The sequence below is a fragment of the Meriones unguiculatus genome, chromosome X (genome assembly GCF_030254825.1).
Source record: "Meriones unguiculatus strain TT.TT164.6M chromosome X, Bangor_MerUng_6.1, whole genome shotgun sequence".
Lineage (NCBI taxonomy): Eukaryota > Metazoa > Chordata > Mammalia > Rodentia > Muridae > Meriones > Meriones unguiculatus.
This window is the reverse complement of record NC_083369.1, coordinates 133,750,575-134,327,290: the sequence shown is the minus strand read 5'-3', so window position 1 is coordinate 134,327,290 and position 576,716 is coordinate 133,750,575. Positions and strand designations below refer to the sequence as shown.

The following is a 576,716-nucleotide window of genomic DNA, read 5'->3' as shown; positions in this document are numbered from 1 at the left end:
ATGCATGGAGATAACCTAGAACCCCTGCACAGATGTAACCCATGGCAGCTCAGTCTCCAAGTGGGTTCCCTAGTAAGGGCAACAGGGGTTATCTGTGACATAAACTCAATGGCTAGCTCTTTGATCACCTCCCCCTGAGGGGGTGGGGCAGCCTTACCAGGCCACAGAGGAAGACAATGCAGCCAGTCCTGATGAGACTTGATTTCCAGGGGTAAATCGAAGGGGAGGATGATCTTTCCTATCGGTGGACTTGGGGAACAGCATGGGAGGAGAAGAGGGATAAAGGGCAGAATTGAGAGGGGATGAGGGAGGGGGCTACAGCTGGGATAGAAAAGTGAATAAATTGTAATAAAGAAAAAAATTTAATTAAAAATGTGAAAAAAATGAAAAATTAAAAAACTTTATTGGTCTTAAAAAAGAAACTACTAAATATTTTAATATGTCCAATTGAAATTTAGATGTATTTTAAAATATTAAATACACACAAAAATGCAAATATCTCATAAATAATAATTTACATTGAATACATGTTGAAATTAAATGCTTTGATGAATAATGCAAAAATCTGTCTTTTATGCATTTTAAGTATCTGGTAAAGAATTCCAACTCATAACTGCTACAATGCAATACAGAAACAACATTAAAATTAAACACATAAGAAAATTTGAAGGTGTATTTCTCATGTGATATGATATTTGAGCTAGGACTGAAAGTTGAGTGGTTTCCTTAGTGAAATAATATGATCATTTGAAACACCCACAAGAGAAAGGCAGGTGCAAAATCATAGCACTGTACAGGCAAGATCAAGCAGCTACTTCTTTTGCCCAGGGGGAAGAATTTAACACCATTTGCAAGTCTCTTTCATAGATTAATTGTTTAAGCAAATTTTCTGTATCTAATAATTTTATAGTAACTAATATACTGAATGTTTCTGGTGTGTCAGACACTACAGTTTTCATAGATTATTAAGTATCTAAGTAATCCAAGAAGGTGGAAAAACAAATTATCTTATTTTACAAATGGGGAATCTGAAACTCACAAAGATTAAGTTATTTGTCCTAGATACAATTAGAAATCGGCAGGACCCACCTGGTATAATAGATCTGCTTGATATAGTAAATGCAGGAGGATGCTCTCCTGTGGTCTACTACTGCAAAATCTCAGAAGTTGCATCGAACCAGAAAGAAGAGCTGAATAGCTGCAACTGTGACCACCTGGGATGTTATGTCTAGCTCTCCTTCCTGAAAGGAACTCTGCAGAAAGCACATTTTGATAGAGAAGCAATCTCAGCCAAGAATATTCTCTGTAGATGTTTAGTTTCCAAACATGGTCCTGGAGGACTGAACTCATGAAAACAGCTGACAGAGCAGGTCTAGGCTGCCACCATCAGAAGGAAGAGATGTTCTTGGATGTTGCTGGGACCAGAGATTCAGGAAGCCACCGTATTTTGATATGGCTTCTGCTGAAGATGCTGATTATCAAAGATTAGGCTGAGAAGACACTCACTGTCATCTCAAAAGGGAAGTATCCTAACACCTAGGCAAAGAGCTAACTGAACTAATCATTCAGGAGCCCACTTTCTAAAGACACAGAAAAAATATTCCAGTCAGGCATTGTGTCACATGTCTGTAATCCCAGTACTGGGGAGCTGGAAGCAGGAAGATCAAATGGTCAAGGTCGACAATATAATGAATTCAAGACCTGCACAGACTACATAGAAATCCTGCCTCAAAAATAAACTAAGAAAAACAAAATAATAATTTTAAGCTATCCATTTAATAAGATTCTTCAGGGTTTCTGAGTAGAGGTTGCTGAGAATAATAATGTGAAAAAGAAGAAAGTTGTGTCAAAGAGAAAGAAAAGGCTGAATGAACTATAGACTCAATTAGGAAGTTTGCAATGTGTTATGCCTTTAAGAGACAATATAGGATTACATATATCTGCCATTTATTAAAATAAACTATTGACCCAAAGAAATGAAAGCTTATTCTGTAAGCTTTCACTCTTAAATATAAATCACTGCTGACATTTCATATTTCTATACAAATTTTGAGGAATGTTGAGCAGTAGATTGGCTACACACTAGATTACAATCATGCTTGAGTCATGTAGAGTAGAAACTGAGACTTAGGGCTTCAAAACAAAAAGGCTGTCCAAAATCTTAGCAATTTCTATCCACTAACCTTGTAAACATTAATAATAACATCTTATTTCTCTAAGAGCAAGGATTTTTGTATTATTAGATCTCGAACACCCAGAATATGCATAGCATAGAGTTGGTACTAAATAAAAATTCACTGAAGTGAAATGAATTGAATAGCATCATCAGAACATTCTTGTCAAACATTAAGTATACTATATAATTTAATTGACTTGTTATTGGTAAATTCATAGTTCATGTCAAAGTAATCCAGCAGAATATGCCAAAGGTTCTTATACTGCCATAAAAAAAAAAACTCAATTGAAATATGTGCAAAATATTTCAGTAGACATTCACCAAATACATAAAAATAGATATTAAATACCATGAGATACTCAACATTTTTAATCATTGAAGAAAACAAATTCAAATCACAATGGCATACAATTTCAGCCACAGTATGAATGACTATTATCAAAATACAGCTGTACACCTGCACGCCAGAAGAGGGTATCAGACCCCAGTGTAGATGGCTGAGTCACCATGTGAATGCTGGGAATTGAACTCAGGTCCTCTGGAAGACGTCTTAATAGCTGAGCCATCTCTCTTCCACCACAGACAGCCTCTAAAACATTCTACTGATCAAGGTATCAAAGCAGAGTCTGAAACTCATTGCCAAACTTTGGGCACAATGCATGAAATTTTATGAAAGAAGGGGTGATAGAAAGACCTAGAGGGGACAAGAGCTCAAAAAGAAGACCAACAGAGAAAAAAGAAAAAAGAAACTGGGCCCAGGAGGCCCTGCAGAGAATGCTACACCAACCAAGGACCATACATGGAGAGGACCTAAAACCCTGCTCAGAGGTAGCCAATAGACTCAGTCCCCAAGTGGGTTCCCTAGTAAGGGCAGCAGGGGTTATCTCTGTATGAACTCAGTGACAGGCTCTCTGATCACCAACCCCAGGGGGAGGTGCAGCCCTGTCAGGCCACAGAGGAAGACAATGCACCCAGTGCTGATGAGACCTGATAGGCTAGGGTCAGATAGACAGGGAGGAGGAAATCCCCTAACAGTAGACTAGGGGAGGAGCATAGAGGGAGAAGAGGGAAGGAAGGTGGGATTGGGAGGAGATGAAGTAGGAGACCACAGCCTGGATACAAAGTGAATATATTATAATAAATAATAATAATAAAATTTATAAAACAAAAAGACAACTTGTACATGTGAAGGAACAGAACTTTTATAGATTGTGATGTAGATGTAAAATGATGACAATGCTATTTTAAAAAAACAGTTTAGTAGTAACTTCAAAAGTTAAATGTAAGAGAAGAGAAAAGTTATCTTCATGCTTGCTTACATGGAAAGGTGTTATATCTCATTTATGGAAGAATCAACTGCACTTGTATAAGGTCAGTAAATTTTTGAAGGATGTCAAGTCAGTAAGGAGCAGAGCAATATTTTATTTTTGGTAATTTTTATTATCAGTGTATATATGAGAAATAACTAGCCTAGGTGTCCTCCAATGGATAAATGGTTAAGAAAATATGACATATGAATATATTAGACTTTATTCTGCCATAAAGGAAACTATATTATATCATTTGCAGGATAGTGGGTAGAAATGGAGAAAAAGGAACATTTGCAAAGATGAAGAGTATCAGGGGAGGGAAAGGGAAACAAGAAAATGAACGAGTGGAGTAAATATGATCAAAGTGTACTATATACATATACTAAATGCAGTGTCATAATAAACCCATTATTTTATACAATTAATAAACACCAATTTATGGGGGAAAGCATATCCTCAAGAAATGGACATATGCCCCCATCCTTAGGCCAGAAGTTATCTCAAATGGAAAGTCAATAGCAAATGAAAAATTTTATTTTCTCCAAGGGAGTCTCTTTGGGGAAACAAATCACTTTTAGGAGTATGCCCCATATCCAGTAGATATCCAACAAAAAAACAAACTCAACATCTTTGGAAGTTCTTTGCCTCATAATGTTCAGTCAGGGATTTTTTTTTTCTTTTTATTTTAGACCTTACAAGTTCTTGGAGTATATATACTCTTTTTAAATTTAATTTTATTTATATATTATTTATTACAATATTATTCACTTTGTATCCCTGCTGCAGCCCCCTCCCTCATCTCCTCCCAAGTCCCAACTACCCTTACTCTTCTCCTATGCCCTTTCCCCAGCCACCTTATAGGAGGATCTCTTCCCCTTCTATCTGACCCTAGCCTATCAGGTCTCATCAGGACTGGTTGCATTGTCTTCCTCTGTGGCCTGGCAAAGCTGCACCCCCAGGGAAAGGTGATCAAAGAGCCAGCCACTGAGTTCATGTCAGAGACAGCCCCTGTATCCCTTACTAGTGTACCCACTTGGAAACTGAGCAGCCAATGGGCTTCCTTTGGGAAGGAATCCCTTTGGGAAGGGATTCTAGGTTCTCTCCATGCATGGTCTTTGGTTGGAGTGTCAGTCTCTGCAGCCCTCTCCCCTCCCCCGGGCTGAGGTATTTTGGCTCTGTTGTTCTCCTTGTGGAGTTTCTGTCTCTTCCAGGTCTTGGAGTACATATTATGGCTTCTGGTTTTGTGTTTTTAAGGGATTTCTTTATGTGCAAATATATGTGTCTCTGTATTTGTTTCTTGTGCTTTTTCTTGATCTTTTTCTTCTGATTGTTTTGTCCTATTTAAATTTGTTTGACTTTATTCTATCTTAATGTATTGTATGTATTTTTTTTAATTATTTGTCCTCAGATGACTGCTTTCTAACAAAAGACTGAAAGGGTAGGGATCCAGATGGGAGGAGGAAAGGAATTGAAAAGACTGAAGGAGAGGAAGCTGCAATCAGAATATATTATATGAAGAAAAGCCTACTTTAAATACAAATTAATTAATAACAAAGCATTCCCCACCTGACCAAAGTGTTCTAACTGGGCACCTACTAATTGTTCGATCAGCTATGAACTCATGAAGAGGTTAATCTGCAAATGAAGTTAGCTTTTTCATGACCCAATCACCCCTCCGTAGCACTACCAGATGGGGAGCAAACCTTGATTCAGTGTATGAGCCTTTTAGAGAGTATTTCACAGATAATCCAAAACTTTCATTGTGCCATACTATTCCCCAGTTCTGAACAGATACTGAAAAAGCATCTTTTCCAAATTATACAAGACGAGATGAAGTGCTATATAAGGTTGTTCTTTAAATCCATGGAATACTATGAGACAATTTTGATAACTTCTCCCTGTATTTTCACTTTCTCACCTAAAAAGTGGGGTTATTAATAGCAACTAGTTCATGAAATTATATTTTAGATATAATTATAAAATTTTATTTTAGATTAATTAATGAAATGATACAAAAATAAGTGCTTCTCACAATGCCCCCCACCCATGGAAGTATTCAATACTTGCTGTATATCCTAAATGTTATTTAAATATTTTTTCAATTACTTCTTCATGGTGTTGGTGAAAACAACACAGATGTCAAGTAATACATAGGGAATCTTCTCAAGAATATGCTCCATATCTAGTTCTAGGAACTATAGAAAATGGTAATTGATATTTGGATTATCTCATATCAGATGTAGGCTTTATTAATGTCTTCATTTCTTTTCTGTCACTGTGACAAAAAAAATCCTCACCAAAATCAATGTAAGGGAGAAAGAGTTTCTTTAGGTTTTCCATAGTTTATCATTGAAGGGGCTGGAGAGATGTCTCAGAGGTTAACAGCACTGACTACTCTTCCAAAGGTCCTAAGTTCAATTCCCAGCAACCACATGCTAGCTCACAACCATCTATAGTGAGATCTGGTGCCTCCTTCCTGCATGCAGGTGTTACCTGCAATGGATGGGTCTTCTAGCCACAATTAATGTTGTCAAGATAATTCACCACAGGCATTCTCAGAGACCCATCTCTCAAATGAGTCTAGATTTCATGAAGTTGACAATTTACACTAACCATTACAGTTAGAGGATAAAGTCTGTTTCAACTCTTGCCCACTTCCACCTGAACACACAAATGTTTGGGGAATGTTCCTCTGCCAGAAAGTAAGCAGTTTTCCAGCAACAAGTATCAGCTATATGCCCTCTAATTAAATTTTATTTTGATGACATCTACTTTGAGATAAAATCAGATCTCACAGTTGAGGCCCCAGTTCTAATACTGAACCCCCATGTTGATGCTAGCCATGAGGCCTAGGCTGTTCTTCCTATGCTTTTAACCAACTGGATACAAATTAGGGTTCCAACAATATCCTCCTTGAGTTTGATAAATTTTCTCAAATGATTCACAGATGGCAAAGAAACACTTTTCTTATAATGCATATTACAATAGTTGATGATGAAACGATGCATAGGTCAAGGTATGGGAGAATATGAATAAAACTCCCATGCCCTCTTTGGGAATATGCTCCAGAAAACCATCCATGTTCCATATTACAGAAACTGCAGAACCTGATCCACTGAAGTCTTGATGGACATTTCATTGCATACTATATTCATTATGATTACTTTGGTAAAATGCCTGATAAAAAGCAACTTCACAAAAGAGGGGCTTATTTCAGCTATAATTTAAGAGGAGATAGAGTTCATCATGGTGGAGAAATCATAGCAGCAGCAGCAGCAGCAGCAGCATGAGATGTCTGGTCACATTGTATCTACAGTCAAAACATAGAGTGAGATGTATGCTGATGCTCAGCCTCAATTTCTGTTTGATTCAGTCTATAAGCCCAACCAATGAGATAGTTCTGCCCACATTTAAGCTAGATCTTCCTACACTCAGTTAAACTTTTTTGGAAAGCGTCTTTCTAGATGTACCTAGAGGTTTGTTTCCATCGTAATTCTAAACCCCACCAAGTTGACAATCGAAATTGACCATCACACATAGACATGTTTGCTAGCAGCCTGGGTGGAGAAACCCAAAAAAACCCTAGTCCATTCATATTTTTGAGCATTCTTTTTACCTAATTGTAAGTTGAAACACTTCCGGGACAAGGAGTGCCTTTTGATCTTATATTAGGCAAGGGAAAGTCAAAGGATTTCTTTTGCTTTTATTTTGTTTGGTTGGTTGAGTGAATTTCACACTGTATCACAAGATGGCCTGAAACTCATTATATAGCCCACTCTTATTTTCTGTCTCGGTCTATAAGCAATAATTACAAGAATAAGCTACCCTGGCAAATTTCTTTATGGATAGCAACAAATTGGGGAGAGTTAAAGTTTCTATAACCCACTTTTGGGAAAGAAGACTTTTTGTTTTTATGAACTATCTCAAAGACTTAAAACCAAAGCATATGTATCATATTACCACGGGGAAACTGCCAACGTGCTCATTATTAGTAGGCTGGGAATATAGCCTTTTGCATAAATTAATTTCTGATTGTGTTGTATTGGTCAGAATACATAACCACAAAAATTACTTGATTTCAAGCATTGTTTGAATTTGTCCTTTTAGGCAAAATAAAGCAATTGAACAGCACTAATTATAGTCCTAGATCTCTCCAAGTGGATTTTACGTAAAGTGAACTAATGAGATAACAGATCCCAACTGGGGTTTAATAGCATGGCAGAGCTCCTCTCTGCTCCAAAGGATGGGGTAAAGGTTCTGCAGAAGGACTACAGTATATAACAACTCTGTTCCTATAGATTGAGAATTACTGGGTCTAAATTGTGGGGTTGTGTCCTGTCTTTATGAAGCATGCTTTCTATGCCCGAAGCTGGGCCACCTGGGTACTAATAAAAGAGTTATTATAATCATAACCATGGCTAACCACATCCATGCCAAAGGAGAAAAAGAAGACCAGAACTAGCAGGAAAATTAGCTAGTTCTCTATAGCTACCAAAACAAAATGCCACAGACTAGATGTTTTAAATTATGGCAATTTATTTTCTTACAGTTCTGGAGGTGAGATAGCCTAAGTAAAGTTTTCTCTGCAGCCTCATTCCTTGATTTCAGGTAGCAGTTATCCTGCTTCCTCTTCACCTAGTCATTCATCCCTCCGTGCATATAGACTCTGTGTCTCTCCTGGGATTCCATGCTTCTCTTTCTGAAAAACATCAGGCCCATCAGATCAGGACATATCCTAATGGCTCACTTTAAAATAGATTACCTCTTTAGAGGGTGGTGCACAATAAATACAATCACATTCAGATGCACTGAGAGCTGAAGCTGATGTGGAATATACACACAAAGGGATTTTTTTCAGCTATGAACAATTAAATTATAGTGTGTGCTGGAGAGATGGATCAGCAGTTAAGAGTTCTTACTGCTGTTGTACAGGGACTGAGTCTGATTCCCAGTAGCCACTCGGTGACTCACATCTGCATGTAACTTCAGTTGCAGGGCATCTATTGCCCTTATATGTATGTGGTGTGCATAACTGGAGGTACATAAAGTAATATAAATAAATCTTACTTTAAAAAAGAATTCAATTATGTCATTTTCAGGGTGCTTCTTATAGCTGGAAATTAAGCAGTTTGTATCAAAACAACTAATAACAAGTTTCCTCTCATTTCTGGATCCTAGATATTATACAGATATGTAAAATAATGTATATAGAGATGGTATGAAAGTAAAAGTGAAATTGTGTGGGAAACTGAAGAAGATAGCGAACATAGGGTAAGTATGGGCAAAGTATGTTATACACTTGTACAAAAATGTCCTTATGAAAACCATTATTATGTACAATGAGTATTTAGTGTATGCCAATAAAAATTTTTAAGGTGAACAAGATAGCTCAATAGATAAAGGTCTTATTTCACAAGCCTGACAACCTGACTTCAATCCCTGGAACCCACGTAAAGGTGGAAGGAGAGAACCAACTACACCAACTTGTCCTCTGATATCCACACATGTACCAAAGCAAGTGTGCACACATACATGTGCACAAACACATACATACACACCATGCATGCACAGAATATAAAAATAAAATAAATTTTAAATATTTTTAATAATTGGAGAAGGAAAGATATAACTCAGCCAATAATACGGGAAGAAAAGTGGGTGATGTCATTTCTTAACTTTTGTAGAACCAATAAGCAAGTTGCTTTATTGTTTCTCCATTTCTTAGTCCTGGCTGTTGATGCCATTTAGTCTGATTGAGCTTCAAACATAACATAAAGGAGTCATTCCTGGCTAGCTGTGGGTTCATAAATCTGTAACAAAAGCCGAAACTAAGGACCAAACTTAAAGAGCTTCTATAGAGCTGGGATTGAAGTTGGTGGAATCATAACCAAATAATTACTTAGGAAGTTCTAGCAAACAATATGTCTAGGCCTGCTTCTCTCATTGTTGTCAAGATAATCTGTTGCATGACTGTGGTAGTCGTATATCCACCCTGATTGTCAGGACCTTTTCATTGACTTTTCCTCCTTTTAAGGAAATAGTAGGTTAAATCTATTTTCCCCATTATGGCGGGAAAGTAGATAGTAGAATAAAGGTTGGTGAAATGTCGCTAACCTGTCTTGAGTGACATAACTCACAGGCTCTTCCTATTCTTCTCTAAAAGAATGCAGCATATGGTGGTATATTTGAGAATCCACTGAGAACCTCTACAACTTTCATATAAACTTGACTGTAAAAACAATTTCTACAGAAGCCATGGAACACTCTCCTAGGTCTCAGAGGACATAAAGATTTTTGTCATCACCCTCCAAAAGGAGAAAATGAAAGCCACTATTTGATATTCCATACCAGGCAAATCTGTTATTCACTCAAGCACACATATTCATAGTCATGTTAAACTAGCCTTCAAATAATACTAATTTCATTTCTTTTTCATTTTTTACAGCCTGATCCCAGCCCCACCTTTCTCTACTCCCAATCCGCCTCACATCCCCCTTCCTCCCTCCCCCTCTCCTTCTTCTCAGAGATGGGCTGGCCTCTAGTGGGTACTAACCCTAGTACCCTAGCCTGAAATCTCAATTAACAGCAAAACTAAATGCATCTTCTCCCACTGAGGCCAGACAAAGCGTTATGAAGCATCCACAGGTGGGGAAAAAAATGGGGCTCAATCTGAAGGAATTTCTAATTCTTTGCTGAGACCTAGCCATAGGTGAAGATATACTGGGAGGCTGCAGGCTAGACCCACGTGTGAGTAACACAAACAGTACTGCAGAAGGTGGATATGAGATGAGAACCACTGGGAAGCTTTTCAGGAAACCATCAGAGGCATCTCAAGAAATGCTAGAGAGAATCTAGAACCCTCCATCAGCACGGAAAACAAAGAAGAGCCAGAAGACACGGTTGATGTGGCTCTCCCCTAATGTGTCAGTTGAAAGAACATGTCAGCCCATAAATCTTAGGGTTCGTCCACCTAAAACCCCAGTCAGTGGCCCAGAATTTTATTTGCATTTAAATTTTTCCTTTCTAAAGCAAGTGTGAATGGATGTATACTGACCATTAACTATACCCCTTCAACAAAGCAACTCTACCCATAAAAACATGACTCAATTTGTATGAGGTTTTAGCTAATCTTTTTTCCCTTAAAGACAGAAACTGAAGGTATAGTCAGAAGTGAGCATGCTCCTAAACTTGTCCCTTTACAGAAGAATCTACTAGAATCTCCTCCTTTATTGACAGAGTCCCTTGCAGGAAGGGAGAGATTGCACTTCCCTTTGTATGGTGTCATAAGTGGCAATTAAAGTTCTACCTAGACGTTCAAAATAAAATAAAGTAAAATAAAATTTTCCCTTCAAAGGGAAAAAAAAACTATAAATAGGTTGGGACTGAAAAAACCCAAAGAGTTAAAAAATAACCTGGAGTTTGTCGACTCCTAGGCCAAAATATTAAATTCATAAAATACTGTTGTTTTTCTGGTGCATAAAAGCAGGTGTGACACTTGGAAATTTTCTGTTTCTGTTGAAACAGAAGAACCCAGAAGGACCATGATTTCTCCCCGGAATGTAGTTGATGATTAGTATTGTCTTTGGCAAAAACAATAGATGACAGCAAAAGGTTAATTTCCCTACAAAACTATGCAAAAAAAAAAAAAAAAAATCCAGAGAAGCTGCCATGAACGTAATTTTGAGAGTTGATAACAAATATTATTTGTGAAGAAAACAACTCTATCAAAGCTACCTGTTTTGCTCTCAGATTTCCTAAGAAAATATATGACAGGACATATGTGTATGTAGCTAGATATTCATATAGAACTACATAAGTGTGTTTATATCTTTTAAACCTCAAATTGCCCCAAAAGGAGGCAACAGTACACGGAGCCAAAGGCCCCAAGCAAACTGTGCTTAATGATGCATTTGAGGCTTCCCTTTGAAAAGCTGAATGCCATGATGGGTTATTCTCTAGTTGAGTGGACAAGGTGCCCCAAGGCATCTCCCAGACACTTTTTTCACCTATACTTCAAAAATTAAAGGCAACATCTCCTTCTAATACATTAGATCAAGGACCCTGGACAAACAGGTAATGCCAGAAGACAATAGTGCTGTGTATATCTAGTTCTGTGCAGGATGCTGCACAGCCAGTATTGATGGTTGAAGATTACTAGGTGACTGGGTTTAACTCCACCAGTGACCTGCTTCTGCAAAGCTTCGGCATTTATAAATAAATAAATGAATGAATGAATGAATGAATGAATGAATGATACATAAATAAATAAATAAATAAGCCTACACTTCTCCAAATAATATCAATGATAAAATGAGCTTATAGGTATACGAAGTTTATAAATGCACTATGCATTACTCTGGATACATTACATAAATTAACTTATTGAACTGATTGTGATAATCCTAGGAAACCCATTATTAGTATTGACATTATCATTCTAGTTCTGCAGGTGGGAAAGAAATGGAGACGTAACAGCATGGATAGGGCCTGCACAGGTCTAAGCCAGATGGAGTCCTTGTGCAACAGGGGAGAAGTGGGCACAAGCTCTGTAACCAAGAAACTAGCTCCAATTGACAACTGCTTGCAAAAGAAACATTCGTTTTCTCCAATGGAGTCTTTCACTGGGTATAGAAACCACACTTAAGGGCAGGCCCCATGCCCAGCAATAGATGGCCAGATAAAACAAGACTTCTTTTTTTTTTTCTTATAGTGCTTCATTTGAGCTTTCTTTGTTTTTACTTCACTAGTCTTATGTTTGCATATTATGGTTTCTGATTTTGTGTTTTCATGGTGTGTGTGTGTGTGTGTGTGTGTGTGTGTTTCTCCTAATGCTTTTTCATTGTTCATTTTGTTTTATTCTGTTTTTTTTTTCCTGTTTGTCTTTCATAAACAAAGAGAAAAGGGGCATGGAGTTGGAAGAATGGAGAGATAGGAAATATTTGGAAGAAGAGGGAGGGGAACAATGATCAGAATGTGTTATATGAAAAATATTGTAAATAAAAAAAAAAAGGTAGATAATATAGAAACTCACAGAAACCAAAGAAAACTAATTCTGATAAATAACTTATTTCAATGAACAATTTTAAAATTCAGCAAAAATAAAATAAAGATCACAGTCTACAACCAGGCCACCCTGAACATACCCAATCTCATCTAAAATAAGATGACCAAGCCAGAAAGTAGCAGAGACAGACCCAGACAGTGTGGCTCTAGGGACATTTATAGTGCTTTGAACTGACACTTTCCAAAGCCTCTTGTCACCCATCAGGACATCACCCCAACTAAAATACTAAACAGCTGAGTAGGAATCCATGAAAGAGAGCTAGGTGTTGAAAAGAGAGGCGAGGACAAAAGTTCAAATGTGACATGAAAATGGAAAGAAGATTGCTGGTCCTGGGAGGACACAGGGGTGCTGGGGGAGAAACAACAAAAGCAGCCTCTGTTAGAAAATGCCATTATGAAACTGAATTCTTTCTGTGCTAATGAAAAGTCCTAAATGCCACTTCCTCCCACTTTGGGCTTTCTTTGTACCAAACAAATTGTTCTCTGGGCAGTTTCCTTGTATGATTGTTTTTTATTTATAATTGTGTTTGGATATCAATCAATGTGATTTAAAAAAGCACGAACTTGCCAGTGTTTTTTGCCTTATGATGTTATGTGCTTACTTTTCCCCCACTGGACACAAACCATATCTGAAAAAAAAAGGGATCATTCAGCAAAGTGCACAATGCACATACTGAGAGCCCATTTTGGCTCACTTCACTTCCTCAATTTACACAAGTCCTGTTGCAAGGCACTGAATTGGTTGAGCACTTAGAAAAGAAAGCAAAAAAGAATGAAACAGTCTTTGCAAAAAAAAAAAAAACCAAAAACAAACAAAAAAAAACACCCTGGTATTTTGATGATGGTATTTCTCAGTGCTATCTGTGCACTAAAAGTACTTAAGTGTACTTCAGCCTCCATAGTAATGCCGTACATCATCCAACCCTAGACTATTTGAATCAGGATCTTAAAGGTGATGCCAGGACAGAGACGCCACAGATGATTCTACTGAACTGTCACTGTAGAGAAACATGTGAATGAATCATTTTAAGATTCTGCTGTTATTGTAAGCAGGGAGGGCTATAAATAGTGCAAAGTCAGAACCACTGCTTCTCCAGGGAGCCCACAGAGGCCTTTGCAGAAGAGCCATTGGCCTGGTCTAATTGGATGAGCAAATGTTCCCTACTTGGAAGGGAGGGGGATCTTGGGTACCCCAGGCAGATTGAAACTAGTGTAAAAACAGAGTTAGGAAAAGGAAGATGTATTCTGAAAAGAAGTGTGTCTCCGCATGGCTAAACAGTAGGTGGGTACTGGAAGGACAGGAGCCAGATAATTAATTGCCTTGGGTGCCTTGATGGGTACTCTGTTTTAATCCTGTGTGAGAAGGCTCTGGCTGTCAGAGCCTATATATGAATCAATGCTCTTCTTCCCGTAGGTTATCTAAAAGAAGGCTCAATAGTTTTCTACATTAATTTTACTACACAACAGAGAAAGAAAAAATAGAACTAAAACTAGAGAAGACTGATGGTATAGAAACAATTTCTGCAAAATAATTAATGTACAAAACTCATGATTGTCATCCTTAAGAAACTCCCAAATAAGAACCCTTATCATCCCATTTTTCCCACGAGCACATTTTGTTTAGCTCTGATTACACTCCAGAAGGAAGCAAAAGAAAAATTTCCCCATCTGGCTTAAATACTCCTGCATCTGATGGTAATGTAAAAATTGTTATATTTGTCAAAAATGTCTCTAAGTTTTATTTCATCAAGGATAGATGGTCAAAGCCCTTTGTGGGGACATTTTTTTTCCAATTCCTGAAATGCTTTAATAAACATCTCCGTAGGAGACAGACCTTGAAAAATCCTAATTTTTAGACTTTAACAATATGATAATTTTTGCATAATCAGTAGTAACAAATACTATATTAAAGATAGTCAGTGACTGGTTGTAAGGCATAGTGCACATTTTCCCCTTCTTGAATCAAATATTTCTCCACTGCCCTCTAAGAAAATTTGCTCAACTCCTACCACTTCTGAGACTCCATGACTTTCATGAATCCTCAATGTTTTCCAGCCCTAAAGTTTGGCGATCAAAATTGCTTCTGATGTTAACTTCCCACAATTCTTCAGACAGCACACTAAAGCTATTTTACACCTTGACACCCCCTAGAGAAATTAGAAACTTCAAAGATTTGTCTTTGACAAAAATGTGGGCTTAGTGCTTTAAAATGCTGTCAAGTTGCATGCGGTTTGATGGATCTGCTTTTAAAATCTGCCAACAGCATCCGGGGTTAAATTTTTGAGCAAGTGAATTGATCCTGTACTAATGTAGTTGAATATTTTTCTGAGCACCTACAATAGCTTTTCAGCTCTTTATATCCTGTCAAACTGGAGATAACTTCATAAAGAGGGGTGAGTCTGTGCATTAAAAACTTCAACTCACCCTGGGAAATCAAAGACGGAAGCGAACAGTGCACACTGTTTCTGAAGGGCAGAGGATCCAAAACTACAAAATTGGTGAGTGGATCAGTGGCTGAAGCCAGAGCATCAAATTTGAGGCATCGCAGGCTAGAAGGGACAACCCCTGAGCTGGGGGGAGATTGGGTCCAAGCGCCTGTGGACATCTCCAGGGTCTGAGAGTAGCAAACTATCTACCCACTACACTTTCTGCTACAACTTTGCTGGCTTCGGTGGCTTACCAGTGGCTGCCACAACTGCAGGGAGTGCATAACCACAGGTACAGGGCCTCCTTACTCTAAAGGCCAAATAGGGGACCTAAATCTGAGAGTAGACACCTATGGGCCCCCTGAGCTTACCCCATCCACCTACCAGTGAGTTCCTAAGCCCTCTGTATTTTCCACACAAGCCTGAAAGTGAATGTTTCTGAGAGAGAGACTGCTCACAGAGCCCCAGATGTGCGGTCCCTCTCTAACAGCAGCCAGACTTTGGATCCGTCCCACCAAGACCCCCACTGTGGGCAACATTGGGATTCCTGAGACAACGTTCTCAACATTGAAGCCCCTGTTGTGTGGGTCTCCCAGTGAAGTCCACCTAAACAGTTCCTGGGGCCAAGATGGTGCAGCCTAGACACATCTGAGCACTTGATTTACAGTACTGAGGCAGGCCTGTGGGCCACTGAGCAATTCATGACACCTGCACCATAAACTGTGTTTGCCCTCCTACATTACACTTCACCTTTCCAGGCAAGCACACTTCCAAGCACACTCCAGTGCTTATGCACTTGCGCATGCGACCTTCCTGCCTTAGCTACAACTGAAACATCAACACCCATCCTCAAGCCCAAGGACCTCTCCCATGTTCCTGAACAATACCTCAACCTGCGGAGACAGGCAGACCCAGTCTGCAGTACAAGCTCCAGGAAAAAAAGTGAAGGGTATGGACCATCAGATGGCTTGAGGCAGGAGTAAGAACACATCTAACAAAAATCAGGACATCTTTTCTTCACTAGCAAACTCCAAAATCAATGGCGATTTTAATTCATCAGAAACACAGAAAAGAAATTTAAAGCTATGCTTATGGAGTTAGAAGAGGCATATAAAAAAGAAAGGAAAAAATTCTCAAGGAAAAACAGGCAAATAGAGCCACACAAATAGTAGCGCATAAAGAGGAAACAAATTTAAAAAAAAATGGATGCTATCAAGAAAATACAGGAAATACACATTCAAACAGATGAAGGAAATGATGCAAGACATGAAAACAGAATTAGAATCAATAAAGAAAACACAAACAGAGTAAACCCTTGAGCTGGAGAACTTGGAGAAAAGATCAGGGAACACAAAGGTAAACATCACCAACAGAATAGAAGAAATGGAAAAGAGAATATCAGGCACTGAAGATACAATTGCAGAAAATGATACAAAAAAAATAAAAGAAAGAATATTTTTTCAAAGAAAAAAATAAAAGCTGAAAAGTCCCGAACACAAAACATCCAAGAAATAAAGGACACCATGAAAAAACTAAATCTAAGAATAGCAGAAAGAGATGAAAAAGAGGATCCCAGGCTCCAAGGTCCAGAAAATATTTTCAAGAAAATTATAGAAGAAAATTTTCCCAACATAAAGGAAGAGATGACCATGCAGACAGTCCTTATGAGACCTGATAGGCTAGGATCATATGGAAGGGGAGGAATACATAACCTATCAGTGGACTGGAGGAGGAACATAGGAGAAGAAGAGGAAGGGAGGGCAGGATTAGGAGGAGATGAGGGAGGAGCTACAGCTGGGATACAAAGTGAATAAATTGTAATAAATAAAAAATAAATTAAAAAAGAAAGAGATGTCCTTAAACACACAAGAGGCTTGCAGAACACCAAATAGACTAGACCAGAAAAGAAAACCCTCATGTCATATAATAGTAAAACATTAAATCTACAGAATAAAGAAAAATATTAAAAGCAGCAGGGGAAAAGGTCAAGTAACATACAAAGGTAGACCTATCAGAATCACCAGACTTCTCAACAGAAAAGATGAAAGCCAGAAGGGCATGGGCAGATGTCAGGCAGACTCTAAGAAAACACAGATGTCAAAACAGACTACTGTATCCAGCAAAACTTTCAAAAAACATAGATGAAGAAAACAAAATAGTACATGAAAAACTAAACTTAAACAATATCTCCACAGCAACCCAGCCCTACAGAAGATACTAGAAGGAAAACTCAATCTAACAAAATCAAATACATCTAAGAAAACACAGAACATATATAACTTAGCAACAAAAAAAATCAAAAGAAAACAAGTACACAAACACACTATCACCACCAACTCCACAATAAAAGGAATTAACACTCATTGGTCACTATACTGTATCAACATCAATGGACTCAACTCTCCAATAAACAGACACAGACTAACAGAATGGTGGCAGAAACAGGATCCAACATTCTGCTGCATCCAAGAAACACACCTCTGCAACAAAGATAAAAAAAAAATCTCAGCATAAAGGGCTGGAAAAAGGTATTGCAAGCAAATGGATCCAGAAAACAAGCTGGAGTTCTATTTAATAAAATAGACTTTCAACCAAAATTAATCAAAAAAGATGAAGAGGGTGACTTTATTCTCATCAAAGGAAAAATCCACCAGGAGGACATCACAATCCTGAACATCTGTGCATTAAAGCTCAAATCACACTCTGATCCCAATACCTTAATAGTGGAAGACTAAAACACTTCACTCCTACCAAGGGACAGATCATCAAGACAGAAGATAAATAGAAAAATAATGACACACACAGAGGTGCTAAATCAAATGGGCCTAGTAGATGTCTACAGAACCTTTTATCCAAACACAAAAGAGTATACATTCCTCTCAGCACTCCATGGAACCTTCTCCAAAATTGACCATATAGTCAGGAACAAAGCAAGCCTCAACAAGTACAAGAAGATTGAAATAATCCCTTGTATCTTATCAGACTACCATGGCTACCACTAGACTTCAACAACAACAGAAATAGCAAAAAGCTTACACACATATAGTAACTAAACAACTCTCTACTCAAGGACAACTGAATCAGGGAAGAAATAAAAACAAAGAAATTAGAGACTTCCTAGATTCAATGAAAATGAACGCAAAATTTACTCAAACTTATGGAACACAAAGAAAGCAGTGCTAAGAGGAAGGTTCATGGCACTAAGTGTCTTCATAAAGAAGTTTGAGACATCTCATGCAAGCAACTGAATGGCATACCTGAAAGCAGTAAAAAAAAAAAAAAAAAAAAGGAAGAAGAAGAAGCAGACACACCCAAGAGGAGTTGACAGTTGGAAAAGTTGGAAATAATAAAACTCAAGGCTGAAATCAATGAATTAGAAAAAAAGAAAACAATTCAAATTCAAAAAATCAATGAGAACAAGAGCTGGTTCTTTGAGACAATCAACAAGATAGACAAATCCTTAACCAAACTAACCAAAAAGGCAGAGAGAAACTATCCAAAGCAGCAAAATCAGAAACAAAAACGGGGACATAGAACAGTCACAGAGGAAATTCAAAGAATAATTACATCTTACTTCAAAAGCCTATAAGCCACAAAATTTGAAAATCTAAATGAAATGGACAATTTTCTTTATATTTCACTTACCAAACCTAAATCAATATCAGGTAAATAGATTAAGCGGTCCTATATTCCCTAATGAAATAGAAGCAGTCATCAAAAGTCTTCCTGCCAAAACAAGCCCAGGACCTGATGGTTTCCGTGCGGAATTCTCACAGACCTACAATGAGGAGCTATACAATGAGGAGCTAACACTGATATTCTTCAAATTATTCCACAAAATAGAAACAGAAGGAACATTACCAAACTCATTATATTAGGCCACAGCTACCTTGATAACTAAACCATACAAAGACCCAACACAAAAGGAGAACTTCAGCCCTATCTTCCTTATGAACATTGATGCAATAATAATAATAATAATACTCAATAAAATACTCACAAACCGAATCAAAGAACACATAAAAGATGTCATACACCATGACCAAGTAGGGTTCATGCAGGGCATGCAGGAGTGGCTCAATATATGGAAATCCATCAATGTAATCCACCACATTAAAAGAAGGAAAACACCACATGATCATCCTGCTTGGAATGGTGGAGTGTCAGGGAGGAGAGCAAGCACAGGTTGTGGCGCAAGTGAGGTGTCCTGGGCAGTGTGAGTGCACAGGTGCCCTGAACAGCTCAGTGGCCCACAGGCCTGTCTCAATAGTGTGCTACAAACACTTGGATCTGTCTGGGCTGCACCATCTTAGCTCCAGGAATTGTTTCCAGTAATTGTTTGGCTTGACTCCACTGGGAGACCTACAGAACAGGGGTTTCGATGTTGAGAATGGTGTCACAGGGATCTCTATTTTGCTCACAGTGGGGGAGTGGGTGAGAGGGATCTGATATATGGCTGCTAGTGTAGAGGGACCCCAATGTGGGTCTCTGTAAGCACTCTCTCACAGACCCATTCACTCTCAGTCTTGTGATGAAAGCTCAAATGGCCCACGAACTCACTTGCAAGGGTTAGTGTTAAACTCAGAGGGCCCACAGGTTTCTACTGTCAGGGCCCCCTATTTGGCCTTTGGAGTAAGGAGGCCCCATACATGGGGTTATGCACTCCCCAGCCACTATAGCAGCCACTGGTAAGCCACCGGAGCCAGCAAAGAACACAGGTTCAACTTTGGAGCAGCTTCTGGGGGCTGTTCCCATGGGTACTAGTTGTCTGTAGATCTAAGGTTGAAGCTCTGTCCTCCAGTACCCATGATTTAATCAGTGGGGGTGAGTGCAGCACACAGACATGTGGCTAGATGTATGTGGCTGGAGGCTAGAGCCAAGAGCCTGCATGGACCCAGGAACTTTCCTGTGGATTACCTGGGTACCCTGAGGTTGGACCTGATGTTTCCTTTACTGTGGGGTTTCCTCCTGACAGAAAGACCCAATCTATGGTGTTTTGGGGTCCACAGTTTAGTCTGAGAGGTGAGTAGAGCACACAGGCATGGGTCCATGCTGTCAAGTGAGTGCCTGCAGGAACCTGGGAACTTTTTCAGGTGGTTGGCTGGATGACCTGAGGCTAGTCGGACCAGCTTGCTTGCTTCCTTCACCATGGGGTTTTCTCTTGAATGGAAAACCCAGTCTCAGGTGTTGTGGGGCCTACAGTTCAGTTTGGGATGGTGAACAGAGCATGCAAACGTGTGACTCTGGGCTGGCAACCAAGTACCTGCAGGGACCAGGGAACTCTTCCGGAGTTTATCTGGGTGACCTGAGATTGGTCCTGATTGCTTCCCACACCACGGGGTTTCCTCTCACCTGGGGAACACAATCGCTGCTATTTTAAGGACCACAGTTGGGTCTCTTGGTCATTGTGCAGTCACTGCTGTCCTGCTCATCAGGCACAGTGTGTTCTTAATGCTGCCATCTTGGATCTCTTGAAAATTATTTATGCAACTGACTTAGATGTTCGATATAACATGATAGCACTGAGACCAAAATGTCACCCTTCTCAGGCTCACGTTTTTCACTATTTAAGTTGCCTTTTTGGTATAATTTTTTGTCTAGTAAAAATGGTCCTAAAGAAAAAAAAAATGTACTGGTAATTCCCCTGTCTAACTTTGAGTCTTACTCCTTTGTTCACATGGTTTTTATTCACCTGTCCCCATAAGGTCAAACCCCAACTGAAAACAATTCTGAATATGTGAAAATCTGATCAGCATAATAAGCTGCTGTCTATTGGCCAAAGGAAGTCACGGGTACTGTGATATGGATGGAGTTTGATGATAGTCTCCAAAGGTTCATGTGCTATAACCTAGCTTCTAAACGCAATAGTATTAAGGTAATGAAGCCTTTTAAGAAATGGCTAGACGTTTCTTGATGTTGTTCTAAACATTTCTTGATCCATGTCAGGATGCAACCAGAAGGCCTTCATCCAGGGCCAACAGATGGGGCCACCTAATCTCAAATATCAAACCTCCAAAAATGGAAGCTAAACATATATCTATAGAAACATTACTTTATCCATTATCAATCATCAAGAATTTTGTTCTAGCAACACAAACTAGGCTACAACAGCAGGCTAAGCCCAGAGTCAATGTGAAAAAGTGTTGTTAAAAGATGTGAACACTAGGAACCATCAGTAATCAGTAGTCCTTGCAATCAATACAAAAAATAAAATAACCACCACTCTGCAAAGCAGGTAGCTTAAGGCATTCTTGTAGCATCTTCTGCCTCTGCTACACCCAATAATATAATATTCACACAGTTTCCTTGAAGTGAGATCACCCACGTAAGTGTAATGTGACTTCCTGTAAAAAAAAAAAAAAATCAGCCCTAAAGCCACAGGAGACACTGTCACACCTCTCTGCCTTATGTTCTTGTGTTAGTTACTGTGAACAAGAAACACTAATATCATGTCTCATGTCCAAGCTCTCACTTCAGGAATAAGAGCAGGAGCCAGTTCTACCCTTTGGCATATGAAGAGTTACAAGTTTCAGCATCCCAAGGAGATGTCAAAGTTTTCTGATTCTTTCATTAATTTTTATCCATGGTGTTGTACCATCAAACCAAGAAATATATATATCATATTTATTATATATATTATATATATTAATATATATATTAAAGAAAAGAAAAAGAAAGAAATCATGAATGTGTTTCCAAAACACAGTTGGTAAGAATTCTCTATAATAACAGAACTAAATTAAAGCTACCTAAAGCAGTTAAATCAACATGCTATGGCAGACTTCAAAAACACTTGTTTAATAAAAAGCTGGGGATGGTAATCTTCTGGAAGATCCTATGAACACTGTGAGCATGCGAAGACAATTTAGGAAGATTCTCCACAGAACACCAAGTAGATGATAGGACATGAACATTTTCTTTTGGACCTCACCCTTTAAACTCTGTGAAACTTTTTTTCTTGTGCATCTTCAGCCACTGTTATGAAAAGTAAGTAAGTACACTGGTGATTAATATCTTAAACATTTTTCTCTTTCCTCATCTTTCCTCATCATTTCAATCTCCCATAAGCCAAAAATGTTCTGTCCCAGTAAAGTGCAAGAATTTCTTTCCTATTTCTGCCTTCTGTGTGTATAAATTTTAGTTCTTCCCATTCTTTGCCTGGCCAAAACCTTATTACTCACATGAAGGCAAGAAAGAGAACAATGTTTATAGGGAGATTTTTTTTTTCTTTAAACTATAGTGAGTTTCTATTTTCAGAATATTATCCTCAAATACATTTTCAAGCTATCGCTTTGTTTTAACAGTGATGTAAAGTTTTTTCCAAATATAACGATAAAAAGTGGTGCTTGTATAATAGCAAGAATATCCCCAAACTTGGCACGAAGGAAGCTTATGCTTTCAGTCTTAGATCCCCTCTCCCTTCATCTTGTTCCTTCACTTCAACTCCACTCCTAGGCAAGAGATGTAAAGATGCTCCTTGGAATTGATGGAAGACTGAATTATTTAAATTTTTAGCTGGTTTAGTTGATTTGTTTTGCTTAGACTAGGTCTCATGTATATTTCATAATTATATGACAAGAAGAAAACATACTGCATTTTTTTCCCTGAGACTCAGTTTACACATTCTATAGTATGGGGAGTTCGAAACAACAGCCTTTCTCTATGGTGATTAAAAAAAAAAAAAAAAAACAGTGGAATTCTCTGTGAGTTAAGAAACAGTATATAAGCCATGCCTGCTTCAACACTTGGCCTAGAGCAAGTGTTCCCTAAGTGGTAATAGGACACTTCCATAGACTAGATTTGTCTATTCAAAGAATAATAAAATCTAACCCCAGGAATTTCCCTCTAGCCTGAAGGTGGTACCTGTTTAAACTTATGCTCTTTTGACAGCTCAGCTTTTCTCTGAACACCTCAGCAGATGTGCACTCATTTTTTTCCCAGACTTGGGGCAGGTCGGAGGGACAGAGAAGACAATACAGATGCTTTCAATGTGACTACTATTCTTTTTACATAATCAGTTTATGCAACACCTCAGGTCCAAATAGCTTAGAAAGCACTTTGTAAACTTCATTACTCTCTAGAGAAAAAAGAGAAATTACTGGGCCCACCACTGGTGTAGTGACCCCAATAATTAGGAAAGCAGGTAAGAAGTATTCCGATTTAGCCTGAAGACACCAGAGAAGTGGAATCTTGCATGGAAATTACCCTGGTTGGAAGATTAATAAGAAAAGAGAGGTGCCTGGCTTTCATAACCATGGGTAGCTGACAAATTAAATTTGTGATGACCTAGAGATTTAATTTGTTTTCTTCAAGCCAGCATAATGCTTGGGAAAAAAACAGATCAGAGTTTATCACAATAGGGTAAGGGAAAGCTACATCAGTCATTTGAGGGCATGTCTGTGGAGAAGATTTTTCTCCCTCCCTTAGTAGCCATTAATTGCTGGTAGTTCTTCATCCTAGGGGTGGGGTCTTGCAAAATTTAATTCAGCCATGTTGGCATGTCAATTGGTGTGGTCATTTTTCAGGTCTTATTAAAGTAATCATATTGTTGATATTTCATGGTGAAACTTTCCTGTCATGCATGAGAGACACTATCTCATAGCAGATGACCTGGTCCTCTACCTCTCACAATCTCTTGGCTTACTCTTCCCTAGCTGTTCCCTAAACGTCAGGTGTAGCAGTTCTGTAAATGTATCAACTGGGGATAAGTACCCCCACCATTAGTTGTTTTCTGCATTTTGACCGGCTGGGCTTTTTGAAAGGCCTCTCTCTGCTACAAAAAGAAGCTTCTTTGATGAGGGATGGGAGCTACACTTCTCTGTGAGTGTAAGGTTAAGTATTTAGAATGTAGTTAGAAATTATACTGGTTTAGAAAAGTGGCAGCAGTAGGTTAACCTACAGGGTCAACAGGCTCAGCAATCACAAGAAGCAGGCTCAGTTTACAATACCAGACATGGATTCACTTCTGTTTGTGTGACTTGGGTAGATTATACAATTATGAGTGAACACATATACATACAAGCAACACTAAAGGCAGTCAGCATATCTCTCTTCTCTCTCTCCCTCTCCCTCTCTTTCTCTCTCTCTCTCTCTCTCTCTCTCTCTCTCTCTCTCTCTCTCTCTTTCTCTGTGTGTGTAAACAATAATTAAAGAAAAAGAGCCCATGAATTTAAAAGGGAGTAGTGATAGGTGGAAATGATATAAGTATTTATATTTTATATTTTAATTTAGTTTTTTTATTATTAGTTACATTTTATTAACTTTGTATCCCAGCTGTATCCCGCTCCCTTATTCGCTCCCAATCTCACCCTCCCTCCCTTATCTCCTCTCTGCCCCTTTACAAGTCCATTGATTGGGGAGGACCTCCTCCCCTTTCATCTGACCCTGTTTTACCAGGTATCTTGAGGACTGGCTGCAAAGTCCTCCTCTGTGGCCTAGCTGGACTGCTCCTCCCTTGGGGGTGGGGAGGTCAAAGAGCCTGCCATTGAGTTCCTGGCAGAAATAGTCCCTGTTCCCCATACTATGGGAAACCAATTGGTTACTGAGCTACCACAGGATACATCCGAGCAAAGGTTCTAGGTATATCAATACATGGTCCTTGGTGGAGTGTCAGTCTCAGTAAAGGGCCCTGTGTCCATATATATTTGATTCTTGTGGACTTTCTATACTTTCCATGCCATACTAACTCCCCTTCTTTTATATGATTCCCTGCCCTCTGCTGAGGGTATGGTTATGAGTCTCACTATCTGCTTTGAAACACTACTAGGTAGAGTCTTTCAGATGCCTTCTGTGGTAGACTCCTGTCATACATCCAATGTCCATCCCATTTGAATTTCTAAATGAGGATTGATCATTTTACCCCATGTCCACTTTCTTGTTTATCTTCTTTAGGTGTATAGATTTCATTATGTTTATCATATCTTGTAGGTCTATATAAGCTAGTATATACCATATTTGTCTTTCTCCTTCTGGGATACTTCGCTCAGAATGATCTTTTCTAGATCCCACCATTTCCTTAAAAATTTCATGATTTCCTCCTTTTTGATTGCTGAGTAGTATTCCATTGTGTAAAAATACCACAATTTCTGTATCCATTCCTTCGTTGATGGACATCTGGGTTGTTTCCAGGTTCTGGCTATTACAAATAAAGCTGCTACAAACATGGTTGAACAAATGTTCTTGTTGTGTACTTGAGCATATTTTGGGCATATCCCCTGGGTAGAGCTTGGTCTTGAGGAAGCGCTATTCCTAATTGTCTGAGAAAGCACCAGATTTACTTCCAAAGTGGTTGTACCAGTTTACATTCCCACCAGCAATGGAGGAGGGTTCCCATTTCTCCACAACATCTCCAGCATATGTTGTCACTTGAGTTTTTGATCTTAGCCATTCTGATGGGTGTAAGGTGAAATCTCAAGGTCGTTTTGATTTGCATTTCCCTAATAGCTAATGAGGTTGAGCATTTCTTTAAGTGTTTCTCTGCCATTCAATATTACTCTGTCGAGAATTCTGTTTAGCTCTGTTCCCCGTTTTTTAATTGGATTACTTGGTTTGTTGATTTTCAGCTTCTTTAGTTCTTTATATATACTAGATATTAGCCCTCTGAAAGATAAAGGGTTGGTGAAGATTCTTTCCCATTCTGTAGGTCTTCGTTTTGTTTTGATGACAGTGTCCTTTGCTTTACAGAAGCTTTTCAGTTTCATGAGGTCCCATTTATTGATTGTTGCTCTTAGAGCCTGTGCTGTTGGTGTTCTTTTCAGGAAGATGTCTCCTGTGCCAATGAGTTCTAGGCTGTTCCACACTTTTTCTTCTAGCCGATTTAGAGTATCTGGTTTTATGTTGAGGTCTTAGATTTGGACTTTAGTTTTGTGCAGGGTGATAAATATGTATCTATTTTCATTTTTCTGCATGTAAACATCCAGTTGGACCAGCACCATTTGTTGAAGATGCTGTCTTTTTTCCATTGAATGGATTTGGCTTCTTTGTCAAATATTGAGTATTCATAGGTGTGTGGGTTTATTTCTGGGTCTTCTATTTGGTTCCATTGATCTTTCTTTCTGTTTCTATGCCAATACCATGTAGTTTTTATTACTGTTGACCTGTAGTACAGCTTGAGTTTGCATGACATCTCTCTAGGCCTTTCTGGCTTTCATAGTTTCTGATGAGAAATTCAGTGTGATTCTGATAGGTCTACCTTTGTATGTTACTTGGTCTTTTTCCCTTGCTGCTTTTAATATCTTTTCTTTGTTCTCTAGATTTAGTGTTTTGACTACGATGTGACGTGATGTGTTTCTTTTCTGGTCTAGTCTATTTGGTGTTCTGTAGGCCTCTTGTATATTTATGGACATCTCTTTCTTTAAGTTGGGAAATTTTTCTTCTATGATTTTCTTGAAAATATTTTCTGGACCTTGATGCCTGGAGTCTTCTTTTTCATCAATTCCAATTATTCTTAGATTTCATCTTTTCATGGCGTCCTTGATTTCTTGGATATTTTGTAATTGGGATTTTTCCGATTTTACTTTTTCTTTGAGAGAAGTGTCAATTTCTGCGAGTGTATCTTCAGCTCCAGAGATTCTCTCTTCCATCTCTTATATTCTGTTGGTGATGCTTACCTTTGTGGTTCCTGATCTTTTCTCCAAGTTCTCCACCTCAAGGGTTTTCTCATTTTGTGTTTTCTTTATTGAGTCTGATTCTGTTACCATTCCTTGCACCATTTCCTTCATCTGTTTGAATGTGGATTCCTGTCTCTCTACGATGGTCTCTATGTTTTTTGTTCATTTCCTCTCTATATGTCACTAATTGTATCTCTACTTGTGCCTCTTTTTGTTTGGCTATATTTGCCTGTGTTTCTCTAAGAATTTTGTCCATTTCCTCTTTCTTTATCTCCAATTGACTGGCCAAATCTTTGATAAGATTTCTTCATTTCCTCTTTAACTGTCTGAATTTGCATGGTTATTGCTCTGAGAGAATTGTTTCCTCTTTATGAGCCTCAAATAATTGGGTAAACATAGCTTTAAAGTCATTTTCCTGTGCTTCTGATGAATTGGAGTATCCATCAATTTGGGGGGTTGCTTGTGAAGTCATGATATCCTGATTTATGTTGGATGTGTTCTTTCGCCTACTCCTGGCCATTGGCTTATCTGAAATGTTCCCTGATTGTTTATGGATTCTGCACTTCAGACTCTTTCTGTCTCTCTCTGGCATCTGGCGAGTTCTTCAGGAAGCTGAGAGAGGTCAGTGTGTGCATTGGTGGACTAGCTGCACCTGTGGGGGAAAAAAGTATGCGGGCACAAAAGGGGCAAATGCAGGCAGGCGTGTGTGTGTGTGTGTGTGTGTGTGTGTGTGTGTTTAAGTGTGCGTGGAAGTATGTCTTGAGGGACAGAGTGACAGATAATGTTGAACCCTTGAGTGTGTGGGAGGGGCTCTGCATTGTATATGTAGCAGGTGCTAGTGATGGTCGGGGCATAATTTCTGGCATTGACTGCCTTAACTCCTCAATTGGACCCACAGAGCAGGGGCTTCAATGTTCCAAGTGACCCTCTGTTTCCCACAGTGGGTATGTGGGTGGGAGGGGTCTGATGCCTGGCTTCTATTTTAGAAGGAGCCTGGATCTGGGGCTCTGCAGACACTCAAGGGCTTACTCTCTCTCAAGCAGGTCACATCGGCAGGGATCGGGGTATCTGGGCTCTTTGTTCTCTGGTTTGGCTCTGGTTGGTCTTTTGTTGGAGGACTGATGTGCCCTGCCAGCTCAGTGCTGCTCCGCTACCAGGTTAGGAAGTCCTGCTGTAGCTGGAGACTGGGTTGCTAGTCCAGATTCTTGCTGGGAAGTCCTGGGGGCTCTCCACTGTGCTCTCCAAGCCTGGGAGGTCCAGCGACTGGTATACCTAGCTTGTATGGCGTTTCTGCTTGGCTTTGGTGGGTATATAGCATATTATCTGTCACTGAGGGATTGGGCGGGCCTTGCAGTCAGTGGCTGAGCGACCCTGCAGAGCCAGTATGGAGGCTAGCAGATCTGGGACCCTGGGAGGATGGTGCCTTGGGTCTGGGACTCCAAGCCAGGTACCACTGGCAGTTGCCACTAAGGGGCTAGGAGCTCTGCCTCAGCCGCTGTAGACCTCAGGCAGTTAGGTCTGAGCTGAGTATCTCGGTGAGTCCACTGTGCCGAGGAGGAGGGAGGTCTGAGAAAGGGGAGTGCTGGGAGATCAAAGGATCATTTCTCTTCTTCCCCAAACAAGTCCCCGGGTGACTAGAGACCAAAGTTCTCACCTCATGTGATGTTCCCTGTTGTTTAGAAAGCCTCATCGTTGTTTTCCTAGCTTCACAGGTCCTTCCAGTCACCAACTCAGGCATTTAGCTCTTTCACAGCTCATAAACTGAGCATGCTAGTCGCCATCTTGGCTCTGCCCCCCCATATTTATATGTTAAATTCTCAAAAAATGAAATTTATTTAAGTTATCTGAGGGTTTTTAAATATGCATTTTCCTGGGTTTGCACCACCAAGGAGAATCTACTGCAGGGTCTGGAGATATGTGCTGTAGGTCACCTCAGGTAGTCATTAACACCTGTTTTGTTGGTTGCAATACTGTGTATCAAACTCAGGGATTTTAATGTTCCAGACCAGCATTCTAACATTGAGCTATAACCCCCATACACCTCAGACTTGTCATTTGTTTAATTTCTATCTCTTTACACCTTCCCTGCTCTATTTCTAGCTCTTCAATACAGGACCAAGATAAACTCAATGAGCTCATTATGGTTGAGGGGATAAAACTTTGTTACTAAGCTCTATATCAGTGTTTCTCTACCTGTGGGTCACAATCCTTTTGTAAGTTCAATGACCACTTTTACAGGGATCACATATCAGATATTTACATTACAATTTATAATTAAAGTAGAAAATTACAGTTATGAAGAAGCTACAAAAATAATTTCATGGTTTTGGGGTAACCATAACATAAGAACATATATTAAAGGTCACAACCCTGATTTCAGCCCTAAGTTTGATTTCTTTAACTTGAAATCTTTAATTTCATTCTTTATTTCCTCCCTGACCCAGCTGTCATTGAGCCCAGGGATTTTCAGTTTCAAAACGTGTGTGAGCTTTTTGCTATTTCTGTTGTTGTTTGTAGAGTTAACATAGCAAAATGGCCATCCTACGAAAAGCAATTTGAAGATTCAATACAATTCCAATCAAAATACCAACACAATTCTTAACAGACCTTGAAAAAATTCTCAACTTCATATGGAAAACAAACAAACAAACAGAATAGCTGAAACATTCCTGTACAATGAAAGATCTACTGGAGATGTTTCCATCCCTGATCTCAAGCTGTACTATAGAGCAACAATAATAAAAACTGCATGGTACTAGCATAGAAACAAACTGGTGAATAATGGAATTGAATCGAAAACCCAGAAATATACCCACACAACTACAGACACCTGATTTTTCACAAGGGAGCCAAAAGCATACATTGGAAAAAAAAAGATAACATCTTCAACAAATTGTATTGGTAAAAATGGATGTCCAAATGTAGAAAATGCAAATAGACTCATATCTATCACCCTGAACAAAATTAAAGTCCAAGTGAATCGAAGACCTCAACATAAACTGAGACACACTAAATCTGTTATAAGAAAAAGGGAGAAAGAGCCTTGAACTCATTATCACAGGACACAGCTTCCTGAACAGAACACCAACAGCACAGGCTCTAAGATCAACAATTAATAAATGGGACCTCAAAAAAATGAAAAGCTTCTGTAAAGCAAAAGACACTGTTATCAGAAGAAAACAACAACCTACAGACTGGGAAAGGATCTTCACTAACCCCATATCTGACAGAGGGCTAATATCCAGAATATATAAAGAACTGAAGTTATAAACACCAACTAACAAAGTAATCCAATTAAAAAATGTGATACAGAACTAAATAGAAAATTCTCAACAGAAGAATACTGAATGACAGAGAAACAGTTAACGATATCCTAAACATCCTTAGTTATCAGGGAAATGCAAATCAAAATGACCCTGGGATTCCATCTTATACCCTCAGAATGGCTAGGATCAAAAAATGACAACACATGTTGGAGAAGTTGTGGAGAAAGGTGAACTCTCCTCCATTGCTGGTGGGAATATAAACGTGGACATCAATCTGGTGCTTTCTCAGGAAATTACCTCAAGATCCAGCTTTACCACTCCTCGGTATATACCCTAAAGATGCTCCAACATTCAACAAGTACATTTGCTCAGCTATGTTTATAGCAGCTTTGTTCACAATAGCCAGAATCTAGGAACAACCTAGATGTCCCTCAGCAGAGGAATGTATACAGAAATTGTGGTAAATTTACCCAATAGAATAACGCTCAGGGGGCAGAGCCAAGATGGCGACTAGCACACACAATTTCTGAGCTGTGGAAGAGCTAAACCTCTTGAGTTGGTGAGTGGAAGGACCTCTAACCCAGGAAAACAACGGTGAGGCTTTCTAAACAACAGGGAACATAGCAGGAGGTGAAAACTTTGGTATCAGGTCACCCAGGGACTTGTTTGGGGAAGGTGAGAAACAATCCTTTGATCTCGCGGCACTCCCCTCCCCCAGACCTCCTTCCTCCTCGGCAGAGCGGACTCAACTTTCTCAGCACAGACCTAACTCCCTGGGGTCTGCAGCCACTGAGGCAGAGCTCCAAACCCTTTAGTGGCAAATGCCAGCAATGCCTGTCTCGGAGTCTGAGATTCGCGCAGCAGCTGCACCATCCTCCCAGGGCCCGAGTCTGCTAGACGCCATACTAGCTCCGCAGGATCGCGATCACTGATGGTACAGTCCACCCAATCCCACAGTGACAGAGAATCTGCTATATACTCACCAAAACCAGGCAGAAACGCCATACAAGCTAGACACACCAGACGCTGGGCTTACCAAGCTTGGGGAGCACAGTGGAGAGAACCCAGGACTTCCCAGAAAGCATCTCAACTAGCAACCCAGTCTCCAGTTACAGCGGAATTTGTAACCTGGTGGCAGAGCAGCACTGAAATGGCAGGGCACATCAGCCCTCCACTCTAAGACTAACCAGGGCCAAACCAGAGAAGAGAGAGCCTGCTTACCCCGATCCCTACTGATGTGACCACCTTGAAATCTCCAGCTGCAGCACGACCTCATAAACTGCACTGACAGCAGCATGGAGCTGGCAGAGCACATCAAAGAAGCAGGGCCAAACCAGAGAGCAGAGAGCCCGGATACCCCGATCTCTGCCAAGTGACCTGCCTGTACAGGGACCTCTCTCAGCTTCCTGAAGAACTCTCTAGACGCCAGAGAGAAACAGTACCAGTCTGATCTGCAGAATCCAAAAACAAACAGGGAAGGTTTCAGATAAGCCAATGGCCAGGTAGGCGAAAGAACACTTCCAACATAAATCAGGACATCATGACTTCACCAGCAAACCCCCAAATCGATGGATACTCCATTTCATCAGAAGCAAAGGAAAATGTCTTTAAAGCCATGCTTACCCAATTATTTGAGGCTCATAAAGAGGAAATCAATAAATCTTTCAAAGAGTTGGCCAGTCAAATGGAGGTAAAGAAAGAAGAAATAGACAAAATCCTTAAAGAAACACAGGCAGACATAGCCAAACAAATAGAGGCACAAGTAGAGATGAAATTAGTGGCATATAAAAAGGAAATGAACAAAGAAATAGAGACCATCGTAGAGAGACAGGAATCCAAATTCAAAAAGATGAAAGAGATGGTGCAAAGCATGAAAACAAAATTAGAATCAATAAAGAAAACACAAAATGAGAAAAACCTTGAGCAGCAGAACTTGGAGAAAAGATCAGGAACCACAAAAGTAACCATCACCAAGAGAATACAAGAGATGGAAAAGAGAATCTCTGGAGCTGAAGACACACTTGCAGAAACTGATACTTCTCTCAAAGAAAAAGTAAAATCAGAAAAGTTCCAATCACAAAATATCCAAGAAATCAAGGACACTATGAAAAGACAAAATCTAAGAATAATTGGAATTGATGAAAAAGAAGACTCCAGGCTCCAAGGTCCAGAAAATATTTTCAAGAAAATCATTGAAGAAAATTTTCCCAACTTAAAGAAAGAGATGTCCATAAATATACAAGAAGCCTACAGAACACCAAATAGACTAGACCAGAATAGAAACACATCACGTCACATCGTAGTCAAAACACTAAATCTACAGAACAAAGAAAAGATATTAAAAGCAGCAAGGGAAAAAGGCCAAGTAACATATGAAGGTAGACCTATCAGAATCACACCGGATTTCTCATCAGAAACTATGAAAGCCAGGAGGGCCTGGGCAAGTATCATGGAGACTCTAAGAGATCACAAATGTCAACCCAGACTACTATACCCTACAAAGCTCTAAATCAACATAGATGGAGAAAACAAAATATTCCATGACAAAACTGAATTTATGCAATATCTACACAGCAAACCAACCCTACAGAAGATACTAGAATGAAAACTCCAATCCAACGAAAACAACTTCACCCAAGAAAACAGGGCATACAGATAATATCCCAACAAAAATGAAAAGAAAACCAGCAATGAAACAGGGTAAGATCACCGACTCCATTACAAAAGGAGCTAACATGCATTGGTCACTATTATCTATCAATATCAATGGACTCAACTCACCAATAAAAAGACACACGCTAACAGAATGGTTGCAGAAACAGGATTCAACATTCTGTTGCATCCAAGAAACACACCTATGCAACAAAGATAAACACTACCTCAGAGTAAAGGGCTGGAAAAATGTTTTTCAAGCAAATGGTTCCAGAAAACAAGCTGGAGTAGCCATCCTAATATCTAATAAAATAGACTTTCAACTCAAGTTAATCAAAAAAGATAAGGAGGGCCACTATATTCTCATCAAAGGAAAAATCCACCAAGAGGACATCACAATCTTGAATATCTATGCCCCAAATACAAGAGCACCGACATTCATAAATGAAACATTATTAAAGCTTAAATCATACATTGATCCGAATACCTTAATAGTGGGAGACTTCAACACTCCACTCTTACCAAGGGACAGACCAACTAGACAGACACCAAATAAGGAAATAAAAGCACTCATAGAATCCCTAAATCAAAGGGACCTAATAGACATCTACAGATCTTTTAACACAAACTCAAAAGAGTACACCTTCTTTTCAGCACCGCATGGAACCTTTTCCAAAATAGACCATATAGTGGGTCACAAAGCAAGCCTCAACAGATACAAAAGGATTGAAATAATCCCTTGTATACTATCTGACCACCATGGACTAAAGCTGGACATCAACAACAACAGAAACAACAAAAAGCCGACACACACACATGGAAACTGAACAACTTACTACTCAATGACAGCTGGGTTAAGGAAGAAATAAAGAAAGAAATTAAAGACTTCCTAGAATTCAATGAAAATGAAGGCACAACATACCCACATTTATGGGAAACATTGAAAGCAGTGCTCAGAGGAAAATTTATAGCACTAAGTGTCTGCAAGAAGAAATTCATAACATCACATACAAACAATTTAATGGCCCAACTGAAAACTCTAGAAAAAATAAAGAAGCAGATACACCCAAGAGGAGCAGACAGCTGGAAATAATCAAACTCAGGGCTGAAATCAATCAATTAGAAACAAATAAAACTATTCAAAGAATCAATGAAACAAAAAACTGGTTCTTTGAGAAAATCAACAAGATAGACAAACCAAATTAATTAAGAAGCAAAAAAATTAATTAAAAAAATTAATTAAAAAGCCAAACTAATTAAAAAGCAGAGAGAAGCTATCCAAATCAGCAAAATCATAAATGAAAATGGGGACATAACTACAGATACTGAGGAAATCCAAACAATTATTAGGTCATACTACAAAAGCCTATATGCCACAAAATTTGAAAATCTAAATGAAATGGATAATTTTCTTGACAAATTCCATCTACCAAAATTAAGTCAAGATCATGTAGAAAGACTGAATAGACCTATATCTCCCAAAGAAATTGAAGCAGTCATTAACAGTCTCCCCTCTAAAAGAAGCCCTGGGCCAGATGGCTTCAGCACAGAATTCTACAAGACCTTCAAAGAAGTGCTAACACCAATTCTCTTCAAACTATTCCACAAAATAGAAACAGAAGGAACACTACCAAACTCATTCTATGAAACCACAGTCACCTTGATACCTAAACCACACAAAGATCCAACAAAAAAAGAGAACTTCAGACCTATCTCTCTTATGAACATTGATGCAAAAATACTCAATAAAATGCTTGCAAACCGAATCCAAGGACACATCAAAGATATCATCCATCATGACCAAGTAGGCTTCATCCCAGGCATGCAAGGGTGGTTCAACATATGGAAATCCATCAATGTAATCCACCACATAAACAAACTGAAGGAGAAAAACCATATGATCATCTCCTTAGATCCTGAAAAAGCATTTGACAAAGTCCAACACCCATTCATGTTTAAAGGCTTGGAGAGATCAGGGATACAAGGCACATACCTAAAGATAGTAAAGGCAATATACAGCAAGCCTATAGCCAACATCAAACTCAATGGAGAGGAACTTAAATCAATCCCACTGAAATCAGGGACAAGACAAGGCTGCCCATTTTCTCCATATCTCTTCAACATAGTACTTGAAATCCTAGCCAGAGCAATAAGACAACTAAAGGAGATCAAGGGGATAAAAATAGGAAAGGAAGAGGTCAAAGTGTCACTATTTGCAGATGATATGGTAGTATACATGAGTGACCCCAAAAATTCAACCAAAGAACTCCTTCATCTGATAAACACCTTCAACAAAGTGGCAGGATACAAAATCAACTCAAAAAAATCAGAAGCCCTCCTGTATACCAAAGACAAAAAGGCTGAGAAAGAAATTATAGAAACAACACCCTTCACAATAGCCACTAATAACATAAAGTACCTTGTGTGACTCTAACCAAGCAAGTGAAAGACCTGTTTGAAAAAAACTTCAAGTCTCTGAAGAAAGAAATCGAAGAAGATCTCAGAAGATGGAAAGATCTCCCGTGCTCATGGATTGGTAGGATTAACATTGTGAAAATGGCCATCCTGCCAAAAGCAATCTACATATTCAATGCCATTCCCATCAAAATACCAACACAATTCTTTAAAGACCTTGAAAAAGAGATTCTCAGCTTCATATGGAGAAACAAAAAACCCAGAATCTTCAAAATGATCCTGTACAACAACAGATCATCTGGAGGTATCTCCATCCCCGATCTCAAGCTGTACTACAGGGCAACAGTAATAAAAACTGCATGGTATTGGCATAGAAACAGAAAGGAGGATCAATGGAACTGCATAGAAGACCCAGAAATAAACCCACACACCTATGAATATTCAATATTTGACAAAGAATCCAAATACATTCAATGGAAAAAAGACAGCATCTTCAACAAATGGTGCTGGACCAACTGGAGATCTACATGCATAAAAATGCAAATAGATCCATATTTATCACCCTGCACAAAACTAAAGTCTAAGTGGATCAAGGACCTCAACATAAAACCAGATACTCTAAATCAGTTGGAAAAAAAAAGTGGAACAGCCTAGAACTCATTGGCACAAGAGACAACTTCCTGAACAGAACACCAACAGCACAGGCTCTAAGAGCAACAATCAATAAATGGGACCTCATGAAAATGAAAAGCTTCTGTAAAGCAAAAGACACCGTCATCAAAACAAAACGACTGCCTACAGATTGGGAAAGAATTTTCACCAACCCTTCATCTGACAGAGGGCTAATATCCAGTATATATAAAGAACTAAAGAAGCAGAAAAGCAACAAACCAAGTAATCCAATTAAAAAATGGGGAACAAAGCTAAACAGAGAATTCTCGAAAGAGGAACATCAAATGGCAGAGAAACACTTAAAGAAATGCTCAACCTCATTAGCCATTAGGGAAATGCAAATCAAAACAACCCTGAGATTTCACCTTACACCCATCAGAATGGCCAAGATCAAAAACTCAAGTGGCAACACATGCTGGAGAGGTTGTGCTGAAAGGGGAACCTTCCTCCACTGCTGGTGGGAATGTAAACTGGTACAACCACTTTGGAAGTCAATATGGCACTTTCTCAGACAATTAGGAGTAGTGCTACCTCAAGACCCCGCTATACCACTCCTAGGTATATACCCAAAATTTGCTCAAGTACGCAACAAGGACATTTGTTCAACCATGTTTGTAGCAGCTTTATTTGTAATAGCCAGAATTTGGAAGCAACCCAGATGTCCATCAACGAAGGAATGGATACAGAAATTGTGGTATTTTTACACAATGGAATACTACTCAGCAATCAAAAAGGAGGAAATCATGAAATTTGCAGGCAAATGGTGGGATCTAGAAAAGATCATTCTGAGTGAAGTATCCCAGAAGGAGAAAGACAAGCATGGTATATATTCGCTTATATAGACCTACAAGATATGATACACATAATGAAATCTATACACCTAAAGAAGATAATCAAGAAAGTGGACAAGGGCGAAGATGATCAATCCTCATTTAGAAAGACAAATGGGATGTGCATTGAACATATGACAGGAGTCTACCGCAAAAGGCATCTGAAAGACTCTAACTAGCAGTGTTTCAAAGCAGACACTAAGACTTATAAGCAAACCCTCAGCAGAGTGCAGGGAATCATATGAAAGAAGGGGAGTTAGTATGATATGGAAAGGATAGAAGCTCCACAAGGACTAAATATATCTGGGCACAGGGTCTTTTCTGAGACTGACACTCAACCAAGGACCATCTATGGATATAACCTAGAACTTCTGCTCGGATGTGGCCCGTGGTAGCTCAGTAACCAAGAAGTTCTCCAAAGTAAGGGGAACAAGGACTATTTCTAACAGGATCTCAAGGGCAGGCTGTTTGACCTCCCCCCTCCCAGGGGAGGAGCAGTCCTTTTAGGACACAGAGGAGGACTTTGCAGCCAGCCCTGAATATACCTGATAAAACAGGGTCAAATGAAAGGGGAGGAGGTCCTCCCCTATCAGTGGACGTGGAAAGGGGCAGGGAAGATACCAGGGAGGGCATGTGGGGTTGGGGAGGGAATGAGGGAGTGGGATACAGCTGGGACACAGAGTTAACAAAATGTAACTAAAAATAAAAATTAAATTAAAAAAAGAATAACACTCAGATATTAAAAACAAGGAAACCTTTAAATTTTCAGGCAAATGGTGGGTACTAGGAAAGATAATCTTGAGTGAGGTAACCCAGAAGCAGAAAGACACATATGATATATACTCACTTAGAAGTGGATATTAGACATGTAATATAGGATAGATAGTAATATTCTATATTTCTAAAAAAAAAAAAAAAAAAAAAAAGCTAAACAGCAAGCAGTACCGTAGGGAAAATGGTTAATCCTCGTTCAGAAGTGCAATAGGATAGACATCGGAAGTGGGAGAAGACAGGGAAAAGGACAGGAGCCTTCCACAGAGGTCCTCCGAAAGACTACCCAGCAGGGTATCGCAGCAGATGCTGAGACTCATAACCAAACACTGAGCAGAGTGCAAGGAATTTTATGGAAGATGTGGGAGTTAGGAAGACCTGGAGGGGACAGGAGCTCCACAAAATGACCACAAATCTGGGCCCAGGGAGGATTGCAGAGACTGACAAATAAAACAAGGACCATACATGGAGAGGACCTAGAACCCCTGCTCAGATATAGCCCATGAGCTACTCAATATCCATGGGAGTTCCCTAGTAAGGGGAACAGGTGATATCTCTAAAACGGGCTTGGTTGTCTGCTCCCCCTGGAGAGATGGACTTATTGGACTTATTAGGCCACAGAGAAAGAGTATGAAGCTACTCCTGATGAGACATAATAGACTAGGGTCAGATAGTAGGGGAGGAGGACCTTCCTTAAAGTGGACTGGATGTGGGGAGACTGGTGGAAAGAGGGAGAGAGTGTGGGATGGTGAAGAGATGACGGAGGGGGCTACAGCTAGGATACAAAGTGAATAAACTGTAATAAATAATATTTAAAAAAAGAAAAAAGAAAGGAAATGAGCCTTGTGAATCATGTAGATTTCATTTACATTCTGAGACTTTTTTACTTTTATTTCTTATATGAATTACAGTATATTCACTTTGTATCCCAACAGTGGCCCGCTCCCTCATTCCCTCCCAATCCCACCCTCCCTCCGTCACCTCCTCCCATGGCCTTCTCCAAGTCCACTGATGTCAGAGGTCCTCCTCCCATGCATCTGACCCTAGCCTATCAGGTCTCATTAGGACTGGCTGCATTGTCCTCCTCTGTGGCCTGGTAAGGCTGCCCAACCTCAAGGGGAGTTGAACAAAGAGCCAGCCACAGAGTTCATGTCAGAGACAGCCCCTGTACCACTTACTAGGGAACCTAATTGGAGAATGAGCTGCCCTTTGGCTACATGTGTGCAGGGGTTCTAGGCTATCTTCATGCATGGTCCTTGGTTGGAATATCACTCTCAGAAAAGACCCCTGGGTAGAGATTTTTTTCGGTTCTGTTGATCTCCTTGTGTAGCTAATGTCCCTTCCAGGTCTTTCTATCTCGCCCTTCTTTCATAAGATTCCCTACACTCATCCCAAGGTTGGCTATGAGCCTAAGCATCTGCTTTGATGCTTTGATACCCTTCGGGGTAGATTCTTTCAGAGCCCTCTATGGTAGTCTCCAGTAGTGTTCCCTGTTTCCTTCCTCTTCAGATGTCCATACCATTTGCCTTTCTGAGTGAGTATTGATCATCTTATCCAGGGTGCTTCTTCTTGCTTAGCTTCTTTAGGTGTACAGATTTTAGTATGTTTATCCTATATTATATGTTTAATATCCACTTATAAGTGAGTATATACTGTGTCTTTCTGCTTATGGGATACCTCACTCAGGATGATCCTTTCTAGTTCCCACCATTTGCCTGCAAACTTCATGATTTCCTTGTTTTTAATTGCTGAGTAGTATTCCACTGTGTAAAGGTACCACAATTTCTGTATCCATTCCTTATTTGAGGGACATCTGGGTTGTTTCCAGATTTTGGCTATTATGAATAAAGCTTCTATGAACAAGGTTGAGCAAATGTCCTTGTATACTAGAGTGTATTTGGATATATGCCTAGGAGTTGTATAGCTGGATCTTGAGGTAGCAGTATTCCTAATTGTCTGAGAAAGTGCCAGATTGATTTCCAAAGTGGTTGTACAAGTTTACATTCCCACCAGCAATGGAGGAGGTTTCCTTTTCTCCACATCCTCTCCAGCATGTACTGTCACGTCAATTTTTGATCTTAGCCATTTTGATGGGTGTAAGGTGAAATCTCAGGGTCATTTTGATTTGCATTTCCCTGATGATTAAGGACAATGAGCATTTCTTTAAGTGTATCTCTGTCATTCCGTATTCCTCTTATAGGGATTTTTTTTTTTTAGCTCAGTACCCCATTTTTAATTGGATTCCTTAATTTGTTGCTGTTTAATTTCCTGAGTTCTTTAATATTCTGGATGGTAGAAATAGGGTTGGTGATGATCCTTATCCAATCTGTAGGCTGTCTTTTTGTTTTGATGACAGTGTCCTTTGCTTTACAAAAGCTATTCAGTTTCATGAGGTCCCATTTATTGATTGTTGCTCTTAGAGTCTGTGCTGTTGGTGTTCTGTTCAGGAATTTGTCTCCTGTGGCAATGAGTTCAAGGCTCTTCCTCAGTTTTTCTTCTAACAGATTTAGTGTGTTTGTTTTTATGTTGAGGTCTTTAATCCACTTGGACGTTAATTTTGTGCAGGTTGATAAATATTAATCTATTTGCATTTTTCTACATGTAGACATCCAGTTAGACAACCATCACGAAGATGTCTTTTTTCCATTGTACGTTCCTGGCTTCTTTGTCAAAAACCAATTATCTGTAGGTATGTTGGTTTATTTCTGTGTCTTCTATTCAATTCCATTGATCCATCATTCTGTTTCTATGCCAGTACCATGCAGCTTATATTACTATTGCTGTCTAGTACGGATTGATATCAGAGATGGAGATACCTTCAGATGATCTGTTGTTGTACAGGATTGTGTTAGCAATTCTGAGATTTGTTTTCCATAGGAATTTGAGAATTGTTCTTCTAAGGTTTGTAAAGAATTGTGTTGGTATTTTGACAGGAACTGCATTTAATCTGTAGATTGCTTTTGGTAGGATGGCCATTTTCACTATGTTAATCCTACCTATCCATAAACTTGGACAATCTTTTCACCTTCTGATATCTTGTTCAATATCTTTCTTCAGAGACTTGAAGCTTTTTTCAAACAGGTCTTTCATTTGCCTGGTTACAGTCACACCAAAGTACTTTACGTTATTAGTGTCTATCGTGAAGGGTGTAGTTTCCCTAATTTCTTTCTCAGCCCTTTTGTCTGTCGTACACAGGATGGCTACTAATATTTTTTTGAGTTAATTTTGTATCCAGCCACTATGCTGAAGGTGTTTATCAGCTGAAGAAGCTCTCTGGTAAAATTTTTGGGGTCACTCATATATACTGTGATATCATCTGCAAATAGTGATACTTTGAATTCTTCCTTTCTGATTTGTATCCCCTTGATCTCCTTTAATTGTCTTAATGCTCTAACAAGCCCTTCAAGAACTATGTTGAAGTGATATGGAGAGAGTGGGACCCCCGATTTCAGTGGGATTGATTTAAGTTTCGCTCCATTTAGTTTGATGTTGGCTATAGGTTTACTGTATATTGTCTTTACTATGTTTAGGTATGTGTCTTGTATCCCTGATCTCTCAAGGACTTTAAACATGAATGGGTGTTAGATTTTGTCAAATGCTTTTTTGGCTTCTAAGGAGATGATCACGTGGTTCTTTTTCTTTTTCTTTTTCTTTGTTTATGTGGTAGATTGCAATGATGGATGTCCATACATTGTAACACCCCTGCATGATGGGGATGAACCCTACTTGGTCATAGTGGATGATATCTTTTATGTTTTCTTGGATTCTGTTTGCTAGTATTTTATTGAGTATTTTTCCATCAATTGTATTAAGAAAAATAGGTCTAAAGTTCTCTTTTTGTTGGGTCTCTGTGTGGTTTAGGTATCAAGATGACTGTGACTTCATAGAATGAGTTTGGTAATGCTCCTTCTGTTTCTATTTTCTGGAATAGTTTAAAAAGAATTGGAATTAGCTCTTCTTTGAAGGTCTGGTAGAACTGTGCGCTGAAACCATCTTACCTTTTTTTGGAAGGGAGACAGTTGATGACTACTTCTATGTCCTTGGAGGATATAGGACTACTCAATCTATTTACCTGATATTGATTTAATTTTGATAAGTGGAATCTATCAAGAAAATTGTCCACTTCATTTAGATTTTCAAACTTTGTGGCATATAGGCTTTTTTAGGAAGATGTAATGATTGTTTGGATTTCCTCAGTGTCTATTGTTATGCCCCTTTTTTATTTCTGATTTTGCTGATTTGAATAGTGTCTCTCTGCCTTTTAGTTAGTTTGGCTGAGGGTTTGTCTACCTTATTGATTTTCTCAAAGAGCCAGCTCTTTATTTCATTGATTCTTTAAATTCATTTCTTTGGTTGTAATTTATTGATTTCAGCCCTGAGTTTGATTATTTCCAACTGTCTACTCCTCTTGGGTATGTCTGCTTGTTTATTTTCTAGGACTTTAAGGTATACCATTAGGTTGCTTGTATGAGATGTTTCCAGCTTCTTTCTGGAGGTACTTTGTGCTATGAACTTACCTCTGAGCAATGCTTTCATTCTGTCCCATTAGTTTGGGTAAGTTGTGCCTTCATTTTCATTGAATTATAGGAAGACTCTAATTCCTTGATTCATTTCTTCACTTACCAAGCTGTCATTGAGTAGTTTATTTAGTTTCCATTTGTATATAGGCTTTTTGCTATTTTTGTTGTTTTGTAAGGTCTAGTTTTAGACCATGGTAGTCTGATAGGATGCAAGTGATTATTTCGATCTCTTGTATCTGTTGAGGCTTGCTTTGTGCCCAACTATATAGTCAGTTTTTGATAAGGTTCCATGATGTGGCGAAAAGAATGTATACTCTTTTGATTCGGGGTGAAAAGTTCTATTGATATCTATTAGGTCCATTTGGTTTACGACCTCTGTGTGTGTCATTATTTCCCTATTTAACTTCTGTCTAGAGGATCTGTATCTTGGTGAGATTAGAGTGTTGAGATCTCCCAATATTAAGGTGTTGGGATCAATGTGTAATTTAAACTTTAATAATGTTTCATTTACAAATGTAGTTGCTCTTGTATTTGTGGCATAGACGTTCAGGATTGTGATGTCCTACTGGTGGATTTTTCCTTTCATGAGAATTAAATATCCCTCATCTTTTAATCCTACCTATCCATAAACTTGGACAATCTTTTCACCTTCTGATATCTTGTTCAATATCTTTACAAATGTAGTTGCTCTTACTACATTTAGCTGAACATCTAATTTATGAGATATTAGGATAGCTACCCCAGCTTGTTTTCTGGATCCATTTATTGAAAACATTTTTCCAGCCCTTTACTCTGAGGTAATGTTTATCTTTTTTGCAGAGGTGTGTTTCATAGATACAGCAGCATGTTGGATCCTGTTTCTGCAATCATTCTGTTAGTCTGTGTCTTTTTATTGGAGAGTTGAGTCCATTGATGTTGATAGATTATAGTGAACAATGAATGTTAGTTCCTTTCATTGTGGAGTTGGTAGTATTAGTGTTTCAATGCTTGTTTTCTTTTACTTTTTTGTTGTGAAGTTATCTGCGTCCTGTGCTTTTAGGTGTAGTTGATTTCATTAGATTGCAATTTTCCTTCTAGTGTCTTCTGTAGGGCTGAGTTGCTGTGTAGATATTATTTAAGTTTAGTTTTGTCATAGAATATTTTTGTTTTCTTCCTCTATGTTGATTGAAATCTTTGCTTGGTATACAGTAGTCTGGATTGACATCATCTATGTTCTCTTAGAGTCTGAGTGACATCTCTCCAGGCCTTTCTGGCTTTCATAGTTTCTGTTGAGAAGTGTGGTGTGATTCTGAGAGGTCTACCTTTGTATGTTACTAGTCCTTTTTCCCTTGCTGCTTTTAATATTTTCTCTTTGTTCTATAGATTTAGTGTTTTCACTATGATGTGATATGAGGAGATTCTTTTCTGGTCTAGTCTAATTGGTGTTCTGTAGGCCTCTTTTATGTTTATGGACATCTCTTTCTTTAGGTTGGGAAATTTTTCCTGAAAATATTTTCTGGACCTTGGAGCCTGGAATCTTCTTTTTTGTCTATTCCTGTTATTCTTAGATTTTTGTCTTTTCATGGCATCCTTGATTTCTTGGATGTTTTGTGTTTGGAACTTTTCTGATTTCACTTTTTTTTTTTAGAGATGTATCAATTTCTGCAAGTGTATCTTCAGCATCCAAGATACTCTCTTCCATCTCTTGTATTTTGTTGACTATGCTTACCTTTGTGCTTCCTGATCTTTATTCTAAGTTCTCCAGCTCCAGGGTTTTCTCTGTTTGCGCTTTCTTTATTGGTTTTAATTCTGTTTTCATGTCTTGCAGCATTTCCTTCATCTATTTGAATGTGGATTCCTGTTTCTCCATCATGTCCTCTATTTTTTTCTTTTGTTCATTTCCTCTCTATATGCCACTAATTGTTCCTCTACTTGGGCCTCTATTTGTTTGTTTGTATTTGCCTGTGTTTCTTCAAGAGCTTTTGCATTTCCTCTTTATGTGCATCTAATATCTGGATAAGCCTAGAATTGAGATCATTTTCCTGTTTCTGATGAATTAGCATGTTCATTGATTGTTGGGGTTGCTGGTGAAGTCATGACATCCTGATTTTTGTTGGATGTGTTCTTAAACCGACCTCTAACCATCTGCTTATCTGTAACCCTTGCTGTTTGTTCCTGGAGTCCATATTTCAGACTGGGTCTGTTTTTCTCTGGTGTCTGGAGTATTCTTCAGGAAGATGAGAGTGGTCCACTGGTTTGAGAGTGGATGTTGGTATTTCTGCTGTAGCTAAGGGATAAAGGTCGCACGTGCAGAGGCACAAGTGTGCGCAAGCAATCACAGACATGCGTGGAAGTGTGCCTTGAAGGACAGGGTGCTAAAGCGTGTAGATGCCTGGAATGTGGAACTTAAATATTGAAGCAGGTGTGGGTGCTGGCACTGTTCTCAGGTGCAATGTGCATGGGAGGTCCCCTGAATACCTCACTGACCTAAAGGCCTGTTGTACTGTCTTTCTGCTGCAGAACTAGGAGGTGGATACAGCCACCCACTGGGATCCCCTGGGAGACCAGTACAGCTGTCTGCCACTGTTACAGACCTAGGAGGCCGGTACAGTTGCCCACTGGGAGGCCCGTACAACCACCCTGTCAATACTGAAGACTGGGAGGCCTGTCTCTGATGTCTCAGTTACTGAGCATAGGGGCTCGTGCTTTGGGCAATTAGCCCAGCCATGAGGCCCATGCTTGGAGCAGCTGGCACTGTGGGATGTCTCAACCAAGGAGGGAGGTCCGGGCTTCGGGCAATGCGTAATGCAGGAGGGTTGAATATTTGCTACTCTGTTGGTCCCCAGTGACATCTGTGGGTGACCTGGATCCAAACAGTCTTAGCTCATGGGTTTTCCCCTCTCACCGAGGAAGCCTCAATGTTGATGTTTTGGCTTCAACTGCCCCTCCACTCACCAATTTCGGAGTTTCAGATCCTGTGCCCCTGAGATACAGTGAGTGCTGCTTTCTACCATCTTGGGCTGCCCTACTTTCTGAGTCTTAAGAAGACTCTCTCCAGGAAATAAATATTACAATTCACAGGAATTGCAACACAATACAGGTACATTATATATATGTATGGATGTCAAAACCTATAGGATCTGCTTATTATGATACATAATAATATCTTTTACAAAGTTGTATTAAGAGGCTATGTGCCAAATAACTCTGTCCTTTATAAATATACTAGTTACTGCAACAGTTTCCACACATTTGTTGACACACTTAAAAGGATTGGTAATTTCCATTCATAGCATATAACCTCATATTACTTAATTCTATACCATAACAGGCCAAATTTCTAAAAACATGACATCATTCAATTTTAACACATTATGTTATAACTATTACTCATTAAATTCATTTTCTTTCAAGAGAGCCCTTTCATGTAAGTTTGAAGAGAGATGGCTAGATGGTTAAGAGCACTTGCCGCTCTTCCAAAGGATCCAGATTCAGTTTGCAGCACCTGCTTAGAAGCTCATGGCCATGTGAAACTCTAGTTCCACTGCATCTGATGCCCTTAACCTCCATGAGGACTTGCACACATGTGGTACACAAGTGTACATGCATGCAAAACATCCATATGTAGAAAATAAAATAAAATATTAGTATAATTTTGGAAAAATTTTCAAGAGGAGACAAGCTAGCAAAAGTATATGTGATAAAAATTCATTTTATACATGTATGAAAATGTCAAAATGAAACCATTATTTTGCACAATTAATATATGCTAATAATTATTTTGTTTATGTTTCATTTTAGTTGTATGAATATTTTGCATGAATGTATGTCTGTGTACTACATGCATGCCTGGTGCCTACAGAGGTCAGAATAGGACATAATATTCCCTTTGAAGTGGAGTTATGGATGGTTGTGAGCCTCCATGTGGATGCCAGGAATCAAAACCAAGTCTTTTGCAAGAGCAACAAGTGCTCTTAACAGTCTGATCCACCTATCTAGCCCAATATATACTGATTTTTAAAAGACAGTATGTATATAATATAGAGAGTACAGCACCACCCCCTTGGAGCCTCTGTCCATAATCCAAGTAAAAACACAAAGCCATCGGCTCAAGAAGTTCCCTACATGGCCATTTTCTGATTGGATGGGTTTTTAAAATATCTCTTTTAGCCAGAAAAATTATTATGTTCCTGAGCCTGGTTTTTACCATCATCATGCCTTTCTTCTGTCTTTACCACATTTGTGTTACTTCTATGGAGCCTTCAAAATGTTACATAAATAACATGGAAGCTCATATGTATGTTTTACCTCATGCAATACCAACTGGGACAATATTGCTCTCTAACCCATGAAAATTGGTTTATTGGTGGATATTCTTACTCTCCTAATATAGCTGAAAAATTAAAATTTCAAGAAAACAGTAAGGAAAAGTATCTTGAAAGGTTCTTTGGGGAGGCAATAATGAAAAAATATTTGATAAATAATGTTATTTACAAATCATTTCCTTAGCTTTCTGTCTGTGACATGTATCCTTGCTAATATTTATAATACCTTACTATAAGAGCATTCCAACACATGAAAAGGCTATAATTTATGTATTCATTCTGTTGTGGATAGCACTTCTGGTAAGTTTCTTAATTATGAACATCCTTGAGCATGTCTCCATGTAATCATATAAGTGGCTTTCTCCAAGATGGTATTGCTTCATTTGAGCATCTACATAATTAGTCCTATTGAGCAGAATTTAGAAAAACTTTCAGTCCCAGAGTCAGAGATTATGGGGATTGTTTTCTCCCTGCACTCCCAACTGGCAGAGGTCAGAACAAAAGAAAAATCACTCTCTCTCTCTGTCCACAATACCGAAGCTGGGCTTGTGGTTTAGCTGGTAAAATACTGGCCTAACATTTACAAAGGCCTAGGTTCAATCCTCAGTGCTGAATAAACAAATCACGGTAATGCATACCCCATAATTCCAATAGTCAGGAGGTAGAAACAGAAGGATCCAAAGTTCAAGGTCATCCTTACCTAATAGTAGACTTTGAAGCCAGTCAGGGATACATAAGTAAATAAGGTCCTGTTTGTATATGAAGAACATTCCCAGTTAGTCACCTCCTTTTGTGAGCTCTGTGTGTGTGTTCCTAAAGTGAGTTTTGTGCAAATAAGCAAATATTTTAATTTTTGTATATATGTGTTCTGAATATCAATGCTCAGTTTTTAAATTTGTAAAACTGCAAATTCAAAGGTCTAATTTCTTAAGTTTTTAAAAGCTAAAGTTTTGTTCTGTGCATAAAGCTAGCAATATTTGGAAATAGCCTTTTAAAAGCCCTTGAATAATACTGTTTCTAATTAATAGTTAACTAAGTGAATTAAAAAATTTAACTACATTTGTAAACTCAATAGATGTAACTCCTCTTTTTAAAAAGCAATAGTCTGATTTTGCAACTAAATATTTAAAATACTTAAGTTTACAAATCTACAAAATTAAACATATAAACAGAACAGTCCTTAAGTACCTTAAGTATATAATTCAGTTTACAAACTTAGTAAGATTTCAATTTAACACCGTGAGTCTAAATTAATTACTCAATTACATAGTTTAACTTTGGAATTAAAGTGCTGAGACAACACTCTAAAGAGAGTATATTCTTCTAAACACTTTAAAAACTTAATATTCTACGTACACATCAGTGCTTTAAAACTGAAACTATATCTCTGCTCTGTTCATATCAAATAGTACTATCCTTAATCCTAAACTTTCCTGCTACTCCACACGATTTAGAGATTGACCTTCCCTGAAATTTGGGGAACTAGATAAAACATGGCTGAATTGAAAAACATGGAGAGGAAAAGAGCTCCACAAGGAGAGCAGGAGAACCAAAATTTCTGGGCCCAGAGGTACTTTCTGAGACTGATACTCCAACCAAGGACCATTCTTGGAGATAACTTAGAACCCCTGCACAGTTGTAGCCCATGGTAGATCACTGTCAAAGTGGGTTTCCCTATTAAGAGAACAGAGGCTATCTCTGATCTGAACTCAGTAGCTGACTCTTTGATCACTTCCCCCTAATGGGGGAGCAGCTTTACCAGGCCACAGAGGAAGACAATGCAGCCAGGCCTGATGATACCTGATAGACAGGGGTCAGATGGAAGAGGAGGAGGACATCCCTTAATAGTGGACTGAGTTAGGGTCATGGGAGGACATGAAGGAGAGAAGGTGGCTGTGGGAGGGGATGAAGGAGGGGGCTACAGCTGGGATACAAACTGAATAAATTGTAAGAAATTAAAAAATAATAAAATACTGGGAAAAAAGAAAAATAACAATAAAAAGGGAATTAACCAGGCCCTACTTATTATTTTTACAGCAACTTTCAAACTTTCAAATGCACTAGAAGATAGTATTGTTTTGATAGAAGTCATATTTTTAAGCCAGATTATACTGCATCACCCACACCAAAGTGACAATCTCATTTGATACAATTTTGAATTTCTTTGGCTTGTCAGATGTGTGTTTCTCCCTCTAAATCAAGAAACCTTTGAACTTGATTCACAACTTTGAAAAAGTAAAAAGAAAGCTGGATACATTCTAGATCTCTTTTAATTTTTTTGACCATTTGACCACAGCCCTCAAGATTGATCTGCAGTACAGCAGCCTCTCTATACACAGTGGCTGGAGATATATATAGCTTAGTTGGTAGAGTGCTTGTCTAGCTAAGTGCAGACTACCATACAAAGTCTCACTCTGTTTTTTCAAACAAAGGCATTGGGAAGAAGCATGGGGCTAATTCTTCAAAGTATTCCACAAGCTTGCAATTTTCCCTGAAATCACCACAGTTACTTTATTTGAAAGTCAATTTTGCAAAATGATTTTGCTTACTCTCTCTGGCTAAGCAATAAACAGAACATAGGCATTTGAGGATGGGATGAGCAATTTGCTAAAAATGTGCTAAATACTCTGCATTGTACTATATGTATTTTACGTGCATCATTTCAATTTCATGGGTTTTGTTCAATTTCATGTTTTTTATTATTGTTATTATCATTTATTACAGTTTATTCAATTTCTATTCAGGCTGTGGTCCCCTCCTTTGTCTCCCCCTAATCCCACTCTCCCTCCCTATTCTTCCCCTATGCGCCTTCCCCAGTCCACTGAGTCCTCCTCCCCTTCTATCTGATCCTAGCCTATCAGGTCTCATCAAGACTGGTTGCATTGTCCTGGTTTTAGGTCCTCTCCATGCATGGTCCTTGACTGGTGTATCATTCTCTTCAGGACCCCCAGGGATCAGTTTTTTGTTTTTGTTTTTGTTTTTGTTTTGTTTTGTTTTGTTTTTGTTTTGTTTTGTTTTTGTTTTTGTTTTTTTGTTTTGTTTTGTTTTTTTTTTACTCTGTTGATCCACTTTTCGAGCTCCTCACCCCTCCAGGTCTTTCTATCTCCCTCCTCTTTCATAAAATTCCATGTATTCTGCCTAAAGTTTGGCTAAGTCTCAGCATCTGCTTTGATACCTTTATCAGTACAGTCTTTCAGAGGCCCTCTGTGGTAGGCTCCTGTCCTGTTCAATGTCTTCTGCTTCAAATGTCTATCACATTTGCCCTTCTGAATGAGGATTGAGCATCTTCCCTAGCATCTTCCTTGTTGTTTAGCTTCTTTGGGAGTATAGATTTTAGTTTGTTTATCCTATATTATATGTCTAATAACCACTTATCAGTGAGAATATACCATGTGTGCCTTTCTGCTTTTGGGTTATCTCACTCAAGACAATCTTTTCTAGTAACCACCATTTGCCTGCAAATTTCGTGATTTTCTTGCTTTTAATTGCTGAGTAGTATTCCATTGTGTATTCCATTGTGTAAAGACACCATAATTTCTGTATCCATTCTTCAGTTGAGGGACATGTGGGTCATTTCCAGACTCTGGTTATTATGAATAAAGCTGCTACTAATATGGCCGAGCAAATATCTTGTACAGTTGAGCATATTTCGGATATATACTTAGGAGTGGTATAGCTGGATCTTGAGAAAGCAGTATTCCTGATTGTCTCAGAAAGTGCCAGATTGATTTCCAAAGGGTTTGTACAAGTTTACATTCCCTCCAGCAATGGAGGAGTATTCCCCTTTCTCCACATCCTCTCCAGCATGTGTTGTCACTTGAGGTTTTTATCTTAGCCATTCTGATGGGTGTAAGGTCAAATCTCAGGGTCGTTTTGATATACATTACCCTGATGACTAAGGATGTTGAATATTTCTATAAGTCTTTCTCTACCATTCAATATTCCTCAATTTCATTTTTATAATAGCGCTATGTAGTAAATATATAAAGTGTCTCTCTACAGGAAAAAAAAATTGGAAGCTAGTGATTGTATATGAAAATAGGCCTCCATGTCATTGATGCCTACAACAAAGCAAATCAATACAAAACATCCAACCAGTTGGGTGATTGATCAATATTTTAAGGTTTTTTTTTTATTTTGTCAAGAAAATAAAATAAAAACGAGATTAGTGGGCTTTTGTTGTAAAAGACAATGGAGTGAATATATTAGACTCCAAGTCAAATGTCTCTGCTATATCTATTCGATTCTACTCTAGGAAAATATATATATATATATACATTCCACAAGAGGAAATTCAGGCCTGGTATTGTAAACCTACTCAATAGCCCGTGGTTAAGGAGGTATTAGAACCTAGGAACAAATTTACTACTGCTGCTTAGCTAAAATGTTGTGCTACCAAGCTACCTTGTAAATATTTATTTTTATGCCCAAAGATAAGTGATAACTTATATCCTTCATTAGATTACCATCCCTTTTCATTGAACAGTAATGAATGCAGAGTCTGATGGTTGCTCAAGATGCTGAGAATAAGTGACGTTTGAGTTTTCAACTCTAGGATATTTATACCAATTCTCTTAGACTCCAGAACATAGCAGAAGAGGTTGTTTTAAATGGAAAAGACAGAACATAGGAAAGGGGGCTGTGAAATGTTATCTTCTTGGCTAGAGAGATGGGTCACAGGTTAGTGATGAGAACTGGCTGCTCATCAGATAGTCTGAATTTGATTCCAAGCACCCATATGGTGGTTCATAATGGTCTGCAATTCCAGTTCCAGGGAATCTGACACCCTGTTCTGGCCTCTGTATACACTACGTGCATATAGTACACAGACATATATGCAGACAAAAAACGCATACTGCAGAATATGGGAGCAGAGTCTCAGGGGGAGATGCAGTATGTTTTCTTATTGTCATACAATTAACAAATAGGCCTTCTGAGATTTATAACTAAACTCTAGTCTACATTTGGTAGCACATGCCTCTAATCCCAGCACTTGCAATCTGGAGAAGTAGGCTTAGGGTCCTTCCACTACAGCCTGGTGTATATGAGACCTTGTCTAAAAAAAAAAAAAAAAGGAGAAGAAAGAAAGAAAGGAAGAAAGAAAGAAAAAAAGAAAGAAAGAAAGGAAAGAAGAAAGGAAGGGAGGGAGGGAGGAAGGAAAGAAGGAAGAAAGAAAGGAAGAAAGAAAGAAAGGAAGAAAAGAAAAATATGCAAATTTTAAATAATCCAGGCTCTAATCATTTTGCCATGGAACATCTGCATCGCTTGTTTAGGAGTGGAGATGAAGGGAAGCAGCAAGATGTAGGAAGAGGAGATCTAAGACAGAAAGTGTAATCATACACACATCTCATTCTGGCTTGCTGTGTGCCAAGTTTTCAGATAGTCTTGCATGAAATAAAAAAAAATCTCAAGAAAAGTTATTTTTAAATTTTTTAACAGGACAGGATCTTAGCACAGAGGACCTCTGAAAGACTCTACCCAGCAGAGTGTTGAAGCAGTTGCGGAAACCGATAGCCAAACTTTGGGCAGAATGCAGGGAATCTTATGAAAGAAGGGAAAGATAGATAGAGCTGGAGGGGACCAGCATTCCACATGGAGAGCAATAGAACCAAAAAATCTGAGCCCTAGGGTTTTTCCTGTGACTGATACTCCATCCAAGGACCATGCATGGAGACAACCTAGAACCCCTGCACTGACTAGCCCATGGCAGCTCAGTGTCCAAATCGGTTTCATTAGTAAGGGGAACAGGGACTGTCTCTGACATGAACTCAGTGGCTGGATTTTTGATCACCTATCATTGAGGTGGGGGAGGCAGCATTACCCAGCCACAGTGGAAGACAATGCAGACAGTCCTGGTAAGACTGATAGGTTAAGAGTCAGATGGAAGAGGATGAAGACCTCCCCTACCAGTGAACTGGGGGAGGGGCACAGTAGGAGAAGAAGGGAAGGCAAGTTTGAGAAGAGATGGGGGAGGGGCTACAGCTTGGATACAAAGTGCATAAATTTTAATAAATAAGAAAATTAAAATCTTTTTTGTATTCATCTATAAGTGGGACATATATGTCACACCCATTCCCCAAGACTCAGGAAATATCAAGAAAGAAGTGACAAATCGATTGTAGAAACCAAATATACATGAATACCAGAATAAAACAGTGTCTTCTGCACATTACAGGATCATTGCGCTCATATACCCACAGCAGTTATAGCTACTTACACAAGACTTGAACAAGATCAAGCCAATGAATATTCCTGGAAATATTCATGCGTAGCTGAGTAGCTATTGAAGTTTGATGACGGCTGGTGGAGGTCTCAATTTTTCTTAAAGGAATGGCTCCTGGTAGGTCAGTCATGTTCCAGTGGATGGTCCCATACACAGGACAACATTACCAGCATAAATTGAACTCTGTGGTTTAAAAAAATACAGGAAGTTGGGAGATCATCAGGTGGGTAGTATATCTGCAAGAAATTAGAGAGATAGTGGGGGTAAATATGATAAAAAGTATTGTATGTATATATTAAACTGTTGGGCAAAGTTCAGGGAACCTTATGTAAGAAGTGGGAAATAGTAAGATCTGGAGAGGACAGGAACCCTACAAAGAAAGCAACAGAACAAGAAAATTTGAACACAGGGGTCTTCCCAGAGACTCATACTCCAACCAAGTACCATGCATGGAGATAACCTAGAACCCCTGCACAGATGTAGTCCATGGCAGTGTAGTGTCCAATGGGTTACATAGTGATGGGAAGAGGGACTGCCTCTGACATAATCTGATAGGCCTGCTCTTTGATCACCTCCCCCTGAGGGGAGAGCAGCCTTACCAGGCCACAGAAGATGACAATGCAGCCATCTCTGAAGTGATCTGATAGACTAAGATCAGAAGGAAGGAGAGGAGGACCTCCCCTATCAGTGGACTTGGGGAGGGGCATGTGTGAAGAAGGGGGAGGGAGGGTGGGATCATGGGGTTGGGAGGGGAGGAGGGAGGGGCTTATGGGGGGATACAAAGTGAGTAAACTGTAATTAATAAAAAAATTATTCCACTTGGATACAGGATACAAAGTTAATAAACTGTAATTAATACAAAAATAAAATTTAATTAAAAACTTAAAAAAATTCTCAAATAATTTTTATAAAATATTTATTTTTTTCTTTTATTTTTTGTTTCCTTTTTTAATTTTAATTTTATTTTTATATTAATCACAGGTTGTTTACTTTATATCCCAGCTGTAGCCCCCTCTCTCATTCGCTCCAATCCTACCTTCCCTCCCTCATCTCCTCCCCACCCCTTTCCAAGTCCAATGATAAGGGAGGGCCTCCTCCCCTTCCATCTGACCCTAGCTTATCAGGTATCTCTAGGACTGGCTGCCATGTCCTCCGCTGTGGCCTAGCAAGACTGTTCCTCTCTCAGGGTGGGGGAGGTAAAGGAGCTAGTCATTGAGTTCATGTCAGAAATAGTTCCTGTTTCCCTTACTAAGGAAAACCCACTTGGTTACTGAGCTACCATGGGCTACATCCGAGTAGGCATTCTAGGTTATATCCATACATAGTCCTTGGTTGGAGAAACAGTCTCATAGAAGGCCCCCGTGCCCTGATATGTTTTATCCTTGTGGAGCTCCTGTCCTCTCTAGGTCATATTCACTCCCCCTTCTTTCATATGATTCTCTACACTTTGCCCAAGGTTTGGTTATGTGTTTCCACATCTGCTTTGATGCACTCCTAGGTAGAGTCTTTCAGAGGCCCTCTGTGGTAGGCTTCTGTCCTGTTACTTGTTTTCTCCTACTTTCCCTGTCCATCCCATTTGTCTTTCTAAGTGAGGATTGATCATCTTACTCCAGGTCCTCTTTCTTGTTTATCTTCTTTAGGTACACATATTTTAGTATGTTTATCCTATCTTATAAGTGAGTATGTACTGGGTGTGTCTTTCTGCTCCTGACATACCTCACTCGGGATGACCTTTTCTAGATCACACCATTTGCCAGCAAATTTCATGATTTCCTTGTTTTTAATTTCTGAGTAGTATTCCATTGTGTAAAAGTACCTCAATTTCTGTATCCATTCCTCATCTGAGGGACATCTGGGTTGTTTCCAGATTCTGGCTATTATGAATAGAGCTGCTACAAACATGGTTGAGCAAATGTCCTTGTTGTGAACTTAAGCTTCTTTTGGATATATGCCTAGGAGTGGTATAGCCAGATCTTGAGAAAGCACTATTCTTAATTGTCTGAGAAAGCACCAGATTGATTTCCAAAGTGGTTGTATAAGTTTGCATTCCCACCAGCAATGCAGGAGGGTTCCCCTTTCTCCACAACCTCTCCAGCACGTGTCGTCACTTGAGTTTTTAACCTTTGCCATTCTGATGGGTGTCAGGTGAAATCTCAGTGTCGTTTTGATTTGCATCTCACTGATGGCTAAGGACATTGAGCATCTCTTTAAGTTTTTCTCTGCCATTCTATATTCCTCTGCAGAGAATTCTCTGTTTAGCTCCATACTCCATTTTTAATTGGATTGTTTGATTTATTGCTTTTTAATTTCTTTAGTTCTTTATATATTCTGGATATTAGCCCTCTGTCAGATATAGGGCTGGTGAAGATCCTTTCCCAGTCTGTAGGCTGTCGTTTTGTTCTGATGATTATGTCTTTTGCTTTACAGAAGCTTTTCAGTTTCATGAGGTCCCACTTATCAATTGTTGCTCTTAGAGCCTGTGCTGTTGGTGTTCTGTTCAGGAAGTTTTCTCCTATGCCAATGACTTCCAGGCTCTTTCCCACTTTTCTCTTCTAACCGATTTAGAGTATCTGCTTTTATATTGAGATCTTTGATCCACTTGTACTTTAGTTTCGTGCAGGGTGTTAAATATGGATCTATTTTCATTTTTCTGCGTGTGTAGACATCCAGTTGGACCAGCACCATTTGTTGAAGATGCTATCTTTTTTTCATTGAATGGTTTTGGCTTCTTTGTCGAAAATCAAGTATTCATAGTTGTGTGAGTTTATTTCTGGGTCTTCTATTCAGTTCCATTGATCCACCTTTCTGCTTCTATGCCAATACAATACCGTTTTTATTACTAATGATCTGTAGTACAGCTTGAGATCAGGGATGGAGATACCTCCAGACGATCTGTTGTTGTACAGGATCGTTTTGGAAATTCTGGGTTTCTTGTTATTCCATATAAAGTTGAGAATTTTTCTTTCAAGGTCTGTAAAGAATTGTATTGGTATTTTGATGGGAATTGCATTGACTCTGTAGATTGCTTTTGGCAGGATGGCCATTTTCACTATGTTAATCTTACCAATCCATGAGCATGGGAGATCTTTCCATCTTCTGCTATCTTCCTCAATTTCTTTCTTCAGAGACTGAAAGTTTTTTTCAAACAAGTCTTTAACTTACATGGGGAGGGGCATGGGAGGAGATAAGTGAGGGAGAGTGTTATTGGGAGGATATGAGGGAGGGGGCTACAACTGGGATATAAGGTGAAAAACTGTAATTAATAAAAAAACCTAATAAATTTTTAAAAAATATATTAAGAAAGGTGCCTGAGGGTAATAATACTACCTCTATCAAAGTCTCCAATTTTTGAAGATGCAAATTCACTTAAAAGCATTGATCCTGAGTTGAGAATGCCACATAAGGGGTTCCCTGTTAGGAAAGTGCGTTTGCAGATTCATCTACCAAAGTATAGACAGAGTGGTTGTGTAGCTGTGGTCTAAAAGGGACAAACTACACCTTATGCTAGCAGCAGACCTTGATAGCACTGCTCATGTGATACTGGTTTTGCAAGTACAAAAGACCCAAGAAGAGATAGGCTATGGAGCTTGGGAGGTTTGGGGGGGGGGTGTTTTGTTTTGTTTTGTTTTCTGGAAGCCACCAAGACCAAACAAAGTGAGCTCAGGTCAGAGTCCCTCCATAAAAGCTCTGAGGGCACACTGTGTGAAACTGTGAAAGAGAAGCCTAAGTCTTAATGGAGACTTCAGAATGTTGGAGATTCTAGGACCATGGGAGGAATGCTGTAGATGTTAGTGGACCTAGCCCAACAGAAGAGTTTTTTTAATTAAATTTTTATGTTTTATATTAATTACAGTTTATTCACTTAGTATCACAGCTGTAGCCCCCTCCCTCACCCCCTCCCACTATCCCTTCCTCATCTCCTTCTATGCCTTTCTCCAAGTCCACTGATAAAGGGAGCTCCTCCTCCCTTCCATCTGACCCAAGCTTATCAGGTCTCATCAGAACTGGCTGCATTGTCCCCCTCTGTGGCCTGGCAAGGCTGCTCCCCCATCAGATGTAGGCAGTCAAAGAGTCAGCCACTGAGTTCATGTCAGAAACCGTCCCTGTTCCCATTACAAGTAAACACACTTGGATACTGAACTGCCATGAGCTATAACTGAGCAGGGATTCTAGGTTATATCCATAAATGGTCCTTGGTTGGAGTATCAGTCTCAGAAAAGACCCCTGTGCCCATATATTTTGTTTCTGTTGCTCTCCTTGTGGAGCTCCTGTCCTCTCCAGGTCTTACTATTTCCCCCTTCTTTCCTAAGATTCTCTGCACTCTGCCCAGAGTTTGGCTATATGTCTCAGAATCTGGTTGTTTTTTTTTTTTTCAATACAGTTTATTCAGGAACCTTGAACAATCCTCAGACCCTGGGGAAAGCCAGCCCACAGCTTAAATAGCCTCTGGGTAGCCAACCCAGGCATGCCATGTGGGCAATGCAGATAGGTCCACATACATGGAAGCAAGCCAGATCCTCAGCCTTATCCAAATGTGGAATTGTTCGTGACAGAGAGCACTCACCATCAGGAAGGGGGAAGGCGGAAACCAGCTCCATCTTTAAGGCATAGCATTCCGCAGCTCTCTACAGTTCCCCCTTTTTGTTTTAGACGCATCAGGCAAGAGTAGAGGTCTGATCTCTGATATTAGAAATAAATTGGGACTTTGTACCGATGTTCATTTAGGTGTCATCCACCCAAAGAGCATCAGACCCGTCCGATACCTTTTTCTCAGAGGCGGGACCTGGGGCATCAACCCGCATGCAATCAGACATGCTCTTCTCTGGGTCCAAAGCGGCTGACCCTGAGTGCAGTGCTTAGCCTCGCATCCTGAGCATATCATTTTAGCTTTTTATGGTATCCAACCATGCTTGGGGAGAATGTCCTGCTTCAATGGCTGTAAAGGCCTGAATGATCATGGCTGCATCACACTGTTGTGAGACTCTAATCTTGCATATATACCACAGGCAAACCAAGGAGACCAACACCAGAAGGCCTGCTAACGCTCCCATGCCCGCCCATTCCTTCAGATGATTCATGGCTGCAGCAATCCATGTTGATAATCCTGTGGCTAGTCCTGCGTCCACTCTGGTAGAATTTACTGTGACAATGGCCACTCTCAGCTGCTCCATCGTAGTATCGAATTCTCCAGTCCAATTACCTAAAATATAGCTAGACAATTGTTTAGACAGATTTGCAGCACAGGAAAAATTCTCATGTTATATACTAGTGACTCAAAGTCCAGCATATTTTCATTGACAGCCAAGTTGAGCAATTTGCCATAGGGTATCAATTTGCTCCTGCACGAGGTCAATCCTCTGATTGAACACCATCAAGCTTCGTTTTAGTTGAGCATTAATTCCTTTATGTACAACTAAGGCATGAGCTACATTGGCTAAATGATTATTCAGGGTCTGAGCAGTCTGCCCAGTATGACTCATGGCTAATGCCCTGGTGGTAGCTCCAACAGCCGCCAATGAGATGGTAGTAACAATGGTGGCTGTAGTTCCAAGATCCCTTTTCTGTCTGAAGAGAGTCATAGCGTGAGGGGCATCAACGGGCACAGGTACCCAGTGAGGCATGCGAGTAACCAGGGCATACCTAAATTTACTAGCATTCCAGCATTGGGCAAAAAAGCAAGTATCATTACCACAATTACTTGGCTCTATCTGGCTAATAATGAATAGAAATGGGGGATATAAACAAACAGGTGTGGGCTTATAGGAAATATTATGAGAAGCCTTAACCCCCTCGTTGGAACATCCTGCATCAGTTCTAGAACTAGCAGTGTTCTAGTTCTAGTGGTGTCCGAGGTCTGAGTAGGTTCAGGAGACCATTGCCCCCAGGGTCGAGACGTGCTCCATGCCAATTGACTAACTCCATGTTTTCCTCCACTTTTGAAAGTCATTTAAAATTCTTAAATTATTTTTTCCCTTTTTTTTTAATTTTTCATCAATTACACTTTATTCATTCTGCATCCCCCCATAAGCCCCTCCCTCCTCCCCTCCCAATCCCACCCTCCCTCCTCCCTCTGCTTGCATGCCACTCCCAAGTCCACTAAATGTGAAGAGGGACTGCCTCTGACATAATCTGATTGGCCTGCTCTTTGATCACCTCCCTCTGGGGGGGGGAGCAGCCTTACCAGGCCATAGTAGAGGACAATGCAGCCACTTTTGATGTGAACTGACAGACTAAGATCAGAAAGGAGAGGAGAACCTCCCCTATCAGAATCTGTTTTGATATGCTGCTGGGTAGAGTCTTTTAGAGGCCTTCTCTGATAGGTACTTGTCCTCCAACAGAAGAGTTTTATGTGCTACTAGTGGCAGAGCTGGAAGGGTAAGGATACCAAGCTTTTTATATCTCAGATGGTTGCATCAAAAGCTCTAGATGTGACAGACAGAGTTACAGGATTTGGCATTTTCCTCTGCTGGGTTTTGGTCTTGCTGTGAATCAATTTTTCCTTGCTGTGCTGTATTTCTCTCCTTTTGGAATGAAATATGTACTCCATGTCTTTGTGTTTCAGAAATATAGAACTTATTTTTTATGAGTTTACAGTAAGTTAAGAGATTGTCTTGAATCTCAGAAAAAACTAAACTCTGAACAGTGACATGACGGTTAAAAGAATATGGAGAATTTGAATGTATTTTGTATTATGAAGAGCCATGAACCTATGAGGACAAGAGGAGAAAGGGTACATCTTAATGAAGATGTGTTTGAGTGTAACATAAACAAGAGGTAAAATTGTGGTGGTTGGAATTAATTGTGAATATGATAAGATGTATAATCACCACAACAACACTTTTGCCATTTTTGGTCATAGCAATGAAAAATGTAGCTCATTCATAGAGCTACTCTTTATTTTTATATCTCCTTTTTAAAAATAAACTATTTCTGCACAGAAAAGAATTCCTTTTGTCCTTGTTGAACTCTTAAAGATATATGGAAATGTTTGATCTTCTCAGGGTGGAGCCCAATTGGTAACTTTAGATGGGTCAAAAAAGTTGTAGTTTCTCCTGACTTCTTCAAGGGTGAGCTGTATAAGATTCTTGCAGAATAAGTGTAACTAGTCAATGAAAATTACAAGAACAGAATCATCAGGTAATGTATGAAACAGTACACAAGCTCTCTGGAAGTAAAGCTATAACAAAGAGCCTCAAAAAGTGTTATCCATGGGAAAGAAGAAATGTTTTCCATTATAATACAACGTGATCAATTCCCAGCGAGTCTTTACCAAGCTATCAAAATTATATTCAAAAACCCATCTATGTAACTGCTTTGCTTGTTTTTTTTTTTCCTTAATGTGAATTTCCAAGCAGTCAGTGCTTGATCAGTGTGGTTTTATCTTCTTCCACAATAAAGATTTTCCTCTGAGTGAAATGGTACAGCATATCACCTGCTAACCAGAAGAGAAAGCTTCAAGGTTTGTGAGTGGTAGGGGGATAAAAAATAATGGCAAGCTGGACAAAAAATGAGGAAGAGAAATGAAAGGGAAAGGAAGAAATGATGAAGTTGTGAAAGTAAACAAAGAGGAGGCAGAAGGCAAGTTGGACTTAGGAAAGATAAAAACTTCCACTTTCTCCTGGATCAGCCATGTGCTAGAAGCTAACCAAGAAATTATTTCTTTTTTTAATTTTTATTTTGTATATTAATTACAGTTTATTCACTTTGCATCCCAACTGTAACCCCCTCCTTCATTCCCTCCCAATCCCACCCACCTCCCTCATCTCCTCCCTGCCCCTCTCTAAGTCCACTGATAGGGGAGGTCCTCCTCCCCTTCCATCTGACCCTAGTTTATCAGGTCTCATCAGGATGCCTTAAACTTATGAGTAAGAAATGATTTCTAAAGAAACCCTGTGCTGTGGGTAATCACTAGATAGGTCTTCCTACCACCATACAATTTGAATATATTTCTTCCCAAGGGAATACTCAAATTCCAGGGCTTACACTCAACCTTACCTATCTTTGCTTATTTCAAAATACCTGAATATAAATATGTTAACAGCATAGAAAATCCTCATGCTACTACTTGCCAAAGAGTATGACCCACTGTTACAGCTTGTATAGGTTCTCTCCAGACTTCACATGTTATCAGAGAGATGGTATTTTAAGATGGGACTGGTAAGGAGTGATTATTTTGAAGGACTTTTTCTTCATGAAAGAGATTTAGAGCTTATAAAACAGGTTTTGTCACTGTGTGCTTATTTGCCTTAAGCATGAGGGATACAGTAGCTCTCCTATTTGGAGAATTCAACAACAACACAGCATATTGGAAGCAAATAATGATCCTCAACAGACCACCAACAATCTGGCAGTTTAGATCTGGGACTTTCCAGCCTCTAAAGATATGAGAAAGTATTTATATTGCCCACATTCAGCTATTTTGTTATAGCAGCACAAAGGGACTAAGACAATCTTGCATGTAGCAAAAGCTTTTTCTTTTTTTATCATTACCCCATACTATAAAGGTTAATGGAATCTGCTGTGAAATTGTAAGGAACAGTATTTGTAGATAATTGCCAGCATCTTCTCCCATCGACTCTGGTCTGCAGCAGATGCACTAAATTTTGTCCTTGGAGAAACTGAATCATCAGACAATTGTGCTCTTTATCCATTTTATTTTGGCTCTTCCTTGTCTTGCTTTTACCAAACTGAGCTTTGAAATTAGGTCATCAAGCAATGTCAAGAGAGCTGATAAAATGTGGCCTAAATTGCTTTCTGGATGTTTTTTTTTTAATTATTTTTTTCTTGCTTTTTAAAAACTTTTTCTAGCACACAGTATATTGTCCTCTTTAACCTAAGCCAAAGGGGGAAAATTCTTTCATAAATAAGAAGTAGAATTTGTCACATTAACTCTTTTCAAATTCAAGTCTCATTACTTTGGTTCAAGTAAAGATATAGACCTCTATCTATTTCTTTTTTTTTTTAACTACATTGTGTCCGTGTCCACGCTAGCGTGTGCGAGTGCATGAGTGCATGCTGAGCTCCTACATACCAGCCCATGTGAGGTAGTCAGACGACAATGTGTGGAAGTCAGCTCTGTCCTTCCAACACATGGATCCACCAGCTCAGGTAGCCAGGCTTGGGAACAAGTGCCTTTATTTGCTGAGCCACCTCACTATGCTAAGCACCTTTCTTTTAGTGTTGTTGGTGCTATACCATGCATGTGTATGAAACTATCTATAATTTTTCCTATTTCAATTTACCTGTAGGCTGCTTCTACAATTCTTAGTGATGAAATGTACAGCATTGTAGAAAACATAAAAAATATTTAAAAATGAACAAAAAGTATTACCTATCAATGCCTTCTGTTTCCTTCAATGTCTCCACCTCTCAAGTTCACAGTCAGTTTATTTTTTGAATTAAATTGTTTCCTTCTTTCTCCAATGTATATGCATAAATAAAATTCTTTTGGAAACTATACTAAGGTCATAACATGACTATAAAAGCAGTCAGTATTAGCCAAAGAAATAACAAGGCAAAACAGTGAACAATTGAGTCCAATGAAAGTTCTCTTTTGCCATATTAATTGATAGACAAGTGCAGCCATGGGAGAGGAAAAGAGAGTACCACAATAAAGATAACATTCTCTAATCTTGCTGTCCATGCTGCATATTTAGCATCACTCTAAAAAACATCTGTGATTTGGGAAATGTGATTTTATTGATGGGCTGACTCATAGTAAAGGATTGTTTTCGGTTGATTGATACATAATGGCATACTTTCTTTAAGATGGCAGAACCCTTAGTAAATGGACACAAGCCAGGTGTGTTTTGATGATGAAGAAAAACCTCACCGAGTCTGACAGTTTTCCAGGAAAGGAAGGCAGGGGAGAGCCCTAAGACAAATATGTGTTGTCTCCCAGCTCTGACTATTGCCAGCCTTGATTAAAAATCGTTCTCCACGGGATGCAAAAGTCAGAGTTGACTTTATGGGTTGTTTATGTTGGGCACCTGGTGGGTTTTGATTGAACAGTTTACTCAGAGAATTCACTTAAAGGTAACCCACAGAGAATCTGCAGTTGCCTGGGGTCTTTGTGTTGTGCCAGCTGACAATGCATAACCCATGATAGGAAACAAAAGAGACTGCTCTTCAAATAAAACAGAATCTTAAAAAACATCAGCAAAAAAGAAGACAACCTAAATACTGACTTCCGTCACCTTCCTTCTCTAAATTCCATTTTCCCCAAAGTATACTGTAATGTGGACCTTCAAGATCCAAGTGCACAACCGTTTTATTCTTCGATTGTCTGCAACATCACTAAGGGGACTTTCCCTCTCACTTACTCCATGTGTACAATAATGCCATTCTCTGAACCCTAGAAATCATCACAGTCCGTTGTTCATAAGCTTGGAGTTAGGGGTAAATGGAATGAGGCATTTTACATGCTTGGTGTTATACCTGGCATCTGATACATGCTCAACAAATATTACTATAGTGTCATAAGTCTGCTTCCATTCCTTTCAGAATGACTGCTCAGTAGTACAAACTAATCACTGCTTCAAAAGTACTCTCAAGCCTTATCAAAGGGGATCAGTCAGCTCTTTGTGAACAAATTCCACCCAGGTATTGCCATTTCTCACCTTAGAGTTCCATCCAGGTCGAACAATTAACTTCTTGAGTGAGCAATGTTTCTGAAAATCAGAAGGCGTTTGTATATTCTACTTCGTCTGCATACCCCATCCTATACACCACTTCCCTTTGCAAGTTTCCAACCATTTGCAATTGTCTGACCAATCTGACTGCTTCTAGTGACTTTGGCAAAAAAGGGACACATGGTGCTCCTGATCCCACAAGCACTGAGTTCATCTCTGTTCTGACACTTTTTTATCTCATTCCTCAACTATTCCGTTTGTGATCACCTAGCCAGGAGTTTCCTAAACCTTAGTAGACATACAGATCCCCATGGTAACTGATTGGACATCCTGATTTAGTATATCTGGGTGGGACCCACATTTCCAATAAGATCATGTTTTCATTTCATGGACCACACTTTGAGTACTAGACAGTGATCTCTAGTGTCAGGAATCATAGCTAAGCCTTATATCTCCCATTACAACTTGAGTTAAATCTTCTCCCTGGTTGCTACTTAAATTAATACGTGATTGAATGAACATACCATGCCATTCCGTTCTAACTTGTTCATTTCTGTAACAAGTTAGGAGCAAATTTTCTGGTCTGGAAGGCATTAGCCTTGGCTTCCAATACCTAGCCCATGAGTGTGTTATTAAACTTTTACTCCTGCTGCACAGATCACTTCATTTCTCATTTTCTCGTTCCAGTGTGTGCTTCCCCTTTCGACTTACTACCAATGAGAAGATGAGAGAGTCATGGGGAAGTGAAACAGACAAGCCAAAAAAGGGAGACAGAGAGAAAAGGAAAAACAAGACAGTGACAGTGAAAGAGAATGCTAGACAAAATAAAATGATTAATTATTATCTTAATATCCTTTTAGCTCACATCTTTATTATCTTTAAGTACTTGAACTCAGTCTCTCATACTTTTCCAATATACTGATTTCAAATTTCTTCACTCTTCACTTACTCATCTGCTACAATCGAAAAGTACTCCTATGCAAAAACTCACATAAACCTCTAGTGTAAAACAAAAAAGGAAGAAAGAAGATATTAATTAAAGAATTGACTAATACAAGGGACCAAGAAAGAATATAAATTTGGATAGGTAGGAAGGTAGAGGGGCTCTGAGAGAATGTGAAGGAGGAAAAACTATGATCAAAACATAATGTATTAAAACAATTAAATAAAAAATTGAAGAAAAAGAAAACAAAACAATACAAAATTACAAGAATTTTAAGTGCAAAGAAGTAGTGTGGAGGAGCTTAAAGATGACAGCAACGAGTGTGCACCATTTCTGAAGGGCAGAAGATCCAATACTCCAAAACTAGGGAGTGGACAGTCAGCTGAAGCCAGAGCATCTACTTTGAGGCTCCCTAGGCTAGAGGGGACAACCCGTGAGCTGGGCCAGTTTGGATCCAGGCCCTCCAGTGGATGTCTCCTGGGTCTGAGAGTGGTGAACTAGCGAATCCTAGCACTTTCAGCTTCGCCTTCACTTGCTCCCTTTGCACAGCATACACCCAGAGGGCATAACCCCAAGTACGGGGTGCCTCCTTACTCTAATGGGCAAACTGGAGACACAAATCTGGGAGTAAAAAACTACGGCCTCTCTGAGATTACCACATATGCCTGCGAGTGAGTTCAAAGGCCTTCTGTGCTTCAGTCCTGCAAAAGAGTGTTTCTGAGAGAGAGTGCATATAGAGCCCCAGATTGGGGCCCCTCTAGGCTAGCAGCCAGACATCTGATCCGTCCCACAGACACCCTCGCTGTGGGCAACATAGGGATCTCTGGGACAGCTTTCTCAACACTGAAACTCCTGTTCTGTGGGTCTCCAAGTGTAGTCCAGGCAAACAATTCCTGGAACCAAAATGGTACAGCTCAGGCAGATCTGAGGGCTTGGAGCACAATACCAAAACAGTCCTGTGAGCCACTGAGCCATTCACAGCACCTACACATGTGCACTGCACCTGCAAACAGCAAATGGAACCTGTACTACAACCTGTGCTTGCATCCTCCCTTACACTTCACCCTTCCAGGCAGACACACCTCCCCACACACTCCTGCCCTTGCATGCTCGTGCACTTGAACCAACAACCTTCCTCCCTTAACTGCATCTGAAACACCAACACCCACTCTCAAACTGGAGGACCTCTCCCATGTTCCTGAAGAATACCTCAGACTCTAGAGACAGACAGACCCAGTCTGAAGTACAGGATCCAGGATAAAACATCAAAGGCTACAGACCACCAGATGACTAGAGGCAGGCATAAGAACACATTCAACAAAGATCAGGACTTCATGTCTTCACCAGAAACTCACAAAGTCAATGGATATTTTAATTCATCAGAAAGACAGGCAAATGATTTTAAAGTTATCAAGTTATTACAGGCACATAAAGAGGAAACAAACAAAACTCTCAAAGAAATATAGGCAAATATAGACAAACAAATAGAGGCACAAAAACAGGAAACGATTTGTTGCTGTTTAACTTCTCAAGTTCTTTATATATTCTGAATATTAGCCCTCTGTCAGATCTAGTGTTGATGAAGATCCTTTCGTTTTGTTCTGATGACAGTGTCCTTTGCTTTACAGAAGCTTTTCACTTTCATGAGGTCCCATTTATTGATTGTTGATCTTAGAACATGTGTTGTTGATGTTCTGTTCAGGAAGTTGTCTCCAGTGCCAATCAGTTCAAGGCTTTTCCCCATTTTTTCTCTAACAGATTTAGTGTGTCTGGTTTTATGTTGAGGTCTTTGGCCCACATGGATTTTAGTTTTGTGCAGGGTGATATATGGATGCATTTGCATTTTTCCACACGTAGATATCCAGTTAGACCAGCATCATTTGTTGAAGATACTATCTTTTTTCCATTGTATGGTTTTGGCATCTTTATAAAAATTCAGGTGTCCATAAATGTGTGGGTTTATTTCTGGATCTTCTATTCAATTTGATTGATCCACCATTCTGTTTCTATGCAAGTACCATGCAGTTTTTATTACTATTGCTCTATAATACAGCTTGAGATCAGGAATGGAGATACCTCCAGAAGATCTTTTATTGTAGAGGATTGTTTTAGCGATTCTGTGTTTCTTGTTATTCCATATGAAATTGAGAATTTTTCATTCAAGGTCTATAAAGAATTGTGTTGGTATTTTGATGGGAATTACATTGAATCTGTAGGTTGCTTTTGGTAAGATGACCATTTTTACTACTTTAATCCAGCCAAGCCATGAGCATGGGAGATCTTTCCATCTTCTGATATCTTTTTCTATTACTTTCTTCAGAGACTGAAAGGTTGTTTTCAAACAAGTCTTTGACTTGCTTGATTAGAGTTATACCAAGGTATTTTATGTCCTTTGTGGCTATTGAGTAGGGTGTCAAATCAAGTAACCGAACTAAATAAATGGGGTCAGAGTTAAACAGAGAATTCTCAATAGAGGAATACAGAATGGCAGAGAAACACTTAAAAAATGCTCAATGTCCTTAGTCATCAGGGAAATAAAGATAAAAATGACCCTGAGATTTCACCTTACACCCATCAGAATGGCTAAGATCAAAAACTCAAGTGACAGTACATGCTGGAGAGGATGTGGAGAAAGGGGAACCTTCCTCCATTGCTGGTGAAAATGTAAACTTGTACAACTACTTTGGAAATCAATATGGCACTTTCTCAGACAATTAGGAATAGTACTACCTCAAGATCCAGCTATACTACTCCTAGGCATATATCTGATATATGCTCAAGTATACAACAAGGACATTTGCTCAACCATGTTCATAGCAGCTTTATTCATAATAGCCAGAATCTGGAAACAACCCAGATTTCCCTCACATAAGGAATGGATACAGATATTGTGGTACCTTTACACAATGAAATATTACTCAGCAATTAAAAACAAGGAAATCATGAAATTTGCAGACAAATGGTGGGATCTAGGAAAGATCATCCTGAGTGAGGTATACAAGAAGAAGAAAGACACACATGGCATGTGCTCACTTATAAATGGGATATTAAACATATAATATAGGATAAACACACTAAAATCTATACAACTAAAGAAGCTAAGCAAGAAGGAGAACCCTGGGTAAGATGATCAATCCTCACTCAGAAAAGCAAGTGGGAGGAACATCATCAGAAGATGGAGAAAACAGGGAACAGGACAGGAACCTATCACAGAGGGCCTCTGAAAGACTCTACCCAGAAGGGTATCAAACATATGCTGAGACTCATAGCCAAAATTTGAAGAGATGGCAGGAAATCTTATAAAAAAGAGGAGCAGATTGAAAGACCTGAAAGGGACAGGAGCTCCACAAGGAAAGCAACAGAGCCAAAAAAATGTGGGCACAGGGGTCTTTTGTGAGACTGATACCCCAAACAAGGATCATTCATGGAAATATCCTAGAACCCCTGCACAGTTGTAGTCCATGGCAGCTCAGTCTCCAAGAGGTTTCTCCAGTAATAGGGACAATCTCTGACATGAACTCATGGGCTGGCTCTTTGATCACTTCTACCTGAGGTTGAGCAGCCTTACCAGTCCACAGAGGAAGACTATGAAGCCCATCTTGTTGAGACCTGATAGACTAGGGTCAGGTGGAGAGGAGTTTTGACAAAAGATTCTGTAGTCATCTGTTAGGCCTATTTGATTTAGGACCTCTTTTATTGTCATTATTTCTCTATTTAGCATCTGTCTTGATTATTTGTACATTGGTGATAGTAGAGTGTTGAAGTCTCCCACTATTAAGGTGTTAGGATTCATATGTCATTTGAGCTTTAATAATGTTTCATTTACAAATGCATGTGCTCTTGTATTTGGGGCATAGCTGTTCACTTTTTTCTTTGATGAGAATGAAATGCCCCCCCTCATCTTTTCTTGATTAATTTTTGTTGAAAGTCTATTTTATTAGATATTAGGATAGCTACTTCAGTTTGTTTTTTGTGTCCGTTTGCTTGAAAATCTTTTTCTAGCCCTTTTTCCACTCTGAGGTAGTGACTGTGATTATTGCAAAATTGTGTTTCTTGGATACAGCAGAATGCTGGGTCCTATTTCAGCAACCATTCTGTTAGTCTGTGTCTTTTTATTGAAGTGCTGATTCCATTGATGTTGATAGATAATAGTGACCAAAGAATGAGCAGCCTGACCAGGCCACAGAGGAAGACTGTGAAAGAAAGTCCTAATGAGACCCGGTACACTAGGGTCAGATGGAAGGGGAGGAGGTCCTTCATTATCAGTGGACTGGGGAAGGGGCATGGGAGAAGATGGAGGGAGGGAGGGATTAGGAGAGAATGAGGGTGGAGCTACAGCTGGGATATAAAGTGAATAAATTGTAATAAATAAAATAATTACATTAACAATGTAAAAAGAAGAATGTTAGTTCCTTTTATTGTGGAGTTTGTGGTGTTGCTGTGTTTCTATGCTTGTTTTCTTTTAATTTTTTTTGTTGTGAAGTTATCTATATCCTTTGTTTTCGTGGGTGTAGTTAAGTTCGTGAGATTGGAGTTTTCTTTCTAGCATCTTCTGTAGGGCTAGGTTGCTGGGTAGCTATTGTTTAAGCTTAGTTTTTTCCATAGAAGATTGAAGTTATCCCTTCTATCCTATCAGACCACAATGGCCTAAAACTAGACCTCAACAACAACAGAAATATCAAAAACCCTACACATGCACGGAAACTAAACAACTCTCTACTCAATGACAGCTGGATAAGTGAAGAAACAAACAAACAAAAAATTAAAGAATTCCTAGAATTCAATGAAAATGAAGGGGCAACTTACCCAAATTTCTAGGACAAGATGAAAGCAGTGTTAAGAGGAAAGTTCATAGCACAGAGTGCCTTCAGGAAAAAGTTGGAGACATCTCATACAAGCAACTTAATAGCACATCTGAAAGCCCTGTGAAAAAAAAAACACACCCAAGAGAAGATTGTTGGAAATAATCCAACTCAGGGCTAAAATCAATAAATTAGAAACAAATAAACAATTCAAAGAATCAATGAAACCAGACCTGGTTCTTTGAGAAAATTAATAATATAGACAAACCGTTAGCCAAACTAACTAAAAGGCAGAGAGAAACTATCCAAATCAGCAAAATCAGAAACACAACAGGGGACATAACAACAGACACTGAGAAAATTCAATGAATCATTATGCCTTACTTGAAAAGCCTATATGGCACAAAATTTGAAAATCTAAATGAAATGGACAATTTTCTTGACAGATTCCAGTTAACAAAGCTAACCCAAGATCAGGTAAATAGATTAAACAGTCCTATATCCCCAAAGGAAATAGAAGCAATCATCAAAATTCTCCCTTCTAAAAAAGCCTAGGGCCTGATGGTTTCAGCTCAGAATTCTACCAGATCTTCACAGAAGAACAGACACCAATACTCTTCAAACTATTCCACAAAATAGGGACAGAAGGAACATTGCCAAACTCATTCTATGAGACCACAGTAACCTTGATACCTATACCACACAAAGACCCAAAAAAAGAAGAATTTCAGACCTATCTCTCTGATGAATATTGACACAGAAAAACCTCAATAAAATACTCACAAACTGAATCCTAGAAAGCATAAAAGATATCAACCACCATGACCAATTAGGTTTTATCCCAGGCATGCAGGGGTGGTTCAATGTACAGAAATCCATCAATGTAATCCACCACATTAAAAAAAAAGAAGAAGGAAAACACCACATGATCATTTCCTTAAATGCCAAAAAAGCATTTGACAAAAGCCATTCATCTTTAAGGTTTTGGAGAGATCAGGGATACAAGGCACGTACCTAAACATAGTAAAGGCAACACCAAGCCAATAGCCAGCATCAAACTAAATGGAGAAAAACTTAAATCAATCCCACTGAAATTAGGGACAAGGCATGCCCACTCTCTCCATATTTCTTCAACATAGTACTTGAAGACCCAACTAGAGTAATAAGATATGTAAAGGAGATCAAGGGAATATAAATCAGAAAGGAAGAAGTCAAAGTATCACTAGTCACAGTGTATATGATAGTATATATGAGTGACTCAAAAAAATTTAGCAAAGGACTCCTGCAGTTGATAAACACCTTTAGTCAAGTGGCTAGATACAAAATTAACTCAAAATAATCACTAGCACTACTGTATACAAAAGACAAAAGAGCTGAGTAAGAAATTAGGGAAACAACACCCTTTACAATAGCCACATAACATAAAGTAACTTGGTGTGACTCTAACCAAGCATGTAAAAGACCTGTTTGAAAAAACATTTCAATTCTCTGAGAAAAGAAATTGAAGAAGTTGTCAGAAGATAGAAAGATCTCCCATGCTCAAGGATTGGTAGGATTAACATAGTGAAATTGGCCATCCTGCCAAAAGGAATCTACTGATTCAATGAAGTTCCCATCAAAATACCAACACAATTCTTTACAGAACTTGAAAGAATAATTCTCAGTTTCATATAGAAAAACAAAACACCCAAAACTGCTGTACCCAAAACAATCCTGTACAATAACAGATCTTCTGGATGTATCTCCATCCCTGATCTCAAGCTATACTATATAAACACAGCAATAAAAACTGCAAGGTACTGACATAGAAACAGTCCAGAGAATCAATGGATTTTAATAGAAAACTCAGAAATAAACACACACACTTTCAGATACTTGATCTTTCACAAAGAAACCAAAATCATACAATGGAAAAAATACAGCATCTTCAACAAATGGTGCTGGTCTAACGGGATGTCTCCATGTAGACAAGGCAAATAGATCCATATTTATCACCTTGCACAAAACTGAAGTCCAAGTGGATCAAAGACCTCAACATAACACTAGACACACTAAATGTGTTAGAAGAAAAGGTGGAGAAAGGCCTTGAACTTATTGACACAGGAGACAACTTCCTGAACAGAACACCAACAGCACAGTTTCTAAGATTAACAATCAATAAATGGGACCTCATGAAACTGAAAAGCTTATGTAAAGCAAAGGACACTGTTGCCAGAACAAAACGACAGCCTACAGATTGGGAAAGGATCTTTACCAACCCTATATCTGACAGAGGGCTAATATCCAGAATATATCAAGAATTTATGAAGTTAAACATCAACAAACCAAGTAATCCAATTAAAAATGGGGTACAGAGCTAAACAGAGAATTCTGAATAGAAGAATATCGAATGGCAGAAAATAACTTAAAGAAATGTTCCAAGTCCTTAGCCATCACGGAGTTGCTAATCAAAAAATCTCTGGGGTTTCACCTTACACTCATCAAAATGGCTAAGATCAAAAACTCAAGTGACAGCACATGCTGGAGAGGATATGGAGAAACGGGAACAATCCTCCATTTCTGGTGGAAATGTAAAGTTGTACAACCACTTTGGAAAACAATCTGGCTGTTTCTCAGAAAATTTGGAATAGTGCTAACTCAAGATCCAGCTATACAACTCCTAGACATATATCCAAAGTATACTCAACTATACAAAGATATTTCCTCAACCATGTTCTTAGCATCTCTATTTGTAATAGCCACAAGCCTGAAACAACCTAGATGTCCCTCAACCAAGAAATGAATACAGAAATTGTGGTATATTTACATAATGGAATACTACTTAAAACAAGGAAATCATGAAATTTGCAGGCAAAAGGTGGGAACTAGAAAAGATCATCTTGAGTGAGATAACTCAGAAGCAGAAAGACACCCATGGTATATACTCACCCATAAGTGGATATTAACCATATAATAATATAGGATAAACATACTAAAATCTATATTCCTAAAGTAGCTAAACAACAAAAAACAACCCTAGGGAAGATGCTCAACCCTCATTCTGAAAGGCAAATGCAATAGACTTCAGAAGAAGGAGAAGACAGGGAACAGGACAGAAGCCTACCACAGAGGGCCTGTGAAAGACTACTGATCGAGGTATTGAAGCAGATGCTGAGACTCATAGCCAACTTTTGGCAGATCTGGTGCAGGGAATCTTATGAAAGAAGGAGGAGATAAAAAGACCTGGAGGGAACAGGATTTTCAAAAGTGAACCAACAGTGCAAAAGTAGATAGATAGATAGATAGATAGATAGATAGATAGATAGATAGATAGATAGATAGATAGATAGATAGATAGATAGATAGATAAAATAAAAAACCTGAGCTCTAGGACCCTTGCAGAGACTGATAACCCAACCAAGGACCCTGCATGGAAAGTACCTAAAACACCAGCTCAGATGTAGCCCATAGACTCAGTTTCCAAGTGAGGTCCCTAGAAAGGGAGCAGGAGATTTCTCTGGCATGAACTAAGTGACAGGCTCTCTGATCACCTCCTCCTTGGGTGTGCAGCATTTTCAGACCACAGAGGAAAACAATGCAACCAGTCCTTATGAGACCTCATAGACTAGGGTCAAATAGAACAGAGGAGGTCTTCCCCTAACAGTGTACTGGGGGGGGGGGCGTAGGGAGAGAAGAGGGAGGCAGGGTGGGATTGGGAGGAGATGAAGGAAGGGGCCGTATCCTGGATACAAATTGATAAATTGTAATAAATGATAATAAATAAAGTTTTTTTAAAAATTTTTTATTTAACTTTTATTAATTACACTTTATTCCTTTTGTATCCCCCCATAAGCCCCTCCCTCCTCCCCTCCTGGTCCCACCCTCCCCCCCTTTCTGCATGCATGCCTCTCCCCAAGTCCACTGATAGGGGAGGTCCTCCTATTCTTCTTTCTGATTTTTTTTTTTTTTGTTCTTCTCAATGCAGTTTATTCAGGAACCTTGAACAATCTTCTGACCCTGGGGAAAGCCAGCCCACAGCTTAAATAGCCTCTAGGTAGCCAACCCCAGCATGCCTCTTGGGCAATTTTAAAAAAAAAAGTAGTGTGGAGGGAAGGTCAAAAAAAGCTTCCATGGAAAACAGATACCTGGACTTAAAACTGATGAGAGGAAGCAATTGAGTCAGAGAAATAGAACAAATTTCATAGGTAGAGACACTGTGGTGAGGGTTAGCATGCCATATAAGCTGAATGAAAAGGTCAGTGAGTCAACTATATACAGAGTAAAATATAGAGACAAGAGAGGGAATGCACAAGAAAATATGCCTGGTTTGCCTGTCCTTCTGTCAGATTCAGAAAATTTTAGGCATTGCTGATAAAGTCTAAGTTGCCCGCAGAGGTAATATGCCTTTTCCAAAAGGCATCAATGATAGTAAGCAAATTGTGCTTACTTAGGGCCAAAATGATGTATATATAACCTTGAGAGTTTTAGCACTTGTCTCTTGTTCCTAAACTTGCACAGTACTTCCACATAAATCCATTTTTTAGTTTGGTTAACAGAAGAAAATCCTTTAACTTGTAACCCTGTTGTAAATTGTACATTTTAAGCAATGTTTAAGAAGGAAAGCAACCTGTACAGTTATAACCTAAGAATGTGGAAATCCTTTATATAATTTTTATCAGGAACTCTAATTGTGACTCTCCCTTGAGAAGCCTACACTTGTCATATTGTATCTCTCTCTCTCTCTCTCTCTCTCTCTCTCTCTCTCTCTCTCTCTCTCTCTCTCCTCAGAAGAACTCTTACGACCTCTTCACGGGTAAAAGCTGTACCCCTACTACCAGAGAAAAGAAGTCTGGGGATCCTTGAAAGAACTTACTAAAAAGGGAAACCTGTGTGGTAACAAGTTTCAATATGATCCCAATGATCCCTGTGTGTTGTTACTCATGCTCTGTGTATTACCTCCCACAGTGAAGCAGGACCACTCTGTGCAAACAATAGTTTAGATGAGGTAGAATACTCAAGGTTATGTTACAAACTATTGCAGCATCTGTTTTGGTTGCATAGCCTCTTTTTCTGTTCTCTTAGATGACTTCCTGTGAGACAAGCAAGCTGCCATGGTTTGAGCAGCCGTGTGCACAGGCCTGCATGTTAGATAGGACAGACCTGAGACATGCCTATGATGATACGATGAAACATAGAAGCAGATTCTATTGTCCCAGCAAAGTTTGAAATATAAGCAACAGTTTGACTGAAGTCTATTAAAAGACTGTAAGCTAGATCTCCCCTGCTAAGCCACAGCTGTATTCCTGACCTTCAGACAGCATGTAAAATAACAAATGTTTATTGTTTAAGCTGCTAGATTTCAATGTCATTTGTTACACAGCAATAAATAATGAGTGTGACAAATAAAGTCAGACCTCATTAGTACACTGAAGATGCGAAGCCTTGTAATCTCTCCCCAGTGCTCTAAAAAAACATGATATGGCAGTTACTATCTACTCAGGAGATACAGGAAACAGAAAGTGTGGATGAAATGGTAAATCTATTCTGAACACAGAGATGAACTCCTTCCTCTGTTATCTGCTGTTCATTGTAAACCCAGTATTCTAGATAATGACCAAAAGAAGTTACAACAGAGGAAGTCTTCTAAACTTTGAATCATTTCTATTGGATCTTTAGACTGGATTGAGTAGTTATGCTTAAGACCCTAAGTTAAATTATTATCATTTAAGCAAACAAAAGTATAAACTGTGTTTCACAATAAGAATGTGTGGCACTGTGTTGGAGGAACAGTGCTTGAAGAGTCTTGAAAGCAGAACCTACATCTATAATGCTACTGAGGATGGACTCCAAGGATCACACTAGAGTTTCTTCCTCTTGGTTTCCTTGGAAAGGCTGGAGCTGAATGTCTGGATTATAAGGCAACATTGTAAAGGCTAAATATGATAGTGACTATAAATCTTTGAGGAATCTCCCATTTATAAGAGAAGGGGGGAGGGAGAGAAAGAAACATCTTAAGGAGGTAAATCACTTCCAGACTGAAAGACAAGTCCTTCAAGGCCTGTGGGCTGCTGAAGATCCTTCTAGCAGCTGAACTGATAAGACAGAGAGAAAAAGTACAACAGAGACGGTGAAAACAAGTTAAAAACAACACTTACTGCCCGCTGGGTATGCTGGCGCAGGCCTATGAGGTCTTGAGAGGTCCCACCATGAGGATTGCTCAAATCCAATGCCAGCCTGAGATGGTGGATTCCAAGGTAGCCCGGGCTTCAGTGAGAAACAATGTCTTAAAGAATCAAACAATGACAAACAAACAAAAAAACTGTGTCTATCACTACATAACGCAATACCAATTGGTATTGTGTGGAAAGCAAATTTACTTACTTTTGAGCAGCAGCAATACTTAATTACCACTGAACTTTGATGATATTCCCTGGAAACGGTTTTCCAGGTTTTCCGTTATATATTTCTTCATGAGTATTTTTCTGATAAAGTTTCATTTAGTGGTAACCACTGAACTTGAGTTTCCTTTCTTTTGGCTTAGAACTTGGAATCAAAAGACATCAAAAATAAAACTACTTGAGAAAATTTTATTTGAAGCTCTTTTCATCTTGGTAACATTAGTATTCTGGGCAATTTTAGTCCAGGTAGAGAAAAGAATGGCCATGCTTTTGGAAAGACACTGAGATCTTTCCAAAGCATGACAAGAAGCCGGTCTTGATCCCTCCTTCAACATTAGGCATGATCAGAATGCTTTTATCTGGGAGCAAGGTAAGTCTTTTTAAACTTTAATAGGTATATTATATGACTAGCACATATACTTCAAATGTATCGTATCTGGGTACGCTAGCATGTCCATATGATAATTTCTGGACAGTGTCAGAATCCAATGACATACTTTTCAGATCTTAATACTTTGCTTTCCAGAATGCTCAGTCTATGGGACTTCATTCAGTAGTTCTTACAAATATATCAAAAATAAAAGATAATAATCAAAATGTCAAAAGCTGCAGTTGGCTTCTTAATAAGACACTTCTTTTCCATGCACACATGGTTACAGTCTGCTGTGTTAGTCAAAATATGATCAGCTATACTGCATAAATATCCAAGTGGGGTCCCTAGTAAGGGAAGCAGGGGCTTTTTCTGGTGTGAACTAAGTGACAGGCTCTCTGATCACCTCTCCCTGGATGATGCAGCCTTGCCAGGCCACAGAGAAAGACAATGCAACCAGTCCTAATGAGACCTGATAGACTAGATTCAGATAGAAGGGGAGGAGGACCGCCCCTATTAATGGGCTAGGGGAGGGGCATAGAAAGAGAAGAGGAAGGGAGGGTGGGATTGGGAGGAGATGAGGGCCATATCTGGGATAAAAATTGAACAAATTGTAATTTTAAAAAAACTAAAAAAAAAAAAAAGAAAAAAACATCGAAATTTTCTTTGAAATTGGCTCTCACTATGTACTCAGACTTGCTTCAAATTTTCAATCCTTCTGCCTCAGCTTCCCAAGTGATGTTATCACATATGTATATCTGCCAAGTCCAGCATTTCTTGGTCCTGAGAGCATGGTTGGGTTGAGAAGGAAATGGAGAAAGCACAGACAGAGACACACACGCACAGTAAAGCTGGGATCTTGCTTTGGTGGAGGGCACCTATTACAAAACCAGCAGTCAGCTTATTATAGCTTATCTCAATAAGCCATATCTATCGGGAAGCAGTCTGTAAATATCCCAAAGAAGGAAGTAAATGTTTTCTGCATACACAGTCAACACTTGTACTCAGACTAAGGGAAGATCTTCCATTTCCCTAAGCCTAACATGGGGAAGGCTTTGCATTCCCTTGGGCCTGAAGCATTGGGATCCTTGACATGGCATGGCCCTGCTCATGTCAAACAATATACATTCACTCAGGACTCCCTCCAGTTCCCCATGCTTGAATCATAACACATTATTTTACACAATCATCTGTTGGTGGGTATAACTTGACTCCTTAGCTTGACTACAATTGAGTGTAATGACACAATAAAAATGCACACACATGTCTGTCTCTCTACAGAGAGCTGAATTTGCTTACGTGGAACATATATCCAGAAGTGGTATACTGTAGAGTGGCCAGACTACTGCATATTCCTAACAGGCAGTAGCATGAGGGTTCCTTTTCTCTTGCATCCTCACCAGCATTTGTTATTTTAATTTTCTTGATGACAGCTATTCTGACTGAGATAAGAAAGAATCTCCATGCAGTTTAGATCTGCATTTCCTAATGACTAGAGACATTCAACAATTTTCTTTTATTTCTGTTTCTTTGTTGAAAAGGTATCTGCAAAAATGCCAAAAACGGATATTAGAAAAAAAGATAACCTCATTAATAAATGTTGCTAGGAAAACCAGCTAGCCGTGCATAAAAGAACAAAACTTGAATCCTCTTCCTCACCCTAAAGTGAATCTAATACCTGCAACTTTTAACCCTCTATGGAAAAAAAGAAAAAAAGAAAAAAAACACACTTCAAGATATAGGCATGGACAAGAACTCAAATAGCTCAGAATTAATGCCCAGAATTGAAGAGTGGACAGGCAATGGTAGCATACACATTTAATCCCAGCACTGGGGAGGCCAAAATAGGTGGCTTTCTGTGAGTTTGAAGCCAGCTGGGACTATATAGTGAGACTGTCTCAAAAATAAATACCAAAAACAAAAAGAATTGACAAATTTTGTGTTCATTCAGCAGACTGAAGACACAATCTATATCTGACAAGGACTGATCCCTGTGATGTATGAAAAGATAGAAAAAATAAATACACACGGTTCTCAAAAGAAAATATACAAATGGCCAATGGGGGAAAAATGTTCAGCTTCCTTAGCTATCAAGGAAATGTCAATTAAAACTATACTGAAACTCTACCTCACCCAAGTCAGAATGGCTATCATGAAGAAAACAATGGAAAAAAAAAAAAAACAAAACCTTTGGCAAGGTTATAAGATAAAATAAACATTTACAAGGTTTCTCACTGTTGGAGGAAATGTAAATTGGTCTAGCCACTTAGGAAATCAATAGGGAGATTCTTCCAAAAATTAAAAATAGAACAATGCTAGCAGCTTGACTTTGGGTTCCACAGTCTCTGAACTGTCAGGCCTTCATATGAAGAACACTGGGGGGAAAAGTTAAGATCAGCAGCAGGGTGAGGTTCAGCCCCTCCTAGTCTGACTAGTTTGCACTTTGTTTTGTTGGGGAGGATCTTAGGGGAGACCTGATCATCGCATTATTTGACCAGTGGAATTAGAAGCTCCTGCATTTTATACCTCCAAGTCTCAAAGACCTCCCTTTCCACTGGCTAAGTGAGCAACCACCGTGAGGATCAGTGTGGATTCAGGAAGCTCTTTCTTTGATGCAGACCCAGGGATTAACATCTGTGTGGTGAGTGGGCTGCACTGCAGTGGAAAGTGAAGGATCTGTCCATTTGGCAATTTGGCCAGATCTAAGAAGAAAAACAAGAGCAGCTGCTATGCATTAGTATGAAGGGAGGGGCCTGGGAGAGAGGTTGGTGTGTTATGGCTGAGTACTCATGCCCCCTGCCATGTTCAATTACTTGTACCTATATATACACATATTCTGCTAGTGTGTACTTGAACATGGGAAAAGCTCATCAATTGTCCAGGGTGAGGTGGGATTCTGAGAATTTAGAGAGCCGTCAAGCCAATGCAAGTCTGCACTGGGAAAGAGGGACATGAGAAATCAAGTTAAGATGTACAGGGATCCCCTTCCTGTGTGCATCACAGAGCATCCATCTTTAACTGTATTCTTACAATGCTGGATCAAGCTCAAGGAGAGCTCCATGAGGCTTTCCTCTACTCTTCTGCTTAGAGCTAAGCTGGAGAAGATTCTCCCACTTTCTAGACACTGCCTGATGATCCCTTATTTTCTATTACACCTCTAAAGACAGTATTTCTACCACCAGAAGAACATTCTTGCACACATGGACTGGAGCATCATTTTGTGCACTTGGGTGAGAATGTCCTGAGATATTAGTATGGCTGGATCTAGAGACTACCAAAGAAAGTAGATAGCAGGAGAGCAACTCTGAACTGATGCAAAGCTGTTCCTGCAATAAGACAGCATCCTAACGGTGCTGGTCTGCCTTTAAAGATGCCTTTGCACTTCTGGTGAACAAAGTGGCAACATCTAAGGCCATACAAGAGAGAAAATCATTAGTTTTCAAAGTCTAAAAGACTGTTCTTAACAAAAGTAAGTTTCTCTGAGTGTTTGAAATGGCAACAAAACTTGTGGAGATTTTTTTTTCTTACCCTGTTAAACACTGCTTTATGGTTGTGTTTTCTCTAATTACCTTCTCCATTTTAAGAATTCGTCAAAATCCGAAATTTATAAGCATTAGACACATACAGCTTGTTAGAAAGAACCCTGGTAGCAGTATTAATTGAACCTAAAATTTCCAGGTTAATGGAGATGGAATCAAAATTGTAAAGCTTCAATGTTAATGGTGAACCCTAAAAGATGCCATCAGCAGACACTGACTATGTAAACAAAGCAATGATTGCACCTCTTTGGTGAATGTGAAAATTCTTTATAGGACTCTATTAAAAAAGAGGCAGACTTCCCAGTAGTACATTTCATATGGTTCATCACAAAATTGAAATGTCTCACAGGCTCCTGGAGGGACATCTACGTGCCTCACAAGTTCTACTACTTTTGTAATGGTTTGAATGAGAAATGTGCACCTTCCTCTCATGGGCTGATATATTTGAACACTTGAACCACAGGTGTTAATGCTGTTTAGGAAGGTTATGGAATCTTTGGGAGGTACAGCCTTGCTATAGGAACTACATCACTGGGGATGGACTTTGAGAGTTTATAGCCTCATTGCACTTCCTGTTCCCTCTCCCTGCTTCCAGTTTGTGGATACAAACATGATCAGGCATTCTGCTCTTTCCTCCATTCTTCCTTTTACCATGCCTTCACTGATATGATAGTGGACTCCATCCCTCCAGAACCATAAGGCAATATAATTCCTTAAGTTGCTTTGTGTCTGGGTATTTTATCACAGCAACAGAAAAGTAACTTACAGTACTCATGTAGACATTTTTTAGCTGCTGTGATGAACATTGCATCCCATACCAGTGATACTTCTGTGACCATTCACATGAGGTTTAGGCATCCTGGAGTCTGGTTCAGGTTGTGTGCAACTGCATGAAAGACCTTTACGAAATGAGTGAACATTGGCAGTCCTTGTGGGATGGATTTTCCAATTAAAACCAATCTAGAAATTGTCCTAATCTCTAGTTATTCGTACATGAAATAAGCTGAAAACAGAAAATATATGTCATCCAATAAGAAGAAAAGCCACTATTAACAGAAAGCTGATGAACACTGAACTGTTGAAATATACCCTCCATTTAAAACAACTTTTCTTCCAGAAATAGTCACTTTGTGGTCAGTAGATACTATGAAGGATAATTACATATATAGTGCTAGAGAATGAAACTATCCAAATGTTTATGAACTCAACACATGACACACATATAACCTGGATAAATGCCCTAGGAGGAAGAGGAAAAGAGGGTAAGACCTGGAGGAGGAAATGAGGGAGGTGGCAACAGCCAAGATACAAAGTAAATAAACTGTAAATAATAATGATAATAATAATAATAATAATAATAATAATAATAATAATAATAATGATGATGATGAAAAAGGTTTAAAAAGAAAGAATTCCAAGCAGGGCACACCTGTAATCCCAGCACTCTGGAAGGCAGAGGCAAGCAGATCTCTGAGAGTTCAAGGCCAGCCTGGTCTACAAAGCAAGTCCAGGACAGCCAAGGCTACACAGAAAAAGAATTCCTGAAGTTTCCGGACCATTGTACCTAGCTATAAGAACCACTTGTCTGATAAAAATGCCCCATCTGCCAACTCTGCTTTGTCAGTACAAATTAGACAGAAAAAAATATATATGTAGTTCCCTTTTGGAAGAGAATTCTTTAGTCTTTGTATCAAAGACACTACATGGTTTCTGTAGGAAACAGTGATTCACAACAGTGAAACCATTAGGTAATCATCTAGAATCAGTATGAGAAGGCAGTGAAGAGGATTGGGGAGCCCGAGAAAGTAGCAAGGCATTATGGAAAGAGGGGTCTGTGTGGTTAGGAAAGCAGCTAAGGCAGAAATTAGTCTCAGAGACTGAACAAAAATGAGAAGGTTTGATTTGTACCAGAAGTATGTTGAGCATATTAATATGACAATTTTCCTGATAGGAGCATATTTATTAAAAATTTATAATGATACACTTATCTCATATGTTATAATTTTTGAACAGAAATATGGATTTTTACACTAAATGATTACTGTCAAATCATTTTAGCAAGACTTTCTGCTGTAACACTGAAAACAATTAATAACTTCTAAATTACCTGATGTCTATGACTCAAATAGGTTATTAGAAAATACAAAAATCACTTCAGTTCAGCCATTAATGGCAACATAATGAGACCCCATCTTTCCAAGAAAAAAAAAAAGAAAAAGAAAAAGAAATCCAAGGTAAATGCTTTCTATAAAAATTAATACCATTGTGTAAAGTTTTGCTTTTTTAGGACTTTATATCTCTGCATTTGTTCTCAGATGTGATGTAGTTGATAGCAACTAATTCGGAGAACTAGACAGAAAGGGTAAAACAGCTCTGTCTGTGATTAAGGGGGGGGAATTTTTATTTGGATGGTTTCTAAGGCTCATTTTTTTTCTAAAACCAGCAAGTTTTACTGTCCAAGTAATTTAAGACTTTTGCTTATTGGATCATCTAATGTCCAACTACACAGATGTCATTGTTCTTTTTGTTCAGTGGTTCGCAACCTTCCTAATACTGTGACCCCTTAACACAGTTCCTCTTGCTGTAGTGACTCCAATAATAAAATTATTTTCATTGCTACTTCATAACTGCAATTTTGCTACTGCTATAAATTGTAATGTAAATATCTGATACTGATGGTTGTCTTAGGTCACCCCTGTAAAAGGGTTCTTCTACCCACAAAGGGGTCATGATCTTCAATTGAAATGGCAAGCTCCTGCCCTTGGGTCTTTGTGCTTATTCAGCGGTGTTTTTCCCTTAGTCTGTCAAATGTTTTATCTTTTCTCACAGCAAAAATGGGGATTGAAAATTAAATTAATGGCATATTCTGGAGGTGCAAAGCTTAAGTTCTTCAGAAATGTAGAAATTATTTAAATTACTTCATACTTGTTAGTAAACAGTGATTTGTGTGCATCCCAGTATACTCCTTTTCTTAGAAGCCAAAGACCATGGCATCAGGAACCTTCTATTGCTGTCTATCTTGTTTTTTATTTTTTGAAACAGGGTCTCACATTGGACCTACAGCTTAGCAGTTTTACCTACACCAGTCAGTGAACCCCTAGGATTGACCTGTCTCCACCCTAAGCCCCAGTGCTGGGGTGAGTGCTGGTAATCCAAATTCAGGTCTGTGTACTCAGATAACAAGAACTTTCCATGCTGCATAATCTCTCCAGCCCCAACACTGCTTTTGTACTATCATTTAAGGGTTTTCATTGTCATTTTTTAGTAATCACATTGGAAGTGTTTAAACGCTCATGGTTAATCTTGACTGTTAACTATACTAGAATTAAAATCACCATGGAAACACACCTTAAAGTATGTCAATAAAGGAGATTCCATAAATTGTTAACAGAGCATGGATGTCTCAGCCTAAATGTGGACATCGCCACCCTATGGGCTGAGGTTTAGGATAGAAGAAGAAGAAGAAGAAGAAGAAGAAGAAGAAGAAGAAGAAGAAGAAGGAGAAGGAGAAGGAGAAGGAGAAGGAGAAGGAGAAGGAGAAGGAGAAGGAGAAGGAGAAGGAGAAGGAGAAGGAGAAGGAGAAGGAGAAGGAGAAGGAGAAGGAGAAGGAGAAGGAGAAGGAGAAGGAGAAGGAGAAGGAGAAGGAGAAGAAGGAGAAGAAAATGAGCTGAGTACCATCCCCCTATTTCTCTTTCCCCTCTTCCCTTCCCTACATCCTTCCCTCATTCTGTCTCTACTTTCTGACTGGAGACAATGTGAACAACTGCCTCATATTCCAGCTACTGTGCTCTCCCTGAAATGATGGACTATACAGCCTCAATCCAAGATTAAAAATAAACTTCTCCTTCTTTAGTTGATCTTGCCAATGATCAAGGTAACCAATACACAGGCATAAACTTAAATTTTATGATACAATAATTCTAATGAATAAATCAGCGATGATGTGCTATTTCTTGTTAAAGATGAGAGTTAACCAAAGCCAAAATTATTGTATAGTCAATTATTTATTCTCTTCCTAAACTATGGTAAACGACTCTCAGCCTTGAAAATTTGGAACAGTCCTCATTTCTAAGCATGTGCCATTTATCAAATGCAGCATATTCAATGAAATAGCATTAATAGAAGTTCTCTTGTATTGATTTGGGTAGGAAGAGGTCATATTTTATATGTCAGATCAACTAAACTGACCTTTTCCAGCTGCCTAGGAAAATAATCATTCTCAGTATATTATATGTAAAACAAATGCAATATTATTTCATGGTAAATAAACAAATAAAATAACTATTTTTGGAATTTTACCTAATCGCTGTTTACCGTTTACAGTCGTATTCCTCTACCTTTTGTGATACTCATCTCAATCCAAAATTACATGCTTAATGTTTTGTTTCAGACTTTAGGGATACAGCAAAGTGTTGGGTGTCTCTAGTCAAACATCCTCAGAACTCTCTGTGCATAGATCCCCTGAAGACATATATTACTTACAGCACAAGTTCTCTGACCATAACCAATCAGATATTAAAACTTAACTTCTAGAGAATCTGAGAAAGTACAGTTGTTCATGGCCATTTAGGGATCATAATAGTCTTTTTCACATCTATAAAATAATACCATAGGAAAAAGAGTAGAATTGATGTTCACTAAGGTAGATAAGTGACCTACTCAATATTCATTCTCACCAACTAACTCAGATCCCTGAGTTTAAGGCTAAACTCATGTGGCTGCTACAATTACTAGTGTGGTGGAAGACTGCTATTCCTACAATAGTCTATAAGAAGAATCATTGAGTTCTTAGAAAAACAGGGCATTTCTTCAACAGTAGTGGCTTTGAGATGAAAATCATCACATAACAGAAGACATGGGAAGAGAAATAGGCCAAATTCCTGCTGAAACACTTTCATTCTAGCTTACATTTTCTCTAAATACTCAGGATTTTTAGTTTTCAACAATAAAACATAATGTTGCTCTTTGAACACATAAAATACCTGTAAGAACTGTACACAGATGCTGAAAGAGGGGCATTAAAGAAGACTCTAGAAGGTGGACAGATCTATTGTGTATTGGGGGATGGTATTGTGTGGTCTGTATTCAGATGTTGATTTCTGTGCCCCCAAGATCTAGTTACAGTCCAGACGTGGGCACCATCATTTCTATGAAGAATCTCTTGTCTCAATGTTGTGTAAAATTTACTCCCCAATTACCTTTGCTTGGTTAATAAAGAAGCTGATTGGCCAATATCTGGGCAGAGGAAACAGAAGGCAGGACTTCCGTACTCAGTCTGGAGGAGTCTCAGGTAGAGAGGGAGAAGGAAGAGAGGAAGAAGAAGGAAGAGAAGGAGAGATGAGAAGTCACCATGAGGAGAACGAAAAGGAGTTCACCATGAAGACAAAGAGTTAAAGCAGAAGGCCAAGGCAAGACTGAGATGGCAGGTATGAGGGTATATTCTGGGAGGCAACCAGACTAACATAATTGGGTTAAAATAGATGAGTATCTGCCTGTTATAAAGCTTAAAGCATGTTGGATAAATCTAATAGGTCTCTGTGTTAATTATTTGGGATCTAGGGCAGATACTAGAAAAGGCCCCTACTAAAATATTAATTTGACACTTATGCTCATAGATTGGCAGATTAATGGATTAATATTCTGGAAAGTGCTACATTAATAACAATCTACACATTCAATGCAATCTCTATCAAAGTCTGGCATTCTCCACAAACTTCTAAAAATAGAATGCTATAATTTGCACAAAAGACTCCAAACAGCCAAATTAATTCTTAGAAGAAAGAGTAAAGCTAGAGAAATTATAATAACTTGATTATAAATTACATTTCATTGCCATAGTAACAAAACTGGTATAGTACCAGTACACAGACACAAACTAGAGAATAGAGAACCCAGAGACAGTTCAACACAGTTACAACAACCTACTTTTTGGCAAAGCTGTACAAATCATAAACTGAAAAAAAAAAAAAACACAACATCTTTAGCAAATATGGAAACTGGATACCCATATGTAGAAGAATGAAACTATATCTTGTTTCTCACTTTGCACGAAAGTCAATTCCAAACAAAAGATCTTAATACATGGCCTGAAACTTCAAAGATGCTAGACATAAAATACTTCAAGACAGAGGCATGGACAAGGACTTTCTGAAAAGTACTTCAAATAGCATAGGAAATAATCCCAAGAATTAGTAAATATGATTACATGATATCAAAAGCCTCTACAGAGCAAAGGAAACAATTGCCAGAATACAGAGTGTCTATATAAAAGTGTGGGAAATATTTAGTTACTACGCATCAGACAGAGGATTTACATTTAGAATACATAAAAAACTTTAAAAATTAAACAGCAAAAAATAAATCATGCAATCAAGAAATATAGTAATGAACTGAAGAGATACTTCTCAAAAGAAGAAATATAAGCAACCAATAAGTACTTCAAAAAAAATTCTCAGCATCCTACATCGTCAAAGAAATGTGAATTACAATGACTCTGAATACCTCTTATCCCAATCACAAAGAATATCACCAAGAAAAAAAAGTGGTAATAAGTGCTGCCATGTGGGAAGAAGAACCCTTATTCACTGCTTGTGTGAGTATAAACTGGTGCAGTCAATTTGGAAATCAGTGCAGGGTTTCTTTCAACTAAAACTTAACACTACAGTCTGACTCAACTAGTTCACTCCTTGGCATATATCTGAAGAACTCCAAGTCAACATACCACAGAGATACTTTCACAGCCCTGTTCATTTCTGTATCATTCACAATAGCCAGGAAATGGAGCCAGTCTAGATGTCCATCAACAGATAACCAATAAAAAAAATGCAGTACATATTGGTTTTCAGCTGTTTCCCACAAATTTAAACATCCTCTCTTGGAGAAAGGAGAGACTCATAAAACTAAAGAAGTAAATACAACATGGAAGGCCCAGGAAGAGCAGCTCTTAGAAATATAAGCAGTAGCAACTGCAGAAGAAATGAGAATCTAATCATCTCAGCTGCCTGAGAATTGTGCAGGTAGCTCAAGAATGCAGCTTTTGTGAGTTCTCACCCGCATGGTGGACTGTTCAGTGACACAGCTTTGAATCACCTGTGCTCCTGTGAGTAACCCATCATCTGTACTCCTGTACATAACTTCATTGAGCTCACTGGCTCATTAAACTACACATGAGTAGAATCGTTTTCTTTAGTGTTTCATCAATGCTCTATGCTTAGACATTTTTTTTTGGATCTTCCCAGTAAATGTCACATAACATCCACATACAATAGATTTTTATGTAGCCATAAAGAAAAATAAAATCATAACATTTGAAGGAAAACAAACAGAATTGGCAGTTACTGCTAAGCAAAGTGAGACAGACTCAGAAAGACAAATACCCTTGTCTTTTCTCTCATATGTTGTGATTATTAAGCTTGATTGCCAACTTGATAGGATTTAGAATAAGCATGAAAACACATTTCTGGGTATATTTGAGAGGATTTCTCTAAATTAAGTTAATCAAGGTAATGGCTACATGCCATACAACTTCGATTATGGATAATTAGGGGGCAAGACATAGTGTTGCCTACACATTTCAAAGAATGCAAAGATACCACACATAAACTGCCGGAGACATGCAGTGGTGACTGTTTACAGTTTTCTGAGTTGCAAGCTTTATATGTTGTGGTCCAGTTGCTAAACAATCTCCCAGGACATTTGCTGGCATTGCTAACCAAGACACACAGAGCAGAATCAGTCATGGTTTTCAGTGATCTCTGGCAGGCATCATTTGTGATTGCCTCTAAACTGTTTCTACATGCACTGGGATTTGCTAAGGGAAGATGCAACCTCTAAAGCTACAAACCATCTAAACCAGCCCATTTTCCAAGAGAAAGTGAAGCAGAAGAATACTATAGTTGCCTTTAGAGATAAAATAGTTTAATAGCATAAAGCTCCCAAACAGCTTTAAATACCAAGTGGGAACATTTAATTAGCTTAGAGATAGAATTATCTCCTACCTAAAGCAATGTGTCTTTTATCTCTCCACCATTCCAACTCATTCTTCCTAAAGTAAAATAGTTCCCCACTGCTTAAATAGAAGGCTACACATAGACAGGAGACAAAGTTCAGCAGAAACCACATGAGGTTCTTTGTAATTCCAACTCCAAGCTACTCCGTTTTATCTCTTTTTATTTCTAGATACAAGGCAAACATTTTTTCAAACATTTTTAATGTTCTCATTTTAATTGAATTATTTCATGACTAGTAAGCACCCTATAAGAGTGAGTCTTATACCTTGAAACCCTAAAATAGATGGAGCTCAAGTTTGTAGAAGAAAACTCTAAACACAGCTTAGTCTACAAAGTAAGGAAGGCTGGATCAAGGCAGCTCAGCAGCCCCAGTTTATCCGCTATCTCTACTTCATTGTATAATGGAAGAAGTAATAAATGACATGATCATCCCAAGGTCTTAGGAAGAGTCAGCCTCTTAAAAATGATAAATCATTTGGAAACTGAGCAGCCTAAGGACTTCCTTTGAACAGAGTTCAAAGTCCTCTCCACGCATGATCCTTAGTTGGAGTATCTGTCTCTGTAGGTCCCCCTGGGCCCAGGTATTTTGGCTGTTGGTGTTCTTAGGACCTAGGCCCCCTGTTCAAAGCAAGCCCATTGGCTGCTCAGTTTCCAAATGGGTTACCTAGTAAGAGGTACGGGGCTGTCTCTGACATGAACTCAGTAGCTGGCTCTTTGATCACATCCCCCTGGGGGGTGCAGCCTTGCCAGGCCACAGAGGAAGATGATGCAGCCAGCTTTGATGAGATCTGGTAAGTTAGGGTCACATAGAAGGGGAAGAGGTCCTCCCCTAATCAGGGGACTAGGGAAAGGGAGCAGAGGGAGGATAGGTGGGACTTGGAAGAGACAAGGCAGGGGCTGCAGAGGGGATACAAAGTGAATAAATTGCAATAAATAAACATATATCATCCAAAGAAAAAGTGATAAAGGAGGCACCAACAACCTAAACTAAGGATGGAGCTAATTTTGCTATGCTTTCCAGAGACGATCTGCCTTTACTTCATTAAAAGCATTTACACCCTAGCAAGTCATTACTGCTTGATTCGCCCAGTCATATCAAATCTAATCAGAATTAGCCAAATCACACCAGATCTAAGTCACTAAACTTCTGTGGTTCTGTGCAATAGAGGTTTGCTTTTTCTTGATTCTGCATATTGTAGAGCTAGACATCATGCTGTGTGTGGTTGTCAAATAGCAATGGAATGCCAGAGCCTCAGCTGTAAGCAATACATCTACTCACTAGAAGGAAAGTAACAAGCATCCGAATGACTCATAAACACCTAGACCAGAAATGACAGTAATCACACTCACGGATGCTTCTTGACCTAAGGAAGTCACATGAAAATGCTTAATGTCATTTGAATGGGGGAAAAATAGCCTCTAATTAAAAGATGCTATTTGTAAAAATCAATAATGATTTCCAAAGGTACTGGTGTCACAGGCTGACATGTAGAAAAACTGAAGTGTGAAGGAAACAAAATAAAAAATGTAGGAATAACAAAGCATGATGCTAAGACTTAAGTAGAAATGTTTATGCACAGTGCTTCTTCCTCCTTTCGTGTAAAGCACCGATAAAACTCTAAGTCTTTTTTTAAAATTTTTATTTAACTTTTATTAATTACACTTTATTCCTTTTGTATCCCCCCATAAGCCCCTCCCTCCTCCCCTCCCGGTCCCACCCTCCCCCCCTTTCTGCATGCATGCCTCTCCCCAAGTCCACTGATAGGGGAGGTCCTCCTATCCTTCTTTCTGATTTTTTTTTTCTCAATGCAGTTTATTCAGGAACCTTGAACAATCATCTGACCCTGGGGAAAGCCAGCCCACAGCTTAAATAGCCTCTGGGTAGCCAACCCCAGCGTGCCACATGGGCAATGCAGATAGGTCCACATACAGGGAAGCAAGCCAGATCCTCAGCCTTAGCCAAATATGGAGTTGTTTGTAACAGAGAGCACTCACCATCAGGAAGGTGGAAGGCGGAAACCAGCTCCATCTTTAAGGCATAGCATTCCGCAGCTCTCTACAGTTCCCCCTTATTGTTTTAGACACATCAGGCAAGAGTAGAGGTCTGATCTCTGATATTAGAAATAAATTGGGACTTTGTACCGATGTTCATTTAGGTGTCATCCACCCAAAGAGCATCAGACCCTTCTGATACCTTTTTCTCAGAGGCGGGACCTGGGGCATCAACCCGCATGCAATCAGACATGCTCTTCTCTGGGTCGAAAGCAGCTGACCCTGAGTGCAGTGCTTAGCCTCGCATCCTGAGCGTAACATTTTAGCTTTTAATGGTAGCCAACCATGCTTGAGGAGACTGTCCTGCTTCAATGGCTGTAAAGGCCTGAATGATCATGGCTGCATTACGCTGTTGTGAGACTCTAATCTTGCATATACACCACACTTTATAGGAGAAAAACAAAGAATTATTCCAGGACCCTGGGTAAGATGCTCAATCCGAACTCAGAAAGATGAACGGGATAGACACTGGAAGAAGGAGAAAAAAGGAAAGAACAGGACTAAAGGTAGGACAGGAGCCTACCCTATAGGGCCTCTGAAAGACGCTACCCAGCAGTGCATCAAAGCAGATGCTGAGACTCATAATGAAACTTTGGGCAGAGTGCAGGGAATCTTATGAAAGAATGGGGAGATAGTAAGACCTGGAGGGGACAGGATCTCCACAAGGAGAGCAACAGAACCAAAAAATCTGGGCCCAGGGGTCTTTTCTGAGACCAATATTCCAACCAAGGACCATTCATGGAGATAACCTAGAACTCCTGCTCAGATATAGCCCATTGCAGCTCAGTCTCCAAGTGGGTACCCTAGTTAGGGGAACAAGGCTGTCTCTGACATGAACTCAGAGGCTGCCTCTTTGATCACCTCCCCCCTGAGGAGGGAGCAGCCTTACCAGGCCACAGAGAAAGACAATGAAGCCAGTCCTGATGAGACCTAATAGGCTAGGGCCAGATGGAAGGAGAGGAGGACCGCCCATATCAGTGGACTTGGAGGGGGGCATGGGAGGAGGTGAGGAGGGAGGGTGGTGGGAGGAAATGAGGGAGGGGAGTACAACTGAGATACAAAGTGAATAAAGTGTAATTAATATAAAAAATAAAAATTAAAAAAATATTATTCCTTTCCTGTAATATCTCTGTGCTTGTTTTTATTAGTAATAGTTCAGAAAATTTTCTTTATGGGTGCTATGCTATACATTTTTATAACATTTATTTAATTTGGAGTGTGTGTGTCTGCACGCGTGTGTTCTATCAAACTTTCTTAACATTTCTGTTGTCAAAACTTTCTGTTTTTAGTTCCTTGTATTACCCACTAAAAGAGAAAAAAGTACCATGAGCATGGGATGGTACACAGATTCTCATCAAAGGCACATTTTTGACAGGAGAACAGTTCTGTTGGATTGAGCTTTATTTGAACTGACTTCTGAGTGACTCTCCACCAAGGACCATGTATGGATATAACCTAGAACTTCTGCTCAGATGTAGCCCATGGTAGCTCAGTAACCAATTGGTTTCCCATAGTAAGGGGAACAGGGACTATTTCTGACAGGAACTCAATGGCAGGCTTTTTGACCTCCTCACCCGCCAAGGGAGGAGCAGTCCTGTTAGGCCACAGAGGAGGACTTTGCAGCCAGTCCTGAAGATACCTGATAAAACAGGATCAGATGAATGGGGAGGAGGTCCTCCCCAATCAGTGGACTTGGAAAGGGGCACGGTGGAGATGAGGGAGGGAGGGTGGGATTGGGAGGGAATGAGGGAGCAGGATACAGCTGGGATACAGAGTTAATAAAATGTAACTAATAATAAAAAAATTAAAATTAAATAAAAAGAACTGACCTGCTTACAGTTTCAAATAAATAAATAAATAAACATATAAATAAAATTTAAAAATTATTTCCTTAAAAAAAAGATGATAAATCATTGAATGAAGATGGCTATGTTTGAACCCTTGCTTCAGGGTCAATGAGAAAATCACAGCCTCTGTGGAGACTCCATTGACAGACTTCTATAAAAAATAGCCAAAAATACAGGCTATTGCTTACATTTCCAGTTCTTCCTATCATTTTGGAAAACAGAGTCTAGCACTTCCCTCAAATGGATAAGAAATACATGGAACTGAAGAAAGAGCTATTCTAGGTAGCTTGTTCAACATCCTGGCAACCATGCCCAATTTCAAGACCACAATACCTTTTTCAGTTTCTGTCTACATTCCAAGTAACAATGATTGGGTTTTAAAACATGGCTTCACAAAGTTTAATTAGAGCCACCTTCTAGTTTTCAAAGGGACAAGTGAGTGTCTTTAGCCATGTGCCTAACCCTATTACAACCCTGAAGTCTTAGTAGCTTTTGGTTAATTCTATGGTCTTTTGAAGGGTCCTAATTTTCCCCAAATGATGTGGTGAAGTTGAAATACATTCTGTTACATTTGATCATGGTTAGATAGTTTCATCTACATTGTTACTAACTCCAGTCATTCTCATGACTTTTAGGTCATCTTGAGTGTAATTAGATATGCTATTAATTTATAGTCCATAGAAAAACAGAGTTGCAGTTTAAGTATATTAGCTGAGCTGAAGAGACAGCTATATAGTTAAGATTGCTTCCTGCTCTTGCAAATAACCTGGATTCAATTCCTAGCACCCACATAAAAGCTCACAACCATTTGAAACTCCAGTTTTAGAAGATCCACCACTTTCTTCTAGTCTCCTTGGTCAAGGGCATACATTAGTAGCACATAAATGAGTGTGGCAAACATTCAAACACATGAAGTAATTTTTTATAAAGAGTATTAGATACCCTGAGAGTCAATGAGATAGCTCAGCCAGGAAAAGGTGTTTGCCATACAAGGGTAGACACCTGAATTTGAACCCCAAAACCCACATAAAGGGGGAAAAAGAAAACCAGCCTCATAAAAGAATCTGCTAAATCCCATGTGAGCACTATGACTACCCTTATGCAGACACATTATGAGCTCATACACAGTAATAATAAATGAAAAAAAATAGCATTAGCTATATGAGAAGGGGAGCTATAAATCATTATTTTGAGATGAGCCTTACTATGTAGCCCTAGATGGACTAGAGCTCACAGAGATCCACCTGACTCTGCCTCCCAAGTACTGGAATTAAAAGCTTGTATAACACCACATCCAAGAGAGTGAGGAATACTTTAAGCACATCGAAGAGGTAAAATCTTATATTTTCCTCTGCACAGATGTAGACAATGGCAGCTCAGTGTCCAAGTAGGTTCCCTAGTATGGGGAACAGGGACTGTCGCTGACATGAACTCAGTGGCTGGTTCTTTGATCACCTCACCCTGAGGGGGTAGCAGCCTTACCAGGCCACAGAGGAAGACAATGCAGCCACTCCTGATGAGACCTGATAGACTAAGATCAGACCTCTCCTATCAGTGGATTGTGGGAGGAGCATGGGTGTAGAAGAGGGAGGGTGGGGTTGGGAAAGGAAAAAGGAGGGAGCTACAGTTGGTATACAATCAGTGAATAAACTCCAATTAATTTGAAAATAAACAAATTTTTAAAAAGGGAAAAATCTTGTTTTTTAAATATTCATTTATTTTATTTCATATCGGTGAGTCTTTTGCTCATAGGTATGCCTGTATTTTATGCGCATCTAGGAACTGAAGATGGGAACTGGAAACATGTAGACAAGAAGGAATCAAATCCAGGTCATGTACAAAAGCAAGAAGTGCTCTTAATCACTACACCATCACGCCAGCCCCAGAAAAATCCTTTTGAATCAAAATTTTTACTCCTTTCCCCCTAATGTCTGAGAGAAGCAGAACTTGAGATGTTTTGATACACGTTCCTCACTTAATAGCAGCTAAATTGGAGAGCATAAGAACTTAAAAGATGAAATGATGCAAATGATATATGGAACTCCAGAAAATCCTGCATACTGAGTTTATTGAGTCATTACATTTGTCCCTAAAATAACCAGCTTATAAAAATTGATTTTTATGAGAGTCATGAGCTGTCGCACTAGTTCAGTTATATTTGGTTTAATGACTAGATTAATAATGAATAATGCTTATGGTTTGAGAAAGATTATAAATGCTAGATGTGATATTTTCAAGAAGTTACTACCTTTTAATTGTTATGTGTAACTATTCTCATTTTCACAGATGAATCTTAGGGCCTACAAAATGGTAGGCCCAAATGAGAATCATATACATTAAAAATTTTTTCCCTTTGAAATGTGACCACCAGTGTAATAGATTCAGAAGATGACATTCAATGGGCCATAGCCTCTACCTCAAGGTGTTTCTTTCCGCACTGACATTAAAATATGATCTTGTAAAAGAATGTTTCAGAATAGGGCACACATCTTAGTGATAAAGATCTTGCTTAACATGTGCAAGTCCTTGAGCTCCATCCCCAGCATCAAAGGAAAATAATGTTTCATGTTAAAATATGTCCTGTATAACATGCAATATCAGTATACTATAGCATAATTTGAGTTGAAGTTAGTAGCATCGCTAGTAAAGAAAATTTCAGCGATGAGGATTTAAAAGTTTTTAAAGACCTATCATTAATCTTTTCCATTAGTTCAGCAATGTTCTCATCCATCTAAAGCAGTGGTTCTCAACCTTGCTTTAATACAGTTCCTTAAGCTGTGGTGACCCCCAACATAAAATTATATCCTTTGCTACTTCATAACTGTAATTTTGCAACTGTTGTGAATTGTAATGTAAATATCTGATGTGGAGGGTATCTGATATGTGACCCCTGTAAAAGTGTTATTCAACTCACAGAGGGTCAAGACCTGTAAGTTGAGAACCACTAAGCTAAAAGGAATCTCTTACGAACCAGGCATTATCTGATATTTTGTCATAAGCTTTTGCCTTGAAAATGATCTTCTTATTCTGCCCATTCTCTATATTTATATGCTAATTACATCTCTCTGCCTTAAGCTGCCACTCCCTAATTTTGTTGACTTACACACACACACTTTCTCTCCCACTCTGTTCCATAAAATCACCTCTAAGACTGAAATGTCAATTTCAGAAATTAGCCTCCTCCCAAAAGCTTTCCACCGTAATCCTACTTAGTGTAGTCACTCTCCCACTTTAAAAACCCCTAAGCACTTTACTCCTTCCTTTGATTTGCAAGGTTTGAGTTCACAGTGAGTAGAATAGTCCCCCTTCCATAACATCAATTTAAGTAAGGTTTTCTATCTCTGCACTCTGGCCATTTCCTTCACTACATATAGCACAAATAATATTGGTTGGGTTTTTTTCTTTTATTTACTTAGTTTAATTAAGTTCAACACTTTGTGCAGTACCTAGTATACAGTAAGCACATTAGTATGTATAAATGAATCCATTATCTGAAATGCAGTCCCTGTGTATATCATTGGTCCCAAAATACTTAATGGCCAATATATTGTCTCCTAAATATATGTATCTCCCTCCCATTGCCATACATAAACAAGTGTTCAGTGATTAAGAGAGCCTTTATTGGGGGAGATAGAGTCACTATCTACAGTTGTGCACCAAACAGGGAGCTCACAAGGTTCGAATGGATAGTTTCAAGCCAGTGCCCACATAGCTGGTCCTGATTAAAATCAGTGGGTCACACAACCAGATTAAAAAGGCATGAAGGTATTAAGAGGACCTGTAGGGAGATGGAAGGTGATGGAATTGGATGAGAGATAAAAGGAGATGCAGTAAGAGTAAACACAGTCCACTATATACATGTATAAAATTATTAGAGAACCCCTGCACAGATGTAGCCCATGGCAGTTCAGTGTCCAAGTGGGTTACATAGTAATGGGAAGAGGGACTTCTTCTGACATAATCTGATTGGCCTGCTCTTAGATCACCTCCCCCTAAGGGGGGAACAACCTTACCAGACCACAGAAGAAGACAATGCAGCCACTCCTGATGAGATCTGATAGACTAAGATCAGAAGGAAGGAGAAGGGGACCTCACCTATCAGTGCACTTGGGGAGGAGCATGCATGCAGAAAGGGGAGGAAGGGTGGGATCGGAAGGGGAGGAGGGAGGGGCTTATGGGGGGATACAAAATGAATAAAGTGTAATTAATAATAATAATAATAATAATAAATCTTCAAAATCCATTTCAAAAATAAAAAAATAATATTTTTAAAAGACACATTAGGAGAAAATAAAGAAAACACTTATATTCAAATTGTGGCAGTGTTGATCAATCTTACTGCGTACTAAGAAGAAAATAAGAATCTTTAAAACATTGTGTAGGAAGTCCCTAAACTAGCATCATAGGATCTCCCTTTAACATATTATTAAATGTCCAAAAAGTCTGAGATACTTTTGTTTGTTTGTTTTGTTATGCTTTATTCTGTTTTTAATTTTAATTTTTATTTTTATATTAATTACAGTTTATTCATTTTTTAACCCAGCTATAGCTCCCTCCTTCATTCCCTCCCAATCCGACTCTCTCTCCCTTATCTCCTCTCATGCTCCCCTTCCAAGTCCACTGATAGGGGAGGTACTCCTCACCTCCCATCTGACCCTATCCTATCAGGTCTCATCAAGACTGGCTGTGTTGTCTTCCTCTGTGGCCTGGTATGGCTGCTCCCCCATAATGGGGAGGTGATCAAAGAGCCAGCCACTGACTTCATGTCAGAGACAGTCCCTGTTCCCCTTACTTGGGAACCCACTTGGATACTGAGCTGACATGGGCAACATCTGTGCAGGGGTTCTAGGTTATCTCCATGTATGATCCTTGGTTGGACTGAGAGATTTTTTAAATTATTATTCGGTCAATACAAAAAGTTTTGTGTGCCGCATTGTGGCTTATCAGAGTGTTGTCTTTAAACCATAAGTTGTCTCTAGCTTTTGTATCTGTTTTTGCTACTTTTTTTTCCAAATTATTTTGTTTTCCAAGCAATTTCCCAGAGTGACAGTGTTTAATTCGGTGGTAGGGATATGTGTGTCTGACTTCTTCCCAGTTGACATGTCCTAACATTCAAATGACAGAAATTAACCCACATCTGCCTTCAAAGTCATCCTGCATTCTTGTACTATGTATGAAAACAAAACTTCATATCATATTAATTTCTGTTGAAATGATGCATTCATGGAACAATTGCTGCTTTTCTAATGTATCACATTTTAGAACCTGAGACTTTATTGGCCATAATCTTCATAGGCACTTCATAAACTTCATAAGAATGAAGTGCTAAATTCATTGTCGATGGTTAATGGGATAACAGAAGATGATGCCTCAGACCTTCATGAACAAAAGCTAGCCACCCTCATAGGACACTGTAGGAGCAAATTTTAAAGCAATTTAAAACAAAAAAAAAGTGGTAAAAGAGTAGATAAAGGGAAAAGAATAACAGTGTGGAAGCACTAACAGGTTTGCACTAGGAAGTGATATTTTTTTTCTTTTATATATATTTTTTAATTTTTTATTAATTACACTTTATTGACTTTGTATCACCCCTGTGGTTCCCTCCCTCCTCCTGTCCCAATCCCTCCCTTCCTCCACCCTCTGCATGCATGCCCCTCCCTAAATTCATTGATAGGGGAGGTCTTCTTTTCCTTCCTTCTGATCCTAGTCAATTAGGTCTCATCAGGAGTGGCTGCAGTGTCTTCGTTTTTGGCCTGGTAATGCTGCTTCCCCCTCAGGGAGAGGTAATTAAAGAGCAGGCCAATCAGTTCATGTCAGAGACAGTCCCTGTTCCTATTACAATGGAACCCACTTGGATACTGAACTGCCATGGGCTACATCTGTGCAGGGGTCTTAGGTTATCTCCATGCATAGTCCTTGGTTGGAGTATCAGTCTCAGGAAAGACCCCTGTGCTCAGATTTTTTGGTTCTACTGCTCTCTTTGTGGAGTTCCTGTCCTCTTCAGATCTTACTGTTTCCCACTTCTTTCATAAGATTCCCTGATCATCCTGAGTGAGCTATCCCAGAAGCAGAAAGATGCACACGGTATATACTCACTCATATAGACATATAATATAGGATAAACCTACTAAAATCTGTACACCTAAAGAAACTAATCAAGAGGGAGGACTCTTGCTAAAATGCTCAATTCCTATCCAGAAAGGCAAAGAGGATGGACATCAGAAGAAGGAGAAAAGATGGAACAAGTCAGGAGCCTGACACAGAGGACCTCTGAAAGGCTCTGCCCTGCAGACTACCAATGCAGATGCTGACACTTATGGGAGTGATAAATTTATCCTATAAGTCAAGTATCCACTTATAAGTGAATATATGCCATGTGTATCTTTCTGCTTCCAGGATATCTAACTTGGGTTGATCTCCTCTAGTTCCTACCATTTGCCTGCAAATTTTATGATTTCCTTGGTTTTAATTGCTGAGTAGTATTCCATTGTGTAGGTGTACCATACTTTCTGTATCCATTCCTCCATTGTGGGACATCTTGGCTGTTTCCAGGTTCTGGCTATTACAACTAAATCTGCTACAAATATGGTTGAGCAAATGTCCTTGTTATGTACTTGAGCATATTTTGCATATATATTCCTAGGAGTGACACACATGGTACATACTCACTTATATAAGTGGTATATTAGACATATAATATAGGATAAACATACTAAAATCCGTACACCTAAAGAAGCTAAGCAAGAAGGAGGACCCTGGGTAAGATGATCAATTCACACTCAGAGAGGCAAATGAGAAGGACATCAGAAGAGGGAGAAAACAAGGAACAGGACAGGAACCTACCACAGAGGGCCACTGAAAGACCTATACCCAGCAGGGTATCAAAGCAGATGTTGAGACTCATGAAGAAATTTTGGGTATAGAGCAGGAAATTTTAAGAAAGAAGAAGGAAATAGAAAGATCTGGAGGGGACAGGAGCTCCACAAGAAGACCAACAGAACCAAAAAAGAAATCTGGGCAAAGCGACTTTTCTGAGATTGATACTTCAGCCAAGGACCATGCATGGAAATAACTTAGAACCCCTACACAGGTGTAGCCCATGGAATCCCAGTCTCCAAGTGGGTACCCTAGTAAGGGAAACAGGTGCTGTCTCTGACATGAACTCAGTGGCTGGTTTTGATCACCTTCCCTTGAGGAGGGAGCAGCCTTACCTGGCCACAAAGGAAGATAATGCAGCCAGTCCTGATGAGACCTGATAGGCTAGGAGTAGATGGAAGGGGAGGAGGACCACCCTATAAGTGGACTTGGGGAGGGGCATGAGAGGAGATGAGGGAGGATAGGATTGGGAAGGAGGGGACTCTAGCTGGAATACAAAATTAATAAACTCTAATTAATAAAAAATAAATAATTTTAAAAGTATATTATTTGGGCAAAACTACATATATCTAGCAAAGTAACTGCAATTAATATTTAAAATTTTTCATAAAAAAAGATAAATCAAGGAATCCATGAAAACACGAAATCTAAGAATAATAGGAAGAGGTGAAAAATAAGATTTCAGGCTCCAAGGTCCAGAAAATATTTTCAAGAAAGTCATAGAAGAATTTTTTTTCAATTTAAAGAAAGAGATGTCCATAAACATACAAGAAGCCTACCAAATACAAGAACACCAAATACACTGCATCAGAAAAGAAACCATTCATGGAACATAATAGTCAAAACAATAAATATAAAGAACAAAGGAAAAATATTAAGAAGCAAGAAAAAAGGGCTAAGTAACATATAAAGGTAGACTTATCAAAATCACACCACACTTCTCAACAGAACCTATGAAATCCAGAAGGACCTAGACGGATGCCATGCAGACTCTAAAAGATCACAGATGCCCACCCAGACTAATATACCCAACAAAGATTTCAATCAGCATAGATGGAGAAAACAAAATATTCCATGGCAAAACTAAACTTAAACAATATCTACACAACAACCCAGCCCTACAGAAGAAACAAGAAAGAAAACTCCAATCTGGCAAAATCAACTACAGCCAAGAAAGCACAAGATGTAGATAACTTCACAGTGAAAAATTAAAAGAAAACAAGCATAGAAACACAGAACACCACCAACTCCACAATAAAAGGAAATAACATTCATTGGTAACTGTTATCTCTCAACATAAGCAGACTCAACTCTCCAATAAAAAGACACAGATTAACAGAATGGTTGTGGAAACAGTATCCAACATTCTGTGGCATTCAAGAAACATGCCTCTGAAACAAAGACAGACACTACCTCAAAGTAAAGGACTAGAAAAGGTTTATCAAGCAAATGGACACAGAAAACAAGTTGGAGTAGCTATCTTAATATCTAATAAAATAGACTTTCACCCAAAATTAATCAAAAAAGATAAGGAGGGACACTTGATTCTCACCAAAGGAAAAATCCACCAGGAGGACATCACAGTCCTGAACATCCATGTCCCAAATAAAAGAGCATCTGCATTTATAAATGAAACTACTAAAGATGAAATCATGCATCATTCCCAATACTTAATAGTGTGAGATTTCAACACTCCACTCTCACCAAGGGACAGAAAATCTAGTCAGAAGCTAAATAGGGAAATATTGGCACTTAGAAAGGTCCTAAGTCAAATGGCCCTAATAAATATCTTTAGAACATTTCACCCTAACTCAAGAGTATACCATCTTTTCAGCACACCATAGAACATTCTTTAAAAATTGACCAGATAGTCAGGCACAAAGCAAGCCTCAACAGATACAAGAAGATCTATATAATTTCTTGTATCCTAACAGATCACCATGGCGTAAAATTAGACCTCAACATCATCAGAAATAACAAAAAGCCTACATACACATAGAAACTAAACAACTCTCTACTCAATGATAGCTTGGTCATGGAAGAAATTAAAAAAAAATAAGAGACTTCCTAAAATTCAATGAAAATGAAGGCATTAATTGGCCAAACTTGTGGGACAAAATGAAAGCAGTGATAAGAGGAATGTTCATAGGACTAATTACCTCCAGATAGAAGTTTGAGATATCTCATACAAGCAACTTAACAGCACACCTAAAAGCCCTAGGAAAGAAAATGAGGAGACACACCCAATATGAGCAGACGATTGGAAATAATCGAACTCATAGCTGAAATCAATTAATTTGAAACAAAGAAAACAATTCAAAGAATCAGTGTGACGAAAATCAACAAGGTAGACAAATCCTTAGCAAAATTAACTAAAAGACAGAAAAAACTATCCAAATCTGCAAAATCAGAAATTAAAATAACAACAGTCAGTGAGGAAATCCAAACAATCATTAGGTCTTACTACAAAAGCCTATATTCCACAAAATTTGAAAATCTAAATGAAATAGACAATTTTCTTGATAGATTCCATTTACCAATATTAAATCAAGATCAGGTAAATAGATTAAATATCCTATCTCCTCCAAGGAAATAGCAACACTCATCAAAAGTCTCCCTTCCAAAAATATCTCAGGACCAGAGGGTTTCAGCACAGATTTCTACCAGACATTCAAATAAGAGCTAACTCCAATTCTCTTCAAACTATTCCACAAAATAGAGATGGAAGCAACACAACCAAACTCATTCTTTGAGGTCACAGTCACCTTGACACCTAAATCACACAAAGACCCAACATATAAATGCACTGAAGGAGAAAAAATACATGATCATCTCCTTAGATGCTGAAAAAGCATTTGACAAAATTCAACACCCATTCATGTTTAAAGTTTTGAAGAGACCAGGGATATAAGGCACATACCTAAACATAGTAAAGACAATTTACAGCAAGCCTATAGCCAACATCAAAGTAAACAGAGCAAAACTTAAATCAATCCCACTGAAATCTGGGACAAGGAAAGAATGGCCACTCTTTTTGTATCTCTTCAACATAGTACTTGAACTCCTACCTAGAGCAATAAAACAACCAAAGGAGATCAAGGGATAGAAGTCAGAAAGAAACAGGTCAAAGTATCATTATTTGCAGATAGTATGATAGCATACATAAGTAACCCCAAAAATTCTAACGGAGAACTCTTCTTGCTGAAAAACACCTTCAGCAAAGTGGCTGGATACAAAATTAACTCAAAAAAATGAGTAGCCCTCCTGTATGCAAAAGACAAAAGGGCTGAGAAAGAAATTAGGGAAACAACACCTTTCACAACAGGCACTGATAACATAAAGTACCTTGGTGTGACTCTAACCAAGAAAGTGAAAGACCTGTTTGAAAAAAACTTCAAGTCTCTGAGGAAAGAAATTAAAGAAGATATCAGAACATAGGAAGATCTCCCTTGCTCGTGGATTGGTAGGATTAACATAGTGAAAATGGCCATCCTGCCAAAAGCAATCTACAGATTCAATGCCATTCCCATCAAAATACCAACACAATTCTTTACAGAACTTGAAAGAATAATACTCAATTTCATATGGAAAAAAACACAATTGCTAAAACAATCCTGTACAACAGATCATCTGGAGGTATCTCCATTCCTTATCTCAAGCTATACTACAGAGCAATAGTAACAGTAAAACTGCATGATACTGGCATAGAAACAAAACGGTGGATCAATGGAATCACATAGAAAACCCAGAAAAAAACCCACACACCTACAGATACTTGATTTTTGACAAAGAAGCCAAAACAATACAATGGAAAAACGATAACATCTTCAACAAATAGTGCTGGTCCAACTGGATGTCTACATGGAGAAAAATGCAAATAGATCCATACTTATCACCCTGCACAAAACTAAGGCACAAGTGGAACAAAGACCTTAACATAAAACCAGACACATTAAATCAGTTAGAAGAAAAAGTGAGGAAGACCCTAGAACTCGTTGGTACAGGAGACAACTTCCTGAACAGAACACCAACAGCACAGTTTCTAAGATTAACAATCAATAAATGGGACCTCATGAAACTGAAAAGCTTCTGTAAAGCAAAGGACACTGTCATTACAACATAAAGACAGCCTACAGATTGGGAAAGGATCTTCACCAACCCTATATCTGACAGAAGGCTAATATCCAGAACATATGAAGAATTTATGAAGTTAAACATCAACAAACCAAGTAATCCAATTAAAAATGGGGTACAGAGCTAAACAGAGAATTCTCAATAGAGGAATATCAAATGGCAGAGAAACAAAGAAATGCTCAACATCCTTAGTCATCAGTGAAATGCAAATCAAAACGACCCTGAGATTTCACCTTACACCCATCAGAATGGCTAAGATCAAAAACTCAAGTGACAGTACATGCTGGAGAGGATGTGGTGAAAGGGAAACCCTCCTCCATTGCTGATGATAATGTAAACTTGTACAACCACTTTGGAAATCAATCTGTCACTTTCTCAGACAATTAGGAATAGTGCTTCCTCAAGATCCAGCTACGCCACTCCTAGGCATATGTCCAAAACATGCTCAAGTACACAACAAGGACATTTGTTCAACCATGTTTGTATCAGCTTTATTTGTAATAGCCAGAAGCTGGAAACAACCCAGATGTCCCTCAGTTGAGAAATGGATACAGAAATTGTGGTACTTTTACACAATGGAATACTACTCAGCAATTAAAAACAAGGAAATCATGAAATTTGCAGGCAAATGGTGGGATCTAGAAAAGATCATACTGAGGTATCTCAGAAGCAGAAAGACACACATGGTATATACTCACTTATAAGTGGATACTAGACATATAATATAGGATAAACCAACACAAATCTGTACACCTAAAGAAACCAAGCAAGGAGGATCCTGGGTAAGACGATAAATTCTCACTTAGAAAGATAAACAGGATGGACCCTTGAAGAAGGAAAAAACAGGAAACAGGACAGGAGCCTACCACAGAGGACCTCTGAAAGACTCTACCCAGCAGTGTATAAAAGCAGATGCTGAGACTCATAACCAAACTTTGGGCAGAATGCAGGGAATCTTAGAAAGAAGGGGCAGATAGTAAGTCCTGGAGAGGACAGGATCTCCACAAGGAGAGCAACGGTACCAAAATATCTGGGCACAGGAGTCTTTTCTGAGGCTGATATTCCAACCAAGGACCATTCATGGATATAACCTAGAACCCCTGCTCAGATGTAACCCATGGCAGTTCAGTATCCAAGTGAGTACCCTAGTAATGGGAACAGGGACTGTCTCTGATATGAACTCAGTGGTTGGCTATTTAACCACCTCCCCTTGAGGGAGGAGCAGCCTTGCCAGGCCACAGAGGAGGACAATGCCAGCCAGTCTTGATGAAACCTGATATGCTAGGGTCAGAAGGAAGAGGAGGTGGACCCCCCCCTATCAGTGGACTTACAGAGGGGCATGGAGGAGATCAGGGATGGAGGGTGGGATTGGGAGGGTAGGAGGGAGGTGGTTACAGGTGGGATACAAATTGAATAAACTGTAATTAATATAAAAATAAATTTAAAAAGGGGGGAAATGTGTTCATGGTATTGTTCCATGTGCTGTTATTTTCCTTCAACTTTGGTAGTACTGGGGAGTGTTATTTTTCAAATGTAAGTCATGGAATTAGTTTAACTTGTGGCACACCATTCCATTTCCACTGCCAATTATTAATGAGGTTGGAGAAGGATGATAGCTGATGGTTAAAGAACAAAAACTTGAATTTCAGCGTAGGAAAAAAAAAACAGAAGCTGAGATGATAGTAAGTATCTTAGAGAATTTTAGTTTTAAGGCCTATCATTTGTGAAGCAGTTTGTACCACTGGAGTTTGCAGAACATCCATTAAGCAACCACCAACTTCTTGAGTAGGTTTAGGTTCCAGTTCCTCTCTACTGTGGAGTTCAAATTGTGCCATCTGTCATATGCATTTAAAACAGATGTTTCACCCCTGCTGGTGTTTTATGTTGTCTGTCAAAACAAGGGAAGTTGGGGCAATAGGTGATATATAGATGATATTTCAGTGCTGTCTGAAAAATAATAAAACATGAAGGCCTGTGACCCTGTCATTTTTAAAAACTGGCATAATTAAATGAAAATGATCATTTTCATGACCAATGAAACCTAGAAATAGAAAGTAGTTTCACTGGGTCAGCCAAGAATGATCAGAAAAAGAGAAGGCAACATTTTTGTAGTATTGTTACTTGATGTCATGAGAAGACAAAGTCAGAGCTTACTCAGTAAGCTCAAAAGGTGACAGAAAAGAGCCAAGCAATGAAGGTCTGGAACTCATAGAACTAGTTGACCACGTGTAACAGATAAAGATACCTTTGGGCCAATGACCTGGCTCAGGGGTAAATGTGCTTGCTGGCAAGCCTGATGACCTGAGATCAATCACTGGGACCCACATGGTGGAAGGAGAGCACAGACTACACACACACACACACACACCACGTGTGTGCATGCTTGTGCACACACAAATAAATAAGACAAATAAAAAGATTACAATAAAACTTAAGTTTTCAACTTCCAAAAAGTCATTGGTGAAAAAAAAAGTGAGAAATCTTACATGTGTTCAGAAATATTACCTGTAACTACCAAGGGAAATCTTCCATAGAGAAATATATCAGAAACATGGGACATTGGATTTGTAGGAACATCAGTGAGAATGGTCTTAGATGCTCTAGTTTTTCTCAGATTTCCACTATCTGGACATGCACAGACAGGTCTTTTAGTGATCTTCCCAGAGATACTAAAGAAACACAGTAAAAAGTTACTCATCAGTCCATTAGACTGAAAAAGACTGTTGAGTTATTCTGTGCAGTACCAGATAAATGGAAATTACTATTATTATTTTCAGTAATGCTGTCAAACCCATCTTAAAAGATCTTTTCAGCCATTACAATCATTTTGGTACAATTACATTTTCAAATTGTAATAAATAAATGATAACATGTGTCCTTAAGATAGAGTATCACTAAAATGTAGGGGGGGGGAACAACACTTTACACATTATATTCAAATTATATTCAAGCCTTCACAAAGGTTGGCCACAGATAAGGATTACAGTACATCTGAATTTAAATATCTGCTATAAAATTTTATATCTAAAGCCATGTGTATCACAATCAACAGATAACCCTATATGTTTTAATGATAATCATATATTGAATAGTATATGCAGTAGTTTGATAGGAATGGCCTCCATAGACACATGTGTTTGAATGCTTGACCCATAGGGAGTGGCACTATTAGCATTATTGGCATTATTGGAGTAAGTGTGGCCTTGTTAGAAGAAGTGTGTCACTATGGAGACAGGCTTTGAGGTCTCCTATGTTTGAGCTTATGTCCAGTGTAGCTCACAGTCACCTTTTTCTGTCTGTGGATCAAGATGTAGAACTCTTACCTCCTTCTCAAGCACCATGTCTTTCTGGATGCTGCCATGCTTCCTGCCATGAAGAAAATGGACTAAACCTCTGAAGCTGTAAGCCAGCCTCAATTAGATGTTTGTTTGTTTGTTTGTTTGTTTGTTTGTTTGTTTAAATAAGAGTTGCCTTGGCCATGGTATCTCTTCACAGCAATAAAACCCAAACTAAGATAATATATTTTAAACTAATCAGCATAAAAATTATAATAACAATAAGAAAAATAGCAAAAAACTAAAACTGACATATGGCTAACATTTTATTATTGAAGAGAATTATTACACTTCAGTTTAAATACCAGTAAGCATAATAAGACCTGCACAAGTATTTGGCCAATTAACATTCATATAGTAGTGCCTTCACAAACTATGAAAGAAATAGTTCTACATTTATACGAGTATTGTTTCATACCCTTCAATAAAATGTTGTCTCTTGTCCTTGCTATCTAACATAATCCTAACTCTTTTATACCATGAAATACTGTGACTGAAACTTCTTACAAATTAGAATTTTGTGTTTTATGCTTCTCTTGTACCCTGAATCAATTTGTTTGTTCCTTCATGCATAGACATGATAATTCCAGCAGATGGGCCAGTCTAGATATGTGCCAGGGAGTCCCTCATCTCTGCCAGGATTCTCTCATTTATCTTGGAGTCATATCATTTCCATTTTCATTACTGGGGGAAATTTTAGGCATGAACATAGATCCCATTCATCATGGCTAAAGTTCCCAGCCTTACAGATCAGCCTGCTCTAAGTATTGCCCTGCACATAGCTGTATGCAACTACAGTATGTAAAATTTTTCCAGAATCCCTGAGTGACTTACTAACAACTCTTAGACTAGTTGTGCCAAATTTTCAAATTACCACTTATTGAAAAGTCTTCTTGTTCATTTGAGAGGTGGTGATATTATTTCTAATATCAAGCCACTTTTTGGAATTGAACATAAGAAGAAAAATATCAGGAACCTGGTTGAAACTTGATTTTAAGAAAGACTAAAGAGGGATTGTAGAGATGGCTCAGTGATTAAGAGCACTTGCTACTCTGCTAGAGGACCCAGGTTTGATTCCCACCTCTCAAGTGGGGACTCACAGCTGGCTGTAACTCCAGTTCCAAGGGATCTGATGCCCTCTTCTGGTCTCTTCAGGCATTGCACAGATGTGCTGCACAGACAGACAATGCAGCAAAACAGCAAGACATATATAAAAAAATATGTACAATTAAATTTAAAATAATAAAGATTTTTTAAAGAGGAAAAACTAAATGTATTTAACCTAAATGTCTAGCATCATAGAAGTAGTCAAATTAAGCTATATCCATCCAGAGAAATTAGAAACAAATACAAATGATAGATTCAGTTTAAAAAGGACATTTCAAAGGAAATTTCATGATATTAAAAATGCTTATTACAGGGACATCCCTGGTCTGACCAGCCACCAGAGACTGCATGGATGGGTGCTGTGAAGAACTTGCCCAGCCCCTCATTGGCACTGGTGCTCTAAAGAGCTGGCACCACCTTTCACTAGTGGCCTCACTGTGGAGAACAGGGCCTGTGCCTCTCCAAGGCACCAAAGTGGAGCCGGCTCTGGTGGGGGGGGGCATGCACAGGTGAGCCTGCCCCAAGGATGTGAGTGTGGGAGAGCTGAATCCACCTCATCTGCCATGGGGTAGAGCAGATACAAAGATGCCATCATACTGCCCTCCTTGCCCCTTGCCACCTCTAGCAAACAGGAAAACTAGCCCTGGACTCATGAGAGCTGAAGAGCTGTCTCTGCTCACCAGCTATAGCACTTAGGAGAGTGAGCTCTGAACCTAACCTGGACAGCACAGTAGAGGTGGCACTAGTGGCAGAGGCAGCCAGAGAACCAGCCCTGAGGGAGTGGACACATGAGTGGTGGCTCTGACACCACTGTCTGCTGTGAGGTAGAGAGAGCATGAGGGGGTGATGCCCTCCCCTCCTTTACCCCTCACCACTTGTGGTAATTGGGAGAGCTGGTCCCCAAGTCATGAGGGCTGGAGAGCTGGTCAAACCCCTTGCCAGTTGCAGAACTTGGTAGAGTAGTACACACACCCAACTGGGTAGCACAGTGGAGCTGGCTCTAGAGAGGAGGTGAGACAGCCCTGAGGGCAGAAGAGGTAACCCTATCTCCTGCTGAAGGCAGCCTTGGATATCCTAGCCAGAGCAGTGCTAGAGAGTTCACCCTGTTGATGTGGATAAGAGAGAGCAGGAGGTTTGACCAACTCAGCTTCCACCCAAGCTTAGATCCAGGGCTTTGAGTTAACCCTCCCCAAAATGTACACCCACTGTGAACTGATGGAACTGACGGGGCACCTGAAAGGGCTGATCCTGCCTATCCAAAACTGCAGGACCTCCATGACACAAGGCAATGACCTGGGAGGAGTCCCAGTGGGGATCAGATATTAATGATGTCACAGAAGCCAGAAACATCAAACCAAACTAATTACACATTGCAATGATCATTTGCAAGTAAAGGTGTGTGGACAGAAATATTGTGGAACACACTGTGAAACACTACAGCTTCCATGAGAAAAATGTTTTCTATGTTTTGTTTTGTTTTTGATTGTGTCTTTTTTTATTTTTGGGGGGTTAGGTTGCAATGGTGGAGGGTGAATACTAGGAGACAGGGAGATGACTACTGGAGTGCATGATGGGAAACTCACAGAGAATCAATAAAGATTCTTTAAATGCCCATGGCACCATTATAAGTTCAACATAATTCTTTCAAAGCTGCATATATAATTTGGTATTCTCTCTTGAAGACAATATGAGAAAGATAATAGATTAAAATATATATGCATGCACACTTCCATATATGCACACAAATAGCAATACACTAAGTATAGATGGATCAAAATATGTATGTATGCATAGATATAAACTAATCATACTATTTTTTACATTTTAATTCTTTTATTTATTTAGTATAGATGAGTACATACATGCCACAGGGCCTGAATGGAGGTCAAAGGACAATTTATAGGATTTAGGTCTCATTCCACCATGTAGGTCTTGGAGACTGAATTCAGGTCATCAGACCTGAAGGTGGTAGGTGAAGGTGGTAGGCACCTTCACCTGCTGAGACCATCCTACATTTTTTTAAATTATTTCCGTGTTTGGGGTGGGGGAAAGACAGGGAGATAGGGAGGGAGAGATTTGATGTGATGTGGAGGGATATACATGCCATGCCATGCATGTGGAGGTCAGAGGACAACTTTGAAGAGTTGGTTCTCTCCTTCTACCTTTATGTGGATTCTAAGGATTGAACTTATATGTGCCTTTACCAACAGCCTGGATTATTCTTTTTTTTTCCCAATGTGGCTCTTTATTTAAATGAAATCACAGTTTAAAAGCAACAAAGTTCTTTTTTAGTTAATTTTAATTAACAGTTTATTCACTTTGTATCTTAGCTGTAGCCCTCTCCCTCATGCCCTCCCAATCCCACCCTCCATCCCTCTTCTCCTCCCATGCCCCTCCCCAAGCCCACTGATAGGAGAGGTCCTCCTCCCCTTCCCTCTGACCCTAGCCTATCAGGTCTCATCAGGACAGGCTGCATTGTCTTCCTCTGTGGCCTGGTAAGGCTGCTCCCCTGCAGGTGGAGGTGATCAAAGAGCCAGCCCCTTTTATTCTTATTTTCAATTTTATTCTACAGTAAATATAGTCTGAGAACAAAAAAATAAAACAAGCCTTGTTGAAAACGTGCTCTATGTTTTCTTTTTTTTTTTCAATGCAGTTTATTCAGGAACCTTGAACAATCATCTGACCCTGGGGAAAGCCAGCCCACAGCTTAAATAGCCTCTGGGTAGCCAACCCCAGCGTGCCTCGTGGGCAATGCAGATAGGTCCACATACAGGGAAGCAAGCCAGATCCTCAGCCTTAGCCAAATATGGAGTTGTTTGTGACAGAGAGCACTCACCATCAGGAAGGTGGAAGGCAGAAACCAGCTCCATCTTTAAGGTGCGGCATTCCGCAGCTCTCTACAGTTCCCCCTTATTGTTTTAGACGCATCAGGCAAGAGTAGAGGTCTGATCTCTGATATTAGAAATAAATTGGGACTTTGTACCGATGTTCATTTAGGTGTCCTCCACCCAAAGAGCATCAGATCCGTCTGATACCTTTTTCTCAGAGGCGGGACCTGGGGCATCAACCCGCATGCAATCAGACATGCTCTTCTCTGGGTCCAAAGCGGCTGACCCTGAGTGCAGTGCTTAGCCTCGCATCCTGAGCGTAACATTTTAGCTTTTTATGGTAGCCAACCATGCTTGGGGAGACTGTCCTGCTTCAATGGCTGTAAAGGCCTGAATGATCATGGCTGCATTACGCTGTTGTGAGACTCTAATCTTGCATATACACCACAGGCAAACCAAGGAGACCAACACCAGAAGGCCTGCTAGCACTCCCATGCCCACCCGTGCTCTATGTTTTCTAATGAAGCATATTTTGTCTATCATTTATCTTTGTCCTCAATATTTGGGCCTCCAGTATAAAGTTTCCTCAGACTGCTCTAACAAAATATCACAAACATCAAAACTTAAATGTCACAGTTCTAGAGACTAGAAGTCTAAACATAAAACAGCCCAGGTCCCTTGAAAGTTTCTTAGAAAGTATCTAGCCTTTGATGGTTGCCAGTAAACCTTAACATTCCTTGACTTGTTTGTGCCTCCAGTCTCTCTGCATAATTATATGGCTCTCTCCTGTGTCTGTGTGTAAATTTTCTTCATCCCATAAGTATATTGGTCTTTGGAGTAGAGGCCATGTTAATCAAATATGACTACATCTTAACTTGACTATATCTGTAAAGGCTTTATTTCCATATAAGGTCACATGTCGGTGACCATATAAGGGTATGTCAGTAAGGAAAACAACATATTAGTAAAGGGGATAAAATTCAATTAACTTGTTAGACTCCCCAAACCCATGTCCTTTCCAGATTCAAAATATATTCATCCCACTCCAACATCCAAGAAAAATTTACCTTTGCCTCACTGCCCTACCCTCTCCTGTCTCCTGCCTTTCCCACTCCATTCTGCATTCTTGTCACTGAAACTGTGAACTAATTTCAAGTGTGAATTTGGCCAAGACTACTGGACAACCAGTGGACATATTGCCAGATCTTCATAGATTAAAAATTGTTATATATACTATATAATATTTAATCTTTTATAAATAAATATTATTAGGGATATTAAAGCTCAGTCCAAACCTTTGCTTTTAGATAAAACCAGTTTTTACTGATGAAATGAAGCCAAGGAAGAAATCTTTGCTTGATTGATCCCTTCTCTCTCTCTCTCTCTCTCTCTCTCTCTCTCTCTCTCTCTGACACAAATAATTTTATCAAGTGCTTTCTGGGCCAACATAAATAATATGGCTCTGCCACCATTCAGGCTAGTGAATACAGCTCTGGTTCTTTGGCCAAGCAGTGCTCTCTGGTTTTAAAATCATACTGTTAATCCAAATGTTTCTATGTCTGCAGAAAAATTAATATAGTAGCATCAGGAAGGGAGTTATAATTCACAGTTCAGCCCTGATAACAGCATGAGCCAATTAACAAACCTTGGGAGCATAACAGAGCAGTTTTTCTTATACTTTAAATTTGATTAATAAATAGGATATGCATAGCTGCTTAGGCAACAGCCACCACTAGGAAATTATTCTGACATAAATTAGCAGAGCAGTTTGTCTAACCCACAGGTAAGCAAGTTTTCTGATTTATTTGGTTTTTAAACAGAAATCAAAGTCGTCTGGGGGAAAAATCCATACAGAAACGCTAGGGCATTGACAGAGAGCCAGAAATGACATGGTTTTTGCAAATGAAGGGAGCAGACTACAGGGCTGGATTCAAGTCAAAGTTATCAAGAAGAAAGGACAGAAAACTCCAACTCAAGAAGCACCAGAACCGAATTGACTGCACAAATTCTCTATGCCCTGTGAGCAATTCAGGCCCTCTAAACAAACCCAACTTAATCTGGGGCCCCACTGCAAAATCAACATGTTGAGCCTTGGGTTCGTAAACAATGGAGGATTTCATAGATCACAAAAAAGCTGAGGGTGTTGTAGTTAGTAAAGGGCTATCATGGACGAAGCCTTAGGTTTGATCCCCAAAACTGTATAAACTAGGCATAGTGGTATTCACCTGCAGTCCTAGTCCTTGGGAGGTAGAAGCAAGAGGAATGGGAATTCAACATCATCCTTCAATACACAGGGAATTTGAGGTCAGCTTGGACTACATGAAACCCTGTCTCAGAAAAATAAATAAATGTAGAAATCTGTCCTATGCTATAAGCTCTGTTAAATTTCACATACCTAAATATATGTATATGAGTATATGAATATACAGAAAGAAAAAGAGTAAGGTAAAAAACAAATCAGAAAAATAAAAGTAGCTTAACATTTGCTGTATATAAGTCTTTTACATATTTCCAATTTACTCAACTATTATAGTATAATTTCACATGTTTCTTCTTTTAAAAGACATCACGATATATTCATTCCTAATGAACATTTTTTAGAACTGAAGAGTTAATTCATGCTTGTTCTAGAAAACATTAAAACATACAACCCCAAAGTTTTATCTATTATTGATTGCTGAGAAGTCAGGTTTATAATGACTCATTTCTTATCACATTTTTTGGTTTGTATGTGTACATAAGACATGTTTAAAATAACAACTAGTTCTCTATCAGTGTATGCTTCCAAAATCATGCTTCATGGACCATTGGAGTCAGAGACAGCCCCCACTTTCACTGTTGGGAGTTCCACAAAAACCTCAAGCTAAATAACCACAACATGTATGAAAAGCACCTAGCTCAGACCTATGCAGGCTCCCTGATTTTAGCCTCTACAAGCTCCTATGAATGGAGGATGGATAACCCAGAGACCTAGCATGGAAGCAAACATGTCTGGAAAAAAAGAAAGAAAGAAAGAAAGAAAGAAAGAAAGAAAGAAAGAAAGGAAGGAAGGAAGGAAGGAAGGAAGGAAGGAAGGAAGGAAGGAAGGAAGGAAGGAAGGAAGGAAGGAAGGAAGGAAGAAAGAGAGAGAGAGAAAGAAAAAGGAAAAACAGAGGTCAATGAAGTGATCCCTAATGATACTCTGCTATTCTCATAGACTGGAGCCTAGCCCAACCGTCATCAAAGAGGCTTCATCCACCAACTGAGGTGAGCAGATGCAGAGACCAACAGCCAAACATTAGGTAGAGTTCGGGGAACCCTGAGGAAGATGGGGAGAAAGGATTGTAGGAGCGAGAGAGGACAAAGACACTAAAAAAAAAAAAAAAAAAACCCATAGAATCTGTCTTATTTTTCAAGACAAGGTCTCTCACTGAATTTGGAGCTAATCATTTTGACTCGTTGACCAAGATATGGGAACCCTAGTGCTGACTCTCCAGCACTAGGATTACAGGTGTGTACTGCAACACCTGATTTTCCATGTCTGTCCTGGTGATCCAAACTCAGATATGCACTTCCACAACAGGCACGTCACCTATTGAGCCATCTCCCCAGTCCCCTGCATGACTTTTAACTCAGATTTTCATTACTATGTGAATTATATTATGACCTAATAGACTAATTTTTGGGGAATCCAGTATAAATGGTTGTGTTCCAGAATTTTTTTTTCATTTAACACATTGTTAAGTACTTTCCTATATTATTTTGAAATGTTATTTTAGTAGAATACAAATATTGTATCACAATATTATTTATATTATAGAATAATATTTATTATACCAGCAGTAAGATGAAAATTTGTATGAAAATAAAAGAATAAAATAGCAAATATTGGAGGCTTTGTGGGTCCCGTAATCTCTTTCACAGGACTCAGATCTGCTGCTAAACATGTGACAGAAATTCCAGGTACTATGTGAACATTTCATTTTCACATATCATTAAATAGGCTTTGTTTTTTAATTGTTTAGAAGCAAATGGTGGGTCGCATTTGTCTGATTAGCTTTCTGATTAGTTCCTTTGCACACATTACTTATGAATTTCCAGAACGGAACAACTCGACCTGCCAATAATGTGATAGATGAAACTAGATGTCATATTTTATTATGCATTTCTGATTGACTATTTGTTTTTTTCCTTGTGAATTTTCTCTTGAGTACCTTTTCCCATTTGTTGCTAAAATTATGGCTGTTTCTTTGTTAAAGTTCATGTCAGTTCTTTAGATATATGTATATTGTCCATTCTTATTCTTGACAAATTACTTTCCTATATTACTGAAATTTTAATTGTGCTATACTGTTTTCAGTTGCAAAAACAATTTTTGACTTTTTTTAATTTTTTTTTATTTTGATCATTATTTCTTCCCCAAACTCCTCCCAGATCTGCCTCATCTCCCTACCCACCCAACTTTATGCTCATTCTCTCTCTCAAAAAAAGAAAATCAAAACAAAAGAACAGAAAAACATAGAAACAAAAATCAAAATAAATAAGTAAAATTTAAAAAAAAAGCCAAACAAACGAAAATAAGACAGAAAGTATACAAAAATACCATTGAGTTTGTTTTGTGTTCATTAACTATTCCTGGTCATGGGGCCTGCCTTGAGGTGTGGTTAATATAACCAGTGAAACTACAATGGAGAAAATTAATTTTCCTTTTCGAGTGTGTATCGTTAAAGATAGCTTCTTGGTTAGTATGGGAGCCAGTGTCCACTTCCTTTTTCAGTGGTGTGACATTGTCTAGCTTGATTTTCTGCAGGCCCTGTACATGTTGACACAGTCTCTGTGAGTTCATATGTATCAGCCCTGTTGTGTCTGGAAGACACCGATTTCTTATACCCTTTTCTCCTCTTCTTCTTCATTGATCCCTGAGGCTCCACAGGGCTTTGATGAAGACATCCCATCTTACTCTGCACTCAGTAGGACTGTGTGCTCCAAAGTGTTTCAATCTCACAGAAACAATTTTAATTTTATAAGTCAGTTGTACATATATTTATAAATACCAGCTCTATATTGAGGTAGATTTATGAACCTATAAATTATTTACATTTGACATTTTTTCTTTTGTTTTCATATGTTGAAAATCATTTATTATCCAGGCCTTTTAAATAATCAGTCATATTTTCTTCTATATTTTATTCTAGTATAATGTCTAATTGTAACTTCATCTTTTGGTGTTTATTGAATGCATAGTGTGCAGTGAAGTAATAAACTTTTTTTTCGAAACTTTTCAAAATTCAGTTTTCCAATCCCAATTTATTACATAATCGATCCCTTCTTTATTCCTTCTTATGTAAATGCTAATATTTAAATGTGGATATAAATAACATGTAAGTCTGAGGTGCCTATCTAAGCCATCCCATTTATCCAACTATGCTTCCTTGCTGTGTTTCAGAATTGTCATTTCAGCATGTGTTTGAACATCTGTTGGTGTTAAAATGAATGTTAAAAGACCGCTCCACTTAATTTACTCCAACTTCCTCTCAGACAAAAAAAAATTAAATGTAATCATGGGTATATTTACATTAGAAAAAAAACATGCCCGGGACATTAATAAATAATCCATGACAAAAACCACTCACAGATGTTTGACATCAAGTTTTCTCAGAGAAAAGAACCAGATGTGAACTGAAGTTCTTTGCTAAGAATAAGAATAAAAAGCTGGGCACACTGGCTCCCTGGGAGCAGAGGTAGGAGGATATTTGTGAGTTCAAGACTAGCTTGGTCTACAAAGCAATCCAGGACAGCCAAGGCTACAAAAAGAAACATGGTCTTGAAAAAAAAAAAAAAAAAGGAAAAAAGAAGAGAATAAACACACTATCTCAGGGAAAACTGTTGCCTCCTTTATTTTAAGACTATGCTTAAGAGTCAATTTTGAATTTTTTTCCAACTAACTCTTGCAAAAATCTATCAGCATGGCTCGTCAGTCCCATATGAACTATAACTTTAACTTTGTTCCAAATGAAAGGCCTTAACAGAGTCTTAACAGAAACTTTCTTTTTCTTTCCTGGACACCTTCTTCAGATGGGTTGTAGACACAGAAATCTTCATGAGTGCATCAGCATGAGCAAATATACCCTGGGCAAATCTCAGATTGAACTGTGCAGACCTAGTGCTGTGGTTTGTTTCAGTGTATCCCAAATGCCCATATGTATTTTCTTCCCCATAATGGTAATTTTGGAAGATACTGTGGAACTTGACAAGACAAAGCATAGAAGATATCTTCAAGGGGACAGCCTCAAAAATATCCTCAGTGTTTTCCCCACTTGTCTAGATTGTGATTATGGTGTATCTGCAAATATTCTTGCTACCATATGTTAACCTTACCAGAGATCGAAAGCAACAGGATCACTCAGTCTTGAATTTTAAACTCCATAACACTGAAACAAAACAAACTTCTCTTTGTTTCATAAGTCATGAGCACCAGGTATTTCATCATATTAATGTGAAGCAGACTCACACGCCCATTTGTGGACCAAAGGCTATAGCTTATTTTTGGAAATGAAGTTCACTGGAGCACAGCCGTGCTCTTTCATTTACTCTTGTCTATGACTCCTCACAGAATGTATTGGGGGAGTTGAATAATTGCAACCGAAGTGTGGTCTTCACAGCTAGGAATATGTCCCATTGGATCCTTTATAGAAAACAGCCAACTGTGTCTTGGCACATCTGTTTCCTTGCTCCCTACTAAGCACAGTCCTTCACAAATACGCTCCACTGGTGATAAAGACAGATTCTGATTTCTCTTTTACTCTCACCTCAGCAATTCCTGTCTGCTTTTAATTAGAATCCAATCCAGACCTCAGCCATTCACACAGAAAACCAAAGGGCAATATCGTTACCACTTTTAATTTTCCTCCACTATGCTGCAATCAGCTCACAAATTAAATCTGATTGTCAGAGCCTGAGAAATGCTCAAGCTAGGGCTAAAAATAATAAAGGTAATTCTGTTAAGAAAAGGGCAAGGTGCCCCTTTCCTTGTGCTGTTTCTGATGTGTAAATAAAGTCTAAACTCAGGAGAGAGTAGTAAAGGGGAGATGTTCATGTCTCTGGATCTCTAAAATAGATGCATTATTTTTAAGCACATTTCTTCTGTCAGGCCGAACCCTTTCCAGGGTAAGAGCTGCAACTTGTATAGGTTTTTGCTAGCAGCAAAGTAATTGCTGACTCTAGCCCAAAAGGTTTGGTCCCTGAGCCCTAAATTGAGTGACACTTTGTACCAGTAATCTTGTGTTTCCACAGCAGCAAATGAGAACAGCAGCAGACCAAAGGATAACCATGTTCTCCAGCTTACTCTTTGCTTCAGGCTATGGTTTCCTACCATGGGAACTGGTTTCCATATCCTTTCCTAAAAGCTCATCAACAACATTTAGTGGATATGGTTATAGGAGTGCTTCATGCATTCTACTCATTCATTAAACGAAGCATCTCACATAAAGTTGCAAAAAAAAGTTAACTTTAAAATGCCTATACTAATATTAATCACCTTACACAATTTTCTCAAGTATATATTTTTACACTACAGATAAAACACTAGGTTTTTCTGTTGATGATTAGAGGCCATCACCCTAAGCATTTAAAAACTATCTCTGTCCTCCAGGAATAGATTCCAGCCAACACTTTATGTAAAGCCAGATGGCATACAGCTTTGGCCTTGTGGGCCACATAGAGTCTTTGTTGCATGTTCTTTGATTTGGAAATAAATTAAATTCTACTAGAGCATATTAAGCTCTTGGAGTATTGAAAGGAAAGGTAAGAGTCTGTTTTGAACATACATCTATAACATATATATATATATATTAAAGAATTCTTAAACTGTACATGGTAGCATATGTATATAATTCAAGCATTTGGGACATGAAGAGAGGAGTCTCCTTATTTCAGGGTCATCCTCAGCCATATAGCAATTTTGAGTCTATCTTGGGATATGTGAGATTCTATCTCAAAAACAAACAAAAATTACAATAATAATGACCTCTTTCAACTCAACAACAAAAGTCAACACAACCAAAAATATAAGCAAAGGTATAAATAGATATTTCTCTAAAGAAAATACACAAGTAGCCAAAAACCACATCAAACATGTTCAATATCATTAGCCATTATAAAAATGCAAATCAAAGCACAAGATCTGGGCTGTAGGGATGGTTCAGTGGATAAGTGCATTGGTTGTTCTTACAGAGATCCCAGGTTCAATTCCCAGCGCCCATATGCCTCATAACCCTCTGTAGCTCCAGTCACTGAGCATCCAGTGCTGTTTTCTGGCTTCTGTGGGCACAACACTCATTTGGTATGCAGACACACATTCAGGCAAACACTCATGCACATAAAATTTTAAAATAAAGTGAAATTTCAAAATAGTTAATGCAAAATAAACAAACATGAGGTACCTCTTTCATTCCCCCTAAGACAATAACAATGAGAAAAATATGGAAATATATGAGTGTTGGACAGGAATGTGGGAAACTAGAACAGTAGTAGTGGAAATATAAAATGGTTTATCTGCTGTGAAAAATAGTCTGACAATTCCCAAAAAGTTAATTACAGAGTGGTTGTATGGCTCAGAAATCCCACTCCTAGATAACTACCCAAAGGCACATGTAGATGTGTGTTTATGAAAGCACTAGTTGCAGTAACCAAAAGGTGGAAATGGCCCTGAAGGCCATGAGATGTGTTACTAAGCAAATCAGGGATGCGTATTGGAGTGGAATAGTATTCAACCATAAAAAGGAATGAAATGCTAGTGTATACTACAACACAGATGAGCCTTGGAATTTCAGTGTGTGTGAAGGACGTGGGACACAAAGGGATAAATAGCTATCATTTAAGTGAAATAACCTGAATAAACCTATTAAGACAGAAGGTTGGAGGCTACAAAGGGCAATGGGAAGAGGGAAAGGGTGAACAACTGCTAGTACAGACTCTACTTCTGGGGGTGATGAAACATTCTGGAATGAGGTACAGGTAGCGGTTATACAATATTGTGAATGCATTGAGTGCCACTAAATGAACCATTTTAAACTCAAATTTATGTTACATGAAGTTGACCTCGTTTTTTACGACCATAGGAAAAAAACGAAATAGGTGAGACAGTCAGAAACTCACTAAAACCATAATTGCTGTTGTGGTGTCATATTAATGAGCTATTGAGTATGTCTATTTCCCTGTCTTTCCAGTCTTAGAGAAAACACTCTGTGAACCTATTACTATTTTTTTTTTTTTTTTTGGTGAGAAATCAAAATGTTTGTGGTAAAAATTTAAAGCATGCAGAAGAATGTTACAATTGCTAAAATACATTAAGCCTCTGACATTTGTTAGCTGACTGCTGAAATAGAATAATACAGAGAGAGAGAAAACCACACAGTGGGTACATGCACTCTATATGCCTAATTTGAAAGGTGAGAAAAAAGAAGCTACGATTAAGAAACAAGCTAAAGGCTCTCCAAGATGGTGGGAACCAGTGCACACCATCTGAAGATCTGAAACTCCAAAACTGGTGATTGGATGGGGAGCTGAAGCCAGAGCAATGACTTTGAGGCTGGCTTCCCGGGCTAGATGGGAAAACCCGTGAGCTGGGACAGATTGGATCCAGGCACCCACCCTTGTGGAAGGCTCCAGGGTCTGAGAGTGGCAAACTGTGCTGCAGCGCGCTCCTGCACTTGGGCGCTTGCACCTGCAACCTTCCTCCCTCAGCTGCATCTGAAACACCAATACCCGCTCTCAAACTGATGGACCTCTCGTCTTTCTGAAGACTATTCCAGACTCCAGAGACAGACAGACCCAGTCCGCAGTACAGGCTACAGGAACAAACAGCAAAGACTATTGACCATCAGATGGCTAGAGGCAGGCTTAAGAACACATGCAACAAAAATCAGGATAATCATGGCTTTACCAGCAACCTCCAATATCAACGGATATTTTAATTCATCGGAAACACAGGCAAATGATTTTTAAAGCTATGCTTATCAGTTTATTAGAGGTACATAAAGAAGAAATGAACAAAACTCTCAAAGAAGTAGCCACACAAATACAGGCAAATAAAGAGGAAAAGAACAAAGCTCTCAAAGAAATACAGGCAAATAGAGACACACAAATAGAAGCACATAAAGAAGAAACAAATAAAAAAAAATAGATGCCATCATGGAAAGACAGGAATCTACATTCAAACAGATGCAGAAAATGGTGCAAGACATGAAAACAGAATTAGACTCAATAAAGAAAACACAAACATAGAAAACCCTGGAGCTAGAGAACTTGGAGAAAAGATCAGGAACCACTAAGTATCACCAACAGAATACAAGAGATAGAAGAGACAATCTCAGCCACTAAAGATACAATTGCAAAAATTGAAGCATCTTTCAAAGAAAAAATAAGATTGGAAAAGTTCCAGACATAAAACAACCAAGAAATCAAAGATGCAGTGAAAAGACAAAATCTAAGAATAATAGGAATAGAAGAAAAAGATGATTCTAGGCTACAAGATCCAGAAAATATTTTCAAGAAAACCATAGAAGAAAATTTTCCAAACTTAAGAAAGATGTCCTTCAACATAAAAAAAGCTTACAGAACACCAAATAGACTAGAACAAAAAAGAAACTCCTCACATCACATAATAGTCAAAACACTAAATCTGCAGAACAAAGAAAATATATTAAAAGCAGCAAGGGAAAGGGGCCAAGTAACATATAAAAGTAGACCTATCAGAATCACATAACACTTCTCAACAGAAACTATGAAAGCCAGAAGGACTTGGGCAGATGTAGTGCAGACACTAAGAGACCACAGATACCAACCCAGAGTAATATACCAAGCAAAGATTTCAATCAGCATAGATGGAGAAAACAAAATATTCCATGACAAAAATAACTTAAACAATATCTACACAGCAACCCAGCCCTACAGAAGAAACAAGAAGGAAAACTCCAATCTGGCAAAATCAACCACAACCAAGAAAGCACAGGCTGCAGATAACTTCGCAACAAAAAATTAAAAGAAAACAAGCATAGAAACACAGTAACACCACCAACTCCACAATAAAAGGAACTAATATTCATTGGTAACTGTTATCTCTCAACATCAACAGACTCAACTCTCCAAAAAAAAAAAAAGACACAGACTAACAGAATGGTTGTGGAAACAGTATCCAACATTCTGCTGCATCCAATAAAACACACCTCTGAAACAAAGACAGACACTATCTCAGAGTAAAAGGCTGGAAAAAGGATTTTCAAGAAAACGGACACAGAAAACAAGTTGGGTAGTTGTTCTAATATCGAATAAAATAGAATTCCAACCAAAATTAATCAAAAAAGATGAGGAGGGACATTTCATTCTCATCAAAGGAAAAATCTACCAGGAGCACATCACAGTCTTGAACATTTGTGCCCCAAATAAAAAAGCACTTGCATTCATAAATGAAACATTATGAAAGCTCAAATCATACATCGATCCCAACACCTTAATAGTGGGAGACTTCAACACCCCACTCTCACCAAGGGACAGATAATCTAGACAGAAGCTAAATGGGGAAATAATGGCACTTACAGAGATCTTAAATCAAATGGACCTAATAGATGTCTGCAGAACATTTCACCTAAACTCAAAAGAGTATGCCTTCTTCTCAGCACCCCATGGAACCTTCTCCAAAATTAACCACAGAGTCAGACACAAAGCAAACCTCAACAGATACAAGAAGATTGATTTAATCCTTTGTATCTTATCAGAACACCATGGCCTAAAACTAGATCTCAACAACAACAGAAATATCAAAAATCTTACACATGAATGGAAATTTAACAATTCTCTACTCAGTGACAGCTGGATCAGTGAAGAAACAAACAAACAAAAAAGAGTTAGAGAATTCTTAGAATTCAATGAAAATGAAGGCACAACTTACTCAAATTTATGGGACACAATGAAAGCAGTGCTAAAAGGAAAGTTGATAGCACTAAGTGCCTTCAGAAAGGAGTTGGAGACATCTCATACAAACAACATAATGGCACAACTGAAAGTCCTATGAAAAAAAGACACACCCAAAAGAAGATGGTTGGAAATAAACAAACTCAGGGGTGAAAACAATAAATTAATAACAAATAAAACAATTGAAAGAATCAATGAAACCAAGAGCTGGTTCTTTGAGAAAGTCAACAAAGACAAATCCTTAGCCAAACTAACTAAAAGGCAGAGAGAGACTATCGAAATCAGCAAAATCAGAAACAAAAAGAGGGACATAACAACACACACTGAAGAATTCAAGGGATCATTAGATCTTACTTCAAAAGGCTATATGCCACAAAATTTTAAAATCTAAATCAAATGGACAATTTTCTTGACAGATTCCATTTACCAAAGCTAAACCAAGATCAGGTAAATAGAATAAAAAGTCCTCTATCCCCAAAGTAAATAGAAGCGAAAATCAAAATTCTCCCTTCCAAAATAAAAGCACAAGTCTATCAACATCAACGAACTCAACTCTGCAATAAAAAGACAAAGACAAACAAAATGGTTGTGGAAATACAATCCAACATTCTGCTGCTAGATGATGGTTTCAGCTCAGAATTCTACCAGACCTTCAAAGAAGAACTGGCACCAATACTCTTCAAACTATTCCACAAAATAGGAACAGAAGGAACATTGCCAAACTCATTCTATGAGGCCACAGTAACCTTGATACCTATACCACACAAAGACCCAACAAAAAAGGAGAATTTCAGACCAATCTCTCTGACGAATATTGACACAAAAATGTTCAATAAAATACTTGCAAACAGAATCCTAGAACAAATAAAAGATATCATCCACCATGACCAATTAGGTTTTATCCCAGGCATGCAGGGGTAGTTCAATATACAGAAATACATCAATGTAATCCACCACATGAACAAAGAGAAGGAAAAACACCACATGATCATCTCCTTAGATGCCAAAAAAGCATTAGACAAAATCCAACACCCATTCATGTTTAAAGTTTTGGAGAGATCAGGGATACAAGGCACTTACCTAAACATAGTAAAGGCAATATACAGAAAGCCTATAGCCAACATCAAACTAACTGGAGAAAACCTTAAATCAATCACACTGAAATCAGGGAAAAGGCAAGGATGTCCGCTCTCTTCTTATCTCTTCAGCATACTACTTAAAGTCCTAGCTAGAGTAGTAAGACAAGTAAAGGAGATCAGGGGAATACACATGGGAAAGGAAGAAGTCAAAGTATTACCATTTGCGGTTTATATGATAGTATATATGAGTGACCCCAAAATTTATACCAGAGAACTCCTGCAGCTGATAAAACACCTTCAGAAAAGTGGCTGGATAGAAAATTAACTCAAAAAATTAGTAGCCCTCCTATATACAAAAGACAAAAGGAATGAGAAAGAAATTTGGGAAATAACATCCTTTACAATAGCCACAAATAATATAAAGTACCTTGGTGTAACTCTAACCAAGCAAGTGAAAGACCTGTTTGAAAAAAAAAAAAAAAAAAAAAAAACTTCAAGTCTCTGAAGAAAGAAATTAATTGGAAAAGATATCAGAAGATGGAAAGATCTCCCATGATCATGTATCGGTAGGATTAACATAGTGAAAATGGCCATCCTGTCAAAAGCAATCTATAGATTCAGTGCAATTCCCATCAATATAACAACACATTCCTTTACAGAACTTGAAAGAACAATTCTCAAATACCTATGGAAAAACAAACAAACAAACAAAAAACCCTCAGAATTGCTAAAACAATCCTGTAAAATAACAGATCTTCTGGAGGTATCTCCATCCCTGATCTCAAACTGTATAGTAATAGAGCAACATAATAAAAACTGCATGTTACTGGCAGAAACAGTCTGGAGGATGATGGAAATGAATAGAATAGAATACCCAGAAATAAACCCACACACCTATGGATTCTTAATTTTTGACAGAGATGCCAAAAACATACAATGGAAAAAGACAGTCATCTTCAACAAATGGAGCTGGTCTAAATGGATGTCTACATGCAGAAGAATGCAAATAGATCCATATTTATCACCCAGCACAAAACTCAAGCCCAAGTGGATAAAAGACCTCAACATAAAACCAGACACACTAAACCTGTTAGAAGAGAAAGTGGGGAGGGCCTTGAACTCACTGGCACAGGAGACAATTTCCTGAACAGAACACCAACAGCATAGATTCTAAAATCAACAATCATAGGACATCATGAAACTGAAAAGCTTCTGTAAAGCAAAGGACACTGCAGTCAGAAAAATATGACAGCCTACAGATTGGGAAAGGATCTTCACCAACCCTATATCTGACAGAGGGCTAATATCCAAAATATATATAAAAAAAAAAAACTGAAGAAGTTAAACACCATCAAACCACGTAACAAAATGGAGTACAGAGTTAAATGGAGAATTCTTAATAGCGGAATATTGAATGGCAGAGAAACACTTAAAAGAAATGTTCAACGTCCTTAGTCATCAAGGAGATGAAAATAAAAACAACCCAGAGATTTCACCGTACACCCATCAGAATGGCTAAGATCAAAAACTCAATTGACAACACATACTGGAGAGGATGTGGAGAAAAGGGAACCCTCCATTGCTGGTGGGAATGTAAACTTGTACAACCACTTTGGAAAACAATCTGATGTTTTTTTCAGAAATTTTCGAATAGTGCTACCTCAAGATCCAGCTATACCACTTCTAGGCACATTTCTAAAATATGCTCAACTATACAAGAACATTTGCTCAGCCATGTTTGTAGCAGCTCTATTCGTAATAGCCAGAATCTGGAAACAACCTAGATGTCCATCAACTAAGGAATGGATCTCTATCCACTATTTCTCTAAATAGTGGTGCATTTATGGAATACTACTCATCTATTGAAAACAAAGAAATTATGAAATTTACAGAAAAATGATGAGAACTAGAAAAGGTCATCCTGAGTGAGGTAACCCAGAAGCAAAAAGAAATACATGGTATATATTCACTCATAAGTGGATATTAGCCACATAATATAGGATAAACATACTAAAATCTATTCTCCTAAAGAAGCTAAACAACAAGGAAGACCCTAGGGAAGATGCTCAATCCTCATTCAGAAGGACAAAAGGAACAGACATCAGCAGAAGGAGAAGACAGGGAACAGGACAGGAGCCTATCACATACAGCCTCTGAAAGACTCTAATGATCGAGGTATCAAAGCAGAGGCAGAGACTCACAGCCAAATTTTGGGAAGAGTGCAGGGAATCTTAGGAAAGAAGGGGGAGATAGAAGGTCCTGGAGCTCCAAAAAGAGACCAACGGAGCCATAAATACTGAGCCCTAGGGGCCCAGGTGAGAATGATACCCCAACCAAGGACAATGCATGGAGAGGACCTAAAACCCCAGCTCAGATGTTGCCCATAGACTCAGTCTCCAAGTGCGGCCCTAGTAAGGGGAGCAGGGACTTTCTCTGGTATGCAGCCACTCTGATCACTGCCCCCTAGTGGGTGCAGCCTTGCCATGCCACAGAGGAAGACAATGCAACCAGTCCTAATGAGACCTGATAGGATAGGGTCAAATAAAACAGGAGGCAGACCTCCTCTATCAGTGGACTATGGGAGGGGCATAGGAGCATGAGGGTGGGATTGAGAGGAGACAGGGGTAGAGCCTTAGCAGGCATATAAATTGAATAAATTGTAATAAATGATAATAATAAAAAATTTTAAGAAAAAATAAAAAAGTTAAAGAGCAGTCAACCGAGTTCATGATAGCCCCTTCTCTCCATACACAGTCTGAGCTGCCAAATTGGCGACATCTGAGCAGGTAGTCTAGGTCTTCTCTATGCATTTTCTTGGTTGTTGCATCAGTCCCTACAGAAGCCCCTGGGCTCAAATCCTTTGGCTTTGTTGGTCTCTTTGTGGGGCTCTTTTGATCACTTGCCCCTGATGATGAGGCCTTGCCAGGCCACAGAGGAAGAGGATCTAGGCAGTCCTGTAGAGACTTAACAGGCTATAGGCATATGGCAATCATGAACTTCCCCTTTCAGTGGACTAGGGAAAGGGGAAGAGAGGAGGAGGGGAGGGGAGTGGGACTGGGAGTAGTTGATGGAGGAGGCTTCAATCAGGATAGATAATGAATAAATTGTGAAAAAAAAGTAAAATATAAAAAAGAAAACAAACAAGTTAAAGTTAGAAGCCAGTACATCACAGAGCCAGAATTTGAAACTTACAATCACCTACCTTATTTTTAAATACTGCCTGCTATTTCCTTGGGGAAAAGAAATAATATTTCTAAAATGTTAATTCTACTCCCCAGTGGAGGTCAATGTTAAATAACATTTTCTGTCCCTCTTCTTTTTAACAAGATAAGGATCACACTACACACTTAATATATGATTAGCATATTTTCATGTGTATACATTCCCTTCTTTTTTATAGGCCATTGCACAAACCATCATCAACCCCTAGTACTGTTACCATTTTAGTCTACCAAATTATCAATCGTATTTTATGCTTTATTATGTAAGTATGCATTTACTTAATTGTCAACGTGTAATCAGTTACTGAACTGCTTTTAGGAATTGACTCTGTATCCATTCTTTGTCCAATTTTTTTGCTGTGCGTACGTATGCATACATGTTTGTGTGTGTATCCGTGTATGCATCCATATATGTAAAGTTCATAAGAGTTGGATGTTTGCCTCTAAGGTTATCCATATTATTATTCTAGATAGTCTCTCACTGAATCTGGAGCTTACTAGATTGTCTAGCCAGCAAGCTTCAGGGATCTTCCCATTTCTGCCCCAATGCTAGGCTTACATGCACATGCTACCATGCTCAACTTTGTATGTGGGCACACCAGGATCTGAACTCAGGCATTCATGTTCACATGGAAAGGGCTTTGGCAACTGAGCCAACCCTAGCCCTTGTCCATTTTGCTGTTTAGAAATCTGTTTTGTTAATTTTTAAGACTTGTTACCTATTATAGCAAGTAACTGATCCATGATTTTTTTTCTCCCAGCATTGCACATGCTGCAGCTATTCCATGTGCTTACAACTTCTTTTCATTTACGTTATTTTGGGACCATGTCATACTTTTTTTTTTTTTTGTATTTTTATAATGAAGTAAAATGTTTCAGTATTTTGGTCTGATGTTTCTAACTTAGGTGTCATGCATTGGACAGAAGCAGAGTTCATGTCAAGATTATGAAAATTGTTTTCTGATTTTCTGGGAAGGTTTTGATTTTTTTCTGCTACATATGACTCCACCTGCAATTGATGCTGTTATACCATAAACACTGGGCTTTAGTTTTAAAGACACCTGTACTGGCTAGTCTTATTTCAATTTGACACAAGTTATCTGAAAGGAAGGAACCTCAATTGAGACAATGCCTCCACAAGATAGGCTATATAGGCAAGCCTATAGGGCATTTTCGTTTCTTTTTAATTCTTTTTTATCTTTAATTACACTTTATTTACTTTGTATCCCCCCCCTCTAGTTCCCTCCCTCCTTCCCTCCCTTCCTCCCCCTTCTCCACGAATGCCCCTCCCCAAGTCCACTGGTAGGGGAGGGTTTCTTTTTCTTCCTTCTGATCCTAGTCTGTCAGGTCTCATCAGGAATGGCTGCATTGTCTTCCTCTGTGGCCTGGTAAGGCTGCTCCCCCCTCAGGGGGAGGTGATCAAAGAGCAGGCCACTGAGTTCATGTCAGAAGCAGTCCCTGTTCCCATTACTATGGATTGATAGAGAAGAACTCAACCCATTGTGTATGGTGCCATCCCTGGGCTCTCTAAGAGTATTCTTGGGTTCTATAAGAAAACAGGTTGAACAAGCCATGAGGAGCAAGCCAGTAAGCAGCACTCCTCCATGGCCTCTCATCAGCTCCTGCCTCCAGATTCCTGCCCTATTTGAGTTCTTGTCAACTTTCTTTGATGAACAGTGATATGGACGTATAAGCCAAATAAACTCTTTCCTCCCCAACTTGATTTTTAGACACAGTGCTTTGTTGCAGCAATAGGAACTCTAAGACAATGCTCATTAGGGAGGCAGCAGAACAAAGGGGTTCATAATCTTGCTTTGGTTTGGTTGGTTGGTTTGGGTTTCAAACTTCAGTTTGGCTTTTGAAGAAAGGAGCAGTGTTTTTGTTTGGGATAGGCTTGATTTTTGTTCTTATTCTAATATTTTCGTTTGGTGTGCATTTCTTTGCTTTGAAGAGTAACAACAGAGTTACCACAGAGTGATATTCACAGCCTGATCCCATGCTCTGTTTCCTTCCCATGGATGCCTTTAATTATTTCAGTTTTGTCCCAGTGATATTTGACCCATAATAAATGTATAGTTATAGACGTAAATAAAATCAAATCAAAGAGGAAGGAGAAATTCCTGGAGAGTGACACTATGGTGTAGGTATTGGCATCAACAATCAATCCCACATGACCAAGTCTCAGCGAGTTGAGTGTGTGGTCAAATTGTCTTGCCCTCCGTTAGAACTGTTCTTAGATTCTTGTGCATCCAGTTTAAAGGTTGTCAAGGTCATGTCTGTCTGTAATGATGCTTGGTTTTCATCTTTCATCAAAGAACTGTAGCAGGGTCAATGGAATGAGAATGGATTTGGGGGGACCTCAGGGAGCATCTAACTGCTCAGAGCTATGAACTGCTCTGGCTGGAACTGTGTGGGACTAGGGAGAATTGTGGAGAAAAAGTGAACCTTTGCAACTGCTAGGTATCTCTGACCCAAATGGCAGTTGAGGTGTGTATGCCTCTCTCTTGCTTCTTCAGGTTATCAGTCCTTCTGGGAGATTTTAGTACTAGCCCACTTCATGCCCATCACGGGTAATCCCATTGCCTTGCATTACTCTGATGAAAACAATCTGAAATTGAGTCAGTGAGATGGTGCAGCAGATAAAAACCACTTGCTTCACAAACTTGAAGTCAATCCCTAGAACCCATGTTTTTGTTAAAAAAAAAAAAGCAGATGTAGTGGAGCACAGCTGCAGTCTCAGCACCTCAGGGGGCATGAGAGGGCAGCTTAGAGTTGTGCTGTCTGGTTTGGTGATGTGCGCCCATATGGTTGCTATACACTTAAAATGTTTTATGCATCTATAAGGTTTGATTTTACTCCAGTTTAATTAATTTGAATTTAAAGATAAAAAGCAAATGCTTGGTTCAGCTAAGTATAAGTCAAAGGCCTTGAGTATGTTGAATATATTTTGTCAAACATCACATTTATGAAATCTAATGTTAATTATGTATTTCAAGTTTAAAAACTCATATCTAAATTGGGCTCTAATTCTAAAACACACACTAGGTTTGAGACTTATGATAGAAACAATGTAAGACATCTCCTTGATATTTACTTATAGATAGGGTTTCTTGATTAGCCTCAAACTCGCTTGGAACTAGCCTGGTCTGAAACTCATAGAGATCTGCCTGCCTTTGCCTCTCAAATGCTGAGATTAAAGGCATGTACCACCATACCTGATCATCTCTCCTTGATCATTTTTATACTGATTATAGTTTACAATGTTCTGAAAGTTGGCTTCCTCACCAAGAGGCCTAGCTCTCTCCTTGTAAGGCCTCTGGATCCTGATGTGCCCTTCATCTTCCAGAACTCCCCAGGGATCAAACTGAGGCTGAGACTTCCTCTCTCCCCATATCTCCTCCCATCTCTCTCTTCAGAAACCATTTGTTCTCCAATTCAACTATCAGGGCTGTCTCTGCGGAACCTAAATTCAGACAAGCTTTCTTACCTATAATTTTGGTTCATCATTTCATTTACTAAGCACTGGCATGTCCCACATACAGCACTGGGCATTACATGTCATGTAGCAATTTCTACAGCTTCTTTGGTGTTCAGCCAAAGAGCCAATTGTTGGCTTGGAATGAAAAATACAAACGTGAAAAAGTGATCATAATTTGTAGAGTCAGTTATTTGTGTTAGGGAATGGTGTGACATATCTCTGATGAGCAAGGCTCCTGAGCTATGGAATTGCCCAGCCATCATCACACTGCTTTCAGCATCATCCCAGCTGTCAAAAGCTCCCAAGGACTTAAAAGAGCTGAAGACTTCATCTGCTGCATTTAAGCCTAAGATCAACATAAGCCTAAGATGACATAAGTCAGCCCTCATACATGACCCTATGTAATACCAAGGAGCGCGCGCACGCATTCAAATCTAAAGGAGTGAACTAAAAGAATGTCTTGAGAGCTACGTGCAAAAGCATAGCACAGCCCTTCAATCTCTTTAAAAGACACACTTTATTCACATTAATAATGCCAGCTTCCTAGAGAGAACAGAAGAGAGCAGAATTCCTGTCTTTTAGGTAGGCAATTGGATCATCAAAGAATTTCTTTGATTCAGACAAGTCTGCTTGAATTATTGAATTAGGTCTTAACACTCTTCCTGCCTGTCACCATGAAGAATGTCATTTCCCTAATTAAAGTGAAAGCCCAACTTTTCCCTTTTCAACACCAAAAGTTAGCAGCTATGCCAGGATGAAGGTGAAAATGCTGAACAAATGCTTTTTTAAAAATGAGTTCCAGGCACATTTAATCTAAATGATGATTATTTATAAAAGCTGTAGTTGTGTTTATCTCATAAGCTGTATTTCAGGAAACTTGGAATGTGCCCCACAGACACAGCAGGCCATGAAGACTAAGAGGCCTAGTTAATTCATCAAGTAGAAAAATACAACTTCAACTAATTTACATGGATTTCTATAGCAAATTTGTCTACAATGTTAACATGATAGGCTCCAAATCTGGGTACTGGGCAGCTCAAACCCAAAGGGCTATAGGGCACAACGCGCAAAAAAATGTTAGTATTATGCATCTGTGTTATGAAGATACGTTTGAAATTTAATTTTTGAATACAAATTCAATTTTCAGTGTTCAAAATTCATAGTTATAGAACAGCAACAGCAGTGTATATTTATGAATTCAAGTGTGTACATGTCACTGCATGGGCACAAAGGCCAAAGGATGGACTCAGTTCTTGTCCTGTTAGCACCCCAAGCAAAGCATTTTTTAAAGCTCTCCTCTGTGGTAAGGAGAGATGGTTCAATGGAAAAGAATGCTTTCTCAGAGCTCTAGCACCCACATAAAATAAAAATAAAAATAAAAAAATGCAACAGGTCAGGGATAGGAGTGAGAAATGGAAGTATTCCACTGATCTCACTGGCCACGCTGTCTACCCATAACAGTGAGCTCCAGGCTCGGTGAGAGACCCTATCTCAAGATAATTAGATGGAGAATAATTGAGGAAGATGCATGACATCAGCCTCTGGCCTCCACATGTATGCATACACAGTTGTTTGCATCCTACACAAACACACACACACACACACACACACACACATCTTAAATACAAGAACTAGTATTTTTTTAATTATTAAAAATTCTTCTTTCACTGTTCCTATCTCTACTTCTCACTTTCCATGTTATTAATTTTTTATGCTTTATCCTAACATTTCCTCCTCATAGTCAAGCAAACATGAATTCTCTTTGTTTTTTTTTTTTGTATGCAGATTGTACACACTGTAATTTCTCTTACATTTTTGCCTTGCATTTTGCACAAATGGTCAATTTAAATAAGAGGTCATCAGTAATCTCTTTGAACTTCAAATTCAAAACATAACATCCAAAAGATGAGAACAGCCAAAAGCAGATGCTTGGACTAGACTAGGCCTAAAGAACCAGAAAAGTATCCTCGTGAAACTCATGAACTGAGGCTACCAGGACACTTTGGCATCAGATATATCTGATGATATTCAAATCCTATCTGTATGTGGATAGCCTATGTCAATCTCAGGTGATCAGTGGTGATAATGGCATCTCCCTTCCCACATCCTTAGGTGGAATGGAGAGAAACTGAATGTGTAGATTCAGCACCTTCTCAGAAACTGCTTTATGAGCTCCAGGCACCCAAATGAGCAGGCTGGCTACCTTTCAATTCCTGACTCGTTTGTGTACTCTTTGACAACTTCCTTCACCTCCCAAGCAAATGACTTGCATTCAAATTCTTGTGTCTCAAGCATCATATTCTGTGAGTGGTACTGTAATTCAGTTGATAGAGTGAGTGCTTTCCCTAGCATGCAGGAAGACTTGTGTTCAGTCTCCAGCTCCCCATAAAATTGGGCATGCTGATACACACATGTAATCTCAATTCTGGGGAGATAAATGGAGACAGGTATATTGAAAGTTCAAGGTCATTTTATATACAGCAAGTGTGAGGCCTGCCTTGGCTACACAAGGCCTTATCTCAAAAGCAAAATAAAATAAAAAAAAATAGATTCCTCCTTACTCTGAAGGAATCTAAGGTAAGAATGTACACATCTTAAAACATAAAGAATGAAGGGCATGGATAAGTTTAGAGACTTCATTGTCTTTCAGCAATTGCTAGGCACATGATAAGTACTGTATATGTTTGCTGTCATTAGTGATGCTATTATTACAGCTCGTAGTATCACTACATGTAAATTTTAGGAGTGGCAAACTCACTATTAATCACTGTCTCAAAATGAAACCTTCTTTGTTTCACTGAGAAATAGCTTTATCACCAAGCAATTGGACATGCACCATTATTTTCATCTTCTTTAGGCTACATCAGGAACTAACCCTTGGCAATGGTTCTTAGAGTTTCCCTCACATGTATCTCAATTACAATATTTTGTTGTAATCGGTCTCCAAAGCCTTCACATTCTTCTCTCTCACTCAGATATGAGCATGCATTATTAATTAGATGACATGACGTTATTGCTGGTAATTAAATTACTCCTTAGCTACTGCCTGTAGTAATTAGTAGCTATCAAAATAAAAGAAGAGGAGCTGTGTGTTCCATATTACAAACAGTTTGGACTCATGGATTTTTTTTTAATCTGGTTAAATACAAGCTAACAAGAAGTTGGATTGTGTTGTATTACACTGCCATGCCTTATATTGCCTTATTTGTTCCCAGGCATGACAGAACACTGAGAATCCACTTGAAAGTGTACATATTTATCCTTAAAACATGTTCCTCCTTTCAGTCCAGGTTTGGGAATGTTGCTGCACTTTTAAACTGATAAATAGTGTTTTCGCCAGACTATGTATAGTAGCTGTTTTGTACACAAGAAACTATTTAAAAGTAAGTCAGGAACAACCAATTAAATCTAAAAATTACTTTGCAGCCACTGTACCAATTATGGGCACAACCAAGCAGCAGTTTGTGTGCAAAATACTCATAAAATCAGAATCATGTCATACCCAGTCGATTGCTATCAATTGTTATTAATGTAAAGCAAAACGTGAATGCAGGGAAATGCTGAGAGGGCCAAGAAAATGAATCAGAAGGTAAGTTTCCTCATGAATAAGCAAACAGATTGTATCAGATCAACAGACACACGGCCATATTCAGTAAAAAACAACCTCAGAATGAAAGAGCTTCCACCAAAGTAATATCCCCACTGATATGCAGGCATCATGAACCACAAAAATAAAATTCAATGTGTATTCACAGCAATATGCATGACAGCTGTGGACCTCAACAGAAATATAGACCCAATTTCCTCTTTACCTAAACCCACACACAGGCAAAGCCTGCCTTAACAATGTACTTAGACACTTTCTCTCTCCCTGCACCTTTACACACAAGCCTCCTACTGCACTTTGATGAACAAATATACATGCATCTGTACATGTCACTCCTGTTCAGCTAAATGCACCTTAAAAAACCTTGCTCTATTTCAGATTTCCCATGACAGCGTTACCTAAGTTTTTGTGCTGGCAATATTAGTAATGAAATTCATATCATTATCAAAGCTATCCCTTGTTTCAGAAACTAGTGCAGTTGGGGAAATATTGGTCAAAGGATGCAAAGCCTATGTCTGACATTAGGGATGAGTTATGGCAATCTATTGGACAGTATGGTGATTATGATAAGTAGTGCACTGAGTTATTGAAAACTTCCCAGTGAGTGTATTTTAAATGTTCTCTTTGCAATAAAGGATACACAGTATTGTGTCAGCTTGATTTGATAATTCCACAAAGTATCAAACCATTTATGTTGTACTTCTATATATCAGTATATGCAGTTTTCAACAATCCAAACTTGGAGACCTTTTTTATTAGAACACTCGATTTTATGGAAATTTGTTTGTTTACTTATTCTCTGTATTTGGTGCTGGGAATTAAATGTAGTACTATTTACTCTATGCGTGCTTTTCCACTAAGCCATATTCCACTCCTACAATTTTTGTAGTCCTGAATTATAAGAAGGATTTCTTGGTCTTTTTGTAATCCCATTGAAAGAAGTCAAAATACAGTTTTATTCCCTGCAGATGTGGCATAATAAGGAGTTATGAATCCCAGCCATCATTCCTGAACATCTCCAAATGTCCTTTGGAAGTATCTCTCAAATGCTAGGCTATATAAATGCTTGATTAACACGTTAGGAGAGGAAGAGGAATGATTGGTAAATGAAAGTAAAGGCAGGAGGCCTAGAGAGAAGGCTCAGTGGTTAAGAACACTGACTGCCCTGCCAAGGGACCCAGGTTCAAATCCCAGGATCCACATGGCAGTTCACAACTGTCTGTAATTCCAGTTCCAGGGGTTCTGAAACCCTCACACAGACATACATAGAGGAAGAACAATGATGCAAATAAAATGATAATTTAAATTTAAAAGAAAGTAAAGGAAAGTGAAAAAAGAGATGAAAGAAGGGTGAGAGGAAGACCCTGACTCATTGATGCATGATGCTAAGCTTTTACCCCTCTATGTCAAATACCTAGTTCTAATAAACACATGATACAATTTACACAACTTGATAAGAAATTTTCTCTCTGCACTTAAGCACAGGTGACCATCAATTAGCTCAATGCCACGTGTCTATTTCAACAAAGCATCGTGGTGAATCTGTGCTTCTTTGTGCTTAGAGCTCCTTAAGAGTAGAAGCCACTTTTTCAGACAACAGTTTACAAACAAGAAATAAATAATTCTAGACCAGCAAAGTCAAAAGAAGGGGAACATACACACACATACAAAAAAAAAAAACCCAGGAATTAACAATCATTGTTTATTGATATCTCCCAATATCAATGCTGTCAATTCTCCAATAAAAGATACAAACTAACAGAAGAAAGGATGCAAAAACATGATCCATCCTTCTGCTGTATCCAAGAAATACACCTTAAAAAACCTTAAATGTCAACTCAGGGTAAAGGGTTGGAAAAAACATATTCCAAGGAAATTTACTTAAGATAAGGAAGGAAACCACATACTCACCAAAGGAAAAATCCACCAAGATGATATTTCAATTCTTAACATCTATGCCTCAAATACAAGGGCACCTAAGTTTGTAAAAGAAACACTCCAACAGTTTAAATCACACATTGACCCTCACACACTGATAGTGGGAGACTTCAGTAACAAGTCAGGCAGACAAAACTAAACATAAATGCTAGAGCTAACTGGCATCATAAACCAAATGGACATAACAGAATATTTCACCCAAACACAGAAGAGAATATTTTATTCTCTGCCCCTCACGGAACTTACTCCAAAATTGATGATATAGTGGGACATAGGTAAAATGCAACAGATTCAAGAAAACTGAAATAACATCCTACATCTAATCTGACCATCAGAGATTAAAGCTGGATATCAACAGAAACGAAAGAAAGTTTACACGTTCATGGAAAATTAACATCTTCTCCAATATGATCAAGAAATAAATCAAAGACTTTCTAGAATTGAAAAAAAATGAATATGAATACACAGTGTACCCAAAATTATGGGACATAATGAAAACAGTGCTAAGAGGCAAATTCATAGCATTAGTGACTACCTGAAAAGAAAGTTGGAGAGATTTCATACAAGCAACTTAACAGCATGCATGAAAGCTCTAGAACAAAAAGAAGTAAGTACACCAAAGAAGAGTAGATGGCAAGACAAAAAATCAAACAGAGGGCTGCAATCAATAAAGTAGAAACAAAGAGAGCTATACAAAGAATCACTGAAAGAGTTGGTTCTTCAAGAAAATAAATAAGGTTGACCAACCCTTATCCAAATTAGTGAAAAAGTGGGGGGGAAATCCAAATTAACAAAACTAAAAATGAAAAGGGAACATAGCAACAGACACCAATGAAATCCACAGAATTATAAAGAAATACTTAAAAAACTATACTCCACCAAACCGAAAAATCTAAAAGAAATAGATAATATTATCAATATGTACCACCTGCCAAAGTTAAGATCATATAAACAATTTAAACAGACTTAAAAACCCTAGTGAAATAGAAGTAGTCATTAAAAGTCTCCCAACCAAAAGACAAAAACCACAATAACAAAAATCCACCCAGGGCCAGATAGTACAGAATTCTATCAGACTTTCAAAGAAGATTTAATTCCAATACTCTTCAAATTATTTCACAACATAGAAACAGACAGAACATTGTCTAATTTATTTCATGAGGCCACAGTTACCACGATATCCAAACCATATAAAGATCTATCAAAGTGCTGGGTGGTGGTAGCACATACCTTTAATTACCACACTCCAGAGGGAGAGACACGTAAGTCTTTGGTTGGGCCAGACATTGACTGAGTATTCCCTCAGTCTCTATGCTCTATCTGCTCTATCTTTATCCCTGTACATCTTGTTGGCAGGGTAAATTTGGGTTTGAAGTTTTTGTGGGTGGGTTGGTGGTCCCCACCCTTTACTAGAAGACTAGTACAGTTAGAAGATGTTCTCCTCAGTCTCTGTGGCCTCTGCTACTAGGAGTCTTTGCTTGAATCCCCCTCATATCCTCCCAGAAGCCTACCCTGACTTAGGTCTTCAGTTTGTCACAGAGATGTCCCCACCTTCAGTTTCTTTTTTCTCTACAATCTTGTCCTCTCGCCCTTGCTCTCCTCAGATCTGATCTCCACCCTCTTAACTCTCTGTGATCCTTCTACCTTGTTCCCTCTCTTCGGCCATTACCTCTGTCTATTCTATCTGCCCTTCTGAGTGAGATTGATGCATCCTCACTTGAGTCTTCCTTATTACTTATTTTATTTGGATCTGTGCCTTGTAGTATGCTTATCTTGTAATATATGGACAAAATCAACTTATTAGTGAGTATCTACCATATGTGACTTCTGGATCTGGGCAACCTCACTCAGGATGATCTTTTCTAGTTCCATCCATTTGCCTGCAAATACCATTATTTCCTTGTTTTTAACAGCTGAGTAGTATTCCATTGTGTAAATATACCACATTTTCTTTATATATCCTTCAGTTGAGGGACATCTAAGTTGTTTCCAGATTCTGGCTATTATGAATAAAGCTTCTATGAACATAGTTGAGCAAGTGTCCTTGTTCTATAGTGGAGCATCTTTTGAGTATATATCCATGAGAGGTGTAACTCAGTCTTGAAGTAAAGTTATTCCCAATTTTCCGAGAAAGCTCCAGATTGATTTCCAAAGTGGTTGTACAAGTTTACACTCCCACCAGCAATGGAGGAGGGTTCCCACTTCTCCACACCCTTGCCAGCATGTGCTGTTGGTTGAGATTTTGATCTGAGCTGTTCTGACTGGTGTGAGATGGAATCTTTAAAAAACAAGGCAGAAGTACACACTGGAAGAAAAACAGCATCTTCGACAAATGGTCCTAGTTAAACTGGATGGATGCATGAAGAAGAATCCAAATAGATTCATACTTATCACCATACACAAAGCCCTACTAGAAATGGCCAAAGACCTCAGCATAAAGCCAGATATACTGAACTTGATAGAAGAGAAAGTGGGGAATAGCCTTGAACCCATTGGCACAGTGAGATAACTTTCTGAAAAGGACACCATTAGCATAGCCTCTAAGAACAACAATTCATAAATGGGACCTCGTGAAGCTGAGATGCTTCTTCACAGCAAAGGACACTGACAATAGGACAAAATGGCAAACTACAGAATGGTTTTACCAACTCTGCATGTGATAGAAGGCTAATATCCAAAACATGCAGAGAACTCAAAAAATTAGACATCAAGAAAACAAATAACCCTGTTAAAATGAACAGGGGCTGTCTCTGACATGAACTCAGTGGCTGGCTTTTTGATCACCTCTCCCTGATGGTGGTACAGCCTTGCCAGGCCACAAAGAAAGAGGATACAGCCAGTCCTGATAAGACCTGATAGGCTAGGGTCAGATGAAAGGGGAGGAGGCAGTCATTGAGTTCATGTAAGACATAGTTCCTATTCTCCTTACTAGGGAAACCCACTTGGTTACTGAGCTACCATGGGCTACATCTGAGCAGGGGTTCTAGGTTATATCCATACCTGGTCCTTGGTTAGAGAAACAGTCTCATAGAGAGCCCCCGTGCCCATGCCTGTGCCCTGATATATTTTGTCCTTGTGGAACTCCTGTCCCTTTACCTCCACTCCCATCCCCATGAGGGAGGAACAGTCTTGCTAGGCCACAGAGGAGGACATGGCAGCCAGTCCTAAAGATACCTGATAAGTGAGGGTCAGATGGAAGGGGAGGAGGACCTCCCCTAGCAGTGGTCTTGGAAAGGGGCAGGGAAAAGATGAGGGAGGAGGGTGGGATTGGGAAGGAATGAGGGAGGGGGCTACAGCTGGGATACAAAGTAAATAACCTGTGATTAATATTAAAAAATAAAAATTAATTAAAAAAAAGAAAGGTGAGGAGGATCTCCCCTATCAGTAGACTGGAGGAGGGGCATGGGTGGAGAAAAGGGAGAGAGTGTGGGATGGGAGGGGATGAGGGAAGGGGCTACAGCTGGGATACAAGGTGAATAAATTGTAATAAATATAAAAATAATAAAATATTTTTAAAATGGAGTACAGATCTAAACAGAGAATTATCAACAGAGAAAACTCAAATAGATGAGAAGCACTTAAAGAAATGTTCCACATCCTTAACCATCAGGGAAATGCAAATCAAAACTACTTTGAGATTCCATCTTATACCTTTCAGAATGGCTAAGATCAATAACACAAATGACAGCTCAAACAACAAAACAATTTATTACTTAAAAGTGAATTTTACTTGTTCAAGACATACATATATTCATTGGAGGAAAGTTGGAAGACACGGGCATTTTCAAGAAGAATCTTCCAGCTTCAATATAGCTAGCATTTTGTCTTATGTTTTACTGTATAAATGGATGGATTATGACACGTGGATATGGCATTTGTACATTAATAAACTCTACCTAAATCCAAGAACAAGATTCCCTTTACCACCACCCCCCAACAAAGATCCTTTATCTTCAATTCCAGCCCCACCCGCAGTAGGTTATTCTAGTCCATTTAATTCTTAGAATGACTATTTGTACATTCCTCCATGTATTTCCTTTACTGGTTACTTTTCTAAGCATGATAATATGAATCCTGACTCAAAAACTATATAGACTTAACATTCTGTGAATTCATAGAAAATGAAAGAGCCTGTAAGAATTTAATTCTATTAACCCACTCTCTTGTTATCACTAATGTATTCTTAGTCTTACACATGTCAGAGATCCTAAAACAAAATACCATTTTTACTTTAAAGAATCTTTGTAGTTTAAATACACTAAGATTAGGAACAAAAAGAAAGTATTATATTTATCAGAATAGTTATTTCCAGTGCTTTTAATTCCTTTCATATTTGAAATTTCATCCAATGACTTTTCACTTCCTTTGAAGCTCTTCTTGAAACAAAATCCCTAAACTTTTTTTGTTCATCTTAAAACAGCTCTAATTTTTGCTTTAAATGTAAAGAAACATTCTGTAGATATAGTTATTGATGTCTACTTGGAATTATTCAGTTCGTTGTTTTTTACTGCATACGGAATTTTGATTTTTGTTTCTTTCAGAAGCACTTTAAAACGGTTGTTCCAAGCTACACGTGGTGGCACTCATCTGTGATCCCCACAGTCAGGAAACTGAGTTAGGATGATTTTTTAGTTCAAGGACAGCCTGAATTACAGAGAGATACCGTTTCCTTCACCACCCAAAAATGACATTGTAGGGCTGAGGAGATGGTCTTGTGGTTAGAGGGCTTCCTATGAAAGTGTGAGGGCTGCGGTTCCTATTTCTAGACCACATGGGCATAGTGGCCAGCCTGTAATTCTGGCCCTCAAAAGTAGAAACAGGGGATCCCCAGAGCAAACTGGCTAGGGAAATGAGCTCTGGATTTGCTTGAGAGACCATTCCTCACTGAATAAAGTAGAGGTGTAATTGAATGTGATTCTTAACATCAACCTCAGGGCTCCATATGTATGCACACGCACATGTACCCACAAATCCACATGTGTCTACACTCATGCATATATGAATATGCACACATATGAAAACAGGGATAAAGTCATTCCATTGTCTCCGGGTCTTTATTTCTGTTGAGAAGTCGTCCTTGTGGCTACATTGTCTTCCTCTGTAGCCTGACAAGGCTCCACCCCACAACTGGGAATCTTGTAGTCATTATTTCTTCAAATTCTTTTATCACCTGTTCCTTTCTCTCTGGTCCTTGTTAGACTCCAATTACACATATGCAAAGTCAATTGATATTGTCCCACCCATCAGTGAGAGCTATTCATTTTATTTCAACTTCCTTTCTTCCTTAGTCTTTATTTTTGGATAATTTCCACTGAGTTGTCTTGAAAACCACTTGATCCTTTTGTCTCGAAATTCCAAGCTGCTGTTAAACCAATTCAGCGAAATTTTTACTTCTCTCTTTCTATTTTACAGTTTTAGATTTTCATATTGTTCTTTTTGAATTTTTTATTTCTATATTTTGTTTCTTATTTTTTATTTATTATAATTCTTTTCATTTAGTTTCTTGGATTTGATTAATACTAGTTCCTGTAGAGTTACAGTTTGTAAACTCACCTATTTCTGTTCACTATTTTCTTTCCTGCCTTAGATCATATATTTCTACTTTAAAAAAAATCTACTAATTAATTTATTTGTGTGTGTGTGTGTGCGTGCACAAACATGCAAGTATGCGCCACAGCACATGTATGGAGGTCAGAGGATCATTTGTTGGGAGTTGGTTTTCTCTTTCCACCTTGTTTTGAGACACAGTCTCTCTCATTGTTGCTGCCCCTTAGGCTGTGAACCCAAAACTTGCTAGTGTTAAGTTTGTAAGTTTGTAAGTTCTCCCATATCTACCTCTCACCTTGCCTTATTGTATCTGACTTTTACATATACATTCAGGAATGGAACTCAGGTCATCAAGCCTATGAAGAAAGCAGGGTTTTGTTGTTTTTTGTTTTTGTTTTTGTTTTTAATTTTCCAAATTAGCCATCTTCCAGGCTATTTCTGTTTTCATTTTCAGATAGATGAATTTTTTTATTATACATTGGACATTGTGGATGGTATGTTTTTACAGATTTTATATTCTTTTATTGTCTTTGAAATATTATTGGTTTTTGTTTTAGCAGATACATAAATGACTAGCTTATAACCTTGAACTGGTAAAAGCTTCATTTTACATTTTGTCAGGGTGTATCTGTTTTATCCATAATCTCAAGGCTAATCCTACTCCTAAAACAATGTTTTAATGGCTCAGGCATAGTAGCTTTTCTGTTATTTCAAGAAACATCCCCAAGTGTTTATCAATTTCACATAATGATTCAAATTTCAAACCCTGTTTCCTTTGTGGTCAGTGTCCTTGCTCATATTTTCCAGCCTTCTTCTGTTGACTTTTACTAGTATTCTTGGATTTTCTTTGGTGAAGGTTCATTCCAGGGATCTACATTAGATTTAAGTACAGATTGCATGAAGATTTGCATGAATCCAGAAGATGCATATATTGGATTTAATGGGAGATTACATGCACCTCCCTTTGTGACTTCTTTCTAGAGATGTACCAAATTCCAGTAACTCTTGAATCTCCTAACTTGATCCTCTGATACCTCTAGCCAATATGACATCAGCTTTCAGTTTGAGTTTTAGCCTTGACTGAAGAATGCCTTTAGGAGAAAGCTATGTGTATTCGGCTTTTCCCTGATGCAGTTAGTATCTCAAGAGTCAAAGTCAATTTCTGCCTTCTGTCACTCTTTTGCTTTGTCATGGTTTGAATGTATACTGTCCCCCATAGATCAGCTGTCAACTCATGTGTTTGAATACTTGGTACCCAACTGTTTGTACTCATTTGGAAGACTGAGGAAACTTTAGGAGGTGGAGCCTTCCTGATGAAAGTGAGGCTGGGGAAAGGGGACAACCTTGAGGTTTTATATCTCAGGCCCACTTCCTGTCTTCTCTCTGCTTCTTAAATGCAGACATAATATGACCTGCCATTTTCTGCTCCTGTGCCAATGCCTTCCCTATCCTGTTGGCCTCTACCCTCAAAGACAGAAGATAAAATAAACTTCTCTTCTCATAAGTTGCTTTTGTCAGTGTGGTAGTTTGAATAGAAATGGCCCCTGTAGACCCATGTGTTTGAATGCTTGGCCCATAGGGAGAGGCACTATTAGGAGACACTTATTGGAGGAAGTGTGTTACTATGGGTGCAGGATTGAGATCACATAGACTCAAGCTACACCCACTGTGACACACTGTCTCCTTCTGCTGCTTGTGGATCAAGATGTAGAACTCTCAGCCCCTCCTCCAACACCATGTCTGCCTGCATGCTACCATGCTTTTCACCATGATGATAATGGACTAAACCTCTGAAACTATAAGAGCCTCAATTAAATGTTTTCCTTTATAAGAGTTGCCCTGGTCATGGTGTCTCTTCACAGCAATAGAACAGTGACTAAGACAATCAGGTATTTTGCCACTACAGAGAGAAAAGTAATTAATACTTATCTCTTCAACACTGTCAATATTATGTCAAGCATATATAATTTATGTTTATAGGAAGTAAGACCAATCTCAACTATTTCACAGTAACTAAAACTGGATTTCATCTATACAAGTGGCTTCACAACTTGCTTTGTCCATGTAACAATTTAGCTTCTTCAGCATGTTCCTGTGTAATTATGATTTTCTTCTTTTACAGTATAAGTGTTCAGGTCAAACATAACTTTTCAAGTAAATGTCTCATTATATTTGTGTCTGAAGCATGGAAACTGCTAACATACTTACCTTTTAGTTTTCTTACACAATTATGATGACAGTCTGATTGGAAGCACCATTAAGGTGGTGAAGAAATACTAAGGGGCTTTTGTGGCAATGTGGAATGTCAAAAGCTATTCCACTGAGAGATAATGTGTGTGATTTCTGTCTCCTGGCTGCACATTAAGCAATCTATGAACCTTCAAAAACTGTGCCCCAGGCTCTAAAGAGCCCCTCCTCAGATAAGAAAAAGTAGCTTTCAGGCATGTCCTCATTCCTCAGAGGACACTCCCTTTACCCACTAGTATTTTCTTTGCAGGAACTCTAGGGAGAGCCAAAAATTGACACTAATGGAAACTCTTTACCACATATCACAGCTCGCCATTACTTGATATCTCCAGCACACTCTGTGATTTACAAACACAGTGAAATAACAGTGCTTGACAGAATGTAGTAAGTCTGTGGAGGAATTCTTCATATATATCACTGACTGATAAACACTCTCTCTATTCAGATACTAGCCAGAATGTTTCTCTTAATATACTCTTTGGCAGCTCTAACCACTTGGAGTAGATAAAGATTGAAAGCATTCGTTATCAGATCTGACAAGATTTATACTCAGGGTTGTGTGAGGTATTTTTAGTTCTAGGATTTTCTAGGTAGTTCCATCTCCTAGAAAAAGAAATATCTATTCATGCTTTATGGCTTTGTTTATTATTCACCTTGGAGAGTTAACAGCTGAAATTATGTGACTACAAAAGGAGACTTCCCTTTAGTCATTGTATGTGGGACACAGTTTTGCCTGGCTTCTCATTCCACTATTGAGTTCCAGAAGTGAAGCTGCAATTGTCTTTCCTCAGGACACCTGAGCTCCCACATTAAAAAGCTAAGCATACTGCAAAACATGAGATTCTCTGAACCTCAAATCACTAAGTACTCAATGCTAGAATCTACAAAAGCATTCCACTGCATTTCTCCCTAACTTGAACTGAAGTGCTGGCTGAAAACATAAGTAATGAAGTTGATGGATTATGTCGTGTCACACTAACCTCTTGTAATCAAAAGCATATATTGTAAGAGCTATAAGGCATGTTTATTTCAATCAGCATGTTTTTAGATAATTACCCACATATCGCTGGACCAAAGTACACTAACACTACCAACTAGGGGTAAAGTAGCTAGATGGCAAATGAGAAGGTACTTGTAATTTGCTTTGCTTAAGAATGAATGGAATTCTTTTAAATTGAACCTTAAAAATTTTAGTTATCACATAATCCATGATGAAAATCAGCCATCTGCCAAGTGGTCACAAGATAATCTCTGCTATTTGAGTTTTCTGGAAGTATAGTGAAAGCCCTAAAATTCTAGACATTTCTTCCATGCTGTCAGAAATAATTGATTCTTATACAAAAGCATGAGCCACAAGTACTCAGTAACAAGGCTATGCTAAATAAGAGATGCAAAACAGAAAAAGCCCTGAAAGTGACATATTTCAGCCAAAGGCAGGGGGTACTTGGTACACAACTCATTGCATTTAGAAAGTAAGACTAATAAAAATAATTAGAAAGGAATAGCCCTGTGGAAGAGCCAGGGGCAACTGATTTGGTAAGTATGACCTCTAAATTGGTGAAAATGGATAAAAATTGGGCTCAGCCATGTGTGACAATATTTCTGTGTAAATTGTAAGAGAGTTAAAAAAAAAGAACTACTAAGCGATGACTGTGGATTAAAATGAAAGACAAACCTGGACTTGAAATAACAGCCTAAAATAAGTACTAGACTGTCACAACATAGTTTTTTAAAAGTGACACTCACGTAATTGAGAGAAAGGACAGAAAGATCTCATATTTCTAGTAAATGTCCAGGGCCTGTCTGGGTCTGCAGTGTAAAACAAAATTGCTACCAAAGATGTGGAAGAAAAGTCTCTTCCCTCAGAAGAAACAAGTGTGACATTTGAGAATGATGTTCACAGGTGACCCAAGAACTCTGCATGATGATTCCTTTAGTCTTGCAAAGAAGACTTGAAGAATCTTATATTCTCTTTCAAAAGAGTAAAACTCAACTATCATTCATTGTCTCAGTGCTCTGAACAAGTACTTCGTGGGCATCATTTCATTTTACCGTCATAATCCTTCAGATAGGCAATAGCTGCAGTTTCCATAAAATACAAGTATCAGTAGTGATAACTTTTCCTTTTAGATCTAGATAAGCTAGATGTGACACCCCATTTTATGAAAACTCCTCTAGAGCCTGACTTTCTCATAGCTGTCTTTGCCCATGAGTGGATGCTTTCACAGAATCAATGTACCTTACCATCTGATTACTCCATGTTTTTTTTGTTGTTGTTGTTTTTCCATTCAGTTATACTCTGCACATTTTTAATAAACATGAACACATTTTCCCACTTCTTTAGTCTCAAGCACCACATTTCCAGGGCTCAAGAGCCTCCCTGGCTATAGGCATTGTACTGGACATCACAGATGGAAAGTGTCGTTAGGCAGTAATGCTTTCTCGTAGCTCAGGGGATCCCCAGATGCTGCTGACTCTTGCTTGTGAGTCACCATGAAAGGTGGTGGCATGCTCCTCTCCTTCTTTTTATGTTGGACTGCCATCTGCTGTGCCATTTATAAAGGGGAAAAAAAGACCTGGCATTGAAGTGAAAAAGACTGTGAAGAAAACGGTGAGTGTGTGTGTGTGTGTGTGTGTGTGTGTGTGTACGTTGTCCATAAGAAGGCAACCTTTTGCTAACATAGGTATCCTATGCAGGTTAAGGGTGACCAGACCATGCTCAGCCTTGCTTCTACTCACTCTGCAGACCTTTTGAGTCAGCTCATTGCTGGAAGCCAAAAGCTTCATTTTATAATCAAGGCATCAGCTGCTTGATGAATCTTCTATAAGCAGCAAGTGTTTGTTTCCCTGTTCTCCTGCCCTCTTTTTTGAATGCTAAAGCACAGCCGCCTTTAAGCTGCAGCACTCTTTTCTTGCTGAGATAGTCTTATATATCTCAGGCTAACTTCAAATTTGCTTTTTAACCACGGATGTCCTTGAACTTCTATTTCTCCTGAGTTTTCTTCCAGAGTGTTGCGAATGAAGGTGTGGGTCAACTAGACCCTGTTTCTATGGTGCTGGGTTGAACCCAGGGCTTCCTGCATGCTCGGCAAACACTCTGCTAACTGAGCTGTAACCTGCCCAGAGAAACTGCCCATATTGTCTTTGTATGAATAATGACCCCTATATAACTGTCATTTTGAAGCCTGAACTCTGTTGAATGATCAGCTTCTGGTATTCAAACCACCAGCATTTCTTCCTTTGCAGCTTTTGATAGTAGGATGGAAGGACTGTAAGCCAGAGGATCTCTATATTCCTGCCCTGAACTCTCCTGGGAAGCTCGGGAAATGGATGGCAAGGCCCAGCGAGGAACAATAAGATCTCAGTCGGACTTCTGCAGTGGAACTTGAACATTGCTGGCATTCCTCCTGATGATTTTCATGTTCAGAAGAGCCAGGCCCAAACCTTCAACACAAGACAGTGTGATAGAAATGGCAAATCCTGGCTGTGCATAGGTACTGCCAGGGGAAGCTTTGCAGAAAGAAAGAAAGAAAGAAAGAAAGAAAGAAAGAAAGAAAGAAAGAAAGAAAGAAAGAAAGAAAGAAAGAAAGAAAGGTGGATAAGGAAAGGGAGAAAAGAAAAGAGAAATAAACGAGAAAATAAAAGAAATAAATTCACCAACCATGCCCAATCTCTGGGCTTGGTGCTAGGCTACTTGTATTTTTCCTATAAAACATGAGATTTCCAAGGGAAGACAGCTTTGTAAATGTGTGCCTGTGGGTACTTGTCATCATTCAGGAACCACACAGCAAAATGGCCAAGTGAGATAAATCTGTCTTTCTCCTGGGGCTTCAGTGAGAGGATCAAGCCTCCAGTTCCAGGAACAAAAGATAGTAAAATCTCCCACCCAAAAGACAGCCTAGAGATAACCACAAAAATGGGAAGGGACATCTGTTCTGGGCAGCCTTATCTTATCCTGTAGTAGAACATTCTTAACACAAGACTGTAGCCCACTGACCAACTGGATGCAAGCCAGACAGGAATTAACTTTTGTGACTTCCCTGCCACCCACCATATTGGGCCTGTTTGGACCAGTTTATAGAGCCCCCAACCCCTGATTAGGCCCTAGCTAGCCCTAGTCAATCATAGATGCACTCGTACCCTTGCTTTTGACCTGCACAGATCACAATAAGGATAACCTACTTGTCCCTGAAATTCCCCACCTACCTGTCCCTGAAAATTCCCAAGTTCCCTATAAGAAGACCTATGCATCTTTGTCTAGGGTCCCCATTTTGCCTGGATGGCGGCTCTGGCATGCTGGTCTTCTGCAGAATAAACACCTTTTGTTGTCTGCAAACTACATGAGTTTGGAGTGGTTCTTTCAGGGTCTTCTGGACAATAACATCAACACAGCACATAGTGTCCCTTAAGCTTCAGTTCCACACACACACACAACTATGGAGTGCCCCCAGAACTGTCCCAGCCAACCTCCATTGGGTTTAGGGTTTAGCTCTACTTTCTAAAAGGGAAAGTAAAATAAAGTTAATGTCTACAAAGGTGTACAATTTGACAGTCCTTGGGCAAAGCACTGTTTTCTGTTCTGCCTTCTTTCTCCCTTGCCTCCAATTGCTTGAAATTGAGTCCACAGACTCAGTGCCTTGCTGAGTCCACAGACTCCATACAATGGATGCCCAAAAAATGAATGAGAAGGGATGATGAGAGTAGAGAAGTATACCTAAATTCAGTTTTATATTCAAAATTTTTTAAAGACCTTTTTAATTTATACTTGGGGTGGGGGAAGAAAAGAGCCCATTTTGTGACAATCAACTTACATTGGAGGCACATCTTTGCATACAAAGAGGTAGAGTAAAACTTGAGGAAATTGCTGAAATTAGCAGAAGATGCACCCTGCAAACTGTCTAATTAATGCATAGTGAATTACTGTCACTCCAATCTATTTTCTGAAGTCAATAGAAGAACCCACTGAAATTTTCTTACTTGTATTTGTATGAATTTTGCTCTTGCATGTGTTTAAGCTAACAAGGAGACCAAAGGCAATAGAAAGCATTGCTTTTCTCTGAGGGAATTTCCTGCCAAGTCTGCAGGGCATTTACTAAAACTGCCTGGAGGTGGTTTTCCTCCAGCTCAACCATCAGAGGCAGTTAGTACCTGGATGTGATCCAAAGAGTCTCAAGTATGGATCCCTCCAAAAGCAGGAATGAGAATTTTGGATTCAGGGAGAGGAAGTTCTTTCTTTTTGTTTATTTGCCTTGTTTTAGCTGCACATACACACAGAGACCCACACAGAGATGCACACACATGTGCAAAATTAAAACTAATAATAATGAAAAGAAAAAAAGCACACAGGAGTTTCTAACTTAAAAATCTACATTTGCCAGCCTTGGTTAGCAAATCTTTTTTGTAGGGAACAGTCTTATAACTGGTCAAAGTATTGAAAATAAGTGACATTTGAGTTTCAGCCCTAAATCAGACCTATATATAGACATATGAACCCTCATAAGGCTCAGGGAATATCTTGGAAGAGGGGTCAGAAAGAATGTAAGAGTGGGAGGTTGAGAAAAGTCACTGTGAAATGCTGTCTTCTGAGCATGACATGGCCATTGCACTTGTGAACTCACCAGAGCTGTGGTTATCTGTGAAAGATCAAGCCAGTCAATAAATCTGGCATAGATGGGATGTATATGTCAGAAGGGTGGTGGGGAGGGGAATGGCAGGTCTCAGGAGGTTGAGGAGCTATCAGCAACTGATAGCTGCCTAGTGAGAAGGCGTCATTTTCCTTTGAGGGCATGGCCACTGGTAGGTTGCCTGCACTCATGCAGACAGTATTTTGTGCACTTTATGGGAGAATAAAAGGAGGAAGACAAAGAAACAGAGAAGAGAAGGAAGAGGAGGAGAAAATGATGAAGATGGAAGGGACACCCATTAAGATACATTATATTTGTGAAATTGCCAAATAAGAAATAAATATTAACTTAGGATAATACTTAAAAAAATAACAATAATTTAGTAGGATGGGTAGATACGTCAGTTGGTAAAGTGACATACCTTGAGAACATGGCTACAAAGGCTAGAACCCACATTACAAAAGCTGGGAGTGGAGACAACACACTTGTAATCTCAGCACTGGAGAGGGGAAAACAAGCAGATCCCTGGAGACTCACTGCCTGGCCAGCCAGCCTATCCAAATTGGCAGGCCCCAGGCCAGTGAAAGACAAAACAATAAAAACATAATGAACAATGCAAGGGATAACACCCAAGATTGGCTACTGATCTCTATTGTGTATATGCACATGCATGCATACCACATAGCATACACGTACTCACACTCCACACAAATTGTACACAAATGTGTATATTTTGCATCAGGTGTACATGCCTATAATCTCAGGAGGTACAGGCAGAAGGATAAGAAGTTCAAGGTCATGGCCTTGAGCTCAAAAAAACCAACCCCCCCCACACACACAGAGACCTTCCTCTAAATTTAAGTGTGCCAGAGCATTTGTTCAGATACCTTAAGATAAAGATTAGAAAGCTTTCATCTTTGTGCAAAGATGGGATCAAGTTCATTGTTGACTACTGGGTAGCTTTTGTCCATTTAAATCCTTAGTGATAAATGTTACTCCATTATAGCTTCTCTACCACACAAAATTTCCCAGTTAGGTATTTTTTTTATATTACCTTCATGGATTTAAAAAAAATAACTTCATAGACTAGAGAGATGCTGCTCCTGCAGAAAACTTGAATGAATTGGCAGCACTTACAATTGGGAGCTCATGATAACCTGTATCTCCAGCTCCAGGGGATCCCTGGCCTCCACACACACACATGTGTGCATACCCATGCAGACACAGACAAATAAACATACTTAAAAATAAAGACAAAATATTTAAAAGACACCAAATTTATTTAAAAGGCATTAAACACTTTAAATGGCCCTAGATACCAGAACGGTCTAGGAAATCATGGTATAGATGTTTGAAAGAATATTTTGCAACCCGTTTAAATGTAGACTTTGAAAGACAGATAGCAACGTGGAAATGCATATCAAATAACATCAATTTAAAAATAATGTACAATTAAGAATAAAAAAATATGCCACTTCATGCCCACTAGAATGGCTACAACCAAAAAGACAGATAATAACAAGTGTCTGTGAGGATATAGAGAAATCTGAATACTCAAACCAGGATGATGAAAATTCAAAATGGCAGACTGACATTCTGAAAAGATGAAACATAAAGTTACTATATAACCCGTAAATCTGTTTCAAAGTATATGACCAAAAGACTGAAGAACAGGTAATATAAAAGTTTTTTTTTTAAAAAACCACTGGTTCAAAAATATTAATTGCAGCACTCCTAACAGCCAAATGTAGAAGAGCCAACAAACAGTGAATGGATAAGCAAAGAATGCTATAGATTTACAATGGAAGATTATTCTGCAAGGCCAAGGAATAAAATGCTATGAGTACTAAAACATGGGCAAATATCAAAAACATGTTGTGTGAAAGAAGTCAGACAGGAAAAAAAAAAAAAACACATTTTGTAGAAATGTCCAAAACAGGCAGATTTATAGCTCTACTTCTGAAAGGGCCAAAAGGAAAGAAAAGAGTTGTACAGGAGGCCTAATGGGTGAGAATATATGTGCTACTTTTGCAAAGGACAAGACCTCAGTTTCCAGCACCCACTTTGGGCAGCTTAGAACCACCTGTAAATTCACCTTTGGGGAGTCCAATACTCTCTTCCAAATTCCCTGGGTATCTACACTCACAACTGCACACACTACATTCACACACACACACACACACACACACACACACACACATATGCATATAATTAAACAACTAAATCTTTTAGAAAAATAAGAAATGGAGGATGAATGAAAACAGGTATAGGGTTTCTTCAGAGGGTAATAAATACATTGTAACCTCTATTTTGCTGATGGTTGTATAATTCTGTGACAACACTATAAATCACTGATACTTTATTCGGGTGAATTGTATGGTATGTGAAGTATCTCTCAATAAAGCACTTATTAAAATATTCATAATTACATAACACTATCACTAGAGAAAGGCATACACACAGAAAAGGTTCAAATTTTCTGTTTTATAGTATAATAAAATAAACACAACAAAACCTCTGTTTTATCTTTTTTCTTTTATTTTTGAGATTATAATTACATCATTTCTCTTTCCCCATTCCTTCCTCCAAATCCTCCCTTATGCCCTTCCTTGCTCTCTTTCAAATCTGTGGCCTCCTTTTTCATTAACTGTTATGTGTGTGTGTGTGTGTGTGTGTGTGTGTACATATATGTTCCTAAATATAACCTGCTAACCATTTGGTATTGGATAACTCATTGGTGTGCTCTTCCTTAAGGAAGACTATTTCTTCCACTCTCAGCATTTCTTAGTTGCCTGTGGTCCTTTGTCGAAGGTTGAGGCCTTGTGCCAGTTCTCCCATCCACATCGGCATGCTTATTATACAACAAAAACTTTCAATGAACCTTATTAATGGGACACAATCAATGAAGATATTTACTATCTAGTTTGGGGACCCCTCCATTGTTTTCTTCAAATGAGAAGAATTTATTTTTGAACGAGACTTATATCACTGGCAGACAAGGGCAGTGAGTGACAATGATCCTCCATGGCATCTAGTTTGGTGTAATGGGTGAGAGGGTGCTGGAAGCCACAGTAGGTTTGCAAGGAAAAGAAGCTGGGCATTATTTCTCCACTTACATACTAAGTTCCACCTTTTCCTTCTTCTTTTCTTATTTTTTTCTAATATTAGTTACAGTTTGTTAAATTTGTATCCCTGCTGTATCCCATTCCCTCTTTCCCTCCCAATCCCCCCTCCCTCCCTCATCTCCTCACTGCCCCTTTCCAAGTCCACTGATAGGGGAGGACCTCCTTCCCTTTCATCTGATACTGGTTTATTATCACCAGGGCTGGCTGCAAAGTCCTCCTCTGTGGCCTATCAGGGCTGCTCCTCCCTCTGGAATGGGCAGGGGGAGGAGGAGGTTAAAGAGCAGGCCATTGAGTTCATATCAGAAACAATCCTTGTTCCCATTATTAGCATACCCACTTGGAGACTGAGCTACCAAGGGCTAGATCTGAGCAGCGGTTCTAGGTTACATCCATACATGGTCCTTGTTTGGAAAAACAGTCTCATAAAAGTCCCCTGTGCCCAGATATATTTGGTCCTCCAGGTCATATTAACTCCCCTCCCCCTTTTTATGATTCCCTGCACTCTGCCAAAGGTTTGGTTATGAGTCTTAATATCTGCTTTGATACACTGCTAGGTAGAGTCTTTCAGAGGCCCTCTGTGGTAGGCTCCTGTCCTGTTACTTGTTTGCTCCTACATCCAATGTCCATCCCATTTGTCTTTCTAAGTGATCATCGTACCCTGGGTCCTTTTTCTTATTTATCTTCATTTTTGCCCTGCACCATCCCTTGCAATTTCATTTTCTCCCGGAACTTGAACTTCTTCTGTAGTTATGACTCCCAAGTCTCTGTTTGCAGCACTGAGCTCTTCTCTACACTTCAAACTACTGTAACTACTGGCCTCTTGTTAATAATAAACTTTATTAACAAAGCATGTTAGTTACCATTAAAGCCTCTGCCTTGAAAATCAGCACTTAGAGCTTATCTTCTACTGTTTATCAGGCCCCAATACAAGCTTATGTACTGGAAGGCTCCTTTCTAGCACAAGCATCCAGCTGGAGGGAAAGTAGAGAGAAATGTAAATGGTGTCAGGGGGATTTGTTGATGTTCAATGACACTATCTCAATTGGATTTCTACTTGGAATCAAAAGCATGGCTAAAGACAATACGGTGGTCCAACCTCTTTCCCGCTTCTATTCCTCAGTCATAAACAGTAGTTCTGACTTTAATCAGGGGTGCAGACAAAAGGTCCCACATTCTCCAGAATAAATGGAAACAAATTGTAACATTAACCCAATTAATCACTGTGTTAATGTTATACACTTATTATCCCATTTAAAGCCCACATCAAGAGCAGTGTTCAGGCAAAGTACACTTCTAACTGGACTCACACCCACATACTAAGTTATTCAAGGTCACCCATCTGGGAAGTAGAGGAATGACACCCAAACTCTGTCCTTCCTATATAAACCAAGGTTCCTTCACCTCAGCATTCATGATATTTAGGGCCTTTCCATGACATCTATCCAGGGAATGTCAAAATCAGTGGTGACAATCAAAAACATATTTGATATTCCCAAATGTTTTATGTTGAGCAAAATCACCTCCATCTGAGAAAAAACTACCATGGGGGTTGGAGAAATTAACTTAGATGCTAGCTAAATCACCAATCCATGACAATTAGTAAACAGTCCACCCCATATTCAAACCAAGAATGACCTGACTCCATATGCCATTTTGATCACTATGGCCAAGGAAAAAAAAAAGCTACAGCACAAAAATACAGTGACAGAATAAAAGAAAATAGGAAGATTATTCATTTGGAATGAGTTGCTTTTTATTTAAAGCTAAAGAAACAGAAATGTTCCCTAAAGACTTAAGGAAAGGGCTGTTAAATGTTGTCAGAGTCTCTAAAGGACTTAAGCTTAAATAAGACCAAGCAGGGATGTTCTCTAAGGCAGTGTATCCAAAACTCGGATACAAATTAAAAATTAAAGTGAGTTTTTAAAACACTGGGATCTAGGTCTCATTCCCAAGAGTATGTAGTTTAATTGGCCTGCAATGTGGTCTAGGTTGAGGGTTATTTTAAGCTTGCCAAATGTTTCTGATATGAATCCTGTGCTAAGAAGTAAGATAGTAATGGAACAAATTGGTGCTTTATCTCCATGGGTCTTATCGACTGGGTATATTAAACTGATTGCACTTTTATTTCCATACTAAATTAAATAAATATCAATAATAAACAAAGCATATCCATTATCCTCAGCACCTGCTGAACTTAGTCTTCAGATGTGTAGACATTTACAGCATCTTTCTGCGAGAAACCAAAGTACTCTAATTCCTAATTTTTGGGCCATCTTGTCACCCATTAATATTCTCAACAGAAAATGAGCAAAAATAATAGAAAAATGGTTATTTTGGAATTTTTTACAACACTACAAAATATGATGAGAGAATTTTTCCCACTTATTTATTTATTCAATCCCTTTATAGCCTGATCCCAGCCCCCTCCCTCCTTCATTCTGAGTCCCACCCTTATACTCCCCTCTCCCTGTTCCCCTTTCTTCTTCTCAGAGAAGGGGAGGCCCCCAGGGATTAACAACCCACCCTGGCACCTCAAGTTGAAGCAAGAATAAACACATCCTCACCCACTAAGGCCAAAGTAGGCAGCCTGGGTAGGGGGAAAGGATCCAAAGGCAAGGAACAGAGTCAGAGACAGAGCCTACTCACTTTATTAGGGGACCCACATGATGACCAACTTGCACATCTGCTACATATGTTCAGGAGGTCTATGCCCAGCCCATGCATGCACTTTGATCAGTGAGCCCCCATAGGCCCAGGTTAGTTTACTCTGTAAGGTTTTTTTATGGTGTCCTTGACATCTCCAGCTCCCGCAATCATTCCCCCTCTCTTCCACAAGACACCTCAAACTCAGCCTAATGTTTGTCTTTAGGTCCTGCATCTGTTTTCATCAGCTTCTGGGTGAAGCCTCTCATCTTCACCCAGAAAGCTTGCAGGCTCTCGTCTGCAAACACAGCATTAATAGTGACAGGGGTTGGCCCTCTCCAAGGGGGAAGGTCTCAATTTAGGCCAGTTATTGGTTGGTCATTCCCTCAGTCTGTGCTCCATCTTTATCCATACACTTCTTGTAGGTGAAACAAATTCTGGATCAAAGGCTAATTATTAGATGAAATGTGATTTGGAATGGTTATGGAGCTTCCAATGCTGTGCTTGAATTTTTTCCAAAATGTCATATGATTTTTGTTTTTTTTTGTTGTTGTTGTTGTTGTTTTCTAATTTTATCTTTAATTACACTTTATTAACTTTGTATCCCCCCCTCTAGTTCCCTCCCTCCTCCCCTCCCAATCCCTCCCTTCCTCCCTCTTCTCCACGAATGCCCCTCCCCAAGTCCACTGGTAGGGGAGGGCTTCTTTTTCTTCCTTCTGATCCTAGTCTGTTAGGTCTCATCAGGAGTGGCTGCATTGTGTTCCTCTGGTCTGGTAAGGCTGCTCCGTCCTCGGGGGGGGGGTAATTAAAGAGCAGGCCAATCAGTTCATGTCAGAAGCAGTCCCTGTTCCCATTACTATGGAATCCACTTGGACACTGAATTGCCATGGGCTGCATCTGTGCAGGGGTTCTAAGTTATCTCCATGCATGGTACTTGGTTGGAGTATGAGTCTCAGAAAAGAACCCTGTGTTCAAATTTTTTTTGTTCTGTTGCTCTCCTTGTGGAGTTCTTGTCCTCTCCAGATCTTACTATTTCCCACTTCTTTCATAAGATTCCATGCATTCTTTCTGCCCAAAGTTTGGCCATAAGTCTCAACATCTGCTTTGATAGTCTGCAGGGCAAAACCTTTCAGAGGCCCTTTGTGGTTTCTTAAAAGTTAACCTTGACTCTGCCACAATGAATAAACTAGCATTCACTGGGTGTATCAGTTTCCAATACATTCTTTTTTAAAAAAGATTTATTTATTATGTACACAATGTTCTACCTGCATGTATGCCTGCACACTAGAAGAAGGTACCAGATCTCATTCTAGATGGTTGTGAGCCACCACGTGGTAGCTGGGAATTGAACTCGGGACCTCTGGAAGAGCAGCCAGTACCTTAATCTCTGAGCCATCTTCATTTAGGTTACAATATAACATTTTAGGTATTCATGACATAGCCTTCAATTAATTCTTCAGTGCCGATGATTGTTTCTATCACAATGAACAAAAATTCCACCATGCCACTCCCAACATCTGTGTAATATGTCTGAGTGTGTATGTGTTTTTGTATGTGTGTTCATGAATATGAGTATATGTGGGGTTGGAAGTCAACATTGGTTGTCTCTATTGCTCTCCACTTTTTTATTGAGACAAGCTCTCTCATTAAGCCTGGAGCTCTCTGATTCAGATAAAGTGGATGGCCAGCAGTCAGCCAGGGTCCAACCGTCTCTGACTGATTAAGGGAGTGTATTACTGAATGCAGCTTATTTACATGAATGTTGGGACTCTGAACTTAGGTCTTTAAACTTGTGGGACAAACACTTTACACTGAGCTACCAGACCTCAAAAATTATTCTTACAAGACCAGTAACATCTCAAATAACACTCTAAATCAAAGGGGCTCTGAACAGGCCCATCATATGGCAGGTTAGGAAATGATAAAACAGTACAAGCTAGACAGCCCTCTGATCTTTCTCCTTTTGCTATCCAGAAGCAAGCCACAAAACCTGAGGAGGTCCCTCACCACCACTTTACCCCTAATTAAGCTCATGTGATTTGTAACTTATCATGTCCATGGAAAGAAGACATTTTCCACACAAAAGCCAAGAATTCAAGCAAGTAGGCCTTGCTAAGCTCTCCCCCGCCTGATTTATAACCATAAACTCACATGCTTTGTCCTCCAATCATATTCTCACTCCACTGCCCATTAAAATGTGTAGTTTCCCCAAAATCTCTGAGTATTCATTTCTAAAAGCTCCTCAATAGCATTAAAAGTTTATAATAAGATTGATTAAATAGCTCAGAAAGTACCAAACAATTTATACCAAATTAAATGACTTGAATCTGAATCCCAGGGCCCATAAGGTAGAAGAACAAGCTGACTCCCACTGTCTTCTCATCTCCGCACCCATATTGTGGCACATACATACACACATATCAACTAATTAAAAATCATTAGTTAATAAATTAATAATGTTTTAAATTTACATTAAATAAAATGTTGGGTGTGGTGGCACATGCCTACAATCCCAGCACTTTGGAGGTAGAAATAGGAAGATCAGAAGTTCAGGCCATCCTCATCTACATAATAAAGTTCAAAGCCAGCCTGAGTTACATGAGACCTTGTCTCAAAAATACCATAGAATATATAGTAAAACAATTTGTTAATCTTCTTTTTCATGTGAAATATTGGTCATAAGCCTCTTAATTGGTAAAAGAAGAAAATTTTCTCCTTTACAAAGAATAGGTCACTTTTCACACAGTGGTTCATGGAACAGGGACGCTTCTTGAGAATCAAGGAATAAACATTCAACATTGTATTTTGTTACAGGTTATATTTTTTCAGTCTCTGCTCTTAAAAATTAGGGAGTGAGTTTGCATATTTTGTTTTGCGAACATAGGAAAATCTTTAGGAAGAAAGCAAAGACCTGGACTCTGACTGTACTTCCCAACGTTCTATAAGTACATGAACACCCTCAAGTAAGACATTGATGTCAACAGATTATTAGATGCAAACTCCCCAAAAGAGCAACAGTATGTTACTAAACCAGGGTTAATCTGGAACTTTTCTTTACACATGAGAACTGGAAAAATCCAGGGTCTCAAATTCACTATGTAGCTGAAGAGAACCTTGAACATGATTTTATCCTATATCCACCCTTCAAATGTTGGGATTACAGATGAGTACTTCTGTACTTGGTTTATGCAATGCTGGGTTGAATCTAGGGCTCCCTGATGCTAGACAAACACTCCACAAAATGAGTTATATCCACAGCCAATAACGAAAAAGATTCTTAGATGGCATAAAATATTTTCTGCTTTATTTTGTATAATTTCTGATTTTTCTTGTTGCACTGCCCCTTTCTCAGCTGTAGGTAAACCAGATCAGGATGAAGTCTGTGAAGGGAAAGGATGAAGGGATGTGGAAAGAGAAGGGAGCAGAGTCACTGGGAACTTTTTTTATAGCTATTGATTTCTGGACTCTGCTTTCAGTTTCCATTGATTCGTTGCTGTTGACTGGATTTACTATGGCTATGCTCAGATTCAGAGAGCCAGCATTCTATTTTTCCTGCAGCAGCATGTCCCTCATGCACAGAGGTGTTTCAGAAACTACAACCTATACCAGAAACAGCTAAGAGCTAAGAAGTATGCAAAATGCACCTCTAAGCAACCAAAACAGATGACTCTCCAGCAGTAAGAACTCTCCCAAAACACAAAACAACCATGGGAGGACTCTGGCTAAAATTCTAGTAAAGAGGTTTGTGATTCTTCTCACAAAGGACGTGAGAAGTAGTGAATCGGTTGAAAAGTTAGGAAAGTAAGTGGCCAAAGGCTGACATACCAGCAGCTATGAAAACAGCACTTGATAAAATTGATAGCAAGAGAAAAAAGACCAACAACAACCAAACATGAACTCTGCCAACAAATAAAAATCAAACCTTCAAAAATCAAAGAGGTTTGATCACTCCATACAAAAGCAAACATGGCTACACTTAAACTTCACATAAGAACATCACTGCAATCTCGTTTCAAAGAGAGGTTGACATTTATCTTGGTAAGCCTGAGACAGAAGGAAAAATAAAATAAAAGTGATCTAGAAACCATTGGCAATGACAAGAAAGCAAAACTTACATTTTAGAAAGATTTCTAGTCAAAACGGTTCTGTGTGTGTGTGTGTGTGTGTGTGTGTGTGTGTGTGTGTGTGTGTGTTGAGAGAAGCAAACATCAGTAAATAGGAAAAAGTAGTCATTAGTTACTAAATGTACTACTTCTTCCTTCAGATACTGGATAAACTGGACACTACTACATTTGAAAGTAAACATGAAAAGCTCTTTGTAAGCCTTTTTTTTTTTTTTACCAGAAACACAACTATAAAAACAATGATGAGCCTTCAAAAGGGAAGGATACGAAAAGAGAGACAGCAGAGACATGTTAGGAATCACTGCCATTCCATTTTTCCTGCTATATTTTTCCCCTACCACATTGCTTTTGATCTCAACATAACCATTAGCACAATGTATAATTTATTCTATTTTGATTTCACTTACTTGACTCCCTTTACACATACCTATATAACATAATATTTATTTTGAAGGCTGCCTATAATCTATGTTCCTAAACATGCTCAAATTTAACTAATTGTCCATAAATAATACCTTAATAAACATCTTCACACATATAGTCATTTGGTCCTTTTATAATTTTGAATAAATTATCCAATGTGTCATTAAAAACATACCCAAAATAAATACAGTGAGCAACACCCTGCTTTAAAGGTAAAAGTATTTGGAATATTATCTAAGCCCTTCTTCTCTGGCTAACAGAGTTCTAAATTCTCATTTGGAAATCTCTCTGAATTGCCCAAGAACTCTGAAAAATCACTCATATAAAGTCTTTGCAGGGAAAGGATGTGGAGAAAGGGGAACCCTCCTCCATTGCTGGTGGGAGTGCAAACTTGTACAACACTTTGGAAATCAATCTGTCTCTTTCTCAGAAAATTGAGAACAGCACTACCTCAAGATCCAGCTATACCACTCCTGGGCATATACCCAAAAGATGCCCCACCATTCAATAAGGATATTTGTGCAACTATGTTCATAGCAGCTTTATTTGTAATAACCAGAATCTGGAAACAACCTAAATGTTCCTCAATGGAGGAATGGATGCAGAAATTGTGGCACATTTACATAATGGAATACTATTCAGGTATTAAAAACAAGGAAATCATGAAATTTGCCGGCAAATGGATGGAACTAGAAAAGATCATCTTGAGTGAGGTAAGAAACAGACAGACAGGCATGGTATACACTCAAGTACTTATAAGCAGATGTTAGCTGTATAATATAGGATAGTCATCTACAGACCCAAAGAAGCTAACCAACAAGGAGGACCCTAAGGAGAATGTTCAAATCTCATTCATAATGGCAAACAGGATAGACACGAGAAGAGGAGGAAGAGAGGAAACAGGATGAGAATCTACTATAGCTGGTCTTCTGAACCGATTCACCCAACAGGGGATTGAAGCAGATGCTGACACTCATGGCCAAACTTTGGGCAGAGCTCAGGGAGTCTTATGGAAGAAGAGAGTGGTGGGAATAGAGGGACATGGAGGGGACAGGAGCCCCACAAGGAGACCAACAAAGCTAAAATATCTGAACTCAGGGGTTCCTGCAGAGTCCGATGCACCAACAGAGGACCATGCATGGAGAGGACCTAGACTCCCCGTTCAGATATGGCCAATGGGCAGCTCAGTCTCCATGTGGATCTCTGAGTGAGGGGAGCAGAGGCGGCCTCCATCATGAACTCCACTGACTGCTTTTTGATCACTTGCCCCTGATGATGTGGCCTTGCTGGGCTATGGAGGAAGAGGACCCAGACAGTCCTGATGAGACTTAACAAGCTATGGGCAGGTGGCAGAGAAGGAGAACTCCTCCTTTCAGTGGACTAGGGGAAAGAGGAGAGGAGGGTAGCCAGAGGAAGGGTGGGACTGGGGGAGCTGAGGGAGGGAGTTTCAAAAGGAAAATACAATGAATACATTGTGGAGAAAAAATGAAAATTTAAATTAAAAAGTCTTTGCATGGAGAAGTCAGAAATTCATTCTGCTCAAGTCTTTGCAGGAGGAAAACTAGAGGATCTGATCTCCTATGCTTACATCACAATGGCTGATGTTACTTCAGTTTCTCTGGCCTGTGCCACACACGACAGGCCACATATCTGAGGAGTGGGCACCCATGTCTTGTAAACAAGCAGCTCTCACCTGAAAAGAGGGCCTAGAAGCCATCACTGATTTCCTACTAACAGTATAATAGTCATACCAAGAAAAGTGTAACATTGAGGAAGGGGAGCTATGCTATTGATCTTTTCTTAATCTCTAAGGCATCTTAGACATTGTGTAGTACATGGAGATGGGCTTTACCTGTGTTGTAATAAAGTGTCTTGTGTGAACAGAAAGCAATAGTATGAAGGAAAACTGTTTTTACAAGAGCCTTGAGTGTTGTGAGGCTCAACATAGCCAGAGGAAATTAACTGCAAGAAAATAATTGAACTCAAATCTGATGTTGTTGAAGATGAAATAACATGAAAAAAAAATAGAGTTGAAAATGCATTAATGTAGTATCACCTTGAAACAATCCACTACTGAATTTTAGATGTATAGTTAGGCTCATTTACCTGTGACATATGTCACCACAGGAAAAGACAAATTAAGACACTTGTTTCAACTTTACAACAAGAACAGTTTCTCTATGAATAACTGTGTACAACTATGCCCTCTGCTGTATAAAAATGGGAAATATTTTGCTCAGTTAGGTTTCTATTGCTGTTGATGAAACACCATGACTGTAATCAAATAGGGGAAGAAAAGATTTATTTCAGCCTACAACTCTCAGGTCACACTCCATTGTTAAGGGAAGTCAGGGCAGGAATTCCATCAGGCCAAGAACCTGGAGGTAGGAGCTGATGCAGAGGCCATGGAAGAGTGCTGCTTACTGGCTTCACAACATGGCTTGCTCAGCCTGCTTTCGTATAGTACCCACGACCACCAGCCCAAAGTACCATCACCCACAGAAAGCTGGGCTCTCCCCTATCAATAATCAATCAAGACACTGCACTACAGGGTTACTCATAAGGCAATCAGGTGGGAACATTTTTTAATTGAGTTTATGTCATCCTAAATGACTCTAGCTTATGCCAAGTAGACATGTGCATACAATTTTCATGTGCATAAGGAAAGAAAATGACATTGCACTTTATAAGCAATGTATCTTAAGAAAAAATGCAATTTCTTAAATAAAACTGTTTCAAATTGGCAAAGAACATGCACATTTTCTTGGAGAGATTAGGGATACAAGGCTATAACTAAACATTGTAAAGACAATATACAACACCTTAGAGCCAACATCACACTAAATGGAGAGAAACTTAAATCAATACCACTGAAATTAGGGACAAGGCAAAGCTGCTCACTCTCTCCATATCTCTTCAACATAGTACTTGAAGTGCTAGCTAGAGCAATAAGACAATTAAAAGAGATCAAGGGGATACAAATATGAAAAGAAGAAGTCAAGGTATCACTATTTTCAGATGATATGATAGTATACATGAGCAACCCCAAAAATTCAACCAGAGAACTCCTTCAGCTGATAAACACCTTCAGCAAAGTGGCAGGATACAAAATCAACTCAAAAAATCAGAAGCCTTCCTGTATACCAAAGACAAAAAGGCTGAGAAAGAAATTTAGGGAAACAACACCCTTCACAATAGCCATTAATATCATAAAGTACCTTTTGTGACTCTAACCAAGCAAGTGAAAGACCTGTTCAAAAAAGATTCAAGTCTCTGAAGAAAGAAATTGAAGAAGATATCAGAAGATGGAAAAATCTCCCTTGCTAATGGATCAGTAGGATTAACATAGTGAAAATGACGATCCTGCCAAAAGCAATCTACAGATTCAATGCAGTTCCCATTAAAATATCAACACAATTTGCTCCTGCAAGAGGTCAATCCTCTGATTGACCACCATCAAGCTTCCTTTTAGTTGAGCATTAATTCCTTTATGTACAACTAAGGCATGAGCTACATTGGCTAAATGATTATTCAGGGTCTGAGCAGTCTGCCTAGTATGACTCATGGCTAATGCCCTGGTGGTAGCTCCAACAGCCGCCAATGAGATGGTAGTAACAATGGTGGCTGTAGTTCCAAGATCCCTTTTCTGTCTGAAGAGAGTCATACTAAAACAAAAAGGGGGAACTGTAGAGAGCTGCGGAATGCTGTGCCTTAAAGATGGAGCTGGTTTCTGCCTTCCACCTTCCCGATGGTGAATGCTCTCTGTCACGAACAATTCCACATTTGGCTAAGGCTGAGGATCTGGCTTGCTTCCATGTATGTGGACCTATCTGCATTGCCCACATGGCACGCCTGGGTTGGCTACCCAGAGGCTATTTAAGCTGTGGGCTGGCTTTCCCCAGGGTCCGAGGATTGTTCAAGGTTTCTGAATAAACTGCATTGAAAAAAAAAATATCAACACAATTCTTTACAGACCTTGAAAGAAAAATTCTCAACTTCATATGGAAAAAAAAAAAAAAACAGCATTGTCAAAACGATCCTGTACAACATCTGGAGGTATCGCCATCCCTGACCTCAAGCTGTATTACAGAGCAATAGTAATAAAAACTGATGATACTAGCATAGAAACAGCATGATGGATCAAGAGAATAGAATAGAATGCCCAGAAATAAACCCACACACCTACGGAAACCTGAGTATTTACAAAGAAGACAAAAACATACAATGGTTAAAAAAAAAAGACATCTTCAACAAATGGTACTGGTCTAACTGGATGTCTACATGTAGAAAATGCAAATAGATCCATATTTATCACCCTGCACAAAACTAAAATCCAAGTGGATCAAAGACCTCAACATAAAACCAGAAACACTGAATCAATTAAAAGAAAAAGTGGGGAAGAGCCTAGAACTCATTGGCACAGGAGACAACTTCCTGAACAGAACACCAAGAGCACAGGCTCTAAGATCATCAATCAATAGATGGGACCTCATGAAACTGAAAACTTCTGTAAAGCAAAGGACACTGTCATCAAAATGACAGCCTACAGACTGGAAAAGGATCTTCACCAACCCTATATCTGACAGAGAGCTAATATCCAAAAGATATAAAGAACTAAAGAAGTTGAAAAGCAATAAATCAAGTAATTCAATTAAAAATGGGGTACAGAGCTAAACAGAGAATTCTCTGTAGAGGAATATATAATAGCAGAGAAACACTTAAAGAAATGCCCAAAGTCCTTAGTCATCAGGGAAATACAAATCAAAATGACTCTGAGACTTCAACTTACACCCATCAGAATGGCTAAGATCAAAAACTCAAGTGACAACACATGCTGGAGAGGATGTGGAGAAAAGGGAACCCTACTCCGTTGCTGGTAGGAATGTAAACTTGTACAACCACTTTGTAAATCAACCTGGCACTTGCTCAGACTTCCTCAAGATCCAACTATACCACTCCTGGGCATATATCCAAAAGATGCTCAAGTACACAAGGACATTTATTCAACCATGTTCGTAGCAGCTTTATTTGTAATATCCAGAACCTGGAAACAACCCAGATGTCCCTCAACGGAGAAATGGATACAGAAATTGTGGTACATTTACACAATGGAATACTGTTCAGCAATTAAAAACAAGGAAATCATGTAATTTGCAGGAAAATGGTGGGATCTAGAAAAGATCAACTTGAGTGAGGTATCCCAGAAGCAGAAAGACACACATGGTATATACTCACCTCTAAGTGGATATTAGACATATAATAAAGGACAAACGTACTAAAATCTGTACACCTAAAGAAGCTAAGCAAGAAGGAGGACTCTTGGTAAGATGATCAATCCTCACTCAGAAAGACAAACGAGATGGACAGTGGAAGAAAGAGAAAATAGGAAACAGAATAGAAGCCTACCACAGAGAACCTCTGTGTATCAAAGCAGCTGCTGAGACTCATAACCAAACTTTGGGCAGAGTGCAGTGAATCTTATGAAAGAAGGGGGAGATAGTAAGACCTGGAGGAGATAGGAACTCCACAAGGAGAACAACAGAACGAAAAAATCTGGGCACAGAGGTGTTTTCTGTACTGATATTCCAACCAAGGATCATTCATGGCTATAACCTAGAACCCCTACTCAGATGTGCCCATGTTACCTCAGCATCCAAGTGGGTTCCCTAGTAAGTAGAACAGGGACTGTCTGTGACATGAACTCAGTGGCTGGCTCTTTGATCACCTCCCCTTTAAAAGGAATCAGCGTTGCTAGGCCACAGAGGAAGACAATGCAGCCAGTCCTGTTGAGACCTGATAAGCTCCGGTCAGATGGAAGATGAGGAGGACCTCCCCTATCAGTGGACTTGGAGAGGGGCATGGGACAAGATGAGGGAGGGAGGGTGAGATTGGGAGGGAATGATGGAGAGGGTTACAGCTGGGATACAAAGTGAATAAACTGCAATTAATAAAAGAAATAAAAATTTAATTAAAACTTCACTATATGAAATTCTCAAAGAACTGATAAAATATTAGCTGAAAAACAAATCAATAAAAATAAAATACAGAGCCGGGTATAGTGGCAAATGCCTTTAGAATCAGCACTTAAAAGGCAGAGGGAGGCAGATCTTTGTGAGTTTGAGACCACCATGGTCTACAGAGTGAGTTCCAGGACAGATTGAACTACTTAGTGAAACTTAAAAAAAACTAATCAAATAATGAATGAAAATATAATTCTGAGATTCATATCAGAAATTAGTTGGTTCTCTCCCACTCCAAATCTTCCAACACTCTTTTCAGATTACTAATCCTCTCATGTATAGAAGATTCAGGACATTTCTGAGGGTCATTTGATAGTAAATTATATTCATTATTTCTTTAAAAATAACTCACATTAAAATAAAATATGAACATGAGTTAGTCTCTTAAGGGTTCCCCTCATCTCAGTAAAATGAAACACTGAACTTTTGATCATAGAACTTAAATTTGTAAATCCCAATAACCATCACAAGTACTGTCCCATTTTATTCTACTATTTCATTTTAGCACAACTTATTCCCAGATAGCATACTAGATTTGAATAATGTGCAACCAAATAAGATGGGTCCAGTGTTGAGGGATCGTATCATTGAGTGGCAGACAGTAAGAGCTAAGTTAACAATTGTAAAGTATCCATGTTGGTTGCAAACACTAAATTGCCCTTTTCAAAAGGCTTCAGTAGCAAAGAGTCACTGCTTTCATCAAACCTGTGATGGCTATTTTTGGTTATCAACTTGACTATATCCGGACAGAAACGGAGGGTGAAACTGTGATCTCTTGACCTTGAGACCAGAAAACTCAGGCTTTTGATCTGGTGGGATAACACACACCTTTAATCCAGATCTTGAGGCACACCTTTAATCTGTGTCACACCTTGTGCTGGAAGGTTATTTAAGGAGGATGGAAGAAGGAAGGGTTTGTTCTTCCCATGCTCTCGAAGAACATCCATTCCTTCACTGGCATTCGAATCTACTTCTTCAGGATCTCAGCTTATGCAGAAGAGCAGCTGAGACATCCAGCCTCATAGGACTGAGGAACTATTAGATTCTTGGACTTTCTATTCATTTCCATTGTTGGATTAGTCGGACTGCAGCCTATAAGTCATTCCCATAAATTCTCTTTATATATAGATTGAATAGATATGAAATATATATATAGAGAGAGAGAGCGAGAGAGATTCATCCCATAGAGAACCCCAACTAATACAACACCCCTTTCCAGAGGCTTGGATCCAAAGACTGATCTGAGAATAAGACCCTACCACCTCTGCCCTACTTCCTACAGCTCAGAAGAACTTTTCGGGCTCCTGAGACTGACATAAAGTCCACCAAGCCTATTGTTAGGCTCCCATTGAATCTCAAGCCTTTTTGCTACTTTAGCGGTTTTTAACTGGGGGATGTCTGATACCCAGACACTAGGGTATGTGTCAGTGTTGAAGTGGGGTGTTGCTACTAAAATCAAAGGGATAGACACCAGGGATGCTGCTAAGCAGCTTATAGTGTGCTGTACAGCCTTGACCACAAATTACTACAGTATCCAATATGTCAGTATGCCACCATTGAGGAAAATCCACACTTGTACAACCCATTTGTGGGGAGTGGGGAGCACAGCGTAGGGTTTTTTCAGTTCTGTTTCCTCTGTATTGTAACAGCCTTAGCATGTAGGACTCAATACTACATCTTCTCACATTGTCTCTCAGTTCCACATATCTTTCCTCCCACTGCTGGAATGAGCAGGGGTGGGATTCACACACTGTGAAAAGGAGAGCACATCCAGCTATAGCAGGACATTTATAAATGGAACCTCATTTTTTTTTTTTTTTTTTGGTGCACTGTCTTTCTACCCTTACCGTACCAGCCACTTCCAGTGGCTACATCCCTAATGCTGCAACCCTTTAATACAGTTTCTCATGTTGTGGTGACCCTCAACCATAAAACTATTTTCCTTGCCACTTCATAACTGTAATTTTGCTAATTTTGTAAATCACGATGTAAATATTTGGGGAGATAAAGGGTTGTCAAGGTGGTCACGACCATCAGGTTGAGAACCACTGCTTTAAGATTACTCAACTATACAGACTGTAAAAACAGAAAATTGGTATATGGCTTGCTTAAAGGAGTGGTTCATACCAGGAGCAAACCTGAGCCACAGAGAACATTTGGCAAGATTTCTGTTTTCTACAAATGAGGGGCGCCAGGGACACCAGTGATGTTTCTTAATACCCCACAATGCATATGGCAGCCCCCACAAATGAAACTTACAGAACCCCAAATGCCAATAGTCTTAAGTGTGAGAACCAGTGCTTTAAAGTTCCTCATTATAGATGACCCTTAGAGTTTTGCATAATCTGAAGTTTAAACCAGAACACAAAAAGAAAGAGAGAGAGAGAGAGAAGGAGGGAGGGAGGGAGGGAGGGAGGGAGGGAGGGAGGGAGGGAGGGAGGGAGGGAGGGAGGGAGGGAGGGAAAGCAAAAAGAATTAAAGAAAAAAGGAGGGAGGGAGAGGGACAGAGAAAGAAAGAAAGAAAGAAAGAAAGAAAGAAAGAAAGAAAGAAAGAAAGAAAGAAAGAAAGAAAGAAAGAGGAAGGAAGAAAGGAAGAGAGAGAGAAAGAGAGAAAGAGAGGGAGGGAGGGAGGAAGGAAGGAAGGAAGGAAGGAAGGAAGGAAGGAAGGAAGGAAGGAAGGAAGGAAAGAAGGAAAGAAGGAAAGAAGGAAGGAAAGAAGGAAACAAGAAAATCCTAGATGAGGAATGATCAAACTATAAATTGCCATCAGGTGGCGGTATAACACAAGTAATAATCCAACCTCCCCTAGTATCTGCAAGTTCTCGCTTTTAATTTATGCTATATATATACTTTCATGTTCTACTGGACAGATGAATAAAGTAAAAATATGAAGATGAAATTGATTTTACTCTTATTTAAAATAAATTCTCTTTCGTTAGGGCAAGGATTTTTTTTTCCTGAAACAGTTTCATGTATCCCACAATGGCCTGCAATTCACTATGAAGACAAAGACAACCTTGCCTCCATCCCCAGAATTCTGTGATTACAGGTACTCCATCATGCCCAGTTTTGAGATGTGTTAGAGGTATAATCCAGGCAATCGTTCATGCTAGGCAAGCATTCTATCAATTGAGCTATATCACTGCCGGGTAGAAGACAGCTTAAATTTGAGATAGTTAAGGCAGGCTTCGTGATACATGCCTGTAACACAAGAGTCAGAGGGATCTCTGTGAATTCGAATTAGCCAAAAATGAGGCAGTCTCAAACAGCAACGACTAGATCATCCTCTTACATATTTTTTCCAATATTAACCCTTTAAAATAGACTATGGAATTTACTTAAGCACATGAAAAACTCACGTTTCAATATCTCAAAGTCATATGTGCCTAGAGGATACAAAGCACACAGTAAGCATATGTTTGTCAAATATTCTTTTATACTACTTTGATTTGTCCTTATGACAGGAGTAACAAGGTAATAATGTTCCACTACTGACATTGCCTAATTGTCTTAGCCTTTTACTTGGCATTTAAATTGTTTCCAATTTTTATTCTTTGGAATAAGCATGCAGTAAGCATCTGGTCCAAATATGATTTTGCATGGAATAAATAAACAATATGCCACATTTTGCCAAATAAGCCCATTTAGATTTCTAGCAGTTCATATTTAGTTATTAAGGACTCTGCTGCGACTCTAAAAAGGCATATACTGCTGACGATTATGATGACAAAATTACTAACACGCATTTTTTTTTTTTTTGTCTGAAGTAGCATCTATAATAGTAAAGTGTATCATGCTAGGTACAAGTTAAGGTTGATAAATGCCAGACTGAGGCAGTTAAATACACAGCTCTGAGTGAATCTGTTTTGTTTCATTTTTATTAGTTACAGTTTCTTTACTTCGTATCTCAGCTGTAGCCCCCTCCCCCATCCCCACCCAATCCCACCCTCCCTCACTCTTCTTCTCCTATGCCTCTCCCCCAGTCAAATGAAAGGGGAGGTCCTCCTCCCCTTCCATCTGACCCTAGCCTATCAGGTCTCATCAGGACTGGCTGCATTGTCTTCCTCTGGGGCCTGGTAAGGCTGTTTACCCACTCAGATGGTGAATCTATATTTTTAAAACAATTTCCCAGCCTCCATTTTAGTCAAGAAACTAGGAAGAAATTAAAAACTGAAGAAAAGAACTAAAATGGAAACTAACTGTCCCGCTTCGGCTCTGGCCCCGCCCCGGTACCCAATAGGCTCTCAGCTTTCCGCTGGGACCGCCCCCACAAGCGAATTCCCTCTCCGCACCGCCCTCTACTTATGCAACCATGATGACAGCGTCAGAGGCAGGACTTCCGTCTTTCTAAACCCATACCGGAAGCGCCATTCTCGTTGCCCAGGCGACATTCCCTTTGTGTCCCTGCCCTCCTCCGTTCCCCCGCCCCACAACGAGAAGTAGGCCCATTGTTGCCCACCGCCCGAGATCTGAAAGCTGCGTGCCCACAAGGTGACTTCGGGGACTGATAGGTTGCTTTTGGGGGAATAAGGGTACAATAGCTTGGCAGCCCTAGGCCTAATTACCACAGAATCATAGAGTACTCTCTTGGCTGTCACGTTGTGGCTTTAATTACCGTCACTCGGCAGCACGAGGTGGCTGCAGAGACCCGTGAGAGTTCCAAACCCTAACAAATTGTTAGAGAAGACTAGTTCCAATTTATGCTGTCAACCGCTCAGTGCTTCCTAGTCCCAGTACGTCTGCTAGCGATTCTAATGCCCGGGCCCCCACCTCAGACTATCAGAGTCCAAATCTTTAGAAATGAGGTTCAAAGACAGGAACTTTTTTTTAAATCCATGGTGTAATTCAAACGTGCTGTGGTTCACCGTGTTGCAACTGTGATTTTACCTAAACACCCCTAGCTCAGGACACATCCTTGGAGCGATGTCTTAAGATACGAACAATAAAATAAATTAGTTTTGTTTCAGCACCCTTGCAACTTTGTGTCAGGAGTCTTAGTGGAAACTATCTGGAGAACATTTGATAGCTGCTGTGGGTAGCCAGAGAGCCTTCTGTTCTGAACCACTTTCCCTGAAATGATTGTTAGAAACTTGTTGCACAGGCTAGGCTCTGGACTCAACTGTTGTTATTGTTTTTGTTTGGTTGGGGTGGGTTTTTTTGTTTTGTTTTGTTTCGACCAAAAGCCCAAACATTCTTGAAATCTTTAGACTAACAGTTAATAACATAAAGCTTCTAGAGTTATTTACTTTCACTACTCCTATGAATTTAAAAGCCCAATTTATGCTAGCATAATTTGTCAGAATAACAATCTCTTTAGGATGATACTGTGAAGAGAAACCATGTACATACGCTTTGGGTAAAGCTAACAAAGCTGAGTTCACCTTAAAGTATATAATTCCCTCTATTGATTGCTGAGCTGGAAAAGTATATAAACTTGCAGAGAGACATTTTCATTCTAAAACCCATTTACATCTGACAAAAGATTATTTTGTATTTTTTAAAATCCAGCGTTTAAGGAGAAGTTGAGATAAGAAGGATGGCAGGAAATTAAACATGGCTGGAGTATAGATAAGAGAGTTCACAAACACACTATAGAACTCTCAGAATTACTTCTTTATGTTAAGAAATCCACCCATAAAACACTAGGACAAGTGAATACAAACTGGAACTTTGATTTAGGACAAATGAATTGAAAATATATTAATATATTTAGACATTTGGAGCTTTTTTGGTTTTTTGTTTTTAGTTACTACCCCTTAATAATTTTAGGTAGGAGAGAATATTATCAGAATACAACAATCTCAACAATGTAGTAGCCTCCAAAGGCCGATGATACCTGTTACTTTCTCCGGTGGAAGAAAAATAGGAACTCTAAAAGGAATAAATTGTAGGATCTATCCTTCCAATTCGTTGCCCAGAGCAAGTATAGTATTAAAAACAAAAGAAATTATTAAGAATATGTTTATAGAAAGAAATTTGAAATAAGTCTCTGGAAATATAAAAGTGGCCTTAACTGCTTAAACTACTCAAGATTTTTGCTACTATGCCAACAATTTTGAGTGTGTGCTATGTTCTGACCTTACTCTTTTATGGTCACACTAGGACGTGTTGTACAAAAGAATACCTGAGAGGAAATGAACACTATCTGTTTCTTCTTTTGAACTGGGTTATCATTATCATTCTCTGTTGATAATTCTGTGATGTTTCTGAGTCCTTTTCCCTGGCCTCATAGTTCATTGCTGATGGATGCTAGCCACATAAGGGATTCAGTGGGCTTGCAAATAAAACCATTCACAAATCTTTATCACCCTTGCTGATAAAGTAAACAGTGCCTTTCTGTGGGTGGAATATGATTTGAATGGGGGAAGGGCAAGAATTGTTAACTATACCTGGTTAGTCTTCTTCCCTACCCCATGCCTTCCTTGTGACAGGATTTACTACAACACCCAAATAAAGCATAAACTTGAGCCTGAGCTTGAGAGAGTGAAAAGGAATTAAGTAGTATTTACTTGTCTCCCTCCATCTTCAGCTTTAAAGGTGGCTGTTAGAGAAGGAAGCACAGTGAAATGTGTGCTTGTAAGCAGGCCCTATGTCCAGCTAAAGATGGAATTTGGGGAATTGGCAAGGTGGCTCAATGGGTAAAGGCACTTGTCATCAAACCTGACACATACATGTAATAAACAAATGTTCTTGTTTTTAAAATAGAGCTTTGGACTCCTCCAATGGCTGTAATTAGGCCATTTGGACTTGCGCCATGTTTAATGTCTAAATGACTAAGTAGCGACCATACAAAGCCATAGGAAAAACAAATCCATGAGGATGTCAAGCCTGATATGCTCAACCAGCTAGGGTGTCATGGAGACAGACAAAGTAGGAGGGTAAGAAAGACTGTCAGAAATTCCCATTTCATCATTTTTTTCCCTCATTGAGCTAACGATTGGTATTTGTATGATTGAAATGCATCTCTGCTGGGGTTGGCATTGCATGTTCAGGAAGATTTCTTGCAATCACATAGCATTAATTTCTGTTACTCATGGTGCCTTCGTTTACTTATTTTGGTCTTTCTTCTTTGTAACAAGCAGTGTGTTGTGAGGGTCTTAATTACAACCCCAAACTGTCAGTCTGTTTCAGAGCCAAATCAGTGGGGACCTCAACAGAAAAAAAGTTGACCTTCCAGGCTGTAGATACAAAGACTAATGTAATAATTTATTTTTAACATCTTCCTTTGCAAATGAGCTTTCATGTATTTAATTTTCAAAATTGTACAAAAGGAAGATAAAGAAGAAAGGAAATTCATATAATAGAGTACACATTATAGTCTTAGAGGAGTTTGTGGTTTAATTTTACTTTCTGGTTGCCATGACATATCCTACATCCTTTATTTATAAGAATACAAAACAGGGTCAGAAAAAAGGGGAGGAGGTCCTCCCCAATCAGTGGACTTGGAAAAGGGCAGGGAGGAGATGAGGGAGGAGGGGTGGGATTGGAAGGGAATAAGGGAAGGGTATACAGTGGGATACAGAGTTAATAAAATGTAACTAATAATAAAAAAATAAATTAAATTTTAAAAAAGAATATAAATATTCAAGAAAAAAATAGTATGTAAATAAACAGTGTGAAGATTACATATAATGTCATTGCCTTTAAATGGAGCATTATCATAGGTAGTTTTTTAAGTAATTTAATGGAAATAGTCATTTTATTTGTGGAAAAATGATAAAACTCCTAACTGCTGTTCTTCATGTATAGTTGTGCATTTAAAAAACATGTCTTTCAGAGCAAGGACAAATGTGCTTTTTTTTTCTTCCATTTTCTTTTTTGCCTTAGAAAGGCTGTATGGGAAAATATATCATTCAAGACTGGGAGGCTCTGTCTTGTCTGTAAGCCTCAGCAGTGTTTAGTGAATGACCTCAATGCTGTTGTGGGGGTTTTTTCCTCCCTTTGGTGGGTGAGGACAGACAATGAATGGTCTCTGTATTCCCCAGAGCTCAGCTGGGTGGTGACCCTGTTGCCGTTGTGTTCCCTGTGGAGGGCTGCCCAGTTTGCAGAGCTTTGGATCCGGCCTTCCCTGACATTGCCAATCACCTTTCTCTCAGTTCTGTCAACCCTTCAGAAGAAAGCTTGTTCAGTCCCTGAAGGCTTTTTTTTTTTTTTTTTTTTTTTTTTTCAGAAAGGAATAAGAGACTTTTGGGTAGAAGGAAGTGAAAGATAAAATGGAAGACCTTAACACTGCTGCCCCCATATGCTTTCTCTCCTTGAGATGAGAGTGCTGTTGAAATGCCTAGGAGTATTGTTGTGTTGGCTTTGCCAGGGATGCCAAATGTTCTTACTAAATCCTTAACAAGCTTCAGAATGTTACCAGACCCATTCTGACAGGAGCTGTTTTTAGGAGCAGATTCCCTTTGCAAAGGAGCTTGTGTACTCCTTGTGCATGTAGCTACTGAAAACCGCCATGCCTGCTTCTTCATGTCCTTGTCTACTAATAGGAAGTTAGTAATCTACAGCAGAAATCATGGACCTACCCATGCTTTTGATTGAAACTATATTGCAAGTCTTTTTTGGTAATGCTTTTCTAAAAAGTTTTTGTATATTTGAATGTTTTGCTTTCATGTGTGTCAACATACAGTGCCCAAGAAAGCCAAAAGATTCATCAGATTCCCTGGAAGTGGATTTAAAGATGGTTGTGAGCCACTGTGTGGGTTCTGGGAGTTGAGCCCGACCTCTACAAGAACAACCAGTGCTCTTAACCCCTGAGCCATCTCTCCAGCTTTTGTTGGTGCTTTTAATTAAGTCTTTAAATGTCTATGAAGAGCTTTAATAAATGTTCCAATTTCCTTACTTACTAATGGAAACTTAGCAATCACTTACCAAGATTAGAGCTGATCATAATTTCTTTTTTGTTTCTGCTAGTCTTAGATAGAGCCTGATAATTTGTAAAATATGTAAGAATTATATGATTCCTCCACTGGCTTCCAAGTAGATATTTGAGATGCTCAGTATATTATGGATAGAACACACAAGGTATTATCATATTAACATAGAACTGTGATCTCAGGAAGCTAGGAATTGAGTTTATATGTTTTAAAGGGAGGTGTTATGTGTTTCTATTTAAAGCAAAGATGAACATTATTAACATTATGTAGAAATAATTGTGTGTGGCCAACAACCCTGAAATATTTCCTATCTGGGCCTTTACTGAAAAATGCTGGCATGAAATATGAAAGGTAATACCAGAAGTACTGAACTGATAATTATAAAATTCTATGAAAATTGCTATTCCTTTGGACATGTTTCTCTATACTTTGTCTTATTTGAGTTTGAGAGATTAATTTATAAATGCAAATCTTAACTCTTCAAAATTATAATTTTGAATATCTATAGGATTTTAGGGATCCTAAAGTGTAAAAGAATAAATATGATCTCAGAGTTCAAGAAGAAAAAAATAAAGCCAAGGGTAAAATGTGCATTTCTTATATCCAGCCCCAATGACACTGTACTTGCTGAAGAATGGCAGCAATTTGAGTATAAGTATTCCAGTGGCCAAAACTAACCGAATTTCTCTTCTGCTTGGTATTCAGAACCAAACAAAACTGCTTCTTTTCTTTATGACCTAGGTCTTCAAAGTGCCTGGTATCTAGGTGGGGTCTAGAACTCTGTAGAGTGCTTGCTTAGTTTGCACAAGAACCTAGGCCTGGCTCACAAGGAATTTGATCAGTTTACCCATGTTATCTTCTTGGTGGTGGGACACACCAAGCTGGAGGTGAACCTCTTCCCGTTGGGAAGCTGAAATCTGCTTTCTTTAATGACTGGTTTTCACTGGCTTCTGGTTTGCAGAAATGCTTAGAGTGATCACTGGGTCATCCCTGTTACATAGTATCACTGCAACCTGCTACCTAATTGTTGAACCCAAATCATAAGCAACCTAAGTATAAAGTAGAACTCCTTTGAAGCCCCTTTTAATCACAGCCATTGACATTTGAGCTGCCAGGAAAATGTTACTAATTACCTTGAACCTCTTTAAGGGTTACTACCTTCTTTCTTACAGTGCCTAAATGTCTAGCTGAGCAGAACAACGTCTGCTCTCTTATAGATTTTTGGGATATGCTAGTACCTTTAAGGTCAGATTGAATAATTTTTCTAGTTATTAGCCAAAACAAGATTTGGCTTCTAATAAACATTCATTCACAGCAGGGTTTATTAAATTTGAGACTTGACCTACTTCTGTGATTTGTAAGGCATAGAATGAAGTCTAGATTCCAAGCTCTTTGGTTTTTGGTGTGCTTTGATTTGCTTGTTTTATGTTTTGTTTTGTTTTGTTTTGAAACAGGATCTCACTATATAGCTCAGGCTGGTCTGGAACTGGCTGCTATCTCCCATATTGGCCTCAAACTTACCATTCTCCTGCTTCAGACTCCTGGAGTACTGGGATCACAGGCATGCACTGCCACACACAACTAGGATGCAAACCTCTTCATTTCCCAGAGACACATAATGACTCTTGGAATGTTTTCCTTTAATGCTTATGTATTTGTTAACCTAAAAAACAAATTTGAGTAACGTGAGCACATGGAATTCAGGTTAATGTCACCTTGTGCTGCAGGCACTGAAAAGTCTTCAGGTTTCAGTGATAGAAATATGAAACTAAGCTTTAGTGAATTAGCCACTAACAGGCTCCCCCTTACAGCTTAACACTTAAAAGTATACATTGATTTCTAACATAATTGCATTTGCCTTTTATTTTGTTGGGTACTAACACACCCATTACTATTTTCTATTTCCTCAGTAGCCTATAAAGAGCATTAGCTATTAGCTGTGTTTCCAAAAAAATGGACCCTGCTTTAAACCTTTAAATTAGAGTTGAAAAGTGAAATCAGTTCAGCTTACACACTCACTGCATTTGATAAATTTCTCCTGATTTCCTTCCACTGTGCATGTGTATTCCTGTATTTAGGAGATGTTTGCTGAATGTCATGTAAACTCTCTTAGCAATGCCCTATTTGAAAGCTTGTTACATTTAAATATGATTGCTTTTCTTTAAGATAAATCTAAAAGAAATGGAATTAGTCACTTGGACACACAAAATATGTCAGCTTTATTTTTAAGAGTTTGAGGTTATTTTGGATTCTATCCTCTGGTTAAGTAAGATAAATAGGGCTTCTTCAGTATCTGCTTTCTAAAATTTTGAAAACCTTAAGAATCACATTTTTTGTGTGTTTTTGAGTCATACAATCTTATATTTGCATGCATTTTAAGGTACTATTTTTTTTTTTATTTTTCTTATTAGTTACATTTTGTTAACTCTGTGTCCCAGCTGTATCCTGCTCTCTCATTCCCTCTCCAACTCCACACTTCCTCCCTGGTCTCCTCCCTGCCCCTTTCCAAGTCCACTGATAGGGGAGGACCTCCTCCTCTTTCATTTGACCCTGTTTTATCAGGTATCCTCAGGGCTGGCTGCTCCTCCCTCGGGGGGTGGGGAGACCAAAGAGCCAGTCATTGAGTTCCTGTTAGAAATAGTCCTTGTTCTCCTCACTTTGGGAAACCAATTGGTTACTGAGCTACCACGGGCTACATCTGAGTGGAGGTTCTAGGTTAAATCCATTCATGGTCCTTGGTTGAGTGTCAGTCTCAGAAAAGACCCTGTGGGTACTATTTTTGTTAACTTTTTTGTTTGTGGTTAAGATCTCTAGCCCAGACTGACCTTGACCTTGACCTTGAGGCATGGTGTTCCTCTTGCTTCAGCTTCCCAATTGCTGGAATTACAGTTATGTACCACCACACCTGATATAACTTTTTTTTTAAGTACATTGTGTTGTTGCCAAGCATTTTAGAAACTAAACAAGGAGAAGAAATTCACTTTTAATTTATTATTAGTGTGGATGTGTATGTGCAAAGGCCAAGGTCAGAGGACAACTTTTGGGAATCTTTCTTTGCACTGTGGGGTCCAGTGTAGCAAGCACTTCTGCCTGATGAGCCATCTCACCAGCCCTAACATTTATTTTAACTGGTTTGTAAAAGATGTGCAAGTAAAGCTTAGCAGACTAATTAGGAAAAGATTATCATATGAAACTAAAGCCAAGACTGGAGTAATGTCTTGTTTGAAGAGGTTTCTTTAAGTCCCAAACTTAAAAGCCATTTGAAAGATATAGTCTTTTCAGTCAGTTGAAAAGACACAATCTCCTCAAGCCTCAAGAGAACCCAAGATTGGGCTGGAAAGTTGGCTTCATGGGTAAAAATGCCTCCCACTACGCCTGACAACCTGAGTCAATCCCAGAGCCCACAGGAAAAAGGAGAAGTGACTCATTCACATGTGACTTCCATACACACATGCCATGACACACACAGCACACCCACATACATAATAACTAATAAACAAATGGTCAAAAAGAAAAAAAAGAAACCAAGGTTATTTTAAATAGATATTAGCCTAAGCTTAAAACTAGTAAAGTAGGCCAACGGTGATGGTGCACACCTTTAATCCCAGCACAGAGTCAGGTGGATCATTGTGAGTTCTAGGTCAGCCTGGTCTACCTAGTGAGTTCCAGAACAGCCAAAGCTACACAGAGAATCCCTGTCTTGGAAAACAAAACAGAAAGAAGGAAAGTACTAATAAAGTAATATTGTAAGCTTGGAGGCCATGCCTTGTACGATGTTTTGTATATACCTACTGCTAGATTATGTGGTTATTCTCATAGACTTCTTTTACTAAACAAGTAGGTGAATACAAAATCAGGCAGAGTCCTTTGACTCAATCATACCTAAGGAGGTTGTTCTTCCCCACACCACAAAGTCACAACCCAGGTACGGGTTCTTGTTACCTGAAGATGAGGCATGATGTTGGGGAGGGGTAGCCACTTGAGAATTATTTTGAAGACCATGAAATAGCTGTGACTGTGCTGTGGCCCTGCTGATCAAATGTTCATATCGTGTTTGTCTTTCAGTACTCATTTGGACTTTGTCAGTCAGAAATCAGCCTCAATGGTAAGAGTACTTATTTTTCTTATAAACTTTTTAAAGTTTGTCTGTATTGACATTTAGGATGAGGATGTAGGTCAAAGTAGAGCACTTGCCTAGCATGTGCTGCACTCCATGTTTAATCCCTAATACTGTTCCCCCCACCCTCCAAAAATATCATATTTCATGATGCTGAGCAAAGAAAAAAAAATGTTTGAATATCACAAATCCAAAACACTCAGTCCAAAAGTGTTACATGATACACTCTATATTTCATATTTCAAAATAGTACAGATTACGGATTTTCAGTGAAAAAATATATGCAGACATTCCAAAAGCCACTAAAATCTGAAACACTTCTGGCCCCAGCATTTCTAATAAGGGACACTCATCCTGTCTGTCAGACAACTAAAAGTAAAGCACCATATCTTACAATAGTAAACATATGTCTCAGACATTGAGGAGTGCACTAAGCCAGTAGATTAGGAGAAAACAAGAAAAAGAAACAAATGCTAGCATAGTCAAACGCATTTCTAACTTGGAGCTATTACAGATGAACAAGATGACAAGATGTCAGAACTTCTTAACAAAAAACAGTAGCAGTAAAGTACATGAGGGTCTAGTTGGGAAGAATAGCATTAAGAGTGGGAGAGGATGAAACAGAATACTCAGGGTTAAATATAATCAAAATACATCGTGTACAAGTATGAAGACTTCACCATAAAACTGTTATTACATATACTAATAAAAAAATCTAAAATGAATTCTTACTAGAAATAAATACTGTGAATAAAATGAATGCATTTAAAAAGAAAAGTCTTCATTTGCCTCTGTCCCCAATGTCTTGGTTTCTCTTTCTGTCATGATAAAATACTCAAACAAAAGCAATTTAAAGCAGAAAAAAATCAGTCATGGTTCAAAAATACAGTTCAGCATAGCAGTAACCACATATGCAATCAGGAACATGGGGTGATAAATGCATTCTTTGGCTCTATTTATATAGTCTAGGACCCTCACCAGGGAATGGTGCCACTGACTGGAAAGGTCTTTCTGATTCAGTTAACATAATCAAGATAATTCTCCCACAAGTGGTCCCAGAGATTTCCCTCCCAGATGATTCTAGATCCTGTGGAATTGTCAACACTAATAATCACATTATATAAGCCTCTGTAAACTTCAGCTAGTGTACTTTGGGGACCTGAAATACAGATACTCCGGAAATATGTTTTGCTTGCTCTCTGTTGTGTGGACACACCTATTTTACACTTTCTTTCTTTCTTTTCTTTTTTTTTTTAACTTAGTAGCATCCTTGTCAAAAGGAATGCAGTAGTCTGAATGAGAAATGCTGCCTATAGGCTCATGTACTTAACCACTTGATCCCCATTGGTGGTAGTGTTGGGGAGGTTATGGAAAACTGTAACCTTGCTTTTAGAAGTACATCACCTGGATTGGGCTTTGAGAATGTGTAGCCTTGCCCCACTTCCAGTTCACTCTCTCTCTTTCATGTTTATGGTTAAAGGTGTGATCTCTCAGCTTTCTGCTCAGGCTACTGTGCCTGCTGCTTGCTGCCATGCCTCCTGGCCAATCATGGACTTTTTAACATTCTGGAAGTGTAAGCCTTCTTTAACTCTTTCTTCTGTAACCTGTTTTTTTGTTTTTGTTTTTTGTTTGTTTGTTTTGCTCCTGGTATTTTATCACAGCAACAAAAAAGTAACTGAGAGCACTCAGTAAAAGTTGTTGGTCAGTTGGTTAAACATTTGAAGATCCTCTAGAGGGTGAACCATTTGATGTCTATCTAACATGTCTATTCCATAGGCGTCAAAAAGGAAAGCCACTACATCTTGGTACTCTCACCCAGTGTATGCAAGATACTGGCAGCATTATCATCATGCCGTGATTTGGATGCGAAGCTATCAGAAGGCCTACAAAAAGGCCATAGATTTTTATTTTAATTCTCCATGGTTTTCTCCTTATGGATTTTTTCCCTGGAGCTCTCTTACTTATGTGGCTGGGTACCCTTGGTTCTATCCAGGCCGGTACACAGCCTGGCAGTGGTCTCCCTGTAATGTTTCATATCGCAAAAGCCGTGGGCATCGTCGGCATAACAGGAACAGGACCAAGTCCCGAAGAGGGAATAAAGCGCTGTGTAAAGTGCGAGAGCTGGAGTCGGATTCAGATAATGAAGTAGAATACGACCTGAGCAATATGGTAATCACTGAGGAGCTCCGCCAATACTTTGCAGTGACCGAGAGACACAGAGAAGAGCGGCGTAAGTTCAGACCCTTTACCTTTCACTCCTTTCACTGCCCTGATACTTGCATCTCTTTTCTCCTCTGACATACCAAGTTATTTTATAACTTTTGGTTTAGGTACAGGTACTAATCTAAATCTGGTTCTAAGCACAGAAAAACTGTAGTGATGTTGTACCTTAATCACATTGGACCTGAGTTGTTTTATAGTTGTTTTATTAAAGCAAACTGTTCCTTTGAGTTCTTAATAATACAGCTACCATTTTTGAGCATCAGACATTCAACCAGATGGAATGTGTATGTGTGCCTGCCTGTATGCCTTCTCCAGGCAGCAGTCCTTTGAGGCATGAAACTCATTTTACAAATGAGAAAAGTGAAGCTTATGGAGGTTAATTACATAACTATTCATTTGCTATTGGGATTCAACTCCTCCACACTGCACTCTACTGTACATCTTTCTCTGTGCCATGCTGCTCCCTGACATCATGATTTTTCCCAAATGCTTTACTCTGAGCACTTCTCTGAGACACAGCTCAGAGCTGGTTTGGTATAGCTCTCTGCATTACAGAGTCAGTGTGAACCTAAACAGAATAAGAAAATGCCTCACATGTACAGCTTTTCTGTTCGGTCCACACTACAGGTCAGAGCATTGCAATCAATGTCTTAGAGCACAGTAAGTCCAAAAGCAGGAATGTTTCTATTTAAAATTGCCGGTGTACACCAGACTGTTTTTAAGTGTCCTTGAAATTTTACAAATAGTTATTTTCCAATTATAACCAATATTCAGCCTCGATATGCCTTTTGGCGGGGTCTCATGTGTTTTATATAGAATTTTTATTTGGTTGGTTAATTAGATGGATTTCTGAGATAGCCTTCTGTGTGGCCCAGGCTCACCTGGAACTTATGATCCTCCTGCCTCAGCCTCTTGAGTACTAGGAATAAAGATATACACCACTATAGCAAGCTCCTTACCTGCAGTTTTCAAATAAACAGAAACATAGAAGCTACAAAATAAGATCGTTTCATTTCCATTTTAAAAATCTGTGCCCTCTTAACAACAGATTAGCATTTATTGATCCCAAGTAGATGCCAGGAATTAAGCACAGGCTTTGGATGAAGTATTATTTCCTTTATTATCTGCCTGTGACTCTTCGCTAAACCATTTGTTCTGTTAGGTTTTTTTTTAAGATTTATTTATTATTATTCATACAACATTCTGCCTACGCAGCAGATCTTATTATAGATGGTTTTGAGCCGCCATGTAGTTTCTGGGAATTGAACTCAGGACCTTTGGAAAAACAGCCTGTGCTCTTAACCTCTGAGCCATCTCTCCAGTCCCTTGTTCTGATAGTTTTACCAACTTTTTTCTGATTAAACTATTGATTTCTTTGGTGCATATTATAGAGTATATCCAGGGACTAGAGAAATGGCTCAGTGGTTAAGAGCACTTGTTGCACTTGTAGAGGACCCAGGTTCCATTCCTAGCATTCACATGGCAGTTCACAAGCACTGTAATTCCAGTTCCAGGAGATCCAATGCATCTTCTGACTTTTAGCGCCAGGAGGCATGCACATGATGCACACGCAGGCAAAATACCCATTCACATAAAAAATAATAATAATAATAATTAAAAAGAAAGGATATCCCTCCAGGTCTTTGTATCTCCCCCTTGTTTCATAAGATTCCTTGTACTCTGCCCAAAGTTTGGTTATGAGTCTCAGTATCTGCTTTGATACCCTGCTGGGTGGAGTCTTTCAGAGACCCTCTGTGGTAGGTTCCTGTCCTGTTCCCTGTATTCTCCCTCTTCAGATGTCCATCTCGTTTGCCTTTCTGACTGAAGATTGAGCATCTTACCCAGGGTCCTCCTCCTTGATTAGCTTCCTTAGGTGTACAGATTTTAGTATGATTACCCTATATTATATGTATAATATCCACTTATAAGTGAGTGTATACCCTGTGTGTCTTTCTGCTTCTGGGATACCTCACTCAGGATGATCTTTTCTAGATCCCACCGTTTGCCTTCAGATTTCATGATTTCCTTGTTTTTAATTGCTGAGTAGTATTCTATTGTATAAATGTACCACAATTTCTGTATCCATTCCTCCATTGAGGGACATCTGGGTTGTTTCACAAGGAGAGCAACAGAACCAAGAAATCTGGGCCCAGGAGTCTTTTCTGAGACTGATACTCCAAACAAGGACCATGCATGGAGATGACCTAAAACCCCTGCACAGAAGTAGCCCATGGCATCTCAGTGTCCAAGAGAGTTCCCCAATAATAGGAACAGGGACTGTCTCTGACATGAACCCAATGGCAGCCTCTTTGATCACTTCCCTCTGAGGGGGGAGCCGCCTTACCACTCCACAGAGGAAGACAATGAAGCCAGTCTTGATGAGACCTGATAGACTAGGGTCAGATGGAAGGGGAGGAGGACCTCCTGTTCCATTGGACTGGGAGAGGGACTTAGGAGAAGAGGGTGGGAGGAGATGAAGGAGGGGCCTACAGCTAGGATACAAAGTAAATAAACTGTAATTAATATAAAAAATAAAAATTAAGAAAAATTTGAAAAAAAAAAGAAAGTAAATCTAAGCAACTGTATGAAAATAATACTTAGTGTTTTACATAAGGTAAATTTATGTTTATTTATTATTGGAGGTGCTGGTCAGACCATATACTTGCTGGAGTTGGTTTTCTCCTTTCCACCACAGAAATTGAACTCTGGTCCTGAGGCTTGATGACAAGTGCTCTTACTTAACAAGCCATCCCATGAGCCCCATGGAGTACATTTTTTTTCTTGATCCTCAGAAACAAACTATAGCTTTTCTCAAAATTCATTCAAAGCAGTAATCAGTCTAATTTAGACATACACCACAAATGAAGAGGTAAGGCGTTAGAGCATGTTTACATATAATTGTAATGCTATGGGTTACAGCATAGATTAGAGAACCCAGTATTTTGTAAAATATTAGTGGCAAGGAAAGGCAAATCTGAATTTTTAAACTTAATATTTCAGAAGCAATTGGTCCATAGGAATATGGCACTTAAACAGTCCATCATCATCATCGGTGAGTTATTTAATAAAATTCTTCAGCCTGGACATCAAGCATGTCCTTGTCTGTGATCTCCTGCTCTTCCCATTGATTAACATTTTTATATGCTGAAAGCACAGAACTTAACATGGGATAACGAATCCTGGAGGGAGTTAGGGAGCTGGTCTACTGGATAAAGTGCTTATCTCACAAACATAAAGACCAGGGTTCAGATACCTGGCACCAACACAAAAGCTGGCTAGGCATGGCATCCACTTGTAATTTCAGTACTTGAGAGGGGAAGTGTTGATCCCCAGGGCAAGCTGAATTTCTAGACCGAACTTTTGGGTAGCTCCAGGTGCCTTAGTAAAAATAAATAATAAAGAAACAAATAAATAAGGTACGGAACACTCAAAGGAGACAACTTAGTAATAAACAAACATACAGGCAAACAAGTAAGTGTGGTAGGGAGTAATCAAGGGAAACACCTGGCACCAACTTCAGGCCTCTGAAAGTACTTGAGCACAGACATAAGTACTGAAGATATGGCTGTTGCTCAGTGGTAAGGTCATTACTAGCATGTACCTGGTCCTGGGTTTTAGCCTCAGTATAGCAAAAATAAAAAAAAAAATGCTTTTGTGCCTTGAAAGCACTGATGCTTTCCATTATGTGATATATTATCATTTCTACCAACATAACTTCCTCAGATGTTAGTGATAACAGTGCTTTTGAGAAAATAGTTGTAACATTTTAAAGGTTAGCTGTGGTTTCAATTATTAGGAAAAATGTTTAGCATTCCGAAGAGTAAATTTTCATTATAAGTGGCCATCAGTTGAAATTGCATGATGCTTAGAAGGAGCATGAATGAAGTTACCATTCCCCACAGGAAAAAGGCCCTCCAAAACAAACCCTCCCGCCCTCATTTTGGTGTTGTGCCAGTCAGCTCTTTATTAGATGTGATTCCAGGATAGATGTTGGCCCAAAACAAGGGACATGTTCTCAGAGAATGTGATATTCTTAAATGAAGTCCAAATAAAATCCTGCTTAAAATGATGTATAGAAGAGTGTCCGTGGTATACAGCCCACAGCTACTGATCCAAACAAGGGGTAGAGCCAGTGTCCAAGGCAGTGGAAGGAGAGTTGTTACCAGGTAGCTGTGGAGAAATGGAGCATGCTCTGGACTTTGAGCAGGACCATCCATTTTGAGTGAGGAAAAAAAAAGTAAGTCCTCTTGTTTCTTAGACTGCTGTGTTTTTACTGACACAGATGTGTTTGTTCATCTCATGGAAAACATGAGCTCCATTATGTCTTGTGTACCCCATTCAGAGGATTTCTACTGTGTGTCCATAGTGACTGACCCCTCAGTTAGTATACTGAAAACCCCCTCTTTCTCCTTCATTTTGTCCTCTAGAAAACCTAGAGCGTATAACAACGCTTGCAGTCCAGTATTTGCTGAGCTGTTTTGGTTTAGATAATGTGATTAAAGTAGAAAATCACACTGACTCCGAACCATTCCACTATGGATTCATCTCATCTAGCACAGATGTTCAAAAAAAAAAAAAAAAGAAAAAAACAACCATTGAGATGATGGATGTTGAAGGTCATACAAAAGTGGAAGGGGTGGGTAAATGCACTTTCCCTGTAAAAGCTAATAATGGTGATTGTCAAAGCTAAAATGTAACTTCAGGGTTACATCTGAAGTGGAATGAAGAAACAGAATAAGGAGACCAATCAAATGACTGCTCGGCAAGCACTTGTATTTTGAGTCTGTTGCTGATGAGCCAGAAAGGCCTTCTTGATTTATTCAACTTTGTGCTGTCCCATAGTTATGCTATCATCATTAACTTTGGCAACATAGCAGAAAATCCCATCAGAAAGACATGCTAATCCTAGAAAAATGAGGGGAAATAACATTCTTTAATACTCATTATTGTAGTGCTTTGTCTCTCAAACTGTACTGCCTTTGAGCTAATTATCTGTGAAATATTTAATGAGTGTTTTCCTGCTGTGTAAAATCTCCCTAAAGTCCAAGTAGCTTCCTGTGATTATTTTCTTTCCCATTATGGACTATAATTCTACATTAGTAACACCTCTTTTTTAAAACCATGTTTAATTATGGCGGAGGTTATATAAGTGGAGGCCAGAAACTATGAATCCCTGGGAACATGGAATTACAAGCAGCTGTTAAGTCCCCTGCCATGGGTGCTGGGAACCTAACCTGGATCTTCTGCTAGAGCGGCCCAAACTCTTAACCACTGAGCCATCTCTCCAATCTCTTGGTAACATGTTGCAGATGCATAGAGCAAAACCATGTGCTCTAAACTTAGATGAGTCCAGTGAAGGTTTTCCTTTAAAACATATTACTATTGGAGGTGGGGTGTGTTTGTTTTAATCCCACATGCATATTAATCCTTGTAATTGTTTTGTAGGGTTGCTGTAGCAAATTGCAGGAAATGCATGGTCAAACAGCAGAGGCTCATCTTTTCACATCCAAAATTAATGTAACCACAGGGCTGCCTTTCTACAAAGGTTCTAAAGCAATGCTTCTCAACCTTCCTAATGCTACAAGCCTTTAACAGAGTTCCTTGTGTTGTGGTGACCCCCAACCATGAAATTACTTCATTGCCACTTCATAACTGTAATTTTGCTACTGTTATGAATCCTAATGTAAATATCTGTGTTTTCTGATGGTCTTACGTGACCCCTATGAAAGGGTCAGTCAACCCCCAAATGGTTGTGACCTACAGGTTTTGAACTGCTGCTTTAAAGCCTTGCTTCCTGAAGCTTCTGGCATCTCCCAGCATCTCTTCACTTGTAGCATTGTTACAGCCTCTGTCTGTACGTGGCTTTCTCTGTGTGTCTCTGTGTCCTTTTCTGTTCAAATAAGATCATTCACATTAGATTTTGGGTCTGCTCTAATCTGTTATAATCTCAGCATTATATTTTAACTTTGTGGGAAAAAAAAAAACTCTTCTTCCAAGTAAGCTCTCATTTGGATGTTCCAATGGTAAGGATATCCTGTTCAGCCTCTTCAGCTCTGTTTTGAAGCTGGAATGGAACCTAAGTATTGTTTTGATTGGTATAGGTAGCAAGTAAGTTCTCTTGGCCAAATACTTTTCTGTTAGTCACATCAACCTATGTGTATATGACTGTGTCTGTGTGAGTGGATGCCAGATGTGGTATTGGGAAGTATTCTCAGAGGCCAGAGGGCATCATACCCTTTGTAGCTCCGGTTACAGGTAGTTGTGAGCTGCCCAACAGGGGTGCTGAGAATGAAATTTGGGTCCTCTGCAATAACAGCATGCATTCCCCTGGGTCTCCCTATATAGTTCTGGCTGTCTTGAACTCATGATGTACACCAGCCTGGTTTTGAACTCACAGCTATCTACTTACTTCTGCCTTCTGGATACTACCATTAAAGACATGTGCCATTAGGCACATATATAATGTATATTTAATAATAGTTTCAAGTTTGTAAAACTCCTTCTCGCCAACTCCAAGGTGTTAGTCATAAAAAACAGGATTTACTTTGGTCTCCCCACCCCCGAAGGGAGGAGCAGTCCTGTTAGGCCACAGAGGAGGGCTTTGCAGCCAGTCCTGAAGATACCTGATAAAACAGGATCAGATAAATGGGGAGGAGGTCCCCCCCATCAGTGGACTTGGAAAGGGGCACGGTGGAGATGAGGGAGGCAGGGAGGGACTGGGAGGGAATGAGGGATCGGGACATGGCTGGGATACAGAGTTAATAAAATATAACTGATAAAAAAAATAAAAAATAATAATAATAATAAAAAAAGAAATAAAAAAACAGCATTTACAAGGGTGAGTGTGAATAGCTGTATAAATGTCTCCCTTTACACTTGATTAGCTCACTGCTATCTTCCCTTCCAGAGACTAACAGAGCAGCCCAACAAGGAAAGAATGATTTATACCATTGTTTTATTCTCCTACAGCCATCTTGACTCCTTATCTCGAAGCATTCCTCTTGGAAACAATAGTGGCTACAGATAGCGTACTTTCTGCTATCAATTTCTCTCTTGACAGAGTCACTTACAAGATCTGTGTGATCTCGCTTCACTTTACCTTCTACAGCATTGCTTTGTTGACATTTTTATGTGGCTATTTACATAGGAATAAGAATTACAGTACTGGGACTTGCTATGATTTAAACAAAAGTAGAGAAGGGAGAAACTAAATAAATGCTTGTTTTACAGGAATTTACTGAATGACTAGACTTTCAGGGTTCACCTGAACTAAACTGTGAACTGGTGAGTGAAGCCCCACACCCAAAAAAAGCAGATTTCTTATGTAGCAGGAAGGCTATGAGTCAGATGAAGAGGGGCCACCTCATATACATACCTCATTTGTGCTAGTAAGAACTGCTATTTGGGGCTTTAGTAGATGGCCCTGTATAAAGCACTTGTCATAAAAGGACCAGCATTTGGAAACCCCTCCCCCACAGTGCTGACAGAAATGTCAGCTATGCATGGCAGTCCACCTGTAATCCCAGCATTTGAGAAACAGAAACAAGGTCCAAGGAGGAAGCTGGCTAACCAGACTAGCTGCATCAGTGAGCTTAATCCCTGTCAGGTGATTTCTTGTTCCACCTCTTGTCCTAGGGTTAACTTTATTAAATCCTGTATACAGAAAACTCTAGAATTAAAGGTGTGTTCTAGGGCAGAACCACACCATAATCACCTGTTTACAATAAAAGGAAGTTCTTGCATTAAAGGTATGTGCTAGGGCTTACCTTTAACAAAAGACAGGTTTTTACACAATCTTGGGGATCACAATGGGATGAAATATCCTGTAACACTGACTACTAAAAGATAATGAGAATCTGCAAGTCATGCCTCAGGATCTGAAGATCACCTTAGCTGCCCCAACAGGGTCCTAATTTACCATTGGAAAGGGCAACAGAAGGACCTTAGGGACCACAGGCAGCATGTGAGGTGTGGCAACAGTAGTAGTACCATTCACCAGTTCTTCTCCCTCATGTGCATACATTTTTTTTAAATTTTATTTATTTTTTATTAATTAGTTTATTCACTTTCTATTGCAACTGTAGTTCCCGCCCACCTCCACCCTCCTTCCTTCTTCTCCTCCCATACCCCTCCCCCAGTCCACTGATAGGGGAGTTCCTCCTTCCCTTCCATTTGACCCTAGTCTATCAGGTCTCATCAGGACTGGCTGCATTGTCTTCCTCTGTGGCCTGGTAAAGCTGTTCCCCCCTCAGGGGGAAGTGATCAAAGAGCCAGCCAATGAGATCTTGTCAGAGACAGTCTCTGTTCCTATTACTAGAGAACCCACTTGGACACTGAGCTGCCATGGGCTCCTCTGTACATCTGTGCACGGGTTCTAGGTTATCTCCATGAATGGTCCTTGGTTGGAGTATCACTCTCAGAAAAGACCCCTGTGTCCAAATTTTTTGGTTCTGTTTTTCTCCTTTGGAGCTCCTGTCCGCTCTAGGTCTTTCTATATCCCCTTCTTTCATAAGATTCCCTGCACTCTGACCAGAGTTTGGCTATGTGTCACAGATTCTGCTTTGATATCCTGCAGGGTAGAGTTCTTCAGGGGCCCTCCACGGTAGACTCCTGTCCTGTTCCCTATTTTCTCCCTCTTCCAATGTCCATCCCCTTTGCTTTTCTGAATGAGGATTGTACATCTTACCCAGGGCCCTCCTTCTTGATTAGCTTCCTTAGGTGTACAGATTTTAGTATAATTATCCTATATTATATGTCTAATATCCACTTATAAGTGAGTATATACCATGTGTGTCTTTCTGCTTCTGGGATACCTCACTCTGGATCATCTTTTCTACTTCCCACCATTTTCCTGCAAATTTTATGATTTCCTTATTTGTAGTTGCTAAGAGGTATTCCATTGTGTAAATGTACCACAATTTCTGTATCCATTCCTCAGTTGAGGGGCATCTGGGTTGTTTCCAGCTTCTGGCTATTACAAATAAAGCTACTACAAACATGGTTGAACAAATGTCCTTGTTGTATACTTGAGCATCTTTTGGATTTATGCCTAGGAGTGGTATAGCTGGATCTTGAGATAATGTGCATACATTTCATGGTCATGTTCATGTCTATTCCAGGGAAACAGCAGCAGCGGGAAGCTGAGCGCCTGGATGACTATGTATATGCCGACCATGGCCTTTACTACAACCACCACCGATCCGTGGAGCCCCCATCTGAAAGGCCTGGGGAGCGGCGCCTTGCTGAGATGAAGCAGTTGTATGGGAAAAGTACTTCCAAGATCATGGCCATGGAGGCTGCTGTGCAGCTGAGCTTTAACAAGTTCTGTGACAGGAAGCAGCCTAGGTACTGGCCTGTCATCCCTCTGAAGTTCTGAGTCCTAGCCACAAAGACCCTAGGGAATGTCTCCTGAACACAGTTCCTAGCCTCTTCCTCTTCATATCTTGTGGACATTTTTTTTTTTTTTTTGGCAGAGGAAGAGGCCTATATGTCAACATGGTTGTTACAATCTTTCAGCCACTCAAAATTCTGTCAGCACAAGGTATACTCTTACCAACACAAGAAATGTTGGAATGTTCAGTTGACATAAAGTAATAAAAATGTTTATTGCACTGGCTCTTGGTTTTCTTTGTAACAGAGTCCAGTTCACCAAAATTAATGTCTAGAGATACTGCCAAGTGTTTTGAATTTTTAATTTCTTTCTTTAAACCTTCCTGAATGTCATAAAAGCTTTAAGCCACATGTCATCCTTTTTTTTTTCCTTTGAGAACAGTTCTCATATAGCCCAAGATAGCCACAAACTCTTAAATTCTCCTGCTTCCACCTTCCAAATGCTAGCTTACAGGTTTACACCCCACACTGGGCTCCTTTTGAAAGTGATACAAGTGTACAGTAAGACAAGTATCACTTGTCACTCAGCTAGTTGTCAGCCTGCATGCTCAATAAGGAGCTGAAAATAAATAATTTGGGCTTGGCAGGCCATGTTGTCTGTGTCATACTGTTTAACCCTGTGTTTATAGTGTTTATAGCATAAAAACAGCCATAGATGCTGAGTAAACAAATAGATGTGACTGTGTTATGATACAACTTTATTTGTAAAAAAAAAAAAAAAAAAAAAAAAAAAAAAAAAAAAAACAGGCCATGGACTAGATTCGGTCTTCAACTTCTACAATGAAAATCACCCATCTAACATTATTGTTATCTCATTTTCTGTCCAGAACTTGGATTTTCAAACAGAATTGATAGGAAAGAACAGTAATTCCCAAACCTGGTCACTTTTATAGTCTCTTTTGTTGTCAAAATGTACGGTTGAGCTCTTACTGCATATAGTAAATGCCGATTTGATAAGCAAATACATTTGTGAGAAGGAAAATGTGAACATTGATGTAGCAGTCCTTTTATAGAAGCCAGCTCCTTTTTAAATAAGTTATTATAGTGCATTGCCAGGGTGAGCCTGTGTTGACCTGAGAATATTAGCACATCCATCAAAGGTTGGTGAAAAGATTTTGTATTGATGGGTTCTCCCTAGGAACATATTTAGCTTCCATCCAGCCCCTGCCATGAGACACATTCCTTTCAGCATCCCTGGGTGTTTGTTTGTTCCAAGCTCTCATTTTATTGCTGGCATTGCATTTTGTGCTTAGGTACTGAAGACAAAAAACAGAATTCACTTGTTGATGCATGCCTGATATTTTCCATGTTTGGTCTTTCTCTTTTTTTCTTAGATACTCAATGCCTAAATAAGAAAAATTAATGTGACTCAGACACAGGCAAGCCAAAGCCTGTCTTAGCAGCAGGTGCTTAGCTGAGAGTAGTTTTCAGTACCTGCTTCAGAGATGCTACCATGTCATCCCACTGCTGCTAGCTTTGTTACTGTAGACAGTTGACCTTCCTCTCTCCTGCTTCTCTTTCCTCTTTGAAAGGAGTGGTAACAATTTCCCTGCCATGCTGTTGTGAAGACCATTGAGCAGTACCTATGAAGTACATGGTACTGACCACACAGTAAATACTCAATGTGTATATTACACATAACCCTCTTTTTTTATTTTTTATTAGTTACATTTTATTAACTCTATCCCAGCTATATCTCATTCCCTCCCTCCCTCATCTCCTCCCTAACCCTTTCCAAGTCCACTGATTGGGGAGGACCTCCTCCCCTTTCATCTGACCCTGGTTTATCAGGTATCTTCAGGACTGGCTGCAAAGTCCTCCTCTGTGGCCTAGCAGGTCTGTTTCTTCCTGGTGGGGTGGGGAGGTCAAAGAGCCTACCATTGAGTTCCTGTCAGAAATAGTCCCTGTTCCCCTTACTATGGGAAACCAATTGGTTACTGAGCTACCACATACTCTCTTTTTAAAAAGCTGTAAAATGTCAAGACGAGGTCCAGGATATAAAACATCCACATATGTCCACTCTAGTTTCTAGATACCTAATGTCCACATGTAATTTATACCTAGGATAATTGGTGATGGAGTGCAGCCATTGTTTGTCCAGTTTTCAGAAAATAAATATTATTGAATATATTGAGTAGCCCTTCCAATTAGCTTAACTATAGTCCCAAGGGGAACTTGCATTCTAGGCAGGGACACAACACATGTGTACTGTGTTTATTAACAGTGTGTCTGTGCACTGCTAGAGGCATCTGTAAAAGCAGAAGAAGGAGCTTAGTGCAGGGCAGTGGGAATATTTGTCCATAGTAAACTATGCCCATTTTCAAAAAGGTTGGGAAAAGGGTAAGATTTAAAATAAAAAGAGAAGGATCAAGTCAGATATTTTGAAACAATATCCTCTACCACAGTAACTAATAATCAGAGTAATGTCAAAGTTGAAAAAGCAGTTGCTGGGTAGAGGTTGACATAAGGACTCCATTTTGATGCTGACAGGTTCAGGTGCATGCTTGTTTTTGTTAGCAACAAGCTTCCAAACTGAGAGCCTAGCAAGAGTTGCTTCAGAAGATCAAGGGATGATCTTATACAGGAAACACCATGGGATTTAACAGCTCCATATCATGAAGACAAAAAAAACAAGCATTAGAAATAACATTCTCTTGGAGATGTTTTCTACCATTTGGTGCAGAGACCAGTACACACTGCTTATACCACAGGGCTAATGCAGCTCAGTTGTGAGACTGCTTGACTGGCATGCATTAAGCCCTGGGTTCTGTATGTTCCAACATCCCATAAACAGGGTGTGTAGTGTGCACCTGTAATCCCAAGAGGTAAGGGTAGGAGGATCAAAGAGTTCAAGGTCATCCTCAGCTACACAGTAAGTGTGAAACCTTTGTCTCAAAGAACAAAAACAAAAGCAATAAATCTTACCACGTTGTGGACGCAGGTAGAGTATTTACAAGGCTATTATGGATTATTCCAGTGCTAATCAGAACCATGATAATTAGAATAACATTCCAAACCTTTCATATAGGCAAATTATGGACAGGCAGTAGAGAGGCAGGAATTCACATCAAGGAGTATAGGACCATCTACCCCTACTATTGCTGTGATGAAACACCATGACCAAAAGCAAGTTGAGAAGGAAAGGATTCATTTGGCTTATACAGTCCATCACTGAAGGAAGTTAGGTGAGGAAATCACATAGGTGGGTAACTGTGGGTAGGAGCTGATGCAGAGGCCATGAAGAATGCTGCTTACTGGTTTGCTCCCCATGACTTTCTCAGCCTGCTTTCTTGGGTTTTACTCGTAGGACAGCCCTGCTTGTTCTACAAACTCACAGAGATCCAGCTGCCTCTGCCTCCGGAGTTCTGTGATTAAAGACATGTGCCACCATGTCCAGCATCAACTTTCTTTTCTTTCTTTCTTTCTTTCTTTCTTTCTTTCTTTCTTTCTTTCTTTCTTTCTTTCTTTCTTTCCTTCCTTCCTTCCTTCCTTCCTTCCTTCCTTCATCTTTCTTTCCTTCTTTCTTTTTTTGAGTCCTTTTTTTTATTATCATTTATTACATTGTATCCCGGCTTGTGGCCCCCTCATCTCCTCCTAATCCCACCCTCCCACCTTCCCTCCCTGTTTCTGCTATGCCCCTCCCCTAGTACACTGATAGAAGAGGTCCTTCTCCCCTTCCATCTGACCCTAGCCTATCAGGTCTCATCAGGACTGGCTGCATTGTCTTCCTCTGTGGTCTGGCAAGGCTGCACCACCCAGGGTGAGGTAATAAGAGAGCCTGCCACTGAGTTCATGCCAGATAAAGTCCCTGCACCAACCTGCTTTCTTAAAGAACCCAGAACCACCATCCCATGGGCTGGGCCCTCCCACGTCAATCACTAATTAAGAAAATGTCCTGCAGACTTGAATATAGCACAATCTTACAGAGGCATTTTCCCAACCGAGGCCCCCTCTTCTAAAGCTTTTGTTAACATAAACTTAGTCAGCACAGCCTGGTTAAAAAACAATTATATTTAATTTTTTGGAGATTTGTGGGTGGGTGCCATGTAACTCAGTGAGACCTAATACTTGCTATGAATCAGAAGATGACCTTGAACTCCAGATGCTCTTGCCTTCATCTCCCTTACATCCAGATTAGTTTTCAACCCTGAGATTAGATAGATTTTTATGGCCTGGAACAGAGAGCCAAAAGTCTCTGTGTAAAGATGGGCTTTAGGACTTTAGTTCCAAGTGGAGAAGGTCCAAGGTGCTAAAAGCCACTTAGAGTTGCTCTGGCAAAACATTAAATTCTGTTGTCCTGAGGAGCAGGAAAGCTGGGGCTGATGCACAATCATTTAATCAGGAGGCAAAGACTAGGGGTCTCTGAGTTCCAGGCCAACCTACTCTATATTAGTGAGCTATTCTGGAGAATAGCTAGGACTATTTAGAGAGATCCTGTCTTAAAAAAAAAAAGGAAGATTATAAAAGGAAGTAGATAGAGCTGGAGAGAACTAGCCCTAGGCACTCAAGGGAAAAGCCCAGGTATAGGCCATTAACACAGATCTCAGCAATGGTGTGGTAGTACTTCCTAGTCTTAAGTACTTGTCCAGTTCCAATGGGGGACTTAATATAATGAAGGGAGAGATGATTCTGTACCCTCAACATATGCTGCATCATCACAAGAATATTTTTAAGTATGAAGGTTACTGGGTTGAAGTGGGAAAAGGAAACAGCAGAAGTCAAAGGCATGACTGGAAAGAGTGAAGAACAGCTACCTGCAGACCCCAGAAATGGATGATTAATTTCTAACTGAATTCAAAGGAGACAAGTAGTATTTGAACTAGAGCAGGTTTTCCATATTATACTATGTGAGCAACTGTGAAGTCTTTACGGAGACCTGAAGTGAGCAAACCCATTTTTCCCAAAGATCTGTTTGATGGCAGTTACAACAAAAAACACGATTCTACCCAAGAGCCTCTAGAAGAAATTTTCTTATGCCTTGATTTTAGCCCTGTGAGACTCAAGAAGTGTTAGATGGTCTATCTGTGGCTTGAGCCATTTCATTTGTGGTAATCTATCAGAGCTGCAACAGGAAACTGAGATGGGAAATATGTGATTGATTGGTGATTCTGTGCTGAGCACTTCAGGTACGCTACATGATTTAGTCCCACCACACCTCTGAAGGTCAATTCCTCATTGCCCAGAGAGAGAAATGGACTCAAAAGAAGTTTCCCAGTGCCAGCAAAGGAGGCCACATCAGGAGTGAAAATTGATCTGAGTTTTGGGTCTCCGAGCTCTTGCCTCTCTGCTAAGCTTTCTATCTGTAGATGGAGAGAAATATTTGAGTGAGCTCCAGCTCTTGGCTTGAGAGACTTGAGTCTCTTGTCTCCACTGCCTAGAGCTGTAGAGTGGTTAGATGCACTTACTGAAAACCTGAAAGAGAAGTCTGAGCTATCAACTGTGAGTCTATTTAAGATGGCTACAAAGGCTAAAAGGAAAGAGAGCCAGTGGTGTAACTTAAGACCCATTATTGGAAGGATATGGAACAGAAACTTCAAAACATTGTGTAAATTAAAACACGCACACACATGTGTATTGATATGAAATGTTCAAACTAGACAAATCCACTGAGAGTTGATGTTTGCCAGGAACTAGGAATTGTAGTAATACTTTTGCTAACAGAGTCCTGAGGCAGTGATGGAACCATGTGGTGGAATGAAGTGAATGTACTTGAGAGCTAAATAAACTAGGGTTTAGGGTGTACTTACATGAACTAATCCGTTCATAAGGACAAGGCCCTAAATATCATTAAGTTTCCAGTATCTCTTAATTCCTCATATCAATGATTAATTTCTAACTGAATTCAAAGGAGACAAGTAGTATTTGAACTAGAGCAGGTTTTCCATATTATACTATGTGAGCAACTGTGAAGTCTTTACAGAGACCTGAACTGAGCAAACCCATTTTTCCCAAAGATCTGTTTGATGGCAGTTACAACAATGAGAATCAATGGGACCTGAGCTGTGAAAGGGGCAGTGAAAGAGGAGACAGAAGATGTGAAAGATGGAGCAGAAGTGACAACTCCATCTTTCTACTTGTTCAGCCACTCAACCTTTTCAATCTGTCAACCAATCCATCAAAAATCCTGCTGGCTCTGCCAACGTCTCACCTCACATCCCTGCCTCCTTATCTGCCTTAGCTACTGTTTATTGTTGTCAAGACACCATGACCAAATACTTTTATAAAAAGAAGCATTTAACTGGGGGCTTGCTTACAGTTTCAGAGTGCTAGTCCACAATCATCATGGTGGGGAGCAAGGTAACAGGTAGATTAGCATGGTTCTGGAGATGTGACTGAGTTCACATCTGATCCACAAGCTGGAGAGAGAGAGAGAGAGAGAGAGAGAGAGAGCAACACTGGGCCTTATGTGAGCTTTTCAAACCTCAAAGCCTAAACTGAGTGGCATACCTCCTCCAACAAGGCTCCACCTCCTAATCATTCCCTAACTGGGTACCAAGCATTCAAACATTTGAGCCTAAGGGCCTTTGTGATTCAGACCTCCATATTACCCAAATACCACCATCTGTTTCAAATTAGGACTCATTCAATAGCTTCCTACCCACCCTTGCTTTCTTATAATCTCTTCTGCACACAACTCTCTGGTTTGGTTTCAATGTAAACTGTCACCTATTGGCTCGTATGTTTGAACCTCTGGTCCCTAGGTAGTGATGCTCTTTTAACATGTTGTGGTACATGTGGGAACTGAGACCAACCTACCGGAGGGTTTGGGTGCTCAGTTTGGGGTGCACTTGAAAGCTATACATATTTTCTGGCTCCAGCCCAAGCTCTCAGCTTCCTAGGCTAACTACCTTGTGGGGAGCTCTGGTATACCTTCCTGCCACCATGTTGCTTCTCTGCCATGCCTTTCCTATGTGATGGACTGTGACCCTTTAAAGCCATGAGCCAAGATAACCCTTTCCTTCCTTAAGTTGCTTACCTCAGGTGCAGATATTTTGGTCCCAGTTGTGAGAAAAGTTAACTAATAGACCCTCTAGGAATCCATATAAATCATTGCCTACACACCTCTACCATACCCAAATGTCACTTAGAGAGGCTAGGTAATGGGTAGTAAAGAGAAATTAGTTCTAGTGTTTTATAACACAATAGGTTGACTATGGCTCATAAAGGTTTATGATGCAGTTCAAAATAACTAGAGAAGTATGAAGACTTCCAGCCCCTACAAATTGATATGTATTTGGGAACATAGAAAGACTAATTAACCCAAATTAATCAGTACATATTTACACATGTGCTGAACTATCACACTATATCCCATAAACACTTACAAGCATTATGTGTCAAAAATAAAACATACTTTAAAAACCAAATTAAGATAGCTCAACAGGTGAAGGCATTAGCTTCATAGAAACAAGGACCCAAGCTCTATCTATGCCTGGAACCCATGTGAAAAGCTGGATATGTGGTGTGTAATCCCACTTCTATACCAACATCGGAGGGAGAAACAGGAGAATCACATGGAACTTAGTGGGCCAGCTAGCCTGGAATACGCAGTACAGCAGAAACAAGAGAGACCATGCCTTAACCAGGTGGAACAGCAAAAGCAATTCCTGAAAGTTTTCCTCTGACTACCACATATGTACCAAGGCATACACACAATTTTGTTTGTTTGGTTTGGTTTTTCGAGACATGGTGTGTGTGTGTGTGTGTGTGTGTGTGTGTGTGTGTGTGTCCCTGAATATTTTTTTAATAATTAAAACACATTTAAAATCACAAGTCTTTACCAACTTCTTAACCTCTGTGGAGAAATGGAAAGAGCAAGAGTCCAAGTACCCCACATTGGTCTTGAATTCACTATATAGCTAAGAATGACTTTCAACTTCTGATCCTCCTACCTCTGCCTCTCAAGTACTGGGATTACAGATGCTGAGGATGGAACTGGACTCCAGACCTTCATGTGTGCTAGTCATACCCTCTGCCAACTGAACTACATCCTATGCCTGACCATTTGACTCTTAAATTGCACACACGAATATCTTTCCACTTGTTTGACATTAACTTCTAGAGAATACAAAACCACAGACCCAGCTTTATTCCTACCTACCCCACCCCCATTGAAAAGACACCCATTTTGAAAGAAAGAATGGAAACCAAGAGCTCCTACTGAACTCATTATTAAGAGTGCCCTGAAACCGAGTAGGAGGCTCAGTGGACAGCAGCTACTAAGCATGGGGAGGGAAGAAACAGCTGGCACCTCCTTAGTGCTGTGAGCTGACTTCCAGTCCTTTTCCAAGCTGCCATACTGTGCTTTGGAGTAGATGAGTCACATGATTTTCTTTGGCCAACAAGATACAAATAGAAGTCATTATAAGCCTGAATACAATCTTCCTGTCTGTTCCCTTCCTTGGGTCCCAGAAACACCAGAACTAGATGATGTGAAGTCCAGGTTGGTGACCTCCATCAGGCTGTGAGTGAGGGCACAAAGAACTAAAACTGTGGGGTTTTCATGTGATTCCCACAAAGCAACATAGGTGCTCATGACTGCTGCATGGAAGGATCATGGAGTGGTTTTTGAAGAGGCCTCGTGTTAAATAAAAAGTCACAGCAGAGCGAGCCATTCTACTCACAGGACATAACTTATAGGATATCAACTAATGCAGACAGACTGCAGGTAATTCATAGACACCCTCTCTATTTGTGGCTAAGTGCTGAAAAGGAGGAAAGGTAGAAGTATATGTAACTTATTCTCTTACTTGTAGTGTCCTCTACTCCCTGTTATCTAGAACAGACATGTGTGGTGACTCATATACTTGCCTGGATTACATAGACCTGAATATAATTATTCTTGCAAACTCATTGAGAAGGAATGCAAATGCAGTCATGAGCATGCTATATGAAAAACATAAGTTAACCAGATTGTAATTTCCACAATGTCAGAATTATTAAATAACAATAAATCAACAAATTTCCAAGGTATGCTGATAGTGTTGACAGCAATAACCAAGTCGTCCTACTTTCCTTAACACTGGCCATTTTATTTCAATCTTAATTACACACGCATACACACACCAGGTGGTAATATGTCATGTCTGTGGGGTCACTGCCATCAGTGTTTGGTGTCTTCCTCTTTATAGTGTCCAGGTGACAATATTGCAACGTTTCTTCAGTCTGGTGTGTCAAATAAGTTCTTGGATCCTGATGTGATGTTAATATGCCCATGACTTCTTATAGTTCCAGTATACTTTGATAAATTATAGGATGGCACATTTTCTACTTTTAGGAGAAAATTATTTGTCAACCTGTGCCTTGTGGACGGTGTGGGGCAGGTGGTGTTTTATAGGTGTCCCCTGCAGTGCAGAGTCATTTTCAATCCTCACATGGAGTCCAAAGCTGCTTGTACAATGGTGTCTTTCAAGGTAAGGCACAGCCTGAAAACCCAGTCTTATACAATATTGAGTAACTTAGAGCAGGGCACACTGTGGTCTCAACAGCTATTACCATCCTCTCCAGTCAAGGAAAATGTGAAAGGTAAGAGGAGTGTGTGTAATGTATTCTTACTTAGCTGAGCATGTTGGTAAATACTTATGATGCCAGCAACTGGAAGGTGAAGGTATAGACTCAGAAGTTCAAGGGGATACATAGGGATTTATAGACTAACCTAACATGTATGACTGGAGGTAGGGAGAAGAAAAATGAACTAGGAACCTAGATGATGTTCAGGAGGCATCAAAAGTAACATAATTGGCTGGCAGGGTTGTGACCTGAAAACACAGCTTGGATACCCATGCTGAAAGCTACCTTGCCAAGGAGTCTGCTTTCTTCTGCTGCAGCAGTCATCCTGGGAGGTTAATGCATTGATTGCCTACTCCATTATCTAATCAGCTCACACATTGCCTGAGTTTATCACCAAGCAACCTCCTGGATTGTTTGGTTGTTGTTTTTTTTTTTAAAACAGGAAAATCACCATCCTGAAATGACTTAAAGAAAACTGCAGTCTCAACAACAGCTTGCTTTTGAAACCTATAAGCTAAACATGGGGCTCTTTGCATTCTTTCAGCCAAGCCCCTGAAGGTTTTTTCTTTCTTTTTCAGCCTGAATTTGTTTGAAATAAAGACATCCAAGAAGAGAAAATTAAAGCAATGACTCCAATGGAATATTTCTGAGACATACAATTAAGTAGAAAAAGCAATGTAGTAGAATATGTATAGAATAATGTCATTTGTCTAAGTGAAATCTAAAAATGCATATGAGACATATATACTTTCTCTGAAGGTATATATGAAATAAGGTTGAGCCAAGAGGTTAGGAGCAGGGGAGAGCAGGCCCCATGGGTACTGAACTGTATTTTTTTTTATATTACCTCTTATTGATTTATCTATTGTTATATGTGGTGTGTGTGTGCATTTGTGTGTGCATGTGTGCATATTTGTATTGTGTGGAGACTAGAGGACAACCTTCAGAATTCCATTCTCTCACTCCACCATGTGGGACTCAGGGATCGAACTCAAGTTGTTGGTCCTGGCAGCAAGCACTTTTGACCACTGAGCCATCTTGCTGAGGCTTCTGAACTTTAAAAGACAGGATGTACATCCCTGTTACTCTATTCTGTGTATATTTGAACCCTTCCCTCTATTATGAGCTCAGAGAAAATGGAAGGGCTTAAATTTGGGACTTGTCAGAAAGGCCAAAGCATGAAAGAAACACCACGAACCATATCTCTTTAGAAATTAATACTATGAGTCAAGAATATGGTTTTAGCACATAAGCATGAATTTTCAAATACTATTATTATTATTATACTAAGGGAATAAGTAGTCAAAACCTGTTTGCTTCTGTGTGACAGGATATTGGCCTGGTTTTGTGGTTGTGCCATTTAATACCAAATATGACACTCTCGTCTGTTTACTAGATGTGAATCTGTTCATGAAGATGGTGAAATATATGGCCACACATATAGTATCTGAATATTCTTCAATTCCACCTAGCATACAAAAATTTCCAGAATAACAAATCCACAGAGACAGAATGTAAAATGGTCATCATTACAAAGGCTGGAAGAATCAAAGGAAAGGGTGAAACAAGCGTTAAATTGTGTGATATTGTTAGTGAATGAGTGAGTAGGTGGGTTTGTCTATGACAGGGTCTCAGTTTATAACCAATTTTGGCTTCTAGGTAATCTTCCTGCCTCTTCCTGCCAAGTGGTGGGACTTCAGTTTTAAGCCATCACCCTGAGTTCAAAAGTTCCCTTTTGAAGTGATGGAAATGTTCTAGAATCAGTTGTGGTGATGAGAGTTGCAGGCCAGTAGTAGATATCATAATTAGTACCTATGAGGCCCTGGGTTGGATCCCCCAACAGCTCCATGGAAAAAAGCTGTACTGGTAGTTGTACAATCCTACCTATCACTGTGCTGAAACCATCAAATGTTACACCTTACTTAGGTGAGTTATGTAATATGCAGATTATATGTAAATAAATCTACTATTAAAATTATTAAAAATTAAACATGTTGGTGACATGTGCCTCTAATTCCAGCATAGGGAGATAGAGGCAGGAGGGTTAGAAGTTAAAGACTAACTTCTGACATCACAAGTTTAAGGCTGCAAGAGACCATGTCTCAGAAAACTTAAAAAAAAAAAAAAAAAAAAAAAAAAAAGGAAGATGACTCAGCCATGGAAGCAGGAAGACCTGAATTTGATCCTCCAGAACTCATGTAGAAAAGCTTAGCAAAGGAGCATGTGCTGTACTGAATAATAATGGCCCTCCTAGGCTCACATTTTAATCCTTGGTCAATTAGGGAGTGGCACTACTTGACAGAAATTGGGAGGTATGGATTTGCTAAAGTCAGTATGGCCTTGTTGGAGAAAGTATGTCACTGGGGGTGAGCATTGGGGTTTCAAATGTTCAAGCCAGGCCCAGTGTCTATCTTCCTGCTACCTGCAGGAAGATATAGAACTCTCAGCTACTTCTCCAACACCATGTCAGCCCATATGCTGCTATGCTCCCTGCCATGGCAACAATAAACTAAACCTCTGAAACTATAAGCCAGCCCCAATGAAATGTTATCCTTTATAAGGGTTACCATGGTAATAGTGTCTCTTCAGAGCCATAGAACATTGGATAAGGCACAATACAAATGTATAATACCAGCACTGGGGAAGTAGGGACAAGAAGTTCACTGAGGCTTGCTTGTATTTGAACTCCAGGTTCAGTGTGAGAGCTTGTCTCGAAAACTAAGGTGTAGAGTGACTGAAGAAGACACCCAACATCAAACTCAGGCCTACACACAGACACACAACTAAAAAATAAATCAAAAAGGGTAAGAACAACAAAAAAGCAAGAAGAAATTTTTATATTACTTCCTTAGATATGTAGGCTCTTCTGGAGAGGATGTGGAGAAAGGGGAAGCCTCCTCCATTGCTGGTGAGAATGTAAACTTGTACAAACACTTTGTAAATCAATCTGGCGCTTTCTCAGACAATCAGGATCCAGCTATATCACTCCTAAGCATATATCCAAAACATCCTCAAGTATACACCAAGGACATTTGCTTAACTATATCATAGCAGCTTTATTCAGAATAGCCAGAATCTGGAAACAACCCATATGTCCCTCGGTTGAGGAATGTATTCAGAAATTGTGCTACATTTACACAGTGGAATACTCAGCTATTAAAAACAAGGAAATCATGAAATTTGCAGGCAAATGGTGGGGACTAGAAAAGATCATCCTGAGTGAAGTAACCTAGAAGCAGAAAGACAAGCATGGTATATATTCACTCATAAGTGATATTAGCCTTATAATATAGGATAAACATACTAAAATTTGTACACCTAAAGAAGCAAAAAAAAAAAAAAAAAAAAAAAAAACCCTAGGGAGGATGCTCAATCCTCATTCAGACATTCAGAAGGACAAATGCAATAGAAATTGGAAGCAGAAGAAGACAGGGAACAGGACAGGAGCCTACCACAGATAGCCTCTGAAAGACTCTACTGATCAAGGTATCGAAGCAGAGGCTGAGACTCATAGCCAAACTTTGGATAGAGTGCAGGGAATCTTATTAAAGAAGGGGGAGATAGAAAGACCTGGAGGGCACAGGAGCTCCAAAAGGAGACCATCAGAACAAAACCAAACCAAAACAAAACAAAAACTGAGCCCTGGGGGCACTGCAGAGAATGATACCTCAACCAAGGACAATGTATGGAGACGACCTAAAACCTGGTCTATAGAGTATAATAGCCTATAAACTCAGTCTCCAAGTAGGGTCCCTAGGAAGGAGAGCAGGGGCTTTTTCTGGCATGAACTCAGTGACAGGCTCTCTGATCACCTCCCCCTGTGGGGTCCAGTTTTGCCAGGCCACAGAGAAAGATAATGCAACCAGTCCTTATGAAACCTGATAGGCTAGGGTCAAATCAAAGGGGAGGAGGACCTCCCCTCTCAGTGAATTAGGGAAGGGTCATAGTGGGAGAAGAGGGAAGAAGAGTGGGATTGGGAGGAGACGAGGGAGGGACCACAGGATACAAATCAAATAAATTGTAATAAATGATAATAATAAAAAAGGAAAAAATAGACTCTTTGAATATTTAAAATCTTTCTCAATGGTCCTGCTGAACAGGCTATTAATAGCCTCTCTGCCCTGTGTTAGAGTACCTTTCCTTTGGTACTTGAACTTGAACTCTCAACCTGCTCTTACCCAGAATATAGTAACTACATTCATCCAAGAGTTTCTTTTTTAAAAAGGTGTGTGTGGGGTGTGTGTGTGTGTGTGTGTGTGTGTGTGTGTGTGTGTGTGCATCATGTGTGACTGGTGCCCACAGAGGACAGAAGAAGGCCCTGGAAACTGGAGTTCCAGACAGTTATAAGCTATCATGAGGGTTCCGGGAATGAACCCCAGTTCTCTGAAAGAGCAACCAGTGCTCTTAACTACTAAGCCATCTCTCCAGAACCAACCAAGAGTTTATATAACCGAGTTTGTATCTGTTAGCTTTCCATCACTAGACCAAATACCTAAAATAATCCATTTAAAGGAGGAAGGTCTGTGTAGCTTTCAGATATTTCAGTCTACATAGTCACTTTGCCCCATGACCAACATGTAGAAGGCACAGTGACTACCTTCTGACTTGATGGTCCCTATTATATAAAATTCTTCTTCCATTGGAGTAGATGTCACATTTGATCTTAACTAGAAGGCTAAGAATCAATCAGAGTGAAAAACAGTTTTGTTTTGTTTTGTTCTGTTTTAAACTGGCTACAGGGACAGACTGCATTTCTCATTTTACCTTGTTGTGGCCATGTCCTAGCCAATGAGACAAAAAGCTACCATAGCTGTTGCCAGGCATCTTTGAAAGAAAACAGCACATACACACTGAAGTTTTGTTCTTCATCTCTTCCTTCTGTTGCCCCAAATCCTTATATAGTGGTTCGACTCCAGACCATGATTTTCAACCAAAGGTGAGACATATTGCCCTGAGAACCCTCGAGCAATGAAATGAAAGGAGTCTGTGTCCTCAGGACTGAAAGTAGCATAAGAGTTTTATTGATTCTGAGTCACTCTGTCCTGACTTTTTTCATGAGAGGAAATTTCATTTCCTTGAGCTACTATGATTTGGAGTCTGGAGTCTGTTACCTGCAGCTGTCCCTAATCAATTTTGATCATCTGTCAACAACTGTGAAAAAAAAATCTACGAAGATTGTGAAGATCTATTAAAAATGAAGGGAAGTGAGTTGGGTATCAGTCTGGAAGGATCATGAACTCAACACTAAGAGGGCCTTTGTAAGGAGATCCTGTCTCAAAATGTAAAAGATGGCTCAGTAGACAAAGCACTTCCTGCATAAAGACCTGAGTTCAGAGTCACATAAAGCCAGACATGTTAGCACACATCTTTAATCCCACTGCTCCTATGATAAGATTTGAGGGCAGGGACAAGACAATCCCTAGAAGCTCATAGGCCAGTGAGCCTGGTATACACCACGGTAGACAAGAGACCCTGTCTCCAACAAAGATGGAAGGCAAGGACCAACATCCAAGATTGTCCTCTGACCTTCACACATGTACTGTGGCACATGTACTGGGTTTATCCACATGAACCCAGAGAGAGAGATTGAAAGAAAAAAGATGAAGGGAAGCTGAAACCACAGCAGACTGTGCCCATCATTGACTCCCAACTCACATCTCCTGCCCACCTGTGCCACAATTATAGTAACTTGCTCTTTCCAACTTTTCATTTCTCTACAAGTAGTTAATTTCCTTTCTATATTTGCTTAGGACCATTTCCTATGCTATTTCAAGGGTCTTTTTTTTTTCCTTTGAAGTACAGTAGAAATAGAACTGGTTGCCAAATAGAAACAACACAAGTAGCAGAGAATCTCATTATGCATGAACCTCATTATACAGGAGTGAAATGCAAAGGGCATAAGAAGCAAGTTTCTGAAAGGAAGCCATAAAAGGCATTGCTGCTCTCTCTTCTGTCTCTCCCTTCCACTTTCCCTGGGGTATGTGGCACTCGCTGCACATGATTCTTTTTATGGTAGACATGCACATATGTCATTTCTGTCTTAGAAGATACTGTGTCTCTCTAGATCACAAAAGACCCTTGTTGCCCAAATTATGAAAAGAATATTAATCCATCATGCACATTTGTCAGCACATAGTTCTTTTATGTCATATTTCCATGGTGGAAAACGTGCTTTTTTTGTCCTAGCTGGAAAAGTAGAACTATGGCATGATATTTTATATTTGGTCTTGTTTCTTGTAAGGAAACAAAATATACTGAGTAAATATAGCCATAAAATAGTATTCTAAGCAAGAGGGATAAGGAAATTGAGAGGGGACAAAATAGGACAATGGGATAAATAAATGAAATTAAAATATATTATGTATATGTATGAATATGTCATGATGAAACTCACTATTGTGTATCATTAATATATGCCATTTTCACAGAAACACTGAAAATGTATCATTCCACAAACTAAGCATTAATGGACCCTCTTTCTCTCTCTATCTCTCTCTCTGTCTCTCTGTCTCTCTCTCTCTCTCTCTCTCTCTCTCACACACACACACACACACACACACACAGAGAGAGAGAGAGAGAGAGAGAGAGAGAGAGAGAGAGAGAGAGAGATTATGTTAAAAACCTAAGAAAGAAATGAAGGTATTCTAAAGACACTCTTGGCTTTTTGTTCCACATTGCCGGTGTGGTAGTTGCCATGTCTTCCACAGAATCATGGCTGTCCTCTGACATTTGATGAAGCTCAAGATCACCAAACAGAATGGCAAGAAGTTTGTCTGACTCTAATTAAACAGATACAGCAAAATTAATTGAAACAGGCAGAAACCCAGAAGTATTGAGGATGTGACTCATTCACTAAGCCCTGGGTTGCACTTCCCAGCACCACATAAACCAGTTGTAGTGATGCATGCCTTTAAATCCAGCACTCTGGAAGTAGAGGCAAGAGGGTCAAAAGATCAAGGACATTCTCAGCTACACATTAATTTTGAAGCCAATCTTGGCTACATGAAATCTTGTGTCAAAAAAACACATGCACACACACACACACACACACACAAGTTCAAATGGACATTCTGTTTCTGGGGGATGTGTTTGTGTGTGTTCTGGGGGTTGTGTCCACCCTGTAAGCTCTTCTCTCTTTCTCAGTATCAGAACATTGGGGTTATTCATACTAACAATGTGATCAGCTGTAAAGCTACTTTTCCTTGCCTCCCTTGCAGCTAATTATGGTCATGGCATCAGTATTTTGCTAGCAAAATCCAAGCAAAACTATTGTGCAAAACTTCTTGGGCCACTTAAAGCAAGTTTAATCAATAAAAACTTTCTTTTTCATACTTTCTTCCTTATACCTGATTACTATTTTGGTATTCTGGTATAATCTCTGGTGCTCCAGATGCCATCTTGAATCATGAGGCATCTTGAAAATGGAAGCATTTTCCAAGAAGATAAAGAAGAAAAGTACAAGGGTTTGTGTCACTGGTGAACATGGAGCTGAAGCCACCATAGCAGTTCTGGAGCCCCATCTCTAGAATTATCTTTTGTGATGGAGGAAAAACAGGAGAAACAACAATAACAGCAACAACAACAAAACCTTCTGTCACTTTTAAACCACCTTTATTTAGTATTTTTCTTATGGAGAGTCACATGCCTTAGGTCATGTGATAACCAAGGAGTACATTCTTAATGCTAACCCAGCCCCCTCAGACTATAGTGTCTTTAGGGCAAATCACCTTCGTGTGTTTTAATTGGGGAGCAGGGATGTCATTTCATTAGGAGATGATGATAACCTCATGTGACCAACCTGTACTTCAGTCAGTTCTTCATTTTTTAAATTTTGAGTCTAGCTTCAAATCTCTACAAAGCTTTGTTTTTTTTGTTGTTTTTTTTGTTTTGTTTTGTTTTTTGTTTTGTTTTTTGTTTTTTTTTTTCCTTCAGGAAGGTAAAATGACTAGTAAATATAGTAAATAAGATACCTTCATAATTGAAACATAGTCCCAACATCATTTTGGGGTGCTGTTTAATCTGGATTTGGACTGCCAAAATAAGGATAACACATGTGACTCATAGAAATAACTGAGAACTATAAAATGACTTTTAAATGAGAGGTAAAATTTTCCCTGTTCAAATGTGGGCCCAAGGCCTATCACCCAGTGGTAGCATTATGAGTCTTTCCAAAAAGTCCATTTGGGTTCACAATAATATCTTCATCAATGTACAGTAATATGTATTGACATCCATTTAATCACAAATGAAAGTGTATTGCTGGGCTGCTTTGTACTCACTGTATCTTATCAGCTACTACATGAGTACAGATAAGTTATTATAGGTCACATCAAATAGCTGTAGGGTATTGCATTGTATGGATGCACAACAGTTTTATTAAACAGCATTTTCTTATTACTGGACAATTCTGTTTTTGCTTGATTTGTCAAGCTGAAGCTTAAAATGCGGGCCTCATGCATGCTAGATCAGAATTCTACCACTGGGCAATGGCTAGAAATCTGGTTTTTCTTGTCTTTCATTCTCTTTTTTCATTTTTGGTTCTTTTTTCTTTGTGTCTTTCTTTCTTTCTTGTTATTCAACAGCCCTTTATTTTATGTTAGGGGCACATAGGTCACAGCATGTATGTGGACATCAGAGTCTCCTCTCAGCATCTGGGTCCTAGAGTTTGAACTCAGGTCCTGCATGAGTCTTGACAATAAGTACCTGTACCCACTGAGCCATCCCTCCATCCCACAGCTGGGATTTTCTATTGCAAACAATTCTATCAATGTACATCCTTAGACAGAAAGCTTAGCGTGTAGTTATGGTTGTGCCTTTACCCACTAAGCAAAAATGACCTCTCTATATATAGATTTATCCATCCAGTTTTAATAAATACAAAAGTGAATAAGCAAGCACACACACCCACACACACACACTCACACACACCCCTCATTTTGCTGCTAAAAAACAAAAGTGCCTTAGGGGGATGATGAGTTGATTCAATGGATAAATGTGCATGTGCCTAGCAACGAGCATTCAATACCCGTTTGGTTTTTTGTTTTGTTTTTATTTTTGTTTGGTTTTGATTTTGCAAGACAGGGTTTCCCTGTGTAGCCTTGACTGTCCTGGACTCACTTTGTAGACCAGGCTGGCATCGAACTCACAGTGATAAAGTAGAAGAGCTTTACCCTTTCACCTCTTTCACATGCACTTTGGCACACCCAATAAAAATTATAATAATCATAATAATTATAATAATAAATGCTGAGTGCTGGGATGGCAAGTGTGTGCCAGCTCAACCAGGTGAGACTCTGTCTCAAAAAGATCCCAGCACTTGGAGAGGCAGAGGCAGGTAGATCTCTCAGAGTTCAAGATCAGCCTGGTCTACAAAATGAATCCAGGACAGCCAAGGCTATACAGAAAAACCTTGTCTCAAAAACAAACAAAAGATCCAGGGGTTTGGGTGTATGCTTTTAATCTTAGCAAGTGAGAGACAGAAGCAGGCATAGTTCTGTGAGTTCAAGGTCAACCTCGTCTACATAGAGAGTTTAAGGCCAGCCAAAATGACGTAGTAAGAAACCCTACCCTGGCAATGGGCAAAGAGATACCTTGTTGGTGGTATTGTTCTTATATCAGTCAAGGGAAGAGCAGATGGCAGTCCTTTGTTCATCCTAGTTTGATGCCTGGCATAATGGACAAAGCTGCCTTATAACTAGGACTCATAAAAATCAAATGAAATCAAGTCTAGACAGCTCATCGCAGGAGGTAGAAGCCAGAGAGAGAGACCTGCAGACCGCCATGCCACTCACAGACCTGCCCTCCAGTGCCTAGCACAGGGCATCCATAGATACTGCCTTGCTGGCGCACCAGGTAGCACAGAGAGGAGACAACTTGTGAGCATTTGATGATCAGATGGGATAGAAAGAGAAGAGAAGCAGCTTGAGCATTATGAAGAGAGATGGAACTAGAGAGTCTAGGGTGGAGAAGAGTAGCCTGTTATGAGTACCAAGCCCCACCACGTGGGGCTATGGTGAGATCACAGCCCAAACTGCCTAGAGGGCCATGTTTGAGTCTGTGGCTACTCAGCAACAGGTTCAGTTTTGATGCCCATGGCTCATATTACAACTAGAAAACATGGGGATATCCTTGGGGCAGCTGCCAGAATAATGGGGATGTCCAGGGTCTATGCATGACTGGCCCTGCCCCTCAGTGGATGTGGGGCTCTGGACAGCTGGCCACATCTCTTACCAGTGGCAGCACTAGGCGAGAGTGGACCCTGCATCTTGCCCAGGAAACACAGTGGGGCTGCCCTTGGTGGCAGGGATATGGGTGAGCTAGCCCTGAGGGCATGAGTGTGAGAGATCTGACCCTGCCACTCAACTGCCATGGGGTAGCACAGGCACAGAGGTGATGCCCTCCACACACCTCCCACAGTAAGGAAAGCTGCCCACAGTCATGAGCTCAGGAGACTTAGCCCTGTCCCTCACCAGCTGCAGCATTCAAGAGACCAGGCCCTGCACTTCACCTGAACAGCACAGAAGAGCTGAACCTGGTGGCACAAGCACAGGTGAGCCAGCTTCAAGGGTGAGAGTGTAGGAGAGCTGGCTCCACCACTCATCTGGCCATGAGGTAGCATGGGTATGGGGGTGATACCCTCTTCCTTCCCTCTTTACCACCTGCAGTAGTCAGGAAAGCTGGCCCTGGGGGGCAGGAGAACAGGAGAGATAACCTTACCCCCTCCAATGGCTGTAGTACTCAGGAGAGTGGTCTCTGCATCTCCCCTGGTCAACACAGTGGAGCTGACACTGGTCGTGCAGGCACAGGAAAGCCAGTCCCCCACAGGCTGCAGTACTTGGGAGAGTGGGCCCCATACCTTGACTGAGCAGCACAGTGGAGCTGGCTTTGGAAGCATGGGTGCACTGTGGATGACCAGCCCCAAGGGCTTGAGAGCAAGAGAGCAACCCTCCTACTGATAGCAGTATTGGGTAGCCTAGCTGGAGCAATACTGATGAGCTCACTGATGGTGGTGTGGAAAAGGGAAAGCCAGCATGCTAATCAGCTCAGCTACCGCCCAGGCCCAGATCCAGGCTCTGAATTGTCCCACCCCAAAATCTTTATCATCTGCAAGTGGCTGGGACATGTGAAAGGGGTGATACTGCTGTCCCAAAGCTGCAGGATCACCGTGACAAAGGGCAACAACAAGATAACTGGGAAGAGTTCCGAAGAGGATCCAATACTGATAGTGTCACAAAATCCAGAGATCTAGAACCAGACCAGTGACTCATTGCAATGAACATTTGCAAGTGAAAATGTGTGGAGAGTAGGATATTCTGTAAAGCACACTGTGACATACTATAGCTTCCAAAATAAGATGTTTTCTATGCTTTTTGTGGTGTGTGTGTGTGTGTGTGTGTGTGTGTGTGTGTGTGTGTGTGTTGGGGGGGTTGCAAGTGCAAACGGTGGATATGAGGGGACAGGGAGATGAGCAAGACTAGGGTGCATAATGTGAAACTCGCAAGAGTCAAAAAGTTTCTTTTTTTAAATGACAAAGTAAGACCCTGTGTTTAAAGAAATAAAAAGCCATTGGATGTTGGTCCTTGCCTTTCTCCTTGCTTGAGATGGAGTCTCTTGTTTGTCCCTGTGAATGCCAGGCTAGCTGGCCTGTTGGCTGCTGGGGATTCTCCTGCCTCTGGTTCCCATCTCACAGTGAGTTCAAATGCTGGGATTTACAGACATTCACAACCAGATCCAGCCTTTTACTTCAGTTATAGAGGTTAGAACTCAGGTCCTCATGCTTGCCCAACAAGCACTTTACGTACTAAGTCATCTCCCCTACCCTATATATTGAATCTACCTTGTGACTATATAAATTCCAACTCAACCATCCCACTAAATTCTTTTTTTTTTTTTTTTTTTTTTTTTGCTTGAAAATGTTTTATTTTATTTTTTTCAATGCAGTTTATTCAGGAACATTGAACAATCCTCGGACCCCGGGGAAAGCCAGCCCACAGCTTAAATAGCCTCTGGGTAGCCAACCCAGGCGTGCCACGGGGGCAATGCAGATAGGTCCACATACATGGAAGCAAGCCAGATCCTCGGCCTTAGCCAAATAAATTCTTATTCTTGAAAATTCTTTGCACTTTTTTGCTGTTGTAAATAATGCTTTGATGTTTATAAATAATGCTTTGGTGAAGGTTTTATGCATAAATTTTAGTCTGCTTTTCAGATTCATTTGCCTGAGGACAGAATGCAGAGATGGAATTAGCAAGTCAAATAGAGAACTTGTTTTAGGCTTTTGATAGTCACTACCAAATTGCTCTCCAAAAGGTTATACCTACATAAATTCCCCAGGTTTATGAAAGTCATATACAACCTTAAAGGGGAAAAAAGCTCTTGATTAGCATCATCATCTTTTTTTTTAAAAGGGGGTATCTTTTTATACTAAGACAGTGTTAGAATTTCTCACATCATATGCACAGCAGAGAGTGAAAACTAAGATTTTGCGTATGAAAGAGTCATTAGAGCCTTTAGAGAAAAGCTTCAGTTAAATTGTGATGCAGCTTGCAGATCATATGAAAGCAAGTGTGCTTTGTAGGCATGGAAGGAGTCATGACTAAATATATGTGGTTGCTAAGATACTAAGCTGGAGACTAGGAATTAACTTTTCATACCTTCTCCTCCAATGAGTCATTTCAGGACTAGCCGTCTCTTCTTGTTAAATGGTATGCCATGGAAACATTTGGGACAAATTGGTATTTGGCCAGAATGGAAAGAATTGTACAAAATGAGGACAAGATAAGAAATCAAAAGATGTGAGTTTTGAAACAATGTGTTGCTTTGTAACTCCATGTCCGTCAGTCACTTGATCCTTTGTGTCAAGTAAAGTAAGAATATTACTCCTGGCCTGATATGATCTATCTGATCTACCTCACAGAGCTTTGATGAAGATCACATACATGCTAATAAGTGACAAAGTGGTCTTGGATGTTATGACTGCTTTGAAGTCTCAGGCTTTTAGCTTTGGATACTTATACATAAAGGGGGCCTTGAATGCGTCTGCAAAGGGTTGGTCTTATATTCAGTTGTAGCAGAATCAACAATCTACTTCTGGGAGAATCTACTCAGAAGGGGAAAAGTATTCTATAGTGTCTGAGCCTTTAGTTAGACTGGCATTTCCTCAAGCACAGTGGTTGTAGCTCATATGCCTACTTGAGAAACTGTCTACAGCCCCTGGCAAGACAAACCAGGCTCCTTCCCTCCTTCTTTGTGTCATATCTCAGTTATGATAGATAGGATGAGAAGGGCTCTAACAAGAATTTCTTTAGCACCTCTGAGCCCCCTGTCCTCCATATTGTGTTTCTATCCCTCCTGGCTTGCGAGTATAACCAATCCTCCTGTCTCTGATCTTAGCAAGTCAACTCTTTTAAACTTTCTCTAACTCCAGAGATCCTAACACCATCCATCACACCTCATTCCAACTCTGTCCTGTGAGTGCTACAATATTCTTTTTCCTGGCAGACTAGCCAGACTCTACCAGCCTATCATGATGTCTCCTCCTTTGGACCAATGTTGGTTTCTAGCACAGGCTTTCAAATGTGCTCTCTGAATAAAGAAATGCACAATGGTATTGGGAGTGTATCTTGGTTCATAGAGTGACAGAGTGCTTGCCCAGTGTATACAAAGACCTAGGTTCTATCCCTAACACTGCAGAAAACAGTGGTAGTGGTGGTAACATGCCTGTAGACCCAGAACTTGGGAGGTGGAAGCAGGATAATCAGAAGTTCAGCTCATCCTCAGCTACTTATCAATTTCAAGGTCAGCCTGAGACTCAAGACTGTGGTGTGTGTGTGTGTTGCATTTTCCAAGTCTTGCATCACAGCAGGTAACAAATACCAAGTAGAAATAAAGCCATTCTGTATATCACTTCCAGAACAATTTTAAGCCAGTCTATCTACATAGATACATTTTTATCTACTAACTGCTTTTATGCAACCTGATATCTAGTATTCCCTTGGTAACTACAAATATGAAGAGTAGAATAACAACTTGAGGTTACTGAGGCCCAACACTAGCTGCTGATTGTGGTGAGGTCTTGTGTTTAAATAGAAAAGCAGAAGATGTTTTTTTTTTAAATTGTGGCCTTCCAAAATTCGTTACTGGAAACCTAATTTGATGGTTCTGGGGCATCTGGTGATTTTAGATAGCAGCATACTCTCTAATAAATATGGTTGCCTGTGAACTACCCCCAGAGATTCCAGTGTAATTGATCAGGCTAGGATGTGTGTACATTTTAAATGTTCCCCTGGGGACTTTATATGCAGCCAGGACTGAGAAACAATGCTCTGAAGTGTCTAGGCTGGTGATGACTGATCTTCTAATTAAACCACAATGGTCTTCTGGGACATGTACGTAAAATATCTTACTTGCTCATGCACTCTCCTTCTCGAATGCCCTCACTTTCTTGCTTTCTTCATATTTACCCAATAAATTGCTCTGAGACTTTGCACTCTGCTCTTCTTCCATGCAGCACAAACCCAAAGTCTGCTGGTCTAAATTGCAGTAAGCTGGTATCTTTAAAGCCAAGACCATTGCAGTAGAGAAACTGTGGCCTACAAAAAGGATGAGGTAATGGAGTTGGCCTTCTACTTTGGCTTGTGTTACGTGGGTGGCTTTATGGAAGAGAGGCCATGGGAGAAGCCTGGAGAAAACATTGACATATGGGACTTTGACAAACCTTCGTGAAATTTCACACTTGGAATAAGGCATAGCCAGGGCGGGATTCCATCTGACTCCCCCATGGTGAATGCCATGTGGCCAGGAAGTAGGCGAAGATTCTTTAAACCAGGCGCTTCCCCCCTCCTTTTTTTTTCTGCTTTCTGCTTTTCTTTTCTTTTCTTTTCTTTTTTTAAGTCGCAGACTCTTTAGGGACTGTGATGCTTGAGTAGAGAATATGCTACATTGTATCACCATATCTGTGACCCCGAAGGACCTTTATAGAAGCTAGCCTTGCATAAATGGAGTAAATGGTACTGAGGCTTTGATGGAGAGTTTTCTGCAGGCTGGGTTCATCTTTCCCATGGACCTCTTCCTTGTTGCCCCTTTCAGAAAGATGATCACCAAGCAGATATTCAGTGTACATAGGAAAAATGCTCTCAAGAGCCTTAATATTTCAGTAAACCACAGAAGCCTGTGATTGCCTTTTGCCAGCTTCAGAAATGGTTAACCTCAATACTCACAGACCTTGAGGTTTTGGCCGTTGGCACTCTTTCCAGTGTACATTGTGAACCACAAAGGCATACGAGACAGAATTGTAATGACACTGGTACGTTCCCGGTAACATGTCATTTCAAAGAGGGAGAGTGTATTCCTGGTGTATATTTATGAACCAAAAGGTCATAAAAGAATACAGGAGCTACAGGCTCTCTGGCAACTACCTAGCTGGGTTCCATCCCAGGATCCCTAAACTAATCGTCTCCTTAGCAACCAGCCTGCATGCAGGATTCTGATGGACATAAGTGCTAGAGGGGCTGAGCTGGACCATTTTCTCAAAGAATTGTGTTCTCCCAGGAGCAGATTCAACTGGTACTCGACTTGAATTTGATTGTTCCAGTCAGGGTTTCAACTATCATGAAGATGAAAGAAGTGAAAATCCAGGCAGACAGGGACACTTTTCACAAAATAGCAAAATTGTAACATGTCTTTTATCTCAGTGCCTTAGTTCTATTTCCTCCCATTACTATGGTTTGTTGTTGTTGCTGCTGCTGTTTCATGTAACCAATTTTATGGTTTAAAAAAAAAGGAGTGCTGGCCTACCCCATGGCTCAGTGGGTAAGGGCACATGTTGCTCAACTTGACCACCTGAGTTGGAACCCAGACTCCCACAAGTTGTTTTCTGACCTTCATACTCTCACAGTGGCTGCCAGACACTACCTTCCCCCAACACAAAAGGAACGTATGTGATTTTTTTTTTCTTAAAGTTGAGTGCTATTTCCGATGCTCATAAAAATGGAAGAAGTTAGTCTTAGGACATCTGCTAGAAGATCCTCGAAGTAAGTTAATGGAAACTGCTCAGGGCCATATGTTTGCCTTCCTGCCCTACTCAACACCAGCTTATTCTCACAGACACATTTAATGGCAATCTAATGAACTAGCTACATTTCTTACTAATGCTGGAACATGCTATTCTGCCTACAGATAACAAGTCTTTTAATTCTAATTCCAGGACAACCTAATTCAAAGTAGCTGGTCAGGGGAGGGGGCACCAGAGCCCCAAGAGAGGTCCCTTGACATGCAACACTCTTTTCTCGGTTTGACGTGTCATCAGCTAGCTAGCTCCTGATATCATCAGATTTTAGATTTAATCATCGACCAGAAATAAAGCAAGCCATTCTCCAGGGTAGGAAGCTGTGGGGATTTAGAAGCTCTGCCATGAACTTTTAGAATCCCATGAGACAGAGTAGTGCTGAGTTTTCTTTCTGTCTGAGTCTGAACTGAATTCTAGCTGTACAGCCTATTGAATCCTACAGTACACAGATTTATAGACATCGCTAGCTGTGGTAACAATTCTTCCTCAGGGCACAAGCTTTCATCTGCATCAAAATCCTACCCACATCTCTGGACAGGAAGTCCAGGCCTTCAAGCTCAAGCCTTGACCATTCTCAGTTATACTACCTTCAACGCTTCTCTCAACCAGCCTGCTTGTTTGCATACACACACACACACACACACACACACACACACACACACACACACACATACAAACCCCGAGACAGGGTCTCATGTAGGCTGACTTCAGACTTGCTATGAGGCTGAGGATGATCTCGAGCTGCTGATATTCTGCCTACCCCTCCTAAGTGTTGAAATCACACGTGTAATCACCACACTTTATTTATGTAGCAGTGGAGCTGGATTGAGGCTTCATAGGCATGCTAGGCAAGCCTCTGGCAACTAAGCTACACCCCTAGCTCCTCTACAAGCTATTTCAAAGCCATCCCAGCATCTAAACTTCTGTCTGAATCCAAATGTCCAAAAGTCATTCCACCAAATATTTTTAAATGAAATAAATGAGGAACTTGAGGATAGCTCAATGGGAATTGTGAGCTTAGCAATCACAAAGCCTGGTTTGATCTGCCCTGCCCTAACTCCCTCTACCCCCACCCAAGAATATAAAGAATGAGAAAGTTGTATGTATGTATGTATGTATGTATGTATGTACATAAAATTCAGGACTGCTTTGTTTTAGCTCTGCGACCACCATCTTTTCCTCTTATTTTAGTGGAAAGCATAGAAATCTTTAAAAGGAAAAAGGGGCAGAAATAGAAAGCAGTGGCACAGGAAGGAAAAAAGAGATGAGAAAGAGCCAAATAGTGTAGTGACAGAAGCTGCAGCCCCCAGCCTGCTGCTCCCCACTTCTGCCAATAGTCCTAAGAACTGTCACAAAATACAATGCAATGTAATCAGGAGAGCCCACAGGACAGCAGTTCCTCCTCTCAGAGATCCTAGCCAGACTCAGTCCTGAAGATCTTTCTCATAGAAAATGAGTGGCCAACCTCTGACCTTGCAGGGAGAGAGAGGGGACAAGAGGTTTCTAAAGAAACTATTTCAGGAGGTGGAGAATGTAGTCCATGTGTGAATGGTAGAGGCAAGATGCTGTAGAGAACAAAAGACCCCATATGGGATGAGGGAGCTGTGGGAGATGTTGTGGAAGATGTGCAGAAGAGAGGGTGGAACCTGCTGGAGCTTGAGGACTTGACGGTAGGGATGTGTGCAAGTGAGGTAGTTTCTGATTCCACCCATTCTTCATGTAGTAGTTGTATTACATGTGTGTGCACAGGCACACAATGAGGAGCTCAGAGGACAACTTTTGGGAAAGTATCCACTATAGGTTCCCGGGATCCAAGTCATCAGGCTCGCAAGGCAAGCACCTTTACTTGCTGTACCATCTTGTCATCCCTAAATGCATCCATTCTTTATCCCCAAATGGCTCCAATAAATAGGACACAGGCCTTTGGAGGAGAGTTTCCCATTTCTCTTCAGAAGCTCAACTATCATTTTTGTTTCTTTGAGACAGGGTCTCACACTGTAGCCCAGATTAGCCTGGAGCTTATGAGATAATGTAGGCTGGCCTACACTCACAGGAATTCTCCTGCTGCTAGTGCTGGGGTTATAGGCATAGGCATACATCACCGTGGCTGCTTCAGCTGTCATGTTAAATAAACATACATAAACATATTGTTAGCGAAAGAATCAGCAGGGTTTTTCCAAAAGACTGTTTGCTCAACATTTGAAGAATATTTTTATTTTCTGTTAATATAGGGTTCATTTCCTGAAAATTGTGTATTTCTTCTCTTTTTCCACTAAGACCTCAATCAGATGGCAGACTCTCTCACTGGGGATTTTACATTGTTAGTTTCAAGATGATCCACTCATGAGAATGATTCATTGCTTCTTTTTTTTTTTTTTTTCATTCATCTCTGGCTTTCTGTGTTTAGGTTGGGAGGCCAGAGGGGTTCAGAAAAGAGAAGATGAACTCTCAAATGTGATGGAATTCAGTTTCATTCAGTGGAATGATGTAATTATGTAATAATGAGTTTCACAGTATTTTCATACATATATAATGTAGTCTGATCATACACTGCCCTGGTTCCCCTCATCTGTTCCCCTCCAGTTACCACGGATGCCCTATCCCTTTCTACTTTTGTGTATATTTCTGTGTGTGCATATGTATGTGTGAATGAGTTTCATTAGTATCGCTTATAGGAACATGGGTATGGGTTATTTATAGGAGTGTGGGCAGAGGTCCAAATTTGTAATGAATCTATTTAAATAAAATATTCAGTATAGGCAAATCTGTAAAAGCAGACAGTATAGTGAGGTTTCTTTTAAATATATATACATATATATATTACTGTGTGTGTGTGTGTGTGTGTGTGTGTGTGTGTGTGTGTGTGTGTATCTGGGTGAATGTATGGCTGAGGTATTCCAGGAGAGCAGAAGAGAGCATTGGATGCCCTGGAGCTGGAGTTACTGGAAATTGTGAGCCACCAGCTGTGGGTGCTAGGACCCAAACTTGACTCCTCTGGAAGAGCAGCAGTCATGTTCTCTCTATTTTAAAATTTTTATTTTATTTTTTTATTTTATTTTATGTGGATATGTAATTTGCCTGCATGTATGTCTGTGTACCACATTCAGGACTTCTGCTCACTGAGGCCAGAAGAGGGCATAAGATTCACTGGAACTAGAGTTACAGATGGTTGTGAGCCACCATGTGGGTGCTAAGAACTAAATTCAGGTCCTCTGGAAGAACAGTCATTACCCTTAACTGGTGAGCTATCTTTTCACTTCCAGCATATACTCTTGAGCACTGAACCATCTCTCCAGTCTAATGGGTTATCTTTAAAACAAAACTCACAACATTTCTTTTCTTTCTTTCTTTTTTTTTTTCCTTCCAAACAAAACACTGATATTCAGCGATTTTGCCTGAGTGGAGAACTATGATGCTGAGATTTTGTTAAAAAGAGAAAGTGATTAAACCCTACACAATTAACTGTAGGCAACTAAGGAATGCTGAGAATGGGACAATAGTCTTCCCCAGGAAATAGCACACTAATTGGTTATCTAATATTAAATGGTCAGCCCTGAAAACGTACATACAAGTGTACATATACAGACCAAACAGGTTATATTTAGGAATATAAATATACATATAAGTATATATTACAGCATGTAATGACAACCTAAAAACAGGTTATGAAGTTGAAAGTGAGCCAAGAAGGGTATATGGAGGGCTTAGAGGGAGGAAAGGGAAGGGGGAAATGATGTAATTATGTTATAATCTCAAAAAAATAATGAAAATTTTTAAAAGGACATCTCTCCTCATTCTTCCCTTACAGGGAAGAAAAACAGAGGTATTCTCCACCTTGGAATATCGTGCCATACAGTGACCATAAGGAAAAACCCTAAAAATATTGTAGGTTTTTTTTCCTAAATCTTTGCATAGACCAACTCTTTTTTTTGTCAAAATCAGCCCTAAAGATGTCTCTCTGTGTTTGTCTCTCTATATCTCTGTCTTTGTCTTTCTTGTGCTTGTACATGAGTGAGTGTGTGCACACATGTGCATGCGTGTGTACTCGCATGTGTGTATAATTTGAAGTCTAGGTATTGTGGGTACCTGGTAGGAATCACTGGCTTTGAGGACACCCACAAACTGGAGAAACAGTTTCAATGAAGCCACAATCCCCAGCCTCTGGCTCTCACAGGAGCTTTTTTGGTAGGGCCAAATTCTCACTCCAATTACACTGGCCCTGAGTCTAGCATGATGGGTGACCATCAATCTTAGAACTCAGCTTAGATGAAACTGAGGCTCCTGTTTGGGGGTTCTGCCTCCCTGACAATGTTAAAAAGCAAGCTGCTTTTTACCTGGAACTTCAGAACTTTGAAGGAGTCCCAAAGAACATTCTAACCTCAATGTCTCACTTGGGTGAAGTCCCAGACAACAAGGGAAAGGTGGTTGTAACCATATCTTCTAAAGGATCACCTCATTCTGTGACAGTGTGGCCAGATTCCTTTTAAAGTACCAGGGAAGTACTTGGCAGGAAGGGCTCTAAAGTGACCAGAAAGTTGTCCAGCCAGATCCCATGTCCTGCTCTCCCTGGCAGAACCTCTCTACATTCATTTGTGCTAGAGAACAACTGGAAGTAACCACTAATTGCTCTAGACCAGTTCTTTCAGAGCTAATTTTGAAAGCACTTGAAAATGTATTGCAGAGCTACTTGGTACCAGAAACCACTTAAACAAAAGCAAAAAACAAAGATCTTAAATATTTGTATCATTTTGGATGTGTATGAAAAACAAAGGTTCAGAAATCACCTTTGTTTCTTCCTTATGCAATGCATCAAAATAATGATAATTAGTATAACTGATTTAGAAATCACTCTTTTCTCTTTCCACTTTCAGTCTTATGTAGCCCAGGTCTGCCTCAAACTCTCTATGTAGCTAAGGATGATCTTGAATTGCTGAACCTTACCTCCAGTCCCTAAGTGCTAGGATTACAGATGGAAGGAACCATGCCTGGCTCTGTGAAGCATTCTTGCTGGTACAAATGGTTATGGGGAACATTCCATAATCTGCTTTTTCAGGAGGCCATGCTGATATCAGAGCACACAGTGCTAGAAGACAGACATCACTTCCAGCAATATCACAAAGCCTACCTTGGAGCTAGTGTTTTTTTTTTTTTTTTTTTTTTTTGTATGGAACTGGGTTGAGTAGTCCAGGAAGGAGGCAGGGGAAACACATTATTATTGTGTCATGAACTTGAGATGAAAAACGTCAGGATTTTATGCTTGGAGAAAAACAAGTTCCTGATTTATACCTATACTTTCATAAACAATGTGTCAATGATGCCTTGTCTTGAATTCTTAATGTATCTGAGAATGACCTTGAAGTACTGATTCTTCTGACTCTACTTCCACAGTGTTGTGATAACTGGCATGTGCCAACATGCTCACTTTATACAATTCTGGGATCAAATGTAGGTCTTCAAGCATAGTAACCAGCCACTCTACCAAATGAGCTACACCTCTCCCTCATCTTAATAAACTAATTAAATATGCTTCTTTCTGTTCATGATATAAGTCTTTGTCTGGAGCCTAGTCAAAGATCTGGCTTTAGTTGAGTCAGTCCCTAAGGAGGAAAGGACACTCTGTGTTTCTCTAGTACCCTTGACACCCCCAGCTGGATGAGAAATACTGCCAGTGGAGTCTAGGGTATGCAAGTTCTTCCTAGGATGTGGTGCAAGACACTATTTGGCCAAGAGACTGGTGGAGTTTTACTTCTCTCAATGCCAGAAGCACTGGTGTTGACAAAGTGCCCGCCTAGCATGCACAAGGCCCTGGGTTGTATCCCAAGCACCAAGTGAATTCGGTGTAGTGGTGCATGCCTAGAATTCAGGATTTGGGAGGCAGAAGAAAGAGGATCAGAAGTTCAAGGTCATTTATGTATATAGCAAGTTAGAGGTCAGCCTGGGCTACATGAGATCCTGTCTCTAAATATATCAGTAAACAGACACACAAACACACACAAACAGAGAGAGACTGAGATTGTGTGTGTGTGTTCTACCAGTTGACTGGTGGGAATTAGACAAGGAAGCTAAAAACTAAGGAGAAGAGGAGTAAGAAAAAGGAAATCAGAAAAAGACAGATTGAGAACAGTCAGTGATGATGAGTAAGGCATGAGAACAGCAAGGGGAACAACTGCTGGGAGTCCCAGCCAAGGACACTGTGGGAGTGGGAGAATGGCTTCACAGCAGCTGGTGGCTCCTGCCAAAATGAGCTGGCTATGCCATGACCCTCATTCCCCACCCGGCATCCCCTGTATCCACATGTGGCACCTGGCGAGTGGTGAAGTGCTAGAGAGGGTCTGAAAACATACAGAGACAAAGCTCTGGAGATGAGATATGAATACTAGGCTTAGAACACATTCTAGAGGTCAAATTCTTTGTCTTGTGATAAAAAGCTTCATAAATGAGAAACCCAAGAAAAGCACAGTTCAATGCTACCAAAAGGAACAGGTATTGATATTTGTATCTATACATGTACTTGAAATTTATCCTACTCTTCTACCCATTAACATGGAAACAAAAGAGGGCAGAGAAAAGGCTCAGTAGGTAGGGGAGGTTGCCACCAAGCCTGACACCTAAGTTGGTTCCCTGGAATCTCCATGGTGGAAGAAGACAACTGACTTCCAGAAGGTGTCCTCTAGCCTAAACACATACACACACACGCATACACACACACCACTGCCTTTGGAAGAAGCCATGGTTAAGGAGGAAGATGAGGTATGTAGTACTCTATCTCATAGGGCCCTCTCAGGATGACCCTAACTGCTCAAAATGGAGACATACGGTGTTAAGAGATGTGACCTGCAGCACAAATATATATCTAAGTATATTATATACTCATGTTCTTACCATCCTTTTAGGAGAAGTATGGTTCCTCTTCCATTCTATAAAAGACAACACTTGCTGAGGTAGGTTCAGGTCATGCAAAGTACTGCAAAGAGGGTAGCGCCAGAATGGGTTCTGAACTGCTAGCTGGTGACTTCTGTTTCAAAGCAAAATGGTGGAATCACCTAGCCCCACCTCAGTATCCTCCATGTCCATACCTGGACAGGCCTACTTCAGCATCTTGTAAGCCATGGGCCAGGTCAGGCTTTGAATTTCAGTGTACCTACCCACAAAACATGCCTCTTTGCTGAATGCATGAGCACCTTCCTTGCTGAGTGGATTGTGCAGGGGCCAATAGAGTACCATCAGCTCATCACCCTTTCTTCTTGATGTGATTTGATACATAAACAGTTGCCCCCGCAGCAAGGTAATGGACACACATTTCAGAAAGGCAGCCCCCAGTTCCCCACCTGCAAAGAGGCTCAGAAAGCCTGCCCTCAGAAGCCCCTATCAGGGGGCCGCTTTTCCAGAGAAGAGCAGGGTTTGATAAGAACTCAATCTGCTCACGCCACCCACGCAGAGCCCCCTAGCACAGTGCAAACAAAATGCCTCATAGCTGCTATGCCTACATATTTTTTTTCATGGCCCTTCGCAATGGCACAGAGATGTACACGCTCAAAGGTCGATGAGCATTGGCATTTTGTATGATAAGCTTAAATCACAAAACCACTGTTTTCAAATGCAAGTGAGGCTGCAGGGAAACACAGGACACAGGCAGGATAATAGACGTGCCATTCAGTGGCAAAAAAAGAACGCTGTGCTTCATAATTGCTTCAGAATCAGACATTCAACAGTACAAAGGGGAAAAAATTAACTGAGATAAAATTCCCTTTTGGGGGTGTAATTATGATTATTCTAAAGCAATTATTACTCATTTTACATATTGGGAAATTGCTCCCCAAATGTGACCTGTTTGGTGACAGAAAGCTACTTCAATACAATTTGAATAAAGGATTTTGATTCTTTATCTCAAATTCAATTCCATTTTAAGGAATCAAAACAAGTACGAGGGTTGTTAGGATTATGAATTGCAATTACCTTTTTTTTTATAGGACACTATGTTGGCTGACTGGCACACTAATGTTTTATCTTTGTGTGTGCTATACTTTTATTTGTGACCCACAAAACACAAAGGGTATTTTGAAACCCATGATGAGGCAGAGAGACAAAACATGAATAGAAATATGGTTGGGAGCAGATTTGATGACAGAAAGATTACTTTCCTTTCCCTTTGACAAGGAGCAAATAATAAAAATAAATAACTATATGGAAAGAAAGAACAAAATGAAGGTAGCTACCATTCTGAAAAGGGGGACTGAGTTAAACTGAATGTTAGAAAGAAAAAATACACAGTAGTAATTCTTTATATGGCCAGCCCAACCCTTCAAGATACCAAGGTGGAGAGACTCAGGATCTGATAATTGGGCCTGATGCTGGGTCTGTCTTCTTATCCATTCATTCTTTCTTTCACTAAATAACCATTCAATTAGAGCCTCACAACCACAAAGAGGAGAACATGAAGAACTCAGCCATTTTTAGGGTCAGTTAAAAATGAGCAGATCTGCTATAACTTGAACATTTGTGTCCCCAAATCCATATGCTGAGATCCCCAGGCCAATAGTCCTGGAAGCTAAAAAGTACGCTTATAACAAGAGTTCCATAGTGACCATTTAGTCTCTTCCACCACACAAAGACAGGAATTCGGAGATGGTTGTCTGAGAACCAGAAAGCAGCTCCCACCAAGCAACTCCTGCTGCCTTTATCGTGAACTTCCTGGACCCCAGGACTGTAAGAACTAAATTTCAGTTGTCTGTAAGCCTTCCCCACCCCCAAACTATGGTGTGCTCAAACTGATCAGGACAACTTCTTATTCCTTTCATCTGAGTTCGGATTACAAGCTTGTCAGTCATTACCACATCTCTGGTAGACTTTGCAGTCACCATCACTATCAACCCTTTGAGCAACAGTTTAACAGGAGAGCAGACTGGAAACTGGGATCTGGAAGGCTGGAAAAGTGGCATAGGACAAAAATCTATTGGCAAAAAAAAAAAAAAGAAAAGATGGAACACACCCACCCCAGTAGAAAAAGGTGGTTAAAGTCACTGGCACAGAAACCAAGGCACCCCGAAGGGTCTGTCTGAAGCTGACCTATGGCTTATTACCTTAAAATAAGCCCCTTGGATGGAGGTTTCAGTTTGCTAATGAGATGTAATGACACGTGACGTTATATGTAGAAGAACACTTATAGGAGCACATGGTGCTATGCAAGTGACCCCGAAAAGCCCACACTATGTGACAGGAAAGTTTTCATACAGCATTTTCCATTGATCTTCAAAACTTCCTCCCTTGGCATAATGTACGTTCATTTCTTTAAAAAGAACTATTTAATTTTTATTACATACACAGTAATCTCAAAAATAAAAAATTAAATAAAAATACATATTTTATGTGTATGATTTTTTTTTGCCTTTACATATGTATATGCAGTGTGTGCATGCCTTGTTCCCACTGGATCCCCTAGAATAGGAGTTACAGAGCCACCATGTACACCTAACTGCTAAACTATCTCTTCAGCTTCCAGAATGTTATTTTAATTGTGGATATATGTGCCTGTGGCTTCCTATGGGGTCAGATTCCCTGGAACTGGAGTTTCAAGCAGTTGTGAGATGCCTAACATGGGTTCTGAACACCAAACTTGGGGCCTCTAGAAGAGCAATACACACTCTGAACCTTTGAGCCATCTCTCCAGCTCTCAGACTGTATTTACTTTTACTTGTGTGTGTATATGTCTGTGCACTCACATTATAATAATATATGTTAAAATACCATGCACTCAACAGATATGGTATGAAGAGATTTACTCTACAGAGGTGGAGAGACAGACAGACTGAGAGAGAGACAGAGAGACAGAGAGTGTAGGAGAAGAGAGAAAGAGGAGGATTGTGGGGACTAATAGAGAGACAGTCAAAGAGAGCAGGAAAGGGAAGAGAAACCAAGTCAGAGGGAAGAGGAGGAGAGAGATGGGGACTTTTTATCCCCAGGCAGCACATGATGACACCTCAGGTTGCTAAGCAATCTAGAGTCAGGCTACTTACATTCTAATATACAAGCACTCACTTCTTCATCTGTGTGTACTTTACTTGTCTGCAGATACCAAAAAGAGGGCATTGGATCCCCTGGAACTGGAGTTACAGGTAGTTGGAAGATGACCAGAGTGAATGCTGAGAACTGAACCCCGGTCCTCTGTAAGAACAGCAACTGCTCTTAACCAAAAACCTGACTCCAGCCCCCAGAATGGTATACTCTTTCTTGATAGTTCTTCCACCTTGATTGCTACTCTCCATGCATTTCTGTCTGATTCTTCTAGCAAAAAATCTGGAATGCCCCCCAAAATACCATGAGATTCCACTATAAAGTATCATCAACAGGGAACAAAATAGTCACCAAGAGATGGATTGAAGCAAAAGTCTACATTTCCAATAAAGGAAACATGTTAACTGAAAATACCATACTGGCAAGAGCAAAAATAAGTTTTGATGCAAGGCTTCATCTGACTCTGCATCTTCAAACACTTAGTGAGCAAGAAAGCATGTGCCAATGGTATTATTCTTTGCCAATCAAGAAGGAGGATACAGGGCAAGTGAGATGACTCAGCTGGTAATGGTGCTTGCTGCATAAGACTGGCAATTTGAATTCCATCATGGAATCTACGTAAAGAACAGAAGAGAGAACTGACTCCATCAAGTTGTCTTCTGACCTCTCTGAGCACACTGTCACACACATACACACATGTATGCATGCACTAACTAAAATTTATTTTTGGCACAGTGTCTGACTACATAGCCCCAACTGACCTGGACTTCTATGTTGTAGATTAGGCTAGCCTGAAAATGACAGAACTCCACCTGCCTCTTCCTCCTGGGTGCTGGGGTTAAAAGCATATGCCGCTTACCCCCAGCAATATATAAGTTAAAAAGAAAAGAATGAAATAGGTTCAAAAGGATTACAGGTAAGAATTTTGGAAAGAAAACTGAAAGTGGCCTACTTAGTGCTGCCTGCTTTCAGTGGGGGAAGGGGCTAGGCATTGAACCCAAGGCCTTATGTATGCTAGGCAAGCGCCCTACCACTGATATGCTGATACTGGTATGTGGGAAAGTAAAGTGTGGAGAAGTTCTTGTGACTCCAGTCAAGCAGTAATCTATGAGAGTTCATTCCATGGCTAAAGCACTGCTCCATCCTGAAACTAAACATACTCTTCTACTAAGCTCTCCTAATATGCTTCACATTTGCTGAGCCCATGGGACACTCTTGGTCAATGAGTAGAATGCATATACATACAAATGTTTTGGTAGAGATAAGCATATTTTAAGAGAATGACATGGTCCCACCCAATGCAGGGTAATGAAGTATTCATAGCAGCTTTTTGCCCACCCTCAATATTGCTTCCCTGGATCAAGCTTACAGAATGAGTAAGGATGCCACTTGACTTTCTGTCTGGCCTTCAGGAGGTGGAGAAGCAGAGCGATGAGCAATGTCAGAGAGGAGAAACCATATCAGATAGCCTTGCTAGATCAGCTCTTTGACCTTGGTCACAGCGTGGTGTGAGAACCAGCTCCTTCACCAGGGGACTACTGCCAGACATGGGATTATGCCATAAACTGCGGCATTGTTATATCTGTTCCTCTTTCTGAGGTTTTAAATGGACCTTGCTCACTTGCATTTTGAAAATCACCCTGCCAACAGGTGCCTTTCCCAGCTGAACAGCTGCAGAAGCCTAGAACTCTGTGTGGGCTAAACAGAGACTAGATTGGCCTTTTTCCACAACAAAAAGTTGTTCTATCTCTGTGGACAACATAGAGAGATGTGTGCCACACAATTAAGGACTATCCAGGTGCCTGAAAACAACAGTGCCCAAAGGGAGCTAGTCAATGACTTGAGGTCAACCCAAAAGAAAGATATCCATGAACAATAGAAGGAGCAGTGGATATGTGCTATCAGAGAATCAAGACAACAAAGAACTATGTAAACAAGACATTAGGATATTTTTTACACAAACAAGAATTTTTAACAACTTTTTTTTTTTAGGCTGGCAGTGTAGCTCATTGGTAGAGCATGTGACTGGCATTCGTGAGACCCCAAGTACAATCCCTTGCAACAAAACAAAACAAAGCAAAACATGTTCAAAATTGCATCAATTCAAATGGAGATTACTTGTTCAGTGAACAAAGACTCAGTGGCATGCTCAAAACTAGCAAGGAAGTATATTGTCTACTGAGTAAAACTGACAGGAAAGTAAGAAAATGAGGGGCTGGGACGATGATTCAAGTTTGATCCCTTTCATCCAAAAATCTGCTCTACAGGCTGGCACATGCACACACACAAGTGTGCACATGCACACACACACACACCACCTTCCACAAAACAACACAAGACCAACAACAACAACACGTAAGGATCAGTGAAACACTCAGTTGGATAAAGCTACTTATTCATAGGGTAGGAGAGAACCAATTCTCAAAATCTGACATCTAAACCAGGGGAGGTGGTACATTCCTTTAATCCCAGCACTCAGGAGGCAGATCTCTGAGTTCAAGGCCAGCCTGGTCTACATAATGAATTCCAATATAGCTAAAGCTACACAGTGAGGCCTTGCCTCAAAAAAACAAAATGTTGTCCTCTGACCTCCACACATGTGTGCAAACACACACAGACACACATACACACACACACACACTACAGGAACTAAATGACTAGTTATTAAAGGGGGTATGATTCAGTGCTTGAGCTTCTGATTTAATTCTAGAGACACCAGGGTTCTGTCCACAGCACAGAAAGATGAAAGAAAGTGGGGGAAGGAAGACAGAGAAACAAAATTTAGGCAGCAGCTAAAAAAAAAAAAGAAAAAAAAAGAAGAAGAAAAGAAAAAGAAGAAGAAAAGCAGAAATTGTATCCAGTGAAACAGAAGTAAACAGAGATGCCCCGTTCTCAGAGACTCCGATAAGAAGCTGCTTCCAGAAAGGGATGCAGCACAAATATCCTCTTTCTCCTGGCAGTTATTTGTGTCCTTGACACATTTCAGCGTCAGGGTGTGGGCACTAGGCTTACTGGCCAGGGTTCCTGAGATAGGAAGGTCAGAAAAGTGTATCCAAGTGTGGGTGACTTTTCTGAGGTTTTGCTAAGACAATGATATAGTGACTACAATCTAAGGGGATCAGCTCAAATGACTTGTTAAACAAAAACAAGCAAACAAACAAAGTGCTTGTTATCACAGGAACAGAGTCCTAGAAAAGAAGGAAATCAGGGTTGAATTTAGAGAACTTATTTTTCTTTTGTGAGAGGTCTCATACAGCCCAGGCTGGCCTCCACCTTACTATATACCCAAGACTGATTTGAAATTCTGTTTCTCCTGTTCCCCAACTCCCTAGTGCTTGAATTACCAGGATGTGCCACTGTGCCTTGTCGATGCCTTAAGAGATCAAACCCAGAGCTTCACAGGTGCTAATCAAGTACTCTATCAACTGAGCCCCACCTGTGCCTCAATTGAGAGAGAGAGGTCCAGTGTGTTCCCACCACAGTTACAGTCTGATGGAGAACAACATACATTAGTCACCTAATCCCAAGTAAAATTGGAACCCTGGCAGGGTTTGGAAGGAGAGGTATTTGGGACAATGAAATGCAACTGTGCCAGTTGACAGGTCAGACAGGACTTAGGAGGCAGGTGTGATGTGCCCAAGCTCAGAGCCAGACGCTGAGGGAGATCTAGCCAGACACAGAGGAGGCAGCAGTAACATGCACAGAGGTCCTGCACTGAAAGGTAACTGTAGAGCTATAAGGCTGGAGCAGGAAAAATTGGGACAGGCAGTAGGAGATTAGGGTTGGTCTGGGCATGGCAAGGAGAACTAAAAAATGCAGAGTACTAGGAATATGACTGCATCCCCACCATGATGGCTGTGATGAAAATGACAGAAAATAACAAGTATTGGCAAGGAGATGAGGACATTAGAACCTCTGTACTGACCATGAGAATGTCAAATGGTGCTGCTGTTTTCTAAGGCATTGTGAACTTGCCAAATGACCCAGCTATTCCAACAGGCTGAAAAGAATTGAAATCGGAGACTTTAACAGAACTTTGCAGACTGATGTTTGCAAGGAGTGTTATTCACAGTAGCCAAAAGACAGATGTCTGAAAGATGAATGGGTCAAGAAAATGTGTGACATTTATACAATGGAAAATATCGTATAAATAGAAGTAGAATAGAGTACTGGCACATGCTACAGTGTGATATTAAACAAAAGAAGCCAAACACACAGAGGCCATTGACATAAAACATCTATAACAGGACAAACTATAGAAATAGAAAGTAGGTTAGTAGTGGTTATGGCATGAGGGAGGGAAGAAAATGGGGGGACAACAGCTTAACTAGTCTGTGGTTGGCCGTTAGAATGGTGAAAATTCACCAGAGCTAGTGTTGATGTTTCTACCATGGTGTGAATATGCTATGCATCACTGGGGTCTACTTTAAAACATTTAATTCTGGCCAGGTGTAGCACATGACTTTAATCCCAACACTCCTGTGACAGAGACAGGCAGATCTCTGTAATTTCGAGGCCAGTCTGATCTACATAATGAGTTGCAGGACAGCCAGGGCTATGTAGAAAGACCCTTGGGAAGGCAGTCTAATACTTTGTTATATATGTTATATACGAGTTTTTACCTTGAGAAACGACAAAAAGGAACCAGAAAAGTATACTTCTAGAATGTTTCCAGCCTGAGACAAGAAAGAATTCTATCTTAACCAAGAAGGTATGGATATAATCAGAGCCCTTTACCTGAAGACCAAATTTGGACAATCAGAAAATTCTTGCCATAGGACAACCCAAGACACAGAGATATTTTTAAAACATTCCTGAAATTTTGCAAAAGATAACTTTGACTTTATAATAGTCAAGGGAGCTTCTACTTCCTTGAAATATTTTTTTCCAAGAATGTTAATCTACATTGTGAAGTAAAGCTTCCTCAAACAAGATGAACCCTACTCTGAATCTTCAACAAAGGCTGATTGACTGAGTAGAACTTAAAAGATTGTGAAGCACTTGCAATACTGCAAATGCAGAGCTAAGTTCTCTTGGGATCTCTTTAGGCTCCTTAATAGCCTATCTATGTGCTTGATCTAACATCCTCGTGACTCTTAAGGTAAAATCCTTTTGGAATGTATGAACTGATCCCTAGCTCCCATTGACCCTACAGTCAAGAATGTCACCAGATGACATCTGAGGCCTGTAGCAGAGCTTTCTCCCACTTTACTGTAGTAAACTGACTACTTAAAGTTCACATTAATATATCTTATAAGTATCTTGATGCCAGTGAGGTGACGGAAAGGCACTTGCTGCCAACCCAGATCACCTGGGTTTAATCTCCAGGGTCCACATGGCAGAAGGAGAGAACAATTTCTGTGAATTGTTCTCTGACTGGCATAAGCCACATCATAGTACGAATGCACACACATACACACACAAACTAAATTTAATAAAAATTAAGTGTCTTTTTGAAAAGTGTCCTAAGACATTTTTTACTCTAAAAACTTCATGCAACTATGGTATTTGAGGTAACCTGAATCTGTTCACTGACCAAGATCACACATACTTTGTTCTAGAGTAAACTGTTTTGTCCTTTGAGGTGACAGCTGTGTTTTGTTTTTGTTTTGCATCAATATACCAAATTCTAGGCCATAGGAAGATATAGAAAGAGTAAGAGAGATTACTTTTCTGTGTTCTGGTTAACTTTAACTGTTTACTTGACACAGCTTAGAATACTAGGAAAAGAACGGGAAATTATCTAGATCAGATTGTCCTGTGGGAATGTCTGTGGAGAATTGTCTTGATTGGTAAATAATGTGTGAAGATTTAGCCCACTCTGAGTGGCCCCATTCCTTAAGGGAATCCTGAGCCGTATAAAAGAGGAGCAAGCCAGCTAAGAGTGAGCAAGTAAAAACTCATACATTTATTCCTTCTCGGCTCTTGCCTGTAGATGAGATGCTTTAAGTTCCTACTTTGACTTCCCTGCAGTGATGGCCTGTAACTGTAAACCAAATACCTTGTTTTCTTTCCTAAGTTGCTTTTTGTCATTGTATTTTATCATAGCGACAGAAATGAAACTAGAACAGGTTAGTTAAATACCTTTCTAACTGTATGAATGGTTCCTTTTAAAATTGTGTCTGCAAATGCAAGGAGACACTGTCAGATTAGCTACAGTCTCTGTCGGGTTAGCCAGGGTCTTGGACATTTGCTGTCAGTTCCTGATGTATTGCTCTGAACTGTGATGTAAATTCACTTGGCTGTGGTGCAAAAATATGGACTATGCCATGAAAGACCCTAGCCATGAAGACAGCGATGGCCCAAACTGCCGGACTGAGATGTTCAATACAAACCGCATTAAAAAGTGCTTGCCAATTGCTATGACTCATGGGAGCATCATGAAATGGCCTATGTTTTAAAGGCAGGATCTGTTTTTAGTCCACTATGAAATCCAGAGCCCCCAGGGCTGCTGTTCATTTCTATGGGCCTTAGTCCTTCTCACTTCTAACCTTGGACAGACTCTGTAAGAGCTGGCCACAGGATGTAACCCTTTACCCCATTCTCTAAGTCACAACCCAGCCAGATACCTGTCCCAGGATTGACCCCTGGAGAAGGCCTTGCATTTATCCCCTGTAGCTCAGACTAGTAGTCCCAGAGTCTGGAAACCTCTCTAACAGTACCAGGGTGGAGAGGACAGAGATGGGCCCTACTACCTATTTGTAATGCTCAGAACTCTCCAGAGATGGCTAAATGTCTCTGGGGCCCCTGGAGGGAGGGAGGAGAGGGAGAGAGACTGCTGGGGGCCAGGATCACAAAACCTCTTTTGGTTAAGAACCACAGAGGTAACTCAAGAAAAAAATATTCTCCAGCTACGTCCTGACAATTGATCCATTGTTGCTTTTCTCTTTTTGTTTGGTTGTTTTATTTGCTATTTGATCTCACCATCTGATAAACATTCTTTTGCATTTATTTTGATTTTAACCATCATTATTTACTGAGGAAAGAGTCTCAGGAGAGGACTTATTAGGTCAGGGGCAATAAAGTCTCTTGATGCACACTGCCAAATGGCTTTCCAAAAACCCTTGCCCAGTTTATTCACCCACCTACAGTGTATCTTGCTTTAATTTGTAAAGACTGTGGTTACTTAATATGACAACATTAGTTTTGCTTTAAGGAAGTATTTAATAGGAAATTCTAACATGCTGGTCAATCCATCTTCTGCAGTCTGGTTTCCCAAGATTTTCCCAGGACTTCTGACGCCAACGGCTTGGTGACCACAGCACTGACAAAGTGAGGGAAAGCTTCTATGAAAATGTGACTTTCCTCTTTAATCATAGCATCCCATTGTGACTACCTCCAATATTTAGACTGATGTTCTTTCTTTTCTGTGGTTAAAAAAAAAAATCAATATGTCTAGGCAATGGTAGTAGCAGACCAAGGGACTACCATTTTGGTGCACAAAACTTTCCAGGTCTTGGTCTTCGAGTAGCTCACAGAAGCCATAAACGTACTACTTCAGATTGTGAATGCCCAAATCCCATTCTAGTGTTCTTGCTGTTTCCTAGGAATCTGCTGAGATGTAGGAACCAACCAAAGGGCTCTTCCACCAGCCAGGACTTGAAATGGATTCCTCTTGTCTTCACCCATACAATCCTGGACTTTCTGTTCTTCACAGGCAGCCTCAGGTAGTCTCCTGTGCTTGGACTCCTACATAAGGGTGCACTCAGGACTAATTCAAAGGGATTACTCTCTCGTAATAGGAAATCTAAAACTGTGAGATCCCTGCTGCTTTATTACCTCATGAAGATTGGGTAGGAATGATTGTTCCCGTGGGATTGTGAAAATGAGCCAGTGATCCGCCTAGCACAAATCTCTGTCCTTTTATGTAAAATATTATTAGGCTTTCTAAAGATCTGCCTTGGTAAAAATCTTTCCTAATCCAATAAATTTCAATAGATGAAATGTTTGCTTCCTCCTCCCTTTCTCAATCCTAAAGCCTCTCTCTTCTGCCTTAAATATCTCTTAAATGCTCTATCTACTGTTACTGTTTATGTAATCCTCTGTTCAAGTATCACACTGTATTTCCAAAACCATAAAGGAACACAACATAAGATATTCCCGCTGAACGTCGGCCTCAGGAACTGCCAGGGTCTTATGGCTTTTCTAATACTTCTGTTGACAGGAAGATTCTTCTCTTTCTAAAGAAGCAGAAAGAATTTAAATGCCCTACACTGTTAAACTATTAATTCGCTTAAAGGCTCAAGGGCAAGGCCTGAACAGCTGCAGCCTCCTTTGGCTGGCACAAACTTGTGGTCTCCAACAGGCAACCGGGGTGGGCTTCCAGGGATCTAGAGAGCTGACCAACTATGGAAACCTCCAGACCTGATTCCACCCACCTGAGCTCTCCTAAGTCCCTTGTTATCAACAGCTAACTCAAGTCGGTGGTCTGCAGGAGGGCTTATTCCAAGAGGTTGAATTACCTGGAGTGGTGAGGGAGCCCTATGCTGGAACCCACCCACAGAGGCCCTGATGAACTAGATGATTCTAAAATTCGACTAAGACTGAGACCGAATTGATTAAGTCACCACCTGCAGCGTGTGGGTTGAGGCAGCTCTGCCCAACACTGGGCGTCCTTGGAGCAGTGACCCATCCTCAGTTTCTTTATCTGTACAACGGGTAGTGGCTAAGACCTCAAGCATTCCACTCCCCGCCTTAACTGTACTAGTTTTCATCCGATGTAGATTCACGCCCCCAAAATACTAGGATCCCCCCTCCCCTCTTTCTGCATACCTTCTACCCACCCCGTCTTGCTTCTCTGGTTTCCATGCCCGTCACTCCAGGGATACACTGAAAGCTACAGGCTTGGCAATAGCCACAGCCCCCAGCCTGGCCCTCGCTCCGGGCGCACAAAGCCCCCGGCGCTGACGTCAGGGCCCCTCTCGGCACGGCCGGCCCCCAGTGCAGGCGGAGCTGCTTGGCGCTCCCACCCCGGCCAGGAGCGAAGAGCCAAGCGGCCAGCCCAGCTCAGCCCTGTGCAGCCAGCCCGGAGCCCAGCCCCGCGCACGTGCCCGCCAGACCTGCAAACTTGTGCCACCGGCTCTCGTGCGTCCCCGGGGAGCCCAATCGCCAGAAGCCCGCACCCCTCCCGCCAGTCTCCAACCATGGGTAAGCGATCGTGCTGGCCCCACGCCACCGCCACGGCCACCACAACGGCCACGGCCTCTTGTCCCCACCTCGCAGAGGGGCGCGCCCCGCCCTACCCCCCAGCTCAGGTGACGCTACTTGAACCACCTGGGTGACCCAGTCCAGGCGGGTGCGGGAGGGGAAGCAGGCTGGAGGTGGGAGGGGCACCGTGCAGGTGCCCGCAACGCCCAGGTGTGCCTCTCTGCTCCATCCGCCGGGAAGTCCCCACTCCCGCTGCACCTACACGGCACCCTGGCGCGTGCTAAGCGCGGGAGCTGGGCTCAGCGAGGGGTAGCAAGGGTGGGGGGATCGGGCAGCGTGTCCGGACTGCAGACTCCTGCTTTATTTCAAGGGCTTGGTAAAGAGTGGCTTCCTGCACATTTCCTGGGACGATCTGTCTGTCACTCGAGCTCCCAACCCTGAGTCCAGTACTGTTTGGCCCTACAGTTCTCTAGCTCTCCCGAAGCTCAAGGAAATATATCCATACACCCTAAAGCAGGATCGTCTAATAAGGTTCCTTTCTCGGAGCCCAGATCTTTGAAACAAATGAAGCGGGAAGGAATGGGAGGGGACAGGATGGGGCATACCGCGAGTCTTCCTTTGTCCCCTGTTCCAACTGCTTAAGTGGGACCCCTGAGCAAGTGGAGCCAGTGAAAAGTGGGTTCCAGTGCAATTGGGGAAACGACTATCAACAGTGAAAGAGTCTACTCAGGGAAGTGAAAAATCTTTCACCTGGCCTGAGGTGGGTATTAGGCAGCGGGAGAATCCCTTCTGTCTCTTCCTAACACCCTGAAATGCTGCCATCAGCAACACGTCCTTAAACCCACACCATGGGAAGGAAAACTTGAAGAGTGCCTTGGAAATAAGCCTTGTGCGGCTGCTCTCAGAGCTATGTCTGAGACAGGGTTTTCTCCCTGCTTCATTATCCTTCTCTAGTGACAGCTCCAGCCACAGCGCCACGACGGCTGAGAAGGGACCCTCGGAAACATATCTAATGTGAAAAAGCAGTGGGCTTAACCACTGACAGTTAACAGTCACTTGCTTGGGAGTGACAAGCAAGCCCCCAGCACTTGCCACTACATTCCCTCCTCTAAGTGTGTGTGGGTGGAGAAATGATCTTTTTTTTTTTTTTAACTGACTAAATTTTGGGAAAGAGATCATGAGGACACATTATTTTCCGTTTTTTTTTTTTTTTTTCAAAAGCCTGGAATAACTTTAAGCAATTTTAAAATTTACTATGATCAAACTATGAAAGAAGAAAAAATTCATCCCAAAAATTTAGATGAAAGCTAGGATAAGATTCTTCTAGAAAGAGCAGAGCTGAGTGGCATGTATCTCTCGTTCTTACTGCTTTCAATGCCCTCATGTGAGCAGTAACCATCAACTCAGTCAGTCTCCTTTTCAAAGTGGTTCATACCCAGATGAGGATGGTGGAGCAGTTTGTAGATGCCTTAGCAACTATTGCTGTCCAAGACCACTTTACTCTCACAGAACTACAGGATTGAGGAAAGCACACATTTCACAGAAATGTAGTTCTGCTGTCTGAACTCGAGATTCGGATGTGGTTGAGCGGAGGACCAGCACACTAGCAGCACCTTCTGCACAGTGGCGTTTGAAGTACTCTGATCTTTACGGGGGTGGGGGTTGGGGGGTGGGCTTCGCTTTGAAGTTGGCATGGAAAGGAGCTGCGGTTCTCATGAAACACGTATCCAAGCCAAAAGCCTGCTCTCAAGGAAGTACTTTGTGTCTCGGACAATTATTGGTTCTACACTGCAGTTGCCAATTTATGTTAATTTGTGCATACTTCATTGGTTCTGGCAGTAGCCTTGGTTTTAGTTTTGTAGTTTACGTGAAAACGCAAGTTCCCTTCATGCCAGAAAGGAAACATACTGACTTCCTTTACATTCCCAGTAAATACACAACAGGGCCGTGGACTGGCTTTATTTTTCCAGATGTTGTTAATTACTGCATGTACCCTTGTGAATGAGCTAATGTAAATGAGTTAATGCTGGGAAATTTCTAACCATTTGCCCATTCTGTTGATTCTTATGCATAAGTCACTTCTTAACCTGACATCAGTTACTTCACTGATAAACTAGATGAAATTTGTAGAAACAAAAGCCCCTTTGGGCTTTCACTTTAAGCTATTTTTAAAAGTTTTAAAGAAAAAAAAAAACAGTGGTTGCATATACAAGTCCATCTGTCCATGGATCTTCAAAGAAAATGAATTTTTATTGCCCATTCAATTAATTTTCTTTTATGCTCTGGTTCACATACAATTCACACATTTTAACTGTACAAACCAGTAAGTGGTGATACACAGTTTTGTAACCATCACCCCTATCTTTACCCCCAAAAGAAACCTGTGTCTATTAGTAGTCCTTTCTCATTCTCTACTCCCTCCAGCCCTAGCAACCACTAACCTACTTTCTGTCTCTACGGACTTACCTCTTCCCTATGTTTCGTGTAAATGAAATGAGCCAATTAATGTTTGAACTGTATTGAACTATTCAGTAACTTGGGTTATTTGGCACAAGGAGAGATGTTGGTGGATTGTTTGTACAGAGTACACCACCTAAATTAGTGTGCTGAGACTATTTCTCCAGCTGAAGAGTTCCACATGGCACAAAGTACCCTCTTCCTGACAGTCTTACTCTATTTTATCTGATGGGAATCCATCATGGCCAACACAATTTTGATTCTGTTTTTCTGCTCATAGGCTTGAAGACATAGTAATTAAACAGATTCGATGCAATAAATTCTCAGAAGACCTTTGTAGAATATGGTTCATGTATCCAGAGAGAGATGCTGACATTTCATTAGCTGTCTATGACTTGAAATGTATGTGAAGAAATCCAGTATCACAAAATGTGGATATAAATAATTATTTGACTTGTTTTTACAGTAAGGGAATGTGTTTTGGTTTAAGACAAGCTCTCACTATGATGCCTAAGGCTGTTTTCAAACTAGTGAGCTCAACTAAGCCTTCTGCCTCAGCTTCCCAAATGGTTGGGGCCAAAGACCACCACATTCAGTTGACAGGACTTTTTTCTGATTATGAAATAAAATAATTTCACTATTGCTTAAAATTATTCAGCCAGGCAGGCAGATCTCTGCGAGTTTGAGGCCAGCCTGGTCTACAAAGTGAGTCCAGGACAGACAAGGCTACATACACAGAGAAACCCTGTCTCAAAAAAAAACTTAATTCATTTAAGTTTATATGTGGTGGCTCTCAGCTGTACTCTTACCACTTAGGAGATGGAGGCTAGAGGATTTGGGGTTCACAGAAATCTTTGGCTATACGGCTACTTTGAAGCCAGCTTGGGCTACATCAGACCATATATCAAGAAAGGAAGAAAGGAAGAGAAAGAAAAAAAGAAAGAAAGAAAGAAAGAAAGAAAGAAAGAAAGAAAGAAAGAAAGAGGCCAGTGAGATGACTGTTTGAAAAAGTTTTTGCTGTGGAAGCTAGCCAACATAACTATAAGTAGGAGAGAACTGACTCCCAAAACTGTCCCTTGACCTGTACATCCACACTGTACATGGCAAGCACATGAGTGCACATGCACGTGTGTATATACATGCACTTGAGTGCACACACACACACACACACACACACACGATAAAATTTACAAGAAAATTCAAGGCCACTGATATGGCCCAGTGGGGCTGGTAAGAGTTTACCATATAAATCTGATGACCTAAATGTAATCCCTGAGCCCACATAAAAAGCTGGATTTGGTGGTGTCCATCTGTAATCCCAGAACTTCTACTTTGAGATGGGAGGTGGAGAGAGAATTTTGCCAGAGTTTATGAGCTAGCTAAACTAGAATGCACAGCAAGGCAGAAACAACAGGAAAGACCTTGCCTCAACAAGATGGAAGGAGACAACTCACTTTGGAAAGTCCTCTGGCTTTTACATACACATCATGACACAGAGAGAGAGAGAGAGAGAGAGAGAGAGAGAGAGAGAGAGAGAGAGAGAGAAGGAGAGAGACGGAGACAGACAGAGAGACAGTTGTTGTTTTGTTTTTTTTTTTTTAATTTAATAATGATGTGTCACAAATCATCTGGAGATCTTGGTGAAAGGCCCTGACTCAACTAGCCTGTCCAAAGCCAGAAAACAGAGAAAAGCCTAGGAAAGTCAGGGACCTGGTCCATGCCCCAGCTTACCCTCAGTATTGACTGTGTGATTCTCGCCTCTTCAACCTCAGTCTACTAGGGAAAATAAATCTATAAAATTACTCCCTTAAATCCATACAGATCAACAAGTATGTAATTTAAAGGACAAAAATGCGAGAGTAAATGCTATGCTTGAAAAACCAGGAGCAAACAGCTTCCTAATTGCTTAAACACTGTTTGGTTCTATTCAGACAGCAGCCGAACTTCACTTGTAGATGAGTGAAATGCTGGCACCTTCCATGTGCCCGCCTACAGGATGGTGGCTGTTCTCCAGGGCAACTGGTGGAAAGAGCCCTAAGGATGCCTTTTAAAAAACACTTCCAGCATTGGTGTCTGCCCTCTTGTCTTTACAGAGCACTTCCTGACCCCCTCACATAGTCTGTGCCCCAAAAGGAAGAAGCACTCTGAAGATCCCTCCATACAACATTTAGTTCTGGAAATTTGCTTAGAAATTCAGATGCAACTGGAAACAAAACAGTGGTGTCCGGATGGGCAGGAAATGGTCCCAGCATGTGCTAGGCAGCCTCCTTCTGAGACTAAATGTCTAGTGAGAAGCCCACCCAGGCCTCAGAGAGACTCTTTTCAAAACAGGCTAAAATTCTGAGTAAACCTCAAACCAAGTCCACTGTGGATTGTATGTGAAAAACAAGAAGTAATTGATTCTTTACTATATTTTTGCTCCAGCAGTAGCTGTTGGCCAAACCACTTGGCCTCTCCAGGGCATTTTAGAGGACAGTGACATCCAGGATCAAGCAGTTGTGTGCTGTATTGAAAATGCCAAATTGGTAAATCCTATAAAGTGTCTTCCCTGTTTCCTAAATGTATTAGTTGTCTTTAAATGTTAATTTGCTGAGTTTTTGTTAGTCAAGGCCTTTCCTTGACCATGAAAACCCAGTTGGAATTGGGGTTCCTTGAAGTCTTTAATACATGAATCTAGCCAGTCATTGCTTTCTAATGACCAGTTTGAGATACTTTTAAAGAAAACTGAGACATAAAGACACTCAAATCTAGTCCGTGTGTAGACTCCTTTCCCATCACCCACCTCACTCCCCATAAAGCTTCAACAGTTTATTGCCATTGATTATTTTGGCAATCATTTTCCAAGTGACTCATTTTGGAAAAGACTTTGCAAAACAATGGATCTGGTTTGAAAAGAAAGGAAACATCTTTTAGAGACTCATGTTTCGTTAGTTTATGCGATGTTGAATTAATTTGCATAATTATGATAACAAATACAACTGTTATGAATACCTTTTGGGACAAAGACAAAAAACTCTTCTGAAGTACACAAACTGATAGGAGAAGTAATAATTGTACTCCGGAAAAGACCCCCAGTTTTGCTAGTATGGTTTAGCAAAAGAATAGAGGATGCAAGGTGGTTTAGGTATTTTGTCTCATTGCTATGATAAAATGCCCTGACAAAAGCATTTGAGACAGAGAAAAGGTTGGAAGAGAAAGTGTTAATTTGGCTCAGTTTGAAGCTACAGTCCATATGGCAAGGTAACCATGCAAAAGGAGTTGAAGGCTGGTGATCACATTCCAGCTACAGGAGACAGAATGATGAATTCAAGTACTCAGCTCATTTTCCTTTGTAAGGTAAGGTGGGGCTTCCCACCTCAATTAACTTAATCGAGATATTCTTTCACAGACATGAACAAAGGCTAACCTAATCCAGTTAATCCCTCACAGGAGTGGCTGAGAGGCAGGGGCTTGCCTCCTAGGTGAGTCACGATCTTGTCAAGTTGACAATATTGACCAGCATACAAGGCAATGAAGTAAATGGAGTATGTTGGATGAAGTGTGTTGGTAAGAACACTTCTTTATATTGTGGGGCTATAGTCATCATTTGGATAATTGTAACATAATTGTACTGGTGATCCTGGTCTGAAACATTGGTATACTTAATAATATGACTCCCTTGCTGTTCAAGTAGCCAACTGTTTCAAAAGCAAAGATTATTTTATGCATTGTTGCTACTCAGTGTTCATTTGAATGATCACCATGTTGTAGAAGCTCCAGATATATCTGTTAGAAAAAATATGAAATTTATCATACAAGATGCATCTTAATATGGTATGCCTATAATAGACATATATGGATTTTAAGGTATGCAAAAGCATTACAAACTATAATAAGCCATACTTGATTATAGTTATACATATATACTATACATCATAGTCTAATAAAAAATAATATTTCTAACACATCATTTCATGGAATAACAGAATTTTAGCAATATAAATCAACTTCAAAGTAATTTGATCACTTTAGGCATGCATAAACACAAAAACAATTTATACAGCAGTTTGTTCCTCCATTATTGTTGTTGTTGTTATTATTATTATTATTGTTTTGTTTTTAGCTTTTCCTCTCATGATGTTAGATTTTCCCCTCTCTGATAAAAATAAATAATTCTTCTTGTCAAAATTTTGAAGTACAGGAAAGCTAGAGAAATACTTTATTTCAGTGAAATCTCTCATTGTGTTGAGAATGGAAAAGCACCAAAAATTTTGCTTTTCCATTCTCAACAACATTAGGGTTAAATGAGCATGTACCACAGTGCCCTGCAGTGAGCACGTGCAGAATGAACCCTAAGCCTCTGCCTTCCCTTTAGTACCATACCCCTACTATCAAAGGATTGGAGGAGACCTGCTTAGATGCACTGAGGACTTGTGCTGTGTCTTGAAGCAAAAATCGGGTAAGCATGGACTCTACCAGCATATACCTAGCCATTTTACAAAACCCAATGGACAAGGTCTTGTAGGAAAAAGAAAATGAATATTTAAAGAGGTGTTTAAGACAGAACATTCAGGGCCTGTGTATAGATGAGGAAAGGCAAGAGCCATGGCAGAGGCTGTTTTGTGGATACCTTAAGGAAATGAGAATGATCAGATGTGGAGGAGTGGGGTGAGCTGAGGCAAGACTGTGTGGTGTCATGTCTGTAATCAGCCATTACTCTGTTAGCCATAGAGAATCATGAAGGGGTTTTAGCAAATAAGTGACAGTTGAAGGAAAATGGCAGTCTCCCCCAGGGACTAAAAAGATGACCATTAAAGCTGAACATGGTGATGGAAGCCTGTAATCCTATCTACTTGGCAAGACACAGGCAGAAGGATTACAAGTTGAAGGACGATTTGGGCTACAAAGGCAGTTTAAGGCCAGCTCTGCTGCTGCTGCTGCTGCTTTAGTGAGGAAAGGGGATGTAGAGATACTTCCATCAGTAAAGTGTTTGTCCTACAAGCATGAAGACCGAATTCAATCCTCAGAACTTGTGTAAAACAGCTGGGCATGAGCCCAAGGCTGGAAGGGTGAAAACAGGTAGTTTCCTGAGACTTGCTGGCCAATCAGTCTAGCCAAAATCACTGATTCAAAAAAACAAAATGGAGGCTGGAGAGATGGCTTAGAGGTTAAGAGCACTGGTTACTCTTCTAGAGGTCCTGAGTTCAATTCCCAGCAACCACTTGGTGACTCATTACCATCTATAATGAGATCTGGTGTGTAGTCATATATGCAAGCAAAACACTGTATACATAATAAATAAATAAATCATTAAAAAAACCCAAAAAGACAAAAATTTTACAAAATGGACAATAGACAGTTCCTGAGGAATGACATCAATGTGTCCTCTGGCATCAACATGCATACACACACACCTGCACACACATGTGCTCCTACACACCCCCCCCCCACACACACACATCACTGAGGGGATACTTGGGAAATAGCTCAACGGTAAAGAGCCTGCCTACCATGCATAAGGCACTGGATTCCACTCCCAGTATTCCCTAAAATAAAACAAAACTAGAAAAACTCCACTAACATAGAGTTCTGGTTGTAAAATTCCAAATAAAAGAATAGGCAGAGTTCTGAAAAGGCTGAGACCCTGTCCGTTCTGTGAGGGTTCTAATGCAAACTTGCACTGAAGGTATCCCAAGAAGAAGGATAGAAAGGATTGGGTCACCCATGCAGGAGTGGTAGGAGTTAGCAAGATTTATCAGTGGGAGCCTAAAGGAACTAACCAGGACATAGCAAGAAGCAGGTGTGACAGAATAGAAAATAAAGTTTGGTGTCTAGTGAGATGGGTCAGCAGATGAAGTGCTTGCCACCAAGCCTGGCAGTCTGAGTTTGATTTCCAGAACCAACCTGATGGAGGTTTCAGATAGACTACCTCAGTGTCATATGACCTCTGCACATGCAGCATAGCCTGCACATGTGCATACAAACAAAATAAATAAAATTTAAATAAGGGAGGAAGATTTGGTAGGCTGACAGAGATCTAAATGGGAGTAATACATTTTATTATAAATGAGCACAAAGAACCTTGCAAATCTATTCTCTCCTCCCTTTCAAGTACACAGAACAAAAAGTGTAAGTTTCCTGGGATGGAAAAAGATAAGGAGTAAATTTGATGTAACTTCTTCATGATTTAGAATTGAAGTAGAATAGCACTTTTGTCTATTTATTTGGTTATTGTGATTTCTTAAGCATGTCTGCTGATTTACCATAAAGTATGTTATAGAGCATACAGCTGATAAGGTGTGGGAGAAGACATGAGGAGATTCCATGCCTTCTCTTGCTGCACTAGCCTCACAGAAACTCTATGGGCTTAACTAGCTAAAAGCTCCCAGCTTCCTCTTCCTTGCTTTTTGTCTTTTAAAGTTTTAAAAATTGGCATATGTTAATTATATATAATAATGGGCTTCACTGTGGCATTTTCAAATGTGTATATGTAATTTGATCATATTCACTCATTGTTGCCCTCTTGTGCCCCTCTCATTCTCACTGGTGCATTGCAAAATGCTTAGCAGCATCCCTGACCTTTACTCACTATATGCTGTGACATTCTTCTAGTTATAACAGCCAAATGTGCCCAGGTGTTGCCTGATAACCTTGATGGACTAGGGCCTGGGTATTGGACTACATGGAGAGCTGTACAAGAGTAAGTAGCTCAGTTGGTAAAGTGTATTTGTCATGTGTTCAATCCTCAGTACCTAATGATGATGGTGCATGCATAAAATCCCAGCACTTGGAAGGCAGAGGTAGGAAGATCAGAAGTTCAAAGTCATCCTTGCCTACCTAGAAAATCTGAGGCCAATTCGGGCTACATAAAATCTTGTCTCAGCAAATGGAGTGGCTACTGAAAATCTTTGAATGTCACAATATCATAAAGTCAGAGTCATGGCCTCCTTGAGGACTTGGCTGAGCACATCTACAAATCAGGGAATCTCTGGTTAAAAAGGTTCCTTCTTTCTAGAAGGAATACTTGCTTTAACCCCCATCCCCAGCTTAAGAAAGTTGTATTTGGTTTTTATCTTTTTCTAACATCACCAGAAAGGATTATTCTTCAGTGAGGAGCTTGGCAGACCACATGATTCCTGCTTTCCTAGAAGTAAAATGGCACAATAAACCATCTCAATATGAGTAAGATGCCCTGTCCTCCCCTCCTTTGAAATGAGATGCCTGTTTTACTTTGGTTACTTTGTCTAATGTGTGGTGTACTTTCTCACTCAAAGGGCTCTATCTCTGAAGTTTGTTTTGCTAACTAAAATTGATAGCATTATCCTTTCCTTGTTTTTGTTAAGTAGAAAGACATGAAGGAACTAATCACATCCTTAATTACCATGATGGCCTTTCCAAATATAGACTTCATCTCCTTAACTAGAATCAAATCTAGGCAGATTAAGACTTTAAGGCTGCCTTCCTACAGGTTGTCCTTAGGGTGCCTGGCTGTGTCTTGATTGTTTCCCGAATTCAAGAATTAGGTATAAAACTGACCTCGCCCTTCTTGCTCAGAGATCCCTCTCCTGGACCACTGGAGACCACTGGATCTTCCTTTCTACTCGCCAGTCTTAACCCACCCCAGTGAAGACTATAAGCCCAGGATATCTGACTCCCCCAGAAATACGATCATAGTTGTAAACAATGTTTAAAAAAGTACAAAAGACACGTCAGAAGTGAAGAATGGGAGGAGCTGAGAAATCCTGTTTTTTAGTTATGAGCAGCAGGTTACTGTTTTAGGCGGAGAAGTGTGGTTTTTACAAACTCACCCTAAAAATGCTGTTTCAATGGTAGGTTTTCAAATGGGAGCCTGAATTCAGACATCTATTCCTTTATACAGTGAGCAAAGAATATAGCCGTAATTAGCAAGTAATGCAAGTTCCTCAGATAACTTTATTTGATGCAGCCCCTTATTTCATATTGCCCTCTTCATTTTTTCACTTGTCATGTTCTGACAGTTTCCATGGTAAGAATAACAGAATCCAGAACATTAAAGGGCTAAATCTCCAGTGTTTGTGAATTATGGCCGTTTTGCAAAGCTACTATACCAGATACTAAAAACTCTTTAGAGGCCTATTACATAATGAGGGCTTGTCACAAATACTGTTAGATGTTTTGTAAGAGGCATGGATATTACAAACTCAGTGAAAATTTGTTAGCATAAGACAGCCATAAAAAGTGAACAGATCATAAGCATACAGGTTTGATACATTTTTATAAATGCAGAACATGAGCCCCAGTCACTGAGACATATGCCTAGCACGTGTGAAGCCATGGGTACTGTCCCCATCACTGGGAGAAACAAAGGCCAAGCCTGGTGGTATACTTTTTAATCTCAGCTCTTTAGCGGCAGAGGCAAAAGGATCTCTGTGAATTCAAGGCCAGCCTGGCCTAAGTTCCAGGCCAGCCAGAGCTACAGAGTGAATGTCTGAAGAAAAGGGAAGGGAAAGGAGAGGGGAGGGAAGGGTAGAGGAGAGGAAAAGAAGAAGAGAAGGAGGAGGAGGAGAAAAAGAAGAAGAAGAAGAAGAAGAAGAAGAAGAAGAAGAAGAAGAAGAAGAAGAAGAAGAAGAAGAAGAAGAAGAAGAAGAAGAAGAAAAATTAGGAGCCCCACAGAAGGGTCCTTTCTGTCATTCTTACCAAGGGTGATTACTAATTTATAGAAGTATGGTTTTACATGGTTTTACATTTTATGTCAATTTAACCATACAGTATAAATGCTGACAGCTTTTTTGCTCAACATTAACAACACTATTTTAAAAGCCAGCAATGTTTTCTGTCCAGAAGAAAGGCATGCTTCTGAAACATGGTTAGAACAGAAATTTAGTAGAAAGTGTATAAAGTGTGGGTTTTTACCTCCTGTTTTAGGTGGAAAAAAAATCGTCATAGCAGTTCTTTCCCTGTGAAAGAACTTGGAAAATATTTGGAATAGAAATAGGCTGTTGCATGTAAAAACGTGATGGAGTTGAAGAGATTGGGAACGTAATATATCCCCATGTGTACTTCTGAGAGGAAAAGTGCATGCTGAGAACCTGGGCATGGAGAGGAAGCTGTCACTTTTAGGTTAGATTACTCAGGAAATGATCAATGTGGATGCTTTCTGGCTTCAGGATATAAGGCTGCAATAGATGCCAGGGCCTTTCTCCAATGAGTTTCCTGAATAAGATGGAGTTTCAGGATGTACCTGAATTAACCACAACTCTTCAGAAACTGATGATAAATAGAGTACAAGGTTGGGAAAAGGTTCAAAGGACTGTAATTTCAGATTTTCATCCTGAAAATACACAAATAGATACAGAATTGACAGATGACTTCTTCATATATTATTTGGACATACATTGCTATAACCTGTCTGCCTTCCCTCAGTAAGAAGTTTTATATTCTTGACCACAATGAAGATGTGGTCAGTAGAATGGATACTTTATTTTCCCACAATACTGCCTTTAAATTTTATCAGGCCATCATACCTTTCTAAATGATGGCTCCCATGTATTTTTCCACAAAGAGCATGTGAGAATTTTAGCTTCTCAGTGTCTTCAGATTTGGTAAAAGTATATTGTTTAATTAAAAAATCTGGTGAATATGAAGTGGTATTTTATGGTTTTTATGTTGAATTTCCCTAGAGAGGTTGAAAGTGTGGTTTAAGTATGGTTTTGGCCTCTTGGGTTTTGTCTTCCATTTGTGTCCTTGTTTGACTTCATATACCTTTTGGATTCTAATCTTTAGAAATGATATGGTCAGTTTCAGTGTTTCCTGTGTGTGACCTAGCTTTAACTTTGCTGAACAAGTCAGTTATTGTACTGAATTTTCAAATTGTAAGAAAGTCCCAAATATCAGTGTTTCCTTTTACTATTTTATAATTTGTGCTTTTTATGCTTGCCTTATTTAAAAATCATCTTTGACTGCAAGGTCAGGAAGATGTTTTTCTTTTCCTCTGCTATTTCTTTTAAAGATTTTTACTTTTTTGTTTTGTTTCATTTTATTTTGTTTTTTGAGATAGGGTTTCCCTTTGAAGCCTTGGCTGTCCTGCACTTGCTTTGTATACCAGGCTGGCCTCGAACTCACAGTGATCTACCTGCCTTTGTCTTCCCAGAGCTGGGATTGCAGGCATACGCCAGCATGCCTGGCTTGATTTTTACTAAGTTACATTTTTAATTTTTCAGTCTTTCTTATTTGTCTGTGTTGTGTATGTGTGCAGATATGTGCTTGAGCACACGGAGGTCAGAGGAGACTGCCATCATTCTCCACTTATTCCCTGAGACAAGATGTTTCATGAACTTGCAGTTCACTGGAGTTTGGCTTGGGTTTTGTTGTTGTTTTGTTTTGCCTATTGATGGAGTGGGCTGATGGCCAGCAAATCCAGTCAATCCTCTTATCTCTGCCCTACCCCTTCTTGCTCAGCATCAGAGTTCCAGATGTCCAAACCATGCCTATTTTTTTTTTCAATGCAGTTTATTCAGGAACCTTGAACAATCCTCGGACCCTGGGGAAAGCCAGCCCACAGCTTAAATAGCCTCTGGGTAGCCAACCCAGGCATGCCACGTGGGCAATGCAGATAGGTCCACATACATGGAAGCAAGCCAGATCCTCAGCCTTAGCCAAATGTGGAATTGTTCGTGACAGAGAGCACTCACCATCGGGAAGGTGGAAGGCAGAAACCAGCTCCATCTTTAAGGCATAGCATTCCGCAGCTCTCTACAGTTCCCCCTTTTTGTTTTAGACGCATCAGGCAAGAGTAGAGGTCTGATCTCTGATATTAGAAATAAATTGGGACTTTGTACCAATGTTCGTTTAGGTGTCATCCACCCAAAGAGCATCAGACCCGTCCAATACCTTTTTCTCAGAGGCGGGACCTGGGGCATCAACCCGCATGTAATCAGACATGCTCTTCTATGGGTCCAAAGCGGCTGACCCTGAGTGCAGTGCTTAGCCTCGCATCCTGAGCGTAACATTTTAGCTTTTTATGGTATCCAACCATGCTTGGGGAGAATGTCCTGCTTCAATGGCTGTAAAGGCCTGAATGATCATGGCTGCATCACACTGTTGTGAGACTCTAATCTTGCATATATACCACAGGCAAACCAAGGAGACCAACACCAGAAGGCCTGCTAACACTCCCATGCCCGCCCATTCCTTCAGATGATTCATGGCTGCAGCAATCCATGATGATAATCCTGTGGCTAGTCCTGCGTCCACTCTGGTAGAATTTACTGTGACAATGGCCACTCTCAGCTGCTCCATCGTAGTATCGAATTCTCCAGTCCAATTACCTAAAATATAGCTCGACAATTGTTTAGACAGATTTGCAGCACGGGAAAAATTCTCATGTTATATGGTAGTGACTCAAAGTCCAGCATATTTTCATTGACAGCCAAGTTGAGCGATTTGCCATAGGGTATCAATTTGCTCCTGCACGAGGTCAATCCTCTGATTGAACACCATCAAGCTTCCTTTTAGTTGAGCATTAATTCCTTTATGTACAACTAAGGCATGAGCTACTTTTTAAAGATTTATTTACTTGTATGATGTGTCTTTATGAGTACCTAGATGTGTATGTATGTATGTATGCATATGTATATGTATGTACACTACATATGATCCTTGTGTATTCAAGTCAGAAGTGGGGATTGTACCCCCTGGAACTGAAGTTATAGAAAGGGTCACCATCTAGATGCAGGGAACCAATCCCTGAATTCCTCTGTAAGAATAGCAAGTACTCTTAAAAATGAGCCATTTCTCCAGCCCCCTACCTCGTGCCCAGCTTGTTATGTGTCTGCTGGAGATTTGAACTCAGGTCCTCATGCCCTTTTTGCATTGGTTTTATATTTTTGCATATATATGACATATATGTATAAGTGTATCCCTGTGATAATATGAACAGCCTTGATTACTATCCATTTAAAATAAGCCTGGCAGTCTCACAGAAGTTTCTTCTTTTACCTTTTCTTTCCTGGGCTCTTCTTGGTCTCTCCTTTTAGAATGATCTTTACATGCTCCTCCCAGCATCCCTGATAGGCCTTTAAGTGGGACTGAAATGAACCCACCGATCGACATGCTGATTCTATGTGACTCGAGTCTTCCCACTTGTACATATTTGACTTTTGCTACACAATGTTTTCAAGCCTCTTAACATTTTTTTTAAAGTCACTCATAATCTTTGTAGCTTCTTTAAAAGTTAGTCAAATACGGTCAAATCAAATTCCATGGAATGTCATTGTTCTCTTCCATATAGGTGTGACTTTAGGAAATCCAGCTAATGGACAAACTGGGTCAACAAGATGGATAAATTATCAGTATAAAAAAGTTACTTCTGAGTTAGCACATAGTAGCTAGTTGGTAAGAGCTACGTATGACAGCTGAGTGACGCTGTTGCTGCTTCAGGGTTTTGGTTAGTTGGTTTTGTTTTTTGCTTTTTTTTTTGTTTTGAGACAGTCTCATGTAGCCCAGGTTGGTCTGGAGCTTGCTCTATAGCTACATCTGATCTTCAATTCTTGTTCTTCAGCTTTCACCCCTCAAATGCTAGGATGGAACCTGTGTACTGCCATCCCTAACTTTAAAAGTTATTTTTTGTTGTTTCTGTTTTTTGTTTTTTGTTTTTTGTTTTTTTTTTTTTTTTGTTTGTTTCTGCTTCTGCTTTGAGACAGAGGACTCACTTTGTAGTCCAGGCTGACCTCAAACTTGTAAACATACACTTGCCTTGGCCTCTGGAGTGCTGAGTCTAAAGGCATGTGCCATTATTCCCAGCCTTTCAAATAATTTTTATTGGAGTATATGTTAAAAATTCATAGGCTTCCTTGATGTACAACCATCTTCACTAGAAGGAAATTTCCTATATCCAACCTAAACCGTTTCTTTCTTGTATTATATATAAAGACTGAAATATGAAGCCCTGTGTTTAGGTCTTTGAGGTCTTGCAGAAGATCCCTTTCTTACAAGATGGTGAATTCTGTCATTATGTGGAAATGAAAATTTAACATTTAATGTGTAGCTCCAAAATTCATAGGCTTCTGAAGAAATTATAAAACAATCAGCCACAGTTTCAGGATATTTTCTACTGTCCACCAGAGTTCTTTCTTAATAGAAAAACTGATTTGCATCATCTCTCTCTTTTATCAGTATAACCAGGAGTTCTGCCTTCTTTGTGGAAATAACACTACTTAGATAAGGGAGCACCAGTAATCAGCTAAATAATAATAACTCATGGGGCCAGTAAGATGGTTCAGTAGATAAAAGTGCCTGCCATGAAGCCTGGCAACCTGAGTTTAGTACCCCCAGAACCTAATAAAAGGTAGAAGGAAAGAATCAACTTCACAAAGTTGTCTTCTGACCATACATGGTCTTCCATAATAATAGATTTTTTTAATTTGGGAAATAGAGGCAGGAGGGTCACTGTGAGTATAAGGCCAGCCTGGGCTATATAGCATGATTCTCTCTCCCTCTCTCTCTCTCTCTTTCTCTCTCTCTCTCTCTCTCTCTCTCTCTCTCTCTCTCTCTCTCTCTCACACACACACACACACACACACGCACACACAAGCTAGGAAGGAAACACATGCCTCCAATCTGATAGATGGATGCAAGAGAAACAGTAGTTCCCAGTTGGAAAAGAAAGGAAAAAAAGTAGTTCTCAGCAATGTCCAACTATTACTTCCAAGTTCAGTAATGTTACTTGTGAAAAAAAAAAAATGAAAATTTCATGGTCGATTCAAGATTACCTAGTTTCTCTAAGTAATTTAATGGAACATTTCTCCTGGAATATTTTACATAACTGTGCACCCTGCAAAGAGAAGGCCCCCTTAGCACCAGTTTGATTTATTTCTGAAAGTGGCTATTCAGCCATCAAATGAGATTATGTATGTGGCTGCTACCCATCACTTCACAGAATTATTTGCATTCTTCAACAAGGCCTCACACTTTTATATTTATTTATTTCAAGGGCAACAGAAAGCACAAATGTAATTTTTCTAAAAGATAGGTTTGGGGATGTGATTTTTTGTTTGTTTGGCTGGTTGGTTGGATTTTTTTTTTTTTTTAGACAGGGTTTCTCTGTGTAGCCCTGGCTGTCTTAGAGCTTACTCTGTAGACCAGGCTAGCTTCTAACTCAGAGATCCACCCGCCTCTGCCTCCCAAGCACTGGGATTAAAGGCATGCACCACCACCACTTGGCAAGAATATGACTTTTAAAAATAGGATGCTGTTACTCTTTCATGGGCGATGAAGACTCAAGCCAAACTGCTAATAGATATTTTCTGTGTCTATCTGTGGTTTCTCATATACACACCTAGCCATTTTTAGATTTCAGCCACCTTAAAAAGGCTGGAGCCTTAAGAATCCATTCTCAGGGTTCACTTCTTTTATAAATGCCCCCCCTCATTGGGTAGCTTCATAATGTAAACTACTATGAACAATTTATGATTTAAAATTGAAATTGAGAGTTGTGGGTATACCTCACTGGTAGAACATTTACCAGGGGGTACTGGTGGCCTTGGGCTCCACCTCCAACACTGCAAAACAAAAAAATAAGTAACAAAATAAATCAAATGGAAATATAAGCTAAGGGTATTCCTTAATGGTAGAACACTTCTCTAGTATGCTTAAGATCCTGGGTTCAATCCTCAGCATTGTAAAAGCAAATGGAGAGATAAATAAAATGGTAGTATAGGCTCAGGGTATAGCTCAGTGGGAAAGCATGTGTTTAGCATGCTTGGGGACCTAGCTTCCATCCATAGCTCCAGTAATAAGGACATAAGTAAATAAGTTAAGGTGAAGCCTAAATTTGCATATGAAAATCTACTTCTTTTTCTTTTTTACCATCTTATTTTAACCATTAGGGAGTTGTGCAGACAGAGAACTAATAGTTCTATTAGTTCTGTGTTGAGATGGGGAAACGGAGATATTTAAAAAAAGAAAACAGTTGGGTGTGGTGGCACATGCCTGTAATCCCAGCACTCTGGAGGCAAAGACAGGCAGATCTCTGAGTTAGAGGCCAGCCTAGTCTACAGAGTGAGCTCTAGGACACTCAGGGCTACACAGAGAAACCCTGTCTCAGAAGAAAGAAACAGAAATAAAGAAAGAAGGAAAAGAAAGAAAGAAAGAAAGAAAGAAAGAAAGAAAGAAAGAAAGAAAGAAAGAAAGAAAGAAAGAAAGAAAGAAAGAAAGGAGCAAACTGGGGATGCACCTTAGTCTTATAGAGTTCTCGTCTAGCATGCATGAAACTTTGGGTTTGAACCCTAGAACCTCATAAACATGGGCTTGGTGGAACACACCTGTAATCCTGGAAGTGAAAGGGTGGAAATTCTATATCATTCTGTTACTTAGGGAGTTGAAGGCCAGTATGGACTACTATAAAACTCTTTATTAGAAAGAAAGAAAGAAAGAAAGAAAGAAAGAAAGAAAGAAAGAAAGAAAGAAAGAAAGAAAGAAAGAAAGAAAGAGCTAATGTCAAAGTACCCATGCTTTTCAGAGTGAATCTTTTAGGAAAAGTCCCACCCAGGAGCAGATATAGTACCAAGTATCATTCTTTACTAGTGACAACACCAATCTACTCAGATAATTCTCTTGATACCCATAGGACTCTATGAAAGTGACACTGTGGCTTGTTTGTTTTTAATGCAGTCTGTTTATGTATCCCTGAGTGGCCTAGCTGTGGCTATTGTAGAGTAGGCTGGGCTTGAACTCCTGGGTGATCTTCCTGCTTCTGCCTTCCTAGTGCTGGGTTTACAGGCATGTGCCACCATGCCTGGCAACATAGCATTCTTTATGATTAAAAAAAGGGGGACTACAAATCATGATAGCATACACAAAACTTCATCATAACAAGCTTCAGAAAAATCCCTTGTACATAAATGTTTTGTTTGTGTATTATTTAACATCCCTAGCCAATACTCACATAATTAATATAACAAAAACAAGAAAAAGGATAGGTTAGAATGCTGAAGCAAGCCAATTATTTTTTCATTCATAATTTAATTTGAAGTAATAGATTTAACTTCTTATATTTTGAGAGCCACTAATGAATAACATAATGGCTGATTTTAAGTATCAGGTTGCCCTGACTTCCCCAATCGCTTGTGCCGCTGCCAGGTTGAGGCATATGTATTGCACAATATTGGGTCTTTTTTTTTTTCAATATACAAGCATAGCTTTTTCATTATGGTTCATTCAAATGTGGCCTAATTGACTAACATGCTAATAAAAAAGGCAGGAGAGCCGTGGTCTCAACCTTGGATCCCAGGGTTCCTTCCAGCCACCCATACATGTTCTAAAACTTTGTTCATGATGTCATAGTCTCATCGTGATCAGTCTTCAAAAGACACTGGTTTTAGGTTCCTCTGTCTGTAGAACTGGAGTTGCTCTCACAAATACCATCCTGCAGAAAAGCCCAGGAGACCACACCCCTTGCTGCAAAATCCTTTGCAGATGCAAACAAATAATGTATCTATCTTCTACAGTTGCTGCTTTCTGGATGGTGGCTGCTCAGGTGTGAGCAGTGACTGTTTGGATGAACAAGCCGAAAAAAGTTCAGCTTCTTCTTTCACTTATTGTTGTGTGATTTGATGCTGGTGTACACTAGATGATGGGCAATGTTGACAGGAAAGTGTTCTTTCCATATATTTAGTGAGTGAGTGAGTGAGTGTGTGTGTGTGTGTATGTGTGTGTGTAATTTCTAGAGAATTATTAAGTGGAAATTGCTGAGTTTCACCCAGTTGAATGATTCCTAAAGATGTTTATACCTCTTGTCAAGTCAATGCCTCACAAAGAACTGTCCTTTCACAAATATGTCTGTACAGATTGTTTAAAAACTCTTATTTTTAATTATTCATACACATTATTAAGTGGTCATGAACATTATTAAAAATAAAAATAATGTTTCTCTTTGAGGGTGAGGAACAAGAAAGCTTGTATGTTGGTTTCCTAGAATTACAAGTTGATCCATGGCTGTTGAGATGGCTCACTGGATAAAGATGCTTGCCATCAAGCCTGCTGACCTAAGTTCAGACCCCAGGACTCACAAGATGGAAGGAGAAAAACCAATTCCTGCATGTTGTCCTCCAACTTCTACATGGGTGCTTTGGTGTTTGTACACATACACACACACATACATACACACACACACACACACACACACACACAAAGAGAGAGAGAGAGAGAGAGAGAGAGAGAGCTGTGCTTTTAAGACTTAAAGACTTAATTAAATACAATGTAAAAGTTCATCTTTATATGAAACAGAAAGTGATCAGAATCTTGTTCATTAGATAATTTACCTACATTTGTAGACATTTTTTTTCTATTGTACTGCTAGGCAAGCACTTTCCACAGAATTACATTCCCAACTCTAACTTACTTATATTTGATAGTTGATACTTGTTCTCAAAACTATCAAGAAAAAGTCATAACACTCCATATCAGCCAGTGAAGAAACTCTCCAGGCATGGTGATGCATCATTGTAATTCAAGGGACTGACTGAGGCAGGAGCATCATGAATTCCATACCAGTTGGGTCTATAAGACTGCCTTAGGCTACAGAAGGAGAGCCTGTCTCAAATGAACAGAAGATCAAACCTACTCTCTTCTTACTTCCCACACCCATCTCCAGTCCGTCTTTTCTACTTCTGTTCTTCCATGTACAAATGCTGTAGAAAAGGCCTACTGTTTAGTCTTTACCCTGCCAACTACAGCAGTACCTGAAGAGAAGGGCCACAGCCAAAGCCCAAGCTCCAAATATCCAGTAGCCATTTGGAGTAATGTTTTGATCTGTGTTGATGCCATCAAAGGCATTCTTTGAAGCACTGTTTTCTTTCCTCACTAGCTTTCTGGCTCTCTTAGCACACATTCATTGCTCAAGGGCAATTTTAAGTATAGGCTACACACATAAACCTTATATGCTGCCAACCCTTGGCTTTGAAGTTGTCTCTAATAGTCTGGTGTCACAGGCACTTTCAAGCAGAGAAGTCATTCATTCATTCATTCAATTATTTATGGGGGGAGGGCATGCCACATACACATGTTAGAAATCAGAGGACAACTTATGGAAGTCAGTTCTCTCTGTCCACCATGCAACTTCCCAGGATCTAACTCAGGTTATCAGCCTTGGAGGCAAGTGCCTTCCTTTGACCTTTGAGTTGTCTTGCTGGCCTCAGAGGGGAAGTTATGATAAAGATAAATGCAAAACAATAAAAATGTATTCAAGAAAGCATTCTCCTCTAATGATGGCATACTAATTAACACTGGCCTGTAGTTCTACCACATACGTGTATGTATATATAGTTCTGTCTTCTTTTACATTGTAGTTGACTTTTTCATGGCTCTATTAACAAGTTTCACATTTTGCTTGTATCCACGTGCTACTCTTTGTTGCAAGTGAACAATCTGCTGAAATGAAATATGCAACTGGGAAGAACCTGACCTTTCCAAAAAGGCATTTTCTGAATGTAGCAAATTATCACTGATAGTCTTGTGCAATTAGGAAAATAGAGACGGCTGGGGATAAAAATGATCAGAACCACGAGTTGTATGAGAGAATCAGCCATAAACGTCAGTAGCTCTAAACGACCTGATGAAATATCAGCATTACTTGGTGCTTCCTCCTTCACAAACCTCATGACACCGCCATGCTGTTTGAAAATGAATTAGGGTACTGGCAAGATGGCTTAGCTGATGAAAGTGCTGGCTACCCAAGCTTAACCACTTAAGTTTGATTCCCCAGAACCGTGGAAGAAGGAGAAACTGACTCCCCAATTAAGGCATTATTTGAATGCTGAACAAATTTTAGTCTCAAATGTTACTGTCTAATTCAGTAATTCATTTCATTATTTTTATACATTTCTCACCTGTGATAAAAATCTTCGGAGGGTCGTGGAGAAGGCTATATGCTTTTGTTCCTATGGAAACTTTGTAATTAAAATAGCAAACTGTACTCAGTTGATTTTAAAACATTTACAGTTTGATTGCTGGGAGAAAAAAAGAAACCTCCATATGTAATTTGTTCTTGTCCAATGACCAAGTCTTCATTTAATAGAATGTCCCTTGATCATATACAGTTTGGAGAAATAACAAGTCATTTAATAAAGCACTAGAGAGATTTAAATAGCCATCATTGAAAATAAATGTACTATTTATAAAAAATTACTGTACATGTGTCTTTGCCGTGTTAACAGAGTTATTTATTTTATGTAGATGAATGCTCTATCTGCATGTCCACCTGCATGCCAGAAATGGGTATCAGGTCCCTGGCTGTGAGCCACCATGTGGTTGCTGAGAATTGAACTTAGGACCTCTGGAAAAAAATCCTCAGACACAGTCATTCATTGTACTTGCATGTGACAGGAATGTTCAGCTTGCAAACCATTACTGAAGCCTCTGACTTTCCTTGAGTTGGTGCAATGCCTCATTTGAGCCTGCCCCTCTGCTCTGTTGTCACAAAGGTGCCTTAAAATCTTAAATGCTTCTTTAAGCCGGAGCTTCCTTCCAACACGCAGACATTTATGAACAATCACACATTGTTTTTAAACAAATATAAGCAAAATAGAATGCTGCATTCTTTTCCATTCATTAGCTTGGAATAGATGCCCAGCAGTGGTCCTACCTCAGGATAGTACATGGGCTAACGTGACAGGCGACTGCCTTGCCTTTTGAAAAGGACTGCTTTGCAAATGGCTGAGGCTTGACGTTCACATCTTAGAATAGGAGGGAATGAATATCAGTTTGTGTAGCTATGGCTTCATAATGGTGAGATAAATATGTCCTGCTTTGGACATAAGCAATGACAACTGCTTTTTGTTTGTTTCCCTGTTCAGATTTCCATTCCAAAAACTTGGGGGCAGCATAAGAGAGATTCACTTCAGCTGCGAGTTTCTCTTTGCTCCACTCTGGCTGTTATGGAAACCTTTCATTGGCGGTGTCTGTATTTCTGTGTTTACATCTTTTGAGTGGCTCAAACAATCTCCCTTGGTCACTGGGAAAATGAAATTATAGTTTTGCCCTCCCAAGGCAGGCTCAGAGCCTACTGCCTGCAGTGTCCTTCCTGCTCTGTACCCACATGTCTCCTTCCCCTGCTGAGGGTGGGTCCCCAGCAGCTAAGGCTCCTGCTGGGCCTTTCACAGTTCCTTGGGGGGCAGGGGCATGGGTAAGGGAAAACACACTTAATTAGTAGACATATTACCAATGTAGGAGAATGAGTTTGACAAGAGTATTGAAGTCTGGACAAAAGGACACTGCTGCTATGAGTGAACTAGATTTTCACAGAGAGCAGAATATATGTGTATATCAATTAAGAAATGAACATGTGTATACATACACATAAGACATTCCCTCAGTCCCCATCATCTAGGAAAAAAAGCATATGTTAGCCGTTATACATAGATAATACATGTGCTAATGTATGTTGTGTTTATGACAAACACACCCGTCATTCATATATACATGTTATATGCACATGTATCATATATGCATGACACACATATCTAATATATACATACATTATATACACATATATATGAGAAGAAGACATGTGCATACACGTGTATGTGTGTGGCACTATTGTAAATGCTTTCCTTAATCAAACTTTATAGCCCTTTCTACATCACACAGGTGACAACTGTGACCACGTAGCTAAGAAACATTAATACCAGTATTTGAAGTCAAGTACTCTGGCCCCCTATCTAAGACCCTCAACTCCTCTTAGTGGAAACAGTGTAGTTGATACCATTTACTGGTACCACTGGTTTGGTTTGGTTTAGTGGAGGTTGCTACTCAAAACCACAGGGGACCTGCTGAGAAAAAGAGGAAAAGAGAGAGTGAAAGAGAACAGAGAGTGCCCCGTCTCCTTCCTGAGTGCTGGGATTACACATATGCACCATCATGCTTGGGTTATTTGATGCTGGGAACAGAACTTAGGGCTTCATGCATGGTAGGCAAGCGTTCTATCCTAGACCAGAAAAATATTTCTTTATATGTATAATTTTGTAAATACTTTTTAAATTTTTGACATTATTTATTGTAGGGAGAGGATTCCTCTGTACTACTGCATACAAATGCATATAACAACTTGCAAGAATCAGCCCTCTCCTACCTTGTGGTTCCTAGAGATGGGGCTCAGGTCATCAGGCTTGGCAGCCATCTTACCAGCTCTGTAATTATTTTTAATAGAACAAAATCCCCCCCCCCCCTTTTTGAAACACAGTCTTGCTATGTCAGTCAGACTGGCCTTGAACTCCTGCCTCTACCTCACCAGTGCTAGAATCACAGGAATATCATTTTGTTGGTTCAGTTGTAGAGATATTTTTCAGTGGCAGACCAATGGGGAAATCTAAAAAAAAAAAAAAAAAGTCACATCTTGTTTAAGCAATACTTTGCTGAATGTAAATTTAGAAGCAGGAAGAAAATATTTGGGGGTGGAGGGTGTTACTCCTATATTTACTATGGACTAAACCTGTAACCGCATTGTTCAACCTTACCTATCTTGTTTTTTTGTTTTTTTTTTTTTATTAAAAGAAAAGAATAAAGGGAATTAAGAAATTGAAAGAAAAGGACAAAGGGAATGCTGAACACCCTGTGTGGTTTGGAGCTTCAGAGAGTCTTGGGCTGGTAACTTCAACATCAAAACTTAAGGCAGTATTTCAGGTCAGCCAAGCATTTGTTATTGTTGAGTGATGTTCACATTTGCTTGATCTCACATTTTGCAGCTTCTTGAAAGCTGACTCCATCTTCAATGAGCATGGGACAAAAGATTTTCGTTGACTTCGCTCCATTTTTTTTTTCCACAAAAAGCATGGAATTCAAGCATGTTCAAGCCTCTTGGTAGGATTTTCTTTCAGTAGAGTTTGAGATAGACCAATGAGCAGTCACAGAAACAGAACCTGCTTTTGGGAGTGAATTTGTGACCAGAGTATTTAGGGCAAAAGTCTAGGCTCTGCCACGTACTCCTGACATTCCAATGAAATAAGAAATAATGGTACGAAGTAGAGAGAAGGGTAGTTATTCACTGCGACTATATCAGAAAGTGGACTAGATAAAGAGGTACAATGCCCATAAGTGTCTTTCAGGGCATTGACATAAGTTTTTGACTTAAATAGAGAAAGCAGTTTAATAGGTGTGAATATCTACAAAATTAAGCAGTTCCAGCTATTCTAGGGACAGCACCTTCTGTCAGGTTTCATTCTGAAGTCCACAGCTACATCAGGTTTAGGACAATGAGACTTTCCTTGAGTAGCATGCCTATGCAGAATCAAGTAAGAGTTATAGGAGATGGGTGCAAAATGAAGGCAGAGGCACCAGGTTTTCATCCTGCATTTAGTTACCATGTGAGTACTGTGAGTCAGTGCTTTTCAGCAAAAGCAGCTTCACAGAGCTGGTTTCCAATTTTGTTGAAACGGTGATTTTAAAGGGTGCAAATGACAGATATCACCTCACTTCTGTTGCTGTCTACACAATATGGCTATCATTCTCCATTCCAATTTGAGGACTTAAAATGTAAAGAAATGCAGTTCGCTGGACACTTTTAAACTCTCCAGTGGCCATACATGGCTAATGGCTACTAGACTGGACAGCCAAATATAATACATCTCTACCATCACACACATATACAAAAAGACACCAAACAGCATTCCTCTCAAGCAGCAGGCTTGAGATGGGAGTTGAGAAGATTCTGTTTTAGCTTGGGATCTTAAAGTCTCTGGCTCATATCTTGGAACTACTCTAAGCCTCAAAAAACATATCCACACCCTGTGTGGAGCAATATTGTGAGGCCAATGAATGGGTCAGGTAAAATTGGGGCTTGCAGATATGTCTAGCCAGCAGCTTCATCATGCCTTCCTGGTGCCCTGCACTTTTGTTACCCTCGAGTGATTTGACTTGACAATGAGGGTAAATGTTAGGCCAATGTACTCAGTGCCCACTCTGTGTTAGACATTGTAGTGATGATATTCTTTTGCATAAGAACAAAGGTATGTCTCAGCTATACACTCATTTTACCTGAGAGCTTTGAGAATGTTGGTGCCTAATTCCGGGTCCTGACCACAGAGATTTAGGTATAATTCTCTAGGATCCCTCTAGCATGTGGCCCTGGGAATGGGGAGTTTTTGCGCTTTACCTGTGATTCTAATATACAGCTAGGTACATTGGGCTCCACAAAGGAGTGTCTGCTTTTGAAGGGCGGCCCAACCATTGTTTATTAAAAGGTTACACCAGCCTGGATGGAGGTAGCTAATGGTTTTCACAGAATTCTTTCCATGGACCTTTGTTTGTGTGTTGGTTGGTTTGTTTTGTGACAGTATCTCACAAAACTGGCTGGCTTTGACCTCTCTGTGTAGCTTAGGATGACCTTGCACTCCTGATCATCCTGTTGCTATACCTTCTGACTGCTGGGATTACAGGTATGTGCTGCCATATTACATCACACTCCATTTATCCAGTGCTTGCTGGAAAGTGAACCCAGGAAGTCATAATTCATGCATGCAAACACTCTACTAATCAAACTAGAGCAGTACCAACACCCAACTTTTTATTTTTTTAATTTTTGAGACATGGTATCTCTACATAGCCCTAGCTGTCCTGGAACTTCATCTGTAGACCAGGCTGTCCTGGAACTCAGAGATCTGCTTGCCTCTCTGCCTCATGAGTGAGGGTATTAAAGACATGTGATATCATGTCTTGGTGTTGTTATTCATGTTACAAGGTTTCTCTCTTTGTAGCCCAGACTGACTTCAGACTCATAATCCTGCCTCCACTTCCCAAGGGCTGGGATTATAAGCATGCATCAGCACTCTTGGCAGGTCTACAGTTTGGTCAGGAATAGGAATGCATGCCTAGCACATGAGTCACACCCAGGAATGATACCTTTAGGCTGAAAAGAGTTGACATTGTTTACTGGGTACTAGAAGCAACACTAACAAGTTAGAAGAAATTATGCATGGGTCTAAAGGAAATCCAAGAGGAAGAGAAAAAAAAGCTGTTTGATTACTTGAAATAAAACCAACTGAACATGCTTATGATGTGTACAGTTTATTCAAACAGCTGCTTCGAGGGTTAGGTTCACTGACAGTTGAAGTAGTGAGGAGGGAGCCATTAGAAACTGTCCTAGTGTTGAGTCTGGCTTCCCTATTTCCTCCAGGATGATCTAGGATATACTTGGTAACCTCTCTGAGCTTCATTCTCCTCTGCCATTTAGTGGGGATAAGAAAAGGCACCCATCTCATTTCATTATGGTAATAATTAGATGATTTGTGTAAACTGAAACTCCTGGCCCACTCTCAGCACTGTGATTATAAATTACAAAAAACATGGGCCATGGATGCAGCTCCATTGTACAGTGCTTGCCTAGCATGCACAAAGCAGTGGATTTAATCCCCAACCCTGCACAAAGTGGTGGACTCCTGTAATCGCAGCACTCAAGAGGTGGAGGCAAGAGGATTAGAAGCCCAGGGTCATTCTCAGCTACTTAGTAAGTCTGAGGACAGGCCGGAATACATGAGACCATGGATTAAAAAACAAAACAAAGATATGATTAGCATCAAGTTGATCTTCATCCTTATCCCAATAAAGAGCCTACTAAGATAGCTAGCAGAGTAAGTTATTCTAGAAGGAATTAGTAGAGTGCATGTTGATAGGGGAAGCTGAATGTGAAACATGTGACAACTCCCTCTGTGTAGCATCTTGACAAGAATTCTGTAAAGTAAGAGTTCTAAAATAAAAATTTTTAATAACTTATCACCAAGGGAATCCTGTCTTAGTAAATGAGAATGAGCCATTTACCCATTACTCAACAAATGTTAATGTGCCAGGTATACGCTCAGTAAACCCGATGCTGACCCTTCTCATAAAGAACCAACATTTTTTATTTTACATGTTTATTAGGCAGTCATTTCTAAGATTACATATTTTCATATATATACTTAACCAGACTTGACTCATGTAAAATTACTGTTTACTTCAGAAAGTAATTTTAGGTAGGAAAAGTCAGGAGTGATGGTATACGCCTGTAATCCCAACACTAAGGAAAGGGAAGTAGTAGGATCAGGAATTTGAGACAAGTATGGACTACATAGGACTCTGGTCTTGAAAGAAAAAGAACAACAACAACAATAATGCAATAACAATACTTTTAGATAGAGAAATGCTACCAAAACAGCATAAACTCTTGTCTACTCTTCACCAAGCTTCTGCTAACATTCGTTCATATAACCATAGGCACAGTGATTAAAACCAGCAAATTGGCACCAGCACAATGCTGTCAGCTAAGCTAACATGTTTGTTTGGCCTTCACTAGCTTTTCTTCCAATGGCCTTTTCTATAGCAGCATGTCGTGCAGTAGCCCATATGGCATTTACTTGTCATATTCCCTTAGTCTTCATTCCATAATAGTTCCTCACTCTTTCTATGGCTTTCAAATCTAACTCAAAAAATAAAATAAACCAGGGTCTCATGTAGCCAGGCTGGCCTCAGACTCAACATGTAGCTAAAATTGACCTTGAACTGCTGATCCTCCTGCCCCTACCTTCCTCAGTGCTGGGATTACAGGCGTGCAAATACCCTGCTCAGTTTTATGCCATGCTGGGGACAGAACTCCAGAGCCCCACCCACGGTAGGCAAGTAAGGTGCAATATCCCCAGCCCGTGACTTCAACTCTTTTTGAAGGCTACAGATTACATATTTTTGTCTGATTTTTTTTTAATGATTTGGGGTCTACATTTGGGGCACAAATGCCACAAATATGTTATCAGGGTATATGTTAAGTCAGTATATCACATTACTGGTACTGCTGATCCAAATAGTTTATTTAAGGGCACATCTGTAGTTTTGAACTAGTGGGTTTTCTTTTCAAGAGTTTATTTTTTTAGAATATTGGAGATTCACAGCAAAATGAAGAAGGTACAGAGTTCAAGTTGAGGTCTCTTTTCATAAATATCTTTAATAACAGACATTATTTGCATGCCATGTTAGCATATAAAAATAGCACAAGAACTACTGTGTCCACATATAAAATGGCTTCAAATAATACATGCTTCTGACTTTTTTGTGTGTCATTTTCTTAATTTGCTTCCTTTTGTCTCATGTGTACTCTTAATATATTGCTTGAAGGTTTCAGAGTTCTACTGCTGACCATGGTTGACAAAGAAGCTCACCAAGCTCTTAGAATTTTGTGTGGATGGGGTAGGCTTTGAAGCCAGACTTGAGGCAGGGCCCAGAAGAAGTATGCTAACTTTTGAGCATATTCCTTGAAGCATTTTGGTTTTGCTGGGTTTTAAAATGAGTACACTACTTATAGCCCATTTATCTATTATTATTATTATAATTATTATTAATTATTATTTTGAGACAGGGTCTCACTATGTAGTCTTTCCAGGAATTTATGATGTGGACTAAGCTGACCGTGAAGTCACAGAGATCCATCTGCCTCTTTCTCCCAAATTCTGGGATAAAAGGCGAGATTAAGTCACACTCAGGTTAACTGCCCATTTTAGAGTTTCACAAACTTGAGTTGGAATATGACTTTAAGGGTATGTGGCAAAGAGTAACTTATACCTAGGCATGGAGGCACATGCTTGTAATGCCATCACTTAGGAGATGGAGACAAGAGGATCAGGAGGTCCGAGATTCAAAGCTATCTTGGGCTACATGAGAGTCTGCCTCAAAAGCAAGCAAACAAACAAAATGAATTGAGTTAGACCAACCTAGATTTAACATTGCTGTTTTTACTGGGAAGTGGTGGTGCATGCCTTTAATCCCAGCAGAGGATTAAAGAGGTGGCAGAGGAAAGTAGATCTTTGTGAGTTTGAGGCCTGCCTGGTCTACAGAGCATGTTTCAGGACAGCTAGGATTACATAGAGAGATCTTGTCTCTGAAAAACAAAACAACAACAAAAATTTGTGAATTTACCTCTTACTAGCAAGTTCCTTAGGTTCTCCAAGTAAAGCTCCCTGGGAAAATACAAGAGTTAAAAAGAAAATGTGAGTGACAAACTGAGTGCTTTGATGTGATGTTTCTGTCAGTGAAAGAGTGCATATGTTGCCATGGTTTCACAGGATTTAGAATGGAGCTGATGTGGGGTTGTTTGGAATCCCAACACTTGGGAGACTGAGGCAGCAAGATTAGGTTTTCAAGATCATCCTGGGCTACAGAGGGAGTTTGAGGCCATCTTGGACTACTTGAGACCCCCTTAAAAACAAACAACAAAAAGTGATGGATATGAAAAATTCCTATCACCTGGTGACAGATATTTTACATCTATGCATCAACCCAGTTTGTGGTGAAGCTGGTATAAGGAAGCCTACCACAGGGCATTGGATCATTGGTTAAGGGCACTTGTTAGGCAATCTCATAGCCCAGAGTTCAGATTCCAGCATCTATGTAACAAACTGGACTGGGTCATCTGTGCATGCTTATAAGCCCAGCTACAGGGGCAGAGGAATGAGGGCAGGGAGACAAGAGAATTACTGGGGCTTGCTGGCTGCTAGCTTTATTGATTAACTGTCATTTCTGTCATCGTTCTACAGACTCTCCCTTCTACATACACAGCAGGAAGTTCACTGTACAGCGGTGTGCCAGGCTACACTGGCAGCACCCTCGGACACATTCCTCCTTCTTCTATTGGGCTTGATTTCATCTCACATGATTCTGATCATCCTGGCCCAGGAGCTTGAGGCTTGACCATGTTCAGGCCATTCAGCCTAGCTTTTGAGTTAGTATACCTTATGATGTTTACACAGTGACAGGTTCTCAGAATATTGTCAAGCGACACAGGAGCGCATAGGGTAAGGGACTGATCAGCATCAGTTTTGGTCTTTGACATTGTCCCACATGGCTCTTGTGGCCACTTAAGAGTTGACAGATCACAAAAATCTAAATAATTAGCTTAGTGTCCTTCTAAATCTGTGGATGACTTATAGAACAAATAGGAATCAGAGAAGCAGGAACAGCAGAAGACACTTGGACATTGATTCCTTTACCTTCAAGTGTCGTTAGGTCATTCTCAACTTAGTAGTCTTGCCTTTGTGGCCATCATCTCTGAGTTCTGGAGATAACTTCAGAATACAAAAGAGGAATCCCTGTCCAACACCATATAACTATCACGTAACCTGACTATGGGGACTTATGTCTGTAATCCTAGCTCTCAGGAGGCTGGAGAGGATCACTTGAGTTCAAGACCAGCCTGGCCTTTACAGGGAGTTCCAAGTTAGCTTAGGCTACATAGTAAGAATGTCTTAATCCCTTCCCCTCTCTTCAACCCCAAATTCCCTTATGATACACCCTAATATAAGAGCCATATCTGAAGTCTCCAAGATTTTTTTAAATTGATATTTATGTATATGTGTGCATCTATGTGAACTCATTCTCCTTCTCTGCCTGTCTCGTGTATGTCTCTCCCTCTTCCCCCCCCCCTCTCTCTCTCTCTCTCTCTCGTGTGTGTGTGTGTGTGTGTGTGTGTGTGTGTGTGTGTGTGTGCCAGAGGCCAAAAGACAATGTCAGATCCCCCTGAAGCTGTGGAGTTGCATCAACTTTTGATCCACCCAGTGTGGGCACTGGGAAGTGAATTGGGGTCCTCTGAAAGAGTAGCAAGTGATCTTAAATTCTGAGCCATCTCTCTGGCTTATTCAATTTGGCCTTTGGAGTTGATGTGGTAATAATATCATCACTGGAAAAAGCACATGAATTTGGGCAATCTTTTTGTCAAGAAATACTGTTTTTGTTTGTTTGTTTGCTTGTATTTGTTTTGAGTACTGGATATTGCTGATGAATTGCATCTCAAAATATGAAGTTAAATAAAAGACCCCTCAGTAGTAGAGCTCTTGACTACCAGTCATGAGGTTCTAGGTTCAAGTCCTGTTAGTGGCAAAAACAAACAATGCCATTAAAAAAAGAAAGGCTAGATTGTCTCTTTGTCTACTTTGGTTATAGTCTGAAAGATAGGATTATGTGACTGACATGTAGTATATCCATTAGGTGCAAAATTTTTTATAGTCATAAATTGATAGTAGGAGTCTCTTTATAACCTAGCACTGAGAAACGGTTGATCTTCAAAACACAGTGGCCAATCAAAGCAAATTTGGCTCCCTTCCCCCTCAGCAATAGGGACATGGTGTCCTTGAAACAGCCAGACCTATAACTAGATTCCAGTTGAAGCTGAGCCTCTAGAAAGGGTCTTTAGAATTAAATTTGGCTATTAGCCCAGATTTACTCAAATTTGTAACAAGCTCAGCTTTGTATCCAGCATGCCCTGGCCACCAACTTTGTAAGTGGTTAGGGGAGGGGAAGTGGGAGGAGGCAATCAAACAAAAGACAAAAGCAGCTGCTGGGGAGAGAACCCAGCCAAAGGGAAGAAGAAAAACAATTCTCTCACAGCAGCTGTGCAGATTCTCAAAGAAGCAAGCAGCCATGGATCTATGCTGGATCACTCAGATGATTCTGACACTTTCAGGATGTTCTTTATCAGGGGAAGAATGAAGTTCAGGAAGAGGGTGGATTAACACAACGTTGAAATTGGTTTAAGAGACCAGTGACTTAGATCAACACAGCTTTTACCCCGTTTCAAAATCCTGAGCTGGTATTCACTATGTAACATGAAGACGGATTCTGAAGACAATTATGATTATGGTTTTGTTTGATTATTTATTTTTTAAATGTGATCCCATTATTGTATGAATAACGGGTATAGATAGCTCAATGCAAATCTTCTCAAGTCTAAGACCAAATGGGTTTTATTTTATGTGTATGAGTGAGTGTTTTACCCACATCCGCAGAAGACAGAGGGCAGTTTCAGGTTTCCCAGATCTGGAGTTACAGAGGATTATGACCCAAGCCTCTTAATAGGTGCTGGAAATCAAATCCAAGTCTTCTACAAGAGTAGTAAGTGCTATATTAAAAAAAAAAAAAAAAAGTGTAAGTTGGGAAAACTAGGAGGACAGGACTTCCCAGTGACACCTTTATTTTATGGGACAATATTATAAGGAATAACCAGAGTTACTGGCTTTAGTAGAGTGCCTGTCTAGCATTCAGGAAGCCCCAGGCGTAAACCTGGCATGGTGGTCCCAGGACTCAGGAGGTAGAGGCAAGAGGGCCAGAAGTCCAATGTCATCCTCAACTATAAAATCTGAGGCCTGTCTCGAATAAAATAAACTGCGTATAAAATTTGTGACCCTGTCTCAGATAAAATAGAGCCAGAATTACCCGAGGACCATGGATGAGGCTAGACTAGCTGGCTCTTCTTGGAAGTCCTCACTTCCAATGTTACAGATGGCTCTCGTGTATGTTACCATACTTCCTAGCACCACAGAATCCTTCATTTTATAAGGGAATGGAAATTGTCTCCTGGCACGTTGCCACTGGGGCTAAATAAACTATAGAGAATGAAAATGGATTCTTAATAGAAGCACATTTGCACACAGGCAGACCTAGTGAAGGGCATGACACAGCTTTGTATAGCAAATAATTTGATTTTTGTTTTACCTGCAGAGTTGGGGGGTTGATCCTAGGGTCTCATGCATACTACGCTGGTGCTATGCCACTGAGCTACACTCCCATGCCACACAAGTAATCTGAGTTTTCTCAAAGGTGTAAGTAGGTTTAGAGTTGAATTGCTTTCTGCCTCCAGTTCAAAAATGTTCAGGAGACCTGGAGGGTGGTTGAAACCCTAAGTGCTTGGTAGGTAAAGCCTTACCAGTCAGCTTGGATTCTACAGGCTCCCCCCCTCCTCACACACAAGAGTGTCAGACCTGAGTCCCACTTAGTCCCTGGGTTTCAGAGATTTCCAGCTCACTGAATGTCCTCTATGCTCCACCCCAATGTATGACCTACTCAGCCTTTAAAAAGCACTGTGTGGGTCCCACTGAGCTTCCTCTGGTTCTATTAGCCCTGGTGCCAGTCACAGACACCCCAGCCCTGCCTTGTTAAAATGTCATTACTTGCTTAAACATAATATTGAGGCCTGGGTGAGAACATAAGCTCTGAAATCTAATGGATCTGTGATTTGTTAATGAAAAGAGCCCCTTCTCCTGCACAGTGATATACTATAGCCTTGACCATGAAGATGACCTTGAGCCACCCTGACCATGCTGGTGTCTCTTTCTGAAGTCTGGCCTCATACTGGAGAAGGTCCAAAAGCCTGCACAGCAAAACCATAATGAGCAGGAGCTTAGGGGCAGAATGCTGATGTGTCTATTCCACTAACTATGTGCTTGGGAAGGGCCTCTCTTTATTCTCTCTGAACTTCAATTTCCTCGTCTGCAAATTGGGGATTATACTTACTTGATAGGATACAGACAAGACTAAATCATAGACTGACTCGAGGAAAAAGGGTTGGCCTGGTACATGGAACATGTTCAGTATTTGAGAGGTAGTATTTGGCTGGGCTGGTCAGTAGTTAGATGCTAGGGGTTTGCCTAGTGTAAATCCAAGTTCTGAACCATGTGTACCCAGAGATGCCCTGAGATTGGAATGTAAGAAAAACAGGTGGAGCTTTCTGTATCAAGGAACTCACCTGGCAGCATCACAGTGGACAGTGGTAGGCCAGCAGACTCGTGTGGCACAACAAAGCATGGAGTAACAGTATCTAAAATTCTTATGATCTTGTTATCTATGATGGTCATTTATAGGTCTAGTATCCAGCTGTAGAGTCCTTAGCTGGCTCCAAAATCACATGGTAGAATAAGCCTCAAAAGGTCCCTCTTGGGGGAAGGATAGCTCTGTGGGTAAAGAGTGTTTGCCTTGAAATCATGAGGGCCCAGGTTTAGTTCCTAAAACTCCTTTAGAAAACAAAACAAAACAAAACAAAACAACAAACAAACAAACAAAAACAACCCAGGCACAAATATGCATGCCCATGATCCCAGATCTGGGAATTCTGAGACGATCAGATCCCAGGGGCTTGCTAGCCATCTAGCCTAGCCTGCTTGGAAAACTCTGGACCCATGACAGACCCTGTCTCAGAGAACAAGGTGGATGATCCTTGAGAAATGACACCTCACACATTGACCCCTGGCATTTGTATGTACCTGTACATAAATGCACATGGACACAGATACAGACCCCTCTAAATATATGTCACATGAATCTCCTTTTGCCTTAATGGATCTGTATCTTCAGCGCGTTCTTTGCACTGAGCCCTGTGGGGCTTCCTAAGGATCCAGGCACCAGTGGCTCATAGGAATTGTCAAGGCCATTGGACTCAGGAGGGGTTAGGCTTCTCTCTAACGTCTCAGCAGGAGCTCCTGTATGTGAGTCATAGGCTCTAACAGGCTCGGACAGAAGCCTGAGGTTCTCAGTGATTTGCTGCTGGCCTTCAGGCAGCCCCTGCAACCCCAGCTACTGTGTCAGAATATAAGGAACAGAGACTAAAACATCAGAGACCTGAGACCTCTACTAGCTCTCTGATCTTGGGCAATCCACTGAAATTCTCTGTGGACTTAAGTGACTGTAAAAAATAGAGTAATACCCTCCCTAAGCAAGAAGTGAAACGATAATGAGAAGTCATTTTCTGGGCAAGCCATTTGCATGAATGGTATGGGAAATAAGCTGAGTCCTGCTCAGAGGGTTAAAGTGGGGAAATCATCTATACCAAACCTATTTCTTTTAAAAGTCAATCTACATTCATGGAGTTACCTTTGGTAAGAAATTAAGCAAAGCTAGCAGTGGTATCCTAGAACTTGGGAGGTAGAGGCAGGCGGATCACTGTGAGTTCAAGGCCAGCCTGGTCTAGGAAAGAGAGAGAGAGAGAGAGAGAGAGAAAGAAAGAAAGAAAGAAAGAAAGAAAGAAAGAAAGAAAGAAAGAAAGAAAAGAGAAGAAACGAAAGAAGTTAAGTGAGTATGAAAATTCTTTTGGGGCTACAGTATCTCCCACTTGGTTTTGAAGGCACCTATTAACTTGTTCAACAGGATCCTGTTTGCATTTCTGCATTGAAGGGTTGTTCTGCTCAGTTCACGAACCCCAAAGACCAGGAATAAACAGACTCCACTGTAAATACATGAGGTTCTTTTTATTGTAAATTACAAGCCACAGCTTGGGCCCACACCCCCCCACCGCCAAGCATGCTGTGCCCAGGTTAGTTGGGTGATTTAAAGATTCTGGTCCATCCCAGCATTCCCAAGGCAGGGGGGATTCCTGCCTGGCAAGTATCTATTGTTCAAAATGCTACATTTTGAATTGATTGGCTATAGGATAGTCCCCAGACCATAATGACCTGGTGTCCCTCCCTAGGGGGATGGGCCAGTTTCCCAGCAACTGTATCTCTAGTGGGTGGGGAAAGAATACAGTAAGGTGGTCCTTCCCCTCAGGGCATTACTGGACTTCTCTACCCACCTAGTTCAGGCCTTAATAATAGCTGCTATTTTTAATCTTTTCGTATCTCAGGGTTTGGTTAAAGATCCTACTTGTTTGTTGTTGATTGCTTCAACAAGACCAAAGCAACTTCTCTAAGCAACTCAAGGAAAGAAGGGTTAATTTTAGTTCACAGGTCAAGGGGAAGTCCAGACGCTAGGGAAGGCATGGTGGAAGTATGTGAGGGAGACAGCTGGTCACAAGCACCCCCAGTGGGAAGGAGAGGGCAAAGCATGCTGGTGTGCATGCTCACTCCTTTTTATCAGCCCAGAACTCCAGCCCATGGAATGGTACCTCCCACAGCTAGGGTAGGTCCTCCCACCTCAATTAGCCTAACCTAAATAAGCTCTCAAGGGCATGCCCAGAGGCTTATCACCTAGGTGACTCTAGATCCAATCAAATTGACAATCAATATCAATCATTACATTACCTCAGTAATGATGGCCCTAAGCCTAACCACACATACCCACGTGACATGGTCAGATACCTTTCTGCTCTTAAGTCTAGTGATCCTGTCACAATTCTGTACTCAAACCAACCAATGAGTGTCTCTCTGAGAAGTACATACATGCAGTGCAAGCCTACATTGTTACTCTTGACTTCTATGTGACGACTCTTTAAAAATTTTCATGTAACAAAAAGCACTTAAAGTCAGAGGTCATTAATGAATTTACAATAAATAACAATAAACAGGCAGGTAGTTTTAGACTTGCTCATAGCTTTCCTGGCTGGGTAAGTTTCCTGGCTTTAAGTAAAATGCTTGGCCTGGTATGTGGCATATCTTCAGTACTTGAAGGGTAGCATTCGGGGATGGCGTTTTCTGAATCATTATCTAGTTGAGCAGGAAGAAATAATAAATAGAAGCCACCAAAGAGCTTCAGTTGGGATCCCAAGACCTACTTCAGAAGTGGACTTCCCAGGATCCCTGGGACGAGCAAGCACAAATCTCTGGAGGTTGCCTCATGACCTTGTCTGTCTGTCTAGACTTCAGAACAAATGGCCCTCATTCCTGACAGATTTAATGAAAGAGTGCAGAGCAAGTCAGATGGCTCTGAAGTTCTCTCTAGCACCATGACAGGAAGAAAAGATTGAGCAAGAATTCAATTTCAGACTCCAGAGAATAAATCTTCTTTTTAAACGAGGAAATGGGACATTCCAGACAGTTACACAGACACACACACACACACACACACACACACACACACACACACACACAAAACCACAAGGCATCAGAAGTTAATGAAAATTAAGGAGGAAATAAAATTCTCCCTGGATCTGTAGAAGCAGCCAGTTTGCCCCTTGCTTGCCTGTCTCTCTTTGCTCCCTCAGTGCCTGGCATGTTTGTTTGCCATTCTGTCTGTGTTTTTACAGCTGCCTCCATGGGCATTTGATGCTGAGGCAGTCCAGGACATTTCCTGCAAAGAAACAGGTTTTAATTATGAATGGCATCAACATTTACATTCAGTTCCTGTGTTTCTAAGCCTGCTCAGGTAATTTCAAATTATGTTATCTCACCCAGTCCTCAAAACAGCCTCTTTGCAGAGTGAGAGAATGAAGCTCCAAGCAGGTCATGCAGGGGTCTGTCTAGAACTTTCTCCTCAACTGCCTCCCATGTTCAGCACATTGTATGACTTGGTGAATTTTTCACCCTATGGAAACTGAGGAGTGGAATGTAATGTTATATATTAAAATTGTCATGGGTAGGGGAGGCTTCTAGAAAGCTCTGTTTGGGGCTTCAGATTGTAGTTGGATCTGATTCTCAGCTAAAATATCCTTCAAAAAAAGAGGATTTTTTTTTATAGTGTACCTGAGATTGACAAATTAAACCAGATGTGGTGGCACACCCCTTTAATCCCAGCACTTGGGAGGCAGAGGTAGGAGGAATGTCTGTGAGTTCAAGGCCAGCCTGGTGTACAGAGTTCCAGGACAGCCAGGGCTACACAGAGTAACCACCCTGTCTAAGGGCAGGGTAGAAAAAAGAAAAAAAGAAAGCAAAGAGAAAAGAAATTAAACAGCTAGAATATTTTAAGTGTTTTTACCACAAAAAAAAAAATACAAATTTGGGGAGATAAATACGTTTCGCTTGATTTGAACATTATATAATGAGCATTACAAGGCATTCTCACCCTCATTAATATATATACATTTTGTGATTTATTGCTGTTTTCTATGTAGTCAGACAGAGTACTGAGAGCATTTACTTCACTACCCCATCGCAGTCTTATTTTTTTAATTAATTAATTTTGAGAAGTCTTGGTAAGGTCTCATGTAGCCCAAGTTGTCCTGAAACTTGATATATAGTTGAGGATGACCTTGAAATTCCCAATCTTCCACCCTCTACTTTCTAAGTGCTGATATTATAAGTGAGCTATACCACATTCAGTTTGTTTCACCACATTTAGTTTAGGAAGTGCTAGGAATGAAACCCAGGATTCTATGTATGTTAGGTAAGCACTCTACCAACTGAGCTTCATCCCTAGCTCAAGAGTGATTTAAAATTGTATGTGTGCATGTAGGTTTATGAGTGTGTACTGCAGCAAAGGTAGAGGTCAGAGGACAACGTTTTGAAGCCAGTTCTCACCTTCCACTGTTGGGTGAGTTCTAGGTATCACACTCAGGTCACCAGGCTTATACAGCAGTCATCTTTACTTTCTGAGCCTTCTATTGGGTCCAGGAATTTTTTTTTAAACCAACATGTGTTGGTCACACTAAAGCATCAATGTCTGTACAGGCTGTTTGCTTCACACTTTCCACTTAACTTCATGGGATTTAGTGTTATCTTTCTAGATGAGATAAGGGAGACTCATCTCTTTATAGATGCTTTATAATATAATAAACTTCTGTTTCTGATTTATATGAAATCTGCACAAGAAATGCTAGCTTTATCCTCCCCCTCAAAAAAAAAAAAAAAACAAAAAAAAAAACAGAAAATGAATGACATTTAAAACCTGTTGCTGCAGATGGTGACTAACGAAGAAAGAAGAGCACTCACTGGGTGACAGGTCTCCTTGGATGTAGTTGCTATTGTGTGTCTTTATGGCAACCCTCTCAGGTGATGAGAAGCTAAGGTTCAGAAGCGATCCACTCCAAGTCATGGTTCCTAGAGCACTATGATCCCAAGCCTGCCCTCCATCCCACTGTTCACTGGCTTTCCCCATTCTATAATTACATTTGTCCTCTGTGTATTGTTGACCATAGTCTATACATTCAGCAAGGCTAAACGGGCATGATAACACATTTTAAACTGTCTTTATGGTTTTACTGGGGGAACCTCATGTACCTTCATACACATGTGGAGGCCAGAGGACAACTTTTATGGTTTCTCTTTCTACCTTGTGGGTTCTACGAATCAAACTTGGGTCTTCAGGCTTGTAGCAACTTTAACCTCTAAGCCAGTGTCTCTCAAGCTGTGGGTCACAACCCTTTGGGAGTTGAACAACCCTTTCCCAGGGTCAACTAAGACCATCAGAAAACACAGCTATTTGTATTACAATTCATAACAGTAGCAAAATTACAGTTATGAAGTAATAACAAAAATAATTTTATGGTGGGAGTTTCACCACAACATGAGAAACTGTATTAAAAGGACACAGCATTAGGAAGTTCGAGAACCACTGCACTAAGCCATCTTGCTGACCCTAAATTAGCATCTTAGGAGGTTTTGCCATTTATCAGATTTTTAAGCCATTTTTTATGGTCAACCTGTGTGTGTGTGTGTGTGTGTGTGTGTGTGTGTGTGTGTGTGTGTGTTGCTTTGAATGGCACCCAGGGCATCTTTTTCTAGCACCAAGCCACAATCCTAGCCTAGTAACTACACTTTAAACAGTATCCTAAGAAAACATGAAGGCAAATATTATTTTATTATCATTGGTTATTCTATTTAAAAAAAAATTACAGAGGGTCTCATGTATCCCAGGCTTCCCTTGAACTCACTGAGTAACCACAGATGACTCCTGCCTTCCCCTCTCAAGCACTGGGATTAAAAGCATTCACTACCATGCCTGGTTTAATGTGGTGCTAGCAATTGAACTGCAAACCTCCTACATTGCCAGGCAAGCACTCTACCAACTGAGGAATCTTCAGCACTCAAACTCTTTTTAGACTCCTACAAAATCTATAGCAGTGGTTCTCAACTGAGCACAGTTTGCTGCCCAAGACCATTTGGTACCATCTGTTGATATTGGCAGTTAGTGCTGGAAATCTGGGAATACACTGTAGTGCCAAGATAGCCTCCACCATGAAATGATGTGGCCCCAAGTGTCAGAAATACTGAGGTTGGAAACTTTCCTTTGAAGAAATCACTTATTGTCAGTCATGCTACACAGACTAACACTAATGTACCATCTTCTGTCAGAGTGATCTTGACCCCACCTGTTGGTCCCACATAGTTTATAGTGGTGAAACTTGGTAGTTGCCATGAATAGATAGTTTCAATTGATTTAAAGTGAAAGAATACATTAACTACAATCTAAACACTGCTAATCAAGTTAAAACAAAACTAGTTTGGGCAGCATAAGATCTACAGAGTAACTTCTGTATACTGCAGAGGCCCTTTGGATGTCACCCGACTCTGTATATCCATCAGTGCTGTTACTGAAGTGGCATGTGAGTGAGTCCAGCCGGACATTTTTGGAACAAATTTAGGACATTCCTTGGACTCTTGACTGTGACTTGCAGCTGGGCAACAAAGTGGTGCAGTATTATGATCTGCAGACCTCAGATTCTCTGCAAAGATAGAAATGCTCCAGAATTCTCCACAGAAGAGTTTTCCCTTTTGGGAAACAACAAATACAGATGTATACACAGAGGTTCATATGTTCGGTAACAAACCGCTCTTGTTCCTTAGGACATACATATGGTAGCATCTGGATTTTTCCGTGCAGTGATAGAATCACTTTGTAGTTGAATCATTTAAAACAATAGCAACAACGAAATATTGTAGTAGCTTATCTGAAAAGTTGCTTGAAAGATTTCTCTTATTAAATGTCATTTTTATTATGTGCTAGGAGAACTGTAAGGGTCTAGTGGGTACAGTTTTCATAGCATGCATGAAAGCCTGGGTTTAAAACCCAGCATTGTATAAAACTAGGCATTGTGACACAAACTGTAATCCTGGTACTTTGAAGGTAGCTACACAGAGGACCAGAAGTTCAAAACCACCCTCAGTTATACAGCAAAGCCAAGGACAGCCTGAACTACATGAGACCATGTCTCAAAGCAAACAAAAAAAATCTACAAAACAAAATAAATTTAATATGCTATAGCTTGCTAAATCAGGGGAAGCGCTAGATGACAATGTAATATTAGAACAATGCTAGCTAGAAAGTACCAGTCCATTTGTGGAAGGGAGAAAAGAAGTGTCGGATCATTCAAGATGTCTTTAAAACTTGTTGACTGTGATTACACATAGCTAGTGAGACTATGAACCCTATTACTGCCATTTCCCTAAACCAGTATTCCTAGATGCCTTCAAAAGTACTTACCCTTATACTCACAGATAAGTGTAGCTCTCATCCTTCATCAAGGAAGCCTCCTTTTGCAGTAGACAAAGACCATTACATAAATCCACAGCTGGCCAAAATGTAGAGAACAACTGACCTTGAGATACCCAGCCACAATGGATACATCCACAACACAACCCTTACACTCAAGGCCCAGGGAACATCATGGAAGATGAGGCAGAAAGATTATAAGAGCCAGAGGGCAAGGACCTCTGCTGTGAGATAGTATCTTCTACACAAGGCAGGAAAGTTGCACCTATGAAATCTCAAAATTATAGTCACCAAAATAAGACCCATATGATGCCAATGCCAGTTGACATACCTCCCAGGGCTCCACCCCTAAATAAAGAGCTATGGCAGAACTACAAGCTCAACTTTTAGACAAAAATAGAGGAAGATTCATTGTTCTCCATTAATAGGCCACTCCAGTTGCTAATCTCAACTGGTTAGTATTAAATGCATATACTACATATGAACAACACTAAGTGCACACAGTAGGTGTGTGTATTAAAACAATAATTAAATAATTTATATATAATAATTATATATATATAGCAATAATTAAAAAGAGTGGGGAGAAGTTGTAGGAAGGAGAAGGCATGGAAATAATGTAATTACAATACTCATGTATAAGGTCCTCAAAAAATTAATTTTAAAAAGACTAATTCTTGTCATATAAAAGTTGAGCTAAGCAGTGCATACCTGTACCCTTGGCTCTTGAAGGGCACAGACAAGCAGACCTGGAGGCTCACTGGCCAGCCAGGCTAGCCAAAATGGTGAACTCCAGTTCCGTGAAAAACTCTGCTCCAAAGCTAAGGTGAAGAGGACACCATCTGTCCTCCACAGAAAATACATGTGTGAATGCATGCAGACACATACACACATGCTCATACCACACACCACACACACACTCATATATTTTAAATACACTCAAAAGTAGAATAACTGGTACAAAAAAATCTTTTAAAAATAAAATAAAATGCGCAATTGCAACATCTCTTAAGGCCAGTAGAATTTTAGAAACAAGGCAAGAATGTGTGGAGTTTTAAGAAAATCTAACCTTTTTCTACCAATAAAGAATATATCTGTGGGAGTGGCAAGATGTCTTTTATGCTCATATCAACCTGAGCTCAGTCCTTGGCACCCCAGATAGAGGAAGAAGGAAATAACTGACTCCACTACACAGAGAAACCCTGCCTAAAAAAAAAAAACTAAATAAATGAATAAGTAAACTAAAAATAAAAACAAACATGAAACAATAAAAAACAATATTTGAAGTTTTTTTTTAAAAAAGGGTCCTAACCATTGATTTCATCATGTGGAATAAATGTTGTTATTTTTTGTTCCCAAATTAATTAGCAAAACCATCACACTTGCCCTTATATAACATTTAAAACTCTTACCACCCTACGTTGTACTTACCTCTTTATAATTTCTGCTAGAGAAAACCATATCAAACTGACCATATACAACCATTTCTACGTAGAAAACTGCAGAGGATTTTCTATAGCCCCCTGCACTATTTCATCCTTCCGCTAAAAGCAGCTTTTGTAAGAATGAGGTAAAATGGCTATTTTCTAAACAGCTGGCTTGATCTGTTGAAGTCTTCATCCCCATAGGACACAGTTGCCATGTCCCTTTCCCTTATAGAAAGGGCATCTTTGGGATGGTTCTTGACTTCCAAGTACGCATTTCTCATCAATTTTTAAGATAAATTAATTTAACTTCTATTTTTGGATATTTAAGTTTTTTCATAAGCACCATTTAAGAAACTTTCTGTTTCATTTTGTTTTGTTTGAGTTGCGGTCTCTTTCTATAAACCAGGCTTGCTCGAATTCACATTGTAGCCTAGGCTACAGGCACTCTCAGCTGCCTCAGCCTCCCAAGTGTTGGTTATAGGTGTAAGCCTCCATGTCCAGTTCAAGGTTACTTTTAAATTCTGGTTTTAATATGTTTTAAAAACCTATTTTTATCTATCTCAGCCTTTCTGTCCCATTAGACACATATGGTAAGATATTGGCAAATATTTCATCTGGAGAAACGGGTTTTTGAGGTCTGGAAAATCCTTTTTGTTACTAGTCACTTTCCAGAAGGAGCTGTTGGTAATTAGCTATGATTTTTTTTTTTTTTAATCCCAGAATGATAATCTGTTTGGTTGTGTTTTTCTCCCTCAGTTTTTGGTCCTTTCCAAAATACACATGGATTTGACCCAGGAATTTTGTTAAAAGAATATTATCCCTCTCTGGGGAAATGAAAGCTGCCTGTTTCAACACAACTTTAGAACTTTTAAAATCAACTATAAATGATGAAAAAAGAAGTACCAGCACATTGTGCTCTGGGGAAACACTGGACTCTTTCGTTTTACAGTGTTTTTTGTCAGTGTAGTACCTAGAGGCAGGCTCATAGCAAGGGGTTGTGATTATGTGGGTAAATTCAGAAGCTTAAAAGGAGGCAAAGTGCCAGCCAAGAGGTCCCAATAGGCACTCGCAAAATAAGATCTCATCCACGATGAAAAGAAAACCCTAAATGAAAATATTTGCATGGCAAGAAATGACAAGCTCATTCTCAGCAAAAGGATGTTACAGTTCTAGAAAAATCGTGAGTGTGACTTATTTATTATTGTGATTTCTATTTCCTAGGGCTGAGCAGCTGTCAGAGAGGAGAAGGGAGAAGGCACATGTAGGATGCCCACTTTGGTTTTCTGCCCATATAACCCCCAACCCCGTATTTGAGCAAATTTCTGTCTTATTCTTCCAATAGATTCAAAGCAGCAGTTCCTTTTGTTCCAAGTGCCAAATACAAACGTGGGTTGTTTCTGTAGCTAAGTGCCCTGCCTTGTTTGGAGCCAACTCTTGGATCTGCTAAATTATTTTTTTAATTAAGTACATTTATTTATTCATGAGTGTGAGTTCACATGTATGTTCATGTGTGTGCATGTCATAGCAGATGTGTAGATGTCAGAGGACAATTTAGGTCCATGTAAGTTTTAGTAAACATCCCACCAATTCAGGTGTGTAGTTTAGGAACAAAGACTTATTATAAAATGACCATCTCGGGCTGGAGTGATGGCTCAGAGGTTAAGAACACTCACTGTTCTTCCAAAGGTCCTGAGTTCAATTCCCAGCAACCACATGGTAGCTCATAACCATCTATAGTAAGATCTGGTGTGCAGGCAGAATGTTGTATAAATAATAAATAAATCTTTAAAAAAAATGACCATCTCATATCAGAGTTTGGCAAACTGGAACCCATGGACTTATAAGCTGGTCCATCTATTTCTGAATGGTCCATAAACTAAAAATGATTTTTACCTTTTTAGATGGTTGAAAAAAAAATAAAAGGGCTGGTGAGATAGGTAAAGGATCTTGCTATCAAGCCTAATTACATGAATTTGAGCCCCAGCACCCACATCATAAAAGGAGAAAAATAACTGCCAAAAGTTATACTCTGGCTTCCACAAGCATGTCATGGCTTGCCTGCACCCACCCACCCCACACAGTCAGTAGATAGATAGATAGATAGAGTTTAATTTCAACATAGGTCTTCTTCTCCTTTATTTTTATTTATATATTTATATATATGCTTTTTATTTTTTATGGAATCTTTAAGGCTCCCTATGTTACCTGGCCTGGTTTTGAACTAATGAGCTGATGTGATCATCCTGCTTCTGCCTTCTCAATAGTTGGAGCTACACTTGACACCATGCCTGGTCAGGTTCATTTATTTGTGTATGATTTATCTTTGGCTGTGTTTTTGTCAAAATGAGAAAGGTGACTCTTTGTACTATTGAATACATGTGGCCCACAAAATCCTAGCAACATTACTATCTGGCCCTTTATTGAAACAGTGTATTGGTCCTTGAATTAATTGATCCAGTTTGTGATGCCTTTATGTTTTGTTAAAGAACTCTCCAACGGCAATCACAAGTTAACATTTCTTGTGAAAACTGCGTCTGGGATGAAATGTTAAAGCTTTCTCTGAACAAGGCCACATGAAAACATGACCACACCTTCAGCCTTGACTTCTTCAGTTGTGTGTGTGCATATGCGTGTGTATGTGTGTGTGTGTGTGTGTGTGTGTGTGTGTTTGCAAGTATGAATGCATAAATGCATATGTACATGTGCACAAAGAAAGACTAGAGATCCACCCCCAGTGTTGCTCCTTAGAAGCTGCTCATCTTGGTTTTTAAAACATATTTTCTTTGCCTGGTATGTATGAATGTGTGGTGTGTATGCAGGTATGTGGGGGCTCATGTACCTGCATGAGTATGGCGTCTGTAGAAGGACATTAGGCGTCCTGCTTTATTGCCTATTCCTTTGAGACTGTATCTGTCACTGAACTAGAGTTAGGCTGAGGGCCAGCAAGTCTCAGTGATCACCTTGTCTCTGTCCCAAATAACACTGGTTTCAGGCATAGGCAATCATTCCCGGCTTCTTTCCTCTGAGTTCTAGGAATTGAACTCAGTAAGATTGACCTCAGTGATAGTGGTGGTCCTCCAACCCTTCCATCTGACCCTAGCCTATCAGATCTCATCAGGACTGGCTACATTGTCTTCCTCTGTGGCCCAATAAGGCTGTACCCCAGAGGGGAAGGTGATCAGAGAGCCTGACACTAAATTCATGGGGGAGGGGCATAGGGCGAGAAGACCAGAGGGATGGTGGTATTGGGAGGAGACGAGGGAGGGGTCCACAGCTGTGATACATATTGAATAAATTGTAATAAATGATAATAAGAAAAAAAGACTGACCTCAGTTTCTCATGCTTGCAAAGCAAACACTTTATTGACTGAGCCCTCTCCCCAGCCTCAAATTATTCAGTCTTAATACTAACTTTTCCAGCCCTCCTCATTTACCATAACTTTGTTTAAACTTTGTCTCCTTTTGACCTACTATGATGGCCTTGAAAGCTACAAAAAGAAAAAAGTGCCAAGTTGGGATATTACCTCTTTCTTCCACTACTGTGGCCAAAGAGAAGGTAGGAACTAGTATTTGACAGGAAGGGTTTTGTTTTGTTTTTGTTTTTGTTTTTGTTTTTGTTTTCTCTCTCTGGGGGTTTAATATGTTCAGCCTTAAACTCAAGGGAATTGAGTGATTATTTCATTCTTCTAGGCATCCTGAGAACTTCTGGAAGGTGAATGTTGTACCTTACAGATCCTGGTGTCTCTGTCATGAATTAAAAGCATTAATTATGATTTTTTTTGAGTACCTGTTTTCTAAGGAAATAATAATAATTGTTACTATTAAGATAAGGTCTCCTTATGTAGCCCAGGCTGGGCCAGAATTCTCAATCCTTCTGCTTTAGCCTCCCAAGTGCTATAATTATAGGCATGTGCTACCATGGACCTGGTTCAGGGAACATTCCTTATTCACCTCTGTCTTCAGGGATGGATAATACACATATCTTGGCCAAACCTAGGGTAAGATCCCCTGACCAGAGCAGTAAGAACTATGTTTTCTGAGATACCACTTTATATATATATATATATGTATGTATGTATAATTTTTCACTTCTCTGGATCATAGTGGGGAAGGTGCACTCAGTGTGTCACATGCCTTTGTTATTGGAGGAAAGTATGCATCTTTGTGTGAAAAAAAATCATTTTGTTTAAATCGCCGTATTTGCATTGAGTTTGTCCTCACATGCTGAGTGAACTATGGGCACAAGGACCAAGTAACACAAGCCTATGTGAGTCTGTGACTGAAGGTTTTGCTGTACAGGAGTTTCAGAGAACAAGACTAAAAGGAAACTTTTATTCTATACATACTAGGTAAACATTGTTCTCTCAGGCCCCAGATTTTGTTAGAAGCAGTGATTATTCTCAACTGTTTCAAAGAAAAAAAAAAAGAAAGAAACAGATTGGGGACAATCTTGGTAGGCCAGCTGGCATACTGGGAGGGTGTGTTGAATGTGGTCGCTGATTCTTGTGAGGGCTTAGTTACAAAGAATTCTGCCATGATTTGTCACATTAGTCACCATAACCTCACAGAAATTCGAAGGCGCTATGACAATGCTGAAGCTAGAGGATGGTTGCGTCGACAAGGACATTCTTGAAACCCTTTTGGTATGCCATCTTTGTGTAACCAGGCTGTTGCAGCCATTTTGAACATTTGCCTTTGCTTTTGGAAATGGCTTCAAGAAAAAGAAATTGTGTCTGTCATACCTGAGAGCTCTGCCAGACAGCACGTTCAAACGTTCCTTTTTCTGCCCTGACAGGAGATGTTTCTTTGGACCACAATTTGCTGCCCAGGTTTAGAGCACAGCCCCAGAAAGAAAAATGCCCAGTGCTTGGTAGGCAGAAATTTTTGCCCGTGGACATTCACAAGGCTGCATTGTGGAAACAGAAGCCGTTCAAATTGCTCATTGTTCGGAGGCCCCCTACTTTGGCAGCCAGAAGCGAATTCATTATGCGGTGATTGGCATAGTTTTCTTCTGTTTATTTCATGCCGTGGGTACAGAGATGCTGAAACTTCTTGCTTGGCCTCTTACCTCTCCCCTCCAGCACCCCCTGCCCTGCTTCTTTCCCAAACCTGGCCACAAGCTAACTTGTGCCTGCCTTCATGAGGTCATGCAGTAGTTAGGTGGCTGTATTTTCTCCAACTCCAAGGAAAACACACTTTGTTCTCACATCTGTGTGAGCTAGGAAGCCAGCAAATATTTATTAAGCACCTACGGAGCTCATAGCAGTGTTTTGAGCCCCCTATGGGGGACTGCAAGCTCAGACAAATGGTAAACACAGCACATTTCAGCATTGGTGTTTCTGCCAGCCAAAGCGTGGCCTCCTGAGCTTAAAAGGAAACTAAGAAGCTGCTCTTTCACAGTTACCAATTGCTGTTATTTTTTTATTCAGAGTTTTTTTTTTTTTTTTCTGAAGCCGGAAAGCAAGATTCGCATGCCCATCATATTCTTCTTATGAATTCCAGAACAGTCATTTCTGTAGTGGTTACGTGAATATGAGTCAGCTGGGTTCTAGCCGCCGATTAGCACTCTGCAGTTTAAAAACTACTTTTCAGGTCTGATGGGAGACTGCTGGGGAGTGATCAGTAAACTTGTGTAGCTTGTGGTCCATCAGTGGGTCTTGACCTTATAATAGGTGGGGTCACCTGGGGAACTTTAAGAACTACTCCCGGGTCAGCAAACTGGCTCAGCCAATAAAGGTGCTTGTTGCCCCGCCTGTCAGCCCGAGTTCGATTTCAGGAACCCACATGGTAGAACGTGAGCGCCAACTTCTTTCTGAAAGTTCTCTTCTTACCTCGACACAAGTGCCTACAAGTACACACATGTACACACACTAAATAAATATAATTTTTTAAATATAAAGGACAACTCTTGTTCAGCCTCACCCTCAGAGATTCTACATTAATTAATTCTCTAGAACAGTGGTTTTCAATCTTCCTAATACAGTTCCTCATGTTGTGGTGATCCCCGACCATAAAATTGTTTTCGTTGCTACTTCATAACTGTGATTTTGCTAATATGACTCATAATGTGAATATCTGATATGTTGGATATCTGATATGCAACCCCAAAGGGGACAAAACCCACAGGTTGAGAACCACTTCTGAGCATGACCAGGAAGAAAGTGCTTTTGAAATGCCTCAGATTGGCTCTAGGGATGGCGCTGGATAGCTAGCCCCAGGTCCAGTCCCCAGCACAATATAAACAGGATGTGATGGTGTACACCTGTAAACCAAAGAAGTGGGAAACCAGAAGTTCAAGGTTATCCTTGGCTATAAATCAAGTTGAAGGGCAGTTTCGCTAAACGATACCCTAAGAAGAGGAGGGCAGGTGATCTTATGATTTCTTGATCGTTGGTTGGACCATAAACCATATGCTTCCCTGGTTCTAATCTAGAAGCATAAGGATGTCTGTCCTATCTTCTCACTATGCTCAGTGTCTTTGCTTCTCAGCATTTATGGCTTGATTTCACATGACTTTATGTTACAGAGTGGTACACTTTCTCGTCAAGTTGTCACTTTCTGACAGTAAGGACCAACTCTGCTTTGTCAAAAGATCCCTAGTACCCACTAGCATTCCTGGGATTTAGCAACTGTCCCACAAATATTTGCTGGATGGATGAATCTAGTAGTACATCTGTTAACCTCCCTGGGGAAAGTAACTCACTTACCCATGCATTCATATTTAATATCTTCTGTGTTCTAGCCCTCTGGCTGTGGGAGGAGTTGTGAGATGGACAACTTGTGGTTCAATACTGTTTTCGTGCTGTTATTCTCTTGAGACTGGCATAGAGTCAAATCACCTGGAGTAGTTTATGCCTGTTAATGCCCAGGCCACAGACCACAGACTCTCATTCCATTGATCTGAAGGCCTGCCAACCTCCAGCCTTTATAAAGGAACCCAACACATGCCAGGGTTGCAAACTGGCATCTGCTTCCCAGAGTGAGGTCTCAGGACCAGCAGTAGTAGGAACACCTCCAGGCATCTTTTGCAACACCTCAGTCACAAGCCCAACAGGCTGAAGCTGCTTAACAAACAGCTCAAGTGAATTGTTTGCATGTTAAATGAGAGAACCCTCCAGTTTCCTTCGTTGTTAACTTGTGTGGCACTGTTTTAGTTAGCCCTGAAGGCTGGAGAGGGGCTAGCTGCATCACGAAGGAAAATGTGTATTTCTGGAACCCACAGACATCAGCAATGCAAAATTAAAAATAGTTCACAGAGAAAGAGGTATTGTTGCCATCCAAAACAGCCATGATCCTATTTTAAATAATTGGCTTTGGAGACAAAAAGGCAGAAGGCTTTTTTTTTTTTTTTTTGCCCTATTTTATTTCTAGTCTCATCTGGTACCACCACCACCAAACAGAAGAAGAGAAGGGAAAGGAGAGGAGAACCCAAATGGATGAAGCAAAATAACTTTAGCCTATGTAAAGGAAAAATAAGAGGCAAAAGTTACATCTTTTTCCTCCAGAGAATAGAATGCATTTCCTGTTTGCCTTTACCAGAGGCCTGAACATAATGAGTCAGTGTGTGCAGAGCCCCTAAACAAAGAAATGGCTGAGAGGCCTGAGCTGGAAGTCCCACCGAGTGGCTCAGATAGAGGCCATGTGACAAAGGAAAATCTTGATTTCATTTACCAGGGTGAAAGGGAAATGTGCACATATTTCTGTCCTTTGTGGATTCCCATGAAAGAAAATGGAAGGTAATTAATCTTACCCACCAAGAGTTTCTGCAGGTACATTAGAAGATCTATAAGGATTTGAGAATGTTTTTCTAGTCCATCCTCATAACCAATGGATTTCTTACAGAAAGCGAGCTTTGCAGTAATCCCTGGCTGCTTAAAGAAATATTTGAAGACTCTAGGGGCTGCAGAGGTGGCTCAGATGATGAAAGTACTTGCTGCACAAGCATGAGGTTTTAGATTCTATTCAGAGGAACCAGGCAAAAAGCTGATCGATGTGAGCTTGTAATCTCAACGCTGATTAAGGTGGAGACACATGGATCACTAAGGTTCCCTTGGCTAGCCCGCTGAGAGAGCTAATTGTCAAACCCAAAGACCCAGTAGAACACCCTATCTCAATAAACAAGGTGTATTGCTCCTAGGGAATGACACTGAGGTAGACACCAGGCCTCCACACAGACCATGCGTGTACACCCACAGATATAGCCACAAAAAAAAAAAAAAAAAAGGAAAATATGAGCACACTTTGCCACTTTTCTTTAATGGTGATTCCCATCAGGAGATGATGGGACACATTACTACAGTGTCAGAAAGTGGCCCCTGAGTGCTGAAAGAGCTCATCTAATTCAGTGCTGTTCCATCTGGTTTTTTTTGTTTGTTTGTTTGTTTGTTTGTTTTTTACACCAGCACACGTGTTAAATATGAAGACTGCACGTAGTATCAGCTACCTGACTTGGATCTTTAAGCCTGGTGGGACATGGCAGAATCTCAGGAGTGCTTGAGAAGAGATTACTTAGGAGCAAAAACTAACCCTGCAGTCCAACTGCTGGCTCTTGAGCTATGTTGTCAATGAGTTGAGCCAACTGTCCTCTGGTTGCACCCCTAGGGACTCTGATTGATAAGACCTATGGATACAGCAACAGCAGCAGCAGCAGCAGACTCAAATGATTCTAATGTAGCCAGTATTGAGAGTCTTTTACACAACACTGCCCTTCTTTCCCTCCATTTCCAGGCTAAGAAGGGGTAGAACACTAGTGATGGAGAATGCCTAGTGGCATTTTGATACTCTCTTTAACCCCTGTTGTCTTCACAGCCAGCCTGAGAAGGGTGTAACAGAGATTGTGGTATAACAGAAACTGAGAAGATGCTGTGTTGTCCCCAATAGCAGCTTCACTTCTGTCTTTCCTCAGGATAGCCTCAAAGTCCCCCAAAAGGAGAAACCCCAAAGACTGAACTCTTTCCCCTGTGCACATGCCATTAGATTTTGACTTATTACACAAAGTGAAAATTTTTAAAAAGCATTCATCAGTGACAGGCATGAATAGAACCCCACTTAATGTAGCTGAAAGATGAAGAATGCCATTCCCAGGGACACTAGTAACCTAGCATCCAATTCCACACCTGAAACAAGAAGAGTGAAAACGTCTATGTTTTGACATCATTTTCTTTAATGATAATGGCTTGGGAAGACAGAGGGGGAGCCAAGATTCATGTTGAGAGCTTGGTGAAGTGGTGATATTACGAGGAGAGTGAATTCTGAGAGTGGCCTTGTGCTTTTTCATGTAGACAAAAAGAGGAAATGTAGAAGTCCAGGGCAGAGGCATGGAAGGACAGTATTATATGGGGATAGTATCCATTCCTAGCCCTGTAAGGTCAATAGTGCTGGGAACTTATAAATAGTGCCTATGTTTGCAAGCATTTTTCACATGCCCCGGCAATGCAGCTACATCCTGATACATATTCTACTGTAAACATAAAGATGAAGGAATGTACTAGTCACGGCCAATGTTTGCACATTTCTCTGGAGAAAAATGCTCTGGACTACAAAGAGATCAATTGAGCTACTAAAGACGTCAGGTTAAATTGATCACTGATTAAGTGTGGAACTTCAGGGTGAGCTTTTGCTTTCTAATTCATTAGCTGAAATTTGAATAAATTTGTCTCCTTGCGGATGTTGAACACTAATTCAGAGGAGTCTTTGCAGCTCAAAAAGCATTTTATGCTCATGAGTCAGAAAAATCAGGAGACCAGGGTAGAAAGCAAGATTTCACTTTTATTGATATACAGTATATATATATATACGATATATATATATCATATATATGATATATATATAGTACAGATGCATGCAGATAATTCTTTTGTTCTGTACTCATTTTCTGATCACTTTTAGTTTTCCAGTTATTTTTACTTTTTGAGCATGGTCTCCTGTAGCCCACGCTGGTCTGGTCTGGAACTCCTGATCCTCTATCCTCTTGCCTCTTTTTTCTGAGTACTGTGTTCACAAGTGTGTGTCATCACTCTTAGCTCACAAACTTAAGTTGTCACATTTGAAAGCAGTGGGGGTAAACATTTCTAACCATCCCAAACTCAAAAACTCAAAAAAAAAAATCATGTTTGACTTTCCAGTGTAAGGCTAATCATCTCTTCTCTGGTTCATTGTACTCAGGTGAACACCCTCACTCGCTGAAGGGAGTGAAGGTTTTGGACCCATAGTTGTACATATTTATGGGTCCAGAGCTGTCTTTTTTTTTTTTTAAGACAAGGTTTCTCTGTTTAGCCTTGGATGTCCTGGACTTGCTTTGTAGACCAGGCTGGCCCCGAACTCAAAGGGAAATGACTGCCTCTGCCTCCCTGAATGATGGGATTATACGCATGCACCACCACGCCAGGTTTTCCAGAACTATCTTCATAGAGGTTTATAGTATATAGTATTCTAATCAAGGTAGTTAGCTTGTCTACCATCTGACAGGCAGTTTTAATGTCTTTTATTGTGAACATTAACAAGTCTTCCTTCCATCTATTTTAAAACTTCTGAGAAATCATTAAGTATTTCCTCTACTGGGGTGTCAACATGTTTTTTTCATCTTGACACAAAGTAGAGTCACTCAGGAAGAGGGACTCTAATGGAGGAATTATCTTCATCAGATTGGCCCATGTAAATGGCTATGGGAGAAGTTTTTTTGATTAAAAATTGATGTAGGATTGTCCAGCCTACTGTGAGTGGTGCCTACTCACTACTGTGAGTAGTCCTGGGCTATATAAGAAAACTGGTTGAGCATGCCATGAAGTGCAAGCCAGTAAGCAATATTTCTCCATGGTTCTGCTTCAGTTCCTGCCTCCAAGTTCACACCTTAAGTTTCTGTTCTGGCTTCCCTTTGATGATGATGGTCCAACACTAAAATGTAAGATGATTTAATCCCCTTTTCTTAACAAGTTACTTTTGGTGATTGATTTTATCACAGTAATAGAAAGTAAACAAACTAGAGCATGCATTTAGCCTAAACTTCTAGATATCTATGTGTTTTCTTATGTTTTATTGGGTTTTGTTCTGTTTCTTCTCAGTGATTTCAGCTGAATTCAAGGCTTCCCTACATGCAGTGCATACCTGAACATCTATTTGAACAGTAAAGAGTTCCTTTTTCTAAGCAAGTGCTCTGCCATGGAGCTACAACTCTTTCTCAAGCATTCCTTCTTCTAAGGTAGCAAACAGGATAAGTAATAGGCTCTTTGGTACTTGTGTTAACTAATGTTAGTCTGGGGTGAAAGTCAGTGAAACTTCATATTTCAATGATGACATATATTTTAATAAGGCAATCTTATACTTGACAGTGACAGTTTACTTATGCATGCCTGCTTTATAGATTTGTAAGAAAATTGTGCAGGAGCTGGAGAGATGGCTCAATGGCAAAGAGCACTTGCTGCTCTTGCAGAGGACCTATGATTGGTTCCCTGGAACATATTTTGGTGGTTCCCAACCACATGTAATTCTAGTCAAAGAAGGAGGTATTCAGTACCCTCTTCTGGACTCTTTGGGTACCAGTGCACATATGGCGTACATACGTACATTCACCTACACATACACATAAAATAAAATAAAAAATAAAGCTTTAAAAAATCAAAAGAGACCTGTTAGATTCTCAGCACCCACACCATGTGGGTCACAACTGCCTGTAACTCCAGTTGCAGGGGATCTGATACCCTCTTCTGGCCTCCCCAGGCACTGCACTCGTATGCGCTGACTGCACTCATATGCACAAAGCTCCCACTCCCACAGGTACTTATACACATAATTTTTAAATATTTTTAGGTAGTTCAAATAGATTTTTAAATACCCTGTTCGGGGAACTCAAAGCTGGAGAACTAGACTCTTGCAAACAAAGCACTCAATGTCTCCTTAAGCGAGATGCCAATATATATATATATATATATATATATATATATATATATATATATATATACGTATGTATATATGCTCCACGGATGTTGCTTTTCTCCCTACTTTTCTCCATTTCCTTCTCTCATAAAGATTTCAGGGCAGACCAAACATCTTTCTGGATCATGTCATCTAAGCCTTTCTCCAAATCCTTTCAGGGTTTGAATGCTATACAGGCTAGACATTATGTATTTCCTTCTGCCACTGATTTACATCTTCTTGATTTAGAGTCTTTGGTCAAGAATGCAACCTCTGTTACGTTTATGGAGAAAACTCATCATACTTCATAATGTAATGTATGCTAGTTATAGCTCTTAGGAAAAAAATGTGGTAATATACTGTGTTCCCCCAATCTCATGTGTGTGTGTCTGCATGTGCACACACATGCACACATATGCATGCAAGCATGTATACACATGTACCTCCATATACCTAGAGAGTGACAACTGATATCTTCCTCAGTCAATCTTCATTTTATTTTCTGAAATAGGGTCTCTCACTGAACCTGGAGCTCACCTTTGGCTATCCTGTCTAGCTAGCAAGCCTCCACTTCCCCAGTACTTGGATTACAGGAAACCAGCTTCTTATATTGGTTCTAGGGATCAAACACAGGTCCTTGTGCCTGCATGACAGACATTTTACTAACTGAGCCATCTCGTTAGCCCCAGTTCCCAAATATTTTAATATTTAATATTTGGCAGTAAATAGAGACAAGGTAAAATCTACAGACTCTTTCGCTTTGGGGGTTTTCAGTGCCTCTTGGTAGACCCTTAAAATATTTCCCTGTATTTCAAAACAGTGCTGAATTCTATTTATGCAGCTGAGTGTTCTGTGGTTGAAGCAGATGAAAAAATAGAACATTAGATTGTTAAGTTCTGTACATTTCACAAGTTAAAGAAGGCACGGTGAATTTACTTGACACTCTATCAACAGAAACCTGGGGCTAGAGAAATGGCATGTGGAGGAAAGTGCTTGTGACACAAGCATGAAGGACCTGAGTTCAGAGTCCCAGAACTTGCATAATAAGCTGGGCATGATCACATGTGCCTGTAATGGGAGGTGGAAGCAAGCTGATCAGGAGTACAAGATCATCCTTGGCTACATAGTGAGTGCATGGCCAGCCTGGAATAAAAAAAAAAACAAAAACAACTATCTCAAAACTTAAAAAAAAAAAAAAAAAAAAAAAGCTTCCTAGCACAAGGACCTGGTTTCCAGCAGATTTTGTTCCAGCCACTCTAGAGCTCTGCTTTGTTCACTCTCTCCCGTTCTACTAAGTGCTCTAATGAATCTAATTCAGGGTTTCTGTCAAGTTTCGATGACCCTTGAAACAACCCTGGGATCCTGTTACATTTACTTTCTTGACTATCTCAAGGGATTATTAAAAATCGAAAAGGGGCTTGCTTCTAGGAGAACAATGCGCCAAAGAGAACAAAAAAGCAGTCAAAAGCAGCTCTAGATGGTGGGTGTTTTCTTTAGCTTCCTGAAGACTGGGGGAGGGGCTTCTTTAGGGGAGGGTATGCTGGAGGAAGTGTCCTCTCCTGTCCTGTGACCCAGACCTTGTGATGACACTGAAATGCACAACTGGAACTTGGAGACCCAAAGAATGGGTTTGCCTGTTCACACACATGAGCTCCAACGAGCTTTCCAATTTGGGAGTAGAGATAATGTTCTGAAATTAGCCCAGAGGTTTGTCCATTATTCCAAAGGGGTGAGACAACAAAATGGCATGGGCATGATGTCACCTCCAATGCTTCCAGACAACGGTCACATTCAGTGTTAGATACATACGGTACTCTATCATGACCACTTGGGGACAACTTTTCTCTTGTTCACTGTCACCAGTGGTTTTAGGTAGATATTTTGTGACTTGAGTTTGCACAAACTGGCAAAAGATTCCTGCTCCTTTAGAGTCAGTTGATAGGCCACCTTGACAACCAGTACATTGTTCCAGATTACCCCAGAACATCTCTCTGGATCGATCTCTATCCAACCACATTTCATTTTCATGTCTGCCCACAAGCATGCATGCCCGCATGCATACTCATGTGTGCATGTGGAGGCTAAAGGACAACTGTGGGTGTTGTTCCTCAGATGCTGTCCACCTGATTTGGGGGGATAAGGATTCTCACTGGCATAGAACTTACAAAGTAGGCTAATTTGGTTTGCTAGCAAGAACCATAGATTCTCCTGTCTCCCCCTCCCCAGGGCTGAGATTATAAGCATGCCCTTGGTTTAAAACAAAACAAACAAACAAACAAAAAAAGATATGAGATTTGAGGATCAAAATCAGGTCCTCATGGTTGCCTTACAAGTACTTTACTGACTGAACCATCTCAAGATGTGAGGAGGTAAGGAGTCCTAGCTGCACATTTCTATTACCACAGAGCTGCCTACTGATGTTTCTTCTCTGCCATGATGGACTGTATATCCTCAAACCATGAGCCAAAATAAATATTACCTCCTTTAAGTTGCTTTTGTCAGATTTTTTTTTTTTTTTGTCACAGCAAAGGAAGAAATAACTAATGTAGTCACAACTGATGTTGATGTTGTTCTTGTGGAATTTTCCCTTTTGTGCTTATTTGATTTTATTTTTAAAAAATTTCATGTGCATGTATGTGTACCATGTGTGCATACAGTGTTCATAGATGCCAAAAGAGGGCATCAGATCTCCTGAAACTAGAATTATAGATGGTTACAAGCTACCATGAGGTTTACTGAGAACCAAACCCAGACCCTCTGCAATAACAGGGTTCTTAAACACAGAGCCATCTCTTTAGCTCCATAGGTCTAAGACTTCTTATCACCAAAGAAAACCTGATATTCATTTATTCCTGTCTTTCCCTCTTCTGTCCCAATCTTAGCAACTACAAACTTTCTTTCTGTTTCTATGAATTTGCTGCTTCTAGATATTTCACATGAATACACTCATAGAGCCATATGCCTCTTTCATTCAGCATTGTGTTTCAGGGCCCATCTATGATCTGATCTTTATATCATTTGATTTTCTGGCTCCCTGCTAATCCATTGCATGGATAGACCTCAGTCTATTTATCCACTCATCAAATGGTAGCTTTGGGGGCACTTTCTGTCTCTTAGGCATTGTAAAGAGTGCTACCATGAGCATGTACATCTTTGTTATTCTTGGGACACTTGTTTTCAGTTCTTTGAGGTGTCTAGCTAGAAGTAGAATCAATACACCATACAGTAAACATACTGAAGAATTGTTCAAGGCCGTTTGCCCATGGCAGTTTCCCTCTGTAATGCCAGGTCTGTCCCATTTGAAAAAATGCCAGGTTTGTCCTCGTTTTATTGTAGCTTGCTGTACCTCTAATCTTTTGGTGCTTTCCAGTAGTTCTGTGATGCCATTTGTTCGGCTAGCTCTTCCTGGATAGACTCCATACATGCCTTCTCATATCTCCATTTGAGTCAGCCCTGGTCCTTTGGTCTCTGGTGATGTTTGGTTTTCTACCTGCACACTGACATTAGCTTCTCAAGGACAAAGGTGGGTACCAGTTCTCTGTGCTCAAAGGCACTTGTTACTATTTTCGTCTTTCTATTGTTGGGCTATTCTAGTAACAATTGGAAATTGCAAAAATAGTTTGTGGGGGCTGGAACTGTAGTAGTTCCACAGTAGAGCAGGCTCCCAAATTCAAAGGTTGTACCCGCCCCCCATCAAGAGACTTCAGAATGTGTTCCATATACTTAGTGTTCCGTAAGTGTTTGTCAGATCTAATTAACCAAGAATATAGCATGTGTAGCCTTTATTTTCCCAAATATAGATTCTTAAGTTGTTCTCATCAAGCCCCAGAAAAGTGTAGGCTTTTTTTTTACTTACGAAAAAGTTTTATTTTATTCTTAGACAGGAGCCTTATTCTTCAGATCCGTTTACATGTCATTAAAACAAAGATTTTGATTATCTCACAATATCTGTTAATCTCATACTTTTTGAATAACAATACCACTAATATAAATGTTGTAAGTTACTGGCAGTTTCAGTTGAGATGTGTCTTTTTACACAATATGCACTATTAAGTAGTCTCATGTGTTGTTTCTCAGAGTAAGAAAAGATGACATGGTGGGCTTTGTTATTTAAAGCAGCCTAGTCTTTTAAATGCCCTGTATAATTTTGAAGAGACAAAGTACATCTTAATGAAATGAGAACTTGCTATTTTAATAGAGAAAAATTTGAAAGGTAGGCTATTGCAGAGATATTATTTTTTTAATGCCTTTGATATTATTATTTTGTTTCATGTTTCTGAAACAGGATCTCACATAGCCCAGGCTGGCCTCAAACTCCCTCATCCTCCTTTTTGCCTCTATTTCCCAAGTGATAAGATTATAAGCACTAATCACCATGCTCAGCTTAGGAACTACCTTTTAAATATGTTTGATTATTAAGCATTTGTTAGGCAACAATTGCAATCATGAAGCCATCTAGATCTCTGGAGCATATTTTCAAGGCCCTTATGTGAAGTGATGCATCCCTTTTTCATCTATGTCATTTGAGGCTTTATCATGTGTCAGGAATTGTTCTAATTGGTCCATTTAATCCTGAGATTGCCTTATGTAGGGGATACCGTCACACCTTTTTGAAAAAAAAAAAATAAGGGGGCTGGAGAGATGGCTCATTGGTTAATAGCACGGGGTAATCTTGAGGACCAGGGTTATATTTTTAGCACCCACAGGGTGGCTCACAACTTCCTATAACCTGTTCTAGGGGATTTGGTGCCCTCTTCTGATCTCCACAGGGACCAGGCACCCAAATGGTAGGTAAATGGACATACACGAAGGCAAACGTTCACAAAATAAAAATAAATAAAGATATAAAAAAGAAAAAAAATGAAATTACATGACATAATGTAGACCATTTTGAAGTATAAAGTTAAGCCGTGCTTAGTAGAACTTTGTCAGTCTTGTCCCACCTAAGTTCTAAGACATTTGCATCACCCACAAATTAAAAAAATAAATAAATAAATAAACCATTATCAGCAATCTTAAGGCTGAGGAAACTCATGAAGTGGATCTGTCAGTGGACTTCTATGTCTGAGTGACAGAGTCCATGTGGGAACTTAGGCCACCCTGTACCACTTTAAAAACACCAGGCTTGCGGTAGAGAGATGGCTCATTGGCTAAGAGCACTCACTACCAGGGTTCAATTCCTAGCACCCACGTGTTGGCTCACAACTGTGTGTAACTCTAGTTCCAGGGCATCAGATGCCCACTTCCTACCTACAGGGACACCAGGCATACTTGTGGTCCACAGACCTACCTGTAGACAAAACATCTACACATATAACATTTTAAAAAACTAATGACCATCACACTCAAGTCTGAGTTCTCCCTTATGTCTCTGATAGGAGCAGAAAAGCACTTCAATTCATACTTGTCAATGAAAATTAAGTGACACATCTGTGGTTGCTAATACCTTAAGGTGATACAAAATTTCTTATGCTATTTCCCTGGGGAAATAAGACAAACCCTTTCTCCCTTTGTTTCCCTTCAGACTCTCATTCTGCAAACATTGTATGGAGTGGTAATTCTCTAGTTCCTATGTTTTATTTCCATGTCTGTCTCTATCAGGACTTTACTATATGTGTTTCTGAAGGTTTCATTACCTTTACCATGGCTGGGGTCAAAACAGCATGGAAAGGAGCCCTAAAGGGGTATGTGTATGTTGAGTTGTACAAGCTGGACACTAGCTTGCCTTACCTGGTCTTGGTTTTGTCCTTGGTTTTATCAAGGTCATACTCAATTGGTACCACTTCTCATCCCATTCCTCTCTTCCCTCTGCTGAATTCTAGGATCCATTTTACTTCTGGTTCTTTGTTCTGTTTCTCACTTACTTCAGTCCTTTTTGACATCCCTTCTGTTCTACTAACACCCTAAATGTGGACAATCTCTGTTTACCTTCCTGTTTTCCTTTATCCACAGATCCTCCCTTCCTCCCTTGAATCTTCCCATCTATTGTGCTTTCCTCCAGTTTTGTGTGAATGTGGATAGCTTCCAAACATACAATTCTAGCTCTGTTTTCTTTTTCACCCTCAGTCTAGGTGCATCCTTATTAGCCTGGAAAGTCCAAATTTATTCCTATTCCTTTGAAATCACTATGGAAAATATCCCTCTCACTCTCAAAAATGACATGAAGTGAGCTAGAGAGGTGAGTAACCACTCATTGTTCTTGCAGAGGACCTAGGGTCAGTTTCCAGTGCCCACATGGCAGTACACAACTGTCTGTAATTCCAGTTTTTAGGGAATGTGATACCCTCTTCTGACCTAGTCAGGCACTGAATGCAGACAACGCACCAATACACACACACACACACACACACACGTATATGTATATATATCTTTGTCTTATTTTTTTAACAACATATAAAACTGGGAAGATGGCTTAGTTTGTTAAAGCACTTGCTGCACAAACATGGGGACCTGAGTTCAAAACCCTAGAGCCCATGTAAAAAGTTGAGCACACTCATGTGCATGTTTGTAGCCCCAGTGCTGAGGGGTGGTCGAAGCCAGAGGATCAATGGGGCTTGCCAGCCATCAGCCTAGCTTCAGGTTCAGCAAGAGACCCTGTCTTGAGGGAATAAGATAGGAAGTAGCAGTGTGATCCCTCTGTCTCCTACAGAAGTGATGGAGCAGGATATCCAATGCTGTCACCTGGAATCCCTGCAGGTGCATCATCGTACATCTTCCTTAACCCCCAACCCCGACATGAACATATAAAGTGACTTATAATAATCATGCTTTTAGTTTCTTTGGTTATTTTCTGTCAAGTTTTAGTCTTTAAATATTAGCTAGAAAGTCCAGAAGTTTTAAATCAGATTCCATATTTACCAGTAATATGGAATCTTAGTCTATCTTGGGCCTGAGATGGTACTCATTGTTGGCCTATATCCACATAGTATAGGCTACCCATCCATTAGGTACATAGTAGCTATTTTTAGATATCAAAATGGCTCTCACGGTATCGTAGTACTTGTTTTCAAATTATTCTTACTTTTCTTAGTAATAAGGATGATGGTGATTGGGATGTGCCAAAGAGAAATGCTTCCTTTAAAACAAAAGGTGAAAACTCTCATCTTAATACTATAAGATAAAACAAAACAAACAAACAAAAACAACCTATATGCTGATGTTGCTCCATGTGCTGAGGTTGCTAAGATCTACTTTGGCTATAAAATTACAAAGAAGGAAAATTAAATTTGTATCAGTTTTGTTAACACTGTGCAAAATATAGAAGTTATAGCCAATAGTGAAAAAGAAGTCCTTAGTTAAAATGAGAAAGGTGTTGAATTGTATACAGGTTCTGTCCTGTGCACATTCAGGGAGAATTCATTTAAAGTGCTGAGCATGTTCTTCATGGGTTAAGGACAAGTCAATGGTTGGCATGCTGTAACTTCTTCTGAGCCCCCAGTTTACTGGCAAAGTCCACAGGCATATGAAATGCACCAGATGGAAAAGGTCAAACTTCTCGTTGTCTACCCCAAAGATACTTGGTTTTGCTCTGTCTGACTTAAAGGCTCCACTGGTCATCTTAATTTACAGATAGAAATAAGCAGTGGTATTCTTAAGCCTGACATTGTCTCTGGCTGTTGAGCCCATGAAAATTAGTTCTAAATCCAACTTGTCAGTAGAGAACTTTAGCAGAACCCACCTTAGCCAGGTGATCGAGGTTCATGTCAAAAGTAATATGGTCAATAATACGTATCAGTATCACTCCTGACATCATAAGCAATGATGTAAAGAGCATCCCCATTCTGATTTCCTTCAAATGTACAACCTCAACTGAATAAAAATAAATGGCAACTAAAGCCAGGGTGAAGGGTTTTCTCCAAAATGTTTAACTAATCATCTTTAAGAGAGTCAAGGTCATAGAAAAGACTAAGAGACTATCAAATTGAAGTAGACCAAAGACATGTGACAAGTAAACACAGTGTAAGATCTTAGGATAGAAATGGACCTCTACTTGGAGAACTGGTAGCTTCCAAGTAACTGTTATAGTCTAGTTAATAGCATTGTACCAAGCTTGGCTGTCCAACACTGAGGACTGTTAAATAACAAAGTAAGATGTTAACATAAGAAGTTCAGTTGATAAACTTATCAGAACTGTAATGAGACCAGGTCTCACTTTGTAGCCTACTTTGGCCTTGAATTTGTAATCCCTCTTCCTCCCAGATGCTGGAATTACAATGCTTGGCTTGGCTCTATGACATCTTGACATCCCTTCTGAAAGGCCAAAGTAATCTCAAAACAAAACAAAACAGTCTTTTTTTTTTTCAATTGTAAGGTTCCTGTATCGAGAGAGAGAGAGAGAGAGAGAGAGAGAGAGAGAGAGAGAGAGAGAGAGAGAGAAGCCAAAGGGGAGACAATTGTCTCAACATAAAAATTAAATCAGATAACCAGACATTACAAATTGAGGGTTCCACATTTTGTCTCAACTCCATTTTTTAACAATTAAAATAGAAGTTAAATGGTTGAATTATGTGGTATAGAAAGCGTACAATTCACCGTGTTTTATGATATTCACAAGATTATATCACTATCACCATAGTCTAATTTTATTTTCTTAAGATTTATTTTTATCATTTTAATTATGTGTATGTGGGGGTATATGCCTGTGAATATGGGGTTATATGCCTGTGAATGCAAGTGCTCATGTAGCTGAGAATCTAGAGATTCTCCTAGAGCTGGGGTTACAGGCAGTTGTAAGCCACCTAATGTGGGTGCTGGGAATCAAACTCAGCTTCTCAGGAAGAGTGAGTGGTATGTGCTCTTAACCACTGAGCTATCTATCCAGCTCTACCACAGGATAATTTTAGATATTTTCTTCCCCCTTAAAGAAAGAGCTGGGAATGTGGCTCAGTGATAGAGCACTTGTCTGGTATTCTTGAAGCCCTGGATTCTATCCCTGGTACCTCAAAAAGGAAAAAAAAAAAAAACCTCATTTATTGGCATACAACATGTCTTCTCCCCACTTCTAAGCAGCTCTAAGCAATCACTCATTTTATTTCTGTACTCTAACGGGTTTCTTATTCTGGATGTTTTAAAATAAAATGAAATCCTATGTGATATTTTGTATCTGGCTTCCTTCACTTGGCACAATGTTTTTTTAAGGTTTATCTACATTGTAGCTTCTATTTCTATGGTCCAATATTACATTGTGTGGGTATATATCTACCATGTTTAGCTTATCTCTTGATCATATGATGTAATACCTAATGTCTTGGGGCCATTACCATGATGACTTTTGGTGAAATTCTTATGAAGAATCATCTCCTAGTCCCTTATACTCTGTGTATCTGTTGTTTCAGAAGATAGATTGTTGGGAATCAAGTATCTTTCTTTTCATTTTTCCACATTTCTGAGCATCCCACCCAGTACTGTTTACTTGTATACATGACTAACCACTTTATAATGTCTTTAGAATTAAAGTGAGAAATGTTTCCCCAGGGTCACAGAAATGGGGATGGGGTGTCTTATTTTCTATGGAAATCAATAATCACTTTGGGGAATTATGCAGTGAATTGCCTTATTGAATAAGTGTGAGAAAGGAAAGATATTAGTTGTCCAAGAATGCTTATTGCCAAACTTCATGGAAACGGAATGTTTTCTGTGGAAACAGCATACATTGCTTTCTAGGTCATGGAATTTCCCCTCGTTTGACCCAAGGGGTAAGGAAAACTCTTATGCAACCATCATATTTTAAAAGTTAATCTTTTACTTGTGGGCTGGTTAATAACCACCAGACAATTTTATCTAAGGAGAGATGACTAAGAACCTGTATTTTACTTTTAGCAAGAGTTCTATTAACAGAAATAAATGAAATGGGAGTGGGGGAGGGGAGCTCAGGCTTGCTTTGGAGCTGAGTTAAAAGTTTCATGGTTCCATTCAGTTGTGAAAGCAAACTTCTAAAGTAAAAAACAAAATAAGTCCTGTAATCTTAATTCCATTTAAATGTTGGCCTTTTATTTTAAAAATCTGGAATCTCCAGCTGTTGTCTGAAAGTGATTTTTAACAAAAAGCATTTCTGTCATTTTAATGACTCTTTCCGTTAGCACTTTAAAACATACTTGCAAGCAATTTAAATTTCCATGAAAACCTTCCCTTCTCACTTCCTAGAAAATTCCTTGCCCTACTTGAATTTTCCTCAGCACTGATGTTTCACTTGTGAACAAAAGGGAGACATTTTTGCAGAGTGTGGAGTTCAGGAGAGGAAGTGTACTAGGTACTTCTAAGCCACCCACCAGCTCTTCTGTAAGCATACTAGGCTCCCTTGCTACAGATAATGCACATCAAGAACGGAACACAGATATCAGAGCTCCTACTTGGGTTTCAATGTAAGCTTTGATCAGCCTTTTTAAGTGACCATACCATTTGAACTGTGGTGGATGTTTATATAAAATAAGCCCACTCAATTGTTTTCTGTTGCTGTTGTGTCTGCCCCCAATTTTTTGTATTAGTTACTTTTATATCATAGTAATAAAACACAGTGATCAAGGCAACTTATAGAATGAAGGGTTTATTTGGCTATGGTTTCAAAGAGGTAAGAGTTTGTTTTGTGGGGGAAGTGTGGTAGCACACAAGTGTGGTGACTGATGCAGCGAGCTGTGCATGCTCACATCTTCAAGCACAAGCACGAAGCAGAAATAGAAAAGTTAAAATACTTCTTCCAGCAAAGCTGTACCCCCTAAGCTTCCCCAGACAATGTAACCAACTAAGGATGAAGTATTCAAGTGTCTGAGGCTATAAGAGACCTCCACACCTTTTTTTCCCCATCTTGAAATCATGCTATTCAATCTTTCCAGTCTCTCCATTTTTCTGGCTTTCCAGATTCCTTTAGGTACTTGATTAATTTTGTTATGGCATGGGTTGGTCTTCCTTCTTGGCTTCGAATCCCCTGCACAGTTAATAATAATAATAAAAAAAATCAATGATGTAATTTTAGACATCGGTTAGTCATGTGGTTTGGATGTGAGATGTCATTATTATTTGAACACTTGGTCCCCAACTGGTGGCACTGTATGAGAAGATTCTGGAACCTTTAGCTGGGTGGACCTTTGCTGAAGGAAGTATGTTACTGGGGTAAGCCTTGATGTTTTATAGTCTAGCCCCACTTCCTGTTCACTTTTTATTTCCTGATTACAGATTTATAATGTGACCTGCCAAACTCTTGTTCCTGCCATCAAGCCTTTGCTATCCACTGCTATGTCTCCCCTGCCATGATGATACGCAATCTTCTATGAACTAAAACAAACCGTTTGTTTTCGTCAGGGTATTATATCATAGCAACAAGACAATAACTGAGATAATAAGCATGCAGAAATATCTACATCCCACTCAGCCACTTCATACTTTGATCACCACTTCCAGATATAGCCTTGAGATCTTTTGAGAACCAATCTTACTAAAGAACTTTCATCTTTCACATTACAGTTTGAATAGGAGAGCTTGAAGTTATGACAAATCCCTTATAGTGCTTGATCTTGGTTGGATGAATCAGTTTTAGGAAAGCATGTGGACCCAAGTCCAGTTTCTCAGAATCTAAATAACATAGTGCTTGTTGAGGTATCACATGCTCGTAATCTCAGTGCTGAAAAAATGGGGCAGATGAGTCTTGCTTCTATCCAGCTTAGCCTACTCAGTAAATTTCATATCAACGAGAGACTCTGCCTTAAAGAAAAAAGGTGGGTGGTACCTAGGGAATGATCCCAGAGGTTGTTCTCTGGCTTCCAAACACATAAGTACACATATACATTGAAAAATATACTTTTAGATAGCATTGGTGAAACTACCTTCAAATTTTTGGAATACAAAGTATTTGAATTACCCCCTCTCCCCCCCCAAAAAGAAAAGAAAGAAAGAAAATTCTTACAAGATTAGTTAAAGCATGCATCTGGCTGTTTTTGTGAGAGAAGGAAGGAAGGAAGACCTGTCCTAAGTTAGAGCAGAAACCATTTTATACACTGGGAACCCAAATGGAGTAATAAGGGAAGAAGAAGTAAATGGAGACAGTTTGGTTGCTATTGTTGTTCTCTCTCTCTCTCTCTCTCTCTCTCTCTCTCTCTCTCTCTCCCTCTCCTTTCTCCTTCCTGGTTCCTGGCCACCATGATAAACCTTTCTTTCGGTTGTTTACTTCAAATGTTTTGTTACAGTAACAAAACTTGACTAATATATTTGCCCAAATCCTGATAGTGTGTGCCTATATCATTCCCTGAGTCTGTCAATCTAACCTTATCAAAAGAAAGTAGGAGAGTCTGGTCTTGCATCTAATAATCACTATATCTACTCCTAAGTACCCAAAAGACATTTCTCAAAAAAACAAAAAATACTGTACACTGTTGTCTAGGATGTATATCAAATTCCCCACTCAATGGTTGTTAAAGCATGTAGCTTCCTTCCCTTTTTGAAAATTGCAGATACTTTACCTTACCCTAGTAATATTATAGGGGAAGATTTAGTTACTTTCTTCAATGCTGGTAATACAACTTGTCTTCCTTGGAATGTTTAAATTTGATCAGAATATCGTCGAATCATTTTGAGGCTCGGGTCTCTCTTTCCCTGTTCTTTTCTGGCCGAAAGACATTATATTTTTCTTTTCATTTTTCTTACCCAAGAAGACAATGTTTTTGTTGTTTGTTTTGTCTTATCTTTTGTGAGTTAGGGCCTCATATAACCCAGGTTGGCCTTAAACTTGATCTTGAACATATGAATCTCCTGCCTCTTCCTCATAATCACTGCAGCTACCACCCCCATATCCAGTTTACACACTGTTGCCAGTCAAGCACAGGGTTTCATCATGCTGGGCAAGTATAGCACCAACTGAGCTACATCCTCAGCCCTTCTTTGAATGTTTATATTTATATTTATTTATTTGTTTGTCTATTGTGGAGGTGCCACAGCGGCATATAAAGGCCAAAGGATAATTTGCAGGCATTGGTTTTCTCTTTCCATTATCTGGGTCTCCAGGATTGAACCCAGGTCACCAAGCTTGACAGACATCTTTAGCCTGGGAAGCCTTCTCACTGGCCCTGTTTGTTCTTTTAATCACAAAGTCATGGGCTGCTTTACAGTTTACAAGAAGCTCTCACACACACATGCATATGATCTTTACAATCACCCTATGAATAAATGGTTTTGTGGCCTGCAATTTAATAATGAGGAAGCAAAATTGATCTTCTATTTAATGACATAAGGGGTTGAGGGGAGGTCAGGAGATCTTTTTGTGACAAAGCCCAATGCCCGCTGACATTTTACTATACAGCTTTTGCCGCATGTAGCATATACTTTACCAGGGAAGGTTCCAGAAGCTCACCTTTCTGACTATTCCTTGAACTGTTGTTTGACCTTTCATTCCTGGCATTCACAGAAACATAATGTGAGAAGGGTGATTCCCACAAGCCACTCCTCCACACTGGCCTTCCCATTTGCTTTTCTGTGGGCCACTCTGATGATAACATCTCCAGAGAATCCCATCTGAGATAATCCCAGTTCTCTAAGGCAGCTGACCTTTAAGAAATTGATCCTGGGCCAGACAGATGGCCTAGCAAGTAGAGCCACCTGATGTCAAGCTTGACTGGCCCAATTCCATTCCATCCCTGAGACCCACATGATGGAAAGAGGGAACTAATTACCCTGGGTTGTTCTCTGAGCTCCCTAAGTGCACCAAAACACATGGGTACCAATATACAAACACACACTCTTCTCTAAATACATGAATGCATTTCAGGTACAAAGTCCAGCTGGAGCACTCATTAGTAGGCTTCTCTTCCACCTCACTATGAAATAATTTTGTCATATGTGTTAGCCCCGAGTGACTTGGTGATATTAGTTGTCGAAGTGAGGAGATAGATTTCATTTTTTAACCTGAGACCTGAGTGAAGAACAGGGGAAAAAGTAAAAGCAAAAATTGATCCCAGGGGAGTGGGAAGATGTTTAAATAGGTAAAATGCTTGTTTGCAATCATGAGGCCTGAGTTTGGCTCCCTAGCACCCATGTAAAAAGTTATACATGATAGCATATGCCTGTAATCTAAGCACAGAGAAGTGTATCTGTATACTCCCAAAGAGTGCCCAAGGTCATATTTGTTCTAATAAGGTAGCACTTTTTGTCTGCCTTCTACAAGAAGGAACTGGCACTATATCTGCTACTCTGCCTTTTTGCTAAATGAGACCCTCCACAGACCTATTTCACTGATTTACTGACATTACTATGCATGCCCTTGGGGAGATGGACTGAAGGTTAAGGGTCAGCATCAATTCTTCTAGCTTTTGTCAAGTCTCTTGATGATTTCTTATAGTCCCTTGTGCCTTAAAGTGGAAAGCCAAGAGATAGACAACCTTTTTAATATCAACTCATTGGTTTCATTTAAAGTTTTCCTCTTTTATTAACCTTGCATTGCCTTCCAGAAAGAAATTGACCCTAGCCCACTAGTTTTCTGGAAAATAGTAAGTTACCATAAATAATTGCCTTAGGTACTGGGGAGATAGCTTGGGGACTAAAGCAGTTGCTGTATCACTGTGAGGACTTGAGTTCAGATCCCTAGAACCTACATAAAGCTGAATGTGCAGTAATGAGTGTCTGCAGTCCCAGCACTCTGTGGTAAGATAGGAGATGAAGTCAGAAAAATCCCCAGAGGCTCACAGGCCAGCTAGCCTGGTGTGTAGCTGTGAACAATGAACCCTGGTTCAAACAAGATAAAAGGCAAGGGATGACACCGGATATCATCTTTTAGTTTCCACATACACATGCACTCCATGGCACTTGTACACCCATACATACAAACACACACACACACACACACACACACACACACACACACACACACACACACACGGAGGGGGGGAAAACCTATTTTAGTAAAAATATGACTACCACCTACAAAACTGCAACCCAAGCATGTTCCCTGTTTCTTTTACCAATTCACTGCGAGCTTAAAAACAGACAAGGATAGACCAAAGGGAAATTATCTCTTTGTTGTTTTGCCAAGGACTCCATCCCTTTCCTTTCAAAAACACCACATATCCTGGAGTTTTGAAAACTGCTATAATTGTCACAAGGCAGCTTATTCTCTAGGAAGAAAGTGAGTGAATTTCCCATTAGGAGATCATGGTTAAAATAACCTATCAGAGCTGGGACCAAATAGAACTAGAAAGTGTATTCAAAAGCTGCATTCATTGAGGAGGGAGAAAGAACAACCTTTGTCATAATGAGCACTGGGAAGCAGCCAGCATGGGAAAAGGGCACACAATAGCCAGCTTGGTTGGCATCAGAATACACACAACCAGCTTGCTTTTTGCATGTGGCATTAGGACTCCTGTCTTGCAGTCTTCAAGCAAAATGTCTGCATTGTGATACTGGGATCTGCCATTTTTATAGGAGATGGAAATGGCTACTATGGACTGAACAACTGAAATGGAGCTTGCTACATTTTTATTTCAAATGATTGTAACACACGGAGAAAGCATTTGTTTTTAATCTGGAAACGAGATTAACTATTTTGGTGTGAAACTACCTAATTTTTGTGGCTCACTTTTCAAGGATTACCCGCTGGAGGATGTTTTCCTGAAATTAATTGTATAGTGTGTGAAAACGTGCAAGTTCCTCGATCATTAAAGCAGAGCAGAGACCATTGCTGCAGTCTGCCAAAACAAGATCTACAAAAGTGGCAGGGATAAGGGTGGGAAAGGGTGATTACATTATGGCTCAATGGCTTTGTGTGACTATGCTAATTCTTAACCTGTGTTTCTGCTAATAAATCAGAAGTAAAACAGATAGCACTTGGAAGGGATAGTCATAATTTTATCACTGAATATTTCCCAGTAGTTCTATAGTGCTCAGTCAGCCCTTGCTTTCTGCAGGGTGTTGGTCTCAGTATCCTCTTGGATACCAAAGTCCATGGATTCTCATGTCCCTTTATATAGCAACATATTAATATCTGCATATAAGAAGTTTGAGATTCAGTTCAGGTGACATAGATGAAATTCAAAGTAATAAAATTTGTATTAAGTAGAATTTAGCTAAGGGAATGCTGCCTCCAAAATACTCCAAAGATAAATAGTGTACTAACCAGGCTTGTTAGAGATAAGGGAAATTTACAGTGATAAGATATAAATGATTGTTCACCAGGATTGAAAAGTCATTAGGCCCATCTCCAAAGAACATCCTTCTGACAGTTAGCTCAAGGGGGCAGCGCAGAGTCACAAATGCCATTAAGTCCTACCTGCTCTATCATTAAGTCCCCTCTTATCAGGAAAAGCATAATTTTGCTAGGTGTGCAAAATTATGAACCCAAGTAACAAGTATCTTCAAAGAACACCATTGGTGTACTAAAGGAACAATTCTGGCAATCTCTTTGCTGTGTAAATCCCCCATCTATCCAAGCGGCCAGACTTGCAGTCTCTTGTCTCCGTTTAAATTGTTCAAAGTATAACTTGGGGTCTGGACCTAAAAGAGATTTAAAGATAACAGTTTATGTGGAGTGCATAAGCCTAAGGTGTATCTAAGTTAGTAAAATCATCTATTCAAGGCTAGCTCTTCCTTGTACAGTAGCCACAGCTGACTACACCCCTTTTTTCAGTAAAGTATTTTTACTTCATTAATCTCTAAGTGTGAGGAGTGATTTCTCACTAGGAAGATGTATTATTTCTACAATACAGTGCTATTCCAATGCATGGCATGGGTTTAGTCTCCCAGAATGAGGGAGGGGATGTCCACATATAATATATGTTCATCTTCCCATATTCTTTAATTCATCTCTAGATCACTTATGATATACACTACAGTGAAAAAGCCATGAATTTCATTCTGTGGTTTAGAGATTAATGGTAAGAAAAAAAATCTGTTTTATTATTTATTTACCAATGTGCTCATTTGGGAACAGTTTTATGTATCCTAAGCTGGCCTCGAACTCTCTAAGTAACCGAGAATGACTTCAAACTTCTGATCATCCTGCCTCCAACCTAAGTTCTAGGATTACACTTGTTTTATATGGGGGGGAGAAGCAAACCTAGCCTCTTTTGCATGGTAGGTAACCACTCTACCAACAGAGCTATATCCCTAGCTTTAGAAAAAAAAATCTGTGTATGTTCAGTACAGACACAATTTTTTCAAATATTCTCAACTGCTGCTTGCAAGATCTATACATGAACTGGTATTTATTGCTAGTGCTTCACAAAATTTATATTCCCCATCAGATTACTCTTATGATTTCATGCTATGAAAATGGTTTTACACTTTGAAGACTCTACATCCTAAGCACTAAAATTACAGAACCCAGGGTTTCATGCATGCTAGGTGAGTACTATACCAATTGAGCTACAAACCTAGCCTGCTCTGTGGCTTTTTAACTTCTGTAGGCACTGAGTTTTTGACCATGCATCATTTTACTTCATCTACTGACTTGAGAGCCTGACCTGAGATCTCTATCATTATTTACCACTCAATGAATGATTGCCATCATTTCTGAGTCATGGACTGCTAAAGAATCTATTGATTCCTCTTCTTTTGAAGAGTGTTAGTACAAAGGTAAGCAGAGTTTGGTATAGTTTTTGAGGGATTTGTATCCATGAAACCTATACTGAGGGACTTTTTTTTTCATATATGCCATTTATTTCTGTTTTTACTTTGGTATTACTATTTGCATATATTACTTTAGTTAATCAAATCTGTTCAGGTTATTTTTAATTAACAAGTTAATTAGAATACCATGAGGCTAAAAATAGACTTTTCTTACTCGATGAAACATGATATTGAATCCTGAGAGTGAATTTGGAAGCATAGTATTTATTATTGACTTTAAAGTGCTATAATATTTATCAGCATGATTGCCAAAACCAGTGTTGAGAGCCAAAATAATAGATATCCATCAGTTAATTTTTTAAAATTTTATGTTATTTTATGTGTATGAGTGTTTGCCTGCATGTATATATGCATATATGTGTACCATGCGTGCAAATTCTTGCAGAAGCTGGTAGGGATGCCAAATGCCTTGGAGCTAGAGGTAAAGATAGTTGTGAGTCACCATATGGGAGCTAGTGTCTGAACCCAGGTCCTCTGCAAGAGCAGCATGTGCTCTTAGCCACTGAGCCATCTTTCCAGCTTCTTCCTCACCAGTTAAATTTTTACCTGAGTGATTTTGAAGACAAAATATTTATTTATTTAAGACCAGGAGTCACTGTGTTGCTTAGGCTAGTTTTAAAATTGCTATCTATGTGCATTGGTGTGAGCGCGTCAGACCGCCTGGAACTGGAGGTACAGATAGGAAGCCAGCCCTGAAGATACCTGATAAAACAGGGTCAGATGAAAGGGGAGGAGGTCCTCCCCACTCAGTGGACTTGGAAAGGGGCACGGTGGAGATGAGGGAGGTAGGGTGGGATTGGGAGGGAATAAGGGAACAGGATACAGCTGGGATACAGAGTTAATAAAATCTAACTAATAATAAAAAAATTAAATTAAATTAAAAAAATTGCTATCTATACTCCTCCCCCAGTCACCCCAATAGCTGAGACTAAGGCAAGCACCAACTATGGCCAGCTAAAACAAACAAAAGTCTCATTTCACTTCAAAACATATAAATATGTTGAGGTATGCATCATTTTACTGGTCTCATATCCAGTCAGGAAAAAAATTTAACAGTTGCCAAAAATGTCTTGCTTGTTAAGATCAAGAGGGCAAGAGTGAAAAAAAAAAAAACATATTTATATCCCTTCCTCCAAGGTTTTCATATATGTTTCTTTTAAGTGTCTTTCTCTGAAAATGAAAAACTAAGTCTGGCATAGTGCATGCCTTTAATCCTAGCAGAAGGTAGAAGCAGGTGAATCCCTTTGAGTTCAAAACTGACCTGGTTCAGGATAGCCAGGACTATATATTTGAGACCCTGTCTCAAAAACAAAACAAACAAACAAAAACCTAAGAATACCTCCAACTAAACAAACTCTTCTTGGGGTATTTATAGGAGTGCCATGCTCTTACTAGGCTCCACATGGGAACCAATTTTTAAACTAAATCTTTTGCCATCCCAGAAATTACTGTAAGAGTCCTCTGTGTGTGCATATTTGCATATGTGTATATTTTCACCCAAACATGGGCATGAACCCTGGACACCCAGATTCTTCTCTATTTCAAGTGAAAGTCACCTTTTATTCTTCCCAGCAAGGTAACTGTAATATTTCTGAGAAGTAGTCTTCAAATTCACAAAACGCAAATGATTCAAGGAAAGAAAAGGGGTTGATGATGGAGATGAGGAAACTCTAATAAAATATTATCTTGTTTTTCTCATCATATTCCAAGTACAAAAACCATCAGGAACAACTAGTAGGCTCTTCGCCCACCTCACTGTGAAATACTTTTGTTTTGCATGTTAGCACTGAGTGCTGTCTGTTGTCACTACTGTTGTGCTATCAGTTGTCAAGGTGAGGAGACACAAATTTCTTTTTTAACCTGGGACCCTAGTAAAGTACAGGGGTAAAACGGAGAAAAAAAGGAACGATGCGGCATTATTCATTTATTTCAGTAGCTTGCAACCTTATTTCAAGCACTGTTGAGTACTCTGTGGGTGGTAGGATCGTGTGTGGAAAAGAGCTTAGTTATAATAGCTGACATTTAGTGAACGCCTGCTATTCTAAGTACATTATATGTATTAACTCATTTGATCCCCATGACAACCATATGGATTAGCAGAGTTCAAATCCTGACTCCTCCACTTCCTCACTGAATAAAGTTGTGCAACTTCACTGTTTTAGGAGAGCTGAAACTATTCCTGAGGGTTGATGTTAGCATGAAGTAACAAGCATTTATAGTTGAGCTTGGTATACAAAAGAACTCACTGCCTGATACAAAAGAACATAAAACACTGTTTACACTGAGACTTAAAAATTAATGTTTACAGCAGCATCATTTATAACTCTCCCAAACTTAAAACAACTGAAATGTGACTCAAAAGGTGTGACTGTCACCATAGCATATATATTCTCTGGAATGCTACTAATTGATAAAAAAAGAAAAACCAGGGACCTAGGAAAGGAGATAAGTTGCAGAAAGGTACTAGGGTACAATGTCTGGAGGGAGCTGTTTGGTATTTTGATTATTGTAATCATACAACTGCATATAATTACTAAATTTCATACAATTGTACACTTAAAAATAGATGAAATTTAATGTATGTAAATTATACCCCAAACCTAGAAGTTGCTGCAAATTATAAAACTCCTTAGCATTTAACACTCTTATGTTTTGGAAAAGGTGAATGAAAAATCTTTTAACAGATTTTTTAAGATACTGTTTGCATTTTTAAAAAAAAAAGAACTTACTTTATTTTTAATTATGTGTCTAAGCGTGTGTGTGTCTGTACATGTGAATATAGGTGCCTATGGAGACAAGAGGAAGGTGTTGGATCTCCTGGATCTGGGATTACAGGTGTGCGCCACTGCACCTCATCTGGCCTACTGGGATTATTTCAAAGGAGAATTAATACAGATGTTACTGAGACTTCTCCATACACCTGAATAGGTACAAAGGAGGATGCCAGAGAGACTTAAAATAATTGATATCCTTTCAGAAACAGTAGGGAATGTACATAAAAGCGATTATGAAATCTCATGAGAATTTAAGATGTGCTGTTATTGACTGGTGGTAGGGATGGAGGTAGGAGTAGATCCATTAAGTCCAAAAAGGAAAGGTAGAAAAAGGATTATAATCCTAAATAGCTATGAACTTCAGAGAAGAAAGCAAATAGAATGATCATGGATACTCCACAAAGATAATCATATGGGAAAATGAAAAGGTTCAACAATCTTATGCTAAAGTCAAAGTAGTAGGATAGTTTTGTGCCCTGAGAATTGAAGCATCAGAGCAGCATATCTGTAGCATAGATGTGATGAATAGCTCATGCAAAGAGGTTTTTAGACCTTTAGTAAATGGTACTTCCTCTCTTCTCAACTTCTTGAGATATACAAAGCTTTTGAATTGTCAGTGTCCCACAAGTCAAACTGAATCTTCCTGCCTTTAAGTATAGACACTGTATGAATAAAATCATTAGCAACAGACTGGAGAGATGGCTGCTCTTCCATAGGTCCTGAGTTCAATTCTCAGCAACCAACAACATGGTGGCTTAAACCATCTATAATGAGATCTGGTGCCCTCTTCTGTCCTGCAGGTGTACATGCAGGCAGAATACTGTATACGTAATAAAATAAGTAGATTTTTTTTTAAGCAGGCAACAAATTATGACGGTTTTTTAATGGCGTTTTTATATTGTTGACACAAAAAAACACAACTCTCATCTTAAAAGAAGTAAGAGTTTATTCTGGAGCCATATTAAGTGACCATAACCTGAGAATAGAAATTTCTGTTTCCCCAAATTTTCTGTTCCAACATGGAAGCAATTTCATGAAGTTTTTGTACTTTTAAAGAAGAAAGAAAGTAGCCAGTATGGTGGTGATTGCCTGTAACTCCAGTACTCAGGGAGGCAGAGGCAGGTAGATCTCTTTGAGTTTGAGGCCAGTCTGCTCTATAAACTGAGTCCAGGACAGCCAAAGCTACATAGAAAAACCCTGTCTCAAAAAAAACAAAAACAGAAAAGAAAGAAAGAAAGAAAGAAAGAAAGAAAGAAAGAAAGAAAGAAAGAAAGAAAGAAAGAAAGAAAGAAAGAAAGAGAAAGAGAGAGAGAGAGAAAGAAAGAAAGAAAGAAAGAAAGAAAGAAAGAAAGAAAGAAAGAAAGAAAAAGAAGAAAAAGAAAAAGAAAGAAAGTTATCTGGGAAGCTTTTCTATAGGCCCAAGATGCTATCTAGTGGCATTCTTTTTTTTGTTTTATTTTGTTGTTGTTTTTGTTTTTTCAAGACAGGGTTTCTCTGTGTAGCCTTGGCTGTCCTGAACTTTGTAGACAAGGTAGGCCTCTAACTCACAGAGATGCACCTGCCTCTGCCTCCCTGAGTGCTGGAATTACAAGTGCCACCATGCCCAGCCTCTCTGATGGCATTCTTATTAGTGGAAACTAGTATTCTGCTAAGTTAATGGATTCCAAAAGGTTTTCATCTATTAGACACAAGATGTTAATATCAGCACAGAAGTGGGCAAAGAATGGCTTTACTGGAGGACAAGAACTAGTCCAAAATAAGGTACTTAGCCTCAGGACCTGTAACATCCCAGTCACTCCACAGTACTGTAGTTCTACTCCATTTCTGCAGACGCAGCTTCTTTCCAAGAGTTTTCGTTCACAATACCTGCTTAGTTTTGGTTGTCTATTTGTATATTTGTCTTCTTTGGGACAAGATCTTCTATAGCCCAGGCTGGTCTTAAAGTGGCTATATAGGTGAAGATGACCTAGAACTTCTGATCCTCCTGCCTCTGCTCCCCCAGTGCTAAGATTATAGACATGTGCCACAATGGTTGGTTTCTGTGGTCCTGGGAATTGAACCTAGGGTCCCCTGCATGTTTGGCAAACATTGTACTAACTAAGCTATGTCCCAGCCCCAATTCATGAACTGTTCCTTATGATGCTGCTTATACTGTACACTTCCACAAACCTTTCTTGCTTGTGTGCTGTGTGTCTCATTAAGGCACAGATTCCAGAAGACCAACGTTGCGAATATAGTGTACATTCGCAACGTTGTCCAGTAGGTACTCAAGAAATGCTTACTGAGATAATGAGTACACCCCACTGTTGTCCAGTAGGTACTCAAGAAATGCTTACTGAGATAATGAGTACACCCCACTGTTGTCCAATAGGTACTCAAGAAATGCTTACTGAGATAATGAGTACACCCCACTGTTGTCCAGTAGGTACTCAAGAAATGCTTACCGAGATAATGAGTACACCCCACTGTTGTTCAGTAGGTACTCAAGAAATGCTTACTGAGATAATGAGTTTAGACAGTTTCCATTGTAGATGACATGCAATTATCAAATCCATCTTAGAAAACAAACCCAAGCATTTCCTTAAAAGCTAGGAAAAGTCATTATATTGAGTGGTGGTGTCATCAGTAAAATACAGTTCTCACATCAAATGAGATAAAAGCTAGTTTCTTCAAAAGCCAGATATGAATTACCATGGCCCAGGGACATAGATGTAAATTCTATGTTCCAATGTGGTAATGTTTCATGAAATTTTCATGGTAGCAGATAAGAAAAATCATAAATTAAGATTAAGACTTTTGATTGGGTATGGTGGTTCATGCCTTTTGTCTCAGCACTTGGAGGTAGAAGTAGGCAGATCTCTGTGAGTTTGAGAACAGCCTGGTCTACATAGAGAGTTCTGGGACAGCCAGGGCTATGTAGTGAGATTCTTTCTTAAAAACAAATAAACAAAAGAGATGTTGGCTAGTAATTATTGCCTCTCTCTGGCCTGTTTCACCTCATTTTTGCAAGTCAGAATAATTCACTACTCCTGTAGATGCCATGGTCATAATTCTCAGAAGCTGTGAATCTCCCACCTGACAGGGTAAAAGAGCCATTGCTGGAACGTGATAGGTGAACCATCATCAAATGCGTCATTAGGAAGAAAGAGAGTCTGAAGGAAACTGGCAAAGTGTTTCTTCCCAAGATTTGAATATCCTCACATTCTTACACTGGGCTGACCTAGGGACAACTAGTTGGATCCGAGGGAAGGGGACCAGTGGAAAAGCAGGAGGCTTTGTAATTTAATGGCCCCCCCTGAGATGCAAAGTGGTATCATACTGATGCCCAGGCTGCTTGCCACTGCCCCCCATCCAGACTTTGAATATGAAGCCTCTGAGTGACCTCTTTGTTGTCTGGCTTCTCTCTCCTTAATCACCATTGGTCAACTTGAATAAAATAGTAGATCCTATTGGGGCTCCTTTCTAGGAGCATGTAGAGAATTAGAAGTTGTTTCCAGAGAAGTAACAAAGACTTAGAGGAGAGCCATTTGGGGGCAAAAACAAAAGCTGCAATTATTCAACTCTAAGTAGGGATGCCTGATGGGTGAACAAAAATAGTGATATGTAAGAAACCGGCCAGGTAACAAGTAGGAAAATGGTGATCAACTGCTTTTCCTTTTTATGGAGCCAGCTAGAGATCAACACAAGAAGGGTTCCAGTCTATGAAGTAAACGCTGCCTATGGGTTTCTTTGACTGACAGGAATTGCAAAGGGTCCTGGTGTCCATCTTCTTGCCTCCTCTCACTTGCTAGATTTGGAAACCAAAGATAAGACTGACCCCCCCCCCAAGAGGTCACCAAACACTGACAGGATGGCCTAGAATTGGTGTACTGCACCACCTCAGTTGGAAGCTGTGCTATATGTGTAAATACTTGAGGCTTGCTTCTGGCTTTGGAGTAATTTAAAATAGAGACTGTCCCCCTGGGAGGCTGCCTACTCTTAGCTTTGGTCACATGGGTTATACTGATAGGTTGCACGCCAAACTCATCAAATTGAATACTTTAGAATTTGTATACTTGATCGTGAGGCTGCTATTTAGCTATCTTGAAAATGCTTACTAGCATTTGGAAAATGGATATGTTGAGCTTTTCCTCCTAACACCAAACACAAAACAATCCAAATGCCTTTTGAAGTAGACTAGCTAAATAAACCACAGTTTATTCCTGTCATGGATTTCTGTGCAGCCTTGAGCGTGAGTACGCTACTGGAACATGCATCAAGGCAAGAAAAGATATATCAAAAGAACATGCTATAGAATTCCATTTCTAGAAAACTCAAAACTGAGTAGGCTTCTTAGCAGCATTACAAGTCAATGCAGAAATGGCCCAGTGGGTGAGAGAACCTGGGAAAACATAAAAATTTGAGTTCAAATTCGTAGCACAAATGCAATCCACCAGGCATTGCTGTGCTTGTCTGTAACCCTAGCATTTTCCTTCGTTTTAATTCATTAAGCCTTTGTGATTTTGGAGAATTGTGCATTAAAAATGGCTGTAACAATATAGAATTCCTAGAAAAATACTTGCTCCAAATAGAAAAAGGCCTGTAAAGGAATTTGTGTATTTAAACCCCTATTTCCAAACCACCTATTCTGTAGCCTGCTTTCTCACTGCACTGGTGCAGTCTTTTCATGAAAATCCCTGAAACCAGTATCAGCCCTGTTCCTTTTTGGCCCTTTGTAGTGTGGAAGAATGAAAGAATGGGGTCATTTTTTTCCCCTCAAGCAGCAGCTCGTGATAAATAGTAATTTTGTTAGGAGACAGTTTTGTCATGCCAGGCACATTTCCCTGAGGCAGCTCGGAGAGAGCTGCAATTCAGTTCAAATGGTGTGAAGTGGTTCCAGGCAAGCAGCCGGCCAATCAGAGCCAATCCCATGGAGCCACGGTTTGCCCAAAGCCACATACACTTCCTGCCTTTGGCGGTGCACATTCAAACTAGCTGGCTGGCTAATCTGAAAACACTTCATCTTGATAGACAGTGTAAGGAAGAATTGGCATGACAGAGCCGTGTGTGTGTCTGTGTATGTGTGTGTGTGTCTGTCTGTCTGTCTGTCTCTTTTCCATAAGAGAATTTAGGTGATGAGCTATTTTCTAGGGGACTATGAGGCTCTCCCCAGTCCCCTCATCAAACTGCCTTCTGGGTGCCTGATTGTGTAGACATAGTTGATGCTGAGTGCCACCTTTTCTTTTTGGAGTCTGGAACCCTGCTATGGGTAGGCAGTGGATGCCTGTGGGCCCAGCCTGCCTCCTAAATGGGCTTCCCTGGGTACAATTTTTACACAAGAGACAAGCATGCCAGGTGTCAGCCTTTCCTGGGAGGGCAAGAACAGAAGAAAGCCTGTCAGGCTCTGTGCCATCTTTTCCCCTTAGGATCTGTTGCTGTACCTTTATGCTTTTGCTGTAATGAACACTGCATGGAAGGCATTGAGTCTTGTGAGGCCTTCTATGGAATCTTTGAGCATAGTGTGGTCTTGAAGACAAGTATAGAAAACAGTTTTGTTTTGTTTTATTTTTAGCTTTTCTTTCTCTTAGTACAAACATGGTTAGAAGGTACTCAGGTGTGCTACTGGAGGGACTAGACAAGGTGTGGAAAGATAGGACCCTTCATATCAACATCATAAATACATTGACTCTCCGATTCAGGAATCCTGTTTCTTAATCTATTCTGTAACCATGTGGTACACACAAAAGTTGCTGTTGTAATCCCCATCCCCAAACTATAATAACAAAACACCAGAATTGTGGGTCCCATGGAAGGTTGGTAGAATATTTAAAGGGGACAGGGATTAAAAAAAAAAAAAAAAAAAAGCAAATACACCAAAAGGCATGGTACTACACACCCAAAATCCCTGGACTAAGGAGACTGAGGCAGGGATCCTCCATTTGTCAGTTTGAAGGTACCTAGTGAGACTTTTATCTCAAAAACAAAAACCCAGTCAAGCAATAAAAATCAAACCAAAATCAAATTAAGATATTGAGTAATAAATCTAGTATCTTGATTTTGTGCATGGAAATATTTTTCTTTTTGAAACAGAGTCTCACTATATAGCTCTGCTATCCTTCTGCCTCAACCTCATAAGTGCTGGGGTTGCAGGTGTACCCCACCACATGAAGCTTTCAGTGTTTTCTTTATTACTATTGTCTTGCCTTTTCAGTTGCGTCAATTAGAACCATTTTAAAGAGTAGATAAAATGCATAAATGTAGATGTCATATATCAACATCTACCTATCATTCCTGGAGATAAGAAGTGTACATTCTCCAGGCCTGGTAGTGCCAGCACTTGGGAGGCAGAGGCAGGTGAATTTTTATGAGGTCAATGTCAGTCTGATCTACATAATGAGTTGTAGGACAGCCAGAGCTATAGAACAGTCTGTCTAAAAGCAACAACAAAAAAGAGGTGTACATTCTCTCAATTGTTACCTTTGCTTGCACCAATTACAACCCATGATACAGCCACCTTTTTCATAAAGTTACACTGAAATAATAGCCATGACCATTCTTTACATATTGTTCGTGTCTGTCTTTGTACTGTAGTTAATGGTAGAAATGAGAAGTTGTAACAAAGGTCATAGGGATAGCAATGTCTAGAATATTTACTATCTGGTTTTTGGGTTCATTTTTGTCTTTTTTAGACTAAAGTATCATTATTAGATCTGTGATTGTATTTTAAAGGTTTTCCATTTTAATTTTAAGAACATTTTATTATACTTTTTATCATTTCTATATATGTGTAGAGATATGTGAGCCACTGAATGCACATGAAGTTCAGAGGACAGTTAGTGAAAGTTGGTTCTTTTTTGCCAACATTGGGGCCTAGGGATTGAACTCAGGTCATCAGGTTTGATAGCAAGTTGCCTTTACTCACTGAGCCATTTCACTGGCCTATTGTTTTTCAGTTATGTGTGCATGTTCATGGACTTTGAAGTGGGAAGTGGAGCTGAGCTACAAAAAACCCACCCTTCTGTGACTACTTCCTTCACCTAGGCTCTGCCTCCTGCAGGTTCTACAACCCCCCCCCCAAAACAGCACTATCATCAGGGAACCAAGTGTTCAAACCCATGGACCTGCAGGGGAAAGGGCATTTTCCATTCAACCCAGAACAATCATGATGTTGATGACATTGCAACTTTTATACAAGGGGAATTGCTGACTTTATTGTTTTATCATTAGGATGCATGCTAGAAAAATCCAAATAATCCTTTGGCTGATTATACTCAATTGTTTTATCATATATTTGTTTATATTTACAGTGTCCCCATGTAGACATCGGCCTCCAGGCAATGACTGGGTGCCCCAAATAACTGATAGTGTATAGCAATACATGATTGTGTCCAAATGAGTAGGACAGGAGATTGTTGGTGCTACCAGAGTTCACAGAATGCTGGAGTTTTAAGGAAAGGACTGAACAATCAGACAGCTCTGTCTCTTACCATCTTTCTGATCAGTCTCTTTTCTCTTCTTCTATTCCAACATTTCCCAAGAAACTATGATCTCACTGATACATCAGCTCATTATTCGTTTCTTCCACATCTAACTACTTTGTGTTTGAGACAGGGTGTTGCTATATAGCCCTGTAATGCTGGAATTACAGATTTGTGCCACTACATCTGGCTTTTTAAAAAGGTTCGAGGGTTGAAATCAGGTAGTCAAACTGTACAGCAAGCTCTTTTACCCACTGTGCTATCTTGCCAGACCCCCACCTTTTTTTTTTTTTTTTTTTGAGACAGGGTTTCTTATTGAACCTGGAGCTCATCAGTTTGATGAGATTGGTTGGCTAACAAGCCCCCAGGGATCCTCCAGATGCTACCTCTACAGCAAGAGGATTGCAGGCTTATACCTCTCAGACCAGGCCTTTTACATGGGTTGTGGGGTCTGACCTTGGGTCTACATGCTTGCATTGCATGCTCTACCAAGTGAGCCAGCTCCCCTGCACCTTTGAACCTTTCTGGTAGGATTCTGTAGTTTTGACCTGCTCTTCCAAGCCATTTCCTTAGCAAATAAGAAGCCTTTGTGAGGCCCATTTAAATGGTGATCATAAGTCTATGTTTTGCAAGCCCCTCTCCATTCAGGTTAGCCTCCACAAAGTCCAGGTCTCAACATGAAATTATGTGAGGGTGTTTGGGGTGTAGAGGAGCTGGCTAAGGGACATTTGTAATGTGTAACAGAAGTTGGAGTCACAGGAAATGTGTTTGAAATTCTAGAATTTTTTGGTAGCTTCCTTAATATCTTTGTAATTGCCATTGAATATTCATGTAGTCCTAGGCTTAAATTAGATATAGATAGAAAATGTAGGTGCTTCTTCTCTATTTTGCCTTTGATGTCTTGAAACAAAGGTGATTACAAAGTGACAGCAGAGGCTGGGGATAAGCTCAGTGGTGGTGTGCTTGCTTAGCATGTATAAGGCCCTGGGTTCCATCCCCAGCACCATTTAAAAACACAGTGATAGAAAATTTGTAATCAATGATTAATATTTAAAACACTGTTTTAGGGGGCTGGAGATATGGCTCAAAGTTTAAGAGCACGGACTGCTCTTCCAGAGGTTCTGAGTTCAATTCCCAGCAACCACATGGTGGCTCACAACCATCTGCAATGAAATCTGATTTCTTCTTCTGGTGTGCATGAAAACAGAGTGTTCATATACATAAAATAAATAAATAAATCTTTAAAACAGTTTTAGTAAAGTTACTTGTAAAAGAACCTTGATAGACAGTGAATGTTAAAGCCATCATTTGGAAGGCCCTTTTGGCTTTATTACAAAGTCCAATATCGGGAATTACTCATTTGGCGTGATCTATAGGGACCATTTTCTAATGAAGTAGCATTAATCTCCTTGCAGCTGAGTGGCTAGTGAATTAGCAAACACATTTCCTGTAAATTGATAACTATGGGGGAAGGCCCGAGTAATGCCAAGGCGTAATTCATGTACTCAATCTATATGAAATGCAATGTAAATGGAATTAGTACTGACTTAGAATTTAAATAGGGGTATTTGTACATTTCTTTGAGAAATAACACATTGGAATCCATAAGGACCAGAGATCTTTATTTTTTGAAAGAAGATTTTGAGAGACAAAGTCATTGATAAATATTACAATGTGATTTCTTTTTTTATATATTTTATTTTTTTAATTAATTACACTTTATTCACTTTGTATCCCCCCCCATAAGCTCCTCCCTCCTCCCCTCCCGATCTCACACTCTCTCCCCCTTCTTCACACATGCTCCTCCCCAAGTACACTGATAGGGGAGGTCTTCTCCTTCCTTCTGATCTTAGTCTATCAGACCACATCAGGAGTGGCTGCATTGTCATCTTCTGTGGCCTGGTAAGGCTGCTCCCCCCTCAGGGGGAGGTGATCAAAGAGCAGGCCAATCAGTTCATGTCAGAGGCAGTCCCTCTTCCCATTACTATGTAACCTACTTGGGCACTGAACTGCCATGTGCTACTTCTGTGCAGGGGTTCGAAGTTATCTCCAGGGATGGTCCTTGGTTGGAGTATGAGTCTCTGGGAAGTTCCCTGTTTTCAAGTTTTCTGGTTCTGTTGTTCTTCTTGTGGGGATCCTGTCCTCTCCAGCAATTACTATTTCCCACATCTTACATAAGATTCCATGCACTCTGCTCAACAGTTGGCCATAAAGTCTCAGTGTCTGCTTTGATAGTCTGCAGGGCAGAGGCTTTCAGAGGTCCTCTGTGGCAGGTTTCTAGGTTATTCCTGTTTTCTTCTTCTTCTGATGTGATTTCTTATTTTTAATTATTTATTTTTTGAATATTACAATTTATTCACTTTGACCCAAGCTGTAGCCCTCTCCTTCATCCCCTCCCAATTCCATCCTCCCTCCCTCTTCTCCTCCCATGCCCCTCCCTCAGTCCACTGATAAGGGAGGTCCTCCAACCCTTCCATCTGACCCTAGCCTATAAGGTCTCATCTGGCTTCATTGTCTTCCTCTGTGGCCTGGTAAGGACCATCCCCCGCAGTGGGAGGTGATCAAAGAGCCAGCCACTGAGTTTCATGTGAGAAACAGCCCCTGTTCCCTTTAGTAGGGATCCCACCTTGGAGACTGAGCTGCCATGGGCTACATATGAGCAAGGGGTCTAGGTTATCTCCATGCATGGTCCTTGGTTGGAGTATTGGTCTTTGCAAAGACCCCTGGGCCCAGATTTTTTTGGTTCTGTTGGTCTCCTTGTGAAGCTCCTATCCCTCCAGGTCTTTCTATCTCCCGCTTCTTTCATAAGATTTCCTGCAGTCTGCCCAAACTTTGACTATGAGTCCCTCAATGGAGGAATGGATACAGAAACAGTGGTACATTTATACAAAGGAATACTATTTAGCAATTAAAAACAAGGAAAGCATGAAATTTGCAGGCAAATGGTGGGAACTAGGAAAGATCATCCTGAGTGAGGTGACCCAGAAGCAGAAAGACACACATGGTATATACTCACTTAAAAGTGGATATTAGACATATAATATAGGATAAACATACTAAAATCTATATTCCTAAAGAAGCTAAGCAAAAAGGAGGACCCTGGGTAAGATGATCAATCCTCACTTAGAAAACAAATGGGATGGACATCAGAAGAGGGAGAAAACAGGGAACAGGACAAGAGCCTACCATAAAGGGCCTCTAAAAGACTCTATTAGCAGTGTATCAAAGCAGATGCTGAGACTCACAGCCAATCTTTAGGCAGAGTGAAGTGAATCTTATGAAAGAAGGGGGAGATAAAAAGACCTGGAGGGGACAGAAACTACGTCCTCTGCCCTTCTAAAAAGTTTGTTTTGATGGGGCATGGGCTACTTAAGACATTGTTTCCAAACAATAGCGGTAGAATGCTGATTATTTAAACAAAACGTTTGTAACTATTAGGCACCTACAATCTAAAAATCAATGCAAAAAATCAGATTTTTTTCACTCTCAACCTTTTCGGGGAAAATTACATTCTTTGTGTATTGGAAGCATTTGGATTGTTGAAAGAGGTAGAAGTAGAAGGCTATTTCTTTCCAATGAACAAAAATTCTGTGAAATGGAGCTGGGCAATCTTTCCTAAATAGAGTTGGAAGCTTTTCAGGTGCTCAGATTTCTACTGTAAAAAAGAGAGTATCTTGGCAAATAGTAAGAGACACTTGAGTAAATGGAGGCAAGCTAAATCCCAGCTCTCTTGGTTCACTTCATGTTAAAAGCAATGAAAAAACTTAAATGGATCCGCTCAGTGGTAAAGGTACTTGTCGCTATGTCTAACAACCTTATTTCCATCCCTGGGGTCCACATGGTAAAATGTGAGAACTGACTCTGATGCAGGCACATGTGCACATATACACACACACATGCACACACACACACACACACACACACACACACACACACACACACACACATTTCTTAGATACAATACCAGAAATATAAGGAACAAATGGATAAGCAGGTTAAATTGCTATTTTTATTAAAATTTAAAACTTCTGTATTGTAAAGGATACCATCAGAAAAATAAAAATGCGGTCCACAGAATGCAAGAAAATATTTAAAAGAGAGTGTCATGTGCCTGTCATGATGGCACATGCGTTTAGTGCCAACACTCAGGAAACAGAGGTAAGCAAGTCTCTGTGAGGTCAAGGCGAGCCTAGTCTACATTGTGAGACTTGGCCTCAGTAGAATAGAAAATAGGAGACTCGAATCAAGAATGTATAAAATGAGCTCACAACTGCCAACTCAGAATGAAAGTAAAATATTTAACAGAACATCTCTCCAAAAAAAAAAAGAAAAAAAGAAAGAAAGAAAGAAAGAAAGAAAGAAAGAAAAGAAAAGAAAAAAGAAAAAGAAAAAAAAAGATACCCAGATAAGTGCATGAAAACATGTCCTTTGGGACCCACAGACCAAAACCACAATGAGATACCACATCACACCTGGCAGAATCAAACAGATGGAAAAAAAGTGTAGATAAGGGTTTAGAAATTTCAAAACTCTCACACTGATGGTGGAAATGGAAAATGTGTAGGCTAGCCACTTTAGAAAACAGCCTGGCAGATTCTCAAATGGCTAAACATAGAGTTCCCATATGGCCCAGCTATTCATCCCACTCCTAGGTATATATAATCAGGAGAATTGAAAACTTGGTTTACACAAAGCCTTGTCCATAACATTAAATTGATGATAGCCTAAAAGCCAAATACTCAAATGAAAGAACAAAATTTGCTGCATACTGCAATGGAATGTGATTCAGCAATCAAAAGAAGCGTGGTAAGAGTGAATGACCTTTAGAAATTATTATGCTGAGGGAGAAAAACGAGCATAAAATTTACATATTAGGATTGGAAAGATGGCTCAGCAGTTAAGAGCACTGCCTGCTCTTCCAGAGGTCCCAGGGCTGATTCCTGACACTCACACGGCTGCTCACAATCATCTTTAACTCTAGTTCCAGGGGACTGACGCCCTCTCTGGCCTCTATGTGCAGTGCATGCATGTGCTACACTTCTATACATGTTGGGCAAAACTCTCATTCAGATAAAAAAGAAAAATAAGGTTTCTTTTAATTACATGTAAAGTGTCCAGAAAAGGAAACTTTATAAAGAAAGTATATTACTTCCTTGTACCTGGGTTAGAAAGAAAAGTATGGATAGGATACTGTGCTGGTAGGATGAAGCTTTCTTTTAAGGGGAACAAAAACACTCAAATTCAGATTGTGGTGACAATTGCAATAAGCAGAAAGATAGGAATATGTTTAAAACAGTTTAATTTAGTAATTAGGTGAATTATGAGTTGTGTCTGTACTCTCTTAGAAAAGCTTTATTTGGTGGGGTTTGTTTAAAAAAAGGGGACTGGCTCTAATTGTACATAACCAGCAAAAGAAATACATTGTGTAAATGTTAATAACACATGACTCTGTGCTGTACCTACTGACTCATATTTTAATCCAGGAATAATGACTCTCTAATTATTGCTATTGTGTAGCTGAGGCTCATGTGTTTGGATAGATCTTTTTGACCATGGAAATAGTTGTTTAATCAGATCAGTAAAACAATTGCTACATTTTAGATGGATGTGTCTCCTCTTCCACAGTGAGGTCATGTGGGGCCCCCTGGGCTTTACAAACCATAGGTAGAAAATGGAAGCTACTTAGTAGCATTTCTATATATTGAGCTCTAGGGATACAATGCATTAGATGCAGACATTTGCACTGCATTGTTTGCCAATTTTTTTTCTGGTAATGAAATGCCATTTCCTTAACATATTTTCTTTTGTTTCAACTTTGTGTGTGTGTGTGTGTGTGTGTGTGTGTGTGTGTGTGTGTGTGTGTCACACACAAAGAGAGACAGAGAGAGAGACTGATACAGAGAGAGAATACACAGGTGGAAGCTGGAAGTCACCCTTGGGTGTCATCCTCAGGAACACCATCTACCTCATTTGAGACAGTGTCTCTCATTGGCCTAGAACTCACCCCGTTAGGCTAGTCATGCCCTGGGCCAGTTGCTAAGACATGGCACCAGAGGGATAAAAGACATATAGAAGTCTTAATGACCGGTAAGACTGACCGGTCATTAAGTGGATGCCTTGGAAGACAGGGCATTAAAATGGGATAAGTTGGGGGAAAATAGTGAGAACCGAATCAGTTTCATACATGTACTGATCCTTGAGTTGTATCTTGAAAATGAAGAGATGTATATTAAGTTGGAAGGTAAAGAAGAGTGAGGAGAAAACTGGTCCAAGAAGCAGAGGCAAGGGAGTGCACAAAGGTAACTGTGGGGAGCCTGCTAGTGGAGCAGGGACACTTGATTTGGAAGAAAGGAAGGTAACTTGTGTGAGTCACTGAGAGCCTGGTCTAATGGGGAATACTTTCATTGAAGATGAGAGGAAAGACTCAGAGAAAAAAAGCTTGGTGTTTGGTTTCAGATGGGAGATTGTGGTGGATGTAAATGACCACTGCTAATGATACAAGACTGAAGCCAGCAGAGGTTAAAGAATGGATAAAGAGGAATTTGAACTGCTAACCTTCTGATCTGCATCTATTTAATAACTAATCTAATGCAAATGACTCCTAGTTGATCACTATTTTATAGAGAATGTATGCAAGCACAGTATAGAAGGGGGACTTTTTGTCTTTCGGAAATGGCTGTTCCAAACAGTACGGTATATGGTTGTGTGGGAATGTATTACTGTAACGACTATGCAGATGCAAAAACTGCAACCAGGGAAGTAGAAGTTAGCTAGCTTCCCAAAGTGGTTTAGCTGGTAAATAGTAGAGCTGTGACTCTAAAGATGCCTTTGTTAAGAAGGAGAGCATTGGGGTTGGGTATATGGGAAGCATCTGATAGGGTTAGGGATTGAGAGGAGCAATGTAATTCCAGCACTAAAGAGGTAGAAGCAGGAAGAGCTTTATGAATTTAAGGCCAGCCTGGTGTACATAACTAGTTACAGGCCAGCAAGGACTACTTAGCAAGACTGTGTCTCAACATCTCTTAATGGGGACCAACAAGATGGCTCAGCAGGTAAAGGCACTTACCACCAAGCCTGCTGATCTGAGTTCAAACCCTGGGACCCAGATGATAGAGAGAACCAATTCCCACAAGGTGCCCTCTGACCTCATGAGTGTACACTCATACCTAAATAAATAGAAATTAAAAAAAAATTTTTTTAACCAAAATGAACAAATAACAAAAGAGAGAAATTTGGGGCTGGAGAGATGGCTTAGCAATTAAGAACACTTCTTGCTCTTGCGAAGCACCCATATGGCAGCTTACAGCAGTCTGTAACTCCAGTTCTGGGAAATCTAATGCCCTCTTCTGGCCTCTGCAAACAACCTGGATTCTATTGCCAGCACCCTCGTAACAGCTCAAAATTGTCTGTAACTCCAGTTCTAAAGGATCCAGTACCTTCTCCTGACCTCTACAGGTACCAGGCATGCATATGGTGCACTTATAAACAGTCAGGCCAAACACTTGTGCACAGACAATGAATATTTTTAAAAATGTAAATGAATTCAACTTTGCATATTTTGAGTTTAGAAGGTTATAATATATTTAAATGAAAGTATGTGTACATGTATGTGCATGTGTGTACAACATGTTTCTATGATTTTATGTATATAAGAGTACATAATTTATTCACACATGTTTGTTATTTATCAGTACATATATTATGCCTATATATGTGTACCTATGCATGCATATTCAATGTAAATGCCAACATATTTGTACACATATACTTTCACTTAAATATTTATTTATTGAAAATAGATTCTTCTCTCACACAATATATTCCGATCACAATCTACCCTGCTTTCACTTCTCCCAGCTCTGTCTCCTCAAAATCCACTCCCCCCTCCCTTTCCCTTCAAAAAAGAGCAGACCTCCAAGAGACCACAGGCAAACAAAATATTTCAAATCCTTCTAAATTTAACATGTTGTTAAGTCAAATTTAACCTTCCTGTCCTAATTAGAGTGTGTATCTTTCCTTTCACATGGAAACTAATGTGTGCTTGTAGATGTGTGTGTGTACACAGACATAGATATAAGTGGTAAATAAAAGAATGGAGTTTAGAAAAAAAATATGTTGTCCTCAAATTCAGAATGGAGGCTTTGAGGCCAGGAGGAATCATTTGATTCTATAAGACAAAGTGACTTTGTGTGTTTCACACATTCATAAATGAACCCTAGGGAAAATAGAGGGGGTTGTCCAACCAGGGAGGATAGTCATGAATAGAAGGAGCAGAATTGCCTGCTCCAGAAATGGCTCAGCTGGAAGTAGGAGCTCAAGAGCCATCATCTGAATATCTGTCGTTGTCTTTTTATGTTTTATTTGTCTCTACTCTGTACCATGAAACAGATAAAGGCCATTGACATTGGCTCATATGAGAGAGGAGGGAAGGTCATTAGATCTCCACTTGAGATTTCAGACACTCCCTCCTGAACCTCCCAGCCATTTGTATATGGTTTTCCCCTGAATATGTGTGGCCTTGTGGTCTCTGGACATGGAAGACTTTATAAATGTACTCCATTATGCAACTATGGGGAAGTCTCTATGTTTGGTTGAAAATTTCTGGTGACGCAGCTGTTTTGAGGTTATCAGTGTTCCTATACATAATCCCTCACACAATCTCTGTAAGTATACCCAGTAAATTTGGTATTCCCCAAGTTGGACCATGGGGAATTATACTTTGGATAGCGGGGGACCTGGAGCCTGTGGAAAGGAAGTCACCCTTTTAAGGATTCTCTAATGGTTTCGAGCTGCCATTAAAGGCTCAGAGCCCCTTAAAGAATTCATTCTGAGCCAGATAAATCTCCATTTATTCCTTTTCAAATTGAAAATCAATATTTGAGGGAATTAATATTTCATAACATGGGCTATGAATTGCCTCTTTTGCTAGTCCCTAGAAATTTACTTGATTGTATGTGTGGTGGAGGCGGTAGGGTATATGCACACATGTATGGGGGTTGTTCATACTCAAGGGCAGAAGCTAGAAGTCACATGCCTTCCTCTGTCTCTCTTTATCATATTGCTTTGAACTTGAAGCTCCAGCAATCTTCCTGACTCCACCACACCACACCACTGATGTTTCAGCCCTCCCTGGCTTTTCCTATGGGTTTTGTGACCCGAACTTATGGCCTCATGCTTGAGCAGCAAGCACCATGCCTCACTGGGTGGTCTCTCCAGCTCCTCAACTGACATTTTTATGACCTTTCAAGTAGCTTGGGTCTGTTGTGTTTTGGGAGTCTCCTTAGGTGAAAGCAAGCATGAAATGATTGCTGGCATCCCACAGGCAAACCCCAGGCTAACACAGCCATGTTACTTTCTGTTATCTTTTCTGTTTATTATTCATGGAGATGAGAAACAGGTAAATAAATGTGACAGGGGTGTCCCCTCAGAGCATTTTCCCTTATTTACAATTACTAGATTTCTTGTTTTTGTCAATTTCTCTGGGCAGAGGATGCCATGCTCTGTAACAGGATTATGGAGGAAGGGCTACAGGTTTATAATTATTATTTTTAATCAAAGAATTGAATTGCAATTTAATGACAAGAGGGGACCGTTTATCACCCCGTGGCTGAATAAATACTTTCTGACAAGTTCCTAAGCTATTTGAGAGGAGGCGTGCTTGAAGAATTGAAGAATATATATGCTGCAGATCATTGAAATTTCAGACACTGTTGCTAAGAGCTGCCTAGTGGTTCCCCTCCCCCAGAAGCTTAAAAGCATCTTTTGTGTGTGGGAGTGAGGGGGATATGCTCATTGGTGGCACATTTCCCATCAGGATCTTTTTTAGTCCTTTCATAGCTGAGATATGAATGATGATAGAGAAGAGAGGGCAGCATTGCGAGGGTTTGCAGGCTCCTTATTATACCAAGAGAAAGGAGATGAATAGGGTGGCAGCTCCAGTCACCCATGAAACCCCTCAGGTCCACAGGCTGCCCAGCACCCGGTGGGTTCTCATGAGTATGTTTGGCCCTCCCTCCCCAGATGGCAGCTTCTTGTCATCTTTGCTCTATGGCATCATCCTCTAGAGGACTGTCCAACTTCTTTCAAGACAGATTGTGTGCTTCAAATTAGTAAACAAGCCAGGATGGCGGGGGGGGGGGGGGGGGATGGGAGAGAGACCGGGGTTGAGCTTTCATGTCCTAGACAAGGCATCGCCAAGGGGAAAAAAAGAAAGAAATCAGTGTTTTGAAATGGCTCTACAAACCTAATGATGCTACAGCAACTTAGTCCTTCAAAGCCTCAGATTGTCATGCTTAATAGTATGAATTATATTTCTTTTATTGTCAGTTTACCCAGTCAGTTTTCTCATCAGATAAACATATATATATATATATAAATTTTTATATTTTATATTTTCACTTTTATTTACATATTTTGAAACTGAGTCTGACTATGTAGCCTCAGCTAGCAATCCTCATGCCTCTGCCTCTCTAGTGACAGAGATTACAGGCATGTTCCACCACACCTGGCTTAGATTTTAACTTTTAATTTTTATAGGGCAAGTTGAGCCAGGATTTCTGCAAAGTGAGACAATGTTATTGGATGTGGAGATTCATACTCCACAATAGAAAACAAACATGCTTTCCTTCCTGCTCAGAGTGGCTGATTTATATAATTCCTTGTAGGCACATTTTAGCTAGGCTGCTTTTTAAATGTTTTTTTTTTTTTTTTTAATTAACTGAAGCAGCCATTAAGACAGGCAAAAGTACTTCTAAATTGAAGTTTCACATGATTCATTGGAGGCAGTTTATGTATTTGTCATGTGTACTTTGTGGCATATTCTATGTAGGTCACAAATGTTAGCTGAATTCTAGGTTTGTTTGGTAAAGATTGATGGCAGTATGCTTTATGTATGAAACAAACAGGGGCTTGTAGTCTTTATTGAAGTAGTTGTTAATGTTATTATTCTTTTAAAAATGAAGGCTGATGAGATGGTTCACCTATTAAGAGCATATACTGTTCTTCCAAAGGACCCAAATTTGGTTCCCAGCAACAATGTTGGGTGGATCATAAACACCTATAATTCCAGCTCATCGGGTGATTTGATGCCCTCTTCTGGGCTCCATGGGCACTTACACTCACAAGCACCATGCCCCTCTCCCTCTCACACACATATACACATAATTTAAAAAAAAAATTAATATTTTTTTCAAGTAAAGCACTTGGCTGCATCTTTTGGTTCCTTGGGTTATGCGTTCTAAGGAGCTAAAAGCATGATAACTCCTTGCTCTGTAGAAATGGGAAGTTGCATTCATGGGCTGCACAATATTGTTTTGGTTAATGAAAAAAGTTTGGTTAATGAAAAGAATGACAGTGGTCTCATCAGATTAAATTGCATAGTGACCATTTAGTTATCTTACTTTTCATAAGTACACTTGATCTCACAAAAAAGGGAATCATTTAGTCATGTGTTTCTCAGAACCTAGCCTGTCTTTGAGCAATACATGGCTGCATTTATGTCCACAAAATTTCACAGGTAGAAATAAGGATCAGAGTTCATTCATTTCATCTGACTTCACCAAACAAAGAAGTAGCTCACTTATCCCATTCATGCAGGTGTTAATTGGTTGAGACTATGTGTTTGTGGGGTTTTTCCCTTAAATTAAGTCTGGAGTCTTCTGTTTGGTGGTCTGTTTACTAGCATGGTAAGTATACTTTAGCACTTAGAATCACAACCTATGAACAGCACTCATTTTTCTTTTAATGGTTGAAATCATAGCAGGTCAAGGAAATCAAAGTGCAAAAGCAAGTCAGCCACCTGTTAGTGATTCAAAGCACCACCAGCCAGTATCAACACCAGGTATATGCCCCAGGTAGCATGGTGTGTGTGTGTTTGTGTGCATGTGTGCATGCATGTGTGTGTGTGGGAGAGAGAGAGAAAGAGAGAGAAAGGATCTATGGGTGTCATAAGGGCCAAGTTTAAGAGCCACATTAATCTAAATAGCATCTTGCATTTGTTTCTGAGTCAGCTTTGGTATGGCCCTATGCCACTACTGTTCAGATCTCAGAAGCTTAGGAGTAGTAACCAGGCATGGTGGCACAAGAAAGCAGAAGTAGGAGGGATTCCTTCAAACTCAAGTTCAAACTGGTCATATACCGTATTCCAGCTTAGTCAGGGCTATGTAGGGAGATAGGCCCTGTCTCATCATCATCATCATCATCATCATCATCATCATCATAATAATAATAATAATAATAATAATATAATAATAATAAATTTAATGCAATGAAATCACAGGAACAATTTCTGGCTTTTCCCCTATAAGATGTATTAAGTATGATGATAACAGGTTTGAAAGTCATCTAATTTCTTTTTAATATTTTCACTAGCACTAGCAAAAGTTAGTGGGAAAAAGTTACATCTTCACAACTAATAATAAATATATTACATAATGACTGATCTGTCCTTGAATGTCAACATGAATTATCCAGAGCTTCTATCTAGAAAACTGACAGAGAGCATAGACAGTGAGTCTTGTAAACAACATTGCTGTTTAATACAAACCAGGTGCCTAAATGTCTACTTAAAGGTAAAACTAGTTTAAGGCATTTAAATCATCATAATAGATACCTGTAATTCCAGTACTTAAGAAGCTGAGAGGCAGGGGGATTGTCACAAAACTGAAGGCCCAGATTGGTTTTTGTGTGGCCATATCTCACAAAACCCAAAAAACAGAAGAAAAAAAAAAACACATTAAATTCTCTAAATATAATTGAGCTTAATTTTCTAGCACTGCATCATGCTTAATTACTCCTTTGTCAATCCTAAGGATCAGGTGCTTAAAAAGAAAAAAAAAAAACTGGCTTCAAATTCATATTTGAGTCGAGAATTTGAAGAATTATCCCAAATCAAGAAATTGCTTTTTGTTCCATTAAGCCCAAATATCCATGAGTGTTTCTTCTTAGGCTGTATAATTATAGCAGCTTTGATTCTTACAGAATTTTATCATTTTAAGTGCTTAGAGGTACTTCACATTCTCCTAAAGCAGCCATTTCATCTATGAGCATGTTAACCCTTGTGAGCTTCAGTAAAGCTATTAGACTTTCTAATCATTTGTTATACAGAAGGGCATGCAAAGATGCAGAGTGGCCCTTTCTTAAATGTATGCATTCATTCCGCTCATGTTACACTGTCTCTGCCTTGCACTTGGCTTTGGTTTTTCTGAGTGGGCAGAAATCAGTGGGCTCTCAGCTTGGGAGCTGAAACTTGTCCATAATCCAAGTTTTTCCTCCAAGAGTGGGTGGAGCAGGTGACCGTCATCCATAGATTGTGCTCCGGTGGAGGCAGGTTGACAAGCTTGCTCCTAGTGCTTACTATCTTTGTCAAAAAGCATTTCACACCCAGGTCAGGTCCCATCTATTTATCAGAGCAACTACTTCTCATGGAGGGGTCCTAGGTCTCCTCAAAAGCCTGTGCTGTTGCATTTGTTCACTTAGTCTTATGGTGTGGTTTATTAGAAGAGTTTTATTTAAAAGGTAAATTGTCCAGTTGTGGTGCATGCCTTCAAACCCAGCACTCTAGAGGCAAAGAAAGGTGGATCTCTGTGAGTTTGAAGCCAGCTTGGTCTACATAGTGAGTTCCAGTACAGCTAGGGCTACATAAAGAAACCCTGTCTTGAAAGAACAAAACAAAACAAAACAAAACAAACAAAGATAAGTTGATACTATAGAATATTGATTTCCAAAGATTTATATTGTCTTCTCTACTATGCTCTGCTTCGGCCCAACAGGGTTTTATTTTTGAAAAGTATTTTGTAGAAATACATGAAACCTGTTTTGTGAAAAGATGTATATTTTGGGAAAAATTATCTTTACCAGCATATACTTTGCAGATTTGGTATTTGTGTCTCATTATAAGAGAATATTTACAAACTATACATCAGATAAAAACAAGAGCATTTGGGTGTGGTCAAGAGAATTGAACTCTCTCATCCTGTCCTGTCTTGATTACAGACTGAGAAAGGAGAGAAGAAGCTAGATGCTCCTAAGTTTTCTTTCCCACTTTGGAATCCTTTGAACAGCACATTTGTTTAAAATAAGATCAGAAGACTTGAACAAAATTCTTCTAGTTTTTCATGAAGCACTTCCAGATTGATTCCTGTGTCTCTATTTCACTCAAGCAGGTGGTACATTGAAGGTCTATGGATAGCCCTGGCTATGGGTAGCTTTTCCATGTCCATGGCATGTGCAGAGGTGAGTGGTGGAGGACTAGACACTATACTCACTGGTTTGACAGCTACCATCTAGTATATTTGAATACACAGTCCCTATTCTGATACCACTGCAGTTTATAACTGACACTGCCAACATCAAGCTACCCTCCCCAAAACATGTGATGTGATTTTGACAAATGCTTGAAGTCAACCCAGATGTTAGTGTCTGCTTTACCTCATAATCCTATTGTTGTAAATGTGGATGTTGACAACTTCCTAGGTTAGACCTGATAGCGAGGGCTAGCTACAAATTTCTCAGAGCTCAATGCAAACTGAAAATGTGGCCTGTTTATTCAAAGTGCAGGAAAGGGGGCTGGAAATGGTAGACTGCTTGCCTGGCATGTGCAAAGCCATAGGATTGAGCCTCAGCAGTGTATAAATTATATGTGGTGGTACATACCTGTAATCTCAGCATTCCAGGGTGGAGTACACAAAACCCTGTCTCCGAAGAAATGATTTTTAAGACCTTGAAATCAAAGTCATGCTCATGAAAGTGGCTGTGTTTTTATGTTCTCTGATGTAAAGAAATTCAATTGTGTTTGAAAAACAAATTGAAACTAGAGTTTTATCTAGTTTTATCTTAGATTCGCAGGTGTTGACAAGCATCACCCCTCCTCCAACTTCCAGAAACCCATTCCACCTATCTGTTAAAGAGTAAATACCGTTAGAGACACACCTTCTTGGTTTTGGTTTTTCGTTTTATGATATATGGTTTCTGTGTGTAGCCTAGGTTGTGCTGGACTTGCTTTGTAGACCAGGCTGGCCTGGAACTCACAGAGATCCACATGCCTCTGCCTCCCTGAGGGCTGGGATTACAGGCGTGTGCCACCACACCCAGCTATACCTTCTGTAATCTTGTTGCTCTATTCATATCAGCCCCACTTATTTACTTATGAGCCATTATATTCTTGGGCATCCTCCTTGGGCATTCCTTTTTAGGAATGGTTAGGGGGAAAGTTAGAACAAAGTCATAGAGAGGTGTAGGGCAGGAAGGGACTGAGGACAGAAGTGACCTAGAAATCCAATCAAGCTAAACAGGGCAGAGAAGTAAAGCCAGGCACAGTGGCTAATGCCTGTAACACTCAAGAGGCTGAGGCAGGAGGATTGTTCTGAGTGTGGCAGGTCATCTCAGACTACAGAGTGATAACATCTCTCAGAAGAAAAAAAAAAAAACCTACGTTGAAAAGTACATGCGGAGGGGGGCGATGCTCAAGGACAAGAAAAGATCTAGTAGGATTTGCAGTCACCCACTAGTCCTTCCTCAGCTTCACTCCTCCATAGGACTGTATGGCAGTAGTGGGATGAAGCATGAAAACCTTCCAAAATAGAAATAGCATTTTTGTCAGTACCAAGTAGGAGGCATGTTGAGGCTTTGCAGCATCCTGATGTATTAACAGTAGCCCAGTGGAGGATTCTCCTGCATGAGCTCTTCCCATAGCTAATGCAGTCAAGGTTCAGGCAAGGTCAGGTGACACTGGCAGGCTGGTTATGAGAGAGCTGGCTAGAACAGATGGTGGGCAAGGATGTGGCTATGAGATCCTCATGCTGTCAGGGAGGTGCACAGCTCTGGGTTCTACAGAGAGTGGGGGCAGGTAGAGTTGCTCTGGATTACCAAGTTTGGGGTTAAAAGTAGTGTAAAAGAGCGTCCTTTTTCTTCCCCCACCCTTTCTTTCTTTCTTCCTTTCTTTCTTTCTTTCTTCCTTTCTTTCTTTCTTTCTTTCTTTCTTTCTTTCTTTTCTTTTCTTTCTTTCTTTCCTTTTTTTTTGAGACAGAGTCTCAAGTATTCCAGTCTGTAGCTAAATATGACCTTGAACTTCTGATCTGCCTCCACCTCCCAAGTGATTACCATAGCTTCTTTATGAGGTGCTAGAGATTGAACTCAGGGCTTCATCTGTGCTAAGTAAGTACTCCATTAACTGAGCAATTTTCCAGCCTAGAGAGCTGTTTTGAGAAAATCTCAGATGCTGTCTCAAACAAACAAACAAACAAACAAACAAACAAACAAAAAACATAACAAAACACCAATCGTCTATCTCTTGGGGTTTTTTGTTGGTTTTTTTGTTTTGTTTTGTTTTGTTTTGTTTTGTTTTGTTTTTGTTTTTTATTAGGTGTGATAGTCATGCCAGGATCCATAACCCTGTGTACAGAAATATCTCCCCCCTGCCCCTCTCCCTTCCTCCCTCTCTCCCTCTCTTCAACCCACTGGGAACTCTGACATCCTAAAAATTTAAGCTCTACTAATATCCTTAAGAAACTCAGACTTGGAGCAAGCTGCCTACCTTAATAAGACCAAGATACCCTTTGCTATGTCATCTATTGGGACTGTTTGTCCCTCCTAAGATTGTGACATGGATGCCATCAGGTAATAAATGTACCTTTTCCACACAGGACAGACTGTACCAGTAACCTGCCAGTCGACCACGTCTTTTGAGTGTTTGGGGTTTTGGCATTGGATAGATATCCATTTTCCTCTATTTCCTCTGTCCTACCTTCCATGTTAGGAGAGCTGTCCTAGCTTGCCCTCTGTAGCTGATGCCTACCCTCCTGTCCTTTTGATTCGTTGTCATGTATCCACCTCCACTTACATGTTAATCTCTTTCAATCCCAGATGCTTTTGTAGGATCCAACATTTGGCAGTCTTGCTTTTAACAGAGTTTTTCTCCTTTATCTGCTACATCTTTCTCCTGCCTTATCTCACCACATTTCTTTAGCATGTGGCCCACCCTTTCCTCCTTCCCTCACTCCCTAGTCCTCCTGTGATCCTTCTGAAAACTGGTTTCCATTCTAGTCTCTGTAATGCCACTGGCAAGGAAACTGGAATTTTCCATTCCAGTGGTCTTTGCCATATCCTCCCAGTCTGTCTGCTTTGACTATGTTACATTCCACGCTTTTCAAAATTTTCTCCTCTGTGACAGGCCCCTGTCCTGGATCTTTTCCAATAATCTTGGCCTCCTTTGAGAGTGCTTCCACGGAGGCCCCCTGAATTTAGGTGGTACTTGCATGGTGTTCTCCTCTGTGCCTTCTGCTTTGGCATCACACCCACTCCCACTATAATTTGTTCTTCCCTGCTTCCAGCACCCAATTCTTCATTTCCAAATGCGGCCTGGATGGAGCAGTTTTGCAGGCATAGCTCACATGGCTTCCACACACAGCCATCCTTCTCAGTCTCCCTCACCTGATGGAAGTTAAGTTCATATATTGTTCCCCAGGTGTCAACATGTTAAAGTCTTACCTGCCATTACCTGTGAAGATACTGTTACTTAGAAATAGTCTTTGTAGATGTAATGAAGTGGTGAAGAAAGCATAGTTGATTGGGGTAGGCCTGAACCCATTGTGATCAATGTCCTTATGAGACACACAGAGATAACATCATAGGGTGACATGTGTGGAAGTTGGGGCACAGTATCAAGGAATGAACATTAAGGACCACTGATGACTGCTGGAAGCTGACAGAAGTAAGAAAAAATCTCCCTCATGGTCCCTTCAGAGAAAATGCAGCCCTTTCCTCATCTTAGCTTTGGACTTTAGCTTCCAGAACTGTGAGAGAATAATTCTGTTGTTTAAGGTTATCATGTTTATGCTCTTTTGTCACAGTGGCTCTAGGAAGTCATTATATCCCCTGCTCTCCTTATGTTCCCTGTGGGTGTTAACAGTGCCCCCCCCCAATCTCTTGATGCTCAGTTGGTTCTTTCTGTCCCAGCTGGGTATAGAGCTTCTATCTTTTTCCCATTGGACATGGTTTCCCTGACTCTGGTCTCCTATAATGTCCATCAAATTCCCCTCTTTGTACTCTTCCAAAAGTAGCTAGTTATGTCCCAACTGCCTACATTCTTGCTACGAATTTGAATGACCTGGGGGAGATTTTAAAGATTTCGTGACACCAAACCACAAAAGCTGACTTCTAACCAGTTGCAATATCTGGAGGTGGGGTGTATAGTTAAAGCCTCACATGTGACTCCAGGCCACAGCCAGGCTTTAGCGTCATTGGCTGATAGTGTGTTATAGTATCCATAGAAAACTAGATTGAAGGCCATGGTTCTCAGCTGGGAGTGATTTTCCTCCCTCAGAAATATTCATCTAGTGAGTGGCGGCCAGGAACATTCCCAAACACCCACACATCCAGGAGAGCACCTCAGTGAAGAATGACCCCACGCTGAGTATGGCTTATGCTGACACTGAGCAACCGTGATGTGAGAGAGAGGAAGGGAGCCACAATGCTGACATTGATTTTGAGATAGATGTGGCCCACCCTACTTAGAAAAATGCACACATCACTTCACAATTCCTTCTGTGCTGAGTCCATTCCTCAGCTGGGAATGTGGTAACTGCCTGCGTTGCACCTGTTGCTATCATGTCTTGCCCTAGTCTGTGCCTGCCAAACTTATTCTTACTCTCTGATTGAACATTTGGATCTGTGGAGGTTTTGTTTGTTTGTATATTTGTTTGTTTGCTGAGTGGTGAACAGAAAAGCTGGGCACACCTCAGGCTGGTTGCTGCCAAACTCAACAATTGCTGTTTTGGCAGCTTCTGAATCTTCTAATGAGGTTACTGCCTGGCATTAAGTAAACAGCTGATGCGGCTGGAAAGTAAGGGGGAAAAAAACAGAAAAACTCCTTCTCACAGTTGTGGACATTAGCCAAGGATCTACTTGGGAACAACCTCTGCCATTTAAAGAGGACTATGATGAATGATGGCTCATCCTTGCAGAGAGTCATAATTTTTATGGTATTAATTATCGAACCCAGGGCCTCTTGTATGCCTCTGCCACTAAGATTCATCTTCAACCAATCCAACCTTCACAATTTTAAAATGATTTTACTTTATTTTATGTTTATGGGTGTTTTGCCTGCATGCATGTCTGTGCACCTTATACATTCCTAGTACCCTCTGGGGTCAGGAAAAGGTGTCAGATCCCCGGGAACTGGAGTTACTGATGGTTGTGAGCTGTATGTAGCTGTCAGAAATCAAACTCAGGTCCTCTGGAAGAACAGCCAGTCCCTAGCTTCACCATTTTCTTTATTTTTTTCTTTTTTTTAATATTTATTTATTTGTTTATAAATTACAGTTTATTCACTTTGTGTCTCAGCTGTAGCCCCCTCCCTCCAATCCCATACTCCCTCCCTCATTTCCTCCCATGCCCCTCCCCAAGTCCACTAGTAGGGGAGGTCTTCCTCGCCTTCCCTCTGACCCTAGCCTATCAGGTCTCATCAGGACTGGCTGCATTGTCTTCCCCTGTGGCCTGGTAAGGCTGCTCCCCCATTAGGGGGAGGTGATCAAAGAGCCCGCCACTGAGTTCATGTTGGAGACAGCCTCTGTTCCCATTACTAATGAACCCACTTGGAGACAGAGCTGTCATGGGCTACATCCATGCAGAGGTTTTAGGTTATCTCCATGCATGGTCCTTGGTTGTAGTATCAGTCTCAGAAAAAGCCCCTGGGCCCAGATTTTTTGGTTCTCTTGGTCTCCTTGTGGAGCTCCTGTCCCCACCAGGTCTTTTTATCTCCCCCTTCTTTCATAAGATTCCCTGCACTCCGCCCAAAGTTTGGCTATGAGTCTCAGCATTTGCTTTGATACCGTGCTGGGTAGAGTCTTTCAGAGGCCCTCTGTGGAAGGCTCCTGTGCTGGTCCCTGGTACGAGGTGGCAGAATGGTTAAAGAGTATTGTTCATAAACATCATCTGATTTGATCTATGCTTTCAGCTCAATATAAAGTGTCATTTCCTCCAAATATAGCATATATATAGACATAGAGGAAAGACATCAGGAAGGAAAAAAAACAAGTGATGATTCCAAAGGCATTTTCCAAAACTAGTATTGGATGAAAAGTTAGAAATCCAATTATTTCATGTATATTTTAATGACATTTTTTACTTATTCTGTGTTTTGTAGGCTCGCATGTGCATAGCACACATGTGGAGGTCAGAGGATAATTTTCTCTCCTTTCACCATGTGGGTCCCCGGGATCCAACTCAGATTGTTAGAATCAGCAGCAAGAGCACTGACCTAATGCACCAGCCCTCTTTTGCTTTGTTTATGTGGTGGAGGGGGTGTGGTCACACTGGTAGCTGAGGCTGGCTAAGAACTTACTGTATAGGACAAGCTGGCCTCAAGCTCTTTGAAATCCTTCTGGCTAAAAAATAAATTAAAAAAAATAGAAATCTGATGATCATGTATGACAAAGGCCTTACCAAATTGATAAAAACAATTAATACAGTCTAGTTATGGCTAATCATATTCTAAATTTCTAGCACTGTTCTATTTTTCTTGTATGCATTTCTTACATTTATATAGCATTTCCTTTAAGGGACAATGATGAAGGATTATGGCAGGGTGTGTTTCTTGTAGCATAAATGTTTTATGAGCTAAGAAGTCTTGTAGAGGAATTCTCATTTAGAATGAATTTGAAAAAAGTCTATTCCTGGTGGTTTTTTACTCCAGTCATCTTGAGCCTTGTTCCTCAAACAACCCAACAAACAAAAACTCCAAAATAAAATTCCAGAAAGTTGGGAGGGGGGAGGCAATTGGCAAAATTGTTTTTGGCCGTATAGTTAAAGCTAAGCATAGGTAGAGCACTGTGCAACCTGATAAATTTTCAGATGAACAACCATGCTCACATATCACAGAAAAAAAGACTTAGTTCCTACTTAAGTAATCTTCTTCTGTTCATCTTTTGATATCACCAAGAAAAGGCACTGTGGCTTGCTTATGGCCATACTTATAGACATTAGGACATGGGAGACTCTTCCAAGCATATGCATGTTTACTGAGTTCTCTGGGATGCTCTAGCAGATGTACAGATGGATGATACAAGGTCTGTGAAACTGTGCTTCTTTTCCAGCAATACCAGCAATTTCATAAGATTCGATCTAATACATTTATTTTCTCTCCACATTTCTGCATCGGCTTTCAGAAGTGTCTGAACCGTCTTACAACACAGGGCTCAAAGAAGTATTTTCAGCTCAGGGAACCATTTCCATTTCTGTTCATTCTATATATTCAGCTTTTTGGCAAAAAAAAAAAATAAAATGGATGCATTCCTCAAAAATATTTTAAGCATGTATTCTGTTTTTCTTTTTGACAGGTCCTCTATTGCTTCTTTCTATTCTTTCTGAATCACATGGTTTATCATAAACATCTGTGAGATGTTGAAGCTGCTTATGAACTGGTACAATGGCAATTTTCAGAAGTGTTGCCATAAATCATAGTCTTAACATAAGTAAAGTTATGAATAAGGTAAAAATAATAAATTGCTCATTTACTTGTGTTTTTTCAAAGTAAAACTAAAATAACATTTTATCTGGTGGTTTTGATTTGTCACTATAATGTAGAACAACAGCTGTTTAAGGAAATTGAGAATGCCTTTTATGTTTTGCATTTCACTTGTGTTGGTATTAAAATAATGTTCCTACCCAGGTTCAGTAGTGGATGCCACACTATCGCCAGACCTTGTCTCTTACATAAATAAACTAATTTGTGTAATGGGAAAGCCAAAGAAATTAGGCTCCTCTGATAGTTCTATAATTAAATGACTTTGTTAGACACTTTATAAAAAAACCTAAACACAATTATAATTTTAATTTTTAAATTAAATTCATTTATTTCATTATGTATACATACATGTGTCATATCAGAGGATAACTGTGGAAGTCGGTTCTCTCCTATCATATGAGTCCTGAGGATCAAGCTCAGGTCATGCTTGGCAGCAAAAGCCATCTTACCAATGCACAAGTAAAAGTTTTGTACCTTCCTGTTTGAATGAAGCTAAGTTGCTCTTACACAACATGTTTTAAATTGTCCCATTACGGCATACTGTAAATTTTCCCACGGAGGTAGTTACATATCACACACACACACATACACACACACACACACACACACACACACACCTTCCCCCCCCCAAAAGCTGAAGTTTTAGGTGGTGCATTCCCAGTTCCTTCACCAGTAGACAATAAAATTGGCTCAAATCGTTTTTTCAATAGAATAACTGCCTGTGGGAGTGGTCTTCTGGGACAATGGGTAAAGTGGAAAGTGAGATGGAAAATTAAAAGAAAGGATTGAAGCAGGCCAAACTGGTTTTCAAAATCTTTTCTTGTTTAACACAGCAGAAATGTTGGATGTAAATGGGCATGAGAGATTATCTAAAAACCAAAGCATTAAAAGATCAGGCTGTTAAATGATATTGATTTGGGATCATCCCACATTGTTTTGAGGTATTGTGCAAAAACCTCATAAAACTTTGTAGAATGTTTTGAGGAGATGTGGTTTTCAACTTGCCTTAAAAAAAGTGTGTGTGTGTGTGTGTGTGTGTGTGTGTGTGTGTGTGTGTTCAAATGCTCAAATCTGGAGGTCAGAGGACAACTTGCAGTGATCAATTGTCTTCTTTTACCACGTGGATCTGGAAATGGAGCCCTAGTGGTCAGAGCTTTCAGCAGATGATTTTACCTGCTGAGCCATTTCACTGGCCCTCCAACTTGTTTTTAATGTCAAGTCACAGTGTGGGTGTCAAGCAGATTATGGTGAGTCCAGGAATCCTTTATCCTACGGTTAACAATAGTTATCTCTGTACGTGACTTCAGTTTCTAGAATATTTCCAATAGGAACAATAAAGGTGAGTGGTCTAAAATGCAATTATCAAAAGTCTCTGAAACTGGTGATGCTTGAAAAATAAGGCTCATAATCACAGTAAAAAATGTAAATATTTACTATGAGTTAAGAACAATTGTACAAAAGAGCGTGTGAAATCCGCCATCAGAATATTTGGAATCCCTGAAGCCAGATGTTTAGAGTAGTCTTTAAAAGTACCTTCTATTCCTTAGTGAGGGGAACCTGGGCTGTATCTGACATGGATTCAGTGGCTACCTCTTTGATTACCTCCCCCTGAGGGGGGAGCAGCCTTACCAGGCCACAGAGGAAGACAATGCAGCCACTCCTGATGAGACCTGATAGGCTAGGGTCAGATGGAAAGGGAAAAAGACCTCCCCTATCAGTGGACTGGGGGAGGGACATGAAAGGAGAAGAGCAAAGAAGGGTGGGATTGGGAGGGGAGGAGAGAGGGGGCTACAGCTGGAATACAAAGCTAATAAATTGTAATATATATATTTATATATATATATTTATATAAATTACCTTGTAACAATTTTGACTGAGGACTTCTAATGAATAAAACTCCATGCAGATGTAATCACATCCTATCAAAAAAAATTAAAACTTTTGATTTGTATATTAGAAACCAAAATATCAGCTAGATGTACTTTTGATGTACTGATTGTTGAATAAGCATGGGACCCTTTTTTAGAAATTGAGTTTGAGCTAAAATTTTTCATATATTAATATAAAGAAGTCGATTCTAATACTGAATTGCTATGTTGACGTTGTTACATTTATTTGAAATTTTTTCCCTCTTAAATGCCTTTATTCTCTTGTCTTTAGTATTTTTTTAAAGTCAGCCTGTCTAGAGATGTGTAAAATAGAGTATTAAAAGAAAAAAAAAAAGACAGCAAGTGTACATCTTTTAAATATACTTTTTCCAGGGCTTGAGGATAAATAGAATAAACAAAACCGGAGCTCCGAAAAGGAGAGGCATAGAAAAACGGGCATTTTCCTGAGAGATAACATAGTGTGGCCTCACCAAGTCACGTGGTGGGAGGGGGCTCTTTTCTTTCTCCTCCACATACCTTCCTCTGATGTCAGAAGTCTATTATTTCCTGGGAGAACTAATTAGTATTCATTGGGTTGCAGTTGGCAAGAAGAAAGAAGGGAGGAGAGAGAGAGAGATCTGAAGAGAGACAGGAAGGAGGAAGAGCTTGGTGGGGGAGCAGGATCTTCCCGGGGTGCACTGGAAGTGGGGGCACAGAGTGGCTGTTTTATAACTGGGATCCTCAGTGACGTGTGGTCGCCTGCTCCTTGGCAGCTTTCTTTATGGACCAGTAGGCAGAGCGAAATTGACGCTGACAAGACTTTCGCATCTTGGAAGGCACTGTGATCTACTGTAGTGAAGAACAGAGCCTCTCAATCAGGCGGATGTAAATAGGAGAGACGGAGGGGAGTCCAAAAGAAAAGAAAGAGGAGGGGGAAAAGTGTGTGTTGGGAGGAAGCAGGGAAAAGCATTTTTGGTGGATGGTATGAAGCCAGCCATGGAAACTGCAGAGGAAAATACTGAACAAAGCCAAGAGAGAAAAGGTACCCAGCGCTCTGACAATAGCCTGTTTTAAAGCTTTTCGCTGAGGGTTCTTGAAAGGGGTTAGCCAGGTTTTGTCTCTTGTAAAAGGGCTCTAAAATAACCCCCGGTGGTGTGGTCTTGTTTGGGGTGGGTTTTTCTTTATACTGGGGTCTAATGTTAAATTAATAGTGTAGCTTCTCTTCTATTGCTGCCGCAAGTATTTCATTGTAACAAGGTATTTCATAGAAGGATGTCTGTGTAGTTTGTCACCTTGGCCTGCTAGATGAGGAAAACTGTCTCCTTTTTTTGTGTTTTTTACTAAAATAATCATAACTTAGGTCCTGTGTTCTGCATGCTATATTCGTGGATTAGGGGATGCATTATTCTGTACTAATGCTGAGGAGAAACTGGAGGGACAAGGAGGCTAAATATGCTTTGATTCCAATAATACTGAAGTGATTTAGATATGCTCTAATTTTCTTATTCTAACATGATTGTTCTTTCCATGTATCAGACTAAGGCATGCAATGATTATTTATAGGGAGAGCATGAGAGGGGACATCAGCTTTGTCCTCCAGCACTGATAGGAAGGAAGAGATCTTTTGCTAATTATGACTTGAAGGTTTGGGGGAGAAAAACTGTCCAAGGACTCCATCCTTAAAGGAAGTCTCAGACTATGTCGCAATTTTGATAGTCAGACTTTGGAGAAATTGGTTGTTATTGCGCCAAGAAAATGGCAGAAAAGAAATGCTCTGCCTCTGAGGTCAAGTTTGATGCCCCATAGAAACAGTTCAGCCACTGTTAGGTTAACGGCATCTCGCTGCACTGTAATTGATCTCTTCACTCCAAGATAGAAACTGTCATAAAATGCACAAACATATTTTATAACTGAACTGGCTCAGTTGAAAGAAAAAAACATGTTATGCTAAGGTTCTTTCTCATGGTTTTTACACTCAGTGGCAGTCACTAAATAATAGTAATTCTTAAGCCACGTTTTCTTTATGAATATGTGGATTGAGCCATATGAAATTGCTGCTGTCAACCATTTTAAACATGAAAAACACATCTATATGTAAATCAGCTTCACAGCACATCAGGGTAAGGGCTGCTTACTTTCATATAGAATTTTTTTCTACCTCTGTTAACATTAACATCCCATCCTAAACAGATCAATTTAATTTTTAAAATGTATTTTTAGAAGCATGATACAATGCACAGATTTGCCACTTAACCACTTTTAAACATAGAATTCAGGGCAACAAGTACATAGCAATTTAATTTGAAAGTTGGTACTTTAGTTCAATCCCTGTATAGAGCCTACCTCTCCCCTAACAAAAGACACCCTGTCTTTTCTTGCATGTGATTTTTTTCTCTCTTTTTTTTTTTCCTAATCTATGTGAATGGTCAAATAGCAATAAGAGAAACTCTTGGGAATATTTATCAAGTTTCATTTCTGTCACAATTAGGTACTAAGTTGATTGCATGTGTGATAATGTACTAGCATCCTGGAGGAAATGTATCACAGTTTATAATATCTTTCCTAAAAAGTATGATTTTGCTTTATGCATACTTGTTATAAGTATCGTATTTGCCTGTTGCAGGTAAAACCACTGTGGCCTCTGCAAGACCATCTAGGTCTGCAGAAACATAGCTTTTGTTTTTCTCTCAAAAACGGAAGACATAAAATTTTTACTACACAATTGTGTGGCTTTTTCTCATTTCATCTTATAGACTGCCATTATTTTACATTATCTACATATTTAATGGCAGGTCTACAGGTTGCTTCTACATCTCCAGTATATGAAAACTAACTAGCTGTCAACATAGAGGTAAAATTAGAGACAAAATAGCATATTTAGGGAAACTTTAAAGATGACCAGGATTCATAAATACTAGTTGTTAAATAATTCCAAACTGACAAGCTACTAAGCTAAGGTTGCATGTATGATACATGTTTAGATACGAATCCAGGTCAGGAAATTTATTCTCAAGCTACAACAACAAGGACTGGGATCACCGTGTGGACACTTTCCAACCCCAAATCATTCTGGAAGATGGCTTGTGTATGCATCTTCACTTGGATGACCAAGTTTATATGCTAGCTGAACAAAGTGCAAACTCCCACACGTATCTTTGTTATTCCCTAGTTCTCTGACCCATTGTCATAAAGCAGTAGCCACGAATGAGCCTGTGTGCTCAGCACTTCTATATCCCTTCACATGTAATGTTAAACACATAAAACCTATGCTTATCTCATTGACATTAACATTTACAAATTTACCAATATTCTTATAAAATGAATTGTATGATTTTTGGAGCTTGGAGAATCTTTTTTTTCTTTGTCTTCTTTTTCTTCTTCTTGAAAGACTTCTTAGTTCCAAAATGTAATACTCTACATTTTTGTTACTTCACAGAGGTTTGTATGCATATATGTGATTCCCTATTCCCCACTGGTTTTCAGTTGGTGGTGGCAGAGGCAATGTCTGTCTGTTAATTAGAGGAGTTTTTGCCCAGTGGCTAGCACCCAACAGCTTGTGAATGAAAAGCTTTGGATAAGTATTACAGTGTCTATGATGAATGTAAATTAAACTAGGATTTATAAACTGACCTCAGCTTTTCTGGTTGGTGTCTGTTCCCAGAGGGAGTTTGCATAGGGCAACACATCAGAGTTATTGCAATTCACTAACTGCCACCAAGAGGTCTGTTTCTTTAGAAACTCAATCAGAATTGCTTTGTTGGTATTTCAGACAAAAATAATCCAAGTATTAACAAAAGGAAAAGTGCTTGTATTTTTGCAGTTCTTTCATCGTGGAATGCTGCTGAGTAACCAAAATTCACACAAAGTGTCCAGGGATAGACAGAGATTTACTTTTGGTTTTTGCTTTTTAAGGAAAGCAAGCAGGTTTTCTCGGATGAGTGTAGCAAATGCAAAATTATTACAAGTGACAGTTTTTTAAATAAGAGCATGGAATTAAATAGGCATAATTGAGTAAACAAATTCAGCAAAGATGGAATGAGCAGAGAAAATGAATAAAGCAATTAAAGGAAGTGGATGATGGCTCTGCTAATCAAAAGATGGAAAGCTGGGTTTCCATTTGTTTCTGTCGAGTATCACTTAGCATCGCTTCATTTGTGAAAACAGATGCACCTAGGATTGCTGAAAGCATGTCATTAGGGGGTAGAAAACAATTGAATCCTTAACAATCATGAAGCACTGTTATGGAAGGGACAGTATCTGTGATAAAGATTATTTTATTACATGTAGGAAATTGGAATCTCCCAGAATAATTATAAGCAGGCTAGTTCAGTTCCTGTAAATCATTGCTGAAATCAATTCTGGAGTCCAAGTATCAAATTAAGTTTCTAGCCACGTTGAAAGAGAGAACTGTGGTAAATTGGAAATAATGTTTGACTGAAAATAAATTGGAAGGCAGAGTTAGAATACAAGATGAATTTGAATCAGTGGCTTGTTTACAATACCAGCAGGTTCGTTGTGATCTTTCTGCTTTTTAAAAAATGTAGCAAAACATGTGCATGTTGATTCTCCATTTTTTTTTGTTTAGGGGGGGAAAGCACTCCTCTGGAACATTTAACATATTATATTATTTTGAAGGAATCAGAATCATGGCAATCTTACAGATATTTACCAACTTGTTTATATGAAAGTGGCACAGGAAAAGTTTTAGATGCAGTTATTCTTTGTAAGAGTTTACCAAGGTGAACATCTGAAGTGATGATGCCTGGGGAATAGGCTGTAGCAAAAAGTAGCTGGCCAGATGGTAGGGGAATTATGTGATAGGTATGACATGGCATTCTGTGATCGTTTTGCAGGGGGGTGGGGAGAGGTTTTTTTTTTTGTTTGTTTGTTTCGTTTTGTTTTGTTTTGTTTTGTTTTTAAGAAAATTTAAATGTGGAAAAAGATCTGAGTGAGTTGGTACCTGTTCCCTTTCTGTTATCAGTTCCATGCACACACTTTTCATGACTTGGTCATGTTATTTCATTAGACAAACAAAAAAGAAGAGAGCCATTTTCTCGGTAATTCACATTTGTCTTCATTGAAATTGAGCATAAACCTCCTGGCAGTAGGTTATAAGATCGTGTTTTTCTGGCACTTGGAAATGCAGGTCACTTTAGGGTAAGAAATCGTAGTGACACCATTTCTTATTCTTGTGGCATCCAACGACGTGCAGAACAGCCAGTGTCTGCATCATGTCCACTCCTCTTCAACGGAACTGGTGATTAATTGGATTATTCCAAAGACGCCCTTTCCTTTTCTTCCCCCATAGATCAAATACACATACACACGAGCTAATTGGCCCAGAGAAGGGGTGGCCATGGGGTGGAGGAAGAATGGGACATACACTGGCTTTTGAGACAGAGAGGCTCCACTCCTAGTTTTACAAGTGTGCTTTGTTACTTACAGTTTGTTGGTCATTAATTCATTTAATAATATGCTCCTTTGAAATGTCATCCTTCCTCCCTTTGGAGGAGTGGTGCTATTTGAGCATCATTAGAAGTAGTATCATATGAGTTGTAACCATATTGTGCTGTTTGGTGGCAAATAACCAACAGCAGTGGCAGAGACTTCTTGACTCCAGCCAGCTCCATGATAACTTTTCTTCAGAAAGTGAACGAAAGGAAACAAGAGAATTCCTTGTTGTATAGGCTGATTTTATTAATTCAACTAGCCACTTTGCATAACAAGCCCTACCTGCCACTTGATGCCGGGACACAGTACACTTTTTCTATCAATGGCCAGGTGGCACATACTTTACCCTTCCAGGCCACTGATTTTTGCTGTGTCTGCTCACTTCTGCCATCCTAGCATGAAGAAGCAGTTACATATGTATGTTCACAAGGGCATGTGACAGCATTCTAGTCAGACATTATTTACCAAATGAGATGGCCCGTAGCCTGTTGTGGACCCTGTTGGAACCTTAAGTCTTTTGTTTCATGTTTTAGCTAATGGCTACATACAGACGATGGATGACAAGCACAGTTTTGAAAGACCTTGTTCCGTGAATGTGGTCTTTCTCACCAGCCATACTTTTTACTTAGTTGTTCCCACTGATAATTCCTAAGTGCTGAAAATCATTCCAGGCTTGCAGTTACTTGTCTCTAAATAATATTATTGAACTAAATGAGGAATATGGAAGGGAATCTGGGCATTTTTTTGTGTTTTTTTTCCTCTCAATTTTTCATTATTTATGTCACGCCCCCTTTGATTATGATCACTCACAGTTGTACGTGTCTCCTTGAGCCACCATAGCCACTTATCTTTTGTCATCTCAGATGGAGGACTTGTAGCCTGCCTGTGTAAGGAATAGACCATATCCTCATCCTTGCCCATACCTAGAATCAGCAAGGTGTTTGACTCCTTCTAGGGACCTTGAATCCTGTCCTTGGGATTAAAGTATGTTGTGTGATGTTATAAACACTGTAAATAACTCTGTGTTTAATGGCTCTATTTAAAGTTTGGCCCAAAAGTACAGCATAGGAGTGATTTTCTTTTTCCTAAAGATTTCCTTTTGAACTCCACAAAGAGAGCAATTGAACCAAAAAATCTGGCCCAGGGATCTTTTCTGAGACTGATACTCCAACCAAGGACCATGCATGGAGATAACCTAGAACCCCTGCATAGATGTAGTCCATGGCAGTTCAGTATCCAAGTGGGTTCCATAGTGAGGAGAACAGAGGCTATCTCTGCCTCTGGAGGCGAATTTTCCAACCTCATAGCCAGACTCCCCCTTCAGGCTGTGTCCCAGGGCAAGTCTCTTCTCCTTGAACTCCATGCTTCTCTTGTCGAGACTGAATGATAATACCCTAGTGTGGTTATAGTTAGTGAAACAGCAGATCTCACGTGCATAACACTAAGGCTAACACATTGTAAGCACTCCATAAATTATAACTATCATCCTTATTGACAACCCAAACAGAAGCATCAAAAATAATTTCATGGTTTTTACTTGAGAATCTTTATTCACCCTTATTTACTTAAATTTTTGGTGTTAGACATTTAAACCAGAGTCTTATATATGCTACACAAGTGCACTGTCACTGCATTACACACTTCTAACTCTTCTTTTTCCTTTTAAATAAGACGTTTTCATCTGACCTTGAAGCCAAAAAGGTCTTCTCTAAAGCACTGCTAACAAAAGTGTTCTCACCCAGCCTCAACTCTCTTGAGGGCTTTCAGAGACTGGGGAGCAGAACTGGGATATTTCTAAGGCTTGGTGTGCCTGGATGGTGAGGATAGGCATTTGCTAGCCCCGCAGTGTGGTTATTTATCTAGTCTTCAATGACTTGAGGTGCCACGTGGAAAATTAGACCCATATCTTCTGATAGAATCATTACCCACATCAATGCCAAAGCTATTTTTTTTTAAATATTTAAGTTTTTGTAGTACCACAGAGGACATCACTCCTTTATACCTTTTAATGGAATTTATAGTCATGGACAGTCCATAGTGACAATTTTAGTTTCTTAAGAACCTCAGGATTAGAATTTCATTAATAGTGATTGGAAGCCTATATTCTATACCAGACAAATTGAAAAGTAGTGTTGTTGCTTCTGTAATCCACTAAGAAGTGGGAAATATGTTACCAGATAGAAACCTGAGTCCCTGGGCGGCTACTTGTTGCCATTTGAATAAACAATCCCTTCTCTATGACACTAAAATATTATTGAAATAGGATTCAATTCAGAATATTCTGAACTCTGTTCTGAGACAAAGATGAAGTGACAGAGACCACTTCAGGTATCAATGGGAAGATGAGAGTTTCATCCTGAACTCAACAGGCCACAGAATAATTTGCCAGAGTTCTAGAATGGAAATTGAGTGCCATGATGGAAAGAAAGCCACTGTGTCCACCTTTGCCTGTACAGCTGGCAATAATTACAGTTCTCTGTCTGAAAAGGAAATAAACAGAAAAAAGCACATTATGAGAAGCTACATTTTAACCATGAATATGATCATCCCCAAATGACCATTTTAGGGGATGGGATAATACAGAAAATAGAAACAAATAAAATGTTGGTGATTTGTATAAACTTAAATTCAAAATTGGAGGACAAGAGTCCAACTGAATCTAAAATTTATCATGTCGAACTGATGAATTGGTACTGAAGGGTTGCATTTTGATGGCATTTTTTATTCCCCATTTTCCTTTACTATGTGGTAAGAGAATAAAATAGAAATGCTGATTATAGAATCTTTGCTGGAGATAGACACTGACTCTTTGCCACTGAAATTGGCAGTGAACAGCAGAGCTGAAATGGAAATTGGCAGGTACCACTGGATGTACCCAGGCTCAAAGAACCATCAGTACCGTCCTGTGCCAACCCTGGGGGACAGGGCTGGCCCCTTGAGCAGTCCAGGTAAATACAGCCTTGGGGTGAATTCCACAAGCAACTCGACTGTTATCTTGATTATGATTTATAATGGCTCTTTCAGTTTGGTGATATTTTATGTTTTGCTTGATGCATTCATTTGTTGACATGGGTGTGGGTGGAAATGGCCCTTTAATATTTTTTAATCATTTTTATTTTTCTCTCCCCCTTTCCATTCCACCCCATCTTTCTCCACCTTCTTCCCGCCTTCCCTCTCTTTCTTCAACCCACTTCCTTGTATCAAAGGAAACAGTGTACAGTGAGCTATGCCCTTGGGTTAACCACAGACTTTTAGATGTCTGAATCCTCAATGAGAGAAGGGGTCTGTACATATCCACCACAAGGCCCAGAACTGGGTCAGAGATGTCAAGGAGCCTTGTCTCTGAAAGTCTTGAGCATGTCTACATATCTCAATAGTATAGGTTTGTACCACCCTCCTTTGGTGTCAGCCTATACTTTCAAAAGACAAAGCCTGTGAAGTTAATATCAGATAGCTATGCATTGGATTCCCCACCAGTTAAGCCCTTTAGGTCTAGTTTCCATTTCCTGTGCCTGTGAAGGACACTCATCTCTGTGACCATTAGAGAGGGTAGGTCTGATCAAAATGTATTGAGTCAATTTGGAGATTTGAGATGGAGAAGACACTGAGTAGTATGAACCTCTTCATTCCCCATCCCCAAAGCCTGAATGTGTCTTAGTGTTCATCTCAATTAGCTCAATACAAAAAGGTGGTTCAAGCCATGTAAAATGTGGTACAAAGGACCAGTGGTGGGTCAGATAAACTCAACAGTAAGCTTAAAATACTGCTATCGTTTTATCTCATCCTGTGATGTCATTTCTCCCAAATTGTTTAGGGATCAACCAGAAATAACAGGCTGTGGAGGTGTCTTAATGGAAAAGGTGCTTGTTTCACAAGCAAGAAAGAGTAGTTCAAATCCTTAGCACCCATGTAAAAGCAGATGGCAGTGTGCATCTGCAATCCCAGCATGAGGGGCATAGAGACAGGTGGATGTCTGGAGCTCATATCCAATTGATGAGATCTAGGTTAAGTGAGAGGCCCTGTCTCCAAACTATAAAATAAAATAGTGGAAGGAGCAATAGAAGAAGATATCCAGCATCAACATTTAGTCTCCATATGTGTGTGTATGTGTGTGTGCATATGCACGCACATGCACACACACACCTGAAAAGAACAAAGAAACGACAGTATGGTGAATGATGCTTGAAATAGAAGTTTTGAGGGACAGTACAAAACATCTTGTTGAATGGCATGTCTTTTCTCTTTCCCTTAAGACCTAAAATGGAGCCAGGAGGTTAATTATCATGAAATCCAACTTCAGATTTAGTTCTGTGTGTTCGATCACGCATTCTATCATTCCACAGAGGACTGATAGTGAAGAAACCCCCATATGGTAGGGGGAGGGGCTCTCTCCTAGACTCTAGATTAGGCACAAACTATGCCCAAATACCTATTTTCGCTGAGAGATCCTTTATTAAGCAGGAAATAAAAGTTAAAGTGGCTGCTTTCTGACTCAGGCAGAAAAACAACAGCAAATGACCTTGGAGGTATAATTTTTAAGACGAGGAAAAGGGGAGGTCTGTGTTAGAATGGTCTAGGATGAGGTACGTGAACCAAAGGGGGCTTTTGATTGCTCGACTTTGGTAGTCATCCTCAGGAATTAATCTGGCATAAGAAAGTGTCCAAATAAAAAAAAAAATAGACCTTGATGGCTAGCTTTAGGGACATAAGCTATGGTTTACAAGGGAGAGGGAAGGGGGTAGGGCAATGCCTGCTAGAACCATTCTTGCCAGGCCCAGGCCTTCGAGGACACTTCAGATAAGGCTGCTGTTGGCTGCTGCTGCTGCTGCTGCTGCTGCTGCTGCTGCTGCTGCTGCTGCTGCTGCTGCTGCTGCTGCTGTTGCTGCTGTTGCTGCTGTTGCTCCTCTTCCCCCTCCCTTCTCCTCCTCTTTTTCTAGGCAAAGTCTCATGTACCCCAGGTTGTTCTAGAACATTTGAAGGGTGACCTTATGCTGGGATTACAGGTTTCCATCACCATACTCAGTTTATGTGGTGCTGGGGGTCCAACCCAGGGCCTCATGTATGCTACAAAAGCCTTCTCCCAGCAGAGACCTGGCCCATAGGTACTTGTTTTGCATGTGCCTATAAGGTGAGCAGGAATAGATCAAGCACTCTTTATCAGAGATCCTTCAAGGAATGTGGTGGTGAGGCATGGAATCTTGGTTTAAAAGTGGCTGTTGCCATTTGCTGTGATACAACCATACAGTGGATGCCTGTTCACCAATGAAACAGGCATGAAGTACCATTATATTTCATGACATGGATACACATTAAAGGCATGAAATGATGTGAAGTAAGCCAGACATAGAAGCCCAAGTGCTGTAAGACTCAGTTTGTGTTGAGTTTCCAGAACTGGTGACTCCTTGGAGACAGGCTTTAAAGAGAGTAGTTGCCTGAGGTTTGGGGAAGCATGGAGCAGAGATTGACTGCAGATGGACACTAAGGATCTCTTGAGGTGATGAAAATGTCTTAAAATTAGATTGTGGGAATGATTGCACAACTCTAGATTAATTCAAAACTACTGAATTGTAACATGTAAAATAGATGAGAGCCTGGCACACTGGACTCACACCCATAATCCCAGAACTTGGATGACTACCACAAATTGAAGGATAGCTTGGGCTAGTGCTATATATTAAGACCCTACCCTTTAAAAAAGTGAACGTTCTGGTTTATAAGTTATATCTGAAAGCCACTTTGTTTCTTTGTTTTAGCACACACACACATAAACATACAACAACATATAATTCAAGGGCGGAAAGAGGAAGGGAATATTGTTACCCTCCAGGAATCAGAAACTGCTGCTTTTGAGACAGGATGATGTTCATTTTAAGAATAAGTATTGGGGTTTGCAAGGTGGCTCAGTGAGTAAATGAACTTGCTACCAAGCCTGATAATCTGATTTGAATACCTGGGACCCACATGGTAGGAGAAAAGAACTTACTGACTCCTGCAACGTGTGTTTGTGTATGTATTTCTGTGTGTATAAAGCACAAAACAATTAAATAAATAAATAAACATAGTCAGATTAATGACACCAGGAGAGTTGGAAATCTTTTGAGTCATTCTGGATGCCAGACAATAAACTGTGTGGTGAAGAATAAACACTGTCATTGTCCTAGAAGAAAATGTCTGTGGCTCTAGGGGAGTTCTACAGGTATTAAGCAATTTCATAGGCGAGCACTGGAGTAAGATGTGTGTGCTTTTCATCTGACAGCTGAACCTCAGAATGTGGGGCATTTAAGCGGCAGTTTCAGTTGAAGAAAAATAAAACAGTAAGGCTTCGAAGAACTTCCTACAATTGGTTTGTTTGGGATCCCTGAGGAATATGGGTTTTTGAAGGTGATACAGTTTGTACAGGGCATGCCATCCCATTAGCAAGGTCTGGCTGCCCCTCCACTCACTCACCTTTCTTGAGAGCCTAGCTCTGCTCTGTGAAGCCCTGTTGGCCATTCAGATCAAGGTTTAGCACCAAAGAAAGTTTAGTCCCACATGAGTTTGCCATTTTGCCCTCCCTGTCCCAATTTAAAACTTACATTTTCAGGAGTTTTGAAATTCTAGGTATATGAGAGGATCATGCTGCCCATGGTATTGGTTTGCTGGTGATGTTAAAAGGAAGAATTCAAGAATTCTGGGAGCTATCAGGTTCTTGCCAGGGCAGTGGAGGGAGAGAAAAATCCTTGCACTTGATTTGAACATATTTTAAAGATCTCTTCCAAGATCCTGAGATGGTTTCTATGTGCGTATTATTTTAGCTCTTGTATGCATTCACCTCAGTCCTTGGCTTCTCAAGCACCAAATGTATGTCTGAAATCTCATCTGCTCATCTGTATGTGGAACAATGTTACTTCAGACAGTGTAAAAAATGATGGATTCGGTCACAGGAGGAGATGTCTCCTAAGGATTTTTTGGCTTCAAAATAAACACAGTTGCCACGCTGTACTTAGATTCTAAACCAGATGGTATGAGGGGAAAAAATAGAGAATTCCATATGGCTCGTGTGTCTTTTTTTTTCTATCTCTCTCTCTTTCTTTCTATATAGTTCTGTTTCTTTCCACGGGATCCCAGGAGGTACAAATACTGGCTGACCAGGAACTCTTTTCATAAGGAAAATGCCTTTCTCACCCATGCAATCACTATCAGAAACCATATTACCCCAAATTCACTGTTCCCCAACGAAAAGATCAAGGTCAATCTAATGTCTTTTGCCTTGATCCCCCCACCCCATACATGCACACACACACAAACATTCACAGGCACACACATAGAGCTTTCTTTTCTTTTCATTGTCATTTCTAAGGAAATTACATTTTTAAGACTTGATAGTTGCTCTGGCCATAGCCCAACCCCCCCGTCCCCCAGCCAGGTCTCAGACAGCTTGTACTGTCTCTCTACATAGATGAGGATGATCTTGAATTACTGATCCTCCTGCTTTTACCTTCCAAGTGCTATTACAATTTTATTTTGTTGTATTTTTATTTTGTTTTTTGTTCTTTTGAGACAGGGTCTTACTGTGTAGTCTTAGCTGTGCTGGAATTCATTATGCCAACCAGTCTGACCACAAACTCAGATCTACCTTCTTCTGCTTTCCAGGTGCTGGGATTAAAGGCATGTGTAACCATACCTGGCACTGTGACAGTTTTAAATCTTTTTTTTTTTTTTTCTTCTCAGTTGATGAAGACACACAAGTAAGAATGATGGAAGCGAAAGTTATGGATGGGGGCTTGGGGAAAAAGACACAAGTGTCTTCCATCTTCCTGAATATAATCCAGTCATGTGTCAGGGACAGTTATTTAACATATGCTAGAAGCTACCTGTCTGTGGCGTGTTTTCCTCCATCATTGCATGTTTGCTGTGTAGGTTCTGTTGGCACTTGCCTCTCTGTTCCCTAGAGTGTATGTGTGCAGCAGTTTTCTGAGTGTGTACAGCTTGAGTTGGGGAAGCTCTCATTCAATGATATACTTCTAGCCACTTGGGATTTTCTGGTTCAGTGGAGGTGAACAGGATGTGAGCATACTGTAGTTCAGATTCATACTGTTAACTCTCCATTTTCCTGGGTTCTTTTGCTTTTTATTTTTATAAAATGAAATCTATTGTGCAGCAACTATTTCCTGGCTTACTTAGTAAAAACTATAATCAGGCATCTTATATGTCCAGCAAACACTTCTTGTTTGTTTACAAGCATTCCAATTTGGGGGCACTACTCTGCCAGCACATGAGTAGAAGAGCTTTGTGTCACACTGGCCCAGCGAACACCCACTGCATCAGTGAAGTATTAGACTCCAAGGGTTCAGAACTCAAGCAGAAAAGTACATTGTGTGTGTGTGTGTGTGTGTGTGTGTGTGTGTGTGTGTGTGTGTGTAATCACCATGATGGTTTTGATAATAAAGTGAAAATCCCAGTTCTATTCAAATTCGTCTCAATTCTCCTTGTCTCTTGCTCTTGTATATGCTCCTTAGCTTACAGTAGGCAAGCAAAGAAAGTCAAGGGAAGGAGAGACTCCATTAACACTGGACGTTACTCTGGACCTGTTTGTCAGGAACAAAGTCTGGATTATTCCAGGATGAGTAATTCTCGGGCTTTTGCAACTGGCGATGTCTGATCACTTTTTCACATTATTTTCAGTGATGACTATTTCATTTTCCCTTGGCATCTTTTGGCCCTCTTAGAGGTAAGTAGACAGATATACCCTGACATGGCTGGGGAGAACACATTAGCTCCTTGAGCAGCCCCACCTCTTCAGCTTGTGTCATTTTGGTCATCCTGGTTCACTTCCAAATAAGCCACGCCCATAGCCAGTTTCTGTGTCTGTGACAAGCTGGTACTAAATGTAATGCTTCTGGTCTCAAAAAGCTGTTTAGATAGGTTGAGCCTTTCTCTGAAGTGATGCGTGATTTTATCTATCAACTCACATGAAAAGTACTTTTGCCCTAAGAAGACTAATGCCAGTGAAGAAATGTCTGCCTAGTAGGAGAAACAAGGACTGAAACTCTCTTACCTTTTGCTTTGTGATTGTTTCCTGGGGGTAATTAGTGGAAATTTATGTGGGTGTTTGTGTTACCACCCATTGTGTTTTTATAAAATTTGATGTAAATCCGCCATGTTCATTCACTTACAGGTGACCTATAGTTGCTTTCCTGTAACATAAATATCTTGTTTTGAGATGGAGGCAACATGCATACACTGATGCAACAAAATATCGGATAAAAGCTGTGTAAGGAAGGCTTATGGTTTGAAGGTACAGACCAGTGGTTCTCAACCTATGGGTCTTAGCCCCTCTGGGGGTGGGCTCAAATGACCCTTTCACAGGGGTCACCTGAGACCATCAGAAAATACAGATATTTACATTACAATTCACAACAGTATCAAAACTATAGTTACGATGTAGCAATGAAAATAATTTTATGGTTGGGGTTCAGCACAACACTAAGAATTCAAGGGTCACAGCATTAGGAAGGTTGAGAACCACTGGTAGACTATTGTGGTGAAGAAGTCATGGTGGCATGGGCATCACGTAGCTGGTTACAGTGAATCCACAGTCAAGGATCAGAGAGAGATTAAAGCAGGTATTTGTATGCGTTTTCTTTCCTATTCAATCCAGGACCCTAGCTCACAGGATGGTGCCACCCACATGTAGGGTAGACCTTTCCACCTCAGCCAGCCCAATCCAGACACTCCCTCACAGACTTGCCAAGAGGTGTGCCTCCTAGATGATTTTCGATTTTGTCAAATTGAAAGTCAGGATTAATCATCACCCTACATCTATTTCAAGGGTTTAAATCCTGGCTTTCTTGTGTTCTAAGTATGATGATGATGTGTCTGTCATGCCCAGAGACCACCAAGTCCTCTTTATTCCCTTCTTTGTTGCTCCCTCCCCCAAACAACCTCTGCTTTGCCTTCTCCCTGGATTTCTGTGCTTTTTCTAGAATGGCCTTATGAAGATGGCTTCACATAAGTTCTTGCCCTTTCTCATTTTCCATTTCTATGAACTGTCATGTGACATTGGTTACTTAATAATAGCTCTGTGGCTTTGTCTGATATTCATCTTTCCTGCTTCCCTTGAAGACACCCTGTCCCCTTTGAGTAAAACTCAGAAATGCTGGTTCTGCCTCCGCCCACAGCTGAAGACTGTAGCTTGCACCCACTCGGGTCCAGCCTACATACCAGTGCCAGATGAATCTCACAAGCACATCTCCAATCACGTCACTCGCCTGCACACAAACCTGCCCCCTCTCCTGCTTGCAAATGAAGCAGAGAGGCTCAAGATGGTTTGATTGCCTCCTACACTGGAGGAGGGCCCACCTGCCTTTCTTTTCCAACTTCTCCTAACATTGCCCTGGTGTCCTTGAGAAACTCAGCTAAACCTTGGCCCCCCCATGCCACATAGATTTAGCCTTCTTTCCCCAGTGCCTATCATGGGAACATGTGTGCTCTCCAAAGCCTATCTACACTCAGTTCATCCACGGACTTTTTCTGTCAGTATCTCACACTAACCAAGGGCATCTGTCCTACCTCACTCCCCATATTCCTATGTTGCCTCTCTTCTTATTCTAATTAAAAGCTATGTACTTGTATGCTGCTCACTTACCACCTCACAAAGATCAGTGTTGGGAAAGGAGCACCTACAAGCCCTGGCACAATGTCTCACACATAGCAGCAAATCAGGAGACTCATAAACAGGTCCAGGAAAGCAAAGATGCTGAATGTCAGTAGGCCTCTGACTCACTTCTTACAGATCTCCCTGCTCTGAAAATCAGTGTTATTTGGACTTAGAGGTAGCTTTCCCTACTTGGTGTCAGCCTCTGTGATCTCCTGCTCCCCCACTTTACCAGGCAAAGTGTTGAGCATGATCTTTAGGAAAGCTAAAGCCAGCCCCAGAGAAAGCAAAAGAAGGGGCTAACAAGTGTCTTTAATTTCTTTTTTTTTTTATTCCCAGACATGTAAATGTTTAACTTTTATATAGTCACCTAGCTTTCATTACTCATATAGCATACAAATGTTGGAGGTTAATCTCTCTTAGATTTTCATGGTATGTCACAGAAATGAAAGTTCCTCATTAAATAGATTTTAGGGCAAGCTTTTAGAAGGGACTTCTGAGAAATGACTCCTTTTATGACATTAGAAATTGTCTCAGCATTCATATCATTACATAATTGAACATCCATGTCTAGAGTCAAAAGAAATGGGAGGTGAGTTACTGTATAAGTGACTGTGCTTAACTCTTTAAGGGAAGCCCCTTGCCATGAATTGACTTCATAATACCTTATAGTGCTCTAAATCGGTGATTCTCAGACTTTGGGATGTTAGCTCCCTTTGTACTCTTAAAATTAGAGACTTCCTCCAAAGTAAAAGCTTTTAATGATATTGGTTATATGTATAAATATTTATATAAGAAATTATAATTAATATTAAACTTTTGGTTTTGGCACATGAGACCCAACAGGCTCCCTTCTGCATGCTAGGCAAGTGTTCTGCCACTAAGCTATAGCCTCAGTTCAACTTACCTATTACAATAATAAACCCATCCTTTGTCATCCAAAATAACATCTTCAAAAGAGGAATATTTTCCAAATCAAAATAATACTTTATTGAGAAGAGTAAACACTGTTTGCTATTTTTTTAAAAGCTTCATAATATGGGACTCAATGTGAGGCAGCAGGATTTGGCCTCTGAATTCATTCAGTGGTATCTTGGCTTGCCTTACTTTAGTTGAGATCTATGAAGAAAATTCCATCTCTTACAGGTTCCAATGGCTTTTTAAAATAATTGTAGAATTAGAAATTCTTTTCTGCTACTGACATGATTCAGCAATTGGTGGTTTCATTTTTTTAAATATATTTTATTATACTTTATGGGGGGAGCATTCAGAAGACCACTTACAAAAGTCATTTCTCTCCTTATACTCTGGGTCCCAGGGATGGAACTCAGGTCATCAAGCTTGGCTGCAAGCACAAACTTACCCACTGAGCCATCTTGCTGGTCCAAGTAGTGCTTTCTTAAAGACTGCTTGCAATGTGGAATCTGAGACCATACTGATGATCCTTTGGTCTCTGATCTATTAAAATCTATTTCTATAACCTGGATTTTTTTTTGACTGTTTATTTTTATTTTTATTTTTTTTTTCAATGCAGTTTATTCAGGAACATTGAACAATCCTCGGACCCCGGGGAAAGCCAGCCCACAGCTTAAATAGCCTCTGGGTAGCCAACCCAGGCGTGCCACGGGGGCAATGCAGATAGGTCCACCTACATGGAAGCAAGCCAGATCCTCGGCCAAATGTGGAGTTGTTCGTGACAGAGAGCACTCACCATCGGGAAGGTGGAAGGCGGAAACCAGCTCCATCTTTAAGGCACAGCATTCCGCAGCTCTCTACAGTTCCCCCTTTTTGTTTTAGACGCATCAGGCAAGAGTAGAGGTCTGATCTCTGATATTAGAAATAAATTGGGACTTTGTACAGATGTTCATTTAGGTGTCATCCACCCAAAGAGCATCAGACTCGTCCGATACCTTTTTCTCAGAGGCAGGACCTGGGGCATCAACCCGCATGCAACCAGACATGCTCTTCTCTGGGTCCAAAGCGGCTGACCCTGAGTGCAGTGCTTAGCCTCGCATCTTGAGCGTATCATTTTAGCTTTTTATGGTATCCAACCATGCTTGGGGAGAATGTCCTGCTTCAATCGCTTCTCGGCCTTTTGGCTAAGATCAAGTGTAGTATCTGTTCTTATCAGTTTAATATAACCTGGATTTTGATTGGCTCTTATATTCAGAAATGATTTTGTAAAGCTGCACACTGATTATTTGGAAAACGCTAGAAGTGTGCATGTGCGCCTATGGTTAAATTCCCAGTATTGACACATTTAATTAAACCACATGAAGTCCCGTGTCTTCCTAGAACTGCCAAGACTTCGTCAAGAAGTCTTCAGAGCTGGGGAAGCTGTCAATCTTACTGCGGCAGATACAAGTTTCACCAAGTTCATTGGCAACAGATACCATTTCAGTTGTTTTGAAATGACAAGCTGTTCACTTAGTTCATATGTGAGAAAATCTCTTCTAAATAGCTATGTCTGAGTAACTATAGCCTGTCAGAGCTTCTTTCTAGAAAACAACAACAACAAAAAAAAGTAGTGTTCCATGAGAAAAGATGCTAAGTGGGCTTTTAACACAACTGAACCAGAACTTTCCCAAAGGTTATGGCCATCCATTGGTGGGCTGTCCAAGCACTCTGCGCTTCCTCCAAATTCATTGCATAGAAAATTAAAAGATTCCGTCTCTAGGTTACGATTTAATCAAAGTCCTGTAGAGTAATATATGTGGTATTTTAAGTGAATAGACGTCTTCTTTGTAGTGAGGATGTTTTGACACGAAACCAGCTCTGCAGTTTTCTTTCTCTTGCTGGGATGCTTAGTGCGGAAGAATGTGCTTACTGCATGTTAGGGCTGCTGTCTGCTTTGTCCTACAGCATCAGCACTTTTACTGTGCAAATGTCAGTACAGTGGCAAAAGAAAATAACACCTCAGTGTTGTTATAGCAAGAGCTTGGACCTCTCAGGTCCCCTTAAAGGGCCTTAAATTCTCCGAGGGTTGATCCAATCTCCTTTCAAAAACCCTACATTCTACCTTTCTGGCTTAGAGTGGGACTGGCAGACTTACACCATAGAATCTTCTGGGAGCTGGTAAGATAAAACAACAACTTGGTCCTCTCCATGGGATTAAACAGACTGAGGTTGTGTGTGTGTGTGTGTGTGTGTGTGTGTGTGTGTGTGTGTGTGTGTAAAAAAAGGCCTTTTCTTTCAGCCTAGAACTTTCCTAGTAGGATATACTGGCTGGCTAGCAAGTCCCAAGGATCTGCCTAGCTCAACCTCCCCAAGACTGAAATTATAAAATCCCTGACTCACATTTTTACATGGGTTCTGAGGATCTCACTCTAGTTCTGATGGTTGAGCAGCAAGCACTTTCCTGACTGAGCACTCTAGCCTCTAGACAGGGCATGGTAAAGTATGTGAGCTACTATTCTCCAGTGGAGCCCTGAAGGCTTTTCCTGCACAGGGTCTAATGGAATTTTCTGTGGCCTGCCACTCATGTCTGCCTCAGGAACTGACTATAGTCCTACATTATATGGAAATGAATGTGGGTGGCCATCTGCTAAGAAAGTTTTATTTACAGATGCACAAGTTTGAATTTCATATACTTTCCATATGCCACAAAATATTTTTGAGCCTGCCCCATTTAGACAAGACTGAGCTCACTTAAGAGTGGTATAAACACAGAATAAAGAAATGCCCCAAGCTGGCCTTGAACTTATGAAAAAAAAAAAATATCCTCTGTAGCTATAAGGAGAGAAAGCTGAATTTGATCCATGGTCCAGTTGTTGACCAGGATTCTCTATTTTTAAATTTTTCTATTTGATCCTCCATTGAAATCACCAGGAAAGCTTAAAGGCTTGAATAATAAACTCTCTAGTTTCTGAATAGTACCTACTTATCAACTGAAAAATCCCAATCTAATTGATTCAGGTCAGTGGAGCTTAGATATCAGGGTTTCCATATATTTTTAATGTGATAGAAAGAGTGAGACCTTCTGTTCTGGCATGATTTTTTATGTAAATTTTATCTTAAGCAGTTCTTTTAAAAATATTAGAATTGGGGGGTTAAAGAGATGGCTCTGCAATTAAGATCATGTGCTGATCTTTTATAGGACCCTAGTCCAGTTCCTAAGCACACACATCAGACAGCCTACAACCACCCATAACTCCAGCTCCAGGGACCAGACACGTCTAGTCTCCAGGGGCAACTATACCCACATGCACAAACCCACACATACAGATAAAAAAAAAATTAGCTGGCAACAAAACCAAATTCTAAGACGAAGGTTGAACACTAACTTCAGAGCAAGGTTCTTCATCCTTAGCATCAAATGTAAGCACCACCCTCTAAATATCCTTGACCCCAAATTATCTCCAGGCATTGTCCAGTGTCTTCTGAGGAGCCAGTTGGCCCCTGATTGAGAGCCACTGGTCTAAATAATATGTGAGTTTTTGTTTATGGTATCTCAGGAATTCTCCTCTTGGACTAAACTGACATTTGGGACTTGCTAAGTCTTTGTTGTGAGATGCTATCTTGCACACTGTAGGATATTTACAACGCCCCTGGCCTGTACCCACTAGTTGCCAGTAGCATCCCTTACCTCAGCTGTGACACCCGAAAATATCAATAAACTTTGCCAGATGCCCTCATGGAACGAAATCATCTGTTCTTGAGAATGCTACTTAGCATCCCAGAGACTTGTGTGCATGTCGTTTTATTTGGCTTCTCATAAGTAGGATTCTAGCTGCTTCCATGTCCCTGTAGCTGGTGTTCTGAACGCTGCAAAAGCTTCTTTCCTTTTTAATTTTGTAGCTTGCTAAAAGGATAAGACATGCCCTGGGTAGAGGGGAGTATACTGTATGCATGTGTGTGACATTCATTCCCTGGGGAAGAATCTAAGCCCTTGTTCCCGCTGGCCCTCCTTCTGAGCCAGCATTAAATCTGAAGCCAAGATCACGGATGACTTGGGCAAATTACTTGGCCATTATGAACTCACAGCCATGGCAACGGCCATCCGCAAGCCTGAGAACAAAAGGTATTTTATTCTGTTGTTCAGCACAAAAGGTTCTAGGGATGCCGGGGACAAAATGGCCATTGACAGTTAGAGGCATTGATGTGTACTTTTTTCTCCCTACTATGTGGTTTATATTTAAACTGTCTTAGGCTAATACACAGTGAAGCTTTTGTGTGAATCAAAACTAAAACTGTCTTTACACAGAGACAAGCTAAATGAAGGCTTAAGATATTAGCTCAAAAGAGGTTTGGGAGTTTGGTGAGTGAGACTGAGAATTACTAGTAAAAATATGTTTGAAACCCTGGCACTGATTTTCTGTTTCATTTTAATTTATGATAACAGTCATAAGAATAGAGGGCAAAAGTGTTTTTCTTGTTCCTCTGGTGTGTGGTAACCAATATTACGATTGCTGGCTTGAAGCTTAGGAAAACTCAAGTCTGAGGGTTTACAAGTATATTGAAGCAAAGCATTACTCTTTCCTTAACAAGCCTTGGATTTTAGCAACCCGGGACTGTGCTGATATGGAGTGCTACCCCCATACTTAAAAATGTCACTCATCTGGGACTTCCTACCCTGGAGCTATCCTGAATCTGAGACCACTACCTTTGCAAGTACATACACTCCTGACACCTTGGGGGGGGGGGTTGATGAAGGGATACATATAAGTCATCTTTCTCCAGCGGCCCCACATCAGGTCAAAAAGTACTTTTTATGTGAGAAGTGCTGAGGTTATCGGGACTTCCTTGTCTCTGAGAAAGCACTGTAGTTTGCAGTCTTTCAAGACAGCTGAACAATTTAGAACATTTTGTTTTTCTTCCTTGTAGACCCCAAACTAGCCATTTGGTTTGCAAGTGACTAGAATATTGTAGCTGAATCCTAGAGGACCTCCATTTTTTTAAGGGCATAAAATGCCAAGTATCTTGTGAAAGCAGGCATTGCATGTGAACTCAAGATGCCACACATCTAAGCCTAGGAAGATGGAACCGCTAACTAGAGTGGCTTCTTCAACCTGTGCGTATTACTCTGGGATGGTGGTATTTGCTATGCTCAGCTGGTTGCTAGAGATTGTACACAGATTCTGCATAGCTGGACAGCTCACACACTCCCTACTTCTCAAAGCTGCAGCTGGCTCCTCCCAGAACCACCCTGTGCAAGGTACTTCCAAATCACACCTGTTTTCTCCCTCTCCCTCTCCCACCCTCTCTTCCTTTTTCTCTCCTTTCTGAGGGAAACAGAGTGCAGCCTGGACTGGCTTTGAACACACTCCTTCTACCTCAGCCTCCTGAGTATTGGAATTAGAGATATCTACATCCAGGTCCAGCTCATATTTTTTTTTAAGTTTTATGGTTTTTTTAAGATTTATTTATTTACTATGTATACAGTGTTCTGTCTGCATGTACACCTGAATGTCAGAAGAGGGCACCAGATTACATTATAGATCTTTGTGAGCCACCATGTGGTTGCTGGGAATTGAACTTGTGACTCTGGAAGAGCAGCCAGTGCTCTTAACCTCTGAGCCATCTCTCCAGCCCCTCATATCTCTTTTTGATCCCTGGAAATTTTTGTTGCTGTCCCTAGAAGTTGTTTGCTTCAGGTTTAGCTTTCTTGAGCTGCAAACCTATGTTTCCTCTCATCAGCCAGCATCTTCTTATACAGCCTCCATCTGTTCCTCTGCTTTAAAATGTCTAATGGTGGCTTTGCATAATTCTGAAGATGTATTTGTTGACACAGAAAAACAGTTGTTACCTCAAAATGATAGTCCATTCTAGAGCCAAATACGAGTGACCATATCCCCGGAACACAAATTCAGACCACTAAGTACCATGTTCCAACATGGCAGTGGTTTTGGTTAATTTTTTATAGTAACAGAATAAGGAAAGTCATAAACCAAAGTATATTTTTAAAATACATAAGTGAGAACATCAGCTGCACAGATTGCAGAAAGCAAGGAAATCTATGCTGCAGACTAGAAAAGCCATCTGATGTCATTCTTAGCCCTTTGGGCTGGTAAAGGCTACAGTCTATTTGTATATTCCAAAAGGATTCACCTAGTAGGTCATAAAGATGGGCGTTATGTCAAACACAGAGGTGAGCAATGATTGTTAAGAGGGCTAAAGACAGACCAAACTTATTTGGCTCAGGACCTGCAGCATTTCAGCTCTTCACAATCGGGGAAATTCTAATCAGACAGTCAGTAGAATATTTTTTTCACCAGCAGGTGACAGGGTGACGGGGATGTACTGAGATAAGGTCTCTCTGTAACCTCTGACTGTCCTGGAAGTCACTCTGTAGACCAGGCTGGCCTTGAACTCACAGAGATCCACCTGCCTCTGCCTTCCAAGTGCTGCAATTAAAGGTGTGCACCTCCACACCCAGGAGGAATCTAACATATTCCAGAATTAGTAAAGTGACTTGAGAGACCCTACATGAGTGAACACCTACAGACCTTTCTGCTTCACCATGCCATCCTCTCACTGAACTGTTTCTGGCTTCTTCTACCCTTCAGGTGGCCTTGGAATGTACCCTGTTCTCTCCGACCACAGATTTTTCATGCATGTTCTTCTCGCTTCCTGGCTCACCCTTCCTCTCCAACCTTTACTCCCTTTGCCTACCTAATCAATTCACCCTTCCTAGTTACTTCCTGATCCTGAGTTGCCCTCCTACCATTCATTCTCCTCACCCTTTTGAATTTAAAATAGTTTAATGGCTCCCCTCATCTTCCATAAACTGCAAACTTCAACAGAGTATAGATCACACTTATCTTAGCTCATCATTGGGTCCTTGGTACCTAGCATAGGACATCAAAGACACTCAGTGGACACTGTCTACTCTCTGAAAGGCATAGAATGGCTGGCCATTCTTACTTTGACCCATTATCCAACCCCAAGGCAGCTCCAATAAATAAGACTGTCTTCTGAAAGCCCCCAACACTTGTAATAATGGTTAAGGGAAGGGACTTCTTCTTTAATTTGAATAAGGGCCAAGCTGTGCTTTCACATAGACCTGCCCATCATAACTGCTTTTTAAGTATGATTTAGTGGTTATATCATTACCAAGGAAAGTTATTCATAGACTGTTGTCTATTATCTTTATATGTATATTGTTTCATATACTCTGTCCAGTTTTGTTTTGTTTCAGGCAGGAAGTTACATTTGGTCTTTGCTCCTTCTCCATCTTGGCCAAAAGCAAGAACTGCTTTGCCGAGTTAGATTTCATTATAGTGGAGTTTGGCTTGTCTCAGAAGAAAGCAGTTGGAACTGGCCAAGTAAGGAACTTGTATCAAGGTGGTTGATCTTAAAGTAGCACTTATATGAGTGTTTAGGGCTTCTACAGTGACATAGATATGGTGGAGAGCAATCTATTTGTAGGCAGCTGAATATCCACTACACATAGAATTTTAGCTCTTTGGATAACTGGCTCAAAAAGCTAGAATAAACTCAGGTCCACCTGGTAGTAGTATTTCTTAATCAGTTTTTTTCCCATGCTACCTATCTCAAGTTTCAAGTCATATTATTATAGGGCCTGTAAAAGCTGTGTGTGTGTGTGTCTGTGCATGTGTGTGCGTCTGTGTGTGTAACAAAGATGACCAGTGTTTGGTTTCAATTTTGGAGGAGTCACAGTTCCCAGCCACAAATGAAGCTGAAAATGATGTGGTTATGATTTCCCCCAAGTTCTTGCATCCCTGGTTTCCCCTGTTGTTACCAGACTAGATCCACAGCACTTGGTATATGGTGCCTGTGAGTAAGAAATTGGAGAGAAACATTAGTCTTGCTCCAGTGTTGAATTTGGGACTGAATAGCATTGTTCTTTTAACCCCACTTGTGTTTTTGAGCCTGGGAGCAGCTGTGATAGTTCCTTTGAAAAGAAGAATTCTCTAACCCTCTGGATAAAAGGGCCTTTCAAAGCAGCCCCTGTGGATTTGGAAGGATGTGTTCCATTGTTAAGGGATGAATGAATGTGCTATACTGTAACGTTTAACCCTAACTTCGAATTGCAAGGAAAGATATGGGTTGCTAAAAATACATATGAACCCAAAATGTCTTGAAATGAATGAGCACTTTATCAGGTTCTATATCATGGTCATCTCATCAGTGAGGAATTGCTTGCTTAAAGATGTACTATGCCTTTCTGCACAAAGCCTTCCTGCCCCATCTCCAGTATGAATTACAGTCCTTTCTGGCACTCCCTTTTTCTTTCTTCTCTGATTTCCTCCATTGGTCCTCTGATGGTCTGTACCCTGACCCTCATCATGCTGCCAGGTATGCCTAACCCATAGCCTATAGGTATCATGCACCACTGGGTAGCTATGGATGTGGTTCAACACAAAGTAATAAAGTTACTAAAAATATGTTTTATTTTTCCTTTTGGTTTTTCAAGACAGGCTTTCTCTGTGTAGCCTTGGCTGTCCTGGACTCACTTTGTAGACCAGGCTGGCCTCAAACTCACAGAGATCTGCCTGCTTCTGCCTCCCTGAGTACTGGGATTACAGGTGTGCACCACCACACTGGGCTAAATATGGGTCTTTTTAAATTTTTATTTTGTGATTCAATTGTGAAGTTCTTGAACGTGAGCTTTGTAAATGACAGTGTTGTGATGCAGTGTTAATGTGCCTGAGCAAAGTCTGGTCTTTGATACAGCATCAGACTGATTTTGAAGGTGAAAGTGTCTTGTTTCAGATGTGTGTCCCTGAGGCTAACTAAGCACAATGCTTGGCACAGTCTGCCTTCAAAAGCACCTAATGAATGAAATCCCAGGTGATTTCATTGGGTTCAGTTAGAACCCAGCTCATATTACACACAAGCAAATAAATGGTAAGTCTGAATTTTGTGATAATGAAACATTGTTTATGTGCAACATCCATCATGGCAGCCACTACCTTCAGTGGCTACCCAGGGAAAATGGACAGTGCAACTGTGGAAATGAATTGGATTTTTGTTTTGTTTTGTTTTTACTTCCTCTTAAATAACTTAAATTTCAATAGCCACAGGTACTAGTGACAACTTGATCAGATAGCACAGTCCTGGAGCAGCTGTTTAATGAACAACAACAAGCATCCATCTTGTTCTTCATATTATCCCAGACACTGAGAACATGAGGTCACAAATGATACAGAACACACTTGTCTGTTTTTTCTTTATATAATGGGACAGATCAAGGCTAAGGATGTTGGTTTCTCTTAGTTAGGCAGCTGGAAAGAATTTGGACTTTAATTTCATTCCTTTCACTGGGTCCCCAGAAAACTGTGTGGCAAAATAAAATGGATCCCCAGAATCAACATTCACAAACCTCAAGTGTCCAAAGCTCTTTAAGAGATTAACTTGCTAATAAACATGCAACCATATTGTGCACTGATTCTATATTTTGATGTTTTGCACATCTGCTTCAATGAGTTAGACCTTTCCAAATACAGATGGTCATCATTTTGAAATAGAAGGACACACAGGCTCCTTCGGAAACCCTTATATTTTGTATTTTCCAATGAGCTAAAGAGTAATTTCGAGGAGCAAAGGGAATCCTGTCACTTACTGAGGTCTGCTGAAATGAATATTGCATTCACATGGGGTATTTGTCTGAGCAAAGTTCATCACTAGATTATTCTGTGAGGTTTGCAATCCCTGACTTCTATGAAGATCATTTGAAAGGAAGACTTTTCACTGGCTTGATGTGCTTACCCTGAGCTAATGAATTGCCTTTGATTGCTGTTAAACATGCTAATGCAGTTAAAGTTGGATTTTCCCTGACAGGCCATTTACTGAAGGGTCTGGATAATATAAACATGAATGGGAGATTAGGAGAGTGAAAGACAATATCCCCAGGGACAGCACTGCAATAACTGGAAGATAAATGTCACCTGGCTGTGGAGGTCAGGCAGGCCTTTATGGACATTTCAAGGAAAAGGTTCTTTAAAAAGTAGACAACGGGGCTGGATTAGTCATCTCAGTGGTTCAGAGTACTTCTTGCTGTTGCAAAGGGCCAGGGATCAATTCCAGCACCCACAAGGAGTAGCACCGTCTCCTCAGGCGTGAAGCATGTGAATGGTACACAGATATGCTTACATGCAGGCAAAACACTCACACACATAAAATAATAAAAAATAAATCATCTTTTAAAAAAAAAGTAGATAAAACTCTCATTTTCTCAGACCAAGTATGAAGTCTGGCCCTGTCTCCTTCATTTCACCTCATGGAGTCTCATTTTGTCCTTTTTTTCTCCCCTTTTCTGTTTCTTTTTCCCCTTCAACTGCTGGGTTTGGGTTCTGAGTCTGAACATGTAGCCTGTGTGTTAAGATAGAAGCTGGGGAGGAGGATGAAGAGGAGAAGGACCACGAATGAACTGCTTATGCTGCCCATGTTAGGGAGGGGCAATTTTTATTAAACCACTGGGGTAATTTCTGTTCTCATTTTGAAGCAAACTGAGGTCAGCCCACTTGGGTGGAGCATGTTGACTTGGTACTTCAGTACCTTAGGGACCCTTTCCAAAATGATCCCCTTTGCTATTTTTCCAAACCCGGCAACACTCTAATGACCACATTGGATTCTCCCAGTCTCTGAAGACATGAAGGGCTCTTTGAAACTGTAAAGGCTGGGTTTGGAGAAAGCCTGACTGTGGCTATTCTTCCTGAAGCCACAATGGCTCTGTAGTCCTCCTTTTTGCCTTTATCAATGGGATGGGCGTTCCTGATTGTGCTTCTCTGCCTCACAGTTAGTCAGTGAGGAAGCTCTCAAAGGAGGTTATATCTCATAACTGACGGTTGATGAGTGTGACACCCTACCTTTGGAGACTCTGAACAAAGTCAGCTACACTCCCATTTGAAGTGCCAGAGTCCTCACTCGTGGGATGTGAGACCATGGGAACTACCCCTGTGGTCTTTGGAATGTTGACATATTAACCATAGAGCTGAGAAGGGGGATAGAGCAGAAATGTATGTGCTCACGGTACTGTTCAGGAAAACGAGAAGGATTCCTGCCCATCATGCCTTTTCCTCCTTTAATCTAGGTTGCTTCGAATGCTGCATCAAGTGTCTGGGAGGAGTTCCCTATGCCTCCCTGGTGGCCACCATCCTATGCTTCTCTGGAGTCGCCTTGTTCTGTGGCTGTGGTCATGTGGCTCTTGCAGGCACTGTGGCAATTCTTGAGCAGCACTTCTCCACCAACACCAGTGACCATGCCTTGCTGAGCGAAGTGTGAGTATCTGCTTCCCTTGACAAGTGTATGTAAAATGCAACTACCTCACAATGTTTTCTGACAGACTATCTTATCCTTTTCTGACAGAAAATCAATACCTTTGATTAAAGCTTGCTAAATTCAGATAGAAAGAGTCCACAAGGGATGGGGATGTAGCTGGGTTGGTTACAGCGCTTGCCTTCCATGCAGAAAATGCTGAGCTCCATCCCTGGAATGGCAGAAACTGGGCATGCCTGCATTTCCAGCACATGGGAGATAGAAGAATGATCAAAATGTCCACAGGCATGGTCCTATTTAATTGTATACACACAACAAATTCTAAAGAATAATTTTTAAGATATATTTATTTATTATATATAGAGTGTTCTGCCTGCATGTATACCTCTGCCAGAAGAGGGCACCAGATTTCATTATAGATGGTTGTGAGCTACCATGTGGTTGCTGGGAATTGAACTCAGGACCTCTGGAAGAGCAAGCAGTGCTCTTAACCTCTGAGCTATCTTTCCAGCCCTCTAAAGAATAACTTGTAAAAGAAATATTAAAAGTTCAAAGTCAGCAAATTTGAGGCCAGTCTGGGATATCAGACCTTGTATCATGAAATAGAAAGAAAGTGGGGTTTTTTTTGTTGTTGTTTTGTTTTGTTTTTTTGTGGGGGGGAGGAGAAAAAGTAGCCCATTATACAACAAAAGAGAAAAGGCTAAGAATATGGTGGGTGCTTGAGGCCCAGGGTGGAATCTCAATTGGGCATGACCAGGTGTACATAGGTGTACAAGGTGTTAGATGTAGTGGACTGTAACACGGTGACAAACTGATGGACAATTTTCACTGTTCCCAAGTAATGAGGATACTCTCGTTTGCCCCTGGAATAGATCCTCTATGGAGGACCCACTCAAGCCTAAGTTGACAGGAGCAGTCCTTCCACATTAATTCTTCTGGCAGGAGAATTAAGCCCAGTGCACCTCGAGGCAGCAAAGAGGAAGATATGGAAACAGCTCCAGCCCTCTGTCTTCCTATTCTGGACTTATTCTCAGCAGAGGCTTAACAGTTCTCAAGCTTGATCTCATGACTGCAAACCCCACTGACATGTGTTTTTCCTTCAAGTAGCTTCCCTTCACTCAATTCCTTGATCCTTTTGGGTTTGTTTTCAGTGTATATAGGTTGTAATTGTGAAGAAACATCAATATCAGAGTGGAAAAGGCATAAATGAATGTGGAATTGTGATGAGATGGCTATTTGTTTGGTTGTTAAGGGTCTTGCTATGGCCCTGGCTTCCCTTGAACTTGAAGTGATTCTCCTGCTTCTGCCTTTCAAGTGCTTAAAATTACAGGTGTCAATTACCTTGCCTGACCAACAAACAAACAAACAAACAAACAAAAAAACAAAACACATTTTAAAACCTGTTCAAAAATGACATCTAAAGAAATGAACAAGGACAAGAAAGCTATAATAGGGGAGAGAAACATTACAGGTGTACAGAAGAAATGTATGTGCACAAAACTGGAACATACGCTGATCAGTAGCATGCTTGCCTAATATGCATGAAGCTCTGGGTTGGATTTGCAGCACTTCATAAGCTAGATGTGATGGCACATACCAGTATCCTCAGCACTCAAGCAGGTACAAGCAGGAGAACCAGAAGTTTAAAATGATCCTCAGTGTTGATGCAAAACTATGTGTTGGAGCCAGGTGAGAGTAACCATGGCCCAGGGACACAGATTTAGGTCACCCCCAATTCCATGTTCCAACATGCAAGCAGTTTAATATTTTTATAGTAACAATAAAGAAAGCCACAAATCTTCAAATACACTGATAAGAAAGATCAGAGAGGCAGGTTACAGAAAAGCAGAAAACCTCTGTTGATGGCCTCAGATGCTGTCTGATGATGACACTTAGCTTTTATTTGATAGAAGCTAGTGCTTTACTAAATTAATACATTCTAAAGACTTTTTGTGTGTTAGTCACAGAGTATTTGGTCTGACACAAAGGTGGACAAGGAATGGCTATGTAAGGGGTTAAAGACAGCCCAAGCTAAACTGTAATTAGGCTATGGACCTGTCCACATCATTAAATTTTAAGCACTCACTAAGCCTAGTAGGAGTTTCAGTTTGAAAGCAAGTTTTCTTTCTCAGAATATTTGTCCACATCAGTTATATAGCCAGTTCAAAGCCAATCTGGGATACATGATACTTCTTCTCTGCATATAGAAATATGAAGAGAAGAAATACCAGAGAAGGTATTTTAACCTAATCAACTAGTGATCTTAATCTAATCTCAAACTTAGAAGTTTGAGAGTTTGAGAGTTTGTGTTCCCAGACATCACTGTAGAGTAGTTAACTAAATCACTTGGAGGTGTTTTGCAGGTAGTAGGATTTTCTAAAACAACCTGGATTATTTCTCTGGGCAGCCTGAGGACCTGCTTTCAAAGACAAACTTAGTTGTGAATGAACTTTCCGTAATTTACATATAAGCTGACATCCCATTGTGTAACAACGATCTGCACAAATTTCTCCTTAAATATACCCTGAGGGCTGACTTAGGTATTTTCTCAGAATAGCATCAGCCACCAAACCTGGTTGGGAAGCATTTTGATATGTTGAGAAAAGTATGTTGTCTATTGAACCAGGATCCAAATACCTACTCTGGCACCGTGTAGCTTTGAATGGGTAGCTTAAGTCTTCTGTGTCCATGCTACATACAAAATAGAGATACAAACCTTCACTGCACAAGACTTGGGTAAGTAGCAAAGCTCCACAAGCGGGACCTGCCCATGATTAAAGGAAACTCTTGCCTGTTGCTTGAGAAGGTCCTCTACATCATCAATAGACCTACTAGGAGAAGAAGCCCTGGGCTACTGGAGTGGACAGAGATATCCCCCCTTGGATTGCCCTACGAGCCTGCTGAAGCCACAGAGATGCCACAGTTAGGGTGCCTCACGTCCCCACTCCACAATGCCTCTCACATTTGCAGCTGTCTTCTTTTCACAGGATCCAACTGATGCAGTATGTCATCTATGGAATTGCATCCTTCTTCTTCTTATATGGCATCATTCTGTTGGCAGAAGGCTTTTACACCACAAGTGCAGTGAAAGAGCTGCACGGTGAGTTTAAAACAACTGCCTGTGGCCGATGCATCAGCGGAATGGTGAGTACTAAACTCAGGTGCTCAGCCAAGCAGTGCATGGCTGTGTTTCTTTCTGCTTGGTGAAACTAGGAACTATTCATGGAAGGTCCATGACACAAATACTGCTCTTACCGACATGGCCTTAAGAACTTGAAAAGCATTGTGTTTTCAAGTTTGTGACTGATAATATTAAACAAAATAAACAAAGTTCTCCCATTTTAGGAGGCTCTGTACTAAAGGAAGATAAATCTTAAAAGACAGGGTTAAAAACTTCTCTCTTTCTCTCTCTCTCTCTCTCTCCACACACACACACACACACACACACACACACACACACACACAGATGCCATGTTGTACATGGGTATGTAGCACTGGGAATCAAACCCAGGGCCTTCTGCATGTTAGGCTACACCCCAGCCCTTGTACAGGCTTTGTACATCATAGATATACCCCTATCAAAATGTTGCCAGACAGCAGGACATGTTGCTATGCATTGGGACAACAGTCTGATGAAGAGAAAATATTTGGACATCTGAGAAAAGTACTAACACTGAGGAAGAAACGTGAGACGTGTTGTGAGTCCCCAAGGAGGAAAGCATTGGAAGTTAGGCAAGGGCTGTGGGCTTCCTAGCATATAGCAGTGACTGTACCCCACTGCAAAGGAGGGGGAAGACAGTACCAGAAAGAACAGGATGTGGCTCTGGCTTCCAGCATCAGGAGGGCCCACTGTTTAAAAGTTTTCAGCAAAGAGGCATGCTGATTGGGTTATAATTTGTTGTGTCTGTGGTGACTTGGTGGTCTGAACCTAGGCATGAAGTATATTATGGACACTATTATATCAAGTTTCTTAAGGTAAACAGGGCTGGTGAGATGGCTCAGTGAGTGAAAAGGCTCACAATACCTACTAGACAACCTGAGTTCAAACCTGAGAATCCACAATGGAGGGGAAAAAAAAATCAATTCCCTGAAGGCTGACCTTTGACCTCTGCAAGTGTGCTATGGCACCCAAGCACCTCTATATACACAATACTCACACAGTGATTGAAATTTTTTAAATGATCAAGGAAATAAAATCCAGCCTGAGCAGAAGTATTACTACTCTGGGAAAGGCCTGGGAATACCAGGGGATGTAGGCTGTTCCAACTGCTGCCCTATCTGGCCCTGGGTTTCTCTGTTCTTGGCTACTCACAGTGGGAAATTGGAGGGTGGGAGAGTTGTGATGCCAATGGGAACACTGAAGTGCAGAATCAGGAAGGGCATTATGCCAGATGCAAAACAGGAAGTTGCTTCACATGAGACCAGGAAAGAGGAACTAGTATGAGCAGGGGAGGCCCAGAAAACTCCAGTCATGCGACTAGGCTTAACAGGAAGAGTGGGGGTGGCAGGAAAGAAGCCTGCTTGAAGGAGGAGTAGGGGACCCAATCAAGATGAGCCATAAATCTCAGGCTAGGAATGGCATTGGTAGGCAAACACAAGGGGGCTGGTGACAGGATCAACTCCATAATAAGATTTGACCAGTTACCTAGTGGTATGGAGGATGAATTTAGGGAAGTGAGCTTATAAGAGGCCATTTTAAGATTCAAGCAAGGCAGTCTGGGGAGATGTGAACTGGACTCAGGCAGTAAGTAGAGTAGAATATGGCTCTGGGACAGAGAGAGGAAGAAATGAGTGACAAGCCTGGCTCCAGTACTGTTCTGAGGATCTGTATGCTGTTAGGGTGTGGAGAATTCAGGTGGATTCAGTATGACCCACAGGGTCTTGATAGAGCCTTTGAGGGCCATGTGCCAGTGTATCATTTACAGGCTTGGGGCTGGAGTTTCTTAGAATATTTTGGTCTGAAATGACTGAGAGCCTACTAAGAGTAGTAACTAAGAAAGTTTCCACCAAAGTTTGTAGAGGAGTCCCAAGGTACATCATTGTCTGCTTAGGTAGGTTCATATAGAGACAAATACTGTTTCTGAGAGTTCAAGAAAGTAGTGGCCAAGGAAATTCCTGTAAAGGATCCAGATCATTTGATGGATCAGGTCCAGTGTGTGTGTCATCCCTCCTATTAATGGCCTCCTCACCATTACCAGAACCCATATCCTGAAGACTGTGGCACATGGTGCCTGAAGATGCCTGAGCAGCCTGTAACCTTGCCCTGACCTCCACTCTTCTACTCCTGTCCAACTGGTACCACAATTGAATGGTTGTGTCTTAGGCTCCTGCTCTCCCTTGTACCACTGTCCTCTCACCGGGACTGCCCTGGCATCAATTCCCTCAGCACAAGAAAGACAAGGCCATAAATAGTCTTACCACTGTAGCCACCATTCCTGTTAGGGACCATATGCCTGACACCTCATATCAGCAGTATCTTCTGGCAGGTCGGGGACCTGGGACCTGCCGATTAGACCACACTGGGTAGGTAGCAAGCCCCAGGGATGTGCCCATCTCTGCCTCTTCAGCTGTGGGGCTACAGGTGTGTGCTACCACACTCTTCTTTTTATGTGGTGGCTGGGGATCAAACTTGGGCCCTCATGCTTATAGCACTTTCCCAACTGAACCATGTCTCTAGCCCCCACTTTGACTTTTAAAATGTTTCTATTTATTTAGTGGGCTGAGGACCATAATAGCACATTACACAGCATACAAGGCATGGTGTGTGTATGGATGTCAAAGGACAACTGGAAAGAGTCAGTTCTTCTAACTTATGCATTCTAGGGATTGCCTAGGTCACCATCAGGGTTGGCAGCAAGTGCCATCTTAGTAGTCCTCACTTTGGATTTTAAAGGTTAGATTAGCAGGGCAAAAAAAAAGTGCAGGGTTGATGGCACTGCTACAGCATGCCACTGAGAGGTGAATAGATGAGGACTGCTCTCTGTTGAGGAGGGCCTTCCTTTCCTCAGGCCTTTGTGGAAAACAAACACCAACTTGCCTGGGGGTGGAGAGAGAGCCTACTGAGAAAGGCTCTGAACACCAGATTCATCGTGTTTGGGGGAGCATCCTCCAGTGGGTGCTTTCTACTTAACACTGGCTTGACCTCTGGAACCCAGATCCTCCCTGAGAAGTAAAGGCTTGCCATGACCAAGAATCGGTAGCCCCTTCTCAAGTTCCCGAGGTGTTATTAGAAAGCTCACCAACGGCATCAGTTTTCTGTGGATAAGGAAAGAACGAGAAAACCTATTCTAGAACAGCCATCTTAGAGGGAGAACTCCTGACCTGACATTTGATCCTTCAAATAATGTTAGCAATGCAGGTACTTCAGAAATTGTGAAGGTCCTTGAAATGACAGTATCTTGTATCTGTAGTTTCCCAGGGTGGCCAGTAGGGGGCAATGAGAACCTCTTATCCAGGTCAGCCTGGACAGGCATCTATAGCATAAAGTTAGGCGAAGATGCTATCTAAGAAGAAAATGAGAATCTCGGCATATTCCCTGTGTGCGTGACTGTTTGAAACTTGTGGTCAAGGTTCAAGCATCTAGTGCTTCCAGTAAGTTCCCAGGAGGAGGAAACTGGCAGATTTCCTTTTGAGAGAAGCCTTCCGTTGACAGTTACTATTTTTCCATACCCACATGCAAGGTAAAACAAAGGGAAGTGCTGAGAAATCAACATGATGTTATGATTAAGTGACCTGTAAAGACACCCTGGACCTATCCCACGTTTAGTACGATGCTGGGAGTTTAGAAAGAATATCTCATAGGCTCGCTCAAGTGTGCTGGCCTGTGATCCCAGCTTTATTTTATATAAGGTTGAGGTAGGAAAATCAATAGTTTCAGCAACTTATTGAGACCGTTTTTCTAAATAAAAACATAAGAAGGGAACTAGATGTTTAGCTCAGGGGCAGAGCATTTGCCAAGTGTGTGCAAGGCCCCAGATTCAATTCCCAGTACAAAACACACAACAAAACAAGCCACAATAAAACAAGATCAAACCTCATTCAGTCCTTGTAACTAATTAGTTGGGTGAGTAAGGTCACCTCTCATGACCTTGATGGCTAAAAGAGGAACATGGAGGCAGGAGAGAGCAAAACTCAACATGAAAAAGACAGGCATAGTAGCCCAGCTTAGAATCCTACTACTAGGGAGGCAGAGAGAAGTGGATCCCTGGGGTTCAATGGCTAGCTACTCCAGCCTGCTTGATCTGTTCCAGAACATTGAGACATGCTCTGTCAACAGCAACAAAGTAAAAAAGCACCGAAGAAATAGTCAGGATGTCTCCTGGCCTCCACAATTCACACACACATGCACGCACATGTGTACATGCGTATATTAACACACACACAATCAATTAATGAGTCAATCAATCAGCCACTCAGAAAGGGCCTGAGAAAGCCTCTCCCAGCTTCTCTACCCTGAGCAGATATTTCTTCCTCGATTGCATAGCAGGCCAACCCCCTGGAATGCATCCTGTGACTTACAGGTCCCACGCTGGGCAGAAAAGTGCAACCCTTCCTCTGAGATGAACCTGCCCATTTCAGTGAGATTCTTTCTCCCCCTTCTCATTGTCTGCCTAGTTCGTTTTCCTCACCTATGTTCTGGGAGTGGCATGGCTGGGTGTGTTCGGCTTCTCTGCAGTGCCCGTGTTTATGTTCTACAACATATGGTCAACTTGCGAGGTCATCAAGTCCCCACAAAGCAATGGAACCTCGGGTGTGGAGCAGATCTGTGTGGATGTCCGACAATACGGTACCTCCTTTCAATCCTGTCCCCGTTACTTCATTGTCTTCTGCCTGGGTCTGGGTTATGATTAGCACATAGCCCTCACTTTAGTCACCATAACACATTTTCTGGGGTAAGCATCTCTGGGCCTTTTTACTCACTAGAGGATGTTATTTGAGAGTTGTAAAAATGTTTTACAATTCAGGCATATAGTAAAATAAAAGTCTTTTATAATGCAAAACTACTTTATAATGCAGTTCGATTTAGAAAAAGACTTTTAGATACCCACCATAAGAATATATATATAAGCCTATGGCAGTTCAGTATCCAAGTGGCCTCCATAGTAATGGGGACAGGGACTGTCTCTGACATGAACTGATTGGCCTGCTCTTTGATCACCTGCCCCCGAGGGGGAAACAGCCTTATCAGGCCCCAGAAGAAGACAATGCAGCCACTCCTGATAGACTAGGATCAGAGGGAAGGAGAGGAGTACCTCCTTTATCAGTGGACTTGGGGAGGGGCATGTGTGGAGAAGGGGGAAGGAGGTACAGGGGGGATACAAATTGAATAAACTATAATTAATAAAAATAAATTAAAAAGAGAAAAAGTATATATATATATATATATATATTAGTTTTTCTTTTTTGTCCTCTTTCTCTTCTTCATTTTTAATTTTATCTCACTATGTAGTCTAGGCTGGCCAGCTGGCCTTTACCTCATAGCTCCACTTCAGCCTCCTGAGTGCTGAGATCCTGCCATGTGCTCCTAGGCCCAGCTCTTTTCAGTTTCATACTGACTTTTCATCTACTACACTTGCATGCCTGCCTCTTTGAAGGGAATCTTTACAAAATGACCAATTGCTTTAACTTATGTGTACTGAAAAACTCAACAACAAATGCAGATGGATTTCAAAGCCATTACAATGTACTCTGCAAGAGCAGTCTCAGTAGTTCAGAAGCAGGCTCAGATGTTTTGTTCTCACCAGTGGGATCCTCAGAATACAGTTCCCGTGACCAGCCACAGAAGGAGCCACTGGAGCCTCAAGCCAATTAATTTGGGTGGGAATTGACTTCCTTGCTGAGAGAAGGCCACATCCTAAAGAGGGAGTGTAATTACTGCTTCCAGCTAGGAGAGTAGGAAACAAGTTCTTACCAAAACACAGGGAGGAAGAGAGCTTTCCATTAGAAATGAAGATGGATTATGTCCTTCAAGAGTTCTCCTGAGCAAAGATGGCACTGTCATTTTTACATAGATTTTCTTGTGTTGCTTATTCTCAATGTCTTATCTTATAGTAGGGTATAAAGTTAACCTAAAACTGTCCACAAAGGCCCAGATTAAAAGGGCCCTCGATTCATTCTTAAAGTACCTGAAAAGCTGGGTATGGTGGAACATGTCTATAATCATAGGAGTCAAAAAACTAAGGCAGCAAGACTGCCAGTTCCCCTGCCTGCCAGGGCCACAGAGCCAGACCCTGCCTCAAAACGAAAAAGTTTCCATAAAAGAATATGTGCAAACAATCTCTGTGTTCTCTAAAAATGATTTTTGTTAAAAATCCTGTTTCTGTCCAGCTGGTTACTTTTTGAGATTACTTGTTTGAGTTGACATTACAGATAGGAGGAAATAAGGACTTAAAAACAAACATTCCTTCCTTCTTTCCTTTCTACCTTCCTGGTAGAATTGTAAACTGAGGCATCCTCAATATTTAAGCACATCCCCAAGTATTAAAGAGGGAATCGTTTTAGCCCAGTGAAAAACTGTCACTGCAGAGAGAACTTAAAAGCTGCAGCGAGGAAAGAGTACAGCCTGTGCCCTTTTGGCCAGTGCACAAACACAGGTCACACATTCATGTGGCCTAAGCACCACTATCATGCTGCATGAGCGTCTTCCCCTGGAAGTTAATACATTCACTGCAGAAAAGAAAAAAAATCTAGCCTTGAAAATGTGGGCCAGGCAGGCCATGCACACGTTTACTCTCAGCATTCAAGAGGCAGAAAGGTAGGCAAGCAGATTGATTCAAGGCCAGCCTGATCTACATAGCTAGTTCCCTGGGCAGACAAGACTACATAATGAAACCTTATCTAAACAAATAAAAATAAGCTGGATGAGGTGTCTCATGCCTGTAATCCCAGCACTTGGGGAGGCAGACGCAAGTGGATCTCTGGGAGTTCAAGACCAGCTTGGTCTACAAAGTGAGTCGAGGACAGCCAAGTGTACACAGAGAAACCCTGTCTCAGAAAACCAACCAACCAACCAAACCCTAAAATAAAACCTGACATTTAGAACTACTACCTCCACTGAACAAAGTACAGTCTAGAGGAGAAAAACAAAATGCCCAACTGTTGTAATCTTACATGGGTGAGAGTGACTTGGCTCTTGTTCTGTTGCCCAAAGATAGTTTGCTCTATGTTCCTTGTGGCCTAAACTTCAGACACCAGGTACCTGGATTGAAAAGGAACATGGCTAAAAGTTGTAATTGGACTCTAAAATGGAAAGGTCTACTAAGAATGTGAGGCATGCTGAGAGTATAGCAAAGTGGCTGAGTATGTTCTTAACATGTGCAAAGACCCCAAGTTCAATCCCTAGCATGAGAGGCTAGAGGGACCTCCATAAAACCCAAGCAACCTAAATGGAAGCCAAACCACTGGGCACTACACCTTGTCGTCATATTTTCTTGGGGTTCACTTTGCAGGTATCATTCCTTGGAATGCTTTCCCAGGCAAAATCTGTGGCTCTGCCCTGGAGAACATCTGCAACACGAATGAGGTAAACAAGTCTCAATCCTGACATCTCCCCCCAACACTTGCTGACTTAGAACCTAAACTGAGAAACAGGGCTCTAGATGATGGCTTTCATGTAAACTGCTGAACACTGTGTCACCATTATTTTCTACCTACAAAACAATGTCCATCTTGTTATGGTCCAACCCATTTAGGAAGGATCCTTAAGATGATGGACTTTTCCTCTCTGCAATAGTTAGTGATCCCAAACCTAAAAATCTGAGAGATGACTTTTGGGAACATTTTCACAAAGAATACTTGTCACAGGCTAATGGAAGTTGATTCCATGTTTTATTTTAAGTCTAGGGCTGGGAAGATGACTTAGCAGTTAAGAACATTCAGTGCTGTTCAGGAGGACCCAGGCGTAATTCTCAGCATCCACAAAGCAACTCACAACCATCTGTTAACTCCAGTCCCAACATGCTCTTCTGTCCTCCAAGGACACCAGGCACACAAGTGGTGTACATATATTTTACATGCATATAAATATCCATACCCACAAATACAATTAAAAGTAATAAAATAAAAGGTATCCTACATGTATACATATGTCAGATTTTAGTTAGAGGCCAGAGTTAATCATGTTTATTTTCAGAACAGCTTTCTGTGGGGAGCTTTTGTTTTCCTTTTAGTCCTTATTTGGCAATATACCCTAACACTTTGAAATCAGATTCTCTTAACACTAGCACATACACCAGCTGTGGGCTTACAACTGTTTATGAAACACAAGACTTCAATGTACTGGGGGGAATGTGTATATTTAAGAAACATTGATGTGTTTTTGGAAAGCACCAAGTTATTGAAACAATCAGCCTGAACCTATCTGGCTTGTCAGTTTGTATAGCCATAACATGGATTGTTGGCACAAAACAGAGAAGCTCCTAACCTTGGCTGCACAATGTAGTCATCAAGGGACTACACTATATCCATGGTTGAGGGCATGACCTTCGGTATTCTGATGTGATTTGTCTGGGGTGCTGATTGAGCATCAGAAAGGCTTGCAGTTCCCACAGTGCTTGTAAGATTCATCTAAGACTACAAGGGTATGTGGGCCTTTGCCCAGACTGGCAGGCAATATCTGTGAAGGAGAGTGAAGCAGCATTCCAGGACATACAAATTGCTCATGGTGCCCTATTCTTTCCTAGTTCTACATGTCCTATCACCTGTTCATTGTGGCTTGTGCTGGAGCTGGTGCCACCGTCATTGCCCTGGTGAGTAACTGTCCCAGAAACACCCTAGTATAGCACTCTAAACCACAGATTTTCCTTTCAGCTTTTACCAGCAGATGAAGCAAAGGATCTGTGTATTCAGCTGTGGTTGACTGTTCCCTCTGTAAACTTACTGAATGTCTAGTTTGCAGGAAGTACTAGTGGCTGCCTTGGCACCGACTGATGCAATTTGGACACTGGAAAGAAGAGAGGGTACCAACACCTGCTGACTAGGCATAGCATGTTGCCTTATTGCATTTAGCAATTAGTTCCATGACTTCATTCATGGACAGACTCACGTAAGGCACTGCCCATTTATTTGGAAAGAAATCTTGACTTCCAAATAGAAAGATGAAATACATACATACATGCACACACACACACACACACACACACACACACACACACACACACACATTTGATCTCCTTATGTGCAGAAGTAACCTTATATAAAGTCAATTGAAATGTTAAATTGAATATATTGAACACAGCCTGCTGGGGAAGTAGATTAGCTTCTGGGTCACATCATACCATGTAAATTTCAGTTAAGATATTAACTTATTAATTTAAGATGACCTAGTTAATATATACCATTGAATTATTACTATTGAATTCATGGCCAACATCACTATCACCCATGCCTAGATGATGGTTCTCTTGTACACATTACCTCTGGGACACTAGCACACCTTTCTTGGGAGATATTTTAGCAATTGTAGTACTAAGTAGGATGCTTGCTTACAGTGTGAGTGCAGAGCAAATGCAGCAAAGCCTCACTGCAGAAGACTTCAGCTGGGACTGTGCCTATGAAAGGACTCAAATCTGTAAGTGCTTTGCACATGTCCAGTCATGGGTGACAGAATGTTGTTTTGATGCCTACATATTTTACCAAGTAGGCAAACTCAGAATCTGCACATAATGAGAATCAACTTACAAGCGAAAAGGATTGCATGCATGTATGTGTGTAACTGGGTGGGAGTAGGAGGCTTGGTTCAAGAAAACCAATTCAAAGATTGGGAGAGCAAAGGGACTTCAGCTGCCTGAGGATTACCCATTCCCAGTTTTCCTAGTCATTAAGTCATTTTTCCCATGAAATCACCATGATGACCTGTTCTCTTGGCTGAGCAACAGGCAGGAAGAAGACTAATTGCTGCTGAGCAAACAGTTTGGGAAAGATGAGAAGAAATAGGGCACAGAGCTTCATCTCTCATATTGCTGACCCAGCTCTCAATCTTGTTATTCTTGAAACACATCCAAGGCTTTTTTTAATAAGCTTACTGAGGGCAGAGCTAAGGACTTCCATTATGTATGTGTGATCAGAAGAGTCATACACTAGAGGAGCAAAATTGCCTGCTTTGATTAGAAGGCGGGAAGAAAGCCCTTAGACTGGGATCTGGCACCCATCCCTGCCCTGTTTTATAGGTGTCATGCCAACAGCCCCCACTGCCTGTATCTTACTGCCCTGTTTTGTTCTCTTCCACCAGCTGATCTACATGATGGCTACTACATATAACTATGCGGTTTTGAAGTTTAAGAGTCGGGAAGACTGCTGCACTAAGTTCTAAATTGCATAAGACCAATAAGGAGCTTTAGAGAGCTCAGCTCTGTAACATGAACATCACTGACCCTCCAGACTAAAGTGAAGTCTAGGTTTCTGCAGTTTTGCTACAGTAATTTGTAAATAGCTTCAGTTAACTCATTTTGCATGGTAGACTAAATAATAGGACTTACTGTACGTGAATTATAAAAGAATGGGGTCTGGCTATTCCCACAGTTTGAAAAGGATTGTTATTTACTGATACTGGTGAGCATCCTTTGATAACATAATTTTCTTGAACTTAAAACTTTGAACAGTATCTCTAAATGAAGTATTAACACTTTGACATACCTGCATTTTCCGTTAATTTTGCTTGCTTGATAACCAGCCTTAGTGATGGAAAAGAGAACAAGTGCTGAAGATAGAAAAGTTATAACCTAGATTTCATTTTGTCACACTTTTTTAGAAAATATTTTGCAAGTATATTTTAAATTCATTTTAAAAGGTTTTTTATATCACATGGTTGGTTCATCACCAAATAAATGCCCTTACAAGTAGACCAGATAAAAATTTAAAGGATGTCACCATTTAATTTTTCTGAAAAAAAAATTACATATTTTTGACATAACAGTCTTTAGAACCCACAAATCTGGTAACTTTAAATTGTCTTGCTGCAAGGAAATTGTTTCCTCATAATTAGGTTCTTAAATTATATGTAAGATTTTAATGGGAAGAGAAGTTGGGCCCAGATCTGAAAGTCTCATATAAGTCAGGAACGAAGTATGGTATGAGAAGGAAGTATGGTGTTTAAGGAAACTGAGTTGTGTAGATTTATGTTTCAGGCAATAGGAAAATACCACGGAAAGGATGTGTGTGCCACATAAACTGTAAAGAATGACAAGGATTTTTATGTGAAATGAACTTAAGCGAAATGAAATAATGGCAGTTATACAAGAAAGAATATAGTTTTCAGTGCTAAAAAATGTTACCACAGACTGCATACTTAGTTTTCAATTTTGGTTTTGGTATTCATTTAATTTCTCCATATTAAATATATAATTCTATAATTATTTACTCAAAAATTTAAAAAAAATCATACTCGTAGGCCTTTGGGGGAATTTTTTTTTTTTACCCACAGATAAGTCTTTGCTCTACATTTTTAAACAGAAAAGGCAACGTGTTTCTGAACTTCTACATTTGTCTTTAAAATTACTCTCAAAATGATAAAAAAAAAAAGCTCTGTCATATATTTCATTTTTACTTCTTTTTAACAATAACTTTGGCCACTTTATTCCCAAGTTCACTATATTTGCATACTAACTTTTCTTCAGCCTCTTAATATGAAGCAAACTAGTAGAGCATGCTCCGTGTCTGACAGCTCTGCTAGCAGAATATTAATAGCGAATAACTCTTGTCCCTCTCCAGCTGATCCCGTCTAATCTGACTAGCAGCTCGCTTTGCCTTCTCACATGCTCACTAGCCATCATGCTCACCCTTCTTTTCCAGATCCACTTCCTCATGATACTGTCTTCTAACTGGGCTTACTTAAAGGATGCGAGCAAAATGCAGGCTTACCAGGATATCAAAGCAAAGGAAGAACAGGAACTGCAAGATATCCAGTCTCGATCAAAAGAACAACTCAATTCTTACACTTAAAAGTGTTTGCCAGAGTGTGTCAGCCGACGAATTTACAGCTCTGACACATCATCAGACAGCTGCTCTGCAGTACAGATGTGTATCCCACCAAACAAACTAATGTAGACGTACCAACATTTCACCGTCTGTCTCAAGCTGCTGGAGTGGATCTCTAGGAAAACCTTCCAGCGGGTAAATCATTTTCTTTAGAACAAGTATCAGAGGTTTCATGTTAGCCATTTTAAAAGGCAACACTTTGACAGAATGGCCGTTCATCTTTTGGAGAGTCGTGACATGTGTGCTTAACTGCTAGAGCAGTTCTAACACATAATTACATCATGCTCTTTCATAAGAGCATGCCAGTATCAAAGGACATGACCCTAGATTTTCATATGCCACCTGTCCTCAAGTATGATCAAAATACAATTGGTGTGAAGTTCATTTCTGATGACCTATATAATCTTGGGCTCATCAATGATGTGATTAATTCAAACTTTTAACAATTAGCACCCCCAAGGTCTCAGGCATTTATTTCCCAGACCACTCAGAAATCTTTTAGTAATGCTAAATCAAGCTGCAATTATGCTAAATTTATCAGTGCAGAAGCTGGATTCTGGCTGGAGCTCTGCAAAATCAGCTTTATAGTAGATCACTTCATAACAAAATGAGTGATGATTTGATGATCACAATTCTTGTTTGGAAACAAATGTCAGCTCTGCCTTAATATTTGCTTTCAATTTCTAAGAATTTATATTGTAACCAGAAACCCAAAATTCCTTCATACTTTTGTTTCATGAATATTTTTAATTAAGAAGTGTTACCTTGTTAAAATGACCACCATTCTAAACCATTTTTAAGTGGTCCAAATAGTGAGTTTACAGTTTCATATCAACTATCTAAAACCTAACTGCAAATTGACCACAGACCTCTGACCTCCTACTTTTATAGACTTTAATACATAAGTAATTTAAGTTAGGGTTGGTATTTATTTCATTGTTTTCTTATCTAAATCTTAATTTCCTGGAATAATGTTTGATATTCAGCAAGAAAACTGCTTGAGTTTAAGCCATTTTCAAAAGAAATTTGCCTTCTGACTCATTGTGTTCCAGAACATTAAGTGACTAATAGGTACTGGGTATTAGTGATGGTAAGCTTTGTGTTGTTCATTATGGAATGATCCATATAACTGTGGGGTGCATCAGTGCTTTTCAAAGGGGCTGCATACTATAGGGTTAACTATGTATATTCATGTTAAGAGTTAACTTGTGGTTTGGCTGTTTCCTGGATTTTAAAACATATACATGTGCAGAACTGTATTCAAATGAAAGGAAGCATACCTTTATCAAGATGCTATTAAAATCAAACATCAACTATCGTATTTCATTTGGATTTTTTTCTTCTGGTTAATGCTTAAAAACGCCTATTTGGATTCTTTTTGATTGGGAGACGCTCTCTTCTGTGTAGAACAGTTGTTCCAAGATAGCTTAGTGTTTTGTTTTCCTATTGCATGACAGAACTCAATATTTTTTCCAGCAGTGGAGGTGCTGTTAGAGTCCAGTGTACTAGAAGAGGCAGTGTCTAAAGTCTAATTTTACTTTTCTAATTCTGGTAGCTATTACCAGAAATTTTTGAAAGTTTTGTTGAAGTAGTCTAATATTTTTTATGTAAAGAGCATTAAATTTTGCTATGTATAAATTTTTGTAACCTAACAGTGAATCAATATTTTCTATCAGTGCCAAGGGCTTCCTGTAGTTCTATTCAAGTGTTACAATAAATATTTGTAGATAATAGTCAATACTTGTGTATGCTTATTTTAAAGATATATTTAGGTGGAAATAGTTGTGGATGTACTAAAGAGTAATGAAATAAAATTATAGCTTCATTCGCTTGCCTTTTTACCATACATAAATCCTATCTTTCTCTGTTCAGAGTATGGTGTCATTTTTGAATAATATACACCAAGATTTCACATTGATAGAGAAATGTGGTCCATGGGAGGACACTACTTTTATTTTTGCATGTGCACACCCACTAGCCCCCCCACTACTGGTTTTATTTTGCACATACATACACAAAAAAATGTTTTTAGCAAGAAAAATTTAAGAAAATACTGTAACCTACCATGCTGTATTTGTATGAAATGCTGTTAGCACTAAAGAGTATGAAAAGAACAGTATTTCCAATACTGTAGTTTCTCCAATAGAACACCATCTATCTATCAGATTAACACACAGCTTAGTCTTGGGCTAAACAGAATAGGGAACTTTAATAAGGGTCTATTTGTTGTTGACTCATTTTCAAATCCAAAGTCTATGGCAAAAGGTCTATTCGGGAATATAATGAAATCTAATTCTGTTATTCTCTGAAGCAGTAGAACTCAATTTGTTACTTGGGATTTCATTCTGTCATTTGAAACATTACTGCCAGTATGATTACACATTTGGATTGTCTACACCTGACCTTTCTTACTGATGGTATTACCTTTGGTATTATGGACACAGTAACATTTCTAAATGATGTGTTGAATCTGGAGCACTACACTTCATTTACATACTGCAGGTGAACAAGCAGGAGCCCAATATAATGACATTTATCTCACTTAATACCTTCTGCGTAGGTTGCATTTTGTGTCACTGGATAAGCCACAGGGACCTCTTGAATAAATTCTAGTGGTTTAACAAAATCACAAGTAATCTTAATTGACTGTCAAGTCTTAACTGACCACCAATAATTAAGCCATCTAACAGCAACCTCCAGAAGGCACAGGTTTTTCCAGTTACCTCTTGTAAAATGTTTTAGAAGAGGAAAATGAGCCAGGTGGTGGTGATGCATATCATTAGTCCCAGCACTCGGGAGATAGAGGCAGAAGCCTCAAACTCAGTCTACAAAGTGAGTTCCAAGACAACCAGGGCTACTAGACAGAGAAACCCTGTCTTGAGAGGAAAAAAAGGTTGTCGTCAAAGTTATAGGAGAAACCTGCATACTTAAAAAAATTCAACAAGTCCATCCATTATAAATAAGGATCAAGGATTCTACAGTAAAGATGTTGATTTACTCCTGGTACCAAAAATCTTAGACCTTGTAGTTTATAAAGAAATTTGGGGGCTTTGTTTGTTTTTATAGTTCTAGAGACTGAGAAGTTCAGTAACAAATGGCTGGCAAGTTCAGTGACTGGTGAGGGTCAGGCCTTGCCTTGTACTTATACAGTGGTCAAGTTCTTAGTACTTCTAAATGGGATGACTGCTGTCTCTCCAAAAGGTGAGAGGCAAATAATAAGGTCACTCCTTCTATTCAGGAGGGTCTGCTTTCATGCTTTAATCATCCGCTAGAGGCCCACCTCCTAACACCATCACAGTATGGTTTCAACATATGAGTATGAGTATTGGAGGACCTACACATTTAACCACTGCAGGCGGCAAAATATTACAAACATTACAACAACAAAATCTGTGTTCATGTCCAGGGAGAAAACTGTACAGGGAGGATGGTTCTACACATCATAGGGCAAGTGTGGAGCAGGAGGTACACAGCTTAAACTTAGCAAATGTAGGCCTGGAGCCTGATAAGATAAAGTTTTCAAATAGCTGTAACTATTTGACAAAACCAGAGAGGGGAGTGTTATTTTACTGTAGTGAATAAATTCCACTGTTAAAGATAAGGTTACAGAGACCTTCTGTGGTGACGCATGCCTTAAAAGGAACAGGCAAATCTGTGTGAGCTCAAGGCCAGCCAGAGCTACAGAGAGATCCTGTCTCAAAAAATAAAAGGGGTGGAGGAAGGATTCAACTGTTAACTGTTGTTTCATATATTATGGTATCAAAATAAAACCATGTTTAAAAAACACTACAAACCAAGTTTTTATTGACAATTTTAATTCCAGAAAAATAAGAATTCATATTATACAACTTCTTGTGAGAAGCTAGACAGCTAATGTGATTACCAGACATCATCTGTTTCTTCACGAGAAAAGCCTGGAGAACTAAAGAGAAAAAATTAGATATTTAGCAAATTCATGCCAACATCTAGATGTTCATAATGTTCCTATTCCTTCTATGTAGGGTTTCTGCCTATAGTATAGTTAGTATTGGGGCAATTTCACAAGTCAAATCACAATGGACATTTTTAAAGCCAGTGTGTTTTCTTTTTTGCTTTGTTTTTTGTTTGTTTGTTTTTTACTGAAGTGTCTCCTGTGTCTATGGCTGGGCCCAAACTATGTAAGCAAAACTGACTTGAGATTCTATCCCTCCTGCTTCCACCTAGGTGGAATTATAAGCATGCAGATCCATGCTGTCTATGAGGAGTTGGGGATTGAACCCAGGGATTTCCACCTGGGTTCCACACTCTACTAACTGAACTAATTCCCATTCATTTTAAATTCATTTGAGTCTCACTATGTAGCCCAAGCTAGCATCAAACTCTTGACCTTCCTGCTTCAGGCTCCTCAGTGCTAGAATTACCAGCCTATACCACTATGCCCAACTTTCAGAAGTCAGTAACTTTTACTGATTCAGTAATTCTTTAAGGCAAACCTAACCATCTGATCATTTTTAACTGACAAAATGAGCAGTAATGATCTGCTTGAGGGACACGTTTGAAGGAAACCATACCTTTCATCTTTGTCACTAGGTGCTATCGTGTCCACTAGTGAAAATTCTCTTTCTGATTTTTTTGAGCTCTGACAAAGGATGGAAAAAGAAGAATTTTGAAGAGTTAATAATTTCATGAAAAAGAAGCTTTTACACTTGAGTTTAGCGGGAAGGCCAAGAATCAGTCCACTGATTTCTCTAATAATTATTTTGGAAACATATAAGATCCTATAAAAAGCCTCTTTAAAATTCAGCAAGCGTATAAAAAAATCCATAGCATGCATTTTCAATATTCATAATTCAGACAGAAAAATGATTCACAATCCATAACTCAATGATAAAGAACTACTGCTTGTTTTCAAATAAGACATCCCATCTGGTACAAAATGACAAATCAGAGTCTCTTGAATGTTTTACCTAAACTAAGGCTGAAATTTTGTCAACAGTGTATATATTTAAAAGAATCTTGGTTCTATTTCAAGTATTCACCTTCTAGTCTTTAACCTTTTTGTCTCTAATAGAAAACACACTTCCCAAGGTATTGGAATAAGTCTCCCAGTGACCTCCCTCTCCTCTGCCACCCCAGATTGCTATCCATAGCACAAGTACCTTATCTGCACTTGAGTGTTCCTGTCTCTGCTGGATGATTTTCATGTATTTCTCTAAAGGATTTTCACCATAAGCTGATTTGTCTTTCTGTTCTTGAACACTCTTTTCTAATTCTTCTTCCATCTCAATCTTCAGTGATTCTTCAATAATCCTCTATAAACAGACCAGTGCCAAAATAGAAAATACATGAACATGTTTTAAAAGCTTCTCAGTCTTTAAAAATCATACTAATTTGATCCTTATACTGGAAGCACAAATTGCATACCAGAGAAATGTCTGTTTAAATTGAAGTCACTGCTATCAGACAGACAAACATGTCATTTCAAGGAAGAAAGGGATTAACCAGGAGGCCAAAAACACACCTCTAAGTCATATTATTTGGCCAGAGTAATACATCTGCCTAGCACTAAAATCAGAACAAGACAGGCCAAAAGGGAGGTAGACAAAGAAGATGTGTGTGCCTAAAAGATGTGTGGAGTGACTAGATGTGACTCCCTACCCTCGCTCTTCCAGCTGCCTGGTTCTGCTGGAGTGGATGTCAGAAAGAAGTAACATAACAGATGAGAATACATGGAAAGTCTTATCAAAACCAAGATGCTCAGAAGGCAAGCAAAACAGGAGAGGAGAAAGAATGCCTTTGAGGTTACCTGCTGCTTCTCTGGGCTCACAGCACTACTGGCAAACATGCTTGAGCTCAAGGTACCTGCTGAAAGTGTCCACGGGAGAAACTTATACAGAGATATAAGTGACACATTACCCTCTCCTGTTCCAGCTTTTCCAGCTCTCTTCTTTCCCTCTCTAGAGACTCTTGATGTTCATTCTGCCTTTGTTCTTCCCTCTGCCTCCGTTCTTTCAGGTGGAGTTCCCATAGCTGCTGTTCTTTTTGTTCTCCAGTTTGGCTCTGATCAGCACCTAATAGGACAGAAAATAGAGAGAGTAGCTACCAGCATCAGATTTTTCAAATTTAGTCTTCTGCAGGCCTGCTTGATTTTCCACTGATTCTGATAACCTGCTATAAGCTGTTCCTATTTTTATTGTCTTCCAGCTCACAGACTCACCCCTAGCAATACACCTACACTTTTATTTTCCGGAGATGGATATAAGCCATTATATCACGAATAACCCCAACTGTCTTCCCTTTATGCCATATTGTCTTCACCCTTTTTTTCTCTCCCTGCTTCAGCCTCTCCATAGCAAATCCTGCATTGCAAATTCTTCACATTTGTACAATTCTTCCCCTATCTTCAGAACCATTACTCTTAAATAGGGCTTACAAAACAATTTCACCCTACTTTTATAAAGATGCTCAAATCATTCCTACCCACAAGCAGAACAGAACTCCCTCTTTCCCTTCATCCTCTTGTCACTACTCTAGCTATACCAGTACTTAGGTGCCTCTGTATTAATGCTGGGTCTTTCTAGCGACCATCTTTTTTCCCCCATTTTTATTTTATGTGTACAGGTGTTTTGCCTGCCTGTTTATGTGTGTACGATATGTATGCAATGCCAGAGAAGGCAAAGAAGAGGACATCGGATCCTTAGGACTGGAGCTACAGACAGTTGTGATGGGAACTGTGATGGGAAATGAACCTGGGTCTTCTAGAAGAACAATCAGTGCTCTTAAACACTGAGCCAGCTCTCCAGACCATAGGGATCACTTTGAACTCTAATCATTTCCATGTCTTTCTTCATTTCCATTCTCTTCAGCCTCACAACCATGTCTTTAATGGGCTTTCTGTCACAGGCATGGAAAAGTCCCACAATGCTAGCCTCCTCCCAAAGTTATGCTGGTTCTTTCATTATCTTTGTCTAGGTGGACATACACAACTATAGTGATAGCAACTCAAAAAGCTGGGTCAACAAATTCAAGGGCACCCCAGGCAACACAGTTTATCCCATATCCAATGAGCCACTAAGCTTGTGTGATTATACAATTCCTCTGTGAAGGTCTCCTTGACCTCCAAGTGCTATAAAAACATACCAGCACATTACTTGCCAGTATGTTATACCTTCTTTCTAAAAAAATCATGTGTGCTTATTTTTCCCCATTTCTATTTCTTTGTAGCAAGACCCATGTTTTAATTACTTGTCTATTCTCTTTCATTCTTGGCACAGGTCCCTACCCTTCAAAGGTTTACTTAAGTGTCAGTTTCACAGATGATGATGTTGGGCATTCTTTCAGTTCTGGCCCATGACCTACATTTTTTCACCCAAACAATGCTAATCACCAGCAGTGTCACGAGCTCACCGGAGAACTTCAGGCTCTTGTGTTGTGCTTTGTCCCAGATGCATAGTGGGAATGGAGTCAGCCTTACTGAAAGAGAATGACTACACAGATCTCTTTCTGTCTGTTTATCTGTCTGTCTGTCTATCCATCTATGTTTGTCATAAAATTTAAATATCAGAGGCTCACGCTTACTTCCATAGGTACAACCCCCCTTTCCCTCCTTGCCAGTGGAAGACAGGTTACTTCAAATGGTTCTATGTTCCCACAGGGAGTAGCAATAACAAAATAAAGAGATAAAGGAAAAGGAAGAAAGAAAAAAGGGAGGAGGAAGAGGAGGTAAGAAAAAAAAAGAGGAAACAGAGCAGGATGAGAAGGGGGAGGAGGAAAGAGACAGGAAGTAGCATCATTATATAGACACTTCCTTGGACACCAAATCCAAGACCAGAAGCACATGCAAATACTACATTTTTACCTTTTTTATGTCTAGATGAAGAGGCAGGGATGACTATATAAAAATTTCCTAAGTGACTAAAACAACCATCTGCTTACTAATTATTTCAAATGCCATGAATGTAGTCTCCTATCTCAAGGCAGAACATCTAGCTACTCACTGATTTCCCTTAGCTATTATTTTGGCTACCTCCCTCAGGTCTGTGAACATGGCTGCTATATACCTTCATTGCCCCACTCCCTTATGCCAGACTCTCCATGAAGATAGGAGCTTGGTTTGACTCACTGATTTCACACAGTCCTTAGGCAAGTACCCAACAGAGAGAAGGTGCTTGCTTTGGTCTTCCAAATGAATTGTCTTCCAAAGCACACTTACTCAGGACTAAGTATAATAAAAATCTCTTGGTCTCATTAATTACTCATCTTCCTGAGTACTGTGGCTTAAAGCAAGAAACTTCTATGGAGAGGCTTTGAGTATGTTGTGTGTGGGTGATGATGGCATTCCTGTTTGGTCAGCACTAAGAGGCAGCTTTAAATAAGACTTGAAAGAAAGACTTTCAAGTTTGAGGCTGAGAAGAAAAGGACCTGGCTGTTGACTGGGCTGGAACAAAGCACAAAGCTCCTCTCAGTTCTGCTCTCTGCTTCCTCTAACACCTGAAGGAGAAGTAAATAAGCTGAAGAAGAGAGACAAGCATGGACCAGGCAAAAGTCTGATGACCACTTTCTTCAAGTGACAATGTAATAATATCAACTTTGATGAAGAAGGAAATACAAAATTTTTCTATCCTAATTTATGACATAAATGAAGCAATTAAAACAATAAATACTAAATTGTTACAATATTAAAGATATACAGTGGGGTTGACCATACTTCTAGTATTTACCACAATTTTTAAAGATGATATAAGTTCCTTATGGAACAGTTTTTGCAGAAGAGAAGTGTAGTTGCTCTGTCTGGCTGTGACCAAGTCAACATTTTAAAAAAAGACTATTGAGAAGTCTTCCTCCCAGAGGTTTTCCTTAGCAGTTTGCACATATTCACATAGGGAGAACTCCTTCAGTATACCATTTAGAATGATAATACCAGGCTAGAAAGATGGCTCAGAAGTTAAGAGCATTGACTGTTCTTCCAAAGGTCCTGAGTTCAATTCCCAGCCACCACATGGTTGTTCATAACCATCTATAATGAGATGTGTGTTCTCTTCTGAGTTCAATTCCTAGGAATCACATGGTGGCTCATAACCATCTATAATGAGATCTTGTGCCTTCTTCTGGCCTGCAGACACACATGCAGTACAGAATACTGCATAAATAATAAATCTTTAGAAGGGGGTAAGGGGATGGAGAAATGGCTCAGAGGTTAAGAGCAGCCAGTGCTCTTCCAGATGTCCTTAGTTCAGTTCCCAGCAACCAAAAGGTGGCTCACAACCTTTAATGAGATCTGGTGCCCTCTTCTGGCATGCAGGTTTACATGAAGGCAGAACACTGTATACATAATAAATAAATGAACCTTAAGGAAAAAAAATGATATATCACACACAAAGCCTCAGAATATGCCTATAAATGTTGTACAGAGCCAGAGAGATGGCTCAGCAGGTAAAGGCACTTGCTACAAACCCGAGTTTGATCCATGAGAACTTACTTCCACAAGTTCTTTGACTTCCACAAAACAAACAAACAAAAAACAGACAAGCAAAGAAACAACTAATGTTGGGGCCTGGAGAGATGACTCAGGGGTTAAATGTGGTTGCTACTCTTCCAGAGGACTAGCATTTGGTTCCCAGAACCCATCACCAGACAGCTCACAACTGCCTATAGCTCTTGTTCCAAAGAATCCAATGCCCTCTTCTGGCATTCCCACGGTACTTGCATACTCATGCACATACACAGACAGATACCAAAAGAAAAAAAGAAAGAAAAACCTCAAATAATAAACAAATGTAATAATAGAAGTGATCTAGGAAATATGTTACAGCACACAGAGCTCAACACACAATACATGTCTATTGTTCACTGTTGGTTTAAGAAAAGAACCACTTACTTGGGTAGTCACATGAAATGGGTCTAGAAGACAAAGTAGCTGCAACAACATCTACGGCACACGTGTCACCAGCAGGGTGGAGTGCTTCTGCTTCAAACTGTTCTGGCTTGTTCCCTGTGTCCACATAAGGTGCAATTAATTGTTCCTCAAGTCCTTAATAACAGTAGCAAGTGAAGGGAGCGCTATGCAGCATAGAGGTCAGGGAGTGGTTGGGAGCTGGAGAGTGGTGGGGGACAGATCTAATCATGGACTATCAAAACTGAACTAAAAGCAACTGGTGGTCATTTCCTACAGGGCTCTAAGTCCAACCATCTAAAAAATGCTCAGCTCTCAAGTTTCTTTGTTTTAAAGAATCAATTTGCTTACAAAACTGTATTCATTACTCAATAGGAAAATCAATCCAGTAACAGAATCCATTTGGTTTGCTAATAAAAATATTTGAATTCAATCTAAATGTCAATAACTGAAAGAGGGGCTCATGAAGCCCCACCACTTAACTGAGGACCTTTGGTAGCTGAACCTACTTCGGTCAGGAGAATCAGGTTTTTTTTTTTTGTTTGTTTGTTTGTTTTTAAAGGAGGAAGCTCCTGCTGGGTTACCCCTGCTCTAGTGGCTGATCATATACCCATGCACATATGAATGTCCATACTCAGTGGGTTATGAAGTTGGGAGGGGACATGGCAGGGAGTCAGGAAGGAGTTTGAGGGGGAGTAGGCAGTGGTTATGATCAAAATACATTGTACAAAATTCTCAAAGAATAAAACGAAACTAATGATTTAAGAAAGTCATATTAACTGTCATGTTAAAAATTTTTTCACAATATTTACTAAGCCTTCTCATTTAACTATGCAAAATTTGATTTCTTTCAGATTTGATAATATAAGTTTACAAGTCCAAATGATAGGTTATATACAAATGTAAAGAATTCTCAAGCTAGAAAGAGTCTCAGAGGTAAACGAACCCTATATCCTTATTATACTTATAAAGCAAGATAATACAGTCCAAGGCAAGACTATACCCAGGATACCACTTTCTTGATTCTCATCTTTTTTCTTTTTTTGAGACAGGGTTGCTCTGTGTAGCCTTGGCTGTCCTGGACTCAATTTGTGAGCAGGCTGGCCTAGAGCTCACAGTGATCCGGCTGAGTTGAGTACTGGAATTAAAGGTGGGTGCCAGGTGGAGGCCAGGTCAATGCTCAGTGTCTTCCTCAGCTATTTTCCACCTTATTTTTTGTAACAGAGTCTATCACTCAATCTGAAAGTGCACTGAGTTGGCTAGGCTGGCTGGCCAGTGAGTTCCCAAGCAACTTTCTGCCTCCACCTCCCAAGTGCAACACTCACCCAGCTTTTTTTTTTTTTTATGGGGGTTCACTTTATAGATTGGGTCATCATCTCAGCCCATCATTTGACTATTCTTTCATCTCCATTCTATCAGTAAAAATAAAGCTTGCTAAGTCTAAAGAATCAACAGGAACAATATAACTCAAAGAAATTATCTTCATATTCCAAAAAAAAAAGGAAAAAGATTGAATGATGAAAACCTTTTTAAAATTAAAGAAACCCCAATCTTGAAATATTAAAGATTCACTTTATGGCCTTAGCTTTAACTTGGAAACTATGAGCTATACCATTTTTTTTTTCCAAAGAAAATGCAAATGCAACCTAATTTTTCGTGACAGAGAAACAAAGCAAGACTGGCAAGATGGCTCAGCAAGTAGAAGTTCCTCCCACTAAGTTTGACTACCTGAGTTTAATGCCTAGGACTCACAAGGTGAAACAAGAGAACTGAGTCATGAAAGTTGTTTTCTGATCTCCACATGTGCTATGGTACAGATACACATACATACATGTGCGCGCACACACAATATTTTTTTTTCCCGAGGCAGGGTTTCTCTGTGTAGCCTTGGCTGTTCTGGACTTGCTTTGTAGACCAGGGATAGCCTTGAACTTACAACGATCCGCCTGCCACTGGTTCCCTGAGTGCTGGAATCAAAGGTGTGTACCACCATACCTGGCTATAATACATTATTTTAAAAAGAAAAATAAAGCAATGTATCTGTACCATATCACAAAACAGAACTGTCCCAAAATACAACTCTTGCTAAAAGAAAGCTTTCCTACATTTTTTGCTTATAAAAGCTGATGTGTGTGTGTGTTAAGGTTGGAGTGGGGGCATGAAGAGATGGCTCATCAGTAAGAAGAGCACTGGCTGCTCTCAAGGAGGGCCCAAGTTCAATTCCCAACCCCCAGCACTCTCATGGCAGCTAACAACCATCTGTAATTCCAGTTCCATGGAATCTGACACCCTCTTCTGGCCACAATGGGCACAAGGCACACAGATATACAGGCAAGCAAAACACCTCAACATATAAAAATAAAATTTTTAAAAATTGCTATATGGCTAGGGAGACTGGCTCCATGAGTAAAGTGCTCGCTTTGCAGGAGGAAGCACCTGAGTTAGAATCCCCAGAATCCACGTAAACAGGGTCGTGATAGTGAGTGTCTGTAATCCCAGCATGACTGAATTGTGATGGAAGGCCAAGATGGAAAAAATCTCTACCCTGCCTTAAATAGGGCAGAAGTTGAGATATGACATCGTAAGTTTCCCTCTGACATCCACACAGGTGCCAAGGCGCACATATATACACACAAAACCTAAAATTCAAAACTTACATCTGAAAGATGGTTTATACTCCTCCTTATCTTTCAAAGATTGCTTGTCCACATTTGAAAGTTCACTTTTGTCTTGAGTTTCAGTTTGTCTCTGATAAAAGCTGGATTGTAAGAAGAAAATACATGAATATAATGGTTTAGTAACATAAAAAGCCAAAAGAATAGGTGACACAAGTTTTCTGGTTGCTAAAAATAATTAAAACAAAACCTTTTGCTTCGTTTGTTTGTTTTACTTATTTGGAGACAGGTTCTCTGTGGTTGGCCTAGAATTATGTAGCCCAGACTAACCGTAAACTCCTGGGAATTCTCCTATCCCAGCTTCCTGAATGTAGGAATTATAGGCATTAGCAGGCATGGTTGGCTCTGATATTCATTTTTCATTGGCTTGTAAAAAATGACTCTAGGTGCTACAGAGATGGCTCATTGGTTAAGAACACTAGCTGTTCTTCCAGAGGACATGGGTGCAATTCCCAGCACCCACATGGCTTCTCATAACAGCGTGTAACTCCAGTTCCAGGGGATCTGACACCTCCTTCCAGGCTCTGTAGGCACTAGGCACATGTGTGGTACACAGACATACATGAAGGCAAAACACCCATACACATTAAAAAAAATAAATAACGCTTGCCCAAGCATGCATGAGATCTTACTTTCTATTTCAATACATTTTAAAAGAGAAGAAAGATAAAAAGAAAAGTGTTTGTGGTGGCAGAGAGAATGGCTCCAGAAGACAGAGCCTGCCACCAGGCATTGTTCTTGGCAACTAATCAATATTTACTCAGCTACCTCCCTTGTTACCACCCCATGACCCTAAGTAAATATTGCTGCAATTAACAAAGAATAGTGTACTCTCAATACTATTCCTAGGGTAGTTTTCCAGTAACCACTGATCATTTTCCTAACACAAATTCCATATGCCATCAGCATACACCAGCTGAAGATGCAAGTCTATAAGCCAACCTATGTGTCAAAGTGTGCTGACACTACATACTATGAGTTCTGATGTTCTTTTTTGTTTTCATGAGAAAATTCAATACAAGCTAGGCATGGGGACTCATGCCTGTTGTTGCCTCAGGGTTCAAGAAGCAGTCAAGCAGAGGACCACGACAAGTTTGAAGTGAGCCTGAGGTACATAGCAAACGAGCCTATGTGAAAATTAAATCAAGTGCAATCTATCTATCTATCTATCTATCTATCTATGCCCTAGAAACATGGTAGACACACATAGCAGTTTTCACGTATTAACAGATAGCACTCATAAACATTAGGTGCCCAACTGGAGCCCACAAGTAGGGATTTAGAATATCCTGTTGTGGTCTTGCCTGTGAATCACTGCCCAGGTGACCTAATGGCCTAGTCTTACATCTTCCTATTTTCACAGTCATACCCTAGAGTCCACCATTACCTCAGAATGTTTCAATGACATATAAACTGAAACCTTGTTTATTATTTAAATGCCAAAACTTTGTTTTGTTTTTGTTGTTTGTGTGCTTGTTTTTAAGACAGGATCTGTGTATATAGCCCTGGCTGTCCTGGAACTCACTGTATAGACCCGGCTGGCCTTAAACTCAGAGATCCATCTGCCTCTGCCTCTGCCTCCTGAGTGCTGGGACTAAAAATGTGTGCTGCCACCACCACCTGGCCCTCAAAGCATATTTTTAAATGCCATTTTGATGTGTGAAATTTCTCCAGCTTTCAAAATGAGCCCAATTTATTTTGTCTGACAAAGTTTAAATATATTTGTCTGTCTTTATGAACCAAATCCATTAACAGACCCACGAAGATGTTAATCTACACAATTATCATACACTCTCCCTTAAAATTCAAATGACTTTCAAAGATCACAAATGACTTTACAATATAACTGTAAATTCCAGTTTGCCACATGATCTTTAACATTGCCTTTAAAAAAAGCAAAAGGAGTAAAGGTCAAACAAAATAGCAGGTCAGTAGCATGATTCAACAAAAGCTGATGAAAAAAATAACTTACCGGGTATTTGGCTCTGGAACACTGGAGAAAGGACCAGAGAAGCTGTGCCTAAATGGAACTTGTGGCGGCTGGGCTGTTGTTCTGTCAGGACAAGGACTAGAGGAAGCAGTACGTGACCCAGCTACTCTCTCAAGACAAGGGCTGCTGCAAGCAACATGAAATCCACCCAAACCTAAGAGGTAGAAAGAATGAGGGCAAGGATATTACAAACAAATAGAGAAGATATCAAAGAGGTTTTTTAAAAGCTCTATTAATTTGAAAATGAATCCTATGGCATGCTTGCAAAAAGCCAGGCTTGATGTATGAGATCTACAAACACAGTGATTCAAACACCAAAATCAAACTGTAGAAGTAACATGGAATATACAAATCTAAGCAGCAGCAAGACAAAGGCCATGTTGCTCTTTTAACATTTCTGTGTGCTAAGGGAACTCTAGACCTTAACACCCTTTATGCTGCAGACTCCCACAGCAACCCTGTGACATGGGAGGGCTACCACTGTTGACCAGGGTATGGAAGGATGAGAACAGCCACCACAGCTAAAGCAGGCTCCCTGAGGCTGACTACTGAGTATTCTGCCCAAATCTAAAATATCTATGTCACAACTCTCTGGACAATGGCTTACCTTCCAGGTGCATTTCATTCTCAAGACTTCTTCTCAGTTTTGGATGGGGTGTAGAGGACAGGTGTGTGGAGGAAGAGGTCCTGCGTGGCCATGAAACTACACTGTCCATGAACGCTCTGGACACATCACTCTTATCTTCCTTCACCATGTCCACAAGAGGCTGTTCAGAGACAATTCTGTCCTCTGCAGGAACATGTCTATCCATGGAAGCGGAAGCTCTGCTTCTGTGAACTCCTAGTGATGAAGGACTCCTTGCTGGCTGAGGATTCATAGAAGGATTCCTAGTAACTCTTCGATGGTAACTTCTGAATGCCTTTTCCAAGCGTTCAGCCTCTTGCTCTAGCTCTCTTACTTTGGCTTTAGTACTACTGGCTACAAATTCAAGGTCAGAGTCTGGGGAACTAGCCTCCGTTGCTGTATTTGCATAGGATGGGACCCTTGACATAACTGCATCTGCTCTAACCTTGTTTTGTTCAAGGGGCACATTCAACAATTTCCTACTTGTATCCCCACTGTGGGGCGCCATCTTGCCACTCACTAGGCCACTCAGGGAATGAAGGGTCAGAGACGGCTTTGGATTTCGGAATACTTCATTCTCTAGGGCTGTAGGTCACAAAAAGAAAATTTGAGAAATGAAGAGAAAAAGCTGTGAATAAAATTAAATTATACTTAAGAATGTTTTTTAAAGTAGTAAGAACAAGCTGACACATCAAACTGTCTGGAGCCATAGTGATAACCATTAACATTTACTGAAAGCTAACTTCATGTAACAATCCTTTACAAACATGATAACTTCACAATCTGTTACACTTGAGTCTGTGATACCTATGTCTGAGATGTGAAAATATGTAACTTACTGGTTACAAAGTCTAGCCAGATCTGAACTGTAGCAAACCCGTTTAATAAATCTTTCTTTTTTATATATATTAGTTACAGTTTATTCACTTTGTATCCCAGATGTAGTCCCCTCCTCATTCCCTCCCAATCCCACCTTCCCTCTCTCATCTCCTCCCTGTCCCTTTCTACGTCCACTGATGAGGGAGGTCCTCCTCCCTTTCCATCTGATCCTAGCTTATCAGGTCTCTTCAGGAGTGGTTGCAATGTGGCCTCCTCTGTGGCCTAGCAAGGCTGCTCCTCCCTTGGGGGGGGAAGGTCAAAGAACCAGACATTGAGTTCATGTCAGAGATAGTCCCTGTTCCCCTAACTAGGGATCCCACTCCAATACTGAGCTGCCATGGGCTATATCCGAGCAGGGGTTCTAGGTTATATCCATCTCTAGTCCTTGGTTGGAGAAACAGTCTCAGAAAAGACCCCTGTGCCCAGATATATTTGGTCCTTGTGGAGCCCTTGTCCTCTCCAGGTCATACTAACTCCACCTTCTTTCATATAATTCCTTGTACTATTTAAACACTTGACTGCATATAATGAGTGTCCCCACGAAGCCCAAGTGTCAAATAACCTGGCCAGGGAGTCTCACTGCTATCTGCTGGGAGAGGGAATGGGGTCTTTCAGAGGTGGAGGTCACATGGTCAGCAATTGCTAGAGCTGCCAAAATTTCCTAACATAAATTTCCTATCAGCCTCTTACCCTGCAACAGCTCCTTATGATGCTACAAAGACATGCGTACAGTGGGCTATGCCCATGAATGTGGAGGACTTCAGGACGGCCCTAGCTTGGGGTAAAATCTCACGAACAACTGCTAGCATAAAATGAGAAACTTGAAGAGTTTAGAATGAGTAAAGCCCTAGATATAAAACTAGTAGAGGTAGAAGGAGCAGGAGACTGAAAGAGAAGAGAACAAGCAGTAACTGAGGAAAACTCAAAGAAGGATGAGAAACAAGCTAAACTAATACACACTGGGCCCAAAGGCAAATGAAGCAAAAAAGCATTCCAGCTTTTCATCTCTTTTCATGAAGCAGGAGGAAGAGAGACATCCACAGTAAAAACAGTAATGAATCACTAGCAGTAACTCGTGTCCGAGTGACTTCCGTATAACCTATATCTGTTTCATGTTTGCTCACTGTGGCCTAGTAGGCATCATTATCTTCATCATAAATGAACATGAGGAAGTTCTAAAGTGTCATATCCAAAATCAAACCTCACCTGATGACCAAAATAAAAGCAGGTCTTCAATTCTGAAAGTACTGTTCTTTGCACCTAGCTATCCTGCTTCTCTTATGTATTTATAGTGCGAAGGACTATATAGAAACATGAGGAAGCATGAGAAACATGAGAAAGCCTCATGTTTGTAAAGGATTGTTACATGAAGTTAGCTTATCAGGGTCACACAAAAAATGAAAGCAAGCACTGAGTTGGGAGAAAGGAAGCAGTAAGATATCCAGAAGGTACAAACACTTGAAACCAAATATTTTAGTTCAATCCCAGGGACCCATATTATGGAAGAAGAGAGCAGATTCCCTCTTGTAAGTCATACTTGAACCTAAATATGCACCCCCGACAACATACACATACAACAAATATCACAGGAAAAAATAATTAAAAGACAAATTCAGGAACATTTGTGTCACCCCCACACTTGTCTTGTTTAGAGTATCTATGATGGTAAGTAGCTGATGACTCAGTAGATATTATTCCTAAGAAAGAAAATTTCATTTATAGTATGGTTTTTCTTTCTGTAGCATCTCCCTAATACAGTTACTACAGAGTGGTTAATAGATTACAATTATTGTATTTCCACAACTGCCTGAAACTTACACACACATACATACAAGTTAAAATTGTCTCTTGAAGCCAGGGAAATGGCTCAGTGGTAAAAGTGATTGCTGTAAAAAACTGTTTTTGATCCCTGGAAACCACATAAAAAAAAAGAACTGAATACCTACTGGTACAATAGTAGCAAGACTATTTATGGGAGTAAGCAACTGTTCTTGTGATTGTATTTAAGGCTTTCTCTACTGGATAGAGTTCAAGCCTGCTACTGTAAACGTCAAAACCCATGAGTACGAGGCTGGAGAAATGGCTCAGTAGTTAAGAACACTGGCTGCTCTTTCAGAGGACCAAGTTCAGTTCCAAGTACCCACAACTTTTAACTTTTTATGGCTCAAATTCTAGACAATCCGATGTCCTCGTGGCCTACAATAAGTACCAGGAATGCACATGGTATATATAACACAAAAAAGGTAAAATGTTCCTATACATAAAAAATGAAAATAATAAATTTTCAAAAAATAAACATCAAAAAATTTATGAGTAGCCAGGATTTGTTGGCACACAGCCTTTAATCCCAGCATTCAAGAGGCAGAGGCAGGTGGATCTCTGTGAGTTTGAGACCGTCATGGTCTACAAAATAAGTCTAGGATAGCCAGGGTTATATAGAGGGGACCCTGTCTCAAACAAACCAAAAAACAAACAAACACCAAAGAACAAAAAACACGCGTAGAGAAATCATAGGTACAAAGGAAAATCTTATGATGTTGTTTGGCTAAATGGTTATCTAAATATATAAACATAAAGTGGTTCTGCTCCCAACCTTGGTAGAGGAGTTTCTTATTGCAGTGGATAATGGTTAAATGCTGACACTTCTAAATGTTCAAAGTGCCAAGGGTGGGGCATCTCTATCAACCCCTCCAAGAGGCCCAGGGAACATCAAGGAAGAGGGTTTGAAAAGCATGTAAGACCTAGAAAATGGGGACAAGTGCTATAAAAGATTGCTTTCTGGACATGACATAGCTGTTGTACCTGTGAACTCAGAGTAACTAAAGCTTATCTGCACAAGAATAAGCCAGTAAAAAAATTCCAGCACTGGGGGTCGTGGTTAGGGCACTCAGAGCTGATGGGCAATTGGCAGTTAATACATGCTGTGAGAAGATTGAGATTTGTTTTGGGGCAGTGGCATTGACAGGTTGCCCCAGGGAATGACCTCACAACTATGTACATATGAGCAACACAAACTTGACTCAGAGGGTTATATGGAAAATAAAGAGGATTAAAGCTGAAAGGATGTAATGATGAGAAGGAAAAGCTGGAAAGAGGCAGTAGGGCAGATATGATCAAGATGTACTCTTTTCATTCATGAAATATCCAAAGATTTAAATAAAGAATCTGAGTGTAGTAGCAAATATCTGCATTCCTATGGCAAGATGGAGGAATAGCAGGACAATGGGCAGGTAGTTCACAGGTTAGGTAGCCTGGTGTAGGTAGTGGAGACACCAGAACAAAAGCTTTACTCCTCAGCAAGGTAGAAGCAGAGAACCAATTCTTGAAAAGGTCTATGACCCCCACCTGAGTGCCAGTGTTCTGGTAAGCTCTCTCTCTCACTCTCTCTCTCTCTCTCTCTCTCTCTCACACACACACACACACACACACACACACACACACACTTAATAAACAGTTTATTTTTTTAAAAGAAGTCTCCAACCTGTCTGAGTTTGTACTAGTTGTGACTTTAAATCAGCAACCTGAACAGTTAACCTTTTAACAGAAGTTTCATATTCTAATATCCGGGCCTTTAGCTGTGTAGAATGTTCAATCTGAAAAAGATCCAAAGAAGAATTATAGCTTGCTTCAAAAAGAAAATCTCTTTTATTGGGTATAAATTTATATTTGTATTTTTTTTATTTTCTTTAATTTTTTTATTTTTTGATACAGGGTTTCTCCGTATATAGACCTGGCTGTCCTGGAACTCACTTTGTAGATTAGTCTGGCCTTGAATTCACAGAAATCTACCTGCTTCTGCCTCCCAGGTGCTGGAATTAAAGGTATGTACCACCATGCCCGACTATACTTATATTCTTTGTTTTTCCAATTCTAAAAAGCTTTTGCACCAACAATACATAGGATGACCTTTATTAAAACACCACCCAAACAAGTTTATCACCAAACAAGTTTTGATGTATTGAGACAGGGTCTTTCTATGAAGCTCTGGCTGTCCTAGAGCTCACAGAGTTCTACCTGCCTCTGTCTCCTGAGTGCTGGGATTAAATGTGTGTGCAACCACCCACTCCTTCCCTTTTCACTTTAAATCCCAAAACAGTTAACTCTAGTACTGCTCGCAGGCAGAACTTAGAGACACAGTGGATGTGTATAAGCCAAAAACCATAATTCATAATAGGAATTACCAGGTCCTCTGAGAAGTTTAGGTCTACATGAATTTGCTTTCCATTCAGTGCTATTATTATTAGGAATATTAACTCAGAATCATCAGAAGTTTTTCTCACATGAGAAAGGCCCCTTTGGGGGAAGAATTCTGTGTATGCAATTCAATCTGATTTTCACTGGTATGACATGTGTAGGTTTCTGTAACTACTACAAAGGAGACTGGCATAATACCAACACCAATAAATAACAATACTCACTTCACTCTGCAGTTGTTTTTGCAGAGCTTGCTTCTGGGCTTCAAACTCCTTGTGCTCCAGTGCTATAACATTTTCTGCTTTCTGTAATTCTTTTGGAAAAACCAAAAGCTCAGGAGGTGGCTGAGTTAGGCCTAAGAAGTTTTAAGAAAAAAAATTCTAGTCATTATCAATCTTAATTTTGCCTATTTCATTAAAAAAACCTAGAGAGGGTTTAAAACAGTTTTCTTTCATTGTACTCATGCAATTAATATTCTACATTACTATTCTACTAATCCTATTAAATGGCCTAAGAATAATACTGATTCAAAAATTTCAGAACAAAACAATTTAATGTATGTTAATATAACTTTATTCCTCCAGGAGCCCTCTAAGACAAAAAAAATTCTTTCAAATTCTTAAATTAACCCAATAGCCTATCTTTTCGCTCTACCACATGCAGAAGGTATTTTAAGACAGAGCTCTCCAGTTGTCACCTGTTGATGCCTGTCCCTGATTTCATCTCATCTGAACAGCAACCCACGGCAGTTAGGATCCAGAAATAAGGCTGATAGTAGTCTCCATTTGGGTCACCCAAAAGCCTCATTAATAAAGTGTATCTTATGTAGGGCAATCATAAAGGACAGTATAGTTGAAACAGGGCTTCAGTGTTAGTGTTCCTTTAACACTAGGGGTTTAGAAGAGGAAGAAACTTCCAAAGATACAACGAGTAGGCAGAAGCACACAACACTGATGGGAGGGCTCCAGCAAGGACTATGAGTGCTCTTGGCTGAAGGGCACAGTAAATAGGCAGCCCAGACTGGAGGCCAAGGTTAGGAATAGAAATAATTACAAATTCAACCTCCTCTCTCTGCCTTGTTCCAAGTGCTTACTGGCTCAAGAAAGGCAACAGCAGAGATAATGAACACTGAAAACACCCACAGAGGCAGTTATTTAACAAATATTACTTACATTTAAACTCCTAATTAAGCAATAGCAAGCAAGCAAACAAACAAACAAAACAAACAAAAAAAACAACCTCAATGTAAGGATATTAAAAGATTTCTCCTAATGTAAGCCTCCTTTATAGATATGAAGTAGTTCTATAATCCTGACCTAATGTAAGTAACAAACATGCAGATAAAAACAAAACAAAACATACGGTGTAGATGTTTCCTATTCTCTTCCAGTTGCTGTTTAAGTAATTTATTTTCTGCCTGAAGCTCCAATTTCTCTTCCTTCAGTAGTGAGTAATCATTCATCTCTTTCACCTTTTCATTCAGCAAGTGGTTTTCTTTTGACATTGTCAAAAACTGAGTTTTGACAGACTCTAGCTCCACCTAAAATTGAAAAAGGAAAATTTATATCTGAGTAACTTTCACAGCATTGCAGAAGTAAAGGCTGGAAAGCTGTCTGAATCTGAGCATCATAAATGAATGACAGTGACAATCAGAGGTCAGGCTCTCTGCAACAGGATCCCTTCTGCACTTGTGATAGGAGGGGAAGCTCAGAGCCTGTAAAAGTAGACATCTCTCCTATGAAGTGTGGGAAGGGTGTATGGTAAATGCAATGTGTATGGTGAGTCAATCCCCAAATGCCACCAATACAACTGCATAACGTAACAAGACATTCTGAAAACATAAACAGATGAAAGGTGGAAACAATCTATTGTTGTGAGGTACTTTCCTTACTCTAATGTATCTGGATCTGGATCAGAAAGCCTACACAGATCTAAAGGCTACAAAGATAAATTTAACCTATAGAATCTACTTCACTTTGTTTTAGACAGGGTCTCACTTAGCCCTGGCTGGCCTGGAACTCAAGAGATCTCCCTACCTCCTAGGCACTAGGATTAAAGGTGTGTAGTACTGCACCTAGCTATAATCTGGTTTAATTACCCAAAGTTCTAGTTCTGTCAATTACATGACAAGACTACCACTGAAAAATGTATAGTATTAGTGGCATGTAAAAACTTTACCTTACTTTATCTAAAAAATCTGTAAGAGAATAATGTAGTGATAGAAATTTTTACTTGCTACCAATGAAATATAAATAAATATACAGCATTAACCTTAACACGTCATTAGGAAAACTTAAGAAACAAGTTTGAATATTACCTCAATTTCTTTCATACGCATTACAGATTTACTGAGTTCGTCCTTTTTTGAATTAATAACTGTGAGCTCTTCTTGCAAATGAGTAGTTTTTTCTGGGGAATAAAAATAAACCAATTAAAGAGTGATTTCCTATGGAATACAGAAGACATTTAATAATTTATGGTCACTCTGTGAGACCTACTCAACATTGTCTCACAGTTTAAAGCACCCCTATGGCAGCTAACAAACTATAACTCCAGCTCCAGGAATTGAACATGCTTTACCGGACTCCAGAAGTACTGCATGCACGTGGTTCACAGACATATGTGCAGGCAAAATACCCACACACATGCAATAAAAATAAGTCTTTAAAAAAGAAATGAAGAACCAGTGAGGTGGACTAATGGGTAAAAACATTTGTTGCTAAGTGTGACAACCCAATTTCAATGCTAAAGACCTAATCGTAAAAAAAAAAAAAATCCCGTAAGTCTTCTGACCTACATGTACAGTATATAAAACATACACATTCTCCTCCTGATAAATAAATATGTAAATAAGTTTTGTAAAAAGTAAAAGCTGTATTTAAGAATATACAAGAGAAGCCGGGTAGTGGTGCCACACACCTTTATTCTCAGCACTCCAGAGGCAGAGGCAGGCGGATCTCTGAGTCAGATGCCATTCTGGTCTACAGAGTGAGTTCCAGGTGAGCCAGGGCTACACAGAGAGATCCTGTCTTGAAAACAAAAACCAAAATATGAAACAGATGCACCTTAGAAGGCTAATAACCTCTATCAGAACAGAAATAAGCCAGCCATCCACATCACCTCTATTCTTCCTTTCCTCTTCCAGGAGTTTATTTGTTCTAGCGATGTAGTCATCCTTTAGTTCCAGCTGGTACCTGAGAATCAGAATGAATAAAATGAGGAGGGTCCTCGCCATCTCCCTGGAAAGAACACTAACCCTGAAGAGCTTATCTGTGGCCCAACATACCTAAGGGTGTCAAATGGCTGAGGAGAAGCTTTAAAGTCTCAGTCCTAAGGCCAAGCAACTGAATTATAAACATCAAATGTCCACTAAAACCCTGCCTCTATACTGTAAATGTAGCCCCAAAACTCAATCACACAAAATGAAGGGTGTTATGAGTTTCCTGAAAACAACTACTTTCCCCCTGGTCTCAACTGGTACAGAGAGCATAAAAGGAAGCAAAGAAAAGCTTACCTCGAACACAACAGAGTTTGTGTCCCCAGAGATAGCAAAGCAGTCAGGTACTTATAATATGTCTGCAAATCTCCCCAGACCCAACAGAACCCTCTTAAGGTTTATATACAATTGAGAGCCTACTGGTATTATATCCATATCAGCAATAGCAAAAAGGATTTTTCCATGGAGTTTTACTTATTTTCTTCAGTTATCACTAGTCAGAGATAGGCAGAAATAAAGAAAACCTCTCCCTATAATGAACATCCTCTACCTGTACCTTTGCTGAAACAAAGGCAAATACTAAAGGTTATTAGGTGGGGCATATACAACTGCCACTGAGAAAAGTTACCAAAGAAGTATCCTTGCTCTGGGATTCTATTCACTGGCATATAAAATTCAGACTAGAAAAGCTAAAGTACCTGCACATGATGGCACACATCTGCTATCACTGAACTTGGGAGCCTGGAGCAGGAGAATCAAGAATTTTGGGGTCAATCTGGGCTACATAGCAAGAAGCAGGAAGGAAGGAGGGTGGGCCAAAGTAACCACAGCTCTTATATTTTCTCAATCCGGGCTACAAATCAAGAAGCAGGAAGGAAGGAAAATTTTCATTTTCATTTTCCTACACCACCTTTTGCTCCATTTTGTTGACTTTAGTTCCTTTCTTATGATTCTGGCCTTAAAGGGTCTTGAGAGGACAAAGCTGATCAAATTCTACGTGAAATAATTTGCAAATTGTTATGAACTCAGTGGCTATCTCTTTGACCTCCTCCCTCCTCCCCCGAGGGAGGAGCAGCCTTGCTAGGCCACAGAGGCGGACACTGCAGTCAGTCCTGATGAGACCTGATAAGCTAGGGTCAGATGGAAGGGGAGGAAGACCTCCCAATCAGTGGACTTGGAGAGAGGCATGGGAGGAGATGAGGGATGGAAGGTAAGACTGGGAGGGAATGAGAGAGGGGGCTACAGCTGAGATACAAAGTAAATAAACTGTAATTAATATAAAAAAATAAAAGTTTAATTGAAAAAATATTAATTTGTAAATTGTTTCTGACATTCATTTAAGTGGCAGCATGAGAAAGAAGACTAAAATGAATAGAATTCCAGTTTTACAGCTGATCAGCTATACAAGCTAAGCAAGTCATGTGGTGCCCTACAGTTAAAGGGAGTAATTAATACAATCTAACAATACTTACATATGTAAGGTTAAAAAGTAAAGCACAAGCCCTCACAGACACAGGAGCTATGAATGAGAGCAGCTGATGTAATCATATGCTTTAAAAACTATCTTAACTAAAGTATTGATCAAAAAGGTTTGATTTATCATAGAAAATAGTTTTGTTCAAATAAAGAACTTTGCCATGTAAATATTAGCCTTCATCACTTTTAAGCAACTTAATTCGAACATATTATTCTTTAAAAACCACCAATTACTTTAGAAGTTCTGTTTTGAGTTTCTGATCATAGTTCTCTTCAATATTCTTTAGATTCTGTTCCCATCTGTGAAGTGCCTCAGTCTCACTTTTATATTTTTCTTCTTGGATCTTCTGAGTCCTGAAATTCACAAACAAACAAATAAATAAACACATACATACATAATAAAATAAAGCAAAGTACAATCTCTGATGTATCAAGTTTGAAGAAAATGTTTGTAGGAAAGCAGACTGAAATTTATGTGACTGTACTAAGAGGAAACAAAAGAGAAAGTCTCCCCATATTTTATGAACTGACCTAGTTACAGTACATCAAACTAGGGAGGGGACAGTGGGACAGGGGTATCTGGTTTATAGAAGTGGAAATAAGTCCACACCAAAGTAGTTTCTTATAGGATATAATTAACATTAAGAAACTGTCTAGGAGGGCAGTTTTGGCACTTGCTGCCAAGCCTGAGTTTGATCTTTAGGATCCACAACTACATGGTAGAAGGAGAGAACTAACTCTCACAAGCAGTACTCTAACCTCCATGGCATGCATGCACCCAGCCACACACTAATAAATAGATTAATTTTAAAATTAAACACACACATCAAACTGGTTATATCATAAGCACTGGCCCACGCCTATGATTCCAATACTCGACAGGCAGAAGCAGAAAGATCATCGCAAGCTCAAAGCCAGCCTGATCTACACAGTGAGTTTCAGGTCAGCCAGAGTTAAAAATAAAATGAAACCATATCTAAAAATGCAAAACAAAAACAACAACAAAAGCCAACCTTGTTCTAGATGGCCAAGTAGCCATAATCAATTTAGAGGAGAATGATGTTACAAACACACAAACAAAAGTTACCTACACACATACCTTTTTTTTCTATAATACTGTTTACAACTGTTGGATCTAATTCACTAGCCTATAGATACTAAAGGTTGAAGACATGCTTTCAACATTTAATAATCTATTGATTAAATATTGATAAAAGGGGATGAAGGAATGAATTAAGGAGTGAGGGATGGAGGGGTCATATGCTTGCTATACATTTACCCAGTAAGGTCTTCCTAGTGAGACTAAATGAGTACTACTAGCAGTTCTCCACTTCCCAGGTACTGGAGAAAGAATTCCATTCTCAGAAGCACTACCCAAAGCTCACTGATCCAAGTAAAAGCTCCAGGTGTCGACACCAGCAAACTAGCACCTTCTGCTGGCTAACCTGTAAAGGCATGGAGCAGCAAAGTACACTTAATTTACCTGAATGCTTAGGAGAGAAGAGCATAAGTGGAAGTAAAAAGTTCAGTAGAGAAGAAATCAAATGAAACAAATGAACTGAGCCTACAGAAGGGAGAAAGCAATGGCAATGAACATGGTGACAATTTCTTTAATGTGTTAAGACTTCTAGAATGCCTATAAGTGCTAAGAGCAGTTTCTAATTGGGGGAAAAATGTTATATACACACACTAAAGATGGTGAGCTTGCTATCAGCTCCAGGTAAGAACTTGACAGATGAAGCATCCTGAGGACTTAGAAAACATTAAGTAGCACATCCCCCGTCCCCCTATCACAAAATATGATTCCATACAAGACAAGTTAGAACAGATTTCCTTACTGGAGTACAAAGTAGGTAAATGGAACTGGCCAAGATGCCTTGAGTTCAGCTACATATATGAAAACTATCAGGTTTGATAACTGATATAGCTGCAAAATACAAGATCTATTTGAAGCATCAGGAGTACCTCCAAGTTGTCCAGCCAGCTGATATCACCTCCACAGCCAGGAACTCTACCTGGCAGTTTTATTTTGTTTTTAGGCAGGGTATTAACACCATGAGAAATTATCCATGACACATCAACTTGGACTACTCTACTTCCTATTTTTTTTTTTTTTTTTAGTACAGAGCAGATGTACTAAAATGTAGCAGGCCTAAACAGATGATTCAAATATCCAGATTGGCCTAGAACTTACCATGTAGCTTGAGATGATCTCAAACTCATGAAAATCAACCTGTCTCACCCTTCCAAAGTGCTGGGATTACAGACATGCACTACCACACTAAGCTTTTACTTGGCTGGGGAGATGGCTCAGTAAATCAAGTGCTTGCCTTGAAGACATGAGGACCTGAGTTTAGATCTCCAACACCCATATAAAAGCCAGTAGTAGATGACAGAGACACATGGATGCCTAAAGCTTGCTGCCCAACCAGTCTAGTCAATCACTGGCCTTCAGTCCAACCAATAAAAGACCCTGAAAAAATAGTTTTGAGTGATAAAGGAAGTCACACTGACCTCTGAACTTCACAGGCACGCATGGGTGAGTGTATCTGCATATATCCTTGTAGATATCACACACACAAAATATTTTAAGAAAAGGCTAGAAAATTTAGACATAATCCAAAAAAAGAACATATATTACTTACAACTCAAAAGCTTCAATTCGTTCCTTCAGCTCTGCTTCTCTACGTCTGAACAAATCTATATCATTTAGTAGAAGCTGTCTTTGAGCATAAATTTCTTTTGTTTCAATCTGCATAGGAAAGCATTTACTTTTAGCAAGAAAGTAAAGTTGAATAAAACCAAGAACCATGCATGGAGATAACCTAGGACTCCCCCACACACAACGCTCAGATGTAGCCTATGGCAGCTCAGTTTCCAAGTGGGTTTCCTAGTAAGGGGAACAGGGACCATCTCTGACATGAACTCAGTAGCTGTCACTTTGATCACCTCCCCAAGGGGGACAGCCAGCCTTACCAGGCCACAGAGAAAGACAATGCCACCAGTCCTGATGAGACCTGATAGGCTAGGGTCAGATGGAAGAGGAGTAGGAACTCCCCTATCAACGGACAGGGGGAGGAGCATGGGAGAAGAAAAGGAAAGTAGGGTGAGGTTGGGAGGGGAAGAGGGAGGAGGCTACAGCTGGGATACAAAGTAAATAAATTGTAATAAATAAAAAAATAAATAAAAACATCAAAAAACGAACTCAGGCATTGCTTCAGAAATTCTAGAACACAATGAAAGTTACAGATATTTAGAGTAACAATTCCTCACTGGAGATTTCAATGAAGATATTTTTTTAGATTATATTGTAGTTTCACAAAAAGTACTTCCTTGCACACACAAAAAAATTTGTCCTTTAATGAATGATAAACTACATTACCATTGTTAGAAATATGGATTCATAATATCCCTAGTCTAGCTCTTTAGCATCACTCATTATTCCCTCACTGAAAAATTTGTAATTTCAGCAAGAAAAACTTTAAACATGCATATTCAGTAATGAAGTTTCAAAAGAGTCTCCATGGTTATTGACGATGGTACCTAAATGTTTCAGTTTATGGGTCATTCTGACTCAAAGCCAGTTAGCAGGTACAGGTGAACTCCTGAGGGAATGGGCCATCCCATCACTGAACAAAAAAATCAGGAACAGAAAAGTTCTTCATCTTTAACAATCTCACAATTTGGGTAAGGGAGAGAAAAACAATCACACAAAGGTGTAATGATTTCTTAACTGAAATATACGAAGACCACATGTACGAAAAACACCTGGATGAGTCACTCAGTGAGTTAAGGAAGAAGTTACTGAAGTGATATCTGGTGTGCTTTAGGACAAGGACAAGCAGCTCCAGGTTCTCCCAGCATTCCTCAGTCCCTACCTGCTGCCTTGCATGGCTGGCAACTCTCTACTGGCAACCCTCTACCCTAAATTTTCCAGGGCAGAGGCTTCCCTTCCTCCTCTTTACCATGTAATCTGACCATTTTGTTGCTATTTCTTCTCTCTTTACCCCCTCCATGACAACCAAGAGCCGCTTCCAATGAACCTAAATTCCTATAGTTTAACTTACCTTACATGAGAAGCAGCCCAAGTTCCTCATTTTTTAATTATAGAAAAAGGGAGGAATATTAGGATTTTGGAACCAAACCTGCTTCTGGGTTGCCTAACAACTTACAATGTCATCATGTGTCACCAGCCAGGTGACCACACCTGGAAGGCGTGGTTACCTTGCCCCTGAAAGGGACAACCCAACATGTGTTCCCTCTCTTGGTCCTTTCTCTCTTGGTCCCTCTTGTTCCTGGCCTCTTGGCCATTTCCCCTTTCTCTATCAAGGCGCCCCTCTTTCCCTTCTCTCTCTTTCCCCCCATCATGTCCTGCTCCCCCTTCTCTCCCTCTCTTTATATCTGCTTAAAAAATCTCTTTCATATAGATCTGTTGTATGCCTAATCGTCTTTATTTAATTTGTCCCATAACATTACAATATCAAGCTGGGTCTTTGAAGAACAGCACAGCCTTATCAGGGAGAGATGTGGACAAGTATCCAAAGACATGGTGTTGCCAATGAGGATGATAATCTTCCACACTTTCATATAATAGTAACTAAATGGGGATCTAGTCAATTAACTATAGTGAAAATAAAGTTGTTAGTCTAAATATAACCCAGTCTCTTAAACACTTATGCTTATTTTCAAAGATTAGTCTATTTCTCAGATACCCTAGATACACAGAGGGGTCCTATATAATGTTGTATAACAGGATAACAGATCTTATTCACCTGAGCAGGGTGAACTCTAGGGGGACGCACTCTTATTTTGAACATTTTCTTACAAATGCTCTGGATGCACACTGAAAACAATGCTACAAGTCCTGTTTGACTGAAGCCAGGCTCTTAGCAAACAAACAGTTTTTCTGAAGGACAGCTCTGCCTGAAATGTGACTGGGCAACATAGCCTCTCAGACCCTCAGTCATTCTGAGACTGCCATGTATCACTTCATTTTCTCCAGGATGGGGCCACTCACCTTCTTAACTGGTTCTCTTTGCTCTCTTCATCCCCTAGCAGAGCACCAAAGTCTTTAATTCTTGAGGCTGCCTTTCTCAAGTCAAATTAAACTTGGCAAAACACTGTTCCTCAATGACTTCTACTTTTCCACCCTCACAGAAAGGGGTGAAAGGTGCTCATAAATTATCAATCCTCCCCGGAGCCAGAACAGAAACCTCTTGTCCAAGCACATGGTTTGCTCTACCATTTCCTGGCTACTGCCTCAGCTGGGTGTTGCAATGTTAAGATCCTCTCTGCTTTAAAAAGCTAAACACAGGGGTCTTTCCTAAGACTGCTATTCCAACCAAGGACTATGCATGGAGATAACCTAAGACCCTGCACAGATGTAGCCCATGGCAGTTCAGTATCCAAGTGGGTTCCATTGTAATAGGAACAGGGACTGTCTCTGACATGAACTGATTGGTCTGCTCTTTAATTACCTCCCCCTGAGGAGGAAGCAGCATTACCAGGCCACAGAAGAAGACAATGCAGCCACTCCTAATGAGACCTAATTGACTAGGATCAGAAGGAACGAAAAGAAGTCCTCCCCTATCCGTGGACTTGGGGAGGGGCATGCATGCAGAGGGTGGAGGAAGGGAGGGATTGGGACGGGAAGAGGGAGGGAACCACGGGGGGGGGGGATACATAGTGAATAAAGTGTAATTAATAAAGAAAAGAAAAGCAACTCTCCCTGGTCCATAGCAACTATTTACCTCAGAGCCTCTCCTTAAATGCCTCTCTCTCCAATTTGCCTGACAAGATAGAGCCAGTTTGCTAATTGTCTCCTAATCCCAGTGTGGACATTCACCCCAGTTCTTTCTTTTCCACCACTGCAGAGCAAAGTCTACATGAGCTTGTCACAGTTCAGCCATCCCTCCGCACTCTTGATAGCAATTCCAACTGCTATCCTCTAGAGCCTTGCTTATCGGCTGTCCTTTCTGGATCTTAAATGAAGCTACTAACAGCAGTAGGACACAACCACCCAGTAAATTATGTCCAGATATTACCTCTTGGTGCTTTTTAATCCTTTCCAGAGTGTTCTTTTCCTGAGATAAGAGGGCTTCATTTTTTTCTTGACAAGTTCTTTCAAATTCACTCCGAAACTCAGCCAATTCCTTTTCATACTTTCTTTTCTCTTCCATCTTAATTTTTGCTATTTCAGCTTCTCTAAAATACTTCAGCTATGAATTGAGCACAAAAACTGAAAAGTTACTTAAAAACAGTACAAATTTACTCTTCACTGATTTAATAATAATATTCTAAAATATATCTTCATTTTTAGTTCATTCATTATTCTATTGGATTCAGTTTAAAAAGTGTGAACAAATGATATCAATGGAGATTACAAAAAAAAGAGCCAATGTGCTTAACAGTGTAGTACTCCATTCTTTAATAAAATGTTCTAGATTTCCCCCACATAGACAGTAGAAGATAAGTGGGATGGCTCTCATTAATAGCAGCAAGAACTACAGCTTACCTTTTGACACATTTCTACCTGAAGCTGGTGCTGTATTTCTTTCTTATATTCATTTAACTTTGTATCTAAAGATTCTAGCTTGGGACGATGAGGAAGAGCATCTGCAAACTGATCATCGATAAGCTGAAACTTCTCGGCTATTAAAAAAATAACACAGCCAATTAGGAAATATAAAATCAACTCAGTAAGGTATGCAAGAGGTCCAAGGCAGACTATATTAAAGGAGAAGTAGTCTGTTATCTACTTTAAAATATATTCAAAAACCGAGATAAGTTGATAGATAAGTGATGAACAACGATAATACAAATTTCATAGTAGCATCTATGTAGGTAAATATTCACTGTAACATTGTTTCAACTACTCTGCATGTTGGAAATGATCATAAATGGGCGAGGGCAACAAGTACAAATCAATCCCTTCTCAGTTGCTAAGTACAGAAGGCTTGAATTGGACATGAATTAAAGTTAATACATGTTCAAGACAAGGATTTTAAAAGCATAAAAGTTATGTACTTTAACTCTTGCATTTTATAGATAATAAACAAATGGCCACAGAATTTGAGTGACCTCCAAAGGGTTAAAAAAACTATAGCACAACAAGGCTCACCTCAAGGCCTGCTGACTTTCTCATGGCAGATCTCTTTCTAGGAGGCCCTTGGCCCTCAAACCAACCATGAAGCAGAGGGTAACCCTGAATCCCGTACACACCACAAGCTAAGACAAACAAACAAAAACCCACCACCAGAGCACATACAGGAAGAAAGGGATAGCAGTAGTAGATTGAAATACTGAGTGTTTGTGGCAGGCATAATTGTGGGCATGTTTTCCAGCTACTTATTTCACAAATAAGCCATAACCACACAGTCTGACCCAGGACTTTCTAGCCACATGTGGTCACTGAGTATTTAAAACGAGACCAATCTGAATTGAAATGTGCTCTAAGTGAAAATGATATACTAGATCTACAAGAATTGCTATAAAAATGTATGTGAATTATCTCATTAATATTTTTATGCTGAAATATTGTAATGTTTGTGGTTAAATAATTAAAATGAATTTAACCTGTTTCTTTTCATCTTTTTAAATGTAGCCACCAGAAAATTTCAAAATTATCACCAGAAAATTTCAAAATTATCTGCACTTTTTATTCCTGGAAAGCTTTCCTTCTCCTTCGCAATGAACACATAATATTTTGCTAATGGTATTAAACCTATAATTAAGGGCCTAGTTGTAGAAGACAGTTTTATAAATGATGAATTCCTTATCTTTCTATAAGTTAATAGAACACTGACCAAAACATATATTAATTTAATGGCTGTAAAATAAACTCAGAGAAAACATGAGATGAGTTTCCTAGTTAAAGAGAGGTTAAACTCCACAAGTAAAACAAAACAAAACAAAAACAAAAACAAAAACAAAACAAAACCTTGGTCTTGGGATCCCTACATAGATGGCCAGTGTAGCACTGGTATTCAGGATAGATTATGACAGTGGAAAGCAATTTCTGGTCCCTCCAGCAACACAATTCTGGAAAAAAATTAATTACTTTGTCACCTACATACAGGTAGCATTCTTCCAGATTTGGGGGGGATCACATACTATGATAAATAAGGTAATTTTCTTCTTCCAAAAACAAAACAAGGCCAAGTGACATAGTATGCATCTGTAAATAACAGCATTCAGAGGAGGCAGAGGAAAGACAATCAAAAGTTTGAGGTCAGCTCCATCTACACAGTGAGTTCAAATGCAGCCATGGCTACATAGTGAGACCCTATTTGAAAAATAATCAAGCAAAACAAAAAATAATAAGATACCAGCAGAATTGAAGTAAAAAGGCTATAATTACCTAGGGACACTTTGCTAGGAAATGTGGTGCTTGTCTGAGTTTCCATATCACAGCTCTCTTTATCTTGATGATATTCTGCCAATTCCTTTAAGAAATTGATAAGAAAACCTAAAAGCACAACATAGTTTTGTTTTAGAACATCATTCAACCATTTCATTTGTTGTTTACAAGCCTTGGTTTATAATATTATCATTTGATTACTGAAGAAAGCTTTTTCCAAGCATAAAGCTTAAAACAAATATAAGAACTGCAATAAGAACAAAAAATATATAAATTTACATGTTATAAAGTCAAAAGACAAATGATATATTGGGAAAGAGTCTGCTATACAGAGAATTCTTGCAATGGCAAAGAACTTTTACAAATCAGTAAAACAAAACAATAAAAGGAAAAGACACAGACAAAGTTAACAGGAAGAAAATTTAAATGTAAAATAAACATGAACACCTTTTAAATGTTAAACAAATACATAGAAACCCATAAATAAATGCAAATTAATAACATAAAAGAGAGGCTACAGTTTCTATATAACATTGTTAAGATTCAATTTGCTGGTAATGTCAAGTGCTAACATGGAAATCTAGGAGAGCAATTTGTCAGTATCCTCATATATTCCAAATGCAGATTTTTTTTAACTTAGTTACTTTGAGTTTACACTGCCCTTTCAATAAGGACACAAAGTATACATGATGCATACTTATTGCTTCTCATAGCAAAAAGCAAACAACTGAGTCTCCATCAATAGGGAGTTAAATATCTTCTTTAAAAATGGTCTAAACAGTTGAAAAAACTCCTGCTTCATTGGCCAAATTAAAATCTATCTTTTATTCCTTCATACTAATGATTTTAACATTCTACTCCCACAACTGTTGATTCCTTTACATATGCAGAGACACATGGAAACCTCACAATTCCCCCTCACAATCACATATCTCCCCTATCTAAAAATCAAACAAAAACTACTTAAGTTCTCAATCATAATGGGAATCAGTTCTCTCTTTCTACCACGTGGATCCTTGGGATGGAACTCAGGTAGTCAGGCTTGGCAGAATGCACCTTTATGTACTAACCCATCTCACTGGCCCAAATTCCCATTGCAACAGTGAGAAAGTGGGCTCTTACTATCTACTACCTATACGCTTAACTATAATTTCATAATTATTACTAAGTCCTGCCATGTAAGTAACTATCACCTACAGTACAGTCCAATTCCTTTGGCTGTTAGGCTCCACTAATTTCCAAAGTTAGGATGCTCACGCAGCACACTGCAAGCTCAAGTGAGAATATGATAGTAACAGTTTGGCCACAGTCTACATTCCATCCAGAGATCACCTAATGTCCTAAATTTGAATTGTAGTTCTCCTTGTACTGATTTTTGCCAAAATTAACAAAAGGTTAATGGTTAGCAGAGCTCTCCAAATGTTGGTACTTGGATACTTAACACAACTGCAACTCCAGAAATTTTATTGGATTAAGCTCGTAACAGATGTTAGATGTTTTTTTGACACAGAAGCATTTAAGGAGACTATGGAAACATGGGCAATAATCTTTTAAGGATAATATAAATATCTATAGTAAACAGGATTATTCATAAATACTGCTTCAAGCTCTAAATCTCAAAATTTTGGTAACAAGCATTACTTGTATATTTAAGGCCAGTGCTTTCTGATTTGCAGCCGTGTGGATAAATGAATTCAAAATCAACTAAAATCAAGTTCACTGTTCAGTCACAATAACCCCATTTCAAGTACCACATGAACCACTACATGGCTACCACATGAGATAGCAGAGACAGGCATCTCCATCAAAACAAGAGTTACACTAAATAGTACACTGCCTTGGAGTTCAGAATGTAGGGTCTATTCATATACTTAGTAGGATGGAATAAAAGACAGTCATTCTTTTATTTTAAATAATTCACTTGTATTTAGACTGCCCAACACCTTATTTTGTTGTACAAATGGATCCAGCCTTTGGAAGCTGTTTCACCGTAGAATGTGACATAATGAAATTCAATTGTGATGATCTATGTCTATGTTGCAGGAAACCTAGAACATCTTATAAGCCAATTTTCTTAACTGCTACAATCACCACTTCTAAGAGACAAAGCAATTAAATCAAAGACTAATGGCTGGTTGAAAGAACACATGCCAATGTTGCTCAGTAAGTTCTAAGCTTATGAACATTCCACCAGGGATGGCAAGACAAAAATTCATACACTGCAACATGCCACAGTACCAAGTCTAAAATATGATCTGGTAACAACAGTAACAATATCCTATATGAAAGGCCTTATCAAGGCCAGTGTTGAGGTAATTTATCAAGACTGTATAAAATTTTAATTTATAAAAAAAACATTGGTATTTTAAAGAAACTATTAATATACTTAACACTTCACAAATTACATTGAAGGAGGATATCTAATATACAAATATACTCAGCTCATGTTACTAGATGTTTTCAGGGGAGGGGAGTTGAGTTATTGCATCAATGTTCTAAACAGTGGGTATGCTGTAAATAGCATTTTCATTGTTAAGTTCTTGACTACTGCTTGCAGTGTCCTTACTTGAACATCTAAGCTTTATTAAAAAGAGAGAAATGTGGTATAAATAACCTATGTTTATCAAAATAACATGTGGATGGCTGCTTATTTAAAAGAAAGCCATGGTCATCAAAGAAAATCAAATGTTTTTATTTTAATTAAATCTTCTTTTCTTTTCCCTAATAACACCAAGCTTCGCAGTTTTGTAAGGAAAAGCACATATAAATATCTTGCTATTCTCCACAAAGATGAAGGCTCCTACCTTTTTGGTTTTCTTTATCAAATCCTGAAATCTGTTAAAAGAAAATATTTCACCATTATTAACTGCTCATTTATAAGTAGCAAATCAACAGATCATAAAAACAATCTTACCAGTGATCTGTAGAGACTTGAAGAGGGGTTGATTCGAATGAGTTGTAATAAATCTTGCATAGTAAATAGCTTAAAGAGAAAAAAAAAATATTAAGTAGCCAAATTTGTGTACCAATAAGTTTAAACGATTAAGATGTTACTGAATATAAAATTAAGATTCATTTCAGATTTAAAATATTATAATTAACCTAATGATTCAAAAATAAAGTATTTATATTAACAAATTGTTGAGGTAAAAAAATCAAAGACTTTTTTTACTTTTTAAATTACATTCATTTAATGTGTGTGTTAGGAGGGCATGAACATGATATGGTGTACATGGGGAGATCAGAGGACAATTTGTAGGAAATAAATCCTTCCTTCATGTGGGTCCAGGGACTCCAACTCAGGCCATCAAACCTTCGCAGCAAGTGCCTTTATCTGTTAATACATCTTGCCTGTCCAGAAAAAAAAAATCTTTAACCAAGTTATTAACCTCTAATTACTAATGGGAATAAAAGAAATGATTAATGCCTTACAGATGACACTCAATTATCTGGTGAATCAGTGGATATATGAATGAATTTCAGGATCCTTATAGTTATTTTAAAATGTAAATAAACTCCAGGTTTTATTATTCTTACAACTACTACTGACTACTGTTTCCCTGAAATATTTTTAATCGTACATCTATTCTTGATATACGTATTTCCACTATAGTATGTATTTGGTACTCCAATACAATGTATTTACACATGGTTTCCCTCTAAAGAAAAGGTTCTATTTGGCATTTATGTTATGAGAAACTATTAATGATATGGACTGGTTTGATTATTACTATAATTATATAACTACTACACAGCAAACAAAATTATAAAATGTATCAGTAGAAAAAAGATGAGCTACAAGTGAATTCTTGTTTTAAGACAGGGTGTCATTATGGATATCTGGTTGGATTGGGACTCACCAAGCTAGCATAAAAATATGGGATTCTCTTCTGTTTCTCTAATACTGAGATTACAGATGTGTGCCACCATGCTTAGCTTAAAAAGTAAATTACTTATCCTGACACATTGAACATAGTTGTTAACAAAGTACAGCATATTTAAAGTTTAATCTTTCATAGGAATACTAACACTGTTCGTATTTCTTAAACCTTCTGTACAATTACAAACAACAACAACAATAAAAACCTACAGAGACAACACCAGGAATGAATGCTAATATAAAAGATAGACTTGATTAACAATGGTCCAGTTGGGATCATTGATTGCAGCCAATGTATTCCTAGATGTGAGATATTGACGGTGTGGGACCACATGCATGGGGGAAGGAGGGAGAATTTATGAAAACAATGCTCAATTCTATCCCAAACCTAAAACTACTCAAAAACAAAATTCTATTTTAGATAATATACAAGTACTGAGGATGTTTGTTAAATATAACTTTAAAGTAATTAATAAAATGGGACTAGTATATTCAATGGTGACCAGAACTAGTTAAAATCACTAGAAGAGTGACTAAACCATATGATGTGTGCTTTTATATTTGGGATCTTTATAGATTTCTTTAAATTATGTATTTTGCACTTCTCTTATGAAACTACAAAGCAAAGAAATATCTGCAACAATCTAAAAGGAACACATGTTAGAAATCAAAAGCCCCTGTAATGCTACTTAAACACTGTGTGCAAATCGAAATCACTTCTTCATCCTTCTACAGTCTGCATCATCATTTGAAACAAGTATGCTACCTGCAGTGTACCTAGCACAGTACCAATTTCACAGTGAACATTACAGAAATGGCAGTTAGCAGTCTAATTTAAACCACATGGAATGTAACATCACTTTTAGCTTCAAAACATTTAGTGATGTCACATATCACTATTTTATAAAAGATGAAAATGCCAAAGCATTAACAACAGTCACATTTGGTACTCATTTGTTATTCAATGTTTATGCAAAGATGGCTTCAATGATGAACAAGAAATGAAGAGAACCAGTCAAGTGACAATCAGGGCATGTAGCACTTCACAATTATCAGAGGAAGAAACTATCAAAAGAAATTTCAAAACCAGCAGACTTACCTTTTCTTTCGCCAAACCACTTTCTGGAAAGAAAACAGAAAGTGAATATTCATAGCCACATCTCTGTAAGTGATCTGCCACCAGTGAGTTAGAAGCACCTATTAGGAGGGCACTCCCTTCCACTGAAATAGATGCAGGCTTCACTTCTCCACTCAACACGGGATGCATCAACTCCTGAATTAACTGGTTCCGGAGTTGGGTCTAGCGTGGAAATAGAAAAAAAGACAAAAGGAGATACATTTCACCAGAGTAGAAATATACCCAGATCTGTTAGATTAATTGAACTCTTTAATTTTCAAAATGCTTCTAGATCCATAGGCAGAAGGTAGGAATCACTTTCTTCATAATTTGTCTTACCCTTCAGTGGACTTGGCCAAAAGCTTTCTTTCCCAGCTCCCACATCCATTGTCTGTAGACCATAACTTGAATTCTCTAAAAGAAATTTCAGCTGCTTGTAATCATAAAATCAAGTCAAAGGGAAAATTCTGCCATTTCCTTCCAACTGTGGATTGTGGCAGTCTATGAAAGCAGTATTGCTCAATCCAGTTCATTAGCATATGATGCAAATAAACCTTAGCTGTCTCCCACCAGGGTGTCTCTGTGTAGCCCTGGCTGTCCTAGAACTCACTCTATATATAGATTGATCACTCTGGCCTCAAACTCAAGAGATCCACCTGCCTCTGCCTCCCAAGTGCTGGGATTAAAGGCACATGCCACCACACTCAGGTTACAACTTAGTTCTTAATAGAGAAATAACATACAGGAGGGAAACTAGTAAGTCTCATATCACATATCAAGAATGTACTTTGGGGCTGACAAGATAGCGCAAAGAATAAAGGCACTTTTCATGCAAGCCAGATGACCAGAGTACCTGAGGTGGAGGAAAGGAACAGACTCTCAAAAAATTGCCCCTGACTTCCACATATGGATATGCACAGTCATGCATGTACACACACACTTTAGAAAAAAAATGCATTACCACATAGGATATTTATTCACATGTTAAGCCACTGGAACATAGATTTCTCAGCACTGATAAATGAGGAAATGAAGGGTCAGAGTAGGTAATTTTCTTCATGTAACAAGATTGTATTAGCCATTTGAATTTTAAGAAAATCTCCTAAATCATTGAGATTATTAGATGTTAAAGTAGTTTTCTGCATATAATTTGAGGTATACAATTGTGCTGAACTTAGCAGCAAGTTACCTAGATTATTGAGGTTCCACAGGAAACAAAATCTAATCATTTATTTCATACATGGCAGCACCAAAAGTAGTCCTTGGTTTAACTTTCTGCTATCCTTAACTATGGTAGAATGATTGCAGCTAAAATCCCTTTCATAGGAGACAAAAAGAACATCTACCCCTCCCAATGACAAATGATGCACCAAAGCTCCCTCTGGGGAGCCACTGAGTTTATTAGATTTGCTAACAGAGCAATGGGTGAGGTATTATGGGTTGGAGTGTAGACGTCCTTAAGGCAGCCACAATAAGGAAGGTCTGCACCCAGCATGGTAACTCCCCCAAAGCTTCCCCAATCTATATACCCCAACTCACCCCCCCCCCCAGGAATGGGGCCATTTGCAATTATAGTAGAAGTGCAAACAACTATTTGAGAGGAATGGTTGGATACTCAAGTGAGGGTCCCATGATGATCCTTCCTACTCTACTTTTAGGAAGGAATATCAACTGTCAGCAAGCCTAACTGTGATGATCTTTTGTGAGCAGGCCCCGCTCAACTCCTGAAGGTGGGAGTTTGGCTCAGAAGATAGTCCTGAACAATAATAGTATACATTAGTGCCATGACAGAGCAGAACCTATTATGTACCTAAAATCCTCTACTTAAAAGACATTGATACTGAACAAAGCACACATGCTCAGCATCATCTACAATTTACAACCTAAAATAGTAAAGAAAGAAAAAGAAAAAATAAAAGGGAGAATGCAGCACCCTTAACCAATCAAATTAGAAGTTGCTTAATTACATCTGTAATATACTGAGGAAGAGCTATACTCAGAGCCAGCTTAATTAATAGAATAATTTAAGGATACCTTGCCTAAAAGAAAAATTTAGTATTATAAGCACGATGAATAGAAAATAAGAGCCAGAAAAACTGAAACGGCAATTATAAATGAATTGCCATCTTGACAGCCACAAAAAACAAAAAGTACTTGCTAGGAGTCACAAAACTGGCTTGGAGCTTCCCAGCAGGCAATGCACAAGGGAAATCTATTCAAAATTAAATTTTGCAGGCTGAAGAGATAGCTTAGTCAGTAAAATACTTTGCTAAATAAACATAAAGTCCTGAATTTGATCCCCAGAAACCACATAAAAAGCTTGCTGAGGTGATGAACAATTATAATCCCAGTTCTCAGGAGGTGAAGCAGGAAGATCCCTTGGGCTCACTGGCCAGGCAGTCTACCTGAATTAGAGAATTCCAGGTACAATTAGAGACCCTGTCTCAAGAAAAAAGGTGAAATGCAACTGAGGAAGACACCTGACGACAACATCTGGCCCCAACACCATATTAGTGCACCTGCACAACAACACAATGTTCTTAAGATAAAAATCAAACGTAGCATGAGGGATGCTGATGGATCTCAGTTGGTACAGTATTTTCCTTTCATGCATAAGGCCCCAGGTTTAATCCCAACACCAAATAATAAACAGGTGATTCAAATAAACAAGGATGTTTAAGCTCATCCTTGGGTCTATAGATAATTCAAGGTCATTCTGGGCTACAAAGACTGTCTTAAAAAAGAAAGTCACTAAGAGTAACTGTTACATAATCATGAGGATTGGAATTTAGATTCTGGTACCTGTGTAACAAGCCAGCTAGGTGCAAAATGAGGGATCAGACAGCCTGTTCAGGCCTCCATGCTCGGGTAAGCACACACACTACACATCTGCATACACTTAGGCAGATAGAAATAAGTCATGATACACACACACACACACACACACACAGGAAAATTGTTACACACAAGGCAGGAGATTCAAAGTATGAGAAAAAAATTTATTACCCTTAACACACATCGCAGAAATGGTCTCAGCTAGACCAAAAATAAACAGATGATTTGACAAGTTTCATTTAATATATACCTAAACTGGAAGTAGTATAAGATGCCTGTAATCCTGACACTAGGAAGGTTGAGATAGAAGGACCACCATGAATTTGAGGTAGTATAATGAGACGCTATCTCCAAAAACACTAAAATTATGAAAAAAACCGCAAAGCAAACAAAGGCAACTATAAATAAATGACCTTGCAGTTGACCATAAATACAAATCCTTTTCAAATAATAAAATATAAATTAGGCCACTAAATTTTATAAAATTTAAAAGTTATAACCCACCCAATATCAGTCATTGAACTGACAAAGTAAAAATTAGCTAAATTCAAGAAAATAAAAATATGCCCTGCCTTTCATCCAGTTGGGCTAAAAAAACAATAGCCAGCCACACTGTAGCTTACACAAAAGGGTATAGATAAATACAGCCATTGGTCAATACCAAATAAAACTAAGATGTGAAAGATTATGAAGTATAATCTAGAGTATGACATGTCCAGAATGCAAAAATTGTTCAATATTACAGATTAACAAAGTATAAACAATCCAGGTGGTTGAATCTAGTATCATTAATGGGTTAATGAGTTGGACATAAAAGATCAAGCATTTGCAATGTGAGAGCTGGAGATGGCTCAGTTGCTAAAATACTTTCTGGGCAAACAAGAGAACTTGAGTTCAATCTTTAACATAAAAAGCTAGGCACGGTAGTGAGTGCTTGTAATCCCAGCACTGAGAAGGTAAAACCGGAATACCTAGAGATCAAGGACAAGAGAGAGAGAGAGAGAGAGAGAGAGAGAGAGAGAGAGAGAGAGAAACCCTGTTTCAAAACACAAGGGGGATGGCTCACAAAGATATGTAAAGTAGACATCTGGGCAACACAGGAACACACACACACACAAAGAGTAGGGGGAAAAATCAGGCTCACCTTTATTTCCCAATTCCATATGTAAAAATGTATTTCTGAAACGTATATTGTAATGAAACACATTGAACTACTCCATCCCTTGCTGTTACCCAAAATTAAGGGGCACTAACAACATTTGCTATTCATTTTAAATATTCACATTCCAAGATATTTTATTTTGGCTGACCTGGAACTGGTTTTCTGGCCCAGGCTGACTTCACAGAAATGTGCCTGCCTCTGCTTCCTAAGTGCTGGGATTAAAGGCATGTGACAACACACCTTCATTATTTTCTATGTAGTAACATCCAGACTCTAATATCATCTATTAATTCTGAAAGATGTAAACCTAAGTTAATGGGTATGTTTTTTAGTTAGCAAAGAAATTAGTAAGCTTCATTTTGATGTTTTCACACATGTATGCTATATGGAAACATCAGTCACCTTCCCATTACCCTCTCCAGTCCTGTCCTTTCCCCACAATAGACCCCTTTTGCTTTCATTACATATGACACATGATCAAATCTAGATTGAAAACAAGATCTGTAACATCAGCTTAGTGTTATGACCAGTTCACTATAAACATGTTATGTGCGACCTTCATATCAGTTCAATAAACCTATTATATGTTCTTTTATACCTGAGTATATGTTTCATACCTGACTATATGTTCTTTTTAAACCTAAGCCATCATTATCTGCTTCCTCCCAAATCCTCCACGGCCAGATTAAAACTCAACATTTTAAGAATGTAACTCACCAATACAATCTATATTTTAGTATTTTAGAGAGCCAAGCTCTGGACGAATTTAACTGGAACTACCTGCTATTAAAGGTTACACTTCTGAAAGTAACACAGTCGTGACTAAATCTGATACCTTAAGTGTGTCCAGTATACCCCGATCCTTAAACGTCTGGTATAGCTTTTTCCGCAGTTCATCTTGACTCAATACATCACACTTGGCCGACATGGTGGACTGTAAGAAAAAAAAAAAAAAAAGAGTTACCTAGAGGCAAAGAGAATCTGAATTTCAGAAATCAGACCAGTGGTCTCCCTGGAAGCCGTAAGATGTTCAACCGAGCTGTAACGAACATTAACATGGAACGTCCTTTCTGAAAGACCCTGGGTAGTGGCAGGTAGAACTACCTGAGCCATTGTTCTCTGCTTCCTTCGAGCTCGGCTCTCCACGGCCAGACGCTGTCGCCCAGGCCAGGCGGCAGGTGGAGAGGGAGTCCCTGACCTCCGAGCCCCAGCCTCTGTCACTGAGGACCCGGAAGAACAAGGGAGCTAGAACAACAGCCCATTGCTCCGACAAACAGTCCCACTTCCTCCCTCAGTTGGAAAGGGTGGGCGGGGCCGTGACCAGGAGGGGGTCTAGATGGTAGGATAGACCAGAAGGGGATCAGACGCGCCTGCTCAGTAGACGGTTTTCACTGTCCCATAGCTCTCTTCCCGCACACCAGGCACAACGTACCGCCTAAACTCAACCGCCACAGGTTGCAGCACTGTGACGTTTGCGCGATTTTAGGCCGGAAGTCGCGGCCATCCCGCGAGAGCGTAGCCTCAGATCTCGCGGGAGTTACTCCGGGTTTCCCCGGATGAAGCGACAAAACGCGAGTTTATGAGGTTGGTGGTACTATTGTGGTCGCCTCCCTACAGGTAGGTTTTGGAAGGAAGTCGGGGGCGGGCGCTCTGGGTTCTTGTGGGACGGCCCAAGCCCCGCGTGACGCGGATGTTGTTGTATCTTTATCCAGCCCTGACTCGAACAACAGAGCCAGCCCCCGGTGCCGCTTAATCACATCTCCGGGTAGGTACATCCTTCGTTTCCTTTTGGAAACGACCTCCGCACTCTTGGAGGCTTGGCGGTCTGCAGGTCAGTCAGTTAACCCAGTGTGTCTTCACTGCAGCACCGTTGCCATTTGCAGCCGGAGAGTCCTTTGTTGTAGAATAGAACATCTGAACCTGCGCATCATAGGGTAGCTGCATCTTTGGTCGGTTTCTATTAAATGCCAGTAGTAACCTATGTCCGCACACACGTGTCTACAGACTTTGACAGATGCTAGAAAAGAGGCGAAAATCGCCTCTCATTGAGACACACAGAGCTTAATTTTATAGAGAGCTCCCATTGTGTTTTCTGTGAGAAAGGTACCCAGGATGCCTAACTCAGATTGTAGAGATCCGGGTGTGGTGGCTCTCATGTAATCCCAACACTGGAAAGACTGAGGCAAGAGCATTGTCTGCCAGTCTTCAGTTCGAGGTCAGTATGGGCTATAATGTGCCTAAAGAAAAAAATGTCAATCCGGGGGCCCTAGCGATCCCCAGCACTGCCTTGAAAAACAAAAGCCCCACCATAGTGGTGGAGGCAGGAGGATCAGAAATTTAAGATCATCCTTCACTACATAGCAAGTTGGACCCCCGCCTGGCATAAATGAGACCCTGTATCAAAAATAAATGAATAAATAAGTAAAACTAATTGGAAAGAAAAGAAAGTAGAATCCCCAAAAGCAGGAATGAAAAACACTGCACTCAGTGAATGAAATGACTAAGAAGTCTTGTGGACTGAATAGTTTAGCAAGAAGGGTATTAGCAGATGAGGGCATCTCTATGGGCGAAGTGTGGCTTTTCAGTGCCATGACTGGTAGGATTTGAATAGTGAACAGAAGAATGAGCATCACAGAAGGCGGGGGGAGGTATAGGCAAAGGAATAATGGCCAGGGCTCTCTTGGGGGTGGTGGGTGTTAAGTAAGTTCTGTGAAGACACGATTGAGTCATTGTTAGTTAACAGCACAGAGGAGTAAAAGAAATTTTGATGCATAGCTATAATAAATAAATAAAAGTTGAGAAGCAGCAAAAAGAAAAACAGATTATAGGAATTGAACAAACTTTGTTTGTATAATTGTAGAAGGTCTTAGTTGGAGATAGATTAAGGATGCACACAGAATTAGGGAGAGCATTTAAGCCTGAAGAACAGTAACTCTGGAGTAGGTATAATCAAAACAAGTCTGGGGAAAAAGTAAGTAGACTGGTCCTTGCCATCAGAGGTGAACAACAGGATTGAGATGAGACCTATAGAGCAATGTGGGAGGACCTATTTTGAGTACTCCAAAGATTTGAACTCTTCACCCCTGCCTTTGGTCCCAAAGTTAAAAAGAAGTAAATTCAGTGGTCTCTGAAAGCCAACATAAACTTACTTGGGGGTCAGGCCATTACTTCTGACATTAATAGGGACATTTTCCCATTGGAGATCTGTCAATAGTGTTTATATAGCTACTCATTACACCAGACGTGTTCCATGTCACACCAGTTTAGTCTTCTTTTATCTTGATCTGGGGAACAGATGGAAGGAAGTACTGCTATCAAGAGCACAGGGCAGTTTCTAGAGGTTCTTCAATAGAGGCTGTAGAGAGATTTGCTATAAAAATGGATTGCTTTGAACTGGGATGCATGAGTCTTATCCTGTATTTACTTGTAATTAAAACTGCTTAACTTAGAAAGAATTTCTAAGCTCATCCTCCCACTCTCCCACTGAGGAAGCCTTCCACCATCACACCACATGAATTTTAGTTTCCTGGTAACTTCAGATGACAGTCCTAGGTATGGACTCTATAGCAGTTTAGAATAAGTCTGTCAAGTCCAGAGTTAACAAATAGTTGCCCTCCTGTATGTACTGCACTTCCCCAAACCCATAACAGACATGAATAATTGATCTAGCCATTCACTGCTAACCACACTGTTTCTTAGCACCAACTCCTGGCAGTCAGACCAGCTAAGTAGATTTTGCTCACAAGAAACCCTTTGCTATCCCTAGTCAAATCCCTTTTTTACTAGACATTGCATTGTACTTAAATAATATCCACCAAAAACCCTTCCTACTCAGCTTTAAACACCCACAGTTCCTTCAGTTGCTCTTGTTTTGTTTCCAGAGCATTATTTGTCTAAATTTAATGAGGACAACAGCAGCACTTTACCTACCTTGCTTGGCATCGTCTTATTCAATTTTTTGGTGGTTGTTTGTTTTGTATTTTTGGATTTATTTTATTTATATGTATGTCTGTGCAATGAGTACAGGTGCCCACGGAGGCCAGAAAGCATTAGATCCTCTAAAGCTAGAGGTACAGGCAGTTGTGAGCTGCCCGATGTGGGATCTGGGAATGAGCTTGGGTCCTCTGCCAGAGCACTATGTTTTCTTTTTCTTTTCATAAGATTTTGTTTTGTTTTGTTTTGTTTTGTTTTGTTTTGTTTGAGACAGGGTTTCACTGTGTAGCCTTGGCTGTTGTGGACTTTTTGTAGACCAGGCTGGCCTCAAACTCACAGAGATCCATCTGCCTCTGCCTCCCATAGTGCTGGGATTACAGACATGCTCCACCATGCCCGGCTGTAGTATGTTCTCTTAACTGTTGAGCAATCTTTTTGTTCCAGCTGTCTTGTTTGTTTGTTTGTTTGTTTGTTTGTTTGTTTTTCTGAGACAGCATTTTCTCTGTGTATCCTTGGTTTTCCTGGACTTTGTAGATCAAGCTTCCGTTGAACTCACAACAATCAGCCTGCTTCTGCTGGGATTAAAGGCCTGTTCTACCATGCTTGGCTTTCCCCAGCTGTCTTACTCTTCATTCAGACTAGAATGCTTTACATTCATTTCTTGACATGTCAGCCTGCTGGCTTACTGAGCAATAAATTTAAACTTTGGGTTCATATTTCTTTTACTCCAGGTTTCTCTTTTGTTGTGCAGTTGGTTACTGGTTTTGGTTTTTTGAGACAGTCTCCTACTGTGGCCTAGGCTGGCTTGTTCTCTGTTTTAGCCTCCTAGGTTCTTATAGATGTTAGCCACTATACCTGGCTTCTGTTGGTTTCAAAATTCAATTACAAGATTGTCTTAACCTTTTATATCTTAAAAATTTCATGTAACACTTGTGACCTTACAGGTCTTCCTTCCTCCCCACCCTACCCCACTTTGAGACAGGGTCTCTCTGTGTAGTCTTGGCTGTCCTATGTCTCATATGTAGGCCATGCTTACTTAGCCCCACAAAGATTCACCTCTTACTGCCTCCCAAGTGTACGTCACCACACCTAGCAATGGAGATATTTTTTTTTTATTCTGACATTTGCCTGCTAGTAAACTTTCTTGTTGTTATTTTTGTTTTGCAATACAGACTTTCTCTGTGTAGTCTTGGCCGTATTGGAATCACTCTGTAGACCAGGCTGGCCTCCAACTCACAGTGTTCCACTTACCTCTGCCTCCCTGATCGCTTGGACTGTGCCCAGCTGCTAATAAACTCTTCATAGCTGCCTTGTATTTGAATGTGATAAATTGTCTTCAAGCTACTAATTTAGTGTAAGCTATGATACTACAGATCTATAATCCAAGAACTGCAGAGGCTAAAACAAGAGGATCCTGAATTCAAAGCCAGCCTGAGCTACACAGCAAGACCCTGTCCCAAAACAAAACAAAACCTTATTGGTCCAAATGCTGAACGAAGATTCTGTGGAGACATTAGACATAAATTGGCATAGAGAACTTAGATATTAAATCAGCTTTAGGTTGCCCCTTCTTCAAAAAATAATGAGTGTTTCCCAGATCCCTAGCACTGTTGTAACCCTGGGGATACAATAGAGAACAAGAGGTATGTCTGTTCTCTGTCACGCAGGCTATAGGACTTCAGTGTAAATAGAGAATGCAAATGAATAATAACCTGAATTTGATTGTTTTTGTTTTTAACTTATGGTGGATGAGCTACTGTATAGATAAAGGTCCTGACATGGTGTCTGACCAGAATCAGCTATGTAATATCTATTTTGGTTGATGTTTTAGTCTCTGAATATACCTGGTCATAGATGAGGAGATATCCTTTTATCTGTTTCTGAAAATAGGAATAACATTTACCTATCTCTTAGCATAAAGAACTGTTCTGTGCTGTGATTTCTTTAATGTCACTTAACAGTAGACGTAGAATTGTTGATCCAAGCTATATAATTTGCCAGGACATTAAGACGTTTAGATTGAAATGCCTAGGAATTTTTCTAATATCTAACATGAGTCTTGAAGTTTGCATCCAGCCCAGCCTGGGAGCTTGCTGCTGAGAAGTCATGCTTTGTATGTAACAGGGGAAATAGAAATTAAGCATACTTGCTTCTTTTATTTCAGTGTATACCCAGTGCTAGGGGCCCTTATTTTCTTAATGGTATCCTACAGAGGCATTTGATTTTCTTAACATGTTTTGTATACTTCAATTCTTTTTAATTTTGCTCTTTTCATGCAGCCTAGCTGGCTTTGAACTCCGTGATCTCCCTGCTTCAGCTTCCTCAATGATAGAATTGCAGTATTTGAGAGTCAGCTAATAAGCACCTATACTACCCACAGGAACTGGTACATATTCAAAAGTTCTAGAGATTAGGGTATGGACATCTCCAGAGAGGAAGGGCCATTAATTAGGCTTACCTGAGCTAGGCATTTCAAAATCATCGTGGATTTGATAACTCCCAAGTTGTGTGTGTCCACCTCTTCAAACTGGATTTGAAGAGATGCTTCAGGGGTCTCCAAGGTTTTGAGGAAAATGAACAGATACATATGCTTGCCAACACGGGTACTTTTAACCACAGAAGTTACTTTTTGTTTGCTTGTTCTTTAGTTCTCATTTTGAGACAGGGTCTCACTCTAGTTCAGGGTGTTCTAGAACTGACTGTGTAGTCTAAGCTGTCCTAAGGAGCCACAGTGACCCTCCTACCACAGCCTCCCAAGTGCTGGGAAGACAAGCATGAGGCAGTTTGTATTGTTTTATATGCTGAGATTCTAAATAGTAGTAGTTGTTTTATAGGTGGAGACGATTCAGAAATTTTAAAGAGTTTAGAATAGTTGATCTAGACTTGAGCTCTTCTGTAATTGTTAATGCTAGCCCCATGCAGATACTTACGTTCAAACTAATAAATTAGAAATTCAGCTCTGCGGTTATACTAACCACATTTCAAATGCTTAGTGGCTTTCATATTAGACATATGGTTGTAGAACATTTCTATCTTGGCAGAAAGTTCATTAATGGACAACAAAGGTGTGTGTCACCTTTGCCCAGTACACACATGAGGTAAGCCTGAGAATAGCAGCTAAAAGCTGATAGGTGCTTGCCTGTCCTGAGTCTAAATGTTATGTATTTTTTTTTCTTACATATGGGATCTAGGTTGAAAAACATTTGTACATAAAAGTAGAAGTGGGAACTCTTTGAGAGAGGGCATCTCTAAGGAGGGAGCAACAAGAGAGAGTGGCAAGGACGTGAGGATGATTGAAGAAGATTGTTTGAATTGAATTTTGGATGGATGAAGATGTCCTGGGAAAGCCATTGTTTGTGCAGTTGATAAGTGCTAAGAGAAAGTAGTTTTCTCTGCCCAGCTGACGAGGTTGTAAGAGAACCCTCATATGAGTTTGTCTTCCACAATAACACTTACCAAGCACTAGTTGTAAGCCAGACATTCTTTGTTAGATTTTCGTGCTTTACATATGTTGGGTTATATAATAAGCCTCCTACGCATAACAGTAAAGTAGCTCCAGTGTTACCATTGTTGTATACATAAGAAAACAGACAGGGAGATTCTGCTGGTGTCTATGGTCACATTCCAAGTAAGAGTCAGAATCTGGCTTTTTCTAATTCCAAAGCCCTTGTATAGGCATACTAAAATCCACCCATCTACCAACCCAGTTTTCTGGTCATTTCTGTTGAAACACATGGAATAGGGCTGGTACAGTTCCAATACTTGCCATTAAGCCTGACAACCTGAGTTTGATCCCTGGGACTTACAGAGAGGAAAGAGATAACCGATTCCCATATGTATGCCATGCTGTGAGTACACACACAGACAATAAATATTTTTTTTAATATAAAACCATGAAATACTTGTTTTCTGCCCACCTTACCCTAATTTCTCTTAGTTTTGTTGTTTGTTTTTCTTTTGAGACAGTCTCTCTATTTTGTAGCTCTGGCTGCTCTGGAACTTGCTCTGTAGACCAAGCTGGCCTAGAAATCACAGAGATCCACCTGCTTGAATTAAAGGCTTGTCATGCTAGAAAAACTTTCTTAATGGATTAGTGTATGAAGAGACTTATCATAGGCCCTTGTATTTTTAGACTTATTTTGTGGCATACATCCTTCTCATAGAAGGAAGACAAATACACTGTATAATCTGTAGGAAAATGTTACATTATCTCTTTTGTGTAAAAATGGTCTGTGGTAGCTGCCTCTTAGCTTTCTTTGAAGGGTACCTCCTCAACATTTCTGAGGCAAGCTGATTAATTCCTTGGCCTTTTCTACTTTATATTATGCTTAGCTAACCAGCAACCTCTACTAGTCTTTCCAGGTATGAATATGAACAGTGAACTCCAACTTCAGCCTAACATACTCCATCATATTTGGGGACCCTTGAGCTGAATGTTTCAAGTTTTTCAGTCATGAGAATACTGTCTTTATGATATACTACAGGTTTTCCAGTTTCTTTCAAAAGATATTGTACATTGGGTTCTAAAGGACATATCACAGACATTTAAGGTGTAGGGTCCAATTATAGTTGACCAGAAAGCAGACCATGTTGCCAAACTTTAGTAAAATACTAGAATTCCGTACTTCATGTTAATCATTTTGGGTCTCAGTATTGAGGACTAAAAGTATGTGTTATTTTTTCTCACTTAATTTGATTAGGAGCTATATATTGAAGACAATGTCTGGAAGCTTCTACTTTGTAATTGTTGGCCACCATGATAATCCAGTTTTTGAAATGGAATTTTTGCCACCTGGGAAATCAGAATCCAAAGTACGTATACAACCTTACATTTATTAAGAATTTTTGGGTTGTTTGTAATGGTATGGCATAATAGTGTCTTAGAACTGAGATAGATCTGGATAGATGAAGCAACTGAGATAGAGCAACAATTAAATTAGGCTTTGGAGTACCACAGACTGACAGAAACCAGTTATGGAAGGAATGTTACCCACTATGGAATGTTTCTTAAGCATATAGAAATGTGGTAGGCCTGGAAAAATTTTTGTTGCCTCAAAATGTCACAGTAGTCCATTCTGTTTCAGTAAATCACATTTTTCACCAGTGTAGATATCAATCAGTTTCTACCTGAAGAATAAAAAGAACCTTACTCCCATGTCCTCCTGCTATCATTGGTACTATAGCACTTTATGTCAGTGGCTTTTGCAGCACTGATTACATTGTCCCCAACCTACAGACACCCATGCTGTGTCTCGAAATTCTAAAAGCAATAGCGGAAGTGATGCTCTTTTGTTATCAGAATGGTTCCAGAGGAACAAACTCAATTCAAGAACATAATGCCCATCATTCAGAATAAACAGTCAAGGAGTTGGCATTTTAAAAATTAATTGTAATGTATAACCTAAATTATAAGATACTTTTCAACGATTCAAATTGTACCACCAAATTACTATGCTATTTTGCCAGTTATTGGTCCTGTGTTATCTCCAAGCTCTGTTTTTCGGATAATACTTAAACTTGGTTTTGAAATAGTGACAGCAATAGGTTCTCCATGGGAATTGCCACTTACATACTCCAAAGACCTAGTGGGTAGCACCACATGGGAACACTTTCTAACTTGACTCAGTTTACTTCTTTCTACCAAATCACTTATTTAAAGCATTTCCATCGTGTGTGCATAGTCCCTCAAGAGTGTTCATCAGCATGCAGACCTGGCAAGCACTGCTAAGGGACAGACACAGCATAATTGTTTCTCTAAGGATTCAGGTTTCTTTGGCATGGCAGCATTAGGAATGTAAACATACTTGAGCTGTAAAAGGGTTCTGGGCAACTGGTGACCTTCCACCAACTTCATCGTGGGAGTAAACTCCTCAGTAAAAAAAGGTTATACTAGTTTCTTATGGGTGTTATAGCACAGTGCCAAAACTTGAATGGCTTAGAATAGAAATACATTGGCAGTTTTAAAAGCAAATGTCTGAAATTGAGGCCTTGGCAAGACCTTACTCCTATGGAAAGTAGTTCACTTGGCTTCTGGCAGCTTAGTGCTAGTCTTCTTGTTGCATTCTCCTTGTATACATGTGTCCAAATCTCCCATTTATTTATTTTTATTTTTTGTGGCGGAGGATGTGAATGTCCTGGAATTCACTAGGTGGCCCAGGATGGCCTCCAATTCAGGATGATTCTCTGTCCTCAACCCACTTAGTGCCGGGATTACAGGTATAAGCCACCACACAGCAAACCTTATTCTAAGGACTGCAAATAAGCTGGATTAGAGACCCACTCTACCCCAGAATGACCTCATCTTAACTAACCACATCTGCAGTAACCCTTTTTCTAAGGCCACATTCTGAAGACCATATGACTTTTCTTTTAAGATTGATTTATTATGTATACAGTATTCTACCTATATGTCAGAAGAGGGCACAAGATCTCATTATAGATGGTTGTAAGCCACCATCTCATTGCTGGGAATTTAACTCAGGACCTTTGGAAGAACAGCCAGAGCTCTTAACTTCTGAGCCATCTCTCCAACCCAGGGCATATGACTTTTAAAAAGGACTCTGTACACCAATGGTTCTCAACCTTCCTAATGCTGAGACCTCTTAATGAAGTTTTACATGTTGTGGTGAACCCCCCCCCATATAAAATTATTTCGTTGCTACTCCATAACTAATTTTGCTAGTTATGATTTGTAATTATCTGATATGCAAATGGTCTTAGGTGACCCCTGTGAAAGGGTCATTCAACCCCCAATTGGGTTACTACGCAGTTTGAGAACCACTGCTATATACCGTATACTATAGCAGGTTGTTTTTTGAAAAACACATTGAAAACACAGGAGTTTGGGTTATGAATCTTAATATCTGCTTTGATATACTGCTAGGTAGATTCTTTCAGAGGCCCTCTGTGGTAGTCTCCTGTCCTGTTACTTGTTTGCTCTTACATCCAATGTCTATCCCATTTGTCTTTCTAAGTGAGGATTGATCATTGTATCCTGGGTCCTCTTTCTTGTTTATCTTCTTTAGGTGGATAGATTTCAGTATATTTATCCTATCTTATAGGTCTATATAAGTGAGTATATACCTTGTGTGTCTTTCTGCTTTTGGGATACCTCACTCAGGATGATCGTTTCTAGGTCCCACCATTTGCCTGCAAATTTCATGATTTCCTCGTTTTTAATTGCTGAGTAGTATTCCATTGTATAAAAGTACCACAATTTCTGTATCCATGCCTCAACTGAGGGACATCTGGGTTGTTTCCAGGTTCTGGCTGTTACAAATAAAGCTGCTACAAACATGGTTGAGCAAATGTCCTTGTTGTGTACTTGAGCCTCTTTTGGATATATGCATAGGAGTGGTATAGCTGGATCTTGAGGAAGCACTATTCCTAATTGTCTGAGAAAGCACCAGATTGATTTCCAAAGTGGTTGTACAAGTTTGCATTCCCACCAGCAATGGAGGAGGGTTCCCCTTTCTCCACAACCTCTCCAGCATGTGTTGTCAATTGAGTTTTTTATCTTAGCCATTCTGGTGGATGTCAGGTGAAATCTCAGGGTCATTTTAATTTGTATCTCTCTGATGGCTAAGGACATTGAGCATTTCTGGCAGAATGCAGGGAATCAAAAAAAGGGGTGGGGGAGTTAATACGACTGGAGAGGACAAGAGTTCCACAAGGATCAAATATATCTGGGCACAGGGGTCTTTAATGAGACTGTTTCTGCAAACAAGGAGGATGTATGGATGCAACCTAGAGCCCCTGCTCAGATGTAGCTATTGGTAGCTCAGTATCCAGGTGAGTACCCTAATAAGGGGAACAGGGACTGTTTCCAACATGAACTCTATGGCGGGCCCTTTGACACCCCCCCTCCCCAGGAACATCTAGCAAGGTCTAGCAGAGGAGGACTTTGCAGCCAGTCCTGAAGACACCTGATAAACCAGTGTCAGATGTAAGGGTGGAGGTCCTCCCTTATCAGTGGACTTAGAAAAGGGCAGGGAGGAGATGAGAGTGAGAGGGTGGGGTTGGGAGGGAAAGAGGGAGTGGGATACAGCAGGGATACAAAGTTAACAAACTGTAACTAATATTAAAAAAGAAAAAGAAAAAAAAAAAGAAAACACAGGAGTAAGACTTCATCCAGTCTCTGTGAGTTTGAGGCCAGCCTGGTCTACAAAGTGAGTCCAGGATACCCAATGCTACACAGAAAAGCCCTGTCTCAAGGGGGAAAAAAAGAAGAGAGAAGAAAAAGAAGAGGAGGAGGGAAAGAAGAAGATGATGACAACTTTATCCATGTTGTGAATTTCCTCTATACATTATAGTGAGTCATTCCTACCATCTTTCCAATTAGGCCATTTTGCCCATAAAGAGGACAATCTTGGTTCTGACAGAATTGTTTCTGCTGTTGACAGATGACAACTCACAGCTTGGGATGAGAAGGACTCCCTCCCCCTATCTCAGATCCCAAACCATGTAAGCTCTGTTCTGCAAGAGAGCTGTCATACCACAAGTGCCACCTCAGCTCTCTCTGCTACTTTTCCTCAGAAAGCCTGGCTCTCCCTGTTGCCTCCAGCCCTTGAGGTCCCATGTTTATACCATCCCTTTGCATCTGTCCTTGATTTCCACTTTGGTCTCCACCTGGAGAAAGTGCTCTCTTTGATCCACATCTGCTTACACACATTTTGTGTGTTTCTCTTCTAATAAGATAATGGGTTTCTGGAAAGTAGCATCTGCTTTATTTCCTCCTTTAAAAGTAGTAGTCTCGGAGCTGGAGAGAAGGCTCAGAGATTAAGAGCACTGACTGTTCTTCCAAAGGTCCTGAGTTCAATTTCTAGCAACCACATGGAGGTTCACAACCATCTATAATGAGATTTGGTGCCCTCTTCTGGTGTGGAGGTATATATGCAGGCAGAACACTGTATACATAATACATGAAATAAAAAAGTGAGTCTTTCTTCATATGATTAAATAGTTGCCTTCTACCAGTATTAAAATAGTATCTTGAAGACATTAATTGGTGTTCCTGTTGTTTATGAGTGATAGATATCAAGATTGTAAAGGCATATCTTTTATTTCTCATGACAATAATATATGAAGTAAATGTAAAGAGTCCTCCCTAACAAAAACATGTATGGAATTTATAGAATGAAAACCAGGCATGCTGGTACATACCTATAGTCCTAACAGGAGGAGGGAGGCTGAGGCAGGGTCAGGAGCTCATGACCATTCTAGGCTACATAGTAAGGCCATATCTTAAAATAAGAAAAAAACACACACGATACACAGAAATTGACAGAATGTCAGAATGTATTGTTAGTGTTCCCAATGCCATATGGCAGTGTTCATCTTTCTCCATTCTCTGTCTTTAGGATGATCACCGTCATCTGAACCAGTTTATAGCTCATGCTGCTCTCGACCTTGTGGATGAAAACATGTGGCTTTCTAACAACATGTACTTAAAAACCGTGGACAAATTCAATGAGTGGTTTGTATCAGCATTTGTCACTGCAGGACATATCCTTATCTTATGGTAGTTTGCTTTCTCTGGCTGTCATAAACATCATGACCAAAACCAACTTCAGAAAGGAAAGGGTTTATTTAGCTTACACTTCCCAAGTTGCAGTCCATTGCTGAGGGAAGTCTGGACAGAACCTCAAGCAAAAACTGAAGCAGAGACCACAGAGGAGTACTATATACTGGGCCCACCTGCCTATAGATGGTACTTTTTAAGTTTGTTTTTTTAATGTTTTTTTAATGGGTAAGTTTTGTTGTTGTTTTTACCTGTTTTTATTTTTTTTAATTTATTTATTACAATTTATTCAGTTTATATCTCTGCTGTAGCCCCCTCCCTCATCTCATCCTAGTCCCACCCACCCTTCTCCTTCTCCCCCTATACCCTTCCCCTAGTCCCCTGATAGGGGAGGATCTCCTCCCCTTCTATCTGACCCTAGCCTTATCAGCTCTCGTCAGGGCTTGCTGCATCATCTTCCTCTGTGGCTTGGCAAGGCTGCACCCCCCCAGGGGGAGGTGAACAAAGAGCCAGCCACTGAGTTCATGTCAGAGAAAGCTCCTGATCCACTTACTAGGGAACCCACTTGGAAATTGAGTGGCCTATGCGCTTCCTCTGAGCAAGAGGTCTAGGTCCTTTTCCATGCATGGGCCGTAGTTAGATTATCGGTTTCTGCAGGACCTCCTGGGCCCAGGTTTTTTGGCTCTGTTGGTCTCCTTGTAGATTTCCTGTTCCCTCAAGGTCTTTCTATCTCCCTCTTATTCCATAAGGTTTCCTGTACTCTGCTATGTTTGGCTATGAGTGTCAAGTATCTCCTTTGATACCCTGGTGGTTAGAGTCTTTCAGAAGTTCCCTGTGGAAGGCTCCTGTCCTGCTGTTCCTCGTCTTCTACTTCCTATGTCGATCCTGTTAAATGGATGATTTTAAAGTGTCTCACATGTAAAACTAAGGATTATCTGAACCATACCAAAGGCTATTTTACTTTATGTCTCCTTAATATAATGCTAAGTTGACTTTAAGCCAGTTTATATATTCAACTTTGCCATCACAAAGTGCAGTTTATGTGACTAATTTGAAGATTATCTTATCAGATGATTGCTTTAACTGTTTCATTTCTAGTAAAGATTATGCCTTAATTTTTTCACATATGAGATTTATTATGCTTCATGATGTGAGGCAAGAAGATGGAATAAAGAACTTCTTTACTGAAGTCTATGATTTATATATAAAGGTAAGATATGTTCTATAATTTAAAATAATGATGTTTTTAAACAATAGGGCTAGAGACATAGCCCACATTAAGGTATAAACATCAGTTTCTCTTATCATTAGTAATTCCATTTTAGTGTTTTCTCATGTATTATGAAGCACTTATATTAGTTAAGGAACTGATGAGTTTTAGCTTTATGGTAAAGCAAAGTATTAAAACCCCAAATTGAAAGAATTACAAGGCACAGTGACAGATGTCTGTAATCTCAGCACTTGGGAAGATCATGAGTTTGAGGCAAGCTAAGCTACACAAGGGGGGTGGGGGAGGTGTAAAAATCTTAGCTGCGGTATATGTACTTTTTAAAAAACTGAACATGAGACACTTAACATTTGTTTACTTAATCCAATGGGCCATATAGATTGATCACTTTATAATGAATGTAAGGTAGATTCAAGATCCATGCTAATGTATATAGGCCATATCAGTCATACTGCTATTAGGTTAGAGGCAGGTTCTTCTCAAAACTAAATGTTAGAACACAGAATTCCTGAAGAGAAGTCAGGTAAGGGCATACATAACCTATGCTCCCAGCACTTAGGAGGTAGAATAGAAAAATCAGTTCAAAGCCAGTCTCAGATATATGGTTAGTCTGAGGCTGCTTTTGACTACACAAGGCCCTATCTCAGACAAACAGGTACTGCTTACTACTGAATTCCAAGAGTTGGGAGACTGGAAGGATTGCAGTGACTTTAAGGCTGGTCTGGTTACAGAGTTTGAGGCTAGGCTGGGTGACAGAATGAAAACCTGTATCCCAGAAATTTTTTCTTTATGATGTTTTTGTTCTTTTTCAAGACAGGGTCTCTGGCCTTGGCTGTCTTCGAACTTGTTCTGTAGACCAAGCTTGCCTCAAAGTCACAGATATCAGCCTGCCTCTGCTTCCCAAGTGCTGGGACTAAAGGTGTGTGCCACCACTGCCTGCCTGTTTATTTTTTAAAGATTGTTTTTGCATTTTTTGTGTGTGTGTGTCTATTTGGGAGAATGGGTGTTGAGGAGAGATGATCCATGTCATGCTGTACATAATAGAGGGAGGTTAGGTCAGCTTGCAGGAATCAGGTCTCCTTCTACCACACGGGTCCTGGAGATGGAAATCTGCTTTGTCTAGCTTGACAGGCACTGGGCCTGTTTATTTTTTATTTATTTGTTTTTGAGATAGTTTCATGTAGACCAGTCTAGTCTTGAACTACTGTGCAGCTAAAGCTTGCCTTGAATTCCTGATCCTCCTACACCTCCCAAGTGCAGAAATTACAAGGGCATGCAACCACACCTGGCTAAGATGTTATAATTTAACAATGGGCACCCTTCTTTGAGAGGCCCTGCAAATATGCACTGTGGTATGCCTTACTTCCTACCTACCTCTCTCTTTAACAGTCATAATTAGTCTATACTTAACTACAGCTCTGCTTCATTTTAAAAAAATAACAATGGAGAACTTCCAATAAGAATTGAAAATGAAAATCAGAATTTTGTCTTTGCTAAATTTTAAACTAAAAATGTAAATTTCCTTTAGCAACCTCTGATTTATCAGTCTCTTTACATTAACAGGCTCACTAATACTTTTTTCTTTCTTAGTTTGCAATGAATCCATTTTATGAACCCAATTCTCCTATTCGATCGAGTGCATTTGACAGAAAAGTTCAGTTTCTTGGGAAGAAACACCTCTTAAGCTAAATGGGGAAATAAATAGTATCACCATCATGGGCTATACTTGGTAATGTGTGCACTGTAAGTAATTTGAAACAGCCTGGAAAACTTTCACCTAAAACTCTACATGGTTTCATGTTGATTATAATTTCATGTTGTTTGTGAACAGTGTTATTTATTTATAAAGAGCTCTTTACCAGTACTTTTAAATGTTTTTATTAAATAGCTTGAGAATGAACTTTTGTCTTTCCTGACTGAGATAATCTGATCGTAATTTATTAATTCAAAAGCAAATATCAGTAAATAGTTGTTAGATGGATTTAAAACTAAAAGGTTCTGTAAACATGAAGAAAAACTGCATTATTTTTACATTTAGAAATGTTCTTTTAAAATGCTTAAAACACTGCAGTATCAAGAAGCTGAAGCAGAAAGCCTCTGCTTGGTACATGGTTACGGAACTCTGTCAGAGGCTGAGAATAATGATCCTGTTGGAACTCTAAACCCCAGGACTGGGTTTAGAGTACACTGGGCCAGTTACAGGCCCTGGTAGAGTGTGTTGCCTCTGTCACCTTATATTCTTGTGTTTTCCTTCTCTTAGTAAACTGACGGTTTAATGACCTTGTTAATATCTATACTTGAAAAAATGTTATAATAAAAGTATTAAAATAAAGTGTATTACTACTAAAAGCCTGGGTTACACTGACGTTTGCACTTAGCCTTTTAGGCTATATATGGGGTGAGAGGTGGTAGATGTGGCCTCTTCTATAAGAAATGTTAGTTTGATCTTACAATAGTATATATGCATGGAAAAGCAAGTACACCAGATTTTCATGTATACACTAGAAAAATTCTTCATTCTAATTTTTGAAAAACCAGTTCTAAGCTTTCTTGTATTCTTTGGTGAAGTTGTTACCATCACTTTTTTTTTTTATTTCTTAAATAAAGATTTATATCCAAGAGTGTGGTAGTCTGGTGCCTACTTTTAAAATGCAGATCAACACCAATACTTTTTTTAACCCCATTTCCCTACTGAAATCTGAAAACTATTATGGTACATCTTAACCCATTTAATAGCTCAGATCACAGATCACCTCTTACTAGCTGATAAAGGCACTCAAGTAAAAATTTGTGACTTGAGGCTGGAGAGACATTACTCAGCAGTTAAGATGTTTTGTAGAGCCAGTCATGGTGGCACATGCCTGTGATTCCAGCACTCACAGATACAGAGACAGGTGCATCTCCTTGAGTTCTCGGCCAGCCTGGTTTACAAAGCAAGTTCAAGACAGCCAAGGCTACACAGAGAAGCCCTGTCTCAAAAATCAAACAAACAAGGTTTTGTACTTGCAGGTGACCCAAGTTGGTTTTACAGCACCATGTTGGAGTGAGTTTAGAGGGATTCAGTGCCTCTGGTTTCCCTGAGTACCTGCACTTAATAGGCACATGCCACCACATGCACATACTATTAAAAACAATAAATCTTTAAAAGAAAAGTCTGGCACTTTGAACAATGCTGATAAGAGACCGAGATATGTATTTATCATATACAACTTGTCTCACCCTCAGTGAACACATAACCCTGATCCAGGGAAGTGTGTGTGACCTTCAAGAAGCCTGGTTAAGTCAGCAATGACTGGGACTCAGAGTGTTCAAATAGGAAAGCAGCATCTCAGGAATAGAGGCATGGAGCCCAAACCTGTGTAAGCATTAAACTGGCTCATCTGACAAAGCTTGTCTCATGGGCAGTTGTCCCTACCACACATAAAATTCCTTGTTGATGCAAAATTTACAGTATATATTCATACTCCAAAGGTGATCCAGATAAAAATACACAAACCTGGTTGTGTTCTTTCTGTAGCTGGAAATTCCTAGGATATTTTACTCAGTGTCCGTGTTTCTGATATATTTCTAGTATGTTGGAATTAAATCTTTGCTCTGTCCATACTGTGGCTTTTTAAAGTTTTATTTATTCATTAGTGTGTGGGTATGAAGCTTGGAGGGAGGGTGCATGTGCTTTGGCATGCATGTAGTCAAAAGGCAGTGTAGACCTAGTTTTTCCTTTTCACCTTTACATTGGTATTGGTTCCAGGGATTGAACTCATATAGTCAGGTTTGTGAGACTTTTACCCACTGAGCAATCTGACTCCTACCTTTCCCTCCAACCTGCCTACTCCCTGAGATAGGGTTTCTCTGTGTAGTCCTGCTGTCCTGGAACTCACCAAGAGAATGTGTGGCCAAGCTGACAGGCTTATTAGGAAAGACATGCTAGAGGAAGGGAAGTCCCTGGACTGGAGAGGTTTTGGAGTAGGAGTTTGGATACAAAGAAAGGAGCCACAGGTAATGAGTCTAGAGAATAGCTTCTGCTTTGATATGCTAGTAGACATCACAGTTACTCATTTGTCCTTAGTTTCTTTGGGACCTTCGGCCATATAGAAGTCCTTTCCAAGGGGCCTCTGTATAAGCTCCTGCCTCAAGAATCCTTCCCTGTTTGAGTTCCTGTCCTGACTTCCTTTGATAAGTTGTTTCTTAGTCATTGTGTTTCATCACAGCAGTAGTAACCCTGAGTAAGAGATCATAGCTCAAAGTGGTTTTTTTGAACAAAATGTTTTGAGGAAAACAAAAAAAAAAAAAAAACAAACAAACAAAACACACACACACACACACAAAAAAAAAAAAAAAAAAAAAACACTGAATAAGCCAAAGGCAGTTATTGGTTCTCCTCCTGCCTGGGGGCTAACTTCCAGAAGCCCACAAAGTCAGGAGGTAAGCTTGTCTGGGATCACACACCCCAGGAACAGCTGATGGCTACTTTAATTCCTAAGAACGAAGGTTATATACTCCTTGCAGAGGGGGTGGGAAGCTCCAAGAATAGATGTACCAAGAATAGGTAGGTGTTTGTAACTGGTTGGAACTAGGCACTTCAAGGATGCTTGATTTGCAGTACATAGAATGCTCCTATCATAAGAATAGAATCTCAATGCCTAAATAACATTGAGCCCCAGGGAGGGGAAAGCTAGCAGGGAGCTGTGTCAGAGGCCACACATCAAATGTGGTTAGGGGAGTCTGAGAATGTCTAAAGACATTCTCCAGGTGAAGCCAGGCAGAGAGCAGGGTACCCCGTTTAGTGGGAGGTAGTCCTGCCTTTAATGCTGAGCTCAAAAAGGGCTATCCACGATGGCTCTCCAGACCAGGTGAGAACTGCAGCCTCAACCAGCAGGGTACCTCCAACATGCAGTTGCGCATGCCTGTAATCCCAGTACTCAGGGAGGCAGAGGCAGGTGGATCTCTGTGAGTTTGAGGCCAGCCTGGTCTAAAAAGCAAGTCTAAAACAGCCAAGGCTGCACAGAGAAACCCTGTCTCAAAAAGCCAAAAAAAAAAAAAAAATCACTGAATAGTGACAGAGAAGATACTTAGGAAATACCTAAGTACAAGCATCTTCATTACTTTCTTAGAAAGTACAATCCCAGGCCGAAGATATAGCTCACCCTGCTAGGGCACATGCATTAGACACAGCAAAACAAGCTCATGCCTGTAATCCATAATTCAGGAGATGGAGATAAGAAGACCTCAACATCAGCCTCTGTCTTTATTTTTTTTTTTAAGGAACGTAAATAAAAATCCATAAAGCTAGCTCCTTTGTTGGAAAGAGGGATATGTGTGTGCCACACAATTGAATAAATAAATGTGAGGTAGATTCTAATATGTAAAATGAGTAAGTTAATCTTAAAGAGATAATGAGGTAAACAAATCAAAAAGCATTGCAACATAAAGAAATGCATTAGAGTTTAATCTTTAATAGTAATGCTGTAGGAATTTACTTTCCTGGACCAAGAATAGAATGCTAATTACATAAAAATATACACATATAAAAGTAATTCTCCATCTCCATTTTCTTGTGGGGAAAAACAATCTAAGTCTAACTTCTAGAATAGTCAAGGTTTTTATTTGAATTAAAACTCAATTCTTGGTCATCTTATTAGCGCTAACATTTTAAATTAAAGAAACATTAGACAACCACTACAATTTATAAATGTAAGGTGTCACTGAGTAAATAGATTCCTCCAGAGTGAATGTGTCCCTTCTCCCATCAACTATTGAGGCAGCGACATTCGTTAGTTGAATTTTATTAGTAGATGAACCCTGCTGCAAACACTAATTATCTCATGTGCATGTGTGTATGCATGTGTGTGTGCATGTGTGTATGCATGTGTGTGTGCATGTGTGTTTGTGTGTGTTGGTTAGAATGCACCATCTCTTTAATGCCATTAACAGCATGATGAGTTTGGCTTGGGCTTTCGGTGCAGATTGACTGTGTCTGTCTGGATCAGATGATCTGACCTATCTTCTGTAGCCAGAACTCTCCGAACTGCCTCCTCGAAGGCTGCTGCAACATTGGTGGAATCTTTTGCACTCGTTTCAAAGTAAGGACAGTCGCCATTGTCCCTGCACCAGGCTTGGGCTTCTTCTGTAGACACCTGCCGTTCGTTTATATCAATCTTGTTGCCCAAAATAACAAAAGGAAAGCTTTCAGGCTCTTTCACATCTGCATAATACAGGAATTCTTTCTTCCAGTTGCTCAAATTCTGGAAGCTTTGTGAATCATCAACACTAAAAGTAAGCAGGCAACAGTCAGAACCTCTGTAAAATGGTGTCCTCAGGCTTCGGAATCGCTCTTGACCAGCTGTGTCCCAAATCTGCATGGTAACAAAATGTCCATCCACCTCCAAATCTTTATTTAAAAATTCCACACCTATTGTGTGGAAGAGCTGAGCATCAAATTTATTGGTAACATATCTGTTCATAAGAGAACTCTTGCCAACTCCACCATCTCCAAGAAGAATTACTTTAAAAAGAGATGATTTTCCTGCCATTATTAATTGTATTTTGATTTCAGAATCCTGTAAATAAAAATAAAAAGTTATCATTATATGTCTTTATACTGGTACAATCCGTAAAATTCTAACAAAATCAGTATTTAAGTAAAATAAAACACATATAGCCTTGATTCCTCTTTGCAAAAGGACTAACTACCTAAATAATGAGAACTGTCATTTACTGTCCCTTAGACATGTACCTACCAACACCTATCCAACTATTATTCCCTAGAAATGACCTTAAAGGTTCTCTCTTTATTGCCCTTCCTCACACCACAGCTGACTGTGAAGCTGGACTTGAGATCAAATCTAACCTGAAAGACCTTTCTCTAAACCATCATTATCATAATCCCCTCCCAGCCCCAGCCACCCTAAATTGAGGTAGCAAGCGTCCGGAGTCTGTAGGTTTCTTTAACAACTTCAAACAGCCACTCATTCCCCAGTTCACTGACATAAGCTATTCCCTACCATCCTTCCCCTTCTCACTTCAGATACAGGCACCACTGAGGAGGGAAGTCAGAGATTTCCAGAAACTTAATTCTGCTAAGAAATAAAAATCAATCAACCACAGTACAAAGTTTACTGTCTTCACTGGGAAAACTATTTTAGTTGCTCAGATCAGTATAAGCAGCAGTGGACCTTTTTCATATAGATGAGCATATTCTACTCATAAGACTGACTCATTTGGGCAGCTCCAACTTTTACCAAGTATGTGCCTATTCTCTCTCTCTCTCTCCCTCCCTCCCCACTCTCTGTCTATCTGTGTGTGTGTGTGTGTGTGTGTGTGTGTGTGTGTGTGAGAGAGAGAGAGAGAGAGAGAGAGAGACGTGCACACATAAGATGCAAGGAGGAGAGGTCAATGTTAGATGTCTTCCACTGTTTTATTGTTGGGCAGGGAGGTGGGAGTTTTTGAGACAAGGTCTTACCTAAAGCTCCACTAACTTTGCTAGGCTGGGTACCAGCAAGCCAGACACCCTCCTCACCACTGCCTCAATGGTGCTGGGATTACAGGTGCATTTCCAAACCCATCTTTTGCACAGGTACTGAGAACACCAATTCAGGTACTCATGCTTGCAGGGCAAGCACTTTAGCCCCCACATGTATGTTTGAAGTAGAATGAATGAAATCTTAAGTGAAAATGTGCTAATATATTATATACATCCTTTAAAGAAGTCTAGAGGCAGGATTTAAAAAAACAAAAAAAAAAAAAAACTTTCCTATACTATAGGAGCCAGTCTGTCGGATGATACTTCTGATGCCTATGACTGATGGCTCCTTGTAAGTGCTGATCGGAGCACTGTACCTACTTGATGTTTTAATTTTTCATTATAAAAATTCTAAGCATACACAAAACTTCTGGGTGAAAAACCTAGTCCATTGATTGCTTTTATCAATCTAATCAAATCCTGTTTGCTCTATAACTCCCATTCACCTTTCTTTCTACTTCAGTTGAATCAAACTAAATCATCTAATACCAAAAAAGTTAAGATGTGTCTATTTTAAGTATATTAAAATTTATAAAGGACAAAAAGTGTTTTCTTTAATATCAGCACTATCCAAAATATTTTTTATATAACGATGGAGATGTCTAACATGGCACTCACTAGCTATGTGGCAATTTAGCACTTGATTCTTCACATAATTAATTAATTTAAGTGCTGGTGATTGGGCCTTGTGTATGCTAAGCATTAAAACATCTACCACTAAACTACACGTTTTACCCCATTTATTTAACTTCAGCTAATTTAAATGGGCTCATTAAAAAAAAAGTTTAGCTATACTAGACAACAGAGTTCTAAAATTAAAATGTCCATTAGCTTTATCATGAAAGTGGCTATTATTCACTCCCACAGTGGGAAAATAGTAAAGAAATAAAAAAATGATTGCTTTATCTCATAGGGCAAATTTCTATAACCAGTACAGTTGACATTGTAATATACAAGAATTCTGCATTTCTTTCTATCTATATGTTCTACTGTTCTGGTAAAAATAACAACAGCTTCAGCAGCAAGAAAAATCAAGTTAGTGGGAAAACATGAATAAAAAATTATCAAATAGCTGGAGTAGTGGTACATGCCTGTAATCCCAGTACTCAGCAAATAGTGACAAGAGAAGCACAAGGTTGAAATCAATAAGCAAGCCTCATATCTTATGCTTATCCTGTTTCACAATTGTATCAAGAGGTCCTAGCAAGTGAATGCCCAGACCACCTAGGTTTACATAAAGATATTCACACTATACTGAAATCATGTAATGATGCATTTCTCATAATGTGTTCCCATTATGCTGTGTTTCAACATAGGGAAAGAAACCTGAAACTCACCCAAAATTATTAAAAATCCTTTAATGGTTTATTTTCCAGGCTTGAACAATTAAACTCAAAGTTGACTTTGCCATCTCACCACAGCTGCTCAATAAGTTTCTTCACAGATTAAAAACCTACCAATTTGAAGACAATCTTAAAGTGTTTACAGAGGGGTGAGATATCCCAGGGAAGCTCCTTAAGATTAGATGTTAAAAACTCAAAATAGCTTAGGAAGTCCTTAAAATGGACAGGATTCACTAAGCCTCTCCTTCCCCAAAACAATACAAACTACAACTAAGACTTTCAGACTACCCCCAGCTGCCTAGAAGAATAGACCATGGAAAGTGCTTAGAGCAATGGTTCTCAACTTGAGGGTTGTGATCCCTTTGCGGGTGGAACTACCCTTTCACAGGGGTTGCCTACAACCATCTGCACATCAGATATTTCCATTAACATTCATAACAGTAGCAAAATTACAGTTATGAAATAGCAACAAAAATAATTTTATGGTTGAATTCACCACAAGAGGAACTGTAATAAGGGGTCACAACAGTAGGACCATTGGCTTAGAAGAAACAAAGAATGGCTGAGCTGCATGGAAAAGGTTTAGACAAACTGAGCCACCACCACCAAGAGAAGACACTCTCCAACCTGTATAGCTACCTGAAGGCTGTGCAGTGAGCTCCAGGTTTTCTAGCTTTTACAAGCTAACACCCTTGATGCTTTTGTAGGCACAACTGTCTTTGGGTCATTTCTGCTCCTGTAAGTAAGCCCTCACTCAAATTCCTGTAAGTAACTCCAATAAAAACACCATTACTCACCAAGCTAGTCTTTAGTGGTTCTGTTGTCAGTTCCCTATCTAGGTGAGTGGATGTTTACTCACAGAAATAATGTCCATGCCTTTGACCAAGCAAGCACATGCTGCTCCCTCGGCTGGTACAGCTTCTACTCCCACCCCAAACTCACTGCTGTGCCCTCAAACCTCTTCACCTTGGCCATTGCCTCCACTGAGAACCTCTTCCTATTAACCCCCATCCCTCCCCATCAATGTTGTTCTTGTCAGTTTTTAACTGACAGAAACACCAAAGTTTCATGATCTGTTGTGAGATGAAAAGACTTACATAATTTTAGTCTATCAAATTATCTTAGCATTTTAAGTCAACTAATCTAACTAACTGAACAGACATAAAGCTTAATTATAGAAGTACAGACTTTAAATCAGATTATAAGATAGATCATGCAATTAGGCCCCACATATCATTACACATATCTACCAAATTGTTTTAGAAATTCTGAGATACCATTTTATCAGGGTATTTTGATCTTTTTTGTCCTAATTATGTGGGATTTTCTACCTTATGACATCTACACACCAGGTAATGGTTTTTACATGCACATTTACTGTTTAGGGTCTCCCATATTGTCCAACATGAGAGCATATGAGCTTTTGATAACATTATTACCACAGATGACCACCTCAATGATTCTACCTTAGAGTTATACAAAAATACACACTGTTATTAATAAGTATATAAACCATCTTAGTTCCCAGTGACATTCAAGAGTAAGCCAGCTTCATTCAATCCACTCATTAACATAATCACATCAAGCTAATGGACATAAAAATATTTTCTATTCTTTATTTCTAAAACTCCTACCATGTTACTTTTAAAATTCAGCTAAAGATAAATATAATACGAACTCCGACATTTCACAATTGGAAAGATTGACTAAAAGCAACACTCTTCATCAAGTTTGACATTACTTAATACAGCTAAATTCTACAAATTTAGACATCAGAATGAAAATAAGCATAATACACCGGTGATAAACCTTACCCTAGTAGTTCAGTTCAAACATCGTTATCTGCAAAGAAAATCAAAAAGTTCACATTAGTGATGTGCATTTGTTTTAATGATTTTTTTCTTCTATGGTATTACAGGTTGGACCTAAGGCCTTTTAATATGCTAGGCAAGCTCAACCAGTGAATTACAGAACTCTAGCCCTTTTATTAACTTTTTCTTTTGAGATAGTGTCTCACTAAGTTGCCAAGGCTGGCCTTAAACCTCCTCTGTAGTCCAAACCAGCCAGCCCCTGAATTTTCAATCCTTCTACCTCAGCCTTCAAAGTAACTAGGATTGCAGGCCTATGCCTGTTTTTTCATAAATTTAAGTATTATTTTTTTTTAAAGAATTTGCAACATCTATATTTTTAATTTAAAAACACCTAAGTGCTATCTATAACCTATCTCAACCTAAAAATAGCCCTACATCAAATACTGTATTTTAATCCCTGTTTTTCCTTTGTCAAGCTTTTTTACCTGCCCATCCTTCTTTTCTAATTTTCACATGTAGACACAGCTATAAAATTATACCTGAAATTATACTCTCCCAAATTTTGGGTGGCTGAGAATAACCACATCCCATACAATGAAATAAGCATAACACAGGGAAAACAGAGGAGCTGAGGGAGAGAGACACCAATATGATCCTAGGAACATGCTCTCCCGATGACACTGCTGTCATTCATGCATAAAAGACTTAGCTTTTTTGCCTTGGCTGCCTAGTTGCTCCAGGTCTAAGGATGTCCCTGCAACATCTTCTATGCATGAATGAGAGCAGTGTCAGTAGGAAGAGCAAGCTACTAGTACCAACCAAGCCCAAGAGTGAGAGAACTTAATACCTGAAACCAAATGAGAACAGCAGGGACAACAGTACCTACCTCCGAGGGCTGCTGGAATATTTACTCAGATGACCGTACAAAGGTGTTTCACCAATGCCAGGCTCATCAGAGGAGTGCAGGAACTTTCTGTGGAATGAGAAAATAAAGTCTCTGTAAAGGGGCAATTTTACAGAAAGGTTCTTTAATGGTAATTTTTAAAAATACTCAAACTTCAGAAACTGCTAGACGCAGACCTTCACTAGAAAGCCAACACACAAGCACACCTCTTTAAAAATATTTCTTACTGTTTCTATGTATGTGTGCGTTTATCTTGTGAGTGCATGTTGTGTGTGAGGGAGTGATGGCAGAGGCCAGAAAAGGAAGCTGGATCCCAGCAACTCCACTGAACCTATGGAAGAGTTATAGGCAGTTGCGCTGCACCTAATACAAGTGCTAGGAATTGAACTCAGATCCTCTTGAAGAGCAGTAGGTGCTCTTATAGAATGCTCCATCTCTCTAGTCCCACCAATAGCCCCCACCACCCTCACCACCATGACCCTTTTTAAAAGAAAGGGCATTTTTGTGAAACTTACATATAACAGTCCTTAACTTAGATATCCAGTCAATTAAGATGTAAGACTCTTTAAAATACTGACATTTTAGGATTAAGGATAAACCAGCAGCAGCTAACACTGATAGAGCCCTGTATGCCATATGCCCTGTGACCCATTTACTTATGTTCCTTGTCTGCGGTGGTTTGAATGAGAGCAGCCCCCAAAGGTTCACATGTTTGAATGCTTAGTCCTAGTAGATAGAACTGTTTGGTACAGCCTGGGAAGTGTGGCCTTGTGGGAAGAGATATATCACTGAAGATGGTTTTTGAGGTTTTAAAAGACCAGCCATTCCAGTTAGTCTTGCTCTCTCTTCTTCTGCTATGGATCAGATATAAGCTCTCACCTACTGCCCAGTGCGTTGCCTGCCTGCCTGCTGTACTCTCCGCAATGATAGTCATGAACTCACCTTCTGAAACTGTAAGGAATCCCCTAACTAAGCTCTTTCTTCTATAAGTTGCCTTAGTCATGGAGTCTCTTTACAGCAATACAAAAGTATTTAATCATAATTTTTTTCTATCATTGCCGATAGGATTGAGGTTACAGCTGATGCAAGATCACACAGCTAGTAGTTAAACTATTAATATGGACGAATACTCCAAAGCCCAAGCATTTAACTCTATCCCACTGGGCCCATTCAAGTGCAACTGCTTTTCTTTATTTATTTTTTTATTTTTTATTTTTTTAAGGGGTTTACTGTTGTTCCTGTGGTTATAAAGGAAAGAAGTGTGGAAGTGGTAAGTCTTTCATTTCCTTGTTTTAGTCAAGATCTGTAAAACAAGTTAATTTGATAGAACTAGTAAGCTAATCTGCCAAAATGTAACATAAAGTACATTTGAGTAGTCTCTGGGTTTTCGTTGCGAGGCAGGGTCTCATGTAGCACAGGGTGGCACCAAACTCAGTACTTACTTAAGGGTGAGCTTAAAACTTCTGAGCCTCTTGCCTCTGCCTCCCGAATGTCAAGATTATTAAATGTGCACTACCATGCACAGTCTTATGAGGTGCTGGGAATCAAACCCAGGGCTTCCTCCATGCCACGCAAGACTCTACCAACTAAGCCACATCCCCAACCAAATGTGTTGTATTTAAAAAGTATGTTTTAAATGAAACATGAGTAAAATATCTGCAGCTTTCAGAATCTCTGCAGAAGCCTTCGGTTTCATCAAATGGGCAGAAGTAGCTTTCCAAATATTTAGACAGCACCTGCTATGTGCCACAACTTAACAACACAAACGACATAGTTGTGCCCTGAGGGTAGCACCTTACAACTGTAGCAGGTCCTACAAAAAAAGGTACATACAACAGAGTACAACTACTCGCACTCAGCCAAAAACCAAAGCACAATTTGAAATATTACAGGGCACCCTGTCTACCATTTCCCCTAGTAAGTCAGGGGTACAATGTACAAATTTGAGGTTGCCTGCCAGTGTCTCACAGAGCAGTATGTTATGCCAGCTACCATCAGGCCTTTATATACAACATAACCCCATAAACAAACACAAGCCAACTATTTTAAGTGCTGAGCTTCAAGAAAAAAAAAAAGGTGCCTTCCAGTACCAGAGGAAAGCTAGCTTGTGTCACCCTGTGTTAACGAGAGCCTGAGCATAGGTTCCCAGTGTGCTATGTTCCAACCATGTCTCAATGACCATTTTAGCCACATGTTGCCCTTAGGAAGCAGCCTTAACCAATATCTGGCACTGAGGGAGAGTGTATCTGACTCAGGTTAAGATGGTGAGCTCAGAAAGAAAGGAGCAAGTGGGCCAACACATACCAAGGCTCTGGCAGCGAACCCTAATGCTCAGCATGGACTGGGAGACCTTGACGCAGGTGAAGAACTAAGGATGATGGGACTAGCAGTTGGGAATCCTGCACTGTCAGAGTCTTAGCAGCCACTAGAAGGATTTCTGCCTAGACTCTGAGAGATAGAGCCCAGAAACGTACCTGGCTACCAGAGAAAGAAATAAGCTGCAAGTAACAGGAAGAAGATCTCAAGTGGAGTTAAGATGGCTACCTTCCAATCTCTGTCACACTGCCAATGGTGTCACAGCTGGTCTTAGATACCAAAACTGAGATGGTTGTGTCTTGATTGACTGTCTCCAGTAAAATGTTCACCATAAATAAGATTTCCAGCTTCAGTCGGACATAGTGTCAAATACCATTAATTTTGCCAGCTGGTGGGTGGTGCGCACCTTGAATACCAGCACTCAGTAGGCAGAGGCAGGTAGATCTGTCAGTTCAAGGTCAGCCTGGTCTACAGATCGAGTTCCAGTACACCCAAGGCTACACAGAGAAAACCCTGTCTCAGAAAACCACACACACATGCACACAAAACACCTTCCATCTCCTTGTTGCTCACTGCCACCCCAATCCCCAAATCCCCACCCCTTTTATTGGTACCTGGCTAACTTTTAAAGTCATTTGTAAATATAGCTGGACCTCAACCCTTCTCAAATACTTCTAATTTTGACTAAACCTCTTAAGCTATGCTCCTAACATTTGCCATTCAGAATTTAGTAGTCAACATGTCTACCATGCCTTCTAATAAATGCTTGTTAAAAATATTTACAACATGCAAACATGTAGTAATGCCACTATAAAAATGCTCTTATTTGCTTGTCAACTTGAGACCCCCCCCAAAAAAAAAAAAAAAAAAAAAAAACAGAAAAAGAAAAGTTCATATTATTCTCAATCTACCTTCTCCCAAAAATAAAGAAAATGATTATTTGTTTTGTTTGGTTTTGGTTTTTTGAGACGGGGTTTTTCTATGTAGCCTTGGCTGTCCTGGAACTCTCTGTAAACCAGGCTGGCCTCAAACTCAAGAGTTCTGCCTGCCTCTGCCTCCTGAGTGTTGGGAATAAAGGTAAACGCTACCACCCACCACCTGGCAAAATTTTGTTTAAAAGAAGAAAAAAAAAAAAGGAAGTTTAGCTGAGCAAGTAGAAATTATTTACTTAACTAGGGGGGTTGAAGAGATAGCTCAGCAGTTAAGAGCACATATTGCTTTCCAACCTCCCAAATCTGTCCAAATAGCTGCACAACTCACTGCTCCCATCCAAAGCTATCTTAGCCTTCAAAGGATTGACAGTCTTTGCCTGGGCAGAGACTCTGGTCCAGGGGGCACCTTCTTAGCACAATGACTGCCAAAGTCAGCCTCCTCAAAGCTTCAGAAACACTTACTCAAGATTATCCCTTTTTGCACCTTCTCACTCCTGAAAATTGTAACTGAATTCATCACTCCTGATCTAAATTTAGGAAGGTCCTTTCCTCTCCCCCAAATTCACAAGTTCCTTTTGTATTCATTCACCCTGAATGTCCTAATTACAGGCACAGCTACCATTTCACTTAATTTCATAGCTTAAGAAGCTGAGATTCATGGGGCTGGAGAGATGGCTCAGCAGTTTAGAGCACTGGCTTCTCTTCCAGAGGACCTGGGTTCAATTCCCAGCACCCACATGGCAGCTCACACCATTCTGTAACTCAAATTATGGGCTTCTGACTCCCTCACACAGTCATACATGCAAGCACAGCATCAATGAACATAAAATAAAAATAAATTATATATTAAAAAAAAAAGAAGTTGAGCTTCAGACAGGTCAGGATGGCACTTGCCTGTAAATCCATGAACTCATGAACTGAAGACAGGTTATTCACGAATTCAGTGTCAGCCTGGGCTACTAGTGAGTTCTAACGACAGAGATGGGGTGAAAAGGAAGAGAAAGAGAGGGAGGGAGGGAAGGAAGGTAGGTAGGTAGGTAGGTAGGAGAGAGGGGAAGGAGAGAGAAGGGAAAGGGAGGGAGGTGAAAGGAAGGGATGAGGAGGAAAAGAGGAAAGAAGAGGGGAGAAGAGGAGGGAGAGAGAGAAAGAAAGACATGAACAAACAAGATGCAAGCCAGGGAAATTATGAAGTCTAATGGGTGCTACCACTAGAGCAAGAAGATAACAAAACAAGCAAAAACAAAGAAACCAGAACTAAGGGAAATACCACAAGAACAGGCCAACTTGGAGGCTCAAGACTTGGCCAGGAGAAAAAGATTATCTAGCACTAAATACTGCCTCACAGATAGGAAAAGTAAAATAAAACAAACTGTGGAAATCAAACCATAAGTAAACTAAACCAAACTATCACTCACAAAGCACATACTCTAAGTAACTCATTCTAGTAAGTACTCTTTCTGGAAAATAAAGCATCTAATTTAATAAAAAACATACATTATTTTTTTTCATGAAAAAGAACACTCCCGTAGTTAGGTATGATAGGACAAAAGATTCAATTAATCAACTAAAGAGCAGATAAATTCAGAGCTTCTTGTATTGCTGGAGATGTCCAATGAACCACACAGGGCCAGTGAACATCTGAAATGTGATTAGTCCGCCTAACTGAGTTTTTCATTTTAATTGAAGCATTTCACAATAATGGCTCCTGTATTAGACAATGGAGGTCTACAGTGTGGTGAATGAACATGAGAGGGGAATCCCATGTGGGCTCAGGATGAGTACAATAGTGTAACAGGAACCTGTACACTTGAGCTTTATACTGGAAATATGAGAAGCACTTTCACCAGATTTGTGGTGTGTATGTGTGTGTGGTGTGTGTGGTGTGTGTGGTGTGTGTGTAGTGTGTGTGTGTAAGGCACAGCCAACCTTGAATGCCATCCACCTCATTTAGGAGAGGATCTTCTCATTGTCCTAAAGCCCAACAATTAGGCTAGACTTTCCAGAGAGCCCCAGGGATCCTATCTCTACCTCCCTAGTGCTGGGATTACAAATATCTGGCATTTTTGCCTGGGTTTAAGAATCAAACTCAGGTCCTCATGATTGTAAGGTAAGCACTTTAACAAAAAAATAAAAATAAAAATAAAAATAAAAATAAACTATCTCTGCAGCCTCAGTTTCATTAGGTTCCTTTTTATCTTTCATAATTTCATACATATAAACATGCACTTATTATATACATATATCACTTTGATCATACTCTCTGCCCTGTCTGATGGCCCCTCTTGTCTCCCTCTTATTTTCTTTCTTTCTTTTCTTTGTTTCTTTCTTTCTTTCTTTCTTTTCTTTTCTTTCTTTTTTTGAGGCCCACTTCATTTAATTAGTGTTGCCTGCATAAGAAAGACTAGGAATAGTTTAACGTTTTTTTGTTTTTGTTTTTTGTTTGTTCTGTTTTCAGATAGGCTCTCTCTATATATAGCCCTGGCTGTCTGGATTTCACTATGTAAACCAGAGATAGGACAGAGATCCTCCTGCTCTTCCATCTCTGAACTCTGGGATTAAAAGTATGTGTCACTATGCCCAGTTTATGGTTGGATATTAAGAAGTAAATGAAAACAGAAAGAAACAGAAAAGTCACAGGGATATTGGGAAGCTGGTGTGGTAACTCAGACCTGTAATCATAATATTTTGGAGACTGAGGCAAGAGGACTGCAATTTTGAGGCTTGTTTGGGCTACAAAACAAGACTCTAAGGAAAAAAAAATACTAGAAATTATGGCTGAGTAAGGAAAAAAATTAAGTTATGAAAGGATGGATTTATACATGTATATTAGAAAAACAAAATCAGAAAAACACAAAGCAAATACGATCCATAACATACTGAAATGATCAAGGTCATGCCATCTTGTCCTAAGTCTATTTTGTGTTTGCTTAGACAGTTCTCAGGCAACCTCTCAGCTTCACTAACAGTCATGTCTGCCTTAGCAATACATTTGAGATTTTCATGGCCTTGGCCATGGTCCAGATAATTAACGTAAACTAAACTTAAAGGTATTAAGTAAAAAATAATTATCATATTATGTCTGAAATAACTACTATACTCTGACACTCATCTAACTTCGATATGTTAGGTCTTTGTGATTTTCACTTTTAAAAAACGTTGTACCTAGCTGAACTCAGTGGCACATGCCTGTGATCCCAGTACTCAGGGAGGCAGAGGCAGTCAGATCTCTGAGTTTGAGGCCAGCCTAGTCTACAAAGCTAGTCCAGGACTGCCAGGACTGTTACACAGAGGAACCCTATCTCAAAAAAACAAAAACAAACAAACAAAAAAAAATGCTGTACCAACCAGGTGCAGTGGTGCAAGCCTGTCTCGGAGGCAAAGGTACATGATCTCTAAGTTTGAGGCTAGCCCCACCTACATAAGCAAGTTCCAAGGCAGCCAGACCTACACCCAGAGAAACCCTATACCTCTGAGCTTATACCCAGAGACTTTGAGGCATAAGCCCACTCTTGATAGCTGACTAATGAGAGATTTAGAGAGAACAGCTTTTTTAAGATTCAACTAGATTAGAGGCTTGGAAATTCCATCCTATATACAGAGTTGTCACCAGTCCAATGCCAGACACTGTAAGGAGCTCTTCATAAAGTTCTGCTTACCAGATGTAACTGACACCTCTCCATAAGTGACACCCGGTTTAACCCTACTCAGATGCTGGGTTGGACTCTTCTCACAGGAAAGCTTTCTAAGCCTAGATTTACTCTACCCATCCCTGCCCATTTCCCTATCTGCCTCCACAGCAGATTAACTCTCTCAAGTTACACAGCTCCATTCCCTGGAACATCAGCAAGTCATCAGAAAATGACCACTACCAATCCAATGTCTTCTCACCTCTCACGTGAAAGAGCCTTCAGGCACACGGGGCACTACAGTGAATAAAAAGAGGAATAAAGGTTTTTTTGTTGTTATTGTTGTTTGGGTTTTTTAATCTTACCAGTCCCTCACCTGTGACCGTGATAATAGACAGCAGCTTCCTTGAAGATGCACATGCCATAGAATCTCAGGATAATTACATGTTTTCTAAAGCAACTAAGGAAAAGGAGGCTCAAAGTATCTTGCTGGTACAGACATCTGCCCAGAGGCAAGGCGGGGATCCTTCAAGTCTTAGTCAGGACTGGCCACACCCCATTATTGCATCAGTGAGGCCTAAACTTCATAATAACCCCTCTCCCTCTTGAAAATGTTCTCTAAGAAAGCCCATGAAACTACTGACAAGAGAGTCTGCCTTTTATCTCACATTGTCAGCTTTCTTTAGGTGGCTCCCTTTCTTAACATTCTCTCAAAGAAGGTAATCTACTGAGGTTGAAGTCCATACTTCTTCCCATTGGCTATAAATACCAGTGGTTCCTTAAAGTCAACCTTCACCCTCTCCACATCAGGTTCTCACAGTCCAAGCCCTAAACTGCACACAGTGGCACACGCCTGTATTCCCAGCATTCTGGGAGGCAGAGGCAGGCAGACCTCTGTGAGTTCGAGGCCATCGAGGTCTACAAAGTAAGTCCAGGACAGCCAAGGCTACAGAGAAACACTGTCTCAAAAAGAAACCAAGTAAGAAAACATGCTTTGTAATGACTATTCAAATTCAGTATGTCAAACTGTGGTATTTATCCTTCCAATGCCTCTTTCTCATGTCTTATCCACCTGATTCAACCGTGTAAAGAATTGTGTCTACTTCCTTCCCAATCCGTTGATGCTGTCTTACTAAGTCAAATGTCATGCTACAGCTCTCTCTTATCAGCTGCTCCTTATTATAATACCTATTAGGTATCTGTCTTAGTTTCTTCCCCTGTTGCTGAGAAAAAATACTCTGACAAAGGAAAATAAGGAACAGTTTTTGTCTTACAGCTGAGGGAGAGAGAGAGGAAGGGACAGCATACCACAGTAGGGTAGTCAAGGCAACAAGAACCTGAAGTGGCTGGTCATATCACATCACAATAAGGAGCAGAGAGAGAGAGAGAGAGAGAGAGAGAGAGAGAGAGAGAGAATATATGCAGTTCCCTTTCTCCATTTACACAGTTCAGGATCCCAACCAAAAAAAATGAATGGTGCTACCCACAGTACGGGGCTCCTCCCCTTCAGTTAAACAGGAATGGACAGAGGCCCATTTCTTAAGTCATTCAATATTCTGTCAAGTTGACAACACTAACCATCACAGTATCTAAGACACATCTCCTTAAAAGCACCTGCAGATCAGACACTATACCCCATGCTTCACAGATCAACAGATGAAAGCTAACACAGATTAAATATCCCAGTCTAGTGGTATCAAAAGTGGTATCTTCACTCCTACCAAGTGACAGAAACAACTAAAAAAAAAAGTACAAAGACAAAAAGACACCAAGAAAAACCTATTTTGGATGCAAATCAGCAACAAAATTTAGAGAATGTCTGGCCAATGTGGCGCACACCTTTGATTCCAGCACTCTCAGGAGACAGAGGCAGGCAAATCTCTGTGAGTTCAAGGCCAGCCTGGTCTACAAAGTGAGTCCAGGACAGCTAGAGCTCTGCTACAGAGATACTCTGTCTTAAAAAACCTAGACAGACAGACAGATTTAGAGAATGGAAAGCTCACGCTACAGTTGCAGCAGTGTGAAACTCAAGAAGAAATGACTGTCAAGGAAACTGCGCCATAGGACTGAAAAAGCACTGGCTAGCTCTCTAGCACTTTTCCAACCACCAAGACAGGTTGAAAGCTGGAGCACTCTGGGAAAGAACAGCCACCCTCCTACCACCCCACTTCCAGAACAAGTGCATACACTAGAAAATAGGGAGAAAAAAAAAGGTAGAAAAGCAGGGATGGTGGGGACAGTCTGCATAGGAAACCTGGCCTGTGTTTCCATTCTGCAGCCCCTGCTCCCCAGCTTAGCAACTAAAATATCAGTATTCCCAAACTAAAGGCCCAGGGAAAACATTTACAGACTAACTGAAAGGGGTGTGGCAGGGAACTAAACAGCAACTTTAAAGCCTTTTACTTACCACCATTATGGTTCCTAAATTATGTGGCTTCAAGTGAGTGGGGCAGGCTACTTGAAATGTTTAAAAGAAACAGAGTTGCTGGCATCCATATGGTAACATGTTCAAGGGAGTTCAGTTTCAACACTACATTTGCCCACATTTCCTTCTGGTGATTTCACTTTGTAAACTTGAGTTTGCCCAGAATCATTGAGGAGAAATTAAGTGCAGATTAAAAGGATGGCAGTTGTCTGCTGCTCCAAAACAACTATTTTTTTTTTTCAAACTGTATTTAAGAATATTAAGAGTTCATTCCAGACTACCCTGCTTTCACCAATGTGGGGCGCTAGCAGTTTCTTTGTGTTGACTTCCTGCTACACTGTGTATGTATTCCAGGTTCGTTTACCAAATCAAACATACAAAATTGAAAACACAAAGACTACAAAGACCCTGTAAGCTGAAGACAGCAACCCAGAGATTTCCACTTGTTTTTATTTTGTTTTGGAAACATGGTCTCATGTTGCCCGCCTGGCCTGGAACTTCCTACATTGCCAAGAAGGCCCTCCCTGGAAGTGCTGATCCCCCTGACTCTGCCTCCTAAGTGCTGGGATTACAGGCATGCACTACCATGCCTGGGCTTTTTGGCCCTGTTAGAATCATTTAGCATTCCTACGTTTTAGAGTTCTACTCAGCAAGATGGTGAAATAAGTGTGAGACCTTTTTCACATTTCTCTAACACTGCTAACACAGCTGCTTCTCACAGGCAACCTCCTGGAAGCTATCTTAAATTCTATAACCCAACCCTTAATCAAAATCACAAAAATCTAACCTGAGATTAAAACGGTTCAGCCCTAGCTGGGCTCAGTGGCGCACACCTACAATCCCAGCACTCCGGAAGGCAGAGGCTGGTGGATCTCTCTGAGTTCAAAGCCAGCCTGGTTTACAAAGCGAGACCAAGATAGCCAAGGTTACACAGAGAAACCTTGTCTCGAAAAAACAAAAAAATAAAAAAAAAATAGTTCAGATCTTATATACTCTTATATGCTGTTTTGCTACCCTTCACTTTTAGATTTTATTTTTTTAAATGGGGTCACATAATGAATGTGTAGAATCTCTCCATACAGTTTCCCCAGTCCCTGTCTACACAAAGACAAACATTTATAATGCTTTTAGACTCAGACAAAATGGAGTCTGTGTCAAGAGTATGAAGCCAGGCCTGCCTGCTTCACTTCTACACTTTTTGAAACAGACTCCCTCTACCTCATATAGAGCTATTACCTTTTTTTAACACCCACTGACTGTATCTCCATTCTACAGCTTCAAATCATCAGGGTCAAAAATTAACAAAAATGTAATGGAAAAATCCAGGATGTGGAAATACCCAGAGCACATCAGTTACATACAGTATCAAGAGTCACACTGGAAAAGAGATTTCTCCTCCAAGTCATCTAACCAGCCCAGGCACTCCGAGGCAAAGCAGCCTTGGGACTGCCACAGGCCTGAAAACCCCCACACCTTCATACTTAGGTGGCTCCATGTATAAGGCTTCATGTATCCTGACCTTTCATTTGCTTCCACCCAACTCCCTGAGGCACTTTCTGACTCCAGTTCCCTCCCTCCCCAACAACCCTTTAATAAATGGCCTGTGTGGATGACCTGGTAGTCACAAACCCTATTTTCTTATACTAGCTCTTATTATCTACATAGCTTTCAACTTAGCCTCACTGGGCACCACTTCTAATTGGCTTATTTCCTCCTGCTGTTTAACCAACTGCCCAGGGCAGAATTACTTGGCAGTTAATGATCTGCTGTTTCTACCTGATATATTATAAACTCTTGCACACCTTAGCAAGTAATGTATCTTTTTTACGAAGAAAGAAATGTGGTGACTAGAGTAGCAAGACAAGTAATGACTGAGCAAGACTTCCTGGCATCAAGTTCTTTTGACCTTTCCCAGAAAAACAAACAAACAAACCAAAACCCCACATACCTTTGTTAGACTGCATGTGTCAGCAATCATTTTCAGATATGATATGAAATTCAGCATTCCTGTACCCCCACCCACACCCACACATCATAGCAGAGGGCATCTGGGAAGAGGTAGAGAAATCTATATTCATTAGCAAAGAAAAACACCGTGCAGTGACAGAGTCAAAATCCAAAGCTTCAAAGCAGGGAGATGGTGCCATGGGTAAGAAAGCTTGCTGTGCAGGCAAGAGGCCCTGAGTTCAAATGCCCAGAACTCACAGAAAAAGCTAGATGTGGTCTTATGAACACTAATCACTCTAGCAATATAGGAGATGGAGACAGGATTGCTGCAGTAAGACCACCAGCCTAGTTCCAGGTTCAGTGAGAAATTGTCTCAGGGGAATATTCATGGAATACAGAATTGGACACTCCACATCCTTCTCTGACCTCGACATATACATGTACATATATACCATACACATATACTCTCACACCCACAAACAAGCCTATTATGTAAATGCTTTCCCAGGAAATCCTAGAGATCCAACCCTTTTTGATACATACACACACACACACCCATCACCCACGCCAAAGGCTCAACAAACAGTAATAACTGACACTAGAATACTGCATATATTTTCATAGGCCTGGTCTCAGACAAGGATGGAAAAAAACAGGCTGAAAAACACCAAAAAGAAAAGTATGTGAGCTGGAGAAATGGCTCAGCAGTTACAAGTACTGCTGTAACTATTCACTGCTCTTTCCAAAGACCTGGGTTTGATTCCCAGCACCCACATTGCATCTCACAGCTATCTCTAGTTCCAGGGGACCATTACCCTCTTCTAGCCTCCATGGACACTATGCATGGAAGCAGTACACAGACCCACATGTAGGCAAAATACCTATGCATATGAACACAGAAATAAATAAAGCTTTAAAAGAAAATTATGCAAATGCCATTTTAAATTTTTCATCATTTTATTTCTTGGTTTCAACAATTAAACACTTGCCCAACTATTGTCTACTGAAGCTAAATTTAAGGAAGACTCTTATGATCATTAAGAATAGTTTCTCCAGGCAAGAGGACTGCATCGGATTGTGAGTTGCAGGCCAGCCTCCTGATCTTCAAAGTAAATCTGCAGCCAGCTGAAATGATGATGAGACCCTTTAATCCCAGCACTAGGGAGGCAGAAGCAGGCCTCTGTGAGTTTGAGGTCAGCCTGGTCTACAGAGTGATTTCCAGGACAGCCAAGGCACAGAGAAACTGTCTTGAAAAACTAAAATAGACAGACAGAGACAGATGAATAAATACACACACATGCCTAGTTCAACTGTACTATAAACCTTTAAAGAACCCAGGGGCTGTTCTCCACTTCATCTAAGCGTATCTAGAAAAAAATGCCAAACACATGTATTTATATGCTGGGTGTGGATGTGTTGTTTCCTTAATGGACACCTGACTTCTGTTCCTGAGTAGTCCAAGCAATAAATTCTGTTCTAGGACCATGTCAGAACCTGGTTTTATGATTTCAACTAGATTGCAAGCTTCAGGAACGTCAAAACTTTGCCACTACTCTGCCTTTTGGCCAGTGCCTTTGACTGGAATCTGAGTGCTCAGAACATCTTTGGATGAATGGAATCATGAAAACAAAAGTCAACTGCAAAGATTCACAGTAGCTACTAAGTTTTTGCAACTTTTGTCTTAAAAAAGAAAAAAAAAATCTGAAACTGTATGTGGCATCCTGTAATCCCAGCATTTAGAAGGCTGAGGCAGTAGGATCAGGAGTTCAAAGCCAGCCTCTGCTAATCTACTAAAACAGTAAGCTTGAGGTAGGCTTAAAACAAAAAGTTAGCCAGGAGGTGGTGGTGACACACACCTCCAGCACTTGAGAGGCAGAGGCAGTTGGATCTCTGAGTTCAAGGTCAGCTTGGTCTACAGAGTGAGCTCCAAGACAAGCAAGGATGTACAAAGAAAAAGAACCCCAAAAACAAAAACATGAAACAACAACAAAAAAATGGATTGTTACCAGGTATTCATATATCACTTAATAAAGAAAATTTTCACAAGCAAGGATATACAAAGAAAAAGAACAAACCCAAAAAACAAAAACATGAAACAACAGCAACAAAAAAAATGGATTCTGTTACCAGGTATTCATATATCACTTAATAAAGAGAATTTTCCCCCAGCAAGCTTTTAACATATAAAAATGCTATCCTAAATAGTAAAATGACATTGTGCTTAAAGAACTACAGAAGACTGGTGTGACCTGGAGTATGAATCAAAAATGCTTGAACAGTTTTTTTTCCCAAATATCCTGGGAGAATAAAATTGCCTCAGTGCAAAACTACTACTCTAAAAAGCCCACAAACACGCTTTGAAAATCAGTGCTGCTCCGTCATTCCCTAGGAGACCTTGGAAAAGAGATCTAACCCTCCCAGGTCCTGGCAAACTCATTGGTAAAATAGAGCCATTGCTTTGGAACTACCAGGAAAATGAAAGGATGCACATAGAGTTCTGACAGAACAGAACAGAACCAGTTCAAGTGACGACAGAGAACTTTTCGAAAATGGTAAAAAATTGAGGTTAAAAATATTGCTAAAACTAAGATAATGTTAGGCCTCCCAAGTACTATAGTATAAAATGGTAGTGGGATAGTGAAAATGTAAAAGGATCAGGCTGGAAAACTGAGAATACCTACCACCAAACTATTTTCCTCTTTCTAGTCTTTGCTGTCTACTCTAATTGTCCAGAAAAATCAAACAAAAATATCCTTAAATCCCCCAAATGTTCTAAATAAATATGCCTCCAACCATAAAATGTTTCAGTACAGCAAGAGACTACAATGTACATGAAAGCCCCAAAAGGAAAAAAAAAAAAAAAAAACTACCATGCCACTATTAGATATGGCCCTCTTCTGTAAGTTCCTTGGAGTTCTATGCAAGTAGTGGTAACTTTTAACTAAGCTTATAAAAGACAAAGTAAAAGCCCCTATCTGAGGGAGGAGCTGGGAATTTCCCACAGAGATAGAGCTCTTTCTTAGCAAGCACAAGGCCTTGGGTTTGGTCTCCAGCAATGAAAGGAGGAAAGAAAAAAAAAGGGAAACAAAACAGTCCTTAGTTAAAAAGCCCGGGTTTCCTTCAATTCTTGTTGAGATTCAGGCAGTGTAGGGATTTTCCATTGCAATGGAGCTAGCAAAGAAAAAGACAAAACTTACACAAACGAAACCAAACAAAAAACAAATTCAGTATGTTGATTTTCTGAGGACACTATGAAAAGACTGGTCACGTGCCAATTTTGAAACTTGCAGAAAAGTTATTCCTCAAAAGAAGTATGATCACGGGATGTGTCATCAGTTTAAAAATAAATAAATAACATTCACCAACCATTTGTTCAGTACTTTAAAAGTCTCATCTGGTCTTTTCACTTACTAAGATGGAAGAAAGGAACGCAACCCTGAAACCTCAGCCAACTTCCCAACTGCCTACATGGTCTTTGCTCTGGCTTTACATTCCCAGCTCCCTCACCTGCAAGGGTCAAAGACTAGGGTGTCAAAGGCCGCCAAACTCAAATAACACGAGCGTCCCTGCTATCCCCTGTATTAGTCACTCCGGCGCAAGGTCTGGTCTTGGGTGTGTAAATGTACCCGTGTGGTTAGGGGAAAGACTGGTCTATGTTTGTACCCAGGTGTTTGCGTATTTGTCTGTGTGAGCCTCTCTCCACCAACCTATTGCTAAGTATATGCGGTATATCTCCTTCGCTGGGTTTCTTAAGGATTTCTCTTCCTCTCTGATGTGTCTTCGTGCCCGCGGGTGTATTATGTCCCAAGTCGTTGGGTGTGTGCCCCTCTTCCCCTGTGTCTGTACAAACTCGTCTTTCCTCCTACGTCAGTCATCAGGAGACTGGGGAACAAGACACCCAGGTTGCCCAGCAGTCTACAGAGCTGCGCCAATTTGGCTCGCCCCTCGCCCCAGCGGCCCTCATCTCCTGCTGTGCGCGCCCTTGTCCCGCTCCGGCCCGGCCTCAAACGGAATACTAACTCCCACTCACCTTGCAGGCACACACAGGGCACCCCGGGAGCTGTTGGCCAGCCCGCCTGGGTGCAACCAGGGCAGAAAGAGGGCCAGAGATTCGGCAGCGTCGAGAGCGGTAACCAGCTAGAGCTCCTACAGCTAGAGAGACTTGGGCAGAAGGACCAACATGGCGGCCGGCCGGGGCGGGGCCGAAGCGGAGGGGCGGGGCCCAGGAATGTAGGCAGGCACAAAGAAGAAGGAGCCAGGAAATCTAGACTCTGCTCTCCCCACAGACTGCTTTGCAAAATCACAGTTTTCCTTTGTGTCAGCTGCTGCTCTGGTGTTGCTGCCTGCGTTCGTTCCTTCTACTGTGTTCACGAAATAGTTATTCTTAACGTTTAAAGTAGAAAGAGATCATATAAGTACGATGATATAACAGCATTGCACCATTTAAAAAAATAACTCAACCGAGCAAAGAACAGGTAGATGGAAAAGAAATATGTTTGTGAGACTGTAGAATAATAAAAGTTTTTTAGGTTTTTCCTTGTTCCAGTACTGCCTCCTTAACTCTAAATATAAAACAATAATGGCAAAATGTAGTATCAGAAATATTTGTATTTCTTTGCTTTGTAAAGGAAATTGGGTTCATAGATGGTAAAAATACAAGTCCCTGGAGGAAGAATTCTTAGTTGGCTCTCCATATACTTTGTCGGGTAGATTATGTTTGTTTATTTTCTGGGAAGAAATTCATTTTTATGATTTGAGGGTCCACAATTTACATAAAGTCTGCCTCTTTGGGAAGTCATTTTCAGGTAATAAATTTTCATCAGGCACCAAAAAAATTATAGTCAACCAAGTCTCACAAATATGATTTTAGAATAGTTGTGAAAATGAGGCACACCATAAAGATTGAGTTCCAGTTTGAATTTCAATGATTTTTTCATATTAAAAAAAGAAAAACATTATCTTTATATGAGCAGAATATTTATCCCAAGGAACACTGAGTAAGGGTTTATGGTACGCAATTCTGTTGAAAATTTGAAGAAAGGGGCCGGAAAAGTAGTTGATGTTACTAGAGTGCTTTCCTAACATGCGTGAAACCATAGGTTCCAACTTCAGAAGCACATAAACTCAGCATCCTAGAGTTAGACACAGAAGCTCAAAATCATCATGCTACATCATGAGGACTAGGCCAGCCTAGGATACATGAGACCATCTCTAAGGGAAGAAAAAAAATTATATTTTTCAGATACTAGGAAAAATAGAATACAATATATTATCTATGATTTGCTAATTTACTTAAATCTAATGGGCTTGGGGTTACATTTGGGCATATTTTATGGAGATTTTTTTTTCTATTTTCAGTACAGGTATACATTGTCAGTATTCCAAATCAATGTGGTACTTGTGCAGTTTGCCTAGAAACTAAGGCAAGCATATTTCTCACAGTAAAACACGTTCTGATAATAAGGTAAAATTGGATGATTTCATTAGATAAGTACCAGAACTCTGCTGAGTCTAAAAAGTAAATTACAGGGGTTACAGGGTGTAACTAAGTAGTATTTCTTTAGCATATGAAAGGGTCTAGTTATAACTCACAACACTAAAGAAAAACTTTTTGTTTTTCGTATTCAGAACAATATTTCACTGTGTATTATTGGTTCTCTTCAACTCACTCTATAATCCAGACTGGCTTCAAACTCAGTTATATGGTGCTCTCTGCCTCCCAAGTACTGAGATTAAAGGCATGTGCCACTACCACCTCCCAGGTAACTGCAAAACTTTTTAAAGAAACATTCAAAAGCAAAAATGAATGAGCACACCATTTTACTTTTTTCCCCAATATGATTTTTGTTATTGACATTTCAGGGTTGGCAAATGATCAAATTAATAACAATGCACCTAGCTCATAAAAATATGTTCTTGAAACCAGCTTTGATTTCATGAGGACCAAAGCAAGGGACATTGATGGGGTTGGAAAGGTACAGTAGAGGAAGGGTTAAGAGAAGTAAATCTGCTGGTATGTCCATGTCGTTTTGCTTGGGTGATTCTTACTTCATTCAAATGTCCTGAAATTTATAATGAACTTTGTGGTTTTGTTTATGTTGTTTTCATTTTGGAGAATTATTTTGTGGTTGTTGTTGTTTGCTTTCAATGTACTGTGCAATTTCAATTTGTAAACGGCCATTTTTCAATGATAGCATGGGACTGCCAGTTCTCTCTGCTTAGGAATTTCTGTATCATCAAAGCCAAGATGGTTGCTCTGCTGAGAATCTGGTCTGTACATTCTGTGCCCTTCAGCATCCACCTCTTCAAAGATGTAGCCAGGGGGTTCCAAGTATGAAGCTGGGCACCTTAGAATGCCCTTAGAAGTAAAACTAGTAGAATACGTGGTCTGACCTTCTAGAGGGATGTTTTTAGGAGGACCAGACCAGGGGGGCTTGCAGCTTTTTGTATTGACAGGTACAAAGGGTACGTAGTGGGCACGGTTGGTGGTCAGGCAATCCATAGGCTGATTCGATAATTTCAGCTGTGGAGCGGGTTTGATCAGTTCTCTGCGGGTGGTGGTGCAGGGTTTGTAATCTTCTCTGTGTATGGTGGTGCCTTCAAAGCGGTCATCCTTCTTCAGATGGTCAACTGGGCGGCAGGGCTGGACAGGAACACTAGAATGGCCCCGGTAGTCAGCTTGTGCAGTTGTCATCAAATCGATCTCCCCTTCAGGTGGGATGTAGGGTTCGGGCTCTTTGGGAACTCTCTGGGATGTTGGCCACACTTGAAATTTGTCTCGAAACTCGGTGTTGAATAGCAAGGGTATGTCTAACCCAAAGTGCCTGGATGTAGGTTTCCAGATCTTGGCAGGCTCTCCCTTCAAACCCTTGTAGGAATCCCTGTGGGTGGTAAGGTCATCAAAAGGGACCTCACTTGGTTTATACTTCTCTCTCCCGTACACACACCGCCTCGCCAAAGGATAGGACACATAAGTCGACTTGTAGCTTGTTGTATTCTCCATGGGGCAGCTGCAGAGCTTGAGTACAGACGGAGGTTTGGGACTCACGGTAGCCACAACATGTTTTACGGGATAATCGTCCTGGTGTGTGGTTCTATGAACGAACCTACACAAGGAAGGACGGTATGTCGGCGATGGACGAGTCGAAGGTCTTTTTTGCTGGTTCCAATGTAAATAGTGCGCTTTGTAGGTAGGCTCGCCATCCATTTTGTCTCTACACGGCTGGTTGTTGTCTCGAGGTTTGATGGGGCTCACTCGACTGACAGGGCAGAAGTTGTAGTGTTGATTATAGGTTGTGAGGAAATCCATTTTGTCTTCCTTTGCAGTGAACTTGTGATGTTGGTGTTTCACTAGTGCGGGTACTAGTGCTGTGTCGTAGGCCTTGAAGTCTGTCTTTGTTGTGGTCAGACCTTCCATGGGTATAGTGTGTTTCTGGTACTCCGCTTTCGGTTTGAAGGACTCTCGAGGCGCGAAACAATGATAAGGTGAATACTTCTCGGTGTATTCGGAGAAAAAACATGGTTCCTCTGTCTTCTCATAAATCTTGGTAGGGAGGTGTGGGCAGCGATGCCTGCCGCAGGAGCAAAGGTTGCAGATGCACTTCCGATCCATGAGTGCCACTCTCCTGACACCGGCTCACCTCATACTCCTGGACATGAGCCTCCTCATGCACCTCCCACCACGCCTCAAGAGGCTAGGCAAACCCAGGTCTCCTCTTGAAAGAAAACTTAAGTGGCCTGCTTCCACAGTCCCAGTCTGCTTTCCCTGTTTCCTTACCAAAATTTGCCTTGCCCTGTTTCCTTCCCGAAATTTGCCTTGCAAGAGCAAAAAAAATCACCAAGCCCACACCCTGCCGGCCCGGCTCACCTCCACTGCGCAGGACCCAGAGTGTCTGGCCAGTTGCGCTAAAGCCTCCGGAAGCCACGGGGCCCAGACTGGCTGTCCTCTGTGACGTCTCTAGGCCTTAAAGGGGTGGCAATGCTGGCACAAGAACGTCGTGTGAGGTCAGGAAATTCCCATTGTCTCACTGGTAGGCCCACCACAGGGCTTTTTCCATCGGGTCTTGGAAGAAAGATGGACTTCACTTTCTTAATCATATTACTAATAGGCTAACGACCGTTCCTTAGTGAGGATATAAAAGATGTCCATCACTGTAGGAAATTCCTTTGGGCAGCACTGGACTAGAAGAGACCCCTCTAGCACAGAAAACTTCAATTAGAACACAATAATTTATCATAAGTGTGTCTGCAAGTGGGTATGTGAAGGCCAAGAGTCAGGCACCTTCCCGCATTTCTTTCTACCTCATTATCTGACACAAGGCTTCTCACTAAACCCAGTGATCACCAACTGGATAGTTTGGTGGGCCAGCAGTCTCCAGTGATTGATCCATCTCCACTGCCACAGTAGCAGGGTCAGAGACATGTGCCTCAAGGACTGGCTTTTTTCCAGGGTTTCTGGGCTTACAAACTCAGGTCCTCATGTCCATGCAGCAGGCACTCTGTCCCATCAAACCATCTCCCCAGACTCCCCAGCAAAATATTTTCTAGATAGAAGTAGTAGTTGATGCCTTTACCTTTAACTATAATCGCTGAATAATGCAAAGATGGCATGCATGTTATAAATTATCTAGTACAAGTTACTGTGGTTCATGCTATAAATACAGAAAAATGGAAGTGTTTCCTTCAACAGTACTGTGTCAGTTTAGCCCACACAGTAGCAAAAACACACTCACTTATATCAGTGGTTTATAAAACCAAAGGCTTCTCACTTTAATGCATATCACAGGTCAGCTGTGGGTCTATTCCACGTCATCTACCCCTCAGGACCCAAATGATAAACCCGAGCTAATGAATTCATTTCCCTTAACAAATGAGACCAAAAGAAAACCCCTGACTCTTTTTGTTTGTTTGTTTTTCAAAACAGAGTTTCTCTGTGTAGCCTTGGCTGTCCTGGACTCGCTCTGTAGACCAGGCTAGCTTAGAACTCAGAGAGATCCACCTGTCTCTGCCTACCTGAGTGCTGGGATTACAGGCATGTGCCACCATGCCCTGCTAATCCCCTGACTCTTAAATTGTCTACTCAGGGGTGACAATTATCATTTCCACCCACCATTCACCAAAAGAATCCACATGTTATTATGGTCTTTCTAAAGTGAGGGATTCTACAAATCATATGGGAAAATAGTATCTAAATGATGAGTTGTGGAAATGTTCCACTGGGAGAGTCAGCACATGTTTGAGCAATAATGTAATCAAACACAGATTACGATTTAGAGCTTCACATTACTTATTCTATAACAAAATTAAATTAATACACCTTTGATAAATTATTTTCCTGGAGATTGGGCTTCAAAAATCAACAACAATAACATTCAATCCTGTTTATTAAATTTAGATGAAGTGAACATCATGCATGGAATTACATGCCTTTACCCCCCACTTGGGAGGCAGAGGCAGGTGGATCTCTGTGAGTTTGAGGCCAGCCTGGTCTTTACAGTGAGTTCCAGACCACCCAGAGCTACATAGTAAAATCCTATATCAGAAACAAAACAAACAACCCCACCCACCCACAAAAAAAGCACATATGAAAGGCTTCTAAAATGGGGGGTGGGCTAGATAGAATCCAAACACATATAACTTCATATTAAAATTCTACTGTAGAGCCAGGTATAGTGGCGAACTTCTTTAATCTCAGCGCTCAGGAAGCAGAGGCTGGTAGAACTGTGAGTTCAAAGCCAGCCTGGTCTACATAGTGAGTTCTAGAACAGCCAGAGCCACAGAGTGAAACCTTGTCTCTAGAAAAAAAAAAAAAAAAAAAAAAGATCTACTGTAGTTTTAAGTAACTACTTGGCATGCTCAAAGTTAAACCTCAGCTTTGAAATATAAATGCCTAAGACCTGCTCAGGCATCTTGATAGAGGATTTTTAAAAATCACATCTACAAATAATGTAAAATAGTGATAAAATAAATGATAAAAATGAAGTGCAGAGAATGGGCTGAGCGTGAAATCCCCTAATATTATGAAATTGTGTGAGAAACATATATTAGAAGGAAGTTTCAACACATATTAAGTACAATAGTGTTATACTATAATGGTATGTATATTTGGGAAGAGGTGTCTAGGGTGAACTTACTAAGAATTTCTAATTTTAGACTTTACTAAACACGATGGTTTCAGTGAACACTATCTATCTATCTAATACTAAAGGAAAATATCCTTACTTCCTTTTTCTTAAAAGAAAGAAAGATCATATGACTATTATCTTATAGTTAAAGACTATCTTGCTTTTAAAATATCAACCTTTGCATGTGGCTAGTCAAAAATCATAAAGATTTGGTTCTTGGTTTTGGCTTTTTATTTTTAGACAAGGCCTCATTCTAGAACCTGGCTGGCCCAGAAGTCACTCTGCAGACCAAGCTGGCCTCAAACTCACAGAGATCCACCTGGGTCTGAGTCCTGGCACTAGGACTCAGGTGCTCACCACTACACCTTCCCAAAAATAATTTTGACACAAAAGTTTGAAAGGGTGCGAAAGCTAAAGTGCATATGCTAACTGACTAAGGTGCACTTGAACTAAGGGTCAATATAAATTCTTTTGGTTAGTAAAATATAGTTTACATTTTGTATTAAAAACAACAAACCAACAGTTGTGATAGCACACGCCTATAATACCAGCACTCAAGGAGGCAGAGTCAGGCATATCTCTGTGAGTTCAAGGCTAGCCAGGTCTACAAAGGGAGTCCAGGGCAGCCAAGGCTACATAGAAAAATCATATCTTGAAAAAACAAAACTAAAACCGAAATGAAACAGTCCTTTGAAAAACTAGGCTTAACAAGTCATGTATTTTTTTTTTTTTTCTGAGACACAGTTTCTCTGTTTTACAAGAGCTCTGTATATCCTGGACTTACTCTGTTGTCCAGGTTTCAAACTCATAGTTATATGCCTCTCTCTGCCTCCCAAGCATAACTTTGTATCCCAGCTGTATCCTGCTCCCTCATTCCCTCCCAATCCCACCCTCCCTCCCTCATCTCCTCCCTGCCCCTTTCCAATCCACTGATTGGGGAGGGCCTCCTCTCCTTTCATCTGACCCACTAAAAATCTTTTTAAAGGAAAATTCAAAAGCAAAAATGAATGAGCACACCATTTTACTTTTTTCCCCAATATGATTTTTGTTATTGACATTTCAGGGTTGGCAAATGATCAAATTAATAACAATGCACCTAGCTCATAAAAATATGTTCTTGAAACCAGCTTTGATTTCATGAGGACCAAAGCAAGGGACATTGATGGGGTTGGAAAGGTACAGTAGAGGAAGGGTTAAGAGAAGTAAATCTGCTGGTATGTCCATGTCGTTTTGCTTGGGTGATTCTTACTTCATTCAAATGTCCTGAAATTTATAATGAACTTTGTGGTTTTGTTTATGTTGTTTTCATTTTGGAGAATTATTTTGTGGTTGTTGTTGTTTGCTTTCAATGTACTGTGCAATTTCAATTTGTAAACAGCCATTTTTCAATGATAGCATGGGACTGCCAGTTCTCTCTGCTTAGGAATTTCTGTATCATCAAAGCCAAGATGGTTGCTCTGCTGAGAATCTGGTCTGTACATTCTGTGCCCTTCAGCATCCACCTCTTCAAAGATGTAGCCAGGGGGTTCCAAGTATGAAGCTGGGCACCTTAGAATGCCCTTAGAAGTAAAACTAGTAGAATACGTGGTCTGACCTTCTAGAGGGATGTTTTTAGGAGGACCAGACCAGGGGGGCTTGCAGCTTTTTGTATTGACAGGTACAAAGGGTACGTAGTGGGCACGGTTGGTGGTCAGGCAATCCATAGGCTGATTCGATAATTTCAGCTGTGGAGCGGGTTTGATCAGTTCTCTGCGGGTGGTGGTGCAGGGTTTGTAATCTTCTCTGTGTATGGTGGTGCCTTCAAAGCGGTCATCCTTCTTCAGATGGTCAACTGGGCGGCAGGGCTGGACAGGAACACTAGAATGGCCCCGGTAGTCAGCTTGTGCAGTTGTCATCAAATCGATCTCCCCTTCAGGTGGGATGTAGGGTTCGGGCTCTTTGGGAACTCTCTGGGATGTTGGCCACACTTGAAATTTGTCTCGAAACTCGGTGTTGAATAGCAAGGGTATGTCTAACCCAAAGTGCCTGGATGTAGGTTTCCAGATCTTGGCAGGCTCTCCCTTCAAACCCTTGTAGGAATCCCTGTGGGTGGTAAGGTCATCAAAAGGGACCTCACTTGGTTTATACTTCTCTCTCCCGTACACACACCGCCTCGCCAAAGGATAGGACACATAAGTCGACTTGTAGCTTGTTGTATTCTCCATGGGGCAGCTGCAGAGCTTGAGTACAGACGGAGGTTTGGGACTCACGGTAGCCACAACATGTTTTACGGGATAATCGTCCTGGTGTGTGGTTCTATGAACGAACCTACACAAGGAAGGACGGTATGTCGGCGATGGACGAGTCGAAGGTCTTTTTTGCTGGTTCCAATGTAAATAGTGCGCTTTGTAGGTAGGCTCGCCATCCATTTTGTCTCTACACGGCTGGTTGTTGTCTCGAGGTTTGATGGGGCTCACTCGACTGACAGGGCAGAAGTTGTAGTGTTGATTATAGGTTGTGAGGAAATCCATTTTGTCTTCCTTTGCAGTGAACTTGTGATGTTGGTGTTTCACTAGTGCGGGTACTAGTGCTGTGTCGTAGGCCTTGAAGTCTGTCTTTGTTGTGGTCAGACCTTCCATGGGTATAGTGTGTTTCTGGTACTCCGCTTTCGGTTTGAAGGACTCTCGAGGCGCGAAACAATGATAAGGTGAATACTTCTCGGTGTATTCGGAGAAAAAACATGGTTCCTCTGTCTTCTCATAAATCTTGGTAGGGAGGTGTGGGCAGCGATGCCTGCCGCAGGAGCAAAGGTTGCAGATGCACTTCCGATCCATGAGTGCCACTCTCCTGACACCGGCTCACCTCATACTCCTGGACATGAGCCTCCTCATGCACCTCCCACCACGCCTCAAGAGGCTAGGCAAACCCAGGTCTCCTCTTGAAAGAAAACTTAAGTGGCCTGCTTCCACAGTCCCAGTCTGCTTTCCCTGTTTCCTTACCAAAATTTGCCTTGCCCTGTTTCCTTCCCGAAATTTGCCTTGCAAGAGCAAAAAAAATCACCAAGCCCACACCCTGCCGGCCCGGCTCACCTCCACTGCGCAGGACCCAGAGTGTCTGGCCAGTTGCGCTAAAGCCTCCGGAAGCCACGGGGCCCAGACTGGCTGTCCTCTGTGATGTCTCTAGGCCTTAAAGGGGTGGCAATGCTGGCACAAGAACGTCGTGTGAGGTCAGGAAATTCCCATTGTCTCACTGGTAGGCCCACCACAGGGCTTTTTCCATCGGGTCTTGGAAGAAAGATGGACTTCACTTTCTTAATCATATTACTAATAGGCTAACGACCGTTCCTTAGTGAGGATATAAAAGATGTCCATCACTGTAGGAAATTCCTTTGGGCAGCACATGCCTATGATCCCAGCACACAGGGGCAGGTGGATCGCTGTGAGTTAGAGGACAGCCTAGTCTACCAAGCAAGTCCAGGACAGCAAAGGCTGCATAGAGAAATCATGTCTTGAAAACAACAAGAACAAAGCAAACAACAACAACAACATAAAACCCCACCCAATTTAGTAAAAGAGACAAGAAATCAGTATAAATGATGAGGACATTACATTTAAATGGTGAATAAACTCCTTGAAACAAATCAGAAAAGTTACTAGGTGATAGAGGAAATGGCCAGGGAAAGCTTAAGGTGACATTTGAACCAGGGCTTGTGAAAAAGTAAGTTAAGTCCTTATGATTTTGGTTAAGCACATTCTGAGACAAAGCAACCGCTAGTGGTAGGAGTGTGCCTAGCACAGCTGAAGGACAGCAAGGAGGCCAGTTTGACCAGTTTCAGTTCACAGTAAGGAATATGGGAGCTGGGGGTGATGATATAGTTAGCAAGGAGAAATTTTTGTCCTGGAGTCCCGGCTGCCTCAAACTCACAGTGATCCTCCTGCTTCTGCCTCCCTGAATGCTGGGATTAAAGGCATGCACTGCATGGCTTTTTTTTTTTTTTTGATGTTGTTGTTGTTTAGACAGCATTTCATGTAGCCTATCCTATCATCAAACTCACTATGTAACCATGGATGACATTCTGCCTCTCCACCTCTGAAGTGCTGAGATTATGGGTATGTGCTACTATGTCCAGCTCCTTTAAAACAAAACAAAAACTCAAGATTTCTTTGTATTATTTAAAATTATGTAAGGGAATGTGTGTGTGGCATCTCTGTGTGTGTGTGGGGGGGGACTGCATGTGAGTATGTGCACATGAGTGAACATGGCCTTGGATGCCAGAGGCATCTGATACCATGGAGCTGGTTGTGAGCCACTTGATGTGGATTCTAGGAACAAAACTTGGGTCTTCTAGAAAAGCAGCTCCAGGACAGTCAAGGCTACACAGAGAAACCTTGTGTGTGTGTGTCTGTTTTTGGGTTTTGTTGTTGTTGTTGTTGTTGTTGTTGTTGTTTTTTGAGACAAGGTTTTTCTATGTAGCCTTGATTGTCCTGGAACTCACTCTGTAGAGCAGGCTGGCCTGGAACTCACAAAGATCCACCTGCCTCTGCCTCCTGGGTGCTGGGATCAAAGGCTTGTGCCACAGCCGCCTGGATGATAGCAAGCACTTTTACCTGCTAAACAATTTCACTGGCACTTAACATACTGTCAGTGCAACAACTCAATAGTTGTTGAATTTATGTTTTGTTTTTGTTTTTGTTTTTTTCTGATATTGAGGATTGAACCTCAGATATCGTGCATGCTAGTAGCTCTACCACAGCTGCATCCTCAGCCATAACTTTTTTTTTGTTGTTGAGAAAGAACTCATGGCTTGAACTTGCTATGTGCCTGAGGATGGCCTTAAACTTCTGATCCTTTTCCTTCTAAATGCTGAGATTTCAGATAGGTGGCACCAAGCCAGGTTGATGTGGTGCTGAGGATTGAACCCAAGGCCTCTTGTATGTTAGGCAAGCTCACTACCAAAAGAGCTACATGCCCAGCCTTCTTGAGACCGTTTGTTTTTGTTTTGTTTTTTTCAAGACAGGGTTTCTCTATGTAATAGCCCTGGCCATCATAGGACTTGCTTTGTATACCAGGCTGGCCTTGAACTCATAGAGATCCACTTGCTTCTGCCTCTCAAGTGCTGGGATTAAAGGTGTGTATCATCATGCCTGGTGTGTCTCTTTAATATATACAGTGTACCGTTGCTATCTAAAGTCACCCTGTCTACAATTCAGTACCATTAACCAAAAATTTTAAGGCATTTATTTATTTATTTGTTTATGTTATTTCTATGTTTGTTTGTTTGGAGACAGGGTTTCTTTACATAGCCCTGGCTATCCTGCAACTCACTATATATAGCAGGTTGCCCTACAATGCACAGAAACCCACCTGCCTTTTCCTGCCTGCTGGGAATAAAGGCATGTGCACACCAGGCTAAAGCATAGTTTTATTATTTCTCAAAAGTTCTGTGTTCTTTTTTAAAAATTAATTAATTAATTATTACAATTTATTCACTTTGTATCCTGCCTATAGCTCCCACCTCTGTCTCCTCCCAATCCTACCCTCTCTCCTTCTTCTCCCCCTATGTCCCTTCCCTAGTCCACTGATAGGGGAGGTCCTCCTCCCCTTCTATCTGACCCTAGACTATCAGGTCTCATCAAGGCTGGCTGCTTTATCTTCCTCTGTGGCCTGGCAAGGCTGCACACCCCAGGGGGAGGTGATCAAATAGCCAACCACTGAGTTCATGTCAGAGACAGCCCCTGTACTCCTTATTAGGGAGCCCACTTGGAGACTGAGCAGGCTATGGGATTCCTTTGAACAAGGGGGTCTAGGTCCTCTCCATGCATGGTCCTTGGTTGGAGTATCAGTCTCTGCAGGTCTCCCTGGGCCCAGGTATTTTTGGCTCTGTTGTTCTCCTTGTGGAGTCCCAGTCCCCTCCATGTCTTTCTGTCTACCTTTTCTTGCATAAGGTTTCCAGCATTCTGCCCAAAGCTTGGCTATGAGTCTCAGTATCTCCTTTGATACCCTGGTGGGTAGAGCCTTTCAGAGGCCCCCTATGGAAGGTTACTGTCATGTTCCCTGTCTTCTCCTACTTCCAATGTCTATCCTGTTTGTCCTTCTGAGTGAGGTTTCAGCCTCTTCCATAGGGTCCTTCCTTATTGTTTAGCTTCTTTAGGACTATAGACTTTGGAAATCAATCTGGTGCTTTCTCAGAAAACTAGGAATAGTGCTACCTCAAAATCCAGCTATGCTCCTCTTGGGCATATATCCAAAAGATGCTGAACCATACAACAAGGACATTTGCTCAACTATGTTCATAGCAGGGTTATTCTTAATAGTAAGAATTTGGAAACAACCTAGAGGCCCCTCAACGAACGAATAGTTACAAAAATTGTGGTACATTTACAAAATGGAATACTAGTCAGCAATTAAAAACAAGGAAATCATGAAATTTGCAGGGAAATGGATGGAACTAGAAAAGATCATCCTGAGTGAGATAACCCAGAAGCAGAAAGACACACATGGTCTATACTCACTTATAAGTGGATATTAGCCATATAATATAGTATAAACATACTGAAGTCCTGTGTTCTTTAAACACTTCATCTTAAAACATATTCACTAAAGTTATATAGAAACTCTCTACTCAACCATTTGTAAGATTTCCCAAAACTGTGAGCAAAAATCCCATTTACTGAATGGAAACAAAACTGCAGAAAAACAAACCTTTTGCCTGAAAAAGACACTAAAGCTAAGAAAAAACAAGCCAGCCTCATGAATACCAAGGCACAGTTCACTTAAAATGTGGAGCCTTTGCTGTTAGACATGGTTAGATAGAGACTCCAGCTTTCTTCCACTGAGCTATGCATGAGTTCAGCTGTCATGTGTGATACAAATTGGATAAGTGCCATATTGTGGCCAAGGAAGGAAAACTGAAACCATTTTTGTCCATTTGGGTTTTCCATCATTTAAGGCAGTGGTTCTCAACCTGTGGGTCATGAACCCATTGGAAGTGAAATTACCCTTTCACAGGGGTGGCCTAAGACCATCAGAAAGCACGGATATTCATAATTCATCACAATAGCAAAATTACAGTTATGAAGTAGCACAAAAATAATTTTATCATTGGGTGGTCACCAGAACATGAGGAACTGTATTAAAAGGTTGCAGCATTAGAAAAGCTGAGAACCACTGGGTTAAGGAGAGGCACAGTAGGTAGAATCTAGTCAGATGATTCACGGCCTCATGGGTACTTTGTTTCAATCCACAAAGGTAAATTTGGTGAATTTTGATGTCATTTGGCATCTTATATAAGCAGCTGCATCTGTGTGTACATAATTTCAAAAGTTATTATATTCTGAAGATTAAAACATGGTTTCTATGACGTGGACTATATTGCCTGCTTTATGATCACTTCCCCCTGATAGGACTGCCCTACCGGGCCACAGGGGGAGAAGATGAGCTCAGTTCTCATGAACTAGATGAGCTGGGGTGTGTGTGGGGGGGAGAGGGTTCCTTATTAGGGGAGGGGGTGTAGGAGGGAAAGAGGGAATTGGGAGGAGAGGAGGGAACTATGACAGATGTACATTGAATAATTAATTAAAAAGAAAATAGTAGTTTCTAAATAAATAGAATTTTAATTTGTTTCTTGTTCTGTAATTTTTTTGAGACAGGGTTTCTTTGTGTGGCTATCCTGGAGTCCTGTTGTAGACGAGGCTGGCCTCAATCTCACAGAGATTTGCCTCCCAGAGTGCTGGGATTAAAGGCATGTGCCACCGTGCCTGGCCGTTCTGTAACTTTTCCATGCCTGTATTAGATTTTTAGAAATGTGTCATCACTTGAAAAGGATTAACAGGGGTAAGGATGTGGTTCAGTCAGTAAAACATTTGTCCAGAATGCACAAAACCCTGGGTTCAATCTCCAGTACCCTATAAAATCAAGCATGATGATACATATCTATAATCCTAGCACTGGGGTGGTGAGAACATGAGGATCAGAAGCTTGAGATCATCTTGAGTTATGACTAGTGAGTTTAAACCCAGCCTGGTCTATATGAGTTTCTATCTCAAATGATGATGATGATGATGATGATGATGATGACAACGATGATGACTACCTGGAACTAACTTTCATATTCATGTTTCATTTTTATTTTTTCCCCAAGGCAGGATTTCTTTATGTAGCCCTAGCTGTCCCAACACTTGCTCTGTAGACCATGCTGACCTTGAACTCACAGAGATGTAGGGCCCTCTGTCTCCCGAATGCTGGGATTAAAGGCATGCACCACTGACTGCCCAGCTTATTTCCATTTTTTTAAGAAAACAAGAACATACTTCTACAAATAATTCATATTTTTGAGGCCAGCCTCAACCACCTTGTATTTATGTGTTCACATTTTAATTTTTAAGTACTTTTATTTTAAAATCACCTACTTTTCAAAACAGCAGATGACCAATCTGGTGTCACCAAGAGGATTCAGAAGGCCCCTGTGCATCAGAATTAATCTGGCAAGTCAAAATGTGCAATCCTTTCAACAGAAATTGCTGACAACATAGAACAGCATCTTTGGCAACTTGACTTTAAATATGAATGAGATTATATGAGGTTCTCATTGGTTTGCCCATCTGATTGTGCCACTCTTCTGAAAATAAGTTATACTTTTTACAATCTGGGTGCTTACAATAACTACCTCTGAGAGAGATAAAAATACTTTGGCAAAATATTTTGCACTGATTGGGTGTTATATAAAAAAACAAAGCAATCTGACCTAAAAGAGGAAGGCCCAGCTCCAGCAAACGCAATGGAGTACTGCCAGCCACAAGCTTCCTGCGTGGCACTTAGAAACGGTATCAGGGAATGAAAGAAGCCTCTCATCACAGGAAGTACCCCAGGAAGAGACAGAGCTACAATTGTACTCAATTCTTCACTTTAAAAAGTAGTACAGACAAAGGAGACTGATTTGGGAAAACCCATGAAGAAAACCTTCCAACATTCAAGTTTTAAAATGGATGTTTCCACACTTTATAGTTACCATGGAGACTGGGGTAAAGGCTGTTATGTGTTTAGTGCTGACAGTCAGCACTGTTATTTATTTGATTATTGGCCACAGGGAGAAAATTTTAGATTTGGCATATTTTATGAAACAGCCGCTTGCAAAATTTCTAAGTGCTCCATCAACTATCAGGATGCAGACAAACCATTCTTTCTGTTCTTTAATTTGACCACTGTTAAATGACCACTTAACTGGTGTTCCTGCATCTGTCCTTATTTCTCTCATCACTCAACAAATCAGTTACAAAGATCTTCCTAAAAGGCACTCAAATCCCATGGCTACAAATTCCCTGGGTTCAGTATTCAGTATTGTTGTTGTTGTTTTTAAAACACAAACCACCCTGTTCTACCAAAAGCCCCCAAGTCCTTATTGTTCTCATGACCTACAATGGACCTCCTGAACTCTGTAGAGAACTTTACATTGTTTCTCATTCACATCAATTGATCCTAATAATCAGGCACCTTCCAATCTTAGAGTCTTCAGAATTGCTCTTTGTTCCTAAAAGGGCAATTTTAAGTTAGAATCTACCCCACCAGTAACTGTAAAGAAAATGCTCTAGCTGAGCAGTGATGGCACACACCTTTCATTCCACTTTTTGGGAGGCAGAGCTGAGTGGATCTCTGAGTTCAAGACCAGCCTGGTTTACAGAGATAGTTCCAGGATAGCCAAGGCTACACAGAGATAACCCTGTATTGGAAAAAGGAAACCTCTCTCTCTCTCTCTCTCTCTCTCTCTCTCTCAGAGGATAAGACAGTGTAAAACAATACTTACAAAATGTAACTGCCTCACTGACCAAAGAATAAAACCCACATCACCATTTCCCTATCTCTTGTTGCAAAACTAACTGACAAAGTTTATGGGAAATGAGGAAGACCTCATACATAAACCAAAAAAAAAAAAAAAATCCTGAAGAATAAGAGATTTTCCCTTTTCAAGTGCTTTTATTTTTGATAAATGTAGCTTACAAAATCTCAGTATAAAGGATCATACACAGATACATAGAAAACTCAAACAACACTGACTTGAGCAAATCAAACATGGTATTCATATGCTGCGTGTGCTCTTGCACAACCACTGTCTAGGTTTTAAGCTAATTCCAAGTCACATGAAACCACACTTTGTGAAACTTTTGTGTGTTTTTGATGACTTTGTAAGTTACTGTTTAAAGGATTAACACATTGCATCATGAAGAACAGCCCTGGAATGCCAAATGGAGAAAATACAACAAAAATATAATTCACAATTGACAGCTTCAAGCTGATTTCTTCAAAAGATCTGCAACAGAAATGTTTACTAGTTTTATGCACCCATTGGGGAACTGTCATTAGGAAGTAAAAAAAGTACACACACACACACACACACACACACATATATACATATACATATATATATATATATATAAATATAAAGAAAAGCCTACAGATCCCATCAGGGAACTGTCATTAGAACGTAAAAATACATATATACAGAAAAGCCTACAGATACCATTGAAGGAATTCTGGGTAGTTAGTTAGGGGATAATAATTGGTAAAAACGTGAGTTTATATGGAACTAAGAAATAAACCTTTAATAAGATAAAAATCAGTAAATGGTGGCTTACACCCCAAACCATAGCATTCTGGATTAGGCTACAGAGTGGAACCAGTCTTATAAAAATAGAAACTACTCACATGTCTCAGTAAACAACCAAAGAGAAAAAATATATATAAACAACTGATAAACTTTATAAAAGGAGTACATATATAAGCTTTTGTGTGAAATATACATATAAATTATTTTACATGTTAAAAAAACTTCAAATGATAAACAGTCTATCAGTTTTGAGGAAAAAATTAGTCATAATCACATACAAGGCTTGTTGTATTTAAGCATACAAATCAGTAAACACTGTTTGCAAAGGCCTTAGAGAAGTGATATCCTCTTCAGTTAGCAGGTAAATAAATGTTGAGGTTGAAGGAGTAAACTTCCTCTAACAACTAGTGCCATTTCATATAAGCAGAATTTGAATTTCAAACCTAACAGACATACCTTTGAAGGCATGCAGATTGCTAACATCACGAAACTATATATATCATAAAGACTTTATTAAGTGCTCAAAAAATACAGAATTCATTCAACTAAGGAAGCAGGCTCTTGGGCCAAAATCTAACTTACAGTTCAATTTTCCACAGCCGAGGATACTTGAAAAATGAGAAAAAAATTAAGGACAAAAAGAATAAAACTAGTTACATAAGCTTAGAGATGTCAACAACTGTTTGCTTAGCACCCATTTCCAACAGCACACTTTTTGCAAAAGTCAATATTAAGTCGTTCTCAAATTAATCTTTTATATCTTGGCAGTATTTCTCTGTAAAACCCAGGCTGGCCTCAACCGTGGGATTCTGCTCAGCATTCCTAATGCTAGGATTACAGGCTTGAAACACAATACACTTTTAGCTTGTTTGTTTGTTTGTTTGTTTGTTTTTTGAAACAGGGACTTTGCAATCCAAACTGGCCCTGAACTCACATGAATCCTCTTGTTTCATCTTCCCTAGCATTTGGATTACAGGGATGTGCCATCACACTTGTTTCAGAAGAAAGTTAACAAGTCAGGAATCAGTGTGAGGCAGACTACTTATAGTTGTATAACCTGGGCGAGTCACTGCAGCTCTGTGGGCCTCTTTCCTCATCTGTAAAGTCTCCAGAATAACATTAATTTCTTCAGGCTCAAATGAGAGACTACTTAACAGGTAGTTCTTAATTCTTAACTTCACCTTAAAGCCAGCTGAGAAATTACCAGAAATGTTGATTCCTGGGTCCCATGATATAGGTTCAGACTGAATTGTCCTAGACTTGGTCCTTGGAACAAGCACATTTTAATGTTCCCAGAAAATCCTAATATAGTCACTCCTGAGAACCACAGGCCTGGTGCTTTGTCAGTGATTCTAAAAATATCCCAGAGGATCACATGGGGATCCTACCAAAATGCAGATCAGGACTCCAGGAGCATCCAGCCAGAGTCTGCATCTTTAACATCATCTCAGGCTGTGTGGAGCTACAGTGTCACTCTGAGGAAAGTCCTAAAGGACCACGAAGTACAATGTGGAAGTCTTCTACTCTTCCCAAAAAACTTCTACTATTCGTGGCCTGTACTTTGGCAAACAACTCTCTCTCTTTATTCTTAGGACTGTAATAAAAACAGTATATGAAGCCAGTTGTAGTGGTGTACACATGTAATCCCAGCATTCATGGGACTGAGGCCAGCTTTGGCTATCTAGTGATATCTTTCACAAGTCAAAATCCCAAAGACAAAACTAATAGTAAAATTTTGTAAATATGTTCAAGTATACAACAAGGACATTTGCTCAACCATGTTCATAGCAACTTTATTCGTAATAGCCAGAATCAGGAAACAACCAAGGTGTCCCTCAACTGAGGCAAGTATACAGAAATTGTGGTACATTTACACAGTGGAATATTACTCAGCAATTAAAAACAAGAAAATTATGAAATTTACATGCAAATGGTGGGGACTAGAAAAGATTATCCTGAGTGAGGTATCCCTGAAGCAGAAAGACACACATGGTATATACTCACTTATAAGTTGATATTAGACATATAATATAGGATAAACATACCAAAATCTGTACACCCAAAGAAGCTAAGCAAGAAGGAGGACCCTAAAGGACCCTCACTCAGAAAGGCAAACAGGATTGACATCAGAAGAGGGAGAAAACAGGGAAGAGGACAGGAGCCTACCACAGAGGGCCTCTGAAAGATTCTACCCAGCAAGGAATAAAAGTACATACTGAGACTCATAGCCAAACTTTGGGCAGAGTACAGGGAAGCTTATGAAAGTAGGGGGACACAGAAAGACCAGGAGGGGACAGGAGGTCCACAAGGAGAACAACAGAACCAAAACATCTGGGCACAGGGGTCTTTTCTGAGACTGATACTCCAACCAAGGACCATGCATGGAGATAACCTGACCCCCTGTACAGATGTAGCCCATGGCAGCTAAGTCTCCGAGTGGGTTCCCTAGTAATGGAAACAGGGACCGTCTCTGAAGTGAATTCAGTGGCTGGCTCTTTGATCACATCCCCCTGAGGGGGGATCAGCCTTATAAGGCCACAGAGGAAGAGAATGCAGCCAGTCCTGATGAGACCTGATAGGCTAGGGTTAGAGGTAAGGGGGAGGAGGACCTCAGCCTATCAGTGAACTTGGGAGGGGCATGGGAGGAGATGAGGGAGGGAGAGTGGTACTGGGAGGGGTCTAAGGAGGGAAATACAGCTGGGATACAAAGTGAATAAACTGAAATTAATAAATCAACGAATAAATTTAAAAAATCAAAAATAGAAAAAAAGTTTATAAAAAATGAGCACAAAAGGGTTATGTTAATGTTATACATATAAAACATATGCCCTTGAAAGAATTATTTACAAATTACAAGCACATCCAGTTGTTATGGTACCACTGCTCTCTACATTCATTACAAATGACATAGGTCTTTTGTTCATGTGGGTTTGAATTCTGCACCCAACCTGGAAGGAAAAGTGTTCCTATGGCAATTACAATGAGAGTGCTGTTGCATTTCTCACAGTGCCCTCACTTTATTGTATTTGTCAGTGTACCACCAATTGTTTGGGGAAGGCGATGTTCTTGAATTCTGGATTCTGTGTAGGATGCCTTCAACTGCTTCAACTCTTGGTTTGCCATGTCCAGGACAGTCATTTCACTAAATTTCTTGCAGACATGGTTCCAGAGAGCAAGTTTTGTTGTAAATGAGAATTTCTGGAGTTGTTCAAATTGACAATTTTGCTTTGAATACAAGTTTTATATTTTTGATGTTGTTTGAATGAAGGGTAAAAATGTGCTCTTCAATTTCTCTTGCAAAGTTCTGCCACAAATGAACTTTTGTGTGATCTGTGGAAGGACTAGCTAATGTTGTGTAAAGAAGCTCTAGGCATTTAGATCTCACAGACATTAAGCAATCCCGTAACACACATGAGCCTTACTCTTGGACTCAGAGTCATCACCCCACCCCAATATTTATTATTTTCAATTTTGAGTAGTGCTACTTTCAGACCCAATTGCTGTAGCTGACTCTGCAACATCTTGGGATGACAGCTTAGAAAGAGAACTGCAGAGACTGAATATCTCATCCTGGCTCATATACTGAAAAACTGCTGCACTTTCTCCTTTATTAACATTTGTATGGAGTAATTTAAGGTTTCTCTTTGTTTTGAAGTGTGTACTCTTATAGAAGGTTCTCCACTTTGCAAGCAGAAACTTGGTCTTCTTTCTCAAAGCCACTGAGGAGTCTGTAAACAGCTCTGACTACATCTTTCTCCTGGAGATGTTCCTTAGACACATAAATTATTTCTAGCTCAGTAAGCTGTTTGCCAGTATCCTCAAAATACCTTTTAGACAACAGCTGCTCAACCAGGGAAGCCCTGGCAACGATCTGGTTCTTGTCAGACATCTTCACAGCTGCAAAGAGAAAAATAAAAGCTTGTTCAGTCTTTTTAAGCTTGCCTTTACTAGCTGCAGCTCTTAGACGGTGAACTAGCACTTCTCTCAGTTGTCCATGTGATGTTTTCTGGAAGAGTATCTCATATAAATGTGTGTGGCAGATTAGACACTACAGCAATGAGAACAAATCAACTTTCAAGACTTTTATTCTCAGTACCAGAAGCAAACAAATGGCTCTGCAAAGTTTTAGCAAAACATTCAAAAACTTGCTAGAATATCAGCTCTAACTTTTCCACCTCCAACTGTACAAATCAGTCTCTAAGAGTATTCAGGAATCTAGAATGGTGTGGCACGCCTGCAATCCCAGCACTTGGGTGTGGAAGACAAAAGAAATAGGAGCTTAATGCCATCTTTAAATACATAGAAGAGTTGAGGCTAGCCTGGAATGCATGAGACTCTGTCTCATCTTGGGTGAAATATGATGATCATGTTGGGCATAAAATCGTGCTCAAATAAGCATCCATAAGACAATGCTGAGCAAATACTGGGCTATTTTCTCCTCATATTCAGCTGTGAGGATAAGATACTTGAAAGCGTTTATAATCTTTGTAGCAGTATTTTTCAATATAAAAAAGGAAACAGAACAAAAGGGGAATGCTAATATCTGAACCAATGTAAAGAAACAGATATTACAGGTTGGGAAGCAGGTATGGTGAACTCTGAAATTGAACAGGATACAATGTGCTGACATTTGAGCTGTTGGAAAAACAGGGCCACATCCAGATAACCTACTTATTCTTTATTTGGAAATACTTTTATATTTATAGAAAAGTTGTGAAAAATAATACCAGTATTCCCATTATGTAAATTCATGTGCCACAGATATATTTAATTCTCCTATTGTAGGGTCTTTTTTAAGTTTGAAATAAATTCTCTCTTTTTTTATAATTTTACATGTATGAATGTTCTGCCTGTCTGCATATATTCTATGTATTTCTATTCACCATGTACATGCCTGGTACCTGTGGAGGCCAGAAGGAAATATCAGATCCCTCTAGAACTAGAGATACAGATGGTTTTCCATGCAGAGTTTGGCTTCCTTAATTCATGTGTGTGTGTTCTTCTGCTTAAAGCCTTTCAGACATTAAGAGAACTAGCTGTTTTTCTTTCTTTTTTTCCTAACAACAATTTTTATTTATAATTTGGGGATCTTTTAAAAATATATTTTTTATTTATTACAGTTTATTCACTTTGTATCCCAGCTGCAGCCCCCTCCCTTGTCCCCTACCTATCCTGCCCTCCCTCCCTCAACTCCTTCCATTTCCCTTCCCTAGTCCACTGATGGTAGAGGACCTCCTCCCCTTCCATTTGACTCTAGCCTATCATTGTCTCATCAGGATTGTTCTTCATAGTCTTCCTCTGTGGCCTGGTCAGGCTGCTCCCACCTCAGGAAGAGGTGATCAAAGAGTCAGCCACTGAGTTCATGTCAGAGACAGCCTCTGCTTCCCTTATTAGGGAGCCCATTTGGAGACTGAGCTGCCATGGGCTACCTTTGTGAAGGGGGTCAGGTTATCTCCATGAATGGGCCTTGGTTGGAGTATCAGTCTCAGAAAAGACCCCTATGCCCAGATTTTTGTTTCTATTGTTCTCCTTGTGGAGCTCGAGACCTTTCCAGGTCTTTCAAATATCCCTCCCCCCTTCTTTGATAACATTCCCTGCACTCTGCCCAAAGTTTAGCTATGAGTCTCAGTATCTGCTTTGATACCTTGCTTGGTAGAGTCATTCAGAGGCCCTCTCTGGTAGGCTCCTGTCTTGTTCCTTATTTTTATCTTCTTCCTATATCTATCCCATTTGCATTTCTGAATAAAGATTGAGCATCTTACCCAGGGTCCTTCTTGATCATCTCCTTAGATGCTGAAAAAGCATTTGACAAAATCCAACACCCATTCATGTTTAAAGTCCTGGAGAGATCAAGAATAAAAGGCAATTACCTAAACATAGTAAAGGCAATATACAGCAAGTCTATACCCAACATCAATCTAAATGGAGAGAAAATTAAATCAATCCCACTAAAATTAGGGAAAAGGCAAGGCTGCTCAATCCGTATCTCTTCAATATAGTTCTTGACGTCCTTGCTAGAGCAATAAGACAAATCAAGGAGATCAAAGGATTTGGTTCAGAAAGGAAGAAGTCAAAGCATTACTATTTGCAGATGATATTATGGTATACATGAGTGACCCTAAATATTCTACCAGGGTGTTTATCTACAGCTGATAAACACCTTCAGCAACATGGCTGGATACAAAATTAACTCAAAAAATCAGAAGCCCTCCTGTATATAAAAGACAAAAGGGCTGACAAAGAAATTAGGGAAACAACACCCTTCACAATAGCCACAAAGGACATAAAGTACCTTGGTGTGAACCTAACCAAGCAGTCAAAAACTTGTATGAAAAACAAAAACAAAAACAAAAACAACAACAAAAAAAACCTTCAAGTCTCTGAAGAAAGAAATAGAAGAAGATATCAGAAGATGGAAAGATCTCCCATGCTCGTGGCTTGGTAGGATTAACATAATAACAATGACCATCTTACCAAAAGCAATCTACAGATGCAATGCCATTCGTATCAAGTTACCAACACAATTCTTTACAGACCTTGAAAAAAAAATTCTCAAATTTATATGGAATAACAAGAAACTCAGAATCGCTAAAAGAATCCTCTACAATAAAAGATCTTCTGGAAGAATTTCCATCCCTGATCTCAAGCTGTACTATAGAGCAACAGCAATACAAACTGCATGGCACTGGCATAGAAACAGAATGGTGGATCAATGGAATCGAATAGAAGACCCAGAAATAAACCCATACACTTATGGACACCTGGTCTTTGACAAAGATGCCAAAAACCATACAATGGGAAAAAGATAGCATCTTCAACAAATGGTGCTGGTCTAACTGGATGTCTACATGTAGAAAAATGAAAATAGATCCATACTTATCACCCTGCACAAAACTGAAGTCCAAGTGGATCAAAGACCTCAACATAAAACCAGACACACTAAACCTGTTAGAAGAAAAAGTAGGGAAGAGTCTTGACCTAATTAGCACAGGAGATAATTTCCTGAACAGAACACCCACAGCATAGGCCCTAAGATCAACAATCAATAAATGAAACCTCATGAAACTGAAAAGCTTCTGTAAAGCAAAGAACACTGTTGTTAGAACAAAACAACAGCCTACAGATTGGGAAAGGGTCTTCACCAACCCTATATCTGACAAAGGGCTAATATCTAGAATATATAAAGAACTCAAGAAGTTAAACAGCAACAAACCAAGTAACCTAATTTTAAAAAAATGGGGTAAGGAGCTAAACTGTGAATTCTCAATAAAGGAATATTGAATGGCAAAGACACACAGAAATGCTCAACATCCTTAGTTATCAGGGAAATGCAAATCAAAATGACCTTGAGATTTTTATCTCACAGCCATCAGAATAGCTAAGATCAAAAACTCAAGGGACAACACATGCTGGAGAGGATGTGGAGAAAGGGGAACCCTCCTCCATTGTTGGTGGGAATGTAAACTTGTACAACCACTTTGGAAATCAATCTGGCGCTTTCTCAGAATGCTATCTCAAGATCCAGCCATACCACTCCTAGGCATATATCCAAAAGATGCCCAAGTATACAACAAGAATATTTGTTCAACCTTGTTTGTAGCAGCTTTATTCATAGAAGCCAGAATTTGGAAACAACCCAGATGTTCCTCAGTTGGGGAATGGATACAGAAATTGTGGTACATTTACACAGTGGAATACTACTCAGCAATCAAAAACAAGGAAATCATGAAATTTGCAGGGAAATGGTGGGAGTTGGAAAGGATCATCCTGAGTGAGCTGTCCCAGAAGCAGAAAGACACACATGGTATATACTCACCTATGAGTGGATATTAGACATATAATATAGGATAATCATACTAAAATCTGTACACCTAAAGAAGCTGTTTTTCCGAAGGTCCTGAGTTCAATTCCCAGCAACCACATGGTGGCTGAAGACCATCTGTAATAAAATCTAATGTCCTCTTCTGGTGTGTAGGCATACATGCAGGCAGAATATTGTGTAAATAAGTGAATAAATTAAAAAAAAATCAAACCCTCTCTCCCTGAGCTTGGGGCTCTTCACTGTACCGCTGCATTGGTGACAGAGCCTGGTAGGTGACTGTGTGGACCTGAGCTCAAGCTTGCCTCCTTGGTGGTCTTTGGGGTCCTTGTGACTTGGCCATAACACTACCATACTCTTGGAAATATGGAATTATTTTGGGAAGGGCATACACACATCTGCACTGAAATAGAAAAACGATAGGAATATTCACAGTGAAATTTTGCAGAAGCTATAGGGAACAAAGCAGCAGTAACCCCATCCGTTTAGGTCTTTAAATCTCATTCAACATTGAAGGGGGAAAAATGGACTGTCTAGTTTTAACCTATACTTAGCAGCAGGCCGTTAATGCCCTGGCGCAGGCGGTGGGGGTGGGGGTGGGGGCTGGGGAGGTGGTGGGGGAAGTGCGACAACTGACAGGATGCAGAACGACAGCAGGGGCGTTGCTGTCTCTAAGCAGCCACGTCAGGAATCTTGGGCAAGGGACCTGGACAGGAAAAGGCTCGCCCAGAGAGATTCCGGTGGGTGGGGTTGAAAACCAAACAAAGCCTGAAGAAACCCACCCCCGGGGACAAGGAGGGCACAAGCATTGGCGGTGCACCTTTCCGCCTGCTCAAGGGACCTCAGCTAAAGGGGAGGAGGGAATTCAACCTTCCAGCAGCCCGTGTACAGGGCGCACCTGATCACCTCTGCGAGTGGGGATGGACTTACACTGGAAACAGGAGTTAGCCCTTCAGCTGGGGGCCGAGCTAACTCAAAAAGCAGAAAACCGCCCTCGTGTCCTCAGCACCACCCACCCAGAAGCACAGGCACCGCCTTTAGAGTGTTCGACTGCCCGCCTCCAAAGGGAACTTCCGGTTCTTAGGGTCGGATGACGTACCTCCATCCTCCTAAACATTGGTGCGTGGGATCTGAACCTGACATGCCCGGGAAGTGGAGCATGCGCTGACGTGTCCGGGAAATAGCGCATGTGCAGAGCCATCTGAAGTTGTGGCTCATTCTCCTAGCAGTTCCCTGAGGAAGGCACTGAGACCCAAAGTAAAACCAACCCTGTTGCCATTTTTCAGTGGCAAAGTTAGTTGTGCACTCCAAGGTACTTTTTCCTTTTTTTATAGATTTAACTTTCAATTTATTTTTTAAATTAAATTATTGTTTTTTTATATTTAGTTACAGTTTGTTTACTTTGTATCCCAGCTGTAGTACCCTTTCTCGTTCTCTGCCAATCCCACCTACCCTCCCTCATTTCCTCCCTGCCTCTCTCTAAATCCACTGATAGGGGAGGTCCTCCTTCCCTTCCATCTGAACCTAGTTTATCAGGTATCTTCAGGACTGGCTGCATTGTCCTCTGTGGCCTAGCAGGGCTGCTCTTCCCAGGGGGAGGGATGGGGGAAATCAAAGAGCCTGCAATTGAGTTCATGTCAGAAACAGTCCAAGATACTCTTTTATAAGCAGACGAACAAATTAAAAACAAGTGGGCCATGTTAAGCAAATGCTGTAGAATAAAGAGACAGGAGGATCCCTAGTTCGAGGACAGCTTGGGCATGGAGGTGATACTCACCTCCCTAAATAAATAAAAATAAATGTCAAAACCTCCATCAGAACAATAAAATAAATTATAAATTGCTAAATGTGGTGGCCTGTAATACTAGCACTCCAGAAGACAGAGATGGGAGAATCTCCACAAGTTTGGGCCAACCAGAGCTACATAGTAAGACCCTATCTCTTTAACTAACTAGGCTGTAAAAAGGCAAGCTGTGATTACTGACATACAACAGTAATTATTCCAACAAGCATTGCTCTGTAACACGTATCACGTGAATGAATGAAAGTAGTAAACATCATTAATTAGTCGCAAGCAACCTGAGCTCACCTCTGCACATAGTTTGCTCGCAAGGATTAAAACCACAGTGATGTTGAACTAGAGAATGTGGCAGTCTCCTTTGTCGACCTGCAATTTCAAAACAAATTGGGAAAATATTTAAGGGAGCAAACTCTCCAAATGTTGTGTACTGAATGTGATCAGAAAGCAGGGTGGTTCAGTGATGAATGAAATAGATTTTACCTTAGTACAGGGAAGACAAGGGCCTCATGCTGATCAGGATAGGGGATGCCTGATGGTTTTTATATTTTGGTCTATGTTAGTATTAGGATATGATTACGAAGCAGTCTTGGTTTTGGTTTCGTTTTGTTTAATATAGTATCTTACTATATAGTCTAGCCTGGCATAGCCCAGTCTGGCCTCAAACTCAAGATAATCCTCTTGCTCTCCAAGTGCTAAGATTATGGGCGTGTATCATTATGCCCAGTCTGAGAGGCTTGTTTTTGCCGTGATTCATCACTCTCAAAAAGTAAGCCCATTTGATATTGAGGTTCTCTGAAATAATTTATGATCCACAAAATGCCAAGATCTTGATTGTCAACTTGCCACACCTGAAGAAGGTGCCTCAATTGAAGAATTGCCTCTGTCAGATTGTCCAGTGGACACACTGGGCTGTGTTCTCCATTTCTAATTGACATAGGAGAGCTCAGCCTATTGTTCCCAATTCACAAGACCCAAAAAGACCGCTAGGATTCAAGTCCATTGCAAAACACATGATGATCTTTTTACTACAAGCTAGAGCTCAGACTCATACCCTCACAGCTGCAGCAGTTGAGAGTAGAGCCCCGCCCGGAGCTCAGGGTAGTTAGGTGATTAATAGATCCCAGTCCTTCCCACTGCACCCAAAACAGGGGAATTTCAGCCTGGTAAGCGTCTATTGGTTGAAACACAAAAGGGGATGTTGCATTTTGAACTGATTGGCTATGACTACGTGCCAAAACAATTAACGGTCTGGCTTCCTTTGTTTGGCTGTGGCTAGGGGAGAGGAACGATCTGGGCCGCTTTCCTAGCAACTGTGTCTCTAGTGGGCAGGAAAGAATGCAGTAAGGCTGGTTCCTTCCTACAGGTGCTGGACATGTCTCCACCTGTCTGGACTTTGTTTGGGCTTGTGCTTTAAATTTTAATTCAATAGCCCAAAAAACTAATTTTTAATTATTTGGTCTCTCAAGCCCACTGTTGGAAGGAAATACTGTCCTTAGGCTCAGACTCTCTATGAAAGGTAGGTGGTGTGTACTTGAGAGCAAGGCAGTAAACAGCATTCCATCATGGTTTCTTCTTCAAGTTCCTTCCCTGACTTCTTTTAGCCATGGACTATAACACAGAAATTGAAATCAATCCTTTCCTCCCCATGTTGTATTTGATCCTTGTATTTATCCCAGCATATAAGCCACTAGGATTTTGGCTGAAGATCTTCAAGTGTGTGGGTTGCAGGCAGAGGTGGATGATGCAAAATGAACAACTGGAGCAGGTGCTAAAAGTTATTGGCTCTCGAGATTGAGAACCTCTGGGTAAATTGACACATCAGGACTCTGCTGAAGCTCGGTTAGGGAGATGTGCACATGTAAGGCCTAAGAGAAGTTTCAGAGGGTGTAGCTGAGCTCTGAAGTAGTTGTGATAGCATGTCAAAGGCCCTAGGTTCAGTCCCCAGTGGAGCATTAAAAACCCCAAAGCAAACAGTTCTAAAAAGCTATTAAAAAACATCCATGAAGAATTAGTCTAAATATTAAAGGTTATTTCAAAACTCTACCAGTAGAGCCTTCAGGAACATTATAACCAGTTTTTTTCCCCCCATGACTTTGCTGTACTGAGAAGAAAAAAAAAAAAAGGCATTAGTCAAAATTCTGAAAACATATCCAGATTATAATGCACTCTCCTTTGCTCCTTTGGTTGTGAAAGAAAAATAAATTCCGCCTCCCCCCGCCAAAGAAAACCCATAAAATATTGTATATCATCTAAGAGTCATGCTACAATTACTATGTAGGCCTGCCTTGGCTACCTGTGGCTATTTAAGTTTAGAGATATTTAAAAGTCATGCCAAGTTCTCAGCAACTTTAGGTACTGGGTACTATATTAAATGGCACAGGTTGCCACATGTTCATTATGGCAGAAAGTTTTGTTGAACAGTCCTGACTTTTAGCTCATCTGGAATGATTCTATAATGGATGGAAACAGACAATAAGAAGGCTGCTGAGAAGTTTCATTGTTTGGAACAATTTTTGAGTAGACTGATAATAAAAGTACTCATTTTTATGATCAGTTATACATTTGGTTTTGGGTCTTTGGTGTGTGTGTGTTTTAGATTTATTTATTTATTGTGCATAGGTATTTTTTTCTGTATGTATGTCTATGTGAGGGTGCAAATCCCCTGGAACTGGAGTTAGAGGTGGTTGTGAGCTGCCACGTGGGTGCTGGGAATTGAACCTGGGTATTCTGGAAAAACAGCCAGTGCTCTAAACCATGGAGCTATCTCTCTAGCCCCAGGTCTTTGGTGTTTTTATTTCAAGATATGTTTATGTTTTATTTTATGTGTATCAATGTTTTGCCTGACTGTGCATTTATACATCATCACATATCTGGTGCCCAAAAGGGGCACCAGATAGTTCCCCAGGAACTGGCATTGCACATGGTTGGGAACAGAACCTGGGTCCTCTGTAGGAACAACTAGTGCTCTTAAGCAGTCAGCCATCTTTCCAGTCCTGGATGTTTGTTTTAAAAATCATCTTTCAGCTGTTTTGAAACTCTGAGTTTCTCCTGGATCAATTTCATTTAATGCAGTGGAAACTACTTTTCAATCCTCATTAGGTCTCTGAGTGGCAACACTGATGTCCTGAGCTCACATAGACAGCCCTTTCCTGTAAATTCCCAAGGGATAGAGGCAAAAATCCTTTCTGGGGCCTCTCCAGAGGCTTACTTAGGAAAAAAAAAAAAAAAAAACCCTGCAGATGTTGTCCCTGGAATGAAGTCAGAACAACTGCATCTCTTTTGGGGTTCTAAGATGTTGACTGACATTCATTTCCTGTTAAACAGCAGGGCTTAGGTGGAGATGTTCATAAATGTTAGAGAACAGAATGGATGGAATTTTTTTAAAAGAGCTGTTTCCTTTACATCTCAAGAGTTACAGTATGACAGGAAACATTGTAAAAAGACAAAGAGTGTAGAGACACAAACTCTATGTTTAATTTCTGCAAGAGATGCCTCAGACAACACAGGTAAAAGGACATAGAAGCTGGACTATTCTAGGAAAAGAAGACACACCAGAAAGTTAAGTTTCTGCACAGATGAGACTGACTAAAACAGTCTGATTAAAACAGACTGATTAAAACTGATTTTCAACTGGGAGTTGGAAGGTGGGTCTTACCTAGCATTTTTCAAGCTCAGGAAGGCAACTGGATTTCTGGCATATACATGTATATATTTAAGGTGTAAAAATAACAGTTATGTATTATTGTGTGTGTGGGGGGGTTAGAGTACAACATGTGAGAATCAGTTCTTACTATCATGTGAGTTCCAGGGATCAAATTCAGGTTGTCAGGCTTGGTGGCAAGCACCTTTACTACTGTCACCACTACCAATATACATGCATACATACATATTTTTATATATATTTGTAATCTATAATCATATATATATATATATATATATATATATATATATCCCTGAATGTATCGGAATTCCCTTTGTAGACCAGGCTGGCTTCAGAGATCTGTTTGCTTCTGCTTCCCAAGTGCTGCTATTAAAGGCACAGGCTATCACACCCAGCAAAGACTTTTTACTTTTAAAAATTGTGTTAACTGCTTACTTTGTTGTTGTAAGCCCTTTATTTTGCAAACAAGGCCTCACTCTGTAACCCAGACTGGCCTTGGACACACAATTATTTGATTCCCCTGCCTCAAGCTCTTGAGAGCTGTGGTTTTAGGCATGCCCCAGCAGTCCTGCTTTATGTTTAACTGTCATAGAGTTGTGATTTCGGTTTTCTTTCGTTGGGAAATAAACTCAGTAAAATGGATACATCTTAAAGTTATATCTTGGTAAAATTATGTCTTCTGGATGAAGAGCTGGTCTCAAGAGCTTCCTGTTTGTCCTTCCTACCATTTCAGGGTAAGTTCTCTCTGACCTCCGTCTCCAGACACTAGTGTTGTCTGGCTGCACCTTATCAAAAGAAACAGACCTACTGGGTTGGAGAGATGAGTCAGTAGATAAAGTGCTTCTTGTACAAGTCTGAAGCCCCTAGTTCCTGTCCCCAGCACCTATGGAAAAACTAGTCATAGTGCTATACATCTATACCCTCACTGTTGGAAGTAGGGAGACAGCCTAGCTGAATCAGTAAGCTCCAGGTTCAGAGAGAGACCCTGTCTCAAAAAGTAAGATGGAAGGGCTGGAGAGATGATGATTCAGTGATTAAGAGCACTTGCTCTTTCAGAGAACTCAAGTTTAGTTCCCAGCGCCTACATGATGGTTCACAATTGTCTATCACTCCAGTTACAGGGGATCTGACATACTTTTCTGACCTCCTTCAACACACACACACACACACACCACAGACTCATAGTACTAGTTTCTATAAGTTTGGTTCACTCAATTTTATGTCTATGGAATTTGCCTCTGTGGTAGATTTTCATTCTGTGTGGTATTGCTTTGTATTCAGCTAACATATGTATTTTGATGTTGGTGGTTATTTAAGTTGTTTTATTTTGTTTTTGAGACATGGTCTCTCTACATAGCCCTGATTGTCCTTGAACTCACTGTATATCAAGCTGTTCTTGAACTCACAGAGATCAGTCTACTTCTCCAGTGCTGGCTTTAAAGGCATCAGCCCTATGCCTGGCATTGTTTTGAACAATCATGAAATAAATTACTATAGATATTTTTATTCATATCTTTTGGTGGATATATGCCCTGCTCTTGAGTATATACTCAGGAGTGAAATTGTTCGAAATAGGGCAAGCATTTGTTTTAGTCAACATTGCCAATGAGGTTGTTACAACTGACACTCCCATCAGCAAGGTATGGGAGTTCTCATATCCTCCCTGACACTTAGATTATTAATTATTTTGATTTTAGAGATTTCTAGGTGAGTGGTCTTCAACCTCATTTTAAGATCACCTGTTGTTGTGGTTTGCATGAGAAATGTTCCCCATAGTCTCTTGTATTTCAGCACTTAGTCCTCAGTTGGTTGTGGTTTGGAGAAGTCAGAACTTGCAGAATGTGAGCCTTGTCAGAGGAAGTATGTCACTGGGGAGAAGGTTCTGAGAGTTTATAGCCCCATTCTACTTCCAGTTGACACTTTCTACTTCCCATGTATAGTTTTGATGTGATCTCTCAGCTTCCTGCTTCTGCTGCCATGCTTTCCATGTCAGTATGGACATCTACCTATCTGCAATTATAAACCCAAATAAATCTTTCTTAGGATGATTCTCATTATAGTATTTTTGTCACAGCAACAGAAAGCTAACTGATGAACTTTTAGAACTCTTGGAGATCAGGCTGAATCAGGCTCAAGCCAATGACATCAGAATCTGGTGGGTCAAAGTTTAGTCATTACTATAATTTAATGCTTCTTGGGTACTCCTCATTGAAGATTGAATACCACTACTTACATTTGCTGTGATACCGTCTTCAACTTAATCCCAGAGCCTTTCAATAATCACTGATTTGGGGGTCTGGAGAGTGTGCTCAGTAGTTTAGAGTGAGAGACCAAAGAATTTTGGGAATTGTTTTAATGTGTAAAGCACAAGCCTGAATGGAGGCCAGCCAGGTGGAGACATTTCCAGCCACTCGCCGGGAGGATCTTGCCTTACCACATTCTTTTCCTGGCCACTGGAGATATGGTTGCTAGGAAATGACTCAGATGGCCAGGCCAGAACTGTTTATGGACTTGGCACCTAAAGTAAACCAATCATTTCAAAAGTCAGTTTCCCTTACCCAATCATGCCAAGGCATATAACCCACTGCTTGTAGTTTTGCCTTCTAAAAACCTTGTCACCTTAGACCGAAGGGCAGCACTCCTTCTCTTCAACCAGGGAGGTTGCTGAGACCTGGGCTCGAGCTTGTAATAAAAAGATCATCATGTATTTTGCAATGGACTCGACTTCTGATGGTCTTTTGCGGTCTCACAATCTGGGTACAACAAAGAGCATTTGCTACTTTTGCAGAGGACCTGAATTTAGAATTTAGCACTTATATGGTGGCTAATCTGACACCTTCTGGTCACTATGTGCACTAGGCATGTGCATGGTGCACATACATACAAGCAGGTAAAACACTCATACCCACAAATAAATAAATTTCAAAACAAAACCACTGATTTCAAATATTAAGAGCTGAAATAAACTACACAAACCCCTTAGAGCGTAAAACGTGGCATACATTCTTCTGTAAATAGTCTGTTTCTTGATACTGAACTAAAAGAAACTCAAGAGATTCCCAATGGCTTACCATCCCAGTCTCCTTTGGGATTTTATCAAGAAGCTGTTTGAGCCGGGTGTGGGGGCACACACCTGTAATCCTAGTACTCAGGGAGGCAGAAGCAGGTGGATCTCTGAGTGTGAGGCCAGCCTAGTCTACAAATCGATTCCCAGGCAGCCAAGAGTCAAGGCTACACAGAGAAATGCTGTCTCAAAACAACAACAACAACAACAACAAAACCAAAACCCAACAACAATAGAAAAAAAAGTGGTCTCAAATGCTACCTGATTTCTCATTGCTCAGGGAATGAAACGTGTCATCTCCTTTTGTTGTGAAAAGAGTCAGTCTCTTAGCTTGGTGTACTGACTGGAATAGACAAGCCCTCAATTCCAGCGTTTTCATAATGGAATCTATGAGGTGGACTTTGATGGGACAGAACCAGCTTTGCTCTGTAAATTTATTCTGTAAATTACCCATTTACAAAGTAAAGCAGATGCCTGTTCCCCCTAGTCAGGGTGACCTCAGCACAGTCTGTGACTTTTTTCTTTAAAAAAAAAAAAAAAGGATCTCATGTAGCCCAGGCTAGCCTTGAACTCTATATATAGTAAGGGTGACCTTGAATTTCTTTCCCTCTTTTTTTTATTTTGTTTTTTTTTTAACTTGTATTAATTACACTTTATTCACTTTGTATCCCCCCATAAACTCTTCCCTCCTCCCCTCCTAATCCCACCCTCCCTCCCCCTTCTTCATGCATGCCCCTCTCCAAGTCCACTGATAGGGGAGGTCCTCCTCTCCTTCCTTCTGATTTTAGTCTATCAAATCTCATCAGGAGTGGCTGCATTGTCATCTTCAGTGGCCTGGTAAGGTTGCTCCCCCCTCAGGGTGAGGTGATCAAAGAGCAGGCCAATCAGATTATGTCAGAGGCAGTCCCTGTTCCCATTACTATGTAACCCACTTGGACACTGAACAGCCATGGGCTACATCTGTGCAGGGGTTCTAGGTTATCTTCATGCCTGGTACTTGGTTGGAGTATGAGTCTCTGGGAAGACCCCTGTGTTCAAATTTTCTGGTTCTGTTGCTCTCCTTGTGGGGTTCCTGTCCTCTCCAGATCTTACTATTTCCCACTTCTTACATAAGATTCCATGCACTCTGGCCATAAGTCTCAACATCTGCTTTGATAGTCTGCAGGGCAGAGCATTTCAGAGGCCCTCTGTGGCAGGTTCCTAACTTGTTTCCTGTTTTCTTCTTCTTCTGATGTCCATCCTCTTTGCCTTTTGGGATGGGGATTGAGCATTTTAGTCAGAGTCCTCTCTCTTGATTAGTTTCTTTAGATGTACAGATTTTAGTAGGTTTATCCTATATTATATGTCGATATGAGTGACTATATACTGTGTGTGTCTTTCTGTTTCTGGGACAGCTCACTCAGGATGATCCTTTCCAGTTTCCACCATTCTTTTTTTTTTTAATTTTTTTGAGACAGGGTTTTGCTGTGTAGCCTTGGCTATCCTGGCCTCTCTTTGTAGACCAGGATGACCTTATACTCACAGAGATCCAACTGCTTTGGCCTCCTAGAGTGCTGGGATTAAAGGGCTGCGCCACCGTGCCTGGCTTGAATTGGAATTTGTTCTTTTCTTTTTTCTATCACCCAAGTGCTGTTATTACAGGCATGCAGTGTCTATGTCCAGTTTATTTCGTTCTGGGGCTTGAACAAAGAGCTTCTTGTAAGCGAGGTAAGTATCTATGACTGAGTGTCAGCTACCCCATCCCCTGGTATTTAACTTTTGAGCACAGTACTGTGGAGGCTCCATTACTATGAGAGACTATGCAGGTGGAGATGCCATCCTTAGCAAGTCATTCCTACAATGGGTCCTTGTCCTGCACGGGGCACTGCAGCTCACTTCCAAGGCTTCTGTCTGCATGCACACTACTGTCCTTGCTGTAAGTTACTCAGGGTCCGTCTCTGTTGCTTGCTACTAGCCCACACTGACATAGGTTTTTAAAAAAAAAAAATGTGACCCTGGTGTTATGCCCAGATCTTAAGGTCCTCAAAGACCATCAGGAGCCAGACCATTTATGCAAGAGCAAAGAGCTTTATTTAGGCTTAAGCTCCTTCTCTCTTCCATCACCAACACAGTGGATCAGAGAGGAGAGCCCTAAGCAGCTGCATGGTAGGGTTTTTACTGGGGCTTGAGGAAGGACTGGGAATTTCCCATTTAACAGTTGCATGCTTGGGTGACATTCAGCAAGGGTAACCTTGTTACAAAGTTATTGGCTAACTAATATAACATTGAGCAAGCTATCTATAGACCCCAGGAATGTTAGGTATTTTCTGTGCCATGAAATGTTCTACTACAAGGTTGGTGGCCTGCTCAACACAAATGCCCTACCCACCCTGATATAAGATATCTTCCCATTCTTGTGGTTATCTCCAGGCTGTTCCTTGGGTAGGAAATCTTATGACCTTGTTTCTGGAATTCGTGACCTATGGACTAGTTCCTGGTGACCTTGGGGTGGGGTCACTAGTTCCTGGTGACTTTTAGGTGTCTTTGTTTAGGCCTAGTTCCTAGTGACTTTTGGGGTGTCAGGCCTGATTCTCTCACTGAGATTCCAGGACAGGAAGAGTCTGACATTACTAGGGTGTTGAAATGTCCCTTTAGATTAAGACATTGGGTGCTGCTTGTATGAAACTTTACTCAAGAAAGGTTACACTTGAAGCTCTCTGTGTTTCCTATGCTTGTGATATAAGAATAGTCTCCCAGCCAGTTTCTGTGGCTCATGCCTGTAATCCCAGAAAGGCAGAGGCAGATGGATTGATATGAGTTTGAGGCCAGCCTGGTCTACAAAGCGAGTTTAGGACAGCCAAGGCTATAAAGAGAAACCCTGTCTTGAAAAAAACTAAACCAACCAACAAAGAAAAAAAGAAAGAATACTCTCCCATCATTTGTCAGAGACCAGCCAAACTTCACAGCAAAGAAGGGTGAATTGAGAGGGAACCAGAGGTCTGTAAGGCTGGATGCTTTGATGTCTCAAGCATTACTGGACTGGAAGGGTTTTTGTATGAAGATAGAAGTATAGGTTCTTAAAAGACCAAGGAGGAGGCAGGCATGTGAAGAAGCAGTCCATGCCTGAGGTACTATCTGTCTGGTCATAGTCCATAGTCATTCACTAAAATAGAGGCTTCCCAAGAGGGTGTGGTGGGATTTCTGAGAAACTTCAGACACTGAAGGATGAAGTATCTTGTGCTCAGCAGGAGAGCTGGGCAGGTGGCTGTAGGCGAGACTCATCTTTAGAGGAAAAAAAAATATTTTTTTCATACAGGGTTTCATTGTGTAGCCCCACTGTTCTGGAGAAAAGATTTTTTCCTCTTTCTATTTTTCTCTCCCCTCACCAATTTACACCCACTCCCATCCCCCATCACCCTACCTACCTATGTTTTGAGACAGGGTCTCTCTATGTAGCCCTGACTGTCCCAGAATTCACTAGACCAGGATGGGCTGAAATTTACAGAGATCTACCTGCCTCTGCTGGGATTAAAAGCATTAGCCACGGTGTCTAGGCCCCTTTTGGCTTTTTGAGACAGCTTCATGTAGCTCAGACTGGCTTTGGATTTGCTATATAGCTGAGACTAACTTTGAATTTCTGATCCTCCTCAGGCTGCTGCATGTTTAAAAGAATGTGCCACCATACTCAGCCTAGGAACAGACTTTTAGAAGGAGCAACAGTATACAAAGGAGCTTTCTCAGGATGGCCAATAGATAGGGAGCAAGAGAGAGTTGCAGATTCCTGTCAGTGGGACTATTTCCCTTGGCCTCAGTCCCTCTCAGGACTACATTGACATTCACCACCAGTAGCCACATGATGTCCAGGGTGTACTAGTGGGGGTTCTGGGAGACATTCCCAATGTAAACTGTTAGGACTGTGCAGCGAAGTTACACAGCAGGTTCATAAACCACGTCACGTGACTGGTTCCATGTGGGGGGTTTTATTAAGGGAAGGGGAGGGTGTCACTGGGCAGGGGAAGAGAGAGAGAGAGACAGAGAGAGAGAGAGAGAGAGAGAGAGAGAGAGAGAGAGAGAGAGAGAAGGAGAGGGAAAGAAAGCCATGGTGGGGGGAGGGAGCGTCCCAATAGAGAGGAGAAGAGCAAGAAGGCAAGAGAGAGACAAAGTGGCAGGTTGGTCCTTTTATGGAGCAACTTAACCACACCTGCCAGAAGCAACACTAGGTAGGTGACACATAATGACATCATAGGTTGCTAGACAACCAAGAAGCAGGCTGCCTAAATACTAATATTCCTCAGTTTTTCTATAATTAAAAAATGAGGAGCTTGGGCTGCTTCTCATATAAGGCAAATTAACATATGTTCTTTGGAAGCAGCTCTTGTTTGCCATGCAAGGGCGTAAGAGAAAGAATGAAAAAAAGTAATAGCAACAAAATGTCCAGATTACATATTAAGGAGGAGAGGAAGCCCCTGCCCTGGAAAGTTGAGGGTAGAGGGTGGAGTTGCCAGCCTGCCTAGCAGCAGATAGGGACTGAGGAATGCTGAGAAAACCTGGAGCTACACGTCCTGGGTCTGAAGCACATCATTCCAGCCTTTTGTTATTAATAAGTAAATAATGGGCAGAGATTCTCTTCTGGCTACTTGCTGAAACTGGGGGCCCTGTAGGGAGGTCAAAAGGCTGAAATGCTGGCCAAGTCCAGGAAGAACAGGCTGCTTTGATATTGTCCAGGGTCTCTGAGGACATTCATGGCTGGAAGGGAAAGTGCAGATCCAGCTTGACAGAAGTCTGTAAGGTCAGACTGGAACACCTGTGGTAGCTGCTTTGGCATTGTCATGGATATAGAAAACAAATGGATCCGTCAGGTTACTGGAACATATATATAGGTAGAAGACAAAGTAGGTTATGAAGAAAATTCCTTTAGCTGTACATTTCAAACTTTTGGGAGAGCAAACAGAGACAGAAGAAGAGACTTGAACATGAGAACCTCCATTTACCTGAGGGAACCTCCATTTATTCAATCCGCCCTCTGAGATAGGCAATAGCCCAATTGACCTGAGAGGTGGATTCAGGTGGATTTCTTGCAGCTTACAAGAATTACTTTTAAGCTTTGCAGAGATAAAACTTTAGACATGTTAGCATTATAATTGTAATTTGTAGTGAAATATACCAGGCAGTAGACATACACATTTGTGTTAACAGCATAAACATTTTTTAAAGGTGAGTTCTGGAAAGGCAGAAGCCTTTCGTGAAGTAGAAGTGGCAAAAGCTCACTTGATCGTAACCTTTAGTATGATTACACATACTGGAAGAGAGGCTTTTTTTCTCTCTATCCAGAAGAGGTTGTATGTACATAAGTATAGCACAATGAGAAACAATTTTTTTAAGTCTATACTTAAAAGACAAACCAAAGGAGATTTAAAATCTTGAGCTTGGATCCATTATAGTGGGTGGTATAGTGGAATGTTTTTGTATTAGAGTTAGATTAATAAATTAGAGCTCTATTGCTCTATTGATAAAGGTCACAGCTCTAAACAGTCAATATAAAAGCAGCACAGCAGGAGGAAATATTAAGCATTTTTTTAAACCTATTTAGGATACCTTAAATCACCTTAGACCTTGCAACCTTTATAACTTGCATTTACTATCTTCATATACTTTTTAGACCCTCAAACATTTTCTTAGGGCTTTGTATCATGAGACATATGTGAGACTGCTGTTAACATTAACTGTCCTTTAGCTAAAGGGATGGCAAAAGGTTACATCTGAGACCTATTTCTTGAGTCTGGCAACGCATATTGTGTCTAGGCCTGACAGTAGAAACTCTAGGACTCAGGCTTAAGGCCTGATCCCCCACATATAAAGAGAACTGAGAAGGCATCTGAAGTCTTCCAAGACAGAAGTTGGCAATATGTCCAATGGGGCCCAAGTGTGAGGCCAAAACAGACTATCTATAATGGTACCCTGGGCTGGGCCAGGGTGGTGGAGGTTGCTGAATCTAGGAGCCATTTCTCTTCCACCACGCCAAGGAGCATGAAGGCTGGAAGTGTCTGTGGCTCTTATGCTGGTTGAGCCTCCATGGCTGGGCACAGTGAACAAGCCTGCATGGGAGCATTTTGACTTCTGGAGGCCGGTCTGCCAGCAGGCAGGGTGTGGCTTGTTGAGGCAGCCATGGGACCAGTGTACTTCCTGGCTGCATTGAAATAGTTACCTGGCAGAACTGACTTTTGGCTATACCCCAGGAGGATGGGGCATTGCAGACCTCATGTTTTTTTGTGCAAGAAAGCCAACAGCCTCAGAGCAAGGTCTGGAGCACAGTTTTTTTCTGTCGATGAGCCTATCAGGAAGACTCCTCTCTTATTATTTTTACCAACTCTTGTTATGATTATTCAGGGACCATCTTCAGCTGTTTAATTAAGTAAACAGTTAGACTATAGGACTATAAATATATTTTTGCATCTATAGGACTATAAATGTTTGCATCTGTAGGACTATAAATACATTTTTGCACATGTTAAAGAACGTGATAATCTATAAGATGACTGACTATTAACTTACATTTGTTAATCATTAAATATTAGGACTTTAGGTTTTGTCCCTGTTAAGTTGGAGCCTTAAAAGTCACAAACATTGTCCATTAAAGCGAGAGCATAACAGATTCCTGTATGATTTAGTATATAAAAAGTTTATAGCTGGGGTTGGAGAGATGGCTCAGAGATTAAGAGCACTGGCTGTTTTTCCAAAGGTCCTAAGTCCAATTCCCAGCAACCACATGGTGGCTCACAACCATCTATAATGAGATCTGGTGCCCTCTTCTGGCCTGCAGGCAAAACATAATAAAAAATCTTTAATTTTTTTTTTTAATAATCATATCCAGTTAACCACATTGAGTCATAGTAAGGTAAATGGATATGTTAATGATCAATGATTCTATGATTACTTATGTGTATGGTTCTGGGACATGTGGTTTTTATTTTTTTTCTCTATTGAAATACTTTGTATTCTTAAAAATTCTTTAAAATGGACTAAAATGGCTTACCTGGTGAAATGCTTGCCTGGAATGCATGAAACCCTGGGTCCAATCCTCAGAACCTCATAAATTGGGAATGGTGGTTCCTGCCTGTAATCCCAGCAGATCTGAAATTTAAGTTTATCCCTCCATATGCAGTATGTTTGATGCTAACCTGGGCTACATAAGACCTTGTCCATAGACAGAGGGGACAGTATGGAGAAGTCAAATCTGCCATCCAGAAGGAAGATACTGCATATATTCACCAAGGCTGTTCACTATAGACATATCCCTGGAAAGATAGTACAGGCAAATCTTGTCTTTTAAGAATACAAAGTATTTCAATAGAGAAAAATAAAAATAAAAAACAACCCACATGTCCCAGAATCATACAAATAAGTAAACATAGAATCATTGATCACTAACATATCCATTTACCTGAGTATGATTCAAGGTGGTTTACTGGATAGAATTATAAAAAAAAAAATTAAAGAAAGATTTTTTTTTTATTATGTGTTGCCTGCAGGCCAGAAGAGGGCACCAGATCTCATTATAGATGGTTGTAAGCCACCATGTGGTTGCTGGGAAATTGAACTCAGGACCTCTGGAGGAGCAGACAGTGCTCTTAACCTCTGCAACATCTCTTCAGACCTATTAAAATTTTTCTTTAAATGGGCAAGATTGACTGAAAAAGAGCAGGCTGAGCCACTTAAGGCAAAAATCCATGTTTAATTTAATTGTTTTCGTGAAGTAGCTTAAAAGTTAAAACAATTAAACATTTATACATGATTTACTTTATTATTTTATGTATGTGTCCATATGGGCATGCAGGTGTCCACAGAGGCCAGAAGATGGCATAGGATTTTCCAGACCTGGAGTTACAGATAGTTGTGAGCTGCCATGTGGGTGCTGGTAATTGAATCTGAGTCATTTGCAAGAGGAGCCTGTGTTCTTAACCTCTGGGTCATCTTTCCAACCCCCCAAAATTGACTATTTATCTGTACTTATTTTTTTAAAATGTTGCTGTTATTCTAGAAATGTTATGTAGAATAATTAATCAACTCATGTAGCAAAAGCAGATATACTGGGTAGGGGGAGATGAGCTGGCATTTTCACATTTTGTGACATAATGTGGAACATTCAGAAACAATCAAGAAGGCACAGTGATGCTATATATAAAGCAAGCCTTAGTACATTTGATATAAGAAAGGAGTCTTATGTTAATTTTTTTTTTGTTGGAGCATTATACATTTTCAGCTTGTATTTATAAATGGGAGAGTCCTATAATGCGATATAAAAAGAAACCACAGAGAAATGACATAAAAAGCCACATATGAAGCTATATAAAGGAAGACAATGACACTCAACCTTCTATGGATAAAAAACCATCTGGACACAAGCCTGACACCAGTAATACGCCGTCCACTGCAATTTCTCCAGTTTTGCCTTTGCCACGTTCTGCTTCAAAAATGACCTAGTAACAGAGAGAGAGTGTGTGTAGAAAGTTACTTCAAAACAATGGTAGCAAACTGTTGACCAGCTGTATAGAAATTGCCTTTTATATAGACTGCGTAGCAATGTCTTGAGTATATAGCAATATGTTTCCCACATGCTAAGTGCTCACAGTGAGGGTTCTCTTCAGAGACGATGGGGTTGCAGCAGATTTGGAAGGATTCTGGAAAGTCCTGTAATTATGAGCAGGGAACTTTTGCAATTTCTATTTAAAGAAATGAAATTAAAAATAAGTAAAAATCTTTTCTTAACTCTTAAAAATGTATTTCTTTTAAGGGTGGTGTGTGTGTGTGTGTGTGTGTGTGTTACTGGCATGCCCCACCGAGCCTGGTTTATACAGTGCTGGAAATTGAGCCCAGGGTTTTGTGCATGCTAGGCAATCACTCTACCAACTGAGCCCCTCTTTGTTCTTCTATTGTGTGACTTTTGACCTTTCTTTCTCAAGAAACAGCTCTTCTGAAGGTCCTCCAAACTAAGTAAACACTTTATCATTTTATCTTATTTGTTCTTTATCAAATTCATTAGCAAACTTCCTCTTAAACGTTTCCTTTTCCTTTATTATACCTACTTCTACAGTAAAAAATTAACTCACCTGGTCTGAGTTGACCAAAACCTGAATATTTGAAAGAAGGTTTTGTCCCTGACTGCTGACTGAGAATCTGCCTCTAAGCCTGTGAAACAACTTCAATAAAGGTTTTTTACCCATAACCTTTAGCCAAGGCAGATGGCTTATGCTCAGAATGATATTTTTGATAGGTGCCTTGGGTTACATGATATCAATATAGCCTCTGGGAATGCTGAAGACTAAATAACTAAGGTCAGTCATGCTGGCAGTCATGTGGGTAGACTGACCAGTATTAACAACCTTGAAGGCTTGGAGGGATAGGTTAGTGATAAGTGCTCACCTTGTAAGCACAAGGACCTGAGTTCAACCCCTAGAATGCATGTAAAAAAGCACTGTGTAGTGATGTGCACTTGTAATTCCAGTGCTAAGGAAAAAAGAGGCAGGTGGACACCCAGGCTTGCTTGTCAGCTAGTCTGTCATACTTGGCAAATTCAAGGCCTGTCTGAAGAAACAAGGTGGCCAGGCCTGAGGAACAACACCTGAGGTGGCTGTACTACAACCTTTACATTAAGATTCAGACATGTACAAACACACACCCACACCCATACACATGCACATACATACACACATACACCTTTGGATACCAAGGCCTGGGTGGGCTTCCCTGGTGTGTAATACTTTGTGGATCTTGCATATGTAGTTGCTAGGAGAATTACGATCTACACGGGGGTCTACTGGGCAAAGAAAACTACAAGCTTCTGCCTGGAACTTCCTAGTCTCTGTTTATATCCCATTTTCTCCTTGCTGATTTTAATGTATATAAACAACAACTATAAAGGTAACATTTTCTTTATCAGTTCTATGAGACCTTTTAAAGGATTACCTCCATCTCGGTGGTCTTGGGAATTCCCCCAACAGCTACTCTTTCAGTTCAGTTAAAACAACCTTAAAATAATATTCTGACTACCATTTATTGAGCTAAGTTCCACACATAGAATGAATGAGAAATCTTTTTTCCTGCTTGCTTTTTTTTTTTTTTTTTTTAAACATATTAAAGAATGCATAGCCTGGTTTTCATGGGAGTTAGTAAGAGGATCCAGGTATTCTGACAGGTCATTTCCATAGAGCCAGATGAAAACCCAAATTTGTTACGCTGATTAGGCAAGTCTTGCCTATCTTCATACTCCTGAGACCTACAGACAATCAGTAAATAGTTTGTTGAAAAAGAAAAATGTAAATATGGAGTTCTTTCCCAACTTACACTTTTGGTAGTATCAATCTCTTGGTACAACTGGATTTTTCCCTTCTTCCACTTCCCATCCTCATTTTCAGTCTCTTCCCATGCCAGTGCATTGTTGCTATCTTTCACAAACACTCGAAGTTTTCCTACTTTGTCTCCAGCCAGCCGGTAATCAAAGAGCAAACAGAAGTTGCGTTGGGGTGTCAAGTTGGGGAGGAGAAGTTTCAATCGGCCAATATTTTTTTTGTGCCCTGCCAGAGCAGGGACTGCCATATAATAACCAGCAGCTTTAAGAGAACAACAACAACAACAAAAGGTTGTGATAAAAAGTCTGACTATAATACATAAACTAGCTAAAAAAAATGAACAACAGTCTCTCATAGGAAATACTGAGGTCTTTTACATTTTAGTTGAATGGTTATGCAAAAAAATGAGTTATATGGATTGGAGAATTGAAATCTTTTCCTATATAGAGAAGAGATCTCAAGGTCAGAAAGTTGAGGTATTTTCCACTTCCATAAGAAAACAAGAATATAACAGAATGATTACTTAGCACTGAAAACAATTTGTACCTAATGAATTCCAGAACATTCCCACCTTGATTAGTAGACTCTTAGAATGCATTTTCTAGTGAATCAAGGATAGGTATTGTATTAATGACTTGTGTTGTTGCTGAAACAAAACACCCTCATAAGAGCAACTCAAGGATGGATTTATTTTGGCTCACAGTTCAAGGGTATGGCCCATGGTCATGGATGAAGGCATGGCAGCAGGAGCTTGAGGTAGTCAGTCACATTGCGTCTACTGTTAGGAAATTGGCAATGATGAATGCTCATCTCACTTTCTCCTTTTTAGCCAGTTTAAAGCTAGATAACGCAACACAGACATTCCAGAGGCTAATTTACTTGAGAAAACCTTTCACAGGTGTGTCCAGAGGCTTGTCTCTTCGGGTCCTGTCAAGTTGACAGCCAACATTAATCATCATAGGATGACTACTTGGATGGATCCATAGAGAAATATCTCATCGAAATATACTTGACCTATCTTGTCCTAATGCCTTCTTGAGGCTCAACCAACATGGGTTAGCACATCATTCTTGAGTTCTGATGTAGGACGACCAGAGTATATTTCCTTCTATGCTTGCAAACCTTCTATGTATCTTGTAACATGTGGAAGTGGACTTTTGGTCTATCTCTTTTCTTTTCTTTGTAGCTTTAGTAAAATTAAGCAACTTTTTAGAAACTATCATTTTATGTGTACAGGTATTTTGTCTACATTATCTGTTTGTGCATGTGCATGATTGGTTATATTGGCATTGGATCACTTGGAACTGGAGTTATAGATTGTTGTAGGGTGCCATGTAGGTGCTGGAAATTGAACCCAGGTCCTCTGGAAGAAGAGCCATTGCTTTTTAACACCTGAGCTATTTCTCCAGCCCTACCTAAAAGCAGTTCTTACACAGCATAGTCTGAAGGAGTTGATGAGAAAGAATTCCCATAGAAGATGGGAGGAAAACACTGGGGATGCGGTCTTCTGGTACAATTCCTGGAGATACTTGTGGTCCCTGGCTAATGCTGCCTTAGTCTCTTCACTGGATCCAGTCACTGGTAAGTTCTCTTCCCCAGAAAAAGCATAATTCTGCTAGATGGGCAACATGACCCTTAGTAATAACCATTTGAAAAAGAACAACACTGGTATACTTAAAATAATTCTGGCAATATACAATATCTCTGCTGTATAAATCTCCCATGTGCCTAAGTGGTCAGACTTTCACTCTCTTGCATCTGTGTCTCTGTTTAAATTATTTTTAAGTGTAACATGAGGCTGGGACCTGAAAGAGATTTCACGATGACAGCATATGTGGAATGCCAAGCCTAAAGTGTATATAAATTAGCAAACTATTCTATTCAATCCCACCTCTTCTTTGGGCATTAGCCAGAGCCAGACATGTGCTATTATTAAAGAGCCTTTTCCTTTATTAATCGCTAAGTGTGAGAAGTGATTTCTCACTGGGATGGTATATTATTTCTATAACAGCATTGCCAGAGTCTGTAACCATCACACCTGTGAAGATTCATGTTGATTGTCAACCTGACAGGATCTACAACCCCCTGAGAGACAAACCTCTGGGCATGCCTGTAAGAGATTGTCTAGAGTGGATTAGTCTAGTTTGTGGGATTATCTAAATTTAAATTGAGATGGGAAAATCCACTCAGAATGGGGCAGCACCATTCCTTAGGCTGGAGTCCAAGACAGTTTAAAAAGGAGAAATTGAGAAAACTATGAGTGAGCATTCAAGCAAAACTCCAGGATTCTCAGTGGAGTTTGAATTTCAAATAAATAACATGTTTAAGACATACTAATAAGTTGATTTCTTTCAAATCTGTACTTTATGCAGTAGCTCTCTCTTCTGAGACCTATTCAATCCCAGCTAAAGCCTACTTTCAGCTTTCCTTGAGGGCTTATCCCTCCTATAATATCAGTTTATCCCATGTTTCTCATCTATATTTGGTTTTGTCAGGAAAGACAAGACCATCCTGAGACTTTGCGGATGTGCCAGAGGGAAGAAGTTCTGATGTGAGTGTCCTAGAAGCTGAGAACATCCAATTTCACTTGTAAATAAGGTGTTTGCAAATGAAGACTTCTCATTGATGGAAAATTCAATGTAAGATGTCAGTCTCAGCTATCCATGTGTATATCTCTAATAGTACTGATGTCTATACTCCTACTATGGAAGAAAAGAGAAACTTGTGTTAGTTATCAAGACAATTTCTCCAAAGATATATTATCTCTTGTTAAACTTGTCCACTGCTCTATCTTTAGTGATAGGCCCACTAGAACAACCACTGTGTGGGATATGTTCCTTCCACCCCAACTGCAAGCTCTATCAGGATTGTTTGTTTGTTTTTCAAGACAGGGTTTCTCTGTGTAGCCTTGGCTGTCCTGGAACTTGCCCTGTAGACCAGGCTGGCCTGCCTCTGCCCCCAAGTGCTGGGACCAAAGGCATGTTCCACCACTGCCCAGCTACTAACAGGTATTCTTGGTACAGGATACCAAAGCTTCCTGGCTGCAAGCACAGGCCTGCAAGGACATATCTCAGGAAGGAGTTTGTCCTAAGGAAGGGTCTTTTAAACAGAGGCTGAGCCTGCACACCCCCAAAGAAATACAATTCTATTGGTGAGGAACTGGAGTCTGGAGGTATGTAAGAGTTGTTCCAGTTACATGACCAGCCTTCAGGAGAGCAGGATTCAAAATAGTGTCTCCACCCAAAAGGGAAGCCAGGGCCCATCAATAGTACTGAAGCAGACACTACAAAAGTCAGAAGTTCATGGCTCAGTGCTTGTAGAGAACAACTCAAGGTCAGGTGGTCAGAAAGAATCCCTTAGGCAAAAGAAAGGAAAGCTTAATCTTGGAGTTTAGGTCATTAACTTGTCACTTATTGTGGATTTGTTCCTTTGAGAGATGACTCTCCTGTAACACCAGTGTAGACAGAGAGGTTCTGTTACCTTTAAATATTTATTTTCTATCAAAATGCAGAAGACTGTGGTAAGCTGGAAAAAAGGGGAGATCTTGTAGACACCCTCCCACCTGGCACCTTCCTCTCCTTCCCATCTCTCTCTCTCTCATAAGGAAGAGAGTAAATATAAAAGAAGTATTCTGGGAGATGAGTGTGGTGGTGCACGCCTGTGATCCCAGCACTCAGGGAGGCAGAGGCAGGTGGATCTCTCTAAGTTTAAGGCCACCCTGCTCTACAAAGTGAGTCCAGGACAGCCAAGTCTACACAGAGAAACCCTGTCTCAAAAAAGAAAGAAAGAAAGAAAAAAGAAGTATGTTGGGACATATTTCCTGGGTCATGTGGGTGAGAGAGGGATGGAAAAGGAAATAAATGCTGCACTAAGTTACTCTTTCCATCAGAGGCCATCTCAGAAGGTCAAAGGTTTTTAAAGACAGTAAACAATCATGATCTAAGCAGTGACAGGAATAACTCCCTGGTAGGAAAAGCCTTCTCTACTTCTAGAACATGTAGTAGTGAAATTTAAGTACCATTTTCTCGATCAACAGGATTCCAGTCCAAATCATCTTCTCTATCCTGTTTCCAGTCACAGACCTCATGATCAAAGCTGCAGTCAACTGAGATGTTTAAGTCTGCTAAAAAAAAAAAAAAAAGCACATTCAGAACCATTAAGAGTATCATGAAAGTAGCTAATTTGGGGCTCTGGAAGGTGATGTCATGGGTTTAGGAGAATAGAATATAGATCATGGCAGTTGACATGCTTGTAGGGGTAGTTTAAACCAGATACACTATTTTTATACTTTGAAATATTATGCACATGAGTGTTTTGACTGCATGTACGTTTGTGCACCATGTACGTGACTGATGCCCATGCAGATAAGAACTAAAGTTACAGATGATTGTGAGCCATCCTGTGGGTGGGAACAGAAGCTGGGTCCTCTGCAAGAGCAGCAAGTGCACTTAACCATGGAGCCATTTCTCTAGATAGCCTATAAATTCTGTCATAATCATAGAAAACAAAAGTGAAGGAGCTAGAAAGATGACGCCATAGTTAACAGCACAGTGACCCTTATTAGTGAAGCAAAGCAGAAAATATAACTGGCTATTTCCGAAAGTCAGGCCAGAGACTGAAAATAAAGCTCAGAATATGGAGTGCTCAGTCATACTATAAGACATCTGAGTCATACCCCTCCCTACAAAGCTCAGGTATTTCATAACATTGAGAGAAAACTGATCAGCATACACATCAAAGAAGCATTTCCTTTGGCCCACACCACAGCAGAAACAAATAGTTATGGATAGCCTCTGTGTCTCTGAGGCGGTGGTTATCAACCTTTATAATGCTGTGTCTTTTAATACAGTTCTTCATGTTGTGGTGACCCCCAACAATAAAATTATTTTGGTTGCTACTTCATAACTATACATTTGCTACTGTTATGAATTGTAATGCAGGATATCTGTTATGTGACCCCCATGAAAGAGGTTGAGAAGCACTACCTCAAAGCCTTCTGAAATTATTCAATTTATTCTATCTTAAATGGTATCTCTTGCCCCCACCCCTTGAGTTTGCTCCTACAGAACCCTTAAAGACCTTTGGCCTAGTTTTCCATTAGGTCCTTCCCTTGCTCTGTGTGTCCCCTTCTCTTGGGGGGGGTGTACATAGTAAATCATTGGTTCAATGGCATTGGCCTCATGTTGTCACCTACTCACCTCCATTAATTAAAATACAATGGGTATTTCATGATTCCAACACTTCTGTTAGAAATTTGCCAGGGGCATATTAGATCAAATAGGTAATTTCTAAAATGTTTTCTTTTGTGTTTGTTGTTATTTGTTATGGCAGAAAGGCTATGTAGTTTAGATCTATCAGAGGAATATGAGTGGAGTCAGCTAAGGCAGGTTTTGAACCAGTGTCTCAGGTTACCTTCATGCATAGTAGAGGTCTGCAAACTAGCACCTTGGCCTATTGTCTACTTTTGTAAAAAAAAAAAAAGTAAAAAGTCTTATGGTAGTACAGGCTTTTCATTTACTTATGTAGTGTTTTGTTCCTTTAAGCTACAAAGACAAAGGAACCCTTGAACTACAGAGACTAAATGGCTCACAAAGCCTCACATATTTGCTCTCTGGCCCTTTCCACAGAAAAGTATGCTGACTCATAATGTAAGATAACAGAAGGCACTGTGAAAGAGGACAAAGACCCAGGGGCTTCTGATTTAAAACCAAGGCTAGCCGCTGCTTCCATTTGAGGGACTTGTCTGTCCATGCCAAAGAATCAATGAAAGGAAAGAAAAGAGAGCAAGTGTTCCCCCTTCTCTCCAGGGTTTCTCTATGTAGCCTCAACTGGCTGGAAGTCACTACATAGATCAGAATGGTTTGCAACTTATGGAAGTCTGCTTGCCACTGCCTCCAGAATGCTGGGATTAAAAGTGTGTACTGTCATGTTAGGCCATCTTTTTCTTAAATTTTTTTTTTGTTTGTTTTTTTTGAGACAGGGTTTCTTTGTATAGCTTTAGCTGTTCTGAAACCTGTATGCAGACCAGGCTGGCCTCAAATTCACAGAGATCCACCTACCTCTGTTTCACAAGTGATGGGATTAAAGGCTTGTTCTACCACCACCCACCTTCTTACATTATTTTTTTAAATTACATTTTAACTATGCATGTGGAAGTCAGCTCTGTCCTTCCCCCATGTATGTCCTGAGGATCAAAATTGCATCATTGGGTTTGGTGGCAGGAGCTTTTACCTTCTAAGCCATCTTGCTGGGTCATGAGTTGCTTTTTCTTGACTCATCTCAATTTCCCAAATGTTTTTCCCTCCACAAACATCATGTCATTTAATTTTATTATAAAAAATAACTGTCATTGGACCCTCAATAAATCTAAGGCTCCTAAGTGACTTATCCAGGCTCCACAGATGTGCTGGAACTGATCTTGAATCTTAAATCTGACTCAGACCTGTGACTATCCATTTTGCACAGGTCAGGTTTGGCTTTGACAGCATTAAAAGGGGACAATATAGCCTATCAAAGGCAGCATGATGAGGATCTTAAAGAGAAAAGCTTTCTTTTAAAACCTGGAGAGGAACTTCATTAAGAGAGATAGCCAATGTCTCTGACTCTGTTACCTGCCTCTGGATCTAACTGAGCTGCCTTGTCAGATGGCAATAGGAGAGGATATGTTCAGTCCTGCTGAGATGTTAGGGTGTGGTAGTACCTCTAGGGGGCCTCCCCTTCTCTGAGAAGAAGGAGGGAGATGAGGTAGGAGGGATGAGGGTGGGACTAGGAGGAGAGGAGGGAGGGGGCTGGGATTAGGCCATAAAGTGATGAAATAAATAAAGGAAAAGAGAGAGAGATAGCCTAAAGTAAAAAAAAAAAAAAAAAAAAAAAAGACATGGCTGCCATTGGAGCATCATTGGTAGGATGTTCAGAAGAAAAAGGCCTTTCGAGAAACCCCCTGGACAAAGTGAGTATTCTGGCTTTTGTAATTAAAAAAAAAATCTGGTAGGAAGTTTCATACCATGAAGTTTAATGCAACATGGCCTAGTGACAAAGAACATGGCAGCTGGGTGGTGGTGGCACTTTTCATCTAGCACATGGGAGGCAGGGGCAGGCAGATCTCTATAAGTTTGAGGCCATCCTGGTCTTATAGAGTGAGTTCCAGGACAGCCAGGGCTACACAGAGAAACCCTGTCTTGAAAAACCAAAAGCCAACCAACCAACCAACCAAACAAACAATAAAAACAAACAAACAAGCAAACAAAAACATGAAAGAATCAGGTCCTGGATAAAACTACACATTAGGAACTGTTAATGTCACAGCACACCATAGCATTTTAACTCTGTCTCAGAAGCCTTGCCTTTCCTTTCCTCCTCCTTCTTCTTCTTCTTTTTTCTGAAACAAGGTTTCTTTATGTAGCCCTGGCTGTTTTGGAACTCACTCTGTAGAAGAGGCTGGCCTCTAACTAAAGAGCTCTGCTCTGTTCCGCCTCCAGAGCTCTGGGATTAAAGGTGTACACCACCAATGGCTAGGCTGGTGATCTGTTTCTTAAAGGATCAGGCCCATAGATCTAACAAACAGAATGGGAACTAGTTGGGAAGAGGAATGGGATCAGTGAGAGTGGGAGGGGCACACAAAAGGGGAATAGGGATGAAGGTGATAAAAATATGTTATAAGCATATATAAAAATGTCATGATGAAACTGATTATCTTGTATAATTAATATATGCTAATACAATGTTTTTAAATGCATCTGTAATTCCAGCACTCAGAGAGGCAGAGGCATGTGGATCTCTGAGTTTGAGGCCAGCCTGCTCTGCAAAGCAAGTCCAGGACAACCAAGGCTATACAGAGAAATCTTGTCTAAAAAACAAAAAGACAAAATGAACAAAAAATTCCACAACACAGAGATAAGCTGTAGTCATGGTAACAAAATGAACAGAACAATTATACAGTGATGGGCAGGTAGCTAGTATCAATAACAGAGTCATCAACAGTCCTTAGTGCTGAGAGAAGGTCACAGAACTCTCACCTAGGATTCCAGGTGATTCCCTCCTTTGGAAGGCACTAGGGTAGATAGGACCTGAAAAAAGGCAGGACTCCATTATTCAGCTTTTGTGACATTATCACTGATGATAAAATGGCACCTCTCACTGAAAAAGCTATTTTTCTTTCGCTCATATTTCTTTAAAGTAAGCCTGAAAAAAAAATATTGTAGCACCAACCTGAGTAGAATGGTTACTTTGATCTGTTATCAATGCCACATCAGGAGTAAATAAATGTTTGTTTATTCATGTTGTCTCAGGAAAAGTAATACAACACTGGATCTGAGTGTCACAATATAGTGGATTTTCTCTTGGTTGCTTATGACTGAAGCAGTAATTTCATGAACTGAAAGATGATGCAGGAGAGAGTGAGTAATCACAGACTCTAGCTGTGATTTTCTTTCTCTCCCAGAGATTGATAAGAAAGTCTGCAGTGCTGTGTTCTTGAAGTCCCCCTCCCCTACAAGCTAAGTTTATATAGTAGTATCTAGTGCCTGTCTCCATGCTGGCATGTAGGCCAGCCAAGATAGATCACATGGTAGGAAGCTTAACTCCCAGATGTCCAAAAACCTGTAAGAGTCAGAAATCCTCTTTGTTCAACAAGGTTTTGTTGTTGTTGTTTGTGGTTTTTGTTTTTTGTTTTTTTTGAGACAAAGATGGCCTGGAACTCAGAGATCTGCCTGCTTCTGCCTTCCCGAGTGCTGGGATTACAGGTCTGCACCACCACAAACAGTGTTCTCCAAGTTTATAGAAAAGGCTCTCTCTCTCTCGATTCCTTCAAGGTCCTGTTGTGGCTCTCTGTGGCTATGATGCTATTTCTCACCTGAGCCAAAATGTTTCTTTTTGGCTTCAGGCCTCATCCCCTAGCAAAGGTCTTCCTGAAGGGTGATCTCCCTTCAGCTCCTTTCCATGAGCTTGCTACTGCCTTAAATTCTTTAAATTATGAGATGCTGGTTGACTGCTCTTTGATCACTTGCCCCTGGCAATGCGGCCTTGCCAGGCCATAGAGGAAGAGGATCCAGGCAGTCTTGATAAGACTTGATAAGCTATGGGCAGATGGCAGAGGAGGAGAACTGCCCCTTTCAGTGGACTAGGGTTAGAGGACAGAGGGAGGTAGGGTGGGACTGAGAGGAGATGAGGGAGTGGGCTACAATCAGAATATATAATGAATAAATTGTAAAAAAAATTATAAAATGATTAGAAAGAAAGCATTAGCTACTGTGAACAAAAGTTTCCAGAAAGGAGCCAGACCTAACAGATCATTCGACAGAGGCTACTTGAGCTTAAGTGACTGCAGAGAGGTTGGAATGCTGCAGATCCAGAGCCAAATTATTTTGCGCTATTTTTAGCCCCTTTAGTAGCCATTCATTGCCTACCTCTTTGTCTGACCTGAAATCCTTGTATCAGGGTAAGCCTTCTGAGATGTTCTAACTTAGCAGACTCCTAGCTTCCACAAACCCCAAAGCTAAAAATGCCCTCAGATAGCATCTGGTGCCTATAGCAGAGGTTCTTCCACTTTGCTGGAACCTATCAACCTGGTATTTTCATCAACACATTTGAAAAATTATTTTGTTTGTGACTTTCTTTGTTCTTTACCATAAAACTCTAGGAAACTGTGACTACATTGGAACATGTTTGAGGAACCTGAAATCTGTTATTCCTAGGCATGGTTAGTATTTAGGTAGCCTGTTTCTGAATTACCTAGCAACCTATGATGTTTTCATGTGCACCACCCCCCTCCCCTGCCAGGGAGTCATACCTGATAGGTGTGGTTAAGTTGCTCCATAAAAAGACCAACCCAGCACTTTGTCTCTCTCTTGTCTTCTTATTCTTGTTCTCTCGCTCTGTTGCTCTTCCCCTCTCTCTGTCAGGGTGCCCCTCCCCCCACCATGTCTTTCTCTCCCTCTCCTTCTCTCTCTTTCCCTGTCCTACCCTGCCCAGACAGTCTCTGTAGCCCCTTTCCCCTTCCCTTAATAAAACCTCCCACGTGATTTATGAATCTGCTATATAACTCTGCTGCACAATACTAACACACTTCATTTATTCTCTTTGAGTTGAGATCTGTATTATTACTATTATTTTATTATTATCATTATTATTATTACCTTTGTGTTCCAGTTTGGAATTTAGCTCTTTTCTTGGGATGTAGACCAAATCCAAATCCTCTGCTTCATTTACCTTAGGGGCTGGTAAAGAATCTTAATTAGTTAAGAAAAAAAAAAAAAACCCAAAACACCACATGCACCAAAGGAACATAGTGTTGGAACGTAGATTTGTTATGTAGTCTAATGGCAAAACACATACAATTAGCATCTTCCTACTATTCCTACCCATTCTCCTCCCCAACAACGGTGTTTTCTAGAGGTTCCCTCAAGTGAGTTTTGCAATATCCACACTCTGGACACCCTTTCTCCCTAGGTTTTGGAAACCCATTTCCTTGAACTTTTCATTAGTAAGGGTGATTGTATAACTAATACACTGTTTCTGACCTGGATGAACCTGTGTCGACTCACCCATTAGATAACTCCACCCTGGATTTGTCAATATGCTCCACCAGTCATGCAGCCAAGAATACAAGATAAAACAGAGCACCCAGAAAGAAAGAAGTGATGTCTTAATGTGGGGACTCAGAGTTAACACACAAAGTGTCTTGGAGGGGCTGAGAGCTATGGTAGGCTCTGGAAACCAACCTTTGCAAAGAGCTGCCAGGCGGTTCATGCAGAAAAATTAAGCTTTGCTGGAGTGTTTTGTTTCTGTAGTTTTCTATTTTGGCTTAAAATATTTATTTATTTATTTATTGGACACAGAGTCTCACTGTATAGTCCTGGCTGGCCTGGAACTTGCAATGCAAACCACAGTGTCCTCAAATGCACAGAGATCTGCCTATCTCTGCTTCCTCTCTTCTGGGATCAAAGGTGAACATCACTAGGCCTGGCTATTTTGGCTTTTAAAATCATAAACATACAACTGTGATATTCTCATTTTGTAGAGTGAACCCTTCAAAAGCACCTTCAAAAAAAAGTGAGGGACTCATAAGGCCTCACCACTCCCCAAAAGTCTATTGGCAATTAACAGTCACTGGGATAGGGAGAGACATTTACTTCAGTGGCATTGCCACTGGTAAGCAATTTGTTCATATTATTGAAAATAATCCCTTAATCATACCTCCCATGACTGTTGATGTTCTCCTATAAGGATGGAGTGGGGTGAGTCATTGAACCCTCATTTGAGTTTCTGGCCACTCCTGAGAGAACTAGGCCTGACACTCCCAAAAGCCACCAGGAACTAAACCATAGGTCACCAATTACAGGAAGAAGATAATAAAATGTCCTACCCAATGAATAGCCTGGAGGTAACCACAAGAATGGGAAGGTATCTTATCTCAGGGTGAGACATCTGTGCTGGGCAGCCCACTGACCTGGTAGTAGAACTTTCCCGGCATGGAAACACCTAACATTCCTCAGGTCAATAGATAGCTTGCTCAATGTTAATTAGCTACAAACACTTTGTAACAAGCTTGCCCTTGCTGAATGTCAGCCAATGTGTAACTGCTAAGCTGTAATTTCCCAAACCTTGCTGTAACCCAATAAAAACCCTCTTTCCCCTGAGCTTGGCCCTCTACACGATATACACTGCTGCCTTGGTGACAGTGTGGGCCCAAACTGGAGCTTGTAATAAAAAGCCCTACTGAGTTTGCATTGGAATTGGCTCCTTGGTGGTCTTTGGGGTCCACGAGACTTGGGCAAAACACTCCCTCTTGTATCTCCCAGACATTTGTATATAATTCTGCCCTAACTACATGTCTTGGGAGGTATACAGAGTATACAGGTTGTGGCTGACTAACTGAAGAGGGACTCCATCTATGCACCATGGGGAAGTTGTCATCCTTGCAGAGGTGAGTCTTAATGGTGGTGCAGCCGCCTTGGCATAACAAAGAGAGAGCAAAGAAATAAAAATTAGTTTTTGAGGGGGTATTGGTTTAAAGCACAAGCCTGAACAAAGGCCAGACTGGTGGAGATATGTCCAGCTACCTGCTGGGAAGAACCAGCCTTACTGCATTTGTTCCTGCCCACTAGAGATACGGTTGCTAGGAAACCAGCCCCTCTCCCCTAGGACAGCCAAACAAGGGAAGCCAGACCATTAATAGTTTGGGGGCCTTCCTATAACCAATCAATTCAAAATGCAACATCCCTTTTTTTGTTTAGACCAATAGATGCTTGCCAGGCAGGAATCCTTCCTGCTTTGGGCACAGTAGGAGGGACTGGACTCATTAAATCAACCACCTACCCTGAGCAGGAGGCTATTTGCTCTCAGCCGCTATGGTGGTGAGGGTGTATGAACCCGAGCTATAGCTTGTAATAAAAAGATCCTCATGTGCTTTGCAATGGACTCGACACCTGGTGGTCTTTTGGGGTCTTGTGAATCTGGCACAACATCACTTACACCCCTGTAAACAGCCCATCACTCATGCTTAGTAAGCAAGCCTAATAAGTTCATTGGTTACCCAAATTAGACTCTGGTGCAATCATCCTTTGTGGTATTGTTGGGACCTTATAAGGAGAGGCAGAGGGGTGTTGTTCATATCCCCCCAAAGAAGGAATTCACACATGCAATAGGTTATAAAAACAAAAGCCGTGAAAGAAGGAAGTAGCCTGCTGGTGCATCAAAAACTTTTAATCCCAACACTGGGAGACAAAGGTAGGTGGATCTCTTAAATTCAAGGCCAGCCTGGTCTACAGAGGGAGTTTAGGACAGCATAGGCTACACTGAAAAAAAAAACATGTCTTGAAAAACCAAAAAAGCCCCACCAAACAAAAAGCACACACAAAAAACAAACAACAAAAAGAAACAAAAAAAAAAAAAAAGAAAAGAAAAGAAAGGAGACTAGTTGGGAAGAGCCTGGAAAATAGGACAAGAGAGCGAGAGCATAGTATGAAAACATATACCATATACAAGTATGAATATTTTATTTGTAATTAAATTACATGCTCATAAAATTGTCTTTTAAGATAGGGTTTCTTTTTGTAGCCTCGGCTGTCCTGGAACTCACTCTGTATATCAGGTGGACCTGGCCTTCAAATTGGAGCTCCACCTGCCTCAGATGATGGGATTAAAGACTTGAACCACCACCACCTGCTGGGAATCATAAAAACTTTCAAAATGTGGAGTGCAGTGGCACACATCTTTAATCTCACTACTTGAGAAGTAGAGGCAGTTAGTTCTTTGAGTTCAAGTCTAGCCTATTGTACATAGTGAATTCCAGACCAGCCAGAACTACCCTTTCTCAAAAAAAAAAAAAAGTCTTTTTTAAAAGAGGTAAAAGGAAATGCTTAGGAGATTCGGTGTGAGGGTCTATGATTTGGTGTGTGTTCTTTGTGAAGAGTCTGGCATACAACTATGCTTGCAGGGAGTGGCTTTGCCAGATAGAAAACACCCAGATAAGAGAATAGGAGAGGATTTACCCTCCTGTTTCCCAGAGCAGTAGATCCCATGTAGCACTTGAGTGCCAAGCCATTTTCTGTTTTCTCAGTTTACAAACATTTTACCGTGGAATCCAAGATGGTGGTGACCAGTGCACACTGCTTTTGAAGGGCAGAGGATCTGAAACTCTGAAACTGGTGATTAGATGGGCAGCTGAATCCAGAGCACCAACTTTGAGGGTTCCCTGGCTAGAGGGAACAACCCATGAGCTGGGACAAATTGGATCCAGGACCCCCGTGGATGTCTCTGGGGTTGGAGAGTGGCAAAGTATTGATTGCCTGCACTATAGGCTGTACCATCACTTGCTCCAGCCACAGCGGCAGGGAGTACATAACCCTAGCACCTCACAGAACCTTCTCCAAAATTGACCATATAGTCTGACACAAAGCAAGCATCAACAGAGAAAAGAAGATTGAAACAATCCCTTGTATCCTATCAGACCATGTGGCCTAAAACTAGACCCCAACAACAATGGAAATAACAAAAAGCCTACACCTGCATGGAAACTAAAGAACTCTCTACCAAAAGAAAGCTGGGTCAGGGAAGAAATAAAGAAATTAAATTCAATGAAAATGAAGACACAACTTACCTAAACATATGGGACACAATAAAAGCAGTGCTAAGAGGAAAGTTCTTGGTACTACTTAGTAATTTTTAGTACTAAGTACCTTCAGAAAGAAGTTTGAGACATATCATACAAGTAACTGAATGGCACACCTGAAACCCCTAGGGGGGAAGAAAAGAAGCAGACACATTCAAGAGGAGTAGACAGTTGGAAATAATCAAACTCAGGGCTGAAATCAATAAATTAGAAACAAATAATTCATAGACCCAATGAAACCAAGAGCTGGTTCATTGAGAAAATCAACAAGATAAACAAACCTTTAGCCAAATTAACTAAAAGGCAGAGAGAAACTATCCAAATCAGCAAAATCAGAAACAGAAAGGGGGACATAATGACAGACACTGAGGAAATTCAAAGGATCATTCGTTCTTATTTCAAAAGCTTATATCCCATAAAATTTGAAAATCTAAATAACATGGACAATTTTATTGATAGATTCCACTTACCAAAGCTAAACCAAGATTGGGATAAATATATTAAACAGTTCTATATCCCCGAAGGAAACAGAAGCAGTCATCAAAAGTCTCTCTGCCAATAAAAGCCCAGGGCCTGAAGGGTTCAGTGCAGAATTCTACCAGACCTTCAAAGAAGAACTAATGCCAATACTCTTCAAACTATTCCACAAAATAGAAACAGAAGGAACATTACAAAACTCATTCTATGAGGCCACAATAACCTTGATAGCTAAATCACAAAAAGACTCGACAAAAATAGGAGAACTTCAGACCTATTTCTCTGCCACAAAAACATTGACACGGAAAATACTCAATAAAATACTCAAAAACAGAATCAAAGAACACATAAAAGATATCATCCACTATGACCAAGGAGGCTTCATCCAAGGCATGCAGGGGTGGTTAAATATACAGAAATACATCAATATAATATACCACATAAACAAACAGAAGGAAAAACACCACATGATCATCTCCTTAGATGCTGAAAAAACATTTGACAAAATCCAACATCCACTCACGTTTAAAGTTTTGGAGTGATCAGGGATACAAGACACATACCTAAACATAGTAAAAGCAATATACAGAAAGCCTATAGCCAACATCAAACTAAATGGAGAGAAACTTAAATCAATTCCACTGAAATCAGGGACAAGGCAAAGCCTCCCACTCTCTCCATATCTCTTCAACATTGTACTTGAAGTCCTAGCTAGAGCAATAAGACAACTAAAGGAGATCAAGGGAATACACATTGGAAAGGAAGAAGTCAAAGTATCAGTATTCACAGATGATATGATAGTCTATATGAGTAACCCAAAAAAATTCTACCAGAGAACTCCTTCAATGTAAAATTGCCTTTTGCAAACTGACTTGATACAAAATTAACTCAACAACAAAAAAAAATCAGTAGCCCTTCTGTATATAAAAAAACAAAAGTGCTGAGAAAGAAATTAGGTAAACTACAACCTTTACAATAGCCACAAATAACCTAAAGTTTCTTCGTGTGACTCTAACCAAGCAAGTGAAAGATCTGCATGAAACAAAACAAAACAAAACAAAACTTCAAGTCTCTGAAGAAAAAAATGGAAGACGATATCAGATGATGGAAAGATCTCTCATGCTCATGGATCAGTAGGATTAACATAACGAAAATGGCCATCCTACCAAAAGCAATCTACAGATTCAATGCAATTCTCAACAAAATACAAACACAATTCTTTACAGAACTTGAAAGAACAATTCTCAATTTTATATGGAAAAACAAAAAACCCAGAATTGCTAAAACAGTCCTGTACAATAACAGATCTTCTAGAGGTATTTCCATCCCTGATCAAAAGCTGTACTATAGAGACACAGTAATAAAAACTTCATGATATTGGCAGAGAAACAGTTCAGAGTATCGATGGAATCGAATAGAAGACCCATAAATAAATCCACACACCTACAGATATTTGATTTTTGACAAAAACGAAAACAATACAATGGAAAGAGTATAGCATTTTCAAAAGATGGTGCTGGTCTAACTGGATGTCTACATGTAGAAAATGCAAATATATCTATTCTTATCACCCTGCACAAAACTAAAGTCTAGGTGGATCAAAGACCTCAACGTAAAGCCAGAAACGCTAAACAAATTAGAATAAAAAGTGGGGAAGAGACTTGACCTCATTGGTACAGGAGACAACTTCCTGAACAGAATAGCAACAGCACAGGCTCTAAGATCAACAATCAAAAAATGGGACCTCATGAAACTGAAAAGCTGTAAAGCAAAGGACACTGTTGTCAGAACAAAATGACAGCCTACAGATTGGCAAGGATCTTCACCAACACTATCTGACAGAGGGCTAATATCCAGAATATATAAAGAACTTAAGAAGTTAAATACCAACAAACCAAGTAATATAATTAAAAATGGGGTACAGAGCTAAATGGAAAATTCTCAATAGAGGAATATGGAATGGCAGAGAAACACTTAAAGAAATGTTCAACTTCCTTAGTCATCAGGGAGATGGAAATCAAAACGACCCTGAAATTTCACCTTATACCCATCAGAATGGCAAAGACCAAAAACTCAGGTGACAAAATATGCTAGATAAGATGTGGAGAAAGAGGAACCCTCCTCCATTGCTGGTGGGAATGTAAACTTGTACAACCACTTTGGAACTCAATTTGGCACTTTCTCAGAAAGTTAGGATTAGTGCTATCTCAAGATCCAGCCTTACAACTCCTAGGCATATATCCAAAAGATGCTCAAGTATACAACCAGGACATTTGCTCAACCATGTTCGTAATAGCCAGAATCTTGAAACAACCCAGATGTTCCTGAACGGAGGAATGGATACAGATATTGTGGTACATTATACAGTGGAATACTACTCAGCAATTAAAAACAAGGAAATCATGAACTTTGCAGACAAATGGTAGGAACTAGAAAAGATCATCTTGAGTGAGGTAACCCAGAAACAGAAAGACACACATGGTAAAATACTCACTCATAAGTGGTTATTAGATATATAATATAGGATAAACATATTAAAATCTATACTCCTAAAGAAGCTGAACAACAAGGAAGACCGTGGTGAAGTTGCTCAATCCTCATTCAAAAGGGCAAACAAGATAGACATCGGAAGCAGGAGAAGAGAGGGAATAGATTTGGCACCTACCACAGAGGGCTTACTGATCGAGGCATCAAAGCAGAGGGTGAGACTCATAGCAGAATGCATGAAAGATGGGGGAGATAGAAAGATCTGGAGGCGACAGGAGCTCCAAAAGGAGACCAACAGAGCAAAAACAAACAAACAAACAAACAACAAAACAAAACAACAACAACAAAAAACCCCCAAACCCACAAACAAACAAAATAAAAACTGAGCCCTGAGGGCCCTGAAGAGAAGGATACCCCAACCAGGGACAATATATGGAGAGGAACTAAAACCCCAGCTCAGATGTAGCCCACAGACTCAGTCTCCGAGTGGGTTCCCTAGTAAGAGGAGCAGGGACTGTCTCTGGCATGAACTCCAAGGCTGGCTCTTTGATCACCTCCCCTTGAAGGAGGAGCAGCCTTAATGGGCCACAGAGGAAGACAAAACAGCCAGTCCAGATGAGACCTGATAGGCTAGGTTCAGATAGAAGGGGAGGAGGACCACCCCTATCAGTGGACTAGGGGAGGGACATAGAGAGAGAAGAGGGAAGGATGGTGAGATTGGGAGGAAAAGAGGGAGGGGTCACAGCTGGGATATATATTGAATAAGTTGTAATAAATGGTAATAAAACGAAAGCAAAATACATTTGCATTAAGTATTAATAAAAAAAGCATTAAAAATTCACAGCATGTCTTCATATGTTGATACTAGCTCCTAATGTATGTATGTCAACAGTTGGGAGTGTGGATATAATAAAGCATTTAGAAAGACAAGTAAGACAGGGCAGTATTAGATAACAAGGAAGAATGGAATACTGCCAAAATGACAGGTGATGAGAATGAACAGAATACAGGGAAAATTACATGTGGTGAGAAAATACAGAATACAGGCAAAAGGACACAAGTCAAGAAAGAGTGTATAAAGCTGTTTCCCCCCCCCCCCAAGTTTCAACTCTACCATAATTTTTCTTTCTGGGGTGGATAAGTGCATAAAAGTATTGATATTGAAAATGTGAAACCCCAAGTGAAGCTCCACAGCTTCAGAATGGCCATGATAAATGTATAGAAGCTCACTGAGATGTATAGACTTTGGAAATATGCAAGTGGCCTCCTCAAAGTTGCTGTGTGATATTTTTATTTGTGATTTTAAAAGTAATTGTATTAAAATGTTTTTTTTAAATAAAATGTTTGTATGTTTCAGACTCACAATGTATAAAATTGGAGCTAAGCTATGAGGAATCACATTCATTTTATAACTAAAATGCAAGAATAACAAAAGCAATACTTACAAAACACATCCCCTCGAAGCCTCCACTCCTGTTCTATCTCATTTTTCAGGGCTTTGTCTCCTTTCTCTTCTTCAAGCTCCTCTCTCTTCTTTCCTTCCTTCCTTTTTTGTTCTTCATTAGAGTTTCTGCCCCTAGAAATGCTTTCTTCAGAGCTGAAAGGCAAGTTAACCTTAGGTATGCGTGTACTGGTGGGTCTCGGAGTGATATTTTTAAGTTTCACCTTTTTCTTCATGTTGTGTTTGTGAGCTAATAACTTCTTGATCCGGTCTTTGATGGTCCCAGGTGCTCTGAGTACTTCCTTCACAGAATTTTCAGGGATAACTAGACCAAAAAGTAACATATGAGAATCGCCATTTGGTTGAGATCATTCATGAACAATGGACCATTTTGGAAGTGTTCAAGTGTAGGAAGTAAGTGCTTTCAGAATCAGCCCCAAATGAGATGGCCATAGCATCCCCTCTAAGTCTCAGGGAACACCCTGGCAGAAGAGGTAGAAAAACATGAGCACCAGAGCATGAGGAATTGTTCTGTGAAACACTGTCCCCTAGACATAACCTGACATTCCACGTTTGAATTGCATGTTACTCACAGTAGCTGTGGTAACCTGCATAAGATATAGCCTATCAACATTCCTTTGTGGATGGAGAAGGGGCTTATGAGGCTGCACCTCCTCTGAGGAGCTGTTTGCAGTTGATGGTTACTGGAGGAGGGGAGAGTCATTTTCTTCAGTAGTGTAGCTGCTGGTAAACTGCCCATGCTTTAATAAATAACCTTCCCCCATCCCATATTCTTGTAAGCAATTGTAATTAATTAAATTCAGTAGGTCACTGCCCTCCCTGCAAGAGAAAGACAGAACAACAACTAAGACATTAAAATAGGAGGGAGACCTCAGAAAAAGGGCTTCAGTGGGAGCGGTAAGAGAGGCTAATGGGGGAGGGGTGCCAAATGACCAAAAAAAATTAGACACATGTATGAAATTGTTAAGGAATAAAGAAAATAAATTTAAAAATTATCAGGCAGGCTTGATAGTCATCACAGTGGGGCCACTTCTGGTTCTACTTTCTGTGTCCCTGGCAACATACTAACTTGGCTAGTAAAAAACAGTGATGGATAAAAGAAGGGGGAAATATCAGACTTGCCTGACTTTAAATTTGAAATATCATATAAAAAGAGAGAGTATTAAAATTGCTCCCTTATTCAGATTTAAAATACCATGTGAAAGAAAGGAAGGTAGACATAGCAGGGTTTTGTTGTGGCCCACTAACAGAAGGCTTTGTTATTTTTCTTCTGGTAAAGCATGGCTTTTTTTTTTTTTTTAATTTTCATTTTTTATGCTTGCTTTTTACATCTTTAAAATTTTTTTGTTTATTTCTTTAATACTTTTTGATATACTCTATTAATGATGTTTGATGCCAAATGCAGTGGCACATGCCTGTAATCACAGCACTCAGGGAGGCAGAGGCAAGGTGAATCTCTGTGAGTTCAAGGCCAGTCTGGTCTACAGAGCATGTCCAGGAGGCTTTCTGATAAAGGACAAAGATACACTTTGTCTCTTCTCAAGAGTTAATTCAGCCAAGTGGTGGTGGCACACACCTTTAATTGCAGCACTCAGGAGGCAGAGGCAGGAGGTTCTATGAGTTCGAGGCCAGCCTGGGCTACAAAGGGAGTTCCAGGACAGCCAGGGCTGTTACATAGAGAAACCCTGTCTGGAAAACAACAGCAGCAAGAAAAAGTTAATTCAAGATGGGCACAGTGGCTCGACGCCTGTGATCCCAGCACTCTGGGAGGAAGAAGCAGGTGGATCTCTGTGAGTTCAAGGTCAGCCTGGTCTACAGAGAGTAAGTTGCCTCTTTAAAGAAAATATTTTCATGGAGCTTCTATTTTTTGGATGCACAGCATTTTTGCAATTTTGTTTCTAGACTTTCACAGTACAGTTTCTGGCCTTCAACAGTGGGTTGAGATGATGGGCAACTAATGTGTGACCAGCTGAATAAAACTTTCTACTTATGTCACCTCATTTTAACCCCATGACAAGCTTCTCATAAATGGATTTGTCTTAGTCTGAGGAGGACCTTGAAGTCATTATCCTTCTCCCTCCAACTTTCAAGTATTGGGAGTACAGGCATGAGTAACCATGCTCACTGGTTGACTTCTAACACTGTAGGACTCTGTTTACCAGGGAATGCCTTTCACTGTAAGTATCGATAACTTGCCCTGGAAGGTATTCCATATGCTCCCTAGGCTTTCCAGTGTTCATCTACACCACCATCAACCATCACCCATCACCATCATTATTAGTTTGGCCCTAGAAATATGACACTTCCAAATTGAAATAATAAGGGCTGGTATCTAATTGTCCATGCTTCTTTCCAGGGTGTGAAAAATCAGAAGGGCTTGGATTAATACCCTAGTACCATAAGATTATGAAGCATCAGGTTGGGTTCCTCTCCAAGTAAGAAATCTTTTGGAACATTTCTTCAGACATAATACTCATGGGAAATCACTTTTCCTATTGTTCTACATTTTCTAGTTTCGTGTCTGACTTATACATTTACAGTTAAAACTCAGTACCATTAAAGGGTTTATTAAAGATACACACACACACACACACACACACACAGATAAAGACAGAGAGGGAGGGAGGGAGGGAGAGAGAGAGAGAGATAGAGAGAGAGAATGTAGATTTCAGGATGACAAGAAGTAATGGAAGTAATGTCTACCACATCCTACTTTGTCTTGGTTGCTGTTCTGGAAAAAGTCTTGATGAAAGTGTTGGTAACCAGAAAAATAAGAAATACTGCCTTTGTTTGTTTGTCCCTCCCCCCACAGTTGTTGTTTATTTGTTTGTTTGTTTTTGAGACAGGGTCTCATATATCTCAGGCTGGGCTCAAAATCACTATATATTGGAGGATGAACTTGAATATTTGAGCTTCCTGAGTCTACCTCTTACAAGTACTGAGGTTACCATACCTAGTTTATGGGTTACTGGGGGCCAGGCTTTCTACATGTGAAGCACTCTCCTAACTGAGCTACATGCCAGCCCTTGGTCTTTCAGTTTTGTGCCTATAACTTTTGTGAGTACCAGAAATACAGCCCAACTAGGAAAAGACACTAGGTTGAGAAACACACACACATATGCACACATACCATCTGAAAAGAATGCTTTGGGGGGGGCACAGACAGGAAAATCATCATGACCAAATGCCACTTACCAGAACACTGAAGTCCATTGCCCCTATATCCCTGCTTGCATTTGCACTTGAAGGATCCTTGGGTGTTGAGACAATTGGCATGGAGGCTGCACATGTGGGTATTCAGAGCACACTCATTTATATCTGAAAGGAGGGGCATTCCAGTGAACAACTTTATGATAAAAAGGGTTCACTGAAAGAGTAGCCTTTTTACTTGAGCAACTTCAGGGCCAACCACTCAACACCTCAGCAAACTAAGTGCTGCCCAAGAATGGAGAGGTGTTCAAAACCAGAGGCCTTTTGGCTGGGAGCCCTGACTTTGCCTGGCGCCTGCCTGGTATGTAGGGAGGGTGCCCGAAACTCACCTCCCTCAGACTAACTAACTTCTTGCCTTGCTTATTATTAATGCTATTAAGATCTGATAAGGTATTTGGAGTTTCTCCCTAACCTTTTCACCCACATAATCTGGAACTAAATAACAGTATGTGAAAGTAAATGCTAAATTTTGGATTGGTTTGATTTCATCCATATAAACTGAAACTAAAGAACAATAACAGAAAATAAATTCTAATGTTAGCTTGAAACTCCTCACAAACAAAAGGCAGGATCATCCAGGAACCTATGCCACCATCTAAATTCATAGGCATGGGCATTTTGTTCAAAACCTGCCAGGGGAAAGGGTCAGGCTGGTTTGAACTCGTCTGTTGGATTTAGAGGTGGAAAATTGGCCAGGTTCCTCCCAAGTGGGAGCTTCAAGTACTCTCCCCTTCACCCGATGTCCTGTCTATGCTTCTGTGCACGTAAGTACACAAAAGTGTATTGTTTTGAACTCAGTCACCAAAGGAGCTCTGATGCTAATCTTGGCTACTTCTAGTACATCAGAGATTTGCTTCCTTGGGAAGTCGTGTGGATTCCTAACATGTGTGGGAGAACGTTTTGTAGTGTCAGCGAACTGGGCAATACCGCACACTGTCATTGGTTTGCACAGCTGGCTGGGTCGACAGGACAGAGTGAGGTCCTAATGTGGGGTCCGAGCTCATGACAAACATGAATGTTATGTTCTTGTCTAGGGTAGTCTTTGTATTTAAGAAGGTTTGAGGGAATAGCTGTTCAAAAACAAAAATCATTCAAAAAAGACAGCAATGGGGTGTTGCCCCAACACGATGATACAAGACATGTCTCAAAAAACTCTAAGTACAGGATTGAAAGAATCATATTTTCTCCAACAGTTAGCTCTCTGTGTCAAGTGCATACCTTTGTCACCAATGTCCTGTGAATAGAGAGCTAGAGGTCACCCAAATTTCTCTTCCCTGTAGGACAGTAAATTAAGAACAACAGGTATTCATATCTGACCTCACAGGCTCTTTGAGGCTTGGAGTCCCTTCATTAAGAGATGTTCATATTTTAAGATGAGATTGGTAGCTCACCAAAAACAGTGTTAGCAGAAAGTGATTTTATTGCACACTTGAACTACAAAAGGGCTAAAAGAAGAAAGAGGAAAGCACATGTGCCCCTCCATACACTTTTCCTTTACAAAACTGGTGTGTGTTTGTGTGTGCCTGTGTCTAGATCAGAGTCAAGAAGAGGATATTGACTGTCTTCTTGTATGGTTATTTGCCTATTTTTTTTTTCTTTTGAGGAAGAGTCTCTCCATGGGGCTCCTGCTTTCTTAGGTAGGCTAGAAGACAGCAAAACCCAGTGATCCTCCTGTCCCTGCTCCCTAGAGCTGGGATTCAGATGTTTTCTAGGATACTTTGTTTGTTACATGGGTGCTGGGATCCAAACTCACGTCTTTGTGATTATAAGCAGTGAGCCATCTCTCCAGTCTCCTTCAAATATTTTTGTAAAGTCAATCCAGTGGAAAATATTAGGAACAGACCATTGAGATCTTCTGTTTTACAATTTTGAAACAGGGTTTCTCTGTATAGCTTTGGCTGTCCTGGACTTGCTTTGTAGATCAGGCTGGCCTCAAACTCACAGAGATCCACCTGCCTCTGCCTCCATTAGTGCCGGGATTACAGGTGTATACCACCATGCCTGGTCACTGAGATATTCTTAATCTTACAGCAAATATAAACATTTCTTTATTGCTTTGATTCATAGATATGTATTTAGAGATATAAACAAACATATAAACTAAATAAACTTACCAGCTTGAAAAAAACTTTATAGGAATCTTCTCAAGATATTTGCTTCCATAACAGAATTATACTCATTTGTTTAAATCACTATGGACCTAGCTTTATAATTAATCTCACCGGAGTTACCTAAATGCCAAAAATGTAATATTAGTGGGTGTTTGTGTGTGTGTGTTGTCCAGATGGTCAATGTAGTAGACTGAATGGACATAAAAAGTGCCTGCAGAGAAGAGCCATAAGCTTGGAGGCAAGGGAAAAAATGCTACTGGATCTTACCTATACAATCATATCGGTGACTGATATATTTCAGTTCAAAACCAATGTGACATTTGCAGTAATAGCTTCCAAATGTGTTCACACATCTTCTATTGGAAGGACAGACTGCTTTGCTGGAAGCACATTCATCAATATCTAGGAAGAGAAGCTGTCAGTGGTTGCAGGAAGAGTTCTCCAGCACATGCACACTCATGGGTACTCACCTCATACCCAGCATACAATGCTCAAGCACATGGACAGTCTCCTTGCCTAGAAAACTGATTATCTGCTGCCTATGGCATGACTTCAAGAAGTATTCTAGATCTTCACCAGGTACATGCACAGGTCTTTAGTTTACAGGTCCAGAGCAATATGCCCATCTTTTCTTGGAGTTGTTACCTGGCTGTAATGTCATTATTTATATTCACCTCCCACAACCTCTCTGACATGTATCTTGGGTTGACCTCAGACTCACTGTGTAGCCAGGAATGTGTTTTAACTCCTCATCCTCCTGCCTCCATGTTTCTAGTCCTGGAATTACAGGTGTATGTACTACCATGACTTGTTTATATGATGCTGGGGTTGGAACACTGGCTGGCATGCATGCTAGGCAAGCACCCTATAAACTGAATTACATCCCCACACCTTATTTCTGCTCATGTGTTAGGCTCCAGCTCTTCTAGGGTCTAGTGTGTCCCTGGCATGTAGTACCTATGCTTTACATATGTGCCGAGTGACTTTTTTTCCCAAGCTACTAATTCTATTGTATAACATACAATTTTTGGAAGTGAAGTTAGCCACACTCTGAGCAAAAGACACAAACATTTAAGACTTGCATTTTGTAAAAGTATTACACAGCTCCTTGTAAGCTCCTATGAGACTGACACAAAGCACAAAAAAAATGTAGTTGTGTAAGAATATGCTGTTGCTTAAGCTGTGGGTTGAGTATAGTTGTGTAACAAGTCAACTATTTTTATTTTGTTTTGTTTTCCCAGACAGGGTTTCTCTGTGTAGCCTTGGCTGTCCTGGACTAATTTGGTAGATGATGCTGGCCTCGCTTAAAGGCCAGCCGTAACATTACAACTTAAACCAACTCTAGGCATGTTCTTTTTCTCCCTATTGAATGCGATATCATCACACAGCAGGGCTGACAGCTATACTGAGCAATTTTCTAAGACTCAAGCATTGCTCTAACTTATAGATATCAAGTAGGTTGGACCTTGGGTTAAGCATGCAAATTGATTCTGGCTTATTGTTTCCATTTCACAGCTCCCATCCCCTCCACCCATTAGCATATGTTAGGGATCAATCTGAGGACACATGCATGTCAAGAAAGTACTTCACCAACTGATATATCTTGCTGCACTGTTAAAGTAACAAACAAGTATTGAGTTGAGTTAACTTATGGTTCCTTGATCATTTTCCTGAGCGTCAGCTCTCCCCTCCAATTACAATGGTACCCAACCAATGAAGGAGATAGGTAAAAATTTAAATTCCATTTGATCAAGATTGAGCCATATCAGGTAAATGTTGTACTAACTGATACTAAACTCTATGACCTAATTAAATCTTTGGTCACTCCTCAAATGAAGACAGGAACTGGGTGTTGCTGGTTGCAGGCCTTTAACTGTAGCACTCGGGAGGCAGAGTCAGGAGGATCTTTATGAGTTTGAGGTCAGCCTGATCTACAGAGTGAGTTCCAGGCCAGCCAAGAATACACAGAGAAACCCTGTGTTGAAAAACCAAACCAAACCAAACCAAACAACAATAACAACAGCAAAACATAGCAAAAATTAAATAAATAAATAAGGAGACAAAGTTTAATATACATGTATATTTTAAAAAAGTGCTTCCCTGGCCTATATGGCTGAGCTTACTTTATACACAGAATTCATCAAACTATGTACATTTAAAATAAATAAACATCCAGCATCTTGACTGAAAAATATTTCTACTAGATTCAAGAGGTTGTTACATGATGCTTACATTTTAAATGAAAGAAATATGAGCTTTTTTCAAAATTCTGGTTTCATTAGTTCTTTCCTTATTGAGACTATGTGCTCACCCAATCTAAATGTTATGTATATTTGGTGCAATATAATTGTTAGAAACACATACAATTAGGTGATTGAACATATTCAAACTCACAAAGATGAACGAAATGCGAAAATGGGTGAAATTGGATTTCAGCTGCCAAGTTTCCATAGCTACCATAAGCTGCCTGCTAGACTTGCTCCTGGTCCAGATTTTAAGGACTAGCTAGGTGTTAGTATTTAGGCAGCCTGCGTCTGGGTTGCCTAGCAACCTATGATGTCATAGGCATGGCAGGTGTGGTTAAGTTGCTTCTTAAAAGGACCAACGACCACTTTGGTGCTCTCTCGCCCACTTGCTCTCTTTCTCTCTCTCACTCCCTTTCTCTATTAGGGCTCCCTCTTCCTTCCTCCTATCATGTCTCACTCTCTCCTTCTTTCTCTCTCTTCATCTCCATCCAATAAACCTCTTTCATATAAAATCTGTTGTGTGCATCATCCTTTTATTGGTCTAACCCTGGAACAGCCTCCCATGAGGGAACAGCAGGTGTTGATGGAGACACACCCAAAAACCTTGCCAGAGAAGGAGAACCCAGAGGCAGCTTTTCCAAGAGCTGTGGTTTGGATGTGAAATGTCCTCCATAGGCTCATGCATTTGAAAACTTGGTCACTGGTGATGTTTGGAAAGACTTTGGCACTTTTAGGAGGAGGAGCTTACAGGAGGGAGGGAGTGACTGGGGGTGGGGCTTGAATTCTGATAGACAAACATCACTTCCAGAAAGTTCTCTGCTCTCTGACTGTGGACTTCTTGTGGCAGCTGCTTCACCTTACACTCTAGCTGCAATGCCTCCCCCACTTTAATATTCCACATCCTTTCAAATTCTAAGCCCAAATAAGCACATCCTTTTTTAAGGAAGAAAACCTTCATAAATGTCAAGTGTTTGGGTCACAGCAAAGAGAAAAGTAACAGAGGTGCCCAGAGCTCATTGAACCTGCTCACTGACTGGCCCAGTGCTGGTACCTCTCTTTCCCTGAGACATGTTCTAAGTCCTCAACCAGTGTTTCCTGGGATCACTTAGAGAACCAACTGTTTGGTCAGCTTTTGTGGACTCACAAACTAAGATGTGCAGTAAAACAAGGAGAGCAAGGAAGTTAAAGCTATAGGCCATAGATTTTACTAATTGTTTTTGTTTTGTTTTCAAGACAGGTTTTTTTTTTTTTTTTTTTTTTTTTTTTTCTGTGTAACCTTGACTGTCCTGGACTTTATAGACAAGGCTGGTGTGAAATTCAGAGATCCACCTGTCTCTGCCTCTCCAAGTACTGGGATTACAGTCGCAGGTCACCGCACCCGGATAGATTTTACTAAATTTAAATGAACAGTTTATGTGTTCTTTAACTGGTTCCTATTTAATCTGCCCATTTTGTCTAGTTAGAAATAACAATGAAATTTTATTTTTACTTTTTAGAGACAGGATTTCTCTCTGTAGCCTTGGCTGTACTGGATTTAGCTTTGTATATGAGGCTGTCTTCAAACTCACAGAGACTTGCCAGCTTTCTGAGTGCTGGGATTACAGGTGTGTGCCACTGCGCTCCATTTATTTTTGCCTTTTAAAGACAGGGTCTCATTATGTATTTCTGGCTGGCTTGGAACTCATTATGTGGACCAAGCTGGCCTTGTACCCACAGAAGTCTGCTTGCCACTACCTACTATGTGCTGAGTAATTTAAAGGCTTGTTTTTGTTTGAGAAATTCATAGGTAATCCAGACTGGCTTTGAACTTGCTGAGGACCTCTGATCTCCATGATGACCTCTGATCTCCCTGCCCTCATTTGTTGAGTGCCATGGTAAAATGTATACTCTACCACATGTTTATATAGTGTTGTGGATTGAACCCAAGGGTTTGTGCATGCTAGGCAAGCACTCTCTGAGTTACAACCCCATTCCCTAGAGCAAGTTTTAAAGAGAATATGGAAAAGTGTTTAAAACAGTGCCTAAATGGCAGAGGATGCATATACTATTTTCAATAAATTAATACTGAGGACAAAAAAGTAAATACATGTTTTCCAGGAAAATGATAGCCAGAAATTGAAACAAATCCTAACAGCTCATAAGATCTGACCCATTGAATAAGTGGCATAGTATCAGCTGAATGGTAATTGAAGTCAAATATGCAGTGTCAATACAGTAGGTAAAAAGAAACTTCATGCCCTGTCCATTAAGGCATTAGGCAGTATAGATTACTAGAAGACTGCTTTTCCTTGTATCCCAAAGTATTTAGAGAGCACAAATGACTGAAGATATTCCATAAATAGACACATCAATACTTTGATGAATTTGCCATATCTAGCCAGCACAAGCTTTGTGATGGATGAAAACAGAATTCAGTGGAGAAAGAAGGGAGGGAGAATGGGAGGGGGTTAGAGAGGAACAGAGAGGAAATGGTGGTGACACCTTCTGTTTTACCTAGGCACACTCTTCCATTTGGGCCCAGGCGGAGGCCAGAGGATGGACACACACACCGTGGTCCTTCTTCTGTGTCTTCACAGCTGTACTGGCAGTTTGTCCTAGCACATGTCCTAGAATCTGCAAAAGTAGACAAAGATTAACTAAGAAAGTCTCTTCCAATTCTGAGATGTGAAATGTAGTATGTCTTAGGATAGGCTTCATGGTCTGAGTCCTAAATTGAAACCCAAGAGGAATCTGGGCAAGAATGTTGTCATGGCGGCCTGTAGGATGAAGCTCACTTACTCATGGTTTGTTTTGTTGACCAATGAAATGTACTGCACTTGACTAACTCGAGGCAAAACATACAGCTCTGATTGTACCTACTTCTCTTTCTCTCTCTGTGTGTCTGTCTCTGACTCTATTTGTCCTTTAAGTTGAAACATTTTCTCCTCACGTATCTCAGACTGGCCTTGAACACAGTGTGCAGCCTTAAAACTTTCTGATTCTCCATTTTAAAAATTCTGAGATAACAGGAATGTGACACACCTGGTTTATGCAGTACTGAGGAATAAACCCAGGGTCTGTATAAGCTAGGTAAGCATGATACAAACTGAACTCCCTCCTCAGCCCTTCTCTCACTTATATGCACTCAGATCACTAAGTCACATGGCTAGTGTCTAGAGGATGAAAACTAACTGCTGATGTAGATTATCAGTGTGAGCAGTTAGAGGAAAAGAACTCAAGAGATCTTTTCACAAATGTGTAGACTCATTGAGAGTCACTCAAGCCATAGAACTTGGTGTGTTAGGCACCTGTAATAATGTGGCAGTTACAGGTGGTCAGTCCCACAACAGCTATTCTGGGCCCCATTTTCCTTGTCATTTTTACCATTGTGAAAATGTATAGTTGACAATCCAGATACTTGTCTGGCTTCCCTTGCAGCTGAAAGTGGCTACATGTCTTGGTGTGACCAAAGAAAAATAAAGATAAGTCTACTGGAGGGATTACAGATGAATCTCAGTTGTTAGAGTGCTTGCCTAGAATGCATGATACACTGCATTTGATCTCTAGCACCACACCACAGGTATCTGTTATTTTTCCACTGTGTACTCCAGGCTAGTTGGCCTAGAAACCTCTAGGGATTCTTCTGTTTCTATGTCAATGGGTATGGTAGCACATGCTTGCAATCTCAGCTCTTGGGGGAAGTGAAATGAGAATCACAAGTTCAAGGTTATTTTAGCTACGTAGTGAGTTTGAGGGGAACCCAGGATGCATGGGATTCTGTTCCAAACAAGCAAGCAAACCAAGCAAAGAAAAGTAAGATGAGTCTGTTGTGAAAGATGCTGACTGAATGATAAGAGGGGCAGGCATGAAAGAAGCAGTGGCTCATTGGTAGCACCTCTATCCCCTTTTCTTTGCTTATTTTTAATGTGGACATGACACCTGGAGCTAAAGCAGCCATATGATCACTGAGAGGCCACAGACAGGAGTAGAAAATCATTCCGAGGACAGTGGGGACTAAGTCTTTATCAAGATTCCTTGAAACTGGTTGTCTTCAGCATTTTAAATAAATGACATAGTTTTTAGTCACTTTTTTTCTTAAAACAACTTATTTCACAAAAATATACTTTCTAAGCAAAAGTTCAGTATATATTGATTGTAAATGCATGTGAACTTAAAAAAAACATCATGTAAGCATGAGCATATGCAAGTGTGTATGGGGGTGTATGGATGTGCATGTTTACATGTGTGAGTTCAGGTGTGTATGTATGTGCTACATTATGTGTGTGGACAACTGTGGGTGCCAGGCCTCACTTTCCAAGGATGTTGATTGATGTTGTTTTTCCATTGTGTACTCCAGGCTAGCTGGCCTGGAAATGTCTAGGGAGTCTTTTATTTCTATTCCACATCTTCCTACAGTGTTGTGTTGTTGGGATTTTAGACCATTGTGCTATGTGTTTTGTTTTTATAATTGTTCTGGGGATTTGAACTCAGGTCTTTATGCTGGCAGGCAAGTGCTTTTGACCTACTGAGCCATTTCCCAGCCCCCTCAAAACATCTTATAGTCCCAGACCAGTGATCACAATCATGATTTTGTTAAATATACTCCATTCACCCACCTCCATAAAATATTAGTCACCTAGAGGGACCAGAGACAGTGAAATGGGCCAGGAAGAAATAAATCAGCACCCAGGAAATAGATCAAGGACTATTCCTTAAGCTCTAATTGGTGAGGCACAAATAATCACCAGAGGTAAACAAAGAGGATGCAGGAATGGAGATTTAATGTAAGAAAACAAATACCTACTCATGATTATATTATTCATTTTTCTTCTCTTTAGCTCTCTTCTTTGAAATTTAATTATCAAAATTAACTATCTTTCCATATGGAGAAAGATATCTCTTTTTGGCACTGAATGGGCTCTCCCAGAATGTTTCAGAACCATCCATTAGCATTCATCTTTTAAAAAATTTTAAGTGATCACTGTAAAAACCTAGATAATGGTCCCCTTTGAGGAGGTCTAAGAGGAGGAAGTTCTGAAAAGGCTTGGGTAGCTCAACTGATAAGGCTCCTGATCTTGAATCTGAGAGAAGGACATTCTGGTTGGTGGTAGTCACAAGAGTACTGTACCAGAATTCATTAAGCTACAAGACTGTTTCCTGTAGGTTTCTGTTTAATTCATAAGACTAAGGATAGTTGAAAAAGACACTGCAAATGTGTGTGGTATCTCTTAGATTTGTATGCTAAGGGAGGATCTGAGTTAATGGTGATGTAGGGCTAGGACAAAGAAGCTAGGGGAGAGCTAGGCATCTGGGGATGGGCTAGGGGCCTACATAACTGCAACCCTAGGAAACTGGGTGACTGCAGCAGGCTTGTGTTTTCTGCGGGGGTGGGGGGTGGGGGAGGGGCAGAAGAAAATGAGATGGCAAAAGAGGAGGTAAGGCAGGCAGGGAAGGTGGGTTTGCCTTTCAGGTGCAATATAAAACTTAAAAAGCCTCTCCCCTCAAGGAATGAATGGATGGAGACTCCCACCCTCCCACAGGACATGAGTTTCATTATCAAAGAAGGGCTTTTATTTCCAGGAATGTGAGCCAGAATGCATTTCCAACCAGACACACTAATCTCTGGGAGTGGGGCAAGTGGCGTGAGAAAGATAGCTTGTGGGAAGGATTGATGTCTTGGGATGGTGTGGAAATTTATCACCTCCCTTTGTTCACCATGCCTAGTTTCATGATAAAATTGATTTTCCCCATTGAGCTGTTTTTTTTTTTCTTTTATAAAGTAAATATCTAGAAGAAGAGAATCCATAGAGACAAAAAGCAGATTTGTAGCTGTTGAGGGCAACAGGGAGTGTATTTTTTTTTCTTTTAGTATGTTTTAAATTTTGTTAAAGTAGTGTGTGTGTGTGAGAGAGAGAAAGAGTGCAAGTGAGTGAGCACGCGTGCGCGCGCGCGCGCGCGCGCGTGTGTGTGTGTGTGTGTGTGTGAGAGAGTGTTATTTACATGAACACCATAGTACACATGTAGAGGTCAGAGGACAACTTTCAGAACTTGATTCTTGCCTTCTGCCTTGTTGAGCCATAGCCTCTCTTGTTACTTGTTGTTACACTGTGTATGCCATAAACTTCCTGCCAATGCTCCTGTCTCCACCTCTCATATTTGAAGTAAGAGTGCTGGGAATTATGAATGGGAGCCAGGCTTTTTGAGAGTTCCAGGCATCAAACTCAGGCCATCAGGCTCGCATGGCCAGTATTTTTATCCATCAAGCCACCTTGCCAGCTCAATGGCTGTGCTTTCTTTCGGGGTAATGAACTTGTTCTGGGACTTGATTGTGGTGGTGGTGGCTGAACATTGTGATGGCTGCAGGTCACTGGTTTGCTCACTTTCAAATGGTTAAAATGGTGAATTTTATGTTGTGCACATTTTACCATAATTTTTAAAAAGGAGGTGTCCAAAGATGTTTTAGCCTTTGGAGTTGTTGAAGACTTTTTTTTTTTTTTTTTTTTTTTTTTTTTTTTTGAGGCAGAGTCTCATGTATCCCCATGTTGATTTCAAGCTTGATTTATAACTCGGTTTGACTTTGAACTAACTTCTTATCCTCCTGCTTCTATCTCCTGAATGCTAGCATTACAGAAATGTACTATCATGCATGCTTATGTGGTGCTGGAGCTCAAACCCCAGGGATTATTTTTTTTTTTTCATGCTAGACAAGCACTCTACCAACTGAGCCATATTCTTAACTTTAAATATGTTTTGTTTTTTGAGAAAGGGTTTCACTATGAAGTCCTGCATAGCCTGGAACTCACTATGTAGATGAGACTGGCCTCAAACTCACAGAGACCTGATTGCTTCTACCTTATGAATGCTGGGATTAAAGGTGTACAGGAATACACCAGGATAACCCTAGATGTTTTTCAAAGTTACTCAATTAAGTCACTTGCACTGTGCAACAAATATCAAGTGGCAAGGCTTCAGCACTGAATGGCTGCTGAAACTTACTTGAACATGTGGCATCTGGTAGAAGCATGGGGCCGCTGAGGCAAAAGCATTTATAGCTACCGTGTGTATTCACACACCTGTGCTGGCATGGCCGGGGTTTGACTCCACATTCATTCACATCTGCAGGGCAGTCAGAAAAGAGAGAAAAGTTAACAGAGTCAGGAAACACTCATGTGGGGAAGATTAGATGCCAATTTGGGCAAGGACAAAGGGTCACCTTCCCTGTGCCACTTACCTCCTTTCAAACTGTCGGATGTCTTTCCATTTGGAAAGATTGGTGAGATGTGGAGTAAATAGGACAATCATTCACTATGGGAGGGAATGGAAGTTGCTACAGGTACTATAGAAAACTGAAGTTATAAATAGGTCTACCTATGAGCTAGCAGTTCCAGTCATGGGTATATTCATAACAGAAATGTTGAGTATCCTTTCACATCACACATACAAACATATATTGAAGGGGTCATAATAGCATATGTATTAGTAGGAGTGATTCAAACACACTTCATCAGGATGGGTATGTGATGAGTATATTGTGTAGCAGTTAAATAGAAGAAACCAGAAGTTTAGGCAACAGAGAATGATTCTCACAAACAGATATTAAGTAGAATAAGATGGATAAATCTATTGCATACATCCTGTGATAGATGAAGTGAAGTCAAGATATGCTTTTCTCTAGTTGGGCATATCTAGTTGGGCATATTCTCTAGTGCTGCATGCCTGTTATCCCAGATTTCTGGGAGGCAGAGGCAGGCAGATCTCTGTGAGTTTAAGGCCAGCCTGGTCCACAAGGTGAGTCGAGGACAGCCAAGGCTGCAAAAAGAAACACTGTTTTGAAAACAACAACAACAACAACAACCCCCCCCCCCATGATTTTCTTTTCTTTTCTACCTCTTTCTGGATGGAACTAGATCCACCCACTGATCTATCTATCTATCTATCTATCTATCTATCCATCCACCCACTGATCTATCTATCTATCTATCCATCCATCCATCCATCCATCCATCCATCTATCTATCTATCTATCTATCTATCTATCTATCTACCTATCCTCACACTGTAGCCCAGGCTGGCTTTGAAGTTGAGGCAGTCCTCATTCTTCATCCTTTCTAGTGCTAAGGTCACCAGCATGAGCTGTTAGGGAAGTAGTTAAAGGCATAAATACTCATACTGTGTGTTTCTACCTCTTCATTTAAGTAGCATCACATAAGAGTGTACATATATTAAAAATGTATAACTTGGGCCAGCGAGCTAGCCTGGCAGATAAAAGTACTTGCTGCGCAATCCTGACAGCCTTGAGTTTCATCCCATACAGCTCATTGCAGCAGCACTGTTGTGACCAACATCCATTAGCTTAGCTCACACCATTCTAGGGAGAACCTCAACAGGCCGCTGGTTGCAGCATATTGAATTGCATGTGAAGGTGTTCACTGGGTGATTACAAAGCCATGTATGCAGATTAATCCTAAACGATTAAGCAACAGAACAGAGATGTGTAAGGAATAAAGCCTAGGGTGAACAGTGCTCAATGCTAGCCATGGTTTGGCTAACTGGCATGTTCAAGAGAGCATTACTTTTCTTTCTGAGCTTCTTAGTATATTTTTGTAAAAGAGAAAAAAAAAGAATAAATGACATTTCTTTTAAAATAAGAACATGATAAAGGGGGTAGGCTAGGGGTGTAGCTCAGCTGGATATGTGCTCATCTAGCATGGACAAAGCCCTGAGTTTAATACCTAGTGCCACAAAAAACAAAAAAAAAAAGTGCGTGTTTGTAATCTTAGCACTCAGGAGGTGGATACAGGAGGGAATCAAGGTCATTTTTAGTCTGGCATACACGAGACTCTGTCTCACAAAGGAAGAAGATACAGAAGAGAAAAATTATTAAAAGAAATTGTGATAAAAGGGTCTGTCTTGTGTTTGGAAGTATGATTGTGGAGGAGTCATGGCTTCACTCCCCCAAGGAAGATATAGAAGGGAGAAAAAAAAATCACCAAATTCCACAGAAGAGAAGAAGACAATTCTGAATGGTGGCAGGCAGAGTATGGCCTTGAAAAGTAAAACAATAATTGTTCCTGCCTTTGGAAAGTTCTGTATATGCATATTTTTTAACCCCCCCCCCCGATGGTTTCTTTTCTATTTGCTTGTCCCCTTGACCATATCATCTCCCTCACACACTCCAACCATGTTATTGGTGTTTAAACTTTTTTTTTTGTTTGTTTTTTTGAGACAGTTTCTCTGTGTAAATATCCTGGCTGTCCTGGATTAGCTTTGTTAGACTGGCCTCAAACTCAGAGATCCAACTGCCTCTGTCTCCCTGAGTGCTGGGATTAAAGGCTTGACCCATCATGCTTGGCTTTTTTGTTTTTAACTCTTATTACTTTGTTATCTTTTGCACAAACGTGTGTGTGCATGCACACATGTGTGCGTATGTGCCTGTGAATACACCATCTCACTGGCTCCAAATACCACCCTCTTTTAAGGGAGGAATTGAAATATTTTGACTGGACATAATGGAAAACCCATCCCATCACTTGGGTTTAAGCCAGGGGTGACTCACTCCTGCCTTTGAAAGAGAATTTTTGGGAAACACATTAGCTGAGGCCTATTGCTTTGATCAGGCTGCCATGGGATAGGTAGATTGCAGGGGAGAGAGACAACCTCAAAACTTGAGACAACCGGACCACTCTCTCAATATTAATATTTAATAGAATTTGAGAACTAGCATGAGAAATAGGCCCTCTAGTCCAAAGGACTCCAAAAAAGATCTACAGAAAAAAAGCACCTGATCTCATGGATGAACCTGTGGTTCTCAGTGTTTGCTCCATGTGCATGTTTGTGTGGGCTTGTGTGCATGAGTTTGAATGAGGAGGCCAGGTGCTATGGCTAGATTTTTGGAGACAAGAGAGGGTTCAGCTACTAGGCTAGGCTGACTGGCCAGTGAGCCCTACACATCAAAGTTTGTTATCACCATGCCCAGCTTTTTTTGTATGTGGGTACTAGGATCTGAACTTATAACTGCTGAGCCATGTCTCTGTCTCCCTGGAAATTTCTCATGAGAGAAGTCAACTGCAATTTTCTGGTTGTGCGAAGCCTTACTTTCTTAACTACTGGGGCTTTCTTTATGCAAGAATTGCTCAACATCTCTTGACATTTGAGTCCAGATCATTCCTCTATGTGGAGGTTGGTCTGTATTGTTGGGTGTTTAGAAGAAGGGATGAGATTCGTTCAGTAGATACCAGTAGCAACACCTTTCCTAGCTGTGACAACTCAAACTGCATCCAGACATTGCCAGACATTCCCTGAATACAAAATTACCCTAGCTGAAACATCTAGTCAACAGCCAAGACCAAGGTGGCCTTTTTTCTATCAAGGTGTTTTTATTTGTTTGTGTTTGTTAGTTTGGAGACAGGATCTCTTGTAGCCAGGCTGAAACATTAATCTTCCTGCTCCTACTGTCCAAGTACTAGGACTACAGGCATTTGCTATCATGCCCTGTTCATTCCATACTGGAGATCAAATCCAGGGTGTTGCGCATGCTAGGGAAATAATCTATTAACTGACCTCTAGCTCCAGCATTTGAGTGGGTTTTTTTTTTTTTTTTGTGTGTGTGTGTGTGTGTTTTGTTTTGTTTTTTTCACTATAATTCCCACAGTCTCTCAACATCAACATCTATTGCCATTTGGTCTGAACCATTTTTGTTGGTACAGGGCACTTCTGGGAACTGTAAGGTGATGTGGTGGTTTGAATAGGAATGGCCCCCATAGGCTCATATATTTGAATGTTTGGTCATTAGGAAGTGACAAAACTGTAAGGTGTGTCTTTGTTGGAGTAGGTATGAACTTGTTGGAGGAAGTGTGTCACTAAGAGTGAGCTTTGGATTTCAAATGCTTAAGCCAGGCCAAGTTTCTCTCTCTTCCTGATGCCTGTTGATCTGGATGTAGAAATCTCAGCTACTTCTCCAACACTAGGTCTGCCTGCAAGCTTCCATGCTTCCTACCATGATGATAATGGACTAAACCTATGAACTGTAAGCCAGCCCCAGTTAAATGTTTTCATTTGTAAGAATTTCTGTGGTTATGGTGTCTCTTCACAGCAATGAAACCAAAACTTAGACAAGTATTTGGCCAGGAGATACCAGCAGCACATTCTTCAAATGTCTTTCAACAGTGCCAGATATCCCATGGGTATGATTCCTGAGTTTGGCAACTAAAAATAAAGGATTCCCACTTAAGTTTAAATTTTAGGAAAGTAACTAGAATGTTTTAGCATGTACACATTCCATACAATATTACTATATAAATATATTTTACAATTATCACTCATATATTATGTGATAACTTTCTTTCTCTCTGGAGGACAGAGCTTTTGTTCTATACTTTTCTTGTTTAAGAGAGGCTCAGATAACCCAGGCTGTTCTTTAGCACATAATAGAAGCTGGTCTCAAACTCTTGATATTCCTGCCTCTACTTCCTATGTGCTGGGACTATAGTTGTGTGCCAGCAAATGTGGTCAATGTTCTTAGAGATATTAAATAAATTCTTAATTTTCATTAAATAAATAGCCTAAGACAAATACCATAAATTGTCTTTTGAAATACATCTGTTGTTGGGCTGGAGATGTAGCTCAGTTGGTAAAGTGCTTGCCTGGTTTGTAAAAGTCCTGGATTCCAACTTTATCATAATATACATTAAGTGTGGTAGCCCATACATACAATCCAAACACTTGGGAGGTGGTGGCAGGAGCATGAGAAGTTCAAGGTCTATCTCAGGCTACATATCAACATAGCAAACTTGGGTTATGTGAGAATGTCACAAACCAAAAACAGAAACAGTGTGATGTCACACACCTCAAATCCTAGCACCCAGGAGGGAGAAGCAAGCAAGAAGCAAGAAGTTCAAGGCCATCCTGTCTTATAGAGTGACAGCTAGAGCTACATAATAAGACCCTATCTAGAAACCTCTCATAAATGTATATGTTGAGTAAAAATATGCACACAATTCCATTTTTTAGATTTTTATATCACCAAAACATCACTCCAGAGTAAATGGCTGTGAGTGGATATGAGAAGAATGTTTGAGTTAGCATTGTATGCAGTGGCAAGGGATTGGAGAGAATGGAAATGGCGATGGTAAGAATGTAAACTTGTACAACCACTCAATCAATCTGGCGCTTTCTCAGACAATTAGGAATAGTGCTTCCTCAAGACCCAGCTATACTACTCCTAGGCATATATCCAAAAGAGGCTCAAGTACACAATAAGGATATTTGATAAACCATGTTCATAGCAGCTTTATTTGTAATAGCCAGAAGCTGGAAACATCCCAGATGTCCATCAATAGAAGAATGGATACAGAAATTGTGGTACATCTACACAATGGAATATTACTCAGCAATGAAAAACAAGGAAATCATGAAATTTGCAGGTAAATGGTGGGAACTGGAAAGGATCATCCTGAGTGAGCTATTCCAGAAGCAGAAAGACACACATGCTATATACTCACTCATATAGACATAAAATATAAGATAAACCTACTAAAATCTGTACACCTAAAGAAACTAATCTAGAGGGAAGACTCTAGCTAAAATGCTCAATCTCCATCTGGAAAGGCAAAGAGGATGGACATCAGAAGAAGAAGAAAACAGGAAACAAGTTAGGAGCCTCCCACAGAGGGACTCTCAAAGGCTCTGCCTTACAGACTATCAAAGGAGATGTTTGAGACTTATGGCCAAACTTTGGGGAGAATGCAGGGAACCTTATGAAAGAAGTGGGAAATAGTAAGATCTGGAGAGGACAGAAGGTCCACAAGGAGAGCAACAGAACCAAAAAATTTGAGCACAGGGGTCTTTCCTGAGACTCATACTCCAACCAAGTACCATGCATGGGGATAACCTAGAACCCTTGCACAGATGTAGCCCATGGCAGTTCAGTGTCCAAGTGGGTTCCCATAGTAAGGGGAACAGGGACTGCTTCTGACATGAACTAATTGGCCTGCTCTTTGATCACCTCCCCCTGAGGGGGGAGCAGCCTTACCAGGCCACAGAAGAAGACAATGCAGCCACTTCTGATGAGATATAACAGACTAGGATCAGAAGGAAGAAAAAGAAACCCTCCCTTACCAGTGGACTTGGGGATGGGCATGCTTGGAGAAGGGAGAGGGAGAGGGATTGGGAGGGGAGGAGGGAGGGAACTAGAGGGGGGATACAAAGTAAAAAAGTGTAAAAAATAAAAAAAAAGAAAACATTTGTTTCATAAATGATAAACTTGTTCATACTAAAGACTAGGGCATGGCCTTAAGAAGTTTGAGCTCTGTGCATACTGACAGTTAAGAATACCCATGAGAAATACTGATGCTTATAGGGTCATGAAAAAGGGATCTGAAAATCTAGGGTAGTGGTTCTCAACCTTCCTATTGCTATGACCTCTTAATACAGTTCCTCATGTTGTGGTGACCCCCTAACCATAAAATTATTCTCATTGCTACTTCATAACTTTAATTTTGCTACTGTTATGAATTGTAATGTGAATATTTGATATACAGTATATGCAGTATGTGTGAAATGCAATCCCTGTGAAAGGGTCATTCAACACCTCCAAAGGGGTCTTGACCCACAGGTTGAGAACCACTGAGCTAGAGCAAACTGTGAACTATGGTTCTAATAATGGTTAGGGGTGGAGCCTCTCCCTGATGCCCTTCCTCCATTTGAGACCGGGTCTCATATATCCCAGGCTGGTTTAGAAATTGACATATAGCTAAAGATGACCTTGAACTTTTTTGATCCTTTTGTTTCTACCTCTCAAGTGCTAGGGTTACAGGTGTGTGTCATCATGTCAAGTTTATGCATTTCTGGGGATTGAACCCAGGGCTTTTTGCGTGCTGGGGAAAATCTCTACCAAGTGAGCTATGTCACTAGCCCTTTCTTTTTTATTTTTATATCCTTATTTATTGCTGTTTTATTTTTCAAATAAAGAATTTATTATATTATTTAGATAATCTGAAAAACAATTATTTTAAGAGAGGCCTTTTATTTAGTAATTTGAAAAAAAGTCAGAAGTTTCACATTTATCAAGAAGAGATTGGCTGAAAACTCTTATCTTGAAACAGTGTTCAAGATTTGACCACCAACGCTTAAGAAACCCTCATTTCTTTCCTTCCTGACCCCACTGTAATGGCGTTTGTCCTAGGATCCTGGTGTTGCACTGACCTTGACTGCAGGTCTTCCCGGTATATCCTGGAAAGCATCTACATTTATTCGGTCCCACACACTCACCAAACTTGCATCTGGGCTCACACATAGCTGTAAGAGAGAAAGAGGTCCTGATGATAGAGTAGACACACTGACAATGTGCACATGCTGATTGTCTCCTACATGGCAGCGAACTCTTTGGGAAGGGACTGAGATCTGCTTCCTCTCTACTCCTCTTTCATCTTTTCCAACACTGAGCAGGAATTGCCTTGTAAACCAAACCAGCCTTCACACCCACCGAGCAATGAATGCTAATATATTGTACTCATTTGCTTAGTGTGGCCACATCTCCAGCATGAAAAGCTCCCCCAGACCACACAGCCAAAAACTTTTGCATGTCAACTGAAAACATTAATAAAAAAGGGAGAGTATTTGAGAGGAAGACATATCAGAGTAACAGGGCAAGTTCCAAGGTCTTTGTATTTCTTTCTGCCACTTGTCTCTTCTCATTCTTAAGTATTTCTCTATTTTTTCCTTTGGTCTCTCTCTCTCTATATATGTGTGTTCATGTTTACATGTGTGTGGATGTGAATGCACATGTGTGAACTTTAATGTGAAAGCCAAAGGACAATATTTTGTGTCATTCTTCAGGTGGCATCTATTTAAAAAACAAAACAAAACAAAACATGTATTTGTATTTGGGGGCAGGGAATGCATATGCCATGCCATACATGTAAAGGTCAGAGGACAACTTGCACCAGTTGGTTCTCTTTTTCTACCATATAGGTCCTGGGGATCAAATTCAGGTCATCACACTTGGCGGCAAGGGTCTTTTTCCAGTGAGTCATCTTGCTGCACCTTGCCACCTTCATCTTGTTTCTGAGATAGAGTCTCTCACTGGCCTTAAGGATCACAGATTAAGACTGACCAGTGAGTCTCAGAGACCACCTGCCTCTGCCTCTCCAGGGCTAGAATCACAAAAACACTCAAGCATGCCTGGCTTTTTTATTTATTTATTAATCTGTGGATAGAAGTTAGCTCTTCATACCTTTGTGACAAGCACTTTACAGACTGAGCCTTCGCCCCAGCTTTACTATTTTTCTTCAGGATGATCAATCTCTTTTTAGTGTTGTTTGCTACCATTAAATTTGAATAGCTCACTCTGATGGGCACTTGAAGCATGGTGATGATGGCGGCCTTGGAAGCATAGCATAGGCAAGGGTTGCTTTTCTGCTACTGACTTTTGTATCCAGATACATGGCATGAGGTAGGCATTCAATAACTCTCTCCTCAGTGAACAAAATGGTGCACTAATACAAGAAAGCTATAATGTTGCAGCTGAATTGGGGGCAAGGAAAGAAATGATCGAAGATGATAGCAAATTTGAAGCAGGCTCATAGGAAGGAGATAAACAAAATGAGTGAGACGATTTTTGTCTATTACTGTGTTTTCAGTGTCCTCAGACAATCACTTACAATTCACTTTTTATCCTGCAACATTTTATATAATGTTGGGAATATGCTACATATGAAAAAATAGATGTGAACGTGCAAATATAAGCCATAGACAATCATATGCTATACATGCAAATATATTGCAGTGCTAGGTGTGAACTCAAGGCCTTGTATATGTTAGCCACATAGTCTATCATGGAGCTATATTCCTGGCCCTTGTTTTTGTTTTTGTTTTGGGACAGGATCTCACTATGTAGCCTAGGCTAATATTGAACTCATGATCTTCTTGCTTCTGTTTCTTAAGTGCTGGAATTAGAAGTGTGTGTCACCATGCCCAGAACACATTTTTTTTTCAATAGTGAACAAAGCAATAGACACAGAAATTGTAGCAGGGAAATATTTTGGTTCTGAACAAGTCATAACCAATAAGGTAAAGAGAGGAAAAAAGCTTTTCCAGCAAAAATTTTCCACTTCTAGAGACTAAAGAGATGAAGTTTAATTTTCACTGTCTTCTTTGTTATGAGCATGGACTTGGTGATGCAGCTTTAAGTTCAAATAAATAATCTTTGAATTTTTCTTAAGCCCCAAAGACCTGGAAGCTGATTTCCAATGTGATCCAGACAGGAAAGTCCAGGATGAATGCCAGATAGCACACAGGAGAAACAGTGAGTAATATCCTTGCTCTAAGTTTAAAATTTCAGAAAGATGTTTTCAATTTACAGCAACTTTTGATCTGTGATCAGAACAGCCAATCCAGCAAAGGGAAAATCAGTTTGTGTCTAAAACAGCCAAAGGCTGAAACACGCTTTGCAGAAACTCAAACTCTCATGCTCAGTTCTCCCCCAGACTCCTCCATCTGCAGTTTTTCATCAGGGATTTGTCTTTGGACAGCACTTCATTCTAGGTCATTAGAGTGACATATATTTTGAGGTTAATGATACAGACTTGATCAGACTTCACTGTTGAGAGAAGATTTAGACAGGGGCAGAGGCAAAGGCTGGGGGCAGGGGTCCTGTGTACATGGGTGCAGGTCAATATGAGAAACAAAGAGTGAACAGCAGATAGAAGAGAAGGCATCTCTGGACTGGGACCTCCCAGCCAGAATTTGGTATTGCTTGTTGGGGCAGGTCGATGTGTGTTTTTCTTACTGCATAGGCTGAACTCTGGTTTCAGAATAAGAATCCCAGTGAGAGGGGAGTGGCTATTCTTGTTATTTTGTGCTTCTAGGAACATATGGCCTTATAGACAAGAAGGAACATGTAGGTGTGTAGCACTGTTAGGAGAGTGTTTGCCTAGAATGCAGAAAGCCTGCGGTTTTGTCCTCAGGACTACGTAAACTGGGCATGGTGGTACAGGGCTATAATCCTGGCACTCAAGCAGCAAGAACAGGAGTTTAAGATCTTCAGCTACTACAGAGTTTAAGGCTACATGAAACCCTGGAAAAAATAAACAAATTCAATAAAATATGATATATAATTTTATATCTAAGAGTAATTTGTTGCAAATTAAAACCTAAATACTCAACAAAGGCAATAGAGATGCTAACTATCTTTAGTTTCCAACATCTGCATATTGAATATTTTTCTTAAATTCTCCATTGGCTCTTTTAACCTTTTGCTTTACAGTCCTTCACGCCTGTGATACACAGTCCATGAAATCACTGACCTTGTGATTGGTTGTATATACAGTGGCTAAACTACTCTGATCCAGTTGAAGAACAGCCCTTGCAGAAAGCCAAAGCTCAGTCTCACTTGCTCACCAGTGGCATGCTGGGTCTGACTGAGTTTTAATAGCAGTAAGTGTTGAGGTTTGTGAGGCTGTAAGAAATTATAAGTCACATGTCTCAGGTGACTTTTACCCTTTTCCACCTGACTGCCTTCAAAGAAGAATTTTTAATGCTGTGTCTAGGTAAAGAACAAAGATATGTTTAATGCTCCTGTCACCTGGTGCTTTGAAGGACAGAAGTGTGACAAGAGTCACTGGTCCTTTCTGAGTCCGTGGTAATTTATGAAGAATTTTTTTTCTGTGTGACAGGCAGTAAGCACACACTTTACTGCCTCCACTCTGGACCTTATGAGGAGTATTGTCCTCTTCATGTTCCAGAAGAGGAAACAGAGCCTTAGTGAACTTCACTAACTTCTCTAAGGTCACCCACATGGGTCATAATACATCGAATCATGCTGCATACTTAGCAAACATTCTACCAGCTGAGGTACATCCATCTGCCCTTTTAATTAACACAGGACCTAGCTGTTGTTTCATGGATTTCAGATATCAAGTTCTTCCCTCCCCTACAGTCAATTTAAGATATTTTAAAATCTTGTGTTTGTTCTTTGACAATTTTTCTTGTGTGTACACAATGTATTTTGATCATATTTAGCTCCCAATATACCTCCTCTTATCTCCCTTCCATGCCCGCTGAACTCCGTTTTCTTTCCAACAAGCCTTCCTCCTATTGCCACATCACTTGCTTTTTTAGGCCCTGTGGTGATTTGAATAAGCATGGGCTCCATAGGCTCATACGTTAGGATGCTCGGCCATTGAGGAGTGTCATTACTTGAGAGGAATTAGGAGGTGTGGCCTTATTGGAGGAAATGTGTCACTGGGAGTGGGCAGTGAGGTTTCAAAAGCCCAAGCCAGGCCCAATCTCTCTCTCTTCCTGCTGCCTACATACCTGGATCTAGAACTCCCAGCTTCTCTAGCACCATGTCTGCCTGTGTGCTGCCATGCTCTCTACCATGAAGATGATGGACTAAACCTCTGAAGCTGTAAGCAAGCCCCAATTAAATGCTTTCTTTTTATAAGAGTTGCCATGGCTATGGTGTCTCTTCACAGAAATAGAACAGTGACTAAGACAGACCCACTGAGTTTAATTAGGGTGTTTGCATCAATGTGGGTAGTTGTTGGGATACTAACTGGGGCACAGGGAAATTACCATTGGTTACCTTACTGAAAAATAATGACCTCTACCACCCTAGCAGCTATTAGTGTAGCTATCTGGGGGCCAGCTACAATGGGGGCTGTTGGGTCAGGGAAAGGCCTTTAAGGAGATAATGTAGCATTTCAATGCATTTATGGAACATTCAGGCATGTCATTACCTTATTTAACAGCTAAGGAACTCATGATCAGACATTTGATAGCTGCTGGGGACAGTGAAAGCAGATTTCTACACTGAGAAGTGTCAAGGAGTATCACTACTTGAGAGGAATAAGGGGGTGTAGCCTTAATGGAGGAAGTGTGTCACTGGGGGTGGACAGTGAGTTGTCTATTCCAGACAACATAACCAATTAATTGCACTGGAGAAATGCAAGTTTGATGGCTCTCAATCACAAATATGGGCAAATAAGGAAAACCACATTAAAATTAAAAAGACAGATGTTCATCTCAGCTTTCTGAAATCCTCTGGAAATTATCAGAGGTCTCTCAATAAGCTCCTAACACAGAATCCGAGAAACAGCATCTAAGAAATACTCTGTTTTCTTAGCCTTTAACCTGCACAGAATAATGGAAAAACAACACCTTTGCATACCTGCATGCATTTCTTGCAATTAGAAACATCAGTTAAGGAATTTAAAAATGGGAGTGGCACATCTATAAGATATAAAAGTCCCTGTTCTACTTTGTAGCCAGAGACTACTTGGCTATTAGACTATGAATAATAATTAAAATGCATATTTCACTAGAAATCAGTTAGAAAAAGCTATAATTAGAAGGGGTTAATTGGTTTGGTTTTGCCCATCTCAGTTCCTACAGATTAAACCCAACCAAAGCCAAACCCCTGTTATATTTGCTCAAATTAGTAATCTAAATAATAATGAACATGAAAGTCTCTTAAAATAACTCCAGTCTACTGTGATAGTGTTAGCCATTCTGGATACCAAAACTTTGAATATTGGTAGTTACCCATGTCTTTACCCCAGAGAATCCATTGGCAGCTGTGTCATAGATTGATACATAGGCGTCCTGACCCAATTGCTGGGTAGTCTGAAGTTTTACAAAACTTACCTTCACATACTCCCTTGCTGTTCCTTTTCCAGCCATAGCAGCAGGCCATCTTAGTCCCATAGTGACAGATCCCAGGCTGGTGTGCTAGTTCTGGCAACCTGTAATCCCTTGGACTGTGGATAAAGAACTGTGTTAGTATGAAGAAAACAGAGAGGGCTATCGTGACTCTTCTTGCCATAAGAGCAACAGGGATGATGTCAAGTATCTGGGTGATTTCCATAGACCTGAGGTAAGTACTAGATTCCACAGGGAGGCTGTGGGGACCAAATCCAACCAACCAATCAAAACAAACAAACAAACAAACAAATAAAACCCCCTACATTTGGGTGTTGACAGCCTCTGCCTTCCATTTCTTGACAACGTTCCTCTAGTTTTGTCCTTTCCCTTTTTGCCTAGGGTTAAAGAAATTGGCTACATAATCTCTAAAGGTAGAGTGAAAGTTACCAAAAGAAAGTGTACATTTTGAAAACTGGTAGAGTGCCACTTCTCCAATCTGTTCTGAATGGGTACAGTGGCTTTCCAGTTCTGGCTTTGTGTCAGTGACTCACTGGCTGAGCGGTTTTGGCTCAGACAAGAGCTTTGCACTTTTACCTCATGGCCACCTGGGAGTCATGGAACAGCTCGGAATCACCGTACACTATGGGCAGTTAAGAATGGGAGACTATTCTGCCAAGTCTTCTCAGGTTACAAAGGAGGAAACTCCAACACCCTACAGTGGAGGCATGTCCCCAAAGCAGAGCCAGGTGCTGGGGATTTAAACTTGCTGGGCTTCACAACAGCCTCTTGGAAAGACAATTTGCTAAACTTTTAACTCTTGAGCAACAAGATTAGCTATTGAGCAACAAGCCCCTGCAAACGTATTCTCAAAGGGACTAGGGGGTAAATATTTCAGGCTTTGCAGGCCATAATAGGTTTCTGTCCATGTGCAAAAGCAGCCGTAGGCAATAGCAAACAGATGTATGTGATTGCTCTAACCGTACTTTATTTTGGGGGCTGGGAAGCTAGCTCAGTCAGCAACGTCTCACATGTATCCCTGGCTGCCCTTGAACTTGCCATGTAACCAAGGATGACACTGAATTTCTCATCTTCCTGCTTTCTCTGTCCTAGTACTGAGATTATAGGAAAGTACTACCATTTCCATTTTAGGTGTTGCTGAGGATCAAACTCTGGGCTTCCTGGTTGTGACATGAGCACTCTTTCAACTGAACTACATCCACATCCTTGAACATATTATTATTTTATTCCATTATCAACCATTTGAAATGCTAAAACTGGCTTTGGCTCATATGTTGTGTAAAATGGGGCCACCTTGGTCTGTGGATTGTAGCTTGCTGACCCTTGATCTGAAGAGTGAGCCACTGCTTCCCAGGAAGAACCTTAAGTAACACAGGTAGGAATCTCCATGCCTGTTTACCTGCTTGATGTCTTAGGGTTGAACAGAACTGCTATCAGACTAGCCAAAAAAGACATATGTGCTATGGAGGGCTGCATTTGATTCCATGTGCATACAAAATTCAGTGTCAAGCCATTTCCTGAGTTCTTTAACAAATAAAAGATGCAAATTGTATTAGGTACGGGATTGAATATATGCTAGTTTGTATTATCATAGTCCAAGCCAGACAGTCAAACAACCTTGTCTGTTTCTCTCATGATCTGCCTTTTCTACACATCTCAGAGATAAAGTAAATGGGACATCTCATTCACCAATAGCACATAATGAGAGAGAAAATAAAGGTCTGAAATGGATACAGAAATTGTGGTACATTCACACAATGGAATACTAGTCAGCAATTAAAAACAAGGAAATCATAAAATTTTCATGCAAATGGTGGGAACTAGAAAAGATCATCCTGAGTGAGGTATCCCAAAAGCAGTAAGACACACATGGTACATACTCACTTATAAGTGGATATTAGACATATAATATAGGATAAACATACTAAAATCTGTACACCTAAGGAAGCTAAGCAAGAAGGAGGACCCTAGGTAAAATGATCAATCCTCATTCAGAAAGACAAAGACAATGGACATAGGAAGATGAAGAAAATATGGAAGAGGACAGGAGCCGACCACAGAGGGCCTCTCAAATATCAAAGCACAGGCTAATACTCAGACAAGGAATCTTATGAAAAAAGGGGGAGATAGAAAGACATGTAGGGGACAGGAGCTCCACAAAAAGATATATATATATATATATATATATATATATATATATATATATATATATATGTAGATGTAGGTATGTAGGTACAGGGGTCTCTTCTGAGACTTATACTCCAAACAAGGACCATTCATGGAGATAACCTAGAACCCCTCCACAGATGTAACCCATGGCAGCTCAGTCTCCAAATGGGTTCCCTAGTAATGGAAACAGGGACTGTCTCTGACATGAACTCAGTGGCTGGCTCTTTGATTCCCCCCCCCCAGGGGGGTACAGCCTTATCAGGCCACAGAGGAAGACAATGCAACCACTCCTGATGAGACCTGATATACTAGGATCAGATGGAAGGGGAAGGAGGACCTCCCCTATCAGTGGACTGGGGGAAGGGCATGGGAGGAGAAGAAGGAGGGAAGGTGGAATCGGGAGGGGACAGGGAAGGAGCTACCATTGGGATACAAAGTGAATAAACTGTAATTAATAAAAACAAATTTTTAAAAATGTTTTCATTTTATTCTAAAAGAAATTAAAATTTATTGATTTATACACTTTTCATCCTGATCGCAGCCCTTCCTCCTCCAAGTTGCTCCCTCACAATTCCTTGCCCCATTCTCCTCTCCCCTTCTCTTTACAGAGGGGGATGTCCCTCATGGGTACCAACCCACCCAGGCACATTAAGTTGCTGCAGGACTAGGTTCATCCTCTCCCACTGAGACCAGACAAGGTGGCCCAGTTAAGGGAATGGGATCCAAAGGCAGGACTCAGAGTCAAAGAGGGCCCCTGCTCCAGTTGCTGGAGGGACTCAAATAATGACCAAGCTACACATCTGCTACATAATGTGCAGGAGGCCTAGGATCTGTCCATGTATGCTCTTTGGTTGGTGATTCAGTCTGTGTGAGCCCCCATGGACCTAGGTTAGTTGACTCTGTAGGTCTTCTTATGGAGTCCTTGACCCCTTCAGCTCCTTCAGTTGTTTCCCCAGCTTTTACATATGACTCCCTGTTATCGGTTTAATGTTTGGCTCTCTGTCTCTGCATCTGTTTCCATCAGCTTCTGGGTGAATATTTATTTTTATGTTATGTGTATTGGTGTTTTGTCTGCATGTATATTTGTGTTAGGGTATTGAATCCTTGGAAACTGGAATTCTAAATAGTTGTGAGCTGCCATGTGGGTGCTGGAAATTGAACCTGGGACTTCTGGAAGAGCAGCCAGTGCTCTTAACTGATGAGCCATCTCTCCAGCCTCCCTTTCAATTTTAGTAGGAATTTGTAAGCTATTCATTCAATTAGAGCAGGTTTCTCAACCCCTATATGACTGATATTTTATGCTCGATGATTCTTTGGTTTTCTGGTGGCAAGGTCTATCTCGGGCACTCTAAAATGTTTAGTAGCATTCCTGGTTGCTGTTTTTAGTTGTCAATAGCACTTATCCCCCAAGTTGTGGCAATATAAAACTTTTCGTATCAGCTAAGTGTGGTAGTGCACACTTACAATTCTAACACTCCGGAGTGAGAGACAGGAGGATCATAGTTTTAGGCCAGAGAAATATGCACAGCAAGTTCCAAGCTCACTAGGGTTATATAGCAAGATGCAAAGAGTGACATTCTCCAAATAGCCCCCACAAGGCAAAACTGTCTTCGATTCAATACTGTTACTTTGAAGTGAAACATTGAGATTTTTCTGTGTTGAAATCCCTTACTTGGGTACATGGATGGAACAGAGAGCTTTTTAGCCCATAATCTATGACAAGCATATACACTACAGCATAGTATAGAGCATCCTGGCAGCACCCATTAAAATGCTTGGAGAAAGTGTTATTTTCAGTGTTTTGTACTGAACAAATGTCTAGCTACTGCATGCTGAGTTATTGTTTCACCTCTGAACTATATCCTCAGTCCTGAAAAGAGCTTTGACTGAGAAGTATTGAAGCTATGTGTTATAATTAAATCTATATCTTCTTAACAATTCTACAAGGGGTGAGTACCTTGTTCTGGATCCACAACATACATAGCAATGACCAAGGAGGACACTGTAGACCACATAGAACTTAGGGAAAATGTTTAGCACAAAGTTGGTTATTTGGTCCCAATGTCTAGGAAGCATGACTTGGTTTGGGAAATATTGGTAGGTAGATCTTTCTGAAGCTGAGGGGAGTATATAAGGTAGAAAGAGACAGAGACTTAAGGCAGAGTCCCAAGGAAACTAACATGTAAGAGGTGAGCCAGGGAAGAAGAAAGAAGGTTCATAAAGATTGAGATAACCATTATGGAACATTTATAGAATTTTACCTTAGAGAAAGTGATCTTGTATATCATCTAATCCTTGCCTATCATTTTATGCACAAAGAAACAAAGGTAAAGGAAGTTTATTTTGTTGATGTTGCTAGCCATAGGAGAGCATATTTCACCATATCAATCATCCATCTCTTTTGTAGTTGTTTCTTCAAGGTTGAAGGAAAGGGGTAGGCATAACAAGACCCATGAGGTTTCCCCCTGAGGTTCTATAAGCAGTTGATAATCTGAAAGAGAAGAGAATGTTTAGTGGAGCTGCCTGTAAGTAACCCAGCTTTTGGGAGTCATCAGTCAATCTAAGGTGGGCCTTGTGGTAATGTAGCTGACCGAGTCACTCATATTCTTGTCAGTAACTCTGATAAACTCACTCATCATACTGGAATTGGAATGGTTTCTTTGTTTTGTCATTGTCCTCTTCATCTGAGAATGAACAGAAATAGACTCCTCGGGAAAAGTCATGCCATAACTTCTGTCTGCCCATTGTCCTCCAAATAAAATGTTAGGTACTTATTATAGATCAGGCACTGTACTAAGCACTGAGATTATCAAGGGTAGACAAGAACAAAGAATTTAGAGCTTAGTTGTAACAATGGACAAGAAAATAAATAATTGTACTCTAGTACAAGAACTGTATCAAAGGGGAGAATTTTCAGGAGCTAGGGGAATATATAGGAAATAGTTCCTAAATATGGATGAGTGATGGGTTTTCTGGAGGAAACAAGGCTCAATATGAAATCTGTTGATTGACATAACATAGTTAGCCTGGTGAAGTGGGAAGGAGGCTGTAGGAAGAAAGGTGTTGCAGGAAGAGAAAATAGCCTATGTCAAGGATGCAGCTACCAAGATCGAGCCTAGGCAGAAGCATGTATTTATGGTGGGAGAGAATGAAGGTAGGCTAAGACAAATGGTGATGGAGAAGGGACAGACAGATAAGCAAGAGTCAGAAAGAAAATGTCCATGGGAAACATTTTGTTGATCCTGAAAGCTCTAGAGAGTTCTAGAAAGGTTTTAAACATTGAAAACCACCAAGGACTATGCAGTAAAAGTGTAAGGATTTCAATCAGCTCCAGCCATCTCTGCAATGGTTAGTCATGAAGTGAAACAAGAACAGATAGAAATTTGTTTAAAGGTGTTATATTTTGAACATCTACTTAGAAACTAGTGCAGAGACTCTATCACATGTGGCCAAGCCTCTCTTCTCTGTATAAATCAAAGTCAATTAGTTTGGATTGGAAATAATACTTCTTGGGTTAATGAGTAGAAGAAACTTACTAGAAGATGGAATTCACAGGCTTTTTGCACATTTTCCCTTTGCTTCCTTCCTTCCTTCCTTTTCCTTTTTTTTTTTTTAAGGAAAGAAATTTTATTTGGGCTTACAATTTTGGGGTGTGAGTCCATGGTGGCAGTGGATCAGGAATGTGAATGATCATATCCTCAACTACTAGGATCAAAAGAGAGTTAGCTAGAGGCAAGGTGAGGTATTAGACTCTCAAAGCTCCTCCCCCAGTGGTACACTTCCTAGGAGTGGTTTCCACCTCCTAGGTCATCCTGTTTCCAAGGAAACTTTGGATCTTAGAAGAAAGGTGTCAACAATTCAGTGGGAAGACTGTAGAAGAATTATATTTGTTGTAAACCACCTGAGGATCAGAGCTACATTTCCTCTCACCATGGGCAAAGAATAATGAAAATGTAAATAACTGTAGCTACAAACAGCTTTTCTGTGTAGAAATTAAAAATTTCCAGGCAAGCTCCTTTTCATATTTTCCCACTAGCTTGGCTTGCTTTCTCCACATTTCTCCAAATTCGTAATAAGAGAAAATTGTTCAGTGTCTCTAACAAGGTTGTCTGAATTTTTACACAGATAACTATAACATCAGTGGAAAAACAAACTTTTACTCACAGTTCATTTATTCTCACAAGCAGTTGAGTCTGAGCCATTTACAGCAGTGGAACTTCAGGCAACTGGCTACCAGAAGCCAAACATGCAGGGCTCAACTAAGACAGATGCTGGACCACTAACCACTGCAAGTATGAACAGCATCTTCTCCTAGCTGTAGACAGTTTTGTGAACCTCTCTTTTTTTTTTTAATTTTTTTTTTTTGTGAACCTCTCTTAATTTCTGTGTGTTGATAGATCCTTGGTTAAATAAACTACGCTACATTTGATTGACCTAAATTCTTTTATTTTTAATTTATTTTCCCCATATTTTGTTTTTATTGAAAACAGATTCTTTTCAGCTGGGCAAGCCCAGCACTCCTGAGGCAGAGACAAGCAGATCTCTGTGAGTTCAAGGCTGGCCTGGTCTACAAAGTCAGTCTAGGACACCTGAGGCTATACAGAGAAACCTATCTTGAAAATCAAATCACACCAAACCAAACAAACCAAAGAAAACCCACCAAACAAGAAAAAAATAGATTTTTTTTATATGCAGTATATCCTGATTATAGTTTCTCTTCCTGCTACTCCTCCGAGCTCCTCCCAACCTCCTTTCCTCTTCAGATCTGCTCCCATTCTGTCTCTCATTACATCTCAATGAGCTCCAGCCATTTTCTGCAATGATTAGATATGATGTAAAACAAAACAGATAGAAATTTGTTTAAATGTGTTATATTTAAAACACCCAATTAGAAACCAGCACAGGTTCTCTGGTACAGGTGGCCAAACCTCTCTTCCCTGTATAAATCAAAGTCAATTAGTTTGGATTGGAAATAATGTTGCCTGGGGTTAATGAGTATAAAAAAAGTTACCAGAAGATGCAATTCACATGCTGCTTGCACATTTTTAAAGCCCTCCAGGAAAAAAAAAAAAAAGTGCTTCTCAAGCTTTATTGTTTTCACATGCTTGACTTCAGGTACAATGGGGAACTCAAGAAATCTGAGGTATATTAATTTCTCCCATATCATCATTTTGATGATTAATTGTCACTCATGAAGTGCTCCAAAGTGCTAATGGCTTACACTTGGCCATCAAAATCTTGTGAAAAAAAATCAAGATTTCTTCCCCACTATAAAAGGTATTTTTCCCCATTTCTGCATTTCCCCACAAATGCAGATTAGTAGTGCAGCTCTGTTGGAAGATTGCAACCATAGACACACCTGGGCACACTGTCTTATGGCTGGCATCTCTGGAAGCTGAAGCAGTGTGAGCATTGAGTTTGAAGATAGCCTGGGCTATATAGCATGTTCCAGGACAGCCTGGGCTAGGCAGTGAGACACTTTCAAAAACAGAAAAAAAAATTTAGAGCTGGAGAGATGGCTCAGTGGTTAAGATCATTTTCTGCTCCTGCAGAGGACCCAGGTTCAGTTCCCTGCCACCACATGGCCTAGCACACTAACTGTAATTCCAGTTCCAGAGGATCTGATGGCCTTTTCTGACAGCTGCAGGAACCGGGAACACAGATGGTGCACACACATACATTCAGACAAAATGCTCATACAGAAGATAAAAATAAATAAATATTAAAAAATCTATTTTTATTGACATTTATTAAAAAATGCAGACAAGGAGCTGGTGATATGGCTCAGTAGATAAAATGTTTGAAGACCAGAGGTTTGCATACTTAGAGCCTAATAAGTAGAAAGACAGGTGGGAATGGTGGCTGCCTGGAATCCTAGCCCTTGAAAGGGAGAGAGAACATTCCCAGGGCAAGCCCATTCGCCAGACTAGCTAGACTTGGCAAACTCTAGCTTAGCAAGTTCAGCAAGAAACTCTGCCTCGATAGATGCACCCACACTCATACCCAGGCATGTGCCCCCACAGTCCATGCATACTATGTACATACACATGCAAAGCTTACAAATGACAGTTGTTTAAGAATCAACTCATGATTGATAACTGCATAATAGACCCTGGTATTCAGACAGTCACACAAATCAAAGCACAACAGTTTGGCCTGTGGCTGCTCCATGAATAATAGCAACATGTTCTCTGCACGTGTCCTAAAGGAGACCCGATGTTCTGAGTGAGTACACTAGGAAAAGCCATCAGAGAACATAAAAACCATGAGAGGAATGTGAGTCAATAAACTAGCAACATGCCTTGTAATTAGTAAGTGTGAGGTCCGTGTATTCACCAAGTTTGGAGAATACACTTCAAAGGGCCAGTCACAACTAGGATTTTACTGGTTTAATCATTATATTGTACATCTGGCCATGGAAATGGAAAAAAAATTCTTTTAAAGAGGGAATAGCATTAGCAGATTGGATTGCTAATAATTAACTTGCTGATTTATGTAGATGTCAGAGTAAACTGATTTATTACACCAAGAACCCAGTTTTGTGTTCTGTGTTGCCAGTTTTGAAAATGTACATGTGCAGCTATTTAAAATTACAGAAAGAGAAAATTAATTATTCAGCTATTTATATTTAAGTGGAAACAATATGGTCTGGGGGAAGGAAGGAATACAGGACAAGCAGGCATTACATGCTTGATGATAGCGCAGTGCATAGCATGGAAAAAGGAAATTCAGAGTGCTCAGAAACAAACAAATAAACAAATAACCCCCCCAAAAAAAACCTTCAACATACTTCTCCCTGGTATCAAATGGTATTCCAAGTTAGTATTATCAAATGACTTGAATGTTTTTCCTAGCATCCTCTCTTCCTTGCCCTTTGCTTTAAATCCACGCCCATTCTAATTCAATAATTCTTTTACTGAATACCAAATGCCTATGTGTATTGCAGGTCTCTCTCTCTCTCTCTCTCTCTCTCTCTCTCTCTCTTTCTCTCTCTCTCTCTCTTTCTCTCTCTCTCTCTCTCTCTCTCTCTCTGTGTGTGTGTGTGTGTGTGTGTGCGTGCGCGCACATGCACACACATGCATACTTATCTGTGCAGGTACCTGTTGAAGCCAGAGTTTGACATTGAGATGTCTTCCTCACTTGTTTTTCTGCCTTATTGTTTTTGAGACATGGTCTCTCGCTGAACTTGTGTTCCCTGTTTTGGCTAAACTGCTTGGAAAATGAGCCTCAGTGAGCCACCTACTTTCTCCACCCTGCTCCCAGCACTAGGGTTATAGGCATGTGCCACTATGCCCAGTTTTTTTTATTATTATTAATTCTATTTACATCACTGTCATAGGTCCCTCCCTCCTCTCTTCGAAGTCCCACCCACCCTTCTACATCTTTCCATCCCCTATTTCCCCAGAATAGGAGAGCACCCTCTCTACAGACACCCCATAGTATCTATTCACATGAGGACTGAGTTCATCTTCCTTCCCTGTGGCCTGGTAGAGCAGTCCTATTAGTGAGAAGTAATCAAAAGAGGGTAACATAGTCCATGTTACAGATATACTCCACTCTCCTGACTATTAGGCCCACATGAAGCCTAAGATGCCCATTGGGTATTTATAAGTAGAGGACCTAGGTCCAGACCATGCATTGTTCTTGGTTGGTATGTCAGACTCCACAGGTCCCTCTGGGCCTTGGTTGATTGGCTCTGATGGTCCTTGTTCCCACTTTTCCACCACAACCTTGGTCTATTTTATTTCCTCCTCTGATTGAGATTTACACATTTTCCCTAACAAGGAGCACCCAGAAGGGGAAATATGCCCAGCTTTTTGTATGTGGGTGCCAGGGGTCCGAACACAGGTTCTCATGGGTTCTGAGCTAAGGCCCTCATGGGCTTTGAACTTAGGCCCTCATGGGCTCTGGAATCAGGCCCTGATACTTGTACAAAGAGCATTTTACTCAGAAAATTGCCACTTCTGTGGACATTTAAAATGTCTAAATATCTGTGATTTCCTATAGGAAACCTGGGTGGGCATGCTACCCCTTCCCATCCCTCTCTTTCTCCTTAGTTTTACTTCTCTGTTTCTCTCTATTCCTAAACATTGTTTAGCAGATATAAGATCCAAGAGACCCAGGGAATCTAGTCTTGAGGCAGGGGAATGTCAATGTATGTGACTAAGTCTTGGTGGAGAGCAGGCCCCAAGCAGAGAAAGTTTTGAGCTAAATGTTCACTTGCCCAGAATTTCTTTAATGCATTATACGGCTTGCTGTCTACATTGATCAAATTATTCAGAAAATTTCTGGCTCCACAGCTGAAGGCAATTTAGAAACAGGATTCTTTATTTTCTACAAAAATAGAAGTTGCCAGGATCTTTAGTATGCTTGCTGATCAGTTTCCAGGAAACTTCACAAAACTCTCCAAGACAAACTGAGAAGTTAAATTTCTTTTGCTGCTGTTTAAATATTTAAATATTGTCTTATAAATAAATTATTTTTTTCTTCTAAATAAGGATAACCAGGGCAAACAATGGAGTATTTTTCCCATATTTATTTCTTTTTAATGATGTGTCTGCGTGTGTCTCCTTGAATATATATACACATGAATGTACTATATGTAGAGGACAGAAGAAAGTGTTGGATTCCCTGTAGCTGGAGTGACAGGCAACTGTGAACTTTACAGTGTGGGTGCTAGGGTCCAAACTGGGGTTCTCTGTAAGAGCAGTACATGTTATTAACTTCTGGGCCATCTCTCTAGCCCGCATGAGAGGTTTTTGTTACTTTCTTTCTTTTTTTTTTTTTAAATCATTCACCCAGTATGGCAAGGTCATTCATTGTATTTAACGGGTTAAATTAATTTTGAGTTCTCACCCATCTTTGTGTTTATATGTGTGGCCATGTTTGTGTGTGCACATGGAGGCTAGAGGACAATCTTAGGTGTCATTACTCAGGATCTATCTACTCTATTTGTATGATACAGGGTATGTTTTCCAGTTACTAGCTGGCTGGCTGGTGAAGCCCAGGACTCCACCTGTCTCTGCCTTCCCTGCACTAGGATTACAAGCATGCAACACTAAGTCTAGCTTTTAAAAAATAGGGGTTCTGGAGATTAAACAGGTCTTCTTGCCTTTAACCACTTTACCCAGTCAGGCATATCCCTAGTCCTGAATTCTCACTCATCCCTAAGAGACAGAGTGAAATTTCAGATTGCCCTAAACCATTCCACTCTCCAGATACATAGAAGTTTATGAGCAAGAGACCACCATGCTGGTCCTGGGGATCGAACTCAGGTTGTCAGGCTTGGCACTAAGTACCCTTACTCATTGAGCCATCTCGTTGGTTCTAAAGCCACATTTTAAAGTCAGGTACACACAGATGGCATTGAAAAACACTAGAAATGGAACAGTTACCCAGGGAGAGTGTGGGTCAGGAAATCCAGAACTTTGCTTCGCTTAGCAGGCAGGCTGGAAAAGAAGGCTGATGAGTAAGCAGTGTGGGAGAAGACAAATTAGAATGTTTGGGGAGGATGTTATCAATTGTGCCTGCAAAGTCTTTGATACTCCTCAGTGTCAGAAAAGATGATCTTGCTTTCCCTGCTGTCATGGCTGGCTTCTAATAAACAGTGTACCGTTGGAGTGATGGAGGGTAACTTCCCAGATGAGGACTCCCAAGTCACTGTGGCTCTTTCCTAGTCCCTTCCATTGTATCAGAGATTGTGGGGGAGTCAGCTGACACACTGTGAGGACAGTCAAGCTACTGTAATGGAGGAGTGTCCACATGGAACGGATATGAGGCCTCCTGGTGACAACCGTGAAAGTGTGCCATCTTGGAAGCAGATCCTCTAGCCAATGTCAAGCCGACAGCTGACAGTGGCACTGGCCAAAATTTGACTATAAACTTGTTACAAGCCTGCCTTTTGGATGTGAACCTGAAATTTTTCCCTATAAAATAAAGTTCATAAAAAATAAGCCCCAATACCCAGACAGCTAAGCTGCTTAGATTTCCTCATTTACAGACACTATGTGAGAGGGGGGGAAAAAGTTGTTTTAATAAGAAGTTTTGAGCATTCTGTAGTTCAGTAATAGATAGTAAGGAGATACAGCCAGGAACTAAGCAAAATGAATACTGAAGAGCAAGCTGATAATATTTGCAAAGGTATTTTCTGATTTTGGTTTATTGAGTTCTAGTCACACACTTATCAAGCCCATGATGCCAGGGATTTATGAGTACACTGATGTTGCATACATTAGGAAAGGGGAAAATGTTTCAGATTAGCAGGGCAAGGTGGTGGAGCATGCCTGCAATCCCAGTACTCAGGGAAGAGATAGGTGGATCTCTCTGAGTTGGATGCCAGCCTGATCTATCAAGCAAGTGCAGGACAAGGCCACACAGAGAAACACTGTCTTGAAAAAAAAAAGCTTCAGATTAAACTATGGCTCATTACTGTAATGATAATCTGAAGTAGTTTTGCCATGATTTTGTGCATGAATTAGTCATGACTGGATTAGATTTAATGATAGCAGAGCCTGCAATGACCTACTTTATTCTCTGTTACTCTTGGAATGAAGTCCTTTAAGCTCTTTATCTTGGTGTCCCAGCTTCTTTGCAGCATGGCTTCAGCCTCCCTTTGATTCTTGGCAGGTACTGTGGGTTTTTAATAACCCGTCTACATTCTGTACCTGGTGCTGTCTTCTATATTGTCTTTTTAAAAAAAAAAAAAAAAAAAAAAAAAAAAAAAAAAAAAAAAAAAAAAACAAGTACATATCTATCCATTTATTCTCTTATTCCTATGCAAAACAACTATCAATTAAGCACCAGCTGCCTTGCTTTCTACTACATTTTATAGTTGATGGACTCACATTTATCCCTAAGAACAGTTCAAATGCCATTGCCTGTCTTCAGTTTTCCCTGGCTCTTTTAGAGTTAATTTCTCTCTCATCTATTTTCTGTGGAATGCCTTTTCCTTCTTTCCTTTCTTCTTTTTTAAATTTATTTATTCATTTTACATCCTGATCACACCACCTCCTTCCTATCTTCCTGGTCCCACCCTCTCACCCTCTTCCCCCTTGCTCCCTCCCCTTCTTTTCAGAAGAAGGGAGCCTCCCTCCTGTACCACCTGGCACATCAAGTCATATCAGGACTAAGTGCAACATTTTCTGCTGAGGCCAGACAAAGCAACCCAGGTAGAGGAAAGTGATCCAAAAGCAGGTAACAGAATCCATGTCAGAGACAGGTCCCGCTTCACTTGCTAGGGGACCAACATGAAGACCAAGCTGCCACAAGGTCTTTTGAATACCAGGCTGGCCTTGAACTTGCTTTGCAATTGAGGATGACCTTGAATTTTTGATTATCTTGCCTTTCACCTCCTGAGTGCTAGGATTATAGGTTTGCAATACTACGTCCAGTTCATACGGTGCTGGAACTCCAACCCAGGGTTTTGTGCTTGTTAGGCAAGCACTTTACCAACTGAGCTACATCCTCAACCCCAGAAATTTATTTTTAATGTCTTCTTTTATTTTTGAGATTAAAATATAATTATGTCATTTCTTCCTCTCTAACCCGCCCCCTTCTCAATCCTCCCATATACCCACTACTTGCTCTCTTTCAAATTACAGCCTCTCTTTTCATTAATTGTTTTAAAGCATATATGCATACACATATATTCATAAATATAGTTTCGTATACTATATATTCACAGCATAAGTAAAAGGTGTAATATGTATCTATTTGTTCTTCTGAAACCATCCATTTATTGTTTATGCACAAGTAAACATTATTTGTCTTTTCATACCTTTTCCATGGTCTTTTTTTCCTTTTAAGACTTCTTTGGTCTTTTCAGATGACAAAGAAAGACTTTTTTTTTTTTTTCTGGCCCAACCAAGTGCTTTAGTCAGGGCAGTAGATAGATATGTATCTGTGGCATTCAGGAGAATGTTTGAGCATGCCAGTGTTCAGCTAATATTGCTGAAGTGCACGGAATTAATTTTAACTCCTTCTAGAATTTGTCTTCAGAGTTAAAATCTGGAGATTTAAAATAGTTACTCTCTCTGTGTGGTATATATATACGTGTGTATACATGTTTTACATGTGTGGAGGCCAGAAGTCGATGGCAGATGTCTTCTTCAATTACACTCTACCCTATTACAATTTTATAAGAGACAGAGACTTCTAGAAGTTGCTAGAACGTGATCCTAAGGGCTTTCCTGTCGCACCAGCCCAGGGACCAGAGTCTCTCACTAAACTTGAAACTCACTGATTCAGCTAGATTGGCAAGCCAGCAAGTCCCATAGGTCTTTCCATTTCAGATCTGGGATTACAAAAAGAGCTGGGTACACAGCTTTTTATATCTATGCTAGGGAAGGAACTCAGGCCCTAATATTTGCACAGTAAGCACTTTCCCCACCAAGCCATGTCCCAAGCCCTTAAACAATTTTGAAACCGATACGCTGGGATCTGTTAAATTATTTGGCAGAACTAATCAATACTACTCATCCCTTTGGACAAGATTCTGTACATGGGAGAAAGAAAGATTTAACTCTTTATGGGATACACCATGAACTTGAGAGCCATCACTTGTTTACTGTGAGATTCTGAGCAAGATGATCACAGATCTTTTTAAAACTTCTGTTACCATAAACCCCACATCACCTTAGAATACATGTCTGCTCTGTTTCCACAGTCTCCAGGAAGACTTCTAGAAGTTGCTAGAACGTGATCCTAAGGGCTTTCCTGTCGCACCAGCCCAGGGACAAATGGATACATCACAGCACACAGACAGCTTCATATACTCTTCTTGAATTTTGAACTTATTGTTATTGCATATATGTCTGATGTGGGTTATGTGTGTGTAGGCACCTGTATTATGGTGTGGGTGTGGAAGTCAGAGGACAACTCTGTGGAACCATTTCTCTCCTTCCACATTTCTTGTGGGCTCTGGGGATTGAACTCGGGTCCACAGGCTTGTGCATCAAGTGTCTTTACTCATTGAGCCATCTTAGTGCTCTCCAGCTTCATTTCTTGACACTCAAGAACATTTTCTGTTGGCAGGAGCCAGTTTTCTTTTTTTTCTGTGGATATGGGAAGCAGAAGATATAGGAACCTTTTACCCAACTCCCTCATTCATTTAAATGGAGTATAACCTTTGCTCACTTGCCTTTGGAAGTACTGCTCTGAGGCTCATATCCAACTTCCCCATACACAGGATTAATTGATAATGGTCACTTATTTTTGTCACTGTTCTTCCTCTTCCTATTGTATCCCTTTCTACTGTACTTTTCCTCTTTCCCTCCTGGAGCTTCCAAGGGGTAGCTCCCAATTTCTCTGAACTGAGATTGCTTCTAAGAGAAGAGGGTGATAATATTGGGATGATGAACCAACCAATGGTCCTACACAAGTCTGTAGATCAGGATGCAGGGTGATCAAAGCATTTTGAGATTTTCCTGGATAATCCATGTGGTTATCCTATAATAACAAGGTCTTTTTTTTTTTAATTTTTATTTTTATAATGGGAAGAAGACAAAGAAGAGAGAAGGCAAGGTGATAAAGGGGGGAGAGATGGTAATTATTTCCATAAGCTGAAAATAACCTTTGTAAGCTCAAAGAACAAGGATCAGATTCTCCTTAAGGAGCTACTAAACCACTAGTCAATACCCTAATTTTGGCTCCATTGACTCATTGTGGACTTCTGACTTCCAGAACTATAAGATGATATGTTTAAAACACCGAAGTTTGTGTGTTAGTTCTTTTGGTGACACTTCCCTACTAGGGCTCCAAGAAGTTTCAACTCTTCATGTAGCTGTGCTTAGCAGGAAGCGGCCCCATTGGTGTGAACCCAGATATCCTTTCCTCTCTCACACATTACTTTTTACTTGAATTAAATAGAGAAAAGATATATAACAGAAATATACCCCAAGTAGACATTCACTTCAAGTTTACTTCCAAGAATAGGAAAGTTAGTAATATATTTCTCCTATATGCTCAAAGCACAAAGATCCCAGTGTCAGGACTGGAGTGTTGAAACTAGAGTTCTAAGCAGATCATTTAGACCAGCATTGCCTACTGGAAATATGATAGCTACTTGGGGCACGTCTGATTTTTTTGGTAGTTTGAAAAAAAGAGAAATAAATGAGTGAAACTAACTTCAATAGCATATTTTATCCAGTGCACTGTATCTACACTGTTACCATCTCAACATGTAATCAATAAAAATGAATTACTGAGCTACTTTCTGTTCTTTTTCCCTCCATATTAAACCCTGAGATTCCAATGAATATTTTTCATTTATACCACTTCTCACTTTGGACGGGCCATATTTCAGGCACATGGTCACCACTGTATTTGCTGTGGATGACACAGTGGGTCCAGGGCATATAAATAGGTGCAATACTCAAAGGGTATAAAAAAAAAGTGCAAGGCAAGCCAAATTCTGATGAGTGTAAGAAGGTTACTATACAGCTAATAAATTATTTATTAGATCAGTGGTCATTGTCACCTATATACTAAGAACCATTTAAGAGGTATATAGTTTTCTGGGTCACACAATCATGATAGTGTTCCAAGAAAAAGAATCGGCACTTCCTTATCTTATTATTTTTGAGACAGGTTCTCAAACTCATTACATAGCTAAGAATGACTATGAATGCTTGATCTTCTTCCATTTACTGCCTCTCCCAGTGCTGGAACTACAGCCATGCATCAAAACACCTGGTTTATTCTAGTTTATTTGAACACCTGGTTCGAACCCAGGACCTCATGCATGCTAAGCAGGCACTCTCCCAACTGACCTACTTACATCCTCACCTCATTTATTGTGTCCTTTCTTTCCTTTCTTTTCTTCTTTCTTTTTCTCTTTCCTTCCTTCCTTCCTTCCTTCCTTCCTTCCTTCCTTCCTTCCCTCCTTCTTTCTTTCTTTCTTTCTTTCTTTCTTTCTTTCTTTCTTTCTTTCTTTCTTTCTTTCTTTCTCTTTCTTTCCCTTCCTTCCTTCCTTCCTTCCTTCCTTCCTTCCTTCCTTCCTTCCTCCCTCCCTCCCTCCCTCCCTCCCTCCCTCCCTCCCTCCCTCCCTCCCTCCCTTCTTTCTTTCTTTCTTTCTTTCTTTCTTCCTTTCTTCCTTTCTTTCTTGTTTGGTTTCACAAGCTAAGATTTCTCTGTGTTACAAGTCCTAGCTGTCCTGGAACTCACTTTGCTGACAAGGCTGGCTTCGAACCCATGGAGATCCACCTGCTTTTGCACCCAGTGTGCTAGGATTAAAGGTGTGCACCACCACCACCACCCAGCCCCCCTTTTATATTTTTTATTAGAAAAATCTGTATGTACCAGCTATAGGTTTCTTTTCTATAAATTTCAGTGAAACATTTGAAAATAACTAGCCCATAGCCACACTGTTTTTTATTTTTTATTTTTGTTTATTTATTTATTTTTTAAGTGTGCCTTGCCTTCTCTGTAAATGAGCCCCACCCCAGGCGGAGTCTGGAGCTAATTAAAAATGTACCTGTGGCAGTTACCAAAGTGCTGACCACTTGACATTTCCAAGCGTATAGAGCAGGTCACCAACACACCAGCCAACAAACCTGACACTACAAAACAGTCACACTTCACATCTTTTAAAGTGCAGTACTGCAGAATCTTCACACAGATTCTTCAGATATATTTATATGTTTCTGGAAGGAACCTTCTTCAGGAGGCTTCTTCTGCTTTTAATTTAATTTCGTGGCACTTTGAAAGTGGATCTTGTGGAGATCGGTTTGCCTGCTGCAAAAGAACTGCTAATCTCATCTCTGCATAACTCTTGGTCTTTCTTAAGTGGACTTTTTAACCAAACATGACTCTCCAGCATTCAAGGGAAATGTGACTGGGGCAAATTGCATCTGCTTACATTTTTATCAAGGGAAGGAAATTGAAACTTGCAACCGTACATTCTAAGAACTTGGTTTGAGGGTGGTTCTGTTTGAACTTCGAAATCCCTTAATACCATGGCAGACCCTGATGAAAGATTTTTTTTCTTTTGTAAGTTAAACAAAGTCAGGCTCACCTTTAAGGATCTGGAGCCAAACCAAGGATTTCTCTTCCGCCCACCCCCTCCTCCTCTCCCTAGAATCAGCACTGAAAAACATCACTCAGCTGAGAAGGAGCCTGTGCCCCAGGGGACTTTGAGAAATACCTGGAGGTTTTTTGTTTTGTTTTGTTTTGTTTTTCTTTTCCATAAGCTGTCCTAACTTGGCTGCAGGTCGGTGGTGGTGTCTAAGCTGTTACTGGCATCTTACATGGGCCAGAGATACTGGTTAACATCCTACAGAACACAGGAGAGTTTGCCACCCCAACAAATGATGAACTTACCCCGTAGGTTCTTAATTCTGCAGCACAGAAACCCTGTGTCAAAGTGCAAGGAAGAAGCAAGGCATCAAAGTAGAGAAGAGTGGGGGGCAGCCAATTCTAGGGAGTCTTCCTGAAAAGGATGCCCTACTGCATTATCGACGATGCTGAGCCGCTTTGACTGGGGTTGTTCCTGCTCTGTCACTTACTGGCTTTGTCTCTTTGGGCAAATTACTAGAGCTCATTTTTCACCTCTTCAAAGCAGAGATGGTAATCGCTTGAATACACAGAGGTTAGGGACTTCTGGTGGGTTAATCATTTGAAAGTGCTTAGTTTACAAGACACACTGTACCTGTATGTGTTTACTATGTGCAGGGAAATGTTTCAGAGCCCAGAACAGCTCATGAATAGAAGGAAGTTGCAAAACCACGAATGCGTTCAGCTGTCATTTTACCAAAGCGCACTTTTTAGTTATCACCCCCAATCCAAAGGCATCCAGAACTGGAGGCAAGCAATGAGATCCTGCAGTGCCCAACAGTAAATGCGTAAATGCGCATCCTGCATCCTCCTGTTTTTCTTAATTCTTTCCATAGCAAAACTAACGATTGGTAACCAGTGAGCATCCTTTAGGGACAGTGGAAGAAACTAAACTCAGGTTGCGCTAGGTACCCACAAGTCTGCCTGTACCGGGCTAGGCTGCAGAACACCAAACCCAAATGCATTCACTGTCTGTGTGCCCAGCTTCCCTCCCCCTCCATGTGCCTGACAAACTCAGCCAGGTGGGACTCAGGATCCATAGACCACCGGAGGCCAAGCCTTGCCCAGTGGATGCAGGGAAGAAAGTCAGTGGCCACTCAGGTCCCTATCCTGATGAAATTCATCCCAAGGCGCACAGACACCTCAATCCCAACATCTAGGTACCCCTTTACATATGCCAGTCAATGAAAAAGGGCTCCAAAAGGAAGGTTTAGTACCCCCCTCCCCCCGGCGGAACCGTGGTCAATGCAAACACTCACCTGGTTCTTACTCCACTTGCCACCCACAGGAGCAGCAGAGGAAGCACCAAGCCCCAGGGCGGCTGCATATTGGCGCGTGGCGGGCGGGGGGCTCTCGTTTCTTGTCCTGCACCCCTCAGGACCTGGGACACAGAGGGACCACCGCCTCTTCTCTGCTTCCCTGGTCACCGACTTCTGTTTTTGCGCGCCGACGGCAGGCAGCTCAGAGGGAACAGCCCGGCAGGAGAGCTGGAGAAGTTTTGGAGTTGCTAGTGGTTTGGGAAGCCCGGGTGAAGAGCGGGTGCACCGCATCAGAGAGGGCGTGGCGGCTGAACACATCTGCCTGGGACCCGCCTCCTGGACGAACCAGGAGGCCTCCGTGCTCTTCTTTCACCCTTAACTCCTCCACGCCCTCCCACCCCCAGCTTCAATTCATTATAGGCTGCTCAGGGGCACTTCAGATTGCCAAGCAGTTTTAGTCTTGGGACAAGCTGTGTGCACTGCTGCACTCCAGAGACTGAGAAGTGAGAAGTCATAGATGAAAGTTCATAAGCACACTGCTATCTTATTTCAATGGAGTTTTGACAGCCATCTAAGTTTTTTTTCCACACAAGGCAATCATGGGATGTTAGAAATGCTAAGTCTTGAACAAACCCTATCATTTGACAAAGTGTCTTCTAGTCATCAGCTTCAAATGTGACTCCACGTGATACTGTGGTGTAGAACCTGGTGGTAAACTTCACAAAAAATAGTCATCTGGAAACTTGAACCTTACTTGAGAAAATGCCTCCATAATAAGCAATTCTTGGGGGGGGGGTATTTTCTTGATAAATGATTGATGTGGGCGGGTCCAGCCCCCTGTAAGCGGTGCCACCCCTACTCAGGTGGTCCGGGAAGGTATGAGAAAAGTAGCTGAACATCATTAAACAGTGTATCTGGATTACCTCTACCTCTAGGTTCCTGCCTTGAATTCTTCCACTGACTTTCCTTCAGGATGGGTCAGGATGAATAAGCCAACCAACCTCTTTTCTTCCCTAAGTTGTTTTTGGTCATGGTGTTTTATCACAATGGAAAGGAAGCTAAGGCAGAAAAACACAAACGAAGATCCTTTATAAGTCCAGAGAATTCCTTCAGGTATCGATGAGTTATCTATTCTGACCTGTGGCAGAAGGAACACCGATTCTTCTTATCCCCACATTCACACCGTTTGACTTCATACAGGCAGAGCCCTTGGTCCCACACCTTGACATTGGGCTTGGTTTAGTGATTTGCTTTGGTTGGCAGAAGCATAGTGTGCCAATTCCAAACCTATTCTAATTCTGACTCACCTCTGCTTCTATTTGGGATATGAGACGACCATGCCCGTTAGCTTGGTGGCCTAAGAAAGATGAGGAACAGATTGAACACTACCAGCTATCTGGTCCACTAGAAGATGTTCAGCTCGAAGAAGGGCTGCTGATGTCGTCATGGATCCTCTGAACTAAGGTCTGCAGTGCACACAAGCTACAGAGACTTGTTGGAATTGATTCTTTTCTTGTTTTGAAAATGTTTTACTGATGGGGACAGAGCAATGGTTCAGCTGTTAAAAGCCGTTTCTGCTGTCACAGAGGATGAGCACAGACCAAAGAAAGAATTCCACCTTCCACCTAAGTCTCCTTACATGAACCTTTGTGGTTTTTGCGAATGGGTGACGGACATTGCTGAAAAGTCCACTCTAGCATGGTTGGCAACTTGAAGAAGCTCCATCTCTGAAGCTTGCTGTTCGACTTGCAAAAGGCTGTAAGGAAAAGGGCTTCGTCTTCTGAGCAATTGCTCACTGGTTTGGTTTGGTTTGAGGACAGGCTCTC

The 576,716-nt window shown here is 40.1% G+C and overlaps 9 protein-coding genes and 2 non-coding genes across 23 annotated transcripts; 5 read left to right on the top strand and 6 right to left on the bottom strand.

Moving 5' to 3' along the window:
- Nucleotides 1-168,475: 168,475 nt before the first annotated feature.
- Gemin8 (gem nuclear organelle associated protein 8) lies at nucleotides 168,476-188,941 on the top strand. The gene is made up of 4 exons (XM_060374547.1): nucleotides 168,476-168,603; nucleotides 177,051-177,090; nucleotides 178,879-179,332; nucleotides 188,445-188,941. Exons 2-4 carry the CDS (start codon nucleotides 177,088-177,090, stop codon nucleotides 188,699-188,701), a joined length of 714 nt encoding a protein of 237 aa, XP_060230530.1. The 5' UTR covers nucleotides 168,476-168,603; nucleotides 177,051-177,087; the 3' UTR covers nucleotides 188,702-188,941.
- Nucleotides 188,942-207,789: 18,848 nt separating this feature from the next.
- Nucleotides 207,790-207,932, top strand: LOC132650216 (small nucleolar RNA SNORA48). The gene has a single exon (XR_009588599.1). It is a non-coding gene; the product is annotated as a small nucleolar RNA SNORA48 (small nucleolar RNA).
- Nucleotides 207,933-233,227: 25,295 nt separating this feature from the next.
- Gpm6b (glycoprotein M6B) lies at nucleotides 233,228-384,385 on the top strand. 7 transcript variants are annotated; one of them, XM_060374272.1, is made up of 8 exons: nucleotides 233,228-233,449; nucleotides 347,554-347,673; nucleotides 367,357-367,543; nucleotides 370,529-370,685; nucleotides 375,156-375,327; nucleotides 377,990-378,063; nucleotides 379,223-379,288; nucleotides 382,329-384,385. In XM_060374272.1, the coding sequence occupies exons 1-8, from the start codon at nucleotides 233,446-233,448 to the stop codon at nucleotides 382,476-382,478; spliced, it is 930 nt and encodes a 309-aa protein (XP_060230255.1). In that variant the 5' UTR covers nucleotides 233,228-233,445; the 3' UTR covers nucleotides 382,479-384,385. The 7 variants fall into 7 exon arrangements, with proteins under 7 accessions (XP_060230255.1, XP_060230256.1, XP_060230253.1 ...); XM_021655609.2 differs by lacking the exon at nucleotides 233,228-233,449 and adding an exon at nucleotides 339,881-340,316 and having other exon boundaries at nucleotides 380,770-382,574; XM_021655608.2 differs by lacking the exon at nucleotides 233,228-233,449 and adding an exon at nucleotides 339,884-340,316.
- On the top strand, nucleotides 357,441-357,626 carry LOC132650235 (U2 spliceosomal RNA). Its single transcript, XR_009588615.1, has one exon. It is a non-coding gene; the product is annotated as a U2 spliceosomal RNA (small nuclear RNA).
- Nucleotides 384,386-386,312: 1,927 nt separating the features above from the next.
- On the bottom strand, nucleotides 386,313-426,323 carry Ofd1 (OFD1 centriole and centriolar satellite protein). Of its 5 annotated transcripts, XM_060374269.1 has the most exons (24): nucleotides 425,899-426,112; nucleotides 425,630-425,728; nucleotides 420,878-420,980; nucleotides 420,780-420,802; nucleotides 418,715-418,783; nucleotides 418,605-418,635; nucleotides 415,801-415,908; nucleotides 413,956-414,092; nucleotides 413,486-413,659; nucleotides 410,087-410,193; nucleotides 407,676-407,795; nucleotides 405,869-405,942; nucleotides 405,066-405,157; nucleotides 404,111-404,288; nucleotides 402,973-403,103; nucleotides 402,036-402,147; nucleotides 397,658-398,260; nucleotides 397,033-397,204; nucleotides 395,043-395,143; nucleotides 392,371-392,484; nucleotides 388,410-388,564; nucleotides 387,653-387,805; nucleotides 387,065-387,132; nucleotides 386,313-386,436 (listed from the first exon to the last, which is right to left on the bottom strand). In XM_060374269.1, exons 1-24 carry the CDS (start codon nucleotides 425,905-425,907, stop codon nucleotides 386,394-386,396), a joined length of 2,976 nt encoding a protein of 991 aa, XP_060230252.1. In that variant the 5' UTR covers nucleotides 425,908-426,112; the 3' UTR covers nucleotides 386,313-386,393. The 5 variants fall into 5 exon arrangements, with proteins under 5 accessions (XP_060230252.1, XP_021511290.2, XP_021511289.2 ...); XM_021655615.2 differs by lacking the exon at nucleotides 425,899-426,112 and adding an exon at nucleotides 426,227-426,323 and having other exon boundaries at nucleotides 420,780-420,980; XM_021655614.2 differs by lacking the exon at nucleotides 425,899-426,112 and adding an exon at nucleotides 426,165-426,283 and having other exon boundaries at nucleotides 420,780-420,980.
- Nucleotides 426,280-442,096, top strand: Trappc2 (trafficking protein particle complex subunit 2). 2 transcript variants are annotated; one of them, XM_060374275.1, is made up of 6 exons: nucleotides 426,280-426,411; nucleotides 426,507-426,559; nucleotides 433,428-433,539; nucleotides 438,087-438,235; nucleotides 439,376-439,457; nucleotides 441,066-442,096. In XM_060374275.1, exons 3-6 carry the CDS (start codon nucleotides 433,447-433,449, stop codon nucleotides 441,162-441,164), a joined length of 423 nt encoding a protein of 140 aa, XP_060230258.1. In that variant the 5' UTR covers nucleotides 426,280-426,411; nucleotides 426,507-426,559; nucleotides 433,428-433,446; the 3' UTR covers nucleotides 441,165-442,096. The 2 variants fall into 2 exon arrangements, with proteins under 2 accessions (XP_060230258.1, XP_060230257.1); XM_060374274.1 differs by lacking the exon at nucleotides 426,507-426,559 and having other exon boundaries at nucleotides 426,294-426,411.
- Nucleotides 442,097-444,908: 2,812 nt separating this feature from the next.
- Nucleotides 444,909-466,499, bottom strand: Rab9a (RAB9A, member RAS oncogene family). Its single transcript, XM_021655605.2, has 4 exons — nucleotides 466,329-466,499; nucleotides 451,035-451,121; nucleotides 450,152-450,179; nucleotides 444,909-446,032 (listed from the first exon to the last, which is right to left on the bottom strand). The coding sequence occupies exon 4, from the start codon at nucleotides 446,003-446,005 to the stop codon at nucleotides 445,400-445,402; it is 606 nt and encodes a 201-aa protein (XP_021511280.1). The 5' UTR covers nucleotides 446,006-446,032; nucleotides 450,152-450,179; nucleotides 451,035-451,121; nucleotides 466,329-466,499; the 3' UTR covers nucleotides 444,909-445,399.
- Nucleotides 466,500-468,167: 1,668 nt separating this feature from the next.
- Nucleotides 468,168-469,913, bottom strand: LOC132650111 (stabilizer of axonemal microtubules 1-like). Its single transcript, XM_060375405.1, has one exon. It carries the CDS (start codon nucleotides 469,908-469,910, stop codon nucleotides 468,483-468,485), a length of 1,428 nt encoding a protein of 475 aa, XP_060231388.1. The 5' UTR covers nucleotides 469,911-469,913; the 3' UTR covers nucleotides 468,168-468,482.
- Nucleotides 469,914-473,492: 3,579 nt separating this feature from the next.
- On the bottom strand, nucleotides 473,493-475,238 carry LOC110559951 (stabilizer of axonemal microtubules 1-like). Its single transcript, XM_021655606.2, has one exon. The coding sequence runs from the start codon at nucleotides 475,233-475,235 to the stop codon at nucleotides 473,808-473,810; it is 1,428 nt and encodes a 475-aa protein (XP_021511281.1). The 5' UTR covers nucleotides 475,236-475,238; the 3' UTR covers nucleotides 473,493-473,807.
- Nucleotides 475,239-483,292: 8,054 nt separating this feature from the next.
- Tceanc (transcription elongation factor A N-terminal and central domain containing) lies at nucleotides 483,293-491,873 on the bottom strand. Its single transcript, XM_021655604.2, is given in 7 exon segments — nucleotides 483,293-486,150; nucleotides 486,153-486,251; nucleotides 486,254-486,418; nucleotides 486,421-486,725; nucleotides 486,727-486,898; nucleotides 488,764-488,841; nucleotides 491,751-491,873. Coding segments are annotated over 5 exon segments (1,032 nt in total). The 5' UTR covers nucleotides 486,891-486,898; nucleotides 488,764-488,841; nucleotides 491,751-491,873; the 3' UTR covers nucleotides 483,293-485,851.
- Nucleotides 491,874-507,037: 15,164 nt separating this feature from the next.
- Nucleotides 507,038-575,186, bottom strand: Egfl6 (EGF like domain multiple 6). Of its 2 annotated transcripts, none has more exons than XM_021655621.2 (12): nucleotides 574,891-575,186; nucleotides 555,398-555,510; nucleotides 549,956-550,048; nucleotides 542,750-542,869; nucleotides 538,268-538,387; nucleotides 533,796-533,930; nucleotides 531,403-531,525; nucleotides 528,191-528,511; nucleotides 519,805-519,885; nucleotides 513,690-513,794; nucleotides 509,667-509,932; nucleotides 507,038-507,802 (listed from the first exon to the last, which is right to left on the bottom strand). In XM_021655621.2, exons 1-12 carry the CDS (start codon nucleotides 574,956-574,958, stop codon nucleotides 507,692-507,694), a joined length of 1,656 nt encoding a protein of 551 aa, XP_021511296.1. In that variant the 5' UTR covers nucleotides 574,959-575,186; the 3' UTR covers nucleotides 507,038-507,691. The 2 variants fall into 2 exon arrangements, with proteins under 2 accessions (XP_021511296.1, XP_060230958.1); XM_060374975.1 differs by having other exon boundaries at nucleotides 513,690-513,791.
- Between the last annotated feature and the right edge of the window lie 1,530 nt (nucleotides 575,187-576,716).

What these genes read in the sequence shown, in the direction of transcription:
- Gemin8 (XM_060374547.1), top strand. An exon ending in GAGACACAGAGAAGAGCGGC is followed by an intron (nt 179,333 to 188,444) that starts GTAAGTTCAGAC and finishes TGTCTATTCCAG; the next exon opens with GGAAACAGCAGCAGCGGGAA.
- Gpm6b (XM_021655608.2), top strand. Translation starts at nt 340,259, where the DNA reads ATGAAGCCAGCCATGGAAACTGCAGAGGAAAATACTGAACAAAGCCAA. An exon ending in GCCGATGCATCAGCGGAATG is followed by an intron (nt 370,686 to 375,155) that starts GTGAGTACTAAA and finishes TTGTCTGCCTAG; the next exon opens with TTCGTTTTCCTCACCTATGT. An exon ending in GTGCCACCGTCATTGCCCTG is followed by an intron (nt 379,289 to 382,328) that starts GTGAGTAACTGT and finishes CTTCTTTTCCAG; the next exon opens with ATCCACTTCCTCATGATACT.
- Ofd1 (XM_021655617.2), bottom strand. An exon ending in TGATAAAGAAAACCAAAAAG is followed by an intron (nt 415,909 to 418,604) that starts GTAGGAGCCTTC and finishes TTGTGCTTTTAG; the next exon opens with GTTTTCTTATCAATTTCTTA. An exon ending in TCCTAGCAAAGTGTCCCTAG is followed by an intron (nt 414,093 to 415,800) that starts GTAATTATAGCC and finishes TTTTTTTAATAG; the next exon opens with CCGAGAAGTTTCAGCTTATC.
- Trappc2 (XM_060374274.1), top strand. Translation starts at nt 426,374, where the DNA reads ATGAGGTTGGTGGTACTATTGTGGTCGCCTCCCTACAG. An exon ending in TTGTGGTCGCCTCCCTACAG is followed by an intron (nt 426,412 to 433,427) that starts GTAGGTTTTGGA and finishes TAATTTGATTAG; the next exon opens with GAGCTATATATTGAAGACAA. An exon ending in TTTGTCACTGCAGGACATAT is followed by an intron (nt 438,236 to 439,375) that starts CCTTATCTTATG and finishes TTTTTCACATAT; the next exon opens with GAGATTTATTATGCTTCATG.
- Rab9a (XM_021655605.2), bottom strand. Translation starts at nt 446,005, where the DNA reads ATGGCAGGAAAATCATCTCTTTTTAAAGTAATTCTTCTTGGAGATGGT.
- LOC132650111 (XM_060375405.1), bottom strand. Translation starts at nt 469,910, where the DNA reads ATGGATCGGAAGTGCATCTGCAACCTTTGCTCCTGCGGCAGGCATCGC.
- LOC110559951 (XM_021655606.2), bottom strand. Translation starts at nt 475,235, where the DNA reads ATGGATCGGAAGTGCATCTGCAACCTTTGCTCCTGCGGCAGGCATCGC.
- Egfl6 (XM_021655621.2), bottom strand. Translation starts at nt 574,958, where the DNA reads ATGCAGCCGCCCTGGGGCTTGGTGCTTCCTCTGCTGCTCCTGTGGGTG. An exon ending in TCACCGATATGATTGTATAG is followed by an intron (nt 531,526 to 533,795) that starts GTAAGATCCAGT and finishes CCCTCCTTTCAG; the next exon opens with ATATAAATGAGTGTGCTCTG. An exon ending in TCCTGTTGATCGAGAAAATG is followed by an intron (nt 509,933 to 513,689) that starts GTACTTAAATTT and finishes GTTCTCTTAAAG; the next exon opens with CTGCTGGTTATTATATGGCA.